Source organism: Hirundo rustica, chromosome 4, assembly GCF_015227805.2.
Source record: "Hirundo rustica isolate bHirRus1 chromosome 4, bHirRus1.pri.v3, whole genome shotgun sequence".
Lineage (NCBI taxonomy): Eukaryota > Metazoa > Chordata > Aves > Passeriformes > Hirundinidae > Hirundo > Hirundo rustica.
The window spans coordinates 61,985,361-62,427,625 of record NC_053453.1 but is presented as its reverse complement, the minus strand read 5'-3'; the positions used below and the strand labels follow the sequence as shown (position 1 = coordinate 62,427,625).

At 42.0% G+C, this 442,265-nt stretch overlaps 6 protein-coding genes and 1 long non-coding RNA gene across 24 annotated transcripts; 4 read left to right on the top strand and 3 right to left on the bottom strand.

The window, feature by feature from the left end:
• Positions 1-5,712: 5,712 nt before the first annotated feature.
• On the bottom strand, positions 5,713-10,829 carry LOC120751477 (uncharacterized). Of its 5 annotated transcripts, none has more exons than XR_005700451.1 (3): positions 10,758-10,829; positions 10,149-10,271; positions 5,713-9,599 (listed from the first exon to the last, which is right to left on the bottom strand). It is a non-coding gene; the product is annotated as an uncharacterized LOC120751477 (long non-coding RNA). The 5 variants fall into 5 exon arrangements; XR_005700453.1 differs by having other exon boundaries at positions 5,713-9,607; positions 10,149-10,277; positions 10,758-10,826; XR_005700450.1 differs by having other exon boundaries at positions 10,149-10,277; positions 10,758-10,826.
• Positions 10,830-11,001: 172 nt separating this feature from the next.
• ARHGEF5 (Rho guanine nucleotide exchange factor 5) lies at positions 11,002-44,476 on the top strand. Of its 5 annotated transcripts, XM_040061402.2 has the most exons (17): positions 11,633-12,084; positions 20,707-20,770; positions 20,891-21,000; positions 29,860-33,406; positions 34,759-34,840; positions 35,212-35,276; positions 35,557-35,816; positions 36,699-36,859; positions 37,703-37,855; positions 38,462-38,591; positions 39,524-39,598; positions 40,417-40,506; positions 40,820-40,974; positions 41,649-41,810; positions 42,198-42,268; positions 42,589-42,693; positions 42,900-44,476. In XM_040061402.2, exons 4-17 carry the CDS (start codon positions 29,872-29,874, stop codon positions 43,052-43,054), a joined length of 5,199 nt encoding a protein of 1,732 aa, XP_039917336.1. In that variant the 5' UTR covers positions 11,633-12,084; positions 20,707-20,770; positions 20,891-21,000; positions 29,860-29,871; the 3' UTR covers positions 43,055-44,476. The 5 variants fall into 5 exon arrangements, with proteins under 5 accessions (XP_039917335.1, XP_039917336.1, XP_039917334.1 ...); XM_040061400.2 differs by lacking the exon at positions 20,707-20,770 and having other exon boundaries at positions 11,633-12,730; XM_040061401.2 differs by lacking the exons at positions 11,633-12,084; positions 20,707-20,770; positions 20,891-21,000 and adding an exon at positions 11,002-11,072.
• A 2,529-nt stretch (positions 44,477-47,005) lies between these two features.
• NOBOX (NOBOX oogenesis homeobox) lies at positions 47,006-63,851 on the top strand. 8 transcript variants are annotated; one of them, XM_040061390.2, is made up of 9 exons: positions 47,006-47,089; positions 49,564-50,187; positions 50,557-50,663; positions 50,800-50,918; positions 51,794-51,927; positions 57,703-57,979; positions 58,457-58,764; positions 60,762-61,069; positions 61,637-63,851. In XM_040061390.2, the coding sequence occupies exons 1-9, from the start codon at positions 47,035-47,037 to the stop codon at positions 61,733-61,735; spliced, it is 2,031 nt and encodes a 676-aa protein (XP_039917324.1). In that variant the 5' UTR covers positions 47,006-47,034; the 3' UTR covers positions 61,736-63,851. The 8 variants fall into 8 exon arrangements, with proteins under 8 accessions (XP_039917324.1, XP_039917328.1, XP_039917327.1 ...); XM_040061394.2 differs by having other exon boundaries at positions 60,765-61,073; positions 61,637-63,850; XM_040061393.2 differs by having other exon boundaries at positions 60,762-61,073; positions 61,637-63,850.
• Positions 63,852-77,907: 14,056 nt separating this feature from the next.
• On the bottom strand, positions 77,908-98,476 carry CD9 (CD9 molecule). The gene is made up of 8 exons (XM_040061938.1): positions 98,329-98,476; positions 87,364-87,463; positions 84,557-84,654; positions 83,301-83,375; positions 82,276-82,368; positions 81,644-81,733; positions 79,856-79,939; positions 77,908-79,134 (listed from the first exon to the last, which is right to left on the bottom strand). Exons 1-8 carry the CDS (start codon positions 98,392-98,394, stop codon positions 79,069-79,071), a joined length of 672 nt encoding a protein of 223 aa, XP_039917872.1. The 5' UTR covers positions 98,395-98,476; the 3' UTR covers positions 77,908-79,068.
• Positions 98,477-105,958: 7,482 nt separating this feature from the next.
• VWF (von Willebrand factor) lies at positions 105,959-242,976 on the top strand. Of its 3 annotated transcripts, none has more exons than XM_040063459.2 (52): positions 105,959-105,979; positions 123,977-124,031; positions 124,560-124,718; positions 125,333-125,435; positions 125,524-125,732; positions 133,930-134,054; positions 141,391-141,607; positions 143,645-143,767; positions 146,248-146,359; positions 148,130-148,176; positions 151,067-151,203; positions 152,534-152,672; positions 153,258-153,358; positions 155,846-156,041; positions 156,623-156,838; positions 162,698-162,938; positions 163,747-163,841; positions 165,545-165,705; positions 172,162-172,265; positions 175,448-175,586; positions 177,084-177,218; positions 180,540-180,689; positions 181,352-181,492; positions 183,102-183,221; positions 183,783-183,939; positions 184,504-184,662; positions 185,585-185,720; positions 188,738-190,083; positions 190,802-190,921; positions 192,125-192,268; positions 199,492-199,635; positions 200,842-201,006; positions 203,252-203,295; positions 207,511-207,688; positions 210,523-210,743; positions 211,672-211,861; positions 212,516-212,857; positions 216,077-216,282; positions 218,622-218,724; positions 218,822-218,896; positions 219,422-219,526; positions 219,994-220,199; positions 221,471-221,620; positions 224,501-224,611; positions 225,903-226,086; positions 227,103-227,143; positions 231,822-231,932; positions 234,905-235,003; positions 236,444-236,572; positions 238,165-238,204; positions 241,031-241,128; positions 242,634-242,976. In XM_040063459.2, exons 2-52 carry the CDS (start codon positions 123,977-123,979, stop codon positions 242,820-242,822), a joined length of 8,418 nt encoding a protein of 2,805 aa, XP_039919393.1. In that variant the 5' UTR covers positions 105,959-105,979; the 3' UTR covers positions 242,823-242,976. The 3 variants fall into 3 exon arrangements, with proteins under 3 accessions (XP_039919393.1, XP_039919391.1, XP_058276091.1); XM_040063457.2 differs by lacking the exon at positions 105,959-105,979 and adding an exon at positions 106,558-106,944; XM_058420108.1 differs by lacking the exon at positions 105,959-105,979 and adding an exon at positions 122,314-122,457.
• Positions 242,977-247,046: 4,070 nt separating this feature from the next.
• Positions 247,047-395,262, top strand: ANO2 (anoctamin 2). Its single transcript, XM_040062298.1, has 25 exons — positions 247,047-247,103; positions 251,751-251,929; positions 254,696-255,103; positions 278,651-278,749; positions 282,362-282,513; positions 283,633-283,687; positions 284,230-284,278; positions 287,216-287,271; positions 287,550-287,591; positions 290,382-290,446; positions 305,148-305,282; positions 307,619-307,779; positions 311,652-311,734; positions 321,052-321,135; positions 358,223-358,297; positions 363,960-364,161; positions 367,872-367,983; positions 369,230-369,287; positions 370,138-370,238; positions 377,517-377,665; positions 385,742-385,894; positions 386,003-386,055; positions 387,619-387,800; positions 393,424-393,529; positions 394,981-395,262. Exons 1-25 carry the CDS (start codon positions 247,085-247,087, stop codon positions 395,260-395,262), a joined length of 3,060 nt encoding a protein of 1,019 aa, XP_039918232.1. The 5' UTR covers positions 247,047-247,084.
• A 40,882-nt stretch (positions 395,263-436,144) lies between these two features.
• On the bottom strand, positions 436,145-437,276 carry NTF3 (neurotrophin 3). The gene has a single exon (XM_040062210.2). The coding sequence runs from the start codon at positions 437,238-437,240 to the stop codon at positions 436,467-436,469; it is 774 nt and encodes a 257-aa protein (XP_039918144.1). The 5' UTR covers positions 437,241-437,276; the 3' UTR covers positions 436,145-436,466.
• Between the last annotated feature and the right edge of the window lie 4,989 nt (positions 437,277-442,265).

Here is a 442,265-nt window from a genome sequence, read left to right as displayed (position 1 = left end):
GATACTGTTTGAACTCTTTACACTGGAAGGATTTGGTGTTGTAATACTGCACGTGACCATGATTTCCACTGAATAGCTAGTACAAGGAGGCTACATAACTCCAGCTGATCGTGGAAGCTGGTGCTCCTAAAGTGAAGGAGACGACTTAGACCTGTTCTTTGCAGCCCCTCCTCCTCAGTAGTTCCTGAAATGCTCACACTCCTTAGAAGATGAGAATATCTTCCTCCTAGGAGAATCTCCAAAGCAGATTACCAGAAATCAATCAGAAATTAATTAACTTCTCCTATGAGGAGAAGTTGAGAGGAGAAGTCTAGAGAGTTGGATTGTTCCTCCTGGAGAAGAGAAGGCTCTGGAGAGACCTATGTGGCCTTTCAATATGCAGAGGGGTCTTACAAGAAAGATGGAGACAATTTACAAAGGCCTGGAGTTGACAGAATGAGGGGAAATGGCTTCAAAGTGACAGTGGGTAGATATAGATCCGGTATGAGGAAGAAATTCTTTACTGTGAGGGTGGTGAGGCCGTGGCACAGAAGCTGTGGCTGCCAGGCTGGACAGGTCTTGGAGCAACCTGGGGTAGTGGAAGATGTCCCTGCCTGTGGCAGGGGCTTGGAACGAGACGAGCTTTAATGCCCCTTCCAACCCAAACCATTCCATGATTCTGTGATCTGGGAGCCCCTGAGGAGAGAGCTGGTGGCTTTCCTGAACCTGGGAATTGAGGACAAAGGCCCGAAGTCCCACGGGGACTCCGGTTTCCCGGCAGGGCTGGGATGCACGAGGAGCGAGCCGCACATGCCGGTTCCTGTGCTCGGCAGGGCCTGGGGGCCTGGCACCTGCTCCCAGCACCTGGCCCAGCAGGGCCCCCCACACCCACGCAGGAATCCTGGCCAACCCCTCTGCGGGAAGCCACTGGGAACAGGGAAGGGGGGGCAGCAGCACAGGGCCGGGGAGAAGCAAGAAGCCACCACTGGCACGGGACAGGGAACAGCAAACAGCCAGGCTGGTGCAGGCTGGGTGTGGGAACACATCTGCGGCGATAAGAGGTTTGCAAAACAACCTCTGGGAAGAAACCAGGGAACTGGGTTTATTGAGTCTGGAGAGGCTGGAAATAGGGCAAGACATGATAGTGCAGTTGCAGTACACGAGAGGTTGCTGTTAAGAGAGGCAGCGATTATACTGCTGGAAGGACAGAGATAAGATCTAACCAACCTGATTTCCAGGAAAGAAAAGAAGACAGGAGAAAAGAACAGGAGTAGATGTTGCAAAAACTTTCTCTGTGTAAATCAGAGCTGGAAAAGATTATCTGGGAGGTTGTGAAACCTCCTGCACCAGAAGTTAACTGGACATCACCATGCTCTCTCAGTAGAGGATGGACTGCTAAGCTATCCCCCAGGCCAGCCTTTGGAAAACAAAAATCCATCTACCCTTTTCAAAGATAAACTAAAAACCATCCATACATGTCACTTGGATCATTAAACATATGGTTGATAAGTTTTGCATTTGGATAACAAAGCTACTATAGATTTACAAATCCTGATTTCAATGCAGGCATTTAAATTCAAAATATTATTTGGATAGAAAACTTTGATCTTTCTTCTCAAAGAAACCTGCAGTTGTTGAGCAGGTAAATGCTGCCAAGACCTTTTAGTGCTATTTCTGTCACAAGGCACCTCCTTCCTGCAACCAACATTTCTCCTCTGTTATCTCCTGCTCCCATGTAGAGAAGCAGCACCCACTTTATATTCTGGGGAGCACTTTTACTCCTGTTGTTGAAATGTCTGTGGGCTGGGCCAGCCTCACAGCAAGATCATAGTCATCTCTCCACCTGTATCTGATGATACAGGGCCATAAGATACACCAGGCACTGGAAGGAAACCCAGACCGTATGGCTCTTTTGGGATCCACTGCAGAGAATAGTCCCAAGATAGAGAGGCATTCCGACCTTCCCAGTCCATCAGGAGTAATTAAGGCCACCAGGACATGTTGTTGCAATGGAGTACCTAAGGGACATAGAATTAGGGGTTTTTTGAGTTGATGAATGGGTATCTAAGCTGAAACAACCTAGGCAGATTCCCATAGGGCATATATGTGGTAAGGGTTTTGATGGGAATTCTGACCTGACTCAGCATCAGCTGGTTGACCCTGGAGAAAATCCTGATCTGTTTGCTCCTAGTGAGAAGAGCTGGAGCCAGGATTCACCCTTCCTTACTCAGCATCACTGAAAGCACCTCAGCAGGAAACCAACCCCTGAATGAAACGTGCTCACTGTGACACCTGCCAGGAAGGCATTCCAGCGCCAGAGGGGGGATAAAAGCAAAGATGTCCAAGGCACTGCTGGGAACCCTGCAGGGAATATGAGGCACAACCCCCCAAATTACAGAGAACAATCTGACATTGCTCCAGGGCACAGGGATAGCAGGGGTTGGATGTGAGTGCCCTGCTTATATGGTTTTGTTGAGAATCACTAACAAGGGAAAGGGGAGGTCCTGAGAATGGAACATCAAACATTTACTCACAGTTGTGACAAGGTAACTTTTAAATAGCCTTTTGCTCTTTGTTTCTTTATTCTCTGATTCTTTGGAGACTTCAACGCACAGTGTCTCAGGAGGTGTGAAAATGTCAGAAGAGAAAGAAGAGTCTGTGACAATGCAGGTTGACCACAGGACAAGGATGTGGCCACAGCCACTTTACACCCTGAGCCTCCACAGTAATGAACCAAGTTTTTTGCCGAGACAGAAACCCCACTCTTTTTACAGGGTCATTCTGCTTTTATATTTTATTTGCAGGATTGTGCTGTTCTTAACTAAATGCAAAGAAAATTTAAAAAGTCACACAGTGTGAATCACAAAAAAAAAGGCCCTTTTTGTGTGTTAAGAACAAAAGCTCATGAAAATTCATGAAAAATGTGCCTTTGCTCATAGGAAACAATCCTGCTTCAGTCTGCCCTTCAACAACAGCATCAAAACTCCAAACAAACAATGCCTCCCCACCCTGTATGCATGATTATATTTCTGTGCAAGCTCACATCCATCTTTATAATCCATCCTATGGGGAAAGGTTGCTTTTTTCAGAACTGAGGGGAGTGAAGGGCACAGGGAATCCTCTCTCAGTGTACAACAGGCCAATATCATGGTGGTGATTCAGGAATATGTGCTCATTTTTCGATTATGAGATTGGTTATCTAATTACAGGACTCATGTTACATAAGTTTAGGGCCTCCAGGAAAGCCACCATGGGTGTCTGAAATCCCAGAGATTTTTTAAAAAGGTGAAACTACAATAAAATGGTGGATGTTTCTTGAACACCCTGACGGAAAGCCTTAACAGTAATCCAGTGCCCAATCCTAACAAAAACTACCTGAGGGAGGAAAAGGGAAATTGCTCTCTAGACCTGCCGGTGTGACAACAGCCAACATAGAGGAGCAGGTACAGCAAACAGAACGGTGTTCGAGCTCATGCTCTCTCACCTGGATGCAGCCAGAATCAGTGTCAGGAACAGCTCCCCATGAGGGGGCACTACACTATCACACATCCAGGCTCGGAGCTCTCCACCTCCAGGACTTGTGCAGACACGGAGCAGAGAGGAAAGCACATTTCAGCTTCGTTTATTCCTCCTCTGCGAAAACTAAGATGATGAAAAATTACTGTGTTTATCTCGTTAAAAGCTACACTATGTGTAATTCTGTCCACCAAGAGAACCGAAACAAAAGTCCCAAACACTACATCTGGAATGCAGGGAGAATTTGGGATTTCTGAACTCTTAAGTGCTTGATTTCACAAGAGGACCTTAATACAAACTAAGGACTTCTCTGTGCAATTTTTTAATGAACAGGGGATCCTCGGGGTTTTTTTGGTAAATGGGACAGATTAATTTGTGGGCTGGATTTTGCGTCTAGACAACAAGAGGAAGCAACAAGGAAAGTGAAGGGCTGGTCTTGAGTCATTACTACTGAACTACACCACAAGAAACAACACTTAAACGGACATTATCACAGGAGGATCTCAGCCAGGAAGAAGCGACTTCCTGGCACAGTGGTTTCTGAGTGGGGAGAGATGAGCAGGATGGGATTGGGGCAGAGGCAGCTGTTCTGAGCACGGGGGAAAGCTCCTGGGTGTCATCCTCCCACCTGGCTGCACACACGCTGCAGCTGCCTGCATGGGGAAAAGCCTGCACACGTGCAGCTCCTACACAGCCACATCCTCCCTTTCAGCTGGAACCAGAGGAATGTTTGGCAAGCCCCTCGAAGGCAGGCATGCTGATTTTATTTCTGCTCTCCATGCTCAGTTTTGTAGAGGTCCCAACTATTTCAGCAGGTCTGGACTGGAATAAGAGTACCTCTACTGGTGTGACTTTGTCCATATTCCGCCTCTCCCTTACAGTAATTTATTTCATAGCTGGAGCAGAAAGCCTGAAGAAATGACCGCAAGGTAAGTGGCCTACCTGAATCTGAGAGAAACAAAAAGGCAGAATTAAATGTTCTAGATGTTCTGGTAGTGAATTGATTGGTTTGTTCAGAATAATTTCTACAGAAGCCTTTGAGTGTCACCTCCCCTCCTTCAGCTGAACTTCAGTTATTGCCATCAACACCTACATATAAAAGTACAGAGGAAGATGCTGATGAAGTTCTTGCTTTAGCATTTCCAAATGGAGTTGAAGTATTTTAAGAGTCCCAGCAACATTTTCCAGGACTTCTCAAAAGCAGACAATGCTCATTATCCTGGATCCTCTCTCTTTAGTTTCTCTCACTGCTAAGGAAGGAAGTGAAACATCAGTGTGTGAGGCGCAGGTAAAGGGCAAGGCTGAGACCCCAATTCAGCAATTACCTGTATGTGGATGTGAAAGGTAGTGTGGGCTGGGAAACAATTTACTGCAGCATGAGGGCTCTGCTTCAGAGCTGCAACAGAAGAATCACAGAAGAATTTGGGGGAAAATCCAGCTTTTTGCAGAGTTCAGAATCCCTCAACACGGAAATGGAAAGCGCCACAGGAAACCAAGAGCTGCCTCCCAAAGGCTCCCTGGAGCTACAGGAAACCTGGAGCTGCAATGGGGGATTTCAGTCTGGGAAAGGCACCTGCCAGGAACAAGTAACTTGGAGTGTCCCTTGAATGGAGCATCTCAGGGCAGAAAAAGGATAAGCCCAAAGATTTCCTTGAAATTGTAACTGAGCTTGGAATTGCCTATATCAACGGCTGTCTAAGAACAGCTGTTTGGAAGCATTTGCATAACCAGTTCTCATTAAGATTTTCCAAAATTTGTGTGTGGTATTTCTGGATATATCAATGTTGTGATCCTGGATTACAAAAAAAGAAAACTTTGGACGATGGAGAAAAGGCAAAGCCCACTAAAAGCTTTCCTATCTTCCTCTGTCTGACTACTCATTCCCCCCGTACACTTTTTTCTCCATAATGTCTTTCTGCCCTTTTGGAGGCATCTTAATAGTATGAAGCAGTGGGGTTTTTCAACCTTTTATTTTTTGGATCCTTGTTTACAGGTATGGTGTTTTCTGGGTATCTCTTGTGGAACCTCCTCAGGTAGCCCCCGGACCTCCTGATATGTGTGGACTTCAGGCCAGAAGTTACTGCAATAATTTCATTCAGTAAAACATACTGCTGGCATTCAGAGTAAAGTATCAAAAAATATCCTCATTAATGTTCTTGGCCATAAACCACCCTTTCACTGCACTATATCTTTTGGAAAAAAAAAAAAAAAAACAACTTTAAATTCAAGTTTGTGTTATTTACTTGCACGGACACTTCGGTATAAATCTACATATATTAATCAGGTGGGAATAGGGCTTATATAGTATAAAAAGCCATATATTCAACAGGAAGAAAATAATGTGATATTATACTGCATTACATATATCAAATGTAATTTTTGAAAGTTTGGCCGAGGGAAATTCTCCTAAAAATGTAAGAGCTTACTTGAGTTCCACTGAGAATTCCACCACTGAGTTCCCAAATGCTACTGGTGAGCAGGAAACAGGTTCCTTTAACCACAGTGTGCATCATTAAAGGTTGGGTAACTGCTTCAGAGAATATAACCCCTTTATAGTTCCTTTTCCCCCAATATTTATTCAAAGGAGCTTCTTGCTTGTGAAAAAAATCCATACTTTATTAAACCCAAAGAAAAGGATTTTAATGGAATTGGACTAACTTTTAAGCTATTTCCTTCTGTCTTTTGAAAAACAGTATGTAAACAAATAGATGTGAAGTTCCGAGTCATGTTTTGCTGCAGTTGTTCACGTGAAATCTTGAGCAGCAGAGACGTAGGGATTTCTTTCTTCTTTCTTTGGTTTGTAGCTATGCTCTGAGCAGTAGTTTGTTCTTCTGCCCAGTTGACATTTTTTAGCAAAACTAAAGGAACATCTGAGGTGATCTTGCCTGCTTTTGCTGTTTGAGACTGGCCTTTCCTACCCTCAATTCCATGAAAATCAGGGAAGGTCAACGAAGCCAACATCTGCATGTGTGCAGCCCACACCTTTCTGAAGCTGTGGCATGAGCAGTCATTTTCCTTGGTATCAGTCTGGATTGCAGCTGTAAACTGAGCTGGGAAAGCCCATCAGCCTCCCCAAGTGAACTGTTGGGCAATGTCAGGCTAGAGGATGTGTGCAAATAAAAGCATTCTTTTACCACCTTTCACGGCTGACAGGCAGGGACTCTCCAGACCATCCCATTCTCTCGTGCCCCTAACAGCAGCCTTTGTCTCAAGACAGTCTGTAGCCTTGTCCATTTGTTTAAATTTTCCTGGCAGACCCTGTTAAAAAAGGGGAATTCAGCTGTGTAGGACAATGGCCCAACTTGCACATCAGGCCAAGCACTGCAATTACTTTGGAAGAAATTTGTACAACACACTAAACGGGCCATTCACACTTAATCCACCCAATGTAGACCTTCACTGTAACCAGTACATAATTCATCATGACAAAAACCTATCCCTCCATGGCTCATATGCAGGTATCCATTTGTACAAACAATTCTTGCCGCTTTTTGTAGGAAAAAAACCCCCAACCCTGGCTGAAAACTGAGTAAGTATTATAAAGAGATATAATTTGGGTGGATTTTTTTGCTCCTGGTTTTACTCCATAAGAGCAAACACGGCATTGTATCTAGGTCACTTGTTGGCTGCAGGCTCTTTGGAATTCCCAGAAGGCACTTGAGAAGGAAATGGGGGAAGCCCATTTTGGTCTGTTCTTGTCCTGGGATGTTCATGTTCTTTGACAATATGGGTTTTGTCTCAGAGCTACTGTAATTAACTCAGGTCATGTGACCAATGTGGATTTATAACTAATTTCACACAGAAGAGCATTTCTGGCCATATCACCCAAAGGAATTTCCCAGTTCTGTATTTCGCTAAACTGTTCTGTCACAGCCACCTGAACATCTCCTTGAAAAAATTTCAAGAAAGATCCCAGAAATCAGTATATATCTGTGTGAAGCCCATAGTTTCTTCAACACCTGGGATAAATGATGACTCTCCCAGACAACAGCAGGAATTCACCCTTGTAACTGCATCCACAGCTGGCACTGAAGGGCATTCTCAGACTAAGACACCCAAGTTCACTCCCACAAATGAAGAACTTCCTGCAAACAAACCAAGAAACAAAAGCTAAAAATAGTCCCCCTCCCTAGCTGCTATCATGTGGGGGAATCAGAACAAGAGATACGCCTCAATCTGAAGCAGAGAATCTCCAACCCAGATTTCTGAGGGATGGTTTGTGCACTTGAAACAATGTAATGCCCCACTGCATCCTTTCTGCCCTCCCAGACTGATTCCAAAGGTATGGCTGTAGGGATAATGAACCTCCGTCAACAATACAGCTGCATTCAAGATTTTAAAAAAGAAGTACTGTGCAACTGTGATACTTTTTCCTCTCTTATCTCAGCACCTGCTGTTGCTCAGGAAGGTGCTGGCACTCAGAAAAGCAACAAGAGCACTGTGGTACCGAAGCTGAGCCGAGGCCGGGGAGGGTCTGCCCTTCTCTCAGCCTGCTGCAGTGAAAAGGCAGTGCTGGAGGCTGGAACTCTGCTCCCTCCTGAAGGAAAGCTGTAAACAAGGGGGCAGGAAAGGAGACAACTGGATTTCAGAAGGGCCGCTACTGCTGGATGTTCACAGGGAGCCTTGGAGGAAATGAAGGAAATGGCCAGGACTGACTCACCGGGGATGGGTGTTTAACTTGCTGCTTGTGTAAACTTACTGTGCTGCAGCTTCCAAGCTCCCTGTTCTGCTCCCTTCCATTATTACCAAGGCTTTTCAGGCCGCATGCACGTTTGAGTCTGCTTGGAGTAAGGTACAGCTGCTGAACATGCCTAGGGAAGCAAACTGGCTCTCCAAGGAGAGCTCAAGCAGAGGATTTTAGTTTTAAGAAGACCCTTACACAGCTCCCCTCCTCCGCAGTACTTGTGATATGTCAGCAGCTGAACCAAGTTACTGTTCTGTCCTGCTGCCTGCCTGGATTTTGGCATGCCCAGCTGTGTGCTCTGCATATGGAACTAAATCCAGAATAGCATCTGGGCAGAGCAGAGAGGATGTGACAGCACAGGACTTAAGCGGGACGGGATGTTTACGAGGAGGATGTTGGAGTGGGAGGAGTGGGAGGTTAATGTCCCAGCTGCCCCTCGGCCTGACGATAGCACAAGGCACTGCAGGAAGCAGGAGCAGTTCAGGGTACAGGGCCCTGCTCTTGGTGCCGCTGGGGCTCTTTGCAGGGAAGGAACATACCAAGGGTATATTTCCAGGGATATAGAGATGTGTGTACACCCCCAGGAGGTGTGTCCTTGAAGGGAAAGGGGCATGCCACGCACTCAGCTGCTGCAGCCCAGAGTTTGGTGGGCTAAGACATAGCGCAGCCCAATCCACGTGGGGTACTCACAGCATGGGACAGGCCCTCTCCTGCTCACACTGTGCTGGGTTCCAGATGTGTTCAAGCACTCAAACTCTCCATGCAGCAGACAGAGAAAGCAAGGTATCTCAAGATACGATTCACAAAACCAAACAGAAAACTGCCTCTGCAGCTGCTGGAGGTGCCAAGGATTGGGGGAGAGGTTAAGCCCACCTCAGACAGTAAGTTTTCCTTTTCTGGAAAGAAGAGGAGCAGTTTTCCAGTCAGGATGACCAACTCCAACCCGCTGCCAGCTGCTAGGAACTTAGAAAATGCAGTGGGAAGATGCACTGGCTATTTATATAATGTCCCAGAGGTCTGACACCAAACTAAGAGAGACACGATCCAGAGTCAGCTTCTGGGAATTTGAAGCATCCCTTTCCTCGCTGCTGACTGTAAATGCAGTGATGTGGAATGGGAATCTCAGCTGCAGGAGCTGATCCTCTGCTGAAAAAAGGCACCCACACAAACAAATGAAAGGAGTAATTGAATCAGAAGGCAGCAGCAGGCACGAGGATGATTCTGTGGCTGGCTGGGGAGACTTCTCACCGTGCCACTTCTGAGGGGAGTTTTCGTGCCTGGGAGACTCCACACGGGTCTCACAGGGAAGGGAGGGTTCAGGATCGCCTGGCTGTGGGGTGTAGGGCTTCTCTGGTGGTTGAGCAAGCTCCCTCTTTCTCTTTTGCTGAAATCTTCTGAGCACATCCTGGAGGATACACACCTGCAAGCCTCAGGAAATGATTATGAGAAAAAAAAACAGACTTAGCAAAGAGACAACTCTGGATATCAATTTGAAGAGACAAGAATATATAATATAGGTAATGCCTTCCCCAGCCTAAAGATGCTATCTAAGGTAACTCTTTGCTCACTTTGCAATTTTGGTGAGCAAAGATCTACATAATACACCATGGCAGAGGGCACCCTCACATAAATCCCGTATCCCTTTAAGCACCTGTGTACCTACAAGAGATGGAACATCCAGGAAATGTAGCTGTGGATTCAGCTTTTTAATGCAGCCTAGAGACCATTCTAGCCATGGTCAATTTCTTCTGTATTTGGGTGTTTCATTAGTTTACATTTATTTGACAATCTTGGATGCAATCCTGCCTGGGATCCTGTAATCCTGTAAAGCCTAGGACAGCCCACCACTTTTCCTTGAACCTCCAGCTACCTGCTGGGATGAAACACAAAGGGCTCACGCATGTGAAGTTAAGGAGTGGGAAAACAAGAGACTCGGATAATGAAGTAAGCTTAAAAAAATAAAAAGCACCTCTGATTCTTAAGCTGGTCGGGACACCTGGGCTGGTGGGGTCACGTGCACTCCAGAGGCAAAGCAAACAAGTGCTGTCTCCAAACCGGAGAGGGACACAGTTATTACAGCATCACAGAATGTCTGGAACTGAAAGGGACCCACAAAGATCATCCAGTCCAACTCCTGGCCCTGCACAGGACACCGCGGCAATCCCACCCTGTGCCCAAGACGGTTGTGCAAAGACTCCTGGAGCTCTGTCAGGCTGCGTGCCGCGACCACTGCGCGGGGGAGCCCGTTCAGTGCCTGACCATCCTCTGCTTGAAGAACTTTTCCTAAAATCCACCCTTCCCGTCCCCTGGCGCAGCTCCGGCCATTCCCTCGGGTCCTGTCCCTGGTCACACAGAGCAGAGCTCAGGGCCTGCCCCTCCTCCCGGTGAGGAAGCTGCAGAACTGCTGTGAGCTCTGACCTCAGCCTTTTCCCGGCTGAACAAACCGAGTGACTTCAGCCGCTCCTCGTGTGGCGTTCCCTTTAGGACCTTCACCCACACTGCTACTATTACTGAATTTAAAAAAAAAAAAAAAAAAAAAAAAAAAAAAAAAAAAAAAAAAAAAAATTAAGGAAAATACCTTCCGCTCGGACGTGTCGGGGGCTGTGGCCGGCCGGGGCCAGGAGCGGGGCCAGAGCCGCCGTGTCCGCCGCGGCCCCTGGGCCGCCCTGCCCTGCCCTGCCCCGCCGCGGTGCCGTCGGAGCGCGGCCGCCGGCCCCGCACGCCAATCAGGGCGGCCCGCCTGCCTTCCTGTAGGTGTGCCCGGCTCACCTGGAGCCGCGCTCGGCACTCATGACATACCTGCGGCCCCGCGCAGGGCGGCGGCGAGGCGGCGGCCGAGGGGCGCCTGGGGGGGCAGCGCTGGCCCCGGCCCCGCGATGTGAGCCCGGCGCAGGTAAGGGCGGCCGCCGGGGGCGGCGTTGCCGTATTCCCGGGAGAGGCGTTGCCGGATTCCCGGGATCGCCGTTGCCGTTTATCCCGGGAGAGGCGCGGGCCTGGCGCCGGATCCCCGCGGAGCCCGGGCCGGGCCGGACGGAGGGGCGGCTGCCCCGCGGCGCCGGGGCGGGGGCGACGGGCGAGCTCCGGGAGCGCGGAGCGGGGGCGGGGGGGGGGGACACGGGGAGAAAGGAAGGGGAGGGAGGGCGGCCGACCCACCATTTTAGGACCCGAGGGGGACGGGAGGAGGGATCTCCGGGGAAGGAGAGCGTCGCTCCTCCCGCGGCGGGCCCGGTGCGGGCGCCATCGGGGCGCGGAGCTCCGCGGGGACGCGGCCGCCGCGGGAGCCCCGGTGCCCCCCGAGGGGTCGGCGAAGGGGGCTCCGGTCCGCCCGGCCCGGGGCGGTCCCGGGGGGCCGCATCCTGGGCCGGGGGCTCCGCGCCCCGACGGCAGCGCCCGTCCCGCCCGCCGCCCCCCGCTCCCCCGCCCGCTGCCGGCAGCGGGGAGGGCCCGGAGCGCAGGCCCGGTCCCAGGCTCGGCTGCCAAGCAGCAGCAGGAGCCTCTTCCCGCAGAAATGGTGCCTCCCACGCAGGAGCGAGATCCCACGGTGTTCGCCGGGCTTTCGGCTCCCGCCGGGAGCTGCGGCCCGGGAGTCGCGGGGGTGCTGTGCTTGAACTCTGGACACCTCCTTGTTTTCCTCCTTGCCTCGTGACTTTTATGGCCTGTCACGGAGGGAAGGCAGAGGAACGAAAGGCGAGATCCCTGCCTGCTGCTCGCTTCCTGCCTCCTTCCCGCAGCCCCGGCCACCGCAGCAGCTCCGATGGCAAGCCCAGCGCCCCAACCAACCTGCCAGGGGGGGATTCGGAGCTCCCGCGGCTCTCACCCGGCCCATCGTCCTCCCAGCACCCATGTTTGTCCTTCTTTGACGCTTCGTTTATTCCCAGATATTGGCTAAGACTGCATCAAACCTGGTAGGAATCATGGGGTCAGAGATCTGAGCTCAGCTCATCGGTGTTGACTTGTTGCAGACTTTGCCAGGGCCCTGCTGGATATGGATGCCCGTGTTGGCTTCTCCTGGAGCTGGGTGCGTGTTCCTCCTGGGCCAAGCCACACGTGTAACGTGTTGTTGGAAATTTTGTGACCTGATTCCGTGGTGTTCTGGAGTTTCTCGTAACCTAAATGATTTAGAGATTGCTTGGATAAGGGCAGAGTCCTTTTAAAGGGTTGCACCGGAGGGAGGTGGCTCGGTTTGGAGGAATAATGTATGGGTGACCCAGTTTTCAGAACTGCACCTGAATTGGGCGAGGAGGAGGCATCCATAATCAGACTTGAAGTTGTAGCAAATCTGAGTTCTTCTTAGTTTTTGTTGATGTTAGGAGGAGCTGAGCTGGCTTCTGTGTCGAGCCTCGTTTTGCCAGGTGGTGTTTGAGGGTGGCATTTGTCCTGTCCTGCCTGTACAGCAGCCTTGTGGTCTGGGTAAATCTCAGTGGGGTTGTACGGTCCAGTTGCTTGTGACAGCAGGCGACTGGGCTTGAGGTTGATGCTCCTGCTCTCTGAAACAGTGGGACACAAATACTTCCTCTGGGAACCTCTTGTGCATCCTGATAGATTTTAATGGTAAGAGTCTGCTCCACAGGCCATTTTTTTGTTGTTTTTTTTTTCATCCTGCTAACTTTAGATGGATGTTCTTGTGCTTGTTCTGTTGAATCTTATCCTTTCTTATGGTTCACTAATTTGATGTGCTTTCTAGCAGGAAAGAGCCAAATTATTGTATAGTTTTTGATGTTTGTTTTTTGGTTGTTTTTTTGTTGTTGTTGTTGTTGTTTTTTCCCTTTTTAATGTAATTTACTTTGGAGTCTTGTTTAAAGTGGGCTGTTTTATTTAATTAGTTTGTATTCGTATTACAATCGCTCTCCACAGTTATCCCAGGCAAAATTTAAGGAATAGCCCGCAAGAGATTTCAAATTCTTAATTGGAATCACATTTTTTTCCAAGGATGTTTGATTCTAAGAGTTTACTGTGCTTTCTGTCATCTGGTATCTTTCCAGTTGATGTTGTTTGCTTAGTTACTGTTTGGCTAAATTATCCACAGCTAGTTTATTTCAGTAGTCATGCCTCAGAAGTTTTGCAATTCCTTTCCGCTTTGCAGCTTCTCACTGAACTCCTGTTGAATCTTTTAATGAAGTACTCAGAAGTGACTTCAGTGCAAATGCAGTTGTGCTCTATTGTTTTGGCACTCGGGCTCTACAGAAAGGTTATTTCCCTCTTTCCTGAGGTAATCACACAGCTGATGTTCAGAGCATCAGCCAGTAGGGGACAGATACCTTCAGCTGACCCCTTGCAGGTATTTACATTCCCAGCTGGTTATCACTGCATTTAATCCAAAATTCTACTAGAAAAGTACCCAGGCTTGATTTCAAGATATCAAGTGATAGGCTGCACTGGTTCCCCGGGTAAATTATTCCAATGGCTGATTACCCTCGCTAATGTCTTATCTCCATCTGTCCAGCCTTGCTCCTAACCACAAAACCTTGCTACAAGTTTTCATGCCAGGTGACAGAGCCTGTTGCTGCCAGGATGACACGTTCCAGCTAAAAGATGGCCTGTTGTACTGCAAGCCCATGGCTGTTAGCCGTGCTGAGCTCTTCACTCTGGGAAGTGGCAGCCATGGAGCTGGAGTCTGGGCGATCAGCGTGGTTTAGAGAAGTGGTGGAGGGTGCCTGGCGTGGTGTCTGTGTGCAGGCAGGGCTTCCCAGGAACTGTGATTGAATAACTTGTGTTGCTCGGAGCTGTGCTTCACATGATGAGCAGCCCAGAAGCACACCAGACTGAAGGAACGATCCAGTTCTCATCCAGTCCTGACTGCCAGCTCCTGCTGCTTCCCTAGGATCGGCTCTGGTGACCAAGCGGCCTCAGATCAGTCCAGTCACTGGTCCAACTCAATATTAACCCCCTTCCCTAAAGATAAAAAGTATGGAAGTTGGATTAGCCTGCCTTGTGGCCAGAGAGATTGCTGAAGTGTGTTGTGACACCAGGCATGAGAAACATGGTGAGAGACCACCTCTTCCAACAGCAGGAATAGATGCCACAGGGAATCACACATTTGGTTCCTGCTTTTCTGTGCTTGGATAAACAGGCTGTGTGGTTGCATAAATCCTCTCAGCTGGCACTGCTGTTGAAAGAAGCCGTCGTGCCTGGCTGTTGTCATCTCTGCTGGTTCTCTGCTGCGGTTTGTTGTGAGACCACACATGCACCTCTACCACCAGAAGAGAAAGGGCAGAGGATGGAACTCCTTCTGGCAAGGTGAAGAGTCGGTGAAACCAAGAGTTGTCACAAGCATGCCTTACCTTAAATCTTCACAGAAGACAGTGTATCTTTTCTCCTTCCCTCTGCAGATGACCTGTGAGAGCAGCTGCCCTGATTTACTCAAGCAGTGCAGGTTAACTCTGTTGCGTGGCTTGGCAGAACCAGGTTTAGCCAGGACTGGGTTTAGGTCAGCTGCTTTTATGTCTTTGGTCAAGAAGTATGTGTTGTAAATTTGTTGTGTGGGAAAGAGCATTTAGCGTAAGAAGAAGGGGGTCTGAGCCTTGGCTGTGACACACTGCTACCTGTGAAGGGTTCAGTGGTGCAGAAAAGTTCCAAGTTAATGCATTCATGCGTTCTAGATGTGAGTTCTCAGTAGTGCTGAGCAAGGTGGGGTGCCCTTTTGGGAAAGCTTCATTAATCTTGTCTCTTCCATTAACAAGTGACTCCAACCTTCTTGCCCTTCAAGTAAAATTGGTTTGCTGAGACAAAATCCATTCCCCATCTATTATTTTTGACACCATTCCTTCAAGTCCCATGCAGAACACTGCAGGATGAGGAACAGAGCTTGTGGTGGGGACTTGTTTTGACCTCATGTTCGGGGAGTTGGATTAAAAGTGAGATGAAGTCAAAGAAGAATTCCCCATGACTTTAGTACAAGTTCAGTGCAAGGTCAGGGGGAGGGCTATTGGTTTCGATAGTGGGAAAAATTTAGAAGAGGGAGGGTGATTACCATGACATGTGTGCAAATGTACATAGATAAACAGACACACATATGTAAATGTATACAAAATAGAGGGTGTTCTGATGCTAGGAGAGGTTGAGGAGGAGTGGCTGAAGAAACTGTAATTGGATAGCACACAAGGAGGGAACTGAGGTGGGAGGAAGCACAGGAACCTGCTGCTGGGAGAATACTGCATTAAAGCAGAGATAGCCATGAATTCCTTTCCTGAAAACATATCCTATTTTGAGTGTCACGGAGAAGTGTGTGACATTTGGACACCAAACCACCTTTCTGTGATCTCAAATGGATGACCCAGCTGCAGGCAGGGGCTCATTGTGTGAGATCCACTGCCCATGGCCTTGCTGGTGCTCAGAGTCATTAAGCACTGGGGTTCCTAATGCTGATCATTCACGGAAATGCCTAAATCCTTACCTGGGCCAGACTGGGGTGGTTCCCAGTGGGATCCACGAGCTGGGTGATCCCCTCCATGGGCAGAGCAGAGCTGTGCACTGGTGAGCAGACCCAGCCTTGCACAGGGTGTGACTGGAGGAGGTGAGGGGAGGGAAAGCTCCTGCTTCATCAACAAATCCAGCAGAAGAGTTTATGAATCCAAAATACGCCCCTCTGGAGGCAGGGGAGGGGATTAGGATCCTGCTCATGTTAGGGCATGATTTGTTCAGGTTGCAGAAGCCCAAGGATGCTCAGGGACAGGAGCGTGGGTTACCAGCAGGCCTGTCACTAGTTGGAAGTGATCCCTGTTCACATCTGCCACAAAGTAGCTGCCACCGCTACACTTGCGTCTTCACTTGATGATAGAAATAGATGCACAAAGCTGTGTTAAACTAACACAAAGGCCACTGTTGGGAGGAGCAGAAGAAGATGCTTGGCCCGTGATCTTTCTGGGCAGCTGCAAAAAATCAGGATGTGTAAGCTATATGGTATGTGTGCTTTACACTCCCCTTTACAGGTGTAATGATCAGAAATGCATACACAAATTGTTTTAATCTTAAATCTTACCTGGGCCCTTAAATTTTCACTACAGATTGCTGTCTGTGATGAGGGGCTTGTGGAAACTTGGAAAGAGTAGATGGGAAGAGTGTAGATTTCACAGGAAAATAAAAGATGCCATACCAGTGCCTAGCAAAGCTCTGATGCTCTAGCATCAGATGTCTTTAGTGGGTCTGGGTTCCAGGCTAAATCATTGGATTAAGCCTGATCTTAGATGCAGTTTTGCTGTAGGTATTCCACAGCGCAGGCATCCAAGGGTAACTAGGCTATAAAATGTAATCCAGCTGCAACATTTGAGTCACTCTCCTCTCTGAGGTGCTCCAAGATCACTGTCTGGTTTTACAGGTGAGGGCTGCCAGTGAAGTTGTGAAGGTGCAGTGTTGCCTATTTCCATTCTGTTGCTGGATTTAGGGGAGAAAGGGTGTTCTGAGTATGCTGCCAGCTCTTCAGGACAGGAACAGCATACAGTGTTTAGAACAGTGAGGATCCAGTCCTGATGGTTAGTATGGCTCATGGCTCAAGTAACTCTTCTCGTTGTTTGTTCTCTTTTCCTGTGACTTGCTTTGCACATGAAGATATTTCAGACCTGAGTCTGGATACAACAGAGCTGGTAGATCTGAGAGTGCTTTGACACTGATGCATATCTCTCTTTTCTCTACCCCTCCCCACAAGACTGTAGAATATCCTGAGTTGGAAGGCACCCACACGGATCACTGAAGTCCAGCTCCTAGGCAGGCTGTTTCCTCCTGGAAGGGCATGTCCCAGCTACAGGCAAGCAGAATCTCAGGATGGGCAGGGGGGTAGCACTGGCAAGGCTGCAGTACAGCACACAACTCTGTGCTGTGACAGTCCCTGGGGCAGAGAGAGGATGCTGTGGGGAGACAGGCAAAAGGAAGTGGGACTATCCCACTGTTTTTACAGCAAATTATGGGTTGTGGCATGTTTTCTTATATGTGCAAGTGATTGAGGGAGATGGGTTTACCCCTCAAGTCACCCAGTAATTTCTTAATAACAGCTGGTGATGTGTATAGGGAATACATGACTGCACTGTCACTCTCTTCTCATCCCTGGGCACTGCTGGGAAGAGGGAGTATTCTGTCAGGGCATGTGGGGAAAGCTGAAACGGAGGCTCTAAGGTGTTCCTGTAAGCACACTGCTTGTTCTGGTGCCATCTGGGAAGGCAGGCATCCTCTCACATCACTCCTACAGTTCACCTTGTCTTCCTGCCCCTGCACAATGAGTAAACCGAGCTGTTTCATTTTGGAGAGGGGAAGAGAGAGGAATATGAGCAATTTGGAGGTATGCTGGAGCAATGAAATGTGCCTTATCCTGAAAGAGCAAGGCCAGGCATGCAAGTTATGTCATTGTAGTGTGTGCCCTGTCACAGGGGAGGGTCAGGGCTGTGAAAAGCAGCTAAAAATTGTGTCTGTGTGTCTAGAAGAATCATGACAGCTGAATTGCCCAGTGGGTGATAATCAGATGCACCACAGACATTTCTTCCTTCATTCCCTACCAGCGTCATTTTTGCCTATCCAGTTGCTGAGTGTGTGATAACAGTGATATTAGACATGAAAATAAGCATCAGAGTGTAAAAGGGGAAAGATGGATTGATTGTGACTCTGATAGTCATAGCAAAATGACTTAAGAAGAGACCAGAACAAGAAGAGGCGAGATATGCTGCATTGTGTATGCAGTGAAAACTGGCATGATCAGAAATGTCACGTTCAGCGAGACAATATGGAAGCAAATCTGCCCTGAAGTGTATTATAATTGTGTTTTAGTAGAATGTTGCCTTTGAAAGCTTAGTTTAAAAGGTGGCATTGTAAAAGGTTTTGTTGTGACTGCTGAAAAGAGTGGACAAAGTGCACTGAAAGGCGAAAAAAGGTATTAAGTGATGTGGTAGACAAATACAGAAGTATCAAGCAAAGCATTGATGGTGCAAAGACGCCAGCTTGTTTTTAAACTATGGTTGGTAGAGAAATACAGTTTGGTGTTTAGTGGGAGCAAGAAAAAACTGTTGCTGTATGTCCCAAGTTCTTAAAATTGATGGCATTGGAGAAAGGGTCTCCCCTGAGTGTGGGCACAGTGAGAAATGGACAACTGTGCATATCTGACGTGTGGGAGTGGGGCTTTCACTCACTGGGCAGTGAGATTCCTTCAGTACAAGTGTGATACCAGAATGAGCCAAAACAACTATATGTACACTACATTGTGTGAAAATTCTGTATTATTTGTAGTAAACAACTTTACAGCACAAAAGGGAAATATCTTAGTAATATGTTTTGTTATCTGGAAGAACTTGGAGACAAAAAGACACAGAAGGAAAGAACAGAGTGAGCAGCTGATATATTTTTTGTTGGGGAAGGGATTGCTTAAATAAGACTTTGCTTATGGTTGCAATCAGATATGGGGTTTATAACAGGCCTTTGCATATTCAGTACACTGAGCAGCCACTCCCTGCATAATCCTCAGAGTATGGCTGTGAGGTAGGAGGGGTTACTATTACCCCAGCTGCACAGATGACCCTCAGACAGACAGAAACTTCTGCAAGCAGCTAGAATTAAGAACTGGAAATTCTGCTGGATGAGACCATTCTTGGTTGCCCCAAAAATATGCCAAAACCAGTTACAATCTAAGTCTTCTGCAGAGGCTCCTTTTAGTGAATGACTGCAGTGGGGCACCGAAGGGAGGAGAGCTCCCAGTACCCTAATGTGTGTTCCCCTTCCAGCCTGGATTATGTTACTGGTGATAACAGCTATCCTTTGTGGGCCCCACTGGCTTGAAATTTCTAGTGACTGCACCCATGTTTCACTGCTCATAAGCTGTAGCTGTGAGGAGAGGCAAGACTTAAAACAGCAGGGTGCATCTTCACCACCTTCTGTTAGGGCAAGTGAAGGAATAGCCAAAGGTTTGGAAGGCTGGGGCATTCCCCCCGTTTGCATCAAATGCAGCAATGCTGCTTGTCCTGCTGTGGGAATGTCTGTAATTGCACCTTCACTGGCACAAATGGAAGAGGTGAGGTGCTGGCTTCAGTAACAGGCAGCAGAGATCTGTGCAGAAAGCTGGGTTCTTCAGGTGCATCTCTCTGGCAGAGGGTAGACCAACTTTTCCATATAGGAAGGTGTTTGGAAAGAGGACCCCAAGAAGGAGAGCTCTGGCTCTTCCCTCTTTCTTGGGCATGGTCCATTGACACTCCCAACCCTTCCCCCTTCAGGCTCTCTATTGCTCTCAGCTTTCCCAAACTACGGTGGTCACACCACATCATAACCATTTGCTGTTACATCCAGTGATTTTTTTTTTTTTTTTTAAGCACAGCAAAGGGTTTTGCCCCATTCCAAATCCAATGAACTCCTTGAGGTGACTGGAGGAGCTCTGCTGCATCTCGTTGACCTTGGCAGAGCTGGGACGTTTACGTGTTTATTTATGCCCCGCTGATCAAAGCCTGTGGCGGGTAATGGGAACGCGAAGGAGCCGAGTCTCCGATTTCATTTGCCTGGTGCCTATGGCTTCCCAGGGGAAGTCTCTCAGGGATGGGAAGGCATGCACCAGTCCAATTAGAATATGCCATGCACGCCTGCGTAGGCCAGGGGACGCGAGGACTTTGCATTCCTCAGCCAGAGCTGTCGTTTTGTGACCGTGTCATAAAAGAAGTGAAGGAAATTTTATTGGCTCGGTTTTCCACTGTTACTCACAGGCCACTGTTAAGTTGCCTCATCCTCTAATTTCTCACTGCCACACTGAAGTCAGGAGCATGGGGTGTATTTGAGGCACGCAGACCTCCTCAGCATTGCCATCTGATAAGGTGGGACCTGGGAGGGGAAAGAGAGAGGTGGTGTTACATGCCACAGGGCTGAGGAAAAGGAAGCCGTAGGCCAGTCAAGAAGAGTCAGAGTTGATGTCTTCAAAGATTCCCAAAGGGTAATCTTGATTGCTCAGCTAATATCTGAAGAGTCATGAAGCCATCAAGGAGTGCTGTTTTAGAAAATCTGGAAGGGTGGTGGTGTGGAGCAGACTCTGCCCCCTCATTTATATGCAAAAAAATGAAAGTGGAGGGAGGAAGTATTAAAATATCTCTAGTTGTTCTTTATGCGTTGGAACTTGCTTTATTATTAAAATGGGGAAAATATTTTAATTAATGTGTCAAAGAAATGATAGTGATATTTCTGAGCTGGTATGAAATTAATACTTTAAATTAATCCACACTTGGAGGTGTACTGAACATGAAAGTATGTGGATGTAATTTTTGCCCATTGAGAAGGGGAAATAGTACTGAAATAGAGAATATCAGTATTCATCTGTGTTTTGCTAATTTTTTAAAGATTGTACCTGTAGGGCTCTACCTTTTTTTTTTTTTTTAATTTTTATAATATGCTGTGTTAATGATAGTATTACGAACTAATGCTAAATCTTATCTACACCATCTGTGGGCTATAACTACCACTATAAACCTTGAAATGAGGTAGTACCAATTGGTAAAGCTGGTTATAAAATGCGTTTTCTAAAACTGATGTGTATCAGTTGCAGCATTTAAATCCCTGATTTGTACAACTTTTCACAGCTTGATCTGAAAGACAAGATCACAAGAATGTCTTCTCATTCCCTGCCCTTTGGAGTGTTTGCAGGTAGTTTGAGAAGGTTTCCAGAGCTATTCCTAGGATCTCCTAGGTGTTGTTACTTATTTTCAGAGTTGGTCACAGCAGCTGTCTCCTAATTCACCTCTCTTCCATGCAACATCCCCTCAGAGCCTTTCCTACTGGGAGAAGGCTGTCCATGGGTTCACCGGAACGGCAGAGTCAGTGGCAATAACGAGACAAGGAAACATTAAACCATAAAAACAACGGCTCGTTTGGAGGTGGGTATAAATCCAGTTAGAATATCCTGCTTCCCCTGGTGCCTGCTTCTCACCTGGGAGGGCACCAGACGTGTTCATAGCAGAGGGCTGGGATTGAGGGTGTACAGCCTCCGTGCTCTGCTGCTGCTGGCGTGTGTGGGCTGCCGAGGGAGCACCTGGCTCCGTGTGTGCAGTGCTTGGCAGTCACACTGGAGCGTCAGGGACTGGCCTGTGGATCCTGGGCGTGGTTTCTCCAGAACGTAGGGCTAAGTCCAGGTTTCTTCTTTCCTGCTCCTGTTTTGCTGCCCAGCCTCGTGTTCTTGTCCTCTCGTGCAGCTGCTCTGGGGTCCCAGTACACAGGGGACCAGGACCTGCTGGGGCCAGTCCAGAGTAGGCCACCAAGATGCTTTGAGAGATGGAGGACTTCTGCTGTGAGGACATGCTGAGGGAATTGGAATTGTTCAGCCTGGAAAAGAGAGGGCTTTGGGGTGACCTCATTGTTGCCTTGCAGAGCCGAAAGGGAGCTCACAGGAAAGATGGAGAGAGGCTCTTTGCAACAGCCTGGAGACAGGACAAGGGGCAATGGCTTCAAATTGGCAGTAGGTTTAGATGGGATATTAGGAAGAAATTGTTCCTGTGAGGGTGGTGAGGCGCTGGCACAGGTTGCCCAGGGAAGCTGTGGCTGCCCCATCCCTGGAAGTGTTCCAAACCAGGTTGGATGGGGCTCTGAGCAACCTGGGATAGTGGAAGGTTGCTTCCATCAGTTGAAGGTTGCTTCCACAGTGGAAGGAAGTACAACATTAACACTGCCTTTTATAAAGTGTCCCTGGCTATGGCAGGGGTTGGGAATGAGATGGGCTTTAAAGACCCTTCCATCCCAAACCATTCTCTGATTCCAGATACAACTACTGCAGGAAGCTGTCAGATTTACCTTTACTTACTTATCTTTTCTCCTGTGTCACACCTTTATTGCTGCTCACATGACTCTCCTCCTAGGTTGTTGGGTTTTTTTTTTTTGGTTTTTTTTTTTTTTGGCTTGACAACTCCCTGGCATGGCTCATACATGGTCATGTGTACATTGGCACAAGGGAGATGTTAGCAGCAACCTGGATGCATAGTAAATTGATCTGTTCTGGATTTCAGTTGTTCTGGACTTTTAGGGTTCCATGTCAGATCTTAATTGAGATTTATTAAGATCCAATTCCAGTTGATGTTGGATAGTTTGTACTGTCAGCAGCAGAAGGAATTGAAGAAACTCAGTTTGGTTTTTTTTCCTTTAAGAATGGAAGATAAACACATGAACTTTGCAGGATATCTGCAAATACCTAAATTGGACCTGAAAAATTTGGTTATTTATCTTTGTTAACCCAGTTATATCACAGTGTATTTCATTGCTGTTTTTTTTTTTCTTTTTTTAGTTTCTGGTAGCTCATGTAACTCACTTCATCAGGCCTAAATATTCTGCACTGTGATGTGTCCCAGCCTTTGAAAAACAGGGATCAGGCATGGAGGGAAAGGGGAATTGCCCTTCCTCTCCTTAGTTACAAATTAAGGTTTAGGATTAAGAAACTAAGATAAACCCAGACAGCAAGATCTAATTTTTGAGTCATACTTAGTTTTTCTGGCCTTTTCCACGCCCATTAAAGGCCATACATCCATTTTTTCTTAATTGCAAGCCAAAACTCTCACGGAACCACATGATTCTAGGAAGTGGGACTGTATGAGAAACAGAAAATGTTGTGATGTGCACAATAAACCTGTGCCAGTTGGCCATAGAAGCCTTAGACCGTGAGTAACAACAAGTTTTCCGTGTGTTCGCATTAGTACCTTCCTATTCAGCACCCACACAATTCCTGTGGCTTTGGGTGTGTGAAGCTATTTTTCCACAAGGGAGAGGGAAGGGGTCCCTGCTGGTGCTTTCCCACATTTACATTTCTTATAGCATTTTATTTCTATCTAATACTTTTTGCTTCCAATAACAAACTTGTCTCATGTTAGCTTCTTCGATCGAAGGACACCAATTAAATTTCCAAGAAAAAGAAATGGTTTGTTCCCTGAGCTGGGTTAAGGGAGGGTTGTACCAAAACCTGCTTTTTCCACATACATCCCTTTTGGATGGATTTTTTTTCTTCTTTCTTTAGCTGCAGTTTTCAGTACAAAGCTCCATCACTGTTACAGTATTGCCAAGTATTTGTATTGATTGTGATACAAATCTCATAACTTTTTAAAATAAATCTCATTGCTGGACATCTCATAAGGTGATTAAAACTGATATGGGGAGCTAAGGCTGAAGACATGCATTCTGAGGGCACAACATGAGGATAGATGTGTGATTTTGTTGTTGTGGTTGCTATCTATCTCATGGGATTCTGAATCCAACAATTTTTTATTCTTCTCTCCAATTGATGGTACAATATTGAAGCCAGAGCACGACAGAGTTTTCTGCTGTTGTTATGGCTGTTGACACTGTGCTGTCACTACACTGGAATGTTATACAAGTGCAGTGTTATGGGTATTTTAGCATTTCTTTTCATTGCATAGGATGTGCTTTACCTATTGATACAAAAGCAGGATTTTTCCAGAATATTTATGCCTGGGTATATATCGGTGTTTAGCTTGTCAGTCGTCCAACACTGCTAAAATGTTCCAGGTTTATCTTCTGTGGGGCTCTGACAGCTCATCAGAAATCTGACAGTTTTCCAGGTGAAAAAGGTTATATTACATGTTTGCATCACACAGGATAACTTTGGAGGCCCTCTCTGCAGGGCAGGACAGTTTGTCCCAGCGCACTTTGCTAAATATTGTTCATCCTTATCTGCCTGTAGCTTAACTGTGCTCAGGATGGGTACAGGTAACGTGACAACAGCTGTGCCCACAAATGGTTCCACTGCACAGGCTGGGCAAGGCCAAGCTTTCAAGTGTGTTTCCCAGTCCTTTGATGTCTTAAGGGCATTTGCATCTGTCAGAATGGTTTGGTGGTGCAAACATGAGCGTTCTTTAATCTGAGACTCAAAAACAGCAGTGTGGGATTCTGGCTCACACATCCCTAGTGTAGTGAGAGACTGAGATTTGTGCTGCTAACGGGAGAATCTGTCCCATGAAGGTCCTGAAACATCCTGCTCAAAGAGGAACTGGGAACTCCTCGAGTTCATGGCAGACATGCCATCTAGGAATGTGTACAGCATGCTGCTAGCAGCCACCTCTGCATAAAACATCATGGGGAAAGGAATTTGGGAAGTTTTTGCCTCCTTTTGTGCTCCAGATGTTTCTGTCAGTTGTGTCTCCCTCCCCAGAGTTTGTAGAGAGACCTACACTGAGCAATTTGCAGTGACTCAATCCATTACTTCCATTATGGGAATTCTGCTGTTCACCAAGTAGCGTCAATTATCTTTCTACTGAGCTCTAGCAGTGACACTCAGACACTATTCTTATTTATTCTCACATTAGAAGACTGCAGAATATCAACGCTTACCTATTACTTTTATGAATATAAACTTAACCTCTGCTTAGAGTGAACTGGGTTTTTTGCTTTACAGGTGACCCATTTCATCTTAAGAATGAATCACTTTTATTGCATCTCTGGGAAGTGCAACGTACAATCCAAGCCACATTCTTCACTCGCTGTTTGCCAAATGTTCTGTGCCAATTTCCAAGATGAAATTGTGTTCGACCCAAAATTATGTTTCTCTGACACTTGTTATTTTGTTAGCACTAAGTATTATATTCTACTTAAATAGAAACCAGTGTAAGAAAAGTATGGAGAAGTATCTTTTTTTTTTTTTTTTCCCTTCGTTAGTGAGTCATAAGATAATTAATAGGCTCAGTGTATCTTGATTGCGCCTACAATGAGTGAAAGCTGAGACTGGGTATGTTAAAACTTGGGGATACTCTCTGCACTGGTGTGACTGGGAGGTCTCACCTGTGTTTCTCAAGCTTCAGTAGCAGCTCAGATGTATTTTCCAGGAGGTCAGGTGCTACTGGCAGCTTTGCTTTGTTTTCCCCTGCCTAAGACACCTGAGGCAGCTCCTGGTTCCCACAACATCATCAGCACTGTGTAGCACAGCAGGAGACCCTACATTATTTTGCCTTTTTAGAGCATCTTTCTTTCTCTGTAAGTCCTTTCCATCAACAAGCTCCTTCTGCTCTCCATGCCTTCAAAGCTGACTCCACATTACATTATTTCCCTCCTTCCTTCTTATCTCTAGCACCTTGTGGTTATCTCTTCCTGAACTCAAGAGTTTTGACCCCCCCTCCTTCACCTCTCTGGATGGGTTGTACAGCGATAGAGCAGCCTGGGGTGGTGTGTGAAGATTGGTGACTGTTTCTTTGCAGGAGAATATGTGCGGGGGAATCTCTCACATGGAGGGACATGCAGGGGAAGAAGCCAGCCCAAACAAGGCAGGACTAGCTGAGGAAATATAAAAATTGGGGCTTGTGGCAGGGCAGGGTTTGTGTTCAGTTTCCTGGGTGTCTCACCAAACTGAAGTCCAGTGTGTGGCTTCCTGGGAGAGATGGTGCTGTCCTGCACACTGAGCTCTGGATTTTGTAAGGAGAAAGGCTGGCTTTGAGCTGATTGAAATCATAGAATGTTAAGGGGTTGGACGTGACCCTAAAGATCACCGAGTCCCAAACCCATCTGCTGTGGGTAGGGACACCTTCACTCTACCTGCTTGCTCGGAGCCCCATCCAACCTGGCTTTGGACACTGCCAGGGATGGGGCAGCCACAATCTGTCTAGGCAACCTGTGCCAGGGCCTCACCACCCTCACATCCTTCCTAATATCTAACCTAAACTTCCCCTCTTTCAGCTCCTTGTAAAGCGTACCTGAACTGTGTGACCGAGATGATTAAACCAAGCTGAGATAGCAGGAAAAGGCTCAGGGCAGCCTTGTTCTTTGGGTGGGTGTTAGAGCCATACATGAAACTCCTGCGTGAGCTGCAGCTCTTAAAGCCAGCTTTGGCATTTCTACACCAGGCTGTGGCTGCTCCAGCAAGGATAAACCCAAACTAGGGACTATTTGGGAAACCCTTTGTTTCAATAAGAAAAAGGGCATCCTCACCCGTGCCGCCCAAACGCTGTCGTGAACAGCTTTCTCCTCTCACTGCCAGAAGCTCCCGGCTGGAGCAGCTCCATCCCCGTGTCGCAGGGCAGGACTTTCTCTGCTGGGAGCGTGTTTGCAGCAGCCTGGGCATGTGGGCTGCCCCATGGCCCGCGGCGGGGGAGCAGGATGGGGAGCGGGGTGGCAGGCAGAAAGCTCTGTCTCTCCCCACTTTTGGAGGAGGAGGAGGATCTCAGGGCTCCTCCACTTGTATATAGCCTTGCTTCCTGGCTAGCTGAAGGGCTTGTCTGTGCTTGATAGCACTTGTTACTGCTCCTTTCTTGTTTGTTGGAGGAGGCGGGGAGGGAAGGTGAGGTACTTTCTATTTAAAACCAGAAGTGTTTGTCATCTCTGTCCAGGTGAATTAACCCACAGTGGAAGGAAGCATGACATTCACATTGCCATTTGTAATCTGGGAAAGCTGTGGATGGATTGTGCCCTCATTGGGATATTGATATTCTTTCACTGCTGTCATTTTCTGCTCACCAGGCCACCTCCTTCACCCTTCTCCTCTCAGATTTTGTGCCTGTGACTGCAGCAGGACCAAGCGTCGCCCCTTTGTTTTCACGCTGGCATGTGGCCAGCTGCTCCCTCTCACTGTTCCAGCTTGGAGGAGTTCTGTGCACCCAGGACCACCTTAAAGCTGGGTGCATGGGAGCTGAAGTCTGGTGTTTCCAGGCCCTCTTGGGAGAAGAGTCTGAGTGGCTTTATCTCAACAGGGAATATCAGTTTACCTTGTTCCACAGATAGAGCATATGTGTGAGGCCAGCTCATCATCTGATCCAGTGAGAGATGTGAAAGATCAGTAAGCCCCAGAAGGGGAAATTGAATTTTCTTTGAGAGTTTGCATGCCCTGCCTAGTGGAAGATGCTAGATAGATCCTGTGTGCTGCTCTGTCATGTTATTGGCCCTGCTAAAAATGCTAATTGAAAGTTCGCTTTGGGTATATGAAGTCCTGGGCATCTCCTGGGCCCTCCTGATGGAGCAGACCTGCATTGGGAGTTAAACATGGCAGTGCTCCACAGGCAGTCTCTTCTGTGCTCTTGTACATAGCTGCTCTGCATGTGAAGACTGCGGGTGCTGTCAGTCTTGTTTTATTATTTCCTCTTCCATCTCCATGAAATCCTTATTGCAGATGTGTTTTCTACTGTGGTGCACCCAGCCTTCGACTGGGAGGTTAACAGTTTCCCTGGCAAGATGAATAAGTCCTCCCCTCCTGTCTCTGAAGAAAGTTTGCCTGCTCCTTCTCCTGCTTCACGTCCCAAAGCTCCTCTCTTGCTCTCCCTGAGGTGTGCAAAACACCTGGCAGTAATATGATGAGACAAATCTCACTTGGCAGCTTCCAGTGTTGATGTGCTGTGCACCTCCCTCTACCCTGCCTCCCAGTATCATCATGGAACTGCTCCAGATGCAGCTTTAAACTCGTCCTTTTGCCTGTCCAAATCCCTTGCAACAGAGTCATGGAAGTGGAAACTGGGAGTTTGAGCTTAATAAGAGGAAATTCAGTGCTGTGTACATCTGTGAAACAGCACAGTGAGCAAGAGTTCTTCCCCTGACAAAGTGTGGGCTTGAGTTTGAGCACCTTACTATTCAGATCTTTATGAGCCACCCTACCTTTAATAACAGTAAACCTTCCTTAGCCAGCAGTGTCTCCCTAAACAGTCTCTGTGCTCCTGGGGAGCCCATTTCTGAAAACTGTCTGTATTAGGTGTGAGAAGCAGTACTTTTCTGGGCCTGAAGCTGAGGAGATGCAGGTGGAGTAGCCAGGAGAGCCAAAAGCAGTGTAGCACAAGAGTGATCTGATGTGGAACCTTTGAAAAGACAGTTTAGCAGCATCCAGGTAGTTTAGCAGCAGCTGACAGCAGCAAGACCTGGTGGAAACCCCATGGGAACTCCCTGAATGGACATATCCCTTTGAAACTGGTTGTTAAAATTATAGTTATTACATCTACTCACTGCTTGGGAGGGAAAATCCAAATTGCTGAAAACCCCTGGTTTTGGCCTGGTTTAGTAAGAAAGACTGTCTCTTCACTGTAAACAAAAATTAAAGATTACATGAGAAAAAATACACAGGAAGTAGTTAATGGATGAATTAACTCAATTAGCTAACTTAATTATTTTCTTCATTTTTTTTTTAGAATTGGGGTTGTTTGGCCTGGAGAAGGGAAGATTCCAGGGAGGCCTCATTTCAGCCTTCCAGTACTTAAAAGGGGTGTACAGAAATGGGAGAGCTACTTCTTACATGGGCAGGTAGTCATGGGACAAGGGGGATATATTTTAAACCAAAAGAGGAGAGATTTAGATTTGATATTGGGAAGAAATCCTTTAATATGAGGGTGGCAAGGCACTGGCCCAGAGAAGGTGTGACTTCCCCATCCCTGGAAGTGTTCAAGGCCACGTTTTGCTCAGGGGCTCGGAGCATCATGGGATAGTGGAAGGTGCCCCTGCCCATGGCAGGGGGTTGGAGCTGGATGATCTTTAATGCCCCTTCCAACCAAACCATTCTATAATTCTGTGATGACAATACCCGTGATGAAGGTGCATAAAATGCTTCAGTTCTATCTCCAGAGCATGTGCTCCTTTTCTTCAGAGCAGGTGTTTTGTTTCACTTGACGTAAGGGAAAATAGAAGCTAAACCAGCTTTTAGGCCAGGCGTGCCCTGGCCATGCAGCTAACTGGGACAATTAATTCAGATGTAATTATGCCCTTATTGCTTTTACTTAATGTGTGGGATCAGAGGTTGGTACTTGTGACTGTAGAGCCACTCTAGCACAAGGAAACCACTATAGAAGAAAACAGACGGAGCCATAGTGGTTTGTCTCTTTCTCAGTTTTTTTCCAGGTAGGAATTGTGGGTCATGGTAGAAGCCAAAGGGATAAAAGTGGTGAATCAGATTCTTCTGTCCTTTTCACAGACATATCCCAAATGTGCATTCCCTAGTGCTTCGTCATGTCTGAACTTCAAATGCAATAGTAGATGGGAAATTCCACTATATCCTTCGGGAAACTGTCCAACAATCCAGAGATGGCTTTTTTTTTTTTTTTTTCTTTCCCTCTCCCTAAAAGAGTAGAATAAATGATGATATAGCTTCTCTTTATAGTCTGTAGATTAGTCCACACACACCAGAGCTACTCCTCTCAACCCATGTGGTTTACAGCCTTCAAATATCTCATGTCTTGTGTCATGTCCTAGTTACCTGTTAATCAAATTCTTATGTTCCCATGTCTTGTTAATTAATTTCTGCAGTCATTTGCAATGAGGTCCAGACGTACACAGAGATCTGTAAAGAGAGCCATCAGCTCCAAAGAACAGGCAAAAATCAGACAGAACTTTTAAACTCGGCTAGAAGAGGCCAGGAGTATTTGTCCACCGTGCCCCATGAAAATCAGTGGAGATTTTTGAACATTTTCTTGTTCTCTGGATGCCTTCTGGTATCCCCTTTTGGGTCTGAGATAACCAGCCATGGCCATCACTTTTCCTAAGTCGCACTGTGGCCATTGCAGAGAGCGCAGCACCGCTGCTCTTTAACAAAGTCACTTTCTGCATTTGCATGTGAAACTAAAACGACACCAGTGGGGTTATTTTGGTGTTACTCTCATACTGCAAGGTTACATGTGGTGTTTGCCTATTCTGAGTCTTTGTGTTTGTTCCCAGCGCTTATCACCCACTAGGTATGTGGTGTTGGTTTTGTTTCTGTTTTTATCAGCTTCAGTAGAAGCAGTGAATTAGATCCATCGTGTCATTGTGAAGTAGTGACAGAAAAATGCTTTTTTCTTCGGCAGGATGTGTCACTGATGGAGTCTGAAGAAACCAGCGAGGGAGGTACCACTCCCCCAGGAGCCAGCTGCATCACTGGGGAAGCTTGGGATTCTTCTGCCGTGGAAGGAGAGCATCATGCCACTCACACAGCAGCTGAAATGAGCACCGGCCCATCTAACTCTGCAAAAGAAGCAGAGCTCAGCACGCCCAAGGACTGCCTTGCTGCTCCAGGGAAAGCAGCAGAGATGCTGGGCAGACCCTCTAACTCTATGCAAAAAGTGCCAGCAGGACTGGAACAAGGCCGAGGGGATACAGAGCCTCAAAAGGGACTCTCGGAACTGGAAGGAGAAATGCGTTTAGAGGAGGGTGGACTGGATTATTCTCTGAAATGTAGGCAATTGGAACTGATTGACCTGGAAAGTAACCAGGACCCTTCCTCTCACAGCAGAGCCCAGGATGAGCCAGCCCCTGGTAGTCCCATCCTGCAGGCTGTGAACTTCAGCACTGAGTTTCCTCAGTGCCAAGCAGAACTGGCTTTTCATGGCTCAGACCCTCAGGCCCAGCAAATGAAATCCCCTTTGGCTGTTGCCACTTCCTCTCAGAGAGAGATACCTAAGTGCTTTTTGGTGTGTAAAACTGTTTCAGAAGGGCATTATAAGGCTGAACCCTTTCTGGATAACATCTCCAAGGATTCTTTGCAGGAGCTCGATGCTGGTGCAGAGCAGGAGCAAAGCGCCAAAAAGTTGGCACCAGCACCTGGTGAGCAGCCTACCTCAGAGGGAGCAGCAGAAGACACAGCTACACCTTACACTTCTGAAGATGTTCAGAAAAGCTTAAAAGCACCCCAGGGTTTGGAAGAGAATACAGAATCTTCCTCTTCCCATCAGTTGTCTTCCACCTTAACATGTGACAGCCAATTGAGTTCACTACAAGCAGAAGGAAACACCTCAGCTGATGAAACAGGGAATACCAGCATGGTCAAAGACCAGGGAATGGTTCCTAAAGAGAACTCATCTTCTTCCAAATGCCTTCATCTAGAAGACGATCACAGAAAAACTGAGGGCGGACCTCCTCCTTCAGCAGAGAGTGCTTTCCAAGAAAAGAGTGCTTCTAAAAGGCCAGAGGAAGTGAATGCTTCACAGCATAAGGAGCCAGCTTGGGAGGGGGCAGCATCTGAACTTCAGCAAGAAGAGGAGGAGGAAGAGTGCAAAGAGCAGGATCTGCCGGAAGAAGGCAAACCTTTGGAGCTCAAAGATCAGAAAAACAAGGAACCAAACGAGCAGGAACAACTGCAGAAGGAAGAACTCAGGCTGGGGGAAGAGCTCCAACTAGAGGCTCTATCATCAGCTTTTGGGTCAGAGATACCTTCTGTTCCCAGGCATAATGTGGATGTGTGTGGTTTGGAGTATGCTTCCTTGTCCAGGCAAACAGGATCAGCATTTCCTCCTGGGGAACCTGTCTCTGTGGATCAGCATCCTGATGAGGATGTGCTGCTGAAAGCTCATGTCACAGAAGCAGGTTCTGGATGTCAGCCACCTGCTGTCAACCCTCTGTCCTCAAATAACCTGAACCCAGAGGGGGAAACTTCACACGTGTGCCATGTCTCTGACCAGGCAGAAGACCTGGAGGACTCTGGCAGCTTTTCCATAGGTGGTCAGGATATTGTAGAAGCTCACTGGGATGATAAGACACGACTGGGCAGGGAGATTGAGCACACTGGTGGTCATGGAAAAGCTGTCCAGAGGTTAGATAAAAGAGATGCATCACTCTGTGGAGGGGTGACAGCTCCTTTTAGTGCAGAGAGCCCAGAGGCTCTTGTTCCAGCACCCCCCTCCTCTGGTGCCAGTAACTTGGAGCCACCTGATCCCATAGTTCTTCATCCTATTACAGGAAAAGCTGAGCTTTGGGACTTCATTCCAGCTTCCCACTCAGAGCTCACCTCAGCAGCGTCAGTGTCTGTTCCAGAGCAGGAGGGTCCCAGAATAGCCCCTGTGACCCCTGAGCACTGTCCTGGCACCAGCCTGAACGAGCTGCCAGACTCTGCAGGGAAGCCACCCAGCCAAGCTGCTCCTGCACGAGGGTGGGACCCAACAGTAGCAGAAACTGCTGTTGGAAGGACAGATGCAGGGGAAACCAAGACTTCCCATGGAGTCGTTACATCTGAGGAAGGCTTTCATGAGGACCTCAGTGACCCATCTTCTTTCCCCATAACGTATCCAAGCTCCCTTCCTCTACACGGGAGCTTTCCTGGGGATAGGAGGTCTGTGGGTAGTATTGCAGGGCCTCTGGAAGCATCCCAAACACCAGAAAGGACTTCCACTCCCCTGAGCCACCCAGAGACAATTCAGCAAAACTCTCCCCAAAAAAGTGCCATTATCCAAGGAAAAGAAACAGAAGCAAATGTGGATCATGAATCACAAGTGCCTTTATTTGATGAGCCTGACTGCAGTTTATACCAAAAAGAGCCTGGATCCAGAATTTCCAATGTCCTGAGCACCCTAAGTTGGCCCTCTGAAGATGATACGGTCCTTGCTGTGAACCAGCAAGGACAACCTCTGTCCCCCTTGTCCCACTCGAGCCTACCTCTGGTGTCTGAGCCTGATGCCAAACAGCTTCCTCATCCTCCTTCCCATGTCCAAAGGCCCAGTCAAGCTCAGGCCCCTGCACTCCATGCAAATCACCTTGTTCCACCTCCAGCCCCTGAAGGTTACCGGCCGCTGGCTCCTGGACCGCACTCCATGTCCCCGCTCAGCTGTGGGATGGATGACGGTAAACTGGGAGCCATTCACCCCGCTCCAAGCCATCCTCTCCGGACTGCCACTTCTGTATCTGAGTCCAACTCCATGGCCTCTGCTTCTGATGGAGAAAGTCTAGCAGAGAGAGATGACCTTGTTCCAGTGAGTGGAGAGTGGGATCTCGGTGACTCAGGTCCCCACGATACGGAGACTTCTGATGACTCAGGGGTCAGTTTACTGACCAAAAGTTTTTCGGCTCTTGGAAACGAAATGTTGGTTGGCTGCTCTGACACCAGCCCTGAAACAGCGGATCCTCACATGGATATAGAGAGTGGAAAATCTTCACCTGACCACCATTCTTGGCCCTCGTTGGAAGGCTTGATAACATCCTCAGACTCCAAGAGCAGAGATTCTTCACAGCTCCTTCCAATGCTCGCATTCACCAATCCAATCCACTTCCTCCGGCTCAGCCCTCCGTCGCCGCCGACCACCAGAACAACCTGGCAGGACGAGGAGCTGCGATGGGAGCAGCCTGCAGGCAGCTTCGGTCTGGAGACAAAGAACATCCAGGCTCCACTGGCAGGGACAGAGAAAACAGAAGGTGAGAGGAGAGTCAGGCAAAGGCTGGAAGGAGGAGAACGGCAGCCAAAGGAGGAGACAGCCAAACATGCACCCTTGGAAAAATCATCAAGTTGGCCAGACAAAAAAAAGGTTGGGGTAGCTGTGCAGGAGCCAGCAGCCAATCAAGAAAACCCAATTAAAAGCCGAGTAAAAACCAAGGACTGGCACCGTCAGGGCCTGAAGAGGATGTCAGTACCACCAGACATCTTGCAGCGTGAGTTCTCTCTTCCATTTCCCTTCCTCCTTCCCCTCTCTAATTTAGCGCAGTTATCAACAAGTAGGATTAAATTAAATAGACAGTGTGATGGAGAGGCATGAGAGCTGAGAGTTTAGCATGGCTCTTGTGCCTTTCTGATGATATTCCTTGCTCCAGCTCTATAGCCCCCTCCTATCCTGCCCAAGCTTCCCTTTCCAGCTGTCCCCTCCTTCCTCTCTGCTGCCTTGTATATCCTGCTTGTTCCCTTGAGTAGGGATGCACTCTGGGGCTCAGTCCCCCCATTCCACACTAATATCTGCAACAATAAACTTATTTTGTGGATCCCCGAGGCAGTTAGGAAGAGCCATGCCCATAGCCTATATCTCTTATCAGTTGTTTATTTGCTGCCTCCCCTTATTTTGCAACTGGCACTTTTAGGTTCTCCCTTGACCTTCTAAAAAAGATGATTTTCCTGTGAACGCAGGATTTGAGAGTACAGATAAGAATGCAAATTTGTTAAACCCAAGGTCCCAGCTTGCACAGAAGTCAAATCACTGATGTCACAAGTGGAAAACATGCATTTTCTGTGATGCAGCTCATTCAGCAGTACTTGCTATCAGGATGTATGTCTGTTCTGTACTATATCTTACATGAACTTTAAATAATTACTTCTTTTTAGCTCTTACTTTAGTCTATTTTTGAAGCTCTGAAACATTCTGGTTTTTGGCAGAGAGGAAAAGGAGGGGTATGTGGATGGGTGTAAAAGGTTTGGCAGAACTTGAATCAAGATTTGTTCATATGTTTGACCTGTAATTTCTTGATTCCAAATTTTAAAATATTCAAGGCAACAGTACTGTCTTTCCCCTTACCCATAACTGCAGCTCAGTCTTTGGGCTTTCTTCCTTTTTCTGCTTCCAGTTATTTCAGATTTAGAATTTCTTCACACCTTATTTGATTAAATGCCTCACAAACCAAAAGTATTTCTCAGTTTTTACACTTGTGCTCCACTGATCTCCTGATGCCTGGCCCTAGTAGCTGAAAGTGTAAGGACAGCACCAAAGAGGGCACACAGAGTCTTTACTTGCATAACTGGAGAGGGAAGCTCTTAAAGTTACTGTTGTCGCCTAAAATGTCAGCCTTTGTGTGAAAAGTAAATGTGGCTATCAGATGTAAAGTGTAAATAATGTCAAGGATTATTAAAACTAGAATGTTTCTGACTCAGAAATAAATGTCACCAGGGCACCTGTACTCCAACTCCAGACTGTCACTTAGGTGGGGTATAGGTAAGTGGTATCTGTGTATCATTTGGATTGTAGATTAAATCTGAAAATGGGACTGATGTGTTTACTTCCCAATTGTCTTCTATGCAGAGGTTTCTTCTGTTCCTTCAGAGGAAGAAGCTCATAAGGCACACAGGGAGCCACCAATCAGCTCAGAAACAGTTATAATGCGGTGAGTCTCTCAAAGACCTTTAGAATTTGCCCCAATCCCTTTGCAGCAGAGACAGCTCCAGTGTTTCTGAGTTACCGAAGATGATGATAAGGAGTGGAAAACTTCAATGAAATGCCCTAGGCCTGTGTTTCAGTGTATGCTCTTTGAAGAGGACCCTACTGCAGCAGAGTAGGGTATTTCTGTGTCTTCAGGACAGCCTTTCCATTAAGCCAAACTTTGCCCTTTGTGTCAAGTAAAGCTTGGGGAGCTTGAGCTCGTTGGGAGAAGGGATGTCCCTGTTGTGACAGAGCAGTCTCTAAGGTTTGGATGAGCCATCTCTGGTGCTGTGCCCTTTGTTCACTCTGTGTTTTGAAATCCTTATTCCCTGGCAGAGAGAAGAAACCTGCAGACACAACAGAGAACTTCAAGCGCCGGCACTCCAAACTTATCAACTCCTGTAAGTACCTCCTGCCTGGGGTGCTGTGGCAGTCCCCTCTCCACCAGCATCTCTCACCCTTGCAGTGAGCACAAAGGAGAGGGACTCCTGCCACATGGTGGTTGTGAGGGTGTAGTGTTAGAGAGCAGGGAAAGCAGCTGGAATCCTGCAGTACACGTGGGCAGCTGGGGAGCTTTGCCTGAATTTGGCTGTCCCAATCCGGGGTAGAGTTTTCTCCAGACTGAAGCAGAGGGTGAGTTGCTACTACAGAAAAGATAAATGTATGTGTCTTTCTTCACAGCAAGATTGCTGTATCAGGAGTACAGTGATGTGGTTCTGAACAAGGCCATCCAAAGCCAGAAGAGAGTGGATTATCCAGAGGATATAGAGTCAAGTTTCCCAAGTTCCCCGAGGCTACGGAGGAAAGTGCTGTCTCCCCAGGACTCATATTTGCAACGTTTGTCAGTCTCATCTAATGCATCCCTCTGGCAGGACATCCCCATGATACGGGGCAGCAGAATACTGCTCAATATGTCCCGTGAGGAGCAGAGGCTGCAAGAGGTAAGGGACAGATGTGACACGGTAAATGGGTCGTCTGTAGTCAAGAGTCTCTGGAAGAGGGGTTAAAGCAGAGAGCAAAAACTGTGATGTGAGAATGCAGGTGATTGAGGCAGAGGTCACCTCTACCCCTGGAAGCAGCAGGGGAAGTGAGGTAGAGCAATGCTGAAGTGCTGAATTCTAGAGAAGAGCAGCACTGAAGGACGGGCTCTGCACTGTATCAATAACTCCAAGAAAACAAACACGGGGAAAAGTGGGAACAAGATAAGGAGTTTTGAGTATGTATGCTCAGTGCAAAAGGGTGTATAAAAGCAGAAGACTTGCAGCATACTCCCACACATAAGCTAGTGAGAGATGCTAATAAAACCATGGTAAATTGTATTTTCTGTGCTAGAATATGAGTTTAGCATATTGACCTGTGTGAGCTGCAGGGCTGAGAGGAGACAGGGAGAGTATGGATTCAGCACAATGGTACAGAGAAACTGGGTAAGGAAAAGGAGAGGATCTGAGAAGTGGACAGGAGGACCCAGAGAAAGAGGTGAAAACAACAGCATGGGAAACATGATGAGGGAGAAAAATGTGCATGGTACAGATGCTGGACTTCATGGGAGCTTGTAAAATGGAGAACCTTGTGAAAGTGGTGTTGAGGGGAAGTAAAAAGTAAAATGAGGGCAAGTAGCTATTTTTAAGTCACGCCACAAGTCTGTTTTTTAAAGGAAGTCAATAATACCATGCTTGCCCTTCATTTCTAAAGCCTCTCTTTTGGAATTACACGCTCCTTGCATCATGTGCTGGGAGGTTTCTTTGCCCCATCTCCTCTCCATGAGATTCCTCACAGACTTGCACAGCGTACCAATGCCGTGCTCCCTTGTTCTCTCTCACAAGGCCAAGTTTGAGCTGATAATATCTGAGGCTTCCTACCTGCGCAGTTTGAACGTGGCAGTGGATCACTTCCAGCGCTCAGCAGAGCTCCAGGCGATGCTCACCAACCAGGAGCGCCAGTGGCTCTTCTCCCGCCTCTCCGATGTGCGCGATGTCAGCGCCAGGTGAGACGTGGCCCTTTGCTTCCGGGTCTAACGGGCACGTGCTGCTTCCATCAGGGACATTTCTCACTCCTCTTCTGTGTGTTCACTGTGCAAGGCAGATACAGCACCTAGTGATGGCACACCAACGCTGCCTGGAAAGGAATATTGGCCTTTTTAGGTGACAGAGCAGTGTAAATTCTGGTGTGAAATCCCAGATATTATGGCTCAGTTGTGCACAGAGCTCATTGCAGGAGATCAAAATCTTGCAAATGGTAATGTAGCCTTGTGCCACTGCTTTCAACGACAATTAAACTTAACTAACTAGACCCCAACCCAAACCAGCTCCTGCCAAATACAAGACAAAAGGAGCAGCTGCATGAGCCCTGACAAAAAGTGGGGGGGAAAGGGAAAAAAATATAAGTAACAACCATCACTTGACAGAAACGAATGTGAATCAATAGAGCGTAATTCATGAAATGTAGACATGATCCCACATGCAAGGAATCCTGCATGTTGTAGGATTCTGTTTTGCTTTTCCTCCTGCGAGGCTTTAACAACATAAATCACTAAGTTGGTAAGGTTTGCCTTTTCCATTTCTACCAGCAGGATTATTCTGGTGAGGTCTTAGTTTCCAGCTGTTTCCTGACCATGCCTGTAGAAGTACAACCTCTAAAGAATAGAGGTCTTTTGCCTCTGCGTTTTCTTTGTTGATACAAAGCCCTAAATTGTCATTGTCCAGACATTACATTCTCTCTAGAATTAAAGAGCTGTCTTATGCTTATCTGTGGGCTGTCAGCATTCTAGAAGACTAAATGACACTGATATTTCCCTCTCCTTTTATGGCACCACATCCATGTGCTGCAGTTTCCTCTTTGACTTGGAGGAGAAATTTGAAGAGGACATGTTCACCTTCCATGTGTGTGACGTGGCTCTGAAACACGCCCCCGACTTCCGCCGGGTGTATCTGCCATATGTGACAAACCAGACATACCAGGAGCAAACCTTCCAGAGGTTACTGTAAGTTTTTCTCATTTGCTGCACCCTTCTCCCCCTTACTTCCATGAATATTGACACTTTCAAACAATGGGGAATGCTGCAGGAATGGGCTGTTGAGCAGTGCTCTCGCTACGCCCCCCGAAGAACCTTCCTCAGTTCAGTGGCATGACAGAGCTCCCGCAGGCCTCTCTCCCATAGCATCGGAGAAGAAAAGAATATGTAATAGCTGATCTTGTTGCAGGCTGTTCTCTGTCTGCCCTCTACTGAGGAAAGCAAAAATGACCGTCCTGGAGAATGGTTTTCAGTCTTGATCACTGAGAACCAGACTGCAATGAAAGGAGCACTGTCGATAAAAGGAGTTGAAATGTAGATGTTACTTCGGGCTTTTACTCCAGAAGGCTGTGGAAAGAGGAGAGAGATAATAATAGCTGTACTACCGTCCTGTAGCTGTTAGAAATCCATAGTTGCTCTTCAGCGGCAGAGCGGTGCAGTTTCTTTACAGCTCCTTGCCCCAGGGATAAAACCTGACAGTTGGGAGTACTCCAACATTCCCTGAAATCTGATACTAGCAAGGTTATTTATTTACTCTGATGCCTGGATGTCTTTTTTTCTTTGCCACTCCCACAGAAATGGAAATGCAGGGTTCCAGCAAGTCCTGGAGAGACTGGAAAGTGATCCAGTGTGCCAGCGCCTCTCACTTAAATCCTTCCTCATCCTCCCCTTCCAGCGCATCACTCGACTCAAACTCCTCCTACAGGTAACTGTGATGATTCTCTGCCTTCCCTCAAGGGAGGAGCAGCAGAGGGACTTGGGAGGGTTCATCCTGGAGGAAAGGAGGCTCAGGGGGGACCTTTTGGGCTCTGCACAACTCCCTGACAGGAGGGGACAGCTGGGTGGAGGTCGGGCTCTGCTCCTGGGAAACAAAGGACAGAAGGAGAGAAAATGGCCTCAAGCTGTGCCAGGGGAGGTTCAGGTTGGACATCAGGAAGAATTTCTTCCCAGAAGGAGTTGGCAGGCATTGGAAGGGGGCTGCCTGGGGACATGATGGAGTCCCCATCCCTGGAGGTGTTCAGAAAGTGATGGATATGGCACTGCGTGAGGCAGTGGTGTTTGTGAATCATTTAAGGCTTTGTTGTGACACTGCTTTAATTGTACTCCAATAAAGAATTTATGGAGCCTTCTCAGAACATGCTGATTTACATTCTGTTGAACCTTTTGGCTTCCTGCTAGGGAAACAAAGCAAGGGTTCCTTGGCTGCCCTCTGGAAGGCAGCCTGTGTCTACACTTTGCTGGCAATTTTGACTAATAAGAAACCATCCAGAGAGGGCCGAGCCAGTCCCTAAAGAATTAATTTTGAGCTCTTTCTATGAAATTCTTCTTTTTGACTCTTTGAGCCTCTTTTTAACAGAAGAAAAGGACAATTCTATTCTGTTCACACATCCATTTGTGTTCTAGCTAGTGGTTGCTTCCTATGCTATGTAACTTCTATGTGATAATTAATACAGTTTAGGTTTACAGGAATGCCCTGGTCAGTGTGACTTACCAGAGAAATTCTGCATCTCAGATTTTTTGCCTTCTTGTCTCCATATATCATTAGCTACTTCTGCTTTATTATTTATCCTACTCTTCAGTGGTGGTAATGTCCACCTTTCCCTGTTTGCATCATGAAAATCATCTTTTCTCACACAGAATATCCTGAAAAGAACTCGGCCCGGATCTGAGGAGGAAGTGCAAGCAACACAGGCCTATGATGCACTTGAAAAGGTAAAGGTGCCTACCCTTTCTGCAGCCTTACCTTTGTCTCTAATTAATCATTAACTCCCACCCCTCTCCCTGCAAGAAAATCTTGCTTTAAAAACCCCCACAGCATTATTCTATGGCATCCCTTCCTCTTACCCTGTTTATTATAGAGGCAAGGTTTAAAGTTTTCTAGGACAAATAGTTATTTACAATTTGTACAGCCTCATAAGGTGGATTGTTCTGTCTAGTGATGATTTGACCTTCCAAAGGATGAGCCACCAGGATGGTAAAGGGCCTGGAGGTGAAGCCACAAAGGGTCTGATGTCACTTGGTCTGTTCAGCTGGAGGAGACTGAGGCCAGAGCTCACAGCAGTTCTGCAGCTTCCTCACAAGGAGGAGGGGCAGACCCTGAGCTCTGCTCTGTGTGACCAGGGACAGGACCCAGGCACAGCTGGAGCTGTGCCAGGGGAGGGTTAGGGTGGATATCAGAAAATGTTCTTCCCCCAGAGGGTGCTGGGGCACTGAACAGGTTCCCAAGGAATGGTCAGAGCCCCAATGCTGCCAGAGCTCCAGCAGAGTTTGGACAACGCTCTCAGGCACAGGGTGGGATTGTTGGGGTGTCTGTGCAGAGCCAGGAGTTGGACTCGATGATCCTTGTGCATCCCTTCCAACTCAGAATATTCTCTGATTGTAATATATACTTTTTTTGCAGGAGGATGCCTAAGGAACTGTCACTTACACTGAGTCCTGAGGGGCTCCTGGGAGTAGTACTGATCCCATCAGGCAGTTCTGCTCCCACCTCACTGCAGCTCATCTGAAAACTCATCTGTTTTCCTCTGCAGCTCATCAAGGATTGCAATGAGAATGTCCAGCGCATGAAGAGCACTGAAGAGCTGATCTACCTCAGCCAGAAGATCGAATTTGAGTGTAAGGTGAGTTCATCCATTCCCTGGGCCTTGCTCTAGCCTAAAGTATTTTCTGTCTTTCCCCAAAAGCCACTATTTGTTCTCCTCTCCAATATATACAGAGCTGTTGAACCAGAACATCGTCCACAGGGCAGCTCTTCATGGGTGCTTCCTTTGCCCAATCATTCATGTCAGCCTTCACATGAAGGTGCCTGCCATGACTGCATCTCTCCAGCTGGAGAACTGAAAGCACAATGCCTAAAGAGAAAGGCAAAAACACAAATCCAAAACTCACAGGGACTCGTTTTCTTGTGCATAAATATTTATTTTTGTCTTGCAGATATTCCCACTCATCTCACAGTCGAGGCGACTTGTGAAGTGTGGTGAGTTGACAGCACTGGATTTCAACAACCTGAGTCCAAAATGGAAAGTCACCACCCGGCCCATCTACCTGCACCTTTTCAATGACTGTCTGCTCCTGTCTCGGCCCAAGGAGTGAGTGCTTCAACACAATTCTTGCTGCCCCTTCTAAAATACCTGTCTCTTTCGGGGTCTGTGCTTTGGTGACAGAGTCCTTTCCCTCTGCCTGCCAGCAAGTGGCAGCCTTTGTCAAGTCACTCTCCTGTCCCAACCTGATGTGAGTATCATGCAAGTATGTGGAAATTGATAGTCCCAACTCTTAATTACGTATCATAACATAAAAACATACCTTGTGGTCTCTAGCACAACACTTCTGCCTTTGTGTCTCTACAATGTGAAACACTTGAACAATAACTATTTATTCTAGTTTTACTTGGTAAATAATTTCTTCCTAAAGCACAGTATGGGGACTAGTGCATGTGCAAATCACTGGTTTGTCAAGAGAGTTGTTGGTTAGTTGTGTTGGGGTTTTGAGGGTGGTGGGTTTGTTTTTAGGCTGTAAGCTACCAAATAAAATTCTGACGGGACAGAGCTTACTATTTTTACCCTTTTCATTAAATCCCTTCTCTTTCTTCTCTGGCCTTCTGAGATTTCTAGCAAGAGCACTGCTTAGGATGTCTGAAGCAGATGAAGAGTCATCTCAAAAGTCTCAAAAGCTTTTTGCTTTCCTGCAGACTACACGGACTCACTTTGTAACCCTCATCACCTTAAAACTCACGCCTTGTTTTGTTCCTCCTCTTCACCTGCAGGGGCGGACGTTTTGTTGTGTTCGACCACGCTGCTTTCTCGTACGTGCGCGGGGAGAAGTGTGAGATGAAACTCCACGGGGCAAACAAGAATCTGTTCCGTCTCTTTCTGCTTCGGAATTACCAGGGAAAAAGAGTGGAGTTCTTGTTTCGGACAGAGACACAGTAAGAGTTCAAGTTTACCCTTGGTATATCCCGTTACCATGGTCAGACACCTCCTAGTAGCCTGATGGTTGTGCCTCAGCTACTCAAATGCTGAAATACCAAATGCACCTGCTGAGCAGAAGTCTTGACAAGCATCCTCTTGCTATAACTGTTTCTTTGTGAACCACCTTCCTCCTCTCTCATCGTAGCTGCTCATACAATACTACCACATTTTGTCATGTCATTGTGTCACCATCAGCCTCTAAAAATGAGAATTTTTGCCTTTTCCCACCTCTTTCTCTGCTTCCCTTTGTGTGAGCAGACACCCCCCCCACCACACCCCATTTCAGTCACCAGACTGCTGTCCCTCACACTGAATGCTGACACCTATCCTGTCCTGTTTTCCAGCAGTGAGAAGCTGAGGTGGATCTCTGCTTTGGCTCCTCCGCGGGGAGAACCGGATCTCCTGGAATGCCCTGGTGAGACTGCTCTGCTGCTGCAGCAATGGGGGCGGGCTGGCTCGCAGGAGTCACAGGCACTGTGAGGTGGGACACCCCAGAAGGATTCCAAGGCAGAATACTCGGGGTTTTGTAGATGAAGAACGTAGTCATGGGCTTTTCCTCAGTGCCAGATATTTTACCTATTTTAAGTCCTCGTTTTAGCTGAAGACCTGTGGTGTCCCTTCCAGTTCTTTGCTTTTTATTTGGGCTGCTCCTTATTCTCCACCTCCTCTGGTGCTGATGCACACAAGTTTACTGTTGCTTTCCAGTGTATCAATGTGATCTTTCCTCCCCTTCAGATGCACCACAGGTTCAGTGCATAAAGACCTACAAGGCTCGGGAAAACGATGAGCTGGCTTTGGAGAAGGCAGATATCATCATGGTTATGCAGTACAGCAACGATGGTGAGCAGAATGAACAATGCCTGTCTTAAACTGTAGCATTGAGAGGACAAAAGGATTGTTCATCTTCTTTAGGACGCTTTATTTGGAAGCTGAAAGGGGATCTTTTCCATTGCTCTTAGGGTCTTTTTGGAGGGGGCTTTTTTTTGGGAAACAATGAAAAAAACACATGACTGTTGCCTCATGTTGTGCTTTTCCCCACACCACAGGGTGGATAGAAGGAGTAAAACTCTCGGACCGGGAGAGAGGCTGGTTCCCCTCGGAACACGTGGAAAACATCTCCAGCAAACACGTGCGGCAGAAGAACCTGAAGGAGGAGCAACGGGTGAAGAATGCCAAGCAGCAGGTCTTCTGCAAGAAATAAGACTCTGTTTGGACCTGTACAGTCTCCCTGCCATGGGGAAACCATGGCTTTTCTATCGTGCCTCAGAAGAAATGCCTCTGCGAAGAGCGTAATACACAGCACTTTGACAGGACCAGGTGCTTTTTGCCAAAGAAAGCGGGAATTCAATCAGGAAAAGCTTCCTCTGTGTCAGCGGGACTACGGCAGCAAGAGGAGGAATAAAGGTTGCATGTATTGCTTGCTTTGTGGTAGTAGGGAGGGACTTAAATCGGACAGAGGTCTGGGGTCTGGACTTCTGAAAACATATTCCTGGTTTTGCCACTGACAAGTTGCGGGACCTTATGCAAGTCACTTCAAAGTTCTGCCTTAGTTTTGCTATTTGCAAAATGGGGGTAAACTTACCTACCTCACTGCATGTTGTGAGGCTAAATTCATTAGTATTAGCAGCCTGAGAGCTTCGAGTTCCTGAGAAGGAAGGTGCTAAGTGCAAAGCACGACAGAGCTGAGGAGAATATTCCGTTTGAATATCCTCTGGATACCTTCATGGCGTTGATCTCCATAGTGTAATTTCCATTTAGGGCAATTTGTGTATTAGATCATGCAAGTCTACTGGTGTTTAAATAGGCAAATATTTCATTGTACCCAAATGCTGTTAAGAGTCCTTGACAGCATTACAAAGTCCACTGGAATTAAGCAGGGTTTTCAAAAGCCACTGTGATGATTTCCCCCACATAAGAGGTATCATGCTGAGGAATCTGCTTCACAAAGGTCACCTTTCTTCTGAACAAGCATCCCACTAAGCCATCTGAACTAACCTTTTTTTTTTTTTCACTCTCCCTCCCCCTGGAAGCAGATCAGTGACTTTTGACAAAGACTTACATTTTGTGTTGATACATGTATGCCCTGTACAAAATAACCAGGACTAGGCACATGCAATGAAGTGGCACTTTACTGCTGCTCTTACTCTGATTGCTGATGTGGTATTGCATGCACCATTTTGCACACTTACGGAGAACACTGAGATATTTAGCCACTGTAGATAAAGTCAAAGTATGCACCGGGGTCTTTGTTCTTTTTAAGAACTCTCTGGTTTTAAGTCCAGTTTACATGCATTTGTGCAAAACCTGTTTGAGGATATGCCTTCATCTGTAAAATACTGTTTCTGTGTTAAAGTATTCAGCTCAGTCAATGCAAGATCAAATTTAAGAATCAGTACACCAAAGAAAGCCACTTGTAGCCTTCTTGCGTTTAATATATTTGAAGAATTAGTTACCTTCATATCTCCAGCTTTCTGTCTCTGTAACATTCTGCCTTTAAATCCCATTTACGTTGTATCTAGAATAGTTTATTATAGCCTATTTATATCAATAATTTTAGCTGGATTAAAAGAAAAAAAGAGTTGCTTTTAGTCCTAATAAACTCATGCACTTCTCCAGTTAAAAACCTTTCTGCTTGCCTTGTTACTTAGGTTTTCCTCTCAAATGTAAGTATTTCAATTTACATGCAGTATTTTTTTTGCTATAACTTTCCTTTGTAAGTGACTGTTAAGTACAAACGGCTCTCTTTAGCAGAGACAGTGAGGAAAGCTGTATTTATCCAACCTTAAGGTTCTTCAGTGTTATCTCCAGCCCTGGAGAGCTGATGCTGCTGGTTCCACAGTGGTGTTAGTCATCCAGAACTGAAGGTAAGCTGAAGGGAGAACTGCAGAAAATGGGAGTCCAGCCCTCTAGAGCGGAAAGACAGGACCCAGTTATTCAACTTTTTATCTATGGTCCAGACAACAATCTGCTAACACCTTTTTCCTCCCCAGAAGGACTGGAGCTGGTCCTGAGCTAAGAGCCAAAGCAGAGCTCTACCTCAGACTCACACGAGAAGGGTTATAATCCTCCACAAGACCCAGAATGTTCAGATATCCCAAAAGACTGCTTGTTCCAGGCTGCCATAAATTTATGTGGTTCCCAAGTCCCCAGGATTGTCAGTGTCTCAGGTGGGACACAAACCGCTGCCATGGGATCAGTTCAGCACGTCTGAATTCATCATCTCACACAGGCAGTTGAGGCATCCCACATCCACTTCAGCTTCATCCAGAAGGAGCCAGCCATACATATTCCCATTCTAAATTAGAAGTCATTTTGTTCAACACCTCAAGTTGAGAGATCTTTACGCTTTCAACTTCTGCTCTTGAAAGCAAGCAGGCAGATTGTTCATTAGAGCCTCCCAAAGTGGTTTCTATGCTAAATTCCATGTGTCAATAAAATTCCACTTGACATAGGAAAATTCAAGGGTACTGTTGTCATGACTGACAGCACTTCTGTACTCTTTTTAACTAGTTAGAGCAAAGGTTAATTTCTCCCTGTCACAGGTACAGCCTTTATTTCCTGATGTCAGGCCTTTGTATGTTGAGGAGCATTTAAAGGTCTTAAAGCTTATGCTTCTCAGAACAAGTGCTTATACCCCAGGTTACTTGACTTCTTATATTTCAGATACACCTCAACTTCTCACTATTTAGTTAAACTTTTAGCTCCAGCATCACGCTGCCACCAAAATCCATGAACAAATCTACACTGAAGTGGTTTTTTTTTAACAGATTGACATCTCTGATTTGTACAAACTTTCTCAAACTAGTACAATATCCCTCCCAACTGCACATACACAATGCAGGAACCAATTTAGCAGAGTTCTACTGTGTCCTATGACAGTCTTAATTATGTCAGGATTTCTCCCCACCTTATCTAATGTGGATAACCTGATTTACCAAAAAATTAGTATTAAACAGAAGCACAGGGAATGTCATGCAAATCCCAACACCTTCCCGCTACTCCCAAAGACTCCGTGAGAGGTGCCACTTTATCTTCTCCAGGAACCTTCGGAAACTGATACAAAATGTATCTGGACAAAAGAACACGCACACACATGTATATATGGCTCAAAAAAACCCCTAGTGCTGGAGACCTGGGTTGGTCCCTCCTCAAGGGAAATAAATGAAAGCATTCTCCACAGTTCTTACTATTTGCACCAAAAAAAAGTGACATTAGAACCAGAGTTCAGTTCTAACTTTGCTTAGAAACAACTTTTAAAGGAGATAGTGATTTTTATATTTGCACTTTCTCTAATATTGAAGAGGTCCCATGACCCTCCAAGATAGCTGTGTCTTGTCAGCTGAATGCTGTTAACAAATTATGTGCCATTTTAGGCCAAATTTCTTGCAGCTGATGGCTAAAGCAGGTGCACTGTTAGACCAATTATACTGGCTCCAAAATGTTGGCACAGATGTTTTGGCTTACACTCATTTAACCTGATGAAATGACTCTCCGGTGAAAGCATGTGTAGAAGCAAGGCATTAGAAGCTAAAAGTGAACTTTGAAAGAAAGACAGGAGGTTTGAGTAAACTCTCAGGAGGAGAAGGTGCTGCGCCCGCAATATGATGGTGAGCAAATAAACAGGAGGAGGATGAAGGACGTTTTGCGTTTAAATTCATGGCCATTGCTCCTCATCCTGTCATTGGCCACCACTGAAGAGTCTAGCACCATCCTCATGCCATCCCTCTAAAGATATTTATATGGATTATGAGATCCCCTCTCAGTCTTCCGCAGCCAGAACATACCCTGCCCCTGCAGTCTCCCCTTGTAACATTCCAGACCCCTCATCATCTTTGTTTCCCTCTGCCGGACCCTCTCCAGTAGCTCCTTTGTCCTTCTCGTACTGAGGAGCCCAGGAGTGGGTCTAGCAGTGCAGACAACGAGGCTCCCCTCATCCACGGGTGGGCGACTTTTGCAACACCGACGTTCACACGGCTGTGTTTTCACCAGCCTCTCACGGGGAGCGTTCTTCCAACTCTCCTCACCGAGCCTGGAACGCTCCCGTTCCCCTCGTGCGGGAGTAGGGCGGCCTCCCCGCCGCAGGTGCCCTTGATGAGGCGGCCGGGGCCGGGCAGGACGCGCCGCCGGGCGGGGCATTAACCGGGCCGGGCCGGGCCGGAGCGGGCCCGCCACGGAGCCGGCATGGACGGGGCGGGCGAGGAGCAGCGGGCGGCCGGAGAGCCGGGAATGGGCTGTGGTAAGGGTACGGATGAGGGCAGGACGATGAGCGATGCCGCCTCGCGTTAATGACCGGGGGGAGGCACCCGGCAATGAGCCTAATGAGCAGCCCCGGGGGAGGATAATCGCTCCTTAGCCATGTTATCTGGGCGCTCATTAGCCTCCCTCGGCCCCGCCGTGTCCTGGCCCCGCGGCTGGGAAGGATGGATTCCCCGGCCCTCGTGTCCTCTGGCTTGTAAAAGCACCTGGCCGAGGGTAGGGGCAGGGGGTTTTTCCTTTGTGTCACACCGAGGGGTTCCGCTGCCTCGGGGTTTCTCATTTGCACCTTCCTCCGCTGTCCGGTTTTCCTCCTCCTCGTGTGGCGGGACCTCCGGGGCCGTTTCTTTCCACCTGCCGTGTGTGTGTGTTCAGGTGGCTTTGTAGCAAATGCCCCAAACAGCCCTAAAAACCTTGCAGTTCAGGTGGTTGGCTTGTTCTGAGGAATGTCTAAGGAGGTGGCTGTAAGATGGAAAAGGGGGTTTTGGCTTCCTGCAAGTGCAGTTGTTCCAAACTAGCTATTCCTGATGTTCTCACTTGGTTAAAGTCCCTTCTGCTTAACATTCTGTTTGTCTGAAAGTGGGACAAAGTGATGTTCAGTCTGGTCTATGAATGATGGGAGAAAGGAGTGGTTTTATACCTTCTTCTTTGTTACCAGGGAGACCCATCTTTCTCTCCAAACTTGGTTTTCATTTCTGCTCTTTTCCTTGGCAGTCCCAAATGGTTGTGAGGTCTTTGCTATCTGTTCTAGAAATAAAACACAGCAGCTTACTTTCACTTGGGGGACTATTTCTGTAAAGAATATTAAACTCCCAGGTGTCCATTTCTGCTAAAGATACAAGGTACTCGCATAAGACTTGGGCACTTATTTTGTGATGTAAACACATACTGGGGTTTGTATAGAAACAAGTAAAAACCCTGCTCAAAACATGTGAAATTACTTTTTTTTTTTTTTTTTTTTTTTTTTTTTTTTTTTTTTTTTTTTTTTTTTTTTTTTCCCCTCCCACATAATGACTGAGACAAGCTCAGATGCAACCAGGAGGATGGTGGAAAAAGGAATTATACAGACCAGAGACATCTTGTGCCTCATTGAGTTCTTGACCCTCCCCATCAGGATGTTTCATCTAACTGCAGTGGAAACTTGTTGCTGCTTAACATGATCAAAATATTATAGCTGCATAGTTTCCTGCTTCTGTTTCTTTCCCCTGCAAAACTAATTTGGTTCTCTTAATCCTGTAAAAAGCAAATTAGATGCTCTTGGAGCAGCCTGCCATCCCTTCAGACTTCTATGAATTCTGCTTGGAATTGTGAGGCTCCTCCTTGATTAACAGTTGTTTCAGAAAAAGACATTGAGACAGAAGCAAATAATTTATTTTGGCATTGCACTAATATATATACAAAGTAGAGCACAGTGAAATGAAATTATTTTACCTTTTCCCCCAAAAAATCAAACTAAAAAAAAAAATAAGCTAAGAAATCAAGTTTCTCTGTTGTGACATGCTATTGAAATGCTGCCAACAGTCTGCTCAAACTTTCTTCTCTCTAGACTGAGGCAAACACATGGGTTTGGGTTTATTATTCTACTTCCTATTCTTATGAAATAATCACTTTTTAAAAAATTTCAAGTAGCAGAAATCACACTGACTTACATGTTCCGAGCCACTTGGGAGATTTTTGGAACTTTTTATTTGTGTGCCAGCTGGGAAAATATAAGGTTTTTGTATTATTTTGTTGCCTATTTTAATTATTTCTCTTGCTGTGTTATTTCTGACCTGTCTTGTACTATTCAGTCTCTCTTATTGTAAAACAGTTTGTGTTTTTTGTTAAACTTAGTTAGACTTCTGTCCCTAATTTTCCCCTTTTCCCCCTATTTCACTCCCCATCTTGTATGTCTGTTATTCAGACGTGTGGCTGATGCTGCAGAGAAATAATTTAAAGCAGTTATTAGAAGTTTGTACCGTCAGTGGTTTTTTTGCTTGGCCAGCTTTGGTATGACAGAACTCTATAAAAGTAGAAAGGTGATGACGTTTGTCAGGTAATCCCTGCTGACAAAGTAGACGAGAAATTTGCTTCTTTCTTTTTAATAGGGTGACAGGATCTTGCCAGGTCACTGATTTCTGTTCTGTTGCTTATTCCAGAGACCTGTGGTATCCCTAGGGCTGTTTTCCCACTCCTGTATTTGTAATATGCAAGCTTCCCTTTATTCTCTGTGTCTGGAATTACCCTCTTCTGTAGTTTACAGTTTGATTTTAAAATGAGGCTTTTCTCATCCCGTGTTTGAACACCTCCATGTTGACCATATTGCACCTGTCTTTATTTTGAGCTCCCTGGTTCTTGTCACTGTTGGGTTTCGTTGTGTGGGCTTTTCCTTCCCCCATAACTGGAACTCCAGGAACATCCAGCTTAGGCAATGTGGGGTGGGGTTTGGGGATTTTTTTCCCTATTTTTGTCTTGTAGAGTGCCAGGATGAGAAGGAGAACATGCTTCTGAATACAGAGCCCTTCGTGGTGGATGCTGACACTGTTGGTGGCCACAGTGCAGGGAGCAGTGTGCTTCCTGCATTCCCAGGCACAGCTAGACAAGAAAAAGTTGAGGATGACTTGGGAATAGAAAATAGGAACAGCTCTGTAAAGAAGGTGGAAGAAGATGGGAGATACAGCACCCTGCAGGCAGCTGGGTCATCTTCCCAAGGCTCCGTTGTCTTTGATGGCCAGCACGACTTTGCCTCGACGTTTGGGCAGCCGTCGGATTTCTGCGGTGACGCGAAGGTGGGATTAGCGCAGGAGCCCGCGGGTCAGTCTGGATCACAGGAGCACTGGGAGTGCTACTGCCCTGCTGGGACCGAAATGGAGGCACAGAAGGAAAAAACTAAGAAAGCATCCAGTGAAATGGCTGGAACTCCCTGCAGGCAGGAGGAGATCGGCCCGGCCCCTCACCAATCCAGAGGTGTTCCAGTCAGTGCTACAGCTCAGAATTCCTACAAGGGCTCTTCAGTCCTGGAGTCCAGAGGCAGCCGTGGTGTGGTCAAGGGACAAAAATCCTTCCCTGTCAAGAAGAAGCCCCGCACCTTCTATAGTGCAGGTAGATCCCAGGACACACGCTGGCACACAGTGACATTGGCAGTGCAGGTGGCACTTGGTGGTCCCTTCCTTGTGCTGATCTGCTCTAACTGCTATTGCACTGCACTTCACATCATTAGATGTGTGAAGACTTCCACTGGTAAAGGTTGCTGAGTGTCTCCCGTTTGAAGCATCACTAGCGCTTTTACTTTTGAAACAGCAAAAGAAGATTTTGGTTTATTTTTGTCATTTATTTAGAAAAAAATCTTTTTTGTTACTCATGTATAGTAAAAATGTTCAGTTTTTTTTATGTTTCCCTCTCTTGTTAATCTTGTTTTCTTGTTATGTACTTCTCATTTTTTTCTCTCTTTGGACAATGCATCATTTCTAGAGCAGCTAGAAGAGCTGGAGAAGATGTTCCAGGAAGATCACTATCCTGACAATGAGAAGAGGAGGGAGATTGCAGCCGTGGTTGGTGTGACACCACAGCGTATCCTGGTAATGCCAGCTGGGGGACTGTGCTGCCTGTGGGTTCTGTGCTGACAAGGGATGGGCAGGGACTGGGATGTTGCCAGTTTCCCCATGTGTAGATGGTTTCTACCCTGAATGCATTCCTTTTATTACCATTTTTCAGGTCTGGTTTCAGAATCGCAGGGCAAAGTGGCGGAAACTGCAGAAGTTGAGTATGAAAGGCAACAGAAAATACCCAGCATCATCAGCTCAGTCAGTCCCCTTGGCATCAGAGGGTCATGGGTGAGGAACTTACTCTGTCATTTTTCCACAATTGATACCTAAGAAATATTTTCTTTTGCCATTTCCCCTTTACCTTTAAACAGTGAACAGCTGAGCATTGAGTCGGACCTAGGCAGCATGTCAGATCTCTGGGTAAATTGTGGTGGGCACTCCTAAAAGTCTGTTTCATTAACCTGTAGCACAGATTAATCAAATTAATCATTGAAAATGCTCTGTCTGAAGTCATGTAGAGAGCAAGGGATGGGATGGAAAAGTTTATGGAATTATCCCTTCATTTTTAGTTTCTATGAATGCATCAGCCAGGGGCTTCGGGTGTGCTTGGGGATTCTTTTGACCCAGTTCTCCCGCCACTGTTTTCCATTTCCATGGATTTTCACTTGGGGATGGAAATGGTGCTTGCTTAGGTCAGTCTTAGAAAGTCATGGACTTCTTTGAAGAAATACAAGCTAGCACCTTTCATAAGTGAGCAGAGGACATTAATGGGGGGAAAGGGAATATGTAAGAGGATAGATGGTCTTTCATGGGATGGTGAATGTGTGAGGAGAGAAATCAATCTCCATAGGGATGTATTTATGGCAGTCAGGAGTGAGTGTCTTCTTATGAAGAAAACCAAATGAAAAGAGGAAAAATTAAGTGGAAGAGGATAAATTAAAGTGAAAGATTGGAGAGTACCTTACTTAATTGCACTGTTCCTGCTGCCTGTCATATACAAGTGACCCGGGGCTGCTTCCCCAGACTTTTGATAGAGCATTCCTTGTGCTTGTAGTCAGTCAGTGCTTTCCCTTTGCACTTGCTGGTGATGTAGGACCTGTCCCTTGTTGGATAGGAGATTGCTTGGTCATAATGCCCTGTCTTGTCCTCTGTGTCTGCTGCAGGGCACCTCCTCTGCCTGTGCCTCCATTGCCTGACGCTGCTGGAGACCAGCCTGCTGTGCTGGTTGGAGACCCTGGAGCTGGGAACTCCTCCAGCCTGCTCAGCACACATCCTGCATCCCCCACTTGTGCCTCAGGTGAGACCCCAACCAGCATGAGTGTTTCGCACAGCTGCAGCATTAGCTGGTGGAGCTGGGAGGTTCCCAAATGTTTTAGGAAAGGCCATGTCAGAGCCTTGTGCCATCAGTGCAAAAAATGATACCAGGTCATTCCACAGGCTGAGAAAGTTGGGGCTGTTCTGCCTGAAGGAGAAAAGGTTTTGTGGAGACCTCAGAGGAACCTTCTAGTATCTAAAGGGTCCTACAAGGAAGGTGCAGAGGGACTTTTCATCAGGAACTGTAGTGGTAGGACAAGAGGGAATAGCTTCAATCTGAAAGAGGGGAAATTTAGGTTAGATATTAGAAGGAAGAAATTCTTTCCTGTCAGGGTGGTGAGGCACTGGCACAGAGAGGCTGTGAATGCCACATCCATGGCATAGTCCATGTTGGATGGGCTCTGAGCAGTCTGGGCTAGTGGAAGGTGTCCCTGTCCATGGCAGTGGGATGGAACGAGATGGTCCTTAAGGTCTCTTCCAATGATCCTGTGATTGTAGGTATATCAGCTCACTGCTGATTGAGTTTCTACCAGTTATGTACCAGCACTGTGGTGCCTCTGTGCTAATTCTGGAGACAGATTTGCAGTCCTTGTTTCTGTCCTAGCACAAGCCAGCCAGCAAGGAATTCTGACTAGGACTTCATAAGGATAAGTGAGCAGGGCATTCTTCCATAACAGCTGTTTGACACTGGTCGTGCTGCTGTAAACGACGAGGGAAGGGTTGTTCTGGTCCTGATGCTCTTCATGGTGGATACACACTCCTCATATTCTGGTTTAGATGGAAACATTCTGCTTACAGCCTGAGCCGAGTGAGCTGCATAAGGAAGGTGTACTCTGTGAACTGCTGGTGGTTGTAGAGTCTCCGTTAGGTGCTCCACACCCTAAAACATCCAGAGGGGCTTCCTTGGCTTCTCCAGGCAGGGCATTTTGTGCAAGACCTTGAGAAAGTGAGAGCAGCTGAGTTCCAAAGGAGAGGGCTGGATTTAATCACTGTTGCAGTGGAGTTTTAAGTCAGTGGGGTGTGCTGTTCAACCAGTTTTCTACCTGAGCTGTGTTAAAAGATTGATGGCAGTGAAAGAGAGAGGATTTGTCTAATCGTTGATGTGTGCAGTCCAAGAGCATTCCCTAGAGTCAAGGGTGCTCCCTAAAGCGATTCCTAGATGCGTTTGTGTTTCCAAGTTGGCACAATATGAAAAGATTTCCAAAGTTATGAGGACTCCACCGCTTCCTTAGGGACGGATTTCCCAAGCAGTAGATGTGCTGACGTGTGGTACTGCTGTGTGTGTTTTCCTGCTTCCCAGTGTAATTAATTCATTGGAGTTTCGTGCCATTATGTCTGTCCCCTCGTTGTATTCTAAATATATCAGTAGTTAGTTATCAGCATTAAGGTCAGTTCCTGCAACTCATTTTCTAAGAATTACTCAGGTTTTTTTTAATAGTGCTTTTACCTTAAAGGTATTTTGGTATGGGGGAAAGCAACTCTAAGATTGCATCAATAAGCTTAGAATGCTTCATGTGTTGCTAAAAGTATGTAATTGAGATAATTTCTTTATAACCTAATACTTCTGTCATTTAAATTTGCCTGTCATCCTCTCAAGGCAAGGGCTCCCTTAGTCAATCCAGTGACCTTTTAACCAATAGGACTGTAATTCACTTAGTTCCAGTTTTTCCACTTCTTGCAACAGAGTAAATATGGTCAAAGTGTTTGAGTAATTCACTGCTTTCAGAGTGATTAAGTGGTGTAGTCTGTTGAGCCCTGTATTTCACCGGATAGAAACCAAGGTTTTGTGAAACAATTTGTTTAAAGGAAACGAGCCAAATAATCCTCTGATTTCTATGCTTTAGGAACCTCTCCTGGTTCCTAAAGAACCTCTACAGACACACTATTTAGTCAGGGGAGAATATCAGGGAAATAACAGACGGGTTTGGGTTGGAAGGGACCTTTAAGATCATCTCATTCCATCCCCCTGCCATGGGCAGAGACACCTTCCACTGTCCCAGGTTGCTCCCAGCCCCATCCAACATGCCTCGGAGACTTCCAGGGATGGGGCAGCCACAGCTTCTCTGGGCAACCTGTGCCAGGGCCTCACAGGGAAGAACTTCCTTCTAATATCCAGCCTAAACTTACTCTCTGTCAGCATGAAGCCATTTTCCCTGTTAGATAATGTCTGTCAGAGAAATAAAGTTTTGGTCAGGGATGTGTTCTTGTACTCTGCTTTCATTAAGCCATTTCTTTTGGGGGGCTCTACACACTGGGATGCAGCTCTCCATGTACAAAACACAAGCAATTCTTTCTGATAGGAAAGAAAAGTCCCATCTGAATTCTTGGTGCAATATGTAAGGAAGAAAAAGGGCAAGTGTCCTCTCTGAGGGAAAAGACTGATATTATGTGGTGCAGTTGGGCCCACAGAGTGTGACCTGCTGGAATGGCTATTCAGGTGCTTTCCTTTTTAATCACTTTCAGCAGGACAAGAAAATTACTTTGCTTTCCTTTCTAATCACTTTCAGCAGGACAAGAAAATTATTTAAGTGCATGAGGACAGTGTGACCTATTACCCAAGTCCTTTGCAGAGTGTTCGGTGCTGCAATTTCCATTGGTTTTCCTTGTTCTACGCAGTACTTTCAACTGTCTGTTGGTTTGTGGGTTTGGGTTTTTTTTATGTCCTACTGTTTTTACCAGTTCTCCAAAAAAGCTGAATAAAAATGTCAGTGAGTTGTATTTGAGGTGTGTGTTACCTTGTTGGCAGTTATGGCTTCTGATTTGGATATAGTAGCCACGCTACTTGCCATAAGAACCTTTTGGGCCTCAAAAGTTCAATTTTGAGCTTGCTTTGACCTTAGAATTTTTTGTTTGGTTGGTTGGTTGTTGTTGTTGTTGTTTTGTGGGTTTTTTTGTTTTGTTTTTTTCCTTTTGGTAGACAGCATGATTGAAAATAATGGGGGTTTCTTTGACACTGGCAGTTATTTGAACTTTTTCTTAGTCTTCTGAGATTTCTTACTGATACATATATATATATCTGTGATTCATTGGCTTATGTTTTCTTTAGAGTTAACCCATTAGAAAGAAAAGTTCCTTTCTGTGCCTCTGGTTTGTGGGCAGAGATTTTTCTGCCCCACTGGTGCTTTTGCAGGAAATCCTTTGTTTCATGCATCTGCCTTACTGAGGACCCTGGCAGGAGCCCAGCCTGTGCAGGTAACTCCTAAGCGAACAGCAAGGTGATTAAATTCACTGGCAGAGATGGGATTCTAATGGAAATCTTGGGAGCAATTGGATGAAGTTGGATATGGCCTGTCAAAGACCATTAAATAAACTACAAGCTCTTGTGACTTCACTTACAGGACTCTGGCTTTCAAATAAATTTTGAACAAATATGTTTTCTCATAATTTTAAAACAAGGACAAATCTATGAAAAGCTTTGTGATGCCACTTGATGCTCCAGCAAAGGCTTGAAACAGAACAACCATTCTAGAATTAAGTCAAGTTTAGTGCCAGGACTGGTTCAGAGATCTGAAGCTGTAAATTATTAAATTGCTCTCCAAAAATTGCCAAGGTTGTCTCATGGACTGAGAACCCAGAAGTAATGGAAGCAAGAAATAAAAATCCTACTGTTATATTCTCATGCTCACTGGAAAGCCTTTTGAGGCTCTTTCTCTCTCCGTCAGTGTCAGGAAGAGCCACAGAATTGTACAATGTCAGTATTATCTCAAGCCAGGGGTCAGAATTCTTCATGGAACAACTCTGGAATCTTCTGTAGATATGTCAGATTCAGCAGATATGACTTCTCTGGGAATTGTTTTGTCTTACAGCATTTGTGACTTTATCTAGAAGGCACAATTTCAGTGTCTCTTTGAAAGGACAGAGAAGCAGAGGTGACTTTAGAAAAGGCTGAACTAGCTCTTTGGAGATCGAGGGTGCTGTCTCAGTCTCATTGCCTGGGGGTGCTATTGCTATGATCCACAAAGATTATCTGCACTAAGCATTGCAAATATTTTAAAAAAATAATAATTCTTAGTAGGTATGAAAGTGGGTTTAGAAGTGATTTCCTGGGCTGCTTGTGTTCATCCTGAGGAAGAGCAGGGCCATCTGCAGAGCAGCTCATCCTGATGTCATTATTTAACTGGAGATTTACCTGGATATAAACTGCTTTTCAGGTAAGTTGTGTCCCCCGTGGCTGCTGTTCCATAACATTTGTGTGAACATTCTGGGGCACAATGGTCAGGGGAGCCAGTGCTAACGAAGGGCTTAAAAAATCAGAAGAGAACTTCAGTTTCATTTCTGGCTAAGCCAAAAACCTGGACTGTGACAGGTAATCAGAGATGCTACCTGGCATGAATAAATAGTGTATTCAAACAAGAAAAATAAACCACTGAGAACTGCATGGGCATGAGAATGCTTTAGAGTTGCCATCCCAGATCTTACTTCAGTATTCTGACTGAGCCCAAAATCAGGGCTATTGAAAACTTGAAAAAATTTCATTGAAACATTGTGATTCCTTCTCTCCATGGCTGCAGAGAGTTGGAAGAAACCAGAATGTGGGGAGATTCAATAAGAGGCTGCAATAACAAAACTGCTCAGCGCACTGAGAATGCAAGAAACAGTGCTGCAAGATGTTGAAGTGGAAACTCCTCATCAGCTCTCTGGACATGCATTCCAGAATTCTCTAAAGGCTGTTAATACTTGTTGTGGCATTTTTATGTTTAGGTTTGTGTTTAAGGCCTTTGAGTCACACCTGGTGGAGTGCATTTGATGTTACTCTATGCCTGCAAGGGTGAAGTGCAGCTGCAGACTTTCCCTGAAAGCTCTGCCATCTCTGGGAGAGCTTCACCTGAGCAGCTGGTGATATTTTCTCTTCTCTTCCTTATCCTTGTGCTGGTTCAGTGTAGCTGGGCTGGAGAATTCACTGCAGCTTCCTGCACATGTGATGGCTACATTTGTGAAGAGAGAAACCATTCGCTAATTGCCATAATAAGAGAGAAACTCATTTTCTTGCACCATGCCCAAGCTTCTTGAGCTTCGTGTATAGTTGTTACTCTGGATCACCAGCATACGTGATTCTGACCTTTATTTTCCTCTATTGTCCTCTTTCCACAGAGGCTGTTCTGTAGGAAACTGTTCCTCTCTCCTTTTCCAGCAGTGACTGAGGAGACAGGTCACCAAACAAGATTCTAGCAACCAAAAGGTGCTGGTTTCCTTTTCCGTCTCCCATCTTCTTTTTCCCAAGGACCTTCAGCTGCCATCTCTACTTTTTAAATTTTTGGTTTTGGCATGACTCATCAGAGGCCAAACCAGGAGTGAAAATGTATTTCAAAGCAGCCTAGACAGAGGATTTGTAAAGGCACAGCTTTGTTTCTTTCAAAGCACGGTTCATTTTTTCGAAAGGGTGATCTGTGCAGCAGCTCACTCGTCCCAGGGGACATTAGAAATGGAAGATGACTGGGGGATTGTTCCTGGCTCTTTTCCAAGAAGTACTTTGCTTCATTTGACTGCCTTCTTGAGAGCTGGATAAAGATAGTATGCAGAGACTGAAATCACAAAGGTAATTTTATTTAACCAATAAACATCATCCTGTGTTCCAGAGAGCTTGCTACTGCTCCCTTTTGCTTCTCAACAGCAGCGCTGGTACTCATTTATTTTTATTCCCATCAATTAATGTTCACTCTTTCACTGGCATCTTGCTTTTCTCTCCTGCTCCTCTTGTCATTCCCTCTGCTTGCTCCTGCGGATTCCCAGTGAGACAGCCTCTCTGTTTTATTCACAGCCTCCTCGGTGGCAGGAACGGTGGCACCCTGCGAAGCCCAGGCTCAGAGCAAGGCGCTGCCGCAGCTGCCCTTCAGTTCCAGCGGCGTGGAGTGCTTCCCGGGTTTTCCCAGCCCTCCTCCCATCCGCAGGGCCAGCCTGACGCTCAGCCTGGCCTTCGACACCCACAGCCACATTGTTCCCCTGATGCTGGACACGCCCAGCAGCGAATGCGGCTTGGCCGGTCAGGAAAATGGCTCCAGGGAAGCCTTCTCTTACGAGGACGTCCAGAATCAAGGGTAGGAGCAACGAGAGGGAGATTAAAAAAGCAGCCCCTGGGAGAAGCCTTGGGAGGGTGAATGTGGGACGGTGGGTGAGGAGTTAGGTGGGAGCATTAACAGAAAGTGAGACGCACGTGTGACAATATCCTTTAAAGGGAGTATGAAAATCTGTGTAATGTTAATAGGACAGGGTGCTTGCTGTGAGACAGGTCCTGCCTGTACTCAGAGTGCTCTCAGAATTTCGTGCCTGCCAAGTGAAAAGTGAGGGTGTTCCAAGCTTTGGGCCGTGCTTTGGAGGGTGGGAAAATAATCTCTACTAATAGCCATTGTTCAAGAACCCTGCTGTGAAAGCGCTTCTCTCAGGTGGCTTATGTTGCCCTTGTCCTGGCATTTGGGAGGAAGGTTTGGCAACAAAAGAGTTGTTAATTGGACAGGACGGTGTAGCTGTTGACTCTTCTTTGATCTCTGGGTTGCCTCTCTCCTTGCTCTCTGCAGCTTCAGTTCACCAGTTTCCTGCCCTTACCCGGAGCAGCTGGAGCCTGGAGACAACCTGGAGGCCTCCTACTGTCAGTACGGCAGCCAGGGGGGAATCTATCAGCTCTCCCAGTTCTGTCACCAAGGTCACCTGGCCAGCAATGTGTTCTCCAGTGACCACCTTCCTCCTCCAACACCCCTGGAATCCCATCCAGCGTTCCCTGACTTACCTGGTGACAGTGGAGCCATAATCTATGGAGCCACACAAGACTATGTACAAAACCACACGGGGGGACCGCTCATGCCACAGCAGCCAAGTGGCAATTCAGGTAAATTTCTGAAATATTTTGGTATCTCACTCTTCTGGAGTAACTAAATAACACCCTGAAACATTCAGCATGATCACTGATGACTGTGACAGAAAGAAGGAACGTCCACATGCCTGCACAATTATATAGATGTGCACGTCTTCTGCTCACTTAATTTCCTTGTATGCTTGATTTTTTTTTTTTTTAAAGTGCTGAGTGACCCGTTCATTAGAATCAAAAGTTACAACCCAGACTGCATACATCAGGAAGGACATTAAATGTGAATGTGTCAGATAGTGCAGAGGTTCTGTCTGGACTGGAGGAATAACTTTTCTTTTCCAGAGGGGTCCTGCTGTGTAAACGAACATTCTTTTGTTGCATGTGATGGGAGTCAAGGGTGCGAAGTGGAAGAGTTGCCACAGTAGATGGAATAGTTGGAGGTAGTGAGGAAAAACAGCCTTCTCACTGTATGGCTTCTGCAGAAACCACTTTGAAATCATGCTGTGTATCTTACGGTAGTGCAGAAGAACACAGGAACCAACAGGGTATGGACATAGATTCTTCCTCTGACTTGAATTTGCACCAGCACTGAAATGAAGGCACTCCAGCATAATTTTTTGAAAAAAAACCCAACCAAACAAACCCTAGGTAAAAATGGCATTGTCGATCTCTTTGTTTTGTGTCTGGGCTTTGTATTTTGAAATTATTCAAGCCCAAGTATAATCAAATGACAAACTTTTGTAGTTAATTCATTTGGACTGACAGGTTTGTTAAGTTAAGGTCACGCTCCAAATGCTCCTTCCCTTGTCTTATGACGTGAGAGAACAAAGAGTTTCAGCCCACACATGCTGCTGCTGTTTTTTGTACCAGTTCTGTGGACCTTGTCAGGGAGGGAAGTCTGACTCAGTCTGACTCACATCAGGCTGCAAGCTGGCTCCTGTCCCCACTCTTCACAGCTGACATTGTGCAGGACAGGTTGGCAGCACCCATGCTATCTAACACACACTTGGCCCTGCTCCCTTCTCTAGTTCCAAGACATAATTATTATTTTCTGTGTTTTTTCAGTCTGAAGTGCCAGAAATAATGAGAGGGCTGTGTCCCAGACTGCATCAAATTAGTTTTTCTAGTCTGATGCCCAAGTGTGTGTTGCATTCCTTGGGGCATGCTGTATGAGCATCAAGAAGTGTGTAAAAGTGCAAGCTGGTGAAGTTGGAAGGTTGTTGAAGGAACAGAGGCAGAGTTGATTTTCTCTTACTCCATACTTCTGTCCAGAGCACAATCAGCAGTGAATGGCTTTTTTGTTATGCAGTGGGGATGACCAAGTTCACAGAATCATAGAATGATGGAATGGCTTGGTTTGGAAGGGACCTCAAAGCTCATCCAGTTCTAACCCTCTGCTATGGACAGGGACACCTTCCATTAAACCAGGCTCATCCAGTCTGGTCTTGAAGACTTCCAGGGATGGGGCAGCCACAACTCCTCTGAGTTCCAGTGCTTTACCACCCTCACAAGGGAGGAATTTCTTCCTGAAAAGGTTCCAGGATTCCTAAAGTGCAGACACACCTGTGGGTCTTACATCAGTACATAAACAAGTGAGGAGCTTAGCTGAATTATGGATATTGATTAACAAAACATTCCTGCTTCCTGGTTTACTTTTATGAATGAAAGTGAAGATTAAGCATCCATCTTGTGCCTGTCAGAGCTAACTTGAAAAGTGGGACTGGAAAAAAAATTTGGGGGTGTATCTACGATCATTACGTACACCAGGATCAGTGCTGAGTGGCATGGAGTTGTTATACATTATAATCATGCTATGGACTTCATAAGCTTTTCTTCCAAAGAACCATGATTTGGTTAAATATGCTGCAGTGTAAAGAGCAAAGTGATCCTCGATGTGTGTGGTGATGGCTGCGCTGCAATGCTGTGTTTGTACTGAGTAAAGCATAACACGTATCTTGCACATAGACGTGCTTCCATTGTTTTCATTATTCTTCTTTTCTTGATGGCTTTTCCCTCAGCAGACATCCCTGCCTATCCAGCCTGGAGTGATTTCTACATGCAGGGAGCTCCTTTCTCCAGTCAGTTGCATTCCCAAATGCCTTTTTCTAGCACGGCAGGAGGACAGTACTTCACAGAGCCCTATCTCCTTCAAGTGCCCAATGGAACAGTAGGAACAGTACTGGAATCCATGCCACAGACTGGAAAACAAAAGGGACTGACACCACCAGAGCAAAGTTCCTTCCAGAACCACCAAACAGAGCCAGAGTTGGCAGCACTTGCTGAAGAAAAGAACATAGAGAACAGCAGCAAGAAAGGAGAGACTCTTGTTGGTAATCAGCTGATTGTTTTCTTGGAGAAGGAGGTGGGGGAAAGGAAAGTTCCAAGAGAGCAGTAGCTCCCCTGAATGCAGGTTGAAAACTGTGGCATTATTTTTTATTGTAAGCTGCTGCCTGAGACAGCTTCCATGCTCCTGTACCTATCCTATACCTAATTCTTAGATCCATCTGTTTTTGGAAATGGAGACAGAGAAGCTGGTAAAATATATGTCAGAGTTCCGTGTTTCCTCAGACATCATCTGTTGTGAGCTGTGTGGCTACACAGAACTGATTATTTCTAAGACTTCCAGAGGTATAAACACCTCTCTTCAAGGCAGAACTTCACCAAGAAGGGAGAACGGGAAGGGAGGGTTTTCTGTTTGGATTCTCAGGCTTTTATCTTGGAAAGAGGATTACCTTACTCTAGAATTGTTGAGAGGTGTCGTATGCCATAAATATTCTTTGGAAGGGTGTCTGTGTGGGGGGTGTGTATCTAATTTTGAGATATAAAACATTTGAAGAATTCAAGGTATTTTGTGTCACCTTATCTTATGAATCTGTTTGGGGTTTTTTTGCAGAAATTAAAGAAGAAACTAATGACTGATGCTGCACTCGGAGGAAAAGAAAAAAGGAAGAGGAAAAATTGCTATTTTAAACTGCAAAATCAGAAGAGTTAAAAAAAAATTTTTTTTGCAACACATGCACTTTTTGTTACTTTTTTTGGTTGTATTTGTTTTTTTTCTTGTTGCCATGATTATTTTCTTGCTGAAGAAAGAAGCAGGGTTATTTCACTCAATAAAAGTTTGTGGTGGTGGTGTTTTGTTTTGTTTTTTTGTTGTTGTTGTTGTTTTTTTTTTGTTTTGTGTGGTTTTTTTTGTTTGGTTTTGGTTTTTTTTGTCTGTTTGTTTGTTTGTTTGTTTGTTTTGGTTTTTTTTTTTTTTCCCTGCAAATCTCCTGGCTTTATATCTTTCTTAACAAATTCTAATCTTGACCAGCCCTCAGACAGGAAAGAGCTGATACAGGAACCAGACCAGAGTCCCATGGGTGAAAATTCTGGATCATGAAAGTGTCAGAAGGTCTGGCTGCTGTCCTGGAATACAGGGGAGGAGAAACCAGGAGGAATAAGATATATGCAAAACATATGGAGAAGAAGCTCCAGCAACTACACCTGATTTTAGGGACTCCAGACAGCCAAAGAAGTGTCATTGGAAGTCCACCTGTGATTTGGTGTTTGCTAGCCTTGAGTTACTTCCAAAGAAATTTTTTTCATTGTAAAACTATAGCAATAAACAGCAGCAAGACTGTAACCATAAATGCTGGCAGTGTAACCAGGTCCCTGTCTATTATTAATTGCTTTAGAATCCCATTTGAATTTATGTGTTTGAGTTTGGCTTGATCATCTCAGCTCCTGCTTTGCCTGGGAAAGAGATGAAATGTGTCTCTAAAAATCAGTGATCAGCAGCAGGAGCGGAGGACTCCAGTGAAGAGCTTGTTCATTCTTGAGAGCTGCAGTGCCCAGGAATTGTGTTTCCCAGAGGAGCTATAACCACCTGGAGGTGTAGGATGTATAATACGAGTGACTAAGATGGATGTCAGGCTGTGTTCTTGTGAGGAAAGACTGTCGTGTTGTAGGAAGAGGGACACGCATTTCCTTTGGTACTTCCTGTGTTTAACCCTGAGCCTTTCCACTGGCTTTTCGACACAGACAATACCCAAATCCTTTTTATTACTGTGATGTTGGTGCCCTTCTTGTACCTTGTGAAATTAGGTATTATCACGTCTTTTTTTTTTAGTTCTGCGGTCTGACCATGGAGTGTCTGGCAGGAGCTGGATGCTGTTGCTCCTCTCCTTTTTCTTCCTCCTGTAAAACACTGGTTTATGTCTGGCAGTGGCTGAACACTGCTGAAAGGCTAAGAAGTATAGACAGGGACAGATTTTGAGTCTACAGCTTTGTGTGGCTATTCCAGAACTTCCATTTCCTACAGCAAAAGTTAATTCTTGCCTGTAAAAAGCTGAGAATGGTTGGGAATGTGCATTAGTTCACGCTTGTTTCACTCATCCTCAGCTGAACAGCCTAAACCAATATTTCCAAGAGGTGTGAATAGGAGTTTTCACTGCAATTACAAGTCACTCTGAAAGCTGTTGGTGGTGATGACTGTAAAACTCATCGTAGTGAGGGCTGGCTGGGAATCTTGCCTGGATCCCAAACCAGCCCTTCCTGGTTTGTAAGATGATAAAACCAACAGAATGCCAGCTTGGTCAGCCCTAACTGCCCCTTCTCCTAGAATGATGAAGAAATTAATTTAGTGTGCTTTTTGAGAAATGCACATTTTCAGAAATGGGCATTTGGGATGTGGTCTGGTGGCAGAGCCCCCACCCCAGCTCGCATCATCTGCCTGCAGCATTCCCAATCCAAATGTGACACTGAGCACTGAGTTTTATGTGCTGCAGTCTCAAAAGGTTTGGGGAGTGAATGAGCACAATGAAATTTTTGAAATAACCAATCCATTGCATTTAAGCTTTTGGGTAAAAGACAAACTGTTCTGTGAATGGTCTGATTTTATTTCCATGCTTGTACATTAAACTTGCCAGGTTCATTTGGGCTTGGAGTTTTGAACTCGCATTTCTTTCCTGTCAGAAGGAGGAGGAGAGTACATGGATGGCCAGATTCATCCTCTTTGTGCTCCTGCTGGCTTTGGAGCCAAACCATGCTTAACCACAGGCAGGATTTTTTTCTCTCTGGCAGAAGTAGTGACAGCCCTTGACCATGTGGCAGTTGTCCCACCAAGGAAGAGCTTTCCATCCTCGTGTGACCCTCCCTTGCTGCAATTTGTAGTGGAATGTTGGACAAGTTAGCGTGGGTGCTTTCATCAGCTATTACCTTTGCATATTGAATCTCAAGAAGGCTCATTTTGTTAGGGTGAGCAGGATCAAAATTCCAAATTCCATGGCTGCCTGACTGGCACCTCCTTTGAAGTGTGGAGAATTGTTTTGCCTCTCTGTTTGAACTGGAATTGCCAAGCAGTCAGGATTTTGAAGTGAGTCAGACTTGGTGCAAATAGAGAAAGCTGTGTGTATATATCAGGTATTGCTGGGTTTCTTAAGAGTTGTTTTTTTTGAATTGATGAGGCAGATTGTGGATGTATTTCTGTTGCACTCATGCAGTACTGTGGCTCTAAGACTAGAAATGGGAGTGAGGGTATTATCACAAACTTATTTTCGCAGAAGAAAAGCATGGTGAGGTTTTGTACAGTTGCCCAAAGTTTGGCTGTTCAGCTGACAGTGCACAAATGTGCGTGTCTATCCTCTATTTGCATATTTTAGCATAATTAATTTTTAAACTTCTGCTACTTGTAAATAGCTGACGTGTAACCAGGTAAATCTGGTATATTAATCTTTTCCTGTGTGCCTTGGCCAGCAAAAAGACACTATTTTCTACAAACAAGTCCTGTTTTATGTGATGAGAGTACATGAACTTGTGTGAACTCTTCAGTTTGACTAAAAAAGAGAAACCTTTTCTTACAGGCCTCTTAGTTTCTGTAATGTGGCATAAATTAGAACATATCAATATTAATTCAGTTCAACAGCAGGAATAATTTTTTGCATTTATTATAAGGATTACAAATCAGATGAGACAATAATCTGTTGCTGGGTGGTAAATGTTGATTTCCCTTTAGTCAGCTGTGCTAAGCAGATCACATTAAAACCCCCACAAAACAAACCAAACCCAAATCAATCACCTGCCAGTGCCCTCTATCTTCACAGGTAAGTGCTGAGCATGGAAACACCTGTGAGACCTCATTTAACTTAATGATAATCACACCTTCAGCACTGATAATGCATCTGCCAGGTGAGCCTGCAGGGCTCAGTCATCAAACCAACCTCAGGGACACATTCCTTGATCTTCTTGTGTGTCCCACATCCCACGTCTGCCTGATCCATCAGAAAAAGGGGTTCGTAAATTTTGAACATTAAGGCAACTGCTTTTCAGAGCCCAGGGCTGTGATAGCTGTCTCCTAAGGTCTGCTGCTGGAGAAAAGAACTACTGAGAAGTGTTTGATCTTACAGCAAGGCACCTGTAAATAGCCAGGAGTTTAAAAGTTCCAGTTATATACAGGCTAAAAGCCATCCTCTTAGGATACTTCCTGTGCCCTCTGTGTTCATTGTAGATTTTTACAGTACTTCAAACAAGGTGGAGAAGTTCATCCCTTGATTGTTTTCAGGGATTTGGAGCAAAGTGCCTCTTGGGTCCATCTCACTTTCTGGTGCTGGGGCAGAGAGGGAACCCAGATCCTCCAGCACTCCCTGCTGTGACAGATAAAAGCCTCTCTGTATTTTTGGGGGAGGGGAACCAATATCCTTTCTTCTGCGGGAACATGATTTCATCCTTGCCTTTCTCACTTACCTTTAGCAGAGAAGCCACATCCCAGCAGCTTTGGGAAGTTGGGTGTTGTTTTCTTGTTTTGCTTTTTTTGGGAGTGGGGGGAGGCAGACCTGCGTGTTCACGTGTCAATCCCACCTGCCTGCCTGGGGGCTTGGGCACGGCCTCTTCCTTGCAGCACACAAGGTGCCAGAAAGTGCCCAAAACCTTCCTGGTGCCTTGGGAGCCTTAGGTTCACAGAAACATGGAAGAGTTTGTGTCGGAAGGGATCTTAGAGATCAGCTTGTTCCAACCCCCTGCCATGGGCAGGGACACCTTCCACTATCCCAGGTTGCTCAGAGCCCTGTCCAGCCTGGTCTTGAACACTTCCAGGGATGGAACAGCCACTTCTCTGGGCAACCTATGCCAGGGTCTTACCACCCTCATAGGGAACAATTTCTTCCTGATATCCTCTGTAAACCTCTCTGTCAGTGTGAAGCCATTCCCCTTGCCCTTTCACTACAGTTCCTGATGAAAAGTCCTCCTCCAGCTTCCCTGTAGCCCCTTCAGCTACTGGAAGGTTCTGTGAGGTATCCACACACATCCACCTTCCCTCCTCCAACTTTGCCAGCCTGTCTGCATAAGAAGGGTGCTCCAGTGACTTCTGGACAGCTGCATCATCCAGCCTCTGTTGGGAATGAAGGATTTGAAATTAAGATTATTATGGAGCCCCCATGGGGGGATCCCCACCCCGAGTCTGGGCGCTGTGCTCTGGTGTGGGCGTGCTGGGCTGGTTGGAGCAGAGCCCCGGGGAGCACGGGGGGTTGTTCTCTCCTCACTACAACACTGGGAACACTGGGAATGCTGTGGCAGCCTTGGAGCTGCAGGGCTGCGAGCCATCCCACACCCGGCGTCAGCCTGCTGTGCCAGCTGGGCTGTTTACATTCGCTCCCTTTGCAACGGCAAAGGCTGAAAATATTTCCCATAATTTGTGTTTGCTGTTGTCCGCAGAAGAGTCATGATTTATTTTTACAGTAAGCTCCTATTTTGAAAAGGCACCTTCCTGTTTGTGTCCTGTGTGTCCCTGCAGTGGCAGAGGGATACCCTGCACCCTCCCAGCCTGCAGAGAACAGGAGATGGGACTCAGGAGAAACACTCTGCTGGAAATCTCTGCTGATTCATTTAGCTAATGGCTCAGGAAGAAAAGTCCTGTGTGTACTGATGGCTGAACATCAGCCAATGTATCATAAAGCAAAAGTCATTGCCTTTTTTTTTTTTTTTTTCTTTTCAAATTAGGCTCCCCACCCTGCCAGAACTGCTTTCCTGAGTCATTCCACTGATTATAAACACTGTTTTAAACTCTGCACGAAGGGAGGAAATGGAAAGGGAATCCCCATCTCCCTGCCTCCATATAAGTGACACTTGCCCTGTGGTGCTGAGCTGCTCCCATGGAAGAGCCTCTCCACTGGGGAGGAGTGAGTAATTGAAGGAATATGTATCTCTCTCCACTCTGGCTAAGAAGCAACTGGGTAAAGGTGGAAAAGTGAGGTGAAGTGGGCAGCAATTGGCTGGTCATAGAGGGTACAAATTAGAAATGCAGGAATGGGTTTAGTTCCTCTCTGACAATTCCCTGTGCAATGGAATAGTTTGTGCCCCAAGGCTGAGTTACACAGCCTCCCACGTGGGGGTGGACAGGACACCCTGCAGCCTGGGGTCCATTGGGAAAAACAGGTCAGGGAGTGATCCTGCCCCTCTGCCCAGCCCTGGGAGGCACATCTGGAGAGCTGTGTCCAGCCCTGGGCTCCTCAGCACAGCAGGGACAGGGAGCTCCTGGAGCGGGGCCAGCAGAGGCTGCAGAGATGATTCAGGGCCTGGAGCAGCTGTGACAGGGAAAGGCTGAGGGAGCTGGGGCTGTCCATCCTGGAGAGGAGCCCCAGCCGAGAGGGGCCCTCATCCCTGTGTGTCCCTGTGAGCAGGGAGGGCTCAGAGCAGGGCCCAGGCTCTGCTCCGGGGGCCCAGCAATGGCACCAGAGGAACGGGCAGGAGCTGAGCCCAGGAGGTTCCACCTGGACAGGAGGCAGAACTTCTTCCCTGGGCAGTGAGCGAGCCCTGAACAGAGACCAGAGAGGGTGTGGAGTCTCCTCACTGGGGATATTACAGACCCCTCTGGATACAATCCTGTGCTCTGGAGCAGGAGGTGGGACCAGCTGCCCCACTGTGGCCCCTTGCAGCCTGAGCCATCCTGGTATGCTGTGGAGGATGCAGATTTCAGTGACATCCCTGTTTGGCTGCTGTGAGCCAGAAGGACTCCAGCAGCACCTCTGGCATGTGCCGAAGAAGGTGATTGCATCTGTGAAAATAGAGCACAGAGGTGCTGCCCTCCAGGCCAGGGGAAGGTCGCCAAGTCCTAGAGGGATTTAAAGAGTCCTTTTGCTGGTTTTGGCAATGGCATTTTCAGCAGGCTCGGCTTTAGTGAAAGCTGTTTTTAGGAGTGTTTGCTATGGAGCCTGAGCAGGTTCCAAACTGACGGCAGGACTCCTCCTGTGGGCAAAACTCTTGGTCAATGAAGTGGCTGGACCAACACCTTCCATCCTGCCCTGGTTCAGGGACTGTAAGCAGAGGAAAAAAAAAAAAAAAAATTAGGAGGAAGAGGAAGAAAGGAGGGAATTCCCTGTTCTGCTCTGAAAAGTGACTGTATAAATGTGATGCTGCCGAATAAAATACTAAAATAAGAATTGTTTGTTAAACTTCTTGGATCTGCAAAACCCGGCCTTAGTCAGGGGAAAATGAGTGAGGAACTCTTGAGCCTGCACAGCATCGACTAAATCAAACTTCTGGTTTAGGAGCACCTTTTGGCCTCAAAGGTATTTGCACAAAATTAGCTACAACATAGTTGTACTAACATGAAAAGGAGCTGTTATCTGGAGAGGTGCAGAGGCACGCGTGGAATTCTCTGGGACTTTTTTTTACTGGCAGTTGCGTGCAAAATGGAAAATATCCTGCTTGGAACAGAGCTGGCGGGCAGCAAAGAAAACCCAACTTAGAGACTTTCCATGGAGCAGGCAGTGACAGGAAGCCCTAACACAGCCACTTTTTAGAGGGTAAATCAGCACCTTGAAAAGTGTAAATGTTTTACTTCAAAAAATACAGAAAATTAGTCAATAACTCATACATTAGGAAAGGCTTCTAGGAAGGTACCACCTTTTTTTTTTTTTTTTTTTTTTTTTTTTTTTTTTTTTTTTTTGGAGCTATGCACATTTGATGTGGTAAGTAAAGACTATTTTTAGCTCAGGAACCTCTGACTTGCCTCACATCACTTTGGACCTGAAGCAGGACAACGTCAACGTACCTTCATCACAGAACTGTTCTATCTCTTCCTTGAATTCCTAGATTTGTTCCATAGAGCTTTCAAGATCCTGACAGAAGGGAAGCACAGATCTTGCAGATCTTTACTGCAATGCCTGTCCCTCCTCATGCCAGCATCACCTGAAACTGCAGTCTTAATCTCACTTGTGCTCTGCTTCTGTCTGGGGGTTTTTTTTGGTGGTTTTGTTTGGGTTTTGATTTTGGTTTCTTTGGTTTTCTATTTTTCAATAAATGGAAGAAGCTAGTCTGTGGTGTGGGGTTGTGTTGCCACATATTGACCATTAGAAGGCTGGAGTCTTTGATTTAGTCATCTAAACTAAAGAGCCACTTGCTAGACCCTATTGTGGTGCTATTATTTCAAGCTGGGAGAGCCCTTTTTATATTTTACCCTTTGTCTGACCTCCTGTATTCCCAGGCCATTACATTTTCTCCCCAATATTACTTGTTCCCATTGTTCCCCTGTTTTCCCACACTTTTATCCTCATATCTGTGCTCTTCATTTGCCTTCCCTGCTCTGTTTCCAGCACTGACCCTCTCCTATTTTCTCCCTTCCCAAGCCCCTGTCTCCAGCCTATTTTTCCCCCGATCTAAGTCCCACCTTGTCCCCCATCTGCTCCAGGTCCCAGCACAGGACACCTGAGGAAAGCCTCCCATGCTGCTCCTAGCAAACACAGGGAATGATGTGCTGCTGTATTTTAAAATGTTGCCAGAAAGGGGAGTAGGAGTGGAAGGAAAATGTGGTGCCCTCAGCCCCTACTCATCCTCTTTAGGTTACCGTGGCTGAGGCTCTCCCAGGATTTTTGGGATGGCTCTGTCACTGCTTGGTAGTTTTAGGGATGGGCATAAAGGGGCCACTGGTTACCATGGGATTTTGCATTTTTCTGTGGAAAAACAACAAGAGTTTTACAGCTCTGGGAAGCTGCAGTGGCGTGTTTGGTATCGAGCTGAGAGAACTGATATGAACCAGTTAACCAGAAGGGCTGACTACAGAGAAAGCTTCCAGGCTGCCTCACCAGGTGACCTGAAACGTGATCAGTAAGTTTGGCACAGCAGATGGCACCTCCTGAGATGGAGAGCTGAGTGCTTGGGATACCGATAAGGATCCCCAAAGCCTGTATTCCTTGACGGCCTTAGCTCTAAAAACCCCAGAATGAGGCACTCTGGTCTGGGGCACCATGTGCCTCCCAGCCAGGAGAAGTTGGGACAACTGGAAGAGGTAAAGACAGGTTAGTGATCGACCAGGACTGCATTTTATGTTTTCTTCACTTGCAACCTTGCGTTCCCACACTCCCCTTAAAGACAAATCCCTGCTTTAAATCTTGCTACGTCCATTCTGTTCGTGTTTCACAAGCCTGGGGGTGGCAGAGGAAAGAATGGGCAAATCCAGATGAAACCAGCAAATCCACAGGGTGTTGTCCAGGGGCAGAGGGCAATTTCCAGGTGTTCCTGAGGGACTGGCACCTCAGGATATGTGTCAGTAGCACAGTTGCCTGTTGAGCTGTGCCAGGTCTGGTGCTTTCAGGTTGTAGGTCATCATGGTGTCCCTCCAGAAGAGTTTGTGTCCCCCCACACGAAGCTGATAGCAGAGGTGTGCAGGGCACCTGGGTGAACCAGAGCCTTGTGAAAAAGAAAAAAAAAAAAGCCTGGTCTCCTCCACAAATTGCATGTGGAGAAGGAATTTGGGTGCTCATCTAAAAAGATGGGTGAGGGGGATGCATTCCCTGGGCAGATAAGGGGCTCCTCTGGGGGGAATCTGCTCTATAAAATGCCTTCCTCCTGCCATATCCTTGAGAAAATTTGCCTCTGGAGCACCTCCACCACATCTCATCCTCCAGGCAAGTCTGTAGCTGTCCATAAACATCTAGGAAGCACCTTCCTTCCACAGGGAGACCTTCCCAGGGAGGCAGGTGAGGGCACCTCCTCCTAGGGGCAAGCCCTGAGGCAAGAGCCACTCAACTCAGCTCTGACCAGGCTCAGGAAATTTGTTTTGCATTAGGGAACAGCTCCTGTTCCCAGGCAGAGCCTGATGACTATCTGCACATTCCAGGGGCCTGGGGGCTAAGTGTGGGCAAAGTTCTTGAGTTTGGCCTCCTTAGTCCCAAGGACAAACTTAGGTGCCCAGGTATTTTAGTGACTTCCCCTCCTGGTCTATCAGGAATGTATGGATGAAGGTTGTCTTCCAGAAGGCTCACACTTCCATGACTTTTCCTTTCTAAAAAGCCATAGGCACCTCTCTAAACAAAAGGCGGAAATCATCCACAGCTCTCAGGCACTGCTTCCAAAACAGAGGCTGAGCTTCAAGTTAAATGACTGATGCTTTTTCTGTCTTTTTTAAGTACAGGCAAAACAACACTTTTCTGCTAAAATAATTTTTGGCAGTAACCAAAGATGCTTCAGTACATACAAAAAGAAATCCTCCACTCACCTTGAGGAAGGAAGCAGAGAAAGTCTTAGCCCAGACACTTGGACTCTGGAAACGATGAGGCGCTGACAACAGACTCCAATCACAAAAAGCAGGGAGGCACTGCTAGGACCAGCTGCAGGGCTAATTTTACAGATAAATATGACTTATATTGTAAAACAAAGCACTTATAAAAGGAAAACCTACACTGTTTAACAGAAATCTCTCCCAGGAGTGAGATGGGAGCTTTGCCAGCCCAAGGGAGGAGATGCCACCAGCAGTGAGCAAGGGGCCCGCTGTTCTGGGAAGCGATGCGGTCACTTGTGTCTGCGGGGCTGGAAAAACAGAGGTGGCACCTCACAAGATGCACTGGCAGGCTCAGGAAGGGGAGCTGGTGGCAGCAAGAATCAGCTTTTCCTATTTGCAGTGCCAAGCAAGGCTGGCCCTCACAAGGAGCAGCAGCTCATTCTGTGTAGGGGACCTTGGTATGTGGGATTAGCAGTCCTTGATGGGAACAACCTGCCAAGTGGTGTTTGCTGGTTGCTCAGCTTTCCTGCCCCATTTTTACCTTCAGTTTTAGGGTTTTTTTTCCCCACTTAAGTCCTAGAAGAGGACGCTCTCCTTCACCAAGCCATAAAACCCCAAAGGAACTGCATAACGTTTTTCTCTGATGAAGTTCTTCTGACCTCGGCCACTGTTGGGCCACCATGCAATGATGACAGCCTGGACTGCATTAACACGATCAGGCAACAGGGCTTGTCCAGCCTGGAAAAGAGGGGGTTTTGGCTGGGAGGGGCTCATGGCAGCCTTCCAGTAGCTGTGGGGAGACAACCAAAAAGCCAGGTTGCTCACTATGGTGGGACAACAGACAAAGGTTGAAACCAGAGAAGTTCAAACTCATGAGGAGAAACTTTCTCGTCAGGACACCAGCCCAGCAGGGGACCAGGAGATTGTGCAGGTTCCTTCCTTGGTGGTTTTCAGCACCGGGTTAGGTGCAGCCCTGAGTAACCTGCTCTGACTTCATGGCTGACCCTGCTATGAACAGGAAGAAAGGCCTCACTCATTCACTTCACACACTTGCCATTAAAACATGGGGTGACTTGACTCAATCTTCCCTCTTCCATCTATTTACACCATATTTGTCACCCTAGTTTCTTTTCCAGGGCATTTTTTGATGTGCACACCATGCACAAACCTTCAGCTTGGTGCTGAGGACAAAGGCTGCAGCCACAGACTGCACATGAGGGGAAAAAATCCCTTCCTGTGCCTCACCTAACAGCTGAAGGTTTATAGTCTTCCAGGAAAATTTCAAAAAGAAGGAAAATAGGAGTAAAACCACAATGAAAATAGTTTTCTTTACTTGGAGGTCCAGTGATGGTAATGACTGAGGGCATACAAATCAGAATGGCCCCGTGCTACAAAGCAGCCACCCTGTAAGGGCAGAATCCCCTTGTATTAAAAATCAGGATAAGCAGCTGCCCTTCAAACTCACACTGCAACCAAAGCCATTCCCCTCCTGTGGAGCAGCCACTCCACCCCATGGCACGAACAGCTGTGTGGCTTCTACCTGAAAACTGTGACAGACCCCATGGCACCCCTGATTTTTCTGCGTTCACCCCCATGAAGAATAAAGTCACAGAGAGCTGCAAAGGAGTGGCTGATCCCACAACAGAAGAGGAACTTGTTTGAACACCCACCGTAACCTTCCCCATCTGGGTGCACTCACACCGTGCAAGTGGCCCAAGGCATGAATCATGACTTGCTGAACGCTGGCCCCAGCTCTCCTCTGCCTCTGCCGTGCTGCTGCTGATGGTGGGACATCATCTGAGCTATGGCCACATCCAAGTCCCTGCTGAGAACTCGCTCTGCTGTGCATCTCCACTGTCAGGATATTTCAAGCCACTCCTTTTAGTTACAGACCTGCAGCTGAGGTGAGCATGTTGGTCTGGAAAGGGATGGTGAGGGCTCCCCCAGCTCTCCACAAGCAGAGGCGATGCTGGCGTAAGCTGGAGGCGCAGCCGGCCCGAAGCTGAAAAACCTGTCCCGTGGTGCAGCTTCCTCAGCCCTCCTCCACGCTGCTCTTCCCTCACACAGCCACGGAGCAGCAGCTGGAGATGCCAGCTCCTTCCAACCAGCAGGACCTGCCCTGTAGGTGTTGATAAGGGAGTGGTGGTGCTGGTGGGGCAGAGCAGAAGCGCAGCCACCCAGCGCACGGCGAGGCCAGGACTAAATGCCAGCATTAGAACAAGGCATGAAAGGTCAGTTCTCAGCCCCAGCCTGAATTGATCCCAAAATGGGCAGTGAGAGAAGAGGAGGCATTCAGCACGCCACGAATGGCTGCCTTGTGGATTCATTTTGTGGGAGTCACGCATGTGGAAGCCTGTGTCCAGCAGTGGAAAAACCTCACTGAACTATTTCTGTCACTGCCAGCAGAGCCTGGCGAACGTCTAGAGGTTCTAGGTGCAGTTAAAAGTGACTTCTGATAGGGTTCAATGCCCTCACTGCTGGCAGTTCAAATTAGGTCGTTTCCTGAGAGCTACCAAAAAGCAGAAACTGAAGAGGTGGCTATTTTATAATCATAATTACACAGTGGCCATGAGCATAAACCACTCCCTAAACATAGAAACCAAACAAACCCCAGCTCGGGCTGTGCTTGTGCTCTGCAGCTGGAACAGCATCTCTCACCCAGGGACAGCAGGCACTGGTCCCCCTGGGACATCCCTCATGGGACTCCTGGGTCCCTCTCAGGCAGCTCAGGATGAAAAAGATGCTGGAGCAGTCGGAGGGAATTTTGGCAGAGCGTTAACCACTGCCTGCAGCTGGAGGCTGGCTGGGCAGCTCCCTGCAAAGGCTTGCAAGGGCCTGCAAGAGAACAGGGCAGGGCTCAGCCTGAACTTCACGGCACATCCCCCATGGAAATGATGTCTGACTCACGTTTATCACTGGGATTTTAGGCTCCACTGCGCTTCCCCAATCCCTGGACAATTTCTCTGAGCCCAGCTTCTGCAATGCTTGCTTGGGCTTGGAGATTCATCTGAAGAAAAAACAGTGGAGAGGTATACAGGCAGTTCCTAAAAAAACTGTCTGCAAGCACTTGCTATTCTTTTCTGTTGGGTGGAGTATAGTATAGTCACGACAGAAAGCCTGTCAAATAAACCCAGGCTTTCCTTTCTATCTGGAGCAATTCCTTTGGGAGCTCTTTTGGAAGTCACTCTGCAGGTAATGACATCCTCCCCTTATGCAAACAAATCTCTACACCCTCTATGAGTAAGACTGTTAATTGCTGTAACATAGAGATTTAAGTCTTTGAAGGAGGATGGAATTTATTCCAACCCTCCCAATGCATCAGGCCCACCCCTCTCTTTCCACTGTAGCTTCCCACACCCTTTCCCCACTTCATGGGCCCACTGTCATGTTTTTAATGTATTCAATTATGGTGCTCATGTGCCAGGGCAGCTGTAAAATGACAATGTGCTGTACCATAGATAAGTTTCCCAGCTCCATTGTAAAGGAGGAAGACATTCCAGAAATAAACTCTGACCCCCTGGAAAACCAGGCTCTCCCTGCTTGGATACACACCTTCTTCCCACAGAGCTGATCGTGCAGCTAGCTTGAGATTCCCCCCATTCCTGAGGAAAGCTAGCTCGTTTTCCAAAGCAAGGCTGAAAATCTTTTTTTCTGGCAGAATTACCTTGTAGATAACCAAATCCAGCCTTCCTCAGGATTTCCCTGCTACATCTTTCCCCTAAGTCCAACACTTATTTTTTCTTAAGCTTCTAACAGGCTGTTTCCCAGTACAAAATCCCATATTCTGCATGGTGCTCTGTTACAACAAATAAATAGCCACATCTTTTAGTGGTTTGGCTTATTTCTCTCCTTATTCTCCTCACAGCAGCCAAGGGGCACAGCTGAGAGCAGCCTTGGAGCAATTCCCTTCCCTGGTAGTGTCTGAGGCCATGTTGGATGGGGCTCTGAGGAACCTGGGCAAGTGGAAGGTGTCGCTGCCCATGGAAGAGGGGCTGGAAGGATATGATGGTTAAGGTCCTTTCCACTCCAAACCATTCTATGATTTTATGACTTAACAGTCTTACACACAGTGTTTTATGTTAGTTCTTAACAGCACTTACATTGCCAGTTAGCATCTCTTCTACCATCCAAATCCAAGAAAATACCTCGACCAGGATTGCTCAGATCCCTCAGCTCTTTGCTATCCACAAGCAAATCCCATAGATAATATAATATACAGTGTCAGATCTGGCCATAAACCGCAGCTGTTTTAAGCAAATTTACAACAAAGAATTAGCAGCACCTGTGTGTAAAGAAGAAATCTGCTTTTGTTTGTAAAGAAAGCTGCTTAAGCCCTTTTCCTTTCTCAAGTGGTTTCGCACATTCCAGGCAGGCTTTAAGGTCTTAACATAGCTGCACCTTTGTTTACTGATGGGGAAGGATGACATAGAAAAGACAAAAAGTGTTTTACTTTTGTATGTTTTCCTTCATCCTATCTTTTCCACCCAACAGACATCCCATCTAGAGAATATTTTTTCCCTGCTCTTTTTTTTTTTTCCTCCCAGCATCAATACTTGCTTCACTGCTGACCCTCTGAATCTGGGCAGATGTATTCCTCAGTGGGATCCTTCTCTCCCACCCTCCACAAGTATTTCACCAGTGTCAGTCTCTTCTGCCACAGCTCTGACCTTGTCCTAAACACAGTTTTCCCTTCAGTATTGTAATCCCCGCTTCCCGTTTTCCAGAACAATCCACGTTGCCCCTTCTGCCTCTGTGTATCAACCTCACAAGTCATATTCTACTCCTGGCCTAACTCAAAGACAGGAACTTCCTCCCTGCTTAGAGAATCAGTGCCACACACTCAGATTTTTGGGGCTGCCATTCCTTAGAAACCAGGCCTAACTCAAAGACAGGAACTTCCTCCCTGCTTAGAGAATCAGTGCCACACACTCAGATTTTTGGGGCTGCCATTCCTTAGAAACCAATTTCAGGTTTTTCAGGAAATTTCATCACAACCGCAGTAAGGTGAAAGTTGATGTGCAACTCATTAATATTCATTACGGAAGCAGTACTCATTCCAGACTAGCCTGCAGCTCTGAGGGTGGGTGCAACCAGCTTTTGCATCTGTAATCCATGTTCTTGCTAAAACGAAAGTAACACTTGAATAATAAAGATCAGCTCTTCCCTCTCTGGTAAAGTAAGACTTACCCATCTGTTGATTCCTCTGAAAACACCAACGCACATGCAGAAGGATGTTCAAAAGAAGGGTGAAAGATTGGGCTGTAGCGCTTAAAAACCACATGTGGATTGAGGGTGGGTTATCAAAGAGGCAGAGTGTGGCGTAAACACTGTGGGGAAGGCAGCAGCACTGCAAGCTGAAGACTAAATCCCAGAAAACCCCTCTCCAGCTTCTGTGGAACACAGGGACAGGTCTTCACTTCTGGATTTTGAGCTGATGTGGATGCCAGCTCAAGAGCTGCCTCTGCAGCCACTGCCCAAGCTTCACCATCTGGGGTGCTGAGCCTTCAGCTGAGCTCTCCTGCCCCTAGTTCCAACCTGCTGGAATTTCTTGGACTCCACCAAAAGCTGCTAGACTACAGCTACACCAGATGTTGGCAATCTGAACACATGCACCAGCATCAGAAAGCGTGGGTAGCAGGACCAGGGAGGGCAGTGATTTTCCCTCTGCACTTGGCACCTCAAATCCCACATCCAATTTGGGCCCCTCAGTTCAGTACAGATATTCAGGTGCTGGAGTACCTCCAGGGAAGGGCAGAAGAGTTGGGGAATGGCCTGGAGCCCATCAACTCTGGTGATGGGCAGCAGAGAGAGGTGAGAAAGGGGCTCAGCCTGGAGAAAAGGAGGCTCAGGGGGGACCTTTTGGGCTCTGCACAACTCCCTGACAGGAGGGGACAGCCAGGGGGGGGTCAGGCTCTGCTCCCAGGGAACAAGGGACAGGATGAGAGGAAACAGCCTCAAGCTGTGCCAGGGGAGGTGCCAGCTGGATATCAGGAGGAATTTCACTGCAAGGGTGATCAGGCACTGGAAGGGCCTATCCAGGGAGGAGGTGGTATTCCCAGCCCTGGAGGTGTCCAAGGAACAACTGGATGTTGCTCAGAGCACTCAGGACTCTGGTGTGGTTGATAAGGGCATGATTGCTCAAAGGCTGGTCTCTATGATCTTGGAGGTCTTTTCCAACCTAAATGATTCTGTGAACAAGAAGCAAAAGAAGTCAGCAGTAACTTCCCTGATGGTTGACAGCGATTCACCCAAGCTCTTCCAGGTGCCATATTAATTCTCATGCCCAGAATCACCCAGCTGACAAAAATGCTACTTCTCAGTTCTGCAAGAGCTCAGTGGAGACATGGCTGCTCTCAAATTCTCATGAGAACTTTTCCCTCCAGGCTGTCACACATAGCCACAAAAGAAAATTAGATCCACTCCTTTCTGGAGTCATTTCAATCTCTGCAAGACACACAAAAGCATGATTACCATTTGACTTTTTTTAAATTTTTTTTTTTTTTAAAGAAGACCCATGAACACAGAACAGTGCAACACATTACAGAGGAGAGCTGCATGGTTCCCTTAGACAAGTGACAGTGGGTAACACAAAGATGACAATATATTCATGCACCAGTAGAGCCTGACACTCACCAACTCTGGTATTTCTCAAATACCAACCCCCTCGCAGGAGAAAAAGGGGAACAAGCGAGGACTACTCAGAGACATTTGTATTACCCAGAGCACAGAAGCTTCCAAGAATACAGATGAGATTGTACAGTAAGCAAGCACCAAGTACAGGAACAGCACATCAACCTGCTGGTAAGTCCATAGGCAGCCCCCACCAGAAAGTATTTTAGAGACAAAAAATAAAAACCAAAACCACTTAAAAGCCATTTAGAGTAGAAATCCTGGACAACTCGGTAATTCTTTAAGCTAAGGGTTCCATACTGGTATCTCTGCTCTCTCCCACACCCATATTTAAACTGAAACAGGACAGCCTCAACTCTGCAACTGCTGAGCTGGACACTTAACTGCTCATACAACTTATATGTATTCTGCTTGGAAACCTGAGATTTGGCACATGGGTTGTAAGCCCTTGAGACTGCACCTTGCTGGCTTTGGGCAAACAAAGCCCCAAGCCAGCCAGTGAAAGAAATCCTGAGCATACACTAGGGAATGTGCACTGCCAAGGGCCCAAGGCCATGACAGGGGACAGTTGTGGCAGCAGACAGGATGTGTCAGGATGCCCAGCTGGCCCCAGGGCAGAGCCCACCCTGGCTGCATTGAGCTACCAATGCCTGCACAACACCTGTGTGACAGCCAGCCTCTGCAGCCCTCCAGGGAGGTGACAGTAGAAGTGTTACAGCAGTGACATTTTAGGAATGTATTCATTCACACACACCAAGGAAAAGAGGAACCACACTTTCCCTGACATGCTCTGACAGCATCTCCCATTCCCTTCCAACATGGGGCATCTGCATAGGAGTGATTTCCTGCTTTATCCCAAAAACACTTAACAAGTTATGCAACTTCAACTGCTTGCTATGCATCAAACAGTGGGATTAATCAACATAGCAACATCTCCTCTCCCCCACAAACAATATATCTTACTCTTTATTAAGTATCAAATTGTCTCCAACATAAATTACATCCAAATTATGTAAGTTTCAAGAAAGTCAGATATTTTATGTACAATGTTTGTCTTGAGTCAGATAAACCTTTATCTTTTTAACCTGTAACACAAAAAGCAAACCTACATCAGTACCAAATAAAGCATTAAAAAGGTAACAAATATGTAACATTTTAGAAATGCTCTCAACGCGAAAGTTAATAGTGAGGATTTTTATAGTGCAGGACTCTTGGGTTTGCAGCTGTTAGACCATCTCTCTTTCCCTGCGGATGGCACAGCACAGAACCATACTGAATATCATGCCAACAATCTGGAAAGAAAGCAAACAGATTAGAAATCAGGAAAGCAAGGCATGTGCTTTTATCAGCATGAGGACAGGCTGCTCTTCCCAGGCTAGAGGTCACATTTACTCTATATTTTAACACTTTACTCTGCCACCCCCAAAGTTCATTCCCAGGAATCCCATTCACCTCAGTGATCTACTTGAAAACAGATCACAGAACGTCAACTTGGAAGAAACCCAACAAGGATCTTCAGGCCCAGCTTCTGTCCCTGCACAGCACCAGCAGCGATAAACCACTGCCGTATCTCCTAAAAAAATCTTTGATCATCCCAGCACGTGCTTTCCTCCAGACAAGTCAAACACAGAAGTACAAGTTTTTTTAGCAGCCCTGTTATTTCAGCCCTCTAGCAGAGCCTGTAATTGTTACAAAGGAAAGAGAAAAAGAATCCCCAAGAGATATGAGGATAAAGATGTGAGCCAACAACATGACCAATACAACTTCACTCCGTATATACACACATTCACTGCTGAAAGTGCAAGGAGGCAGATCCTAATCCAAAGCAGCAGCAGGGAAGCCTGAGACATCCCAGCCTCTGCACTGCCTCAGGGCCCTGCAGCACACACCCTGAGCCTGCTGGGACTTGTCCTCAGTGGAACAGCCTTGTGGGCTGCTGGACCAGGCACTGGCTCTACAAGACTTCTGTTCTGAGTATCCTCTGAGCACCCTCTATATCATCTGGAAACTCACCATCATTACAGCAATGCCAAGGCCAACTGCTCCAATGACATTGAATTTGGATTTGAAGACATAATCAATGGCATCAGGGCAGGACTGAAATGGAACAGATGGTTCATTAGTGTTTTACACACACAAGGTTCATTTGAAGACTCATCTTTTAAAAGCTGCTTTGATCTGGCCTTTACTGTCACATCTCACATGCTTAAAGAGAGCCATGGATGGTCCTACACAAGAGTTGGTGGAGAAGTTTAAATCTACTCTTCAAGTACCTCAAACCTGTTAACAGCACCTTGACTACATCAGGATTCCCCTCTCAATGTGAACATGCAGCTCATCAGGCTTGGCTTGCTACTAATGGCTGTCAGCACCTCAGATGATGCATTGCTGATCCCTTATCAAAAGACCTAAAGCCACTCTTAATATTGCCAATTGCTGCTGTTAATTTTGCAGACCCCTCATGCACCCACAGTGCATGGGAATGACAGGATATCCTAGGCTAGGATTCATGTCAGGGGCAGAATGATAGAGGGGCCAGCTTCATGTTGCCAGGATAATAAATTACATATTTTTCTTTTTTCCAGTTGCAAGGATAAGTATAGTCCTTTCCCCAGAACAGATACATGCTGGCCAATAAAAAGAACAAGGCACTTTTACAGAGGTATAAATCTTTAAGAGCCTGGTAGCTGGTCAAAGTCTCATCCCAGCCTCTGTCCTGCTTGTTCCAGCAGCAAACATCAGTGAGCTGCTGAAAGCTACCTTTTTCTGTCACTGTTCCTTATTCAGTCTAGAAAGAAAGACTGAATCTGGGATTAAAGGGATATACTGGCAAGAATGAGTCAGTTCAATCAGAATACCAACACAGCACTGCTTCTTAGAGGCACACTCTATTACATCCCTTTGATCTTGCAGTCTATCCACTGTTTTTCTACAACTGGGAATAGGCATCACAAGATGAAGTCAACAGATGAAGCTAAAATACACAGCAGAAGAAAAACAAACAATAAAACCTGCAAGCTGTCTCAGCTACTCCCATAAACTCCAACTCAGACTGCATGGACAGGACTAAAGATACAGACTGAAGGGTCTCATGCGGGCAGATATGTGAAGTTGTCAATTAAAGTGAAAAAAACTCCAAGTCATTAATTGAATTCCTGCATGGTAAGAACCATAGAAAGCTTCACAGAAGCTGTCTTGGAGCACAAAGCAAGAACACAGGATGGTTGTAAGGAAAAGAGGAAGAGGGGTGGTTAAAAGCTACACAAGCTGTTTTCTCCTGTTATTTGTGGCACAGAGGCACCTCTGCAGCAATATTCCAATAGGGAAGCCTCATTCAGAGAGCTGCCTTCAGAGTCACAAACTCACCTGGACAGGCTACCAATGCCTTACCCCTGCTCCCTGTCCTTGCTGAAGCTTCAGACTTGCCCCCACCCCAAGCTCTACTTCTCCCTAACCAGGAGGGAGGTGACAGCTCCCAGCAAGCACCAGGAAGATGCAGTGAGGAGAACAGAACTCTCAAGGCACTCTGAGGGGTTTCTTTTTTCGGCAAAGTTTTGCTCTTCCGCTGCCCACCCCACCAGTGAGTCTGTGACACACAGACCACACATTTCCTGAGCAAGGTCAGACTTCCTGCTTGTTTTTTCCATGGAAACAGCAGATTTATTTTCCACAACCAGCCTGATCACAGACTGCCACACCAGTGTGACATGGGGATTTCCCACAGACTGGGAGGGTTTCCTGAAGTGTGTTTCTCACTCTACGCACTGGGCAGAGCTGATGGTAAATTAAGTCAAGCTTTACCTTGATAGAGAATGACTCAGACAGTGTCTTTGCTGGACAGGTGTCCATGAACTGCTGCTCCAGAGCTCCAGTAAGGCCACAGCAGTTTAGCTACAACAGAAAACACAAAAAGAGACCTAGGTGAAATAATCCTTATTTTTGCTCAGTAATCTGGTTAAAGAAAAAAAAAAATACATTAGTTTTTATTACAGACCAAGTCCTGTCAACATAACTGCTATAAAACTAATTTTAACATGCCTTTATTAAATTAAAGGACAAGGTTCTGAAAGGAAGAGCTAGACCTCTTTAAGTACACACAAAATCATTTTGGTGACAGCCTGTGCTCCTTACAGACACAAAGCTGAACCCCTGCATGAACAGACATGCAGGTGTACATATTAGGGTGCCAGTAGCTCAGCAGCACAGATCCAGGGTTTACTACCCTGCTGCTGAGTTTTATAAAAACAAGAACTAGTTCTAGACACCTCAGAGGGACAAAAAAAAGCATCCTGAATTCATTTATACTACACAAAAGCATCTCAGCAATCTCTGGTTTAACTAGCAAGAGACTTGTACAGGGGACCGGGTGGCATGGAGAACAGTATAAGGAACAGCTGCATTACTGTCTAGGTTAAGCAGAACCACATACTTACAGCAAACTGAAATGCTTTCAGGGTGTCTTTGACACTTGGCTGAGTTCTCTTTCTGTAGGTATCCATGTAGAACTCCTTTAACTCATCAGTTATCTAAGGAAAAGCAAAGAGTTGTCTATCAATGGTGTATTAGTGTCATACCTTGTATTAATTATGAAAAACTTGCTTTCAGCAAGTCAGTCATCAAAAATCCTGCAGCTTACAACACCTATTCTTCGGCTATGTACAAATAGAGGGTAGAGAGAAGGCTCACACGTTTCAGGTGAGAAATAACTACACTCACTTTAATAGCCACACCTAAACAGGCAAAACTGTTTCACCTTCCAAATCTGAGATTCTAAGAGGAGTGAGAAAACCAATTCTTTGCCCACTGGCTGCCCAAAAATATTCTCTATTCTACTGTATCCCAGAAGTTTCCGTATTTCCCCGCTGTATAATACAGTGTGAGCAGAAAAGCAACCCTGGTCACCAAGCACCTGATTTTGAAACAAGACAAGAATCTTGACTCCTTGGGAGGGACGGGCCATATCAGTCATGCTTCAGGCGCAGAAACACTCAGTGCCAGCTGACCCAGCTCCTCTCTGGAAGTGGTGAAGCTTCCCAGACAGCCTGCTTCACCTCACAGCTCAGCCAGGTACATCCAAGAGGCATGCCTCTTGGATTCTGACTTCCCTGCTACAGTCTCATCTTTAAATATTAGCTAGATTTTTTGTGTTGCTTTGCGAATCAGCCTTTTCCTCTCCCCCAAATTCCCTGGGTAATAAGGATTTGACTTGTACTGATACAGATGTCAGCAGACTGCTGGTTGTGGGCATGTTCATAGAATCATGGAGTGTTTGGGGTCACAAATAGAGCTTTCAAGATCACCTAAGTCCTGCCATGGGCAGGGACACCTTCCACTATTCCAGGTTTCTCAGAGCCCCACCCAACCTTGCCTGGAACACTTTCGGGGATGGGGGAGCCCCAGCTTCTTTGGGAAACTTGTTCCAGAATCCCACCACTCCCAACTTTTAAGAGAAACCTACCTTTTCTTTATTTGAAAATCCCCAGATCCCAGCAGCAATTTCAAGGGCAAAAATCACAAAAAGGAAGAAGAAGAACTAGAAAAGAAAGACCATGTTATTAATGAAGGCTAGAGCACCACAAACCACCATCACACACATACACTGCAAGTTTGTCCAGACTTGTGGGAGCTGTCACTCAACCAGGTGACAGCTGGAAGTCTGAGACATTGGTGACACCAGGAAAAAGGACACCAGATCAGCACTTCTTCCCAGGAGCGTCAGAAAGTCTGGCAGTGTTCTCCAAGCACTAGTCCTGCTTTTTGATCAGTGTTAATTAAGCCAATCACCTGTTAACTCTGACTTTGAAGTTGTCCAAGTCATTCAGACACATCACAACAGCTAGCACCAATTCTTTACCCTGCTTTGTCACTCCTGTTGCTTTAGGAGTCATTACTTAATTCCTACCTTACCACCAACTCCCAGAGAGCTAATGGTCACTTTGTTGTATATCCCATAAAACACAAATGAAAGTGTTCTGTCTCTCATGGACTACCAGATCCAAAACACCACTATCTTTAAAGAGATACTTAGAATTACAAAGGGCAACAGGTATCATTTTGCAAGAAATACTTGAATTTAGGTTCTTCTGTAACACAGAAGGAGAATTGTTCTTTCAGTGGCTATAGTAGTTGTCTTTTATTAACTAAGGCTTCTGGTTGTTTGGATGAGTAGTTCTGCAAGTATACAGATGTGCACAAACCCAGTAAGCTCTACTGGCCCCTCCAGTCTGAAAACAATGAGGTTGCTCTCCCGTAATTGGCTTGCAGAGCAGTTGTCAACTAGAAGAGCTCATCCTGTGATTATGAACAGTAGAGCCTTGTTGCTTCAAGCATCAAATAAAATACCACAGTTCTGGTCTCAGAGATTAAAGATTGCACAACCTTCAGAGTCCAGGATGAACTGTCTAGCAATGATAGCACTGGTCTTATCAATATTTTAGTTCTGTGCTCACAATACTCCCAGTCTTGACTTCAGTGCATGTCAGACATATCCAGCCTCTTGATGTCAACCTGTGTTCAAATGCAGCAGGAGCATTTGGATTTCCAGCCAGAAACAAAAAGAACATCTAACATTTTAGCATTATGTAGGTGACCATGAGTTTAAACACTGTGATTGTTCTGGGTCCACAATCTACTGCCCTTGAATGATAACAGTAATGTTTTCCTTCCTTTCTCATCATGCTGCTCAAAAACTTAAGCATTACCCTGAGCACTTACCAGGCCAAGCATACACTGAGATTCCTGTGATGCACCACAGCATCCCAAGAAACCAACCAGCATCATAAGGGCACCAGCTCCAATAAGGATATAAACCCCTAGGGAGGAGGAAAACAAAGGTGTGCAGGTCATTGAAACCCTTAGCAGCAAGGTATGTAATTGCTTCACAAGTAGCATTGGTAACTTTTGCCAAGGTTAGAGTTTCTTTACCAAAGTGTTTCAAGTAAAAAAAAAAAAAAAGGGGGAAGGTTGTGCTAAATTTTCAAAGCAAATGCATTTGAAAAAATTGATAAATAAAAGCCCAAATTTGACAGAATTAATGTGTATCCCTACTGCAGTTTCACAGATTTTAAAAAATGGGCAAGATAAAGCCATCTAGACAAACTGTAAGGTAGTTTTTAAAACAGGCTCAGAGCCAAGAATTATCACCTTCTCAGGTGAGATAAGAGACAACTGGAATTAGAGACAGCTGGAAGAGTGGATTTATCAACAACTGCAAAGTCTTGAAACAGATACTTTTCTTGAATTATAAGAAGTGCCAGAGCTTGTAAGCTGTTCTGCCCAGAAATTAGGTAGTGAGTACCTTGAAGCAAACATTTCTGAGATAAAAGGCTCCATTTATGCCAAATCCTCTGGCCCCTAAACTTGGGAACAACCAGCCTAATCATCATAGATGTGAGCTGGAGACAGCAGCAAGATGTGGTGAGCAAGAAAACTCCCAAAGGATGGCAAGGAACATTACAGTGGAACATCAAAATACCAACACAAAGCATGTGGGAACAAGCAGGGCACTTTTATCTATAGGGACAAAAACACAATTCAGAGACCCAGTCAATACTAATAAAAGGAAGCCAGATACAAGCATTTGCAAATGATATATTCTAGATGCAAACCAGTAAGATTAGCTGCCAAAATAAACATTTATTTGATGCAGCATTTGTAAAGGATTAAGCCAGACATTTCTTATCAAGAGGAAATTCCAATATGGACTTTTTAGCCTCAGCTTAAACTTCTTCTATTTTGAAGAACTAGAATAAAGAAAGAGTCCATCAGTATCTCTTATTCCAGTTTGAGTGGTACAGAAAGCCTTTGAGGTAACTTGCTTTGTAACCTACTGCAGTCAGTAACTACTCTCAGAAAATTATGTTAAAGCAGAAATTCCTATTGAGCTTCTTTTTAAAACTGTTTCACCTACACAGATTTCAAGCAGGTTACACTGGCTGCATTCAGCCAGTAGATTAAACATCATACCATAAAAATTTTATGCTTTAGGAGGTGAAAGAATTGATTTAGACTACCCAAAATAAGATTTGTTAAATATTCAGCCCAATGGCCAAGTTTAAATTTCTGTTCTTTTTCTGAGGTCCACCTAAAAGCATCTGGGAATCCTCTAGACAGCTCCAAGAACCACACAGTTTGCTAAGATGCCACGGTATCAAGGACAAACCACAAATTTTCTCATAGATAAACTGTCTGCATACCAGCAGATTCTTCATGAAGTCCCACAAGCATGTCAATATTCCCAACTATGGCCTCTATGCCATTCCTAACAGTATTCTCTGTAGGCACAAGCCACCCTAGGACTAAGAGGCCACAACACCAGTTGCACCTCACTGCAGTCGACCCTTCAGACACCAGTCTGGGAGCTGTCACAGGTGAGTAGCCAAGGACAAGAGCCAGTTTGCTGGCAAGAGAAAGATGAAGCCATCCTTTAAAGACCACCTAATTCCAATCCCCTGCCATGGGCAGGGACACCTTCCACTACCCCAGGCTGCTCAGAGCCCCATCCAACCTGGCCTGGAACAGTTCCAGGGACAGGGCAGCCACAGCTGCTCTGGGAAACCTGTGCCAGGGCCTCAGCACCTTCACAGGGAACAGTTTCTTCCTCATAGCCAATCTAACCCTGCTCTCTGTCAGTGTGAAGCCATTCCCTCATGTCCTGTCACTCCAAGCCCTTGTCAAGAATCTCTCTCCATCTTTCCTGTGGGCTCTCTTCAGATACTGCAAGGCCACAATGACCAATCCTCAATTCCCTCATAGCAGAGGTGCTCCAAGGTTTCAGAACCTACAGGTGACAATAACCAAATTATGTGTGTTCCCCTGCCCAAGCTTAAAAGTAACTGTAGAGATCAAAACCACAGTTCAGATTAAATCCAGTTCACTTAGGAATTCCTATGACATTAACAAACTAAAAATGTATGTGTCCCCTAATTAATCTTACAAACACCTTGCACATGGCCTAGCTACAGCCACATTGATCCTTGCCGGCTGTAATAATTCTCATATGCGCCAAGATGCTTGTGAATTCTTCCCATTCAGTTCAGTATGAATTAGGATATGTGGTGCTTTAAGGGTTAGACAGCACTGCATGTGCTCCTTGTAAGAGATGAGGCAACAGAGCTGTGTTTTGGGTAGCTCAGGTCGGTCACCCAGGAGAAAAAACTATTAATTACTCAATTAGTTTAGCGTGAAACTTTGCTGACGCATATGGTGATGAGCATCAGGAAGAAGCATTCTCTGTGTCTTCCAGGAGCCCCTGGGATTACAAAATGTTTACTGACAGCAACAAAGACAAACTACTGTGGGAAAAAGGATGAAGACCCAAGAAACCACTTACATGACAGCACTGCTGTCTGCAAAAGAGCTCACAAGGGAAGCTGCCCCCAGCACCAGCCAGGGGAAGCTGCTCTCGGGATGTTTAGGGCTGTTTTGCCTTTTTACTCTTTAAGGAAGGCCGAGGTTTTTCAGCAGCCTGGAAATCAGGGCACAAAAGTGTGACCTAACCCCTGAGTGATCCCCCAGCTCACCTGTGTAAAACTTTGTGTCAGGTTCCAGTTCAAAGACGCTTTTGGTCTGTGAATCAAAGTGAAGCCATAGTCCAATCGCAAGCACTGCTGTCCCTGCAAGCTGTAAGAACAGAGAAAGCTTGTTAAATGATACCAACTAATCCACCCAGCCTTACATTAGTAACAAAATCAGAAGCAAACACGGGATACAGCTCTTATTTTAAAGAGCTGGCAACAAAGGACAAGCATAAAAGGATGGGGATACCAACACATGAACAAAGCTCCAGACATGAGTGAGGCACCTTGTTGACAGAGGCATTTACACAATATAAACTCCAGTGCCACAGAAGAACAATGCCATTCTTGTTCCTTTCTGAAAATATCCAAGGTTTAGCCAAGTGTCAGTATTTCCACTGATCCTTCCACCCATTGTTTTACTCTGGGTGGCTGCAGACATCCCATGGCTTAGTGACCTTAAAGCTTCATGCTGAAGAGCAAGTGTATCACAAGGAAAAGCGCCTTGTAAGGCCAGCTGGAAGTTTTAGTGTATTAAACAGACTGCCGAGAGTTCCGCGTACCATGGAAGGCAGTTCAGGAAGAGTGCTCTTGCAAAACAAGATAAAGCCAACCCATTAAGTGACCACACTGACAGGAATAAGAAAATACCAGCTGCAAAAGTAGATATGTTCCTAATCTGGAGCAACACAATCAAATTTTAGGTCATATTTAGTTTTATTTCATTATCATCTCTGCCTATGTGCCTCCAGGTTCCTCTTAACATTGGTGCCTGTGTTTGCAGCAAGTCACTGTGTATAAATCAGCCTCTGGATGAAACATCTGGCAAAAGCCATAGGAACTCTTACAAGAAAGAGGGAATTGCACTCTGATAAGGCAAATAGCAACAGTTTGCTTTGAACAGACTGAATCCTCCTTTAAAAAGAAAAAAAATAGGTTTCTTGCATGTAAAAAAATGAAGAAAACAAGACATAGTAGAAAGCTGGAGTGTGCTTCTCAGCTGTCCCTTTGAAGACCATTGAACTATTAAAAAAAGCTCTACAAAAGTAAGATGAGGACAGAAATCCCAAACGTTGCAGCAGACATTAAAAATTTAAACTTAAGAGAGAGCAGTAAGTTTATAAAGTCTGGTGCTTTGGTCAGGCAAAGCACACAGGAAAAGCAAAAATAAAATCCCCACAAAGCCTGATCTCTGGTAAGAAGGTCCTTGTAGAAAGGAACAACATTACTGATTTGCCTCTAAGAAACTGGGAAGAGGTTAATAATGGCAATTTTGAGTGGGAATATGGGCAGCATTCCCTTGTCAAGCACCCGAGGACAGAGGTGGGAGCCTGAGAGCCCCTTCTCCCTGTTGGGGAGGAACTCCTGCCCACAGACAGCTCCAGCTTTCCTAAACCAGCTTTTCTTGTAGGGCAGGAACCCGAATGCCAGGCCTGCCTCCCAGAGGAGCTGCAGGGTTGTAGCTGGGAAAACAGATCAAGTGACACACAACCCAAAGAGCCAAACCCACCTGGAGGTTTCCAGACCTAAGCAAAAGGACTTTCTTTGTGTTTCTGGTGCTTACTCCCCAAGGCACACCTGCACTCACCTCCTGCTTGCCTTGCTAGGGCTACCCTGACAAGATGATTAAGTTATGCTGGAGCACCTTGGTAGGACACAGAATGTCACAACAGCGTCATTATTTCAATTTCTGGGGCCACAGCTGAACCCTGAGGGGAGGGAGAGGCACAAAAGGGAGCTGACAGAGAATGGTTGCTGCTCTACCTGCTCTCCTGGCTGCAGCATCACTTCAAAAAGCCTTTGCTACCTCATCTTCCCCCAGTGGCTCAGTTCAAACATCAGAAAGGCTTAGTGATGGAAAAAATTCTGCTTTGAGACAGCTGTTAAGTCACCCAGTATTTAATAACACTCTGCTTGAGACTCCTTTTCCTGGGTCATCCAATAGTCTTCGGCTGTTATAGTTGATGCAGATCCCCATCATTAGACAAAGAAACCAACAGCCTCTGCTGGTTTTAACAGGAACTCACAAATTGTAAAGCCACAAGCGTGCACACCCAGCTCTTCTCACCTACCAAACATATTTACAGCTTGACAACCTCCAGTGCTTGAGTAGAGAGCTCTGCAAACGGAGCAGGGCACAGAAAAGGACTAAAGTAAAACTAAAGAAACTCTTAAGCCATACTGTAATCATGCAGATAATCTTAAAATTCCAAGCAAAGGAGAAGGCTCAGTTAAAGCCTTCCAGAAACAAACTGGTCTGCTCACATTGGGCAGAGATGAGGAACCTAATATAGCTCCTTTCAAAATACAAATTTACCCTTCCCCACCACCACCCAGAGGTACACGGTATGTCTTCTCCTTGGAAAAGCAGGCACTCTGTGGGAAAGGTTAAGATGATGCCAGGGAGACAAGAGACTTACAGGATCACAGAACAGTGGTAACACTTCATGCCAGTGAACTGGCACCAAAAAAAAGTGGTAGAATTAAACAGAGTGACAATTTTCTCCGTGGTGGATTAGAAATAAAATGCAGCTCCTTCATGCAAGAATAAGAGACTTTTTGTCTCAGTTTCTTAAGGAAAGCAGACATGTTCTCAGTTTGTGCTCTTCCTACCCACAGTGACCACTGAACTAAAAAAAGGCAGTTTTAAAGCAGAAGGCAAGAAACTTGAAGCTTCAAGTTTCCATCAAAACAAGGGAGAAACGAGGACACAGCAACACCAGCCTCTGAGGAAGAAAAAAGCGCAGCCCCACGGGCACTTGGCAGCACCTCTGGCCAGTGTGGCACACCAGGGGCTGAGGCACTGTCACCTCCCTGCTCACCCATGCTATGCCAGCAGCACTAGGATGGGAGCAGTGTTTTTTCCTTCCTAGGAAAAGGGTACAAGGCCCCCAACCTCGGCTGCCTGGAAGCAGATCTCCAGATAACCTAATTGTTGGGTTTTTGTTCGGTAATCCAAGGGGATTTCCCATCTAACAGACCTATTTTGTCACAGGAGTTGAGCAATACTGTCTGTTTCCAAGTAGCTCTATCCTGTGCTGAAAAGAAATTTAGCAGGAAAAGAACAACACTGTATTCCCAAAAGCAATCCATTTTGTCTGGTTTCACACACACAAAAAGAAGAGTGGGTTTCTGTGCTTATCAGACAGGTAAGTGGCACATTTCTATAGTGACAAGTACAGCAAAAAAAGCTCAGAAGACAGGGTTGGGTTCGGTTTTTTTGTGTGTGTTTCCCCCCCCCCCCGCCCCAATCTGACCAAAACGTGAAGTTAAAGGAATACTGCTTACTCGCTGTTTTGGAAAAGTTTGTGATTTTCCAGTAACAGCATGTCCTGGCACAATTACACCATTACTTCCCTGCTCCAGCTAACCAGGCTTCCTTGTTTTCCCTAACCACTACCCCCAGCTCATTTCTGCTCTACTTGGCCGTTCCACGGCTGCAACAAGGACACAACTACCTGGCCACTCCTCTCCTAGCCCTGCGGAGGTTTCTCGGGTTGGACGTTTTTTTTTTTTCATTACTTGCAAACACACCCCTTTTGCCCCTAAAGCTCACTCCTGCATGCAGCTTTCTGCCTGTTGCAACAGGAAAACCAGCTTTTTTGGGTCTATCTTCCTTTCTTACACAGCGCTGCACCTTCCCTAGTGTGCCTCCAGCGCAGGATTTCCTTGCTCTCACCCATCCCACCCCACACCTTCTCCAAAGCCACCCCTTCCCACGGCTCTGGCGCATCCCCTTGCTCTGCCTCTGGGTACATCCAAAGGTGTGCCCCAGCCTTCCACGTGAGAAGAGGTAACTAAGAAAGGACCTGAGCAAGTCAGGATACACTCGAGATGAGAAAACCTGCGTACCCTGGAGGCAGCAGCCACACAGAACACTCTGCTTTCCTCCCTTCGCCATCCCTGGCTACCTGGAGCTGAGCTCGGAGCGTGCCACAGCACTGAGTGCTACCAAGCAATTCCCATTGCATTTCTGTCCCACTCCGACACCCGAGGTTCCACAGATCTCGGGTCTCCTAGCAGAAGGCTTGCACAGGAAACAGATTTAATGACAATCCCATAAACACGTGCTAAAACCTTGAGGTTTAACCAAAAATAAAAACCCCAAAACCATCAGTTCTGTTAACACATCCCATAGCAGAGCAGTGTGTGACACTATTTTGGAAGGCTGGAAAGTTTATTTTAGATTTAACCACTATTTTGCAAGGACCATTTTGTTCAGACCCTTCTGACCTTGTCACCTTGATAAGGGACAAGCACCCCACTTGCCTCAGACACTTTAGAGCATTTATCTTTCCATAGGCAGAATCATCTTCTCAAGGAGCTCAAGGTCCAAGCACTTCCCAAGTCCTTGGACACTCCTTTGTCCTGGCAGACAAAGCTTTGGGAAGGGGACATCCTCCCCCAGCCCTTCCTGCACTTCCCCAGGATGGAGGCAGGGATAGGGAAGACATCAGTCACTTCAAGAATGCCTGATAAGTGGCTCAAAGCCTGTAAAAAAAAAAAAAAAAAGCCTTTGCACAAAAAAAAGCGGGGGAAGTTTTGCCATTTTGACACTTCAGACCAAGTTTAAATACAACTTCTACTATGCTCATGGCATTACCTCCAGCAGAAGGTAAGTCATTATATGAAAATAAAGAAGTCCGTCAGAAATAAATACTACTTTCAACGTTGTCAGCCAAGTATGGCATCTAACTGTAGCAATGTATTTGAACAACTTAGGCCACAGCCAAACCATCTTTAGTTATTCTTATCAGAACCCTCCAGAATTCAAAGTTACTAAGACCTAAATTGTTCTAAAACAAGAAAGAAGAGGCTGAAAAAAACAGAATACCACAACTACAAGAACTAGATAAAGGAGTGCCATGAAGCACTAGACTGTAACTGATCACATTTCCTGAAAAGTGCATGCTGAACGCATGGACAAGATAAAAGCACCAATCGAGTAATGCATGATCATGTAAACAGTAGTTTTAGAATGTATAAATATAGCTCAATGTAAACAATAAACAGCTTCTACTTAATCATATTAGTTAGTTGTCCAGAAGTCCTGAGCTCCTGCATCCAACAGAATGCTTTTTTTTCCTTGAAGTAAGAAGGCATGTCAGGCTCTACACTGCTGTTTCATGTATAGGTTTACCCAAGGATGATCAAAAAAGTCACCATCTTCACTTCAAAAACACTTGAATTTTTAGCTAAAAATCTGACTGCATGAGAATTTACTTCTGTTTTAGACTGAACTAACAAAGCCAGGACCAGATCTGTAACACTGCAAAGCACATGCAAGGAAATCGAGAACATTATGAGTAGTGATGAACTGTTTCTGTCCTGTTACTGGCTAGTACTCCATAAATAAAACCCCATAAAGAGTAAGTACAGGCAAGGCTCAACATCACTCTAAACCCTCAATTTAAGAATTAGTGATACCCACAACAGCACAGGTTTTTAGAGCTTTGAAAATGCTCCCCTTACACTTGTGCTATGTAGGCTCGCAGTTATACAAGAAATGGCAGCTGTTTTCAAACTAGTTTGGAAGAGAGTGGATTGGAAAGGAAGTATTTTCTTTCTGCTTAGCTAGTTTCAAGAATGTTGTGGCCCATGTTAATGTCACAGCACTTCTTGCAATAAAATGGTGCTCCAGTACAGTAGGAGCAGCATTACAAAATTCCTGAACCACTTCGAAGACTAGTGGCCATTTCATACAAGTTCCTATTCAGAAGGCAGTCTACTATATTTGCAATTAGAATTGCAAATAGGAGCTAGGACTGCTGGAACTCTAAGTAGCTTCACATCACATTTCTCAAGGCAACATACTCCAAATCCCATTCCTGGCTTCACAGAACTTACTGGAGTCAAAATACACTCAACTGAGCCCAAGCAGCATTAGAGTCACACACTGTAGCCAGCAACTGCATCAGTTCATTACAAGAAAGCAAAAACAACTAATTTCTGGGTTTTCCATATGTGCCTGCATATATACGTACCAACAGACACATGAATATTTCCGTGCCCATCCTGCAAGTCCTCTGCTCCACTGGAGGAGGAAAGACCCTCTGAATTGCTGCTCTTGGTGTACAAAAGCAGCTGAGATTATGGCTCAGAATAGTCACAGGTATCTTCAAGCTACAGAAGGAAAAGAGCTCTCCGGGTCTAATTCTGCTCAACTTACTTTAGCAGGCACTACCACACACAAATGCATTTATAAAACACAGAGCAGGAGAGCTGCCCAATAGTGGAAAGGAGCAAGAAAATGATTGCTCAAAACATCAACATGAACTCTGCCTCTGTGCTACAGTACTTGCTTGCCTAAAATACATTAAGCCATAAATATTAGCAGCAGATAGCTTAGTATTCCACAAAATTCACAAGGGGAAAACCCAGCATTGAAGTTTAACAATGCAAGGCCTTGCTTTTGTTCAGCAGCAGGAAGAACATGCAAGCACTTGCCTGGTGTGATCCAAGCAGCTTCAGAGCCCACAGTTTTCCTAGGAAAAGACTTCATCACCAGGACCAACAAGCCTGAGCAAACTAAGGGAGTTAAAGGCTGCACAGCTAAAGGCAGTCACTCATTACACAACTCAAGGCAATCCAGCATTGCTCACAGTTGGTTCAAGCTAACTTTGCTAAGACCACACCACTACTCAGGTCTAAGGCAGAAAATATGTTTCCATTGCCTTCTCCCAAAACTCAAGCCAGCCTGGTGGAAAAAAAAAAAAAAATAGTTCTGTATCAGGCTTGACACCTTGCTCCCACATGCCAAATCAGGCCCTGAACTTCTATTATTAGAGAGCAGACTGCCAAGGATGCCAAAGCCTGCACTTGCCATGCCAAGACAGGTAGGAGAACACCAGCCCCATCAAGGGCAGGACTACAGGAGCAAGGAGCCTGGTGCAACACTCCATCCCAAGAGGAAACCATCCCTAATTCCTACACCTCAGAGAAGGGACTGAACCTCAAAACTTACTGACCCATGCTTAACCTGACTTGCTGCAAGCATCCAAACATGTGCCCTTCCTTCCATTTAGGCCACAAGCATATTTTAAGCCAAACTCTCAAGTCCCAAAAGTTTCAGAGAACACCATGTTAATGCTGAGCCTTCCGATCTGGAGAAAGAATATCAGATCAATCAAGCACAAGATCCTCAGGAAGGGTTAAGAGAACAGGACAGACAGCAGTACTTCCCAGGACCAACCTCCTGGGTTGTCCACGTCAAGCACTTAAAGACTGTGCCAAGACACAGACAGCACCTTGAAAGAAGAAAAATTAACAAAAAGCTGCTGAACTCCATGTTAGCAGGATGGACTAGATAATCTTGAAGGTCTTTTCCAACCTAGTTCATTCTGTGATCAGCCAAGTATCCCTGATTCCTCAACATCTGCTGAGGAGAAAGCACCATCACTGTCCCCACAGTGACACTTTTATTCTGAAAAATGCCTCTTTCCTGGCTTAATATCCCACAGCTCTTGCTCACTGCCTCTTTCAAGACAGTCAGGCCCTACCTACTGCCTGGACCATCATGATCCTATGGATCTCTAGCACACTTCCATGCTGAAGAATCCCAGTTGACTTACAGCTGCTGGTGGCAGAAACCCCTTTCTTTCCCAAACATTACCAAGCTCCACCATGATCCTCTCAAGGCTGGCAGATGACCAGAGCAGCCCGCAGCACAGTGGGACACCAGCACGCCATGGATTCAGGGAGCTTTACACACCCACCATCTTCCATCTTCTCTCATTCCTTCACTTCTGAAGCTGGTTTTGCTCTATTGACACTGAGCAGCCCGTGTAAAGCCATCGTAGATGGCTTTTGTCCCACAGCTTCACTGCTCCATGGCAGCAGCTGCCCTGAACCATTTAGTTCCTATCTCCAGGCAGCTTCCTGCTGGTGCCTCCCACAGGAATTACCTGATGCCTGCCTTTGGTGAGAGTCTCACCCTGCTGTGTCAGCACGCTGCCATCACCTCCATCACACTGCCATCACCTCCATCAGCCTGGACAATGGGTACCAGCCAGTGCTTCACCAGATGAGGTGAGGCTGTACTGACCACCACGGAATTTGTGCCAGCACCACTGCTTCTCTCAACAGGAGAGCTGCACCTCACCACAGCCCTGCCTCCACTCTGACAGCCATCTCATCCTTGCCAGAATCTTACTCCAGGATTGTTTGGTTTTCACAAGAGGCCTGAGATGTCCAGGAGACATTGAGCGAGTGACCAACACCAGTCCTTGCCCTCTCCAACATTCAGGCATTTAAAGGCTCCAAGGCAGCAGCTTCATGAAGTCTGACTTTGCCTTGCAGTAGCCAATGTCCCATCTCCACACATACACCAACTTTTAAAGAATCTTCTCCTTGGATTTTTCCAGATACTCCATATATGCCACTGTCTGGGGATCCCATCTCACCATAAAGCAAAAATCCAGCCTCCAGTTCGCTGCCCTCCAGCACCGAGAGGGATGGTGAGCAGGGGGAGTTACCTAATCACAGCTCACTTTGAGTTCCAAAGTGTTATGTGACCTTGGAGAATTGCTAATCAAACATTTGCTGTGCCTCCTGTTTCACCTCCTTTGCATCAAGAGGTCAGTTCAAGCCTCTGCAGGATTCAGAGTCGAAGACAGGTTATGGCACAGAACTTTGTTAAAGTCTTCCCCAGTAAAATATAAAGTCCTGCCAAACATTACTCCCCAAACCTTTATACCTGGAGCTATTACAGCCTGGAAGGACTCCCTGAGAAACTCCCTTCTCCTCATGTGCCTGAAGAGGGGTACATTACTTGGGTTTACTTTTGCAAATTACTCTAAAAGCTTTCCTTCGGCAAATATATATTTTATTTGGCTCACCAGCATTTACGAACATTAAACTCCTTCCTTTGGATCCAGCTTCAACTTCAAGAGTTTCCCTTTTTATTTTAATAACTTCCTTTACCAAGCTGTTTGAGCCTTTCTGCTTCCTCTTACCCTTGTTCAAGCCTCTGATGGAAGCAAATACACTCCACCTAACATGGCATCCACAGCCATCTTCAGGTTTGCTGCAGACCACTTAAATTTCTCACCCACCCTTTACAGGCAACCTTTTCTGAAAAAAGGAGGTACAGAATTGCATTCAGGCACAACATGTTTTGTCAACATTCTTCAACTACTTCACAGAGTTTTCACATCTGCAAAGCCATAAGAAACATTAAAGCCTTTTTTTCTTATTAGGGTGGTTCCTGCTTTTTAATGCTGGCAGCCCCAGAACACCTTTCTCTTCATGCTGTGCAGTGTGGAATAACCCAAGATAGAGGTACTTTATTTCTCCACAGAGGACACAAGGTTTGCTAACACCATACCCCTTGAACTCCCCTCCCCGTTTTCAGCAGGCCACAATGGCATGTGGTGACTGCCAAGAGCCAAGGACCACTCCAGCTGGTCAAACACACTTATCTCTGGCTGACCCAAGCTGCTTGCATTTCACTGCCTCTTGGGGCCTCCAGACACTTAACTGGCATCTCCAAGGTGCATTTATCTCCCCTTAATTATTTTTTCTTCCTCTTTGCCACATCCTAGCTGCATACTGCCAGCCTCAAGAAGGCAACTTCAAAAGCCATCACCTCTCAGTTCCCCTGGGTAGCAGCACCGCTCTTCTTCCATCCACCCTGTCACCAGTACAAATCTGTTTATGCGAGCACCGAAAGGTACAAGTAAAGCCTCAGTGCTTTATTACCATGACACTCTCAAGCAACAGGTACATCCCGAGCTAAACAAAACCCCCTCTCCCTATTCTCAGCCCTGGGCCCCAGACCAAAAGGTGGTGATGCTCAGGTTAAGAGCTTCTTTGAGGCAATGCCTTTGCTACAACAAGAATATTTTTGTCCCCTAAAATACTCCGCAGAAAATTGACACCTTTGAAACAAACAAAACAAATACAAGGCAAACCACGATTATTACTTCAGTCTCTTAACGAGAGGTTCAGAAACTCACTGACCATAAGTTTCAGGCAGTGCTTTATCAGGCTTTTCCTTCTGTATCAGCTCTAACCCAGCGAATGCGACAGCCCTGCTCACTGTCCCGGCGAGTCCCAGGTGACAACATGTGCTTTCCCGGGTCAAGTCCTGCACAAAGTCCCCCGACTGCAGCCTAGTTCTGTTTTCTCAACTACTGTAACCCATTTCGACATCGAGACATCCCGAGCTCTTTACCCATTAACACTCCGACTTCCACTCGTCCCGCGGGCAGTGCTGTGACCGGCTCCAGACGCGGCTCCTTCCCACCGCCCCAACTTCATCCCCGCACATCAGAGCCGCACACGCACTTCTCCACCGCGGTAAACAGCCCAGAGAAAACCCAACTTTTTGAACCATACACTTTGCACCTATCCGTCAGGCGCATAAACAGCTCCCGCGGTACTTTTCCACGCTAAATCCAGGTGCCCACACCCCGAGTGCTTTGGGAACAGCCTCAACCTCTCGGTTCAGCCATGCTTTCTTGATCAAGCTGCCTGGCCAAAAAGGCGTCGTGGGGCCGGGAACCAAAGCGGAGACGCGATTCCAACGGGCGCTGGGCTGCTCCGTGAGATTAAACTCGAAGGGAAGCCACAGATCCCACCAACACGAGGAGTTCGCGCACACACACGACAACCACGGGCTGCAATTTACGAGGAACCGGCTCACCCCGGGCAAGCCCGACCCTGCACAGAGTTTTAGGGAGAGGACTGGATGTAGGGCTGGGAGATGGTGAGTAGGGGGAGGGGGCGCGGCTTGCCACAAACCCAGCACCCCCTCCCCGCCCGGCAGCACACTCAACCCCCCTTACGAGAAAACCCGAAAAACGTGAAAAATAAAGCGGTGAGCACACGGGCACCCGCCCCTCTCTTTCCACGGGGCAGCAAGTGGGAAAACCAGCAAAAACCACAGACTAGAAAAGCGAACACAACGCGGCTCCCAGCGCTTCCCCTCCCCTCCATCCCCGTCCCGCGGGCTCAGCCCAGGCGCCTCACCCAGAAGATGAAGTTGAAGCCGAAGAGCAGGTACTTGATGCACTTGGTGCCTCCTTTGACCGGCATGGTGGCGGCTGCAGGCGCAGTGACGGAGCTCCCGCGCCCCGACGCCGCTCCTTAAATGCGGCCCGGCCCGGGTGTCTCGGGGACTCCCCCGCCCGCCCCCGGGGCCGCCCCCGGCCGCGCCCCTCACCTGCGGCCGCCCCGCTCCGCCCCAAGGCCGGGCGGGCTCCCAGCGCTCCGGCAGCGCCGCACGGGGCCGTGCGCGGCCGTCCCGGGGGCTCGGGCGTGGAGGGGAAGCGCGGGGAACGCCGGAGTCCCGCTCCCGGCCCTGCACGGCACAGCCTCGGCAATCGCAGCCTGTGCGCTCCTGGGACTCTGGCAGGGTTGGGGTTGCGACCGCTTCCCTGGGGAGCCTGTTCGGTGCCCGACCATTCTCTGGGTGAAAAACTTCGTCCTAATACCTAACCAACCCCCCTACCCCAACCCGACCTGCTCTTGCACAGATCACGGAATCCTTAGGATTGGACGGGGCCTCTGGAGCTCATCCAGTCCAACCCCCCTGCCAAGGCAGGGTCACCCAGAGCTGGTGACGCAGGAATGTCTCCAGGTGGGTTTGGAGTGTTTCCAGGTGGGTTTGGAATGTCTCCAGAGAGGGAGAATCCATACACCCTCCCCGGACAGCCACCCTTAGCGTAAAGAAGTTCTTCCTCGTGTTGTGGTGAAACTTCTTGTTTTAGTTTATGGCCATTGCTTCCTGTCCTGTCACTGGGCACCACAGAAGAGAGTCCGGCACCATCCTCTTGATGCCTGCTTTGAGATATTTATATGCATTAATGAGATCCCCTTTCTGAGTCCTCTAATTAATCAGATCCAGCTCCCACAGAGATGCTGCAGACCCCTCATCACCTTCGTGGCCTCTGCTGGATGCTGAGTTTAAAATAAATGCATCAGTCTAGCTTAAATGGGTGTTTTCCCATACAGGATAAACTTACAGCATGGTTTAACTGCTTTAATCTTTCAAATATGTCTGTATGAAGTTACAAACATCCACTTGAGGAAAATAAGGCGGGATAAGTTTCAGCCCGCCACTGATCCATGGTAACAGGTTGCACACGTGCCCTTAGGTCACCCCAGTTGTGAGAAAAAACATGTTAAATTTCAACTAAGAATTTCCCTTTCATCGTAACAGGGTGTTCAGCACTCAACTTCTGAGCCTTTTAGCGAAGGGATGAAAACTGAGGGCTTGTACCTTGATTTCATACTCTGGGATTAGAAATTCATCAGGTATTGAGAGTTAACACCCGAGCAGAACAGTGAAAACAGAAAAGCCATACTGAAATGCAAATAAAAACATGTTGGAGTTATTGTTGCCAAAAATAAATGATAAGATGCAGCACATTCCAGAGGCAATACGGAGGGGTAGACACTGGCTTGGGCAGCTGCTTCCCAGAGCAGGTTACAAAACAGGAATACATTTCCTATAAAATAAAGGGAAGCAGAGGGTTGGAGGCTGGCCACACCAATATAGATCCAGCAAGGATGGAATTAATAAATGCATGTGACTAAACTCTCGTGGTAACTGGAAACTGAGCAAAGGGAGGTCCTGTGTCCCAGTCTTGAGCTCGGACTGGTTTTCTGGGTGGCTTTTGGGTTGGTTTTCTTTTGTCACTTTGCCATTAAGGATTTATGCTGTTAGCATCAGTAATATGGCTTCCCCTAAGTTTCTAAAATTAATGATTACAGAAGAATTTTGGATAACTCTCCTCCTACCCTTGTATTTTTAAGCTTTTTGTACTTATACTGTGTTAAAGCAGCTCTCATTAAAATTCATGGGCAGTAACCTTTTGATCAGAGGCAAGGAATGGACCTACTGGATAAAAACCTCCTGTGAGTTTGTAAAAAATTAAACTCTCCCCATTCACCTGGCAAATTAAGTTATGAGGAAATTAAATGAGTTTGTGCATCTTTAGTATTCTCAAGAATATGAAATAAAAATAATGCTGTCACTTTTTATTTTTTTTTATTTTTTTTTTTCCCCCCCCCATTCCATATGAAGGATCTGGAGAGAACATTGATGTTTCACTCTTCCAGGGTATGATGATCTCGTAGATAAAACTCTCTGACCACACCTGAACTTCTCTGACTAGTGGAATGAGATAATAATCAACCGAATTTCTGTGTAATAGAAATCACTAATGGAAATTCATGACCTTTGTAGAAGTACTTCAAACTGATTTATTATTTTGAAACTCTGTATTTGCTTGGGATAATAGGCATTTTGCATGAAATATTTATTATCTGCACTTAAAATTGTGCTGGGTGGTTAAAGTGTTATTTTGTCGTAGTGGCACGGAGAAAAGCAAATTCAGGATATTGCTGATAAGAAGAAATCAGAGTTTACCAGAAGCCTTTTAAAAATACCCTTCTAATAATCTAGACCTAACACTAACTATCTGTAGAGCTTTATTCTGTAGGCAGGCTGAATTATTTTATCTTGTTTAAATGTGAAACTGAATGTCTTGTTTGGGCCAGTAGTGAAGAGGAAAAGCATTTGCTTCTCACCAGGAAAGATTTTCTCCTCAGACTGCACAATCCAAAGGACTCCGATCCTTTGATTAATATAGGAAGGCAAAGGAGACTAGGGGTTTCTCTCCTGACTGCATTAAAGGATGGTAGGATTCTCTGGCAAGAGAATTCTGCAGAATTTCTTGCCTCCTTGACCTGTTTTCCCCATATCTCTACCTTAAGAACATGTGGAAGAACTAGTGTCAGCTAGCTTGAGGACTTCAGCCTTCTTTGCATAAACAATTCCAGGTCTTTTAAAAGGCTTCAGCTCCCTTAAAAAGCCAGGCATAAACGGTTGGAACTGTGGAGAGATAAAGCTTTCCCCACCAAAGGACAGGGATTAACAGATTTCTTGAGGTTAAAGGAGAAATAAACTAACAATATTTTGTTCCTTGTAGAGAAACATCTTTGACTGTACAAGCCAGACGAAAAAGAAAAACTCTCAAGGTTGTTTTGCTTGCTTTTTAGCGTCAGTGTTTTGGTTTTTTTGCAGTGACTGTGATGCTGGGCTGGGTCTGGTGAGGGGTGGGGCTGTACAAACACATCACTTCTTTGCTGTCAGGGAGTTGGGAATGAATTTTGAGAGGAAAGAGGAAATAGGAAGTCACAGACCCTACACTGATGTCATCTGGGTCATCCTAAACTCTTGAGTTCATCCATGAAACATAACACAGAGTGCCTTATTTCTGGTCTCACCTTTCCAAACAAATTTTCAGGTACTTTGGTCTATTTCAACGCAGCAATATTTTGGAATGGTGGTGGGTGAGTGGTTCCTTCCACATCTGGGGCTGCAAGGGAGAGGCTGGTCTTGGAGCTGGAGAGTCAAGACTGGCATTCCATTGCAAAATGGGCTGAGTCACTGCAAAAATGACTCACAGGGTCAGTCATGCTGATAACACTATGTGGAAGGCACTGGCCCTTTTTTCCAGTGCTGGTAGAAATGTGTTTGGTGTTTGGTATCCATAGCAGATAGGTTCTGGAAGGACTCATGCTGGGAGTAAATCTGTGCATCCTGGAAGTGTGTCTGCTTTCTGCCACAAGAGAAAGGCTTTGAAGAAACCACAAAGCCCTGGGGGATTTCACTAGAAATTAGGTCTTCTGCTATAACTGGAAGTATATCTGGAAGTGAAAAGCCAAAGCCAGACTTCTTCATTTTTCACGTTTTCAAAACACTTTGTTTTTGCTTTTAACTGAGATTTGAAGAAGTTTAGAAGAGTTTTGGGCACATCCTTGCAAATATTTGGCATAAAATATTTGCGTACAATATCTTGAGTAGTGATAATGTCAGAAGAGCAACTGGAAAATCTCAATATGAACTTAGGAACCCGTACAAAATTGTTTCATAATCAGTTATTGTTTTACTGGAAAAAAACTCAATATGAACTTAAGAACCTTTATGAGATTGCTTCATAATCAGTTATAATTTTCAAATTTTGAGATAAAATGCATGGGATAAAAAGCAAAAATTCTAACAATTCCAAAAAACATCCTTTCAAAATTACTCAGACGTCCTTACTATTACCAATGATGAAAGTAGACTCATTCAGGAAGAGGGTGATAAAAGGATGGAGCCAGACTCTGCTTGGTGTGCCAGGCAATAGGACAAGAGGGAATGGACAGGAATTGATACCCAGGAGGTTCCACCTGGACCTGAGACAGAATTTCTTCCCTGGGCAATGACCGAGCCCTGAACAGAGACCAGAGAGTGTGTGGAGTTTCCCTTACTGGAGACCCCTCTGGACACAATCTTGTCCTGGACACAATCCTGTGTTCTGGGATGGCCCTGCTGGAGCAGGGAGGTGGGACCAGATGAGTCCTGTGGGCCCTTCCAGGCTGGCCCATTCTGGGATGTGGAGTATGTCATCATTTTACTTAAGGAGAAGAAAACACTTGCTTTTTTCATTGTTGTGAAATACAAAAAATAGTCTGGATGCCCCTTAATTTTTCACAGCAGCAGTCTGACATCATTGAAAATGAAGCCCATGGTTTAGCTCCTTTTCAAGTTAAATTACCATTTAAGCCCCTCATGCTGCAGATAGCAGTGTTTGTACCTGGTTTCGGTGTGAGAGCAGGCTCGTGGCTGGAGGACAGGAGACCAAAGCTTTGCCAAAAAAATGCTGTGACTCTGAAAGATTGCAAAATGCCTATTTGGAAATCATGGCTGTAACACGTGTGCAGCTCCAAGGGTGATTCATCTAACTGCTATGTTGATGTCTGCATGTGTCAGACCTTGCTGTGTGAGTGAAGTTATTTTAGGAGCAGGGGACAGGAGTGGGGCCACAGGCTGTGGCTGCTGTCGAGGTGCTGGCAGGTCAGGCAGGTTCTGTGATGTGACACATCTCCCTTGCCATAATACAGCACTGAGGTGTGTGTGGGGACTTAGGGCAAACCTTGCTAGTGGCAGATTGAAAATCAGGTATGTGAGGCTCAGCTATGACTGTTGTGGAAAAGTAATCCTGGTTTTTCTAGTGCACGTGAGAGAGAAATGCAGGCAGCGTCAGAAAAGAGCGAGATGGCTTCAGGTCTGTGTCTGACAGCCAAGAAAGCCACAGCTCACAGTCTTAATAGTCTCTCTACAGGCTTTTATTTCTCCCTTCAAAGGAATAGAAAAGAATAGAATGGAATAGAATAGACTAGACTAGACTAGACTAGACTGGAATAGAATAGAATAGAATAGAATATTTCAATTGTAAGGGACCTACAACAACCATCTCATCTGAGCACTTCAGGAGTAACCAAAAATTAAAACATGGTATTAAGGGCACTGTCCAAATGCTTCTTAAACATGATTAGTAACAATGGTCCCAAATCTGAAGATATTTCCGGTCTTTGTTCTGTTCCAGTCAGAGATGGATTTCCAGGTGTTTTCCTCAAATTCCCCTGGCAGTCCCAGTTTCATGGATCCACAAAGGACAGGTTAGGTTGGTTCTCAAGCTGTTCTTCCCAGTGCTGTCAGGTGGCTGTCAAGATATTATTTTTAATCAGATTCATGGTTCCATTAAGAATTTTACAATTTAAATTTCTGGTGCAAAGTAATCTGAACACTCTGGCAGAATCTCAATTAACTGTATTTATAAATCCTTTTGTATGTATAAGTATAAATATTTTTCATAACTAACTAGAAACATTCGTTATGGAACTAAGCTTTGAAATGTTGGGGGGTTACTCTTCAGTCAATTTGTGAAAGCAGGAACAGTAATGTTCAACAATGGAGAAAGGGGGAAGTTTCCCCCAGTTTTTCAGTTATGCAGAAGTGTTTCAGGAGATTCTTCCTCCTCTCCTCTCAGAAAGAAAATAAGTTTTCTTTATGCAAATGCCAAGAACTAGAAAAATTATCCAGAACCCCAAAAAGTCATACATGGAAATTAAAATAATAATAATAATAATGATAGATGCTTTTCATTTTTAGTAGTAATTGTTTAATATTAGGATCTGTTTCAGTACACAAAAAAAGCTCCCTAATCTTTGTCCTCACTGAAAATTAGCAGGACTTAATTATTTCGTGGCTCTTCTAGATAAGATGTTGCAGAGTAACCTCCTCCCTAAGCACCCTGTCTGCAAGGGAGAGGATTTTATTTCTGGGTAACCACACAGCACTTGTGGGTGAAGTTAAATAATTTTTTTTTAATTTTGAATTGGCACTCATCTGAGGGAGCGGATCTAAACATATATTCCAACACAGGTCTACTAATGTTGGACTAGATAAGGTTGATTTTGTTTTCTGGGTTTGTTTTCAACTTCATTTTCCAAACATGAATCTGTTTTTAAGCTTGCATTTCACTCTTTGTTAATAAAAGCAGCTATGCTTTGCCTAAAGTGTGTGGATTAAAAAATAGCTGCTTGTAGGATTAAACTTTGTGTTTTATTCTATTGATTTCTCTTTCTTACTCATTACCCTCCCCACTCCAATTCAGTTCTTAAATTATTTTCATATTTTCTTGGTGGTTTTCCTTCAGTTTCTTCTAACTGTCTTGAGAACTGAGGAGGAAATATTGCTGAATAGAAGTTGCACTATTGAATATTGCTCCTTTGGAGCTGTCAGTTCTTAAGATGTCATGTGACATAAGAAAAAACATGGTATGGAACTATATTTCAAAATGAACTGTCTATTTTTGCCATTCTAGTGAGGTCATTGACTTTAATAACTTCTTGACTTGAGATGGTCAAATGAGCAAGAAGAGGGTTTCCAAATATTTCTGGTTACAGACTTTGTGTCCTCTGGTCATTTCCTGCTGATCACAACACAGATTGCTCCATAGCTTGGGAACCCTGTGAAAAATCACTTCCCCTTTCTACTAGTATCTCTTTTTTTTTTTACTTCATAGATTTTTTCCTGCAGGGTTTGCAGGTAGGAACTGCCACTTTAGACCACAGTGTATGGGTCATCCCAGCCAGTGTCACAGGAGGCCTGTTGTTATTATCCAAAAGAAAACTCTTAACAGGGCTTTAATTGCCAGTGGTGTTGGGCTGCAGCTTATTTTTTAATGCACGGGAGGCTTTTAACCATCTCACTGATTTTACATGCTGAAAACCAGCTGGCAAAATGTGCTTTTTGTGGGCCCATCTTTTAAATTGCAGGTGAGCACTTATCTCTGAAATTACCAGGAGGTACTTGAATATCTTCTCAAGCTTTGGTGAATGATTCTGATGTCATATAGTGTTGCCATCTTTACCTTTGTTTGTTTCTAATGCTGTCAGAGTGGAGGGCAGCATAGTGGGCAGGCCTCCAGTGAGTATGTGCAACATGTTATGTAACTTATTTAGCCCCAGCTGCTATGAAAAGCATGACAGGATGGATACTCTGCTCTCAGCGCTTCAGAGGCTTTGAGCAATCACAGTTGCTGTTGTCAAATGTAAATCAGCTGGGAAGCTCTTGCAGGAGACTTTGTACAGGTGATGGATGTGATCTTGGGAGCTGAAATCCATCTGCTTCAATTCTTTTGCTGCCTGTGCTTCCTTGGGCATTTATTTTTTTATTTCAGTGATGGAAACAGAGAAGCATAGATCATCAAGACCTGCTTGTGGCAAACCAATCTGTGCCTTCCTGAGCAGAAGTGAGAAATAAGGCTGTTACAATCAATCTGTAAGTTTCAAGCGTTGTAAAATGGAAACAACTCCCACCTTTCCTGGAAAGAAAGAACTGGAGACTTCAGCAAATAGCGTGGAAAAGGAATGCATCCTGTACTGACTGCTCTTTAGAATAGGTAAAATGTGTAAAAGCCAAGGTGGGGAAACTCTGGATGTTGTGATTCAGTTTAGACAAGGGAAGTCACAGCAAACTTGAGCTGGTTGCTCAATATTCTGTCAGTGAGTGTGTTTTCACTAAATCCAGCAACAAAGCATGATATTCAAGAAGGAACAGGCTGCTGAATGTGCTTTCCCTTTTCCATATGATACCATCAGGGGTGAGGTGACATCCCCTCCTCAAAGACAAGATGTGGTGGATAAAGTAAATGCATCTATAGTAAAGTAAGCACGTTTATAATGAAGTAAATATAAACATAGTTACTTTAGTACGCTATAGCTTACAGTTATTCTCATGTGTTTCTTGTTATGAATCACACTGCCTTGAAATGATGGCCACACTTCTGCAAGTGCTCCAAGTCACCATTAATTAAATGATGATTAGTTAAACCCTCCTGGAGGGAGCTGGAATTTCTCAGGAGGGTTTGGTTCTGTGGGAAGGTTTTCAGAGAATTAAGGATGTTCTTAAAGCCTTGGCATTGTGTTTCTTCCTCTTTTAACTTCAGCCTGAGTTGTGTTAAACTGAAAGCCTTCCTTTAAAGGCTATTACTCTACTGATGTCCTATGTTGATGTAATATGTGAAATTTTGTATTGTGGAGCAAAATTATCAGACTTTTGATTGTTTGGTGAGCTCATAGGTGGGTTTAAATTAGGCACTAACAGCTGTAGTGCCACAGCCTCCTTTAGTTAAATCTCTGATGAAACTGGTGGATAAAAACAAGGGTCAAGATAAGGTGTAATTCAAGATCACCTCTTTCATACCTATCAAATGAAGTAACGGGTGAAGGGCCTCCTTAGGAATGGTATGTGCATTTTTAATTTTTTCTTTCACTTTTTTAAGGAGACAGCCTTACATTCTATGCATCTGTAATTTTGTTTTTTATCTTAAATCTTGTGACATTTTCTGAAATAAGTCGCCACCTGAGAAGTTGAAGAGGTTGTAAATAAGCATCATCTTATGGTTTTGGCTCTTTTTGCATTGACATAATTAAAATCCTTTGGGTTTGGTTTAAGAAGTCATCTTGTTCATCTTGCTACTACATTTGAAATCACGTTTTATTCTGTGCATGACCATGATACTGAGGGGGAAAGATATTAATAACTATATATATAACATAACTGAAACAGGGGGGAATTATTTCTTCTTCAGAAGTCTTTTGAGGTAGCTGAAGGTGTGTTTTCTCAGAGCTAGACTAGGTATTCTTCTTTCTAAAAATATTTTAGCTGCTTTAATAAAGCCTGTGAGAAATCCTTATGGAGGAAGGAGGAGTAGTCCCTTCAGATCATAGGGAGTATAAGGTTTCAAATAAAATAGACCCAGACCTGGATAATCCAGACATGAGGGAAAATATATGTGTATACATATATTTATATATATATATATATAGGAGAAATAGACCTTTTAGAGAGTCTTGGAAAAAAGAGGAGGGGAATTTTTAACTCTAACAACTAAGTCTTCAAATGCCAGTAGGTAGAGGCAGACTGTGGGGTATGTCTCAAAACTGGCACGTGGTTCTAGTCTATTAATGGCTCTGAAACTTCAAGAAATGCCAAGTAATAAATCACCTTTCTAATAGAATATTGCTGTCCTACTTGTCTAAGGCCTTTGTGTAGTTCCTTGTGAGTACGTTGATGTTAGAGTTTGATTTATAGCAAGTCAACTTGTTCCTGAAAATTGAAAATAGCCTATTGTATATCTGAACTTGGACACACCTGTTTACAAAATGAACTTCAGTTATGCCTGTCTGGGTATGGTCTCTATTATGGTGTCAAACCTGCCATGTGTAGTTAATATTAAGTGTGGATACAGGTCTTGCATAAATACTGTGCATTTTTTTTTTTTTTTTAGTGATTTCATTTTTACCTTTCATTACTTGTATAAAAACTTGTTGCCATGAAGGTAACCAGTGTTTGGTGTGACTCATTGTAGAAACTTGAGGGAATGTTTGGCTGAAATTTCTAACTTGCTAGTTCTATATAAAGCAAGAAAGGGTTTATTTTGTTCAGAGTTTGGTATTGACTTTAGACTGTAGTGCTTAGAGGTCCTCAAATCACGGTGCTTTACTCTCATTAAAAATAAGGGTCTCAACAATGCCCAGCAATGACTCAGGGGTGTGGATATTTGAATTTAAGTTTCTATACTTGGAATTAAGGGCTTAACTAGAATTGCTAAGATTGAAGGTTCTGCCAAGTATCTTCATTCAGAAGCAAATCACAGAAAATAATCTGAGAAGGGTGTTTGATTTTCTTTAATATTACCTTTGTGACTTTAGCAATTGTAAAAAGTAGTGAGGAGACAGGAAGGGAAATAGATCAGAAACCAATCGAGTATGGCATGAGTTGCAACAATGGATTTACTGTGGCTTCACCTTGAAATGAAGAGATCAGCAGAATTTTCCCTGCAGAACAGCGCTCTTTTACCTGGCATGGATATCCTGCTGCCTGTCATGTGCCAGGAACAGGCATATTCCCTGTGGGTATGGCTTGAGATTGCAGTTTAGGGCATAGCATAGCAAGTGTCACTCTGCCTGAAAGTGTCATTTCTTGAGTGTTTTGCTCTGAGTTCTTTCTATGGAAAGGATGAGAGACGTAGCTTGCTGCTTTTTTTTTGGTGGGTTTTTGTTGTTGTTTTTTTGGGGTTTTTTTGTGTGTGTGTGCAGTCTCAGCACCCTCCCTTCTCTAATTTCTCATCAGAGCTGCTGGCTTGTCCCTTTTTTCTCTATAAAATTCTGTTCTCCCCGCTTTGCACTCCTCTTAGCTAAAACACAAACTTTGTATTTCCACAGCGGGGTTTGAATCGCTTCTTTAACTTTCTGGGTGGAGGAGGGAAGTCTTTGGAAAAGAATACGGGAACACTTTGTGCGAAGGGCTGGGTTCATAATTCAGCATTATCCTGGAGCACACTAGGATAGTCAGCAAGTATGTGATATTGGAGATTTGCCAGATACCAGTGCTCTGGATGACTGGAATATATTCTTCAGAAGGCTGTGAGATCTGACTACACAGCTATTCTTTTCTAACCACAGGACTAACAAGTGTGTCAAAGCTGGGTTTTGCACTGCTCAGCTGCTACTTGGAAGCAAAGCTTCTAGGGAAGTCCCACATCCTATTTGAGTACCTGGATTAGAAATGCATATTTCAAAATGTCTCCACATGTAATTTCAAAGTTGTTAATTTTGGCATCTAATTATGTGTTGTTCAAGTGTTTGATCCCACTGGGCTCAAGCCTGGGATTAGATGATATAAAAACAAAGCTGAAAACCCCACTACAGTGATGTGATATTTGTGATGGATATTAGTAGTTTTTTTGCCATTTAATGTGTTCTGGTTCTTTCAATGTCAGGGGCCATGCACCTAAGTGGGGGCAGCTCTTTGCCTTGCCTGCTGTGACCTGGGTCAGGAATTGGTGGGGAATGGAGAGGGGGAATTGTGCTTTCTGAGGAGCTTCAAGCTCAGGGTGGGAGACTTTCTATTTCCTAGATGTCCAGCTTGAGATACTAGGTCAGGAAACAGAGAGTATTTCAATCCTCAGATGATCATGTATATAATTTCACAAAATACCTTCTATATGGAACACCCGCACCCCAGTTTCTCCTAGGAATCTGTGGAACATTTGCAGCTGAACTGAAGAGTCTGATTTTCTGGATAACTGTCTCGTGTATTTAATAGATATGTATAGTCTGCAAGGAACATACAGCTGTTCTGTGTTGTTGTGTTATGGGTTTGTCTTTACTTTCTTTTCTCTTTCCTTTTATTCACATCAAGAGAACTGATCTCTAGTTTGGGGTGAAGGGGAGGAGAGGAATGTCATTCTTTCCATAGATGATTTATTTTATGTGTCTAGGACTAAAGCAAATATTTCTTTTCTCCTATTATATTTCATTCCTAGGGTTGCATCCAGAAGTGACAGCCTTCCCATTAGTGTGATTTGTGGTTGGTTTGTTTTCATTTCAAGGGTTCCTCAGCACAGCTAGCAGCAGCCCAGTAGGTACTTTTCCACTGGATGCAAATCCAGGTGTGGTCTTGTCATTTTAAAACTTCACAGTTAAAAGTGCAGAGAAAATATTCCCTCCCAACCAGCTGGAATTGTATTTGCACAGTTAGAATAATGTCACTTGCCTTCTCTTATCACGCCGATCCAAGTATCGGTGTTGAATCAGCGCCAAAAAGAAATCCAGGGAAATAAATTTAAAAGTTCAAAGACATTTTTATCTTAATACACCAGTGTGTGATCTGGGATTATAGCAAATACAGTCATGCTTCAGAGCAGCCTCACCCTGACACATCCTGGGCTGGCAGAGTTAGTGCTATCCAGTGAGCAAAGCCTCTGCTCGAAATCGGTGTTAATAAACCTCAGATTTAATCTGGCCCTTGCTGGACTTGGTCTCATGACACTGCAGGGGCTCGTGCCTGTCAGAAAGGGAGTTTTCCTTGTATCTGAAGATGTGCCAAAATACTTCCCACAGCAAGACTGGTTCTGTGGCAGCAGGAGCTGCAGAGGGGTAACAACACTCTTGCTGAAGAGTAGGAAAAGTGAGGAGCCAGGGAGAAAAGTCCTGGCAGGAGAAAGCCCTCAGAACTTGTCCCTCCTCCTTCTGCCAGTGAGCACAGCTGGGCTGGAAAGCTTAGGGTGCTTGGGGCTGGGATCCTCCTGCTCTGTCTTCTGTTCTAACTCTGGCAGAAATGGTTTATTAAGGCCAGAAATAACTGCTGGGCAGCCCCTATAACACTGGGAAAAGAAGTTTAGATTTATTCCTGCTTCCCATTGAGCAGAATGGATTTAAAGTATTCATCTCCCCACAAAGCAATTTTTAACTCCACATATCTTGCTTCTCAGCAGAGGGCATTTATAGCACCTTGTTAGGTCCTGGATTTGGAGATTTCTTTAACACTGGGAAAAATTTATTGCTGCCCATCCTTACCTTTCTGTGAACAAGGATTTTTGAAAATTGCTGTTTTGTGCAGATGTATACATTTTTTCAAGGGATTTTTTTCAGGATACTTCTTTAACTCTGGCTGACTATTTTGGAGTCCCTGCTCACTACTTCCTGGCAGTGACTGTGTGGGACACACAGTGCTTTGGCTTTGTGCTCCTTCTTTTTGTGTTTCTTGACCTGCTCTGCTCCCTCTTCTTGCTTAGTGCAACAGTTTCTGTCATTTCCCACATGGGGCATCCTAGGATGTATTAATTGCTTAAAATGGTCAGAGAGAACAAGAATCAGGGGCATTGGTTGGTCCAGTGATGAGGCTGTTAAGGACTTTAGAAAATACATTTGAGGACCATCATGTTTTCGCTGGAATAGCTAACAAATGCAGGGTCCCAAAATGTTTGGACACAAACACACAAAATGACCTCTGTAAATAACTGAGGTGGCTTTGGTAGTTTCTTATCTGAGGAGCTCTTGGTGTGTTGACAAGGAGGAGGGAAGCCAGGGTGAACCTCTGGTGCTTAAAATCTCTGAAATAGTCCCAATGTTCGTTATTGAAGGGTGTGAAGCTGTATCTCATGCAGTGGCACTGTATTTTTACTCCTTTCAGTGTACAAAGCTTTGTCTAGACTAGGATTTATGTCACTGGTGTGATTAGCTCCTTGGTGGCTGTAAACTCTAGCCTAGGTATGAATGTGTCTTTCATCACTTGCAAAGGCTTTACCTTCCCTCCATTCCACAGGATTAAACTTGACAGGTTCAGTGTGGCAGAGCTCAGTTTTGGCTTGGTTTTGTTTTGTTTTAGGTTTTTTATTATTCCCCATGTGGTATGCTGCTGATGCTATTTGTAAAGCAGAGTTGTGGACTCATTCCCCACTTTAAGCACTGCACAAACTGAAAGTTGCACCAAGGTGCCACCTCCAAATCATTTGCAGTGTATGAAAAACAGGAAACAAGAACTCCTGGTAGACAGGAGGAGCACAGAAATTAGTGAACCAATACTGGCATGTCCTTGGCAGTTGCTGCAGTCAAGCCACCATCCTGGTTCTGTTTTGTCCTTTTGCCCTGATGAGGTGATGGTCTGAGCGGATCACTCTGCCATCACACATTTTAATCTTTGTCAGGATGAATGTTGTGAGTAGTATTTGCATTTTTGGTGCTGCTGAACTGCTCAGTTCTGGTACAATTTAGCAGTGACCAGATAAAACCAGACTGAGAACAGCTGTAAGCATTATTCTGTCCAGAACATCTGTATCAGATTTATCTTCCTGCGTGGTTGAGTGGCATTTTGGGGAAGTCCACAAGCCTTCCTTTGTCCCCACCACGAGACCTTCAAACAGCCTCCTTGTTCTCTTGGTGCATCACTTGTTAAGCAAACTAATTGATGAGAAGCGATGCTGTGGTACTGTTTGAAGCTGTGAACTGCAGGAGCTGTGGTTCCTGAGTTGGTCAGAGGCTTTCTGGCATTATCACTGGAAAGTTCTAGATCTTCAGAAGGTACGATGTGCCTGTGGCACCTTTGGTTCAGGTATCCCTTGCCCAGTTTGCTTATTTTTCAGCACACTGCTTGATTAGACTTCTAGGGATCTCAGGAGGCCTCCCAAAATGGGATGAAAACTCTCTGGAAATGCAAAATTATCTAATTTCCCCCCCAACTTAGTTCAGTTATCACCAGATTGTGGAGTTTTACAGGTCTAATGGGACTTTCCAGACTTTGTGCTTCTCTGCTTCGTCTTTGATGAAGGGGCAGGACAGGAACTTTGCAAATCCCATGTCAGATTTTTCAGATGGAGCATTAAAAAAAAAGTCTGTTTATGTATAAATAATTTTGGGAACAGTAGCAGAGTTAAATGTCCCTCCTTTGTTTACAAATTACAAACAAGGGAAAAACCCCAAACATGGACTGGTTTGTAGTGAGGCAGAGCTGATAAATTCTGAGTGGGTGCTTCAGCTTTTCTTTTTTCTGAGAATGAGGTTCCCTCTTTCCCCAAGGTTGCTGAGGCAGAACATAAACCCCCATGATTTGGTCAAAAGTGGCTGAGATTATTAAATACATATTAAAATATGTATATAAATAAAGTTTAAGCCAGGCTTTAAGTGTATATCTCCAGGAGATTTTGAATTTTACTTTCCAGTGCTGTTAATTCCCAGCTGTCAGCCAGAAGCCAAGAGATTTGAAAGAGCCTGGTCCCACAGAGAGAAGCTCAGCATGAATTTGAGTTCAGTGCCCCAGAACCACCTTCAAGGCAGAGCCTGTCAGTAGTTCAGTGGCACACAGAGCTTTGGGCATAATTAAACATCATATGAGATGTTTTCTGGTGCTTAAAAAATATGGAAACTGGATGCTTCTAAGTCTCTGGAGGGATTAAATTTGTGATTTACTAATTTTGTAGTTCCCAATGCTAGTCTAGTTACTTGCTGGTTCTAGTTACTGGAAATTCAGGCTCCAGTGCTTTTCATCTTTTCCTTGAGGAATGCTTTCTTTGCTTTGCCTTCTCTGAACAGCCCTTTTTGCTTTAACTCAAGTTACATGTTTTAGACTGCGAAGCTACAAATAGCTGAAAGCAGTGTTAAAATATTTAAAGCTTAATTTACTTGTAAAGCCAGTGGATTCCCAAGCCATGCTGAGGTCTGCTCAATGATCTGTGTAATTTTTTTAGCATAACTTCCTCTCTCAAGCCTTCTCTGTGAGGTCTTCCTACTGATGCTCTGGTCCAAAGTTTTTTTGTCCAAAGTTTGTGTAACACTTAACATAGTGGGATGCTGGGCTGTGGGTCTCGTAGGTGCTCCTAGGGGTCTAAAATTGAGGTATTTTTATTTCTTCTTTATAAATAAAACTCTTTAATAATAAAATGATAAATAAAACTCCTTTTCTTTCCTCTTTATAAATAAAACGTTGTGTGGAAGGTGTTTTTGGTTTGAGATTTATACAATTGGCTCCATGCTTTTGAGTCTGGAAGAAAATCAGTGTTCATGAGAACTAAGCTCCATGTTGTCTTTCAATAAACAAGATGTGACTGGTCTTGATTTAGAGAATAAAAAGGTATTGTTCTTTCTTTTTCTTTGTGGTTTTTTTTTTTTTTTTCCCCAAAGAAATCCCTCTACTATGATGTTTTATGATGGCTATAAAGTATTTTCAGTGTTTTTTATTTACAGAGAAGTTATTCTATTTTTGCCACCATTGTGTATAGAGTTATTGATGACTCTGCATGTTAAAGAAATAGTTTATTTACAGAATCACAGGATAGTTAGGGCTGGAAGGGACCTTAGGAGATCACCCAGTCCAACCCCTCTGCCCAGGCAGGGTCACCTGGAGCAGGTGACACAGGAATGCATCCAGGTGGGTTTGGAATGTCTCCAGAGAGATGCCACACGCCCTCCATGGGCAGCTGTTCCAGTGCTCTGCCACCCCCAAGGTAAAGAAATTCTCCCTGATGCTGCGGTGACACTTATTTTAGTTTATGGCTTACAGTTGTAATTAAACTAGTAGCTGCTCATTACTTGTACGGGAGGGAAAATGCTCCCTGGAAGCAGTTGTGACACTTCTGCTATCACTGTAACGGCTATAAAATTGTTTTTATGCAATGAGTGTGGCACCTGCTCTAGCAGTGCCTGCTGTGCATCTCTGCCTCCAGTCAACTGGGAGTGATGACATGACCTGGGTTGGGTTTACTAAAGCAGGGGAATGAGGAGAGGAAAAAAATGAAACTAATACATGGAATGATGAATGCATGGATGTCACAGAATGTTAATTAAATAATATGTATTGAAATAAAATGGCTGAAGGTGACTTAACTTTTGGAAACCTTTGGCATTCGTTTTCTGAAGGAGATTTGAGAGAAGTGGATTTTCATGCCCAGTGTTTGGAAGGTGGGGTGGGAAAGAGCAGGAGAAGCACTGCAGCCACCACAGTAATCCACCAGAATACCAAGTCCCAAGGGTGGCTGCACTCTCCTCTCATCCCACCAGCTCCAAATTAAACCTGACTTCTGCCATTCTGTGTATTCTGTAAAATGTGCCTTAACCTTCCCGAGATCTGTATCCATGTGTGAATCTGTCCTTCCAGAAAGCCTTGGCAGACTGCTGGGATCGATATCTCAGGTGTGTGGGTGCCTTGGGGCCTGAGGACCTCCAGAACTGTTGGGGTTTGAACTAGAAGGATGTGAACAGGAATAAAAAGACAATAAAATACACAGGTGTATTCATGCTTGCAAATATCCTTGGGCACTGTTCCTTTGAATACCATGCATTTTTCTGCTAAGCAAGAAAAGGAGAAAGGGATATGTTCTGATTACTTTCATTTGACAAAGAAAGGAAGCCTAATTTTTAACTGTTTTGTGTGTTCTGAACAATTTATGGCCACGATTTTGTTATTCAAACACACAAAAAAGATCCTGTCTTTTTATTGTGCTTCTAAAGATAAACTTTGGCAATGGGCTCATAAAATAGTGAGCTCAAGATATCTCTCAGCTTTGTGATGTTCAAAAACTGATTTTTTTAATTAGGATGCAGTTTTGTATAGTTCTTGTCCCATGTCAAATGGAAAAAGATTGGACTACTTGGTGTAATTTTTTTTATCAAGTCAAACTTAGAGGGTATTTTTAATTTTTAATTAAGTTCCATAGTTTTAGGAACAATCTGGTGGAGAAACACACACGCTCTCCATTACCTCCAGCTTGTGAGGGGTACCGGTCTCATGGGTTGGGCACAAAGGGAATTAGGGTGACACTAGGCTGATTCCATGATCCTTGATCCCTTTCAGCTCAGGATATTCTATGATTCCAATCCCTGTATTATCTGTATTGTCAACTTGCTTGATGATGTTTTGAAACTGTAGAATATTTGGAGATTTTTATCTTTTATTTGGATGTTATTTGAGACGATTGGGAATTCTCGTCAATGTCTCAGCTTTGTTTTTCATCTTGAAGTCTCTACCCTTCACGTTTCTGGAGAAAATCTTATAAATGTTAATCTTTGATGCTAGGAAAAAATCAAAAGGCATATGAGAGAGCCAACTAATATTCTAGAATTTCAGAGTCCTTGTATTGTGGTTGATGTCTTGTGATTTTTAGGATATGTACTGTATATCTAGACATGAGGAAAAAACAGGAGCTGGAGGAAAAATTCAACATCTGAGCTTTTTGCCTTCTTTTTTTCCCCCTCACTCCTTGTGCTTATATTGGATGACTGCAGGAAAAAAAAAGGTGGTGGTGGGGAATGTGCATAAGACAGAGATCTGTTGATCACATAATGGTGTCAATTGTTCCCAACAGAGCAGTGAATGTTTCTGGGACTTAATTGTCCTCCACAATGAGTAACATGCTCTGTCTTGTACTGGGGTAAATCAGCCTTTCAGAGGGAGAAACACGAGACCTGCTTTTTCTTGGAGCTGGTTCTTCCTTGGCATTATAAAAACGTGTGAAATAGATTTTGTATGGATGTGACTTCTTTCCTTTTCAAAAGTGATTAAGATAAGACTATAAATGTTTAAGGTAATGCAAGGAACTTCCATAGTCCAAGTTTCAATCTTAAGGGACCAAGATCATCCTTCCTGGTGAGGACTTTCAGAAACACCCTATTATTCAATGGGAACTGGCATCTCTCTGCAGCTCAGTGGAATTCATAGCACTATTCCCAAGTTTTTTCAACTGGTTTGTTTGATAGATTAGTATTTACATTATGCTGCTTGAGGAATTTTTAATGAACTTTGATGGGTTTATGAAGAACACAGTGTAAAACAAACCTGACAAATCTTTAGTGAGATCACAAATTTGGCAAATTGTATTAATGCAAAGGTGTTTAGGCACCTTTAAGGGTTTACATACCATGATTTAGGTGAGTAGGAAACACCAGCTGAGTGCTCATCACGTTGGTTATATGTTACTAAATGATAATTTACCCTTCTGAAGTGTTTTGTTTCTGATTATTTTGGTAGTACCTATCTCTGCCTTATGTGATTGAAACTGCTGAAGTGGTAGGAGATGCTGGTGAGGGGAGGAAGGGATGATGCTGCATTCTAGGAATAGCAGCAGTGTTAAATATTTAAACCTGGCCTTACCTCTGGTATCTGGAGTTAGAGATGAGCTGTGAAAAACCATAAAAAAATGGGGAGAAATGCACTTTAGAGAGGCAACCTGGGAGCTCAGATCATTGGACTTAAAAATGGAGTAGGTGGAGAAGTGTCCTGAACTCATTGTCCAGGAGGGCATGTGGAAAAAATGTGGTAATAGAAGTTTCCTAAATTTCTGTTAATGTGCTATCTGAAGCTTGGGCTAGCAGAAACCTGAGTTATAGCGAGTGTTTTTAGCATGGTGTGGTTTCAATTGTCAGAACAGTTTGCTAACAGTTGTGTTGAAATGTTAAATGAGCCCCTAGTGCTGTTCTTGTTTGAAAAATAATTAATTTGGGACAAACCTACAGGGGTCAGCCTTGAACACAGAAGCTCCAGCTGGCTCCTAAGTTGGGCATTTTATAACAGCTGTGACCCTGGAAGGAAAACTGTGCTCGTTCAGGAGCATCTAGGGAAGTCTGTCATTAGTAAACTTCTTAATTAGTGGATCTCCCAGGGCCCTAGACCAGCCCTGTGCGTGGAGCAGAGGATGTTAATTAAATTATCCTTGCTTACATGCTTGTGATGCAAATACACAAAGTATTGTTTCCGTTGTGAAGGGAGAGGGGTGAAATGGCTTCTCAAAGCAGCAGCACGGGGTCTGTGTTTGCTCCCTTCTGTAATGGCAAAGCCTCACTCTGCAAAAATAACCACTCAGACTTTTTAATTCTCATCTGGGAAACTGTGGCTCTTGTTTCAGTTGCCATATCTGCCGAAATTCCTGGGTTTATATGGGTGATCTGTTGTGATTTAGGACTAGAATCACAGGTACTTAGGTGATTCAAAATCAGAACTTTTTCTTGTAAGAACACACACATGAGAAAGAAGGCTTCCCTCCCCTATTTATTTTCATCTGTCTCCCCACACAAAGGGGATACTTCCCAGGCTGTTCCTGTTTTCTTTTTCCTCCTTTCTCAAAATATTATTTTTTTCCTGTCAGGACAAATTTAATTAGTGGATGTATGCAGGTGGGTGCATGTGTTGGTGTGTATCTGCACATGCATGCATTCATTATTCTTGATTAAACCTCAGGTTTAAAGACCAACTGAGGATATTTTTCATATCTGCGATTTGCAGATCTCCCTGTGTATCTGAGGGTGACTGACTAAATTAGTAATTAATTATTCTACTGAATCTACAGAGTCACAAGGTGAATTGTTAATGCAACTCTTTTACAGACCTGCAGCCCAGAAGTGTTGGCTACTCATTATTAACATGGTTTCATCTAAAGACATTTCAGCAGCCATGCATTTGGACAAATTGAATCCCAAGGGGAGGGACGAACTGCTTTTAAAGCACGGAATTGGAAAACTGACTGGATGTCACGCTGCATAATACAGGCTCTCATTTTCTCTTATAATATTAATGGAAAAACTCCTTTGCATTTTATGTTTTGGATTTTTTTTTTTTTTTTTTTTTTTTTTTTTTTTTTTTTTTTTTTTTCCTTCAGCACCGTGATGGTGATTTTTGTGGTGGTAGAGTGGTTGGTGTCTGATGTCAGTGCTGATGTTAAATTATGACAAGGATGCTGAAATGTTTTGCTCTCTCCAGAGCAGGCTCCACGAATGGAAAACCTCACACTGGGTGACTGTGAATAACGTGCATGTATTGAGTACCCTGCTTACAAAATCCTGTGCCTATAAATACACCCTATAAACCAATAAGATTGTAGAGTTTTAACTAGATGGGAGTGTGTGTGGGGAGGGTGGAAATAGGAAAAACACAATTTCAGGGGCGGGGGAGGAAATTCTCTGATTGGCCTTGGCTGGCTCTCTGTACGCAGGGAATTTCAGCCCGGGGAGGAGGCACAAGACTTGAACAAGCAGCGACTCCAAGCTCTTCCAGGAGGAGACTGGAAGCGGGCGATGCCGTCCCGGGCTGTGCTGCGGTGCCCCGGGAGCACACGCCCTTCCCGGGAACGCTGAGTGGTTGGCGTGAGCAAGTCGGGCGTATCTCGGCGAGGTTCTACCTCACTTGCATAAGGGAGAAAATGCCCACAATGCGGGCGAAAGATCGTCTCCCCCCTGTCCTTCTGTTTATCTGGTGGCTCTCTGTAATGTAGTGCAAATTTGGGAGGCTTTTTGGCTCTTCAGCCAGCACGGAGTAGTGCCACTGACTTCAGCCGAGCAGTACTAGCTGGCACCAGCTGAAAATGATGTTGTGGGCTCTAGGATCCTTATTCCCTGGATTTGGAGGAGGGATGTTTTGTTTTGATGGCGCGCTGCAGATCGCGGGGCTTTGCAGGGTGCCCCTCGGCTCATGAACTGCAGGTCGGGAGATGCCACCTGGCTGGTTTGGAGCCTGAAGAGTGGCACCCAAAAACCTGAGGTCCTTGTGGCTCGGCTGCCTCCAAGCATAACCCCGGGAAGGGCTGTGAAATTGGGAATTCCGTGAGCTTGCCACCAGGGAAGGAGTTACAATGGTAAAAAGGATTATCTGGGATAATGCCCTTCCCTGCCCACTTAGGAGTGTTCAAATGTTTGCTTTGCCTTGTGAACTTCCCAGCCTGTGGAAGGATGTCCGGAGGTTGAGGGCTTTCAGATGTGAAATGAGGGTCTTTAGTGCCTCCCATCCTTTCTGAGGGTGTCTTTCTTTAAACTATGATCGTTAACTATGCCAGGAAAAGGAGATGAGCACTGATGACCCTGAAAATGCACTGAAGCCTCTGCAGTTTATAGGAACTAGCGCTTTAGTCCCTTTCCTGTGTGATGGTTTGGGGTGTGGATTTTTTTTGGTGTTGTTTTATTTATTTATTTATTTATTTTATTTTTATTTTGTGTGTGTGTGTGTGTGGTTTTGTTTTGTTTTTGTTTTATTATCCATTTGCTGATCTTTTTGCTTTGTTCCACTGTCGGATCTGTAATGGGCAAATTAATTTGAATCTCACTCGTGGAAAAACACTGAATCATATCTTCGTGCAGACTAGGGTAGGATAAAGAAAGCTGTCTATTTTATTTTATTTGGGTGGTTTTTGTTGGTTCGGGTTTTTTTGGGTTTTGGTGGGGGTTTTTTTAGGTTTTTCTTCTTTTTTTTTTTTTTTTTTGACTGAAAAGTAGGATTCTGGTGGATAGCAGCAATTGCTGAGGAAAAGAGAAGTAAGAAATAAAGTGTAGCATTAAAGCATGGGATTGCTGCTTCTAATACACAGCAGGGTAAGGACTTTCTAAGCCAAAAGCTGTCTCTGATTCCTCACTTGATCCCTGAGATTTGATCCCTGTGATGCAGGGGCCCTTCATTAATTTGTCTGACTCCTTTTTGACACAGTGACCTGTGCTGAGACCTTCCAGTTATGTGTTTTAAAGGCAACCAGCCCCCTGAGGATTTCATTGCTGGCTCCCAGCCTTTACCCTGGGAGAAGAAAGGAGCACAGATTTCCTACCTTCGCTGTGCTATTTGTGATAGGTTACACAAGGACCTTATAAAATTTCTCTGATTTTCCACGGCTGGAGATTTCCTCTGCTCACAGAGAAGTTGCTTTCTACTTCTGGTTATAATTTTATCTTTTCCCTTTCTGTCCTTTCCTACATTTGAGTGCACTCTCCATTTGATTTTTGTGTGGCATCTGAGGATGTGGTGTTTAGGGTTTCTGTTTACTTCAGATGCCAGGAACACTTTTTTTTTAAGATCCCATAAAATCAATTAGTGCAGTTGGCTGCAGAAATGATGTGTTCCTCATGCAAACAGACTTTGTCCAGGATAGAGTCCTTCAATTCAAACACAATTATAGGGCCAGGACTTGTTGCATGCAACCTGGTATTTGAACAAAACAATGAAAAACAATATTATGAATAATTTTTCTCAGAAGTCCTTCCTGTGCTGTTTCCAAGAGTGGACTATAGATGTTTTTTTGGTAGCACTTCATAGTTGCTTATGTATTTTCTCCCATGTCTCAGGTGTACTATTTGGAAAATTACTTGTCAGAAATGCCCAGCCATCACTAAGCTTTGTGTAGGAACAATGTACAATGTCAGTTAATAAATACACTCTTTAATTAGCATTTCCTTATTTTTGTGGGGAGAAAAAAGAGCCAGGATGAAAAAAGGAAGTTTGTTCTTTGTGTCTATCTCAATTAATTTTGTTTGTTGTGTTCCCCCAGGTTGCTAATGTGCTTAAGGAACATTACAGTGTCTGGCTTATCTGAACCAGCACTGTTTTTATTTTTAAGGAATTTTTGCAGGTATTCTCACCCTACCTTCCTTATGTGCCAAACAAAAAAGTGGGAATCAAAACTCTGCTGGATTTAGATTTGCAAGAGAAAGTTGCCAAATGAAGTGAATTATTTGGTGCTCAGGAAGTTAAAGGATTAGAACCGAGGACAAGAGACCATGGTGATAGAAGATCTAATTCCCCCTATCCTGAGTAGTGCTGGCATTCCCATAAGGAAAGGTTTAGGGAACATCTTTCTGGGACTACTCACGTTCAGGCTCTCTGGGCTGGGAAGGACCAGCTGAGATTCGCAGCTGGATCCAAGAGGAGAGAACAATTCCCAGTCAGTGCAATATGTTGCCTCCGAAGGCCTTTGTTAATCCTAATAGTTACTGAAAAATATGAAAAATGGGACATAGAAAGTCAAATAAGACTTGACAAACTGGTTTTTGTATGTCTTTGCTCAGTGCTGTACACGTGCCCATAAATTTGGTGCCCACTCTGCAAATATGTCAGAGCAGGATTAACTTGTTACCATGCATTGTTCCAGAGGAGCATTTCAAGGATCAAATGCATTGCTGTGATAGAAGGTGGCAAAATTCAAGTATGTTTGCACCTAGAGAATAAATCCAGGACATTACTAGCTCTGAATTTTTCTTTCTCCTTTAAGGCAGTTGTTTAGGAATAAAGACTTAATGATTCTGTGGCCTTTGAGGTGTGAAGCATCCTACTATTCCTTTTGAATAACATTGTCAAATAAATATGCTGTCTGTTGGCTCAGCCAGTGAGATTTGTCACACATACACATGTGAAATATATTTCAAAGACTTTATCTGTCAGTTTTTAAAACTATTTCCCCTCATTGTACCTTCCTGGCAATTAAGAGTGCCTGATTTTCACGATAGCAGTTTAATCTATTGTCTTGAGAATCAGGCGGATGTGACGTCGATGTTTTTATCTTTCCTCTTAAATGGACAACAGTTCCTGGCTTGTGCAAAAAACAAGAGATTTCAGACCAAAGCCATTCCAGTCTTGACTTCTGAAGCAACAGGGGAACAATGGTGTTGTAGGCTACAGGTGGAAACTGGAGGAGTTTCTTGCTCATGTGCAAGAGGAATCTCGCACAGAAGAAGGTACATTCATTTCTAATTGAGCCCATGATAAAGCTGTAGAGGGTTTTATACTGGCAGATCTTACGGGATTGTATTTTGATTTGTTAGTGGCACTTGCTCTGTTAGAATTGGGGGAACTCCATCTGCAGTTCAGAACAGAGTGGGAGGTGGAAGGGGACTGATGGGAAGGGATTTACATCTTGCCTTTTTTCCTCTGCCTCCTTTGTAAAACAAAAGTGTTAACAAAGAACAGTAGTAACTGATTCATCACAATGACACTGTGCTTGCACCAGAAATACAGTAGCAAGTGTGTAATCTGAGAATAATAATGCCTACTGTTTTCACCGTTCTTTGAAGTGTCATTCCCATGCAGTTGCCACTTCTGACCTATCTTGCAGCCTTATGTCAGTTGGGGATTTACAGCATTATATTAGACTGAGTTATAGAATAGATCTTTCTTTTCCTATCTTGTGTAAATAAGCCCAGCTCAGTGTTGATTTATGTGGCTGTGAGTTGGACCAACGTAATTAACAGCAATAAGTGCGTCTATACCTGAAATCTCAAATTGTCTTCACAAAATGCATTCTAGTCTTTAACTGAAGGATTCCTTTAGGAAAAGATGTATCTGGTCTTCTGACATTAATATATTAACTTTGGTATATTTAAGCCTCTCTAGTTGCTTATATGATCACTGAAATTAATTCCCTTAGATGGAGCTCCCTGCAGCTTTCATCCTTAACAGCTGATGTTTTGCTACACAACCCATGTAGTTCACCATCTGCATGACCCTCCTATCCTATTATTAGTTATTATTTTTAGACGTCTGGTCATCCTGGAGGTAGTTCATAGACGTATGGAAAACAAAGACTGGTGTTCTGGTTGTAGAAAGGAGGAGGCAATGCTAAAAATGTTTTTGTTGAATGAAAATTTTCACCCTGGGTCTCTAATCTCTGCACAATTTCCTCCCTTCTTGCCCCTTATCTTCAGCACGTTATCACCCTGAAATCAGTGGATTATGTGGTTACAATGGTCTGCCAAGCAAAACTGCTGGCTGGTGCAAAATCTGTATATTCTTTCTTTTTCTTTGTGGATTTTTGGGCAGGGTGCATATCTTGTGCTGCAGAGGTGACTTCTGCTGGAGCCAGCTTGGCTGAGCCAGTCTGGGGTGCTTCTTTACCTCAGGCTGGCTGAGAAATTATGCTGTGCATTGAAAGGTGTTGTGTGCAGGGTGTTAACTGAGAGAAATTGCAGTGTGTGTCTGTGTTGGCTTGCATTTCCCGTGGAGATAGCTCACTTCCCTGCCACAAATGAAAACGGGGGCAAAGAATAATTAATAACTCACCTGGATTACCTAGTTAAAGCAGGATGGAGGGCAGTTGAATTACCATGACTGTCTGCATGGATTATGACTTTCTGAAATGTTGCAGAACCTCAATAATAATTTTCTCTATAAGGTAAGGATGGAAAGTGATGAGGAGTTGTGAAAAAGACTGTGTCTCAAACTAAGAATATTCTAAATTTTGTTCTTGATTTCTAACAGATGTTCCTCTTGACAGTGCTGCAAATGAACCTACTGTTGGCCACTGCCATCACAGGTAAGAAAACAGGGTTGGACTAGAGTATATTTTCACTATTTTTTTGTGAGATATGAGCCCTTCTTCCCCTTTTTATGCTGACTCAGGGATTATTCTCACCATGCTGAAGGCATCAATAAAGTCCTTCCTTTTGTCTGTTTACTTTGAAACAGGCACTGTGTTGAGTCCCAAACACTCCCTGAAGTCAGGGATGTTTGACTGAACGAGAGATGGGGCTTTCCTAATGCCTTACAGGCTTTAGTGGGGTTGCAGGCAGGCACAAATGAATGCAAGACATTCCTCAAAGGGTCTGGACTTATATTACCTGTGCAAGGTTTGGACTGGTGGAAATAAAGCAAAAGAAAAAAAGGCATTTCTGTAATGCATATAATAATAATAAAAAGCTGTGATCCTATGGACTGCCATACCAGGCTTACAGTCTGCCTAGAAGCTACTGGGACATCAGTGGGGAGAAATTCAGCAGAGAAATTCCTGAACTGCAAAATGATTTTTTTAAATTGTAAGTTAATGTTGTGTTTTGATACCCAGAATTATCAGGTGCTTCACTTCAGGAGTCGTCAGTTGCCCGTTGCAGCCTTTTTGGGAATGATCACATCAAAACATTTGATGGTTCCTTGTACAATTTTGCTGGGGACTGCAGCTACCTACTTGCTGGGGACTGTCACAAGCACTCATTCACACTCTTAGGTGAGTCTGAGCTGGGAAAAAAGATGAATAGTTCCCCTTTGTCAGATAGGATGAACCACTGCATGAAAAGGGGTCTTGGTTTGGGTTGTTTTTGTTTGTCTGTGGGTTGCATTAGGATTTTTTGGCCTGTTTTGGAAAGTAGGATTACTTCTGGGGCTTCTGTTATCCCTTGGTAATGTGGCTCACACATAAATAAGCTGCTGAGAAACAGGGATTTTCTTACTACTCCTACTAAGAGGAAGATGTTTATTAATTTTGAATTTTTCAGGGAGATGTGGCTGTGTTAAAGATGAGTCCAGGAATAAGAAGTATACAATCCTTTATAACTAATTTTATCTGTGTTCTAAACCACACCAGTAGGAAAGCTCCCATCTTCTAGGACAAAAGGCCTTGGAATTATCATAGACCTCTGCAGAGTTATTCTTGGGCATAGAATTGATGATATATGTACCAAAACTGTATGTGACTTTCATACCAACTGCTTTGGTAGATGTTTTTATATTCATTAATAACTATTCTCTGTTGGTCATAGTTTAAAATAAGTTCTTACTGACTACAAATTGTCCTCCCAAGTCCCAGAGTTAAGAGTATTTGGTTGTGTCTCATCTCCTCAGGTGACTACCAGGATGGGGACAAAATTGGCTTCTCTGTGTATCTTGGAGAATATTTCAGTATTCGCCTCTCTTTAGATGGAGTTGTGATGCAGGAAGACAAAAGGTACCTGTAGGAGCTATTATTCTAGCAGAAAATGACCTGATGGGTTGTGTGTGTCCCATGCTGACAATTTCCTGTTTTTTCTCCACAGGGTTTCCATACCTTTTGCCTCCAATGGTATATTTATAGAGAAGGAGGCAGGTTATTATAAAATATCCAGCGATGAGCACGGCTTTGTGGTGAAGATTGATGCCAGTGGAAACATTCAGATACTCCTTCAAGAAAAGCACTATAATAAGACCTGTGGGTTGTGTGGCAATTTTAATAAATTCCTTGAGGATGACTTCAGAACTCGGGAAGGTAAGGTTACCACTAACTTTTTTTTATTGTGTTTTAATGGATGCTCTGCACACTCTTCCTGCTGGGTGATTCAACAGTGATGTTGCTGATCCAGCAAAATTTTTCTACAGAACCTGTCAGATGCCTCACCTTGGTGTGCTGAAAAGCTGTCTAAGTCCTTTCATCTTCCTTTCTCCTGAAAGGAAATGGCTGTTGCATCTCATTCCTGAGGAAAGCCCAGGCATCTGAATGTAGCATGTTTAGAAACTTGGAAACTTTCAAATGCAAAGATAAAGCTAAAGGTTAATTCATGTGAGGAGACTGGAGAGAAGAAGACCCAGGAAAAAAGCTGTGTGAAACACCCCTTGATTCAACTTCTAATTTTTCATGAATTAGCCAAGAAGTAGTAAGAATAGATAGTGTAAGAATAGAAAGATGGAGCAGCAGAAGATTAAATTCCTGCTGCTTGCAGGTTTGGCATGGGATGCTGTTCTGTCCTTTTAATGACATTTCCTTATCTGTAAGGGCTGTTGGATTGGAGGTACACCTTATATCACACCAATTCCTGTGAGAAGGAGAGGCAAGACTGCTTTTGCTGCTCAGTACACCTTTGTGTGAGGACTCAAGAGTTTCTGAAAAGCCCTGAATGAGACTTTGAAGTGTTGGTCTTGATTTGTGGTACTTCAGGGTGTCTTTTAATTCTGAGCACTTACCTGAACAGGAGAGATTTGAAGTTAGTTAATACATTAACACATTAGATTGATAATATGAAATGTGTATTAAAAATAAATGATGCAGAAGACAGAAAGGGAGGCAATGCAGTTTGGAAAGGAGCCTGGCAGTGCTCCAGAGATGTTTACTACTGGCATTCAGGATACATAAGCACAGCTTCAGTGTACAGAAAAAAAGAGATCTCATGGTATGCTAAAATGATTAATCTGTCCTTCAGTAATGTAAATAACAAGAATCAAATTCTGGTCACAGACATGCTTGCCAGGGCTTGGATCCCTTGATGTCTGAATGAGATGAGATATGAAGTTTATGGCTTTTTCTTGAGATAGTAAATAGTAGTAAGGCTCTTAGAAAAAACAGGAGCAAAAAAATGAGACTGTAGAGCTTTGGATAGTTCAAATGTAGAAAAGGCCCCTCTGCTGCTCATGTTTCAATGTGTTTTATGCTGTATTTGTTTTACATGCTGGAGGCTGTATCTTCCCTCTTAGTAAAAACAGTCCATTCACAGCCGCAGATTTTGGAATGTAATGAAGTACGTGACAGGGTCTCTGCTTGGAGGAGCTGTAAAATAATAGAGGTGACAGAGAAAATGTGTTCTCTGTGTCCCTTACAGAAGTCAGGGATTTCCGTGTGTTTATCCGCCTGTGTGGATACACAGATCTGTGATTTTAGCCTGAAGAACAGAACTGTGTGTCAGCAATTCTGCCAGTTTTTCCAGTGATACAAAAGACCTTTCATTTAAACTAATTTAGAAGGAATTAGACTGAATTATGCTTGAATTTGTTGTATCAGTGAGGGACGTCACTACACCCACGCACTGTTTGTCTCCTTGGCAGCTCTGCTGGTTCAGTGGAGTGTTTCTTAACTTGTTCCAAGTAAATCAGTTATGGAATAACTCAGATCACTTTTTTTTTTTTTTTAAGTATACTGTTGAATCTAGCTTCCAGGTGGGGGGCAACACAAATAGCTGGGAGAGGTAATATTCCTTAAACAGAAAAAGTAAGCAGCCTCTTGGAAGTCTGTGGAGCATTTTACCTTTTTCTTTTCACTGAAGCTTTTAGTTGTTTTTCTTTCAGGCTGATTAGATCTCCTGAAGGTCAGCCTATCCCAGGATGTGAGCTTGGTGTAAGGATGTAGTGCTCTGAGGGCAGTGAAGGGTTACCTTAAGGTTGCCAGCAGACTGAACTGTCTCGTTGGTGTGTCCATTGCTTCCTGTCAGAACCTGGAATTTATCAGATTGGGGCCTCAGTTCTAATAAATCAGTTTTCTGGGATGGATTTATACTGATAAGAGGTGCATTAAGATCCTTGAGCTTCAGAATAACAGTGGAAACAAATGGAAATATGATTTTTCTATGTTTTAGGGAAAGAAATTACTGAGGTTTAATAAGACAGTTAGTCTGATTTTTTTCCCTTAAGAAAGTGGAGTATGATATAGAACTTCATTGATTATATTTGGATTGCTTTTAGGGTGGTGGTGAAAGAAGAGGGAAAGCACCTGCTCTCTGAGTGGATATTGCCACTTACAGCATGTAAATAAAGAAGGCATGAACAGAAAGGTGTTTAAAACATAATGAATGTTGTAATTGCTTTTCTTTTCTCTTGATGTATTTATATTCCTGTTCTATAATCTATTCAACTGTGCTGTTGTCATGATGCTCTTATGACTCCTCACTGTGTTTTTAGTGTGGAAATGGAGAACTGATGAGAATCTGATGAGAGAATAACACACGTTGTTTCTGTGTACACTTTGGGTGCTCGACTATTGAGGTCCTGGAGCTCTGAATGATGAGAATAAAATTGATACCCTGGTAAATTAACACTGGTGGGACTGCGCTTTGAAGGCCTTAGGTGTTCTTGAAGTTCCCAAAAAAGCTTCTCCAATAAGTTTTGGAGTTCACAGAATATCCTGAGGGATCCATGAGGATCAGCAAGTCCTGGCCCTGCACAGGACATCCCAACAATCCCACCATGTTGTCCAAATGCTCCTGGAGCTCTGGTAGCCTTGGGGCTGTGATGGTTTCCCTGGAGAGCCTGTTCAGTGCCCCACCACCATCTGGGGGAAGAATTTTGGGAAAAAGTTGCAGACACACACTGCCCTTCAGACAGGCTGGAGTGCTGAGTCACTGCCATTGACATAGTTCCTACAATGGCTCATCCTGTGGAGAAGTGCTCATGTCCTGCCCAGACTGACAAACAGGGTTGATTTTATTCTATGGGTTTCCTTGCTTGTTTATTGGATATGGAAGCAAAACCAAGCCCCTAGCCTTGAGAGTTTGTTCTCACAATTTAAGCATAATTAAAATAGAAAAAGAAATGTCTCGGAAGCTTTCTAGGGTTTTTGTTTGGTCTTTTGTCTGTTTGTTTTTCTAGACCCTAATGAAGGGTTTCCCCTCTGCTTTTTTCCTGATGGATGAGGTGTGGTCCTTTATGGCCATTCTGGAAAGGCTTCTAATTCTAAGACTTGCCAGTTGAACAGGCTCTGCTTTCTGACTTCAGCATGCCCTTCTAACTGGTTGCCAGCCTTTGCTCTTATGAAAAACGTGAAGTTGTGTTCTTTCTAGATGCTCAGATACTTATTTGCTCACCTTCAGCCCATGGCTGTGACCATTCTGACCCTTGTCACAAGCATTTTACCACTGGGGATTGAAAGCACAGACCAGAAGAGATGACTTACGTAGCATGACAGAGGAAATTTGACACAGCACAGGCAATTTGATCCTAGAAGTTCTTCAGGATGGGCAAACAGGAGGAAGTTGCTGAATCCCCTTAGCCCTGCAGCATGAGAATGATCTCAGGGTGTGTTCTTGCCCTGCAGAAATGGTGAGGGAATTCCTCCCCAGTGAGTGAAGCTGCAGCCTAAAGCTGCCAGAGCTTATCCATGTGCCTGCAGCCTCAGTCCGTGCCTAATACTCTTAGCATGGAATCATTAAGGCTGGAGAAAACCTCCAGGATGAAGTCCAACCTTTAGCCAGACAGCACCTTGTCAACTCAAGTGGGGCAGTAAGTGCCACATCCAGCCATTTCTTGTATTGACGTGATAGGTGGGTCATTCTGGAAGTCTCTTTGTGCTAAACTGATCATTCAAATCAATACAGGGATGTCACTCCGTCGTTTTGTTCTTTGTGCATGCTACACACGCTTAGCATAGTGGAAGGAAAAAAAAAAAAATTCCCAGCCCAAATTAATCCAGCATCCCCTTATGTGCTGGCAGGAAGCAGGTTTCTGGGAATCTGGTATCCAAATTGCAAAGATGTTTATGATAAAACAATACCATGGAGAATTTTGGATAAAACCTGCTCCAGCTGTGAGCAGCATTCTCCAGCCTTAAGCTCCTGAAATGCAGAATATATGATGAATACATATATTCACAGGCAAGTCAGTAAAGGTTAAACACATAGAAGAAGGCAGTATCTACAATGAAAAATCTGATATTTCAGGTAATGATTTAATTTCAGAACTAGTGTTAGATGTATATGACTCAATATGTGACTTCTCAGCATGTGGTACCTGGCACCAGACTCTTTTAAAGCACATTCCAAACTCACAGTGATAGTAGTGCAAATAATAAACAATTTGTTTTTTTGCCTAAGAAAGTAAACAAAACTTTAGGTCATTCTGAAATGCCAAGTTCTTGGCATTTTAAAGGATATCAGGAATTTGATTTTAGGCAAGTCGAATGGTTTTGTTTAGGCTGAGTCAGTAATCCTATTTTCTTGCATTTTCAATTGGAAGTAAAGGGAATAGATTCCCAAAGGAATTACAGATGGTACAGGTGAAGATTACTTGTGTTGTGCTGCCCATGTTTTAGGACATTCATCTGAGATGCTAGAAACCTGCATTTCTAAGCCCCGTGCTTTATTCAGGGTCTGGGATTGAAGTTAGACATTTCTGTTGTGAGGAGTGTGGCCACATCACTAGGCAGTAGAGTTTTGGAGATGGCTCTTTCCCTCTCCTGTTCAATATTACTGATTTTATATTAGCTGTACTGGGGAGGGCAGGAAAGATTTTATAGCCCACGACTTTGTTATTTCATACTATTAATTTGATGCAAACTATGAATCAGTTCTTGGGCAGCCTTACCAATAGTTTTTCTTGCCTAGAACCATGTAAAATGGTGTAAAAAAAGCCCCCCAAACAGCAAACAAACAAACCACCCTCCACCCCCATTGCATGATAAATACCCAACATGTTAAAGTTGGTTATTTACCAACTGAGAGTCTATTTAGCAATTAAGACTCACAGGTCTGTAGTGTCTTGACCAAATTCTTGCATTTATTTTATAGATGAGTTAACAGAGCCTGGGAGAGTTATCTGATGGGCCTGTGGCCATATGGAAAATCTGCAGGAGGTCCAGGGAAGGAGGTCAGGGTTCCTGCTTCTCACTCTGTGCCTGGAGCAAGAGGTGGTTATTCCTGATGCTTTGCTTGCCTGACCATCAGTGTCACAGTAAACGAGCTGGGGCCAGTTTCAGATTTCAGAAGGAACTGGTAGCTAGGGGCTCAGATAATCACAGCGAACAAGGATTTTGCTGTGAAGGGTGGCCGTCATCGATCTGGAAATCTTTCTGAAGAGAGACAGACGTGAGGGCAGCAACTGGAGCACTAAAGGCATAGTCCAGTCCAGCAGGACACCCCTGGAGACCCTGCCTGCTGCTCAGGTGGTGGGGGAGTGGTGCTCTCCTCAAAGACCTCTGCAAGGTCGTGGGTGTTGTGATGTTTCTGGGATGTTACAAACAGGTGGGATTTGTGTTGTCCCTTTAATATCTGCCTCCTGAACCCATATTGCATTCCAAAAGGAGATTCTACCCCAGGTGACTGCCTAGGGGGGGGGTCTCAGCTTTTCAGCAGCCAGTTTACCTGCTGGGATCTGTACTGTGGTCCATATCAGGCACCCCTGCTTCAAGCACTTGTGTCCATATCCTTTGTTTTCATTATGTTTTATAACAACTTCTCTTTTCAACACGTTTCCTGCAAGTCTTAGGCCAAACCAGTGCTTTAGCCAAAGTCCCATTCAGGCTGCATGAAGGGTTTCTGGGTGAAGGGCTCTGATGAGGGAGTTGTTTCTCCAGAATCTTGGGTGCTTCCAGGAAGAAGAGGTGACCACAGAAGGAAAACAAAACTCTGCTTGTGCAAGAGACGAGGGCAGTTCCTACTGTATGGTGGGATTGCAGCGCCAGATTATGTTGACAGCATCACCTGCCTGCTTAAACCCCAGATTTTTTTTTAGGCTGTTGTGTGGTCTCTTCCACTGCCTTTCCTCCCTTCTTGAGTTGTTCAGCAGAAGGAAATGGAGATGTCAGGTGGGAAAGGCATGGGTGTTGGCAGCTGCTTTTCCCTCTCCTCAGAGAAGTCAGATGTGCTAGGGATTTTTCTTCCTGAAGCCTCATCAAATAAGTGAAGTGAATTTAGGTTAGAAAAGACATCCAAGATCATCAAGTCCAACCTTTGAGTGATCTACACCTTGTCAACTAAGCCAGAGTGCCATATTCAGTCATTCCTTGAGCACTTAGAGGGGTGGTGACTCCACCACCCTGCACAGCAGCCTGTTCCAATGCTTGACAATCCTCCCCATGAAGAAATTATTCCTGGTGTCCAATCTGAACCTCCCCTGGCACAGCTTGAGAACATTTCTTCTCATCCTGTCTCTTGTTCCCTGGGAGCAAAGCCCGACCCCCCTGGCTGTACCCTCCTGTCAGGGAGTTGTGCAGAGCCAGAAGTTTCCCCCTGAGCCTCCTTTTCTCCAGGCTGAGCCCCCACAGCTCCCTCAGGTGCTCCTCACATGACTGAATCTCCAGACCCTTTGCTTACTTGAAGTGTGAGTCATAGACTACATCAAACAAAGAATAAAAATCACAGAATGCAAATGTTGTGTAAAAGAACCGCATAAGAGGTATAAATTTACAAGCACTGCAGAAGAAAAAAAAATATTGGAAGGAGAGAAATGAAAAAAAAAGTGACCAGTATTTTAGGGCCAACCATTGTCCCGACCTTCAAGTTTTAGTCTGTGGGTGAAGGAGGCCCTGGGGGTAGCTGCCAACAGGAATTCTGACATGGATGTGCATCCAGGGCTTGAGAAACACTGCTTCAGAGCAGAGCCCAGCTCCTGTTGCGCACCTGCTAGGGAAAGGCTGCCTTACTCTGCAAACAGAAGGGAATTTGGCACCGTGCTTCTCCTCAGGCTGTCTTGCATTGCTGCTTTAATGTTTGTGATATGTGATAAGCTAATGTTGCTGCATTTCTTTTCTTGTGCCAAGTCCTAGCTGCATAGATGAAAAATTTATCTTTTATCCCCTCCTCCTTTGATATCTGCATGTATCTTTAAAAGCCCCTAATTTCTAGTTTACAAAAAAAACCTCTACAGGTCTTTATACCTTTGCCTTAGCATTCTCAGGGCAGTTTTCATGACCACTCCATAGTTTAGGAAGAGTTTTTTGTGGTGTTTATATTCCTTGTGTTTGTACTAAACAGGAACCTTAATGGAATCTTTATTATCTATATATGTATATATTATTAGACATTTAATAGGTATATTTGGGAAGAATTTAATTTGGTTTTTAGATATAGCCAGGCTTGTACTTTAATATATACTCTACACAGGGTCTTTGGAATGGGTTAACACTGTCAATTCATATTCTCACAATGGGGTTTTAAAAAGCAACTGAGGGTCACAAAATTGTCTAGTAGCAGGTACCCACAATAGGAAGCAGGGATAGTCCTAGAAACAGCAAGGCCACGGGTGGCAAAAGAGGGTGGAGGAAACATTCCCTCTCTGGGAGGATCCCCCTTCTCAGAAAGGTGGAGCAAGAGCAGCAGAGCGGTGCTTTGCGTCTCCTGGGAAGCTGCAGCCGTACAGACTCATTCAGCTTTGCTTTTATGGAAATTGGATGCAAATCTTGCTAAGCCTGGGCCAGGAGCTGCTTGTCCTGAGACAGAGGAGTGTGTTTCAGGACACCCTGCCCAGGAAGAAGATGGGCCCAGACCATGATGGTGCATGTTAAGCTTCTTTGCGCACAAGATTTAATTTTGGACAAGAGAAAAATCAAGGCTAGGTGGGGTCAAGAGTGCTAATGCTTTCTTCAATTAGGGTGAACAGCTAGGTTTGTTTGCCTTTCTAATATGTTTTGGTTTATTGACAACTTTTAAGTGGTAAGAGATGTGCACGCATGCTTTGGCTTCTGCAGATTGTAGCTGACCAGCAGCAACTCCTCCCATGTTCATGCCAGGCATGAGGGAGGTGGGAGCTGCCTTCTGCAGTCTTTATTCTGTCCTTGAGCTTAGAAACATCCTTAGCAGAAGTAAATCCATATCACTGATAGTGCCTTTCCTACAGTCAATCTGTTTGGAATAAAAATCTATTTGATGCAACAGTTTATATTTTTAAAGAGAGCTTTTGGCAGACTATCACCTTAATAGCAGCCAAAAATGCCCACTTGTTGCTAAAACCCCTCAAGCAGCCATGTTGCTTCTCCTCTTCTTTATTCTCAGGGACCCTGGTGGGGAACAGTTATGATTTTGCCAACTCCTGGGCTTTGCACAGTGAAAACAAGCGCTGCAAGAGAGTGCAGACTCCAAGCAACACCTGCAACATTTCATCTGATATGGCAGAGAAGGTTGGTGCTACAAGATGCCATTCTGGTTTCAGTCCTCCCCTACCTGAAAGGCAGCTTGCCTGCCCTTTGGCAGAAGAGCAGAAATCATAGAACATTCTGATTTGGAAGGGACCCACAAAGATCACTGAGTCCAACTCCTGGCCCTGCACAGATACGTCAGCAATCCCACCCTGAGCCTGGGAGCGCTGTCCAAACTCTGCCGGAGCGCTGGCAGCCTTGGAGCCGTGACCATTCCCTGAGGAGTTTGTCCAGTGCCCGACACACTCTGGGGGAAGAGCCTTTTCTGATATCCAGCCTAACTCTGTAACCTATCTGTCTATATATACATAACCACCGTTCCCCCACCACAACCATTTAAACAGATACACAGCTTGTTTGAGGCTGAAGTGGGAGTTAGTGCCAAAGAAATGATGATGTTACTCGGGAAAGGTATGTTTCAGTGATTCCTGTAGAGTCACTGAAGGGTAGTTAATTCCCTTTCTAATTGTGTCAGCAGGGAAGGATCAGTTCTGAAGCCTCTGTGGGCACTGCCTCCCCACGTGGTATTTGTGAATTTGTTGCAGTTTATATACTTGGGAGTCAGCAGAGGAAGGAGGTGCTCCAGCCTGGCTGTTTTTGACCAAGGAGATGTTTTCTGTTCGTGTTCCAAAAGCTCTGTGTCACCAGGCTATTCTTCTTCCCAGGAGGAAGTTCCTTCAGCTACATGTGTGGATGGTAGTGCTGATTTATTGAAGAAACACAGAACTGTTTGCCTTGGCCAACCCTGTGACCCCCTTTGCTGCATCAACCTTTTTCTTCATGCCTTTTATAAGTAAAAACAAGTTTCTTGTTTCCTTTAGACAGGGTGTGGATTCAGGCAGATGGTCACCAGCTCAGGGTAAAAAGTAGTTTTGAATATTTACTGAAGCACATAGTTTTAACAGGTTATGAGTGTCATGGTAAATTGAACCTTCATCCCTTGAGGGGTTACAATTGATTCCATGTACTCTGTTGTAAATCAAAATGATTTCCTGGGTGCCAGGTTTAGATTTATATCAGAGTGACTGAGGCCGAAATGTAGCTGTTAGTTTCTCCCTATATGAGTCCTGTAGGCAGGTATTTGCTAAACTAGACTCAAATAGTTTCTCAAGAGTATTCTCACTTCCTGGAACGTATCTGCTGCCTGGAAAATGCTAACTAAGGGTTGGACAAGTTGCAGAGTTCTGACTCTTTATACTTCCATTAAGCTTTTGGATGGGGATTCTTCCAGATGTGTTGTGGAATTCAGTGAAGGATGCTCGTGCCCCTCAGCGCTTCAGCCTCGCTACCTGCAAAACTGGCTGAGTAACTACAGGCAGTGGCTTCATGCTGGAGATATCTGGCTGATGCTTCTTTCTTGGGCAGAGGTGGTGTGTGTGGGGTGTTTCTCTTGTGGCTGGGGCAGACTGAACAGCTGACTTGAGTAAATATGTGTGGTGCCAAGCACCAAAGCATGAGGGCTTCCAACCTGGCTGAGGCGTTTTTAGGGAGAGGGCTGCTCAACAGGACAGGGAGCTGCTGGAGCCAGGCCAGAGCAGGGACACCAAGGGCAGCACAGGGATGGAGCAGCTCTGCTGGGAGGAAAGGCTGAGGGAATTGGGATTGTTCAACCTGGAGAGGAGAAGGCTTTGGGGTGACCTCATTGTGGCCTTGCAGAGCCTGAAGGGAGCCCACAGGAACGATAAAGACTCTTGGCAGGGGGCTGGAGGGACAGGACAAAGGGGCATTGGCTTCACATTGACAGAGAGGCAGTTTAGATTGGATATTGGGATGAAATTGTTCCCTGTGAGGGTGGGGAGGCCCTGGCACAGGTTTCCCAGAGCAGCTGTGGCTGCCCCATCCCTGGCAGTGTTCCAAGGCCAGGCTGGATGGGGCTGGGAGCAACCTGGGGTAGTGGGGGGTGTCCCTGCCCATGGCAAGGGGGAGGAGCTTTGTGATCTTTAAAGTTCCTTCTAATCCAAACCATCATATGATTTTTAAACCTAGTTACAGCTCTAGAGTAAAGGGTGGTTCTTGTGACTGGTTGTGGTCCCTGGAATTTTATCTGTTTGGGTGAGTTTAATGTTTAGAAAGTGTCAACATTGCAGCTGAGGCTGGGGAGTGGCATGCAGGGTGAAATCCAGTCTGACGGGTTGAGTACAGCTAATTTATACAGATACTGTTAAATATTGATGCTTTGTGGATAAAGTTTTCTTTCCCACAAACTGAATGAAATGATATTCTTTCTCATGTGAGTTTATAAGCTCACAGCATTTAACATTGCCTTAATTTATTCACTGTGCAAGAATAAACACAGCACTATTAATAGCAGTCCAGCCAAACAAGTGCCTCCTGAAGAATGTAGGGCTTTTTAATAGTGTGCTTTGTTTGCTTGCCTCAGCTTCAGGAATGTAAATCTCCTTGGTCTCCCAGCCTCCCTCCCAGCCAGGCAGTCAGCTGTTAGGTGAGGGAAGCAGCAGCTCTGCTTCAGGGCATTCCTCCCACCCCAATATCCTCACATTGGCTAGGTTTGTGGTTTTCTTTGCCCTCTCTTTTTGCTCCCCTCCCCAGCCAACAGCATCGTTGGAGAGATGGCTTCTGTCTTCTTTCAGCAGGAATTGTAGTGATAGGATGAGGGAAAATGGCTTCACACTAACAGAGAAGAGGTTTAGATTGGATGTTAAGAAGAAATTTTTTGCTGTGAGAGTGGTGAGGCCCTGGCACATGTTTCCCAGAGGAGCTGTGGATGCCACATCCCTGGAAGTGTCCAAGGCAAAGTTGGATGGGGCTCTGAGCAGCCTGGTGTAGTAGAAAGCTTCCCTGCCCATGGCAGTGGAGTTGTAATGAGATGATCTTTAAGGTCCCTTCCAACCCAAACCATTGTATGATTCTGTGCAGTGGAATAAGAAAGCCCTGCTTCTCCTTTATCTTCAAATCCTAAAAAATGTTGAAAAAGTTATTTTGGAAGTTTTTGTCTTGTTTAATGGCTCTGTGTTTCAGCTGAAAAGTCTTGAACCAGCTCACACTCCTACCCCTCTTTTGCCAGGGCCTTTCCATGGCCTCCACCTCTAAAACACACACATGTAGTGTGATTACCTGCCTTGCTTTGAGATCCCGAGGGCATTCCAAACTGCCCTCTGTAGCTGATGTTTAGTTGCCAAAAAGGTGCCTTGCTGCTTTGTCTGATCCATTTTTTCACTGGTTTAGGCTGTTGAACAAAGTACTGCAACTTAACAGACTTTTAAGATGACCAACAGCATGGGTAACATGGATCTGAAAGTATGAATGGGTGATCTGGAAAGCTATAGCAACAAGGCAGGCTTGAAAACAGAAATGTGGATGGTCTAAAGCATTGCAATTTATTACTGTGTTCTTATACATTACCTTGATTTTTCTAGATTTCACCTCTAAGAGAAATGGTGTGTGGAGGCCAGAGCTCACTATATTTCATTTTTTTCTTTTCTTATTAGGAAATAATAACTATAGTATGTTAGAGGTGAAAATTACTGAAATTAATATTCAGCTGATTTTTGTTTTTGCTGAAATTCAGCTCTTTCTGCAGTTGGTAAGAAACAGTTTTCCCATTATCCTATGGAATACTTCCATATGTAATAAAGAAATCACATTCATTCTCAGATCTGAAAACAAATAGAAATTGTCAGCTTTGAGCCATACTTCATCATGGTTGGGGGTCAGTGGCAGGTCCAGCCCTGTCCCTGGAAATGTTCAAGGCTTGGTTAGGTGGGGCCTGGAGCAGCCTTGTCTAGTGGAAGGTGTTTCCTGCCCATGGCAGGGGATTGGACTAGAGACTCTTTAATGTCCAACCCAAATAATTCTATACAATATCATCATATATTACATGGGTGAAAATGAGGCCCATTTTATCTAAAAATCTCATTTTTCTTCATCAGATTAATCAGCATTCAAGAGAAGTGATTTCTATCCATTGTTACTTAGTCTGCTCAAACATACAGCCAGTGTTTGGTGTATTAAATGTACTGGGTTTTAATGCTTTTAATTTGGAAAGATAGGAGGCTAAATCTTTCTCCATGAAATATATTTTCTGAAAAATTATACTCAGTTATGGCACCAAAATATACCCTTGCTGAGTGCTCTGGAGAAACCATATGTGTATCTGCATACCATAGGGTTTAAATTCAAGGGAATGAGAGGCTGTCTTTGATTCCTGCTGTTATTTTTTATGTTCTCTCTCTTTAATGGTAATTGTTGAGCCATAGACAAATGCAGTTCATGCAGCAGCAGAAGGAAATGCCACAGAAATGGGAAGAATGTACAAAATTCCACCTCCAGCTCTGTGTGGTGGGCCTGGGGCAGAACGAAGGTCAGCGAGTTTTGTGGTTGCTGAGGGTTACCAGTGCCAGGACCCTGCCGACCTATTTAAAGAAACAATTAAAATAGGATTTCTGCAGAAGGAAAGTGAGAAATTTCATGACCTTCATCTGCATTTCAGATACAGCAGTCAGTCCTGCTAATTTTAATCTTGCAGCCACCTTTACCCTAAGCACTGTTTCAGCCTGGGGCTTCACTCTCCAGTCTGTTGGGTTTAAATATTTCTTTGTGTGGAGTAGCTTCCATGAGCAGGAATGTTACAGCAGTGGCTGAGGCTGCTGATATTTATTACTCACCACTGTCCTCTCAACTAAAGAATAAGAACCTTAGTCCAGCCTGACCAGTGAGTTTTAAAGAAAGGAATGAGTGAAAATAAAAATAATTTACAGAGTGTTTAAAGTTGGAAGGGGTTATTGAGTCCAATTCCCTGCTTCCAACTGCACCATCCTAGGTCAGGCTGCTCAGGTTCTTGTCCACTCACATTTTGAATATCTCCAAGGGTGAAGGGGTTATTGAGTCCAATTCCCTGCTTCCAACTGCACCATCCTAGGTCAGGCTGCTCAGGTTCTTGTCCACTCACATTTTGAATATCTCCAAGGGTGATTTTTCCATACCCTCATGGCAATTTTTTTGTTTGTATCTATTTGGATTTACCCATATTTCAGCTTATTTGTCATGGTAGTTGAGATATGTCTGAAAGATGGGAAAATTTCAGCTATAATTTTTTGCAGAAAATCACTGGAAAATCTGACAAATTTTGAATGGCAAGAAAGCCTTTACATAGAGAAAATGAACTGTTTGTTGCTTTTCAACATATATCACTTGATTTCTAGTTTATCAGCTGGAGCTCAGCCTTTGGTTATGCTGTTAGTGAAGAACTAGAGGAAAAGAAAAATGGGATAATTTTTTTGGTGTGTAATCTCCTTTATTTTTTAAGTCACTCTCATCTAAAATGTTCCTTTTAGTGGTGTATACAGTCTGAATTTTGCTGTTTGAGTTGTATTAACAAGCTGTTACCTTAAGAAACTTCATTAGCTCAGCCCCTAAATGGGATTGTTGCATATACTGATTTTCTGGTGCACTTGATGCTATCTGGATTAAGGCTTTGATCCAGGAGTTGCTGTACTGCTCATCCTCTGAATGGCTCTGAGCTCCTGGGATTATCAATTTTATCTCCAAGCACAGCTTTTAATAGCTTTCTTGGCTGCTTCTGTTGTTGTTACTTCTACCTTTAGGGCACTTTTTCAGCTTTTTTGTACTTACGTGAGTCTTAAAGCAGCACCAACCACCATTTATGTACTTTCTGCTCCCCCCTTTCTATTTTTTTTTCTTTTTTCTTTATTTTTTTTTTTCTTTTTTTTTTTTTTTTTCTTCCGTCCATCTGATTCAGTATGGTGGGTTCTGTTTGGGCATCAGAATTATCCCAGGCTGGAGATGAATTTCTGATTTTCACCAAGTCCAGCTCTCAGTTAGCACCATTTTAAGTTCCCTGAGTCCTTTCTCAGAAAGCTCAAAACCTCTTTGAATGTGTGGTTGTTCCCTGAACCCTTTGCTAAATTTGGAATACATTCCCAATGGACTAGACATTTCTGGTTGGTTTGTTTTCATAAGCAAGAAATTCTGTCTTGGCTCAGACATGTACTAGCTTGAATTGATCACCTGAACAAAACACCCTTTAGCCAAAATAAAAAGGTATTTTCTAGTCAGCAGTTTTCCTATGTAGGTACCACAGCTGCCACTCAGAGAAGACATCTTGATTGTTTCCTGTGTTTTTTTTTTTTTTTTTTTCTCTCCATTTTTTTCATCTCCCAGAGAATGAGAAAACAAGGTGATTTTTTTTTTTTTTTTAAACAGAGCAGCTTGTATGTGCTATCACCTCAGGTACATGTAAGGTTTTTTAGAAGTAATGGACTGTAGCTGTGAACCACTCTGAAGAGTATGGCCCCCCCCAACCACTGAGTATAACACCTGCAAAGTACACCATGGTTACATTTGCTTATATAAAACACTGACAAATAAGTAGAACAAGGTTAGGATCCAACTCTTTGTGGTTGAGTTGGATCAGAAAATCGTTTTTTCACTTACCTAAACTCAGCGCCATCCTTTCAGAAAATTGCACCGAGGACTTCAGACTCACTGAACTGTGACATAATGTTCACAAAAGAGTTTATTTGGGAGCCTCCCCTGGAGAACTTAATCATACACCAAGTTTTCCTTAGGTTTTGTTTCACATACGGTTAAGTTTCCTTTTAGGTTTCTGCTGTCTGAAAGAAGAGGTCTTGATACTCTCCTCCCATCTCCCTGTGGTGTCCTCCCCTCACTCTGGCAGTCGCCGCACTGATTTAACTCAGGAGAAGAGCAGAACAAATTGCTTTTCTTCCCTGGGCTATTGTTCTGCTATTTATCTGGGTTAAATTGACCTGTTGTGCTTTGGACAAGCCAGCAAGAGCAATGGGAATGCGCGGCCAGAAGTGGAAAACAAATTTCATTCCTGGGATTTCAGTTAGGTTCAATCTTTCCCTTGGACACCTGCTCTGGTCTCTTGCTATCCAAAATACTGTCTGGTTGTTTTTCTTCCTACGTACCCCAGTTCCCCTCTGTTGCTGTGTGTGTCTTCATGGGAATCTAGATGGCATCCAGCTCTTTTCTGAGAAGCTGAAGGATGTAGAATGCCTCCATCCTTTTGCTGACTGACTGACATGTTTCTGTGTGAAACATCCCTTATGTTTCCATTCTATAATAATCAGTATATTAACATATCCACGGATGTGGTGAATAAATAGGTAGAGCTCACTATCAACTCTTGGTGATTATTAACTGCTTGGTGGTGTTAAATAAGAGCTGTGGTGTTGTTCAACAACAGTGGTGGTGGTGTGTTTGGAAAAGTTGAGTTTTCCCTTGTCTTCCTGAGACTGTAGGAAGTAATTTTGTCCCCTTTGCTCTCTCTCTCTCTCTCTCTCTCCCCCTTTGGCCCTCACTTCTCATGCAGGGCGTCCTGGAAACCTGCCAGCTGCTGAGCACATCTCTGACCTTCTCCCGGTGCCACCATCGAGTGGATCCCGAACCCTACGTCAGCCTCTGTGAAAGGGACATCTGTGCGTGTCCCCAGGGTGTGGACTGTCACTGCCCCGCCTTCCTGGAGTACGCGAGGAGCTGCGCTCATGAGGGAGTCATTTTGGAGGGCTGGCCCGAAGAGAGCTCGTGCAGTAAGCTGGCAGATTTATTCCTAGGCTGCTCATCCCCAGTAAGGTCGTGCCTGTCTTGCAGATTTATGTCCTGTAGCTAAAAGCAGCTGGGGCTTTTTTAGGAGGTTGGTTAATTTATAGGAAGTGCCTTTGCTCACTCCCCCTCTTGGCTCTCCGTCACTCACCTTTTTCTAGAAGTTCTTGTCCCCAAGGCAGTATTGTTTGGCCAGTATATAAAGAAGATCCTGAGCTGTTACATGTCCCACCACAATGCACGCAGGCAGTGAAGTCTTATTTGATACACAAAGGTATAGACCAGGATGTTTAGGTGCTACTTCACAAATGGTTCAGATGTATGACGTTTTCCAGCCTGTATTTTTACATCAGCATCTTTGTGAAATGCTCTCTAACGTTTTTGCATAAAGACAATAGTTTGATCCTTTGTTTGCTTGAATCAATTGCCTTGAAATTGAGACATTGCCTTTTCTAAGCAAATTTTTGTCTAGGTTGGAGATCCTGACTGAAATGCTGCCTTTATTAGCCCAGTTTTGCTGAGTTCAGAGGACCTGATTGCATCTCTGCTGAGGTTTTGCAACAAGGAAGTGCATAGACTGAGATGGATTGTGTTTATAGAGGAAATGTAATATTTGCACCTACTGCTGATATCACCACTGGAGAACTGTGGTTTAATACAGAGCATTCAAAAAAGAAATTAAAAAATTCACTAATATAATGTTCTCAGTGATTTTTCTTAGGTCTTTTTGTTATGAGAAAAGACAGTTTCCTTGGCATGTTTGTGTAAATTGATTTCATGGGGTAAACTGATTTGTACTGATAGCAGTTCCCTGGTAAAGGTGTTCTGCTACTGGCCACTGAAGAAAACTGTGCCTCCAGGATGTGCTAAGGGCAGCAAGATGCTGCCACCCACTTGTTCTAGGGATTGTACAGTCAGAGTTCTAGCAGTAATTTATTACCTTTCCATTGGGACATAAAAGGAATCTATTGAAGCTCTTCTCCTTGCTCAGGGTGTGAGCCAGAGAACCCATTTTTCTTGGGGCTCTTTCTAAGTCTTATTAAAAGCCTCAAGTGAATTGAGCCTTTCTATGATCCCAGAGGCTTTAGATCTCATTTCTAGCCCTTGAATTCACGAGCCATAGTTTGGTTTTATTTCCTGAGTCAAGAAAGAGGGAAGTGTCTCACTGCCACAGCAGGAGCTTAATTTTCTGTCACCCTTTGTCTGTGCTGTGATGCTTTCTCAGGAGATGATGATGATGATGAAGGTATGGAATGCTCTGCTGTGTGGGAAGGGCTCTAGTGCTGAGCACACTGTGCAAGTGTGAGTTGGTGCCCAAGCCCAGGGCACCCAGGGCAAGATCACTCCTTCATTATCCTCCCACCTCTTCAGCAGAGGATTTGCTTGGAAAGGGCAGGCTCTAACCTTTTATTCCCACTCCATGCCTCCGCAGTCTTGTAGGGCATGGTGTGTGTATGAACTGAAGAGAAAGAATGGCTGTAATAGTGTGTTTGCATAATGGCCTGGCCTAGATAATGGCTTATTAGTGGAGATACCACAGCATGGGTGTTATCCTGAGATGATGGTTCTCGGGAAGAAGGAGGATGGGATTCAGAGTTTTAACTGTCTCCTGCTTCTCCCTGGAAACATCAAACAGGATAATTTCACAAATGGGTGGAGTAAGTGCATGGCTTAAAGGTACAAAACAACCCTGTCTGTCCAAATTGCTTAGATATTACTGCAGAACTTCTCCCTGGCTTTGATTATTCTTAATGCACTTGGGTTTAGTTATTAAGACTCAATTTACTAGAACACAAATTGGCTTTAACCTCTGAGTATATACCAAGCTACCTGACAGGTGATGATATTGCAGCAAACAGAAAATCAAATATTTCTAAAATGTTCTGCTTCTATAAAAGAAGTAATCATTTGGAAGCTGACATGACCTTTTGTGTCTCTGTGGTTCAACCTTTCATAATGAAGGGATTTGTTGGTTTGAGACTTATTGAGGAATTTGCATTTCTAATTTCTTTTAATTGTTTCAGGGCCAAGATGTCCAGTTGGCATGGAATATAAGGAGTGTGTATCCCCATGTGCCAAAACCTGCCAGAGCCTGAATATCAATGAAGTGTGTCATGGACAATGTGTTGATGGCTGCAGCTGCCCTGGTAATTTATTTACTGGGTTATTTACAGAGAAACATTTGGCAGTCAGGCTACCTATTTTATTAGAAGAAGGAAAGCTGTGTCTTCCCTTAAATTTTCTTGAAATCAGAAACACTTCTTTTTTTCTGGGACTATGCCCTAGAATAATCCAGTTTCTGTAGTTCCTGTATGCTCACTCCATCAAAGGGCCATTTTTCAGAGCCAACTAAAAAATAAATGTTTCTGTGAAAATTAGCACCAACTAATATTCCAGGATTGCCTTTATTTCTTTGGTGAGAGACTGCTTGCCCTTGATGTACTCCTTCTGAGTTTCATGGGTTAGAGGCAAATACAGTTAGGGGAAGAAACAGCAGAGAATGTAGTGAAGGAATTTCTTGCAGAAAAACAGTACATGTAGAGCTTGCACTGCAGTTTCAAAGGTCTTCATTATTTAGGTGAATAATTTAATTTGTTATTGAATCTTCCATCCCTTCCATCCAGGAGATTTGATTGGATTAAAGGGAACTGCCCAGCCACGCCAATCTTTCACTTGTCTGTTGTACTTAAAACAACTGCAGGAGGAGAGCTTTATTCCTGGCTCCAAAGCTCCATATACTTCCATTTCTGGATTTTTTTTTTGTTTGTTTGTTTGTTTTGTTTTGTTCATTGGGTGCTTTGTTTGTTTTGAATAGGACTTTGTGAATGCACAGAGGTGTTTAGTGTCTCCTTGTACAAGATGCCAAGTATGATGGAGCTTAGCAGAGATTTGTTTTCCAAAACAAGGCAATAATGACCATGTCAGCCTCATTTGTGTAGTTTCTGCATTCACTTTGGTAGTTTCCCATTCAGCTGCCAGTCTCTTCCTTGCTGGATGTTCAAAGGTGTGGCAGGATCTGCAAAGATGTACATGGAGGGTGACAAGTGACCTAACCAGACTCGGGAGATGATTTTGTTGTGAAGAATCCAGTATTTATACTGTGTTTATGCAGTCCTGGAAGTGTCGGAGAGAGCTGAATCCACTGGCTGCACAAGGGTTCTTGCTGTATTTTCGTTTGGTAGATGCATTGGTCTGTTCAGCATGGGAAAGGTCTAAGGCGAGAGGAACTGAGGAGCAGAGAATCAGGAGCTCCACAGAAAGGGCAAAGGGTATGAGAATAACAATCAGCAATTCAAAACTTTTTCTGGCTATTTGTTGCACAGCCAGAAGGGAAGAACCTGGATTTGAGTTTGATAGAAAACCAGGAGGATCTGACAGATGACTACAGGGATTTTTGATGAGGATTCTACCTTCACTTAGCTTTCCTCCAGTGCTCCAAGAGCAAACAGGATCTGGAGGATGTTTGACAGATGTATTCTTTTTTTTTTTAAATCATTTTTTCTCTCTGTTAAATGCCCCTCATGGTTACATTAATTGCTGTAAATGGAATTACTCTTGCCAGGAAAAAAAGGCAGGCGTCCTGTTTTCTTGTGCTCTCTGGAGAGCCCCAGCACTCTTAAATGCTCAGATCTTGTGATTCTCTCTCACTGGAAGGATTTTCTCATCAGCCAAGATCTTTTCAGGCAGCTCTATGGGAAGAATAGGAGAAAGGAGACTTACCTGGGTCTTGCTGTCAGTGATGACTGCTGCTGCCAGGGAAAAGAGCCAAAATCTCTGCAGGGGATTGGAAGGAGTCCCTCAAAGAGAAGGGAGAGGGGTGTTCAAGAAAACAAATGTTTCACCGCAGCAGCTCTTCTCAAAATGGGGGCATATCAACTATCTCTCAATATAGGGATTGAATAGAAAGCACTATTAACTAGCAATAGAAGGACAAGTTTCTGCCTTAGAAAAGTATTGTAACTCTTTTGTGCCTCTGTTTATCCTTGGAGAATAAAGAGCTCTCTCTATAGCACAGGTAATTATAGTAGTGTAATATGGAAACTTCAGCAGCTGGACCCAAGCTGGGAAGCTGGCCCTTTTGCTTTTTGCCTCTGCAGAAGTTAAGAAGCGGCTTCTTCCTCTCAGACCCTCTCTGCTAGACTTACATGGTGTCCAAATTTATTTCTTCATCCCCTACTTTGCCTTATCTTTGGTTCCCTTATGATAAATACAAGACCTCATATTGTGGACACCCTTTACTGCAGCCAGTGAAGTTCATGGTTTCTCCAACAGTCAGGTCCCAGATCAGCTCTTACCAACTTTGTGCTCCCTGTGTTTTATTTGTCTATGTCCTAACACATATTCTGGACCTGAGGATGTATTAAGCAAAGAGCTTTTCTGGGAGCACCAGAAATGCTTTGTTCAGCGTGTCTGAGAGAGAGGCAGCACCAGAAGGAAAGCAGACACCTGCACCTGTGATGCTTTTTGGCAAGCCTCATTTCTTTTTATTGCTGTCTGTGACTAAGTGTGGATAATAATGCATATGGATTCTTGGAAAAACACATGAAGAAGAAGAAAATCTAATTGTATTTATGTTTCTGTTCCTCTGTGTGTGATACGGGTGTCTGATGCTACCTGACTTATCCAGAGGGGCTGCTCCTTGATGGTGAACACTGCATTGAAAGCTCTGACTGCTCCTGCATCCACTCTGGAAAACATTATCCTCCTGGCTTCACCATCTCCCAGGACTGCAACTCATGGTAAACCCTGTGCTGCTCTGGTGTGGTTGCTGTAGATAAGTACTGCACACTGGTCAGTGACTGTTTTGCATTATCTTTCTAGAAGTCTCTCTACCTTTAAAAAATTTCCTTTCACTGGCATAGGATTGCTCTCTTATTGGAATTGCCAGCCCCTTCCAAGAAGTGAGCTGTTCACAAAGGCAAAATCAGCTCTGTTTTTAAAGGGATATTTGATCTGATAGAACAACATAATATGAAGGTCACACTCCTTCAAAGAGCAGAGAACGACCTGTTTCCTGTGGATAAGACAGACCAGCAGGTTCCCATGTCTGGGTAGTGTCAGCAGTGGTGTCTTTGTTTTGACTTCCTACATGTATTTAACCTCTAAACCCCATTTTTCTTTCCAAGAGGAGATGGCCTAAGGCACGTCCTTGGAACTTGTCACAGGGCTAACGAGTCTTCCTAGCATGGCTCATGATTTTTCTTTCACTCCTGAGTACCAGACTGGAGGGGAAAACCAGCACTTTACAGAAAGGAAGGGGAATTAGTCACACATTCCTGATTTGGTTCTGTGTTCAGTGTGGACATACTTGTGCAAGGAGTTCGGACAATTCTGTACTCAGAGGTTTCCAATTAGAGCACAGAAGGAGGACTCAGTGAAGACCATGATATGCAGAAGAAGGGTGGTCTGTGCATCAGCCCTGTTAATCAGAAGCTTTTCATTACCTGCACTACGTGTCCCAGAACACGAACCATAACCATGACATTAGCATTATGTCTTTTTCCCTGGAGTCCTCTGCAGCTGGGAGCTTGGCCACATTGTTCAACCTTGGTGCTCCTGGGAGATGAGTGTAGCCTGACAGGCTGGGTTTTTCATTGCTTGTGTTTTGTTATTGCTTCCTGTTATTCAAACTTCATGCTGCTGTGGAGAAAGTCATTCCAGTGACTCTGCATTTTATATCCTTACTAATCTACCTCCCCACAAATGGTTTTCAAGGCCTGGCATAATTAAAGGAATGAAAAGAATATAGTAGCTCTTGACACAAGGAGTGCAGAGAGGCTTGTGCTGGACACTGGAGATGATCACAGCAGGGAAGTTTGACATAAAAAGAATCAAAGGGGAATAGATTTGTTTAAGGGCTAAGGAGGAAACTTTCACTGCTTAAAGATGGGGCCAAACTCTCCTCAGAGGCAAATAGCAAAAAGTTTTGAAGCAATGGACATAAGCTGCAAAGGAAATTCTGTTTTGACACAAAGAAAAATTATTCTCCCTCCCCCAGTGCTGTACTGGCACTGCTCAGAGAGGCTGTGGGATCTCAGCTTGGATACTTCTAAACTCAAACAGGCAGGGTCCTCACCCACCTGATGTAGCTTTGTCACTGCTTTCTCTGAGTTGGGGATTGTACTAAATGATTTTTCTAGAAGTCCCTTGAAACATTTTTTGCCTTTGTATTTCTCTGTTGTATTGATACGCCTTGAGAACAGCATTGAACTCATTCCACATCAGTGGAATATAGCTGAAAACTCCATTAAACACAGAGCTTTGGCAGGGAAAAACAGAAGTCCTTGAGTTCTGCAACCATGCCCATTCATGTTACCAGCAGTTGCTGTCAAATGACAGGAAGAAGAGATAAATACATTAAGAAATGAGATTATGGGAGATGGAAGGGATGTTGGGGACTGATCTAACTTCTCTGGGATGGGGACCATTTTCAGGTTTTTGGGAAAAATCTGCAACAGAAGATTTCTATTTGTGTACTCTTGCCTAAGTTGCTACTATCTCTTTCCTAGCATTTGTCGACGTGGCACGTGGATCTGCAGCAATGGGGAATGCCCAGGTATGTTGGCTTCACTCTGTTCAGGTTTTGACAAATAAGCCACGCCTACATCACTCCCACTCATGCCCCACTTACATTATTTTTTTTTTCACCCAAAAAAGCAAATCTTTTGTTCTTTCTTGCTTTCTCCAGTACAATCCAGTTGTGATCCTACTTTTAAGTTCTTCTCCTGAGATGAACCAGACATTGCCCTGTGTGGTTTATGTAATGAAAAATCCTGTTTGGTGGCGAGGCCAGCTCCTGCTTTGATTACTTAGTTTGCCGATTATAAGGGTCGGTATGTTCCGAGGATTGGCTTCCAGGTAGAGGAACACTCCTGGCTTTCTTTGACTACCTGCAATTCCTCATTGTATCTTTTTGACCATGGCAATTCCCTCATGGTCACGTGGGTGAAGGAGCTACAGCCCCAGGGAGAAAGCAGCTCCCCTGCCTTCCATGAGTGCTGGCAGATTGGAGAGGCAGCTCTGCAGATGCAGACTGGGGTTTTATGGCTGGACAGGAAAAGAGCAGATTTGGGGGCTTTGGTGTTCTTTTGTTGAGATGAGACTGTGCAACCCTCACAAATTAAGGGAATTTCTACAGTCTTAAGGTATTTTATCAAAAAGTCTACCTTTTTCTAGTAATGTGAAACATGCCTGACCCATCAGTGTTCCGTTTCTTCCTGCTTTAGACCAAAAGAGCACTCCCCCGCCAAGTATCAGCACTTAAAGAAGATGATGGGGGGTGGTGTATGCAAATATTCAAAATGGAGATGACATTTTTAGTGAGCTGTCTCCTGTGCTTGCTCATTAAGGATCTCTCCAAGTGCAGAGAATCTCACTGTCTAAAACACAGCCTGAAGAACACAGCCTAGGCTGATGCATTACATCTTTTAGCTAATGGGCAGCGGCATGATTACAAACAAGAAACAGATGCCTTTCTGACTTCAGTTTTTCCTTAGGTTATAGCTTTTAATGTCCTTGCTCTCTGGGCTGTGAGGAATGATCCATGGGCCAAATTTTTATCCTTAACTCTGGCCATGTTTTCTTCATAGTGATTATAGAAGTAAAGATAAATCTGGTATTGAGGCTTGCAAACAGATGTTGATATCTAGCTCTGTGCAAGAGGCAATATAGCATTGCAGCCTTTTTCTGAATTGGGAAGCTGTCCCAAATGAGCAGAAGTGGAAAAGAAAGGTAGCTTATTTTTTTACTTTCTGCTAACGTATCTAAATCAGTTTTCTACTAGGCTTGTTCCAGACTGTATGTTCCAGAATGTTGTATACCTGCAGCTGTTGTACATGTGCCTGCTACAAACTATATAAACTCTGAGTCAGTATGAGAGGGCAGCAAAGCCTCCCAGAGTAGCCAAATTTATACTGTTACCTGTACTGTTTGTCTCTATTACTTGAAGTAATATTGCAGCATACTTTCATTGTTGGTTAGTTACCACAAATATTTCTAAAATCATGTGTCCAGAAAATTTATTTAATTACTTGTATAAACTCTGGGTACGTCTATGTCTTTTGACCAGCTTTTTTTTGCCAGGGAAGCTTTTGTATTGTGAGAGTGAATTGCCCAGCTGTAAGTTTGGTGAGAAGGTGAATCCACAGCTGGAGCTGGCTGGCACTACCAAGAGGCTTTCAAGCTGATAGCAAAACAGATAATAATAAAGGCAGAAGGTTTCAGGAAATTTCATGGGATGCATTACATCAAGTGGAATAGAGAGAGGGGACCCATAAGAAGACTTGGCCACAGAAAAGAAATTTCCCTTTCAGGAGCAATGCCAAAGGCTAGGACTTGTCTTAGGTAGCAGTCCCCAGTTCTCTGTGCTACAAAATTGTGCTTCCTTGTTGCAGAGAATGCCTTGGAAATCAAACTCCAAGGAATGACAAACATCCAGGAGGTGCTGGACTTCTCTTAGTTCTCTTAGGGTGAATCAGAGCTGTGCAAGGCTGGGAATCCTCAGGGTCTGTGCTTTAGTACCAGCTGGTTTAAGATGCTGAAGAGCAAATGTCCACATGATGCTCATTAGGCAGATCTTCTGTGGGACCCAAAGGCAGTGAAGAAAGAATAACTCATGGAGCTCACCTGCCAACTTGTAACATTTGACTTTTCTCCAACCTTTGTCTGGTGGTGGCCAGTGTAGGCCTCCTGAATTTTGTTCTGGATGAGGAAGTGGCTGCCCGCCTTGTTTGCCATGGGATCATCTCTAAGTGTGATGGTCTTCTCATATGGAAGATTTTCTCTGCAAACTCTGTGGAGCTGGAGCCTTTCCATGTGTTTGCATGATGGGATACTAAATCCCAGCTGTGGTGTCTGGATACTGCCTTCTTGGAAATGAAAAGCCACAACTGACCACAATGCCTTCAAATGTTGATATGTTTGAATAGCTCCTTTTTCTAGTAGAAAGGTGGTCAAGCCAGGCTTTCACATTATTCTGTGAGGACTTTAGATGTAGCTACTGTAACTGTAGAATTATATTTAACTTTCTGTTAGTTGAGATGATGGTTCAGGGTAAAGTCTAACATAAATTCTACCCTTTGAAGGATTCCCACGGATATTATCTTCTAGCTCTTCATTCTCATGAGGTATTTTGTGTTAAAATAACTTATTGGTATTTAAGGCATCCCAGCACAAGACTTTTCCATAGGCACTAATTCCAGTTCTTGACTGCAATTTATTCTGTGTTCCCCAAGTGTTGTTGGTTATTCTGTTACTACTGGTAGTGCCTTACAAAAATAAAGAGTGAGATAAGGATCTTGCTGGTGCTTTCTGGTCTGTGGGGAGCTTTGGCCTTGTACAACCTGTTCCACCAGGGCTGCTCTTCCCCCTCAGAGGCGTGTGAGGGCTGAGCAGAATTTTGCTCGCAACTGGCACTGGAATGATTAATGGCTTTTTGCTTTTTCCAGGGGAATGCTCTGTCACTGGCCAGTCCCATTTCAAAAGCTTTGACAACAAGTATTTCACCTTCAGTGGGATTTGCCAGTACTTATTTGCCAAGGATTGTGTGGAAAATTCCTTCTCTGTGATCATCGAGACGGTGCAGGTAACAGCAGCCTTGGCTGGTGCCCCTGTGAACGCTCTTGAGAGAGGGGGCAGGGCTGTGGGACTATGACATGAATTTCAGATGCACAGGGCAACAGAAGTAATTTCCCTATGAGATAATTAGTTTAAATAACAGATGCAGTCTTTCTCTTTAGTTAATAAGTGTTTTGCTTCTCCTCACCACCATTCCCAGGAGCCTGCCTGGGGTTGGAGATTTGTGATGAGGTTTGGAGAGCGGGCTCTCGGCGACTCTTTGCCAGCTGAACAAACAAACAGAGGCGAAGGTGCTACCCTTGTGAAGCACCCTGGCTGCTGGTGCCTCCTTAATGCCTGTGGGGAAAGGACATTTCCTTGGACAGCAAGGAGAGTGGACTGGCAGAGCAGTGCCTTGTGTCACTTCCCGTTTAGTCAGATTGGCTGGTGATTTTTTTTTTGTACTCAGACAGCAGCTCCTGGCTTTTTTTACTGCCTCCCCCGATGGATGTGGGAGAGGCAGCTGCAGAGAGGCAGGAAAGGGAGCAATGCTGGTGCAGAGAGGGCTGGAGACTCTGAAGGGGGATGTCACAGGGAGGTTAATGCAGTCGTGAAATGAATCGGCTAGTTGTGCTTGGGAAAAGGTGAACAAGTCAGGAGACTGAAAAGGACCCTGAAGGAAGCAGAGGGGAAGAAAAGGATGAGGACTGAAACTGAAAGCAGAGAGAGGTACAATGGAGACAGGAGGGAAGGGGAGTATCAGTGCAGCACCAGGGAAGTTGCAGGCTTTGGAGAATTGGGCTGCGACAGTTCTCTGCACCATCTGCATCTGTCTCTTGCGCTAGAGAGCTCTGATAGTGCAGCTCTGAGGTCACCAGTGCTTGGGAACCTGCAGGACAGGTTTCCACTGAAACTTCCCTTTCGAAACCAGGGAGGAGACATGGGGCCCCCGCAATCCCTGTTCCTCATCTGGGTATCCCACAGCTGGGAAAATAAACACCCCAGGAGTCTCAGTAATGTGAATTGTGTGCCTGTTTTCCAGGCTGTCTGGGTCAGGTGGCCTTCCTGCCCCTGCCAGAGCTGTGGGGCTGGTCACTGCTGTGGATCACTCCCAGGGGTCTGGTGGAACACAGATCCCTTTCCAAGTTCTGAGACACGGAGCTGAGCACTGGTGTGTTATTAGTGGGATAATGGAGGGACAGCTGTCAGCCTGCTGTTTGTGGGATGCAGAAACCAGATCTATAAAACCAGTGTGACGCTCAACACCTCCCAAATTAGATGCCCAAAATGCCTTCTGGGACTAAGTCCTCAAGAAAGTGAAAACTCAATGTTTGAGGCAGGTTTTCCCTTCTCTGCAGTGTGCAGATGATCCCGATGCTGTGTGCACTCGTTCCGCTTCTGTCCGGATCCGGGATATGGACAATGGCATCATTAAAATGAAACACGGAGGAGGAGTTTCGCTGAATGGACAGGACATACAGATCCCTTTGCTGCAAGGTCTGTTCACATGGGCTGACTCTGGCCAGCCACTGAAAGGCTCCTCTCTGGTAGTGGTTTTAGACATGCCTTAGCCCAGCTCAGTCGAAGAGTGTTTTCTATACCAGACTCTCAGTTTCTTCTAGAAGCTCTGTCATTTCAGCTTCTCTCCATGCAGCTGATGCGTCTTGACTTGCCTCCTCTAAAATTGGGAGAATTAAGCTGGTCTGCACTTGTGAGATTTGTGAAAATCACTGTTGGTCTATTCTTTTTGAAATTATTATTTTTCAACCAGAAGCTTGAAATCCTGGTATCACCGAATGACTTGGTTTTCACCTTAAAGATATCCCATTCCAATCCCCTGCCATGGGCCTTCCACTATCCCAGGTTCCTCAGAGCCCCATCCAACCTGGCCTTGGACACTTTCAGGGATGGGACAGCCACAGCTTCTCTGTGCAATCTGTGCCAGGGCTTCAGCAACATCCCCAGGGAAGAATTTCTTCTTAATATCCAATGTAAACCTTCACTCTGTCAGTGTGAAGCCATTCCCCCTTGTCTTGCCACTATATCTTGTAAAACTCACTGACACCCTGTGGTTGCCTTCAGGTGCCCTCCGTGTCCAGCGCGTGGTGAGGAGTTCAGTTCGCCTCACCTACAGGGAAGATCTGCAGATTGACTGGGATGGTCATGGACAGCTCCTAGTGAAGGTACTTTTTCTGTCTGTTTTATTTCTGCCTGTTTGCCCCCTCTCTCATTCCACCCAAATAAGTACAAAGATTTTCTTGTCTGAAGTCAGAAATTGCTTTGTGTTGCATGTTAGAAATTCTGTTCTCTTTCACTACCCCCAGAATGATATACAGGTCCTTTTGTATTCCAGAAACAAACAGCAGCTTGGTAACTTTTTTAATTTTTTTTTTTTGTGCGTGTGTGTGTGCGCGCAATGACAACTGTTATTAACTATGCAGTTTTGTCTTTCGTTCAGCAGATACCCTCCAAACTGGAGTTTTGTTTTTATTTGCTTTGACTGCCCTGTCTAAAACAGCGGATGTGAAAGACTCAAAATAAGGGAAGAAAAGGCCTCCAGGGACACAGTTACTCATAATTTCCAGGAAATAGTAATCAGTTCATAGAAGATGTGTTGCATGCTCCTTCTACTGTGAGGAATGTTTGAAGTCAGTCTTGATTAACAATTAGGTTTTGTCGGTGCTGCAGACACAGTAGAGTGTAGAAATAACCCGAGCCAGGTTTAACAGAAATTATCTGTGAAGAAGCTGTAACCACAGCTCTGCTGCCATTGAACCCCCCTTGTAGTAGGGGTTTGCTCACAGAGAGAAGTTTTGCCAAGAAAACCAGTTTTCCTGGGATTTTCTGCTGAGTGTTAAACACTGCCCTCCTTGAACCATGGCACTGCTTTTGCATTCTCCTTGCCTGCCCCCAAATCTGGCTTAAATGTCATGTCTGGCATAGCACAGAGGGTTATGAAAGCCAGTTCAGAATTGAGTTCAAAAGTTGAAAATAAAACAGATAAGGAAGGTCTGGAATAATTTTAGAAAGCATCTGTGGCTTTGTGGTTGTTATTTTGATTTAACCTGTATCTCTGTGCTCCAAGGGTCCTAAAAGTTCTTTTAGGACTTAGAATAATCCACTTCAGTCCCTTGGCACATCTCAGGAGTTTTGGCTTTCCTCACTATTCAAATTATTTTTCTCCCTGATCAGAGACCCATATAACCTGGCAAATTTTTTTGTCCCACTGAAAACAAACATAATTTTCTGCTCCAGATCCTCTGCCCATAAAAGCAGTGGAATTTTCTTCAGTTGTCTGCTCCTTCCCTTGCAGGGCATCTAAAGCATCTCTTTAATTGCTTTTGGAGAGTGATTTTATTCTGGAGTTGTAGATTGACCTGTTGCCAAGTATTGCTGACAATTGGAGGAAGTGATACACTTCCATTACCTTGTTCTGGCAAAAATTCTTCCTCTGTGTTCCTCAAGAAGGCTCCTCTCTCCGTGACTCCCTGATATTTGCGATTTGAACTTCTACTCCAAATTATTCTACAATTTGAACTTAATCTGAGTCATTGTTCCATCTGCAGAGTACGTGAAAGAATAGTAGTACTCTCAGGAGTAAAAATTTTTATCCTCTAATTGTTCTTTTTGATGCCCCATATTTATTCTCTGACCCCTGTGTTTGAATGCTGAGCAGTATCAGGTTATATTTATGGATGATGGTTTTTATTTTTATGTATACAGAAAGCTGGTTTTCCTTAAAAATATGGATTTTTCTACCTTGTTTTTTTGTTTGTTTTGCTGGTTACTCCTTCAAACCTGCCTAAACTAGCACTCTACTGCATGGATACAGAGAGCTAATGTAGCATCAAAGTTCCTGAGCAGTTGATAGTGTTTGTAATGTACCAGAGTTTTACTCCTAACAGAAACTGACAGTTCCTACTAAAATGCAAGGCATTGGTGCCTTTGTGTTGCCGGTGTTGCTTAGGAGATTTCTCCCTGTTTACCTCTAGGTTTAGGGTCACCTTTCAGATGCCCCTTGATTTGCAGTAGGAATAAAACAGGGTGAAAAGTGCATCTGCTCTGTGGATTGTTGGAATTTCTGCCTTTAGTGTGCCTGAAGTTCCTCTGGGCAAGAGGAATCTCTAATGTGGGGTAGCTTTAAGGGTCTTTCGTTTATTCCTTATTTTATCCAGGGTCCTTAGTGTTGAGGGGAACATCTCCAATATTGCCTCAATTTTGTGATAAAACAACTTGTTTAAATTTCCTTCATCATCCAATTTTCCTTTAAAATGCTCCCAGGTGCAGTATCTTTCTCCAAATTGCCACTGGAATAACATTAAAAAAATGCGAACCCCACTGTTGCTCTGCTCATTTATATGAATGAAGGGGGACAATAGGGAAAGAGTAAACTGGACTGCTGATCAAGGCATAAAAATAAGCTATTTTTCTCTTAGTTGCCCTCTGAAATTCCCTGCATTGTGCAAAAATTGTCCTGCTGCTACTACTAGTGGCATTTTTGTTAGAAGTTTGAAAATACAGTACAATGGCATTGTGTCTGTAACTTTGATCGTGTGTTTGAGAATTTTCTTGACTCTTCAATCGTTTATGGTTCATTCCTTAAAAAAAGATCTTGCTCCACAGTGGTAACCTGTTCTGGAAGATGACCAGGCTGATGTTGTGTTCCTTAGGTCTCTCCAGTCTACTCTGAAAGGATGTGTGGGCTGTGTGGAAATTATGATGGGAACCAAGGGGATGATTTTCTTACACCTTCTGGCATGGTGGAATCCCTTCTAGAAGATTTTGGAAACTCATGGAAGCTCAATGCAGACTGCCAGGACTTGTTAAAACAAGACAGTGACCCCTGCAATCTCAATCCTCATTTAGGTACTGAACTCTATCCAAAATTAATGTGTGCAGCAAATTGTGATCTTCCATTTACATTAAAAAAAAAAAAAGGAAAATAAAGAAAAAGAGAAGAAGCTAATGTTGCTTACATTACCACCAAGGTGGCTGTAATATGTGTTTTTAAAAACCCAATAAACAACAACAACAAAAACCACACAGAGACTTGTATTAATGCAGGCTTCCTAAGGAAAATGTAATGTTTTGTGAAAATTGAAAGCAAAAATTAGTTCAATTTTGCAAATATAAAAAGGCAGCAGAAAGCAAAGGCCCTGTAAAAGGAATTACAGCACCAGAAATAGTGCTAACAGAATATAAAAGCATTGTTTTTCCTTGATTTGTTTTACTAGTGAAACATTACTCTTTCAGTAGAGCTCATGACATACGAGCTATGGTGCTATCAGGATCAGGTGCCTGCCTGATCCTGTTTTATTCTTGTGGGCTTGTTTTGTTTTGGTTTTCTTTTATGAAAGGAGGAGAAAATGCTTACTGTGGCTCTTCTGGCTTTCCTTGAAAAGGAAATCACTTTGGCTTCAGCGTGAGCATGTAATTTCTCTTTTTAGCCAAATATGCTGAGGATTCCTGCTCAGTTCTGATGTCTCCTGCCTTTGAACCTTGTCACCACGAAGTCAGTCCCACTCCCTACGTGAAGAACTGCCGCTTTGATGTTTGCTCCTGCTCCAGTGGCAAGGATTGTCTGTGCTCTGCCATTGCTAATTATGCAGCAGCCTGTGCCAGGAAGAACATCCTGGTCCAGTGGAGACAACCCGACTTCTGCCGTAAGTGCAATGCTGCTCCGAACCAATTATTTTCCTTATCCTGAAGGAATTTTTCTGGCAACATTGGATGAAAGCTCTAGAATGAGATGCTAGATTTTCCTTATGGCAAATGATGAGAGTAAATCTTTTCTCCGCTCTGGTGAGGAAGCAAAAGGCATTCCCAGGGACTGCTCAGCACTGGGGGAGAGAAGCAGTGATCTGACACAGCTCCACAGAACTTTTGCCTAGATTTCCATTTTCAGCTACTCACCTGGAAACTTTCTAAATGTCCCAGGGCAGGAATCTCCCAAGTGATTGGTAGTAATCCGTGAACTGCCTTTTTTATGAGGCCCAAGCTTCTGACATTCTGACCTCATCAGTGATTCCTGACTTTAGCTGAATGTGGGGTTATGGAGGAAGCACAAAAGGGCAAGACAAACTTGTATTGGAAGAGAATTTTGGCAGTCTTGTGGTGGCACCACCCCTGCTCACAGCAGGGCAAAATTACTGTAGATAGCCTGAGCTTTTGTCCAGACAAATTTTGAATATCTCCAAAAACAGAGGTACTGCAGCCTCTCCGACATCTCTCTTATCCAGGGCAAGATGAATTGCCAAACTGCCGAGAGCCTGGAGCAGAAGAATCCAACACCTTTCATTTCTTTTATTTCTCTGTTAGGTCAATGTGATAGGAAAAAATCCATTGCTATGTAATTTTGATTTAGCACAGACATACTTTTCTCATAAATATTTGTGGAGTGAATGTTTTTCCATTTTCCTGAGCAACTTTGTTATTAAGGAAAGAAGACAATTGAAAAATTTGGGGGGAAAGCATGTGTACTTGGCAGCTCTCCAGATTTGTTCTGCTACTTCTTCCCAAGCAGAGGGTGGGAAAAACATTTACAAACTGAGTGTGTAGAGAGTGGAAAAGAGAGAGGTCTCTGGCTTTTGACCTGGTAGGGTCTCCAAGGTCAGTAACCATAACTTTGGCAGGCTGGAGAGTGTTTGCTGCAAATGAGAACAAATCCAGTTTATATTAAACTGCTGCATGGTTTTATAATATTTTACCTAGTTTATGTAAATGTTCAGATAGTGGAACTGTAATGTAATAAAAATCCTTTCAGAACTCTGCAGGTCTGGAGGCTGAAAGAAAGAGCAGCGATAATGCGCCATTGCTCTTTCTGTAATTGAACAAGTCAATTTTCACAATTAATCTTTAATAGTGCAGAGCTGCTTCTTCCTTTCTGTGCATTACAGAGAGCTTTGTGCTCTCACAAAGTGATGATTTCCCTGATTGCAGATCCATCAGCCCCCATTAAATAATCCTGGTGCCCTAGACATCTCCTGTCACATGAAGGAGAGCAATCCCTCTTTCTTAATGGGCTTGAGATGTGAATGTGCAGGTTGTGTAATTTGTGCTGATGGCCCAGTGCACTGAATGTGTGCTCAGACCCTACCTTCATCCCCAGAGACTCTGTTTCGTGGGAAATGACTTGACAGAGCCAGTTTACTTGATTTGGAGTGGATAAGTGTCAGGGAGCAAAGTCATTAGTGTAGCACAGCATTTCTGCTGTGTGTCAAGTTATCAAGTGCCTTCAGATCCCCTATCTTTGACATTATTTTAGTTGTAGTTTGATTATTTAAGACCTGACTTATACCCCTGTAGCCCACTATGAATAAGCACTGGAGCCAATCCCTTCATGCTGCAAGGGAGGAGCAGACAGGCCACACTGTGAAGGGCTGTGTCTCTCGTGCAGCTGATGTAAAAAACTGGGTAAAACTCAGGCTGAATGGCTGAGCCCGGAGAGTGGTGGCGGAGTTAAGCCCAGCTGGTAGCTGGTCACCAGTGGTGTTGGGTCAGTTTTAATTAATATTTTAATCAATGATCTGAGTGAGGGGATCGAGAGCACCTTCAATCATTTCTCAGATGACATCCAGCTGAGTGGGAGTGTGGCTCTGCTGGAGGGCAGGAGGGCTCTGCAGAGGGATCTGGACAGGCTGGATCCATGGGCCCAGGACAGAGGTCTGAGGGCCAACAAGGCCAGGTCCTGGGTGCTGCCCTTGGGTCACACCAACCCCCTGCAGCTCCAGGCTGGGCAGAGGGGCTGGAAAGCTGGGAAAGGCCCTGGGGGTGCTGGGACAGCGGCTGGACAGGAGCCCAGGTGGGCAAGAGGCCAGTGGCACCTGGGCTGTGCCGGCCATGGTGTGGCAGCAGGGCCAGGGCAGTGACTGTCCCTTGTGTTCAGCACTGGTGAGGCCATACCTCAAACCCTGTGTCCAGTTCTGGCCTTGTCGCTACAAGAAAGTCACTGAGGGACTGGAGTGTGTCCAGAGAAGGGGGGATGGAGCTGGGGAAGGTTCTGGAGCACAAATCTGATGAGGAGCAGCTGAGGTGGGTGTTAAGCCTGGAGAAAAAGAGGCTCGGGGGGGACCTTCTCACTCTCTACAACTCTGGCAGAAGGGTGCAGGCAGGTGCAGGTTGGGGTCTGCTCCCAGGGAACAAGGGACAAGAGGAGAGGAAATGGCCTCAGGTTCCTTCATGGAGGTTCAGATTAGGTTTTATGTAAACATTCTTCATGGAAATTATCTAGCACTGGCACAGACTGCCCAGAGAAGTTGTTGAGTCACCATGCCTTGAGGTGTTTAAAAGGCACGTAGATGTGGCACTTAGGGGCATGCTTTAGTGGTGGACTTGACCATGTGAGGTTAATGGCTGTATTCAGTTATCTTATGGTCTTTTCCATCCCAAATATTTCTATGTTTACCTATTTCACGTGTATTGTTCTGTGGCACAGGGGAATCAGTCAACAGGTCCCTAGATCTTCCTTCAGATTTTAGGACATGTTGCTAAGTCCATTTATTTTCCTTGATGTGGTAGTGCTGGGGCAGTTGGCAGCTTTGCATGCCTTCTGTAAGAGGATTTGTATGGGATAAATCCAATGGTGCTGGAATAGGGAATTAAGGACAGGCTCTGAGCAGTATTTGAGGATGGCTACAGTACATGGTGGGTCTCAGCACGGTGGAGAACTTGTGTTAAATCTGCTCCTGGCAGGGTGCACCTTCACCTGGAGGTGGCAACATTCTCACCTTGTGTTACTTGAGGAATTGGTAATGGTTTGTCTCTTTCACTCTTACTTCAAAACCCGCCCACAAAAGCTGCATGAGCTGTTCCACGCAAACACCTTTTTTCCAATGCTTTCCCACTGTTTCTCATCTTATTCCTAGGCTAGACCATGCTTCAGAGCACAGTGTTGATCTGTTTTGATTTTACAGGAGCCATCCACAGGGACTAGATGCACCTTGCCTTTTCCTCTCGTTTTCCTGTCAATAATGAGATATTTTTTTTTTTTTTTTGTGGCAGTGTATTACACGGTGTACAGACAACAGGCCTCTCCCAGGTCAGCTGTCCTGCCTTTTTCCTGTTAAAAGATGTTGCTGAGAAGGGATAGAGCAGGGTATTGAGATGTGGAGTGTAAGCATAGCATTGGGAAGCATAACTGGAAAAACGGGATATTCTGAAAATTTTAGGAGATGCATGGGCAAGAAAAATCTTAGAATGGTTTGGGTTGAAAGGGACCTTAAATATCTTAAATCTTGTTCCAAGAGATGCCTTCCAGTTGACCAGGTTTTTCCAAGGCCCTTTCAGCCTGTCCTTTAACACTTCCAGGGATGGAGACAACCTCTGCCAGAGCCTCAGCACGCTTACAAGGCTGAATTACTTCCTAATATCCAATCTAAACTTGCTCTCTTTCAGTTTGAAGCTATTCCCACGCAAAGCTTTATGTAAGAAAGGAATCTACTGTAAAGTTGTCCCTGTGGACAGGGAGTGTTACCACTGACTAGAAAGTAGGGCAGAATGCTGGGCTTTTTTATCCCATCCTTTTTGGAATCTTGAAACTCCTAAACTGATGTACCCATCTGGAGTATGCCAGACCAGTTCCATGTTTCCAGAGGTTCATATGTAGCAAGAAATACTTTTGGCTGAGGCCTCATGGTTGTCCTGCTGGGATGTGCATTTAGTGATGGAAGTTGTTTTCAAAATGGTCCTCAGCCCTGGGCTGTGCCTATTCAGGGTTTGATTTACTGCAAAGATCAGGTTTATGTAAATTAGAAGCACGTTTTTGTGAATGACTGCCTAAGGCTCCTGTAACAGTGAGTGAGTTTATCTTCTGCTCAGTCCAGAGTTAGGAAGCATTTGCTGTATTGATGAGCGCACATTTCTTGGGCTGTGTTGTGACAGGCACATTAAGTAGTTTGGGCAAAAGTCCCAGACTTGGGAGATTTTTGCTCTTAAGAGGGGTTCAAGTTAGCTTGGATGCGTCTAGGCCAGATTTTCAGTTTAGGGTGTTATACCCCCACGTGTGGGGCTGCGGGAGCCTCAAAAGAAGCTGGTGCAACCACATCTCTCTTCAGTAGGCAGGAAATAGTTCTTCGTTTCAGAAGAGTTTTGTGAAGGTGACCACTAGCCGCTGGTCAGCACGAAGGCCTTGCTTTGCTAGTTCAGCAGACACCTGGCGGAGGCTGCAGGCCCATCCTGTTATTCCATGGCTGCCAGAGCTCCCAGGGGTGTGTGCTAGAGGAGAGTAGGGATTATCGCAGCATTCGGCAGGAATGACAAGGGGAAGGGCTTTCTCTGTAACCCTTTGATCTTGGTTTTAGCAAGGCGCAAATGTGCCAGCTTTCATTTGCAGCTGCTTCCCTGTACATTGTTCCTCGTCACCTTACAACTGTTTGCCGTGGAAGGTTGCTACAAACGACACTGTAGATCTTGGTTATCAGGAGGCCTGTTAAATTCAAACTCTTGATAAAACAAGCTCGTTTTTCTTGTCTCCTGCAATGTGTTGTCATAGCTGCCACCTAGTGCTGATGCTGATGTGTGCAGAGGTTAATGCCTCAAAATCGGCCCTGTAGAAATAGAGGCTTTATAAAGAAAAAAGCCATAATTAGTCTCCATATAAAAGAATTTATCATAAAAAATCGTTAGTATCAAGGTTTGGCTCCATGCTTGCTAAATTACTGTATTATTTGCACCTGTCTTCATAGAAATCCCAGAGTGCTTCTGGGTTGTGAGGCTGTCAAGTATTGCAGCGCTCCTGTTCTACCAAGGCTGGAAAGTACTTTTTTACTTCGACCAAGTAGTCCCTAAAGATGTTGCAAAGGAAGAGAGGTGTGAATGTGGTCATGACACTTGTAATGCTCCTAGTGTGTGGAATCATGGAATGGTTTGGGTTATAAGGGACCTTACAGACAGTGTCATTCCTATCCCCTGCTGTGGGCGGGCACACCCTCCACTATCCCAGGTTGTTCCAAGGCTCATTCAGCGTGTCCTGGGAGACTTCCAGGGATGGAGCAGCCACAGCTTCTCTGGGAAACCTGTGCCAGGGCCTTAGCACGCTCACAGGGCAAAATTCCTTTGTAACATCCAATCTAAACCTCCTCTGTCAGTCTGAAGCCATGCCCCCCTCTTCTGTCACTCTAGGCCCTTATAAGTAGTTTCTCTCCATCTTTTTGTAGGCTCCCTTCAGGTACTGGAGAGCTTCAATTAGGTTATCCTGACTGTGATGCAGATAATAACAGAAAATGGACAGAGCTTGTGTTTTGTGTCCTGGGTGAGATTTTGTGGCTGGGTTTCCGTCACAGTGCAGCGTAGTCCAGTCCTGACATTTAATGAGAACTTGCTTTAGTAAGGTTTTGGTTGTGTGTGTATATAAGCAGTGCCTTGGGCTACCTTGGTGCTGCTGTTAAGGAGGGATGGTGTAACTCTCCATTGACAAGTAGGTTGAGCAAATATCTTTTAACCCCAAGCTTCCCAGTCTGTTTTAGGCAGCTCTTCCTTTAGCTGGATTTGGATCAAATGCTCTTCTCCCTTGTGTGTTTCACCAGCAATGGCCTGTCCTGAGGGCCAGGTGTACCAGCAGTGTGGGACGCCGTGCAACCAGACATGCCGGTCCCTGTCCTACCCAGAGGAGAACTGTGAGCAGCTCTGCCTGGAGGGGTGCTACTGTCCCCCTGGGCACTACCTGGATGAGCACGAGCAGTGTGTGCCCAAGTCCCAGTGCTCCTGTTACTATGATGGGGAGATCTTCCAGCCAGAGGATGTCTTCTCAGATCACTACTCCATGTGGTAAGTGCACGGTTTGTAACCCTTCCCTATGCACCATCACTCCAATTTTTGGATGGCTTGAGTTGGTAAATGGGTCAGTTCCTGTGCATCCACTGAAACTAGTTAAAGAAAAGGCAAGATTTTGCCTCCAACAAGCCAAATGGACAGTTTTGCAGTTGTATCTCTCTCCATTTAATTTCAAATCCTGCCTTACTCAGAATTACTCAGTATTAAGCCCTGTTCTATGAACAGATCCTGCCAGTTTGAAATGGAGCTTAATTACTGACAATAGCTACTTTGTGGGCTTTTAAAATGTCACTTTAATGTACTGTGCTACACTTCTTAACTGTTAAAACCTAATTACCTCTTGTCAAAGATACAAGTATTAAAAAACATTTCTAATTGTTAAATTGAGTAGCAGTACACTTGGAGTAGGAATGCAATTGCTGGGCAGGCCCAGTTTTGGGAACAGTGTGTTCTTTTTCCATCTACCACAAAAATCCCAAATTTCAGGAATTAGGTGGTCCCTTACCTCTTTCCACGGAAAAGCTGACTATTGGCTTGCCTAGCTTTATCCCTGTGCAGCTGCACTGGATCCAGCAGGACAGGGCCAGCAGGCAGCTGGGTAGCCTGCCACCCACTGTATCCCATTAAATCCCTTAAGGAAAGTTTGCCTTTAGTGTTGGTAGACACTGTGGATGGAGAGCAACGGCTCAGTCCCTCTGAGGTGTAGTTTTGTATTCTGTCAAGTTCCCTGTTGACTGAAAATCAGCATGAGTGAAAGCTAAATGCTCTTGCATTAAATATAAGCTGTGTTTGTTTTTCTTAGCTATTGTGAGAATGGATTCATGCACTGCAGTACAAACAGAGCTCCTGGTGCCTTCCTGGCTGATGTTTTTGCTGAAGAGAGGCCATCTCCCAGAAGTTAGTATACCTTAAAAAAATTAATATCTTATTTTGTTTGGTGGTTTTTTTGTTTTTTTTTTTTTTTCCCCTCTTTAGTCTCTTGGTAGTGTAGAATGGAGAAGAAATTCTGGAGGTTGCAACAGCTGTGATATTGTGAGATTTTTTTTTCTAACTTTTTTTTTTATGGGATAGAAACAGAAGCAATGTGTGAGAGGGTGCAGGGCTCACTGAATCTCACCTTTCAAGATTATAATTAGCCTCTGCAGTCTCTCTTGAGCTGAAAAGGTTAAAGGATGTCTTGGCAGTGATCTGAGGTTCCCAGTTCCTGTTTGAGGATCACAAGGCATCAGTAACTCATCAGTTTTATACCTTCTGCTTCTCACTAGTGGGATGCAAACTATTTTCTGGTGCAAATGAGGCTTTTAGTGGCCTGAAGGCTGCACTGCTGCCAGGTTTGCAGTGTGCCTTCCAGCCAGCAGGAATCTCCATGAAATCCCCTGGAGATGACAGCTGCCAGGTTTTCCGTCAGTGGACAGGTTTATCAAACATTGGACTGAAGGCTGTGAGAGGTGCATGGGAAGACTTCTAGCATCTAACTGGGGTTTGCAGCTTTGGAGAAAGGCCAGCAGTGCTCTGGGATCTTTTGGGGTTTCCCACTGACACATGGATGGAGCTTTTGGGATTTTCATGGGATGGGGGCTTTGAGACTGGATGCATCTCAGAGCGAGCAGGGCTAGTGGGGCTTTGGGAAGGCCTGGGAATATCCAGGAGTTGGACTTGGTGATCCTTGTGGGGTTCCTTCCAGCTCAGGATAACCTATGATCCCTATGAGAACACCAGCAGAGCCAAGCACGGTGTCTTCCATGGGACACTGACAAATGGACCTGTACATGTGGTCTGGAGGAAATTTATGGTTGATATTTGCCAGTGCCTTGGAGACAAAGGGTTCTAGTTTGTCTCTGGACCTTCTCAGGATAAACCACCCTCTACAGGAAAACACTCTAAGTGCCTCTGTAGGTACAGGGAAGTGACCTGCTTAATGTTACTTGCCAGGACACCAGTGACAGTGTCAAGGGTTGGGTTACCTGTTCTTCAGGTGAAGCCTTCCAGGTGAATATCTCATCAACCTTTTCCCTTGATGCTCCTAAGATACACTATTTCCTGATAACAGGAAAAGTCAAGACTTACAAAACCTCAGAGAGGCATATTTCTACTACCACTTGAAATAATATCCTGGAGTTTCTTGGGAGATCCTGATCTTCTGTCAGATCCTGAAGTCTCAAAGAGTTTGTGTTGAAGCTTGGGGCACTCTTATTTACAGTCACCAATGTAGTTATGTTCAGTGTGGGAAAAGGGTCTACCTACAATAATATATGATCCTGTTGCTTCTCAGAATATCAATTTTCTGCTAACTTTGTACAGTGCCTAGAGGTGTTTGCATAGCCCCACTGCAGTCTGGAATTGCACTTTTATGTTTAGTGCAGCTTTTTTTGCTTCACTATTAAATACCTGCTTGCATGACAGCCTAACTGAGATCACTCTAGGGGAAGTAGGGGCTGTTTTCTTCGTCATGTCGTGTATAGTGGTGTTGCTCCAGGCTATATTCTAAACTACTTTTCTAATCAAAGTGTTTATCCACCTTTTAGAAAACTACTTTGCCAGCAATACTTGAGTTCTAATTGCGCTTTTTGTAAATTCTTTTTTTTTTTTTTTTTTTTAAGTAAAAAGGAGCTTGACGTGCAGATTCCCCATGGAAAAAATTATCTGTCCTGCTGACAACCCAAGAGCAGAAGGAGTGGAATGTACCAAGACCTGCCAGAATTATGACCTGGAGTGCATCAGCCATGGCTGCATATCTGGATGCCTCTGTCCAAAAGGGATGGTAAGCAGGTTTCAATACAGCAGCAAGAAGCAGGTCCTCTTTGTTTTCTTGCCTTCATGCTCTCCTACCAACAGTCTTCTTGCATCTTGGGAATAAGTGATTGTGAAACACTGACTGTCAAGCTGTGGCTGGCTTAAAGAATGTGTATTAGTATATCTTCATTGAACACAAACTTCAGCTTGTAAAAATAATTAATAATCAAAGTTCCAAAGCCTGCTTTGAGGACCAGTTTGTCTTTCTTCAGCTCTGCTCCTAAACCCCTCCTCAGTCTTGCTGAACTTTCTCAGTGAAAGAGACAGAAGTACACCCATATTCAGGCTGATCAGAGGGATAGAGCATATCTCCTCCAAAAAAAGGCTGAGAAGGGGGGTTGTTCAGCTTGTCAAAGAGAAGTCTTTGGGGTGACCTCATTGTGGCCTTTCAGTGCCTGAAGGGAGCCCAGAGGAAAGATGGAGAGAGATTCTTGACAAGGGCTTGGAGTGACAGGACATGAGGGAATGGCTTCACACTGACAGAGAGCAGGTTTAGATTGGATATTGGTAAAAAAAATTAATCCCTGTGAAGGTGGTGAGACCCTGGCACAGGTTTCCCGGAGCAGTTGAGGCTGCCTCCTCCCTGGCAGTGTTCCAGGCTGGGCTGGATGGGGCTCTGAGCAGCCTGGGATATTGTAAGGTGCCCATGACCGGGGTGTGGAACAGGGTGATCTTCAGGGTCAACCCATTCTGGGATTCTCTGATCCAGCCACCCTTCCTGCTGATACTGGTTCCTGTTGTCAAGTCTCCAACTCTCCAGCTGCCTGCCTGTGGCTTGTACCAAACTGAAGGTTCCCTGTGAGAAGGAATGTGGGATATGAAACTTGCTAAGATGATTCCAGAGTGTATCTTGGAGTTGCAGGTGTTGTACTAAGCAACTTCTTTTTTCTTTTTGCTGAAAAGAGGCTTTTTGGTGTCTAAGATTGTCCCACTGCAACCCTCAAATTTAATCATTTGTTAAGTGTTTTCTACCCCCAAATTCCTTCAATTATCTTACTAGAAAAAGTAGCTCCTCCCCAGTTCTCATTATGCAGAAATTTCTAGCAATGATATAAACATATGTTTTGAACACTTCTGCTGTATGTTGCTGATAAACATACATTTTTGTAAATAGCTTCTACTCCAGAATAAAATACCTGCTCTAGGCAAAAGTTCAGGCTTGTTAGATGTCTTTGAGGTGAAAAAGAACAGAATCTGACATCACCTATTATTTTTCATGACAATTTAAAAAGCAAGTGCTGCTTCTTTTCACATTTCAGTCTGTAAATGTCTGCCCCTTAAGTGAAAAATATTCCTAAATAGTAGTGAGATAAGAAAACTCAGAAAAGCTTGTGTACTTGTAAAGTTCCAAGAGCTCCAAGGTGGACAGCTTTTTCTTTGCATCTAATGTTCTGACCTCTGATTCAGTGAAGAAGCTTGAGATTTTTGGTTTCAGTTCTGGGACATGGTGATAGTACACTTTTGACATAATTGTGGAAAGAAAATTACGATAACTACTCTGCAGGGAAAAAACCCAACCCCCATAATAATTAACCATGTTTGGTACAGTATTTCTTATTCTTTTTCAGTAAGTTGGAACGAACAATTGTTTCATAAACTTGTTGCCACCAGAGCAGTCTTTGGCCTTTTGGAATTGGAAACTCCAGCTGGCTTTGCAGTGATGTGAAACACACCCCTGAGTTCAACAAGGTGGTTTGTCAGGTTTTCGATTGGAGAACCAGGCTTAGTATTTGGAAAAAACCCAAAAAACAAACAAAAAAACCCTAGTAAATAAACTCTCTGTCCACTAGATGACAGTGTCGTTTAATTTTCACTAAACTCAGCCTGGAATTGCTTGTTCTCATTGGCCTCCCTTCTGGCAGAGAGTAAAAAAATCACGATATGCACCAAAGCCACGATGGGAGAAACCCATGGAGAGATGATCTTGTAACCACTGCCATGCAAAATCAGGGTCAGGCCCAGTCCCTGTTCAGATGTGTCCTGTTTGCCCTGTGTTTGACTCCTGGCTCCACAGGAGCTGCCAGCCCTTTCTCAAGGAGCAGTTTCCTCCTCCTCACCCAATGGGATGAGCTTTGGGAGAACTTTTTTTTCTGATTTCTGCACTCTGCAATGAGGCTTTGTGCTACCCCACTAGAGAAGGATTTGGGATGGTGACCAGGATCTCCTTTCCATCCTGTCCTTTTCTAACACAGAGACACAAAACCCAACAAAGTCAAGTCAAAGTCAGTGTTTCCTAGGCTTGTAAACAGAGGTGAGCAATAAAGGGACTGGAAAAAGGAATTGCCATTTTACTGGTCAGTCTCCCTTATTGGTGTTCTGTAATCCTGCCTAATTTACAAGCACTCACAGAGGTGAGCTGCTGTTTGCAGGAAGGTCTGTGAGAAGTAACAGATTACTCAACATGTGTTCCCATAAATATTTGCATATATTATCATGCTAGAAGAAATTGTGCCTTCTTACTTCTGTGGTACAGTAGCATATTAAAGTTTTCAATGCTCACAGATAACTTATCAGCTTGAAGACATAACTTAATTTCTTTCAACTGAAAAATATTTTTTCTAATTCATCTTGACTTAGTATTTTACACCATTTTGATTTATAGCAAATACAAATGCTCAATATGTCATAAAAATAATTCTTCTGTCTTTGATCATCTGGAAGGTGGGAAATTCTCCATACTTGTCACTCTTTTGCACAGCAGAAAAATCAAAACATATGTGCAGAAATGTGGGGGAAAATATGCTCTCTCAGATTAATTTACTGCACTTGAAATTTTCCCATTGGAAAATATTAATATACAAATGGAGTGTTAACCACCTTTCTGGGGAAAGAGAGGAGCAGAACAATCAGAGAGCACAAAACCCAGACACTCCAAAAGTAGGAAATTAGTTTCTTTCTGTTCCAAGCAACTGACACAAAATTAAGTTTTAAATTTTAAATGAAATATTTTATTGCATTATGACTGCTGAAATAAAACTATTTGTAAAACTTTGATACATTAGTAGAAAAAGAAAATAACTTGCAAACCCTAAACATCTTAACCAGGAAAGTTTGGAAGGTTTTTTTCCTTGCTGTTTTCAACTGAAATTTACCTGACTATTTTGATTTCTCTGTTGTGTATTTTTCAGTGTGGGCTTATCCTATATTACAATGTCTTCATGAGGAGGTGGGCATGTCAAATAAACATCAGAGACACACAGCTAACATAACAAAGAGAAGTCAAGTGTAAACCAGCACATTCTGATCTTCTAATATATTGCTGACTTGTCTTTGCACAGTAAGGGTGGGAGGCTGTTTTAGTTAAAATAAAATTTTGTGAAAGGTGTTCTTCCCTGTGGGGTGCTGAGGCCCTGGCACAGGTTTCCCAGAGCAGCTGTGGCTGCCCCATCCCTGGAAGTGTCCAAGGCCAGGCTGGATGGGGCTCTGAGGCTTCTTCATACCTTTGGCTGACTTTCCATGGAAATCCACATGTGTGTCAGGAGGGACAGAGCAGTGTCTGAGTTTCCCTTGACAGAGGGATACTCATCAAATTGTCTTGACCAAGAGAGTTCAAAGTTCAGGTTCATTGAGATGGCTTTCAGGACCACAGGATGTCCTGAATTGGAAGGGACCCACAAGGATAATCCAGGCCAGATCTTGGCCCTGCACAGACACCCCAGCCACTCCCACCCTGTGCCTCAGAATCTTGTCCAAATGCTCATGGAGCTCTGGCAGCATTGGGACCATGACCAGTCAGTGCCCAAGCACCCTCTTGGGGAAGAAAATTTCCTGAACTCCACCCTGACCCTCCCCTGACACAGCTCCAGCCATTCCCTAGGGTCCTGTCCCTGGTCACACGGAGCAGAGCTCAGTCCCTGCTATTCCCCTTCTCCTTATGAGGAAGCTGCAGAACTGCTGTGAGCTCTGACCTCAGTCTGCAGATGAACAGACCAAGTGCCCTCAGCTGCTCCTCATGTGGCTTCACCTCCAGACCCTTTACTGTCTTTCTAGCCTCCTTTGGACACTCTCTAAAAGCTTTAGATTCTTGTATCATGGTGCCCAAAATTGCCCCCAGGACTCAAGCAGAGTGGGACAATCACCTCCTATGAGTGTGGATAGGGAGACTCTTAAAGGTTCTGAAACCTGCACTATTGTCCTTCCTTTTGCAAGATTTTTCAAGATGTAGCAATTAAAATGACAGAGCAAGGAAATGATGGGCGTTTCTGTTTGATCCTCAAGTAATGGGAGAGCTGGTAGTCAACCGCTTGTAACCCCATGGATACAGAGCATCATCCTAAGGGCTGTTTTCATTACAAACCTCTGTCTTTTCATGTGGTTGCCTCCCCAGTGCTGCTGCCTCCTGTCATCTCAAACACTCGTGACTGCTAAATCTCCTCTATTAACTGCAGTCTATTGATGGATTGAGAGACTTCCAGAGAAAATCTAGCTGCTTGTGAATGGTGCTCCTGGCCTTGTAGTGTAGCACCACATGGTCCTTGGTAGTGCACCATGGCAGCAGGCTGCCAGATCTACCCCAGATTTTGGATGGGGTGTTAATAGCCCCTGCAGGTTGTGTGTTGCCGTTAACAAAATCATAATTCATTGCGTTTTGCAGAAAAAAATGATCATTCTTCTGGTCAAAGTCCACTTTGGGTTTTTGTGTCCTGCTTGCTGAATCCCACCCACCCACTCTGTCAGTGTTCAAGACAAGGTGTTCTTCCCTCTTTGTTGGTGATTTTACAGCTGCTGTGCTGGTTGTGATAAAAATACTAATACCAATCTGTACCAGTTTTTAGGGAGCAAGGACAAGAGGTTCTAATTCTCTTTTTACTAACCAGGGTGTCTAATCTCTCTTTTTGTATCCAGAGGCAAGCCCACAAGTGTATTGTGAACCATGTTGCTGAACACTCAGCAAAAATTAAGAAATGTAGCCATGAGTGTGAGGTTGTATTCCTGCTTTTTTCCCTAAATGCCACCAGGAAGGAAGGAAAGAACTCTTTGGTCTTCTCTGGACTTTCTCACCATCCTTTGTAAAGGTGAAGGCAGAGCTGCAGCTCCATTATCTAGGAAGGCATTTCTTTGTTTCCATCTTGCTTCTATTGAAGTGATTTTATTTGGCATAATGCAGCTTTCCATAAGCCACAGAGCACGTGGAGCTGCATATGAACGAAGGGTCTCTGGGCAGTGAAATCTTTTGTATGAGTTGTTCCATGTGGCAGTTCTAGGTCCCCATAGGAAAAGGCAAAGCTGTTCTTCTTTATTAACCTGGCGTTCAGACTACATTGATCTCATTGGCCCATATTTAATGGTAAAAAAGAAACTATTTTAATGATTTTGCAGAAAGAGTTTAAAGTGGGAAGGTGATATTTTGTGACTTTTGAATGAGAAGGGGAAAGCGTCTCCATTTAGGTATTCCATGAAACAAGAGCCAAACCTATCCTGGGTTTGCCAGAACCGCTATTGAGTGAAAAGTCAGTATAGCCAGCTTTGGTTATGTTTGATTCTCTAAAACTGGGAGTCTTCAAAATGGAGAGTAATCACAGAAAAAGAAAACAGAACAAGAACAGAAAAACTGCTTAGTATTAAAACTGCTTAGTATTAAAACTGCTTAGTATTAAAAGCATTAAAAGTTTTTCTTTGGTTGTAGTTTTTTTGGTTTGTTTTTTTTTTGTTTTTTTAAGTGGGACAAATGATTTGTTGTTATACAAAGAGAAACTCAGATCAGAAGGGTGAGACTGAAAATATGGATAGAACATAATGTCCTATTTCCCAGTGACAGGGGCTGTTGCAGAGAGAGCAGAGTAATACCTCAAGTGGACTGATATTTATCCTGCCTTCCAGGAGATAAATAGGGACTTGAAAGAAAATGAGTGATTACTGTAATTTTCAGAGGACAGTTGATAGAGGATTTGCTTTGTTAAGGGGCTGTTGTCTGTGACAACAGAACCTGCATTTGCACATCTGTGGTCAGGCACTGGCATCTGGTCTCCGTGACGTTCCTATTTTCATTTTTAGTCCATCTGGGCCCTTTGTCTGCTTTTTTAATAGGCCCAATTCCAATTTTTGTGTGAGATGCTGTTCACCTGCTCTCCATACTCAGGTTAGCCTGGTCCACTGCATCCTGGACCTTCTCATTGTGGCATTCTTTTATATGTCATTTATTTTCCCAGCAGCTTGAGACGGTGGGAGCAAACTGTGATTTATGTACCCAGAAGACTGTGATTTATGTGCCTATAGCTCTACTTATGTTAACGGCTAAAAGTATTAGTACTACTTTTAGTAGTACCTTTCTCACCTTGGATAGTCTTCATCCTTTCTTTTATTCCTTTCAGCCTTGCTTTTATTTTTCGTCCACATTCTGCGCTTGCTCCTGGCTGCTTGCTCGCCCTGTGCATTGCCGTGTACCAAAAGCCCCATGTGGTGACAAACTGTGTGTTCTGCTTAGGTGCGACATGAAAACAAGTGTGTTGCTCCTGAGAGGTGCCCGTGCTTCCACAATGGAAGAGAATATTCCAAGGGAGAAACAGTGACGAAGGACTGCAACACCTGGTGAGCCACTGGAAGGGTGTTTTTTGTCTTTTGTGTTTCTGATAACAACAGATATTGTTTGCTTAACAGATGTCTTTTATAGAAAACCAGTTTTTGCAGCATCGTAATTGCACAGAGCACATTCCTTTTGCATGTTGCATAAAGGGCCAATAAAATTCTTTGCCATGTTTGGGAACCTCTATCTTGTGCCCTACAAGTAGTTAGAGTCTGTGCAACTCCTTTATATGCACTAGATAATGGATTTTGCAACACAAGATAACAATTTAGGACCTATATGCTTTAGGGTGAGGGGAATTGAGCATGGGTTTTGTCACTAAGCATTGCTGTTGTGTTTCCCTTTTTGTTGGCTGTCTGAGGCACTTCAAACCAGCCCTTTTCAGCCAGAATGGGGGGATGCACGAGCTACAATATGATAGGAGCTCTTCAGGCAAATGATAAAGAATTAAGAAGAGACAAGGTCAACTTCTGATATCTCAAAAGAGTACTCGCTCCATTGATATACTAAAAAAGACGAAAATAGATGGAAAACTGGTACTTAGAAGAAAAGAGTGAGTGCTCTGTGTCTTTCACCATTGTCCTGCTTGGTTGCTAGAAAAGGATTTGTAGATCCAAAGGAGAGTTCTGGGCTGCTCAGTTTGCAGGGAGGGAAGCCCTCAGCACAGCCTTTGGTAAAGTACAGTGGCCACCTTTGGCTTCTCCTGCAAAGAACATTGGCTGCAATGGAGGTGTTTTGTTTTCTGTGTGTGTGGGGGGAATGGTGGCTCATTCCTTCAGAGCTCCAAGAGTTCAGGGTGTAGGACATTCAGCCACCAGCAGAGTAAAAATTCTGGAGGATTTCTGAACTCAGACTTGAGAATCTTTTATGTATTCTACCCTAAATGCCTCGGCCCAGCTCTGTGGCAACCCCAGGAGCAATGTTTGTCATCCTCTGTATGACTGGCTGGAGCTGGGTTAGAGAATCAGCACTGCCGGAGAGTCCAACACTTGATTTTTGTCTGGTACACTGCTCTTTGAATCACAGTGATTTCAAGTTTTGCAATTTTTAACTAGTGGGACCGTTCCTAGCTAGCATAAGTTTGCCTTGGATGGTTTTATGTGGAAATATTGAACCTCCCTGTGTTTTATTTCATTTCTTTCCTTTGCATCTACATGTAACATAGTGAATCCATGTACTGTAATTAAACCTGGGAAAAAATAGGCTTGAAAGGGAAAAAGATGGAGGAGAAATTGATGCTTTTGTCTAGAGGCATATTCTATAACCTGCTTACATTGCATTTAGTTAAAAGAAACTCAGTTGAAAAAACAGGCACCATGAAAATTTTATTGAAACAAGAAGAGTACGGCATGAAACTCCTCAATGTTAAGAATTTTTCAAAAATCCTCACAATAACCATGATCAGCCTTTTTATTTTCAATTATTCTTATAATCTTTGGTCTTAAAGTAGTCATAACCATGTTGCTTCATTCTTGTAACTGCCTACATAACTCTGGCAATACCATTGTGAATTATATTTCCTCAAATACACAGAATATCCTTTAATATCAGGGTCGAGAAAACGTTAGAAATCAGACTTTTTCTCATTGATGAAAAGTTCTGCCTCAAATTTTAGGTGTTTTTCAAGAACGTGAAAGTAAAATTGGAAATAGGGTCCCATCAAAAATGCCATTAGGGCTTTTTTGAACTATGTGACTTTGAAAAGTTTCCTGATAGTTCTCAGCATAATCAAGTCAAATGTCATTTAGAAAAAGATATAGGAAATTACTAGTGCTTTGAGAATTAATAAGGATTGAGAGTCTGCATTTTGGAGGTTGAGATCTTCCTTTTCTTTTATTTTTGTATTTTGTACTGCTGTTGCAGGAGTTCTCATTCTCACTTGTTCTTAGCCAGATGTGAACACCTGCAAAGGCAATATATGAGCCAGAGGTGTCAGATTTGGCGTTTACATCCGACTTGACATATGGGAGACCCTAATTCATGAACAACGGAATGTCTCCAAGCCTAAGCCAGTGGCAAGCCTTCTGTTATGCAATGTATTGGGAATTCATTGTGGAGCTCAATGAAAATTTTGGAGTCACACTTGTGCAGCAGTGCAGAGCAGAAATTTGCTAATCTGAATTTAACCAGCCCACGTCCCTTATAATCTGTCCATGCACGTATTTACAAAATCTTGCTGTTGGCTAACTGTTAGCAGAGAATTCATAGAGGAGAGGGGGCAAGAGGTTTCATGTTACTGAAATTTCATTCTTTGAAGAAAATGTCTTGCAGAATATTTGTTATGATGTGAAATGTTACCAAGATTAAATAATGCCTATGCTTAGGTTAAGGCATTATTAGAGAACTCAGTTCTGTGCCCAGTTTTTTCTTCGGGTAGCAATTTGATCTTGAGAAAGTACTTCAAGTTTTTATCCCTCAGTTTTTATGTCTGTAAAGCATGGATAAATTCCCCTTTCCGTGTCTCACAGAGTTTGATTAGAAAATTCCTGGGGCAGTGATGGTGTCCATGTGCATTCATGGAGCATTTAGTGGATGAATGTTTTCCCATCCTCCAGCAATTTATTGCTTAATAATTACTGAATTATTATTATTGTTAGATACCCTGTCAAATGGTAGTCTAACTCTCCACTGATTTGAGGTTTTATTTTTATTTGTTCAGTCTTTTGCTAGTTAGCAAATTGATTTCTTCCATTGATCCGAAAGCCTCTGGGTGTCAAGAGAAAGTTTTCCTTTCATACTTGCAGCTTCTGTAGCGAGGTTGTGGTACTCCAGGATACCTCTGGAAAAGGGCAAGAGTGGCGGATGCTCTGCTTTGCTGAAAGGGTACTTGGAGCAGAGCAGCATATCCTAAATTAAATTCTAGTACAAAAAAGTGTTCCAGCAGACTCTGTCCTTACCTATTTTGTAACTGGGAAATTCAAACCATGCAGAGTCCTACATGCAGCTTGTAAGAAACAGAGAAACACATCCCGTATTCGTTTAATCGTAATGCTTTATTTGGATTTGTATACCCACTGCTAACATATACTGATTTATGTTGATGAGAGGGCCCCTCATCTCATGGTAGAGAGCTCCTGGAGGCAGATGCTGTGGCATTTTCACTTTGCCTAAAGCACTTTGCATTCTCTCACTTGTTATTTACATTGAGGTAAGGACAACTGTCACTGCCGGCTTTTCTCTGTTACAGTGTTTGCCAGGGGAGGAAGTGGGAGTGCACCAAAAATCTGTGTGATGGCACCTGCACTGCTATTGGTACAGCTCATTACTTGACATTTGATGGATTGAAATACAAGTTTCCAGGAAACTGCCAGTATGTGTTAGCTCAGGTAAGAGTATGTCAAATGCTATTGTTGTCTATCAGATAAAAAGAGCTTTACACTAGGTGAGAAGCCCAGTGTTTGGATAAAGCACAGTTAACTATTTCTGATTACTAAGCCAGATGTATAGTAGAGAAGAATAGAGCTTATTAATGTCTTCAGAGATATCTTGAGGATGTTGAAGAGTGCATTGTATTCTACAGAAACCAGGCTGGCATGTCCAGCTTGTCATTGTGAACCTTATGAGAGCACCCTGGTACAGAGCAGAGCTGTCTGAATCCATTCTCTAAAATGGAATTGTGGCTATCCATAAATCAATGTTTTCTTCTTTTCCTCTTTATCCTGTAGTGGTAGCTTGCTGTCTGGCTGAGTGAGACAAGGAATGCTTAGTGAACCTTCCCTAAATGCACGCAGAGCAGAGGCTCTGCTCATTCCTTTCAGCATGGTCCCTGTCTTCCATGCACCACCTGCTTGGAGTCCCTTGACAGTATCCATTTTTCTCACAGCGAGGAGAGGGGGATGAAGGCAGAGCACACTGAAACCAACTTCTGATTTATGGAAGCAGCTAGAATTTAGAGTTAACTAAGATAAAGTCTCATCTACGTGCAAATTATCAGGTATTTAGAAATGTCTGTGCAAACAAGGACTTAGGGGAAAATTTGGTCTAAAACTAGATGGACTGATTCACTGCTGATTGATAACAATGTTCTGCAGTTACAGTGTGATGTGTTTCTTGGACAGGCTACTGTTTTCCCCGCAGAGTCCTCATGAGGCACCGTGCTCATTGCAGTTCTCCTCAGGGAGGAAGGTGGGATCAACCTGCCTCTGCCTAGCTCTTTGAAATATGCTCCCACCTTGATGCCAGCTGGATTATGTTTGAGTGATTGCTTTGCCACTACTGAGATCTCTGTGTAAAGGTCTTATGGGCAGCAATGCCATACGCTACTACAAAACTACTTAAAATGGATTTTAGATCTGTTTTCCTTAAATAACAGACACAGAGAGCTCCACACAGGGCCCTTTTCTTGAGCGGTGTGTACTGAAAAAAATGAAAACAACGAAAAAAATAAAATCTAAAAGGCCAGAGAGATATGAGTCATCCTCTAAACATCATATGAACTCTGCAAGGATCTCAGAAATATTTGACTTATAAAAAAATCAATACAATAAGTTATCTGTGTATTCAGATATGCCCTGTGCCTATCATACATCTTTAAATATGACAGATTCTGTAACATTGTGGATTCTCCCTGCCAGAAAATACTCTCCAAATTATTCATGTGTGTCACTGGCGGAGTGTGCCTCACTCTTTGAGGGATGGAACACATGAATATCGGTGCTAAGCATGAACTAAAGGAACATGGGAACAGTTGGCATGCCAATATATATCCTATTGACCACAGATTACACAGTATTGTTTGAGGCTTCTTTTTTCTCTGTGTTTTTCCCTGTGTGTGCTTCTCAAATATTCTGTATTAGTGACTCAGTTATTTTCTTATCTGATAGGATTTCTGCAAGGGTGACTCTGGAACGTTCCAGATACTCGTTTCAAATGAAGGTTGTGGCTTCACTGGAGAAAAGTGCACCAAAAGGATTATCATTATCTATGAAGGAGGGGAAATAGAGCTGTTTAATGGAAACGTATGTACTCTTTATTTTCTTTTTCCTTCCTATTTTTTTGGGAAAAGAACTTGAGATTGCTCAGTAAGCTGGGCATGAATGATCTCACACTCAGGGGTTCTTGATCATAAAAAGAACAGATTAGCAGGATTATATTTATCCATTTTGCTTTCAGGGGTATAATGCTCTTTTGGTATTTCTGCTTGGTGCCAATCAGTTTATCTCAGATAATCAGAGTGGTTTGGGTTGGAAGGGACCTGAAAGATTACCCAGTTCTACTCCCCTGCCATGGGCAGGGACACCTTCCACTGTCCCAGGTTGCACAGAATCCCATCCAGCCTGGCCTTGGAACACTTCCAGGGATGGGGCAGCCACAGCTTCTCTGGGAAACCTGTGCTAGGACCTCAGCACCCTCACAGGGAAGAATTTCTTCCCAATATCCAATCTAAACCTGCTCTCTCTCAGTGTGAGGTCATTCCCCCTTGTCCCACTTCAGACCTCTGTAAAGAGTCTCCCTTCAGCTCTTTTGCAGCCTATTTAGCTACTGGAAGGCTGCAATAAGGCCTCCCTCATGCCTTCTCTTCAGGCTGAACAATTCCCACTTTTTCAGTCTGTTTTACAACAGAGGTGCTCCAACCCTTGGTGGCCTTCTCTGGACTCATTCCAGCAGCTCCACATCCTTCATATATTGGGTGCCCCAGACCCTTTCTAAACATGAGAGAATAGGCTTTTCTTGTCAAAGCCTATGTCCAGCAACTTGAAGTGCAAGGAAGGGCTAAGAAGTGGCATGTGGCTACTAAAACATCAGAGCTAATTTAAGAATCTGAAGGACTGAGCACACAGGCCCAAAAAAGAGTCACTGCTCAACAAATTGATACTGAAGTGTTAGCTGTGCTTTGCCCTGTTAAATTGCTGGATGGAATATCCACCTGACTATATTCTTTCCTCCCTTTTGCTACTGACAAACATTGAAGAATTGACCAAGAAATCTCTTCCACCTCCCATGTCCCTTCCCAGCAGGAAATGAGCTTTCCCGAGGGCAGAGTTCAGCCCTTCTCCTTGAGCACTGTAACAATTCATGCTGCCTGTGAGCTCAACCATTGTGGAGCTGCAGTGGTTTATCATTTCAGTCACTGTCTTCTCAGAAGTCCTGTGCTCTGAGCTGGCATCTGGACCAGAGATTTGCAAGAATGCTCCCAGTGAAACGTGAAACCTCTCTACATTTGCCTTGCTTTGGGTTAACAGACCAGGCTGTACCAGGTTTGGAATTGCCTGCCAATTGCCACTGAGCCTTGGCAGGAACACAAAAACATGACCTTTATTAAAGGTGTCTGTGCAATGCACCTTGACAGCACAGGATCCGTGCAAGCTTTTGGGTGGTGCAGGAATGAACACAAGACATATCAATTGTCCAATTTTTTACTTTTACTGCTAAAGAATTCCCAGCTTGGGTAAGGGTGAATAGCAGTGCAGGGGTGATTCCATCCAGCTGGGCTTTATCTGAAAGCTTCTTTAGGTGACAGGTTTTCAGAAGAGCTGTGATTCCACTTGGATATGTAAGAAAGGGCCAGAAGAAAATAGCAGGTGATTTAGGCATCCAGCGGCTCCAGCATCAGAGGCTGTTTGGTTCCTGAGAGAGCCTGTTCTTGTGAGACCTAGGTCTGTAGTACAGCACTGTCCACATGACCCTGAGTGAATTTTTAGTTGTCTTTTCAGAGAGTTTAAGGCTCAGTATAATAATATCTAGAGCATGTTTGCTTAGAAAAATAACAGCAACTAAAAAAGGCATTATGGAAAATCAACTGATATGGACACTCACAGGCAAATTCTTAGTCACTAGTCACTTAGTCACATTCTACACTCTTTTTCCATAAGAATTCTTAGAAGCAAGTAGAAGAATCAGGGTTTTTTTGGCTATTAAAATGTTTCCAATTAACATTGTTTTAAGATGATGTGCTTTGAGAGCAGCTTCTACTGCTGCTGGTAAATGGGGGTTTAATTGACATGTTGCAGTTCTGGCTGACATTTACGAAAAAATAAAATAATTTTTGCTTTTCTGAAACAAATCTGAAAGTTTGCAAGGTCAAAAGTTTATGACTTCATGGTTGGGCAAAAAGCCTCCACAAACATGAAAATTCTGTAATTTAGGTCAACCTCCCGGCTCAACTTTGTCCTCTTCTTTTTTTTGGAACCCTCTGAATTTGGAAACACAAAGGCTGTTCTAGAATTTTAAGTGGTCAAGTGGCTATACTGTGTTGTAATATGCTGGGCAGAGGAGAAAGTTAAAAAGCTTTCAGTACCTAAAATATCTTTTAGTATCTTCCCTAAAGACATTGAAGACCTTCTTTAGAAAATCCATGGAAGATGTAAACTGTCTTATCTTGGATAAATGTTTCTGATGGTAACTCAAAGATTAAAAGAATTGAATTATGGTGCTGAGCTTTTATTTATTTGAGCAAGAAAGAATAGTGGGATAAGGAAATATTTTGCTCTCAAAGTAGGGAAGTGAGTAAATGATTTCTGGGCTCTTCTTTCTCCCTTACATTAACTGCTATTGGTACTGAATGAAAGTTTTCATCTACCTCTTCCAGAACTAAGCAGTTAATGCATTAATGGTGCTTAAAGTAGCAGCCATGCCAGACTTTTCTTTCCAAATGTGGTTAATATTCCTATTAGAGTTCCCATTGAAAGGGGACTGTGGTGTGAAAGGGAGCATTTTAAATTAATCTCTTAAATTCTTAGTAGCTGGAGGCAGTGAATTTGCAGCCAGATGGAAAGAGGAACACTCAGGAAAGGAAAGTGATGGAAAAAATTAATAGACACTGAAAGGAATCTCTCTGGATTTTCCCTGTTGGTGTAGTTGGTTGAGAAGAAAGTCCTTCCTGGCTACAGAGTAAATTGGTCTTTCAGAGGCCATTGACATATGTGGTTCTCCAGTTCTCATTTCCCTGGAACCAGAAGGACAGAATTCTTAAGTTTCCTAAAATGCTGTAATAAAAAAAAGCCCAAACCAACATGTAATTATTACTAGTGAACTAGTGACCAATACTAAACTGGTAATTAATTGGGTATACCCTGTCTTTATCAGCCCTGCTTCGTACGTTGGCATCTGTGTGTTATACCCTGGGACCACATTCAAACACTTTGAAAATGGGATGAGATTGAAATATAATGTATTGTATCCCAAATTTCTGATTTTATCTGGAGCATCTGGGTAGTGTATGGAAACTCTCTGGAGAGCAGCATGATTGGAAGCACCTGTTAACATGTCCCACTGGGAAAATCACCTACCTTAAATAATAATTAGAGGCACTGCTGATAGCACGTGTTTCTCTCATTCAGGTAAACATCAGGGTACCTCCTAAGGGTGAAGATTATAACTTAGATGTCATCAAGTCTGGCCGTTATTACATTGTTTTACTGGGCAAAAGCATCAGTGTGACCTGGGACCTGGCCATGGGAGTCTCCATTATCTTAAAAGGCAATTTCAAAGTAAGTGGTTTTTGCTTCACTTCTTATTCTTACTAATGACTGCACTTAACCTGTCCCTGGGGAACAGCTTTTTTTTTTTTTTTTTTTTTTTTTTTTTTAATTGTAGGTTTTCAGGGAATATTAGGCACTTTTTCAAAAACGGAGGGGTTTGTTAATACTGCAGGACTGCCTTCCTTTCCTGGTTGTTCAGCTGTAAGGGCCCAATCCTGGGTCATTGCAGATGAGTTATGACAGAAAGGAGGGTGAGTGCTGTGGAGCCTCAGAATACCCATGCTTTGAGGGATTTCTTCTGCGTTCAAGAAGAACAGCACAAGGAGCCGGATTTACTGGTGATAGCGATGGGCCGGCGATCTCCAAAAATAAAATGGGATTGTAGGGAAACACTCCAAACAGAGCCACCGGGCACAGCTGATTAGAGCAGTCCTGCTTTCTGGAGTCCTTGGGGACAGTGTGGTCCTGCATTCAGCAAAGCAGAGTGGGAATGGGCACTACACATTCTGTGGGAGAGATTGTGTCCATTTTAGTGGCCTTGGGAAGGCCATGGGTAATTCAGTTTTTAAACCTCATGGCATTAGAGCACCAAGCTAAAAAGACTTCTTAACAAAACCCTAAGCTGCTCTACAGATGTAAGATTAATCGTTTCTTGTTTATTTCCCTGCAAGGATCAAGTGTGCGGTCTGTGTGGAAATTTTGATGGAATCCAAAACAATGATTTGACCAGCAGCAATGAACATCTTGAAGTAGATCCAGTTGACTTTGGGAATTCTTGGAAAGTTAATTCCCGCTGTGCTGATGTTGTAAAGGTGATTGTAAATGAACTATGAAAACTAATTGCTGTGGGTTTACAGTATCACTGAAGAGTGGACAAAGAGCTTTAAAAGGATTAAAATAAGTAGAAGTTAACTCCTTCCCCCATGTTTTTGCCAAATAATATTATTTCTTTAAATCTGGTAAAAGGTCAGTTAACTTATGTAAAGCTTCTGGGCTGCCTGGCTTCAGAGGAATGTTAAAATAGCCAATTTGTATGGTAGAGACTGTTGCTAGAGTTATCCAGCCCAGATGCTTGAAATCCAGCTATCACTGGAAATCTCATTTTAGAGTTTAGTCTAAAAAAATAGCTGTAATTTTTACTTGGGGGAGTTTGGATAAAAATTTCATTTTTCCCTTTTTAAATTTCTATACCCCAAATCTTAGTTTGTCCATTACAAACCATGAAACCATGGAATGCACAGGTTAATTTCTTTCTTTATGATTTGTTTTGTTTTGTTTTTCTTTTAGTAAAGAGCATTCTGTTTTTATGTTCAGGTTGGAAAGGCTCGAATAGAAAAAGCAGAATACACGAGGGGATGGGAGACCTTATTGCCATCCATCATTGCATGTGAATTTTGGGAAGGATAGCTGCTTTCTAAAAGTGTTATCTATGTCACAGTGCTGGAAGTTTCTTGGAGTACTAATTATATTACACATAAGAGTCTACTTCCTATTTCTATTCCTATTCCAAATACAGAGTTTTGAAAGAATGAAATTGAATAATAAATTTGTATGTAGCTGATAAACAAAGCTCAGAGTATTTCCAAATGAAATGTGCGAGGGAACACCTTGAAAACAACTTGTAAAACAAACATTTGTAAAACAAAGCATTTCATTCAGCTGATGCTTTTTTTTTTTTTTTTTTTCCCTTGAACACTTATCCAAGTGATCAGGGACGGGGGGTGGAAAAAGCCTTTCTTAGATCTTTTCTTACAAGATTTAAATTATCAGAAAAATACACTGAAGCATTTATTCTTGATCACATGAAATCTTCTGGGTTAGTTGTTATTATGTGCAAGTGTGACATAGCAACTGTATTACCTTGCTGAATGCCACGTTTTTTCATTTGACTTGATTGAAGCACAGTAAAAAGTTGCAGTACTAAAGAGTGAGGCCACAGGGTCAGACTGAGAAGGAGCAGCTTCTCATTTCAGTGTCACAGGTACAGAGCGGGACCTGCAGGTGGTAAATTCCATGTCCATACTCCTTGTTCTTAGATTAATTAAGTGGGAGGAGGGAAGATTACTGAGCTATTTTTTTCAGCAGTGGCCTTGGGTATTGTCTGCTGATCATACTTTTAAGTCTTGTACACCTTCTGAGGAGTTGTAGATGGTCATTTGTCAGGATGGGTGTTTGGTACAGTGGGTCTTCCTGTCATCTAAATGGCTGAATTGAAACTTCAGGGTACAAGTAAGAGCTAGAGAAAACCGAGGAGGTAATCTGCTCTGCTGAAGCAGGATCTGTGTGTGTTGTACAACAGGTTGAAACTTTACTCAAAGAAACAATTTCTTTTGCTTGTGAGTCTCTTACTTCAATTTCAAGAGTCCCAAGTTCCTGAAGACAAGGCTAATGTAATCTCTACTTGTCTCTTATGATACTAAGCCCAGCTTGGAACAGACCTTGATGTCTCCACTGTGTGGTGGAAACATAGTGAAGCAGGTGATGGTAGAAACATCATGCAGCATTTTGTCTGGAAGTGTCTTTGAAGAATGCAGAAAATTGGTGAGTACTGGGTAACGTGTTTCACATTCTTCAATGCTGCATGATCTATTCTGGCACTGATTGCAACTGAGGGAAAAAGTGTGGTTGAGCTGACAAGCACATAGGACTTGGTGGAGGCTGGCTGGTGTTCTCATCTCTTGCCTTGTCCTGTAGCTGTTGCTTTATGGGAAAATGCATGTTTATGGGGAAATGCACCTATTAAGCTATGAAATACCTTCTTTCCCAAGGGAAATTTTACTGTACAGTCCAGAGACTGCACATGAAGTGAAGTCTAAGGGTTGAGAATTGGGGGAAAGGGGAGCTGAGCCAATGCAATGCAATTCAGGCTGTGTTATACCCAAACTGCTGGGTATCCCATGAGACGGATGGAGACAAGGCTTAAAAATATTAAGTGATCACAAACTGCAGTTCTTGCTGGCATCAGCAGAAAGATTTGCACTGATATAAGTGTCTCCTTGACCCTTGGCAAGTGGAGCAGCCAAGCCACCTGAAGGTTAACGATGGGTGCAGGAAGGAGATGAAGGGACTCAGTGTCCTGTGCCCTACGTTTCTCTCTTGTAGGTGAATCCAGAGCCCTACATTGACATTTGCCTGTATGACACCTGTGCTTGTGAGTCTGTTGGGGACTGCGCGTGTTTCTGTGACACCGTCGCAGCCTACGCGCACGCCTGTGCGCAGAAGGGGGTTGCTGTTCACTGGAGGTCACCGACTCTGTGCCGTGAGTACTGAAAGCGTGAGGCAGAACTGGGTGAAAACGTTCAGGGCTTTGGCTCAGACTGGTCAGATTTAGCTCTGCTCCTGCTGACATACAGAGAATTCCATGTCAATGAGGCTGGGCTAACAGCTCTCTCTGATGCTCCTGCTCCCTCTTCTATTTCTTTGCCTGGCAAACCCATTCCATCAATTAGGAGATGTAATAGCCTGTGGTACAAAATCTAGAGGAGTAAATAGTTTCAGTAGTATATATATGTACATGTGCCTTAATTAAAATTTATAGTTTGGGGTTGTGTTGTACTTGCTATTATCAAACCTAAGAATTTCTGGTCTAGAGCAAATAGTCCATTGTGTGAAAAAAGATGTAGGTGTGAAGAGGTGGCCTGCCCTGATTGTAGTCAAACAATAAATCATAAAAAATATATATCTTTATTTAAAAGTGGAAATTTTTCTTTTTCTAGATATGTGGTCCACTTTGTACAGTGTTTGGTGCCATAATTCTGAGAGGTATGGTGGATATACACTCTGGTTTGACTTTTTTTTTGCCTCTGATTCTGTCCCTGCGTAGCACAAAGCTGTGAGGACCTGAATAAACAGGAATTAGATTATCAGTGTGAATGGAGATATAACAGCTGTGGACCTGCTTGCCCTGTCACATGCCAACACCCCCATGCTTTGGAGTGTCCTCTGCAGTGTGTGGAAGGATGCCACGTGCACTGTCCTGCAGGTAAGTCCATATTTTGATTTGTTTAAACAGCTTTTCTTCTTCTTAACAGGTTCACTGATGTGTTTTCACCACAATTCCTTACCGCCTGAGGAGGAAGGTGGTTGGGCATCTTGGTTTGGGTTTGTGAAATGGGCACAGTGTGTGGAGGGCATGAAGTGGTGCCCAGAAGAGGAGGATGAGTCCTGGCCAGCAGGGGTGAGGGAAGATGGGAACAGATTGATGAGACTGCAGGATTAGGGGCTGTGTGGCAACAGAGATTGTTGACTCTGTGGTTAAAGTAGGATATGAATTTGTGCTGGAAATTGATAAAATTCTCTACTTCAGCTACAGCAGTGAAACCTATTGCCTTCACCTCCTTATTACCTCCAAGATGCTCCTTAGAGTACCCAGCTGGCATCCTGCCACGAGTACTATTCCAACTACTCTTAACTATTCCAACAACTACCTAGTAGAAAAGGGAAAGAAAAAACATACGGGAAATATGGGACAGGGAGAAAAAAGAGATGAAGGGAAGCAAATAAGGTATTTTAAGCTATTCTAGGCCCTAGTATTTCTGATCAGAGCAAGGTGAAGGATAGGAGGAAAAATAAATAATATATACGTAAAATGAAAAGTGCCATTTTCCCCTGCTATTACCGATACCCTGACATCTTCTGCGCTTTGTTCTGAAGACATATTTACCTTCTGTGTGGTGCTGGCTCTTGCAGGTTATACACTGGGTTAGGTGCTTTCAATATCTAAATAAAAGCCATTGTGAGGGAAGGAGATTCTTCTCTGTGTCAAGTTGGCAATGGCCACAACACCAAGCAGAGTATTTGGGAGGTTTGAGCCCACCTCAGAAGCACCACTTTGTTTATAAAGTGATTAGTTTTACAGTTCATGACAACTGGCATCTTTACACTGCTCTGCTCTTTTGAAACAGGGAAAATACTTGATGAGCTCTCCCTGGATTGTGTCAGTCCAGAAGACTGTCCTGTGTGTGCAGTTGGAGGTGACAGGATCCCACATGGAAGGAGAGTAATTTTGAACAGAGATGATCCGCAGCACTGTCAGTCTTGGTACGATGGGGTTGTGCAGGGAACCAACATCCCTCTTGTGTAGGATGAAGGGCCAGGGATGAAGAACACCCTCATTAATAAGTGCATGGATGTAACTTTTAAGTCTACCACTCATAAAGAAGCTTGGAAACCATCTTTTATTTCAATACCCCTTCACAGAGAGCCCAGAGCTGAAGTTTTTTGGTGACAGTAGTAGGGATTATAGGATGTCAGCTGAATTGAAGCAAGTGAAATCCATAAATTCCTTTCAATAAAGCTCTCTTCCCATGTGTAGGTGGCCTTACTGGCTTCAGATGTTCCACTTCTTTTTGTGCAATGTGTGATTCAACATCAATAAAGCTGTCAGACTCCTTCCTTCTGCCAGCGCTAAAAAATTCCTGTGTGTAGTGCAAGATCTGAATGTGCACTCAGTTTAGAACTTACTGAGATAATTAGCAGTTGGAACTGTGTCCCATTACTGGAAAACCAATTTCCATGAGCTGTTAAGGTGATACCTGTGGTCTGATCCTGCATACAGGCATTTCCAAATAGGATGAAATGAATGGCAGGGAGTGTGATCCTGCACCATGCAGGATAGGGGCCTTCAGCTGCAATGCAGCAGAGACTGTTAGCATTTTGTTTAATGCCCCATGGCATATTATGAAAATTTGTCATTCTCTGGATATCTGGACCATGGATGGATATTTTCACTGGTGACTTATAATGCCGTGAATAAAAGAGAGCTTTCAAACTTGTAAATTGATCAGATTTAATGGAAACTGAGTTGTAAAACTGCAGCAGCTATTAGACCAGACCAACACCTTACCTCCAAACCTGAACCTCATAGAAGCTCAGAATGGGTACAAACTTAAAATTCCTGGTGTCCAGGCAGGGCTAGTTAGGCTGATCAATTAAATACATACTTTTTAACAATGTATGTGAAGAGCCCTGCATTCCATCAAAAGGTCAAAAAAGAGTCTTCTTTAATGAGTCTCTGTTCTCTAATTTTGTAATTCTTAATAATAATTTATCTTAAATGTTGATACACTGGCTGCTGCTCACAAAAGATTTCAGAGCATTAGGAAAACTTACCTCACTAGGGAAACATCCTTTTGCATAGCTGTCACCTAATTTAGATGCCTACACCATCTGTACAAACAATACAAAATATTACACAAAAATGAACTTCATAGCAAACATCCAAAGGAAATTGGAAACTAGAAGAGTCTAGTTCATATTAGGATTAGAATAATAAATCTGTTGCTGTATGTTAATGCCAAAAGTAGCTGTGCATTCACAATTAGGAAGACAGTAAAATGAGCTTGAAAAGAACATAATGCTTGAATTAAGAGAACTTAAATGAAGATGCCACACATAAAGTGAAGTATTTTCCTGGAAAATGGCACCTTCTTTCATTGACTCATGTAGTTTGTACATCCTGGGTTTTCTCTGGTAGTGAAAAGAAGCGTTTTTTGGTGGATGCTCTTTCGTAACCTTTTCCTACTCTGTTCCTTGGACTGTCCAGTTAGACAAAGAGAATATAAAGACTGTTCCATCCTTTGCATGAGTGCAGTCATGTTCCTATCTCTGAGAAGCGAAGCTGGTCAGAGGGTTGGAACACTTCTCCTGTGAGGAAAGGCAGAGACAGATGGGATTGTTCAGGACGGAGAAGAGAAGGCTCTAGGGAGATCTCTTTATGAGTTTTCAGTGTTTCAGACTATGAGGAAGATGGGTACAAAGTTTTTAGCAGGGCCAGTTGGGGCAGAACAAGGGGTGATGGTTTTAAACTGAAGGATGCTCAATTTATGTGAGACATAAGGAAGAAATTTTTTACAAAGGGTTGGTAAAACACTGTCACAGGTTGCCCGGAGAGGTGGTCAATGTCCCATCCCAGGAAATATTTGAGGTGAAGCTGAACATGGCTCTAAGCAACATGGTTTGCTTGAAGATGTCCCTGCTCATTGCAGGAGAGTTTGACTTTGATACGCTTTAGAGATTTCTTCCAGCCCAAACCCTTCTGTGATTCTAGGAAGTAAAGAGAAACATGCAGCCAGGAATTAGAAGGGCAGGAGCATTAAAGCCTTGCTAAAGATGAATGTATTATAAATCAGTTCATAAAGGATGGAGGGTGACTGAGGTGAAAAAGCTCACAGTGGTGCAGAAGGAAAAGGTGGTGCATATTGGAAAAGGCAGAGATAGGGGGAGGAAATGAAAATTGGGAGCTGAGCTGGGAAGGGGAAAATGTACTGATGGATGGATGTGAGTAGAAATGGTGAGGGAAGACATAGGGCTAAAAAGATAACTTCTATGGTTGAAATGAAGCATTTAATGTGAGAAACTGGAGCGAAAAAGAAATAATGGTAAATAATAGGAAGGTAAGAGAGACATAAGAAATGGTGGCAAATGAAAGTGTGCCAAAGCTGTATCTAAAATTACGTCAGGGAAAAAAAAATCACCAGGAATGTAGAGCACTTTAGAAGTAGAAAAAAGATTATTAATTTCAGTGAAGTTGAAATCTCTGTAAACTTGGCCTTTGCACAGAGTTTGCTGAGTCATATCAGAGGTAAAACATTTCTCCTGCTCTAGGATTTTACTTGGCGTTAGCTGCCTGCAGTTTGCCTCATGTTTTGGTTCCTTGTGAAGCAAACCAGATCAGCCAGTTCAGTCCACCAGTGGCCTGTAGGTTGCTGTACTGCTGTTGCTCAGTGGCTCCTAAGCAGTTTCCAGACACAGATTTTACCCCTTCTGCCAAAGACTGTTCTAAGGAGTTTCATCTGACAAACACATGTGGTCATGTTTCCAGGATCTAAACAAACATCCATGAACATAGGGAATTTAGGTGTACAATACCATGTACAAAGTTGTGGGGAATTGGGGTGGGGGGAAAAAATTATTCACGTCATGTTTTGGTTTCACTGTGGTTTTGAGCTGTTTGGTTTCGTAGTGGCATTCTTTTATAATGTGTGGAAGACTTGTTGTTATGAGCATTGCTTTTTACAGTTAAACTTGATGTTTTTCTGATTTGATGATTTTTGTAGTCTGTGTGAAGGGAAGAACTTAACCTGTGTGGACTGTGAGCCCATGGACAACACCCTAACTCTGACAACACCTATTCCAGAGGAGGACATTGAGCTACCAGCCAGTGCATACTCATGCAGCAAGATGATGGACTTGGCCTTCCTGATCGATGGCTCCAATAAACTCTCAGAGGAGGACTTTGAACAGCTGAAGATTTTCATAATTGGTGTGATGAAAAAACTCCACATCTCCCAGAAAAAAATCCGAGTGTCAGTTTTGGTGTATAGGGCTGGCCCCACCATCTATCTTAACCTTAAAGATATCAAAACAAAATCCCAGATGAGAAGAATTGTCCAGAACATAAAATACACAGGTGATAAAGAAGCATCTGTCTATGAAGTCTTCAAATACACTGCGTTGCATGTGTTTGGAAAGGCAGAAAGGACCAATGCTGCCAAAATTGCAGTGATATTTATAGCAAGCAGGTCTCAAAAAAAAATCCGTGACATGCTTGGGTTCTTGAAGGATAGAGATATCACAGTAATGCCTGTGGGGATTGGGCCACATATCAATGTGGAGCAAGTCAAGTTCATGGCAAAGATGTTTCCAGGCAGCAGAGCCTTCCTAGTGAGCAATGTGTTGGAGCTAATGGATCACAGAGATTTCCTCATTGATGACCTGTGTGATCTCGGACCTGAAGAAAGTCTTCTGCTGCCAGCTACATCTGCTCCAACCATGTCCAGTGTCATATTTCCCCCTCTGGGACTCACAGCCCCACCACTTCCTTCAGAAAAGTCTAGTCCCAACAGGCTGGATATTGCTTTTATTGTGGAAGGATCTGACAATGTTGGGGAGGAAAACTTCAATAAGGTCAAGAAGTTCATTGAGAATGTGGTCACAGAAATGAACGTGGGACAGGAAAATATTCATGTTACAGTCATGCAGTATTCAGAGACTGTCAGTCTGGAGTATTCCTTTAGGGAAACACAATCAAAGGAAAAAATTATCGAGAAAGTGAGGAGTATACCCTACCAGGGAGGGAGGGCTACCAACACTGGCAATGCCCTTGATTATATTTCCAAACACACGTTTACATCAGTGAATGGGGGCAGGCAAGATGTTCCTCACTTGGTATATATGGTGTCATCCAGTCCTTCCACTGATGTTATCACACGACCTCCCAGGAGCATAAATGTTATTCCTATAGGCATAACCCCCAGTGCCAACATCCAAGAGCTCAGGAAGATCAGTCAGCCTAATGACCCAATTATCTTGAATAGTTACAACAGACTTATTGAAGAGGCACCTGAATTAGTGCTGCAGTCCTGCTGCTCTCGTGGGGTGAGATTTTGGACCGAAATCACAGGTAAGATTGGATGAATTTTCTGTGTGATTGCTTCTGTTGGGTCTCCTCCTTTTAACCTGTGCATCACTGAAATTTGAAAGGTTCCCTTATCTGGTTTGGTGTCTTGCTGTCATATTGCCAGGGAAAGACTATTTATCTTCTCTGGAGGCTGAGGATGCTGCCCCAGTCCAGCAGAACTGAGCCCAGCCCTGCAGTCTGTTTTCTGTAGGCTCAAAGTCCTTGTTTCCATTTGTCAGCAAACTACAGCAGCTTTCACACAGGCTGGAGAGTGCCAGAAGAAAAACATTCTCCTGTCTTTTTTATTATTCATTGCTTAGAATAATATAAAATTATACTTCATCTTTTGTGAAGAGACAGTGTTGGGTTTTTCACTTTTTTTTTAGTTTTTTTTTTTCTTTTGTTTTCTTGGGGGGAGGAGGCTATTCTGTGTTTATTGTTTATTTTTGTTTGGTTGTTAGTTTGGGGTTTTGTTGTTGTCATCTGCTGTTGGTTTTTGTTTTTGTAAAGTAGAGTTGGTAGAAAAGCAGGAATTTAAATATCCACATACCCCACTGGATATTAATCTCAAGGCTTTCATTAAGGGGGCATCTCTTATTGTTTCTTTATCCTGCTTTATTATCCCAAAATACGAGTTGACCTACCCTTTCTGCTTCTACCACATTAGCAGATGCTACTTTTGATTATTATATATAAAATAACTTCTTTCCCTCTCCCTCAGAGTTGTGCAACAAACCCATGGACATCATATTTCTTCTGGATGGAAGTTCCAATGTTGGTGCATCGGAGTTTGAGGCAATGAAAAACTTTGTGCGGGCATTTATTGAAAGTGTTGTGGTCGGTATGTATCTGCCTTTCAGCTCAAACACAGAAAGATTTTTTTATAATTTTGCTTGTAGGGGACAAACCAGCTTCTCAGTGGAGGTTTTTCAATTCTTAATTTTAAATTACTCATTCCAGTCCCTCAAAACAGTGACTGCTCAGTGACCCATATGGAGTGGCTGATGCTTTCTGGGAGCTCACTGTACTTGAAGAGTGTGTACTGATAGGAGGATACATCTCTGATTAGGCCATTCCTTATCTTTCATTAGCAGTGCAGCCCTCCTGGCAGAATGCCTTGTATCCTGCACCTACATGAAGGGATCATGTGGCACAGGGAGCAGTTTAAGGAATTGTGTGGGTTAGACCAAGTCCACCTGCATGGCAGAGGCTACACAGGATCCTATATTTTCCCAGCAGTATTTAATAAATGTGGATTAAAAAAAAAATAAAAAATCAGAATTGTATTTTTTTTGATCCAGCATTAAACCATCTCCATGGAGCAACTACTGTTATTAGTAGCGTTCATACATGTTTTACAGAGCATTGATAAAGACTTACTGTGCTCTATACATAAATACCTTCAGTAGAGGGCCATGAAGAGAAGTATAGCCAATAACTATAAACAGCATATTGCCTGGTTCAATTTTGCAAATCTGGTATTTTTAACTCTCTATATAAATGCTGTGGTATTTTTTCGTAGTTCTTACATAATGTGTAATCAGGATGTCAGAGAGGAGCATAAATTTCTCTTTATTCTCCTTCACAGGTCAGGCTCCCTGGATTCGCTTTGTTCCATGCAGATCACTCCAGTGCTGTATGAGAGAGGGAATTGGGCATGAAATGATCCAGGGAGCTTGGCCCATTTGACAAATGGGGCATCAATCTACTGCTTGTGCAAAACAAGGTGCACATTAAAAAAAGAAATGCAAGGGGTGTTCAGACAATTTTAAAATGGAAAAGGAATAAATGGGAAATTAAATTCTCCACTTAACTGTCATATTGATCTGGGCTAAAATACTTCATGCTGACTCCTGAGAGAAAAGCAACTGTTTCCAGCAGTACTTGCATACTTTTTCACCAGAGAATATTTCAGTTTTGATCTTTTCACACTGATGGCAAACCACTGTCCAGTTGTGCCTAATGTAAATCACAATGCCAACATCTTTAGATTTTTTTTAAGACATTTTCATCCACTGCCTAATGTGTTTATTTTCTGCTTCAGGCAATTCTTCAGTTCATGTGTCAGTTCTCCAGTATGCCAGGGAAAATAATCTAGAAATTTCATGGAACATGCCTCAAGAGACTGACAGGCTTGTAGAGATGGTGCAGTCCATTCAGCAAAGGGAGCAAGGTCCTACCAGACTAGGTGAGTGATTTTGTGAATATCAGTGTTTAAACAAGGGGGAAACAAAACCCCAAGGAATGCTAAATACAGGCTGGCTACAAGCACCAATTTATGTCGTTGTGGTAGCACTTTTTGTTAAGGTTCAACCTCTTGCTACAGTTCAATTTTCTCTATTGAAATGTATTCATGGGTTACATAAATTATGGTTTGTCTTTAATGTATTTTAGAAAGAAGCCTTGAAGTAATGCTCAGGATTTGCATTCATTATCTTTCAAGCAAAGCATAATTAAAAAGTAAAGACTTTGATCATTAACCTTTCAGTGCTGATTAGTTGATAAGATATTTAGGAACAGAATTGCTCATGCTGACTTCAGGAGCTGCCCTTGCCAGATGTTTGTGCTGACCCAGTGTAACTCATCTGGTTGAAAAATAGCAAAGCAAGAGTTACATTCTGTGTGGTTCACTTCCCTCATCCAAGTCACTATGCTGCTTCTACAGGGACTTGGGCTGGCACAAGACTGGGGATGGTGCCAGGGAGCAGGGAACAAGGATTGCCTAAGGCAACACCTCATCTTACTTGAAGAGTGAAATGCCATTTTCTGTTCCAGACAGACAGGTCCATTTCAATTTTCAGGTGCTAAAACATCAGAGATTTCTTACTGGGTCTGTGGAAACTTGGTGCATGCACAAATATCAGTTGCAGGGTTCAGCAAAAAATGATTTTCCTACAGCCATCTTTCACCAGATACCCTGAGAATTTTGTTCTTCTGGATTGGAACCAAATTTACTCCAGCAGCCACTTAGCATTCAGCTTCCTATAAGAGTTGAGGAATACACAGATTTTTGGGGTCTTTGGACTATAAAGAGTTATTTGTACAGAAAAGTGCGAAATAAAACCTGACTTCCATAGTTCGCAGGAGGATTAGCTCTGATTGCTTTCTCAGCCTGGAGAAATAAAAATACCAGATGGCTGATGAGACTTCTATAGGCTCATTGTGGGATAAATTGTTGCATACAAATAGATAAGTTTTGTGAAGTCTTCCATGTAACGTGTAGAGAAAGCCACACGGAACTGCAGGATAAACAGAGCAAACATGGCCTTTGGGAAATGAAATGGGAGAGGCAGCCGCATGACATCCTTGTTAGTGATTTGTTTATGTCTCATTGGAAAATGCTCAGAGACCATGATCGGGAATGTGGTATAGTGAACCAAAGTGGAACGGAGTAGAAGTAGTTCCTCCCAAATGAAGTCATGAAAATAAGTCACTGTGTTGCTGTCCTGCACCTTGTGTGCTGGCTGTGCAGGAGACAGCATTCCCCAGGAAGTGCAGGGTCACTCAGACTCTTCTGTCTGTGCTTGGGCCTCAGGAAATGCAGAGGCTGCTTGACAAGTGTCGGTGGCCCGGTCTGGACACTGCATTTTCTTAGGAAATCTTTTCTAGCCTTTGCTTGATCTGAATTTGATCATCAAAAAATATCATTGCTATCAGACCAGAGCTGTTTCTTCTTATTTGCACTGGCTGCCCTATGGTAGCAGAACAATTCAGCGAAATCTTTATTCCATCTTTGTTGATCCAAATTGTGCTATTTTGATCGAAAAAGCTCTATGTGCAGAGGGCAATTGTTGCTGCCACTGCAGAAGTCTTATTGTAGAAAGCAGTCCCTTTCCTGTATCATTTAGCCATAAGGAAACTCCAGGAGAGAGAGATTTTAGTAATAATAAATAATGAAAAACTACCGAGTATGAAAGAACAAGAAAGAGCAGCCTATACCACAGATCTTTCCCATGCTTGTGCAGTGGGGCCATTTAATATCATCAGGCAAATTTTGGCTCAAGTAACCTATCAAGAAGCAGCTCTGGGGCTATTCAGACATCATGAAATCATGTACAACTTCACACAAGAAACAACTGAAAAAAAAAAAAAGGAAGGAAACTAACTAAACACTAAAGTGATGTTTGCAAGAGAACTGAGAATCACGTAAATGTGTCTCTGTTCAGCATTTGTGGGTGTTTAGGAGAGTCACAGGGAGCAGATTGAGCATTCCCTACAGTAAATACTGCTTAGCACTTTATAAAAACATTATTTTGCTTCCTTATAGCCCTAGTAAAAGTCGCTCATTTAGGCTGACATTTTCCTGCCTCAGCCTCAAAATTTGGAGGAAGTATGTTCTATGTTCTTCAGCTGTATATAAAAGCATCTTTAGGGAAAGAAATATTCCCACCCCAAACCCCCTTCAAGAAAAAAAGAACCGTAAATTTATATTTTTCCTCCAACTTTCCATCGTTATTAACATATTTGATTAGCAGCATTCAGCTTTGCTGTCACGATTAAGAAGGTATAGATGCCTTTCTCCTAAACCTCTCCTGTGGTTTTGGAAACAAAGGTCCCCTCCATATGAATAAGGAAAAAATAGCATTTTCCTTATTCACATCTCTCCCCAAATGATGCACTCTATACCAAATTTCCAAAATCTTGCTCCTCATCACCCAAGGCCAGCAGCTGTCATGATCAGAGGGCTCTCACCCACTGACAGAGACTTTCACTTGTTCCACACAGATATTGCTAAACTGATGGTGCCAGTTCTTTTTTAGGCCAGTTTTGGGTGCCAGTAATATTTTCCCTGAGCTGTTTTAATTCACTCCCCTTCAAGGTTTTTTTGTTTGCTTTTTTTAAATAATTCATTTCTTGCAAGGTTTATGGGTTGAATGAGCACCTGGTGGAGTCTGGCTTTGTCAGAAGCCCTGGGTGGTAAGAGAAATGCAGGATTTGTGCCCTGCAGAAACAGGAAAGCAGAGGGGAGGTTTTTGGGGCCTGTTCCATTCAGTGGTGTTGGACTGACAGGTTTGTGCTGCTCATGAAAAGTTCAGCAGATGTTAATCAATGTGTGTTAATGCCAAAATAGCAATATTCATCTCTCAAAAACTGACCACTTAAAGCACTTTAATTTTTAATTAAAAACTATTAGTTTCCAATAGCTGATTTGTTTCAAAATTAAAACAATCTTCTATTTTCAGTGAAAAATCCCAATTCAGTGCCAAGTGAAGAGCCTAAATTAAGATACAAGTACCAGCTTCAGGATTATGGACCTGGTTTAGTGGAAGGTGCCCCAGCCTGTGGCAAGGGGATTGGAATGAGATGATCTTTAAGGACTCTTCCAACCCAAACTGTTCTGTGATTTTCATTTTATGGTTATCATTGTGGGGAGTTTTTCCTGGTTAGATGAGTTCTTGGTTAAATGGTTGCAGTCTGGAATACCCACCATCCAAACAATGTTGGCGGCTTCTGTATCACTTCAGGTTCTAAGGAACCGTTCCTTTTTTTGTTTCTTTTCCAGGCAGCTTTCTGGACTTGTGGGTGATTAAGATCTCTTGTGGTACTGTTTTTTGGTCAAGATTTTGCAGAAATATTAGAGAAACCACTGAGGCCGCTTAAGGCACAGATTCACAAGTTCCCAGCAGGAACATCAATCTAATTGGAATCCCCCGTCTGTTGCAGCTCCACAGAATCTCAAGGGGCTTTACATTTCATTCCTTGTTTCAGACAAAATTAAAGAAAATAATTGCAAAGGCTGCTCTTAGGAAGTTTTTGCGTTCCCTGAGGCATCCACCGAAACATTAAATGTCTGTGTTCCAGATTGGCTAATTCTGAGATGAATCTTCATTTTTATTTCTTGGATATATTTCAAATATTTCTAGGGCATCTTGTGCTCATTTAGTTAATTCCATGATGTCCATGATTGCTCCCAATCCAATATTTATGATTCAGATTAACATGCCTTTTTACACATTTTGATTCTTCCATCCAAATCATTAATGAAAATATTTAATAAGGCAGAATCTAGTGTAATTCCCTGTAGAGTCCTAGTAAGCACCTCCAACCCCATTCAACAGATTGTCTTTTGTCCTTAAAGCTTGTTTATGTCCATTTAATCGACTTGCAGTCCTTGCAGGAACCTCTACGTGAACCATTCCGAGTTACTTCAGAATTCAAGTCTAACTTTAAAATCTATCAGGTGTCAAGTCAACCAGAAAAAGATTCTTAAAAAGCCTTTTCCAGTTCTCAGAAATCCAGCATCAAATGTTCGTCATTACTTAATGATTATTCCAAACATGAGCACTGAAGGATTGGGAGAAGATGGTGTTCTATGCTTGGAATGATTGGTCTGTCTTTCCTAAAACAGCCTGTATGGTTCAATTGGGATTTTGTTTTCTCTTTTTTATCTGTTTGCATTTTTTTCACTGGAGGTGCCCAATGAGTGGCAGTTGTACCCTACTGACTGAGCTGGAAGAGTGCTGGGGGCTCCCCACCTTTGGTGGGCTGAGGGAGGGGCTAAAATGGCTGAAAACAACCGGGTCTAGAGGAGTATGTTTTTGCCCATGGCAGGGGAGCTGGAACTGGATGATCTCTAAGGTCCATTCCAACCCAGATCAGTCTGGGATTGTCTTTACGTTTCCATGCTCTGAACACTTTGTGGTCTCAACAAGGCCTTGTGCATGGTGGTGTTTAATTCAGTGTAAATACTTGTATTTCCTTTAGTGGTATGAAAATGTCAGGTTTCTGTTGTGTTGCAGTCTCACAGTGTGAAAATGTTCAAGTTCGTTGATTTTAGCAGTGAGTAGTTTTTATTGTGGCCTCTGAGGGATTTGATATTCCCCTCCATGGTGAGATGGAGAGATGAAGAGCTGAGAAGTGGCAGCTTCCAGCTTGGGATGGGGACTTTCTGAATCCCTCTAGCAGGACAAAAGTGTTCATTAGATGATGTCTTCAGACACCTGGCTCTTTTCTCTAGAGCTGGCTTCAAAATAAAGGGAGAAATCCAAAGAGTTTACTATGCTAAAAAAATTTTTCCGTGCATTAAATTGAGTAACTGCTTTTGGGGCCTTTGAAATAGTCACTGGTTCTATTACAACAGTATTTTATTTCTTTATGAGAAATTATAAAAAGATTGTTTTGGTTTTTTTTTCACTTTGCAAAGATGTATGGAGTTTCTGAACCTTTTTAAAATTAATGTGAGAAGAAAAATGGAGCTGGAGTGGCTGCTGACCACACCAACCACACAAAAGTCAAAGGGTCATTAAAGAAAACAGATACAGAAATTTCAAGTACTTTTCATAGATGAATGAAAAATCATTTGTGATTCTTACTGTGCAAAAATTTAACCTAAAATATATTTGAAAGTTAAAAACTAAAATACTTTTTTTGGTAATTATTTGTAGGACCAAAGGGAAATGAGTCAATCTTCTGGCACAGTGACCATCCTAGAGCAATCTCAGGGACTTTGAATATAGTCATAATTATTTGCTGTATTTTGTTTTATCCTTCATTATTTCTAGCTTATGTGCCATTCTATATGTAATCTTTACCTCAACAGACACAAAACCATTTGTAGAAAGGATTGTGGGACAGCTGTGTAGAACATGAGTTAATACCTGAGGTTAGTTATTTTTTGTGGTCATGAATAGTAGTTTGTGAGATGGAATCACCATCACCCAGCTAATAATGTTTTAAAATGTGTTTTGTTGCAAGTAGAAAAATATTCAAAATGATGAGGTTTTCACTGAATAACCAACTGCTGTTGCTATGTTATTGAGTCACTGAATGTTTTGGTTTGAAACAGACATTCAAGATCATCTCATGCCAACCTCCTTCGGCAGGGATGCCTTCCACTCTCCCATGTTGCTCAGAGCCCCATCCAACCTGGAACACTCCCAGGGATGGGGCAGCCACAACTTCCCAGAGCAGCCTGTGCCTCGAGATCCCTCGAGTAAAAAAATTTCTTCATCACATCAAATCTTTTAGTTTAAAACTCTTAAAACTAAAAGGGTTTAAACTAAAACTCTTTAGTTTTAGCTTAAACACCTCTTTTAGTTTAAAACTCTTCCCCTTGTCCTATCTCTACCTGCCACTATAAGCTGCTCTCATCCTTTTTTATTAGCTCCCTTTAAATACTGTAAGGCTGCATTGAAGTCTGCCTGGAGCCTTCTCCAAGCTGAACAATCCCAGCTCTCCAAGCCTTATCAATAATCAATGTGCTGAATGAGATTCCTTTGCTTGCAGCAGCTTGGGAAAAGTGGTTTTGCTTCTATCACTGAAAAGGTGTGAGTGACATGGTGCAAGAAGACATCAAGTGTACAAAATGTTGAGGAGTGCTAAGGTGTACTGTGCTGGTGAATTATCTACAGACTGACTTCCAGTGTTTTACAAATGCATTTGTTATTATAAATTGTACAGTGAATTCCTCAGACAAACCTATTTTTGCTCCACAGCTATTGCAGATTACGCAGAGGAAATACTCTTTCAAGTGTTTATTATTCACCAGTTACTGTTTGCCCCAAATGTCACATCAGTCACCCAGTTTCATTTCTACTTCCTGACCTGATAACTTCCAAGCCTAAAGGAGCTTTTAAGAAAGCTGCATATCATGACTCCCAGTGTAAATATTTGTGCAAATACATGTGTAAATGCAAGTACTAACAAAGTGCTCTCTTGCTGAGGTCATAATTATCAACAAAAATTTGCCTGAGGCTTCACAGATGTTAAATGAAGGGGCAGCATCTTTCCTTTAAAGCTAGTTTCTGATTTGGTAGCTCAAGTAGAATTTCTTTGCGAGTTTTGTGGGGTTTAGTGTGGGGTTTTTTTGTTGTTTTTATTTTAATATGGATTACACAGAGTGTAAATTTCAGAGAAGTTGCTGGTAGTGTGGAGGCAAGATGGGTTTTTCACACCCGTAGGGAAAGCCGATGAAATTAGGGAAGCACTAGATCATTTATAGGAGTGAGAACAACTCGTGTGAACAGCTCAGAATGATGCCAAGCTGTGGATCAGCTCGCCACTGGATGTCAGTGTTGCTCAGCAATTGGAATCCGAAATACAATCTCCACAATGTCTTCTATCCTTTAGGGATAGCAATACTTCTGGGAAAGGTAACAACTTAAGTGAGGAGCGTAATTTTATTATCACGGCTAAGGTAAGGGAAAAAAATTCCCATCACTGCAGAGGCTGGGATGGTCTAGGGATGGAGTTAAGGATGGTCCTCCTGTGTTTGGATGTCTTAATAAATACTGGAAGGCTTGTAATAGTTGAGATCTTTCATGTAGCTGCAATAAATCAGACATTAAGAGTGATTTAAGAATAAATATTTTTCATTACTTACTAGCATAATGCACTAATATATGATTTAGTTTTATAGTCTCCTGTGAATTTTCTATTATATCTCTTATTTCTCTCTTCATTTCTTCCTAGGAAATGCCATTGATTTTGTGGTCCAGAATGCGATGTCAGAATCCCACGGGGGCAGACCCAGTGCATCAAAGGTTGCGATCATCATCGTGTCCGGGAGCTCACAAGATGCTGTGGAGGCTGCTGCCCTTTCCGCAAGAGTGAACAGTAAACCTCGTTTCACTGTCACTATTTATAAGTAGAGTTGTTACTTTTTAAATAATGAGTCAGAACAAAAGATAGAAAATTAAGACACTGGTGTGTTCATGTAAGTTTTGGCGTTACTGTGTGTAGTGTTGTGGTAAGGAACAGACCTGAACAAAACGTGCCCTGTGAAGATGTCTTTGAGGTACTGGGAAATTCAGGACCAATCTGCAATTAAGACTGACAGCTTACCCAGGACTCAGAAATCAGTAGCACTTTGTTTTCTGAAATCCTGTGGGTGGACAGGGATAACAGAAATGTGGTCTAATACAATAAATTCAGTACTGTTGCAGTACAATGAAACGTGAAAGGTTCACTCTAATAATTACAATGATAAATAATAATAATAATATAGGTAATAATGATAATAATTAGAGGTTTTGATCAGATTCTCCATTGACCTCTACAGGAATATACTTTTGCTATACTTGTGCTGCCTGATGGTTTTTCAAGTTTTCTGGCTGTTGTTTCTGTACCTCTGCTTCCTCAGGTGTTCAGCTGAGAAAATTTGACTTTGTTTGAAGGTTGCTGTGGGAGTTATTGAATAAGGCATGGAATGTATAACAACTATCAACCATTATATTTAATTAAATGGTTTGAAAATAATCCAATTGCCATTTAACTGAAGAAAGAAAACAGCATATTGAGGTTCTTTTTTTCTTTTATTTAAGAAGGGTGAAGATGTTGTCATTAAGTCTGCAGCTGCATTTTGTTGCCCATGAATGATTTTATTACTCTTAGGACTAATAGAGCTCACCTTAGCTAAGTGTGATTCGACCAGCACCTTTTCAGCTCTTAGTTGCCTAGTTGCCTTTAGCCAGTGTTGGGGGGGGGGGGGTATGATGCAAGTAACATATGAAAATTAAGTATTGGAGAAAAACTTTTCCCAGTGTTTTTTTGTTTGTTTGTTTGTTTGTTTGTTTTTTTGTTTTTTTTTTTTTTTTGTTTTGTTGGTGTTTGTTTTGTTTTTTAAGCAAATGAAAAAAAAATAAAAGCGATGTAATCCTCATGTTGGAAAAGATCTTTAAGATCGTCGTGTCCACCCATTAACCAAGCACTGACAAGTGCCACATCCTTGAAATCCTTCCAGGGATGAACACACCACATCCGTGAGCAATGATTATTCTCCTGTGCCTTGCCTGTTTCAAACCCTTCCTTCTCTTTTCCTAGGGGTCTCCCTGTTCCCAATTGCTGTTGGGAACAGATATGATGAAGGGCAGCTGAGGACTTTGGCTGGACCATCTGCTGCCAACAGAATGATGACGCTCCAGAATTTTGAAGATTTATCCACTATGATCACACTGAACAGTGAATTTATCAGAAAAGTGTGCATGGGTAAGTCCAAAAGTCATGACCTCGTGTCTGAAGCATAACACAAAAATCAAAATGCAAAACCAGGATGATTTTTTCTCGGTATTAGATGGCAATCAGATGCTCCATTGTTAGTGTTCTGCTGACAACCCTCGCAAATGCTGACCTAGACCACCACCATCACTTAGGCGAGAAATCTAATTTGAGCCCTTTAAATATGTATCCAGCTGCTATTCCAGTTAGCCCGATTCCAGCAAGGGTTTTAGAACTGTCTAGGCCTGATCTTTACCCTCTTAATAAAAATCAGTCTTGATAAAAATCTTGATAATTGGTACTCAGGACCAGTCAATAACTGAAGGACACCAGGAAAGTTGAGGCTGTCATGGATGAATGGGGCACGCTTCAGAAATGTTGTGAGCAAGATTTAAACTTATGTGGTTTTCTGACATTGTTATCTATATGTCTACCGAAAATTCAGCCAAAATAGAAGGCAAAAAGAAAAATAATAAAGAATTTGCTTTCCCAGGGAAACAGATACTGGGGAAAAAAGTGTAAAATGTTTTAAATATGCATTCATTTATTTGTAGATGACAACACTCCTCCTCTAAGGAGCCTTGCTTCAACACCAAGCAGGATTTTACTTCTTTTACCTCCTTGGTCTGCATGTAGATATTTATCCCTCATCTTGTTGTTGTTATTCCTGTTCCACTAACATCCACACGTTCTTACCACAAGCTGCTGCTTGTGTTAGTCACTGCACAGGTTTTTGCCAGCATTACGAGGGCTTAGTTACGTTTCCACTGCAATAAATGGACCTTTTTTTGCACAGCCAAGGACCTATGAGAATGAGGAAGTTGCAGAGTGTTCACAGCCCAGCTTGGAGATATCCGATCATCCTCCGCTGGGATCACTTCTGGCATTTTAAAATCTCTCCAGAGCATCAAACAGCTGCCATTTTCTAGATTTAAACAGCTGCCATTTTCTTTCCTCTCTTTTAAAATAAGCTTTTAAAGATGCATTTCCTCTCTTCACGCTGTAAAATATGTGATTTTTCTTGCTGTAAATTACATTGATCCAAGACTTAGGATGGGGACCAGGAATTTGGAACCAGTTACTATTATCTTATTGCAATATGTGCTATAACCTGTCAGCCATAGAGGTGAAAACTTTGTATTTTTTTATGAAAGCTTTTTCAACAGCTCAAAGAGTCTTGAACTGTAGACATCTTCAACACCTAAAATCTGAGAAATGTAGCTCTCCCTTTTGCTGACGGGAAAGAGTTTTCTAGGGGGTGAATTTTTTTTTTAATTTTTGGTGGGGATTTATTTTTTGTTTGGATTTTTTTCCTGTTTTTGTTTTATATAAATTTCATACAATCTGTAAAGTATAATTCTCCCCTCTAGACTCATACAGTTGGATTTCTTGTGCAGAGGGAGTCTTGCCTTTTGTATGGAAGTGTACCAAAAATAATACCATTAAAAAAAGGTTTAGAAGAGTTCCTAAATGATTTCAAAATACATTACTTATCCTGAAAAAGAGCAGAGAGTGTATATAGGATAGCGTAGTCTAGTATTCTACAAAGAGCTTGCTAGTGAGTGTTTTAATATCCTAGAGACTTAGTTATGCCATAGTACAAAAATGAAATTGCTTCCAAAATATCGTTAGGTGGGTAGTGAGAGCACACAAACACAGAAACTACAATTCAGTGGGTACCCTGTGACTGTTTAACTGATAATATGAAAAAAATGCTCATCACAATCGTGACTAAATGTAAAGAAACTGAATTTGAGTGTTACAGCAGCTATTTGTGTAGTTATGTTGTTTTGGTCTTCCTGCATTTAATAAATGCAGGTGTGAAAATTCTCATTACCTGCTAATTCCTAGGAATGTTCTCAATGGATCACAAGATTCTGAGATAATGCTGGAGTGTGCCTCAGAGCTAAAGCCATGCTCATCCTTTAAGCACCATCTGGGCAGGGCTGTGGCTGGACAAGAAGTGTACAAAAGCTGTAGAATTGCAGCCCAGTTATCGCTCATGGAGTATTTTGGGACCTCTGTCATTGTTTATGCCTTTTGTGACTTATTCTTGTACACTTTGGACAAATGCCTGCAGTCTTCAGGTAGGAATTCACACATTCTAGCACAAAAGCCCAAACTTCTCACGGCCTAAATCAAGTTTTTATGTAAGCAATCTGTATTTTGGTGACCACCACTTAAAACACTTGATAAGGGAGGGGGATGACTCAAAAAATGTCTGCTTCTCTTTCAGACCCAGTCAGAGAATGCATAGATGAGGATGGAAACAGAAAGAAAGTAAGTGAGCCTGAAAGAAAGAAAGTAAGCCTGAGCTGGCCATCTCGCTTTTAAGTTGCAAAGTTTGTGCAAGTACATGAATATCTTCACAGTTAACATAAAACAAAGTGTGACAATATTAAGAATTGTTTTGGGAGGGGAAAACGTTGGATTTTGAACTGGTGGGATAACTTTGCACACAGAGGAGGCTTCCTCTAACATCACCTCATCTCGAGGAGTGTTGAATGTTATTGAAGTCACTGCAGAATCAAAAGTTGTGATAATGTTTGTCTTCCCTGACAACAAAAAATGCATTTCCATCTCCTGGTGAGAGGGCTTCTGGGACACCTACACATGCCCAAAATAAAGGTGCATGTGCAGGGGCAACGTCATTTTCCAGCCCCTGTCCTGCTAGAATTACGAATACCTTGTCCCTGCGACAATTTTACAGGAAGATAATTATTGTGTGATTGTTCTGTCTCCAGGGAAAATAATCTCTTTAGCAATGGAATCAAATTTCTTGGAGTTTGTTTGTGCTTATAAAAGTTCCTATTAGTCCTGAGAAAATGCTCAGAAATGTTAGCAAACTTGTCTGATCTCTCAAAAGTGATCCCACTCTAAGAAAGTGATGTTCCAGATTTTATAAATGGTTCAGGTTCTTCATCTCAGGTGAAATGCCAAGGTTTTCAGAGTATATGATACTTCATGCATTTAAAAATTTTAGCATGAGCTCGTGCCATGTTTTCTAGTAGGGACCAGTTATGAGTTCTACTCCAGGATTTATCTTGAATTTCCGGTACATAAAAATATTCCTTTGGTTTTTCCCTTGTGAAGAAATGACTGTGAGGAAGGATGTGGCTAATAAATGAATATGAATTATCTAAACACAGGAAATATTTCAAAGCCACCTTACATAGTTGGCCTCAATCAGTTGGTCAGAGCACAGAAAGGCTTTAGCTAAATAAGACACTAAGTATAATCTGATGGTTTTGAGGGTGACAGCTTAATTAAGAAAAATCCCAGGAAACAAAAACTAAACTTGAAAAACTTTATTAAGACAAAAAAAAATTAAAAAAGAATCAGTTTTTGTTTGGATTGCATGTGTCCAGGACTCTGGGTTCCTAGAAGTAGACACAGGTATGTGTAGATAAGTGCTGGGAAGGTTAAACTTGAGTTTCAGACATGTCAGGTTTCATTTTTGGGCGGTGATAAACTTAAAGCACAATTTCCGTTCTGGCTGCAATGCTTTTGCAGGGAAACAGGCTGGGCTCTAGTCCATATAAAAATGAACCACGCTTTCAAATGGCAGCCTTTAGGGGAATTTTGATTTGCCTCTTTTGTCAGCCAGGAACAATAGGTGTTAGAAGACACTGTGAGGCCACAGCCTTCTGGAGCATCCCATGGAGCCTATAGGACACCCTGAAAGTTGCTGCCTCTGTGGTGCAGCATCCTCTGCTGTGCCTCGCTGGCTCTAAGGTGCCACTGTTCTGTTCCCCTCTTCCAGCACAGCCCACAAATCCCAGGGAGGAAGAATCAAGGCTCATCCTTCCCTGATTCAGAAAACACAGGCTTTTATATCAGCTTCGTAATATTTCAGGCGTTGCTCAGAGAATTCTTGCAGGAGGCAATTTCCCAACCGGGATGTCTGTCATGCACCTGGAGATTGTGGGAACTGATCTCTTGCAGTTTGTGAGGAAATCTCAGTTCTCAGGATCAAAAATCTCAGCCTAAATCCTATCAGTGTAAGGAATATTACAAGTTGTTTCTTTTTCATGTTTTGTTTTGTTATTACCCTTACCCTGGAAGTGACTGTAGAAGGAATATTCTTGATTAAGGTCATTGTTAGTAGCAGATCAAATGTGCTAGGTCAGGCCAAAAATCCATCCAACCCTCTGTATTGTGTGGCCAAAAATAGAAGCCAGGGAAGCAATGTTAATAAATATGTATAAAAATTCCCTGAACTACCCTAGCCATAAACAATTTGTTACTCAGGGACACCCTGAGCTGCAAGTGACACCTTTTTCTATTTGATAGTGCTTGATAGTTTTGTCCTCTGTGTTTGTTCACCAGTTCTTTGAATCCTTGGAAGTTTTTAGTACTCCTCAGATCCAGTGGCGAGGGGTTGCAGGAGTGCCAAACATAGGCTGTGTAAAGAGCCTCTGGTTTCATGTTTTAATTTGCCAGTTGGCAGAATATCAGGACAATTAAGATAAATGAGGGGGGTTTTTTGTAGTTAATTTTCATTAGTCTTGTTTTGAAATTTAGAAGCAGACATAAAAGTGTGATAATAGAAGTGTAGATTTTTGTCTTATAATAGTGATATTTCCTCATGAAGTGATGTGTAGAGCAATTTGCATTTCTAGACAAACTCCATACTCCTGAGCTATTACTGTGGCTTTTCTAGTATTGTTCATCTCTTGGCTTAAAGAACAGACAAACAAACAAAGAACCTAATCTAAACTAAGAGATAACAGCCAAGGGAGCTGCTGAGGTGTGTGGGTCTCTCTCCTGCAGATGCACAGCAAGACACAGGGTGTGCACGTCCAGGTCTGTAGGTTCAAAACTCCCCCAGAGAGGAAGGCTGCAGTGTCCTGGCAGACTTATCCTTCACAGCTTAGTAACCCTCATTTTGCTTTCCTTTCTGTCCTGCTTTTGCTCCTACGGTTTCGTATCAATTGGGATTTAGGCTCTTTGTCTTCGGAGTCCCTGTGTTTTCCTATGCACTAGGATTCTTGGGGTTTTTTTATCCTTCAGTATTTTTTTTTTTAATGTCTTGTGTTTTGTTTTTCTTGTCCAGCTTAGATGTTTTCTAATAAATGTCTATTAGGGAGTGAAATAAAACCAATTAAATATGTATGGAAGCCAGACTTGCACAGCTGTTATATGTACCCTTCCAGGTGCTCCACTTTCAGTGAGTTGTAGGAGAGACAACTGTAGTTAAAAAGCATTCTATCTCTTCCTATATAAATACTTTTGCCCTCCTTAAAGCTCCTCTTGTTACTTTTTCACAGCCTCCTCTAATCTCACAAGCCTGAAGAAAGTATTAGGCAACTTCCAGTTGCCTTCTCAAAGTCCTGAAACAGATAAAAGGAGTCCAGTAAATTGACCTGTATTTAATATTTAATTTTTTGTGGCTGCCAATCTGGCAGCTCATTTAGACTTGATGGCATCCCGTAGCGCAGAGATACAGAGAAATACTTTCATCATGACAATAATAATTTGTGAATTATGTTGTTACCTTGGTATTCCATCCCTTTTTTCTTCTCCTCTGTGGGGATGATGGTTAAACAGCAAAGGACAGGGTTGGGGGGTGGCTGTGCCCAGTATCAATTCCCTTTTCTTCCCCACATTTCTGCTTGTGAATATCAAGGAATGTTACCCAGCTCACAGAAGCACCGTTTTGCTCGTACTGGTGTTTCTGGACTCACCTCTGCAGGGAGAGCTCTGGGAAGAGCTGTTTCCTACATTTGGGGATATTCCTGGGAATGTACACCTCAGGGATGAACACTTTTAAAACTCATTCAGCCTACTTATGGACTTTAGAGCTCTGCAGGATTGGGGCCAGAGAGCTTAGCTTTCTGCAGATAGGAATCTGAGACACTCCACATCTATTTTGCTGTCATTTATTAGTATGTAATCTTGGTGCCTTAAGATTCAGGCTGTCTTTTAGAAAAGAGGAATATATTTTATATTTAATTCTTTAGCTCTAGAAATCCAATATGTACATCTAATAACACTGATCTGATAAAGGAACAATTTCCCTTTGGGGAGAAAGGAGCTGTTTTAAAGTTTCAGAGTTGTTGATAAAATAACTACAATATTCCACGCTTTCCTAGTTTGCAACAAATATTAATTCCTGCTGTACTCTGGCCATCTGTGGCTTATGGAAACTAAAGGATTTGAAATTAAAGTAAAGCTGAAGGCAATTCTTTGTTGACTCTACTCTCCATGCATGTTGTAGGATGGCTAAGCTCTAACTATAGGTGGTTAGAAGAAAATATCTCCTATTGTAGACTGTTATCTTTAGCTTGGAATTTCAGCCTGCTTCTTAGTGTTTCTAATTTAAACTTTCTCATCCCATGAAGTCCTTAATACAGTGCATTCCATTATTTATTTTTTAAAGGCTAATGTGAGTACTGCTGTCAGGGTCACTTCACTCTCTGGCTGTAGTTCCATGACATCATGTTCCATGCATTTTTTGTTTCAGTTGTTGCATATCCATGTTTCCCTCCTTAGCCTGGTGATAAATGGACATTACCAGACCAGTGCCACACTGTGACCTGCTTCCCAGGAGATTACACCGTCCTGGAGAGCCACCACATCAACTGTGAGAGGATGCCAAAGCCTGTGTGTCACAGCAACCTTCCTGCTGTTAAAGTGGAGGAAACTTGTGGCTGCCGATGGATGTGCCCATGTGAGTATCTGTCCGTGTGTGCCTCTTCCTCCCCGTCAGCTGAAATGTTTGACCACAAATGTAATGCTGTGTGGAGCTTCTCACCCACTGAACACTTCAAAGGCGATCAGGGTGGGAGGATTTGCTGTTTGTTATACAGGCACTTAAGTAACTAATTTAGGAGTGCACCAGCCTAACTGATGCTGGAATGCCTAATGCTACTTGCAAGGTCAGGACCACTCTGAGCTTATTTTTTGCATTAGCAGAGTGATAGTGTTTTATCATGGAATCTCACACTCAGTTTCCAAAGCTGAGTGAGATAGGAAGGAGGATGTATGGGAGAAACCAGGAATTTATCTTGACGAGCTGTAAGCAAGTGATGGATTTTTGGTCCCTCTCAGGGCTTGAGGGTTTGGCCTGCCCTCAGTCAAGCAGGTGTAGTACAAAAACGTAATAGAAAATTCTCCCTTATCCAGATAATCTCACTCTGAGTGTCTGAACAGGATGGCTGAACACCGTGTTTGGTGCCTGGGCTGGGATCACAGGAACAGGAATTAAGTACATCCACTCACATTTACAGGGTTAGAGGGAAGCAGCCCTGAGGCTGGTAATCCATTTATTAAAACATAAGTGGGTTTAAATCTAAATTCATATGCTTACTTAGCAGTAGATACACACCTCCTCTTCACAACATATCATCTCAATTTCAAATGTCCTCTGCTAAACTGGCTGATTTAATTACAATTTCTTCCAGCCACTGCTTGAAATACCAAAGCTTGTAGCTGCTTTTTGATCCCTGAGCTCTTGGACATACGCAATTTTTTATAACCCAAGTTTTGGCATTTCCTAAAAGTATATTTGATGATCTAAACACTTTAACTTTTCTGGTTTGCTGCAAGGACTTTGAAAAAGTAGAAATATTTTAGATGGATAGTCACAAGTATTTTTTAATGTTTAAAAGATAGTCTTAGTGATACCTACCCATACGAAGTGCATCTTTATTAAATTTCTTGATCCTAAACACATAGATAGCAACATGAGGGCATTACTTTTGGCATGCAAGACCTACCTTCATACCTTCAGAAAGGATGAAATGAAAATAACTTTTCATACCATTAGCTGATTATCATGAAAAGCCCTATAGTTCACTTGAGTTAAGATGAGCTAAGAACTGTTTATCTCTTTATGAATTTAATGAGCCACAATACTTTTTTTTTTTTTTTTTTCCCCTTAAGGTGGTACAACTTGTGAGGGAAAAGTGGAAAGCTTTCATGTTATAGAAGGAGGGAACAGAAAATCCCCAATCCCTCCAAGCTGATTAAAAAATCCCACGGGTCAAGTCCTTTTAATGACTGCTCAGTGCAGCCAGGGCGATTCTGTGCCAACTGAAGCAACAGCTGTAGCAGCTGAAAAGGCTGATTCTGATGCTGTGTGAGACAAAACTTTCAGCAATCAATAAACCAGACATGAGCATAAAAGAAGTGCCGAGTGGGAGCTCAGTGTAAGGCAGCATCTTTATTGTTATGGAAGGAGGCTGGTTATGCCACTCGTGAAAATGCTGCTAAATTAACTCATGATTCACTCATTTAGAGAGCTAACAAACAATTTCCAGCCATGGCTTGACAGTGTAGGTGAGGTGACAAATGCTTCTACAAAGAGGAAGTCCTTGAAAAAGTGTTCTAGGTCATCTGAGTTCAGAGGATGGTTCAGGAGATCCATTGCAAAGGTGCTGGCTTGCTGAACTAGTTACAGATTTTATAGCAACATTATTTACAATGTGATTCATGGCTGTTGTGTGCTCTTGGACTACTTTGAAATGGATCACATTAGTGCATTTTGTGCTACAGAAACCTATGAGAAATTTGAAGGGATTCCCATCATCCTTAATTTTTTTTTTCTTTTTTTGTGCTCATGAATAAGTAGAGATTGAGAAATGTGAGTTTATTGCTAATATTGTAATTTATATATGAACTTCATAAACATTTACAGTAAAATATCTGAGGATGCTCCAGTGCTCCAAAGGGATATCTCCCTCCCTCTGGATGCTGTTTTTCCTGGGAAATTAAATTTGAAGGTCATTGAATAGGAAAAAGATTATTCTCAGCTAGAAGCAAAGTACTGAATTATTAACCATGGTAATTTTCCTCCTCACAGGTTTTGCTGACATTGATTTTATTGTCCTTATTATCCTTTAAGCAAGAGATTTGAAAACATATGAGCCAGAAGCTGCAGGTTTTGTTATGGTTCTTCTGGGATTATGATCTTCATTGTTTTCCAGATTTTGAAGACAAGGAAGTGTTTATAACCCAATGACCAGGACACTGAGCTGTCAGCTGGCCATTGGTTTATCCTGTGCATATTATTTCTCCGCAGTTTTCCTGTTTCCTGTCTGAAAAACAAAGTCCTTGGTATCAACTTGTTTGAAATAGGTGAAATGATTTTATTTGGAATCAAATGTAACACTGTACAAGATATAATGCAATGCAAAGGTTGAACAGTGTGTTACAGTCTTTCTACAAACAAGAAAGGGGTTTTCCCTGTTTTATTTTCACATAAAATCTATTACTAAATTGTTTTGAATGTGAATAAGTTTTAGGCAAAGGGGTTTTCTACAAGTTCATCCAAATCTTTTATAATATTGTTCCCAGACAAAGATATTGCGAAATATCTTTGCATCCACATGTGATGAAGTATTTACCAAAGTTTCTTTTCAATGATTTGCTGCAGCATTTTCAATTCATTACCTTTCTCTCTTTCCCAATTCATTGGTTCCCCATGCCCACAACAGTTGTGAAGAAATAGTAAAATTTAAAAGCAAATGCTTACATGGGTTTGTTGTTGTTGTTGATTTCCAGGTGTCTGTATAGGAAGTTCATCTCAACATATTGTCACTTTTGATGGGCTGAATTTCAAGCTGACTGGCAACTGCTCCTACACCTTATTTCAAGACTTGCAGCATGATGTTGAAGTCCTGCTCCATGAAGGGCCATGCAGAGCAGCACTCAGGATGAACTGCATGGACTCCATCGAAGTGAAGCATCGTGGTGTGGCAGTGCAGCTCTTCAGTGACATGACCGTAAGCAAGCATCATAAATTCAGCTGTGCATTGTCTGCTTGTGCTGTAGAGTTCAGGTTATGGGGACAAATTTGGTCCCTTGATCCAGTTTCAGCCTATTTAATATCTCTTCTCCATTTCGTGATACAATCAGTGTTCACATAATGAGACAGACAGGTTTTTCCTCTTGTTCTTCCTGTTGTGCTGGCGTGCCCATGTCAGGAGCATGGGATTTGGCAGTGTGTCCCTGACACTTCTGCCAGAAAGGCAGAATTACAGACAGGACATGCTGCACTCTGATTTCCCTCTTTTGGTGGGGGTCCTTCACGCTGTGTTTGGTCTATGGGATTGCATTCTGTTCCTCACAGAGCTGTGCCTGACTGGCCAGCTGAAGGTCTAGGGAGTTTTCTCACCTTGTGTGTAACTGGACCTCAGCATTAGAGGAAAGGACAGTTTAGTATGCATTACATCTGTTTTATAGGCAGAGAGTATTCAAACTCAACCTATTTTTCATCCTCTGGCTGCTCAGGCATACGGGAGTTGGCCATCTTGTTAAAACATTCTCTTCTGACTTATGTAACAAAATAGAGTGGACCAAAACACTTGCACCAAGTTCTGCATGGTGCTGGACAGCCTTGACTTCCACTGAGGCATTATTTGAACCTCACAGCATGAGACTGTTAGTCTGTAAACATGTGGTGCTCAAAGAGTGCACATATATGGGGAAATGTTGGAAGAGTTGTTCACGTAATTCACAGGATGAAGGTCAAGTACTTCTGCATGTTTTTAGACTCAATAGAGATCTTCAGGCAGCAAAACTGTTTATGTCCAGATTCAGTTGGATCTTCAGGTATTTGTCAAGTCAAAATTTGCTTCAACTGTAAAATTGGGTTGATTTGTAACTGCTTGCTAGAACTGATGTGACGACCTCACCTCTTTTTTTCAACAGGTGACTGTTAATGGTGAAAGGGTTCTTATCCCCTATTCCAGCAGTTTGTTTGAAATCACTGCCTATGGAGAAATAATGCATGAAATCAAGTTCTCTCTTCTTGGACATAACCTAACATTTACTCCAAGAAACAATGAATTTATTCTCAGACTTAATTCAAAGAGCTTTTCTTCGGGAAAAGGGCTTTGTGGTAAGTTTGAACGTTAGTACTTTTAACAGCTTTCTACTTGGGCTGGAACTTCTATTTATTTTATTGCTATTTGTGAATCTCCAAATCTATAAACTCTCTGGGTGAACTGGTCCCACACTTTTGGGGGGAATATTGGAAATCTGTGTAAGTTTTTTCTGCTCTCATCCCCAATGCAACAGCTCAACTGATGCCCAGTAATACTTTAGAAAGGACAGCAGAAGCAGCTTTCTGGTTTTGCTTGCTTCGAGTTAACTTTTCAAGGAGATTTGTGCCTTTTTTTGGATGAGGGTTCCATTTTAGGTTCTTACAAATTCACTTCTGTGATAAATATGACCAGTGCTTGCAGTGAAGGTGAAAAATTTGAGAAGGCAACTGCTGCCTGGGTGAGTTAATTCTACGATATCCTCAGTGGTGTAATCTATACAGAGATTGTACCTCTGTGGCATAACCTTTACCTCCTTTTGTGAGGAAATGAGAAACAAGATCCAGGGTATTTATGCCTCTATTGACAACAGCTATAAGAAATATTATGAATTCCTCGAGCCTCCCCAGCCAGCGTTGTCTGTCCCATCCCTGTTTGTTTTTTTTTTTCCTAGGTTTATTTTAGCGCTGATTATTCAGAGATTTTCCTTTTCCCTTAACTCATCCTGGCAGGGCTGTGTGACCAGAACCACGCCAATGACTTGGCGCTGCGCAATGGCTCTGTCACCGCTGACAGCAGCCTGTTTATCCAGGACTGGACAGTGACAGAGCCGGGCAAGGTCTGCGAAAGCCGGAGGGAGGACCGGTGCTCCGAGCACGTGCCCGGCCACTGCCACCTCCTGCTCTCGGACCGCTTTGAGGAGTGCCACAGGATCATCACCCCCAACATGTTCTACGAGGCCTGCATGGAGAGCAGCTGCTACGAGGAGGAGGCCTGTGAGATGATCACTTCCTACGCTCACATCTGCAGGGAGTACGGCGTCTGTGTAGACTGGAGAACACCGGAGCTTTGCCGTAAGAGTTTTGCTCTGTGCTAAAACTGATTGAGAAATTGCCCTGCTTTGGGACAGCTCAGTGTGATACTGATTTTTTGAATGTTCCAGATCAAGTTTATTGTACAAGTGGTATTGCAGATCTCGTTACTGGTTGGTCACCCACTAAGCTGAATGTTATGAAAGAAGTGTTTCTTGGTAAACTGCTAACTGGTAAAATTCCAGGCTGGAGGGAAATAAAGGTACTGTGAACAGGTACCCACAGCTATGTGACAGTACCTGGCTCTGCAGCCACTGATCCTTTGTGACATCAGGTTTGGGCTGAGAGTCTGCCAGGCTGTTTTAGCAGCAGATATCATTGCTTTGATAAAGACTTTGAACAGTCTGAGGTGGACAGAGAAACTCATACTTTGGGTTAGTGGCACTGCTTCCCAGCCTGTCACTGTCATATCTGGAACAAAATAAGGCTTTTCTTTGGAACAATTTCACAAAATCCTCCTATTTCTATCAAAGCCAAAACTTTTCAGAACGTGGTGGAAAAGACAGTGTGATTTTAAGTTTCTGCTCTAGAGAAAAATGGGGAAATAACTTCTCTGTGGTGTCATTCCTTGCCAGGACATGCCAGCTAGGCTGACTGAACCAGCTGTAATTTGCTTTGCAAATCTGGTTCTCCTTTTGCCTGGGTTTTGCTTGTGTTTTGGAGGTGAAAAATTTGTCCTCTGTAGCAGAATGTGAGTATTGCACATTACCAGAACACAACCAAAGCAAACAAGACACTCATGCTAGAGCCAAACTCACACAGCTGTTGCTTTGTATACCTTCTCTCCTAAATTCTCGGGCAAGTAGTTCTGCTTTCTCATCCTATTTTTTTCCCTTTTTTGTTCCTGTTTCTCCTGAAAGCCCTATTAAGAGGCATATTTAAAGATCATCCAAAAATGCAAGGTATCATTAAGTAAAAGTAAATACCTCTGGAGGTGGCTTATTCTCCACCTTCTCCTGTAACCTTTCTGCAGTGATGGTTGCAGACATTCAGATAGTCCCTCAGCGTGTCAGCTTTAGTCAAGTGCCTTAGATGTGGATGTGTGTAGGCATTTTCTTTCCCAGCTACCTCCTTACAGAGTCTTGATGCCCCAGTTGGTTTTCTCATCTCCTGCCTCTCTAACTGAATTGTTGCTTTGCTTTCTTTCCCTGGATACCTTTCATTTCAGAACTGGAAAACCAGCGTCTAAAAGGCATGACGCAAAAAAAGAAAAAAAAAAAGGTGTAAAAGAAATGCTTTTTTTGTGTTTTAAATTCAGACTGAAGGAATGATGGGCTAGGAAGTCAGGAATGTCAGTGTGAGTTTGGCCTCCAGTTAATGTTTGAAATATCTTTCTAGAATCACAGGTTACTGACCACAGTCTGTTTGGAGTATAGTCCTAGAAAGTAGAGGGAGAACATTTCCAGCCATTTTCCAAATCCAGTGCCTCAGCCAGACTTTGCAAATTGTAATATCCAAAGCTGGATGTCAGTAGATTACCTTAATAACTCTGTGCAGTTTTCAAATTCCTATCTGGTTACACAGCCTGTACAAGGATAGACAAAGAGTTGCTCATTTTAACACTAATTGCATAAAAGTCTTAAGTGTCCTAACAATAACACCATCGTCCTTCTTCCAGCAAATGCCTGTGCTACTGCCAACAATTTAAATTGTCAAAATTTGATTTATCCAAGCTGCATTAATGACTAAATAAACACTACAGCTTAATAATCACTTTACCACTATATGTTTAAAAACAGTAGCACAGTTCTGGATTACCTTGCTTCCCTTCTTCCAGTGAACTCAATCCCTGTCATTCTTGTAGAATTTAACTCATGGTTTTGTCATGCCATATTGGCAGGAAGGACTCTAAGTCCTTCCTGACTGCTCTCCCTGGGTGGGTGAATATACTCTCTGGAATTCAGACACATTCAGCCTGAAAAAGAGAAGGCTTCATGATGACCTCATTGTGACCTTCCAGTGCCTGAAGGAATCATACAGGAAAGATGGAGAGAGACTCTTGACAAGGGCCTGGAGTGACAGGACAAGGGGGAATGTCTTCATACTGACAGAGAGCAGGTTTAAATTGGATATTAGGAAGAAATTCTTCCCTGTGAGAACAGTGAGACCCTGGTGCAGGTTTCCCAGAGAAGCTGTGGTTGCCTCATCCCTGGCAGTGTTCCAGGCCATGTTGGATGGGGCTCTGAGCAGCCTGGGGCAGTGGAATGTGTCCCTGCCCATGGCAGGGTGTTGGAACACAAGATGGATTTTAAGGTTCTTTCCAGACCAAGCCATTTTATAGTTCTATAAAATATAACATGGAAAGGATTAATGTTAAAGACCTTTTTTTTTCTGTCTCCATTGCTGCTAGAAGAGTGTGTGTAGACAGTTTAGCTGATGATGTTTTCTTGTTTGTTTGTTTAGGAGCTCAGGTTTTCTTTCAATGTTTTTTCTCAGGGGACTGAAAATAAGTTTTATAAACCTCACAGCAGTGACAGACTGGGAAATAAGAAACACTCTTTCTAATTGAAGCTGTAGAAAAAAATAGACTTAAGGGAATACACAGTGTGGAATCTGTGTCCATAGTATTTTTGAATAGCTGTAGCCCTAATTTTATGTTTGCTTTTAGAGACAATATCCTCAGGTTTGTGAACACATCAGTAGAAAGTTTCTGTTGGTTTACAGGGCTCTGCAACATTCCTTGATTCAATTAATTCTGTTAATAAGGCAATTCAGTTAAAAAGATGCAGGAATCCAGCAGGTTCAGTTTTGACGCACCAAAATATTCTGTTTATTAGCTTTATTTAGTTGTATGGAAACACTGCAGCCTATCAACTCTAAAAAAAAACTAACCAAACAAAAACAAAACAAAATATTTCCTCAATGCTTTGGTCTGTCCTGGCTATCTCTTAACCGTGCATTGTTACCATACACATAAGGTTCTAAATTCTTGTCTGTGGCCCAGTGTTGGAAACAAAATTTGACAAGTGAACGCTCACCTGAAGCGTTGTATCATTGTTGAGGTGAGTCATGTGTTGCTGCTAATTGATGTGGCCTGAAAATGTGGTTTGCTCATTTGTGCTGCAAGGGATCAGATCCATTCATTGGGTGATGGCTTTCTAAAATTGAAAGAATTAGAAAGATAGCTTGATAGGAAAGATTGGTTTCCATTTCTTTAGATCTCTTAAATGAAGGCGGTGTTTTCTTCTCTGTCTTGCTCAGCAATGAAATGTGCCCCACATTTGATGTACAACCACTGCCACACAGCCTGCGTGAAGAGTTGTGAGAATAATACCAAAGTCAGTGTCTGCAAGGATTATCCTACAGAAGGCTGCTTCTGCCCAGAGGGAAAGGTGATTTTTGGTGACAGCTGTGTTAGGGAAGAAGTCTGCACTCAGTGTGTCAGTGAGGACGGCACACACCATCAGGTAACTACATTCACAGCAACCTCTGGCAGTGGCAGGAGTTCATGCTTTTGAAAGTAAATCTGTTTTCCCTTTGGATACTTTATTTTCTAGCTCAGTTCCTCCTAATCTGCTGGCTGTTAGCCCCATTTAGCTCCCCTAGTGTGAAATTGGCTGGGATTGGATATTAAGATCACAGCTGGGACTGTACAGATCTGGCAAGGCATGACAATTCCATGTGGAGGGGAGTCTAGAGGAAAGGGAGGAAGAGTGATGGCATAAGTGAATATTAACCAAGATAAACATCTCCATTCAGCAGACTTTTGAGTAATGACAATTTAATCATAAATATGAATCCTTTATTTAAAATGTATTGTCTTTGCAAAGCTCACTGAAATCCTCATGAGGGACAGGGGAGACACAGGGATCAAACTTTTCTCCCCTGTGCCAGGGACAGGACCTGAGGGAATAGCTGGAGCTGCGTCAGGAGAATGTCAGGGTGGATATCAGGAAAAGGTTCTTCCTCCAGAGGGTGGTGGGGCACTGGACAGGCTCCCCAGGGAATGGTCACAGCCCCAAGGCTGCCAGAGCTCCAGGAGTGTTTGGACAATATTTGAAGGGATGCACAGCGTGGGATTGTAGGGGTGTCTGCGCAGGGCCAGGAGCTGAACTCGATGATCCTTGTGGGTCCATTCCAATTCACGTACGAAATATTTCCAGTGGTTGGTGGGGAGTGGTGAGACCAAGTCAACCCTATGTTAGGTGGTATTTGTCTATATTTATATAATTACATATATATATTTTTGAGGAGAATTATTCCTTCAATGAAATTTATCATTTTGCTTTTACTGAAAATCCACTTTGCTTAGATAAGGCAGCCATCTCTGTGGCAGAATGGGATTGGGAAAAGCTGCGGATGCTGGGTACCAGAATGCAGTGAAAGACACTGCTGATTCCAGCACCACACAGTGGGTGTGTTTCCTGTTCCAACTCCTCCCTGTGTCCCCTGTTCCAAGTAACAGAGATGGTTCCTCTTCACTCCCAGCTACTCAGATCTTAGAGTTTGTGTTTTTATCAGCCAATCCTCTTCAACCCACATTTTTGTTATAGGATTTGAAAGAGAAAGGACTTTAATTGCAGTGTTTTATGGGCTTTAGATCCTTAATGAGATTTTTGTGGAGGTGGAGGACAAGGGAGGATCAGCTCATGTAGCTGTTTTTCCTCTCTGTCATTGCAGGCTTAGTTTTGTGTGCAATACAACAGGCACTTGGATTGGGATTTCCTTAACCTCTGTCTTTTCTTCTGGTGTTTATTCCTCTGTTCATTTCTACCCTAGACTGTGTTTGGGCTTTTGAGATTTTAGTCCCAACACTCATGTAGAGTGGCTTAAAACATGTAATTGTCTCTGAGTATAGGTGCAGTATGCTTGGACTTGTCCATTTTTATTTTTCCTTCCTATCTCTAAAGGTCTCAGCAGAGTGTTAGTTTTAAACCACGCTCCAGAGTTTTCCAGATGACCCTTTTTTTTTTTTTTTTTTTTTTTTTTTTTTTTTTTGTGGCATCCTGACCTGATCTACATGTTCTCACTCAGAACTTAGTTCGGTTGTGCAAATTAAAATGTCTGATAGTGCATCCTTCCACTCTTACCTCCCTATTCACATGGGTGTTGAATGTGCATAGTTCTGTGTGAGTAACTACAGCTTTGATATCAATGACATCTGCTTTCATGGGAAGGAGCAGTGATTGAAAAATTATTCTCTTTACTGGTGGTTTCTGAATATGCTCATTACCCGCAGGTAATCACCACAGTGATGGTTTTCGTTTTAGAGGTGAAATAGTGCTTTTCCAGTCTTCAATCCACTGGAGGGTCAAGGGATGATACTCCAAATATTCTTCATATAAAAAATATGCACTATTTATTTCTCTGTCTTGAGGACTTACTAACTAGGGAAAGCAGACACTTCTCTGTATTTCCCAAAATAATGCTGTTTCCCTTATTACCACTGAACATGCAATCATGGTATGTGGTTGCACCGGTCCGCTGTTACTCACAATAGCCTGCAATTGCATTTATATCTGAGCATTTTTGACGCTTAAAACAATAGTAATTCCTCATCCCATCCACACGTTCTTTACATCTTTTGCTAAATTGATACACTACAGTCATTGCAGAATTATGTGTCTCCTTATTTTTTTTACTGTTAACAGAGCAACCAACCCTTCACAGATAAAACTTCATAAATCTTCTGATTTTCCAGGTTAATGTTATTCACCCTCACCCACTCCCATCCTCCCACACCAACATACCAGTGACCAGAGCATGGTATTTCTATCTAACACGCTCTTGGGGTTTGTTCCTTCAGCACATGGAAACGTGGATTCCTGAGAATGAGCCCTGTAAGATCTGCACATGTCTCGATAACAAGAAGATAAACTGCACGGTTCGACCCTGCCCGACCGTCAAACGTAAATTTATTTAGCTCTATGATTGGACCTGAGCTGATGTTTTGGTTCCTGGCTTCCTAGTTCTTATCCTAACTTGTTTTGTGGATGTTTTCTCCAGCTGTCCAGTGTGGTCCGTGTGAAGTCGCTCGACTACGCAGGGGGCCTGGCCAGTGCTGCCCTGAGTACGAGTGTGGTAGGTTCTTGTAACTCTTGGAATCTTCTTGGTCTGTAGTTCTACCAGATATTTCTAAGGTATACAGTCCTTTTTTAAAAAAGTTGTTTAATTCAGTGCTGCATTTTTTTATACCACTGAATGGTTGTACAATCAGCCACGTGGAAAACCAAACAGCTCCTTAGGATGTGAGTCTCCATTCACTTCCAACTTTGTCCCTCTTTCTGTAGTAGATGAGGAAGGGAATGGAGCAATTTTTTTTTGTCTAAATGACATTAGAATGTTCTTTTTTTCTCAAGCATTTATTTTTTTATCATCTATATTTGCCCATTAAATATAACAGTAGAACCTCAATCCCCATAACCCGAGCTTGAACTCTTCTCTAAGCTATTTTGAAAACAAACTCTGACCTGTTGAACTCTAATGTACTTCATATTTTAGGACAGCAATTGAGTGTGAGTTTAATGGGAATGTGCATGTGTGTGTGTGTATCCTTTCTTGAGGACCAGGCGTGATTTTAACCACTCTCTGAATTTCTGCTCTTAGTGTGCGACCTGGTTTCCTGTGATTTGCCTCCTGCCCCTGTCTGTGAGTTTGGCCTGCAGCTTGCCCTGACCAACCCCGGAGAGTGCAGACCAAATTACACATGTGGTAAGATAATTTTTCCTAGCAGGGAGTGACACTGGAACATTGCATTTGAACAACATTGACCACTTCCTTTAGGAATTATTTTTCCCCCTCTGAAAAGTTTAATTTTGGTGCCAATGGGCATGTAATGATTTCCCAGACTTGGCAGCAGTGTATTGTTGGCACTTTGAATACACTTTCAAATTAAGGACAAGAAAAACACTTAACTCTTGGACATGTGTTCTCTGATTCTGATGCTTATTTTATAAATCTTCTTGTTTGTGTATAAGATTTTTTTTTTTTGGCCGGGCAGGAACTTTTCTGAGTTCCTGAACCAGTGCCTTTTATATCTGCATTATTCTTCAGGCTTTAAGCAGATTTATAACAGTTTGAGGTGGTGATTAATGCCTTGCTGCCAGAGAACTGTCCTGTTCACTGTCAGCACTCTGAAAATCCATGAGCTTGATGCAATGCCCACCTTTTCCTGCCAGCCTGCAACAGGGAAATGTGCAGCTCCATCCCAAGACTTTCCTGCCCATCTCATCGGACGCTGACCGTTGTCAAGACCGAGTGCTGTGATAAATTTGAGTGCACCTGCAGCTGTAAGAACTCCACAGTGAGCTGCCCTCTGGGGTATCTCTCACAATCTCTCACCAATGACTGTGGCTGTGTATCAACCACCTGCATTCCAGACCGGGTAAGGGAAGTGAAATGTCTTTTCCATGGGTGAGAGTGTTTTTTCCACATGGAGTGGCAGCACCTGAGCAAGCAGGCAGCCAGCTAGATATGAATAAATTCCTAATGAGACTGCTGGAAAGTGATGCCAAGGCATTTTTAATTTACAAGTACCTGAAAGAGACACACCTTTACTGCATGCTGTTGCTTCTTTTATTACAGTAATTTATTTTGACATAACCAGTCCATTTTTTGAAACTTTGAGATAATATTAAAAAAAAATTCAAAACTTAAATGTCACTCAAACATCAGGAATTTCAGAGGTGATTTTTGTTTTCAGGTAACAGACATACATACTTTGGGACCACTACCGTTATATCTTCCCATGCCATACTAACTTTATTGACATATTTGGTACACCTTAGGCCTAAAATTCCTTGTGCTCATAGATTACCTTTGTCTCTGCCTGAGAAGATGGTGTCTTTTAAGAAATATATCACCACTTTTACGTTTTTGCCAAATTATGACTCTGCCAAAGCTTCACTAGGGTTTATTTTTTTTTATTTTTCCTATCTTTTATTTAGTTGTTATGTTAACCTTCAGGATAAAGTTGCTTAGAGGAGAGGTTGCAGAGCAATGCAACTTTTTCAATAAACCTGAACATAGGGTTACATTGTCTTGCAGCTCAGGACATCTACCTTTTATTGTCCATTTCTGAGTAGTTCATGACCTTGCATAATTCATTTTACGTCTCTGGGACTTACTTGCTGTAGCTATAAAAATAAATTATGTTCTCACTTTAATACTAAGCTGTAAAATTTAATAATGGGAAGTTCAATATAAGGGATGTCTCTGCTTTATAAGGGTAGCTGTGGTGACGTAAGGATACAAGAGGATGAAAGTTTTTAGGTCCAAGTAGGATGTCTTCAGCTCAGATGGTTTAGTTGGAAGAAGCTTTGTTTTCAAGGCTCCTTCTAGAGGACTTACTGTTTATTATCCCTAAATATTGTGTCACATTATACTTGCAGGGAAACTGAGACCCTGAGCAACTCCACCAACTGAAAATGGAACTCCAATTTATTTTGTATAAAACAGTAGCTTTGTTTGTACTTATTTTTCCTTACCTGAACAGACTGGCCACAATTTTAAAACCTGTAGCATTTCTAAGGGATTTAAAATATTCCGTAGAATTTATGGCTGCTTTCACACCTTAAAATGTAACCTTTTGCAACCAGCATTGTGCCCTGACAGCAGCAGTGTGCTCTTTTATGTATCAATTATTGCATTTAATAGGTATGTGTGCATAACAACATAGTCTATCCTGTTGGGACAACCTGGGAAGATGGATGCAAGGAATGCTCTTGTACCAGTGTGAGGGATGATGTTACAGGGCTTCAGATGACGGAGTGTCGTGACAAAGAATGTGACACGTTCTGCTCTCGGGTGAGTAATGCTTAAACCAGTGTAATAACCAGCAGAACCCTGGTGGGGACCTGCAGTGATCTATTTTATGCCTCCTTGTTTAGAGAGTAACCAGAGAAAATTAGAAAAATAAGCATTGTAGCAATGGATTATCTTGGGAGCAGAATCTAAGAGCATTAGTCTGAGCATTATTGACTTTATTTTAGGGTTATTGTTTTAGGACAGCATCCTGCTGCCAAGAAAATCAGTGATAAATTTATTTTGCACTTTGATAGAAGAAAAGCTGCATCCTGAAGTGTCTGTCATTTACACCACTTGCACAATAAGTGTTCGTGATGGCTGAAGTTCAATTGCAGATGTCTGTTCTAGCTCAAGTTCACTTTCTGAAGTTCCCATTTCAGCTCTGTCTGTTGCTCAGCTCTGCCTATTGTAGCAGTAATAACACCTCATGCTGGGACCTTTATTGTGCTCAGACATCTGCTACATCCTATAAAACCCTGTGGTTTACTTTTGGAAGCCTGCAAAGGAAGTGTGAGCTACTTTGTTTTATTGATTTAGATGGTCAAACAGGAATAGACAGATAATTGGTACAAAGAGCTGGTAGAGGAATGTGATTTAAGCCAGATATTAGGAGAAGGTTCTTCTCCCAGAGCATGGTTGGGCATTGGGACAGCTCCCCAGGGAATGGTCATGGCCCAAAGCCTGACAGAGCTCAAGAAGTGTTGGGACAGGGTGGTATTGTTGGGATGTCCTGTGCAGGGCCAGGAGCTGGACTTGATGATCCTCGTGGATCTTAAATACTGCATTATTCTCTAGGATCAACCAAAAACCCCCAATCCACTAGGAAAAAAATCAGCAAAGTGAGTGCAGAGTTTGGTGAGAAAGTTTGATGCCAAATGCAGTAAAAAACATGCAAATAGATGTGGGGGCTTTTACCTGTTGCAGGAGAATCCCTTCAGTTTCCACGTGTAGAAGAGACTTGTCTCTGTTACAGCAATTTTTATGAAATATTAGGTCTAAATATCTGGCTGTGTTTCAGCTCACATCAATAGTTTATCAATACCTTTTTATTCCAATAAAATCTCATTAATGCAGAGCTACAGTTCCTTGACATTGCAGCATAAAAAAAAAAAAAAAAAAAAAATCTGATTAAAAACATGTAAAAAGACTTGGTGGAAACGATTCCAGTTCTTTATGGAATTTGTAATTTCTTCAGCTTCTTTAATGGTTATCAAGGGTATACAACCAAAACTGTAACTGTTAGACTATCTGGATAGCTCAGATTTTTTCTCCTTTGCTTACTCCTGATTCAGTGGATATACATATCAAGGACATCAGCAGTGCTCTTATCCAGTTTGAATTAGCCTTATTTTTTCAGTTCAGATTAGATGGCATTAAAAGTTATATTGATATCAAATACATACTTTAATCATAAATCTTTACTAGGATGATATTTAAACTCCCTGCTGTTCCTGGGTATTAATTTCATTACCAGGTGTTAAATTGTACAGTGTCATTTTTGACAGTTTCATCTGACTTCTGTAAAAACAGATTGGAGGTTTTTTAATCTTGCTACGCAAAAAAAAGAAATAACCATAAAAATTCCATAACATGTACTAGCTCTTGGATTTTACTTCTCTTGAGTTTGCCATAAAGAAAGTTGCATCTGATACTTCAGATGCTTCAGACATGTATTTAGCAGATAAAAAGAATGTAAAACCAAATGCCCAACAGCATGACTTTTCTTAAAAAGCTGAGTCAAGGTCTGGCATCACATTTTACGATGTTATATGAAATAAACTTCCACATCAAATTCCATTGATTATCAGGGTATGCTAATGTGCTTCATATTGCAAATCAGGGACAGTTCATAAAGGGAGAGAGCAGTTGGGAATCCCTCAGTGATTTAGTTTGGCCAAAATAAAATTATGCTTTTATTTACAGGCATTTTTCACATGAACAGTGTTATGTGACAGAACATCTTTCCTTCAACTCTGTACTGTGTTTAGAGTTACGTTGTGCCCCTTAGAGGCTGCCTAGCTATTTACACATCAAATATTTTATTTCTAATTAGATTAAAGCTTTTTGCTTTCTTGCACTTGGATATTTCACTGTTTCAGTATTTGGCTGCTTGCTTTAGGAGATTAGTATGTATTAAAAGTGAGAATTGGGATGCCTGTTGCTTCTGTGGTTTTAGTTTTTTGGGTTTTTTTACTTTTTTTTTTTTTCTGGATTTATAAGTTTTTTTCTTTAGTGACAGCGGGCCTACTATTTTTGTGCTGCTTATTTAGTTTTCCATAATTAAGTGTTAGACTTTGATAAGGTACATAATCTCTAGTGTTGCATAGTAGTTTCATTTTGTTATCTTAATTTGTAGAATTTTTTCCTGATGCCTTTTGCAGGTAAACTGTTGGCTTAAACTGTGTTGGACTTGGCAGTGCTGGGTTAATGGTTCAACATGGTCTTAAAGGGTTTTTTTTAACTTAAATGGCTCAAAGAGAAGATGAAATGATCAGTCAAAATTGGTCCCTGGATTACATATCTAGGCAACCTGCATTCTCCCTCTGCTTAAACACAAATGTCTAAATGTGCTTAGGCTGAATCTACCCTTGAATTTTCTGAAATGGAAAGGGCATCTGTGAGTGCTGATTAACCTCCAAGATCCAACAAAAGCAAATTTTTACCTTTAATTTGCCTTTGTAAAATACTGTAACATATTAAAAAAAAATTCTTTTTTAGTTATTATAACCCCCTTCATAATTATATCTGCCCCTTTTCAAACTCTCCTTTTAAGGTTGCTAACATTGAACATTGATCCTAAGAGAAAACACTGGGATTGATGTTCTTGTTTGCCTCCTCTTGCTGGGTAAGAAAGTCCTTTTCTTTCCTTTCCTCCTCCAGGGCTACAAGTACACTGTGCCAGAAGGGGAGTGCTGTGGGAGATGTCAGAAAACTGCCTGTGAGGAGCTGCACTTTTGGCCTCGGGGTGATGAAGATCCTCCTTTGCATGAGGTGAGGTGCTAGTGGGACGGACGCTTTCCCTTCTAGCAAAACGCCCCTGGAATTATTTTGTGTTCCATGGAAGGAGATGAAGATGATATCAGCTTTTTCTTCTACACGTCAGCCAGCATTGGAGATAATGTTTTGGGTGTTCTGTGACCTACCCAGTCAATTCCCACATGTGAATCCTCCCTGCCCTTTTCTGGGCCAGATATTTTGTGTACAATTACTAATTTCAGCCATGGTAGCTTGAAAGGATGTTTATTGGGTATAATGCCTCCCTAGTTGACAGCTGTTGGTTTAAATTTGTATTGTAATACAGCTAATATATATTGCAATTTGCTGCTGTCTTAAAAAAAAAACAAAACAAAACTTGTCAAAGTGTCATTTTGCAACCTTCCTTTTTCCTGGTTTTAACGAGGGGATTTCTTAATGTGGGTCACAATTCTTTTCTGCTTCATCAAACAAGCCTTCAGAAAGACCTTTTTTGTGTCCCATTGTCTCTCAATGACTCTTTTTTTTGTCCTAACATGTTAATAGTTATGTCTGCAGTCTATTCATTGCTGCGTCCTCTTGCAACTCTTCTGTCATTAGTGAAGAATTAAGTATTTAACCCACTAGAAGAATGTGTTTCCTAACTTTCTGAGCAAAGATGTTTGAATTGACTGCAGCTGGGGATCTGATCTTCAGTTTTGCTGTTCTTGAAGTGTATTCAAAGTGTTATCAGTGAAGGAATAAAGCCACAAAGCAGTGAGCAGCTCCTCCCAGCACTGTGCTGTGGGCCGCTGTTGATGTCTGTTCCCATAAAAAGTGCTTGAAGTTCCTTCTTTGTCTGGCCTATGGGTGATGATAATAGGAGAACTATTAACAGGATCTTGTCTTTTCTACAGTTGCAAGTGTTTCAGGTCTAGAGCCTATTGCCAAAGCCTCCTTTGGGCTTTGCAAATCTGATTTGCAGCAGGTTGCAGCAGAAAGAGGGGCTGCTCAGCTGCAGTGCAGTTCAGGCAGTCAGCAGGGAATAAATGCAGATTTAACTCCAGTTAGGATTTCTTTTCCTTCTTCACTTGTTATTTGACCTGTCTCTTTTAAAGGATACTCCTGTAATTCTTATTCTCTACAATCTCAGCATGCTCTGTAAACTGATTGTCATGGTAAGGGTTTGTGGAGAAGTGCTGGGTGACACCATTCCTGATGCAGTAAATGTGCTTTTTGGCAAGCCAGCATCTGTCTGGGGTGGCCTTCCCTCTGTCCAGGGGCACAAATACTGCTGCTTGTGTTTAATCCTCTCACGACTTCCCCTCAGGTCGGCACGGAGTGGCGATCCCCCTGGAACCGCTGCGTGGTCAATGAGTGTGTCCGGGTGAACAATGAGGTTTTTGTGCAGCAAAAGAATGTTTCTTGCTCCCAAATGGATGTGCCTGACTGTCCAGAGGGAACTGAGCTGCGCTGTGACCAAGTGATAGACTGCTGTCCTTCCTGCAGATGTGGTAAGGTTTGGGAGATGACAAATGGGATCACTCCAGCATGAATGGCTTCATGGGGTGATTTTCTGTTTCTCAATGACAATTTTGACAGTGTGTGTTTTGGAAGCATAGCCCCACTTTGAAGGGCTCCTGTGTAATTCAGACACTAAGTACGGAAGCACCTGCTGCTGCATCCAAACCCCCATGGGCAAAAGGGGAGGGGGGAATTCTGCCTTCCAGTACTTGAAGGGAGCCTACAGAAAAGCTGGAGAGAGACTCTTGACAAGGGCCTGGAGTGACAGGACAAGGGGCAATGGCTTCACACTGACGGAGAGCAGCGTTAGATCGGATATAGGGAAGAAATTGTTCCCTGTGAGGGTGGGGAGGCCCTGGCACAGGTTTCCCAGAGCAGCTGTGGCTGCCCCATCCCTGGCCGTGTTCCAGGCTGTGTTGGATGGGGCTCTGAGCAACCTGGGATAGTGGAAGGTGCCCCTGGCCATGGCAGGGTGTTGGAACTGCATGAGCTTTAAGGTCCCTTCTAAGCCAAGCCTATGTTTCTATGACTCATAACAGTCTTGGCTCAAAAGTCTAAATCAAAACTGATTTGGGTCATCAGTCTGGAAAGACTCACAGTGATGTTTAGTTGACAAGTGTGTGTGCAGCCACAGGGTGAGGAGGGAGCAGTGGGAGGAGGAGGGGATAATATGCTCTTTAATTTGCAGAAAACCTGAGTTCATCTTCTGTGAGTGTGAGGCTTGAAGTGGAGGGGAAAGTTTACGTTCTGCCATGTACTTGTTCAAAAATAGCTCAGTCACAGATATTTTTATGTAGCATCAAGTATATCTCTGAAAAATTGTTGCCTTTCAAGGTATAATGTAAGGGGCTCGGTTATGCCTCTTTACAGTGAAATTGGATACAAATTTCTTCAAGCTGGAAGTGTACTGAGTCAAGTACACAAGAAAGCATAACTGTGGTTAATTAAATCTTGGAAATGTCATTGGTAATGGTAATGCTAAATGGAATACTTTTTTCTTTTTCAGCACCCCTGAATGGTTGTCCTTTGAATGGCACTGTTATTGGGGTAAGACACAATTCCTTTTACCTGTTGAATGGTGAGATATTGAAATACATGAATGAGCTTTTGAAAGACACATGCTTGTCAGAATATATACACACACAGAATACAGGGCAGCTTTTTTTTTTCCAGATAGAATCCCTGTAAGCAAGATCTTGGAATAAAAGCAATGCCAGGGGGCTCAGCAGGTCTCTGTCCAGCTCCTGACTCTGCCAGGGTCTTCCTGGCAATGCGCAATCTCTGCAAAATGGGGACAGCAATGTTTCCTTATCTTGAAGGTGCTTGAAAAGAGTGCTTAGAAAGTGTGGTAAACGTGCATTTTGTAATGGTTTGCAGACTATCAAACGCACAGGAAACTCCGTATGAGGGTTAATCTCCCGAGTGATCCTTGCCCACTTCGGGGAAGCAAAACCTTCCCATATTCAATTAGAGGATAAGGCAGATTAAAGCAAGGATGGAGACTTCCTCCACCTGTGTGGAAGGAGAGGTATCCCTCCTTGGCTATTAGCAGGAACAGGAAAGCTGAGCTTCCTCCCTGTTTGACCTCTTTTCCCTTTCAAGATCCCTGCTGATATGCCCTGTGAGGAAATTTTTTCTCAACTGCGTATTTAATGGATAGATTAAGACATGTTTAACCCAGCCCATGATAGTGGGAATGGTGGGAGTTAAGCATCTGATCTCATTTATGCCGAATTTATCTTTGGAGAGCTCTGTCAATTGTCCATTGTTTCCCTAAATCCATATTCTGGCAGCACCTCTGGTGTAAAAGAGCTCTAACTATTCTCACCATCCCCCAGGGAAACAGGTTCTCTTTAGTCATTTAACCTAACTTTAACCTACTCATTCCTGCTTTGTCAACGTGTGTCTTCCTTTTTGATTTATTTAAAAATAAATTTACTCAAATCTCTTTATATTTTAATGGTGTGGCAGAAACAGCCTTTCTCCATCTATTTCTTGTGGTTTGGATATTTTATTTGTAGTCCAAAGGTATAAATTTATCAGTTTTTAAGAGCTAAAACTATGTAATCAGGCATCCATCATTCTGTGCAGAGATTACTTCCCTGTAGAATTAAATCCAAGGAAAAACTCTTGTTTTTCTTGTCAGAACACTAGTTTAAAAGTGATAAATTCTGGAATAATCTACTTTCTCTTTAATCCCTCTACTTGTTCCCTCTATTGTATATTGTCAGAACCAGCTGGCATCCTATAAAGACAATATTTGTAGGGAATGTCAAGCAGGGCAGTAATTAGCAGCTCCTGCCACCTTCCCTTATATAGGATTATATAGTCCATGTGTATATATATATGTATATAATTTCTGTTGTGTGCTGTTCTGCCACGACCAACAAATGTTTTTCTCCTCCAACAAAATATTCACCTCATCTGTCAAGTAAAGTACTTTTTCTCTCTTCAAGCATTTTAAAATAATTTAAAATTAAGCATAAGCAATTTTTGAAACAAAATGTCACGTTGAAGGCAAAATAAGGTGTCTGTGTTTTGAAAACTTCAGAATAAAATGTCTCAGATTCTGTAATATTGGAAAAAAAATTCTAAAATTTCTTAAACTAGCTTCATTTAATGACTTACTATAAGTTAATTAGCTGCCTATCTGAAATATTTTGAGCACCTGGCATCACTACAGCTTTGTCTTTTACAATTCTCTGCTTCAGTGATTGGTTCCAGAGTCCTGGTCAGGAAGGAAGATGTGGTGTCCACAAAGTTTATACTTCCTGGATTTCAAACCCTTTATGTTTGGTCCTTTAAGAGCAGGTTTCAAGTTTCATTTTATATCAAGGGAAAACTTTTCTACTTTGACTCCTTCCCTGAATAGTTCCAAGTTTTGAGTCTTTTACTGTGTTTCTGGTAATTGACTCTGTCCTTAATCCCTGTACATATTTGTCATGTATCTACTTACCAATATTATATTCCAGTTATTTGGTGTATTGCATCCACTCTGCTGTTCTTAACAATGCTGTTGGTTTTAACTGCAAGCTTCCAGGCAGGTGGATGTATTTACCAAAAGGCTTATCTGTATCTCTCATCTGTTTTCTCAGGCTTTTACTGAGTAGTGTTTTTGAAGGTGATCTGAGTAGATTTGAGCTTTGTGCAGGTTATTTCGGTTAGCAGGTATTGACATTTCATTCCTAGCCGAGAAAGCACGTGATAGGTGTGTTATATAAAGAGAAAAATCTGTATCAATCCATTATTTTTTTCAGTTCTGTCATGCTAAGGAAATATGGGATCAGGGCAAGACCTTTCCCCAAAAGTTCAAGCACCTGCATGTGAAGTTTTCATATCAGCATCTCTCTCGTAATCCCTGTGTTCCTGCCTCTCACAGTGATTCATATGAATTCAACTTTGTTTATTTGGTTCTTAATTGGGATGTTAGAAATATTAGAAGATTCCACGAGGATATCAGTGGTATCAGCCGTGGCTTTGTAGACCCTTTCTTTATGATAAATCCTAGAGCCACTGAGGCATTCTTTGATAAACCACGTCATATGGCCTGCACTAGAACTGTCACTCTGGTGTCTGACTGCTTTCCAGTGTTGAGATCAAACAAGAAATCTGGAATTTCATAGGATATTTGCTCTCCGTCTGTTGTGGTGTAACCCCAGCCAGCAGCTGCTTGCTCATTCCCACCGGCAGGATTGAGGAGAGAATGGGAAGGGTAAAAGTGAGAAAACTCCTGGGTTGGGATAAAGATGGTTAAAGTAAAAGATGTGATAGCAAAGCAAAACAAGGAATTCATTCACTGCTTGCCAGGGTTGGGCAGGTGTTCAGCCTTCCCAGACAAGCAGAATGGTGACTTATGAAAACAAGTGCCATAGCACCAAACGTCCCCCTTTTCTCCTTCTTCTCCCCACTGTATATTCCAATCATGATGCCATAAGGTCTGAAATGTCCCTTTGGTCTGTTGGGGTCACCTGTCCTGGCTGTGTCTCCTCCCAACCTCCCATGTACCCCCAGTCTCCTCAGCAGCCTGGAAGTAGGAAAAGCAGAAAAGGCCTTGGCTCTATGGAATCCCTGCTCAGCAATAACAACATCTCCGTATTATCAACCCCATGTGCAGCACAAATCCAAACCACAGCCTCATTCCAGCCGCTGAGAAGGAAATTAGCTCTACCCCAGCCAAAACCAGCACACCCTTCCTCTCCAGCAGCAAAATTTTGAGTGTATTCCCCCTGCCTGCCTCCATTGAGGTTTTTTAACCCTCCAGATTAATGATAGCTGCCACAAAAGGTTAAACCTGGAAAGCTGAGGAATCCTGTGTTCAGTTCTCAAGTTGAGCTGTTCAAAGACAGGGATCCCCCTCTTGGTATTTCCTCTTTCATCATGTTTTATGTGGAGGATCCTTTTTCTAGACCTCAGGAGAGAGTAATTTCTGTTACTGATTATAGAGGCCTGAGGACCTCTGTTGTCCTGGGGCACGGAATAAGAATCTAATTAAAATTCTGTGCTCAGAACATTTGTCCTTCAGAGTATTGGCTCTAAACTACCCATAAATGCATTACTTTTACACTGTTACTGTGGCTAGCTTCTTGTTTTTGCTCCATTTACTTCATAAGCATTTAATATTTCAGAAAGGAATCTGAGGATATGTGCTGTACCAAGTGAAATCAACAGTGGCATTCCATGAATATCTGAAGTACAATTCAAACCTTTCATAATCCAGTAGAAGTGTCTATTTACCTTACTTATTTTCCTTGTTTATTTACCTTATTTGTTTTTGAGAAATTTGTGAAAATCTTGAGTAGGCTGCTCCCGTTTTGCACCTTCAACCTTTGTGGTTTGTTATTTTGGTATTGAAATGAAGAGTTTTGCTCTTGGGAGGAAGAAAGAGTTTGTCTTTAGAATTCTTTTCAGTACAGGGTAACCAGTTACTGACTCCACATATTTTTGTTTCTTTATGGTTTGGCATTTTTGCTCTGCATTTTAAATGTCCTTTTTGTTTGCTTTGAAAAGGTGATGGTATCTAGAAAACAAGGTGCTGGGGAAGAGCTCGGGGAATTTGAATTGTGCTCAGCCTGATTTGCTTATAACTATGGACAAGTAGAAGTCTTTAATCAGAAAGTCTGTGGTTTTGGGGCGTGGTGTGGGTTTTTTGGTGGTTTTGTGTTGTTGGTTTTTTTTTTTTTTTTTTTTTTTTTTTTTTTTTTTTTTTTTTTTTTTTAAATTTGTCTCTTCTTAATTTAAAGCTTTTAGGCCTTTAGAAATTCCAAGCAGTGTTGTTACAAAAACTATAACAAGCAATTTCTGCCTGTAATCTGTGGGTTTTGATGGCTCTAGAATAAAAATTTATTGCCAAATCAATTCATTACACTCAAAAAATGAACTCTTGGCAACCATGTAGTCAGAATAAAAAAATCTTCCTCATAACTTTCAAGGATCCCTTTCTTGCTTGCTAGATTTGTAAACAACAAAGAAATGTCTTTACCATTTCTCAGACTAAAGATTTCTGAAGGACTTTCTTGAAAAATAGCCTCATGCCACGCTGACTGTTATGGAGTTAGAGGTGAAAAATTTGGGATCTCTGGAAACTCAGCAGCATGGGTTTCTTGTTTCTCTAGCAAAGAATTAAATGCAAGATTTTATGAAAGATATTTAACCTGAAGTCCCCTGTTTATCTTGGACTTTGCCGGTGAGGTGGTCACTGACTGACAAACTGGTTCTGACGTTTCAGCACGGGAGGCGCCTGATGGTGGATCAGTGCACGACGTGTGACTGCTTCCAGACAGCGCCTCGGAAATACACTCTGAGGTGTACCAAACTGAACTGCCAGGCCTGCCCAGCGGTGAGTGGGAGCAGTCTGAGGGGTCTGCGTTAGGAGTGTGTCTGATGAGAGTCGTGTTCTTCTCTAAACACACCAGTTTACATCTGGTACAACACTGGGGCCTTTGGCCCTTCTTCAGATTCTTCTGAGAAGTCTTGGCTCTGTGTTCTTTCCATGAATTGGATGATAGGCACCGAATCTGATCTAAATCCTCAGCGTAGCAAAGATAACTTTACATGGTATTTAGCTCCTCAGGCATATTTTGTTTGTTTCAGATGATTTACCCTCAGGGTAATACAAGGTTTGGCAAATCATTTGCAATAGGAACTGCTGAGTCCTCTTTCCTAGAGTGTTATCTGTCCCTCCAGGGACTGGCAGCTCAGACAGATCTCCATGCTTTAGGCCTTTCCTATGACTCTTCCAAATTGTCTAAAAGCTGGGCTAAGTAGCATTTGATTGGTTCCCAGCCCATGCCTGTGGTGATTTGAGGTGATTGTCCCCATCAGTTCCCATTGGTTTTTGAAGTCTTTGCTACTGTTTTGGTGCCATTGCCTGCAAGGAATGACGGTGGCGAAGATAACCAGAGGGATATAGCTTCCATTTTTACTCCACTGACCAACAGTGTGACAGGATTGCTTGATTAGCTTGATTGCCCAGTTGTGTAGTTTTCTCTCTTAGCACCAATACCTCGAGTAGAAGGAGATCTAAGTGAGTTGCAGAGGCTGGTTTGATCTCCCTGTGTCCAAAGAGCACAGACCAGCAGTGAAGTGTCCCAGAAAAAAAGTTAAATGCCTCTTCCTCTTCTTCATCCTTTCAGTGGATGGAGCCCAATGGGCCCACCCAAACCCAGGGCCTGTACAAGGTGTGGCTGTGGCACCCAAAATCCACATCTCTAACATGATCATGTGAGATCCCTGGCTGATGTCCAGGAGAGGCATACACTGGAAGGGTCCCTGAAATAGAGAGGGGCAGAGTTTTTAATGAGTCCAATCTCCCATCCTGAAGTAGAACTGGAAAAGACTGGAAATGTACTTAATTCTCTGTAGAGAGTAATCTCTACCAATAAGAAAATAGAACAAAACTGCAGGCTCAAATTATTTCCTGCAACCCTTTATTGTTGAAGAATTGTCAACAGTGCCCCAACTGGCCTTTTGTGAGTAGAGAAATGATGTTGTGACTTCCAAATGACATCCACGGACAGGTCAGTGGTTAGGACAACACAAGACCAGTCAGTTTCATGTGGAGAATGTAGTTCAGATGATTCATAAGTGTTCCACTTGTCCACTGGGCATCAAAACTGCCTTTGACCCCTTTTATTTGGTGATGTGGATATAGCCTGTGACAAAAAGGATATTCTGAAATACTTTTTGTTGTTCTAGACCCTAACATCACCCCTCCTCTAAGGTTTGGTTATAGGCATAGGCTTCTAAAGGGAAAATGAAAGGCCAAGCTCAGTGCTGGGCATCTTTCTCAAAATATATCTTCCACAAAATGTAACCTGGCAGATCCATGAAAAAAACCCAGATGCACCAGATTGAATTTATGGCCAGAGACATGTGTGCATGCGTACATTCCCACACAAAGATACACAAACATCCATTCTTGCTGCTCCATGCAAGGAGCCAGCTGTAGAAATTAAAGGTAGAGGAATCAATATAATACATGATAAAAAAAAAAAGGAGAAACATTCCTCTCCTGCTTCTTTCACCACCCACACATTTCCCAAACAGTTCCTTTTCCCCATGTGACCCAAAATTACAGACTAGACAGAAAACCCTGAAGAAAGGGCCATTTCCAGTTGGGCTTATTAAGGACTGTGAACTTGTGTTTGGGAGATGGGCAGCTACCCAAGGGAAGTTGCAGGTCTAGGGGTATGTATCCCTTCCTAGCCATTGTAATGAATTTGTGGAGCTTGATGGGAAAAAAATAATCAAATAAAGTACATGTATTCATCCCTCTAAGGCCAGTGGGATTCACACACTTCACAGGATCTTTCCTGTCTCAAAGCCTTTGACTTCATGGTACACCCAGATTAAAAGCAATTCCTTGATAATGGATAAAATTTAAGAGTACAAATGGTTTGAGAGTACCAATTCTCTCAGGAGCACCTGCTTTCTCCTGGATGCTGAAGTTGTGTGAGGAAAAGCACTGGCAATTGAAGTGCAGCCAGCTCTAGCATATTCTGCTCAGGAGGGTAATTTTTTTGTCATTTTATGACCTGCTTTAGGTGCTTATATTTTTGCCAGTAGGGAAAGTTCACCTAAATAACAATGAACTACATTTCCCCCCAATGATTTAATAGTAAACCTCCCCCCTCCCCAAATTCTCTTTCTATAAAAAACATATGGATAACATGCATGCCTTCACTGAACCAGAAAGTGCTTGTTTTCTTAAAAATGTTCATCTCATCATAAGCAGCTGTTGGTTATCTGGAGCAGCTGGGGACATTACTGTGGGACACTTCATGTGTTAGTTCAGTTCCTTTCTGCTTGGTTTGGTTTTTTCCTTTGCATTATCCACTCTATACCTTTCTGCTTCTCCACTTAGTGCTGCTTATTCCTCCATGCTCTTTTTCATGCCACTCTTTTTCCCTTCAATGCTGTTTGTGGGGGTCCATTACTCCCTTTTTCTTTCTTTCTCTCCTTTTCATTTTATTATATTGTATGTTCTCTGATGCTCTTTTACTCTCTTCTACTACCAAGCCATTTTCTTTTTCTTTCCATGCTCCAGATTTTCCAGCTTAGCCTTGTTCTGCCCTTTCCGTGTCCAATGCTTACTGGATATTTTGCCCTTTTCTCTCCAGTTTCAGCACTTCCAACTACTTTCCCTGGTCTCACTGTGTAGAATTCATTGGTTTTACTGAGAAGGATTTTGCTGGCAATCATTTTGTTCACTGAATCTTTTTTTTTTTTTAAGAAAAACCCTTCTTAAAATAAATAGAGGATGCATGCTTAAAACAAAATAAACCCAGAAAAATGTCCTTCACCTTCTAGAACTACAGAAGGCAGGAAATCCCTGGCTCTTGCTGTGGAAAATGTGTGCCAACTTCATGTAGCATCAGGCTGAGAGATGGAAGGGTTCAATATCTTCAGGTAAGTTTTAAGCACTCTTTCTTTTATTTATTAGTAAATGTAAATGTATCATCAACTTCTGTTGAACACCAGGGAAGCACATTTTTCTTCCTTGTTGATTAGGTAGCATGGTTTTACCGATGTTTTTTGTATCTCAGAAAAATTGATTAAAGAAGTTAATTTGTTTGTAAATGAAAAAATAGGATACTTCACACAACGGTACAAAATTCTAGAGGGGCATTCTAGATTCAAGAGTGTTATCAAGGAACTTTAACTGGAATATGCCCTCAAACAAGTATTTAGAGGAAATGAAAACCCACATCTTAGATGTGAAATAGTTAAGTTGAAAATGTGAATTTTGAGAAACTTCTCCAGCATAGAATCCTAAAATGGATTGGGTTGGAAGGGACCATAAAAATCATCTTGTCCCAATGCCCTGCCAGGGGCAGGGACACCTTCCAGTGGAGCCGGTTACTCAGAGCCACATCCAGTCTGACCTTGATGCATGATATATTCTTAAACAGGAATGGATATTTTTCTGGTTAAACCGCATTCTCTGTCACAAGAGACAGCATCTAAAGTTTTCTTTTGTTCCATACCTGTGAGAAGTCTTAGCTGGGGAGAGTATGGGGAAGAGCCATGAAGCTGAGGAAGGGTCTGGAGCACCAGGTGCAGCTAGGGGAGGCTCAGCCTGGAGAAAAGGAGGCTCAGGATGGACCTTCTGGCTCTGCACAACTCCCTGACAGGAGGGGACAGCTGAGGGGGGGTTGTCAGGTTCTGCTCCCAGGGAACAAGGGACAGGAGGAGAGGAAACAGCCTAGAGTTGCACCAGGGAAGGTTTAGATTGCATATTAAATTTTTTCTTCACTGGAAGAATTGTCCAGCTTTGGCACAGGCTGCCCAGGGCAGTGGTTGAGTCACCAGCCCTGGAGGAATTTTAAAAACGTGTGGAAGGGCTCTGAGAGGTCTGGTTTTGTGGCGGACCCTGTTGGCAGTGGGAGGTTAATGGCTGGACTTGTTCTTAGGGGTTTATTCCAACCTAAATGATTTGGTGTGGGGATGGGGGTGTGGTTTTATATTTTTTTTCCTAAAGAAATTTCCAACTCATCCAGAAGGTAAATAATTGTCTATATGTCTCTTTAAAAGATGGCTGATAGGCCAGACCCCTAAATCTCTCACTTGGAGAAGTTTTTTTCCTAAGTTAATGGAAATTTCTTTCCCATTAAGAGCTGAAAAAAGGTCAGGTTTGGGCAGTCTGGGCAGAGCTGTGATGAATATAGTCATGGAATTAAACAGAAGATAACGACTTTGTTGACAAACAATGCTGTTTACTAAACAGTTCCGTGTTTTATAAATGTCAGCACCATGGTACTTTAATTGAGACATCAGCAGGATAATATCCTGAAAACTTCCTGTCCCTGTTGTTTCAGTGTAAAGCTAACAGCCCTTCAATCTTTCCAGGCAAATGCATCCCTTCAGGATGGCTGTGACAGTCACTCCTGTAGAATAAATGAGAGAGGAGAATTTATCTGGGAAAGGAAAATCACTGGCTGTCCCCCATTTGATGCCAGAAGATGCTTGGCTGAAGGAGTAAGTAGTGAAACAGGTCCTGTTTCCAGGTTTCCTATTGGGCTCAGTCATATTTGTGGTACTTTCTGTCTGCTGGGGTGGGAAACCCCAACCCTCTCCCAATACCTTGGCTGAACTGAATTTGAACTTTCTCTGAGATTTGGAAAGATGTAGGTTTTCTCTGTTTTAAAATATAAGCTGGCTTTTTGTGGGACTGTGCTGACTGCTGACCATAATTCTGTTATGAATATGAAGCTGAATATTTGAAGTATCAAACATTTGTAACACAATGCAAGTGGTGCTTCTACCAATGTTCTCAGTCTGATATCCAGAGCAAAACTGTGTGGACAATGACACAGACTGAGAAATATGCATATGAAATGCTAAGGTATTTTTTCTCTGCCATTATGTGAGGTTAGGGAAAGGAATTTTCACTCTGCTCTAGGAAGACCAAACTTCCACAACTGCATTTTTTTGGCAGGATAAAAAACCCTGCACAAAGTATCCACCCATCTTTCTTGTGATTTGTGGTTAATGAAACACCGAGGGAGCAGAGTGAGGTGCGAGTGAAGCACATGGGAGCCCCGCTTTTGCTTATCTGTCAGGTTTTATACATCTTACAGGTGTTTATATCCACCTGTTCCCATGTTTTTTGGCATGGCAGGAAGCAGGGAACCTTAAATAAAGCTTGTGGCCAAGCTACTCTGCTCACACACGAAACAAATGGAGGATTTTTTATGTATAATGTGAGAAAAATAAAGCTTCTACAGGGCATTTCTGATTTTGTGAAATTATAATACACAGTTTTGTTTTATAAACAAAAAATTATATTAAAAAAAGCTGCATTATATTACAGGCTTTGGGTTATTATCATATTCAAGTGATGTTAATGGGAAATCAGTGAAAAACAGTTTACTTTTTCAACAGAATTTCTCAAACTGCGTTTATCCTTCTCTTATCCTCCCCCTCCAATAGAAATATTTCAGCTATGAAAATAGTGGTTTTCATCTTGTTTCATCAAAATTTTAGGGTTTTTAATTAAAAAAGCCTCCAAACTTTTGCATAGCTCAGGGGTTTAGTGCAACCATGGCATGACCCTGCAGGGTAAATATTTCTCCATTTTCCCTTTCACTTAAGTTTTTCAATAATTTCCAACATACATGTATTTCTGAGAATTATATTCTGGATGGTAGCAATGAAACCAGAAACATAAAGTTTTATGTCTTTTAAAACTTACTTAACATATGTGATATTTCTTAAACAGATATGAGACTTGAATGCTACTGGTTTTATCCTTCTGATTTCAAGGAATTTATTTGTATTTAACACCTTTATTTTAGAAAGCTCCTAATGGAAGGTGAGAGTGATATTTTTCAGGTGTTGGACTTGCTAATAAGTCAATTACTTCCAATTAGCTACCAACAAATACCATCACAAGTTCAAAATCTTAAAACTGATGAAGAGAAGACAATATAGATTTATGATTTTGTATAACAGAGAAATTCAGTTTGTTTTGGTTTTTTTGCCTAGTACCCTGCTTTATACATCTCTCAGTAGAACAGAAGGATATCACTTGTGCCAAAATTTGAGTTTGTTTTTTTTTTTCATTTTAGGGCAGAATTGCAAAAATTGGCAACACTTGCTGTGACACATGTAAGTAAATAATCCATAAATCTTGTATGGAAAAGGCAGAGTGTGTAAGTACCTACATTTTCCATAATGTGCAGTGTAATGTAGCAGAGCTTAGCAATGTGGTTATAATAAACCACCACAGAAGCCCACCCTTTGACTGGGATGCTGCTGTCGTGTTTTGTCATCAAGAACATGTGTTTTGACAGTATTCCCAAGTGCTTAAAAAGAAATAGATGCTCTCTACTTTTTATGTAGATGTTAATTATGAATGTTTTATTTTATTGTTCATCTGGTGATAACAGGAACAGACCTGCACAGACAGCCTGACAAGTCACATAACCTGATACTACTGAATATGTGAGGAAAACACTTCATGAATAATCAATCAACTTAAAATTAATTAATCAAAAAAGCCCAACCCCAGTGACAGTAATGCTTTTGATAACATATGAACCAAAAATAGTAGGGGAAATGCATGCCTATGGAACAGCCTGGTTTCTTCTTAAATTTGCCAGTTTAGGGGTCAATCCTGCAACTCTTAATTTCTAATAACATGCCTCTGTGTGTGGATAATCCAAATGTCAGGCTGTGATAGTAGGAAGGGTTTGCTTACATGAGGAAGGATTGCAGGGTTGGGTTCTCATTTCTAAAATGAATCTCTGATGCATTTGTGAGCAGATAACCTCTCAGTTTTCTCCTCTGTAAGTAAAAAATAGTCTGTAAGTATATATTTTATAATTTTAAAAAAGGTAACAAAGAATTGAAACTATCTTTTAGGGTCAGAATATCAACATCTTGCCTGTGTTATGTGTTTTAATTGTCTTTTTTTTGCTGTGCTTGTGCTCATAAATAAAAGATGGCCAGCATAGCAGCCCTTCACCACACTGGCACAGGAGCTGCTGCAATAATACCCCTGATGAAGGACGGTAACTCTTAAGAGAGTTTGCAGCCTTTGCCTGTCTGGATAATCACTGAGCTCTGGCTTGAGAGATAGAAGTCAGAAAGCTATTGAGAGACTGTCATCAAATGGATCAAACAGGTAATTTGGTTAAGGGAGCTTTAATCTACCAGGCTACAAGTAAGGAATACTCAAAATTATTTATTAACAAACCAGATTTTGAGATTTAAAAGACAGTGTGGTGGACAGGCTCTACTAATTGCAAGTGCCAATCACTGTAATTGAGGATAAACTAGTTCCAAATGAGCACAGATATATGCATAGATTTGGTAGTCATTTAAAAGTGACACCTCCCTGCGGCAGCAAAGGCAAATTGATCTAAGTGATGTCCTGCGTGCCTAAAACCTCCAGTATTGAATGGACCTTCAAATCCTTATTCCCAATGATGTTGCGCTTGGATGTAGCTCAGTTTCTCATGGACATAGGTTACATTATCTTCCAAGATCTTGCGAGAGTCTGTCTTTCAGATGTCTCTGTGCCATAAAGAATTGGGCGAGGAACCTATTCCCTCAAGTTCATACCGATGCCTTTGGCTCAGCAGAGTCCTACAAGTTCTTGGGCAAAGAAGTTGGTTGAAGAACCAGTTTCCATTTCTATGTTATGTCTTCACAACTGAAGTTTTATAGTGTGTCTGAAGGCATTGCTCTAGCTTTTAAGTTTGTGGGAGCACACAAGTGAACAGGTGTTATTTTCTTATGAGATTTTTGTGGTGTTAGCCACAAGACTTGATAATTGACAGAGGATATTCCTTATTTTCCCCACTTAAAAAGAAGTGGCATCTCTGCTTCTCACCTCTTTTCTCTGTTGATCTCAGTCTCACATCTTGTTAAGTTACAAGCACTTGCCTTTGCAGAGGAGGCACAGTCAATAAAAAGTAAATAACGGGGGTAAAGTAACTAGAGAATGAGTTGGAAAGTCAGGATCAAAAAGGGGATGAAGCTGTGTTGAGACTGATGTCTTTTTTTTTTTTTTGTGCTTTTCAATTGTGTGAACACAACTGTCCTTTCAGGTGGACAATTTTTATAAATGAGTGATGAAATCATTAAAAGAGAAAGGGCATTTCCAGCTCTGGAACTAGAAACGAGGTTTTTTTTTTTTTTTTTAAATGAATTTTAAGGTTTTAGCAAGGCACAGTCAATTTGGTACCAGCATTCCAATGGAAAGGCTATGTTTGCTGGTAGGAAGAGGGATACCTTTCTCTTCTCTTCCTGTATGAACTTAGTTGTGCAGTTGCCCTGCTGAATTCCTTCAACTTTCTGAAATGCTTTTTTGTAATACCTAAAAATCAGTCTAATATTCTGTTAAACACGGGAATTCCATTGGTTATTTAGAAATGGGTATAAGTTAGAGCCTGTCTTTTCACAGAGACGTAAAACTCTAGTAACACTACACAGAGCTGCTGTTGTCTGTGCACAAAATATCCACTGAAGGAAGCATTGGCTCCTTTACAGGTCTTTAGATGCAGACAAAAGCACGCAAGAGTTCAGAAGAAAATACTCTGGGTTAGCTTATATTTGAGCATATTAATGTCGAGGTTCTCTTTGAAAGTGGGGGAACAGAGTCCCTGTTGGTTACCAGAGTTAACAGGAGAGCCGTCTAAGACCAGGGAAGAGGCTGGTGTTAGATGGCCAGGGTGACTTTAAAACAAAGCACTCAATTGAAAAGAAGCATGAGGGAAACCCTCCTCTAGTGGAATTTTAGGGGTGTAGTGTGAAATAGTCCCACAATTCTACGTGAGTTACTCTAAGGAGACACAGCCTAGGGATTTTACCAGGAATAACAGCAATTACTGACAGCAATTTCAGGAGTAAAAGGAAATGAGTTACAAAAAACAATTGTCAGCAGTATCAAGCACTTTTTTTTTTTTTTTTTTTTTTTCCACTTGGTAGGTGTGGAGGTGGAATGTCATCCAGTAAGTACCAGACTGCAGTATGGAAATATCAATGGATGTGTGGCTGAAAAGGAGGTACCCATTTCTCATTGTGAGGTAAATAACAAAAATCAACCCCCTCTCTGCCCCAAGACCTCTCCTTTTTCTTTCCTAAGGGGAAACCTTTTACTCCACCATGGTTTCACTTTAGTTAAGTGGTTTCTCATTGATTGACTTGGTGTTAACCCCATTGGCACTTATTTCCTGAAATAATTTGGTGCTGCTGAATTTTCCCTGGTCAAACCAGCATGAAAAAAGGCACATGTGTTAGACACAAAGGCTTCCTTCATCCCACTCTCTTGCTTCCATCAGAAATTGATGACTCTGAAGTAGCTCTGTTAGGACTTTCTACATTTAAAAAAAAAAAAAAAAAAAAGAAAATCTTCAATTTGTGAAGCTGATTTTCAGCTCTGAGTCTGTAGTTAAGCACTGAGCCTCTGCGTTGATTGGGGGAATTTAAATAGGTATTTAGATAAATGACACTTTAAAAGGCCCTTAAACTTGAGTGCCAAGATTTGACTTGCATGTCCTATAAGCTCTGGGATTCCTCCATTAGCCTTGACAACAAGTTGTTGTGTTCTACATGTCTTGTGTCTTCCATAATCAGATTAAAAGTTTGATTTCCAGCCCTTCACTGCTTACACCTTCTATGGCAACTTCCTGTTAAAATAGGAGCATAGCTTCCAATCTGGGTGTTCTCATCTCTGCTCTTTCAAAGATAACTGAGCCCCATGCAAGGATTTTAATCAGCCTTTGTGTGCAATCCAATTTATGGCATAACTAATAATTCTTGACCTCTTGTCCTGTATACAATGTCCTTAGCCATAAAGTCATGAGTATAGATGTTTATCCTGCAGAAGTCCAGGTTTTATATTGGGAATAAATAGCATTAAGTTCACTTTTTCTAAAGTCCTCCCTGATAATGATAGGATGTTTTAATTTATTTAGACTGGGAAATAAGAGCACAAAGCCACCAAAGGAAATGAACTCTGACAGAGTTTTATGTGGGACTCCTTGTTTTTACATCATGAAGGCTTATAGCTACAGGCACTGACAGCTTGGTTTAAATTAATTAAGTGGCCAGACAAGCAGAAGAAGAAAAAATAGCACCAGCAGGGCAACAGTGGGTATGTGGGTTGTAGCATTTGGGCTAAAGCACTTTCTTAATGCATGATAACCACATTTGCTCAGAAGTCAACACTCTGGACATTCCCTATGAGATTTTTAAGTCCTGGGTGGTGGTTGTTTGTTTGTGTGGTTTTTGTTGTTGTGGTTTTTTTGTTTGTTTGTTCCCCCCCCCCCCCCTTTTTTTTTTTTTTTTTTTTGTGTGTGTGTGTGTGAGCAGTTTCTTCACCTCTCCTTTGCTCTGCTTATGCTCATAAGAAGTTACTCTTTGAGCAGCACCTCATGTTCTGGAGTCAGGCACCTGTTTCTGAGTTCATGTTTTGCAGTAGAGCACAGGAGTTGGAGCAGGTCACCCACAGATACATTGAAATAAAGAACCAGGATTCTGAGTGCGATGAGTCTCTGTTCAAACTCTGCTCTCTTCTTTTTCCATTTAGGGCAAGTGCAGAAGCACCACCAGGTACTCTGCTCAGACAGGCCAGTGGGAGGACCTCTGCAGCTGCTGTACAGCCACTCTGACCACCACAGTGACGATCCCACTGCAGTGTCCCAACGGCACTGTGGTGCAGCACTACATCCCCTCCGCCTCGCTGTGCGAATGCCGCGCTCGCAAGTGCACGCCATGAATTGTGCCCAGAAGCCCAGTTGCTTGATATGAAGCTTTATGATGGAGGAACTTCACAATGCAAGCCTCATTTTCTCTGTATGCTGCCTTATTCATTAGAGTCCTGAATAATTGTATTGAGACAGCAAACAATAAAGCTTACCAGCACAACAGAACACAGCCTGACTCATCTTGGGGTGGATTGTAGGAGAGAGATTCTCTTAATTTCACTGTGGAAGTTTCCTCATTATTGAAAAGAAAACCCAAACCAAACCAAAACAAAAACAAAAAAAACCACCACAAATAAATCACGCTTGGAAGCAGTTGATTATACTTAAAGAACATTTCCCAAATCATTTAGTATTTTCTGTAGAGACATTAGACTTTCATTCCCCACTTCAGTCCTTAGTGACACACTGTGGGTTTATAATTTTTTGCTCTTTGTCCTCCCATTCTTTTTAGGGAGTACAGTAATTATGGGATAAAGCTTCAGAGTAAGAGTAGGATGTTCTTGGTACACAAACAATACTGATTATGGCTCAGACAACCAAATATCTTTCTGCAGTGCATATATATGTTTCTCCTGAAGCTGAATGCAAAGAAACTGTGTGTTGAGGACAGGCTGTGTAAATCCTGCAGGTCCTCAGGATTTGTGTACAGGGTCAAGGACATCTCTTTAGCCCTTGCCCTGACTAACTCAAGGAGAAAGCTCAGTGGTTATCTCCCTTATTTGCAGGTGCCTGAACCTCACCTGTTGCATTTGTTCCAAAAGTTAGAATTAATTTAGATGCAGAATTTGCAGTGGCAGATTTAATTTAGTTACTGCTGCCAGGCATATATTTATAGGGATTTAAATTTTACTTTGTCTAGTTGTGCTGTGGAACACAGTCTTCCAGAGTGTTGTTGGTCCTGGAGGAATCTTGTGTCAGTGAAGCAGTTCCACTGGGAAGTACTAACTTCTCGAAAATATAAGAGAAGGAGGACTGTTATTTCCATGCATGTTTTTGAGACAAGAATTATTTAAGCTTCTTGTGTAACTAACAATTTTAAAATAATGAATGGCATTGTGACATGATTAAATGGGCCAAAGCATCTCCCCATCTGCAAGGAAACCTCACTTTGGGAACAAGCTCCTGTGCTTTTACCTAAAAAGATAAGTTTTTAGAGGAACCAGGCAGATCCCTGCTGCTTCTCTCTTGCCAGTCAGCTGTGGATTCAACACGCACTGAATTATGTTTTGTTTTTTGTTTTTATTGTTCTTTCAAGACATCCTTTATTGCTGCACAGTGGTAGAAATGCAGGCCTTCCTTTCATCTCTGTGTCTTCTGCTATAGGCCACAATAGCACCAGAGAGAGAAACCTAGTTTTGATCGGCACCAGCTGCACTTGGTGCAGTTGATCTGTCACCAGTTTACCTCTACCCTCACAGTAGTTCCTTCCGGTAGCCTTCTCTAGGTATGAGCTCCCTGACAGATGTATTTGGTTGGGTCACCAATTAGTCAACAGTTCATCTGGAGCTGAAGATCAGCAATTCCTGGAATAGCAACCTGCAACATCAGAGAGGAGCAGAGAGAAAGGATGGATTGGGAGTAAAAGGCAAATGTCATCCTCTTCCACTTACCGTGGCTGGGATGTCCCTTTGTTTCAACCTGTGCCCTCACCCAGACTGACCCTTCTTAACTTGGGAAAGCTGATGGGATCACAGCCCAAGGCTTCATGACTGCAGACAGGTCTTCTAATTAGATAATTAATTGTATGAGTCAGTGCAATGCAGCCCATGAGAGGAGCACTTACTGGCTTTACTTACAGCAGGGTGTTCTGGGGACTTTAATGTGGTCTAGATGCTGTTACTCAGGCCTGGCTACTACCTGTGTATTTCAAGCCCCCATCATGAGCGAGGCCAGAAGGATCTTCCTTGAATGTCCTCTTGTAGAAATGGACTGGCCGGAAAGAAAAAGCAGAAGGAAATGTTACACCATCTCCTTTAACAGGCTGAGGTGGTAAATGCATTTTTGACTTCGACTTGCTGGCTTGAGAAACAAAACTTTTCCATGCAGCTTGCCCCAAAAGAGCTGTCTGTCTTTTGCCTAAGGAACCAATGAGCTTGGACCTGCTCTGTGCAGATTTCATTGCCTTTCACACAGGCAGCTGCAATTAGTGCAATTCCAATACTGTCAGCAGCATTCTTCCCTGGCAGGAATGAAGAGCACACTCCTGCCTACAATCAAGTGTGCCAGCACATCACACAGTCCTCTACATCTGTCTGCTCCACTGGCATTCTCCAACAGAAACCAGGCTTTGAGGAATGTTGTCTCCCAAGTCATGCATACTGTTTGTGAGCCTTGATGGGTTTGAACTGCCTTGGTCTTTAGCTTTCCACCAATGATTAGGAGCACATCCCACTTCTTCAGAACACCAGCTGGATTGTGGAGTGTGCCACAGGATAGATTTACAGGACTACTGAATAGATTTGGGGAGGAGTCTTATATAACTCCTTAATAATTCAAAACATCTAATCTCTCTGCTAAATTTACAGACTTGCAAGCACCACTCCTCTACAGCAGGTGAAACATGATCAGGTATATTGGTATTATTTGTTGCAGCTCTGCATTATCAATTAACACCATACCCAGGTACCTCAGGAAAGACAGGGATGCCAAGATATGATTTTCTGCATTTGGAAAGTCTTAAATATAGACTACTTCCATTCTAAACAGCTGGATATTGCTTCCTCTCATATTGCTGTGTATATTATTTATTACCTGAGCTAAGTGTATTACCTGTAACACACCCATCCTTATGGCTTATAGAGGCTGGTAATTGGAACCTGTGCAGGCAGAGCTAGAAGTCCACAGGGATCCCAGCAGGACCTGGCTCTACATTCCTATACTATTCCAGAATTAGCCAGGATTTGCCTTTCTGCTTTTGAGCTTAGTTGGAGTAGCATAGATTGTGGATGGAAAATAGCAAGAGTTTCAGAAAGTTTTCATTTCCCTCTCTGAGATGGGTGTAGAAAGCAGGAGATTTGTTCCCTGTCTAGGAAACAGATTAATTGCTTTTAAAACTTCTGAAAGAAGTTCTGAGAGTAGCATAAGACACTAGCAGGGTAAAAAAGACAAAGTATTTGATATCTGTTGATATATTGGTTAGAAGATAAGAAATGCCATTTCAAAGTAGGGACCAACAAGAGTGGGGCAATTTAATGAATTTAAAAACTCATATAAATTTCTTAGTCTTGCTGGGAAAATTTTACATCACCCAGCCCAAGTTTTGGGATACAACAGCTGCGCTGCTTCCTTTATGCGCTCAGCAGGTTTGATAGCACAGCCAGGGTGCATCAGCACATGTGATAGAGACAACTTCTGCCCTTGGCAGCCATGACACAGTGCACTATCCTGATTCACAAGGTCATAGAACCATTGGACTTTATTCAGGCATTGAATAAATCCATTTTTTCCCTGTCATACTAGGGAAACCATCCTAGTGTCATAACTTGGCTAAAAGAAGAAAAAGATTTGGACTCGAATAAGTTACATTTCCCTCCAGTTATCTTTAGCAAATAAGAGTCCTTTCTCGGGTAGTATTGGTCATCAACAAGTTTTCTTCCTTATACATTGTTTAAATTTCAAGGTTGAAGGCTAAGCAGGATCCATCACCTGTTCTAATTAGACAGTTGATTACAAGATAATCCCCTGAATATTTCATGCAGGAATGACAGGGCATCCAGGCACTGAGGTAACTTGAGTACTTGAAACAGAGCCTTATAAAAAGCTTTTTGCACTTACCTCCTACCTGGAGGCACTGTGAAGCTTTGCAGATATAAGGACTCTCTTCCCCACATAAACCACTGCCAAGACAATCTGATCATCCAGTGCTGGTTCTTTGGACAGAGCTGGCTCTGCTCTAGAGCCTTGGCTGTGCATTAGCCTTTTTCCTTCCTCTCCACTGCCTTCTGGACAAAATATGCCTGTTGTTACCTTGTTTCTTGAGGCGTTGTGGAGCATGAAGACAAGGTGCTGAGGTTCCAGCAGAGAATTGCCACGGCTTCTCAGGTCACAGGGGTTTGGTCTTTCTCCTTCTCTTCTCTCCATGATGGTAATCACCAAACCAGAAGGTCTCGCTAATTAGCTTCAGTTTGTGGTTTGCTTAAAGCAGGATCAAGGCAGGATGGAAATAGCTGCTTATGCCGTTCCTTCCTTAAGCCAGTGCAGAAGCAGATTGTGCACAGCATAGCCACATCCTATTTTAGCGCTGACGCAACTTCCAGCCAAACCTCCAGGCAACATGGAAACACACATACCTGGTAAGTTTATTTTCTGTTTCATTCTTATTTCTGCCTACGGAGTGGGATAGGCCAAAATGGGGTGGAGAATAAAGAAAGGAGTACTTTGAAAGGACTTCTCTGGCTTCTTTTTGGACATTTGGGAAAAAAGAAAAAAGAAGGACAACTCTGCAACCCAGTTACAGACACAGAGAGGTCAGAGATAAAACATGCAGAGTTCATTTCTCCTGAAGACTCAGAAGTGCAGCTGTGGGTCAGTGCTGTGATCCATGTGGAAAAGAAAATCACTAGGCAAATGTCTTCTGCTGTTCCACCTGCATTTTCCTTATTGTAGTGCAACTGTGGGGAGTAAGCAATATCCTTTTCCAGGAGAAAATGGGCTGCCCTGAGCTCTCAATTCCCATACAAAAGGAGAAAATCTGCTCAGCGCATAAAACCTTCATGCTGGGGTTCCCAGTGTACAAGTTTAGAATAATTTTCAGTGCTGATATTGAGTCATTGTTCTTTTGCTGTCACAGTCAAAAGCTCTGTGGTTGTTTCCATGTTATCTCATTGTTTCTGTGGCTGTATCTCTGCTGTGAACTTCAAACTCCTTATTAGAATAATAGAAGGACAGAATTTGAATATTAGATTTTTAGCTATCTGGTATTTCTGTCTTTAGAATGGTTCAAGAAATATTTAGGTGCTTAGTTCTCTGCTGCTTAACTGCTTCTATTAAAATCAGTCCCATAACTAAACTCAGATTTGGATGGCTCTCTTTATAAAGAGTATGTCTTCTCTAATCATATTCTGGAGGTGGGAAGGCAAAGGATATCTGTGTTACGTATGGCTAAATGTAAAGGAATACAACTGAGATATTGAGTCCTATCCAAGAGATTGTCCAGCTGGGTATCCTGGAGGCTCAGGAAATTTCAAACTGGGTGTTGGCATGGGGTTCAGACAGGCAGATGCACCGAGGCTATCCAAGGCATTAGTCAGGATTTGTTGTTTTGCTCTTTCCACCTGCAATCTGAGAAGTGCTGTGTGAGCCCTGATCACACAGGCTGTAAATTAGATGGCATTAGAGACAACCCAAACATCCTTGTCTGTCTTTAATTCCTATGATTCTTGAAAGGCACTGAAGTGGTGCTTTTGAAGACACAGTGGAAGAAATCACATTTTGCTGTAGTTGCGTTGAGTTTAGTGGAGATGTGCACAAGAAATAATTTTGGCATGAGTTGGACTTCTTTATATACATCATGCAACAGTGTCTAACTTTTACAGACCCCCCTCCTGTTGGGTTTCAGGTTTTTGTTTTGTTTTTTGTTTGGTTTTTTAATTCTACTCTACACCTAAAAATTACAGAAAGCACCTGATTTTTTCTGACATAAGCATATATCAGGACTAATTAACAGTGAAAGACCTGACAAAGAAAAAGGGCACTAGAAGGACTCAAAAGAGATCAGCAGCAGACATTAAATCTAGTGCAGTGACATTAAATCTTGCACACTTGATCCACTGTAGAAATAATTTTTACTGAGAGACTGGATGGGAGAGCACAGAAATAGCAGGATTTGGTGAGCTGGGTGTTAGTTTGGAGTTCACAGCAGAGATACAACCCCCTGTATCGAAATCAGCAAATCTAGATGTGCATATTCAGAGCTGAGAAGTCATTACTTGCTGAGAATTTAGAGAGCACATGTATAACCATGCTACATTTTTTCATATATATATGTCCTTTGAAAAAGATGTGTGTGAGTGAAGCTATAAGAAAACGGAAAGTTCAGGTTTTTTTTTTTTTTTTTTTTCGTCGCTACTTGGGGGTTGGAGTTTGCTAAGCAATGCTCCTAAACTGCAGATGTTTTGAACAGCCTTGCAGAGGAGCATCCTTCTGACTGTGGTGTCTTTCAGAAATGCAGATTCTTTCTGATATTTAACTGGAGAGAGAGAAAGATAAAAGAAAGTAATTCCCTGTCTGTGCCCTGGATGACCAAACCACTCGCAGTGTGTTCTGCAAGAAGCTGTGCTGTGATAATCTGATCATCTGGACCACTCAGCTCAGTTAATTGGCTGTAACTCAGGATTTAAGACAGAGCTTCTAATTAGGCAGACTCCTTTACTGCCTCTTTCACAAGCAGTGTGACCCTTTAACACACCCTCTCAGTCCTTCCACTTTTGACAGTCTTTGCAACTTCTGCATGGTGGTGTTTTGGACAAGAACCTGGGAACACAAACAGTGAGGGTTGATTGCTGCACACGTGGCCAACCCTTGTGTGCAAGAAGCTGAGGCAAAGGAGTGCAGAGAGGCTGAGTGAGCAGGTAGTGACTGGCTGTGAATCGGCACTGGAACTGCAGCTGGTCACTGATCTCTGTCCTGGAGGTATCTTGTCCTTGGAAGCCTTTTACAACTTGATGGAGTTTGACTGTAGGGATGGCTCCCCAGCTATTTTTGTAGAATGAGTGTAGTTCCTGAATGTTTGCTTTCCAAGTTCAATTCAAGATTCCCTGTACTACTGTTCTTTGGAGATACGTACATATATATATGCGTGTGAGTGTGTAAATACACACCGAAGCTATGCATGTGTGCGTATTTATTTTTACATATATTCACATACATACACACAGGGTTTTTTTTTCCTATCAATACTAATTCCTCCAGAATATTTACAGAATGAGAACATGTAAGGCCAGATGTCATAAAGGCTTCCAGGGTGGAATGAGGTTAGGCTGCATCTGAAGCAAAAGCCCTTGAGACACTGCTGTACCATAGGCAAGAACTGTCAAGAGTGGAATGCATTCAAAACAAAACATTTTGGTTCAATCAGTCTATTTGGGAAGATGAAGAGCTTTTGGGAGAGCAGGAGTCTTCCAGATACAGATATGGCAATTGCATTTCCATCAAAAAACGTATTCTGACTGGGAGTCTCTGACTGCTTCACCAGTTTACCAGTGCTAATCTCAGGTTCGTGACACAGTTTCTGGAGGTTGGGAAGCATAATGGAAATGAAATCATGTTACTATAAATGAACTGCAGCTTTTTTCCTAGGCCTAGTTAAAAGGATTGGAAAGAAAAAGAGGTCTTTAATTGACTGTGTAAAAGTCTTGTGAGATATCCCAGACTCAGTCTGAAAATACTGGAGAAACATTGTGTGTGGCCTTTGGGAATGAAACCTTCACTTATTAATTATTTTCCTTGGAACTTCCCTCGTGGCATCATTATGTGATTCATTAAAGTGAACCAAGCACGAGTCTGCTTGGGAGATCAGTCAGGGGAGAGTGGTGAGTCAATCTGCTGGACTGTTCAAGTGCTGCTGGACCCTAATCTGTATTGATAGGAAATATACAAATAACCATAACATTTAAGGGTAAGACTCCCTCCTCCAAGTGTTTCCTTCTTTAGCATTCCACTGTCTCCTCTCTCAGAAAAGTGGTGGGGAAGCAGTTTCAGTCTGAATAGAGGGGATAGGAGGGGTTCACCTAAATGAGGGGGAAATGCAACCTTCAGACTTTAGCATTACACAGTGGATGTGGTATCTCCTGGGATGGATGGGAGCTGCAATTTCTTCTTCCTGGAGAAAAGTCCTGGCTAGACAGAGGCAGTGGTGCTTTGTCTCTGTAGGGGTGACGGTGCTCACCATGTGGGCAGACGTGTACAGGATGTCTCCTCCTGGGTATAAAACACTAATGCTGGAAGGACGAAGACATGGTTTTTCCTTCACAGTAAAATCTTTTCCAAGAAAATGAGCTTGGATCAGTCAACCCCATTTCAGCTGTGACACCACTAGAGGGGGAAAGAGTATGAAACATTTGCATGTAGAAACGATTTCTGTATCCACTAGTTTTTTTCAGTATTTTTCATTGTGCTACTGCCTATATGGAATTGACCTGTTTGAGTGAGGAGGCCTCCAAGATGATCAGAGGGATGGAGCAGTTCTGCTGTGAAGAAAGGCTGAGATAATTGGGATTGTTCACCTGGAAAAGAAAAGGCATTGGAGTGACATCATTGTGGTCTTCCAGCAGCTGAAGGGAGCCCACAGGAAAGATGGAGAGAGAGTCTTGACAAGGTCCTGGACCTTGTCCTGGACAGGACAAGGGGGAGCAGCTTCACACTGACAGAAAGCAGCGTTAGGTTGGATATTGGGAAGAAATTGTTCCCTGTGAGGGTGCTGAGGCCCTGGCACAGGTTTCCCAGAGCAGCTGTGGCTGACCCGTCCCTGGCCGTGTTCCAGGCTGTGTTGGATGGGGCTCTAGACAACCTGGGATAGTGGAAGGTGTCCCTGGCCATGGCAGTGGGGATAGAGATGAGATGATTTTTCACGTTTCTTCCAGCCCAGGACATTTTGTGATTCTGTGGTGATTCCCATCCCCTCCAGACCCTCCATTATTCTGCATGGTGACCACGTAATTTGTCAAACACAAGAAGTAGGGCGCATGTCTAGAAATTTCAGATATTAGCCCCAGAGGCCAGAATATGTAGGTTTAATAGATATACCTCAGGAGCATTTTATATATGTAAAGAGTTCTTTATGGAGAATGACCATGATCCACAACTTTGTACCTCTGCCTGATGCCACTGAATCTGTTCACATCACTAGAAATGGATAATATCTACTGACTGCAGTATTTCCCATTCCATTAGGGAACCACCTGTACAAAACCTGCTTTACGTATTTAATCTCTCCTTCTCAGACTTTGCTCTACCCTCCTCACACCCAACTCTCAATGGACAGAAGACAGCAAAGTCAGCAAGGGACTCTTTTTCAGCCTACAACAGCAAATACCTCACTCTTCCTCAGAACCGGAGTTCCTGTCACAGAAGTGGGACCAACGGAGCTCTTGAAGCATCAGGAGTATCCTACAGAAGTTCTGTAAGTAGGGTTTCATGTTCATCGACCTACCTCAAGTGCATTTGGGATTATGAACATGCTTGAAGCAGGGTGGGAAAAACAGGGTGCATTCTCCTGTGCGTAATCAGAACAGGGAGAAGAATCTTTATGAGGAGAGTGATATCATAGCCTCAGGTGGTTCAGCTGTCTCTCTGTGTGCAGCAAGAACTAATTTCTGCAGTAAACTAACCAAAGTTTTCTTAATTGTTTGCTTTAGCCAAAATCCTTCAGAGCAGGAATGGAGGGGGCTGCTATTGCCTCCTGTGGCAGAAAAGATCTGCAGATTGATCACTAAATCAGGCGTGCCTGTGCCAAGCCTGAGCTAGCGGTGCCCAGGTGGTAGTGGAACTGTATTAGATTGATTCCCAGTGGAAGTGTGGTGTGGCTGTAGTGTTCAGAGGAGAGCCACTATTAGAGGAGGCACCTCTTGGGGTGTATTTGTAGTGATATATTTGCTATCAGACCACTAGAACAAAATCTTCATGAAATGTTGATGCTATCTTCCCATTTTTTTATTCCTTGGTGTGGTGGTTTCTTGTCTTGGAAACATCAAGAAGCAGTGAAAGCAGGACCTAAGCTGGTAATTTAAGCCAGTTTCTGACTTTTACAATGGCTGTGAGAGGGGAGGAGAGAAAGATCTTGATAGTTCCTTCAGAGAAATTTTTGAAATTGCAATTTTTTCTGTTCCTCCCAAAAAAAGTCTTCTTGTGCCAGAATGTCTCATGATAAGGCAAGCAGCACAAATTTAGGAGCAGGAAATTTCTCTAGTGAAATCTGTGGGAATTCAGATTCATTTTCTGTGAACTGGACACCCATAATTATGGGGATGGCACCTTGCTGCCAAGAGTGAGGAAAAGAGTCCAGAAGGAGAGGAAGTCTCTGTTGGCTCTCCTCATCCCCTGTGTAACTCCAGCAACCCCAAGTGTTGCTATGGTGCCCTCTCAGGTGGCTGGGATGTGGCAGGTGGCTCCACACAGTAACAAACAGGAAAACCTCAGAGTGGTTTTCACGTCCTCCAACCCCCTTGTTCCCTCTCCCGCTTCTTGTTCGTGTGTCTTGCTTCTGCCCACACTCTCCAGTGAGGGAGGAGACGAGGCTCAGAGCTCATCTTCTAATGCACTGCCTTGTGCCAGTGACCTGCTGGTGGTGACATCATTCCTTCTGCGCTGTATATCCTGAAACTCTCTGGGAGGGACACTAGAAATCTGCCAGAGGTTTTTCCTCGCTGGGTTAGAGATGGATCCGGAAAGTTTGCATGGGCTGCCCGTGAGTACTACATGAAAATGCATCTAATCAGGAAATGGGGAATTGCAATAAAATGCTGTCTCACAAGCAGTTTTATATTCTGGCAGGATCTAGTGCTGAGTACAATTTTGGATGTGCCTAAAAGGACTGTATGTAGACTTTAGACATGAAGGGTATGATAAATGTGATGTGCAGAGCAGATTATTCAGTGGTAATTTTGTGAAAGAATGAAGGATGTAGCATGCATGTAAACCCAAGATTTATGTAGTGACGTGATGACTGAAAGCTACTTTGTGGGAAACCAAGTGAAGCAAGACAATGAAAAACAAGAATCTGGGTGTGTTGATGAATATAATAATATGCACATTTATATGATGCATTCATAAATTTGTGTTAACAAACAAGATAAATGCCATAGAGCGAGTGGTTAACTTTGTATTCAGCACTACTAGCACATGTAAGGAAGAGAAGAAAAAGAGACAAAGAAACCTTTGACTGGTACCTGTCAAGATTTTGCTTGTACAGTCACCTATGGGAACCATAAATGTTTGGAATTAGGTTATAGGCTTTATCTTTTCCCCCCATCATTGAAGGGCTGGTGTCACTCCAGCGAATAACACTCTAGAGAGCTCTCTGAAGGACTTTACACTGCAGCATTGTGCTGGGGATGGTGTTTGGAAACAGTTTGGAAAAGTCATGGGCTGCCTTAATGAGTGGGAAGTGCAAGTGAATGCCTCAATGCCAGACTTCCAGAGGAATGCTGCAGAATTCCAATCCAGGCTGGGGCACGAGGGCATGATTACTGTTGGAGCTGCACCCTAGAAGGGTTCTTAGAGGGAGATAATGAAGCAGGGATGTTCCGAGGGACTGACTGGGTGCAACAGGGCTGGTTTGAAGGATTTTAGCCATGTATTCCCTTTTGCAATGTTACTGGTCAGTCACACAGTCTTTTCATAAGTTAAAATACAAGCTAGCACCACTAGCCATTCATGGGACATATCCTTTCTAATCCCTGATATTTTCCAAAGTGTTTCTGTCCATCCCTGCCCCTCTGGACTTTGAACCACTTTAAAGATATTTCTCCTATTCTGGCTAAGATAAATTTCTTCCCTTCCAACACTGTTTTTTGCTTCCCTTCCCCACCTGCTTTGCTCCACAGCACATGGCCTGTTATGTGTTCCTTATTCTCACTTCTTTGTCCCCTTCAAACCTGTGGGTGTCCTCTCCCCTTGGTCTGTGCGTTTGCAGATTTGCAGAGCAGGGCAACAAAGTTGTGCCTCCCTACCTGCTCTTCCTTCGGGATCCCACATGATGGGATAAACAAAACTATGTTTAATTTATGGTCAGAGGAGGAATGAAGTGAGACTGGTGTGCAGAATGAGTACTTGTAGGCCATACCTGGATTCTTCATGGCTTCATGTGCTCGTGTGGAGGTAGACCCCCACACACCTGCTTGCGCTTTTTGGCTTTCTTGTCTGTTCAACTCCTGTGTTTCTCTTCCAGATTATCAACAACTATGTGGAAGGGACCCCCAGAGAGGTGAGGGACAAGGCCTCCCAGAGTGGTCTGCACTTCAAGGACAGCAAGAGGAAGGTCGACTACGTCTTGGCCTACCACTACCGCAGGCGCCTGGCCCGGCACGAGCCTGGCGCGGCCTCCCCGGAGCCGAGGCGCGGATCCGCCTCCGTGGCCCTGGTTTCAAACGGAGGCACCGGGAAGGGCCGTGCTGAGCCCCAGCAGCAGCAGCAGGACGATGGCCAGCGTGCCCTGCGGGAGTGGCCGGGGCTGCCGGGCCTGGAGGCGGTGGAGATCAGCCCGCTGGATGCCCTGGAGGAGGAGAGGCGGCTGCAGCGGGAGGAGTACGAACACAACCTGCTGGAAGCGGGGCTGGAGATCGAGAAAGACCCCGAGGTAAGAGGGGGAGACTTGTACCATATACACGGCATCGGGTGTCCTGATGGATAGCGGCCACTCTGGATGCCCAAAATACGGTGTGAAGGTGGCCAGGGTGTGTTTGTGTTGCTCGGTCCTTTCTGCCTGAGAAAGACATGGCGGTTGTTGTTGTTTAATGTAACGTAGAGTCGCAATTTCAATCTTACGTCAGGTGAAATATATTTCTTTATCTAAATATTCTTATGGCATGCAGCAGAAACACTTTTTTTACAAAAAGAAACCCTAACAGCTTAAATATTGCTAAAATGAAGAAAGTATTTATTTATTAATTTGCTGGACCCCTGCTAAGACATTTTGTATTTCCCCACAGTATTTTCAGCATGACTCTCAGCTTTCTTCTCAGCCATATGTGAGTTTTGTGTCCTTTCTTCATTCCACCCATGGAATGAGGAGCTCCTATGCTTTGACAGGAGAAGATCCCAGCCTATGATGTTTTTATTCTCCCATGTATGTGATCTTTGAATGACTCTATGCCGATGTCATCTGGGAGCTGTGGTTATTTCACTTGGCTGTTGCCAGTCAGCCAGTTCAGTACAGGTCTTCTAAATCCCATGTTGTTGCACTCAGCCCTACGCTATACCTCAGTACCCCTTTGAAAGTCATGGATATTTATATCCAATGAAGGGAAATCCCTGCTGAGTTCTGTTTTTAGGTGCTCTATTGTTCTTGACACCAAATTTGAGAGATTTAGAGCTCCTTTTTGTACATGCTCAGAACTTATAGCTCGTGTTGCTTCCAGTGTAACCAGTCAACACTTCCAAAACGTGGAGCGAATCACAGACTGAATCCGAAAATTTGAGACTGACTGGCTTGGTATAATGTATGCATGTTAAATCACTGGCAGCGGTAGAAAGAAATAGAAAAGCCTTTTGACTCTTAATATTTTCCTTGCTTAATTTTGAGTTGCAGGTGGCTCTGGGTTGTATTTCACTGCAGTCTGGCTGAGCCATCCTTGCACTGAGCAGAAAAAGGTGATCTCAGATCCTGATTCTTTTATGCTGCACACAGGGGTTATGGTTTAGTACATGACCATCTTACTGCTATGATTTTTATAACCAAATTGCATAAAACCCAGGAGAACAGCTGTTTTTGGACACCCCTTTAAGTTCTGAATTTCATCAGAATCCAAAAAGTCAAGGAGGGGATTTGGATCTGATTATTTGACTCATTACTTACCCTAAGTCCAGCTGGATACAAATTGTTTTGGCCTCCTTCCAAGTGATGACACATGCTCTTAATATACAAAGTGATAAATGTCATAAAGTGTTGATCAAAAACCCCCTTTATGTCACAGTCTCCACTATGAAGAGAAAAAAGCTTTTTGTAAATGTACTGGGAAGTTCACAGGAAATTGTTGATCAGTTCTTTTATGGAAAAAATGACTTGATTTTGAAATTTTGAAAAAAAGCTATTCCATCACTTCTCAAACTGTGTATGTACAGCGACACTCCTGTCCCCCACCCCTCCTCTTGTCCTTCCCCAACACACAAGCTGTCTGTGCAAAAGGGGAAAGTGTTTTCCCTTCCAGAATCTCCTGAGAAACTGGAAGGACTATGCCATATCTCTTTTCTTCCCTGCTCATGACCTGAGGATTTTCCTTCCTTTCCTTTTTCTCACTTCACTGATTTTTCTCTTCTGTTAACTCCTGTTGGAACATGCTGAAGGTTCTGCCCATTTTCTTGCTGTGAATTTCATAGAAAATGCTGATTAGGCACATGTGAAAGGTACAACTGTCCTTCTATGTGGATTAAAATTGTGTCTTGAGCTGATATGAGAAAAACTTCTGCTTTTAGTCCTGGGAAAAAATATGTGTCTATAAATTCATTAATCTGAGAACAGTCTTAAAGCAGCATTTGTATTTTTTTATAGCACAGTGGACTTTCAACTACTACATTTCCAGTGGATTATGCTGTACTGAATGATTGATTGGTGGATGTTTTTCCGTTTGTTGTTGTTTCGTTGTTGTTCTCTAATATATACTCTGGACCAGGTTTTAAGATAAGTCTGATCTGGCTGCAGAAGTAAATATTAGAGAGATTCCACTTTTGGATCCTTGGTTTAAAACAGGCCCTGGTTTCTCTGCCCTACATCATCTTTCTATGTTTTTGCAAGAAAATCCACAAATTTAGAATGAAGGGATGCCCCAAATCAAAGAATCGTGGAATGATTTGGGTCTACCAACCACACAGGACACGGGATTTCTTCTAGAGATTGCTATTGTAGGCTGAAACCTTTTAGACATCAGGAAGTACCTCTTTAGGAACACAGGATAGAGTTACAGCAATTCAAAAATCTTTTTTTTCTGCAGCTTTTTTTGGGAAAGTAGAAATTTCCATGATGTTTGTGTTTGCTAACGTGGCATTATTATATTGTCATATGTTTGATAACTAGGGATAAACACCTTTCTCACTTATTTGTCAAATGTGTAAAAGAAGAGGACAAGGAAAAAATGTATATAATTTATATGTGGAGGGAAGCACATTGTTGTTTTTTAATTTGTAGAAAGTAGACAAGACTATGGACTGTCTCCATTAATTCAGTTATTATTTGTGAGTTAAGGAATTTTTTGCTAAAAAAAAATAGCTAATAGCTATTGATCATTTTGATCATTTATTATTGCTGTCCTCCAGGGAAACTTTCATTACTTTTATTTCTCTTAATGCAACCTTCCTTTTCTTGTTTGTTTGTTTGTTTGCTCTCCTGCTTTTAAACTGACGAGATGATTTTTTGCATGTCCAAGACAAAAAGCACAATCACAGTCTTGGGCATGAAACTGTCCAGAGGAAGGGCAATAAATACCATGGACATTGTAGCTCTTGTTGTTTTGGTTTTTGGTAAAATTTCCTTGACCTTTGTTGTGGCTTTTTCTTGGTTTCACTTTGTTTTTGTTTGTTTGTTATTTGTTCCTGAGGAAACTGATAATTGTGTTTCATCTATACTGAAACCAGTTATTCCCTTAAATTTGAATTTTACTGTTGCTTTAATGACTGCAAATGCAACACACACCATTTTCAATTAATATTATGTATGGTAAGGCATAATAGGTATGGAATACGATGACACTGGAGATGTGCCTTGGCATTCTGTCAAAGCTGGATCATTTTCGAGCACATTGGAAGTGAAATGTACTTTGCTAAGTAGCAGTTAGGAGAGGAAATATTACTGCAAGAGGAAGACGATGAACATTCTAAAACAAAGTATAAATTATCCTCCAAGAAGCTCATCTAACCTCAATTTTTGAGATAGTATTGTTTCAAAAATGACTCACTGAACTGCCTTGATTACATTACACTTGAAGGGAAGGAAGTCCTTAAGGTCATCAATGCTGATATTAATATTACTGATGATGGAAGTTGTGACTGGACTTTTCTGCTTGATATTCCAAGGCATATTTTTGAATTTTTGTGGAGAAAAACCCAGGTAAACTTAAGAACCCAACCAGCCAAACAAAATTCCCAGCACCTTCCCAGCCTGAGCCAAAAGCTTAGTGCTGCAGTAGATTTTTTTAATGGCATTAAAATGCACTGTTTTTTTGCACTAAGGTGCTCCCTATCTGTCAGTGGGAGGTGACTGGTCTACTGTCAGCTGTTAAGGACAAAGCATAGCCAAAATGATGTCACGTATATTGCCTAATCAGTAGTAATTAAAAGCCTGAAAAAAGAAAAAAAAAGTCTTTTTCCAAGATCTGTCCATGTGCTCTGTGGATACTCCCAGGAAGACATCTCATGCCCTTAGTACATGTGAGCCACCTTGCAGGCATTCAGTGTGGATATTGTGGTTGCCTCAAAATATTCATTCATCCAAAGTGCAGAGGAAGGCTTAATAGTAGCTAACATTAATTTTAAAAAGATATGGAAATTTCATATGAGATCTAGACCTTTATCCCTGTTAATGAATGCTTCCTGAAGCCAATGAGAATACAAACAGTAATGGAGCATTGGAAAAAGACTGTGGTCTTTTGTGCTCTAGGTCTTTGGACTTTGTATTTCAGTCTCTCAGCACTCAGAACGAGGCAATACTTCTTTGGGGGGCCAATTATATAAATATTTGATGCATATTTTTCAACGACTCTTGTTACAGAAGCATTAATTAGCTAAAACATGTTCTGCTCCTGTATGTTACTTCTATGGGGCTGAAATGTAATACACAGCTCTTATAAAATTAAAGTTGAAGAGGCAAGGCAAGGTTTTCAGTGGTAGTGAGGTGAATATGGTGAAAATATTGGCAGGTTGATTAACTATTTAAGAGGAAATTATGTCTCCATTTTAGACAGGATTTTGAAGCAGCCCCATAGGATTTAGGTGTGATTAAATCAGCATTAAAGTAATGATCCATAATAAAAGGTAGCTAAGTAGAATGGCTGTGCTGTCGAAGCTCAAAATCCATATTATCAGTCCTGGGCTTTTTTTTAATGACTATTTTGTGACTTGAATAAATGAATGGGCAGACAGACGCACTCTGTGTATTTTAATTGCCATCCAGACTCTTGGTGCTCAGCTATGAGGTACCTTAGTCAAAATCACTTTCAAGAGATGTGAGAAAATTGAAAAGATGTACAAAAATCATCTATGTTTTGTCAGTAACATTTATAAAGCTCTTGGGTAAGCGGTGGTAAATGTCATCAATTGCAGGTTGGGAAATGGAGTCATCCATACCTTGAATTTTAGATGAAAGTAGAATAGGGCTGTATATGCTGGTGATATTTACAGTGGGATTTGGGCCAGAGGCATCCTAATTTTTTTTTTTTTTTTTTTTTTTTTTTTTTTTTTTTTTTTTTTTTAAATGTTGTTTCTAGCAGACTTGCCTGGTAGAAATGGCCTATAGCCTCCCAAATTTGTGTTTTCATTTCTCTGTGTCCTGTGATGAGTTCTGTCACCTGCTGGGAGAACTATTTCAATTCCTACAAACTACCTGGCAGATGAGAAGCCCACAGGGAATGGCTCGCACATCTCTGCTGGGGCACGGCAGGGGGAGAACTGGACACTTGCAGGATAGGATGTGCACAGTAACAAAATCAGCTGCTTGGCCTGTTCACAGATGATTCCCTGAAAACATATTTTAATTATTAGTGCTCTCGTTTGCAGCAGAAGTTTTAGTGTGTAAATTAAATCCCTGGGGAGGGTTTGAAGGGTGACACATGAAGCCCTGAGGGATGTGAATCTGCCACGGTGCCTGCAGAGGAGGCTTGGAGGCTGAGTAGTGATAATTTCTCCAAGGCATTTAGGCCAATGCAGCTTCATGAAAAGCAGCTTCATGAAAATAAAATAGTAAAATATGAGATAGTTTGGGGAATTTGGCCCTGGGGTTTATTGCTTTTCTGAACTATTAAATGACAATGGTCATGCTGTTGTTATTGGGGTGAGGTGCTGGGTGAGGACTGCCCCAACTGCAATGCCTGATGCCCCTTGATTTATTCTTTGTCGCAGCAGAAACACCCCAGAACTTCAGGGTTTCTTTTTTAGGGAAAATGGGACTTTCTTAGCTTTCCTGTCCCCATGCCATTATTTACTTTGTCTCTAGCAGCAAACAGCCCTACAGGTATCTCTGATGCTGAAGGAGCGCTCACTACTGATATTCCTGTGGGTTGGATAATTGCTCTGTGATTTCACTCTTTTTTTAGAGGCATTGCTGTTTAGTCCTGAATTCACACCTCATGAAAAATCCTTTGTCTAAATCACAGCCACTGAGAATTCTGCTTTGGAGCAGATGCAGCAGTGTAGATAAGTGTTCCCTGTTTTCAATATGTTGCTTATACATATATATATATATACACACACACACATTAATTTATGTACTGGTTTATGTTGTAGATATAGAAGACCTAAGACAGTCCCTCTCTCTTCTTTTCTTCTTTTCTCCATTAAAAGTCATTCCATAAAGTGTCATTCTGCCTTCTCAGACTCAGGAATGGATTCCATCAGGGAAAAGTCTGGCGGGTATCTGACAGTGGAAATTAGTCCTTGCAGGATAGGACTGTCTCATGGAAAAAAACCCCACAACTGTTTGTGTGTGTGGAGAGTGAGGGGGTGGAATTTGCTATCTTTTGGCAGATCCAGGGAAAGGTAATGTAAATAATGACTCAGGGTTGTGGGATTCTTGTAAGTTTTAAGCTCTTCTAGTTTACTGATTATTCTAATGGCTATCTGTCATTCTGCCCAAATTTGAGTTACTATCATGTCATGTTGATCACGACATTATGCTCAGACAGGCAAGCAATATTCTTCCAGGAAGTGAGAGACTGGAGGGAAGGAATGATCCCATGCAGGGAGGAAATGTCCCAAGACATGTTGCATTGTGTACACTTTCAAATTCTATGTTGTACTTGAGAGGGAGGCATTTTGCAGTGAAAACTGGATTCAAGATTTTCGACATGAACAGTGGAAGGGTCTGTTCTAGAAGAAACAAAGTAATTTCCCCTTGGTAATCAGAACACCTTCTTTGACTCCAGCTGTTTCTTAAGTCCTTTGCAGACCTAAGTTCTAGGTAGGGGCAAAGTTCCAATAACTCAGTGGTGGTTCCTGTGGATTAGCGCAGAATTAGTGGGGGGAATCTGTCATAGAGGGAAGGATTTATTAACTGTCCCACACACCTACATCCTGAAAAAAAAAGGAAACTGTCACGGGCAAGCCACAAATTGTAATCAGGCTGTATTCAAAGTGTCTTTCCTGGTTATTGCAAAGTCTATTAAGTCACAGGACAACAAGGCAAATCAGCCAACTGTATCACAGAGCTGCTTTTGTCATTCCAGTGGTTCCATGGTCAGCCATTATTTTGTCCTGAATAGAAAAACAAGGAAAAATATAATTTAGTAGAGTGGCATTGGGCTGCACGGTTCTCATTAATTATCATTAATGAGAGTATGGTGGCTAAATCCCCATGCACAGCATGGAAAATTTACCCTTCTGGGTGGGTTCTCTCCTTGGTGCACAGTGCTGGTAAAAGTGTGCCCTCTATTGAACCTCTCTTGTGTACAGGTATGTGCTCACAATAATCGGCCAAAGAAAAAATCAAGTTAGATCATGATTTATGTGATATTGTGCTGCATTCCATAATATTCTGTAACTTCTGTGGAGTTATTCCAGGTCAGCATTAATGTAACAATGATTTCATGCCTGAAACCAAATCATTGGACAAAATTATCTCTTTGAAACAGGTACATGGATTTGTGGGGTTCTTTTTGTTTTGTTTTGGTTTGGTTTGGGTTTTTTTGGGGGGGAGGTTTTCCTTGTTGTTTTTTTTGTGGGTTTTTTTGTTTGTATATGTTGATAATGGATATATTTGCTCTAAGCTCTGCCATCTAGGAATTAACTAATCAGTTCTCTGCTGGCTTCTCCCTTCAATTTCTGGATTCCGTAATAATTTTAAAACATTATAGAATCACTAAAAGAATTGACACCCATACACTGTATTTTTAAGGAAATCCTGGAGGTGGAGTTTGCTAGATGATGTTGGAGTTTTGTAAGACGTCTCCTGGTAAAATAAATAAACAAAACATATTTGGGAGAGAATGAACTTGTAGCTAGGGTGGGAAAATGACTGAACAGATATGTGGACTAGTATTTCTTATTTTGAGGGGAACAGCAACCTTTTCAGGGAGCAAAAAAGACACCAATAGGAGCATCTTCCTGGAAAGGTAGAGTTGGCCATTGCTTTCCATAGGTTGGAGTCAACACAGTACTCTGGAAAAATACCAAAATCCTTCCCTTCCAGAGGAGCACAGTTGCACTTCCCTTAGTCATGTCCCAGTTGGACATGGGGAATTTCTCTCCAGTCTTTGTCTACATGTTCACTAAGCTCAGTTGGGGTTTACCTGGAGTAATTTAGTAGTACAAAGAAAAATTAACATTTCAGAGATACAGAATATATATATTCAAGGTCTTGCAAATGCTGAAGCAGAACTCCATGCTGACACCTCCAAAATGTTAGTTCAAACTACTGTAATTTTTCCTTAATCCCTTCAAAATGGGGAAGAATATCGCTGCCCATCCTATACTTAGGACTTTTCCTTCCTGACTGACCTAAGTCAGTCAAAGTCCTGAGTTTGCTTCTCTTGAAACTGCTTACAGAGTGTGGAGGGTGACTTGAGTTTCCTAATGCTTTGAAAGTTTCAACTCCATGCATGTCCTGTGAGTCACATGGTTTTCAAGTTTTCGTTTTTCGGATTTAAGCATCATTGTTTCTATCCCTTGGTTGCATCATTCCCTTTATCCTCACTCGTTTGTAAGTTTGCCTGTCTTGGAAACCTCTGGTGTTCTTGTTCTTTTTCCAGCTCTCGTATTCCATACTTCATTTTGCAGGCTTTGATTGATCATTCTTTGCTCGCCTCTGTGCAAATGTTCAGCTGCCACTGAACCCTGTTTGGTCATCAAGATGAAATAGTGTCCTAAAGATTTTGTCCCTAAGGAGGTTCGCTGGAAGGCTCTTCCACCCTTTCAATGTGCACACTCTGGTTAGTGGGACCTAGGAAATTTCATACCATGTTTTTTGTTGAATTAGGGGTACTTTCAGGCTTTTGCAGTGCAGACAACCCGCTGTGGTGCCCCACAGCCCTGGCAAGCCTCCCTGCTTGTCACAGGTCCCTGTGAGTTCACTGGATAATGTTTACTCTCCACCTGCAGTGGCACTGCTCAGCTTTCACAGGTCAATGAGTGCTACCTACTTCACCTCACCAGTGCTTGACCTGCTCACCTGCCTCTGGCCTCCGCACATTCCCCCCTGTCCCTTCACACCTGGCTGCTCACCTGGCCACCACGGGGTGCTCCATTTCTGCCAACAGTGCTCTTTCTCCATATCCTGTATCCTGTTATGATTACTACGGGGAAATTACTTTATTTTTTTTTTCTTAAAAAGATCCCCTCCACGGTTCATGTTTAAAGTCTTGGAAATCCTGCCACTCCTCTATGTCACTGTGTCTTTGGCTGGTGTGAAGTTAGCCCTTCACCCTTCCCTGCTCCCTGTCAGCTGCCATCACTCACAGGCCTGTGTGAAGTCACAACATCCAAGACATCTTGATGGCCCTTGTGGGTCCCTTTCAACCCAGAATATTTCATAAACTGTGATCCTGTCTATTGAGAAAATCCACGGCTGGGACAGCTGGGCATGCAGACCTCATACTTTTCCCAACTGCTTCTCTCTCAGCAATGTCTGTGCAAAATTTCCTTCCTCCATTATTCTCTCTTGTTTCACAGCTGTCCTTAAGAAACTGCTCACCCAAAGCTGGCCAAGTTCAGCTTCAGTGAGGCACCAAAGTGTGCTCATTAAAGGACTTGCTTTACTTTTCAACTGATGCGTTGCAGGAGGCACCACAGTGCACCACAGTGACGACCTAAGGCACAGCTTGCCCACAAGGGACCCCAGGTTGTTTTTCACCTGTGAGCCACAGCTCACAAGTGACTCTCCTGGAAAGTATTTGTTGGTTTAGGGATGTTCTGTCACATCTGGCCTCCAACTGGCATGTCTCTTCACAGAAAAGCCAGCACAAAAAATGCTTTTACCAAGATCCAGCTGTAAATTGTTGTTAATTTCCATCTCTTCATAATGCCCAGACTCTCTGGCAGGACAAACTCCACACAGCAGGTGACTTGTAGATGATGCTATTAAAGACAGCTCATTTTAGTATTTAAAAGTAGATGTGGTTTTATAATATGATTGGTAACCCAATACTGAAGTCATATACTGTGTGCCTAGCAATTCTCACTTCCTTTGTTCCATAAAAAGATGCACATGTAATTACAATGCGAAACCAATTTTGTCAATGTTGTAGAATTTTAAGTACCATGAAAGACTAATAGGTAGCTCTAAAAAGTATTCCTTCACTTATACTTGTCAGTGGTAATTATCAAAGAAACTAATTGGCATATAATTACAGAACACTCTAATGTATTTAAAACCACAATAAAAAGTGTAGCCAAGGAATCATATATAAAAAGCTGTAAGCTGAATCCCAGAATTGAGGCAGTGGGCATCCTTCTGCTACCTGGACTCTTGAAAACAGATGGGAAAGTGGAAGAAATGAGAGACAGAATCAGAATCCCAGGATGGGGCAGGCTGGAAGGGACCACAGTTGGTCAGCTGGTCCCACCTCCCTGCTCCAGCAGGGCCATCCCAGAGCACAGGATTGTGACCAGCTGGTTCTGGAATATCCCCAGTGAGGAGACTCCACACCCTCTCTGGACAATCTGTTCAGGGCTCGGTCACTGCCCAGGGAAGAAGTTCTGCCTCCTGTCCAGGTGGAACCTCCTGGGCTCAGCTCCTGCCCGTTCCTCTGGTGCCATTGCTGGCCCCCCAGAGCAGAGCCTGGGCCCTGCTCTGAGCCCTCCCTGCTCACAGGGACACACAGGGATGAGGGCCCCTCTCAGCTGGGGCTCCTCTCCAGGATGGACAGCCCCAGCTCCCTCAGCCTTTCCCTGTCACAGCTGCTCCAGGCCCTGAATCATCTCTGCAGCCTCTGCTGGCCCCGCTCCAGGAGCTCCCTGTCCCTCCTGTGCTGAGGAGCCCAGAGCTGGACACAGCTCTCCAGATTTGCCTCCCAGGGCTGGGCAGAGGGGCAGGATCACTCCCTGACCTGCTGGCATTTCCTTAGTACAGATTGAAAAACTCTTTCAAGTACTGACAGGACAAGGTAAACTCCTATTGCCTGATAGTCCATATCTAGGTGCCTGTATTCAGATACATTTTTGTATAATCAGTATAAAGGGGTAGGTGCCTTTGAAGAGCAAAATTCATCCTGATTCTCAGATGCCTGTTCAGAGGAATGACAGGAGCTTAAGGAGTTGCTGTTACCTCCTGCAGTTCCTGAAGAGATTTCTGGCAGGACTCATACCTGTGTCTTTCTCCATGTCAATGCCAAAACTGCTGTGAAATAACTTTTAGAAGAAATAACTCTTGTTAAATTTAAAATGTTACTAAATACATGAGAGTAGAGACAGGAATCAAACTAGTCAAAGACTCTCATGGGGCTGAAAATATTTTTTGACATTTTTTCACATTTTTTGAACATCCTGTTCCTGCGTTCCCTGGCATCCTGTCTGGGTTCCTTTGAGTTCTGTTTTCCAGGTCTGTTTTCCTGCTTTCATTTCCTTTATTGCTGAATAGAAATCAGCAAGAGAGTGGAGGTGAAAACCAAGTGAATACTAAGTTATTTCACTGGAAAATGGGTTTCCAAATCCTACAGTTCCATAATAGTTTAGTTTGGAAGGGGCCTTAAAGACCACCACATTCCACCCTCCTGCTACGGGCAGGGACATCTTCCACTATCCCAGCTTGCTCCAAGCCCTATCCAACCTGACTCTAAACCATTTCAGGCATGAGGCAGCCACAGCTGCTCTGGGCAACAAATGTGTGAAAGTATTTGTGTGAAGAGGAATGAGAATGAAAAATAGGAAGTTTTCTCTTGGCAACATGTCTGTATTCCTCTTTATTCTTATTTCCCACAAATGAAAATCTGCTTCCCACAGCTTCTTAACGTGTTTTTCTTTTACCTACACACACCTGATGTAAATCTTTCGTTTTTCTTCCACCCAAGAAATTTGTCTTTGTTCTGCCACTTGCCTGTAATGCTGACAGCTGTATTTATTATAGAGTATTTTTTCTAAAGTATAAAACTTTAGTTACTAAACATCTATAAATACAAATTAAATTATGAAGAATTTTGTAGTTATTAAATTTTATTTTACAACCTCTTTTGTTCAGTCGGTGGCAAGAGGTGCATTATTATGCCATGGATTTGTTATTATTTTTCTCCAAAAGTCTGGGGTGGACAAATGCATCATGATTAGACATTGATATAGTGATATATTAATTACAGTCAGGCAAAGTGTGCCAGAGTGGAAATATTCCTCTGGTGGGGGCAGGAGGAGAACCTTTGAACACCAGAGCAGTTTCTCTGGAAGAGCAGTATTCAAGCAGGGGTTTCTAATTTGGTTATAAATAATTGTATGCCTATATATCTATACTTACACATGGATATGAGGGAAATTAAGGCACTTTTTAGACTTTCAGAGTTATGCAAACTTGTATGTGTTTGTGCTTCTAATCCAAAAGGAACATTGCAAATAGCTGCATTTCTGTTTGTAAACCATCTTTAAATATTTGAAAGGAGCTAACACTTGTTGCAAAAATTTAGTTAACAATCTTTGTTAAAGCACAATTTGAGAAAGGTCTAAAACTTTAGTATCTTACCAGTATTAGAGGTCTTTTTGTATATGTGTGAATGTCCCAGTTGAAGCCTGCTTTAGACAAAACGTCTGTTATCTGCGACTGATAAGTGAATTTCTTGGCAAAAGCCCCACTCAATATTTTTAATAGTGCCTGCTAAATTTAAAGTTATATTTTTAATGTTTTCCCATCATGTGTACAAGTTACATAACCAGATCTGGATCTGTGTGGTTACTGCTATTTATACTACTGTTGGGGTGTACAACAGATGATGATCCAGCTCAGTTATTCAGTGATCCAGTTATTCAGCTCTGAATAAACACAGGGAAAAAAAAATAAATAAAAAAAAAAAAAAAGGATTCTGTATTACCAGGATTATAATTTGTGTATAAGAAAATAGAAGAGAGTAACCAAGGTAAATTGATGTAGGAATATAAAGTGATATGTGCTGTCCTCTCAAACTTGTACAAATGAGATTTTGATCTGACCAAAGACCTTTATGGTTAGGGTATCACGATGCATGTAAATTACCCTTGACCACAAGTGCAATATTTGTGTAATATAAGTGCCGGGATAGATATGTAGTAATGAAAGGCAAAGGCACAATTCTCTGTATTGTTTCTTGACCAAGCTAAAACATGTGTTTAATTTTTCATGTTTTAGTCTCCTCATCTCTTTTCATTTGCCAGTTACTGCTTAAATCTTCTATTTTTTTCCTTGTTTGTTTTTCTTGCTCCCAGTTTTGCAGATTAAATCTCTTATCTCTGAATACTCTCCTTACTGCATGCCAAGAACCAAAAGTATTTTGTGATCAGTATTAAACTAATACTGATAGAGCTGTTCATGCCCCCTGCAAATGGACCCAAGTTTTGCTTGAGATATCTTTGTTCACTGAAGACTGACAAAGCAAGAGAGGGGGAAATAAAAATGCAAAACAACCCCCTCCCACTTTTTCCTTTTGATTTCAATCCTGATATATCCTTTGTTATAAACAAAATGATGTCACTTGAGGTGTGATCAGACTGCATGATTCATGTATGCAACAGTTCTCAGGTGACGCCGGGCCAGAGGACAATGAATGCTGTGGCAGTTTATGAGGATGTGTCCTGAGGTTCTTTCACAAGCAAAGATTCTCTTAAGTCCTCAGAATAACACACTCCTGAGGCACTCAAAGCTTGGCATTAGAGTTTTTACTCCAAAAATCACTTCCCATATGTTCTGTTTGTGAATTTTCTCGAAGTACCCTCTTAGTATGTGAGGCTAAATGTGTGACTCCATCAGGGCTATAAAAACGATGGCTATGTTCTGCAGGCCTTAATAACAGTAGTATAAAGAGATTTTGTGTTTTCCCCACTGGTTTCTGAAAGCTCTGACTTGGCGCTCACGAGCCGTATCCTGATGTATAGAAGGAATCACTTCGGAAAGTAAATGCGTTATGGGCCAACAGAGAAGGCTTTGGGGTGACCTCATTGTGTCCTTCCATTACCTGAAGGGAACCCACAGGAAAGATGGAAAGAGGCTCTTGACAAGGGCCTGGACTGACAGGACAAGGGGGAATGTCTTCAAAGTGACACAGAGCAGGTTTAGATTGGATATTACAAAAAAATTTCTTCCCTGTGAGGGTGGTGATGCCCTGGCACAGGTTGCCCAGAGAAGCTGTGGCTGCCCCATCCCTGGCAGTGTCCAAGGCCAGGCTGGATGTGGCTCTGAGTAACCTGGGATAATGAGAAGTGTCCCTGCCCATGGCAGGAATTGGAACTGGAGGATCTTTAAGGTCTCTTCCAACCCAGGCCATTCTATTATTCTGTGATTTACATGTTCTGTTGCTGTGTATATCTTCCTCTTATTAAGTTACAGCCTAGCACAGTGTGCTTGTGGCTTTATTGCTTGGTCTTCTTTTTGTAAACTTCCAATATTTAGCAGAAAATCATTGTGGTAGAAGTAGAGGAAAAATATGACAGAACCAGGCCAAAACAAAAGCTCAAAAATGTTCACTGCAATGTAATGTATATATATTTTAAAGGCATGAGTGCAAGCAGCATTACTGTGTGATTTTGAGTGAGCTGAGGTAAAATAAGCAGAAAAATTTATGAAAATGACAAAATGCAGAGTACTTCTAATGAGACATAAAATGGATTTTAAGATGTGGAGGATGGAAGGTACTTACTGCTATCAGTATATAGCACCACATTTATTACAAAAACCTGGTAGTGGTTTCCTGTAGATTTCAATCTGTGTGATGCAACCAGGTTTGGAATAACCAATCTTACTCTTTTTTTTGCTAATTCATTTCCCTCATGGCATAAATATTATAACACTTTGGCAGTGTATCAAGATAATATTAATATTCTGCATTCTATCTGCTAATTATCTTTTTAATAATTGAAAGTTAATGGCCCACTTGACCCTTACATCTCTAGAAGTGATTTGTTCAGCTTTCCACATAAATCATCATATTTCAGTGTGAAGCTAAAAGTAAAATCTCACTAAAATGTTTTTGTTGCATGCTGTTGTGAAATGTATTGGAGAACCTACAATTTTATAATGTGTCAAGCTTTAGCAAACATTGGTATTTTGGTGTTTGCTGACAGTTTATTCTTAAAATCATAATAGAAAATGAAATTAATATTTCATCTGTAATGATTTGACAACAGATTTTTAATTAATCCTCCTTTAATTTTAGTGTTACAAAGGAGCAAACTGGCACTTAGATATTCTGACTGGCTGGCTTTTAACATCGGCAGAGTGATGAATTTATGGTGGTGGAGATCAGAGCTAAATCTAGTAACAGAGTTTAGGGCATATCGAGAGCAGTGCTGTCAGAATGGATGAAAAAAACCGTGTTGTAATAGTTACTGTACTGATACCTACTGAGTGATTCCCTTTGGACATATTTTTGGGGAACTGAGTGTATTGAGGGCTGGTTTTCAAAAGTGTTGATAATTCAGCACATTCTGCAGAGATCACTAGAATGTCCTGGCTAATTAACATTCCTGAAAATATGATACTGTCCATTAACTGGCTGATTTCAGTGATTACCATGCTCCTGTGGGAAGATAAGGTTTTGAGCCCTGGTATCACATTAGCTGAGGGTGCTGGGTCCCCTAGAGCTCCAGAAATATTCTAATACTGCAATTTCCATCTATGAGTGAGATATTTCTTGGACACTGAGCCCCAGCCCATTTGCCAAGCTCCTCGTGCTTGTCTCAGCTGTAACATTTCAAGCAACTATTTATCTCTGCTTGATGAATTGCTCAGATTTCAAGGCTGCTGCTGCCCTTGCTGCCTTCTAATCATCTGCAGAGCCTGCAAACACCCATCAGATCTTCTCAGCTCCACATTTCTTGTGGAAAACTGGTGGGGAACTGCTTCTCAAAGTATTGGCAATTCTGCCATAAAATGATCCTGTGGTGTGAGAGATTCCCTCTGTGTACTACAGGGTATCCAACAGTTGCAGGGGTAAAATGTTTAGGAAACAGCAGGAATGGTACAAAGTTTTGTGATGCTTTCACTCTGATGCTCCTGGTGACAGCTACATTCAATTCAGGTTCTTTCCCCCATGTGATGGTGTTTGCCCACCTAGGAACATTTTAGGGATCTCTGTCCCAAAGTCTGGCATAGTTTCTCCTTAAAATATTATTCAGTTTTTGCACCCACAAGGCAGAGGTACTTCCCTACTGCATTGATGTCCATTTTGCTTTTGTTGATTTTTAATTTGGCTTTGTCTGAGGCCCTGTAGTGCTTGCTCTGAAAGAGTCTTCAGTCAGTCTATCCACACCACATCTCCTTATCATGCAGGATTTTATAGACTTCCACAGTAACTTCCTCAAGTTTCCAGAACAAAAGGTCTCAGTCTCCTCAGTGACTGTCTAGATACCATGACAAGGCTTTTGTGGGTCCTCCGAACCCATGTTTTGGTCTAGCTTATCTCTTTGGAGGTGAAGAGGCAGAGAGTGCGCATTGAGTTCAAGATGTAGATGCCTGAATGTTTGTATTTTTTTTTTTTTCTTAGTCTTTGTGCCTTTCCTGATAAAATGTAAGCTCTGCTTTTCTTCTCAGCTCTTAGAAAATATTGAGCTGTTATTTTTCAAAGGATTTTCTGTGGGTGAAATCAGAGCCCAGCATCTTATGTGTGAATCTGGATTTAACCTACTGATATTGCTTTATATTTCTTTACATTGAAAGCTGTTTGCCACTGTTCAGGCTCTTACAAAGCTTTTCTACAATTTTACACAGTTCACTCTTATCCTTGCTACACCAAAAAACTTCATCTGCCTCATCTTTCTCCAGGCTACTTAAGCTGATGTTGGATACTGCTAACACTGCGAAACCCCCTTAGTGACTTTTTATTTTTTTCCAGCAGTGCAGGTTCTCCTCCTGCCCAGTTCCTTGTTGTTTAACTGATTATTTCTCCACCCCTGGACCTGTTGCTTTATCCAAAATGAGTCATGTGATGCTACTGTGGGACTGCCCCTGCCTCTCCCCCATCTCTCCTTGTTTGCAGTGAGGATGTAGCTGTCCAGGGAGGTTTTGGATTCCCTGTCAGCAAACAAGCCAGCCCAGATATTTTGATTATTTTCATCTTAATCCCCTCCCAGTCAAGTCCCTGCAAACATAGCCAAACTTCCTTTTACTGCTACTGATCTTTGGAGAGAGAGAACTCCAAGGGCCACACCATCCTGGAAAAGCCTGTAGCCTCTGTTTAGGAGAACACTCTTACTAAACTGAATACATTTGTACCATCTGTTAACACTTTCAAATTACAGAACGCCCCCTAAAGTACTTTTGCTAAGAACTAATTGAACTTTAAAATCTTCCAACACAAAATTGAATCATCCCTTCATATGATTTTTTGTTAACATTGCTCAACTATGGAGTGATGAAGGAATATTTTAAGGTACCCTTCCTCTGTTTTTCAGTCCTAAGTATTTTTATTTTCTTTTCTTTTTTCTCCAAATCCTTTTTTCCCTTGAAATTGAGTTTGTTAGAGTGAGGGTTCAGTCTCTGTTCCATTAATCCCTCCACTGGTAACATGCCTGTTATCTGGTCTAAAGATTGACTTCCATGATCTTGCTGCTTCATCTGGAAAATTGTTTAGGCCATAAATCTCTGTGCAGATTAGTGAGTCTCATTCCCTCAAGGGGATTTACATTTTGCCCTTTTTAACATTAACTCTTTGGTCTCAAGAAGTTTGTTGATTTTATTATTGATAATAAAGTTTGATATGATGTATTCTACAGAATATTGGCTTATTTTTCAGTTAATTTGGCACTGAATGTAGCCAGGCCAGCTGATTACGTGATTTTCCATTGACACTGCCAAAATACAGGAGGTGGTAGAGTAGACACAGTCTTCCCTTCCTCTTTGAGGCAGTTTGATTTGGGTGGGGAGCCTTTGAATTTTATATTTTATTAATATTATTTATGGTATTCAATCCCGCAAAAGGTGTTAAATTTGTGCCAGGGTTTCATAGCAACAGATTCGTGTCATTGACACAGGAAAAATTTGCTGATAAAATTATTCTAAATAATTAAGGATGATTTTGCCTTATATTTGAAAGTTGTATTTTTCATGCTGTAGTGATTAGTGGACAGAGATAAACATTTGGAAAATACTGATGAAAGTGCAGTAATTTTTAAATCCAAAATGCATGTTTAGAAGGAACTAAAATGAATGACAATCCTGGCATATTTCTTACTCACTTGCATATAGATCCTGCAATGAGCACTGCAATAATGTGCTGGTTTGTGCCTTGGTTTTGGTTTGGTCTTGTTTTGTTTTATTTGGCAGACTTATCAATCTATTCTACATTTGTGCTTGAGTTTCTAGCAGCTCATTTTCATCCTGTTCCTTGCCGTTAAAAATTTCCATCTTCTTCAGGGGAAGCACACCTGTGTTTTTAGGCTTCCCGTATCATCTTCCACCCAGAGACACTTCCTGTCTGTACATGAGTAGGAAGATTTTGGTTGGAGAGGTTGCAGCGCCATGTAGAAACATTGCAAAGGATGAGCAAAGCCCACTGTTTCACTCTGCAGTACTTTTAACTAAGAAATTGAGATGATATAGGGTTTTTTCAGGTGTTTTGGCCAGATCTTTCATGACCAGGTGTCCTGTTCTATGTTTATACACACTAATATATTCTTTAACAGTTTATGTTCACATCTGGAGTAAGAGAATAAAATAAACTAGGCCAATTTACACCATCAGTGTTGGCAGAAATTAAGAAAGAGAAAAGCAAACTGTCAAAATGTGTAAAATATTGAAGCTTTTCTTAAGGTCTTGAGCATGTCTGTGTGCCTATGCAGTGAGATAGATCTATATCCTAGAGAAATAATGAAAATAGAAAGGGAAAATTGTGGCAAAGGTTAAACAGCTATACTTTTGTGAAGGAAAATATGAAAATTATAAGATGCATAATATATAGCAATACTGTCTTCTTAATTTATTGCCTTATTTGAGCACTTCTCAATCTGGAACATATTTATCTTCACAAAAGCCTTTTGACAGAGGGAAGTCCCATTGTCTTCATAAAGTAAGAGGCAGAATTAAATTACCAGCCTACAGTTATAGGATACAGCCTCTAAGATAACATGAGCAGGGAGCTGCTCTGGACTGACATGTCCATGTCAGAGCATTCTGGATGTTTTTTCCTCTCACAAGTACCCTGCACTTCCTTTTTCTGGTGGAACTGGTCCACACTATCATTGATGATGGACTGATTTTATATCTTGGACACAAAACTTTAGGAACAGAAACACACCATTTCACAGATAGAAATTCAATCTATTTGGCAGAAAACAGCCACCTTTGCAGTGTCTGCCTGAATCTGGCAGTGCTGTGTCATGAAATCCGTGCTGGGGGCCAACAGCTCAGCACTTGGCTCTACTCTTGTTAAATGAAGGTGACCACAGTTCTGAGATAATAACAAGAAATCGTTTTTTATTTGCACTATCACATCACTTTGGTATTTGTCTCGATTTCCAGGGCTGGTATCAGGAGAGCAGACATTAATTTTGAACAATTGCATTTGCAGACATGATGGATCCATTTGGTGATGGAATTAATGGGAAGATGATTACTTTTACTGAGCTAATAGGACCTGTCTTTTCTTTTCCTCACTACAAACTGTTTCACTGTCACTTTCCCAATGTGGCTACATTACCAAAAGATTTCTCATAATATTAACTGGAGCCATTAAAATATTGCTGCCAGGTATTTTTCTGTCTATTTAATAATCACTGAAGGCTAAAATGTTTAATGTTCAGTTATTCAGGGCTTTTTTTTCTAAGAAGTTTACATGCTTCAGGTTTTATGATTTATACATTTTCCATTTCCTATCCACATTTTTTAAAAAATCATTAGAAAGATTGGCAGTTCCCTGGACTCCCTTAGACATTAGTTCATAACCTCTTTTCAGCTTCTTTCTACCTTTTGGTGTTACTTTTTCTTCCTGTTAAGATGCACAGCAAAAATGTTTGTCTTTGGACAAGTATTTAAACATAACTCTTTCTTTAATATATGTTATTTGCAAACTGTATTCCTTAAATATGGAGTGATTAGTGATTTCATGATGAGGAAATAATGAGAAATACTTACTAAGATGTAGCATTCAGCAATGAATTCTGTATTTGCAAAGTTCCAAGGAACAGTGTGCTCACCTTTAAAAAAAAAAAAAAAAAAGGCGCCTGGGGCTCATCCAAAGTGAAATCATTGGTTTTGCCCTTTCTTGGCTTGATAGAGACTGACAAACCTGAGGACTTCAGTACCTTATTAGGATTTAGGTCATGTTAGAGGTGCCGAAATAAATTTAGATTTGTTTAGTTACGCTTGTCTAGCCATGTTTCAGAAAGTTCAGCTTTCAGTAAAAAGAATAATCACTTTATATATATCTGTATGACAACTTCTGTAGTTATCACACTTTTTTTTTTTTTTCTTCTGTAGCCTTGATGGTCATAATTTTGCAACAAATCTTAGACTTGAAGCAGATGCAGGTCCAAAAGTGTTTTACTGTTAAGGCAGGAAAGATAGAAAAAGTCTCCTTTGGAGAAATTTGAATTTTACTCAGCCTATACATTTCCAGTCCAAGACAGAAAAAAAGTATTATAGGCTGCTGTTAAAGCCCTGCTTTAGGCTGCTAAGAATCATGATAAACTGAAAAAAACCCACCAATATAATTTTCTTCACGTGCTGATTAAAAAACAAAGCAGACTGTCTAGATTTTCTTCCATTTAACTTTAATGCTGAGCTTTCCTACTGAAATGGGAAAACCGAATTCAGCTTCAGAAAACAGAGAAGCAGCCAAGATATATTTATATCTTGAATAATTCTGAATGAATTTATTGAAAAACTTCTACTCTTGAAACTTATTGGAAGAACTCTGTAATATGGAATATAGATTTGACAGGAAAAATAAAAGGGATCAGGAGAGCAACAAATCTGTTTGTCATCTTCCTAGGAATACTTAGTAATTTAAATAATATAATCAGGGATTGCAGTGATGGAGACATGGAACAATACAGGGCCAGGGATAAAGTCCTGTGGGACATCAGCTGCAAGTGGAAAAGGACTTGATTAAGGATGGCTGTATTAAATAACAAGTGAACGGTCTAACAAAAACTATGTTTGCCAGCACCACATGTTGGCTTAAGTAATGTATCCAGAGTGCAATGAATCAGCAGGAGTGATTCTGAGCATTCAAAATAGAAGAATGACAGCATTTTGTTAAATCAGAGTGATGAGCATGTGTGAAATTATCATTTCAGGTGATTAACCAGAGGATATCAATTCGGAAGTGTCTCCAGTAAACAGTTATAAATCCACTCTGGCAAGGAGAAAAGCAAGTTCTAACTTTTGGAGATATTTGCAATACAAGAAGCCCTCTGGGAATAAGTTAATTGAGCAGATCCTTGCCAGACATCATAAGTAAAAAAGGGCATTTGAAGACACCTGGAACTGCTGCAGGTGAAGCCTGGAAAAGTGGGGAAAGGAGCTTTACCAGAGGAATAGTCTATAGATTTTTATTTTGGTGAGCCCATAGAAATGAGCTAGATGGCTCATCTCTTGAGCTGTGATATTAAATTGATGGTTTCAAATTCATTTTAAATTTTTTTGATTAATTGGAATGTTAGGAAGATGTGGGAGATGTGGTTCTTGTAATCACAAGGTGAACATTCAGCAGCCCTTTCTTCTGCATCTTTTGTTTTCCATGCAGCAGGAGTCATCTAGTCCTGTTTTCTCTACTTTATTTACTTTGCATTAGTGTTCATTAAAATTACCTCAATTTCTGATTGAGGGGTGATTTTCAAGCCTATTAAAGATTTTTAATGGTTTGATTCCTCATCATCTGATATCACTTCACAAACAGCACAATTTTCCAACTTATTTTTGTTCAAATGTACAAGGGTCATATTCTTCATCTGGTCTTTTCAATCAAATTATTTGCCTAATTTTATTTGCAATCTGTGTAGTCATATGAGCCTGAGCTGGAAGCAACCAATTAGATCACACTGTCCCTCCTCTTGCCAACATGGAATATAATCCCCCAGACAGGGACACGTGCTTGATTTTAGCCAAAAGCTCAGAAGAAACTCCTGATCTTCACCCACTGAAATTTAACCTCTCATCTGTTATTAATCTATTTTCAGCAAATGATTACCAGAACATCTGCTCATGCCCAGTAAATTTTTCCTTCCTTCCTTCTCTTAAAACTGACTTCCCCAGTGGACTGATGGAAGAGAGATTCTGCAGCTCCTTCTGCTCTTTAAAATAACATTGGTCCACTGAAGAAATGTTAGCTGAAGGTGAGGGAGTGATTTTTGTCATTCTTGTTGCACCTATAGGGGAAATAAGAGCAAAGTTATTGCAATAATAGTAGCATTTCCATCTAACTTTTTATATATATATATATATATATATATATATATATATATATATATATATATATATATATATATATATATAATCAGGAAGCATAAGGACACATTCAGCAAATTTGTGTTAGGGGTTTACATAAAGATGGAAGCAGTTACACAAAGATCATTAAACTTAGTGTTAATCAAGCCTTTGAATCACAGGATCGTTGAGGCTGGAAAAGATCTCCCAAGACCTTCGAGTCCAACCTTTGACCATCACCACTTTGTCATCCACCCAGAGCACTGAGTGCCACATCCAGGCATTCCTTGGACACCTCCAGGGATGGGGATTCACCGCCTCCCTGAGCAGCCCCTTCCAATGCCTGACCACCCTTTCAGTGAAGAAATTCCCCCTGAAAGTCTTCTTGTGTCCACTTCCATGTCCTTCCCTAAAGTATATGGTCTGCCAGGGTGCATTCAGGAGGATGATGGTACAGGAGAGTTTTCAGGAGGGCTTTGAAATCTGAGAAGGCAGGAGCTGTTTGGATTTTTGTCAAGGAAATTCCCTCAAAGAGGAGGTGCAGTATGGGTGGTAGTGTGAGATCTGGTCATTGTCTTGATTTCTCTGATATTCCCTTTCTAATCTCCCTCCCAGTTTTCTTTCCTACATTTCCACAGTAAGCATTTATCCCTGTGATTTACTGGTACAATTCATTTGTGTGCTTTGAGGAAAACGCTGTCTGAACCCTCCTTCATTTAATTTTCATGTTTTTCTCAGGGGTGCTGCTTTCTGCTCTCAGGGTGCCTTTCTGTTGCTCAGATGTGCTACCAGGATATCTTTTGCACTGCTTGCCATAAACTGTGTCAAAGCTTTTTTGGACATTTTATGCTCCTGACCAGCATAACCAATCATTTACATAAAATGAGGCTCATATCTCAAGTCAAAAGTTAAATTTCTATGTTTTCCTTAGGCTTGCTACTCCAGCTGCAGATATTTAGGGCAACAAATGTTGAGCCTGATTCCCTGTAAGGAACCACTAATCTGACCAAGTGTCTGGAAAATAGTTGGGCAAAACTGAAAATGAGAACTAAAGTGAAGCCCACCCAGAGCAGAATTTTTTCTATCTTGCTGGTTCAGATGGACACAAAAGCCCCATAAAGAAATCAGATCCCTTCTAAAATATCAATATACAAAAAAAAGTTGTATCTTGGGGGTTTCTCATTCTCACCATTCCAAAATCTGGAGCTGTAGCTTTCTGTCATCCTGGTCCACACACAACTACACTGCAGGCAGTAGATGAATGGTTTTTAGAGCATAAAAGATTCAGCTTTTAAGGAAAATGTCACTTTGCAGCCCAGCTGTAGCAGAAGTTGGTTATTCCCTGTGATTGTTGCCTACTGTTGAATGATTTAGTTGAAGCTGACAACTTGAGACATTAGGACTACATAGTGCTCAAGAATATTTAAATACATGGTTTTCCCTTTTTTCATGTTTCAGAACAAGAGCCAAGGACTGAGTTTTGTCCGTGTACATGCACCTTGGCAAGTCCTCAGTCGAGAAGCAGAACTCCTAAAAATAAAAATGCCCACTAAAAAGGTAAATATCTCCCATTTTCTATCAACAAGTTTTATGATTGAAGGAGCAGGGATCAGAACCATCATTAAACGTATAAAAACCCATGGAGTTACTTTTTTTCAAAAATCAGCGAAGATGAACTGTCAGGCTTATTTTTCAAATTTTCAAGTTTTTTGATATGATTTACTGTTCAGAGCTATATTTAAGAGAGGATTTCCAAAGGGGGTTTTAAAGGCCACAGAGGCAGCTGGCTGATGGACTGCATTGAGGAGGGTGATGACAGAGGTGAGTGTTAAGGAGGGCTTTGAAAGCTGAGAAGGCAGGAGCTGTCTGGATTTTTGTCAAGGAAATTGCCTCAAAGGTGAGGGGTAGTATGGAAGATAGTATGAAACTGGTCATTGTCTTAACACTTCTCCAAAGAGAGAGAGGCTCTTCCCAGAGAATCTGTTTTGGTGGTGTCAGTGACTTAGTGAATTCAGACCTGCCGGTTGTCACTAAAACTTCAGCCTCACTCTCTTCTTTACCGTCTGTTTTCAGCAGAGTTGCTGGCAAATCTTGTAAATTCCAAGTAGCAAATCCCCCAATCTGTGTTCCTGAGATTATTTAGTCCACTGGTTAACAACTCCACTGGAGACAGGGGAACTGCCTTGTGCTTTTAGTTAGTGATACTCATCTACTGTGCTAAAAACACTTATTTCTTTGCATTGTCATTAGAAATAAAGGAAAACTGGATTTTGTTTTCTTCCACTGTGTTGTTTGTTTGAATTTTTCGTCTTGTTTTCACCCACCAAAAGCTTCACTGTGGTTCACATTTTATGCTGTTGCAACCTGTCCTTAGTAGACTGGCCAAATCAGTCTCACATACTCTTAGTGTGTTTACATCCCCGGGGAGGGGAAAAAAAAAAGAAGAAGAAAAAAAAAAAGATATTTCCAATCAGTCTTTGAAAATTAGTAGTTTTTAGACAGCTACAGTACCCTTAGAAACTTTTTACACATTCAACTGGTCTCTTTGATCCCTTCCAAAATTAATTCCTTTTATGCAATTTTTGTGCCTGCTTATTTCTCCCTCCTTCTTCCCTCATGAGAATTTTCCCCTCCAAGTTTTTGCAGATGCACCAAAGTACATTTTACACTATTTTAATTGATGAATATTGACATCATTTTAGCCTGGGTTAAGGTCTGTCCAGGAGCTGATGATCTCTGATGGCATCCTCCTCATTCACAACTGTTCTGCATCCCCTTCTCTCCTCTGAGGGGGAGAAAAAAATCCTCTGTTATCTCCAAAAATAAAATAAACCTCTGTTATCTCTAGCTGCAGAAATGGCAGCACTACCAGAAGCAAGATTGACAGGAAAGCTCTATTCATGTCCTAGGGTTTGGGTGGTTTTTTTTAAAATTAAAAACAGTTGAAAAAGGAATTTCCTTTGAAGGACAAAAAAAATCCACTTTGAAAAAGCTGAAATCTTGTATTTTGGGGAATTTGCAATAAAAAAAAAAAATCCAACAGTAACCACTAAAAGGAAAGTTCTGGCTTTGCTTAAAGGCACATTAGGTATTTTCTGTGATGCTATTTATATTTATTCATTTATTCATATTAAGCCATTAAAAAGAGAGCCATTTTCAGGGGAAAGTGTTTATTCACCTCTAAACATGAATTGTTTACAAATATCTTTTTTCCCCCAAATGTTAAGTTTGAAATCATGTTTTGGAATATAAGACATGCTGGGAAAAGGTACTCTCTGAGCCCTTTTAACTATATATAAACTTCTGGATATGATAATAGAGCTATTTTGGTGAGTGAGGCTGTGCCAAGCTCAAACATGAGTACGGGAAACAAATAGGAACAACTGCGAAGGTGGCTCTGTGGCCAAAGCTGTGATGTCTCTGCCTTAAGTGAGTCTTGTGGGAATGAATCCTGTGACTGGAGTGCTGGGATAGGGAAGTAAAGGCTGTTCAGGAGGGATAGGTAGAAATGGAGAGGTGGAGGGTTTGTCCTGTATGGAAGGGAAAAGCTGCATTTGAGGGATTATAAGGTTGACAGCTTCTGGGTGAGGGTTAGGGGGATGGAAAACAAGGCAATGTCATTGAGTGCTGCATGGGACTGAAGAATTATTCCATAGGCAGCCAGGAGAAATTTCTTGTGCTTATGGGAAGTGTCCACTTCCCAACCATTAATTGGAGGTCCTGCACTGCTGCGACAAGCTAGTCTGAGAAAATCCTGAAGGGTGTTGACGATAATACTGTGCCAAAAGTATTCAGTGAGCCAGCTAGGAAAGATGCTCTCCCAGACTGGATACTCATGAATTTAGAAGGACATGTGAGATATGTGATAGTAGGAGGGGCTTAGCTACAGCTACTACAAAATGGTTGTGTTTAAATTTTCAGCATAATGAGAACAAAAAAAGGCAGCAGAGTTGTTGTCATAGGTTTCAAGAGGGCAAGCTCAAAGCTCTGGTCCCTGGGTATCTGCTTTCAAGTGCTCCCTGAATGCTTGGTTAAACAGGGAATTTCTTGTGGAGCTTGAGAAGAAAAAGAAATTTTCCATCTCTGGCAACAAGGCCAGGCCTCACAGGAAGTTTACAAAGCTGTGCTTCACATATTTGGGGAGAAAACACAAAAGGCCAAAACTAATCTAGAGTTGAAACTGGCCAGTGTGGTGCCACACAACTAAAATACTTTTAAAAGTATGTTGATAACAAGAGAAGGTGTGAGGAAAATATTGGACCAATACTTGTTGGAAATGGTCACATGAAAAACAGGAATGATGAAAAAAATGAAGGCCTTCAGTGCTTTTTTGCCTCAGTTTTTAATATTAATAATCTTGGGCTGCCTGTTCCTGAGGCAGAGGACTGCAGCTGTGGGAACATTTTGTGGCTTTCCATTTGTGGCCACTGATTTTTAGGGTCCATCGGTACCCACTGGATGTTCAGAAGTCCGTGGGGCCTTGAGAATTGATCCCAGAGTACTGAAGGAAATAGCAGGACCCCTTTCAATCCACTTCCAAAGGACTTGGAGCAACTCGGTGTTATTGCAATTTACAAGAAGGAAGAGCCAGGAAATGAAATCCCTAATATTCAAACCTCAGGACTTGGAATAATTATGGAGAAAGTCATACCATCTGCAACTGAAAGGCATTTGAAGGGCAAAGCATTCCTCAGGCATGGACAATATGGTTTCACAAAGAGAAAGTCCTAGCTGACTAATTATATATCCTTCTATGATCAGGTTCCCTGCCTAGTGGATGAGAGGAAGGCAATAGATGTAACTTTTTTTTTCTCCTGGATTATTTTAGTAAAGTTCTTAGTATTATTCCTGAGAGCATCCTTCTGGACAGGTGATTTAACTGTGAGACGAGGGTGTGAAACTGGTTCTTTTCTTTTTTCTTGTATTAACAATTCTGCACTGAGGTTTTTTTTTCCTCTGGAAGCAGCTTGTGAGGGACAAGAACATTTTGAAACTGCAACCCATATGGATTCAGGTGCTTACAGTTATATAGGAATATGTCTTCAGATAAGACACTTATTTTAATTACACATTTAAACGTATGTGTACAGCAAATTCCTTTTTTCCACTTTTCTTAATTTTAGTGTAATATTGGAAGGGATATGCTAATGTACAGTTTTATTTCCTCAGATGTATGAAATCACAGAAGAAAAGGGAATACTAAAAAGGTTAAATGAAATATGGTGCAAATTGACTGAACCTCTGCAACCCCAGGTGCCACAACAAGAAAATACCAAGATGAAAACCTTGTCCTACCCATTTTCCAGAGAGAAAATATATTTGTGAGTACTTTAAAATGTGATGGACAATGAAGAAAGCCGGAGTATATCATTTTAGTGTTGTAATTTCTTTTTCGCACATTTCAATTAAAATGCAGAAATTCATCAAGCATATCTGGAAATCCTGAGGACACATCCAAAATTGTCAGATTTTCAGTGGATTAACAGCAATCTAAGCTGGAGAGACTTTCTGCCAGTTTTCTACTTACTTCTGCAGGATAAGGCATTGGAAGCAGTGTATCAAATAAAATTTCCATATGTTTATTTTGAAACGTAGAAATCCTCCCACCAAATTCCCGATTATTTGGTTACGGATATTACTGCCTGTTTTGGAAAAAGCAAGAGCTAGTAGAAATACGACAGTACTTTCCATCTTGATAGATTTATTGTAGCAATTAAAACTCAGCTAATAATATGCAGATAAGGAATTCTTGACACCTGCCCTTTTACTCAGAGTAATATTTCTGGGCCCAGTTTGACATGAAACATTCTTTTTTTCCTCCTGGGTGTCTCCTCGTATTTATGTCCAATAAATAAAATTCAGTAATAAATACAGTGACCCACCATTTCATTTATTGCCCTCTGACAATTTTAATTAATTTTGAATATGAGTCAAATTGATGGAGGAGAATAAACTGGGGAGCTAATTTCACATATGATGATTTTGAGGTTTAAGGGAAGGCATAATTTCAGTGGAATGGTTTTTTGAAATCAAGTGAAATGCTGTTTAGTGGCCAGGAAAAGAGGAATGAACATCTGCATCACACTGGTTGAGACCTAATAACATAATCTCAGTGTGTTACAGTGTTGAGGGGACGTTACAAGAAAAATATTAAGGTGTCATCTTCTTTAAAAAATAGAGAGGTTTTTCTTGCCCAAAAGGCATTTTATATTTGTTAATAATTTTGCATTTTTATGCCCACCATAGAGCTCTGAATGACTGGATCTTAAACAGCACATTCTATTACGCTGTACTATGTCATCTATATTTCCTTTAAACATCTGTTTCTCTGATTAGCTGCGGTTTCTGAGTGACTTCTAAATTAGAATCTTATATGTTGTCTTACTTGTTGCTTCCATGTCTAAAAACAGAGCCGACTTTCTTTTTCCTCAATGTTTTAGGTATAACATCAAAGACAGAGACACCTTTTTTGACAATGCAACTCGCAGCCGAATAGTAAGTTAATGAAGATAACATACCCTTGTCTTCTTGTGCTGAGTGGAGTTTTCTAATGGGGTTTAGGATGGGATTTACTGGGAGTGTTTTAGTTTCAACTTTGCTAATTTCATTAATTTATGCATTTGTGTGTTCTTGCAGAACACTAATTCCTGACATATACGTATGTAAGGAATTCCTTTCTGGAACTGCACCGTGGTTTGGGAGTGGGAAATGCTCTCCAGGGCTACTGGGGGTCCTGGTCCTGACTCCTCTTTGTTGTTCAAAGCTCTTTTCCGGCCCTGCTCCTAATCTTTAACTAGATTTCCTTCTATATAATCCTTATACTTCAAACACTTCAATGAGGACACGACACAGCAGGATTTAGCCCACAAATGTTAGGGCAGATAATCAATTAATAAAATCTGCTAAGTGATTTAAATATTTGTGCAGAAGAATACTGCAGAAGCCACCTATTTTAGAACTTTTTAAATTGCTAATTCCATGGTGAAATTCATGCTAAAATAGGATTTTTGTGTTAACCCACTGTTCTTTTTTTGCAGGTGAGGGAAATTTTGAAGCGCACATCTACAAAGGCCAGAAACAGCATGGGTAAGGTGGAGGGAAGAGAATTAGAGATGTTTTTTTGAAAGGAGTTGTTTAGGTATCTCACAGAATATTGATTTTTCCAACAGGACACAAAATATGCTGGCACAACTTCACAAAAGAAAAAAAATTAGAGATTGAACAAAATGGGGTTTTTTCCTGATGCATAAAATCAGAATTTTTAGTCCATGGTTTGGATGGTAATGGGAGATGGCTTTTCATTTCTACAGGTGCAGCATCTGGCACATAACTCATATTTCAAGAATTGTTATAAAATTGGATTTGATTACTGTATGATCTGCTTCAGAAAATTCAGATGTCAGCTGCAATATATTGTATTATTTCTTGCAGGACCATATTTTTCTTGCCATTTCAATTGAATAATTCACCTTTCCAGGTTATTTTTATTGCTTTGGCTTTAAAAATTACCTCCCTGAGCTGCCTAGTGAAATATATGACTTAAATATGACTGTTTTGAAGATACTTTGGGGATAATGCTGAAATATTTGGAGCTTGACGTTCAGAATTCATTTAATTTTCTTGAGGTTCAGAATTTGTACAGGTGTACATATTCTCTTTTCTCTACTCCTTTCTCTCACCCGTTGTGAGATCATGGCATGTATCTCCCTAGTGGAAAAGAAGTGATGGTGCTCCCTGTCTGACATATTTTCTGGAAATCTTTCTGTAAGCTCGACCACCTATGGACAGATCACAATGTCCAAGGGTAACATTGCTGGCAAATAATGTGCTGCAGCTAAATTCTGCATAGTCCTGGTGTGATTTTGGGCAGGGAAGCTCTAATAACACAGGTTTTTGGTATAGGAAAATAGATTAATTTAGGTTTCCTTGAACAGGAGATATATTTTTTTTTTGAAAAGGCACGGAAAGCATAACAAAATGAAAGCCACACAAAATGCTTTTTCTTTTTCAACCAAAACCACTTGCCTTTTTCCAGTCTAAACTTTTAAATTTATGACTGCCTCACTGTTTCCTTTAAAGAAAATATGGTTTTTAAAATGTCAGGCATTCTCAGTTTCTAAAACATCACTTGGCAGGTGCTGGTTTTTGAACTGTTTTACTCAGTTTTGTTCTATGTTTGGATCTGCTCAAAAGTCTCCAGTGGGGCAATAGAGGGGGATGCTGCCTTATTTTTCTCGATTGCTGGGAATCTTCCTGGAGCCCTTGGAATTTGCTGGGGAGAAAACTGGAGAGAAGTTCAAGGACAGAGTAGGCAGGGATAGTGCACTTTGCCAATGGAGATATTTGCTTCTTGCTTAAGGTTTTCTTTACTTTAATAGCTTGTTCTGGTTTATAGTGGAAAAAAAGCCATCACTAGAGATCAAAGGACTAGTAACAAATTTCTCAGGACTTTTTTAACTATAGCATGAAAGTAGCATGAGCCTGATGCAGTTCAAGCTCAAGTCGGCTCAAGAACTCATTTGACATGAAATAACTATTTTAACATTTGCATCCTTTCCATCTTTCTGGTCCATAGCCAGAACAGGACTGTGCATAATTTTTGACCTAAATTCACTTATTCCTTTGGTCTTCTGAGATCCTTCCCCTAAAGGCCTCTATTTCATACGTCACTAAGGCTTTCCCATCTCACTGGTTTTAAGCTTAAAACCACTCATCAGGAGAGATTGAAAAGATTTTTAAAAACTTTTTAAAAATTTATTTTATTAGAGTCCATTGACATTTTGCACAAGAGGCAGGACAGTGATGTTGGAAGTGCTTATAGCAGTCTTTGGTTTTATAAACCTGTTTTATGAGAATAACAATAACTTCAAACCCATTTGCTTTTGGATTATTTTTATATCTGTGTAAGGCTGAACCTGATTCTGCTGCTATGATATTCTACAAGGAAGGCTTATTTTCTTCTAGCATTACTCTGAACCACTGCAAACTTCCAAACACTGAATGTTTTCAGGAACAGGCTTGACACTATCCAAGCATAATTTCCTGATTCTATGAATGTGTGTAGTTGTACTTGTCTTTGTATCAACAGAGGCATTTATTGGTACAGCCTGTCTAGCATCTCTGACTAGAAGGCTCTTCCCAAATATTTCAGGACAATGTGTAATTTGACTATGGAATATTTTTTATCACTAAAGACATGACAGCTGGTTACTTTTTATTCTGGGTATTGAAAACAGAGAGGCCTGGAATAAATTTATACATATTTATATATGTATAAATTTATATTCATATATATATATATATATATATATATATATATATATAAAACTAATTATTAGAAATTACTCATCTTTGGTTGCCTTTTGTGGAACAATTTTTTTCACCTCCAGAGACTGAAGACAGAATTGCTGTAAGAGTTGCAGGTCTTGAGAGCCAGTAGGGATCTTGGGTTTTTGTACAGGTGCTGCAGTCACTGCTGGGAATTCCCTTGCTAAGTTAAACTCCCTGAAAGTGCCCAAGGCCAGGATGGACGGGACTCTGAGCAGCCTGGGATAGTGGAAGGTATCCCTGTCTGTGGCAGGGGTGCAGGAACTGGCTGATCTTTAAGGTCCTTGCCAACTCAAACCATTCTATGATTTCATAACCACAAACTTCTGTAGCAGTTTTGGCGGGGGTTGTTTTTAATTGTTGGCCAGTGGGGGTCCATGGTTCTGGCCATTGTAAAGATTCAAGAAGGACTTCTGGATGCTTTGCTCCTCAGTCACATGGCTCTTTGCTACCAGGGTGAGAAAGAGGTCAGAAGAGTCTTTGCACTGTGCTGTGCACTGTGCTGAAGAAGCAGCACCTCATGGAAATTAGTCTCTCTGAAAAAAGTTTTCCATAGCCAGGAACTCCTGTGTTGCTCTATTATCATTCCGAATATTGTTAATGGTACAGTTCTGGAATGTCATGAAATAAAATCTGTAATAACATTTTCTGTTAAATTGTGCCTGTTGACCACCTGAATTTTTCTTTTTCTTTTAGGCATTGACACGTTGATAGCAAACAGTGTTTATGATGCAGCCTACCCACTTCACGATGTATGTACACACTATTAAATATCCAGTTCTCTGCTGGTGTCACTCAGGAGACCTCTGTTCATAGACATTATTATTATTATTGTTGTTGTTATTATAATTATTATTAATTAAGACTCTATTCTAAATGTGATTATTCTAATGCAAAAATTCTTATATAAATACATGTCAAGTTGTGACCTAAAAATAAAATCAACAATGTAGGAACAGGTAGAAAATTTTCTTTATTTTTTTTTTTTCCCTGTTTTTGCATCACTTATTAAATTATTTTCTTTCTCCAGGGTGAATATGAAGGTCAAAATGATGACATGAATGAAAGAAAGGTAAAATAGACTTGAAAAATTATTTTATATTTTATTTAATTTTACAAATTATGTTCTAAATCTCATTGTAAAACATTAGCCATTGTATGAACAAGTAAATGTTTTAACAAATACATATGTTTTCTGAATTAGATATTTTCCTCTATTTCTGCATATAAATAGGTTTTTGCAAGATTTTAATGTCTTCTTATGAAGCATCTCAATTAATTTAATTTGAAATTTACATCTTGAAATGTAAATGCTTCCAGTTTCCTTCTGCATACATAGATAAGATTTTCAACCTGTGAGGAAGTTAAATTGTGAAATAACTCATATAATAATTTTATTTTCCTAACAAAATGCTCCTAGAGAGCAGTGATTTCTATAATAAAAACATACTTGTATTTTTAATTTGATTGTGCATTCAACTCATTCGAGGCAATTTCTAAAAATCTCCTTCCAATTATTTTGTAAATAAAGTTTCTAGCTACCAAAAGACATTCAAAAATAGATCAATCCTCAAGAGAAAGTGTGAATTCAAACTGATTTTAATAGATATGCTTACTTGTAGAAATGGGATAAAAACATTTAATTACTATTAAATAATCTATTTTGATTTATAGATTACTAATAAGTAATCTATTATGATCCTTTCCATATTCTTCTCTAATGTTATTTTTCCTTGATATGCAAACAATAGGATAGGAAATGCAGAGGAAAAAAAGTAGGGAAAGAAAAGGAAAGAGGGAAGAATGAAGAAAAAGTTTAGAAACCTCCAAAATTTACCATACTGTGAAGACTGAGTTCATACAAACAAAGGTCATACAAATAAATCCGATTTCTCCAATGCTGAATTAGTAAAATTTGAAGATCTAATCTTTGTCGGTTTTGGTAAATAATGTTGCCATTCAGCCACTAGATGTCTTCATGTGCCATATACAATTTAATTTAGTGTATGAACTTTGGTAAGTAAAAGCAGAGTTTGAAAAAACTATAAAAGAAACTCTTTTATTTGTATCTGCTACTTTCAACTTTTTGTTCATGGAGGAGTTGTCTGCTTTGGACTTGCAGAACTTTCTCTGAGAGGCAGCTCCACAGATTACTAACTTGGAAAAGAAAAAATTTAGAGAAACCAACTAAACGAACATAAGTCAATGGAGGAAGATTGGGTACTGTGGAATGGGGGGGAATAGGGCCTAGAAGAACCAGTGTCTGGAAAAATATTTCCCCTACTAGTTGTATTTTGTGCTGCCCTCTTTTTATTCTGCCTATTAAGCTCAGTTATGAAGTGTTAAGTATTAAAAACATAAAAGCCTCTTTCCAGAAATACTTCATTGATTATTCACATATGTCCCTGCTGCCTAGGCCTTGAATCTTCTGTAGTATTCCTATGCATAACATCATCTGTTTTCTATCTGATTCTAATAGTCTCAGTGTTTAATTTCCTGAAGAACCCTGATCAGGTTTAAAAGAAAGGAGGGCTTTTTTTTTTTTTTTTTTCTTCTGCCCCCTTTTATTTTGCCCACTTTAACTTATCTATATCTTCAAATTCAATTTTCTCTTGTAAAAGCCCCCAAAATTAACTGAGTCCTTATGAGGTACTTATGCCAATAGGGCAGCACAAATAATTAGGGTTTATGTAACAGTTTATAACATAAAAGGTTAATCCTTATACACCTACTTCAGTATTTCCTTGGAGAAAATGCACAGTGACACAACACTTTTGTCCCATTGGATGAGAATTAAAAATCTGCAATGAAAATCTAAAACTGAGAGAGTTTCTCATTTTTCCTAAGAGTAAAGGAATTTCCCAGTTTACGTGTGACTTTTGTTCTAAAAAAAAAGAAAAAAAGTAATAAATCTTTTCAAGAAAGGTATTGAGCAGCAGAATGATAATAACTCACCAGGAGTATAAACACTGCTTTAGTCTTTAAGCTTCTTGGCCCACTGGCAATTTGGAACTCTTCATTGCTGTCTCTAAGTTTTACATTAAAAAATCCGTGAGGGCTTTGTAAACCACCTGGGAAATCCACTGCTGTCATATACTAGAGCAGCATCCCTATTATTAGAAGCAGATTAAAAAATTCTTATAAACTTACAGAAAGTACCTGTTCCTAAACGGAATGCTATTTTGGCCAGAACTTTCTTTTTGCTGTTCAAATTCCATTCTGTAGCTGTGTTCAAAGCAGCCTTTGGGGAGTTTTAAGAATGTAATCGTTTTCACTTTCTTCTTTTGCGTATTTGAGTGAAAGCATTGATTAGTATGATTAGGCTAACATTTTGTTGGTAATGCTGGGGGGTAATGGCAAGGAGTGATTTTGAATAGGCAAGAACAGGTATACATATGAAAATATCAGCATGGCAGCCAGGACAATCCTCTTCAGTGAAGCTGCGTCACATAAATCACAGGAGTGAAAGAGGCAAAATGCAAGACTATCCCAAATCCTTAAGCCTGTTGCAGTTGACTGTGTTGTGGTCAATCCACCCCAGGTCCTGAAAGGTTTCCTATTCTCCCCTGCTCCTATTCCAGCTGTATTCCTCCTGGTGCAAGAAGTTTCTGTAGGATCTGGTCCTTTCTTTGAGCTCTCTGTAAGCTGTGGGTGAATCTGCACATCCAACAGCAGATGTGGCCTTGTGTGATGTCCCCAGCATGGGGACAAATCTGGCTTTTCTATGGGCTGTGCTGGGTTTAGCAGCCCCAGGAGTGCAGCAAATATTTTTAACTCTTTAAAGATGTTTGTGAAAACAGAAGGGATAACTTGTTTCAAGCTAATTTTAAGTTTGGGTTTTAATTTTTTTTTCTTTCTTTAGTTGCTGTATCAAGAATGGGCAAGATATGGAGTGTTTTACAAGTTTCAGCCTATTGATCTCATAAGGTAATGTGGGCTTGTATAAAACACCAAGGGACCTGAGGTGATGCAAATGAAATAATTTCCACTTACTTCAGCAAATGAAATCTTCGATTGATCAGAACATTTTTAATGTTCTGATCACTCTGTCCTCACTTCTATGTTTGTGGCTCTGATGATAATTTACTCTAACAAAAATACACTCAACAATCATTAACTATGCTTTTGTGTAGTGCTTATTCCTGGAGGAATCTCATGCTTTGTTTTTTTGAGGTTTTTTAGGTATTGATTTGTTCAAAGGAGAGGAACTGACAGGTTTTTTAGGTATTGATTTCTTCAATGGAGAGGAATTGCCATTTACATTAGTGCGTTTTTATTGGAGGGTATGGTCACAAAATCTGGTGAATAATCAGAAGCTGGTGTTCACATCATGAATCAGTGTGAAAGTATTTGACAGTTTTGAGATTGATTTGATTTTTTTACTCCTGGTTTTACAAGTTTTATTCATCTGAACATATCCATATGTGTTCCCAGTGGGGGTTTTTTTGGTATATTTTTTTTCTTAGCAAACATTGAAAAAGGTTGGCTTTAAAATAAGACAAAACAGTCATGATTTTTAAGGATTTCCCCCAACAACTAAAAGAAAGCTAAAACAAAACAGTTTTTGTTGTATCATATTTAGTTTGTACTATAAATACTGAGTAAAGAAAAATAATATTTGAGTAAACTGCTGACTAGAAATATTCTTTTATAAGATGTCTATCTAAGAAGAAGCAAACTAGGATATTAAGAAACAGAAAAAAAATTCAACAAATATGTGTTTTAAAATCATATGTATATATAAGAGAGAGGACATTTGTTGCCATTTGTCTTTTGAATAATCAAACTTCAATCATTTTTTATTGTATGATCTGCCCCTACGTGACTGCCTGCAAAAGCTGCTGTTGGTAATATGGATAGCAAATAAGCTTTGTAAAATATTTTGTTGTATTTTGAACTGAAACACTGCATGTAGTTTTTCAAAGAGGTGAGCATTAACTTTTAATGTGAGAGAAATTGCTTCTTATTGGGAGCAAGATGTTGCAAACTGGCAAGTGGAAGTGAGACCGTCAAACCCCTACTGAGGTTCTGCAAGGCTTTGAAATTTCCTCTTTTTTTTTTCTTCAAAGGTTTTGTGCAAAATTTATGTACCTTTTGCATGGTATTTACTCTGGGCCAAGCTCCTGTATGGAACAGGTAAACTTGGAATGAGATTACAACACCTGCTGTGTTGTTAGTAAATATTACAAGTGTTAAACTGAGCTGTGACTGCCTGGAGAAATCCTTAAGTTTTAACAGACCTGACAGTTCAGCTGAGTTAAAAATAGAGGTACATCTGCTTACACTCCATCTTCATTTGTATTTTGCTGTCTCCATTATAATATTTCACTGTACTGATATGATTTCATAGAAATCCTGTGGTTTAAACTTCTGTTTGAAACAAAAAGAAAACCAGACATGTGCAATTGATTGTCTGTTCTCAGAAATGACTTTTCTTGCTTTTATCTTCCATATTTTGCATTACTGCAAATTTGACTGTTACCACTAAAATAAATGTGTTTTTTATTTCTTGGGTAATGTTAGAGCTTTAGTGTAGATGTACCTGGAGAATGGCCACCCCTCTCTTTCTGCCAGTGAAGTGGGTTTCTTCACTTTTGTGCCATGGGGGTATGTGAGCTCAACCTTGATGTGGATACTTACTCACTTGGCAAACATCACACATCACACTTTGTGCTTTTTGGTAATTTACTGTGACCCTCCTTTCTTAGATTGCTTAGATTATAGTCAATTTTTATTTCTGTTTCTTTTCCTGATATAACTTAGCTCTAAATTCAGGCGTTATGGACAGATGAAGAAGCATTTATCTTTCTTTTTACTCTAAGCCTGTCCTGGCTGCTGTTTTCAAATGCATTAACTCTGTTGAATTACGCTGCTAATTTTTAAATACATCTTGCAATGTATATTTAATTATTACTCTTTCACTCTTATTCAGTAGAAATGCAAACTGAAAGCCATTCTTTAACTCAAGTGTCTATGTTGGAAGATTAGATGTGGCACTGTAGAATTATTATAGGTTATTCCTGGTGCCTCAGCATCTTCCTTCTGGGCAGGCAGTTGTTGCCAGTTCCCAGCTGATTGTACACCAAAGACAAGAACCACATATTTGTTATGCTCACTCTTGGTACAGACTGGGGATTCTCTTCTAATGTCTGTAATCCTTAGGGAATGTAACTGCATAGTCAGTCTCAGAAAATTGTAAACTTCCTAATAAGAAAAGAAAATAAAGGACCATTATAATAGTCACCAACAATTCCATTCACTCCTGTCTCTTAATCTGTAAAAATATCCTTCTCTGGTTTTGTGGACCACTTTGGGCAATAAGAAAAAGCAAATTTTTTTTTGGTAAAAGAAATGCAGCTGCGAGTAAGGAAGGTTTCACCAAATAAGAACACAGTGCATGTCACATATTTCTATTCTGCAGCAGAACAATTTCAGTTAAAGACTTTAAGGAAATGCATAGTGCAGACTGTGCAAGTAATACAGTGTGAATTGAACTTTGATTTGTAAGATGTTACACCACCTCATCCCTCAGTGCACATCCACATATAAAAATGAATTGTTTGAAACACAGTCTGCCTAATGCAGTGCTTTGTTTTAAAAAGCATATGAATGTCCAAATATGAATTTCAAAATTTTTTTTTGTCTTTATAGCTCTCATGGAGAGGATTATAAACAGTTATTTGAGAGAGAAAGCATGAATTATTTTCTAACAGATATCTTAGGCTAAAAGTACTGAAAATGATGAATGAAAAGTACTGGACCACAGTCATCTCAGGAAAGCCTGAGGGATATATTAAAAAGTAAAATATGAAAGCTGCAGTTTTATAATGTTCATAGCTCTGGAGATCTGTTGTAACACACCTTTTCTGTCATCCTAATTTAAGTATTGATTTTCATTATAGAGGAGTTTCTCTTGGGTGACTTTTTTTGTAAGGATGCACTTATCAACAGTAGTTCCTCTCCATCCTTGCACTGTAATACAAAAAATGCTATAAAAACATGTGGCTTAGTGATTTTCTTCTATTTTTGATGATTTTCTTTTCTCAGATGAAGATTGGTTCAAACTCAGTTTTTAGCAAGTTCTGCAGTGATGTTGCTGTTGATCCAGAGACACAGAGGATGCTCCCTAAGAGTTCTATGAGCTTGCATAAAGAAAACAGGTTTTATATTTTTACATGCAATTGAATATTAATAAAAGTTTTAAAAACATGATTTTAGAATTAATAGGTCGTCCTTAGACTTCCTCTCTGCTCAAAGCAAGCTGGCTGGAAAGCCAGTCCAAATTGCTCATGCATTTTGAAATCTCCTGGGATGGAGATCACACATCTTCACTTCCAACACTACCACATTCAAGAATCTTTTCCCCCTCTTTGGACCAAATATTCCTTGATCTTATTTACAGTCATCTTTTTTTGTCTTTTAGCAGTCTTTATAAGTCTGATGACTTATAGCAAGTCAAGAAAATAGACACAATTTTAAGAAGTGCAATAGAAATTTATAATAGATTTTATTTCTGGTTTCAATGCAACATTTATCACTTAGGAGTTCTAAATGACAGATGAAGGAAGTAATCTAAGTTACAGTGTCACGAAGAGGTGGTTTTCCTTCTGAGACAAAGCCTTAACTCATGGAAAACTGGTGTGTTTTCCTCTTAAGGGGCATCTTGAAGCACCTGCAGCTGGAAAGCCATGTAGGAACTGAAATTCCAGGAGTGGACCATCCTTGTAGAGGGGAGGACACCTTTTTGTCTCTTGGTCTATTAATGTAAGATTACCTCACCACAGGAAAATCACATAGAGTTGACTCATTTCTAACCATGGTGGAGCTTATTTTATTGTCACTGCTTCTATAAGGCCCCAGCTCACTTTCTAATGGTTTGTCACATTTTAATTTCTATTTCCCATTTCTTGAACTTCACTCAATTTCTTAGTAGCTAACAGGTTACATTATCTATAGTGCGATTACTCTCCAAGCTCCAAATGCCTCTTGTTGTAAAGCCTGAAACTGGGAAGACATGTAAAGATTGAGACTATGTATACAAATAACTCTTTTTGCAGGAGCAAGTAGGAAAGCCTTAACTAAAACATTATTTATAGTGTGTAGGACATAAATCAAAACTGGGGAGTCTCTGTTAGTCAAACTGTCTAGTTAATATATTCCCTCCTTCCTATCTTTAACAATGTTTTCCTTTCATACGGAAAATTGTTTCACCTTGGTGTGTAATGAGTTCTGGCCTTTCATTGTGATGTACCCATGTTGGACCTGCTCTTGACTGAACATCCCCAGTCCCTCCCCATTCCTGCCATGAATGCTCTGATTCTAAAGCTTGGAACTTGCTCCTCCTGGCATTTTTTAAAGCAGTGACAGACCTGTGATCCAGTTTGTCTGTCTCAGCTCTGGAAACTGTTGCTTTCTCTTTGAGTGTCTTGGGGCCTGTGTAGGGCAGTGCTCAGTGTAAGCCATCAGGCACCCAAATTGTCAATACTGGTATTCCTTTTGACCTTTTACTTCTTTCATCAATCTTCACCAAAAAAACCCCAAACCTGGATGCATCTGCTTACCCCACTTATGGTAGAGTTTTACTACTACTTAGGGTAATTTTAAAAGAGAAGGAAAATAAGAACAGAGAAATTCTGCTAAAATATTGTTTCTATTGTCTTTAAAAATAGGTGTTTCTTCCTTTGCAAAAAATGTGGTTAAGATCAATTTGTGGTACAGCTTACTCCAGCTGAGCCCTTCTATCCTGCCTAATGCCTGAACAAATAGCTTTTTCATTCACCACCATGATTTATAGTCACATCTTCATCTCATTTTTGCTCCACATACTGTCTAGAATTCTCTGGACTTGAAAATAAGGTCTGTGATTCCCAGTCCCAGAGGAAATATTTTTAAGTCGCTGCTTATGCTAACTTTCGGGTTATTGATCCTCAAAGTAGAGATCTTATTGTATGCTTCAATTTTCAATTCCTTGGCTTACATGTCCCTCCTATGTTATTAGTGTGAATTTATCTCACCTATATATATACACATATACATATACTTTTTTTTTTTTTTTTTTTTTGTGGCATAGAACCACTTTGGCAGAAACACCTCTGTAGCATCTGGTTATCTCACAGGGACTGGACTGAACAACTCTCTGTAATGCACTGTGTGACTGCAATTCTTCTCTGACTGTCTTTAGCAGGCAAATCTTCAATGTTCACAGAGATGCTGAGGCTGCCTGCAAGGAATTCTGTGTTAGGAATAAAGTGAAAACAGCTTTAAGCCTGGGAAAGTGCAGTAATTGAGCAAACACAGCACTAAGTAGAAAGATGCCCATGAGCTCTACCAGTATCTTTGGCATTTGTCCATCCAGCTCCTTTCCAAAGCTCTGCCAAACACATGCCTGAGGCAATAATCTGAGCATATCTTCTGCTGTAACCCTATTGCACTCTGAAGCCAACATCTTTTTATAGTTCCAAGAATCTGTACATTGAAGATTCCTTCCCAACATGCGGTATGTCCAGCTTGCAGTTCATCGTCATTAAAGCTGTAGGTGCCAGCATCCACTCATCCTTGATGTCCTTCCTGCCAGGTTTTACAGCAGAGAGCTTTCTGGAGTGGGCCAGAAGCAGATGGAACTCTGGAACAGAGTCTGAGCTGGTGAAAAATGAACATTTGCCCCCTCATTATAGCTCTTTTCCCTTTCCATGATCTCATTACCCCCCAACAACTTTACCCCCTACAACTCCAGTTCCTATATGAATGGCCTTTATTATTGTGCTGTACATCTGTGAATATGGTCTGCATTTTAGGAATTTGTTGCTAGGGCAGCACTTTTCAGCTCAGTTGTAGGCAGTTTTCCCTCATCTCACTGGAACTTCTCATCACAGACCTTACCCAAGTGCTCCAGCCATTGTTTATTGCAAAGCAGAGGGGTTTTGCTCATGGTGCATAAACCACCAAGGAGTTTGTGTTGAATTATTCTGCTGGATGCAGGCCTGTGACTGGAGTGAGATGATTTACTTACAGCTCTGCATTTCACAGACTTTGCCAGTCCTGTAGGAAGTTCTTCTCTCTGTCTCTTTTGGCAAGGGCATGGTCTTATTTATTGTTGCTTGTATGAGAGATGGAATTTTAAACCAGTAGGCTGGGATTGTAGTGGTGAGGAAAAACAGATCCCTGCTTTCTGATAAACATAATTCCCATGCTTCAGTTCACTGTCTGAGAACTAGAATCCTCATTACCACCCGGATTCCTCCCTCCTGCAGTAGGGTTTTCAAAAGCTAGATCCAGCAGAGGAAGTGTATATCTGCATCAGGACTTCTGCAAAGTCAAGTCATTAATGACTGAGGTTGCTGCAAACTTCCTGGGGTCTCTCCCTTGGACTGTGGAGTTTTTGTAGGCAGCTAGAATCCAGTTTTCTTTGTGTTAAGAATTGTCTCAGGTTAAGTTTAATAGTGCCTGCATGATGCCTAAATTTCACAGCCAGAAACTTATATTTTTGAATGGACATGACTGACAGGTCCTATCCAAAAGGTATCTTTGGAGGTGATATCAATGAATTTTGAATAGGAAATGGAAGTTTGTTCTTTCAAACTGGAGGAAAAAAAAGACAGAAATGAGAGGCCACATTTGGAAACAGAAGTCGTGCGCATTTAAATATTTATCTGCATGTGAATATTTTTAGGCATCTAGAGGTGTGTTTGGCTGGGAACTGCAGGGAGCAGAAAAGAGCTGCTGCATTTGGGGGGCTGCAGGTCTGCTTGTCTTTCTAGTAGAGCTGCTCTTGATGTCTTAATCTCTATAGACAGTTCTGGCTGTGGCTTGATGGGCTGAGAGAAAGTTCTTTCCTGGCTCCTGAGTACTCACCAGGGGTCAAGACCAACCCATTTCTGGAATAAAGGTATTCCCTTGTGTTTCATCCTCTCCAACATTCCCCCATACTAAGAGATTTTGTATGAGGATCCTCTCTGTCCATAAGCTATATCAGGACAGCCATGACTTGGTCTGATCAGTAACTTGTCTCTAACATTGGACAAACATGGATCACAAGGGAAGAGATCAAGAACTTGGCACCACATAAAAATTACGCCCAGACAACACAGGCTTAAGGAAAGGTTTCAATATAACAAATCTGTGAACTTCCACGGTCAGCACAAAGAGCAGAAAAATTAATATTTATGCCATATTGAGCAGGGGGTAAGAAAAGGATGAAGCCAGGCTCTTCTCAACTGTGTTCCGTGACAAGAGATGATGAGCACAAGGGAGAGTGAGGTAGATTAGCCTGTAGTTCCACAGGTCCTTCTTCTTGCCCGTCTTGAAAATGGGGGTGACTTTTGTTTTCCTCCAGCTTTTGGGCACTTCTCCTAGTTGCCACCATCAATCAAAGATTATCAAGAGCTGCCTTGCAATGACACCTTTCAGCTCCCTCAGCCCTCATGGGTGCATTCCATCAGGGCCTGTGGACTTATGGATGTCCATTTTGCTTCAGTATTCCCTGACCCAGTCCCCTTCCACCGAGGTGACTAAAAGATAATTTTTTATACTTGTTTTTAATTGGAAATGATACATCTGTTTATTAGCCACCAGATGGTGTCTATCTGACAGCAGTAACACTGTGCAAGCGCTAACAAGGACCTGTTTACTAAAATAAGTACATGAAATGAATTCAGGCTCTGCAGTAAGGGTTAGCTATACTAACTTCAAAAGCTAGAAAACTCTCATGAAATATTAGTTATTATAAATGAAAGATATTTAGGAAAGCCAGTGTTTGAGGTTCAAACTCTTGTTAAATGAGATGAATAAAATCATGCAAATTATCTTGTGGAAACTGGAGATTAGGGAAGTGATGAGATGTCAATGACCTCACATTTGTTCGAGTACAAAAAGGCAGAAAAGCAAGTAGTAATGGGTACTAAAATAATAGGAGGAAAAAGACTAAGTAACATCCTTTTCTAAAAGAAAGTCCAAAAGAAAGGCTAATTCATATAAAATAGGTTGCTCTTAATTTGCATTTGTTTATTATAGAGAAATTATTATCTGTATAACTGAATGAATTGCGTCTTACATAGAATGTCACTTGGTGCCCTGAGTTGTTTATAAAATGAAACTTCCTGCCTCAAAGGTAAGCTCTGATTGGCTTCCATTAACTTTCAATTAGCCTCAGGTAGCCATGGATTTTTAATTTTCCAGGTTGGGAAAGTTACTGACATTTTTTAAAATACTAAATAAAGAGATAATTACTTAAAGAAAGGTGAGGAGAGGCGGAGTGCCCATGAGTTGTCCTATGCATGAATTTTTGGACATGACAGGCAAAACACTGCATTATTCCTGCTGAAAATGCCTTCCCTGAGCAAGGTGTGCTGTGGGTTCTGCAAGCTCAGGGGCATTTAGAACTTTTTTACGCTAAGCACATGACAGGAAACATCAGCAGAATATTGTAATCAAGCACTTAATCCTTTCAAACCTGTTCTGAAGTTTTGTATTGTCCCAGAATAGAGAGGAGAATGCAATTACAGTGCTTCTGACTACCCAGCATCGTGTTGTTTGCTTATCCATTTGGCAGTTGTCAGCCTTAATTTCTATCTCAGTCACATTACATGTCTAGTTATTATGCTTCTATTGTTCTTTCTCCTGCAGTCAGTAAACAAAGGCTTTTTTTCAGTTTATAATCCATCACCACAAGCTATGCACTTTCAGCTGTATTCTGACAATTTCTTGGAATGGAAGCATAAGGTTCGTGAATCTGTGAGGCTCAGAGAGCGGCTTGTCCTAGTTTTATTTCTTTGCAGGATAAGGTTTGGCCTTTTGCTATTTTAAATTGCATTTAATAAACAAATCATGACTGTTATTATTAAATATTATTATCAATTATTATTCTCAATTGATATATTTATGTAATTATTATATTTCTCCTGGGTTTATCCACTAGAATTTGAGAACTTGAATACCCCCTTCCTCCACAGATGTCAATTTCTCCCTGTTACTCTGCTGAAGATTAATTTTTCTTATGAGCCAAAGAAACTAGGGAAAAGCATACTTCTACCTCTAAATAAAATTTGCAATTTCTGTCCTCCAGGGAGCTGCAATATTTTGACAGTGGATTTTTTTTTTTTTTTTTGGTCACATGTAAGGAATCACAATTAAAAATCCACAGTGCCTTGAAAGGTAAATATCTCTCTAATTTAGGTAAGTTTGACTCCAAAATTAAGTACCGTTGGAGGACATAGCAAATATTTGTTAGGTAATGTTTCAAACATGAACTTAAATGAAAAGGGCTTGATTAAATGGCTCTGGTGGCACGTATCTTCATTCTGAAAACAGAATAAGAAATGTACCACCCAAGCCATTCAAAACCACATTTTTAATCACTCTCTACTGGACATTCTTGATTTTTACACCCAGTGTAGTGGGGGGGAAAGGGCTTTTACCCTGGACAAGGTCTCCTTTCTTTGTTTTTTGTATGAAGAACCAGTTGGCCTTTCTGAAGGACATTTTCTTTCCTACCCCGAACTCAGATGCATTGCCATTTATCTGAGGTTCTGTAGTAGTTATTTTTCCCCCCTCTTAAAATTTTAATAAAAAAAGTTTTTCTGTCTCTTGACACGTTGTTCCAAGAGGGATTGTCTTCTGCCAGGATCTTTTCTTAGCTTCCATATTGCTCCATTTGGTGCACTCTCTGTGTATCTGGATTTAGCACTGATATGTTCCTTCCTGAGGCTGCCTGGATGGAATATGTGCTGTCAGGCACAACCATGGTGGAAATCTCCAAGATCTCTGGATGCACAGCAGCCTCAGTGCTGCTGCTGAGCAGTAATTCCACCCAGGTGTCCCAGATGGTTGCAATAAATGCTTGAATCTTGCCCTGAGAAAATTTTCAAGTGAAGAAAGAACGGCAAATCCAGAAAATTTGGACATAGGCATCTCTACCCGGAGTGAAATCTTGGAGTGATCAGCGATGTTCCTTGGAGTGACTGGGGCTTTCCCTCTACTCCAGCAGTCTTTCTGAAAGAAGTCTACAGTTTTGACAGGGAAACTTCTGATGGTGGGAACTATTGCCTCAGAACCAGAGGAAATATCTCTGCTCTGAACTTGGCATGTGCTAGAATTGCTTCTCACTTTCTAAGGGTAGTCACAGTTCCACCTGCAGCATAATGGTTGGTTTTCTTCTGGTTGCAAAAGCCCTGAAAGGATGAATTGTGTTCCTGGAGACTGTTGCTGTGGGTCAGAAAGGGAATGTGCATCTGGACAAGGAAAGAAAGTTTTAAACTAACTTTGGCATTGAAGATGAAACTAAAAGTGCTTGTCCTTCTCCCGAACAGCAGAAACATGAGAATTTCACCTGGAAACTGTGCAAATAAGTTTATTTTGAAGGCATTAGTAATACGTGTGACTTGGTTGACCATTTGCACAGGGGAAACCTACCCAAGTGGCAGCTGTAAATCAGTTTTGTTTTGCATCACTATTGTGTCTAAACAACTCCTCCACCAAAGGGGTGATGGAATGAAATGGAAACATGAAGTGACATCTGGCCTAGAGTGGGGTATAAAGATTTAAAAACCGAAGAGTTCTGCACAGATTTCCCAGTTAGGTGACTCAGTGTCCGCAGTGCCTTTTCCTTGCTTTTTTATTTTTGTTCCTGAACGTCTCTGGAGTTCTTTCCAGCGTGTGTCACGCACCACACGCTTTATTCACATTCCAGGTACCCACACTTGTTTCTGTGGAGTCAAAACTGAAGGGTTTTTTCCCTTCTCTCTTTCTCCCCCCTTCCCCAAACCTTAGTCTATTTATAAATTGCACAACTTGGCACGGGAGCACTGTGACCAACGTGCAAGCAGAGGGTTTAATAATCAGTTATTCTTTTTGATGTTGGTTTTGCAACCAGACAGACCAAAGTGCGCTGCAGATGTCTGGTTTAAGTGTTATATGGGCAAAACAGAGGGAACAGAGTCAACGTTTCTGCTGTGGTCTTCTCAACACTTCTAAGTCTGGGAGGGAATACACTTTCTACAGGTGGCTATTGTTGCTGCTGTTGGGAGTTTTTTATTGCTGTTTCTGATAATCTGCTGCAAGGACAGCTCCTGTTCAGCTTGTTGAGGAGTTCTGGGTACTTTGACCAAATCTTTCCTTAAAGACATGAATCTTGTTCATGAGAACTCACTACTTGGTAGGTGGCCATTTAACCAGCCTTTATAAAGTCTTCTAAAATGAAAGAAACAAAATTTCACCTTGTGATGTATCAACACACAGAGCAAAAGCCTTGGGTGCTGCTCCTGATAGGAGCCGTACACATTCTTAATCAAAGCCATTTGCCCTTTTGTTTGGGAATAACCGCTGCCTCCATGGAGTATGTGCATATAAAGGTACATTTCCCTAATGCAGAAATAAAGCTCACACAATGCCAGGGACACACTTTTTTTGTGACATTCTGCTGTATCCCTGAGCACACTTTGGAAAGGATTAGTCCTTAGCTTTGCCTGGATATATGTGAGGCAGATGTGAATTAGCTACTGAGGTAGAGCAAGACTCTGGTCTTAATTCTCCTCTTTTGCCATGACAGCATAAATCATGGGTAATTACTGTAGGATAATAAAGTCAGACTGGTTTTATCCCAATGTAAATGAGAGAACATGCCAAGTTCTTGGTGTAAATATATAAAAACTTGTAAAAATACTTTTTCTTTACTTACATCTTCCTCAAACCTTGAAGCACACATTTCCGCCCCCCCTCTGTTCATTCACTACTGAATCCAGCAGCAGCTGCAGTAGGTGTTTGTACAGGAGGTCACAGGTGTTTGCAGAGCCTTGACTCCTATTCAGAAGAACCAGAGAAGAGTTCTTGGGAAGTGTCAAAGAAACAATATGTCTATGTCCTGTGTTATTCCAACTTGATAAATTCATATCTAAATTGTTCATTATGTTTCCAAGCTCTGTCATTGTTTCTCCTTAGATTATTTCACTTTCTGGCACATTGGTGGACTGTGCTTGGGCATAACATCTTAATTATTTCCCTTTTTCAAAACAGTTAAGCCACAAAACACAGTGTAGTTTGCTTCTTGGCAACTGCTTTTTTCCCATACTGCTAGGACATTGTTGAGCTCTTCTCACTTTATTTTGACATGGACACAAATAGAACCCCTTCACTTTATAGGTTACAGATCACATGCGTCACTGGAAGGTTTAAAAATTTGAGGGGAAGTCTCTTTAGCCATAAACTTCAATTTCCCTGACCCTGATCAGCTATTCTTTAGTGCTGCTGGCATTTGAAATCTTTCTGTGCTAATTTGTGGCCCTTTGTCGAAAGAACAGAGAGTTTTGAACAGCTTAGATTGTGGACAATTTTTTTGTGCCTGCTCTGACCTTTTTGAAGTACTTTACTAGCTGTGCCCATTGCCCATCTCTGCAAACAAGGAAACATTAAGAAGACATAATCAGAATAATCTCCCTCTGGTCCTTCTTTTCCTGCTTTAGATGTCAAATTTATGGTTGTCACTCCCCAGTCAGAAGAAACTTGAGAGCAAATGGAGTTTCCCTCTGTCCTGTGCTGTCCCAACACCATTGCTGCTGTTTGTTGAGTCACAGAGGAGGCTTGAAGAAGAGCTGTATGCCTTCTGATTAAGTCTATATTTCAATCAACTATTTCTTCTCTCTATTCATATTAAATAAAAAGTGTATTAAAATGTGTGTATTAAACAAACAGTATTAACAACATAGTATATTAACAAACAGATATATTAAAAATATATATTTATTTTCAAATCTGAAAAGAAAGGGAAATTTTTTCTTCTAATTACCTCCAAAATTACCTGACATATGCCAGGTCAGAGGGCAGTCCCAAAGTACATGGCTTGTATTTGCAACACAAATATTTATTTTTTTAATTTCATAAAATATGTTACATCATATAATGCCATATTTCCTTGTAATCTCTGCAAATCCATTGACCCAAGGTGCTTCAAATGTTAAGTTATTGTCATTCAAACCATGCTGTGATGATTTCACTTCTGCTCTTTGATACTCCACAGTTTGTGGCTTAGGATACCTTGCAATGTCACATGTAGGGGTTGTACTCTTCCTAGAAGATTCCTGAAATTTCCCAGCTTCTGGATGTCATCCACTCATACTGAAAATAATGTCTGTGTATCACCTAAAAATGCTTTTATTTTGCTTTCTCCTTTAGGATTGCATGTATCCTTTCTAAAGCATAAGCAAGTTTGGATAGACATGAGAAAATAGAGTCACTCATGGAAGGCAAAACTGAAATAGGCAGGATTGCGCTGCCTGTTTTCCATGGGAGAGCCTGGAAGTGTGGAGTTAGCTGCAGCTGTGATGGTGTGAGAACAACAGCAGGATCTATAGTAATAAAAATCCCTCAGTGCTGCTTTCCTTATCCACTCCATCTGAGCTGAAAGTGACTGTGGAGGCTTGTCCTGTCTTGGCTCTCTGCTGTGGCTGTACTTCTGCCCTGTCTCTCCTGTGGCACGAGCAGTCTGGCCCTTAGACTCAAATTCTGGACTAGAAAATTTCGTTTTGGGCCTCCAGAAATATCATTTATGCATTTTCTGTAGGAATGATTTAAATCTGGGGTGTTAAACTTGGATAAAACTTTCCTAAGTTAAATGGGATCAGAATAAATCTCAAACTGGGATCGTGCTCAACCTTTATGAGGAGGAAGTCTTGTATTTCTTTTATTAGACATGATATCATGAATTTGTTTTAATTTTTTTGCTATCAAAGTGTAAATGTCTCACTGACTCACACTCCATGTCATGCCCTGAGTGCTCTCTGTGTAGCTGCTTTCTGTCCAACACTGCTTCATCATCTTCTCTGGCTGGTGAAATGTTGTATTTTATCTAAATTTTGGTGAATTTTTGAGTTCTATGAAGCTCTTTGGGTTTTGCAATATTTGTAATCACTCCTAACTGTACTTTGGAATGATCAGTGAGGTTCATCCATGCTTAGTTTACTTCTTGCAGTGTGATTCATGAAGATGCTGAGCTGAGTTCTACCACTTATTTATCAACATCTACAGTGGGCTGTTTCTCAGAGCAGACACTGTTTTTTCTAACCAGCTGTCCAGGGGCTGTTAACCTGACAAAAACATTCTTTCTGAAAAGCCAGTGCTAAGTGTGCAAGTAAACTTTCCTCCTTTGGCAGCAGTTCCAGATTAGTCATCTTTTAAGATATTAGAGGATGTTGTCAGTACGGTCCCAAAGATGTCATTTCTATGACTCTCACTAACTGAATCCAGGAATTTGACAGAGATAAAAATTAACGTGCTCCTCTGAGGAGAGCATTTTCCAATGTTTCCTACTATTTCACTGACTTCTTTTAAGAGATGCAAAGACCACAGTCTTCTCTGAACAGATATTATGTATTGCAATGATACCTGCTTAATTTCAGCTCAAGAGAATGATCCAGGACTAACTTCTCAGAACACCGAAGCCCAAACCGCCAAGTACAAAAATCTTCCCCTTTATTTGTTCCTATTATCTTCAAGATCCTCAGTGTTATCATTCATATATTTCGTATTTTACAATTTCACAATTTGTATTTAAACTTTCTGGGACTGTTCCATATCTGTAAAACAGCTTTGAAAATGATACCTTTGACGTGTGCTTTTTCGTCTTTTTTTTTCTCTTTTTCAGGAAGTATTTCGGAGAAAAGATAGGACTTTATTTTGCATGGCTGGGTTTATACACGGAATTCCTCATTCCATCTTCAGTAGTTGGGATTATTGTATTTCTATATGGATGTATAACCATTGAAAGTGACATTCCTAGGTAAGCTTATCTGTGATCCATGATTTGTTACTTGAAAATCATAAGACTGTGCTTTTTCTTATTAATTTGTAGTGATAATAACTGGTTTTAGCTCATCTGAAGAGCAGTGATGTATCATTTCCAGCCCTGAGAGCATTACAAACAGAGGCACTGAACAGGTTTTTGAGGGGCACACATTTATTTGATTGGTCAGTGCCTCATCTCCTGAAACAAAAATGTGTCCACTGTATTGACTTCATTTTCTAAGATATTAATTTGCTTTTCATGAGTGCACATAGCTCACTGCTCAATCAGAAAGTTATTATGTAAACCTCACTGAATATAATGCACGCACTGTCCACAACTCTTGGAACATTTTATTCTCATTAAAATCGGACCATTTGTACAAGTGAAATGAATAATAGTTGCAAGACTTCAGAAATGCCAGCAGATCAAGGGATCTGATTCTTCCCCTCTGCCAACTCTGCTGAGCCACACCTACAGAGTTGCCTCCAGCTCTGGGATCCCAGCACAGGAGGGGCAGGGAGCTGCTGGAGCCAGGCCAGAGCAGGGACAGCAAGGGCAGCACAGGGAAGGAGCAGCTCTGCTGGGAGGAAAGGCTGAGGGAATTGGGATGGTTCAGCCTGGAGAGGAGAAGGCTTTGGGGTGACCTCATTGTGGCCTTGCAGTGCCTGAAGGGAGCCCACAGGAAAGATGGAGAGAGACTCTTGACAAGGGCCTGGAGTGACAGGACAAGGGGCAATGGCTTCACACTGACAGAGAACAGGGTTAGATTGGATATTGGGAAGAAATTGCTCCCTGTGAGGGTGGTGATGCCCTGGTACAGGTTGCCCAGAGAAGCTGTGGCCATCCCTGGCAGTGTTCCAGGCCAGGCTGGATGGGGCTGGGAGCAGCCTGGGCTAGTGGAAGGTGTCCCTGCCCATGGCAGGGGATTGGAGCTGGACGATCTTTAAAGTCCCTTCCAGTTCAACCCATTCTATGATTCTGTATTTGCTCTTCACAGTATTCTCCTTCTAGACACAAAATAATGTTGAGTTTCATGTATCCTGAGGGGAATATACTGCACAAAGAATGCCAAAATGATACTATGATGTTAATGTCTGCTTCCCAGAGGAAAAAACCAAAAAGAACATTCCTCTGTGTTATCTGTGTCTGACTTCTGCTGGAGACAGGATACTGCAGTACCTGTATGCTGACCACACTCATGACAGTCCCTGAACAGACAGCTTTTAAAATCACTGCAGTAGGAGAAGATTAATGATAGTTAAATGATGAACAGTACCATATCAGAGTCAGAGTCTGTTTTCTTAGTTGATCTAAATAAATCTGGGTGCTTGTTGGAGTGAAAGCTTGTGCTAACATTTAAACAGCAGTGAGATTTATGGATAAGATGTATCTGCAGCACCCTCTGCTGCCTTTTGAAATAGAGAATTACTGTAACAACGTGAGAGCTGGAAACAGCTGCATGCTTTTCAAACTATATAATATAAACATATTCATAATATAGCTTGAACAGTCCCTTTTTTCATTGAAGTCATAAGGAAAAACCTATTTCAGGATGGTCCATACAGGAACAATCATAGTCACCATATGCCAGCTATCATTTACACAATGTGGTAACTCTCAGCTCATGATCCTGGCAAGGACATTTGGGCTTTGGACTACTCAGTTCACCTAAGTGAGACTGTGTGAAAGGCTTTCACATCCAAACCTTAGGGAAAATACTGAAAGCGTTCTCAGCCTTGAGAAGAAGTGTTTGACAAAGTGATATTGATAATTTTTTTTTTCAAAGATTTTTAGAAGCTGAATACATACATAGCAAATAAGACCGAGAATCAAAGTAACGGCCTTACAGTAAAGATCTTTAAATCTGTAAAAAATCTTTTCTCTCATATTTTTGTGCCACCGTATTAAAAATGCATATTTTGACAACAGCACTGAATTTCCTTTGAGACCACTTCAGTCTTTCTTTTCAGTGATTTAAATCTGATCTGTATCAAACCACGTAACTGACTGCAGGGATGCAAATTTCGTTTTTTTAGTGTGGTTAACCTCAGTCTTCTGTGATGTTGTCTTCCTTAACTCACCAATACAGTGCAGTGATCAGTCTGGTTGAGTGTTGCATCATTTTCCTGTTTTTAACCTATAAGCATTTAAAATGTTATCCATGGCAATGAACCTTGAGGAGACACACAGCTTCTGATCTCTGCAAGTGTAGCCTACATATATTGCAGACAGCTTGTAATGGCTGTGATGTGCTGCTCGATATCTCTGCTGCACATCCATAGTTCCTGAGCTGGAATGCTCAGAGGAACCTGTTCCCTTGTGTGTCACAGCAAAGAGATGTGTGACCAACACAATGCCTTCACCATGTGCCCCCTGTGTGACAAGTTCTGTGACTACTGGAACCTCAGCTCTGCCTGTGCCACCGCTCGAGCGAGTCACTTGTTCGACAACCCTGCCACGGTTTTCTTCTCCATCTTTATGGCTCTCTGGGGTGAGTATTGCTTTGCAAGTTATCAGTGCCATTTGATGTTTAGACTCAGCACAGAATAACAAAGCGCTGTTTGATTGAATGTAAATTCTATGACTCTGGGAAGCTGGCAGTCCTCAGCAGGCCAGGGAGAGCTGTCTGTGTTGAGACTGGGGAAAAAAATACCACCACCAACAGCAAGCTCTGGAATAAATGGAGTTGAGTAGTTCAGGGAAGAAAATATGTTCTTTCTTCCTCTACTGCCATGTTTAGAATCATAAAGTCATCAAGTCTGGAAAAGATCTACAAGATCATCAAGTCCAGCGTTTGACTGGTCTCTAGCTTGCCATCTAAACCAGAGCACTGAGTACCATGTTCAGTTCTTTATTAAACATCTCCAGCGATGGTGGCTCCACCACATCCCGGGTCAGCCCCTTCTGATGCCATTGGGAAGAAAGTCTTCCTGATGTCCAACCTGAACCTCCCCTGGGCATCCTGAGGCCATTTTCTCCACAGACAAAATCATGCCATTAATGGCACTTCTAAACTTTGCTATGTATTTGCTAATTTTTCTTCATTTTCCATCAACATGTCACACTCTTTTAACACCTGCATTTGGGGACAGAATGTATTTGAGGATTGGTATGGTGCAGACAGCTGAAAGGATCTAATTTAAGCACAGTCCCATTTCCTCATGGAACAACTCAGTCACATAATTTTATCAAAACTTTATGGGATTCCAAGAGCAATGGGACTATTATAATTTTAATTATAATATCTTTTAGAATATCCCATTTAAACAAGCTTGCTTTTCTTTAATGGCAAATATCCCTGTCTCCATGAGGATATCAAAACACTTCATAAACATGAGTGAATGCATTGTAGTATTCCTCTTATTGTTTCTGGCCTCACCTCTGCCCTGAAAAGTGTGTGTACTGTGCTTGCATGAATTATTACTAGTCTTATGCTCTTCTTTACTCCAGAGCTTGTTTATTGTGAAAGCTAAATGTGTTATTGCTACTGTAAAACAACTTATTTCCCTATTCATTGTTCCCAAAATGAAATTATTATCCTTAATATGAAACTGAGCAAATATATTATGGTATTATAGCTATCCCTCAGCAACCAGTGTGTTATTCCTTGCAAGCCTGTTAAGATTTTACAGCTTGTTTTAGAAAAGACTGATTGGTGGATTGGCATCGGGTGAGGACAGCAGAAGGTTTTTAAGGAGCTTGCAGACAAAACACATCATGGAAGCAAGAAGCATTTATTTAGCAGTTCTTGGAAGCCCTAGAACAAACATTAGAGAATATGTGAGAATTATGACTGAGAAATAGAAAAAAGAGGATGAATTTATAGACCCATAATCTTTTTTTTTACTACTTCAGATTACAGGGTAGACTGGCAGATTGTCACCTGCTGCTGTGAGGCTTAAGATAAATAAAATAACATTTTTCTGACAGAGAAACTTTATTGTGAACTGGCATCCATGCAAATGACTATTGCCACTGAACCTTATCCAGAACAATTGTATTTTGGTATCAGGAATGCAATGTGCAAAAGAAAATGTTGATATATCCTTGCGCTAAGCCAAATTAGTAGAATCAGTTATGGAACAGAACAGGACAAAAAGTTCCATATGCGCTGCTTTTTTTAAAAAAAAGCATGTAAGAATAACAAAATTCTTTCAGAGCTGTAGCCCTCCTCCAAAAAATGTTTCCCACAGATTAGAAAAGTCTGTTCTTGGGACCATGATAGCTGAGCTTGTCAGTTCAAGAAAATGCAGCCGGCACACACAAAGAGCAGCAAAGGGAAATAATGGAGCCTTTACTAACTCTGCCCAGCTTGCCTATTAAGTATTAGATTACACCAAATTCTGCTGCCCTTCTATTAGAGGCTGTGTTGGTTATATCTAGAGTTCAATCTGTTGTATGGCAGAGCTCACTCACACACCTATTTCAGCTGTATATTTAAAAGAGCAAGCTATGGTGATCTGGCCCAGCTTCATTTCATGAGGGTCCTGGGCACAGGTGTATTTTTGTCTTCTTGTCTTCTCCCATTCTTTAGAAAGCAGAAAGCTCCTTAGGGTTAATATCTCAAAAGGAGTCATGCTTTTTGCAGCTGATCCTGATTCCTCATTAAGTGTTTTTGTGATTCCAGCAGTCCTGTGCAATTGTCCATAGTCACAGTAATGCCTGGCTCACTGGGATTGACGTCACTGGTGTCCTGGTGCTGAATTTCAGTGTCAGATGCCTTTATTAGAAGTTTTAAAGAGTCACAGAATGGTTTGGTTTGGAAAGGACCTTAAAGCTCATTCAGTTCCAACCCCTTGCCATGGGTAGGAACACCTACCAGACCAGGTTGCTCAGAGGCCCATCCAACCTGGCCTTGAACAATTCCAGGGATGGGACAGCCACAGCTTCTCTGGGCAACCTGTGCCAGGGCCTCACCATCCTCATGGGGAAGAATTTCTTCCTAATTTCCAATCTAAACCTGCTCTCTGTCAGTTTAGTTTTTCTGCTGCTAAGTCAGTGCAGACGTGCTGATTTCAGAGCAGCTGCTACATCAAGCCAAGTACGTTCTTACAGAGCTAAATGTGGAACTGAGTTTTTGTATAACAGGAAAGAATGGAATGAGTAATAGCACCCTATAAAATAACCAAATGTTTTTGTATTTAGGATATCTAAAAACCCTTGAGTTTTCAAATCATGCTAAATATAGCTTTTATATGTTCTCTTTTCTGTAAGGGAGGAACACAGATAGCAACTTAGTTGCTTAATGTCTGGATTTCCTTTCAGTGTGCTGCCAGTCCTGTCTTTAAATGATACTTATTTCTTATATGATGGGATGATAGCTGTGAAGAAAATATTTGCAGCTAACTGTTGGGTTAGATTAGGACTTGTAAGAGCCAGGTTACCTTCACCCAGTTCCCACATTTCTCAGAGTTATCTGACAGTGTAGATGCAGTCAAGGGAAGTTGATCTGATTCTTGTCTGTCTTGTGGGGCTATCACAGGTTGTTCAAAGTGATGTAAACACTGCTGTAATCTAACGGTGTTTTTACAGTACCCTTTCCACCTAGTGAAAAAGTGAGGTGAAGCATAAGAACGTGGAAAACTGTTCCTGCAGTTGTTTATAGGTATAGTTTTTATTGGTAGAGTTTTGGTGTTTTCAGTTGGCATATACTGGTTTAATATTGATATTGATTTTGTTATCTGAAAATAAGTGTCCATAAGCCAAGATTTATTAGTGTTATTTCTAATACATCTGTAAGTGCATAAATTATGACCAACTAGGAAAAGAGCTATACTGAGGAAACAGCAACTATGAGAGGGCAACCAGGAGAATGTAAATATGAGACAACAGTAAAACATCTGTTCCTTCTTATTAGTAAGAAAAGGAGAAGCAGGAGGCTGAACCAGGGACAAGTCTCTCAGGGCAAAATCACCATGTATATGAAAGACAAAAGCATGTAACTACAGCATTGTAATATATTTCAAAATATGTTTTCCTACATCTTGCTGGGGATCCTAGTTATTTCAGTAGCAGGCTAAACCTACCTCAGAATGCTTCATGGTGAGTTGAGAGAGATGATGTCCTCCATGGATATCTGCAGGTATGGGCTCAGTTCTGTTCCCTGACAAGAACTTAACAGTGGCTCTGGACAACCCATGATCCATCTTTCTGTATTTTTTTTTTTAAAGACAGTAATTATTGTTCCCATGCTTTCCTTGAATTCTTTCTTTAAAATTGGGCCTGAGGCTGTTTCTTAGTGTTCAATTTTAAAGGGTCCAGCATAATGGGATTCAAATATCCATTGAAGCTGATAAGTAAGACAAATATTTGCCACAAGGCTTTGGATTTGTCATTTAAAAAATTGTTTAATTTCTTTTAAAGCTACCATGTTCCTTGAACAATGGAAGCGTTTGCAGATGAGATTGAGTTACTTCTGGGATCTAACTGGACTAGAAGAAGAAGAAGTAAGTATCCTCTCCCTGTGTTAATTTACCGTGTTAATTGCTCCATAGATGCAAATTATATGAGCACTGATGTATAGATTTCTCACTAATGTTTTTCAGCCCAATGCAGTTTGTAGGTGTTTAGACAAAGGACTATATCTGATACAGTTTTGAGTATCAATGTTTATTTAAGAAATCCTCACCTATATCTTACTGTTCAGCACTTTGAAGTTAATAATGAATGCTGAAAAGTATTATAAGGTAAGAACAGATCATGTTTTACTGAGATTTCCCATATGGCATTGTATTGTGCGCAGTAACACAATGAAACAGAATAAATACTTTGTCACGTTACTTCACTCTGTGTAACAAGAATTCTTTGTGATGCCAGCCACAGGTCACAGCACCATCAGCAATTTTTGCATCCAGGTCTGGGTGACATCTATGGTGCCTTAGGTACATCATCCCGAGCTCTAGATGCACATCAACAGAGCTGGACAGTGCCCAGGCGGAGAGGGACCTGGGGGCACTGGTGACAGCAGCTGAACATGAGCCAGCAGTGTGCCCTGGTGGCCAAGAAAGTCAGAGGCACCTGGCCTGGATCAGGAATGGTGTGGTCAGCAGAAGCAGGGAGGTCATTCCTCCCCTGTACTCAGTGCTGGTGAGGCCGCACCTCGAGTGCTGTGTCCAACTCTGTCCCCTCAGTCTAGGAAGGACTTCGAGGCGCTTGAGCGTGTCCAGAGGAGGCAATGAGGCTGGTGAGGGGCTTGGAACACAAACCCTGTGAGGAACGGCTGAGGGAGCTGGGGTTGTTCAGCCTGGAGAAAAGGAGACTCAGAGGTGACCTTATCACTCTACAACTCCCTGAAAGGTGGCTGTAGTCAGGTGGGGTTGGTCTCTTTCTCCAGGCAGCAACTGACAGAACAAGGGGACACAGTCTTAACCTGCACCAAGGGGAATCTAGGTTGGATATTAGGGAAAACTTTTTTACATAAAGAGTGATAAAGTACTGGAATTATCTGCCTGGGGAGGTGGTGTAGTCACCATCCCTGGACGTGTTAAAAAAAAAAGATTGGATGTGGCACTCGGTGCTATGGTTTAGTTGTTAGGGGTGGTTTGGAATCGATCTTGAAGGTCTCTTCCAACCTAATGATCCTGTGATTCAGGTTCATCACTCACAGTATAAAATCCTCATGTTTAGCTTAATATTTGTAAAATGCTGTGAAAAAATCTATAGGTTTGTGAGGACCTGTGATGAAGAGGCCTGAAGTGGTAAAAGTCTGTGGACGGGAACTGTGGGATCAGCAAGAATTCTTTGTTTATGGCAAGTGAAGGAGCGCCAGACAAATCTCAGCACAAGCTGAAGAATTAGAAACTTAGAATCATAAAATAATACTGGAATGGACCTTGAGGGGCTATCCCATGTGCGTTGTAGGATCAACTCTACTTAAATCATTATGAAGAGATATTTGTCTAATTTGTTCTTAAGTAAATCCAGCAGTGGAGATTTCAATTCCTCCCTAGGTAATCTATTCTAATGCTTCTCTATCTGTACTGCTAACAAGCTTTTCCTAGTGGTTTTTAAATCTCCCAGCTACATTAATTTTTTCCTTTTTTTTTTTTTTTTTTTTTTTTTTGATTATTTTATCTTTCAAAGATCAAGAGAGGGATTGCTTCTGTCCTCTTTTCAGCATAATTCAACACAATATCATATTTCTGTCACCCTTGTTTGTTTAAGATGAATAAGCCTCTGCTCTTTCAGTCTTAGTTTCTAAATATTTTCAGAGATTCACAGGACCACAGAATCCAATGTGTTAGAAGGGACCTTAAATATCATCATGTTCCACCCATGGGCAGGGACAGCTTCCACTATCCCAGGTTGCTCAGATCCCCATCCAGCCTGGCCTTGAGTACTTCCAGTGATGGGGCAGCCACAGCTTCTCTGGGCACCCTGTGCCAGGGCCTCACCCCCCCTCACAGGGAACAATTTCTTCCTGAAATCTAATCTAAACCTGCTCTCTGTCAGTTTGAAGCCATTCCCCCTTGTTCTGTCACTCGAAGTCCTTTGCCAAGAGTCTCTACATCTTTCTTGTAGGCTTCCTTCAGGTACTTAAAGGATTTTCTATGTATCTCTTTATTCTTGTTCCTTTCCGGCCATTTTCTGGTTGATCCACGTCTTTTTTGAAGAATAATGGACATGTCTCTTGACATGACATCTTAAGCAGCATAACATGCACTGTATCATCTCCTGTCAGTACTTGGTACTTCAGCAAAGCCCCAGAAGTTAGTTCAGGTTTTGTTCATCATTTATCCCTAATACTCATAAAGAAGAGGATAAATTTGTCTGTGGAAAGTTACTGGCGTCAGGTTACAGTGATGGTGAAGTCTTTACAAGTGTTGAAAATTATGTTGGAAAAGGAAGAATTGTGTCTGATCAGTTTAGGCCAGAAGGAACCAGAAGTGGGATCACTTAAAAGCACAGGAAGGGACAAGGGAGATGCTCAGGAGGTTTAAGAGTTTTAAGACTAGATGGAGTTAAGCTATTGGTTGTCAATTTCTTTAGGAACAGAAATTACAGAACCAAAGCAGGGAGAAAAACAACCATAAATTTGAAGAGCTGAGAAGTATATAACTGTGAGAGTTATATTGAAATAAATGCCTTTGGTGTAATTTTTATGGACATTGACTATAAACCTTTCAGTAAAATGCTTTCTTTAAACACACTGGGCCAAACCTCTTCCTTCAAAAGAATCACAGGAGATATTAAATTAGTCCATTTATTTGTGAATGTCTTGGCAATGGCAGTCTGAGAAAGAAGACTCCCTAAGGCTTCTGTGAATCTTTGCAGCTGGCAGCTATACAGACCTAGAGAATTTGTGTTTGGACACCCAAACACACAAAAAGCATCTGATAAACAAATGGGACAGGGAAAGAAAAGAAACAAACTCAGACCGGAACCATGAGAGCAGACAAAGCCTTGGGAACACTGTGCATGAATGCACACAGAACCAAGGAATCGTTTAGGTTGGAAAGGACCTCCAACGTTATCGAGTCCAACCTTTGACCAATCTTCACCTTGTCACCTAGACCAGAGCACTAAATGCCATGCCCAGTCATTCCTTGGACGCCTCCTGGGACGATGGCTCCACACCTTCCTGAGCAGCCCATTCCAATGCTTAATAAGCCTTCCAGTGAAGAAATTCCTCCTGGAATTCCTCCACTCAATGTGCCTTGCCACAGACGTGTGACTGTGTAGCCTAATGAAAGAGGCTGTGCATATCACTCTAGTTCAGAGTGTGTAATAAGGAATATGGCTATCAATAAACCAGGAAGAGATCTGGGAGAATCCATACCCTCTCTGCTTGGCGAAGAAGTACAGGTAGACTCCAATTAATGATGTGGGTGGTAGAAACTCTTGCCTTGCATCTTCGGAAATTGTATTTCCAGGATGTTTCTGCTTTTATTTTTTTGGGCGGAAAATTTTTTCCCTTATTTTGCCAATGATCTGGTGCAAACTGAAATAGAAATGCAGTGAAAAAAGATGAATTTTTAGAATTTGGGCAAGAACTTGGAAGTCAAATGGATAGAGAGTCTGCATTAACTGAAATTTCAAGGAGTTTCCACTCATTGGTCTTGGTGTTGTTCAAATATTCAAGCTGTTATAGTGTTTCATTTACAGGGAGGAACTGGAATGCCTGTCTTCCTTAGGAACATTTAATTTCAAGGTAAAATCTCATGCTCTGTAAAATGTTTGCCAAATATTTTAGTTTATTTGCAAACTAATTCCCAGAGTCTGATTCTTCTTTTTGCTATTCAGTGAATTTAAAAAAAACCCATGATTATTCAACTCTTAAGGGATGTCTTTGAGGTCACTGTGGATTACTGCTGAGTTAAGACAAATTAATAAAGAAGGTAGATTGAGTAAAAGAGAATTAAAACAAAATTAAAAAGGAGGCTGACTTACTGATATTAAATATGTTTACAGATACATTCCATTCTCACCTAACTTAATTTTGGTTTAACTTTATTTTCTCTACCACGCTTTCAAAATTAATTTTGATCTGATCAATTTGATGGCTTCACTTTGTCTTCCGTCTTGCAAACGATAGGAGTTGACTCTTCTTTCTGATGTTTTAATAATATGTACAAAACCACAAAGCATAAGATATTTTTGTTTGCTAAAATCCTCAAAGAGGAGACTCTAATAAAATAACTGTGTAGCCCTCTTGGGAAAAAAATGCCCAGTATTGGTACAAGGGTAAGTTGTTGCTACAATATTTTGTCTTGTTTCAAATCTCTCCTTTCTGCATCCTCAAGATTCTTGTAACAATGAGATCTTTAGTTTGGATTGTTTTCTCCAGATGCATTATCTCACATTTTTCCCATAACTATTCTAATTTTCCTGTTGGGTCCATGTTTCCAAATATTTTTTTTAATTCTTTGTATGCTTTTTTATTAACCTTTTTTGGGTTTCGTTACTCTTTCCAGTGAATATTCCCTGACCTTCATTAACTTTTCACTAATACTAATTATTTAATAATCCTTGGCTAACCCTGTTTTTCTAAACAAATCCTTTCAACATTATATTTAAGTCCTTTGTTTAGGAGGATGAGAGTTTCATTAGGATAGTTGGGGAAGGAATGCTAAAGAATGAATGTTATCCCTCAGCCCTTTGGGAAACTGTTTAATATCAGTTATTACTCCACTAAGATTACATATGGGGGCACAATTTAAACATGTTTAAGGTTGTAAACTGTAAGAACAAAGTCAGGTGAAAATTCCTTTGCTTTCCAAGAAGTTGGTAAAGGTGTTTGATTACATTTTTGAGTCCCAGACTGTTCCAGAGATGTACCAGAATATCCAGGGACTTTAGTATACATTTTCCTCTTTTATTTCTCTTCTGGCAGACATTCAACATGCTCTCATTTACTTTCATTAATTCCTTTCCCGTTGTAATGACCTCGTCTGTCCTTTCTAAAACTGAATTTCTTCAAGACTCAAAACTGTTTGATTTTTTATTGGTAGTCCTTGGGGTGTTGTGATGGGCCACTCAAAGGTCACAAGGGGTGGCACAAGTTCTTCCTCCCCGTGGGTTAAGAGAGGTTAAATCTCTCTTTATCCAGCATTCCCCCACTAGGAACAGGGACCACCTTGAAGTCTTTGTTCCTCTCCTCCTTTCCAGTGACTCAGGAGATCCAGGTAGGTAAGCAGGGTTTGCCAGGGATGTGCCCCTTGGAGACCACACAAGATATGGAATAAGCTGTTGTTTACAGGGGCCTGGAGTGACAGGACAAGGGGGACTGGCTTCAAACTGATAGAGGGTAGGTTTAGGTTGGATATCAGGAAGAAATTTTTCCCTGTGAGGATGGTGAGGCCCTGGGGCAGGTTGCCCAGAGAAGCTGTGGCTGCCCTACCCCAGAAAGTCAGGCTGGATGAGACAGCCTAGTCTAGTGGAAGGTGTCCATGGCAAAGAGCTGGAATTAGATGATCTTAAAGGTTCCTTCCAACCCAGGCATTTCTGTGATTCTATGATTTACACAATTCCACTCATCAGTATAGGAGTATTTAAACAGATTGGATTTGGATTGCATAACAAACAACCATAAATAATGCTATATTCTGCTACAGTTACCCAGAAAGTATGGTATTATCTGCCATTGAAATGGCAGAATTTGGTTGTTTGGTCCTAGCATAAGGGAGCTTCAAAATCCCTCTTCAAAAATTAGTTTTACAGGTATTTGTCCAAAGCATTACCACTGTTCTTGCTCAATGAAAGCAGACAAAGGCATAAAATCTCCGTCTATCTGGAAAATACAATCCCATAATAGAATCTTCTACTTTCTTTTGACTAAATCTGTTTTATGTTGCTCTAGGATATCTTTATTAACTGAATTCCTGTATACTTGCAAAATAGTTTTTAACACCTCTAAGCTTGTGTTCACGCTACATGACTTATTCAAGCATTTGTTTTAATTTTTCATCTATCAGATTTATTATCATCCAGGGTGATCTGGACTAAAAAGATTGTGGTCATCTACCAGTGACTCCATGCTGACATATAAAATTATTTTTCCTTGGCGTGAATGACAAACTCTTCCCTACACTTCTCACCCCCTGCATCCTATGTCACCATCATAAGAAATAGAGGGTTTAAGTCCTTGATTTCTAATAATTAACCATTTTGCAGCAGAGAACAGCTGGGCTCTATGTTTTGTTATTTCTACATTTCCATCTTGCTTTTAGGCAGCAGCTGGGCCATTCCAATTTTTATTTGTGGAATCCTTCCTTCCCATCACTGTTCAGTGCTTAGCTGCTCTGCTTGTGTTCAGGGTGGTAGGATAAGGCTGTTCAAGGAATGTGCAATGAGTCTTTGCCTTTACTTAGAGTATATGGCTTATTTTTTTGGTAACTCCTTTGATCTGTCAAATCTGGAATAGCTGATAAGGTTTTAATTTTATTTTTTTTTTTTTTTTTTTTTTTTTTTTTTTTTTTTTTTTTTTCCCAATAAATACATTCCATATGTTTGTCATGCATGTTTTAAAAAATTCATTATCACTTTCTTTCTAAATCAAAGTGAAATTAAGGAGAGATTAGTTCACATTATTTATTCTTATCAAACTGGATCTTTATCTACAGAAGCTTAATTTGATGGATAGTGGATACAAGTGGGCATTTTTGAGACAAATCCTGGAGGCCACTCTCAGGGAAAAAAATCCCACTTGCCTGAGTAGAAATTTCATATTTTGTCTCTTTGTTGTCGGAATGGGAATTATTCTTTTCTACTCGGAACACTCATTTGGCCTCGCAGTACCTTGGCTCACGTGGTTTTCAATAAGTGTCTGGCAGCTGTACTGGCAAACTTCCAGCATCCTGGGATTCAGATCTACCCCTACATGGACATTTGGCCTTTGTGAAGTCATCACAACTATTTCTAGCTTGTTGTCTTCAGTGTAGAACTCTCCCCATTTTCAAAGAATTGATTCTGAATCACGCTCTTTTTACAGCTGAGTGGAATTGTCCTTTCACATCCATGGATGCATGGGTCTAATAGCCCTAAGTCTGGACTGTAAAGAAATATTTTGTCCAAAATACTCGTAAAGGTAATATATACAAAATGCATTCTGGGGAGCTCTGTGGTCTGTTCAGTCAAGGGTAAGATGACTTGGCAGATTCAACAAAGACAGATCAACTACCATTCCAATCCAGATGCAGGTGCATGAAGGACAGTTAAAAGGACACTGGAATGTCTTACTAGGAAAACTAAACATAACTTGGCCAAATTTGAACAGAATATGCACTCAGAGCAAAAAGTCACTAGCAAAAGGTAAGTTAGTGTACAATGTTTTGCTTGGCATTTATTTTCTTTATTTTACCTTGTTTTCATTCCAATCAATTTTCAAAAGTTGCTCTGGCCTCTCGAGACTGCCCCTCATGTCTCAGAATGCTTTGCTTAGCAGAAAGTAAGAGAAAAAAAAAGGAAGCAAACTAATTCAGGACTGCAGTAGCACAGTATATTTAGATCTCCTCAGTTTCTTACAGCTTCATTTATCTCCTTTCCCTACTTTGATCAAGCTGTCTTCTCTCATGTAGCCATCCATGCCAGATGTCTTCATCCTTTCTTCATTTAAGTTTAAAGATGTGTGTCTCATCCAGTCTCTGAATGTTTATGTAAGGAAGCATGGTAGCAAATAATGCAGATCAACACAAGCCAGTAAAAATTTAAAAACAATCAGGATACAGGTGTTGAGTGCAGCATCTTTAAATCCTAATTGTTGTATCTTTTTCTCTCCTTTCCCCATCCTACTTAACACATTTTTCCTGCTAATCATCTTTATTCATGTTAGAATTTACCTGTGCCTCACTATTTCTTGTAGTTCTATATGTTGTCCAGAAGACCAAAGGGATGGAGAACCTCTCTTACAAGGAAAAGCTGAGGCAATTGGGATTGTTCAGTCCAGAGAGGAGAAGGTCTTGGGGCAACCTCATTGTGGCCTTGCAGTGCCTCAAGGGAACCCACAGGAAAGAGGGAGAGAGACTTTTGACAAGAGGCCTGGAGTGACAGGACAAGGGGCAATGGTTTCACACTGACAGCGAATAGGTTTAGATTGGATATTGGGAAGAAATTCTTCCCTGTGAGGGTGGTGAGGCCCTGGCATAGGTTTCCAAGAGCAGCTGTGGCTGCCCCATCCCTGGAAATGTTCCAGGCCAGGCTGGATGTGGCTCTGAGCAACCTGGTATAGATATCTAGAAGCGTCGAATGTGTGTGTCTCAAACACTGATACTGGGATAGCCATGGATCCTGGACATCCCATCACACCATCAGGGATCAACACTGGAATTAGGGCTGCTGATCTCTTTCTCTCTCTCTTATTCAGATCCACTGCCATGTTCTTTTATAAATAGGTTAGGAACTACATACCAATTTCCATGCCAAGTGTGTAATTTATAATTAAATCTTCCTGATTGTTTGCAAGACCCTGTGACTTTTATCATTCTTTTAGACCGATACATTTACACATCACAGTAGAAGGTGTCCCTGCCCATGGCAAGGGGATTGGTGCGAGATGTAAGGACCCTTCCAACCCAGACTATTCTATGATTTGATGATTTAAATGATACTTTATTATATACCTTTTGAATGCATTAGGAAAATCTCATGATCAGAATAAAAAAGAATTTGGAGGTCTCACTGTGTTCTCACATGCAACAGGGAATGGTGAGGGTTGTGTCTGCTGTGGTGAAAATGTTACAGGAAATGAACATCACATCTATCTCTCAAGGAATTCTCTTGAAATTCCATGAAGGCTCCATTCTATTGCTCGTAAGGATTTATTAATTTAAAATGGTTTTTGTTCTCTTCATGACTATCAGATTAATTTAAAAAATGGTAATAACCCATTTTTTGGATGGGGCTGATAAGGGCTGGCAAGGGTTCTAACTATTGTAAAGAGGGATGATATGACCAATGCTGTAGGAATAGCCTTTTTTTTTTGTGAGAAATATCAATCCATATTCCAGCTCTGAGTGAATTCAGAACTTGGTGGGAATGAGGAGATGCATGATACTTTTCTTGTTTATGAGCTGCTCACTTGAAAAATTTTTGTCACCTTTCTTAATTTAATCTCTAATTTGGGAAGGAAAAATATATTTTGCAAGGATACATTGAAAGGTTATTGATCAAGGAAACTGGGCCGGATTTGACAGCCTAGTCCAAAAAGTGTGTGGAGTTGAATCATCTTGATGGCTTTGTTTGTGAATAAGTGACCAAAAACATTGGGGATTTTCTCTTAATCATAATCATGTTTGTTTGTTTGTTTGTTTCTTTTTATCTTTTTCAGGAGCATCCCAGGCCAGAGTATGAAAACAAACTGCTGCAGAAAAAGCTGAAAAATAAAAATATCACAACAGAAAAGTCAAATGAGGTGAGATGCTGCTTACTTTTTTATTTTATGTGGGATTTGTGTTTTGTTATGTTGTGATCATATTTTTGTCTGTCTCTCAGAGGTTGCAAAAGGCACTTTTTGGTGCTCTTAATTAGCCTTTTGAGTTGGTAGATCGTGGTGTGGTGAAATGCAAGCCTGCATTGCCATTGCAGGGCTTTGAGGTCATGATTTTCAAAGTAAAGTAAATTGCATAGAAATGGAGTTGACAGGTGGTTCAGGATCTAATCTGTGGAGTAGTGCCTGATTCCCGGGATAATCAGCACAGAGTTCTTACAGCAATCCCTCAGAATGTCAGTACTTTCTGCACAATGAAGAAAGCAGCTTTAATTATGGTGACTTCATTTGCAAAGGTAACCTTGGTATCTTGCTGCAGTTACACAGTTGTGAAGTTTTAATGGCATTTCCAGGACAAATGGAAAAGTAATTGGTAGATCACTTTCAGACTGAAATGGGTTCAGGATTTTTATGGCTATTTCAAACTTTTTTGAACAAGCCCTTTTTTATCAATCTCCTCTTGTAAATTGTTGACTGTGGTCTATTATCTAAACATTCAGAAATTCTGTGGTCTTGGTCCATTAGGCTTGATTAACCATTGTTCATTCCCTGCATTCCACATGTGCCAGCAAAGTCAAAACATTCCAATACTGTGTTCAGCTTCCAGAGAGGAAAAAACCAATTTAATTTGCTTACAAGTTGAGAATCAGTATGCAAAGTGCAGAATTTTCAAGTTCCCAGATTTGGTCCAACACACAGCTTGTGGAAGAACTTCATTATCCCTTTCTTCTGCTGACCACCATTGTAAAGTGTTTCCAGGGAATCTTTCATTTCGATGAGCCTGTCGGTCACCTGTTGTGTCCAACCAAACTGCACAGAAGATCATGGGAGGAGTCTCAGTTATTTTCGTGTGCTTTTGATCTTGCCCAATAAGCAGAGAGTCACAGACCACTGTGTAGTCTTGCACATTAAACAGCTCTCTTGGCCTTCCAAGTGAGGAATCAAAGACTGTAAAAGTCCAATAAAATTGTTGCTGTTCAGCTTTTTTTTGGCTTAAAGTAAATGGGAACTGGAAACAAGTCAGCCATTGATGCTATAGAATATAATGATTATCTTGCTTATCTGAGATACAGAAAGAATTATAAATTAGACATTTAAGGCAAAACAAAACAAAACAAAAAAACAAAACAAAACAAAACTGCAGAAAAAAACCCAAACAAAAATCCTCTGAAACGCCAACCAAACAAGAAAACCCCATTGCAACCCCCCCAAAAAAACCAAAACCCCCCAAAAATCCCCCAAAAACAAACAAAAAAAAACCTAAACAAAAAAAGGCAAAAAACCCCAAAAAACAACGGCAAAAAAACCCACAAAAACCCAAACAAACCCAAACAAACAACAACAAAACAACCACAAAACCCAAGAAGAAATGTTGAGTGAATAGGTAGAAAACAAGGAAAAATGTAAAGATCCAGCACTACAAAGGTAGGAAAAGCTCCTTTCAGACATCAAGAATGGAAAGACTAACATGGAATAGTTTTTGTCAAATTGCTTTTTGTGCCAATGTGGATGGAAAAAATACTGAATTTCTGAATTAGTGTTCCCCAAATTACTGAAATATATTCCAAGCAACCAAGCATTTTTTCATCAGTGAATGTTCTGCTTACTAATCCTGTCCAGCAAACAGCACTTTAGTCTGGGTTTGGAAGATATGTTACTCAGGCCTTTGTACGTCAGTATCTTAGGAAATTATGAGAGCAATAGATGTTGTTGTGAGAACTGCAGAAGAGGAAAAAAATTAAACATAACAGTTCAATTAAACTGCCTTAACTGTGGAAATGCAAGATTACGTTTTGATTTGGAAGACCCTGAAAAGTTAGACATTAAAAGTGATGAGTATTTAAGACTGCAATAATTCTTCAGCCTTATTTTTAGAGGTTTCAGCCTTTTCTTTTTGCAAGATCATTCACTCAGGAGATTTTGTGTAGCAGGTTAATATTAAGGCACAGGTTTCTGTGAGGTCTCTGGCTCAATATTTCTGTCTTGTTGGGTGGAAGCCAGGGCACAGAACTTTGTCATATTACCAGGGCAAATCTAGTAGCTGGACAGGCATCAAAGTAGAGATGTCTCTGTAGTTAAAGATTCAATCCTCCTAATTTCTTGGTTTTGTGTGAATACACAGATGTCTGTGAGGTCTCTATCTCTTCAAGTCTTGGTTGACAGTCTAATGTCATGGCATAAGTCTCTGTGAAGTTTTCTCCTGAGTCTTTTTAGCTAACTACGGTAAATTAAAGGCTTTTTTTTTTTTTTTTTTTCCCTGTATGTGTGGCTGGTCAACAACTGTAGTATCCTGTGTTCATATCAAAGGACTGGCTCTGGCACCACTGTCTACAACTTCTCATTACTTATCTATGAACTCAGAAGTTGCCAGTTCAGCAGCTGTGGCTTGTTGGGATATAAATGATTCCAAAGAGTGACTATTGTGAGAATACTGGTCTAGAGCTTACTTAAAGGCATATATTTCTATAAAATTTCTGGCTTATTTCCAGTATGTTAATTCCTCTGTTGCAGTGAAGAAGTGACTGGTTTCATGGCAAGAAGCAGCTTTTATGTGCAAGGCTCTGTGTACGGCACATTTTTTCCTCTTTGCCTGACTTCAACCAGGAGTTCCTGTGAAGTTCCTTGGGTTATTTTTGCAATGAAGGGACAGAGGTTTGCTTAGGCGCTGCTTTTATGATTGCAGAAGAAAGGTGACACCACTTACATCCTCTCTTAAATGATAACTTGGGAATACAAGTTGAGAGGAAACCAGCACACAGTTTTCCCTCTCTGCTGTTCAAGTCATTAACTTTAATGAGTGCGGAAGATGCCCAGCACCTGTCAGGGCTAGTAAACACATGAGTCACTCTACCCAGGCAGCAAATTCCAAATCAGCCTGATGAGCCTGGCAAGACAAAGTATGACACATCTAATGTATTGCTTGCCCAGTGGGGTTTGTGTTCTAGAATACAGCTTCCATACAAAACACCACGGTGTGTTTCTGCTACTGGAATAAGCAAAGAACAAAATTTCACCCTCCACCACCCTGTTCAGGCTGTTCAAATAAATATTTTATTGCTCATTTGGAGAATGAGAAAGAAACTGTGAGGGCTCAAAGTGCTTCACAAAAGATTGGTGTGAAATTACTCTAACAATAATACTCTAAGGTTCTATTATTTCAGCAGAGAATTAATTTACAGCTAAAGGAGTTGAAACATTTGTGTGAAATGCCTCAGATTAAGTAGAAAATAGATAAACAGATAGTCCTTATGAATTATGACCCTGATTTTAGAAAATGACAAGTCCTAAGGGACTGATTTGGGAAATCTGGAATTATCTGTCTTATAGTCAATACTACTACTTACTTCTTTATGGTCACATGCTATTTGCAAGGACACGTAGTGACAGCATAACGGGGAATGACAGAGAGCAAGTTTAGATTAAATATTAGGATGAAATTCTTCCCTGTGAGGGTGCTGAGGTCCTGGCACAGGCTGCCCAGAGGAACTGTGGCTGCCCCATCCCTGGAAGTATTGAAGGCCAGACTGGATGAGACTCTGACGAACCTGCAATAGTGGAAGGTGTCACTGTCCATGGCAGGGGCTTGGAACTGACTGATTCTCAAGGTCCCTTCCAATGCAAACCATTCTATGATTCTCTGATATAAAGGCTTGCAGTGTATAGCTCCTTTATTCATGTACATCGAAAGCCATTTTTGTCCTTGCATCAGAGATGAAAGATTACAGACATGTGTATGAATGCATGTGTCTGATAATATATTCATGCAAACATGGCACATGAAAGCTTTGTAATGAAGCAATTAAAAGTATATTTTGTTTTTCTTGAATGAACTATAACACAGATGTGGATAGAAATATTTAATGAATAGAGTTAAGCTACTGTATGTGCAGAATGTTAACTGAAAACGTGGTGGATATTTGCAATCTTCTGATAAGCTGTTCCTCTCTCTCTGCAGTAGTGGCATCCTCAGTGGAATTACACAGAGGTCAGGAAATGAGAATTGGTCTTGTGCCTGAAAACATGCAGATGGGCTAGATCCAACTCTCACTGGACCTGACGGAAAGCCTTCCAGTAATTTCTGTGAGAGATGGACCAGGCCCTGACTCCTTTTCATTAAATGTCCAGCTGATCTGGCAAACACGATTCAACATCATGTATATGGATATATATATATAATGTATGTGTGTTCTTATCTTTCCTATTTGGCAGGAAAGCAAATAACTCATTCTACATATTTCTCAAGGAAGATTTTCTTTATAGAAAACAAAGGGCTTGTTTCTTGGCTTGTGTCCTGACTTGGAGTAAACCCTAGGAGTCGTAGAATCTGGCATTCTGTCTTTCCTTTAATTCATTTTAAATATGATATTGGCAGATTCAATTATTTAAATTGTTAATTCAGCTGGTAAATGAAATAGAAATATTTCTTTCTGAACTATCGTTTCAGTTAACAACGGAATTAAAACAAGCTGGTTTGAAGAAGAGGGTCTCTGGTGTAAAGGATGATACAGATAAATATGAAATAGAATTGTACATTGCTAATACTTTATATATCTATTTTAAAAATGTCAACATTGCAAAACATGAAAAAAAAAATTCTTGCTAGCAGTTGATTCCTTTCCCATCTTCCATAAGCAAATCTCCCACAAGGACTAAAAACCCTTTCAGATAGTGGAGCCCGTCTCTTCATTAAGCAAGTCCTTGATAAGATTAACTAAAGAAAAAAAAAAAAATCTCTTATTTTATATATTAGCTAAACTCCATAGAAGAAACCAAGATAATTGGTCATAAATACCAATTTGAACAATCAGAATTATAGAAGAACTTTAAATATACCCAGAGTTCTTTAACCCCTAATATTTTAGCATTTATTGAACCATATTATTAGTATGATAAACCCATCAATTTGATAAACTATTTCTTAAACTGGCCAGTGTCTTTCTGGCCTCTTACATGTCTTTACTTTGAGAAACATCTTTCTAAGCATATGGGATAATGAGATGAATATGTAATAAATGATTTTTTCCCTTTCAACTTATTTCTTGCATCATTAACTTTTGAAAATAAAAAATGACAGAATGGCAATTAAAGAATGGCTGAAGATGAATGAGGACACTTTTGGCTGTATTCTTACATAGAGATTTAATCCTATTTTTTACCTATATTTGGTTATAATTGTGGTTCTTTTAATGTTTGAGTTCTAGGTTATGGAAGTTTCATACTAGAGTATTCATAACCAGAATTTATCATTAAAGGAGTGTTGACATGCTCTTTCAATGTGCTATTTAAATGTGAGTGTTCTTTAATTTTTGAGTATATGACATGTGTTCAAAGCTTCTTGCTGTTGCTGTCTTGGAATTTAGTTATCTTTGTATGGAGTAGCATAAGAAATGCAGCTAAAAATGCCCCACTTGCTTCCTGTTCCTCTGAAAATCTGCAGTAGAGTTTCCTATTTTGTATGAGACAAATGAACTCATAGTGTTGCCATAGTGCTGTGCTCCTGTGTCTACAATTACATTCCAGCTGGACTTCAGTAGAAAACTGATCTTCCTACACTCTCAATATGAAGTAATAAAATGCTTAAAAGTGTGCTACGGTAAAATATTCCAAGTTGGGAACTTTCAGGATTTTATGTAGTACAAATAACTACTCCTGTCAAAAGTCGTGATCTCAAACTGTATTACTCAAGATATTACCCACTCAGGTTGTGGAAATCTCCAAGTATGGAGATGGTAACGTCTTTCTGGACATGCTCTGAGTGTCCTCATCGTGTAAAAGCTTCTCATTATATCCAGCCTGAACCTCTCTGTTTTCAGTTTAAGCTCATTGCCTCTTGTACTTCCAGCATTAACCACTGTGAAGAGCTTGGCCCTGTCTTTGATGAGCTCCTTAACTGTGCTGAACAAGTCTTGTTCCTCAGTTTCCCTTCCTTGTTCTCTGTCCTTGACTTACATAAGCAGTGCCATTAATGTTTTCTACTGGAAGGCCCAAAACAACATTTTAGATACAGGCCAATGAGTGCTGAAAAGCTGAGGTAATCACTTCCCTAAATCCATCCACTGACACAGCCTAGGTGCCGTTGGACTTCCCTGCCAGGGCACACAGCCGGCTCTTGTTCATATTGTTTTATTCACACACCAAAGGGTCTTTTCACTAGAGTCAGTTCTCCTGCAAGGAGTTTTCTGTTCCAAAGGCATTTGCTCTTGATGAAGTTCAGGAGGTTTGTAGAGGTATCCTTCAGTTAGTCCAGTTCTCTCTGGATGGCAGCTGCATGCTTGAGAAAACTGACCATCTCTTGATCCCACCGCAGCCTGATGTCATGGTGCAGGAGCAAACATTCCATCACCTCCTCCTGGTCCCTTCTATAAAGCAGGGTGGTTCTAGGATGACCAAGCAGTACTCCAGCTCTTACAGGTTTCCAGGCACACTTGTTGACTAACACCCACTGAGCAAACCCTGGAACTCTCCTTTTGCTGAAGTTAAGGAAAATGGCATGAACAAGTCTCCTCTTGCCCACAGGTCCAGTCATTTTCCTCACAGAAAGCTGCCAGGCTGGTGCAGGAAATGATTCACCCTTGGTAAATCCAGGATGACTCTTCACAAATATTGACTCTTCTTTATGTGTTTAGAATGGATTTCTTCACTTTTCAAGAGACCAAAGTGAGACTTATTATGATTCCTTAATTATTCTTTTGTCCTTTCTGTGAGGATGGATACGAGATTGTTCTTTCTCCTGTTGTCAAAGCCCCTCCCTGATCTTGGTGTCCTTACAGAGACAACAGAGATCAACTTGCAATAATGTCAGCCTGTTCATCTATCTTCTATTCTTTTTCTTCAAAGTGAATGAAATCACTGCTTGTCTTTCCCAAAGTAATTTTTTATATATATATATACATACATACACATATATATATATAATTTATATATATGTGTGTGTGTGTGTGTGTGTGTGTGTATTTTTTTTCCCCCTAGACAGCTAAAATGTGTTAAATTAGGAATACTGGATACTTTTTTATTCAGCTGTTGGAGGCTGAACAGTTCAGATGAGAGCAAGGATTTTAAGAAAGCGGTGTCTTACACTTGTGAGATTTTTTTCTTCAAAAAAAAATATTATAAACAAAAATAGTGGTCTTTGTTTGAAGAGTGTTTTAAACCTAGAAACAAGAGAAGGCAGGGCTGCTGTTTACTGCTCTTATTTGTGTAACTTATTAAGATTTTGGCTGAAGGATGCATTCTCTCTAGGGTGGTGCTGTAGCTTGCATTGCTTAAACGTGGAACTCTGACCCAAGCATATGATTAAAGTTAAGCACAGGCTTCAGCGTCCTGAATACAGATGCAATTAAATGTTTTTTCTGAATCAAGACCTAAGCTTCTTATTGACAATATTCAAGATGATGCAGGTCTCTTTCCTATTAAACAGGGTGGAAATACTAATTTATCTGGGTTGTATTCATCAGTACTCGAGATTAAGGGGAGTTCTGCCTAAGTAATAAAGTCCTTAAGTGTGCACTTACTGACTTGTATTGTACCCCGTCAAAGACTGTAAGAACAGGTTGGAGGGCCACAGCAAATTTTCAGGATGAAAAATAAATCTCCAGAAGTCTGCTGGGTTTTGATTTAATGCAGTAGAAAAATCAGTAAGAAGAAGACTAGCGTATTCTCCCTTTCCTGTGAGCTGGTGACAAACTCCTGTATCTTGGAATGTATTTTTTACCTTCTGTTGAGCACATTTATAGGGGAAATTTCATGCTATCTATCTCCTACAGTAGCCCAGATTTGGGGAAAAATTTAGAGAAATTAGCTGTGGAAACAACAGTCAGTTAAATTAGTTGCCAAGAATTTTTAATTTGATGCATACTGAAATCCTGTCTGCAATTTTAAAGAAATAAACTGCATTTACATTCAGTTCTTTTGGGCATCCATCCCACAAAGACTGAAATTCCACAAACTTCAAGCTTAAAGAGCTAAGGAACTCAGTTTGAACTACTCCATTTTTGCAGCTATTACCATGCTTGATTGAAAAACACTTGCCTGCTGATCTGCTGATTTTTGAGATTCACTTAATTTAGGGATATGATGGTCTTGTTTTCAGAAGCCCCTTCACGCTGTGATATTTCATGTAGTAAATAAACGTAACACCAAGGTGATCAGAGGGATGGAGAAGCTCTGCTGTGAGGAAAGGCTGGAAGAGTTGGAATTGTTCAGCCTGGAGAGGAGAAGGCTTTGGGGTGACCTTATTGGGGCTCCTTACAATACCTGAAGGGAGCCCACAGGAAAGATGGAGAGAGACTCTTGGCAAGGGCCTGGAGTGACAGAACAAGGGGGAACAGCTTCACACTGACAGATAGCAGGGTTAGATTGGATATCAGGAAGAAATTGTTCCCTGTGAGGGTGCTGAGGCCCTGGCACAGGGTGCCCAGAGCAGCTGTGGCTGCCCCATCCCTGGAAGTGCTCTAGACCAGGTTGAATGGGGCTGGGAGCAACCTGATCTGGTGTAAGGTGTCCCTGCCCATGGCAGAAGAGTTGGAATGAGGTGAGATTTAAGATCCCTTCCAACTCAAACCATCTTGTAATTCTAGGATTGTAAATTGCCCAGATATTTTGTGGAGTCTTCATTTCTAGATACAAGTAAAGCCTGACTGGACAGTGGCCTGAGAAACCTGCTCTAAGTGACCCTGCTCTAAGCAGGATATTGGACTACGATGATGTCCAGAGGTCCTTTCCAACTCCAGTTGTTGTGCAATTCTGTGAAATGCAGGAAAGAAAAGATTCAAACAAGGGCAGACAAATTGGTTTGACCACAATAGGCATAATTTGAAAGAAAATATAATTTGAGCCTTACTAGAAGTACTAGAGCAATGGGATGAAATGTAACTTGGGCTTACTAAAGGCAAGTTAGTAACCATGCCATCTAAACATATGTGTTTGATTAATGATATAATGGATTCCCTATGGAAGGGGAATGTAGTGTACTTCAGTAAACCAACACTATATTCTAGAGGTGGAATGTAATGAATTTAATAAGTTATTAATCAATATATTTCACTGTAACTGACTAGAAAAGCATGTGTAAGAATTTTCATTTCAAAGAAAATGAGAAAAATCTGGTTTTCAAGAAGCTGATTTGGCAATGCCATTACAGTGCCTTCTATCCACTGCTCTTCAGTGCCCATCCTTCTCCGCTGTCCTTGATGTCATGATTTTCCATCATCCATTTTCCCCCCAATTTTTAAAAAAGGTTTTACAGAGTTGGGAATATCTTCCTTGAAGAAATATGATATATAGAGTGTGGGAAACTTTGCAGGTAATCTGTTCATTTTATGCGGGTCTAAAGCTTTAGAATGTAGATAAGTTCTGTTCTTGACAGATTTTTGTTCCTCAATTATATTACTAAATATATCTAAATATAACAAAGTACATTTGTTTCTTGGATATTGTTCCCCCAGGTTTGTTCAGTTAGGGAAGCAAATGCATAATGGCTGGGTTTTGCCACTTTGTTCTTCAGGATTTAGAAGGCTGCCATATTAAACAGCAAAATTTCCACCTACTTTCATTTATTCCAAAATATAATTAGTCCCTTTTCCCTCTAAGGGCTAAACCAGAGAATAACCCACACCTTAAGGACAGGTTTGGGTTGATTTCCCACCGTGGAAAGGAAAATCTAGAACAGGTTCAGTGAGACAAAATCTGAATCAGAAAAAAAATTAAGTAAAGCAAAACTTTAACTAGCTTTTTAACAGTCTGAAGAAGAAAGAAAGTAGGCAATTTCTTCCAGAATGGCTAAGATTGGATAGCAAAATATATATCTAAAGCATAATTTAAAAATTATGTTCGGATTTTTTTTTAAAGTATATTTTCCTAGGTTTGTACGACATGATAAGAGATGGTCTAAATGGCTTGACATGGAAGCTGGAGCATTGCCAGCCTGATAAATGCTGAGTTAGAAGCAGGGTCCAAAACTTATGACAAGAAAATATAAGAGGATAACATGAGAGGATAAAAACAATCAGAGTTTTGAGAAAAGGATTAATTATGAACAATTTACTGAACTTAGGTAATATAAGGCCACAAGCAATGCAGACTGAACTGCTTAAAACCCATAGCTGTGTAAACAGTGAAGAGTGAAGAAAATTTACTGTGGCTGCCCCATCCCTGGAAATGTCCAGGGCCAGGCTGGATGGGGCTCTGAGCAACCTGGTCTGGTAGAAGGCGTCCCTGTCCATGGCAAGGGGTTGGAATGAGATAGTCTTCAAGTCTTCCCCACCCAAAACATTCCATGATTCTAGGATCCTGCTATTACTTTCTTGAGTCTGTTATCTGAGTTTTGGGGCACTCATTGCAGGAAAATAAAGGTAATGGGAGGTGGTGTTTGAATGCATTTGATTTGCATGTTCAATTGCATTGCCTGCAGTGTTAGTTGGACTGATGAGATGAGTCACTTCCATTTGGGTAAATATTTTGGCTTATGGAAGCAGCCTTTATGACATCCTGGAAGAAATCTGAGACAGAAGGACCAAGGTGGTCAACTTGTTAGTGGTACACAGCTGTTCTAACTTATATTCCCTTCAAGGTATGCCCAAAAATATATGTGGCTTGAGCAGAGCTCTTCACATTCATGCTTCCTAGATGTTCAGTGGAGCAATCATGACTGAGAGAAGATCCTGACCGTTGGCAAAGAGAATGAGCATCCTTCATGCGATACCTAATGGCAAGATCAGTTTGAATGGGAGATGAGTCAGCTGCATTCAGAAGGGTTTGGAAAGGAAAATGACCCTATTGAGGTTCGGACACAGTTTTAAATCTCTGCATGGCTTTTGGTGAGAGGAAGTGGACATTTCAGGCAAGCAAACGAAAACCAGCCAGAAGAATGAAACTTCAACAAGAAACCCTGACAAGGCTAGACTGAAAATCCAGAGACTCCCAAGTTTAAAGCAAGCAAGTTTCTCCACTTTTCCCATTTTGCTCCTTAAGTTTTGTTCAGAGACAGAGCCATTCTGCAGAAGCTCAAGTTAAATGTGAAACAGCGTTTGGAATGTCCCAGTGCATTAATTTAGTAATGCAACTCATGAAAATTATTTTATATTTCAGCTGAAAAATAATTGGGGTCCATACCACATACCAAGTATTTCCCTGCCAAGCCAGACAAGTGTGGTGGCTGAGATTTTTTAAGGAAGAGAAACCTGAAGTCACAGCCAGATGCCACTGTGCTGATGCCAGTGAAGAACAGGTATCCAGCACAGGTGGCTTACGAGGTGGCATGTTCCTCCTGCAGTCTCAGAAGGTCTGTGTTTGGCCTGCTTTTATGGAGGGATGCTGCTCACTGATTCACAGGCTTGAGATACAGCACCAATTACAGATGTCAGGAATGCAGGCCAGGGGATAAATTGAATTAAATTAATTTAAATTTTACACATGGCTGTGCTTTAGAAAGAACTTAAGCATCTTTGCAAAAGGTGAACAAAGAGCTGAAGCTTATATATGCCTTCATAAGTACAGACAGGGTCAGGAAAGACATAGTCTAATGCTTTGAAAAAGGGAAAGGATACAGAAATAATGTTATTCCAGGCACCTATTACACACTGGTTTCTTTGTCACAATGTGACAATATTATATAAAGCTCATTAAGTGGGAAAAGAATTGTATCAACCACATACCATCTGTAATAAACCAGTAGCTTGTAATACTCATTTTCATCCAAAATTATTCAAGCTGCAGCATTTTTTTTTTTTTTTTTTTAACTCAGCTTTATTTATTGGATTGTAGCTATCGTTCACCTGGTTAACTTTCTTTTGCTTACCTGTTAAGGCAAAGGTACCTCTGGTTCTTCTGTGTCTCTCTGTCTCTAAGTCTCAAACAAGAACCTCATACACTGTGGTGTCTGTCTACAACTGACAATAACTTTTTTTTTTTTTTTTTTTTGGCTATGTAAGTTGTAGGAAATATTTTTAAAACCTTTTAAAGCAACAAGTTGATAAAGTCATATAGTTGTTAGTTATTTCAACTAATATTATACTGAATAGTAGGCTAGATTTCCTTCAGGCTATAGCTGAAGTTTTAAATTTTAGTAACAATACTGAGAAGTTAAGGACAGTTCTTTTCAAAACTAACAAATCTGATGTGATCAGGATCCAAATGCAGGCAAGGCTTCCATTTTCTTGAAGTTCTGCTTGTAAAAACACTCTGAAAATGCTCATATAGAAGGATTTCATATGAATTAATGAATAAGATCACTGAGTTCATGTAGAAATAATTTCCTTTAAGGAGGATTTTAAAAGCCATCAGAATACTAAAATGCAGTGGATAAAAAAGATTGTTCAGCAAAGAAAACTATACCTTGGGAGAAAGAATGAGAGCAGGAGTAAGTAATAAATGTTAAAAGTCCAGTTCGAACTAAATTTTGCAAAGGAAGTTTTTTAAAAAGTGAAAAAAAAAAAAAAAAAAAAAAGAACAGAAAGCAAACAAAAGAGTCCCGAAGAAACTGTAGATGCAAATGGAGAAGAGAAAAGGAATGGAGAAGTGTGGACACTGTTCAGTAGGACTGATTTTAAAGGCAATCTAGTTATGGTATTAAAATTAATCAGAGCTATAGGTCGATATAAGTTAGGCTGGATCTCTTGAAACCTTCCAGTCCACTCCTCTGATCAAAGCATGACCAACTTTGGAACAGCATGTTCAAGGCCTTGTTCACTCACATTTTTACAGCTTCCAAGGAGGGAGATTTCCAACCTTTCTGAGGAACCTACTGCAATGCTGGCCTGACCTCATCATGAGGAGTTTCTGTGGTCTTTGAAACTTGACTGGAATTTTCCCTGTTGCAACTTGTGTCTGTTGCTTCTCAAGTCATCACTTTGCACTTCCAAGAGGATTATGGCTCTGTCTTCCCTGCACCCTCATCCTAGACAGTTTTCTACAGCAATTGCATCTTCAGCCTCTGTTTTTTAAGTCTGAACAAGTTCATTTCTTTAAGCCTTTTCCTCTAAGTAGAGCTGTATCCCCATAACTAACCATCCTGATGACTTTATGCTTAACTTGTCCCTGGATATAAATGTCTTTCTTTTACTTTTAAAGGTCTTTAGAAGCAGTCTTGGAAGAGCTAAATACAGTCCCCAAATCCAGGCTGTTAATGAATGTTTTCAACTGTATTTATCTGAGTATCAGCCTTTGAAGCATAACAAATTGTCATCCCAAGCAGGGATGTTGTGCTCTGAAATGTGCCATATATATCTGACAGAGATATGATGATATGTTTAATACATAGGTCTGTGGCTGACACAATCAAAAGGTCATGCATTGAAACAAAGCAGTTGAAACTAAGACCAGCAAGAAAAAAAAAAAAAAAAAAAAAGACTCTATAATAACACAAAATGCAAGATTATTAGGAAGCATAGTATGTGTTTTTGCTGTTTAATATCATAGAGGAAAATTCAAAACAGGCAGAAATACATTTATCACTTGAGGGAAGTACTGTACCAGCAAATGTGATGAGAAAGATCCTGCTTTTAAAAACAGGAGTACCACAATCTCATTGTGGTTTTCACAACCTGATGAACTGGACAGGCTTGAAAGTTGCTTGAAAGTTCTTAAGCCAGTTAGCATTATCTTTTCAATGTTAAATCAGCCACAGCTTGTAGATTTAATTGCCCCATTTTCATTTCTAGGGCTTGTACTTCATACTGACAGATGGCAATGCACACACTAAGCTTTATGTGGTGAGGAGGAAAGTGTTTTATAGGGAACGTAAAAAGCTCTTATGGAATGGAGAGGTATTCCTTAATTGGGTTGTATATCATCAGGGTTTTAATAAATTTGATTAAGGGCCTGATTATGCAATTCCTTTCTCCGGAGCCCATACTGAAGTCAAAGAGAGAGATACAAATGGAAATCTTGCAAGGCAAAGTCCTGGCATGAGAGAGCATTAAAGAAAGCTTTATCTTGGAAAGCAGACTCATAGCATCTGTATTTATCACAGCATTAAAATTAGATATCTGTAAAAAGTTTTCAACATTTTATCATTATCCATATATTAGAAGTTACTGGCTTTGCCTTAATTGTTCAATGGAAATTGTGGCCAAAGTCCATCAAAGTGGAGGGTTGTTGGTTTACTTCACCTGGTTTAGAGACAGGCTGTTAGAGACGGTGATTGTGCAGCTGGTAGAATATTTGGAAGTTTTGATTAAAAAAAAAGGTTATGAACAAAGGATGTTAAAACTCAAAGTTTTTCATAAGCTTTGCATGTACATGATTTTACCACCAGTACTAATCTTGCTAACTGGGGCCAGTCACAGCAGTAAAATTAACAGGATATAGAAGGAATAAGATCTGTGAGTCATAAGGATTGTGTCAAGACTTGAGAGCTTTGTGTAATTTACTGAGACAGTTTATTTTTGAAGAGGAAAATGACACAATCAATATGCATTTGATTTCAAGTGTATTGACTCCAGATTTTCCTTTAAAAGTTAGTTAAGTAAGCTTTTTACTCAATGGCCTTCCTTTATAGAACTGTTTATGAGAATGTGGAGTTCTCTGAAGAAGAAGGGTAGAAATAGTTCTCCTTATTGATATTGTATGTCTATATTTTAGAAGATTTTATGTGAAAAGTAAGTTGGCAGTGGATTATCTTGAAGCGCATAATTAATTTTTTCTGTGCATGAACATTCATGAACGAGTTAGTGAGGATCATCTTCTATTTAGATCACAGTAATGAGCACTAAAAGTAGACAAGGAATGTCTGATATGATGACCCTTGTTTTCCATTTCTGTTCTGAAATCTCCTTTAGGTGATTCTACACTTGGAAAGGTTAGGCAGTGTTAACACAAGGATTTCTAGCACTGATGTTTTCTCACTGAATGGCTGCATATTCCAGGCTTAAAAATTAGTCAGGACCTCAGAAATTTAATGTAATCTCAATTTCTACTGCATTCTAAGGCTGACTATTTAAATCTGCATTTAATATTTAGTAAACCTGAATATACAGTTTTGCAAGATATAAAAATATTTCTGACGGGTGTTTATTCTTTTCTGAAACCTCCAATATATCTTCTTTGTATCTCAATGCAGAATAAATGCCATGCCTTTATGGGCTCCTAGGAATTTGGCTTGCACATTTGTATGCTGCAAAAGTCTATTTTGTCTCATAATAACATGCAAGTGAAAATTGGAATGTTTTCTTCTTAATTGTGCTTTTCCAGTACCTGAAGGGTACCACAAGAAAGACAGAGAATATTCACAAGGGTATGGAGTGACAGGACAAGGGGGAATGGCTTCACACTGACAGAGAGCAAGTTTAGATTGAATATTGGGAAGAAATTCTTCATTGTGAGGGTGGTGAGGCACTGGAATAGGTTTCCCAGAGAAGTCGTAGCATGTGTAGGTTGGAGTTGGGGCTGCTGTATTTAAAGTCCTCTCAGATGTGCCGATCTTCTTAAAATACCTTTTATTTTTTCCATGTTCCCATGGCTTTCATTATCAATATTAATGATATATGGGAGGATTTAAGCAGTGCTGATCTTCCCCTTGTTATTGGAGGCAGAGAAGAAGGACTCAAGTCCTTCTACGTACACATAATTCTATTTTGGCCTTCTGAAACTTGTTCATCGTGGGGAGTCTGAAGCTCTGCATGAGCTTGTAATTTGTGACGGTGACCTGCAAGAGTTGCTCCATGACTCTGCTCCTAAGATTTGGCCAGCAGACCCCTCCTTAGTCAGATTTTCTTCAGGAAGAGGTAATTACTTTTTCTTTGTTACTCTGCAGCCAGTAATGATTGGTAAATAGAGATAAATGTCTTTTTCTTGTATGTAACTGTAAGGAGATCTTGTGTGGCACAAGTGACCAGTCTCTATTTTCGGGAAGGTGATAAGACCCTTATAAAGTTTAATGAAGGACTGTTACTGTGTCATGGACTGGAAGAGAAGGGCAACCGTGGACAAATTTGAGGTGTTGGGGCTGAAACTAAGATGCTACCATTAAGGCATGGATGTGTAGGATATAGCACAGTGCTCTTTGTTTATGGGGAACCACAGAGATGTTCCCATGTTCTGCATGAGCAGTGAACACAGGAATTCCACTGAGCAATACCACTGGAGAACCTTTGTTTGGTAGATTTGTACCTGTTCATATGTTCTTGTCTGTTTGGAGAGATGTCTGAAAATAACTTTTTGGATTGGTTTATAATTTAAAGAAGAGAGAGCTGGGGACGTTATAGCCATGGGAATCATTAAACTTAGAATGAGAAGTAGAGATTTATGTAATAACCACAGCAGAAGCAAAGACAAGAAGGATTTGGCTTAGAGGTGGGGTGATGAAAAGAAGATTGAAAGACAAGGTATAAATGAGCCAAAACATGACAAATCTGTAGTCAGGTGCAACTTGAAGATGTCATTTTCAGAAACAACAGTGTGCTTTCATACAGCTCTAATTTCCTGGTGTTATTGTGAATTTAACAGCAGAAAAAAATATGATGTAAATAGGAGGAATTTCACTCGTGAATTAATCTGCCTCTTGCTTTCTGTAAGTAGAAGGCTTTAATTTAATATTGGGGGAAACACTTCTCTTAATCTCCTTTAAGTTTATGGGTGATTTTAGTGTGAACTGAGCCTCAGGTAACAAGGATTCAAGACTGTTTTGTACAACTCATGCCTGGTAGCTGGAGTAAACTTACTTATTTTAGAAGGAATACAGAGAGATCCTAGTTTTTAGATACTAATTTGTTTCCCGGGGGTTGAGACCATTCCTGCTGTTGTATCAGACCTGTTTGTGCTACTCTGAATGTTGATGCTGCCTCCAGACCTCTGCTTCTGGTAAATGGAGTTTGTATTTTACACATAGTCCAACACATAATGAGTGAGTTTCTGCTTAATAATTTTGTCTTTAGCCTCACTCTGCTTGTCAAAACCGTGGTCCCTTCACCACAAAGTTCTGTGTTGAACATAAACTCCATTAGGAGTGAAGGTTGGAATTATGTGAGGAATATACTGACTTTACTGAACTTGCATGTTCCAATCACCACAGACAACATAGGTGCATGCAATCTGAAATTGTTGCAATATTTCTAATGGTCCCAGCTGGTTCCTGACTTATATGAGCCACCTCTTCTGAATAAAACCTTGATCTCTACAGTGTGAATATGGAGTAATTCACAAGGTCTAACTGTGGTTGAACAAAGCCAAGTGTTGGGTCCTGCCCTTGGGTCATAACAAAACCCTGTGGCAGTTTTCTCTATAAGAACTCTAAACAAAATTTAAAACCCTATGATTCTGGATTTCCAGAGGTTTTTTATGCATGTTGGAGAGAAGACTGAATTTTGATCCCTTGTTAGTAGAATATTCTAATAACTCGTATTAAACATTTTTGTTTGTTTCTTAATTAAAATGCTACTTCCCATATTACTGACAAAAATCCAGTCAAGGAAGTCATGCAGTCATCAGTCCAAAGCTCCACAAAAGATGTTGCTGATTCACCATGCTGCATTTTAACGATGCATTTTATATTTGTGTCCAGCTAGCAGACATTTGCCAGAGAGACATCAGTAATTCTCTATTCAGGGACAAGACTGTTATACATAATTCTGGAAACTAGAAAGCAACATTGCTTTAAGAATTGTTTCTAAATACATAAAACTAAGGTAGAAGGAGAAGTCGACAAAATTGAAATATTTGATTTGAACCTGTACTAATGTATCTTTTAGTGCATTTTGCTAGCTCATTTCTGTACTTTCTTTGTATGTGGGCTGTTCTTTTCTGGGGTTCTTATAAAGTGTGCAAATATGTTTGGTTACTGCTACTTAGATTAGGAACTGTGGTCTCACTGTCTGGTTACGTGGTAACCCTTTGTGGTTTTTTGTACCAGAACCTGTTTCTTAATAAAAGTGGCCTTTGATCTATTCAGTCACATTAATTGCAGGCAATACATACTTTAATAGTTATTAGCATATGCCAACATTTCCGGAATATATTGAATCAGTGTCACAAAATATGATCAATGACTGAGAGGTTTATGTTCACCAACAGAAACTGTATCTATTATGAAATTATATTCTTTGCTTCATTACAAGGGAGGATCCAGTGTTAAATGAGGAACCTTATTTCTGCTAATCTTATGTGCATAGGAAAGCTTCACATTTCTGATGTTTTTCTGCTGCTAATTATTTTATGTGACTGCAGCATCAGATGGGATACTTAGATCTCCACAGGGCACCTGGACCTGGATCTGAACGTGGGACCAGGAGATTTCCAGTACCATTAAGCAGCTCCTTGCAGTGATTACTGCACTGAGATGTTTCTATTTTAGGTAACTGTTTTGATGGTCCATGCCTATTATCCCAGGGGGTCTTGCCCTGCCTTTTTCCACATGGTAACATTCTTGGGAGAGAATCATTGTTTCTTTCTCCTAATTTATAATCAATGGAATGGAGATCCAAGGGTCAGAGAAAGGTTTTGCCTTTAGAAGGAAATCGAGAAACACCGTATCTGTCAGCATAAAAATACACATACTTGAGGTCTAGAGATTTATTTTTTTCCAAGCAAGATGAAACAGTTTTAAACAAAAACCAAGAGCCTTCTTCCATTTTAATAATAATTATATATTTTCACTTTCACTACTGCTTTCAAACACTCCAGGAGAAACACAAACCAACTCTAAATCCATATTCAGCAGCATTCAGCTGCAGTTTCAACTCTTAGCCAAACCAAATTTATGATAAACTGAAATAACTGAAATGTTCTCTGAACCCCCAATACATTTTTAAAACTAAATGAAATTCTTAAATCACATATTTTGGCATGAAAATGCCACAATAAATCCCAAATAATTTTCTATTCCCTTTTGGTATATATTCACAAAGAAACTGTAAACCAATTGTAGGTTCTTTCCTCAGAGTCGTTGGCTCCTGCTATAACGAAGATAAGGAGTTTTGAAAGCAGCTTTTGGCAAAATGGAAAAAAGATATGGAAAACAGAGAATGCATGGCCCAAGTTTTTTTCAGCCTGAAAGAAATATTAGAAAATTGAATTTCTTGGGTGCTACTTCTTTTTTTTTTTTTTTTTTTTTTTTTTTTTTTTAAAGCAGAAAGGGTAAACATATTTTGAACAAATTCAGATGTATTTAGAAATGTGATATTGACTTTTGGTCTACATGTGGAAGAGTATCAGAGGTCTTTTCCCAATGTCCATAATTCAGGGGAGTATGCAGTTATCTGAGTATTGAACTTCAAGTCTAAGGAGCTGAAGTTCCATCAGTCTGTGAGATAATTTCTGCTTTGACCAAGTTTGTGAATGTAGGCTGAGAGAAAGAATCTGGAAGGAAAATTTTCCTGCTCTTCAACTCTGATTTGAGGTGAGAGCTGTATCTCCTTTACCTGTATTCCTAAAGCTTGACAGACCTCCGTGTCTCCCAGCAGTTCATCTCACTGGGGCCACTTCCTTAGTCAGGCTTGGTCTTTTCTCCAGAAGACTCTTAGAAGTATTATCTGAAACACACACACACACAAGTCAAGTTGAAATATAGAGCCCAGTAACCAGTACAGCAATGAAACACAGTCACAAAATGAGCTTTTTTGTTCCAGACTTTGGGTTGAAAGGAAGAACTCCAGTGACCTTCCCAGGATTCTGTAAGAATCATAGCCCATGTTCAAGTCTTGAAGAAAGAAAGGTGCATATTGGACATGACAGCACTAAATCACCTGTACCATTCCTGACACCCATACACTGTTAAAGATGGTGTGCTGGAATGGGCTGCCAGGTCAGCACCAACACTAGACCCAAAGCATATTCTAATCTTTCCACATTCGACATCTTCAAATCCACCAGTAAATTCCCGATTTTTTGACCCTTGAAGTTTTATTATGTACCTTAGAACAAAAAACCAAGGGTTTTAAAAAAACCTTGTTTCTTGAGGTCGTGTGAATAGATAAGAAACATCAAGTTATTTTGTTAAATTATTGCTTTTAGATAACACAGAATCATAGAATGACCTGCACTGGAAGGGACATTAGAGATCAGCCAGTTTCAACTCCCCTGACAAGGGCAGGTTGCTCAGAGCCCCATCCAGCCTGGCCTTCAACACTTCCAAGGATGGGGCAGCTGCATTTCCTCTGGGTGGGTGCATTGGGCTGGATGATCTCCAGAGGTCCCCTCCAACCCTAAGGATGTTGTGAGCCTGTGATCTCAAAGATGGCCACCTGGCACTTGCTTCATTCTACTTCAATGTCTTTGTTGTGAACATGTTTTTATGAGGCCACACACCTCTAACCCCTGTCTGCCCCTTTTCAGCTTTTCCTCAGGAGGTTGTGCTGCTATGGAGACTCTGCCTGAGCACTCTGTGTGTTTCTTTGCCTAAACGAAACACTTTTGTGTTGGTGTTAACCAGCCCAAGTCTCTGGCTCGTGCCCTAGAGCTCACATGTAACGAGGGCTCTAGACTCCAGGACGGTTTGGATGGATGTAGACGAGAGATCTCTGAAATTAGGTTTTAGAAAATGTGGTTTATTATAAAGGGTATGGGGCCTTGCTTGGAGTTGCCAGGTGCAACTCGTGGCAGGCCTTAGGGAGTGGGTGAAGGGAGAGGTAGGGAGAGGAAGTTCCAAGTGAAAGGTCCCTGGGAGGAAGTGGCAAGAGAGAAGAAGAAGAGCTAACAGCATAGTAGAGAGCAGAGAGGAAGAGAGGAGTGAAGAGGCAGAGCGAAGGGAGGAGAAGCAGTGTGAAGAGAGAGAAGTTCCCGTTACAATACATTAAAACCTTTTCCATACTGAATATTCTAATTTACACTAACCAATCTAGTACAAGATACAAATCCTATAGCATTTACATACAGCCTATAAGAATCATTACATTACCCTATGTGTTACACTTTAAACTCTAAGAGTTGCTCTTCAAACCCCTCTTGCCAAGCTAGCAGGGTCTGCTCTGACCCTTGGACTTTCAGTAAAGAGAAGGGCATTGTTAAATCAAGGGAGGATTACCTTCAGCTGGCCATACCATTTTTTTCGAGGCTTTCAGTAACTAGGACATCTCAGACATCGAAACTTGCTTCCAATTCTATTTCACTTATAGGTTTCATATTCTCAAAATCTAAGCAATCATATTTATAAGGCTTTCTAGTTTCATCCTCCCCAGCACTCAGCTTTTAGACAGTTCTGTGTGGAAGAAGCAGAAACAAATGTAGTATAGTTGAGAAATGGAATGATTAGGCAGATTGATGTGCAACAAGCTGATACCGTAAAAATTATTATTACTACTAAAATTAACATTTTGCTGACTCTACACCTTTCCTGTGTCAAGCACTAGACATAGGATACATTTCCTTATTAATGGAAGTGTTATCAAACTATGAAGCATGGCCTAAAGCTTTGCTTCAGCTGAGGCATGACATCATAGTTCACAGCACTCTTTTCCAAAGGTCAGGAAATGGATCAATTACTGTGATGCATACGAGATCTGCAGCAGAGGTTCTTCAGAGGGTTAATTGTTACTTTAGGCTGCAGATTTTGCGAACTATGAAAACATAAAAAAATAAAAATTGAGGCCCTGCTTTCAGATGAGCAGTATTATTCCATGGCTATCTGTCCATATAGCAGTGAACCTTCTGTGTGGGGGGAATCCAATAGGAGTTCAAATCTCACAGGCAGTAGCAGAACAGGGTCTGATACCAAGGATGCAAGAAACTGAAAAAAACAACCAGTTATGTCTTTGTGCTTTTCTGGATGGTAACACATGGGGAGGAATATGACAGCAACACAATGGAGTTTTCTGCAAATCTGCTTATGTAATACCATGGTGTATCCCTGCAGGTAAAGGATTGGTCTCAATGTACTCTTTTTAAGTAAAAACTGAAAGTAGCTTTATCTTAGGTGAGCTGCTGAATGTTCAGGGCTCCCTTAGCTCAATTAGAATTTTCATTAACAGATTGAGTGCTAAATTATTAAACTGTGCACGAAACAGCTACAAATTTAAAAGAACTAGAGTTAAACACAGGAGTTCTATCAAAACAGGTTTATAGCCTGGAATTTAACAGTAATGACAGACCCCATCCCTGGAAGTGTCCAAGGCCAGGCTGGATGGGGCTCTGAGCAACCTGGGACAGTGGAAGTTGTCCCTGCCCATGGCAGTGGGATTGGAACTGGCTGATCTTTAAGGTACCTTCCAACCCAAACCATTCCATAATTCTATGGCTCCTCTAGTCTAAAGAATAATGAATTTCAGCCATTGTGGGGCCTTTGCAGCAATATTTTTAATATAATATATAATTTTGATTCCACAGAACTTAAAGTTATCTGTCACTGTATGCTTCCTCTCATTGTAATTGCAACCATTTGACAAGATGTTTCCTCTTAATACAGTTATGATAGAACCATAATTCTTAATATTTTATTACTATTGCATTAAGTATGCTTTCAGCTGTTTTTCTCCCAAGCTTCTCTATACAAATACGGACCGTACATTGTAGTGGCGCAGAGATTAGTTTTTTATTCTGACAAAACTTTAAAAAAATTTTTGATAAAATATATCTCTATTTACAAATGCTGAATTTTTGCTCAGTGTGTTGCCCCCATACATTCAAACGCCCCTTTTTGCAGTTATTTTTTTTTAGTAAAATATGTTTTGATTTTAATAACATATCTCAGTTCAACTTTTATAGAGTGAGGAGTTTCCAACTGTTGTTTTTAAATTACTTCTTATTTCAAAATGGAATTTATGTTAGAGGGGTTTTAAAAATAGAAGAAATGAAAACAAAATATTATAAGTTGTTGATGTAAAACATTTGGTTCACAGTAATTAAAAACATTTTTGAAAACAAGCACTTTAGCTTTCCATCCTAACTTGGGACATATCCCTCTCCTTTTCTTTTTGTGAAATGCAGTGAAACTTTCATTACAGAGAAAAAAATCATTTGTTGCCCTTCTTATCTTGTTTAAATGCCTGTGAAGCCTAACTTTTCATTGCCACTTGTTGATAACAGACCTATTGACTCTTTTTTTAGACTGAAAAGGACTCTTTGGTCCATTTTCTCCATTTTACTGATCCTTATGTTATCTCAGCTCATTAAAGGGTAAAAGAACAGATTTGCTACCCTCAGTCAACATCACTCTAACAGTCGTTTTGGAAATAAACAGAATATTTTACAGAATTCTGTGACAAAAATACCAGCTCTATCAATGAGGAATTCCGATCTGAGATGAAAGTTTGAACAGGGAGCAGGTAAGCCACATAAGCATGCGAAGAGAAGCAGTGAGACCAAAATAGGAGCAGAATTCCAGTGTTTCATAGTGGAACCAGTGATTCTTGGTTCTCTGGGTACAACTGGAGGACTGGGCAAAAGAAGGAGCAAAGACAGAAACCTTTGCCAAGAGAAACAGTGGCCAATGTCTTCAAAAGAAACAGGATTTGATATGAATTAGTTCTGTGCTGGATATTCTTTAGGGTGAAGCCACATCCTGTGTATGAAGAAATCATAGAGTCACAGAATGGCCTGGACGGGAAAGGACGTTAAAGATCACCTTGTTCTAACCCCCTGCAGGGACAGTTTCCACTATCCAGGTTGCTTAGAGCACCGTCCAGCTGGGCCTAGAACACTTCCAGGGATGGGGCAGCCACAGCTGCTCTGGGCAACCTGTGCCAGGGCCTCCTCACAGGGAAAAATTTCTTCCCAATATCCAATCTAAACCTGCTCTCTCTCAGTGTGAAGCTGTTCTTCAAACCCCTTCAAACTTCTTCAGCTGTTCCCTTGTTCTTCAAACCCCTGTCAAGCATCTCTCTCCATCTTTCCTGTGGGTTCCCTTCAGGCACTGTAAGGAGTCCCAATGAGGTCACCCCAAAGCCTTCTCTTCTCCAGTCTGAGCACTCCCAATTCCCTCTGCCTTTACTCACAACAGAGCTGCCTCGTCCCTCTTACCCCCTTGGTGTCCCTGCTCTGAACAGCCTCCAACAGATTCATGTGGGACTCGAGAAGAGGAATGCTAAAGAGGGAATGATGTCAACAAAATAATGAATAGATTTTCTGTGAGGCATCAATGGTCAGATGCCTGTTCCTCACTCCTGAGAAGATTTCTCATGGGAGGCAGCGCAAAGGAAATATCTGGCTTGGAGAAGACTAGGGCAAGAGTGGAAAATGTGCACTCCAGAAGTCCTGTGACAAAGGGCCCTTATGATGTCTGGGTTATTTCTAGAGCAGAAGAAATTCACAGGGCTAGAAATTGTGACAGAGCTTCTTTTGTGGTGACTGGGGAAATATCCCACCCATTCCTTGTCCCCAGAGGACATTCTGGTTTCAAAGGCTGGCAATACATAAGAAATAGCACCTCCAAACAGCTGGTTTTCCTGAAGAAAAGCCACCTGGCATCCCTGGGGGTACTGGCAATCGGATAATTCAGGAAAAGAGAAACAGGTGGATGTGAGTGGTATTCGTGTAATTTCTCTGAAGGACATCTGCCCCAGATATGCCAGGTTCCATATCATGGGAAAATTGGAGCTGAAATTCCTTGCTAGGCCTTTGAAGTCCCCAAAGTGCAGTGTTGGAAATTAGGACTTGGAAGTTTGAAGTGTTTGAGTGCACTGAGATGGCGAGTCTCATTTGAACCTGCCAGTGTTGTATCATTTCCATACCTTTGTAAACCAGATCTCAGGGTTCTGTTGTCCAACCACACACAGGCTATGCCTAGCAGGACTGTCACAGTGCTAGTTTTCTGCTCCTTTAAAATACTGAGCAAATAGTCTATTTCTTGAGCAAATAAGCAAACTGTTTTCTTTTGGCTGCTCCTCCTGCTGTCTGATGAGGCTCATCTATGGGGAAATAAGTATTAGACATAAATCCCAATAGAAAAAACACACATCTTTTCTTAATAACATTGCACATTTAGTCAAATTATTTAAAAGATTCCAGATGCTTAATCTGTTGCTAATATGTTCAATTTTATTTGGACATAAATGAAATTGCTTTGTTTCTGAGGGAATGATTCCATCTTATTCCCATGAATAGATAATCATAGTTCTGTTATAAGCCTATAGGTTGTTGGGCACTTCTACAGACATGAGAATTGATGCATTTTAGGCATTGGGTGATGTAGGAGCTGATGTCTGAGACATCGGATATTTCCTTTATTCCCTCACTCACTGCCATATAACAAAGCTTTGTAAGCTGCTGATTTGGATGGACTGTTGGGCCAATGTCAGCAAGCCTGAACCTCTGGGTATTCAGGATTGTGTTTAGACCATGGAGCTCTGAGAGATTTGAGAGCAATCCTTTCATTAGAGTGGTGTCTAGGCCACAAGATTTTGTAGAATTATCGCCAGTTTTGGTCCCGATATCAAGTGACATGATGCCTTTGGTCACTGATTTAGGATTTTGGCTTGTTGGAAGGCACATGTGCTTGTCTGTAAGGTCTGTAGGTTATCTCTTCTTGTTTTTCCTTTTTGTGTCAAGGACAACAGGTCTGTTGACTCAGGATATCACACTTCCCAGTCGTAGGTCAAGGGTACACATCTCTGTTGGGTTAGCTCCTTCTGTCATGGTAAGGCAGAGTATTCCAATAGGAGCACAAGGGTTGGCAGCTCTTCTGGATTGCCTTGCTCTGGACAAGTGAAAAATACCTTTGTGAGTTGTTGGCTCTTTAACTCTTTGACTTTGTGCCAAGGTGTTGGCTACCATGAAGCCATTGGTCTGTCACATCCAGATTTCCTGTTATAATCTGGGGAATGGATTTCTGTGAGGTGGCCATCAAATATTAAATATCCCCTTTCATCTTACAAGGAACGTGTTTTAAGGGGCCTCTGAAGTGGTGTAAAATGGTTGTATTTGCTCAGAGAAGTTAAGTGAGTGGATGCATGATAAGAGAATCATTTTAAAGTGACCACACCTCTGCTGACATCCTACCAGTAATTGTTGACTTGAGCAACTTAGCTTTTAAATTTCTTTTACTAGTGATTTGAAGAAAATACATGAGATTTATCAGCACTTTTTATGTTTCTAAACAGGAGAAAGAAATAGAAAGAGCTCAGTAATTTGAATGGTTTTCAGACCACAAAGGTCATAAGCATTACAGAAACAAAACAAAACAAAACAAAAAAACCCTCCAAAAAACAGGAATTAAGCTTAGAAGGGTACATCCACTTCCTGCACTGTGCTCCAAAGCAGGACCAGCTATACCGAGTGTCATATTTGCCAGGCATTTCTTTAAGCTCTTTTTAAAATTTTTCAATAATGAAGATACCATGGCTTTATTATGGAGCTTTTCCTAGGCGTTACCTATATCTGTTTGAAGGATCAAAAGATTTACTGATCCAAGGGTTTTCTTTACGTCCAATCTAAATTTCCTGTTGGCATTTTAATCCCCTACTTACTTTTAACCCATATCAGCAACAGACATGAAGACTGTTTATCTATTTTCTTTATATACATTTCCTGCAAAATATTTTGCTTCTTTAATTTTGATATAACCTGCTTTCTTCTATTACCCAAGTTATAGAATGTCGCTAAATGAATCTTTGAAGAAATCCATAAGAACTCTCAAACTTAACCAAAAATTATAGAAAAGCAGATGGCCTTGATTTCAAAATGCAAGTAATGCAGAATACCTCAGCATTTCTAGATTCCAAAGATCTTTCTTCCTCCATCCCTTGTCTCTGCAGCTGTATCAGCGATCATGTCTTATCAAGCATGAAAAGCAAACATCTTTTCCTTTTTGAAAGAGGTCATTCACGTAGAGTAAACATGAGTGGGATGTCCCTACAGAAGTTCTCTCTGTCCTGATATTGCCTTTCTTCCCATTTAGTCATGGCTGATGGGAAGTTCAGAGAGTGACTTTATTATATGAGTAAACTACAAGGGCTAGGAGCTACAAGACAAGGGGGAGTAGTTTCACACTGTCAGAGAGTAGGTTTAGGTGGTATACTGGGAAAAAATTCTTTCCTGTGAGTGTGGTGAGGCCCTGGCACAGGTTTCCCAGAGCAGCTATGGCTTCACCATCCCTAAAAGTGTCTAAAGCCAGATTGGATGGGGCTCTGAGTAACCTGGGATAGTGGAAGGTGTCCCTGCCCATGGAAGGGGGTGGATGAGTTTTAAGGTCTCTTCCAATCCAGGCCATTCTATGTAATAGAAACCTTTAGATCAGATTTCTGCCGAGAGAGGAAACCCAACAAACCTCTACAATTTTCCCTTGGATTGAGTCAACCTTGAAATATGCCAGCAGTTGAGTGCAAAGAACTGTAGCAAATGAGAGGATCCATCTGCATATCTTTGGGAACTTTGAGGAAATTGAGGACTGCACACTGTAAGCATTTTTCTGAAAAAAAAAACCCAAAACCTTTCTTTCTTAACTTTTGCTGAAATTGGAGTGCAACAGGGGGTTTTAATTCCAGATTCCATATAGTTGTTTTCTGGGACTACACCAGAAGTTCAGAAATTTTTTAGCTTGGTGTGAGGACTTGGTACAAGTCTCTGGGTATAGGTAGAACATCACAAACCACCCTGTTTGACTCATGGCTCCTTCCAGAGATCCTCTCAGCACATCCTCCTCATCGCCAAGCATCTTGGTGATCTTTTCTGTAATTCTAGAAAAAGCTCGAGTACGGTCAGCTCAGGTGTGTGCTCATCCAGTGGAATATATATGCCCATACTCTACTTGCTCTCTCCCATATATAAACAACTGGGAGAAACATGAGCTCATCCCTTGCCAGAGGTGAATGCAGAGTTTTTGGAATTTTGTGTCTGTTAGAAGACTGATTTTTTTTTGCATACCACTCCCCAATTCACTCCATACCATACACATAGAATTCATACCTATGCAGGCTGTGTATGCTTTAAAACATTTATCTCCACTACCTCTGAGGATGATCCTAATATAAATTACAACCTTTTCCATCCTCTCCAGGTCTGATTTTCACACAGTAACTTACTGCTCTCCAAGAATATTTGATATCACTTTTTACTTTGCTGAGCATTATTGCTGTTTCAGATTATGCTCCTTGTTGGATCAGCCTTAATTTGTCTTCCTTGAGTCTCATTCTATTTCGTGCTTGTAGTTCTGCTTTCTCAACAGCCTAGTATTTAATCTCTGCTCCCTTCACTATTCACAATGTGTCCTAATTTAGTATTCTCTGCAAACCCAATTGACATGACCTGGAGAGTTGTGGCCATGTTAAATGTAAGATCTGTGATCTCTGACTAGATACCACCTTGCAGTTTCATGTTTCCACTACTTTCACCACTTATTTGGTTTGGGATTACAACCATTTGTTTTGTTGATAGACCTACTCCTTTTTTTTTTTTTTTTTTTTTTTTTTTTTGACAATCATAGGAAAGACCCAGAGAAACATTTTTAAGAAAATTAAATGTGCAGCCTACTGTTTCCCATTTTACCAACTTGCTTTATAGTAAATCCAAATGAGGCTCTTCAAAGCATCTTTCAATAGATCTGCATTTTACTGCCAACTGCCAGTAAAATGTTTCTTCAGAAAGAAAAAAAAGGGGGAAATTATGTGGGATGCTGGTAAGAAGTAGCACCCTGGAGAACTTTGTGTGTTTCCTACACAGTTTTAGCACATATTATACAATTGGAATAAATATTACCTAATTCAGCCCAGTGCATGAGTAGTTCTCTGTTCTCTGTTTGGAAATTGGAAGGGACTTGCTATTAGATGGCTATGGACCAGGGTAAGTTCCGGCTGGACATCAGGAAAGATTTCTTCACAGAGAGGGTGATTAGACATTGGAAAGGGCTGCCCAAAGAAGCAGTGGAAGCCTAGTCCCTGGAGGCATTTAAGGAAAGACTGGATGTGGCACTCATTGCTCTGGTTTTGTTCACAAGATGGTGTTTGGTCAATGCTTGGATTTGTTGATCTCAGGGTTCTTTTCCAACCTGATTGATTCTGTGATTCATGAGGAAGTCACTGCCAATTTGATACCATCAGAAATGTGTGTTTGTGCATGTATACATATACATGTCTAAAGAGAATGCTCATGATATCAAAATGTATGTATTTCATTACTCTTCCAACTCCATTAATAGAGTTTTCCTCCTTGTCTTTGCATTTCCTTGTTTTATTGACACCTCTTAATTACTATTCCATACTCCCCCACTCTTGCTGGGTTTTGCAGAGAGGCTGGCTGTGTGCTGTGTGGTTCCGTGGTGCTTGTCATGGACTTCTACTTGCTATAGACTTTTTCCATGATTAGCCAAACAAAACATTTTCCCTGGTATTGGATCAGAGCAAGGGGCAGTGACAATGACAACAACAGAGAAAGCTGGGGCAGGACTTTTGTAACTCCGAAATGTGCCTTTTTTGGAGCAAAACTGATAGATCTGGAGGCCCCTTGCTCTTGTATCTTTTCCCATCCTTCCAGTCTTCCATTTGCTGTTTATCCAGAACTCTTTTCTGCACGTCATCTCTCTATTATTGGCAAAGGTTTGCCTCCGTAGATTGTGTTCTGCAACTGTGTTTCAAATTTTATAGCAAATTCAAATGTTAGAATACAAACTTAATTAATACTTTACATCTGGTAATAAATGCTCTGGAGCCAGGGAAGGAATTTTGCATAGCTACATCCCCCTTTTAATCCTTTCTCTGCTCCTCAAGCTTTTCATTACCAGCTTAAAAATGTTGCTAGAATTTACTCTTCTCTGTGCTGTGCTCTCCTCTGGTGCTGGTGTGATCATTCACAGTTTATGTAAGCTATATTTGAAATTGCAACCCAAGGAACTTGATAATGTGTTGCATGTCTTTGTCTCACGCTTTGTGTGGGGATAAGTGGCTTCACATGGCGTAAGACAATGGAGAATCATGTTTTAAGTGTGCAATGCCAAAGCCTTAGAGTGAGATTTCGCTTCACTAGGAGTTCTGCGATGATTTTACAGCAGCAAGATGCTCAGTCCAGATTCTTCCAGCTAGGACACCGACACAGTATCAGGCCAGACAAGTTTCATGGAAACATGAAAAGGACAGCTTTCCTCAGAGTCTAGCACTAAGTGCATCTCTTCCAGAACTGAAATCATAAGCTCAGTTGAATTTAATTCAGAGAACTGTAATTTGTGATTTGCAAACTGAAAAATTGCCAAGTCCCTTAGTTCCACTGGGCCCAAATTGCTAATATGGAAGTGTATAATGAGATTAAAGAAATAATTTTAAAGATAAAGTTCAGATAAATTATCTACCTGCAACAAATAGACTTGAAGTTACAAAAGATAACATAATTTTGGACATTTTTATATTTTAAGGAGAGATATCACAAGTAGTTTGGAACTGATTTTATAACCAATAGACTCACATATAGTTGTTAGTCCTATGTTTAAATAATTTGCAGAGAGAAAATCTTAAATAAAATCACTGCCAGAAATTTAAATGGTGCTCAATTATAGGAACTACTAAAAGGATTTTTTTTTTAAATTATGTTTTATAAATTGTTTTAAAAAGGGTTGTGTTTATTATTCCATTAACTTCTCCATTAGATGTTTGTAGTTTGCATGAGAAAGTGCGAAACCAGACTGACTATTACATTAGCGGTGCTCTGGATTTCAGGGTACAAAGTGGAGGCTGGAAATCCAGTGAATTCCATTTTTTTTTTTTTCCTAAAATCAATCTTTGAAACTCACTTTGTTTTCCCTGATATTTCCATGTCCAATCAATATCAAAACATATTAAATTGATTTAATTATGAAAGTAAATTAGGCACACATCTGGTTCAAAATCTGTCTTCTTTATGCTTGACTATATTTATGTAAGAGTATTTTAAAGCCACATGTGGTATTTCTTTATATTCTTTGAGACTTTTCACGAGTTACGCTAAAAAACAAAAGCTGAGCAGGTGACAAGGGTATCCCTTCATGCCCTGAGCTGAATTTGTAACATTCCAGTAGCACCTTCTCTACTATGGCAGGCCTGGGTACCACTGTCAGTCAGGGGCTTTGGAAATCCCACCAGATGTATTTGTGCAGCTGGCCCTTTGCCTTCTCAGGATCAGCTTCATTATGATTTATTAACCATCTACAAAGAGCATTGACAAACAATGAATATTTATTACTACAGATGTAACCCTATTGTTTGTGCAAATTACAGCGTTTTCCTGGTAATACTCTGAATGGCTTCAAGTTGACATACATAATTCATACTTGTAAAGCCATATGTTAAACTGTCATTGTAAAAGACTAAGTGCTGCCAGTTCTCACTTGAACCATATGTAAATATCAAGCACTTGATACTAAACAGTGATATGAAGTCTAATCACCTCAATGTCATTTACACAATAAAGATTGCAATATGCCACAATGCATTGAGTGCCAGTGTCAAAAGAAGTTTAACTGCAGCAAAGGAACCATTTTTATTCCTGAGTAAACTACAGCATATTAATTTAACCAAGCCTGGCTTTACACATTTAGATTACAGTGAGAGGAGACCTCCAGCCTTTGTCATTATTACCGTGTGAAGGAAACAGCTTGAAATATTTCCACAAATCTACTGCAAGTCGTTAGATTTTAGCAAGGTGTTTGTTGCATGCATGTGACATACATTTACATACATTTAATATGTGTCTATATAAATGTGTGAGTCAAATGCTGTGCAAATGTCATAGAATCATGGAACCGCCTGAGTTGGAAGACACCTTAAAGACTACCCAGTTCCAACCCCCTGCCCTGGGCAAGGACACCTTCCATTATCCCAGATTCTCCAAGCCCCATCCAACCTGCCCTTGGACACTTCCAGGGATCAGGCAGCCTCAGCTTTGCTGGGACTTCTTATTTTTCATTAGGAATTTCAGAATATAGTGTTAAGACTCATCAGGAGTAGAAGCCACTTGGATTAATGGATTCTTCCCTCCATTCTGCCAGCATCTCCACTGACAGACATGAGGCTGTCATCTTCTTTCCTGCCAGGCTCCATGGCTGGAAGCACAACCCTCACCCACGACATGAGGTACTTCTGGTCCTGTGGGAGGGCTGTGAGTCTCCTGGGGCACAGAATCTTGGCTACTCACACATACTTTCATGAGCCCTGTTATGTGAAGGGCCAATTCAGTTGCCCATGACACAGCTGTAGCATGTGGGAGGTTTACTTCCAACCCCATTACAGGAGAAGAAATACAGCCGTGGGCTTGGCCGATCATTCCCATTCTTAGGGAGTAGTCTCAGCCAGCTTAAAAGCCAAGAGGTGGCCTGATCACAGTTTGGAAGAACGCACAGCCAAACCCTAAAAGTCTGCCAGTGGATGCTCTTAGCTGAAAAATTTGCCGCTAAATGTCAAGGCTGGAGGATGCAGATAGGCAAATTCAGCTTGGAAATAAGCCATACATTTTCAGCAGCTAAGGTAATTTGCAATTGGAATGACCTAATAAGGCTTATAACTGACTGTTCATCCCAGAAATGCTCAAGCTGTGATTAGAGGTTTTTTAAAAAAAATTAGGTGAATCACATTCATTATCCTTATAGCAAAAACCATCTCAAGGAAGTTGTGTGGTTACAGAAGAAACTCAGACTGGATGGTTAAAAATAACGTTGCTTAGACTTAAAATCCATTAATTTCCAAGATCCCAGTATTGAGCCTTGCACACACTTCTCACAGCTCTATTCTGCATTGCTTCCACAATTTAGATTTAGAGTGTGTCCACTAAGCTCCACTGAAAGCTAATGGTGTGACTCTGCTACTCTGCATGTTTCAAAGACAGGAAAAAAAAAAAATTAAAGGTTTTGTAGTTCTTTGATTGTCTCCAAATGGGTCTTGGCAGGTTGTTTTCCATGTGCAGTCTTGAGACAGAACATTGCTCACAAAAGACAACTACATTTACTATTAAAATGCCATTGCTGCTTGAATGAGAAGAATAGAAAATGAAGTTCTCTCTTTTAATGGGTTTTAGACCAAAACCACTTTCTTTTGCTTCTGTGGAAGTGTGGAAGTAGAACTTCTAGATTCAGACAGGGATAGACACAGGCGTTCCAGATGCCCTGCATGGCAGTAGCTCTTTCTTTCTTCACAGAAATCTGAGGACTAATACAAGCCCTCAAAAAGTTTGAGACCCAAATACAGGCTGAAAGAATCCCATGGACTTGGCCAAGGTTTCTTTATTATAATGACCACTGTGGCCATTGCAAGGTCCCAGAAATGCTGATGATCCTTGATTGTACCTCTTTTTGTGTTATTGCCCTGGAACTGATTGTTTTCCAAAACTGCCCATTCTGCAGGCTTTTTCTGCTCATAACTTCCAAATGGCTCTGAAGAATCCTTTTCTCCTTGCCTCAAACTTATTTCAAGGCCAAAGTAAAATTATATAGGGGCCCCTTACTTCAGAAGCAGCTTGTTTCATGCCTTGTCTTGAGCCTGCAGTGCACAGGCAGTGCTTTAGGTGTCACACAAATACAAAAGAGCTGTATTTGATACCACAATTCCCATTTCTTGATGCTCATTTGAACAATGCAGTTGTTATACAAATCAAAGCTTTTGTATTGAAGTAGAAATTAAAGTAGAAAACTATGAAGAAATATTCAGGTATAAAAGTGGCAATTACTTATTTTACTTATTTGAAGCTTCCTGGGCATACTTAGAGATGAATTTCTGGACTTTGTGATTGGAAATATAATTTTGTAGCTTTTTTTTTTTTTTTTTTTTTTTTTGTGCTAGCAGTGTAAGTCCTTAGAGAGGAGTCTTGGATTTTGCACTTCTCCGAGTATCACTGGGATTGCCCAGGTGCAACCACACTGAAGCACCTGAATTTCAGCACTGGAGCTATAAAGCAGGATGGAGAAGAGAGAAAATCTCTGTCCCTACTCCCCAAGTGCAGGTTGAGGTGGCATTGCTGATGGTTAGAAACACCTGCTTGGAGGAGGTGGTGTCTTTAGGGAAATTATCAATTAATAACTGAAATACTTGTGATCTGAGCAAAGTGGCTGTGGTTAAATTCACAGAGAAGCAGAGAACTGTTTTCAAAACCTGCCTGGTGCTGTAGAAGTGCAGGGTACTTCCAGGTTTCCATAGCTCAGAGGCCACCCACCTAAGGATGCAGAGCTGGATCTTTTCCATGTTAGGTAACTCATATGGAAATAAACCATCCAGAAAATTACAGAATGGATTTAATTTTATCTTTCTTTATTTTTTGAATATTTTCATTAACTTAATTTTTTTCTTATTTTCTAATAGGAAAATAGTTGTATTCCTTCAAGGAACACTTTCAACATACCATTAAACATTAAAACAGGAATACATCACTGCACACAGAGACCAAAACCTGCTTTTTCCTCAACTGGAATTTCAAATCCATCATTATATTGAGGGAAAATTAAAGTAAGATTTTTAAAGTAAATCTTTTAGTTTGTCTTTGGCACAAACCCAAACAATTTTTATCGTGAGATGTTCTGTCTACATATAAATATTCCCCTGCAACACAGTTCATCTTGGGGAATGTTCCCCAGTGTAACATATCTGTCACTGAGATGATCCATTTCATCTTATTGAATCAATAAATATTACACTTTTTGGGCTGCTCCAGATAGAGGATCATCCAGCCCAGCTCCTGGCCCTGTACAGAATCCCCAGAAAATCCCACCGTGTGCCTGAGAGTGTTGTCCAAAAGCTCCTGGAGCTCTGGCAGCCTGGGGGCTGTGACCATTCCCCAGGGAAAGGGGAATTCCCTGTTCTATGCCTAACCATCCTCTGGGGGATAAAACTTTTCCTGATATCCAGCCTAAAAGCTTCCCTGAATCAGCTTCATCCCTTTTCCTTGAGTCTTGTCTCCGGTCACAAGAACAGAAGGTAATTTTCCACTGCCTGGATGGACTGGTAGCTCTGGGATGGATGAGGGTGAGAGAGGGCAAAACTGAGATGGACTGGGAGCTCTAGGATATTCAGTTAAATTTTCCAATTTGGTTTTGGCCATGTATGCTAAGTAACTCTCTTATCTCATCCAGTATTTCCTTTCTTCTCATGTTGGCTTAGCAACTCCTCACATTGTTCAGATTTCCCTTTGGCTCAGTGTGACAGACCATGGCAAACTCAGGGAAAAGTAAGCTTCAAGGAAGCACACGCATGGAAGAGCGAGCCGAGAAGATGGCCTGCTGACCATGCTGGTGTAACCCCAGCCGGCAATCATTCACCCACGAACAGCAGGATCAGGGAGAGAATGGGAAGGGTAAAAGGGAGAAAATCCTTGGTTGGGGTAAAGGAAGCTATATAGCAAAGCAAAGCAAGGAATTAATTCCCTGCTTGCCATAGTTGGGCAAGTGTTCAGCCATTCCCAGGAGAGTAGGGCCCCATCACATGCAACAGTTTCTCAGGAGGACAGACACCATTACTCCAAACATCCCTCCCTTCCTCCTTTTCCCCCACTTCATACATTGATCATGATGCCATGAGGTTTGGAATGTCTCTCTCAGTTGGGGTCACCTATCCCGGCTGTGTCTCCTCTTAAATTCCCTCCTTTTGTGGCAGCATAAAAGCAGGAAAGGCTTTGGCTCAGTATAAACTCTGCTCAGCAATAACAAACCCATCTTTGTATTATCAGCCCTGTGTTCAGCACAAGTACAAAGCACAGCCCCACACCAGCCACAGCCCCATACAGCCCCTAGTGAAATGGTAAAATGTGGTGTCCTTCAGGACTTCTGGGAATGTAATCCCTCAAAACTTCATGTCCTGCAGAATTGCTGAGTGGTAACAGCCAAAATGCAATGAAATGCATGTGTGCATTCACAGGAATGCTTTTTCAAGTAGCCTTCCAGCTACGTGCTAGACTCTGTGTGTGAACTGTAAAGAGTATTTATGTTCTACATACACTGGGCCAAATTACTGTTGCTTCTCGTTGGGTTTGCTGTGCCCCAGTGCTGCCAGGACTGTCCCAAAGGAGACGAGGTCACCAGAGGGGCTGCTGAGTAATGCTCCTTCCCACAGTGTCTGAGGCACCACCGCCATGGCAATGGATGTGTAGGCAGGATTATGCCCTAAGTCTAATTCCACATCCCGGTTAAAAAATCCACGGCTGCATTTCTGAACTTATATACTGCATTCCTAATTCTGCTTTGGGGAAGCTTCTTGCAAAGGCACAATGCTCACAGATTTTTTATGTTTATCTGAGGGCAATTGTGCCTTAAAAATGGTTTATTGGAAACCTTTGACCTAAGTTCTAATCTGATTTAAATTCAGAATCACTCTGGGCTAACTACAGTGTAAGGGTAGTACTGGTCCATGGGGCAGCAATGGTGCTTCACAGAAATACCAACAGCAGCTGGCTTTGTGCCCTTAGTTAATTTGATTATATAGTTTTAGTTTAACTTAAACAAAGCAGCGACCTTATTATTATTTTAAGAAACCTATTTTGAGAGGAGAGAATCATATTTCTCACATAAATCCATCTTCAAATGTCTTCTTTAGATGTACATGCAACTGGGGCTGGAGTTGAGTTTGTGTGCGGAGGGCAAAAGCGTACTGTATTTCACTGATCACAGTTGCTTTAAATTATGCAGGGAAGAGGGAGATGCTGTTTATTCATGAAGAAAACAAGTTTGGCAGCAGAGATCAGGCCTTGCTTTTTGTAGTTGCCCTCCACTATAAAATGAGTACCAGGGGAAGGACTGGGGTGTCTTGCAAGAACTGAGAGGTCACATTTAGTGCTTGTGACCATTAGGAAAAAAAATTGGGTTCAATGGTAGTCAGCATTCTTATCAGGGTTTCTGTCTCAAGCACTGTTCTTCTGTAGTTTTACAAGAAGCAATTCAGAATTAATGCTGCAATCTTGTTTTGCCTGAATGTAAATTAAGGTCAATCTCAGGGATTTCTCCTGATATGAACTTTAGTAAGTGTTGAATACATGTTTTCAAATGCTAAAATCATAGTTGCATAGGATGCTTTCTGATTTTTATGGATATTTTCTACATCTTAATTACTCTTCCCCTCCTTTATTTCAAATCAAAATCTACTTTAAAATATCACATAATATACTTCAAAATCACAGCAGAGGAATTGAGAAGGGCTCCCAATAATAAATCCTATAAATTCTATTATTTCCTATTGTACATTTCTGTCACAGCTGTGATTTTGTTTATGTGTTTTACCTACAGAATGAAAAGGAGAAGCTGACATGGAGTGACCGCATGCCTGGATATGCAGCGAACTTCGGACTGATTTTATTTATGGTAACATAATCTGCATTTCTGCTCATTTATTAAATGTGAGAAACTTTGCCATGACCATCTAGAAGGAAACCCTGGAACTGCTGTTCTCAATTATGTTTAAAAATCTGAAGGTAAGGTCAGTTCAGGAGAAGTACTAGGAAGGTTCATGGAGCTCAATGCCTGCCTCCAAATTTATTCTCTTTTGCCAAAGGCCGCTTGTGGAAGGGCTGACTTGCTCTAATGCCAGCAGCTCATTACACAAATTCTGCCTCTCCCCCAGGGTTTCTGCTCCATCTCTGTTATCCAATGAAGGGATAACATTGATACTTACTTGTGAACACAGTATTGCATATGTTGATTGCAGTGGCATTCAGAAAGGTTGAACCTTGCAACAGGCGACATCCAGGTGAAATAAATCAGTTGCTGAGAAATATTTATCCAAGCCACATTCAGGGATGGACTGTACAGTAGTTGAGGAAGATCACAGTACACAGTCCTCCCTTTGGAACAAGAATCACGTGTGCAGGTCAGCCTCTGAAGTGAGAACACCACTGTCCTATTCAAAAGTCAAATTTCCAGCAAAGCAAATGCATCATGAGGCTGCTGGGCTTTGTAAACAGAACAGGAAGGCCTGGCTAACAAACCCTAAATTACATGGTAGAGGATACCATTATCCCTCTGGTTACAGTAATTACTGACTGAAGGCGTCTGTTCATATTTACAGCTACTATAAAATGGCAATGGAACGGCTGTTTACACCATTGCAGCATCTAACTAGGGAAACTCACTTGGGGCCTAAATTATTTTAAGATTCCTAAGTGTATTTCTAATTTACTCAAATTTGCATATACTGCACCAGATGTCTCATGAAAATTTCTTTTCTTTTGCTGACAATCAAATGTTCACATTGAAGTTAATATGTACAACCTTATAGATATGTTTACATATTTATGATGTATGCATTGCACATTCAGAATATTTTCTGTACATTTCAGACGTGTCATATATGGATCTACTTGCAACATTTTGAGCGAGTTTACCATCCTGAGGCCATACCCAGTATTTGCTTTTTAGAACCTCTAAGTGGCCTTAGTCATTACTTCACTTAGAACAGACCACACTGAGTCTGACTAAGCACACAGCCCTGATTTAGCTTTTACAAGTCATTCTTTTGCAGACAAGGTGCTTACATGTGCTCTTGACTTTCACCACATGTTTAAATCTCCCCTAAGCATGAGCTTAAAGTGCTTTCCTGACTCATAGCCTAGGTATTACTCTCCCTGCTTACTGTAACCTCTCAGAGAGATTTATAAAGGGTTATTACCAACAGTTTGTGAGATGTAAAATGCAGAGTTCCAATTCTTCAACTTCAGTTCATGACTAGTGGAACTAGGCTGACTTTCACCATCTGGCAAAGTGGACACAATGATTTCATTTTTGCAGTATTTTGAGCATTATTTGTATGTAAGTACCTACAGGAGACAACTTGCAAACCATGCATAAAATTCAAGCCAACTCTTGATAAGGGAGAGCATGACCTGCTATCCTACATGGATATTGCAATCTGCTCTTTACTGTATGACACGTTTAACTTTTTCTTTCTTGATTAGTTGAACAGGAATTAAGAAGGTGAGACTGAAGTTTTGTTGTCAGTCTGAAATAGAATTGTACTGAGAAAACCTTATTGTTCTCATTAACCTCTATTATTATTATTATTCACATAGATTAATTATTTTAACTATAAGGTCTATGTACAAAATAAATAAAATCTTGAATTTAGGTTTTGTGCACTGTTACAAGACTCTGACACAGACCTGAACCCAAGTGCATAGCAATTTCTAGTGCTGCAGAAGTGATTGCTGAATTTTTAATGCTACCTTTTCTAGGCCAAAAGGGTCTGGTGTTCCCAATCTATAGGTGTTTTCCATTAAGATTTCTATGTTGATATAGATTGATGTTGTTTTGTTCTGTCCCTCCTTCCTCTAGCTTTACATTCCATACTTTCCCTGGTGATTCTTGAAGCTGGTAATGGTTTTCTTAGTGTAAAATTTATTTTTTTTCCCCCTTAATTTCCATACTTCAAAGTTGTGTACTTCACTTTTGTGAATCCTCTTTCAAGAATTGTGTTGTGGTCTTTTCATTTCTTTCTGGCTTTTCCTCTGTCTGTATTAAGCTAGGCACGCTGTTTATTTTGTTCAAATTGCAGGTTGAAAAAACACTGTGTTCACTTCTCTTGCCCAGAATACGGATGCTTTAAAATCTGATCAGTCCTTTTGTTGTACACAAAGCCTTATTGGACTGCAGAGGGGGCAGAAGATCCAAGTCTGATTTCAGCTATGCATTTTGCAGGGATTGTAGGACAGAAGTTCACAAGTCTTATTTTTTGCAGAGTGAGATCAATGGTAGCAGGAGATCTGAGCTCAGCTGGGCATCAAAAAGTTTTTCTTGAGTGTGATTAACAATGAAATGTCCCAATTTTTAAACCCCATATTTAGAAGGCACATGTCGTGGCAGAGATTTCTGAGATGGTGATGAAGACACTGGTAGTGTTGGAAGACAGCAGGGTGGCATGGAGCAATGCATCACTGGGGCTTTTTCTTTGTTTGGCTCAGTCAGAGGAAGGAAGAAACTCAATTTGTGACATGGCGGAAGAATTCAGCCTCTTCCATGCTATTCTCACTCACATGGTGTAATACTTGACTCTAGAATAGCCCTACTGGGGAGCCAGAGAACTATCTGGACATTAAATTCTTATCCTACTTGGATGGAGGTAGCAGCCTAGCCCACAGGGTTTTATAGCTTCCTTCTCAGATCTACTTTGCTTTCCTGTTTGTCTTCATTCATACCAGGCTCAGTAGGTGACCTTTTCTGCAGCCAATTTTCACATCTGTTTCTAAGCAGTTCAATCCTGGACGGACTAGTTCAGCTATTCAGGGAAGAAACTTCCATAATGGAGGGAACGAATGGCCAGAGGGAATGTTGGCAATGACAACAAACCCCAAAGTGGGCACCTGAAAAAATGGTGGCCTGCCTGATCAGGAATTTGGGCAGAACAGGTATTTTCAGGAATGAGAGAAATGCTGTGAAGATACAGGAACCATTCCCCCCCAGTGCCTGTCTGGGGAGTGAGAACTATGCTCACAGTCACTGCGCAGTCCTACAGGCCCTCCTCAATTTTCTCTTCTTGCTGGATGCACAGATAATGAAGACTCCTAAAGGAGTGTTTTTCCATCTGTGTCTAAGCAGATGTTTAAAAACAGCTGAGCAACTGAGAGTTTCTGAAGCCCTGGTGCTTTTGCAAAGCAAATATTTTTCTTCTTTAAACAAATCTTTTTTTTTTTTTTTTTTTTTTTTTTTTTTTTTTTTTTTTTTTTTTTTTTTCCTCCCCCCGGTAACTTTGTATGTCTTTTTATGGCACTGCATGTATTGAAAAGGTTGCTGCTCTCTCATCTTCCAGTAACATTCCTCATGGCAAGGGATCCCTAAAATCCTTTGGTTAGGTTCAAGAGTTTGTTATTGAACTTTCATGACTGAAATTTCCTCTTTCTCTATTTAGTGAGGACTGTCCTCGACTCCTCTTCCTGTACTGTTAAGATATCCTTCCTAAGTGGGAATTTGTGATGGAAAGAGGTGTGTGTGGAGGCCCAGGGATGTCATCAGTTCCAGAACGAGGCATCATCCAATTGCTGATTTTCCTTGTCCACCACCATAGTGGAAAAAATGCCAAGAAATCTGCAGGGAAAAGAAAGAGGAAGAGAATATTAGGAAGAAGACTAAGAAGAAGGAATCTGTGACTCAGATTAAAAAAAGAAAGGAGCTTAAGGTGTTTTTAGAGATGTAAGGTGAAGTAAATTAATACCAGGTGATGCTGTTTTGTTTTCATCCTTTATAGGGAATTTTACTCTCTACTCTAGTGATTGTAATGGGGAAGCAAGGAAAATATCATTGTCCTTGTGTTCCTGCACCCCTTCTGTCACAGCAAGGTAGTTTAGCATGAATGTGATTTTTTGGTCCGTTGGTTTGATAGGTAAGTCAAAAGAAAAATCAATATAAAAACCAGAAATATATCCTTGACACAATGAAAACTACAAAACTGAAGGAAATAATATTTTATGTAATTTGAAAAATTTTCATTTAAACTGTTTCAAGGTCAGGCTTTTATCATTCAACTACATTTCATTTAAAATTAATGAAACAGTTCTTTAGAAAGTAAAATTAGATGTTTTACGGTCTAACTATTATTATTTGCTGACAAAACATATTTGACAATTTCATCTGAAATATCCAGGAGTTTCTCCAAATAATTAATTTTTAGTATGTTTGCTAGTTCTTCATAAAAGCAAAATGTGCCCTCTTTTCACCTTCAGCCTCTAATAATTTAACTCTGATTCTTGTTGTGGTTCTTTGCAATAGTTCCTTTTCATGCAAAAACCTTCCTCTGCATACAGGAATTCAATAAACTACTGCTGGATCATTAAAATGAACTGTTAAATTTCCTTAAACCCATGTTTTGAATCTGGGCCCCTAGGCCCATTTTAACAATTGCAGTAGTCTAATCTTTCACATTGAGGTAGTCTCTTTCATCTGAGGATCTCAAGATGTTTTACCTAAAATAATGTACTCCAGAATTCTTGCTAAAGGCAAAAATGAAAGGGAAAAATGTACCTTCTTTCCCTTTTATGCTTTGATGATGAAAATATGCTAATTTTTATTATTGCTTTATTGATTTTTTTTTCATTGTGAATTGGTTTGGATTTTTTTTTTTTTTTAAACCAGAAAATTACAACCCTGTGAAATTAAAATTCTTCATGTGGGAACTTGACCTTAAATAGCAGGGCTAACTTTCTTCATCTCATGGGTCAAAGCCAGCCCATGAAGGATGCCAGGGATACCAAGTGATTTCTGGGACACAAATGTAGAGTGAAGCCCTAATAACCCTGCTTAGGTCAGTATTAAAGGAATAATAGCAGTGGAAACTTTTTGTTTTTTAATTTGTATGTTGGCATTTCTGCGGTGTCAATAAAGTCCATTTACCTGACTGCACATAAATATAGACCCTTCAGTCCAAACCATCTGAATCTATTGCCAGATAAAAGACCTTGCTTAATTCCTACTTTTGAACCAAAAATGCCCAAATTTCACTGAATGAATGATGTGTGTAGCTTTAATCAGAATGGACATGCCCATCTGCAGGAATCCATGGAATCGTTTCAAAAGAATCACCAAAATAAGAGATTGGTTTTGGTTGAAAAGGACCTTAAAGGTTATCTAATTCTGACTCCCTGCCCCTGGCAGGGATGCCACTCACTGGATTAGGACTCTCAAGGCCCCATCCAACCTGGCCTTGGACACTGCCAGGGATGGGGCAGCCACAGCTGCTCTGGGAAGCCTGTGCCAGGACCTCACCACCCTCACAGGGAACAATTTCTTCCTAATAACTCACAAAGAATCTCCTCAATTGAAATATTGACCAGTTTGGAGTCAATCATCCATTTCCTTATGCCTTATTTATGTCCCTGTTTGTTGGAGAGCTTTGAATTCTTGCCTTTTAATTCAAGCACCCACATATCATCACCTTGAACTAAGAAACAACGCCACGACGCCAAGCATGGAACACACCCAACCTTCCAGCCAAAGCTTCTGTTTCCAAGCTGAAGTAATCTGTGTGTTCATTTGTTTGCAGATCATGCTGACGTTTTCAGCGGTATTTGGTGTCATCGTGTATCGAATCACGACAGCAGCGGCCTTGTCCTTCAGCACAAACGAGACAACCAGGTCCAACGTTCGGGTGACCGTGGCTGCCACTGCTGTCATCATTAATCTTGTGGTGGTCCTCATCCTCGATGAAATTTATGGAGCTGTGGCCAAATGGCTGACGGAAATTGGTAAAACTGCCTTGCTGCACTCTTTGTTAATCCTTGTACTGACACGAGGAGGTGCAAGGAGGGTCCAGGAGGGGAATTTCCTCCTGGACAGGGCCAGTGAAAACATTCAGGCTTGTGAAGGTACCTATTTTACAGCTAAGAGCTGCAGAAAGTCAGTGGGCTGTTTAAAAAATGGCTCTGATGAAGTCACACTGATGTTGTTTCCCTGATGAACGTTTTAACTATTCTCTTACTGCTCAAAGGATTTTTTGTTCCATTTTAGGGCATGTCTGGGCTGGAATTTTTAGTAATGATTTCTATTGCAGTTAGTGGTTGGACTTTCAAAATTCATTTTAAACATCAAAATATTGTTGCAAGCCTGGCTATTGATTTCTTTCAAAGGCAAGTCATTCCCTGACTGCTATAGAGATTTAGGCTTGAAGTATTGTTTTGTTATATATATTAGGCTAAAAATGTTTACTAATAGGGGTTTAGGCTGGGGCTTTGTTTTGTTATATAAATTAGACTAAGGATGTTGACTGATAGAGCCTTTACATGAGATTACTCTTAAGACTTCTGTTTCTTCTCAATTTCTCAGAGCACTTTTAAACTCACAAATGAAAACATCTCTTTCAGTCCTATTTTTGGAAGAACATTACAAATTACAGTTTTGCAGCTGTTAGCGGTCCAATCCTGAAATTTGATCCTGTTAGTTTAGATTGAATTCCTAAAGTTTCTGAAAGAAATTAAGACAAAGCAATTAATTTTACAAATTGCCACTTTAGTGAGTTGTTTGGGTTTTGTTTTTTTTTCTGTTTTGTACCAGGCTCTGGGCAGATTGTAACAGGGTTACGCAAATGGACTCTGTTCTAGTGGCATAAATGAGCTCAGGCTCACTGTCCAGAGCAATATTGTACCCAGATTTTCAGCTTTTGTATAAGTGACAGGCTACTAACTGTGTGTGACCTGGTCAATTCTGTCCACTGCACCTGCCCAGGTAAGAAAGGGCACAAATGTTAAGGAATAATACAGGTGTAGGAAGAGTAGGAAAAGATGAAGTTGAGTCTTCTCCAGCAGCTTCTAAGCAGGAACTGGGAAGTACTAGGCACTGCCATGGCCTCTCTTTGGGAAGTACAGGAAGAAAATCTCTCCCTTTGAGTTGTGCACCAGGCTGAACTGTGAAAGAATCAACAATTTACTTGCTGATTATTGTCCCCTTGTCACTTTGCATTTAATTCTAATCTTATCTTTATTAGGGCAGCATTCCCAATGAACCATCAGATGTTTTGTTTAAGAAGGATCCAGTCAGAATAATCTCTAGAGCTGCAAATTACATGAGTTACAAAGTTCATTCAGGAAGCTTTCTCCAGTGCTAGGCTCAGATGCCAAATGTAATCAAAATGTTTTAAAAAATTACAATTCACGCATGCTGATGAAAGTTGCTTAACTTGTGAACTCTCGTTTTGCTGAGAGGAGAAAAACATACTCAATTCTCTTTTCACCCTTCACTTAATCCACAAGCTGAAGAACACACTTGTTGGGCTGAAGGAGTAGCTCTTGACAGCATAAGTTTCTATTCCAACCCCAAGTACACTTGAATCTCTGCTCAGGTGGAAAATACATCTGTAAGCACAAGAATAGCAGTGATAGCAATTATGTTAATCATGGGATCACAGTCATGCACACGCTTCAATACTTCCTCAATCAGTGCCTGCAGGGAAAGAGTGAGAGTTTTGTTGTTATCAATACAGAGAGCTCCTACAGGATGCAGCAGGACTCCTGTGGGCCCAGCAGAGTGGGGCACTGATGAGACACAGCCAAAGTGCAGATGGTATCCTGCTATTCCCAGGAAGAATAGATCATCTTCAGTAATCAGGTGGTGCCAAAGAAGATTTACAGCTAACTTGTAACTCAGAATCACAAAATGGTTTGGGTTGGACAGGACCTTAAAGAATTCCAAGCCCCTGCTCTGGGCAGGGACACCTTCTATCAGACCAGGTGTCTCAGAGCCCCATCCAGCCTGGCCTTGGACACTTCCAGGGATGGGGAATCCACAGCTTCTCCGTGTAACCTGTGCCACAGCCTCAGCACCCTCACAAAGAGAAATTCACTGAGGCCAAGGAAGAACCAGTGAAATGAGGACAAAATCAAAACTACTCGTGTTTGTCCCTTATGAAGGCAGCAGCTCCTTCAGAGAGCTAAGGCCCGTTCTACCCTTAGCTCAGCTCATCCTCCACTTGCAAAGTTCCAGCTGCCCAATTTTGGCATAACAACCCACCACTGAGTGTTTCATTTTTTTGGGATGAGGGAGTTTTCTCTGTTACTAATGCACCTATTCTGGCTGAATGTGTTTCTCATGCATCACGCCCTATGAGCTGGAGGACAAATTCTACACATGCCTCTACTGCTATGGTATAGGAAGTCTGAGGGAGCCTCAGGGACCATATATGGTGTGCAAATGTTCATCCAGAGGCTGAGCTCATCCTTTGGGGGGTTCTCTGTAAGGCAGAGTTTAGGATTTTTCTCCCTCAAATGAAAAGCTGCACTGCTGTTATTTTACATTCCTGCTGCCCTCAGGTTTTGTCTTGTGGAGCTATTTGGTGTATGGGATCACCTACAAATTTTTTGAAGGTTTAATTAAGATTTTTTATACATATGGGTGGGTTATGCCTTAGGGCTCATCAGGTTGTGCACTGATCTTTTACGAAAATGTGGTTGAAAGTATCACAAAGAAAGCCAGGCAGTGAGGGCTCATTAGGCTTTTCTATTCCTTCAGTGCTAAAATAATCATGCTGCTTTTTTAAGAAATTGCCCCCCCAAAAAAACAACAGCAAAGCAAACAGAATACTCAAACTGTGCCTGAAACAAAGCCGTTCAAGTACAGCAGTATTTGTAATGAAATCCTTAAGCCAGAGCTCTGGATCTCCTTATTATTCCACACTTTTTTGTGCCACAGAAGTTCAACCAAGAGTGATAAATTTTATCATAAAATTATCTTCTCTCACATTAGATACAGCTCAGGATGAGCAGAGAAACACAAGAGTTCCACCCATATAAAATCTTTAAAAAAGGATCCTATCATCAGTTTTAAAATCCTGTCTTATACCTGTGTTTTCTGCTACTAGAAAATTTTCACAGAAATTGAAAATAAATCTGGGAACAGAGTCAATGAGTACTGAAAATATTTAAACCAAGAAATCTTGAAATACAGAACATATATAGTGAATTGTTAGTAGAAATGTGCCTATTTTGCACTAAATTCACTTAATACTTAATTATTCTAAAGTGTATTTAGTCTTGTGTCAAACAAATCAACAACCTCACCACAGAAATGAAGGCTTGTGGACTGTAAGTTAAGGATACTTTAAAGGTGATTTTTTTCTGGTTGAAAGTCTTTGTACTTTGCTTTCAGCATTCCTCAATTGAGAATATGAATGCTTTGTTATTTTAGTTGTGGAACTGGGTAACTGATATACTCATGTATGTTAATATCCATATATACAGCAAAATAATTTTTACTTCTTTTGCTTTGTGGGATTGAATATCTCTGGAAATCAGGACTTAGTGACAGACCTAGTGGCTTCGGTACAAACTAAAGGTACAGATAACATAAGCCCAAAATTTGAAGTTTGTTTTGTTTGTTTTGTATGTGTTTGGGGATTAAGGGATTATTATATACTTACTGATTCAGTTCTCTGATTTGCCTTTTTTTTTTTTTTTTTCCTCCCCAGAAATACCAAAAACAGAGAAAACCTTTGAGGAAAGAGTGATTTTGAAAACATTCCTACTGAAGTTTCTGAATTCTTATGCCTCAATCTTTTATGTTGCTTTTTTTAAAGGAAGGTAGGCTAAATATCCTTTACATATATGTATTTCTGTATATGCATTTTTATGTATGTGTCTATATTAGTGGATCTGTGTTTAAAAAGGAGCACAAAGGCCTGGGATTGGTCATCTTTGCCAGGTCTGAAAAAAATGTCATTGACAGGTTTATCTAAAGTTAATAATTAATTTCAGTTTTAAAAACAGTTTTGTTTTTACAATGAATGGTGGTGCTTACAGGCCTTAACTTTCCACAGTTTAGCAAATTTTCCTTAAAGCATCATTCAGCATCGAAAGGTCTTCCTGATTCATTTAAAGTTACAGAACTCTTTTTTTCTACTACTTTCTCATTATTTTGCATTATTCTCCGGTATCAAATTAAGAAATAGTTACAGTCCACTGTCAAATGAAGTGATTCACCAAAAAGCTAATTCAGCTGTCCTGCTAAATAAGTGTGACTTCCTATGGACTCAGAATCCTTGTCTTTTGGGACCCAGTCATCCACATGCTTTTGAATGGGAAGCATAAAATGATTCTTTGCTAAAACTTTGGCAAAAAAATGTTTAAAACATCCTCTGGATTCTGTTTCCTACCATTTTTCTCTTCCTTTTGGGGGCTGTAAAGTTTGTTAATCTCTGCTCTTTACTAATCCTATCCAGCACCTTACATTTGAGGATTAATGATGCATTTTGCCAGCGGTTGCGAATGTTGTAAGACACCAATGAAAAAAGTCACCAAATTCTCTCTTTTTTGACCATATCTTCGTGTTGTATGGTTAGAATAAAATCAATATAATTGTTTCTCCTATAGAATTAAGTCAATATCATCCTTTCTCTTCTGGTGTAGCCAGAAGACTCTTGTTTGTGTATAGATGTGTAAATAATTTCATTCAGGAAGTTATACACGTGTGAGAGAATGTGAATTAGGATGTGTGTTCCCAAGTGTATTTGCCATCACTAATCAAGTGAAGGGGTTTATTATTACATTGTTTTAGCACTGAAAAATATTTTATTAAAATTATTTTATCCAGATATAGTAGAAAACCATTTGTAGAGGCCTATTACTTTGAAATAATCAAAGCTGAATAGGTGCTGAGCCCTTGAAAATTCATGTTGAAGAAGCTATTTCTGAAATATTTTAGGTAATACAAATGAATAATCTTGCTTTCAAAGTTTACTCATTTTTGTGTTTTTAGATTAAATCATGGTGTCAAAATTAGCTTGTTTTTCTGTTTTTATACTAGTTTATATATTATTATTGCTTTCAGGTTTGTTGGGCGTCCTGGTCGTTATGTGTATATGTTTGAAGGTTATAGGATGGAAGAGGTAAGTACATATGAAATTCAAATTAAAAATAAAATCCTTTACACAAAGAAATACGTGTACAGCATTCAGTGAACTACAAACAACAGGGGAAAAAATAGAAAACACATGTTAAAACAAGAGGTTAAATCTTCAACTTGAATTGGCAAAACCCAGGATTTCCGTCTAAGGCAACTTCATATTCTTTCTTTCTGCAGATTTCACTATTTCATGGTCTATCTTAGGTGAAGCTTCACCATTTCTATGCTTTACAACTCGGAACTAAGGCACAAACATTCCATGGTTTAGTTGAGGCCCTCGGGAAGCATGAATCTGGCTTCCCATTCTGCAGATTGCTGGAACCTTGGCAATTTTAATAGCTTAAAAACCTGGAGCCATTTTGTGCTAAACCTATTAGCATCTTTCTTTAAAAAAAAAAAATCCCTCATGGGGCAGATTGCTGTGGATATTCCCTTGAAAGCTGAGATGTACTCAAGGTTTGACAATAAAGCTGACATAAAAGTCTTCGCAAGATTGAAGGTTTTCTCCTCCCCTGGGAGATATCAGGTTGGAAGAGTATTGGTGATCCTGCATTATGTTTATTACATTGATTATATAGTAAATATTTTTAAAGAAAATATAAGAGCCCCAGGGCACAGTGAGTTGTTTCAGAGCTCTGCATATTTTCCATAATGCAGTTTTATGAGTGGAGATGAAACACCTTGTCAAGCACAGATTTGCAGGGATCGATGAGCTCCATGATCCCACACAAATTGGTGGCAGGGACAGTGGGGACATGGAGACACTGGGAGCCCTCCCAAGGTGGTATTTTTAAATTAATCCCTTCACACTCTCTGGTTTTGTGTAATTGCAGTGTGCTCCAGGAGGGTGTCTGATGGAACTCTGCATTCAGCTGAGCATCATCATGCTTGGAAAGCAACTGATTCAAAACAATCTCTTTGAAATTGGAATCCCGTACGTATCCTGGCCTTTTCTGTTGTGGGTTATTCCTATGTCACAGTAAATCAAAGGCTTGTTCCTTATTCAGCTAAATGGGACTTTTGCCACTGTCTTCAGTGGGTTCTAATTGAATGTGATGATAAATCACATTTTTGGTAGTCGTGGAATGATCTGGTTGTATTTTATGTTGAATAATTGGCCATATCTTCACTAAATGACTTAAAGAAAATGATGGAATACATGAAATAATTGATTTAAATTAATTTTAGAAACCAGGGAAAACAGGCAAGATATGATAGATCTCCCGGGAAGTTTCAGAGAAGCTCTAAGGACAGCAGCATTGAATACAAATTAACACAAAGTGGAGGAGAGATAGCTTGGGGGAAAGCAATAGCCCATAAAAGATGTTAAAATCTATTACCTGATCTATGACTATTTTATGGGTTTAGGGATGAAATCCACACATTTCAAAGGTGCCTTTATGTCATTCTGTGATGATGCAGGAGTGAGCAGAGACTTTGCCTTTCTGCCACAGGCTGCTTCTGTGCTCAGTCCCCTGCTCCAAATACAGCAGGAAAACTCTCCCTGTCTCTCACCAGTGCCAAGGGGATCTTCAGGCACTGGGAATCCACTGAGAAAGTCCTGCTCCTGCCTCTTGGGAGGTTTGCTTCATGGTGGCAGTGGCCTGTGAAATGTTGGAGATGAAGAGTCCGTTTTAGACATCTCAGCTGCACTGAAATGAGGCAGAATATTCCAGCTCTGGTGTCAGCAGCTTTTAGGTCACATCCATAAGGCCATGAAGATGGTAACTAGAAATCAAGAGGAGCAATTCTTAAAAGATATGAAATATATTTCAAATGAGCCATTTTCCTCCCTTTCCTCAGCAAGAACCCTTTCTTTTTCTTTTTCTCACAAGGAATTTAAATAGAGAGAGAGAAAAAAATTCCCAAACAAATCAGATGTAGATTATGGATGGTTTCATTATTCTTGTGTCAAAGTTCAATAGGGAGGCCTGTTTTCTGTCTGCATCTCATTGAGTTTACATTTTATTTTGAGAAATTGTGGTAAATCATTCCCAAAATATCTGACATGTTGAAGGCTTAAAGCTTTCTCAGTGTAAACCTGCTGTAATTTGTTCCTTGTCTTCCAAAAACTTACTGCTACTGGACTTTTTTAATGGGGATTTTATGATGTTACAAATGCTGTATTTATTGGTTTTGACTTATGAAAGCATGGGCTGATCCAGTCCAAACAGAAAGTCATGTCCAATTATTTTTCATTTCCCTGCCTTCAGTGCAAGAATGTGATAATTTCATGCCGTTTTTCTTCCTCAGATCTGCTCCCCCACCCTTCAGCCAACAAGCTGTCATGGCCTCAATTTTCAAAACTGTTTAAAAACAAATATACTTTCATCCTCTCCTTCCTAGATAAATACCTCATTTCAGTCACAGTGCTATCTTGTCATCCTGGAATAAATATATCTGTTTTTCCTTTGCTTGCCTGCATTTCCAAGAAAATCATGTGCGTATCTGTAGGGCTTGGCCCTTCTCCTTGGACCTGTTTGCACAAGAAGAATCATTGAACATTTAATTAAATCAGAGTTAGCCTTCTATTCCTGCATGGACCTCTGTACTGGTTTGGGCTGGATCCATAGGGGTACCAGCAGCTGCATTTTACAGCCCCCCTTGTCTTGTGCCTCTTTGGAGAGGCTGAGAATTGGAGTGAATAACTCAGATTCTTCCATTGGCTCCCTGTATTTTCACTGTGGGCAGAGTCCAGGCGTTGCTACAAACGTTCTCCATATGGAGAGACAGTAGGGGATATCATAAATGGTGATTTACTTCTCAGAATCTGGTGCTGTCCCCTGCACATCTGTATGAAAGCACCTCTATGCAGAGTTATCTGATGACACTCATCAACAAAGTTTTCTTCCTCACTGAAATCTAAGGATTTGCAGATTTTTTTTCCCCCCCAGGAAACCTTTTGATTTCATTCACCAGAAGACCCTAGGCATTTTATTTGATTTGCAGAAATCACAAATCCAATTTTCTTCTCTTTCTCCTCAAAAAATACTGCTAAGTAGATGATAAAGTAAGTTTGCAAGCAACACTCATCCTTTATGTTCCTAGAACCCCAGATTGGAAAGAATTGGAAAGCATCTTTCCATGTCTTCCATGGTCAGTACTGGGTGAGGAGGGAAACTTGAGATGGCAGCCCTGCAATTTTGGGGGTCATGGAGGACACATCCTTGCTTTTCCCTTCAATGTTTCTGTAGAAACTGCTGACACAGCTATGATAGATGTAACTGCTGGTCTCCTAAACCTTGTGTGATTTTTTTTTTTTTTTTTTAAATTTCTGCACCCAGAAATAGCAAACCAGCTAGGTAAATGCAACAAGATTTGAATTATAGAAAGCTAAGCCCTTTTGAACTGAAATGTGTGTTCTGTGGGGCTGGAATTCACAAGTTTAACAGATGTAAATATGCCACAGTTCACTCAGATGTGTCACATACCATCATTCTTTTACTGTTGCCACAGGAATTGACCCTAAAAGGCTGCAGGGCTTGAAAGCCTTAACCCAGAGTTCTTTTAAGACCCTTTTTATTCAGTTCTGGTTTTTTTCTGAACTTATTGGAAAAAAAAAATCCATGTGGTTATTTTATTACACTCCGTCTTTGACCTTGGTGCTAAACCCTTAGGGTGAAATCCTGGCCCTATTGAAGTGAACAGCAAAACTATTGAATTTAGTGAGGCCATGATTGTGGCCCTTTTATTCAGCATCAATTTCCATCACTTCCTTCAAAATATACTTAAATATGCTGGACGAGAATACCAGGAGTTAATAAAATCCATTTGAAGACACCCCTTCACAGCTATTATCTCTTATGTTGTTTTTCACTTTTAGTAAATTATTCTTAATTAAAGTTTTGGGGGATTTTGTTGTTGTTGTTGTTTTCCTCTGATTGAGAAACCAATAAACCCATAACACAACTGAAACTCCTGTATAATCCAGGATATCTGAGTGTGCCAAGACAGAAAGCATGGCTGTACCAAAAATTTGTGGGAGAACAAGAAATTTAGATTCTTTTGCTCTCCCCCGCCTCCTTTTTGCACCTGTGAATGTGAGAAGGTGTTTCTTTATGTGAACAGACTGTAAGGATATGACTGAAAGAAAGCCTGGATCTTCAGTGTACCTTCCCAAGAGCAAGAAAGAAAATTACAGGCAAGGACACAAGAGTCTGGGTCACTGCTCTTCCTTTTCTGCAGATACAAGTGCTCCAGCTACTCAACCTAAGAATCTTTTCTGTTCGGCTTTCTCCTTGCATCTTTTTCTATTATCCTACAGATCAAAAAGCATCAACTGGAAGGAGAGCCTTAAAAAAACCCGTCTGTTATAAATAGTCCTTTGTCCCTGACAGCTGGATTCTCAGGGCTTTCTGTCTTTTTGTGTAAAACCTCCACATGCATCTGTCCTAGCAAGTATTCACAGAATCATGGAATCACAGAATGGTTTGGTCTGGAAGGAACCTTAAAGACCTCCCAGTTCCAACTCTGTGCCACGGGCAGGGACACATTCCACTGTCCCAAGTTGCTCAGAGCCCGATCCAGCCTGGCCTGGGACACTTCCAGGGATGGGGCAGCCACAGCTGCTCTGGGAAACCTGTGCCAGGGCCTCAGCACCCTCACAGGGAAGAATTTCTTCCCAATGTCTCATGTAAACCTGCTCTCTGTCAGTGTGAAGCCATTCCCCTTTTTCCTGGACTCCATCCCTTGTCAATAGCCTCTCTCCATCTTTCCCATAGGTTCCCTTCAGGCATTGGAAGGCTCAGTTAATTCCCTTGGAGTCTTCTTTTTCCAAGCTGAACAATCCCAGTTGTACAGCCAGTGAAGATGCAAACACTTGTGCCAGCAAAACAATTTTCCTGCATCTGTCCTCTTTCAAGCTGCCCTCCAAATGCCCCACCTCTTCAGCCTCTATCCATTCTACTCTGTCTCACTCCACAAATTTCTCATTTTTCTGAAGTCATCCTCATTCTTTCCTCTAGATGCCCCAAATCCAGCTGCTCCTTCTTACTGTATCAATAGAGAAACTGTTGAATCATCGCTCTGATTTTTCAAAAGGAGCCTTCAGCTAATCACCATATGCTTACAGCCCAGCCAGCATCACTTGGAGCTTGATTTCTCTCTTTTCATCATATTTTTCTTTCTCAAAAGCTTCAGGGTTATTGACAGGTGGAGCTGTAGTGATTTTATGCTCACTTCAGATGCTTGTTAACTTGCATAATGCAGTGCTCATTGGTTATGCTGGGAATTACAATCAGCATAATTCAACAATGTTCCCCATCTCTCACCTAACACAATAATTTGGTGCCATTCCCCTGTGAGAAGCTGCACTGTCATTTTTAACTGCTCTAAATGCAGCCTGACAAAAACCTGTTGATTTTCTTTCCCTCTCATCCTGCATTTATTCTTCTCACATGCTGTTCAGTCTCCTTAAGGATGCACCTTGCTTTTTGACATTCCTTGGCAAGAGAATCATAAATAATGGCTGTTCTACAGCTCTAGAGTTTTCCCTCTTTGCCCAGATCTGTGTGACCACACAGATCTGCAGGGATCAAACTTACCTCTTCCTCACTGTGGGGAGCTGCCTGGCAGGAACAAATCAGAAGTTAAAAGACCTCTTATTCTGTCAATCGTCCTTAAAAATGTTCATCAGGGTAATTAAGAAACCGGTTTCAAACAAAGGCATTTAAAAAGCATACTCAGTTTTAGCATCACAATCATAAGTACAGATAGAGTGTTCTGCAAAACTCATTTTCATTGCCCTATTGCTGTGTGGCTGGAGAATAACACTCTGCAAATCCCTCTTCTCTGTTCCTTTAACTTTCTGACACATTTCTGCTTGGTCTCAAACTTCACATGCTTGGATATGACACAAAGGTACTTTTTTTTTTTGGTGGAAAATTTGAAATAATTGGTTTGGCTTGCTTCCAGTCAGCTGATCTTTCAAAAAATACATAAAAAGAAGCATACAGACACTCTTCGAAGCTGAACTCCAAATGGTTAAAGGTACTGTTCCTCATGCCTGGCTTAGAGATAACCAGATGAAAAATTAATAATTATTCCGAGCTACTGAGCCCTGGATTTGGTGTATTCCCAAATAAACATTAAAAACAACAACAATTGTTTTAGTTACTGGGTTCTCAGGGGAGGTGTGTATATGCATTAGACTCCAGAACTGGATTCTGTGGTTCTGTAGCTGAAGGATTAGATCACACATACACAGATTTCACATCTAAACACACCCAAATTTTAGCTCAGATGCTGCTGTGCTGTGACAATGAGATGATCTTCACTCTCATCTGCCCACAGAAGTGTGAGAGACATTTATAGCTTGTGTCATTTCACTGGAAGAGAAATCAGCATTGGTTGAACTTATTGTTTACTATCCTCTGAGAGTCCCTCACATTAGGAGATTAATTGGGATATGTTGGAAGAGCATCCTGGGAAATCTTTGATTATTTAAAATCCTGCCCCAGCCTCCTACCCTCTGAAGGCTACATCACCTCTGTCTCAGACAGGTTCCCTTGGCTGCCATAAAGGCAGAGGGGTAGAAAGGGAATTTTAGTGTCTTGAAATGACTAAGTTTGAATGATGTAGAAGGTAAATGTCTTTGTAAGGATTCATCTAATTCTGTCCTGTGAAGCATTTTAAATTTACCACTACCCTTTAATTGAAACTGTGTAATCTGGGTACTAGTAATGCCAAAGTACTGATGATGTTATCATCAGAATTGTGAGTTACATCTTCCTTTCACTTCAAACAAAAGCTGGAGTTATCCTTTGATTTTTGAAACATTATGACTCAGGATCTGAAAGGGCTTGATGCAATCTAGACCTGTTTGATGAGTGTCTTCTAATCCCCAATTCCTCCATACTGGTGATGAAATGGAATGGGTCCTGTAAACACTGGTAGGTAAAGAAATTCCTCAGTCACTGTGGGAATACAGTGACCCCATGGCTCAGTGTAAATTTGGGAATGAAGCAATAAACCCACACAGCAAAGCCTTTATTGTGTTTGCCAGCTTTTGTTCCTCAGCCTTGCCCTGCTACTGAAGTCAGGGTCCGGGAAAGTGCTTCTGCTTCACTGGAGGTCCAAAGGAAAACCCCTTCCCCCAAATATTCCTGTATCCAGGCCACACACCTACAGTTCAAAGGGTTTATCACAAGATGTGGGGAAAGAGTTTGTCTGCTTACATTACTGGCAAAACATCACTGGAATTAGTCTGGATTTCCACTCATGGCATGTATGTGAAGAACTGTAAAATAGTGCCGTATATTTCTGTGGAAGATAAATATCATCTGCAAAAGAAAAATGCACAATAAGAATGAACCTGCTATTTATGCTAATTTGACTATATTTTGCTGCCTTGGTTTTGAAGAAATACCTCATTGAACTGTGGTTTTCCATGGGAATTTCTTAGTGTGCAAAATAGCATGAAGTTGATGCATATGTATTTAAAATATCATGGTGGGGGGGACATTGGGAAAACTGCTCTTTAATTTAAAATTATTAATTTTACTATAATTTATTTGTCAGCGTCATTAAATTTGTATGCCCATCTCACTGGGACAGTGTTTGATACTGCTATTCCTACATTCTTGCATCCTCTTTGTTTGGAGATAACCCATAATCACAAAATGGCCTGGGTTGGAAGACACCTTGAATCTCATCCAGTTCCATTTCCTGTCATGGGCAGGGACAGCTTCCCCTATCCCAGGTTGTTCAGAGCCACATCCAACCTGGCTTTGAGACTTCCTGGGGTGGGGCAACCACAGTTTCTCTGAGCAGCCCATGAATGTCTGGTAATATTTTACCTTAAAATTATATTATACTGGATGTTTTCAATTTTTATAGTGAGATAAAAGGGTGCCTGTAGTAAACATGTGGAAAGAAACCATTACATTTTGTGTTTTGTTAAAGGAGAGGTGCTCACTCTTTTGTTCTTGAGAGTACTAATTACTCACATTATTTAGTTCCAAGAATCTTCAGAAAGATCCTGTTGGAACATAACATCTTGACAGAAAAAATATTATAAAGTACTGGCTTCAACGCCAGTAGCTTGTACCTGTCAATAAACAACAGCAGAACTTCCCAGGATGGTGTAAACTCACCCTGTGATGCACCAAAGTAACACAAGATTAATTTTGTGTTCCTGTGCAAAGACTTGGTCCAAATTTTTAGGGGGGAAAAAAAGAATGGACTTGGTTCAATCTGAACTTTTGTTCCTCAGGAAGCTCAAGAAACTCTTCAGGAAGCTGAAGGATGAAAGAACTGCGCTAAAGGAAATGGACACCAACAAATCAAAGGACCCTCAGCAATGGGATCTTGACTACATCTTGGAACCCTTCACCGGGCTGACTCCAGAATACATGGAAATGAGTAAGTTTTGGGAATTTCCTTCCCCTTTCTGCAGTAACCATGGCTTTACATAGGACTGCATGTCAGAAGTGGTCATGAAAAAGGAGGAAAAATACTCCAGCACTTGTAGTTTGCAGAAATTCCTTGTGAGCCAGCAGGGCTATGAGACTACTGTAGTGCCAACAGAGGAATAATGATGAATCCAGTATCTGTTGATACTTTTGCTGTCAGATTCCAGTGTTCCCAGCTGAGAAAAGTGCGCAGAAACCATTTGGCAACAGAATCAATAGCTATGGTTAGGAGGGATCTCTGTAGATCATCTGGTCCAACCTCCTGCTGGATGTTGCTCAGAGACTTGTCCAGAGGGGTTTTGAGTATTTCCAGGGATGAGACTCAGCAACTTTTCCAGTATTTGATCACAGTTACACCTAGGATTTTTTAATGTTTAAGTTTCACTTCCTACGTTTCCAGTGGTGCCCTGTGCCTCTTGTTCTTTCACTGGGTGCCCTCGAGAAGGTTTTAGCTCTGTCTTCCCCAACCTGCCACATGGGTAAGATCCCCTGAGCCTTCCTTTCCTGTGATACAGCAATCCCAGTGCTCTCAGCTTCTCCTTCTTTGTCAGGTCCTTTGGACCCTTAAGCATTAAATGGCTCTCCAGCGGATTCACGGCAGTGTGTTCATGTGTTTCTTCCACTGGAGAGCACAGCCCGGTAGCTGCCTCATGAATAGACTCTGGAGAGGCAGGGAAGGAGAAAGCAGGAATGTTGTGGGTGGGTGAGTAGGAAGAAGATAAATAATCCAGGAAAACCCAAGCTTTAGGACATACAAAAATTCAGGGAGAAGTACAATGGGCATGATGTCTAAAACCAGACATCTATTAAATATTGAATGTGGCAACTCCTGTTTTAACAAGTCACTATTCTCAAAATATCTAAAGATGAACACATTTTATGTCAAAAAAAAAAAAACCCAAAACCATATATGGTTTATCTCTCTATACAGAAACAATCTTGGTTTGTAAATATAATTTATAATCTAATTAAAAATTAATACATGAAAATTTATAGAATGGGAGGTTTCTATAAATCTATAAATTTGTAAGTTTATGCAAGGTATTTTGCATGATGGCAGATTTGGGGATGTCTTATTAATATGTTAAGGATCCTAACCTTGCCCTTGGTAGTGCCATCAAAAATCCCTCACCTCCCATTATCTCCCTCTCAATTGTTCCAACTCACCTTAGAATCTGTCTGTGTTGCCACTTCTATTACCTCGTCCTCTTCTGCACATGATACGTTTTTGAAAATTATCCTTTAGGACGGATTTTTTTTCCATAAATTACTTTAGCCCAAGACGATTTTTCTTCCTGTAGACTTTAAGCAAACCTCTAAGCAATATTTGAAGTTAAGCAAAGATGAAAAAAGCACAGACTTTTTTCCCTGTAATTTTTTTTTTTTTTTTTTTCATTTTTATGCTCAGAAATAACTCATAAATATCTGTTTTTAACAACTCAAATTTCTTGGTTAGCTAGGTCTAAGGACAAGAACATGTAGTTACCGGTAACAGATATATACTGGTATGATGTTTGTCTGCATTGCTGGGGTTTGCCGTCAGTGGCCTTGATTCTGCTGTGTGAAAAGCAATGCTCCAATGCTGCGAGTTTGAACATAATTTCCAAAATGCCAGATTTGTTTTAGGGTTCATTTAAGCCACCTACTCAGAAAGGAAGCAGGCCAGTAGTCTGTCATTCAATGAGGAAAAGCTACAGTGGGGTTTTCCTTACCTGTGTTTTGACTTCAGAATACCTCTATGAGCTCCCAAGTTTAGCCATTTGTTATGCTGTCCCTTAGGGAACTGCTTGTTTGTTTTTTTAATTTTAGGAGCAATTTCTAGAAATTGCCAAAGTGAGTCAAACTGTGGCCATTGAATTGAGTAGGCTAATGTGGTTTTTTGGTTTTTTTGTTTCCTTTTTTTTAAAAAAAAGATAGAAATGCAGAAGTACCACCGCAGTTTGTTAAGGTTTGTGGGTTTCTGTTCCAGAGCAGTGGTCCCAGCCCCAAGCCTGCCAGAGTTTGAACAATGCTCTCAGGAACGTGGTGGGATTCTTGGGCTGTCATGTTCAGGGCCAGGAGTTGGACTTTGATGGTTCTCTTCCAGCTTGGGATATTCTGTGATTCTGTTCCATGGCCCTGACTTGTAGTATCAGTGTTTAAGCCATGATGTTGTGAATCACTGGACACTAAGCCTGTAATTTAGATCAGTCCCTTGTGCCGGGATCATAAACCACAGCAAGTGCCTCAGCCTGCAGCCACTCAGGGATGATTCAGGGAAAATGAATGGATGAATTATTGATCTAAACATTTGTTTACAACAGGAGGATTAGCTTCCCAAGTGGAGAAGCCTCGCAGTGTGCCAAGCTGTGCCCTGCCTGTGGGATTTGCAGACAAATGTGCAGCAGATGAAAGCCAAGCTGCACCTCCCCAGCCCCGGCTGCTGCCCTGCATCCCCATCCCTGCTCTCAGCTGTCAGATCCACTGCTCAGACCACCCACGCTGGCAGGAAGCACTTGGTGCAGCTCAGCACTGACCCTTGCCAGCTGGGATTGTTGTCAAGGGCACCACGCTGCAAGAGGCAGCTCAGCAGATTATTTACCTATTTCTCTAATTTTGAGCTGGGAACAGTGGGAAAGGAAGCAATAATGCAGAAGGCCAGAGGAAGATTTTTTTTCCTCCTGAATTGCTTAAAAAGGCAGGTTGCTGGAATGTAAGAAGAGGTGTGATATTAAGGAAAAGAAATCTGGCTAAGAAATAACTTCTTTCTTAGTTTTCACACTGATTTACTCAAGCAACCTCCCTCAGGCATCAGTGGCAATCTGGAATGAAGCAGCTGAAGGAGGAACTGTAGAGAGGGCTTGCTGCAGCCTTTGGGTTTCCCCGTGCAGATGGTGATGGGGTTTCATGCAGAAGCAGGCAGATTATGTATCCAAGTGTGAGTAGTCACTACATTCAGGTTTGTCCTGCCTGGATGCTCCTACTTCTGAGTATGGATGACATTCTTAGCTAAGACTCTTGCCTCCAGGTCTACCATTCACCAGGCTGTACCTTAATCACAGGCAGTCCTTGCTTTTTTATCACATATCTGCTCTCTTTTTCTGATTTCTCTCAAAACCTGGAGTCTGCTCCAGTCCCCACAAGACAAATCACACATTCTCTTTGCACTTTGTTTTGAAGCAAATTAATTCCATTAAAGCAGAACTTCTCTGAGGGACAGTGCTTGCAACAGTGTCAGGATGTGTTTTGCAGCACGATGTGCTGCAAGTAAAGAAGTTTTTGATGATAGTTTTTGATACCCTGTCACCCTGGTTTTTCTGAGTTTTTTAAAGCCTTTTGATTGTTCATAAAATGGAGTCAGACTTTTTAGCTACTGTACAATATTAGGAGCAGTTTCTGCCTTTTCTCACATATGTAACACAAAAAAATCCTTTGTTTTTCATTCTCTGTCCTCTGTTCGCATATTTCTAACCTGAAAACAATTGTAACTGACAGCTGGTCTGGCCATTCGGCTGGGAGGTGAAAACTCCAGAAGCCAATCCACAGCCAGACCCACAAATGTATAAAAAGTAAGAAACAAACAGGCAGGAGGGCTCTCAGCCTTGGCTCAGCCTTGGGCTCTCTCGGAGGAACTCTCTGCCCTGCAAAATCTCTTGTCTCCATGTGATTGCTTTGCGTATACCGATCACAATACCCCACTTAAATTTTGAGATGCCCATTTCCAAGCTGTTTTCTTTTTTGTTCTTATTTCTCTTATGTTCTTTTTTCTGATTCTAACAATCCTAAAGCCTTAGAGAGACTTCCACCTTCTCCCTCTCCTACCCCTGCCCTCATTTAAATCACAGTAGGTTCATAGAAATAGCAAGTTTTACAGGTTATTTTTTTAACCTCTTCTATTTTCCCATTTGGGAAAGGTGACTCTGTCTTTGTTCACTGGAATTTGTTTCTGCAAAATATCAGTCCCTCTAGTCCATGCCAACAAATTACATTAGCTCTAAGAAGGAATTTTTTTACAATGAGGATGGTGAAACCCCTGTCCAGAGAGGTGGCGGATGCCCCATCCCTGGAAATATTCAAGGTCAGGTTGGATGAAGCTCTGAGCAACAGGATCTAGTGGAAAATCCCCACTCATTGCACAGGTTTGGAATAGATGATGTTTAAATGTCCCTTCCAACCCAAATAATTCTGTGGATAATAAGATTATTTTTTTAGGGTAAAAGTCTTTGAATCTGATTTCACCAGCAGACTGTGCTGAGCTTATTCGTTGTGCAGGCCTTGGCAGGCAAGAGCAATCTCCACAAAGATTTGACTTCCATCACTGACATTTCTGATGATTGTTTGTTTTGATATTATTAGCTGACATATTCCTGCATTTCTTAGTGGAGACACTTAAAACACTTGAAAATTTTCCTCAAGTAATCCTGAAACATAAATTGTCACTGTCAACATGTGTCAAATTTATCATTAGCACTTCCTGCTTCCAAAACTGTGCAAAGACCTTCGACCCAGGCCAATATACCATTCCATGTGCATTCCCAAAGTAGGTAGCACGTACAGCAATTTCCTCTTCCAAATGGAAGCAAGGTTGCAACGTGTGTAACTGGCCTGCAGTGATAGGAGTTGGCAAGAAATCGATGTTTAGAGTAGCAATAAATATTACTAATGAAAGAAACTTTATTAAATTGGCTCCAAGAGGGAAAGGATGCACATGAATGTCTGAAATTTATACCACTTGTGTTTCCTTGAGAAGAAACTGAAATCAGCAATGATTTTTAGATTCCTATTTCATTTGGTCTTCCCTTCTCTAGTCTAACCCCTCTAGGAGTCCAGGCTTCATGCAGCAATTGATTAAAAATATTTTTCCTCAAGGAGAAGCAATAATAAAAGGTTTCATCATCCAGCTTCTGTTTAAAACAATGGCACAAGAAGAAAATTATCAGATCTAAAGTCTGTAGCTACTGACTACTATAAGGATTAATCTGAGCAGTTTGGAAGATTTTCCCCTAAAGCAGGAAAAGCCATCAAAAAGGCAATGTGTGAGGCAGAAAAAGAAAAAAGAAATCTCTGAAGAGAAACCTGCATTTTTCTGTAATCTCTATAATGAGGATGGTTTTGAAAAAAATGTTGGTGGTTGTGTGCAGGCTTGTTGCATACATTTACTACAGAAGAGTTATAAATTACACCTTTTCCTTAGTTTTTCAGCCAGACCTTCTTGTGTATTGAAAAGTTTCTTCCTAGGATTTGGAAAGCTGCTTAGCACAGAAGTGATTTTTCTACTTTTTACTTCCAGTAACACATGATCCTATGACAGATAATATTGATAAAGAAGAAGAAAAAAAAGGCAACTTAATCATAAATATCTTGTCTTGGATGAGGCTTTGAGTTAAAAGATACTTGGGTTACTCACACTACTGAGCATGTAAATCTTGTAGAACATGAGTGATCCACACCCTGGAAAGTTTTGTGCTGGGAAGTGATTCTGTTTCCCTCACACAACAACAGCAGCCACCGCTCTCGAGATCCATAATTTAAGTGCTTTGATCTGTGCTCTTAGTCATAACTTGGGAGATCAGACTTGGAGGCACAGGCTGTGTTGCTGTTGGGCTTGGGTTCTGCTCAGGCCCTGCACACCTTCTGTGAAGAGCAGACTTCTGAGAAGGGCTGTGACCTGAGACACTTCCTTGGATGCTATTTGTCCTTCAGAGTTTTGGCCTCTGGCCGAGGCTGGATGAGGTGTTGCAGATGTGGCATCAGGTGTTGCAAAACTCAAGGGTTGACTCTGTCTCCTTGGCCTCTTTCCTGCTCAGCTCAGACAGTAAAGGCACCACTAAGGTGTGGTTTGGGCTTTTTCCCCTCATCAGAAGTAGGCTCTGTGTCAGTGACAGCACATCCAGAGTCCTGCCTGGATGCCCAAAAAGATGATGCTTCCCAGGTCCCTGAGCTTCCACTATACCCAGCCTTCAACCCTTTTATTTCCCAGTTTGTGCTACGAGCCTGGGAAAAGTTCATCTCTCTTTTCTCCAGGCTGGCCTACCAGGGGAGTAGGAAAACTATGAAACAGGATGGATGGCCAGAAGTCCAGCTCCTGGCACAGGTCTCTTTAGCCTTTTTCCTGTACATGAAGAGCTTTGTATGGAGACCTTGTGGCATAAATGTGAATGCAAAAAGGGTATTTAAGGGTTGCAATCAACTTTTCCAAATGAAAAAAAGGTGTCTTGGTGCCAACTGTCCTTGATGGAAGAGTTTGAGTGTCCTAAAATTATTGTAAATATTTCCAGTGTGACCAGACAGGCATCCACAGAACTCCAGGAGGCTGAGATGAGGTTCCTTATGGTATCTGGGCAGCAATTTTTCTCTTTGTAGTCGATTCAAGTTTGTTTCTAGAAACACAGATCACACTCAACAAGTACCTGTGAATTGCTGAGACCGTTCACAGACTCCTCTGTTTAATGATTGTTTGCTAGTTTGTTACACAAGGCAGTCAAAATTCTGGATTTGGCTTTGGGATTGCTTTTTTTACCAGCTTTTTGCATCATTTACACTTTCATAAGAAGGAGTTGAGAAGGTTGAAGAGATTTCAAGGTGGCCACACAAACACTTCTGGGGCAGAGTTTTCTGTGAATACATATTTACACAATTATCCAAAAGTCCTTTGCATACCTTCAACATTTTTTCATGAACTTGAAAAAATATTAAACTGCATTTTCCCAGGCAATGAATGAAGGGGTTACAAACAACATCAAAGCAAATGTGTGTGTGGTTTATTCTTAAAGCATTGGAAATACGTCTTTTATTTTCCTTTTTATTTTATTTTTTTTTTACAGAATCCTCCCAGCTGTATTCCTGCTAAATTCACTTAGAACCAAATAAGGCATATTTTGGGGCTATGTATTTTTCTAAGCATTTCACAGTTTTGGGGGGATATTACTTTAACATCTGGTTTTATTTCCTTGTTAATTCCTTTTCCTGACTCTGAAAATAAAATAGTCAGGAAAGTATGATTTCAAGGGTAGGATGTTTGTATGCTTTGAAAAAGCTCCATCTTAGTTTATACACTTTATCTCAGAACAAAACAATAAGAATGAAACTCTAAAGGCCATATAATTGATATACAGAGATTTCACTTCTGTGTGCAAATAGATTGTCCCTGAGAGGAGAAAGGGGAAATATCAGAGGACTTGCAACCTGTACACAAAACAAAAAATATGTACGTGAGAGAATGTCCTGGGGAAACCTGTTTCAAAAGTTAGTTGTAGATTGTAACAACAGTGCTGAAGGAAAATATTTTGAAGTGTAATATTCTGCTACACAGAATATTATGCTATTTTCTCAGTAAAATTCCTCCCTCAGTGGAGACAGAACTTATACAGGTATTTGCCAAAAAATGAAGCCATAGCAAATATGGCATTTAAACACACCAATACTTTTGCTATGCTAATATTTTTTTTTAACTCTGAGATTTAGATCACTGTCAGGTTTATTTTATATATATATGTCACCTTTATTCAGATTAATAGAGGAATATTTCCAAACTTGAAAGATATCAGTGACAAAAGGATGAAAGTTCTGCACAACACCACTGGTTCCTGCATCCACAGAGACACTTCTGTTCTTGCATTTCACAGGCTGCCACCAAGTTTTTCAAAGGAAGCTGGGAAGAAATAATGGCACCTTTTAGATTTTCTCATTTTGCTTGATTGTGTATCATTTTCCTTACAGGGAAAAGGACAGGAAAGAAGCAGCATGAACTAATCAGTTAATTATGTATAAATGAAGAAAAATAGACTCTGGACCCTTTGTCCTTTATTAAATTTATTGTTTCCCTTGGCTTGTGCTTGTGCTAGCAACCTGAAGCTTTATTGGAAAGATTCACAAAGCAGAGTGTCTAAATTCTGCCTTTTCATAGCCCTACTCTGGGATATTTATTCCTGGGACAAAACTGGGAAGTGGAATTTTAAGGGGTTGGTAAGGCACAAAGCTAATCAACAATTTGCTGCTTCCTTCAGAAGCTATCAAAAAACGTTGTTGTTTTTTATTTTTCCCTCAGTTATCCAGTTTGGCTTTGTCACACTCTTTGTTGCCTCCTTCCCTCTGGCCCCTGTCTTTGCTCTTCTGAATAACATCATCGAGGTTCGTCTTGATGCAAAAAAATTTGTTACTGAGCTGAGGAGGCCAGACACAGTGAGAGAAAAAGATATAGGTGAGTAATGAAAGAGCATTACAGTGAAGATAAGACCAAAAATACATTAAAGAAAGAAGAAATTCTATAATGAACCCATTAATAAGTTTTTTTTTCTTTCACTTACAGGTATTTGGTATAACATCTTGAGTGTTATTGGAAAGCTTTCAGTGATCATTAATGTAAGTGTTTGGTTACACCAGTTTCTAACCATGATCTTGGGAGCTTATACTCTTCCTTCAATCTGATTTAAAATTCTTTATAATTTATTGTTTATAATTCTTTATATTTTATTGTCACTTCAGCATAATTTAAAAGTGGCATCTAATTTTCTCTGTTGCTCAAATACAACAGAATACAGACATATTATGTTTATTGTGCTATATGTGATCCCTAAGTAAAATTTTCCTGTATATGCTTTAAAATAAAATAAAATATCTCTCAGCTGTCCAGCACTGAGCTGTGCTGGAAGGGAAAAACTCTTCAGCCTCTTGTTTTTCTCAGAAAACACTTTGCAGATTTATGGTCCTTGAATATTTCTTGTGTTGCTCAAACTCTGGAAATACTTATTTTCTGGTGATTCTATTAAAGTATGAGTTAGATACCTTTTCTTGAAAGAAATATAAATACGTGCGTACTCATTTGAAAAAAAAAAAAAATACTGAATGCCCAATTCTGCTTCTCCATCTGGATAATATTGACACAGGAAATTATTATTTAGCAAAATATAGTTTTAATTCATCATAGGTTGGGGTTGGATGGGACCTTAAAGATCATCTCATTCCAAGCCCCTGCCATGCACAGGGACAACTTCCACCATCCCAGACTGCTCAGAGTCCCATCCAGCCTGGCCTGGGACATTTCCAGGAATCAGGAGCAGCCACAGCTTCTCTGAGCAACCTGTGCCAGGGCCTCACCACCCTCATGGGGAAGAATTTTTTCCTAATATCCAATCTAAACCTGATCTGTGTAGTTTGAAGCCATGCCCCCTTGTCCTGTCACTCCAGTTCCTTGTCAAAAGTCCCTCTCCATGTCTCTTGGAGTCTCTTCAGGCACTGAAAGGGGCCCTTAAGTCTCCTCCCAAATCCTTCAGCCTGAACAATCCCAAGTCTCTAAGCCTGTCTCCACAGCACAGGGGCTCCAGCCCTCTGATCATATTCATGGCCTCCTCTGTACCTGCTCCAACAGGAGTGAGTTCAGAGCAGAAATCAAAGGAATTCCTATTGATATGATGTAGAGACTTCTGTGACTGATTGCCTGCACAATTACACCAGTTTTATGGGATGAGGTTTACTACCAGCTTGAGATCCCCTCTCATGAGATATGTGAAGCCTGATGCTGAGGGAAAAAATGGACTTTTACATTCAGCAGGTCTGTTGTAACCACACTAAAATATAGCCCAAATTCTATTAACTGGCTATTAGGTCCTGTTGTAGGCTTTTTTCTAACTAGTGATGTACATCCTAATGGCTCCAGAGGTGAAAAAAATTGGAGCAATGGACAGTCCATTAATTGCTTTTGCTACTTTCCCAGCTGAACCTTCACTTGGAGAGACAGGACAGGTTGCTGTGCTTTAATAGGCAAATATTCTGTACCAATTCTGGCCATATAACTCTCCCTTCACCACCACTTTGAATTTACCTGAACATGAACATTTTCCCCTGAATTTATTAACCTGGAAACACAGGCTCATGATGCTGTTGTTTGTTTGTTTGTTTGTTTGTTTTTGGTTTTCCGTCTCTCAGGCCTTTGTCATTGCTGTCACCTCTGATTTCATCCCACGCCTTATGTATCAATATGCATACAGCCAGAATGGAACCATGCATGGCTTCATCAATCATACCCTCTCATACTTCAATGTCAGCCAGTTCAAGGCTGGGACACAGCCAGAAAACTCCCTGTTTGCACAGGAGGTTTCATTCTGCAGGTAAAGTACTTGTAAGGGCAGTTCGCACAGTCAAGGGAATTTCCTTGCCTCTTATGTCATTTTTCAAAGTAGGAATTGATAAAATTCACTTATATGGCCACATATTCAACAATATTCATGTGCCTTTGAAAATGTGGCTTTGGAAGGGCAGCTTTTAGAGGATTCTCGCGTGTTACAAGGTCTTTAAAAGAGTTTATTTCAGGGCATTAAAAGGCAAAATAAACAATTTAGACAGACTTGTTCCAAAGAAAAAAGCATACACTTTCTTTACTGAAAGATATAGCTTTAATTAAAAAATAATGATTTTTTAAAATGGACACCCAGTATTTAGAACCAGGCTTTCTCTGTCTTTATTAAATTCAGTCCTTACTTGCTGAGATATGAGTTTTTAATATTTTATGCCCATCTTTAAAACCTGCACCAGTCTCCATCTACATGTCTTCTACTTCAGATTCATCTTCTCAGACTGGGGAAACAAGGCTCAACTTCCTCTAAAATATGTCCCAAATACCAGATACCTATGGAGTAGTTCCAGCTTGCATGAGAGAGAAATCACTAATGTGGCTCCAACTTTCAAAGTAACTTTGTGTTTTTATAATAACATGCAGAATTTCAAAGAGCTGCTTTAAGGCATTACAACCCCCAGCTGTTCAAAAATGGAGCTTTTTTGAGTCAGTGTTATATTCAGCAGCCTGAATATCACCTTCCTTTTTGACTCCCTTGAAATCATCCTGTGCTTGGTCTCTGTAATGGCACAAAATAATTTTAAAAGATCCTCTTCCATTTATTTAAAGAGAGCCTTAATATAGAGTGGTTTTCCCTCCCTTGCTTCGGTGTGCAATCCATTTCACACTGATTTTAAGTGGGGGATGTACCTTGCCCAACTATGACCCACAAAAATGACACATCCCAGTTTCTTCACGGGAAGCAGGTAAAGAGGGGGAGAAATCTGTTCCTCCCACTCTGGCAGTGTTGTTGGGATTGCCTTTGGGGGGTATTTACCTTCTCACCTTGACTACAGCACAGGACAGATGTGTGCACTCCTAACTTTTAAGCAACTTAGAAGCATGTGAACTCTGCTATTCCCCATTTCTGCTGCTGGGAGCTTTTTATTAGCAAAATATTTCCTATTACAGAATGCAGCATCTCTGGACTTTCAGATTTTTAAGTCTGTGAAATGCTTTTACATCCTCAGTTCCTTCCATTTTAAAATTTTTTATCCCTAAATTCGCCAGTGTTTTCCTTCAACAAGCATCTTGATCCACTTCACTGTGATTTTGCTACTTTCACTCTTGCTGCTTTTTAGTTTGTGTCAGCCACTAGCCTCTGTTTAAGTGCTGGTGTGTTTGGAAACGTGCATTAACAACAGGAGTGAAAGGCACTTCTCACATTAGTATGGTTGTACACAGCCAAATACTCAACAGAGCCCAAATACAGGGGGGAGGAAATCATCTACACTGGGTACAAAAATGGTCCCTGCCTGATGATACCATCTAAGAGACTGAGAAGTAGGAAAAAATTAATATTTGGCCATGTACTAGTCTGAGTGAGACAGAATTGCGGGAGCATTTCTCTTCTCTTATCAGGAAAAAACTGGGAAAAAACATCAGCTTCCACAAACATTGTTTCTCATTATCATCTGCCTCATTATCATCTTATCAAAATCTCAGCATTGGACAGAACTATCACTGTGATAAAGTATGGGGTCTCCAACTTCTGTCTCAAGAGACAGGCAACCAAACACTGCCCCTCAAGCTGGAAATAAAATCTGTATTTCTGTTTCTGGCAAATGCATTGGGAACAAGCTGACCTCTCTTATTCTTAGATTTCTGTGACCTCTGGAGATAAATGTGGTTGCAATGAGGCTGCATTTTGCTCCTTACGGGCACTGCCAGAGATTAAGGTATCTTAAAAATAACCGTAACAAGCCAGAAACAGCTCTGCCACTGAACATACAGAATACATTCTTCAAATATTTAGAGCAGCATTTTCTGCAGTGCTGTGAACTCTTTGGCACTGCTTCCAAATAAAGGTTGCTGTAAAGCTGTTGTGATGCACAGTATTAGTTGTAATGTTACTGTTTTTTTTCAGGGAAAAATGGCATTTGTATAGCTGAAGGAAAAATAGGAACAAATCTTGCTAAGATACGGGATATTTTTGTTGAATTTTCCCTCTTAGTCTTTGTAGACTTATATGATAATGGAGTACATACAAACCTGCTGGTCACACTGAAAAAAGGAAGCAGCAGATATGGAGTCATTCAAGGGACTTTTCTTTAACATGGGTCTGTGTCACCGAGACACACAAAGCAATCACACGCAGACAAGAGATTTTCGCAGAGGTTCTTCCGATCCAGCTCCCAGCTGAGAGTGCGGAGAGAAGAGAGCCCCTTTGTTTATTTCTTACTTTTTATACATTTGTGGGTCTAGCAGAAGATTGGCTTTTTGGGGTTTCCACCCCTCAGCCTCAGTGGCCAGACCAATTGTCAGTTACAATTGTTTTCAGGTTAGAAATATGCAAACAAAGGACAGAGAATGAAAAATAAAGGATTTGTTTATGTTACATCTGTGGGAAAGGTAGAAAACTGCTCTTAGTATTGTACAATAACTAAAAAGATCTGACTCCATTTAAGAAAATCAAAAGGCTCAGAAAAACCAGGGTAACAGGTCTGCTCCAACATTCAGCAACTTTATAAAGTGTAATTGAGTTTATTTTCCTAATGTCATGGGATCCATCTCATCTATTCCTAATAATCAGTGGTGGATGCTAACATTTTTCCCTGACTAATTTTTATATACTCCTGCACTGCTGATTCTGTGATTCTGGATGTTTTCTCCAATTTCTTCTCAAAGACCTGCCAAAGAAGGAAATTAAACAGATTAACTTGACCTGATTTGAAGTTCCACCCTTATACATAGTTTGATTTTTTTTTTTTCACCAACACAATAAACTCCTGAAATACATTAATGTCTTTGTCTTAACTCCGGCTTCAGTTCACATTTGTCCAAGTGTTGTAGGGTTCTCTCCACACAGTTTCCCTTCCCCTACAATTCTCTACTTTCAGTGCACATTTTTCTATTCTTCCTTTTAACTTTTATGTGCTCTATCCTTCAACCACATTTACCACTTCATATTCTTGTCCTTTTTCAGTGGAATTACAGTTGCTTGCTATTTTGGAAACGCAATAGTCTTTGCAGCACTGTTTGGTTGCTGTTCCTACCATACCTGCTGAATCAAATATTTTAAGATTGAAGCATTGAAAAGGTGAGGGAATCAGAGAGTCGTAGAATACCATGAGTTGGAAGGGACCCACAAGGATCATAAAATCCTGACCCTGCACAGATGACCCCAAAAATCACACCTGAGGATAATGTCCAAATGCTTCTTGAGCTGAAAAGATGGTTTTTGTAAGAAAAGAAACTACCTGTAGAATCTAGGGATTAGAAAAGGCCCTTTGGAGTCCCATGTGCCAGAAAATAATTTAAAAAGAAGGTGGGGAGGAGGCCCAGCTACCTCATCTATAGCTCTGGCAACATTTTTCTTCACCATAAATCATTTGCTTGTGTTCTGTTGAGTGTAGGTTCAGCCATCACAAAGCCGTGTGATTCCCAACTGAGCCAGGTGAAATTTCCAAGGGGTCTGATGTCCTGCAGCACTTATATAGTTTGTGAAGACCAGAATGCATTAAGTGGAAAACCCACCACAGTTAGTGACCCTTCCAGGTGAACCTGGGCTTCATTTCAAGACTGGGATTGATTTATAGTGGACAGCAAAGTCCACAAGAAACTCAGTGGTTTTCCTTGGCTTTGATGTTCAAGCAGATTAAATTCAAGGGAACTGACTTTGGACTTTGATGCAGCACTCTACAGATTTAGGCAACATGTGGAAGTCCAGACTGTCCAGAAAAGTACCAGAGGGGGGATCTGGTAGTGCAGGAACAGCACAGGAATCCTAAGACAGGACCGGTGCATGCACTGCTGAACAAAACCATTCAGGGGCTAACACAGCCCAGGGAGTTCTTCCCTAAATTAACACAGCCCTCAATTTAAAGTGGTTTTCCCCTCCCTGTGGGCTGTACCTCATGTCCTTTGTCTCCAGAAGCTGCAGCACAGAATCCCATCCAGCATTCCAGACTCAGTTTCTTGGGGGTGGGGAGCAACAGGATGTAGGGGATGTGTGGATTGCAAATGTGTAATTTAACATGCAAAACCATGTGAGTAGAACTTGAAGGTAATTTTGGCAGGCGCACCTGCAAACTGAAACTGACAGGTTTTATATATGAACCTTCTCCATTATCCCCCAATGGAGGCTTTTGCACAGTCTAATGAATCTTACTGTCAGGACGGGTTTTGTGGTATTCAAAACAGATTTTCTCTTTCTTAATTTCATCCCATTACTCCTAGTCAAACACTGGGAACAGCACTAAATTATCCCTTTCAGTCCTAAGGGCACAATTTGCGCATGGTTATCATGTCCAACTGTGGCTGTTACTTACCAAAGTGGAGCAATACATGTGCTGCTCTTTAATCTTTCCGATGAGTCAGTCTCCTCAACCCTTTTACTGTTCTCCTGAACTGCCTTCTATTTGTCACTATCTTTTTATTTGGTTTCCTTTTTTTTTTTTCCTCTTTCTTTCTTTTTTCCTTCCCTCCCGAAATATGCACAGCTGAATGGCTTAATGCAGTGTTCCAGGTGTGGATTTACCTGGCCTCTTCAGAGGAAGGCTAGTTCCCCCACCCAGCACCATTGTGACTCTTGTTGATGCACCCACAACTCATACACTGTTCCCATATTTTAAACTTGTGCTAACTTGCTGGCCACTGCAAGCTCCAGGCTATTTCAACTTTCAAACACTATCCCTTCAAAGATCCTTCAAGTGTTTTATTTTTAATTATTTTCCATTTCCTCATATTATTCCCATTGTGTTTCCTTTCTCCATTCCTTATTGCTTTTTGTGTTTCCTGCTATATTCAAAACTTTCCAATTTAGGAGCATCTGTGATTTTTATTAGCCTGTTGTTTACTTCCAAATGATTGATGATACTACTAAAAGCAACAGTCTTTACACCAAACCACTAAGGCTCTGTTTTATCCTGTCCAAGGCTAGACAGTTAATTTAGGAAGTGCCTTTCCCATGGCTCCCCCTTTGGTTAATGCAAAGACAGGAATCACCACAGCATGAGGCACATTTTATGTGGACTGAATTATTCTCTAAATTAATCAAGTTTTAGGTGAGATGAATGCAGGTTTATCTCCTTCATTCTGAAAATGCCTTGGACTATTTCCCTGCGCTCATTTCAGCATTTTATTCTGTGTACATTGATGTCAATTTACATTAAGAAAATAAAGGGGACTTCTGTCAATCCTCTAAAATCTGGACATTTCCAATGCTAGAACAATGTTCTGATTTGGTTACAACAGTGAAAACCAGACCAAGTGTGTTAAATTCAGCAGAGGTAGTCTAGCTCTAATTCTGAAGTTGTATTTCGTAATAAGAGTTGAAGTAAGAACATCTGGAGGATTTGATTCTTTAGGTTTTGTGATTGGAAAATCGCGTTTACCACAGCAATTAATGGAGGAGGAAATTGCTGGAACTGTGATAACTGAGCTGTCTCCATCTCCAGGTTCAAAGACTACAGAGAGCCACCTTGGTCCCCACACCAGTATGAGTTTTCTAAGCAGTACTGGGCAGTCTTATCAGCTCGCTTGGCTTTTGTGATTCTATTTCAGGTAAGTCTGCTGAGTTGCTTCACTTTTGGTCACAGAATTAACATCATAAATGGATCCAAATGCGTGTTCCAAAGCAGCCCATGTTCAATAGACATGGAAGGCAAGACCCACAGCTTCCTTTAGCCCTTGGCACTAGAAGCGATCCTCAAAATACCCCAGGATTTTGAATGTATAAGTAGACTCTGTCAACTTTTATGCTCTCTGAGGCACCACTTGTGAAACCCACATAAATGCTGTGTAGGCTTGTTAACCACTGTTCTTTACCCAAAGCAAGACATAAACAAAAGTAATAAATCCTCCAAGGTTTATTGCAATTTTCTTGAATTGAGATCAGTATATTGTCTCCACTGTGAGGATTTCGTTAGCAAGGGATTTGCTATCATGGCTTGCCTTTTGAATGGCTTCCTTCTGCTCTCCTCCATGGTCTGGGATTGTCCCACAGCCAAACAGGGCCCATCCCTCTTTTTCAAATCTGCCTTTCTCTTGTCCTCACCTGCCAAGTGTTCCCAAGTGTTCCTGTGAATCTTGCTTGGTTTGTATTGCCCTCTTCTGCTTCTTTGCCATGCCTTCAGTAATTTTCCACCGCTGGCTGCAAATCAGTTGAAAGTAACTGGTTCTGTTGGGCTTCAAGCCCTCTGCCTGTTCTGCCAGAGAACATTCCCTGGTTAATTAGCTCCATTGTCTCAGATGTGGACAGAGAGCTCATGCTAGCAGCCCTGTCAGCCAAAGGTTCTCGCATGTTTCCAGGCATTACACAACACAGCACTTCTCAAAGCATTATCATGGCAATACAAACTCACAAAGCATGGCTTATTTATAGATTTCACAAGCAAGCAAAGCTTTTTGCCCAGTCTGCTTCCTGCTTGATATTACGAGCACCACCTGTAATCACCTTAACACTTGAGGTTTGGGGTTTTGGCTTGTACACTGTAGTTGTGTAAGAACAATCCTGCTTTTCAGCAGATGCAAGGATTTGAGAACAGAATGGCCATGAAATTTATCTGTTGTGTGCTCAGGCCACTCTGGAAACACACAGGTATCTTTGCCTTGTGTTGTAGGATTTTTGATGGTATTGGAGGATGTCCTTATATTAATGGATTCTGAACCCAGGATCAAGGAATTGGATATTGATAACGGGGCACATTTGGATGCCTATAAAGAATAATGCTGGTTTAGCTACTAAGGCCATGGATTATTTGATGATTCCATGTCTTTTCCTATTTCAAACCTAACTGAAGCAAGTGTTTAATTCAGCCTCTACGCTGAGGGGTAGCTGTGCACAAACCTGAGATGTTTCTTGAAATAAAGCCTTAATCAACTGCTTATTACCACACACCACCAGCAAAATATGTTTGACATCAGTCTCATAGCTATAACAGAAATTTGGTTTTGCTCCAGTGTGAGTATTTTGGATTTTTCACGTTGCTTCACACCTGTTGCTGTGCTTGCAGAACTTGGTGATGTTCCTCAGTGTTCTGGTTGACTGGATGATCCCTGACATCCCCAAGGACATCAGTGAACAGATCAAAAAGGAGAAAAGGGTGCTCGTTGACTTCTTCCTGAAGGAAGAGCACGAAAAGCTGAAGCTGATCGAAAGCTTTATCGCACGGGACAAGCGGAAATGCAGGAACGGGACCAAAAGCAAAAGGACCAGGGCTGCCAGCTTCTCCCAGGGTCACCGCAGCCCCAAAGGCAGCTTCACCTCCTTCAGCTCACAGCACACCGTGGTGTGACTCCTGAGGGAAGGGAACAGCCTGTGTTTACTTCAGCTTACTGTGTGATGTGATTCTGAACCTGCAACAAGGGAGGGAGAGACAAGGGTCAGGGGGGCTCTTTTGCTTCCTTTGAATCTCCAGATGGGAAGGTCTCTGTTACAATTTAAATGCCCCATGGGCTGCAGCATTTCCAGATTTTACCAGTGTGAGATGAGGGCTGTACTGGGGCTGGTTCTCATGGTGATGATGGATGTGAGCTGGGGAGCCATGCAGGAATTCTGCTGGCAGGAATTTTCCTGGCCACCATCCTTCCCCCTGCTGATGCCTGATGGGGCACAGGGACACTCCATCTTTAGTCTCTATCCTTGGGCAGGTTGGACAGATTGTGGGGAAGGGCTCACCATGGGGAAGGACTGACCTTGGAGAAGGACTGACCTTGGAGAAGTGCACACACCTCATGGCCTCATTGGCTGTAGCTGCCAGCGCAGGGTTTGCAAACGTGGAGTCTGAAGGAGCCTTTGTGCCTTTCCAACCTACACTGCCATGTGGTGCCATCTCTGGAGAGCATGCAGGGCTCTGGGAGATGTGGGAATAGAAGGAATTTAAATCACTGGGCACTTGCATCCGTGGGTATATTGTACTTTGCTTAGCAGGAGCTGTGCTGGTGAGCAGGGAGGCCATCAGAATGGCTGAAGCTGCCAGAACCGGGGAAGATCCTTGGCAGTCATTGCCTTGAACAAAAAAACCAGAAAACTAGAAACCAAACCTTGCGTGCTTGATTCTCCTCTCACTTAGGCTTGGAATTTGGCCAGTATCAAGAGGAACCATGCCACTGAACCACCGGTGCAAAGCTGAGGAGTGAGAATGGACTCAAGCCCTGTAAATCATGTGGCATCTCCATGTACGCTGCACGTAAAGTAACAAAAATTGCTGCGGTTGTGATTTACTGTAAAGTAAAATATTTTGCAGAACTGCATTTCATTGGAAGATAAACATATTCACTAACCAAGCTTTCACCTACAAGCATTTAAGGAATAGCTTTATTCTGTCATGAAAGAAAATTAAACTTTCTTAAAAAATCCGTTTCTTTTCCTGTAGATTCTGTCTCTAACCCAGCTTGAAATTTAGAGTCTGGACAAAAGGTTTTCTGCTTATTTTGTCTTCTCAACAATACTTTTAAAACCATAAAAAATGCAAACCAAAAGAAGTACTTCAGTTTCAGGCATTCTATTCAGGATTGCTCTTTAACATAATAATCTTATTTTATATGTTTCTGAAGCTTAAGATTTTACTAATGTTTTAGACAAAAAGATTTTTCTTTATGACAACTTATGGTAACATAATGGGAGATGCAAAAATAATTTCTTTTTTCATTTAGTGCCCAAACTAAGGCACATCAAAATGAGAGAACTGTTTCAAGAGTGGGCTGAAATGAAAAAGATTTTTTTTTTTTGAGTTTCATTTTTAAATTTTACTTTTGGGTTATTTATTCCTTCTATGTAGAAATGGAATTTGAAAAGATGACATAGTCTGAACTAAAATTGCAATTGTTTAACTTTGTTGAAAAAAGTCAGTCCTCTCCAAATGTTTTGCTTTTTTTCCCTGTCAAAACCCATAGTTTTGTTTTGTTTTAGTTTTGTTAGGTGATAGATTTTTTTTGTTTGCTTGTTTGCTTTTTAAGACTTTGGCTCTCTCATGGAAACCTGTGACAGGGCTGAGACATAACCTTTGATTTCCCTCCCCTAAGTTCAACATTTAAATGAGGGAACGGTTTCTCCTCAAAAACAAATGGTCTCATTTTACTTTCAAAAGGCCAACAAAGCCCTGTTGGGAATTCCACGGTCTAATGTATTAAGATAATCAATATTAATAACACGTATTCCCTCTTTTACACCAAGAGGATGTTCCGCTGATGCACCTGGGGACTTGAAACTGTTGGGGCTTTGGAAGTATCTGTGTTTGCTCTTTGCAACTCTAGTTTTTTGAAATTCAATCAATTCTCTTCACTCCAAACAGCCTCTGATGGGGAGAAAATATGTTTCTAAACAGTAGAAATAGCAATCTTTTTTGTCATAGTTCTTCCTCTCCTTTTTCTAGGAATGTGGGAGGGTGTGCAGAAATGGATTTAGAAAGGAATTGCATGCAGGTTGCACGGCACCCTCTTTGCCAGTGGCTGGTTTGATGAAATATATTCAGAATTATGGGTTTCCTTAAAATAGCACCATTTTGTACATTTTGTACATCCTCCCTCCACCCAGGAAATACCTTTTTAAAAACCATGAGTCACTCCAGAGCAGTCAGAAAAATGTTATCCCAAAGTCGAGTGCATCAGGCTGTTGTTACACAGGATTTCCATAACAAACAACTGAAATGTTTGCTGTGGTCCAAAAATGATAAAGTTTTTCTAGATTTCCTAGCACAAGGAACTAGAGAAGCCAGCAGATGTACACTGATGCTCTGCGAGTTCTCCTGAGGTTTATATATTTCACCCAAACAAGGCTGGGAAAGAGGCACGGCAGTAATCCTGGACGATGTCCAGATGGGATCCCCCCTGATATCACAAGCAGGACAGACAGCTCAATTATCTTTATCTCTGATACGCTTGCTGTTTCCCCCTTAAATTTGAGAGATTCATTCACTGAGGATTCCTGCACGTTCGGTGCCTGACTCAGGTGTGCTCCCTGAGGATTGCACCCTTTGTTGCATTTCTATGGCAACCTCTGGATTCTCCCAACACCGCTTCCCATCAGCTGCTGTAATTGTAGATCACTGATCAGGTATTCCATCATTCTCAGTTTCCAGCTTATCTTTTTCAGACAAAGCCAGACTTCATCTGCCCTCTTTTTATCAGTGGGATAATTGTAAGTCTACCCACAGAGCTCCCCCTTGCCATAGGCTGTGCCTCAGGAGCAGAGAATGGCTGTTCCAAGAGACGTGCATAGAGAGATCTCCATGGGGACCAAGGGAATAGGGATGCAAGTAGAGGCACAAAGGTAACAAAACCCCATGGGCTATTGTCACTCCTTGCTTTAGCAGTGAAAACCAGCTAAGGTCTCTGCAGGGGAAAGGGGGCAAGAAGCAAGCGGAGAAGGAATTGCGTGGAAATGTAGTGCAGAATTTCATAGCCATTATTGACCACTCCAGATATAAAGTGAAAAGCCCTGTTAAAACAGGCAAACTAATGAAAATCAACATGTCTATGTGTGCGAGTAGCTAACAGCACACCGGGTCCTACACCTAGTCCCAAACCTCCAGATCCACACTCTAAGATCCATGGAGCCTCATCAATAGGAAGATTTGAACCTGCACATCTAATCAGAGCAGTGCAAATAGGAAGCAACAAAAGGGAGGGATAGAATGGCTCTTATAAAGCCTTACCAGCTCCAACTGGATGTGACCCTGTCAGGTCAGGCAGTGTGAGGAATGTTCACCTTCTGTCCGGCAGAAACTCCATGGATTTTTCTGCTCCATTTACCACAACTTCTCCCTCAGACTGGTGGTGCAGGTTAGTTTCAAACAGCTTTCAGGAGTTATTCAGGAGAAGAAATGGACCCAGATGGAAGGAGCTCCGTGCGCCAGAGTCACTCCATGCTTAGATGCCATTGGTTAGAGGATCTGTCTGATCCATGCAGCCGTGTGAACCTTCTCACTGTGTTTATCTCTAGTTTTAAAGGGGGCTTTCAGGAACTGAGTGAAGCTGTGGGAATGTTGGCTTTTTCTGTCATGTATTCTTCATGCAGAATTGCCACCTTTTTTAATCATCAGCCCTAGATAGCTTTTTTTTTGTGATGGGTGTCACTGGCTTTTCAGTCCTCATCTCAGGTTATAGAAAACTTTGCTATGTAGACCTTTCCTGCAACTCCAACATTCATGGCACTCAAACCCTTCCTTTTTCCAAGAAGAAGAGGGTGACCTCTGTGGAAGTCTGCCTGTTAAATAAGTGGTTGGAAATACCCAGTCCACCATGCGCAATATTCACCACTGCTGGCAATAAACTCTGACTACCGCAATACAACATCTGTTGCTGCTCTGCAGTCTCACCCTTTAATTAACCACAGATGGTCTCTCTGTTCCCTGTCTGGTCTAATTATTTTGCTTTTGAAAAGAAAATATAAACCAGTTTTGTTTGTGAGCTGTTCTTTGTAGGTAAATTCCTGCACACCTTGTACTGGGTAAGATGTCTTGTGCGTCCAGGAACACAAAATTTCAGATACAACTGTAGAATTACACTTAAAGGTAGAAAGAGGAGGAGGATTTATACCTGAACTCCCAGTCCTTACCTTGCAAGGGCCATCAGTCCATGGTTCATCTGAAAGGGTGAATGCAGGCTGAAGAATATTTTTAGCAAAAAAAATTACTACAGAGTCTGTATGCATCACATGCATCTTTTTCAAGGAAAGATCTGCAAGAGTTTTTTCCTAAATGTATTTTAATCTGTCCTAAATCCCTCAGTACAACCAAAACTCTGAATATTCCCTGCAGTTCCCATCCTTTACCCATCATCTGCAAATGTGTTCAATTATTAATTGATTATTCAATTATTAATGGCTGCATTAATTAACAGGGTGCCTTGCTGCCTCTTTCCCACCCCCAGTGGAATTGTTAAAATCAACCAGATTCCATGATAACTCCCAAGATAGACTGATGATACTCTTTATTTGTGCATAATGATCTAATGAAATATTTTTATTTATGTGTATTTTCAGTTGCTTCTTGCCACAATCCTGAGGCTTTACTTTCTTGATTCTCAGTACTCTCACTAAAAACAACTCCCCTACTCACAAGTGTTTCCAAGCCATTCCTGGTTACACAGACACAGGTTTAATGAGCAAAATGATTACTCTCAAAGGATAATATATGTCTCTCATGCAGCCACCCGAGGCAAGGCAGATTCAAACCTCACTGGCATCAGTGGCAGTCTTTCTTTCAGCTTCAGTATCTCTTTGAGCAGAGGTTTTGTTTTGTTTTGTTTTTTTCTCTATGCAATTCTGTGTGCAGCTTTTAACCAGTTATGTAGAGAATTTGTGATAGCAGTGGAAAAATGTACATCCCCAGCAAACTTCCATTGCTGTGGCCTTCAATGAGTCCCAGTGTGGAAAATGTGCACTGCCAGCAGTTTGGGATTTGACGCAGAGATGGGATCACCCTCTGAAACTGACTGGCTGATTTTGTCTGCTCTCATCCTGGTGTTAGGGCTGGCTTTAGCGAACCTGATTTTCAGAACTGTGGGAAGACTTAAGACAGACACAACTGTGAGTCACTTTTGAAAGCTATCATCCTTGAATTTGAATATATAAGGATTATTGATCCACCATCGAGTTAAATCCGCGCAGTTTATGTCACAGATATTGGTCCTTGTAGCAGGCTCGCTGTTGTCTAATGTTGTCGTGTCTGATTTCAGTAAGTTCAGAGATGCAATTACCAAGGAAGCAATGTGATCCATCAGCTTGGAAAGGCTACTGCAGCCCTCCAATCAAACCATGCATTTTTGGGAAAGACAATGAAAGCTGTGCCTTTAGAATCAGAAGGAAGCTAGGTCTGAAGGTGGAAATGGGGCAAGGAGAGGAGCTCCACGAAGCTGTGAGGATAATGAGGGGCTCTGCACAATTTTTGCTGGTATGTCATAGCCCCCCAGTGTCATCTGCCAGTCCACAGCCTCGTTCCTTGCTGGAGGAAACTGTTCTCTGCTTCAAGGGAAATCACAGGAAGAAATCACAGCCCTACTGGTATCTTCCCCACAAGGTAAAGTCCACTTCTGGGGTGACTCCTGATTTCTCTGATGCACTTTAAGCACAAAAGGCAGCAGATATCCAAGCAAAAATCTTGCACAAACACACAGAGATCCTCTAACATTTTCTACCCAGCACTTAAACAGAGAGCCCTCTCCTGATGAACTAATTTTTAAGAGGGTTATTTTCCCAGAGCTTTTCCGGTAGCCACTTTAAATAAGGGACAAACATGACAATAATCTTATATTCAATCTTGCAGGTGTGGTTTAAGCTCTCCTCTGGCATTTAGTTTTTACGTTTCTCTCCCATCTGTTACAAAGGGGTTTTTTTCAAATGATTGTTATTTTTAACAAGACAACTATAAATGACTTGTACAACTCAAATCTCATCTAAATTCAACAAAACATGCTCTGTTGATGCTAGGAGCGGGTTTTGACTTGTTTTTTGTAATTGTTTTGCTACATCTAATCTTTTGAGATACGACAACATATTTTCATAAGAGTTTGGAAACACAGTAGGTCAGTAAGGACACAGCCCTATGAGGATATTTAGATCTAGAATAGTATTCTTACTGTCAGGACTGATTAAGAGCCTGAAAAAGGGGAAGATTTAGTTTACAAAATGTGGACTTAGCTATAAAACTAAAATAAATCAGCAGTAAAGACTGTATTAAGGAGGGGTTTTTTTGGTTTGTTTGTTTGGTTTTTTTTGGTTTTTTTTTTTCCTTCTGACAAGAATAAATAAATACACTCTTGACATGTTTTGTTCATTCCAATGGCATGTAGAACTGGTTCCAGTAGATGGAGCAAGAAAGCAGGAGGAAAGCAATGCCACATAGCCAGGGTGCTCAATCACAGGAGGTGGGTATGGAGCCATAGAGTCATTTAGGGTGGAAAAGACTTTTACAGTCATCACATTCAAACTGTTCATGGGGCAGGATGTGAATTACACATATATCCACAGAACAAGCTCCAAAGCACTAGAGGAGAAAGCACTCTGAAAGCTACTCCACGGCTTCAAGTTCAGTCAGGAACACTCTTCATCTCACTGACACTGACAGGAGTTTTTCCTTGGAATTGGCTTAGTAGCTGGAGAAAAATAACTTGGGATTTTCTCCAAAGCCAAGAAAATAGATTAATTATAACTGGCTTGTTATTCTCTTGGCTTTAGTGGAGATTAGGGAAGCTTAATCCTTCAGCAAAAGCTAATGCTGTGAAGAAGTATTAAAAGACACAAGCTTTACATCTCCCATATGATCTCCAGCCTCTTATTTCTCACTGCCTGTCTCCTCTGACTCTGCATGTGCTGCATGTTGTATTGTTTATTATCAGTTTGTGTGTCATGGCAGGGATCACGTGCCCTGCACAGGCACAAGCCAGCTGAACCACAGCTCCTGGAGAACACTGCAGCACCTCGGGAGCCAAAATAAGCCCAAGCTCTTCGTTTGGGTTGAAATTACTTTTAAAAAATTATTATTTTTTTTTATTTTGCCTTCTGCCAAAGTTAACATCTTCTAAAAAAGTTAACACCTTCTTAAAAAAAAGGCAAAAAAAAAATGCCCCTATCGCCAGAACAAGCCCCTTTTTTTGGTGGAAATGAATGAGAAGAGGTCATGTTGAAATCAGTGATTATTTTTTTTTTTTCCACCGGACCTATTTATCACAGAAGCCTCCGGCAGATGAGCGGCAACATCCGCGAGGTCTGTGTCCCGTCATCATCCCAGGAAATCTGTGACACCCAGCTGAAGGGAAAAGCGAACATCTGGGAGCACGTCTCCTTCCTCTGCTCACACTTCCAGGCTCAGGGGAAGTCAGATATTTTTCCTCTTGCTTCTTCCTTACCTCCCAAAGCTGGGACTCAGCCCTGTGGGGCCGCCTCTGAGCCCTGTGTGGTCACCGCCACTGGCAGGTATTTTACAGGCAGTTTCCACAGGAGTTTTTTGACAGCAATAGTCTGCTTGGCTTCGCTTCCCAGCTTCATCTCTCTGTGATTTCCTGACTTGCTTTGCCAAAATTGGGCTGACCGAGCTATTCTGAAAATACGTGGTCAACTTCCTTTAAAAATCATATAGAAATATAGACAGTCCCCCCCTCCCCACCCCCCAACCCCCAACATAATGATTGCAAAGATGCTAAACTCCTTTAGAACTGCCTGCTTTTTCAAAGGCATTTTTGAGAGAGACTGTGCGCCTGTGTTTACCCTGTGTAGGATCTGACTGGGATGAGATGCTGGTGCTGGCACTTGCCTGCAAAGTTGCCTTGAGGCTGTGGCTGGGCAGGCTCTGATCAGTGATTCAGGTGGGGCACAAACATCATGGAAATCATGGAATGGGTCAGGTAGGAAGGGACCTTAAAGATCATCTCATCCCAACCCCCTGATGGGGTCGAAACTGAGGCCTTCCAGTGCCTGAAGGGATCCTCCAGGAAACAGGGAGAGAAACCCTTGACAAGGGCCTGGAGTGACAGGACAAGGGACAATGATTTCACACTGACAGAGAGCAGGTTTAGATTGGATATTGGGAAGAAATTTTTCCCTGTGAGGGTGCTGAGGCCCTGGCACAGGTTGCCCAGAGAAGCCGTGGCTGCCTCATCCCTGGGAGTGTCCAAGGCCAGGTTGGATGAGGCTCTGAGCAACCTGGGATGGTGGAAGGCATGGGTGATTCCTGTGCTGAGGTTCTCACCCCAGGGCCAGCAGCAAATCCATGTAGGTGCAGTGGCCATTCTTTTATTCCCCTCCTTTCTGTGACATGTTTCTGGGGCTGCCTCAGCTGCAAATTGCTGCCTTAGCTGCAATTTGTATTGTCACGTCAGCCATTCAGCAGCTTTGGCATGGGAGCATCTGTGCCTGTAGTGCATTACAGACTGCAGTGGTTCTTCCTGCTGCATGTAACCCCAGCCTGTATCAGGTTTGTATGGTTCCCTAGTTTCTCTTTCTTTTGATTAAAAAAAACCCCAAAACCAAAAAACCCCACCAGTTTTTCTGCCCATTAATCCTCCCTTATCTGGTTCAAAAGGAATGTCTCACTCATGTCCAACAAAAGAAGTCTTTTCTCCAATGTTCCTTGCTGCTGTGGTCCTGCAGCAGCTCAGCCACAAGCAAAGGGGGAGCTGAGGTGTGTGTCTGGAGCAGGGGGTCCAGGGCAGCCAGGAAAGGGACAGGGATGTTCCCACCTAAGAGCCCAGGCTCCAGGCAAGTGTTCAGGTACACAGCACTCACTCACACACCGCAGGGGCAGGAGGAGGAGGGTAGGCACCTGACATGAAGAGTCAAACCCAGTCCTCCACTCCACTTTCCCTCCAGCAAGAGGAGAAGAGATGGGAGTGATGAGAGCTAGACCCAGGGAAGGAAGGGAACCAGGGAGCAGGAGGAGACTGTGCTCACAGAGCGTTTCACAGCTGTCCCCTGCCACTGCTCCGACAAACAACCACACAGACAAACAGCCACACGGAGCCCTTCCTGAGCTGTACAGGACCAGGACCTCTGCCTGGGACTGGGAAAGCACAACAGTGAGGGCATGAAGTGCAGAGAGATGTCTGGCACTGGTAATTATTCTGTATTTGCAGAGAATCTGTGTCTGGACATAAGCATTTTCCATTCCAAGCTGTCACAGAGTTGCCCATGTCAGGCACTCAGGCATCACTGCCCTACACAGCACATCCTTGAAGAGATGGTGCACCTCAAAGAAACACAAGGGCAAGGAATTCTGCTCTGAGTGTCTGTAAATAATTTTTAATTAACACCAACTTGGAGGGGGAAAAAAAAAAAAAAGTGTTTTGCTTGCAGATGCTTTGTGATGGGAAAGGATGGGATTTTTTAAATAAATAATTCCTTTTGAATTAGTCACCAGGTCTAATTAAGAGATACCAAAGGGACAAGGAATCAGAAGAGCAAGTTTAAAGGAATATCTAGCTAAAACATAAGATAAAAGTAGTATTTGAAAATATCAAAATAAACAGCGTGTGTGAATGTTTTTCTTGGGATGAGCCAAGGGAAATATTTTCCTGGGATTTGGCCCATACAAAATGCAACAGATGAAACCAATCTGGTTGTTCTTTTGAATGAATTACACAATTAGTGGATAAAGGGAGATCTAGTGGATGCTCAAGCAAAGCCTGTGTGTCATTTGAGCAGCATTACCTATAAATCCTGATGATTGGGTCCTATTTTATCCTATAATTGACTTTCTTTTTTGGTGGTTTGACTCCTTTGACTCCAAGGGGTTGGTTTCACCTGTTTGAAAGAGGAAACATCTCTTTGATTTCTCGTGAAAATTTTAGATGTTCCAGCTCTGCTGGCAAGAAGTCTGCACTTGCTGGGGGATTTCTCTGTTCCTTTTAAACAGAGATACAATTAACATCTCTAACCTGATCCCAGGAAAATCTATTAGTCACAGTCAAAGCATCCAGGCAGCCCGGGGGATCCTCTGCTTTTGCAGTGCTGCTGCCAAGGGTTTCCTAAATCCTGCTGGGTTTTCATTCCAGCAGCTACACGTGGGTTCTCAGCACAGCCGTGGATATGGAGACCAGACATCCCTTTGAGGGGCCACTTGCTCTGCCCTCAGACTGGCACAAAGCACCAAAGCACAGGTGAGAGCAGATACTCCAAGATCCAATAAGAAATTCCAGATCCTGTGCTGTCACTGCTGAGGCACACTCCCCATCTGCTCCTGCTCCCTTCCTGTGTAAAACCCAGGGAAATTTCAGGGAGCTCTCATGGACAACTCCAGCTCTGGAAACAAGACAAAACACGCAAAAGGTGAGTTCTAAATTCCTGTTGCGGCACATGGTGAACATTAAATGCAGAAAAGGCTCTGATACAATATTGTGCACAAGTTTGTATTAAAACACAAATTTTGCCTCTATCCACAGTACATTTTGCTAGTGACAGTAAACCTGAATTTCCCAACACTGTTCAGGAAGGATGTGGTTTTTTTAGTATGTGCTTGTGTGTATCCCTGGTTCATGCAATTCCCAGGCTCAAAGCTACCTGAAGCTGGGAGGAGCTTTGGGAGCTGGTGTCAGCAACACATGAACAAAAGTTGTCATAAACCCACTGTAATCCCCCCAAACCCCATACATTAAAAAAAAAAAAAAAAAAACAAACAAAAAAAAAAAAAAAACCCACCAAAAAAACCCCACCCCCCCAACCCCCCAAACAAAACCAAACCCCACTAACAAAAAAACAAACAAACACAAAAATAAAAGAAAAACACAAACAAACAAACAAAAAGCCAAAAAAAAAAAAAAAAAAAGGAAATGAAGCCCAAATAATAAAATAACAATAAAATAACAATAAAATACTGCTAATGTGAGAGCTTTGTTTCTGCCTCCGCCAAGGAAGACAAGGCTCACAGGATAATTTGTGCCCAGCCTTTCCCAGCTGAGGCAGAAGCAGAGCTATCCTGCATTACTGATGAGAACGAAGTGCAAAAAGGCACACAGGGGTTTTTTTTTCCCTTCCCCTTTGCATGTCTGCCTTGTGCTATTCCTGGAATCCCGATGTCAGTGCATCTGAGGGAAGGATTCGGAGAGTGTTACCTGCTCAGCAGAAATGGGTGTTTGCAGGTGGGCTGGCAGGGCTGCTGAAAGCGGCCCTGGTTGACAGCACAATTTGTTGAATTCTTCCATCTCCACAACTAAATATGGGTTATCAGAGAGAAATACTAAAGGTTGATTGTTTCCTTCTCTACCTTAAAACTTTCTCTGCAATGTGTTGTGTATTCTCCACAAAAAAATTATTCAGAAATGGTGCTGAGCATTGTAGTGAGGGAAGGAAAAGTTATTCAAGCCATTCCTTGTGCTGGCTTGGGATCTCCTTTCAATATTAACACAGCTTGCTGCAGAAACTGGGACAAACTCTGCCATGGGTGGTATTACTCAAATGAGCAAAAAATGAATCTACATCCATCTCAGCTTTCAGGAATAGGCCTGTTAATCATCACTAAATGCATAGCAGATATGTGATATAACATGGTCAGCAGTCAGAGAAAAATGTGGTACCTCTAAAGGGATGGGGTAGGTTATTTTTTTAGTTAGTTAGTTTGGTTTTTTACACATCACAGTTACCAGATGCATTCAAATCTTTTTGTGTTCGTTTTACATTTCCCATCCCCATCCTCTTTAGAATGGTTCTCCCAGGATTTTAAGTAAATTGATAAGAGAAACAGGTTAAGCTTTTCCACTGGTGGTATAAACCCTTCTCCACCTGCCAATTGCTCTGGGGACCTTATTTATGGCCATAATTGATACTATTGAAATGAAATACCTGGAGACCTTGTGTCTGGCTGCTGGAGTATGACAGGTAGCTCCCTTTCCTCCTTTTCATTTTAAAAAAAGGCTCTCCTTGGGCCACATGTCTGCCCCACAGAAATATGGCAGAGCTGAATTCCCAGATGTAAGTGTGCTGCCTCCCTCCTGTCCCTGCTGACATTCAGCACTGGTTATCCAAGCTTTCATCTCTTCGTCTTTAAAACACTGCCATCTGTTGTTTCCAGACGGTTCAGTCTTCTGTTTATCCAAAACTTTGTTCCAGGCCATATGGAAAAAATATCTATTTTCAATTAACCATCATATTTTCTTAAAATATACTACAGTGATGAGAAAAAAATAGGCCTTGCTTACGCAGAGCTGCTCGTGAAGGGGATGACATTTTATTACGCACTAGAGCTTCAAGATTTTGACCATGTGGCCATTCAGAACATTCAGATACCACAGAAGCTGCCAATTTTGCAATAACACAAACATGCTTGAAGCATTTGAAAGCTGTTATCATATATATGCGTGTATATATAATTGATATTAACACATTAATGAAGTCATTTCCGCAGAACACTTTTCTAAACAGGCCATTTTCAGCATTTTCCTTCTGCAGTCAGAAGCCCCTCATAGAATCATAAAATGGTTTGGGCTGGAAGCGACCTTGAAGATCATCTCATTCCAAACCCCTGCCATGGGAAGGGACACCTTTCCCATTTCAGGTTGCTCAGGGTTCCACCCTGGCTCTTCCAGGTTAGTTTCCTTCCAAAATCTCTCCTGTACTTGTGTTGTGAGACTCCATCTTCACCATGAACCAGAGGGCTGTGAAAAGAAGAGACAACGAGGACATTGCCTTCAACTCAGAGCAGAAATGAAGGATGTAAAAAAAGTCAGATACTCATCCAGGGACTCATCTCGATGAGATCAATTCCATCTTTTCTTTCCCAAACCTGAGTTTCCAATAAAATAATTTTCAATGCTACAAAGAGAAGGAGATATCAGGCTTGGGCAGGAATAGCTTTCTTCAGGACGAAAAAAGAAATAAATATAAAATGATGCTATTTTTAGGAACAGACTATGCTTGTCATTCCTCAGTTCAAAGGAATATTTAAAATGAGAAGTTGAGTTTCCATTCAAAGCCATCCTCTTTGAAGCAGGATAAAGGCCTGGCCTTCCATCCTTCAAACAACTGCAAGATTTTCTCCTCCTGAGTTACAGTCTCGTCCTCCCAGCCACCCACAAGCAGCAGCCTCCCCCAGATACAGGCAGATTATGGCTCTGTAAAGTGACCCAAGTTGAAACTAAGGAGGGAAACAGGTGCCAGGTGGCCAGCACAGCCTGCTACAGAACTGCCTGGGTCTCTGGAGCTGTTCCTCACCTCTAATTTACCAGCTCTCAGTGTAGCCAAGGAGAGGAAGGAAACAAAAGGCAGCGGTGCAGATGTGGTAAATCCTGCAGGCAAGATCAAAATCTAACTGCATGCCAAGTGTACAGACAATATTAATGTGTGTTACATTTAATTAATCAGAGAATTAGCAAGGCCTAGCTGAACACTGGTTCCTTTCTGATGGATAATTACAAGCTGCTTCTCAGCTTGAAACAGTGCCAGATGTATTTTTTTTGCCCATTACTTGTAGTACTTCATCCAATTTTCATCCACTTGAGAGTGTTTAACTGCATATCCACCAGAATTCCGGAAAGGAAAACTGTGTGAGTGCTGTGCAAAATGTGCTATCTTAGATGTAAGGCATGGACAACTCAGTATCTTTTGCTGACATTTTATATTATTTTATCTTTTTGGAATGATCAAAAGAATACCTGGCCAGGTGGACAGTCAGAATCTTAGGGTTTGGATTTTCCAGAAGCCTAAAACTTAACACCCTTCTATAAAGCTCATCTCTGTGGGACACTGTGTTTTTTTATCAGCTCATTTCACCCGTCAGAAGCTCATTCAGCCTTTTCCAAAATTCCTTGCTTTGAAACTCTTCAATGTTTACATCTTAATGCCAGTGAAGTGGAGATCCCCAAGTGATACTCCCACTTTTGGATCAATTTTTCGCTTTTTCTCTGTCAGCAGTGATTTTTAGCTAGGACAAAGTCTTTGCATGAATTTACAGCCAAGAAGCTTTTGGGAATACTGAAAAAGAAAATAGGGTGTTTTATTTGTTTGTTTGTTTGGTTGGTTGGTTTTTTTTTATGTTGGGTTTGTTTGTTTTTTTTTAATAGGAAATTCTAGGTGCAAGAATATGGTGCAGTCCTGTGTGCAAGAATCCCAGCCAGATCCAAATGGAAGCACACAGATTTTGGGAACAACAAATTATTTTTTTCAGCTCAGTGTTTATTTGGGAACAGCAGAGGGAAAGAGGCTGAGGCAGAGGCCCAAACTCTGTTAGGAAAGCAGTTCTCTAGTGTCAGTCACATTTTGCACTGGAGCACAAGCAGTGTGCTTCTTTACTGCAATAAGAATATATTTCCCCTAGCTCCAGTGACTAGAAAGAAGCATGACAGAATCAGCCTGTGATCTGACTTTCCTGTTTTCCCTCTGGTAATGAGAAAAATGGCATATTGTACTTGGGCTGCTCTGTGATTTTTGGATGCTCTCTTCCTCTGGAGGGGAGAATTATTCTCCAAAATGATTATACCCAGAGTATAAAATGATTATAGCCTCAGAGTGAGCACTGCCTGTGGAGGAGTCTATGGATGGACACATTTTCCTCATGGCTCTGAGATGACAGAGAACACCCTGCTCCCTGAAGACACTCCTGCTGTTCTTGAGCATCAGCACTGATGCCACTGAAGTACCAGGTGCCTCTAGTTGGGTAGTGGGGGTTTTCAGTGGTTTCACAGGTAAGAAAGCTGGAAACGTCGGAGCCATCCACTGTCAGGGTGCATGTTCACATTCAGGAAAGCCTTGGAAGAGAGATTCTAACTGTGTCTGCAGCTGGGCAGGGCTGACATCAGGCAGAACTTCTGATTCTGAAAATGTGTTGCCTGGAGGCCACGAAACACAGAGAGGTCTGTGTCACCTTCAGTCCTCTGGAGATTTAATGCATTAAATATTTGCCAGTCTCTTGGTACAGACAGTTCATGAACACATTCAGGACTGCTGGAGGAGTTGCACTGCCCCTGGGTCCTGTTCCTATTCCAATACATAAATTATTAATTTCCCCTTTGTCCTTATCTATTCTTTCTTGTCCTTTCATGACACAGCTTTGGTGACTACTACCATTCTTTTTACCTTGGCCCATTCCTGTCGGTGGTTGAGTCACTAAATTTCCATTGCCTGTGTGGCACAAATAAACAAAGAATCTCTTCTAAAGGAGTCTTTATCCAGGGCTCCTCTTGTGCTCTCTGGTTTATACCTAAGACATTGGCATGGCAAGCACAGGCTCACACCTTGCTGCTATGAGAAGTGAGGAGAATCACCTGAGGATCATTTCACTCATCCCCATATGAACAAGTCCTGCCACCCAGAGATGTTCTGGGATGTTGGAAAGATCCTCATGGATTTGTCTGATTTGTCACAAGTCCTGTAGGAAACCTGTGCCTTTCTGTGGCGACAGCTGGGAGCCAGCTCAGCTCTGCTTGGCAAGGACAAATGGACAGAGATAAGTACATAAGGCATACAGAATGTAGTTGCTGGTCTTTAACAGTGCTTTAAATGACATTTTTCAGTTTGAGTCAGCTGAGAGCTTCTTGGTAATGCTGCCCCAAGCTGAATTTTACTGCCTTGCAGGCTAGAAGTTACAGAATGGCTGCTTCTGCCACAAGGAGAGAGAGAACAGGAGATGAGGGAGGTGGGAGAAATAGAAAAGAAGAAAAGCCCTGGAAGATTGTTGATTTGAGATCTAACACAACAGGGGATGTGAAATATATGGGAATGGTGAGTACCGTTTCTCTGTGTGAACATCCTGCAGTAAATCCATCTTTGTAGCAGAGATGGAAGGAAGAATTTTAATGACTGTCCAAAAATCTCCTTAAGAAATGGCCATGGCAGGTAAATATTTTTGTACCCTTATCAGTCATTATCTCTAGGTGCTACTGTGGTCACAAAGTGACTGGACGAACATGAAATCTATTTGCTCCACAGATGTCTTAACCCAAAAGGTGAAAATTGGGCTTTGGCAGACCCAAAGTAAGAGACTGTCAGTGTCTTCATGGCTGTGAGAACCCACATGGGCAAAGGAAAGAAAAGAAGTTGAGATTTGGGGAAATTTAGGAACCTGGCAATGAGAACTGGCACTTCTGAAGGTGGGACTGGTCCTGATCTTCTGCCCATCTTGAGAGAATTATCAAAGCTGAGGAGTTTAAATGTCAATCCCATTCTGCCACTGGCAACATGAAAATAATTCCTGGACATGTCTTAGACCTTGTTGCTATTAATTGGGTGTTGAAACACCTACTGGTGAGAAAAGTCCCTTTGCATGAAGTTATTCACGTCCTGCACTAATTTAAGATTCTCCTTTTCCTGTTTGAGTGTCTATGATGAGTGGAATTCATTGGTCAAGGATGTTGTTGAGGGAGATGAAATGAGGGGAATGAAATGAAGGGAAGACAGAGAAGTACCACACTGAACTGAAGAAGGCATTTTTCTGACTGGTTCATCTTTGGTAGAATTTTTATCTGAGTTACAGGACAAACCATAACCATTCCTCATGACAGTTTGAATGATGCTGCACCAGACATTGCAAAAGGCCAGTGTGAGGAGAAAAGTTTGCAAACATGCAAGTCCCTTCTTTCCTTTCAAGGTAAAATTCATCCAAATATCTCAGATGCCAAAATTTGAATAGGTTTATGTTTCATAATCTAAAATGTAGCAAAGGAAAATCAAGGGTAAGTTTATGGTAATACCGTGTCCTGTCTCATCTGGCGCCTCAACATACTGGTTAGTTATATTTTGCCTAGATAACATGAATTTGTGCTGAGAGTGAAAAGCTGTTTGGAAATAAAATCCACAAGCAGGTCTGGAAATCAGGTGGAACCTTTTTTTTTTTTTTTTTTTTTTTTTTCACTGTAAATGCAATACATATCTGTGTGTGAGACAGAGGGATTGGCTGGGACTCGGAGACAGGCAGTGATCTCAGAATACAGGAGCACTGTTCAGCAGGATGAACCATTCCTCTGAAGCGTTTTTCTGTGTCCTGTGACAGAAGGGTGCATTTGGGTATGGTCACTTCACAATGCTACCCCCAAAGAGGCAGAACCTTGTCTGCAGCAGGATCAGCCCAGTGCTAGCAGGAGACATGGGCAGCCTTGTTCATCACCACTCTGCTGAGTAACCTTGTGGCCTCATCCTCATCACCCCATCTCATTCCCTTACCCTGCCTCGTGGGTATCCCCTGGCCCTTTGTTCCAGCTGCAATTAGTGTGTCAGCCTCTCAGGGCACTGACCACATCCCCTTATCTCTGTGGAGGCTTTTGTGACCTTAGCAGAGACAAATGGGAGACAATGACCTCTCTCATATCATTGCTTTGAATGATTTTGGTTATGGCTCCCTTCTCGTCTAGAGCACATTTAGCTGTGTATTACGTAGACTTCCATCTGGTTTGCATACCCCAAAAAAGCTGCTGAAATGGAATGGTTTTATACCCAGCTGCAAAGGTTTTGCAAACTTTGGTAGAATGATTAAATTGGATCTCTCCCCTTTCCCCACCTCCATTATGGTGAGATCCAGTGGAATTTGCCTTGGATGAAACCAAGAAACTTCAATACTGACTTCTTTATACTAAAGAAAAGTCGAGCCCAGCAGAGAAGTGTGGGAGGTGAAGGTTTTATTCCTGGTCTGATCTCCCCTGTGACCTTGAGGAAGTTGCCTCACTGCAGCCGCTCCCATCCTATCTTTACATTTTGTATCCTGGCTGTTGAGGATGGAAGCGCTTTTTGGGGGAAGGATTGTTTCTGCCTGCTTATGAGTGGCTTACCAACCCTTCTCCTGATAGACATCTTGAAGCTCTTTTGTGACATCCCTAAAATAAGAAGATTTCTTGATGGGAGAAACAGCTTCTACTGACAAAAGAAGTAAGTTGTATTATAGATGTAGAAGTGAAGGCACAAGCAGAAAAACAGCAAAGCTGTGAGGCAGAGCCTACTGGTTGTCATAAGTGGTCATTTGGCAAAAGTTATACAAGTTTCACAGTCTCTGCACAAGCAATTCAGCTTGTAATTAGACTCTGCATCAAAGAAAAAAGAAACAAAAAACAAAACCACCCTAAACAACAAACATACACACAAAACCTCAAACAAAATGCTCCCTATTTTTTGGCAGACAGATTTATTTTCCTTTTGTACTGTATTTGCAAAATGAATGTATTGGTCAGTGCCACTAAGAAATCTAACTAAATTCTGGCAAATTTTATTTTTTCAGACATTTCTGTCCCCCATAGCAGCTATAGTTGGGATGGAGGAGGTCAAAGTTCTCAGAAGACTGTATTATTTCATCAGACTTCTCAGGGTACTTTTAATGCTTGGAACTTGTAGTTGATTGCAAAGGCAAAAATTAGCAGGGATCTGCACTCCTAATAGGATCTGCACCAGTTGTTAGCCTGGGGCCTCAGGGCAGAGACATCAGCCAAGCCTGCTTAAATAGAAGTGGAGATCCCACTGCCTAACAGCCATGCAGCCAGAAAACATCTGTATTTTCAACTGAGCATCTAAAGCTGGTTGTCTGCCTTTTCAGAAACAGCCCCTAATCCTATTTATGACCCCGTGACTGACAGGCATCTGCATTCCAGACGAAGTACAGAAGAGTTCTCAATTACAGGAAATATGTAGAAAGTTGCAGCAGGTTATTTGCTCATTAGACTTCCCCCTCAGTGACTGTGGGAGTGTAAGGCATGTTGGTAAACCCTCCTGCTGCCCATCATTTGTCCGTCATAATGTGATCAGCCATTCATTCCTAATGAAAAGCTAATGCCTCGAGAGAATCCAAAGGTTGGAGTTCAGAGTGGCTTCTTAGGAAGATAAAAGAGGCAGAGCTAATTCTGAACGGATGTCATTTGTGTTTCCATGTGGCTGTGCCTGCTTTCATCTTTTTTTTAAACCTGTCCAGAGCTGCAGCCCTTCTCACTGTTAAAGGATTTTTCGTGTCACTGAATTGCCTGACAAAGGGAAGCAGGAGTTTCTCTTCTCTCTTGATTCTTCTTTTGGGGAGGGGGAGAATTGGCTTCCAAAGGATCAGCTGATGCTTGTGCCAGGCTCTGTCTGCAGCAGCCATCTAGCCATGGCCAGATCTGCCACAGCTCTTCTCAACTGCACATCATCCTCTTCCCACTTCATGGGTGGGGAACTGAGATAGGAGGTGAAACACGACTCAGAAAATTTCACTCGTCTTGTCACTGCTCTATCAGAAAGTCACTCCTCCGTTTCCTACTTTGGTGCTCTCATTACTGCTGCTTTTCACCTGTTGAAGGCATGAGCTAGAATAGTAATTTGGGGTGTTTCCAATACAATTTCTAGGGGAAAAATAATAAAGTTTACTTCCCTGTGCTGGGGAGAATGAGGCGGGCCCCTTGCCTCAATGCACTGCCTTGGCAAGGATTTCAAGAAGACTCATTATTCTCTCTTCCAGGTGGTCAGAGATTCATATTCAGCCTTTACAAGAAGTTTCAGTTTGATTGCCTTTACTTTTTCTATGCTACACCAGCTCATGCCAGGGGCAATTCTGTGATCCTGGTGATTGTCCCAGGAACCCACTGAGGTGGTCATTACTGTATTTAAAGTGTGCCGTTCTGGAGGTTCAAGGTAGATGGATCTGTGTGCATCCTCAGGCAAGAGTCTGCTCTGATTGCTTGATGCTGCAGCAAAAATACAGAACATTTCTGGTCCCTAAACAAGTCCAGGAGGCTGGATAGTTCACGTGTGGGAGCAATGGATAGTTCCCAAGAACAACCTACAAGAATTCAGGATAAACTGGAGATCATCCCAGCTGATGGTGGGATCCTCCATGTATACACATGGTTGACAGCTCAGTGATGTTTTCAGTCCAAGTTATTTGCCCACCCCAAAGCCTCACATCCAAAAGATCTGAGTTAATTCCATGAAAATGTGTGCCCATTTCAGACATGAAAGACTGAAGGAAGGCACGACAGAGAGGAGCTGTGTGAGTGCATGTGCAAATAATAAGTGTCCCTTTCTCTGCCCCACTCCCACCACCCACTGCTCTGGAAGACTCTGGGCACCTTGACAAAATTTAACTCAAACAATCTTTTCTATCTGGTCAGCATGTCCTTAAGTAAACCTTGAAACCATCAGAGTTAGGCAAGAGAGGAAATAGCAAATCCTGACATCTACACATGCAATGCCCGGAGCAACACACAGAGGAAAATTAGGAAGAAACAAAAACATCTTGAATTTCTCCTTGAAAGTGTTTGCCACAGCTGGGCTTTGGCATGTGATAGAGGAGGTTATCTGCATCACAGGTCACTGGAGAAAAAACTATTGCTTTACTGGCTAATTGAATTTTAATAAACAATACATAATACATTTAACTTTTAATAGAATGATGAAATTACATAATGCCTGAAATTTCAGCAGATTCAGGTGTGGATCACCAAAGAGACTCAACATTGGAAAGTCTCAAAAAACTTTGCTTGAAAAGGAGGACAGCTAAAGGATGAGAGGAAAAAGTTCAAATGCATTTTGCTTTTGGGAAGTTGCCATGGTGTGTTTAGTACTTGGGGCATTTGAATTTTAAAAAAACATATGATTTTCTTCATCACCTGTATCCCTCAGGTGTCCTGTGCAGGACCAGGACTTGAAATTCAAGGATCCTTGTTGGTCCCTTCCAACACAGTGTATTCTATGATGCTGTGAAAAATGTCACTCTCTGTGGCTCACAACATTATTACTGTTTAATAAGTAACTATTCTTCTGAATACTTATATAGAATTAAGAGTAACACCATTTTCCCTTCATTGCCTCCTCTCCTCATTGCTCTGATCCTATTGCATGTGGTCCTTTTGGGGTGGGAAGAGGAGTAAAGGAGCAGGAGAGGAGTAAGGAACTCTTGTTTTCACATTCTGGTTGAAGCCTCTACATACTTCATGAGTTACTGGATGAAAACAAAAGCCTCCACAAATAGTTTTATTTTCTGAATACATTTGATTTTTGCCTCAGTGATGTCGTACACAATGAGTTTCCTAATTCAATAAAATGGTGTGGAAATTGTTTAATTACTTTGCTGCCACCTTGAGTCTTTTCATTTAACAAGTCAAAGTTTTATGTTTGTGGAGTGCCTCACGCCCTGGATTTTAGTTTGATTCTGAGGTTTAAGGTGCTACAGCTGAACAGGAGAGAAGCATTGTGTACTCCAAGAGTTTACAGCCTGTCTGGCTGTCCCTGTGATGCCTCCTAACTGAGAATCAACAACTCATGAGGCTGTACCCAGCTCATTTGAGATGTGGAATTGCAAAGGTTGTCCCTCAGTGTGCCTGGGGCTATTTGATGACAAATGTAGATGATGTGACCTTGATAAATCAGATGGCCCCAAAACTACTTTAGAGACACACACATTAAAATGGCTCATGGAGTATAGCTGCTTCTCCATGGTCAGTAAAAACAGCTCAATGTGGCATGAAACCTAAGTAAAATTAAATTACTTCGTGTCTCTTGACCTGAACATATCAGAGTTTCAGATAACTATATATAGGCGATGGAAAAAATTCATTGCCTATAATGAACATTGTTTACAAAATTCTCTAAATAGGGCTCTTTTCCACTGCCAAATATAGACTCTTAAACAGAGCAGGAAAGCCAAAAGCCCTGCAGAACTGCTTTTATCACCTCTGAAGGCAGGAACTGTCATGGCAATCCTTTGTGCTCTTCCTTGCAGCTTCACCTCTACCTTACCAAAGCCAAGGGAGAGTTTTTCCACTGACTTCCAAGCTGCCTGGAACTGCCTTGTTCATCCAAGATCTGCACACTCATTTTTTGCTTTTCAGCCCAAATTATTTGTTTTGACTTCCAAAAGGCAGAAAGAAAACGATATTAAGCAGAACTCTGACTGAAAGCCTTGACAGAGTAACTTCACCTTAAAACTGAAGCATCCCTGGATGCTTAGGACCTCTGCTGTTTTTGGAATGATTTTGGTAGTTCTGAGCATGATCAGAAGGAGCAGAACATTCATTCTCTGTGCTGAGCAAATAAACCTGTCTACAATGATGTTGCAGGGAGTCATTCCAATTACACTTTTAATATCCACCAAAACCATGTCATGCCTTGGAAACAGAGGTATCCAAGAGCAATGGTCATTTGTGATTATGGTCATGGTTGTTTTATAAATCCCCTGGGAAATGGGGAAAAGGATCCAAACCAGAGTGCTGAGAGTCAGAATAGGCAAAGTGGGAATGCATCTTCTGTTCTGATAAGAGTGCACAGCGTGGGGAGGCAGAAAAGTGGCCTTTCTGAGGGGTGGTGATCCTGAGCTGGCTTCCTGGTCTGTCTGACAGGGAAACCAGCAGCCCTTTCCCATGAAATGCCAGGCATATCTAAATTTACATAAATAAATCAATCCATTCCAGGTGAACTCCTAGACCCCTTAAAATAAACGTCAAGTTTCCACGGATTTCCATCTTTAAAGAAAGTATAAATCCTTTCATCTCATATTTGGAAAAAAAAAATAAATCCTTATCATATAGATGAACAAGACTAAGACAAAAGATGCGGAAAAAAGCAGACACAAAATGATAACTTACAAAAAAGTAGAACTCATTTCACACATCTCCATTTCATAGAAAGATATAATACTTACAAAAATAAGGAGATTGCTATTTATTGGCCATCTTTTATGAGAAAACTTCTTCCACTCATTATGGGACTATGAGATTCCTCCCAAAATTTTGTATTTAATTTTGGAGACAGACTATTGAAAAGGACATGGAGTGAAAGGACAAGGGAGAATGGCTTCAAACAGACAGAGAGTGGGTTTTAATTATATAATAAGAAGAAATTGTTCCCTGTGAGGGTGCTGAGGCCCCAACACAGGTTTCCCAGAGAAGCTGTGGCTGCCCCATACTTGGAAGTGTTCCAGGCCAGGTTGGATGGGATTCTGAATAACCTGGGACAGTGGAAGATGCCTCTGCCTAAGGCGGTTGGAATGAGATGATCCTTAAGGTCCCATCCTATCCAAATCATTCTGTGAGGATTCTATATGATTTTTATGGGTCAACAGGTGAAGCCCTTTTGCAAAAATTCCATTTCAAGTGGAAAATGAGGGGTTGAACTCTACCAGATCTCCAGATATTGTTGCAAACATGTGAACAGCATTGCTGCACATTGGTTTTGCACTGTGAGAAGCCTAAGTCTTATAAGTAGAGCCTTAGAATCTTGGTTCAAATGATCTTTTTTTCCCTCCTCTGTTCTTGAAATCATACCTTAATGCTGGATTAAACAGAGTACATGACTCTGACCACAGTCCATTTAGGTAATAATGAAACTATTCCGGTGTATTTTTGTTGCTGTTGCATGTGCCTTTCCTAATTTATTTAAAACACATGAGAGATAAAATATTTGAGTCACTCTAAAACTGGGACTATTTGTCAACTAAGACCTGACAGCAGGGAGGATGGTGCCAAATTGGCAAACCAATGTCCAGCCTTCAACTGGACTTGAATTTTCCTAATTGCATGTGTTGCTGGCAGCAGACAAGCAAGAGCATATCCAGCAGCGTATAAGCTCTGTGCCATTCATTAATTTACTCTCATGAGCCCATGTGTGCCTCCAGTGACTTTTCCCTTCTATCAGGTCATTGTAAGGGATGGATTTAAAATGCAACCATCTGGGAACTTTGATGTATGCCCTTGAAGGAAAACTCTTTCTTGTGGAATGAAATGCCGAAGACTGATTTTTTTTGTCCCTCCTCCAATCAAACATCAGGTGCAGCATGCAAGTGGGCAAACTGCTTGTGGGGAACTGCTGCTTCTCCACTTGGTGCTTTCTTCCTTTTTCCCAGCATTCATGGATGTGGGGCTCTGAGATCAGCCCTGCAGAACTCTGCAGCCCTTTGGTCTCTGCATCTCAGCTGAGTTCTTGCTAAACCGCTTGGGCTCTGGATGAGCAGCCAATCCATGATGCTCTGCTGTGCAGGAGGCAGCCAGGAGTTTCTCCTGCAGAGAGCTTGGAAGCACCAAGTTTGTCAGAGCAAGTGGCCGGGCTGGAATGGACGCTGCCTTATCTAAGTGATTGCACTTGGAATGGCTCCATGCTTCACAGTGCTTTACAGATGCTTTTTTGAGGGAGTTTAAGCAAAAGCCAGCTACCAGAGGATAAGCTGTTTCTGAAGGCATTTGGCTCTTGCTGCAAATTCACTTGCCAAAGAAAACTCTGTGTTCCAATTCTGTGAGAACCCCGGGAAACATTTCTCCTGCTGTTGTCTGCTCCTCTCTGCTTTCTCAAGCAAGTGACTATTGTCTTCACTAGACAGGAAATCTCTTCCTTAGCCTCTTTTTTCCTCCATCAGGGCTGCTTCTTTTGCTTCCCTGCTTTTCCTTTTGCAAATATTACAGGTTCCTGCTGCCAGTTACTTTATCTCCTTCCTTATTGTGCTGCTTTTCAGCCAACAGCCTTTACAGAAGCCTATTTTACCTCTGGAAATCAGTGAAGAGGCAATTTCACATCATCTAAAACAGCCACCAGACCAGTGTATGCTAAAGAGCACTTCCATTGTGTGCAGAACCTTGTTGGAAACTTCCCTGGCTGCAGGAAGTTGCACAGCAGGGATAATTTTTGTGTGTGTGGTACAAGCACCTAATGTGGCATATGATAGGATTTAATACAGAAAAAAGGATGAGTTTTTAAGCTCCAATAAAGTAAAAACCCCAAATTAATATGTCTACACATATTCTAGGGAGCACAAATCCAGATTTTACGCAATTAAACCAAACTTTAAAGTAGGCTGTAAAGGAACTTGTTCTATCAAAGCATGGAATAATCTTAATCTGCCCTCATGTCCAGGAATACACACACACACACACAGAGTGAATGGTTTCATGTTAAAGCAATAAAGAAAACTATTTTAAAACTTTTTCCCTGTCCAGCCAATAAATCTTTTGGTACCTAATTTTTTAAGGAGTGTGTCTGTGGAAAGGGCAGCCTGGCTCAGAAAGCAAAAGGTTTCAAACTCTCAGAAGTTCCATAGCCCTGTTTATCTGCTACCTCACCCAGAGATATTTAAAACAATCATTGGAACATTTTCTGTCTGATTTTCTTATCCCTGCATGGTAAATTCTTCCCACCTGTACTAATGCCTTACAAGGAACACTTGTTTTAATGGCAGGGCATAAAGAAGTCCCCTTAAGTGACTGCCTTTGAATTTAAATTTTTAAGAAGTCTTGAGACGATAAACTCAGCCCCACTAATTGATCTCAGAATCCATGAATGCTTACCCTCTTAATAATGTTTGAAATGCATAATATTGAATGCAAAATTCAGGTTCCAGCTACCATATGTTCAACATCCATCACTCCACCTGATCTTCCTTGTGGTCGTTCTTGGGTGTAGGATTCAGCCCATGGATCCCTTCTAATCTCACTCCAACATTGCTGCTGCTCCAGTGTGAGTACAGTATAAGGAAAATCAGATTCAGCCCCAGATATTCATTAAGAATCCAATGTTAAGTTACATCTGGCAAGCTTTCATGGCATGTCAACAGCATGCAATCAGTCATGCTAATGACGCACTGTGAAAAATCTACAACCTACACAAAACTTGGAGTGGGAACTACTTCCACTGAGCAGGGGGAACTGGGGTCTGGTGTCACCCTCACTGAGATGACTGCCACAGAACAAATTAGTGCTATAGGCAGGAGCAGAATGAGCCTCGTGACATTTTCAAGACATTTCAATTCATGGGGGAAAAAAAAAAAAAACCCACCATGGAACGTGCAGGGCAGTTCCTCTGGTGCTAAGATGTTTGAGAGGGTCACAGCCCCCTGTGTCTGGAGGCAATCAAAGATGAGTGGTTTATGGGTTGTGTGCAAGTCCGAGTTATTGCTTACACAGGGGTTTATTTGGTGATATGAATTTAATGAAGTTTTACAAAGTAAAATATCTCCAATATTGACCCTAATGTTGATTTCATCTTTGTGGAATCATGAGCGAGAATACAGTAAACTCAGTGTTGGGAGGAAAATGATGACACTAGGAAAACAGTTAAGATTAGCTTCTTATCACAGGGAAAAGTATGAAAAAAACCCCAGGGTTTCAATTCTTTCAACATTTAACTAGTTCTATGATCCAATATGAGCAAATAAATTCCATCAGTGGCACCATATCTTTATATTTTTCCAAGAAGGTTGGAACAAGATGATCTTTAAGGTCCCTTCCAACCCAAACCACTGCATGATTTTATGATTCTATGAGTCTATGATTCTGTGATTCTATGGTTCTGTGATGTTGAAAAGCTACTTCAGACCAAGCCCAAATGCTTTGCCTATTCATATCTCATAACTGCAGAAATCCCCTCCCGACTGTCCCAAAGCCATGATGCCACCTCTCATGACTGAAAAGGATCTTCATATGTGGTTTTTTGGGGGTCTTTGTGGTGGACAAAGGTCTGGGGACACCACACAAGCTCCAGTTGTCCCATGCAGCCATGCCGTGGCTATCTTGGACAGCAAAGCTAAGGGGAAACTCTCTTTTGAAACCCGCTGATATTGATTTGGTGCCTTCAAAATCTCCTGTGCCCTGTCTTTGGGGTGTTTCTGCTCTCACAGTAAAATATTTGACACTGCAATTTAGTCATAGAGGAGAGGGGAGCTGTAAATCTGTAATTTGAGTTATTTTCACTTGTTTTGAGCAGTTCAAAGTGGTTTGGAATTGTTTCAATTAGATGGGCATCTATTGTGGGCATCATGCTGAAAAAACAAACTAGAAATATCAGAGTGAATACATGAGCAATGTTCGTAGCAACAACTTGAGAATTTTTTTAGGGCGCATTTTGATTATTTTATTTTCTTTCCTTTCTAGACCTCTGGGATATATCTTAGCACTTTTCAGGGGCCAGAGTAACTCAGCAGTGATGGCACCTCACTGCTTCTGTGATGGAGCTGTCACAAGCACTGGAGCATCCTCTCCTGGGTAACTTCGTGCCTGTCAGTAAATCAAGTCCTGCAGGGCTGCACAGACTGAAGTCCACAGCAGTTCTCACACACTTAGAGTTAAGGACGTGCTTCAACATTTCCAGGACCGGGGCCTGCCTTCTCCCAGTGGGGAATTGTGCTCTTCAGAGGCTTTTGCCCCAGTATGCTTGTGGAAATCTGTCCCTTTAATTCTTGCAGAGCTGAACTGCTCCAGTCTTCCTGTAGCCATTTTGCAAGTGCTGACTGCTGGGTGCCTGCTCTGGTTAGTACCTGTCCTGCTTTTCCACACGCCTCTCCTTCCACCTCTGCAGCTCACACCTGTGACTATCCAAAAAGGCTCACCCAGAGGTAAGTCTGGCTTTTATTTTGTGTCTGAACATGGTGAAAATGCTGTAACATCGTTTTTGGTATGAATGTCCACAGCTTTGAAAAAATGTCTCTGTTCTCTAGTACTGAAGAGCAGGGTCTGTTCCAGGATGCAGCACTTTGCCAGATTAAACTGATTAAGCAGACTTCTGAAGGCTCTTTCTCTTTTAATCTGAAGTAGTATTTTTGGTTTTCTCTCTAGCTCAGGCAGCTTCACTGTCAGTGGTAAATGCTTAAAACAGGTGCCAGACAGGTTTATTGCATAAATAAAGTTCATTTTGCAGTAGTCTTGGATTTGAAAATACAAGGCAGAGGTAGCAGCTGAAGGTAGTAAGAGGCACAGTAGCTGAAGGAAATGTGATGTGTCAAACAAATGTCAATTCTCAGACCTCTGTCATGCACTGAGTCACTAAACAGCAGCAGTGCATGTTGCCACCCTTGATATATCCCATATCATATCAGCTAAAAATCTGGATGCCAGTGAAGGATTTAAAACTAGTTCCTGAGGAGTAATATGTAATAATACTGTGATAATGAGGATACTGGAATAATAACTTTGGAATAATAAGGAGTAGTATTTGCAAGAAAATGAAATAAATTTGGAAGCCAGATTTCCATCACAAACCAAGAGTTTTAATTGAAAGAGCTGACATGCTTGCCTACAAAATAGTGTAACAACAGGGGATCTACAGGGTTTGTCTCTATGAATGTGGTTAGCCTGCAGGAAATTCATAAGTAAACTCTGGAATCTACCCTTTTCTTCTGGAATGCCAACAGCTTATCCCAGGGAAAAATGTGACTAGTGACTATTACATCATAAAGCAGTCAGTTACACTGCAAGATGAGAGTCTTTTCTGCTTTGTGCCTCTTCAAGGCTTTGCAGGGAATTTAGGAAGAGCTGTTCAAGACTATAAGACAGAGAACTGCAGAAGTTGTCCCTGTTCTGCGTTTGTCATGTACTACAGTTTGGGAAAAAAAAAAAATTCTAAAAGCTGCAATAGCAGGGAGTGCTGAGCTGGCAGAAAGGAGAGCGCAGGGATGCAGGCAGTGCGAGTTGCCTGTGTCCTGTGCTGCTACAAAATGTGATGCTTGGGAAGTGCTTCGAGTGTTTTCAGCTCCTGAGCCTGGATCTTGTGACCTGTGATTCTTCTGTGGTGGCTTGAGCATTTGCAGAGCTCACTCTCAAGCGGAGGTGCTGCTGACAAATGAGTATATTGCAACAGCCGTGGCAACATCTTGCCTGCCTTGTGTGAGTTGTGCTTCTAAACCGACGTGCAAGAGAGCTCTGCAGTCCTGAATTGTAGCACATTTCAGTCTGTGCTCTGCCTCGGGTCAGCCACTGCATACGCAGAATCACAGAATCCCAGGATGGCTCAGGCTGGAAGGGACCACAGCCTGTCCCACCTCCCTGCTCCAGCAGGGCCATCCCAGAGCACAGGATCGTGTCCAGAGGGGTCTGGAATATCCCCAGTGGGGAGACTCCACACCCTCTCTGGTCTCTGTTCAGGGAAGAAGTTCTGCCTCCTGTCCAGGTGGAACCTCCTGGGCTCAGCTCCTGCCCGTTCCTCTGGTGCCATTGCTGGGCCCCCCAGAGCAGAGCCTGGGCCCTGCTCTGAGCCCTCCCTGCTCACAGGGACACACAGGGATGAGGGCCCCTCTCAGCTGGGGCTCCTCTCCAGGATGGACAGCCCCAGCTCCCTCAGCCTTTCCCTGTCACAGCTGCTCCAGGCCCTGAATCATCTCTGCAGCCTCTGCTGGCCCCGCTCCAGGAGCTCCCTGTCCCTCCTGTGCTGAGGAGCCCAGAGCTGGACACAGCTCTCCAGATGTGCCTCCCAGGGCTGGGCAGAGGGGCAGGATCACTCCCTGACCTGCTGGCACTGCTCTTCCCAGTGCACCCCCAAACACCACTGACTTCCTTGGCCCCAGGGCACTGCTGGCTCATGGACAGTCACAGAAATCCTAAATGGCAGGGCCAGGTTTTGTCCTTGGAGCAGTGGAAATGGTTCAGCTGGACCCTGGGGCAGAATGGGAGTGCTCATCCCTGCAGGATCTGACATGCCCCTGGGTTCTGTGAATCGCTTCAAACACCATCAGCAATGGAGGCTACTTTCTCAGCCTCCTGCTTTTGGTGCAGGTGCCATAGGAAGATTTCTTCATGGACTCGCAGCCCAAATGTTGCCTTTACAGGCAGTGGAAAGCATTGTCTGGTGCAGAAGAGATGCCGGTTCCCAAGTGCGTGCAAACGTGTTTTGATGTGCTGCCTTCCTACTCCTTGGCTTGTGTTATGGGAACAACATCAATATAGTGGGAAATCCTTTTAAAACGTCTAATATTTCATTGTTACTTTGAAGACTGCTGCCCTGGCCTGTGGGACAGAGCTGTGCTGCCATCTCAGAGGAATGTGACCCTGCCTTTCTCCACACGTAGCCATCCTGGCTGAGGGCCTGCTCTGATCAAGCAGACGGTGTCTTTCCATTCAACCACCTTTCACTCAACCACCACGGAGAACTTTGTTCTGCCTTGCTGTCCAGCTGTTATTTTACAGCCCTGGGTTCCCAGAATGAGGAATTGGTTGTATTTTTAACTCCCAAAATGTCTTTCCCATTAGCGCTTTCCCACTTGATCTGCGTGGGTGGCCTGCAGCTCCTTGGCCCCAGCTGAGGCCTAACCTCAGTCAGTCTTCCAGAGATGGTTGATCCTGTCACCTGCCCAGCCCAGCACTGGGCCATCGTCTTGCACCCAATTCGTCATCTCTACTGTCAACTGCACATTTGAAGATTGGCGTTTTGTCCCCACTGCCAAATGTCCAAAGGTGTTGTTTCTTCCCCCTTCCTGGCTCTCTCCCCTCCCTCATTTGAAGCCATGTGTCCTGGGATTTCCATCCCTGTCCTGTGAACCCTTTTTACTTTTGGTCAGTGTTGACAGCTTTAACTTCATTTTCAGAGCCCACACTTGTGCTGAAAGGACCTGGGACCTCCCCTTTACAGAATGTCTTAATTAAAATGCTGGGATTTGTAGGTAACCCATATTAGGGACAAGTCTTCCAGCCCATGGGAGTCTTCTGGAATTACAGATTAGGTCCATGAAAAAAAAAAAAATTAAAACTCACATGGAGTAAAAGGGAATCAATAACTATATAAATTAATATTTATCTGTGATGAAAAAGTCTATTTTTTATTATTTTAAGGAAAAACTAATTTCATTAAGCACTAGATTCATGTTTTCTGGGCACTTCACTCCGACAGTCCCCAAAATCCCCCTCATTCAGCCCAACCCCCTTTCTCCTCATAGGTAGTTCCTACTTTAAGCCTGTCAGTGTATGTTGGACCAGGAGACAAACAAAGTGGTCTGCAAATAAGATTGTGATCCTGACAGAAAATGGGTCTATATCCTCATTTTGTTCTTCTTTTTAAGTCTTTGATGGAATTCACCACACCCTAAGACAGGAGTGTTCATCCTGAAACATACAAACTGTTTCCAGCTGGACAAAAAATTCATCTCACAGCCTGGTTTTGACCACCTTTCCTTAGAGTCCCTCACATTTGAGTGACAGACTAATAAATTCATCTGGAAAACTAATAAGGACAGAACAAAAAATTAGCTGGGAGGGGAGAGAGGTGTGAAATCAAGTGTTAGTGCTGTCCTGACAGCAGTTTGCCAGCTGCAGTGACAAATATTGGTCCTTTTCTTTTAACACCTCTGAATCTCCACAGTGAAGCATCTCACCTACCCCGACATTGAGGATGACATTAAGCAGCATTTAAGTCTGTGTGTTTGCTCTAAATCTTCCATAAATATTTGGAGCTGTCTAGCAAGGACTTGGAAAAGCATAGGACTTTATTATAGCAACTTGCTTGAGCCTTGGATGGGGTATATGGATGGTAGGAGGGATAAATTCAGATACTTTCTTTGGGCATGTCACTATAATATTCACCTGCAGTTGTAGCAGCCTTCAAGCAGGTATTGGAATAAGAGGTACAAGGCAGGGAGAAATTAATCTCTAATCAGTACTTAAAAGATTTTTTGTTTCCTCGGCACTTTTTAGAAATGGCTGCTGTCACTCCTTGTTTGAAGGGAAGTGTCCAATTTGCCTTCAGGCACTCAGGTGAGCACCCCAATCACTGAAATGGCCTCAATAACTTCACCATAGGTCTAAAGCTGTTGCCACAGTTATCCACAAAGTGACTTTTCCTGCTGGCATTCCCAGTTATCTCTGGACGTAACTGAGTTCCCTTTCCCCAGCACTCCATGCAGACAACTGCATTCACATCCAAGTCCATTTGAATGACTTTTTCATGGAAGAATTTGTGAAGTGCTGCCAAATGCTTTACTGCTAATTCTGTGCTTTGATTTCAAAAAACAATGAATGATCAGTTTTATTTGGTGTGTTCTTTTCATTGCCCTATAAATCCATGGTGTTTTATTGACCATGGTTCAATTATCCAAGCACATAACTCAGGACCCACTAGAAATTTTTTGAAGCTTTTTGAAAACTTTGATAGTCTTTGGATCAAGTCTTAAATGCTTACAGATTATCTTTTGTACTTCTTTTACCCTGGGACTTTTAAGCAAAATTTATAGGAAGGTAACTAAGAGGCTTGATCATATTATTGTTCCATTTGTGGTTGTTTTAGTGAACAACAATAAGTTCCAGGAATAAAATAGCTGATGAACCTTATTGTTAACATAAATGATCCCTAAAAACATTTGAGCATGTGTTGAGCTTTAAGCACAGGGTTAATCTTACCAACTTCTTGACAGCTTTTTCCTTTAAAACCGGACATGAACATAAGGGCTATTTCAAATCAAGATATGCAAGCAGTTAGAGTGAATTAAATCCACTTTAATGCAGACCAAGCTATGGAAATGGCTCTTAGTAAATCCTGATGGTGATTATGGGGGGGTTATGGGGGGTTCTTTTTATTTTATTTTTTTTTTTTTTTTGAGAATGTATGTATGAACCACTCCTACAGACAATATTAGCAGAGACCCACTAAATGCTTTAAGCACAAAAATCTCCCTGACAGCAGAATTTCAGCTCAAGCTATTAGATTTTATTTTGTTGGATTTTGCAAGGCAGAGGGGGATGAACCCTGTGGGGGAAAACCCCAATTACTGCTATTGTCAAAGGTCAGCTCATTTTTTCCCTAAGTTTGCATATTTTGGATTTTATTTTTCCTCATTTTCTGCTTTTCTAGCTTTTTTTTTTTTTTTTTTTTTTTTTTTTTTTTTTTTTTTTTTTTTTTTTTTTTTTTTTTTTTTTTAGGTTCAGGTCTTGAATTTCTTGACATCAGCTTTTGTGTTACTTTCTGTATTCACACCTCCTGGGCTGTAGCTCCTCACTCATGGAGCCTGCACTGTTCCCACTGAGCAAACCATTGCTTGGGGCAGTGGAACATCTAGTAAACACTTCATGGGACAGTGGATGACCTCAGGACTGACAGAAGTGGACACTTCAGATTATGTTTAGGCACTGTAAAATCTCTAGTATTTATGAAGATTTTATGGAAAAGCAGATGAAGAGAATAATCTCAAGGAAATTTTCCTAGCCACAAAGTCAATCTGTATTTGCAAACTGAGCCATTATTCAAGGCTGTTAAAGGCTTCAAAATTCAGGATGTGATGCTTAACCAGGATCAATCATTTCAGTTTATTTCAGGTTGTAGTTCTGGAACGTTTCTGATGTAGTAAAAGTTATCATGCTAATTATGCTCAGTAATACCTACTGAAAAATGCCTGGGAAAGCCAAAACCAAGAAGTTTATGGTGAACTAAAAAGGAACTCACTTGGGCACCTTTGTTCAACAGGTCTGGGATCTTTGTCTCTGCTCCAAACAAACGACTGTTGCCTAAAACAGTTTTGTTTCTGAGCAAGAGCATCTTCACTGAGCCTGCAGTGTGCACATGCTTCCTCCATCTCCCTGTTTTCTTGTGCCAGCAGTAGTTATGGATTTCAGAATTTAATTCTGAATGCCAGTACCTGCACATCTAACTTTGATTTCTCATCATTTCTTCAAACAAAACCAAGCTACTGAAGTTCCATCTGACGCAAGAATCAGAGTTGACTTTCATTTCTCTGCATGGTGGTTCTCAGGGAAGGATGCTTAGCTGGTGGCATAGAAAACCCCTGGGGTTTGCCTGGTGTGCTGCATTGAATCAGTCTGAGAGCTGTCAACAATATCCCTCTGAGCAGGGCAGATGTAATTTAAAGCATGGAAGTGTAGGTCCCTATAATCTATCACATTAAATAATTCCATCAGCATCCCTCACGGAGCTTCACAGGCAGCAGCTACATGGCACACAGAAACTGAGAATCTGAGTTCATACAGAGCCCACCACCTGCTTTCAAATGTCACGGATGTAATTCCAAGCTTTATTGTATCAGTAAAAGCTGGGACTAATCCCACTGAAGTCAGACATTAAACCTGCATGAGATCAGAATAAAGCTAAGTATTTATTAGTTCTATGTGTGACTTAGACACTTTCCACTATTCACATCACTTTTTTCCCCTGTACTTTCTGGATTCAAATAAACTGCTCAACAGCAAACACTGCTAAAAAAATCCCACCAGATTTTGCCTTTTATTTTGTGTGAACCAGGTTCAGACAATTGCAGCATTGCCTTGTTGTTTCTCAGAGGTGGTTTCTGAAATGGCATTACAGATCCTTCTCTTTGAGATCCCCTGGAGGGAGATGAAGGGCATGCCCTGGATCAGCCTCTGCAATGGTGGAGTTGTGCTTGTGCTGCCTTTTCCTGACTGTTGTGAATAGAGAAGTGTGTTCTGCAGCTATTCTGTCACTGCTCTTCCTTTTTGTGCCACTGACACCCTCAAATCTCCATGGGCATTTAGAAAAAGAGAGGAAGGAGCCACAGGGATTTCTGAGCTCCTCTCCTCAATCCAGTCTCAGGTACTGAGGTGCTTTTAACTGTCACTCACATGCAGATTGTCCCTGCATCACGGTCTCTGTCAGGAAAATTCACCACGTAATTTTGTAGTGAAGGGAAAATAGCTTACTGAAAAACTCTACTCAATGAGAATTTTCCTCTTTCTGCCTAAGTTCTATTCTCCAGCGCCCTCATATCCCTCTGAGAAAACTACAGACAGCGGGCCCTTTCTCAGAAACCCATATCTTCCATTTCTGCAGAAGAAAAAAAAATAAAAAAAGCCATGAGAGTTTGAGACAAAACTGTTCCCATGAGAACTCCCTCTTGCATAATTGCTGTTATCTGATTATGGTGGGAGAAGGGGTTTATTTCACCTTTACCCCCGCCTAGGACAAGTACCATGTCCCGACGCCAAGTCTCAGGAATCCAGGATTATTGACCTAGGGAATAAGTGCCTGTGACTCAGATCCTGAGATCAGGAGGATCCTGAGGGCTGCATTTTTTGTGTTTGAGGGATCTAGTTTTCAGAGAGGCCATGTAATAATTATTGCCCCATCCATCTCCCACTCCTCTTCCCATCAGCTCTCCAGCTGACTAGATTCTTCCTCCTAAGGTCTTCAAGCATGTGATAACATGGCATAGATGTTGTGAATGTGGCAGCTGAGCTCTCACTCTGCAGAAAAAAAATTCCTTCCTGGTAGTTTTATCCTTAGGACATAAACTCAGGGATCATGCTCTGACCTGAGATTTGGCTCAGCTATTGGGGTTATTCTGAATGCTCTGTCAGCAGCGTGGAAATGAGCAAACTTCTGTTTTCTGAACTTAATGGGAATCACATTGAGTAGATTTGTGCAATAACAAAGATTACAAAAATTATGCTCCTTGTGAGCAGTGGGCTGTGTCACATACAAATCTGACTCAAGATATTTGTAATAACTTGAAAAAAGCTGTCATTCGATATTTTAAAACATATTTAATCTCTGAGCCTGAGAAACCAATTCTATCATTTTCACACGTTTGTTTTCACTCTCTGCTGTACAAGTGTGGGACTTGCAACTCTTATATTGCTCAGCAGCTTTAGAGCCATGTTTCTGCTTCATTATCCACAAAGATTGCACAATACAAACCTCTACAAGCAGTAGGCTGAGGTGGTTATTTTAGAAAATGTGGTGTGTAAAACAAAACAAAGATTTGCATTAAAATTCCTCTCTGAGACACTGAGAACATAAATAAGAATCAACAGAGGTTATTTGCAGTGTTAGACGCAGTATTTTGCTGCATATTTCCATTTACAGGGTTCTTTCCTTTTGTAAATTGCTGCTAAATATATGTGTACTGGTCATACCAGACAGTTTAAAACTTATTTTAAAAACTAAATCCCTGGAACTAGACAAAGTAATGAGCAATTTTTATGAACTCACGTTGAAAACTTGGCTTGTTTTGTGTGGTGGATAATGCTTCCAACGTGGGCTCCCCCTCATACATTCAATGGGGCTTTAGGACCTTCTGAGCCTGATTTTACCCTCACTTAACAACTTCATAGTCCTGAGTGCTGAAAACAGGGGCTGCACAGGGTAACTGAGAGCAAGGCTTTGTCATTTGTGATCAGCGAGCGTGGTTAATTCCTCATCACCACAGGGGGATTAGCCCCAATTAATAGAGGTTCATTTTGCTTTTAAGTTACTGCTACAGATGATCTACTGGTATTTATTTAACCCTTATCATAGCACCCTTATCATCAGCCTTTCATCTGATGTTACAGTTGAACAGCTGAATTCTCTCTCTGGAGGATGTTTGACACCCAACAGCTCCGACTTCATTTTTCAGCACTTCCTTTGCTTTCCTCACACCCTCCACGGGAATATTTTTGCTTAGAGGGAGGGACCATGCTACCTGCCTCCTTAGCAGTCTCCCCTGGATGAATTAGCTGGTCTGTCAATGACTCTGTCTGCTCCCTGTGACACAGGTGAAGAGTGACAAGGTGCTGTGTTTTGGAGAGGGCCAACGCTGCAACCATGGCAGCCTTTTACAGAAAATATACCCAGATTCACAGAAGGTGTGCTTATGTAAACTGAGAAATTGTCCTTCTCCCTAAGGTCATCCCTGGAAGTGCTCAAGGACAGGTTGGATGTGGCTCTGAGAAAGCTGGTCTAGTGGAAGGTGCCCCTGCCCATGGTAGGGGGGGTTGGAATGAGATCATCTTTAAGGTCATTCCCAAAACCAACCATTATAGGATATCCTGGGCATCTGAACCCTTGGACATGCAGAAAGCAACCCTTGTTCACCAGCCCTTGATTGTGCAACTCAATACTGAAATCAGAGCAGGACATGTGTGAAGGTGGATGCAAAGATGGGACAGGGCTGCCTCACTCTCTCGTTGCTCCTTGGTTGTTGCAGCTACTTCTCCATCAGCCTGGTCATGATCTCACCTATTGTGTGGGTAAGAGCTCCAAAATAGGATCCCTGTGATCAAAATGTCCGGAAACATGAGGTCGTGACATCAAAAGGCCAGTTCCATGATGAAAGTATGGCTTTCAGGTGCTGCTGGCTTCAAAGCTCAGCCCTAAAACAAAGGCAAAATCTATATTTGGGGACATTCATGCAAAGCATTACCGCTTGTTGTTCATCAGAGGTGCCAAGGCAGCTAAAGATCACCAAAAACAAACAAACAAACAAAAAACAAACCCAAAGGGACAAGAAAAAAAAAAAAAAAAAAAGGAAAGGAAACTATCCAGCTCATGAATGTAATGAGCTTCAGGAAAAAAGATACTTTTTTTTTTTCTTTTTTCTTTTTTCTTTTTTCTTTTTTTTTTTTTTTTTTTTTTAATTTTTTTCCACAGAGATTAGCTAAATCATTAAACTAGGGATGTCACTGGTGAACTCTGCAATCACCTGCCCAGACCTGCAGGGACCCACAGTGGTAGTGAGTAGCTGACTTTTCCCGGGAAAGTTTTTTTGCTATCCTCATATTGCTTGGTTTTTTTACACCACATCTGTGCTTGCTTTGTCATTCTGCCATCTGCTGTAACAAAATACAGACAAAGCATTTCAGAGAACAACCCCTCCACACTTTAAAATGCTCCAAGCCAGAGCACAGCTTTTTACTTCTCACAGGCTGTGGTGCTTATTATCCTATCCTACTCCTCCTCCTCTTCCTCCTCCTCCTGCCTCACATCCATGATGAATTACACACGCTTAGCAAGCGTGGATAGCACAGAATCCCATTGCTTTTGCCACAATGTTTCTATTAAATGAAACAAATGTTCCTGCGCTTGACTTCTCTGCGCAAACGCATTCGCCGAGAGGTCAGAGATAGCAGGTCGTTATCATGAAATTTTTAATTTTGAAATTCCCAATCAGGCTCGTTTCCTGTTTGGTATTGTCTGCAGATACACAATGCAAAAGCCTTGGGTTGCTAAAGAATCGAAATAACAGAGTATGAGCAGAGTGGTTTTGAGCACACACTCCGTAAAGTCCAGTCAAAGTTTCTTCCTGGTGCAGCCGCACAAATCTCTTGGTAGCAGTAAACTCTCTGCACAGACTTCATTCCTGAACACATGTTCAAAGGTGATAAAATAAATGCAGATGGTTTTCCAAAACCTCAGTGGAGCATTTTTTGCTGTTACTAAATGGACTGGAAAAAAACTAGGGGGAAAAAGCGGAGAAAATACAGTTTGACACAGACAGGCAATTTCAGAATAGCATTTGGTCAATTGGGAGAAAATCTAAATAAAATGTGTGTTTATAATGATCTATTGGCAAAACAATATTGACAGAGCATCTGAGCTGCCTAATGGAAGTGATTTTTAGAATGCTTAAATTAAACTGGTGTTGAGAGCCGAATATTTTGTTTAATTACTTAACACAAAAAAAACCAGAGTTGGATAAGAATTTTGAATTCATTGTGCCATGACCAAAGTCGACAATAAAACCATCCCTGGCTACAGTGAAAAGAGAATTAGACCTTAACAAATTTATTACAGGCTTTGTTTACAAACTCGTTACAAAATTATACAGCATCTTATGTGTACACAGGATTTACAGGAACGCGTTACTGATCTGTGGAATTGCTTTGCTCTCTGGTCAAGATCTGCAAGTTTTTCTTTGCTTGGGGCCTGATCCAGCTTCCATTGGAGAAGGTGAGATGTACTTTTTTTTCCCATTGACTTTAGTGGAAGCTGGATCAGATCCAGGGGGTAACACTTCCGCTCATTGTTTTCCTGGGGTGGGAAAGAGGCAGCCGATGTAATAACCATACACGCCACGCTCCGTTCTCATCTCATGTGTTTCAGATGACATGCATATTTACTCCAAGACATTTTTGCTGGCTGCTTGTAAAATACTTGTTAAAGTCAAGAGTCAAAGACCAGTTCCTGTGACTGGATTTACAGTGAAAAATGATAAATGGCTTTCTTTGAACCTTTAAAGAATGAACCTTCCTTGATTTTTCAATGAGCAGAAATAAAGACATTAGAATCAAATCTGCTGTTGTTTACATCATTGTAAAGCTATGTTTTCTTCTCTATCTTCATCAGATTTTCTCTGGATTTACAGTGATCTAAACAAAAGTGACATTCACACTGCAGGAATAAGGTAGTTTCCGATTAATGGGACTCCACCAAGCTAAATTGGTGTTCTTACCTCCTCTTCTCACATGGAGATAGACCTATGTGCCACAGTGAAAAAAAGAGATCTCTAAAGTTAATGATCCATAACTATATCAGCTCTCAGTTGCTCCCAGCATTTGCAAACAATCTTTATTTGGGAACTCAAGGTGTAAAATCAAGTTTTTAATTTACAAAAAATCTGGTGGGGCGGAACTCTGAAAAATATGCTTATTCTCACAAGCCAAAAAGGTTAGTTAAAACTTAAAATTTCCTACTAGGAAAAGTATCAAAAGCTTTGTGGGATTTTTTTTTTTCTTTTTAATTTTTTTGCCAAGAAATGAGAAATATTCTAATCAGATCTATCAGATACCGAATTCCTTGTTATATTACATCCTCTCAATTTAATGACTGCCTTGGTATTGAACCTCTGAAGTTGTTATTGCTTGAAGCAAAGTTAGGATCTAGTGCTGCAAGGTGATGATATTTCCCGTGAGGTAAATACCCTGGCCTCATGCTGAAAGTTGAAATGGTTCTCAAAAGCTTTGCTTCTGGCCTCCCCTGAAGGAAATACCCACGTGCTCCAATCTGGCTTTGCAAGAGAGGACTGCTCCAGTGCTTGGCCTCAAGGCAACCTGTCCAGCTCCCTGGCGGTTTTATGGTGTGCAGCAGTCTCTGTAAGGGATTAGGGAGACCGCACAGGTTGCTGCCTTTCATGGCTTGTTGCATGTTTGGAGCTGGTTTTCCAGGAGTGAGAGGTCTATGAGCAAAGACATCCTGCAACCTCGTGTTTGGGGGCTCGGATCTCATTTTCATTTATGATGCTGAATACGCTACAGCAGCAAAAGCTGTAGCTGTGAAACCCACAGGAAAAAAAAAAAAAAAAAAAAAAAAAAAAAAAAAAAAAAAAAAAAGAAGCTAAAACTTTCCGAATAGCTGGTATTTCCCAGCCCTGGCTGTGGGCTGGATCTATTGGACACAGATTATGTGCAGCCCAATCTGAATTCTGTTCCCAGCCATGCACTTTCATTTGCTTCCTGGGAGTGGGATCCCATCCAGGGCATTGCACAGCTAATGTGTAATGGGACATCTCTTCAAGTAATGTCATTATTCCTGTCCCCAGTGGAGCTGCATGACAATCCAAAGAAAGAGTCTGAGGTAAATACACACTAGCACATTTGTCTGTTCTAAGTGACAACTCATATGTTTAACTGGGGAACTACAGACTTCATGGATTTTAGCCGCCATCCATTTTATATTCCTGTGAAAGGTACCAGGTTTCTTGAGCAGTTCAACACATTTTCCCCCCTTGAAAGATGGAGAATGGATTGCTGAGGAGAAGGAAACCTTTGTACGAGCATGTGGCTTTGATATCCACACCAGGATATCATATCTTTCTTTACTACAATTTGCAAGCCAAGGGCTCTTTTAAGGTTAAGACACCACCAGTTTTGTTTCTGATTTAAAAACTCAGACAGAGAGGAATGATACAACAACGCAAGCAGAAGGTAGTTGATTCGTGTGAGGAGGAAGAGGCTGATCACAACAAACCATCTTTTATGTATTATAGTAATGATCCATTTAGATCAGTTCTTGGCTTCAGCAACTTTTAGCAACAAATATTTCAGATTTTTAAAATATTTTTTCAATGATGCACTGGCAGCATTAGAAACTGCTGCAAAACAAATGTGCTTCCAAAACACAAATGGATGTTCCTGGATTACTAGCAGCCATTCTAAAATGCTAACAGAAGGATAATGGTCATTTCACTGGCAAAACTGGCATAATACACAGAAACTTTATTTTAGGGCTACCTGTTGCCTGAAAATTTGACATCATCTGCAGGCTACAACACGTATTTTGGTCCTTTTTTTTTTTGTTTTTTTTTTTTGGTGGTGAGGAGTCAACTCTGCAGATCCAATTAAATATGAATGTATAGAGCAGAGAATATAAATATGTACACAACTCTTGATATTGATCTGATTTTTAACAAGTTTACTAAATGACAGTCACTGTTTTGACAATACTGAATGAAAAATACTGATTTTACAGATTTTACAGGAAGTTTACTGTATGCTGCCGACAAGCAGTGTCACAAACATAGTCTAAAAAAACCCCGGAGTTGGCCACGGCAGAGGCACACACCCTTTGCTCTTGTTTATTGAGAGAGAAAGCTTATATATTGTAGATTTGCTGAAGTTTAATAAATAAGGTCAACTTATAATATATATAAAACAATATAAACATTTATATGCTACATGCATATCATATAATTTAAAGTAATAATTTATATAGCAAAGAGATGCAGATCTATGTTCTTCCTATTTTCCGGGACAAGGCGCACACGCAGGAGGTGTCTATCCTTATCCACCTCCAGCCCACCAGTTTGTTGTTTTCTGAAGTCAGTGCTCTGACATAAGTTTGGGATGTCTTGCATTGGGAGTTCCAGTGCTTGTCATCAATGCCGCGGCAGCCGTTTTTCACAGGCTTGGCCTCTTTACACCTCGTTTCGTAAAAGTATTGCTTAACCGGAGAATTGCCTGTCTTAATTTCTCCCAGAACAGTCACCTGGTGTCCCCTAATGTCAATGGCGGAGGATTTGTCCGTGACCCACAAACTTTCACTGTCACAAACGGAGTATTCCCCCCGGTGGCCCCTGTGCTCCGCGTACCTCTTCCGCCGGGAGGTTCTGTTCACCACCACGGAATTCCCGACGTAATCCTCCATGAGGTACAGTGGCGGTGGCTCCAGCGGCGTGTTGTCACTCAGGAGGACTCGGGGCGAGTTGTAGCGTCTCTGCTGCCTCAAGAGGTCTGTATCCACTGAGATAACTGGCTGGAAGTCTGATTTCACATTTTCCTCTGCATCCGTGTCTTGCTGAGTGTCTGTTTTCTGCACCGTGTTTTGATAGTTTTCCTTAATGTCTACCATCTGCTTGGAAAGCTTGTTTTTTAAAATGTCTGCCTGAATGAGTTTAATAATAAGAGAATTTATTGAATCTTCTGGCAAACTCCTTTGATCCATGTTGGAAGACTGGATGCCACGAAGGTAAGCGAGAAATATCACATAAAACAAGATGGACATCACCTTGTTCACCTGTAAGATCTGCAAAAAAACAGAGTCAGTGTTAAAACAGCCCAAGAGGGAGGTCTGCTAGAGGCTGTATGCATGAAAATGGGGATTATTTTAGTAACATCTATGTCTTTAAAACTACATCTATAGAAATATAGAAACACAGGCTGTGTGTTACTTTGAAGATGCTATTTTTTATACTTTATAATGAGTGCAACTCTCTTCTGAATTGTTTTTTTTTCAATATTTCATCTATATTTTAGGCCTTGCTTTTCCCCTTTCCATGCATAGTGGCATATGTATCAGTTAATCCCTTTCTCTGCAGAGGTAGGTAGTTCTTGGGATGGTATGGCCAGGGCTTGGCAGCAGAGAGAGGCCAAGTTACTTCCACAGAGTTTATTCCACAGAGAAGTTCAGTTTCAAAATTGCAATGTCATGCAGAGTAGAAAACTGTCTCACTGTGTAAAACAAAAAAATTTTGACTTTGCTAACTGTTGTCAGGTTTTGTGTGCTGAGATCTCTCAGACCCATCAAATTCATATTTATCAAGTGGCTTCTGTTTAGTGTTACCATAAGAAGGAAATAAATCTTGTTTCAATAGTGGTTTCATTCTCTTTCTCTCTGCTAAGGGAAAGGGCTCTTGAAGGAAAATGATGCAGTCAAGTCAGAGAGTGGTGATTAGGCCTGTATAATACATGGGGGGAATTCAGATGGACCCACAGACCATTTTATAGGGGTTGTTTTCAGGACTGGGGACTGTTTTTTTGGTGATTTTTAAAGAAGTTTCTTAATTACATTTATATAAGGTGAAACAAAACTGTCATCAATTAGAAATATTCAAGGAAAGATCAAGGAAATCCCTTCTCCCACCATCTCCTAAAATGCAAAAATCTTGTTCAAAGATTCAGTATTTGAAAACCATTCCTAGAAGTGTGCTGCTTCTTTGTACTTTGCCATGCACTGCTCTATATGTCTTCCTGTGGTCTCCTTCAAATTCTACCTTCTGTCCATATTCTAGGAGCTCATTTGTCACTCCTTTTTAAGTCTTTTTGTCTTCTTTGTGTAGCTGAGAGCCATGAGCAACTGTCCAGGGAAGTGTTTTTTCTCCTTGTATATTTGGACACCTATATATTTGGTGTTTGCATTTACATTTAAATGAAATCAATTTTCCATGTAAAATCATAAGTCATGGACGTGAGCCATTCCCTTCAGAGCACACCTGTTTATAAATTTGCTGCACAAGGAGTGGAATGAAGGAGAAAGTACAAAACTCATCTTACAGCATCCTCATAGTCTGTGATAAACCCTGACTGTTGTACTGCTTCAAGTGACTCAGGAAGGCCTTGAATTTTATTTTCATGCTCTGCAAAAACATCCACCACATGTCAGAGACCTCTGGCACTCTGGGATGAAGGCACAGAGTCACAGACTGTGGGACAGATGGAGTTGGAAGGCTCCTCAGGATCTCATCTAGGCCAATCCTGCTCACAGCAGTATCAGCCAGGGCAGCTTGCAGAGAGCTGTGCCTACTCAGGTTTGGAATATCTCCATGGATGGAGACTCCACAACCCTCTAGACAACCCATTCCAGTGTTCATCACCCTTAAACTTAAAAAAAATACATTTCATGTGTCAGCAGTGTTTCCTATATGTCAGTTTTTTCCCATTGCCTCTTGTCCTTTCATGGATGCAGCTGAGTAGAGCCTGGCTCCACCTTTATTAATCCCTCCTGCAAGGTATATCTACACTTCAGTAAAATCCCCCTGGGACTTTTCTTCTGCAGCATGAACAGCCCCAAGTTTCTCACCTCTCGTCCTGGTACAGTTGTTCTAATACTTAATAATTTTCATGGATTTGCTCCTGTACTATGGAGTCCAGAACTGGACACGGCACTCCAGGTGTGCCTCACCAGTGCTGAGATGAGAGGAAGGATCCCCTCCCTCCTGAACAGAAAATTTTCCACTTCAAAACAAAAATTCATCATTTTCTGTTTAAGAGGGTGAACCATTTTCTGTTTCAGAAGGCAAAGGGAAAAAAAAGGAAGAAAAAAATCTTTTACTGTACAACCTTCTATCCACGCTAAACAAAACTCCTTTTTGCAAGACTGAGTCCCCACTTCACAGTTTGGAACTGCAGCAAAATCGGAGCTACCCTCTGTGGATGTGTGAGCTGTCCTTTTATGGACAAGAAATGTGTTTTCTCCATTCTCAGTTTGTCACAGTATGAGTTCACCTAAATCTAGACTGTTGCTTGCAGCAATGTTTTGCTTTTGGTGGGAGGGGGGGAATCAAAGATGTTCAGTTACCATACAATTGCTGTCATACCTGAATAAATACTAACTTAATGTCGATGGATCTCAGAGCCCAGAGCTTTCTGGATAAAAAATTGCCGTGCAATTTCACCTTCTCTCAGCATAGGATTTGCTTTTAAAAACAGTGGAAATATTATTAAACAGATGTCATTGAGCAGATTTCTTGCAGCACCTGGAATCCACACACAGGGCGACACACGAGCCCACAGGATGGTGAGCAAGGCTCTGAAAAGTCTCAGCCCAAAAGCCAGAAGCATTATTCATGCCAACATGCAGCTGCATGCAATCACTACTCTGCTCAGTCTCAAAACTAAGTGGCACTAGCAAAACACACGAGTTGGAGTGGGTGATGAGGTGGGAAAAGTAATGCAGGAGTTCCTGCAGGCTCTCTTTAATGTCACACTGCACACAGAAAGGAAAGGCTGGGGACCTGAGAGCTGGAGAAGCTAAAATGAGCTATTTTTCTTTTCTGTGGAGGAACCCCATTAATGGGAAAAATGTTGAAAAGTACTTTCCTGAGCTTCATGTGAATTGTCTTATGGATTTGGTGGGAAAGATGTTAACTTTGAAATTCAACCGTGGTTTGAGTTATGCTTCACAAATTATTTGCTGCAAAAGTAAAAAGGTTTCAGAACAAATCCTTATATTTTTCTGAGTGCAAAACTTTGACAGAAAACACAAAGATTGGTGAGATTACAGTTTTCAGGGAGTTCCTCCATCCTAGGAGATTCATAAGTGCTGTTCAGGAGTTCCAGTCCATGACTAAAAATTGTCTGGCTGTCCATAAAGTCCAGCACCTCAGAATATGTCTAAAGCACTATTCTAGATAGGAGAAGTGGGTGTAATTGGAAAACTGCAGCTGTTTTATGGCCTTGGCTGTAATCTGGTTATAAGACACATTAAAAGTATATTTGTTTGCAGGTCTGGGGAGTATTGCATTTGATGAATGGCTCTTTGCCCAAAATGGAACGTTGTGCCTGTCTGAACTGCAGATAATTTGAAATTTATTTGGCTCATGTGTTGTTAAATCCATAAAAAGGAGAGGAAAATGTAAATAATTAAAATGTTTATCTTTTCATATTTTCAAAGCAAATAATTCTGGTGTTTCTGGCCATGCCTCCAGAAGTTCCACAGTGCAATTCACAAAGCAGAGCAAGTGCTTGCTCAGTGCAGACCAGTGAGTAAATTATAGAGAGGACTTAGATTGGAGGCAAGATTTCAACATACGTGTCCTGTCCAAGAGAATACTGACTCAAATTCCAGGTTCATGGGGACCACAGGATTCAGTGGATACTTCAGCACAAGCAACTCTTTCTTTGGCGTTTTTGAGAATGGTATAAAAATCTCCCAAGAATTCAGTCCTTCACATGACTTTCTCTCTCTCTCGCTCTTTTTTTTTTTTTTTTTTTTTATTTTTTTTTGCCCTTGGTTAGCTGATGTTACTGAGATATTTTTGTTGTTCTTCACGGTTCTTTTTGGAATTCTCCACATGTAAATTCCTGACAAAAGTTCATTTTGGCTATGTTTGTGGCCGGTTTGCACTAAGCAAATTTGACTTGGAGATTGCTGACATTTGTGGCTCAGAGGAGAAAAGCGAACAGCACAGAAAAGAAAAGCTCATGCATTGCAAAGCTGGTTGATCTCCCAGCTGTGGCTTATCTTTACTCTGTTTTATGTGTTTGTATTCCTGCCTATCACTGCAGTTCTAGCAGGGTATTAATGCTGTCTGAGCTAGGTGGCTCAGGGAAGATCTAAATTTAGGAGACGTAAATAAGCTTATTTCTTCCTTCCATCGATAAATTCAATCCCTAATAAGCTCTGGAAAACCACTTTCTGCTCTTTTCAGACTCACCGCTTTATCTAGTTGTGAAAAATATAGTTCAGTTTTGTTTCTGGTGATTGGTGTGTGTATAGCTTTTTTCTGGTCAACTTCTGAACATTCCACACAGGGAAAGAATGAAACAGCATTTAAAATGTTCTGCAGAAAGCATGAAATCCTAGCACTGTGAGAGACTGCCCAAGTATTTACTTGCAAGTAATTGCTAAGAGGAACTGGGATAGAAAGAAATGTGACTGGTGAGTTTTACATTCAGCCTTGTAATACCCCACATAATTTATGTAAGCCAGCTTGAAGTGTTTGGCACTTTCTGAAAAAATTTAGGAGCAGCTTCTGTTCTTCAGACTGAGCAACTAATGATCCTTTGTGGTGGCTGACAGCTTTTCCAGTCTTTTACCAAAGAGGAAAGTGTAACTATTGTCATTGTTTGCTGAGCACTGCTTCCACAACCTCCCAAGTCATGGATTGCCCCGTTGATTCCCTCTTCCTAATAACTATGCTGGGAATAAATAACTATGCAGCCCTCCTCCTCTGGGCTTTGGGGGATATGGGAAAGGTAAAGAACAAGGAAAGCATTCTGAACGTTCAGAAAGGTGTGAATTTGAAATAACTGTGTCTGAAAGTTTGCACTGTGTTTCAGAATAGTAGTCAACTACTTGTACAATATGGGTTTATGAAGGTGTATTGCTGCAGAGTTCTGAGTGTCCCTGCAGACACTGTGACTCTGCTGAACGATTCCACTTCTCAGGATACGAAAATTTCAACACATACAGATTGAAGCGAAAGCTTTCACAAGAGCCAGGCCCTCTAACAAGCTGAGGAATTCAGAGACAAAATCAAGTGATGGCAGCCCTTCCATCCCGAGGGGCAACCAAACCGGAACACTGAGT

Coding starts and splice junctions, on each gene's coding strand:
- VWF (XM_058420108.1), top strand. CDS start 122,428: ATGTGCAAGAGGAATCTCGCACAGAAGAAG. Junction 124,719..125,332: donor GCACTCATTCACACTCTTAG/GTGAGTCTGAGC, acceptor TCATCTCCTCAG/GTGACTACCAGGATGGGGAC. Junction 190,922..192,124: donor TATTGAAAGTGTTGTGGTCG/GTATGTATCTGC, acceptor TTTCTGCTTCAG/GCAATTCTTCAGTTCATGTG.
- CD9 (XM_040061938.1), bottom strand. CDS start 98,394: ATGCCGGTCAAAGGAGGCACCAAGTGCATCAAGTACCTGCTCTTCGGC. Junction 84,655..87,363: donor TGACACAAAGTTTTACACAG/GTGAGCTGGGGG, acceptor CCTCCTCCCTAG/GGGTTTATATCCTTATTGGA. Junction 79,135..79,855: donor TTGGCATTGCTGTAATGATG/GTGAGTTTCCAG, acceptor CTTTCTTTCCAG/ATTGTTGGCATGATATTCAG.
- ARHGEF5 (XM_040061398.2), top strand. Junction 37,856..38,461: donor CAAACCTTCCAGAGGTTACT/GTAAGTTTTTCT, acceptor CCACTCCCACAG/AAATGGAAATGCAGGGTTCC. Junction 42,269..42,588: donor GGATCTCCTGGAATGCCCTG/GTGAGACTGCTC, acceptor CCTCCCCTTCAG/ATGCACCACAGGTTCAGTGC.
- NTF3 (XM_040062210.2), bottom strand. CDS start 437,240: ATGTCCATCTTGTTTTATGTGATATTTCTCGCTTACCTTCGTGGCATC.
- ANO2 (XM_040062298.1), top strand. Junction 367,984..369,229: donor GTTGCTTTTTTTAAAGGAAG/GTAGGCTAAATA, acceptor TATTGCTTTCAG/GTTTGTTGGGCGTCCTGGTC. Junction 369,288..370,137: donor AAGGTTATAGGATGGAAGAG/GTAAGTACATAT, acceptor GTGTAATTGCAG/TGTGCTCCAGGAGGGTGTCT.
- NOBOX (XM_040061388.2), top strand. CDS start 47,035: ATGGACGGGGCGGGCGAGGAGCAGCGGGCGGCCGGAGAGCCGGGAATG. Junction 47,096..49,563: donor GGGAATGGGCTGTGGTAAGG/GTACGGATGAGG, acceptor TTTGTCTTGTAG/AGTGCCAGGATGAGAAGGAG. Junction 58,765..60,761: donor GCAGCCAAGTGGCAATTCAG/GTAAATTTCTGA, acceptor CTTTTCCCTCAG/CAGACATCCCTGCCTATCCA.